This window comes from Lissotriton vulgaris, chromosome 12 (genome assembly GCF_964263255.1).
Source record: "Lissotriton vulgaris chromosome 12, aLisVul1.2, whole genome shotgun sequence".
NCBI lineage: Eukaryota > Metazoa > Chordata > Amphibia > Caudata > Salamandridae > Lissotriton > Lissotriton vulgaris.
Genome location: NC_141700.1, coordinates 767,824,915 through 768,401,630, shown reverse-complemented (window position 1 = coordinate 768,401,630; position 576,716 = coordinate 767,824,915). Strand labels below are relative to the sequence as shown.

Sequence of the window (576,716 nt, the reverse complement as noted above, 5' to 3'; positions counted from 1 at the left end):
GTGTATTGCCAGACCCTCGTCTTTTACCGTAATGGTCAAAACCAGTATTTTAGTAAGGGAACCCACTAGGAGGAAAAGGCTATCCTGATAGCCTTTTCAAGACCTGATTATCATTTTAGGGGCCTGGGAAAACTTTGCCATAGCGATTGACATTTTGGATCCACCTCTGGAATTGCAGCCACCGTCCTTGATAAAGAGGACCTCTGGTATTCAGCCACCAACCTGTTCCTAGCATCCCAGTCAAAGCCCTTGCAGAAGCAGGATTGCACATACAGGGTCACTCACCTTAGGGGAAGGGGGTACCAATCTGCAGACCTTGGGTGAACCAGGTCTTCTGGAAAAAACATTTCTGAGAGGCCTTGTTTGGCAGGCACTACAGAGTGCTCTTTTCCATCATCGGACCTTTCATCCAAGGACCTCTTACCCTGCCTTGCCACCGGAAGAGGTTGCCAAGAGTCTATGGCTGTCAGTGCGGACCTTGAACCATCGGAGGTCTAGGAATGCAACTCTCCTTTATCTGAATAATAAACAACTTGTGAATCAATTTGAAAACCACCATCAATCAATTTTGCCTTCCAAGCGGCTCTGCCCGTATCCATGCAGCTCTCTTGTGTCTGCATCAAATGAAGTTTGCACCTTGCTTGTATTTTTTGATGCCTTGGAGTGACCCGAGTCTGTGGCCCCATATTGTTAACTGATATTTCTTGCACTGGAATAAGTTTTGGCATAGCACAAATAGGCTTTAAATGGTCCCCAACAGACTTTAAGGTGGAGGTGTTGTGTAGCAAGGCTTGTACTGAAGCATCATTGGCACCAGAAAGATAATCTATGTCTATGAAGGTTTGTGCTCCTCTTCTGTATTTCACTCTGGACAGGCTACTTACTATCTGCTCTGGTAGACATGACCGACCCAATTTACACTTATGGTACGTAATGATATGGCAGAAGAAATGCTGATTATGAGGTTAACAGCTGGACAGGGCCTTGGGCCGCCGGCTCTCTCTCAGGGCAGGGCAACTACCAGAATTCTATAACCTTTTACTGAGAGAGTCACACATTTATTAGCGAAACACTGAAATGGGCCTTAGGTAGCACTTTTTCAGCAATCCTCCACGTGCGCGTCGGCACCGCATGACGTATGCAGCGTGCGCAGCTCGTTGACGTTCGACGGAGGCCTGGTGCGGACAAACAGGAGCGCGAGGCTTAGCAGCCGCTCGCACGCGCCACAGGAGGAAGTGGGCTGAATACAAGGCCTGAGGTGAATAATAGAAGACATACATGACCCCACTGCGACAGGGTGGGGTGGTGGGACTGCAGTGACCGTCAAAAGACAGTAAGAGGCGTAATCCTGTAAAACTGCGATATTAGCCATCTCAACGGACGGGAGCCACGATACACAATGATATCGGTAAAATGGGACAACTAAACAAGGTTAATAAAACTCTTCAATGAAGCGCATTTAACAGTAAGAGTGAGGCACTTGTCCTGGCTGCTGAGCAGCTTGAAAGAAGTCGGGGCTGGGTTTAGTTTCGCCCACATGTTCTGTTTACTTATTGTGCAGCTTATGACCTCATGTTTTAGAACTCATGTTATTTGTAGGTTTTTCATTATATTCATTATCAGTGTTAATTGTTAAATCGCTGCTGAGAACAGGTTACAAAATAAGGCATAACCCTTGTCTCCCGTCCTGGCATACAATTATACAAAGCATAACATGTGAGTCCAAGAGAGTGCAGGAAGATTATGTGTAAATTTGAGACGGACAGAAGTGTAGTCAATCGGTAGTAGAATGCACATAGAAGGGAGCAACACTTAAGTGTCAGTTACAGTGAAGTTACCAGACGATAAGAGTGGATCACTGAAATAATATCGACCTCACAAATATCGAGTTGACAAAATATCGTTGACAAAATATCGATGGACAAAATATCGACGGGCTATCTTTAAACAGGTAAGTACAAAAATATCGACTCTAAAATATCGAGTTACTAAAATATAGACTGTAAAAAATATCGTTTTTTTTAAATGTCTTTAAATTAAGTTAATACTAATGTAGTAATAAATATGTTTAGTCTAAACTTACTTTAAATTATTAAAATAATGTTATATTAATAATTATTTATTTTAAAATAAAAATAAATCTAAAAAAATAATACATATATATATATTTTTATATTAAATAAACATATATAATAATTTTACCGTAGCATAGCAAACTAGTTAACAATTATTGTAACAACTGTAGTGAATTCTACAATAGCTAAAGCGTTGGATAGCGTAGGGGTAAAATTTACTATTCCCACTCCAGTGGGTGCAACAGTAGGGAAAGCGTTGGATAGCGTAGGGGTAAAATTTACTATTCCCACTCCAGTGGGTGCAACAGTAGGGAAAGCGCTGGATAGCGTAGGGGTAAAAATTACTATTCCCACTCCAGTGGGTGCAACAGTAGGGAAAGAGTTGGATAGCGTAGGGGTTAAAATTACTATTCCCACTCCAGTGGGTGCTACAGTAGGGAAAGCGTTGGATAGCGTAGGGGTTAAAATTACTATTCCCACTCCAGTGGGTGCAAAAGTAGGGAAAGCGTTGGATAGCGTAGGGGTTAAAATTACTATTCCCACTCCAGTGGGTGCAACAGTAGGGAAAGCGTTGGATAGCGTAGGGGTTAAAATTACTATTCCCACTCCAAAGAGTGCAACAGTAGGGAAAGCGTTGGATAGCGTAGGGGTTACAATTACTATTCCCACTCCAGTGGGTGCAACAGTAGGGAAAGCGTTGGATAGCGTAGGGGTTAAAATTACTATTCCCACTCCAGTGGGTGCAAAAGTAGGGAAAGCGTTGGATAGCGTAGGGGTTAAAATTACTATTCCCACTCCAGTGGGTGCAACAGTAGGGAAAGCGTTGGATAGCGTGGGGGTTAAAATTACTATTCCCACTCCAAAGAGTGCAACAGTAGGGAAAGTGTTGGATAGCGAAGGGGTTAAAATTACTATTCCCACTCCAGTGGGTGCAACGTTAGGGAAAGCGTTGGATAGCGTAGGGGTTAAAATTACTATTCCCACTCCAGTGGGTGCAACAGTAGGGAAAGCGTTGGATAGCGTAGGGGTTAAAATTACTATTCCAACTCCAGTGGGTGCAACAGTAAGGAAAGCGTTGGAAAGCGTAGTTGTAAAAATTATAATTCACACTCCAGAGAATACAACATTAGGGAAAGTAAATCTTTCATATATAAATCAAAAAACTAACAAGAAATATCTAATAATAATTATTAAAAATTAAATAAAAATTTTATGTAATAGAATAAATAATAATTGACATTTACTAATTAACAATAATTCTTTTAATTATTCACCTATTAATACAAATGAATTAAACATAAACAATTATTTTTTTAATAATTAAAAATAATTTCACTATTATTTCCAAATAAATAACGTGTATTTTATTTTATTATTTAATTAATTATTAATATATTACTTTATACCCTATGCCCCTATAAACTCACAACCCGCTACAGAAATTAAATTAGTAAAAATCACATAATAACCAATTAATCAATTAATATAAAATAATTAACAATTATTATTAAATTAATTAACACATATAAATTAATTAACAATTAATTACTAATTACTATCAATAAATATATTTACATATTTAATTATTTTTAATTAAATTACTTCCCACCCTATTCCCCTATAATCCCACAACCCGCTTCTGCATTAAATTAGTAAAATTGACATATTTACCAATTAATCAATTATTAATAATTATTTTGCAATTACTACTAAATTAATTGACACATATAAATTAATTAACAGTTAATTACAAATTAATATCAATTAATACATTTACATATTTAATTAATTATAATTAAATTACTTCCCACCCTATTCCCCTATAAACCCACAACCCGCTACAGAATGACATTATGCAATAATTATAAAAACAAAAATCATTTAATAAAATTATTTATAACATAAATACACACTTTTCACACATATTATTACATAAATATACACTATAAAATATTATATATTATTAAAAAATCGATATTTTTGCTATCTATATTTTATACAGTCGATATTACTTCACTTACCTTAAAAACGATATTTTTGTAGTCGATATTCTGTCCAGTCGATATTTTGTCCAGTCTATATTATTTACTCGATATTATGTCCAAACGATATTTTGGAGTCGATATTATGTCTGTGCACCGATAAGAGTATCAAATGAATCCTTTCTTCTTAGAGATGTCTTATCAAGACAGAGCCAGGTGCATTGAAAGGCTGTTGGTACTTAGATCATTAGCAGCTATCTGTTCAAGGTGATTTATAATGCACAAGGTGTTCCATCACTGCTTAACGGGTGGTGGCACTGTTTCTTTCCGCTTCTTATGACCATGTGAATGGCTGTGGCTAGCATCATGTCCAGATGTTTTATCTGACACTGAGATGGGCTTTAACTGATGAAAGGGATACCTGTATTCGTTTCTTAATGTTATGGAGGGATCTAATAGGCAATATATTGTTGATCATAGTGTTTATTTTCTTCCAAACGGTGGATACCAAAATGCATGAGTCAATCATATGTTCACGAGTGGCATCACTATTGCTACGAATTCAACATCTATCATTGGCCAGAAGCTTGCCATAAAAATTTCTCAAAGCACCCAAAAGGCATGATGTACCAAAAAGTAGAGGGCTTTGCTCAGCAAAGCTGATTTGAAGCAATCAAATGGTTTTCTCCATGTTTTATAGTTTGTTTCACCATTGTGGATGATAATTCTAAAGTTTCCCGGTTTTTACTTGTTTACTTGCAATGTTTCTTCATGATTAGGAGTGGAGTAGAACTACAATGCTTACTCAATAATTTCTTGTGGGGGTGGTTGTGTAGAGGGTGTGGATTTGCTGTATTTTGTACATACTAGAATGGCTGGCTGCATTGGAAATAACCTTGTCAAGAATACGGTACTGCCTGGTGTCACCATGATGAGGTCCAACTGAAGCTGGAGAGAAAAAGGGAGATTCCATTCAACATAGCGTAGAGGGGCTTATTTTACAAGCCCCTTGCGCCGATGGTACGTCACTTTTCCCCATAATAAAAGTAACGCACCAGCAGTGCAAATGGGCTTGTAAATATGCCCCAGTGTTTGATGGATGGGTACTGCATCACAAACATGACAGATGTCCTGTTTGCCTTATTACAAATACCACAGGAAATATTCCACAAGGCGGACGGGAAATCTGTCACATCTGTGGTGAAGTATGCCAAACTCTAAATTTTGCCATAGGTCTGTTCTAAAAATGCTTTATCGATCCAGACCTTCTAGTTCTTGGTTTAATCAGACTTGGCTAAGCCATTCCACTCTAGAAGTATCATCTTATCTGCTAAAGAAACGTTTGATTTTTGGAATCTAGTCATTATTTCCATGGTTTGCATTAGTGGATTTTATTGCACGCTAGCAAACGTAGAATTGAAAGTTGGTTGAATAATGTCTGCTTCTACCTTTACCCAAATAGGTGGTTGGGCCTTGTCTACTGCAGAGGATAATAGTATGGCTTTCTGCAAATTAAATTCTTGGTAATATTAACGATAATTGTTAATTTGAGAAATTTAGCTCACTTATCTTTAGTCACTAGAGAAATATAAGGTTATTGTAGTATTTATAGAATTTCTTTGTGGTTGGTAGAGGAAGCACTGAATGTTGAAACGTTATGGTACTCGGGTACCCTAACCAAGACACCTAGAAGCGTTTACACTTCTCGAGTGTATCCACATTGTTTTTGTCCCTTAATTTGAAGTCTTAATCTAGGGTTTCATTGGGGTGTGTTCTGAAGAGAATATTCAACAAGCATTAGAAATGCAATAGGTCTCGCAGCATTAGAGTTAGTGCTTTTAGAATTGTTTATATCTTTTTTGTTTTAAATCTTTTGCATTTTATTTTTTGTAGGCAATGCAAAAGATTTACAAATCAAAAAAGCAATAAGCAAATGTAAAATCTTTAAGTAAAAATCCTGCGAGACCTATTGCACTGTGTGAGGGTGAGGTGTTGAGGGTGAGTGAGGGTGGGGGTGAGTGAGGAGTTGAGTGTGAGTGAGGTGTTGAGGGTGAGTGAGGTGTTGAGGGTGAGTGAGGTGTTGAGGGTGAGTGTTAGTGAGAGTGAGTGAGGGTGAGAGTGTTATTGTGAGTTAGGGTGAGGTGTTGAGGGTGGATGAGGGTGAGGGTGAGGTGTTGAGGATGAGTGAGGATGAGTGAGGGTGTGCATTTGAAGGGGAGGCGTTGAAGGTGAGTGCGGATGATTGATAGTGAGTGTGAGTGAGGTGTTGAGGGTGAGGTGTTGAAGGTGAGGAGTTGAAGGCGAGGCGTTGAGGGTGAGTGAGGGTGAGGGTGAGTGAGGGTGAGTGAGGGTGAGGGTGAGTGAGGGTGAGGGTGAGTGAGGGTGAGTGAGGGTGAGTGAGGGTGAGTGAGGGTGAGGGTGAGTGAGGGTGATGTGTCGAGGGTGAGTGAGGGTGAGGCTGAGTTATTGTGAGTAAGTGTGAGGATGAGTGAGGGTGAGAGTTCGAGGGTGAGTGAGGGTGAGTGAGGGTGAGGGGTTGAGGGTGAGTGAGGGTGATGCTGAGGGGTTGAGGGTGAGTGAGGGGTTGAGGGTGAGTGAGGGTGAGGGATTGAGGGTGAGTGAGGGTGAGGGGTTGAGGGTGAGTGATTGAGGATGAGTGAGGGTGAGGGGTTGAGGATGAGGGGTTGAGGGTGAGTGAGGGTGAGGGGTTGAGGGTGAGGGGTTGAGGGTGAGTGAGGGTGAGGGGTTGAGGGTGAGTGAGGGTGAGTGAGGGTGAGGGGTTGAGGGTGAGGGTGAGTGAGTGAAGGTGAAGGGTTGAGGGTGAGTGAGGGTGAGTGAGGGTGAGTGAGGGTGGGTGAGTGAGTGAGGGTGAGTGAGGGTGAGGGGTTGAGGGTGAGGGTGAGTGTGGGTGAGGGTGAGTGAGGATGAGTGAGGGTGAGTGAGGGTGAGGATGAGTGAGGGTGAGGATGAGTGAGGGTGAGTGATGGTGAGGGTGAGTGAGGGTGAGTGAGATCTTGGTCTGGAGGTAGGAGGCAATGGGTTGTTTTGCAAAAAAGCAGTTGAATGTTGACTGGAAGAGCGTGAATCTTAAGTCCAAATATTAAGTACATTCTCGTCGGTCAACAATGAGGATTTACAATTCAATATCCACCATGGGTTACGAGTGGCTTAGATTACAGCTCGGCGACTTTAAAATTCAGTACAAAGTATTAGATGTCCTTTGTCTGCTAAAATGCTAGGATGGACATTAAAATACAGAATCATTCGCTGAGACTGTTACAGAAAGACATTGACTATCACTGGAACAGAAGTTGAGGCACCTCTTTACTTGCTTAAGAATGCGTGACATAATACTAAAGAAACTGTTCAAATTTTTAAAGTACACTGACCTCAATAACACCTTAAACGCAGCCAAGTAGTAACATGCGCTCTTGCTAAGTCCATGTGCAATCTGTAATATACGTATATATTCAGGCCTATGAAATCGAGCTATGGTGAGGGTTTCAACAAATGAAACTATATGTACATCCGACAGTGCAAAATCACTAGAAACTAAGCTAAACAATAAAAAGGACAATACATAATCGGGTAGAATGCGGCAAAACATTACCTTTTAAATTATGTTTTGTTGGTGGAAGGCTAATGAAAAGGCAGTGTATTAAAAAATAATGCAGCATTATAGAGTAATTTGCGAGAAAGGCCATCTATGAGGATATTTACCCCGCACTACTCAAAGGCATGACCAATTTAATAATATCATGAAAACAACTACACGAGGCATCGGAGTGAGAACAGCCTCTAAAACAAGCTGCATTGTCGAGCCTATGGATATCGAGGCCCTTCGGCAAGGGAGATGCCACAGCCTGCTTCGGTAACTGAAGTCGATGATGCTGGATAAACACAGTGCGCAGCAACGCCTGTCGCCAGCCTATCAAATTACAGGGGAAAAGTGCTGTGTTCATCCTGCTCCTGGGAGGCCAGCATCGGACAGCTCGAAGTTAATATGACATGGAATCACTAATGCAAGGGCTCAAATAAGGATTATGTTCAAAGTACTGGCCCATCAGAAAATCAAAGAAAGAGTAATTCTGAAAACGAACGCCGTAACATCTGCGCACATTCTAGCTTTACCAGCGTTAAGGGCTGACCCCTGCTATGATGCAACCACAGCCAGAAAACTGAAACCAAGGGCGCCTCCTCTGCGCAGGGAACAAACAAAGCAACCCGGCTGGCTGTGGTGAGTCCGTGGACTCTGCTTCAAATCACCATAAAATGCCACGTGTTTTACAACTGAACATCCTTCATTCGAAATGTAGATAGCGAACTATGGTAGACCTTTAAGAGACGCAATGTCACTCTGCTTCTGCCAAGACCCGAAAAGCTAGCATCCCAATTTGTTTTCATTCACACTACCTATCTTAAGCTAGTGGAAATTAAGGAAAACAAGACGGACGGACGGAGGGGAGGGGGGAGGAGAAATGCGACACGAAGGGGAGGGGGCGGAGCGGGTTAAATTATACAAACAACAAGCTGGAGGGAAGAGAGGGGAGGGGGGAGGGGGGAGGAGAAATGCGGCAGGCAGGCAGGGGAGGAGAGGAGGAGGGGGGAGGAGAGTAGGGGAGGCACGGGACTGAGTAGTCCGAAAAGAGGGTTTAAACCTCAGCGAAATCAATTTAAAATACAGGGCACTTACGTTTCAAATGGCAGCCCTGCCTTGAAATCGTGCAAATCATAATGCACTCAAGCTGCCAGTGATGACCAAGAAAAGAAACAACAAGCTTCTCAGCAGTGGCCGCAGGCTGCCAGTGGGAGGGAACGAGCGAACATATGGCGAGCGGCGGGAAGGGGAAGGGGCGGAACAGGGGAGGGGGCGGAACGGGGGAGGGGGCGGAGAGGGGACATGCACGCGCCCGTGACTTTTAAGGTCAATGCGCATGCGCATAAGCTTAATGCGCATGCGCATTGACCTTAAAAGTCACGGGCACTGCAAGTAATCGCCACGATTCCTTGCAGTGTGGATAAAGTGTGGATAACTCGCTATAGTCTCGCCTTGCTCGATGCGCATGCGCATCGACAGGCGAGACCTAAAAATATTTTATCGAATTATGGTTTCATGATAGGCCATCAGGTTCTTTTTTTTTTGGAATGGTTTCACCATAAATTACGATTGTGATTGATGCGTGATTTGTTATGACATAAGGTCCGATATACACTTTGTCTATTCTTTTCAAAGTCCTTTGTTAACACAGTAGTTGCTTGTTTGAATCAGTCTCCTTCAGCCATTCGCTTGCTTAAAGTGTCTGTCATATTTTGAAACAGCTCACCGGAACAATGTGCTGTTGTATTGCAGGCTCTCCTTGAAAGTAGCAAGCAGTGCATCCATTAAGCTCACAGCACATAAAGAAAATGTATTGAAACTACACATAAGAACTGTTTGAGGGAAATTGAGTGTATGCATTAGTGCAGAGCTCTGATATTTCGGAGTTCATATTAGAGAGAGCTAATTAGCATAGTTAGTGTTATCACAGGAAGTTATGTCGCACAGACTTTGACATCAACTATAACTTGAGAAGTGACCACTGACTTAATGAAAACATAATAACATTAAATGTAATTGAATAAGCCTGTAGCAAAATGTCGCTAAACTAGACTCATGACTTGCAAAAGTAGTGGAGTAGCACGCTGATATGTCCCGTTGACAGAAGAGTGCTATAGGAAAGTTTCAAATGTAATTGAATTGGCTTCTGGAATATGTTCTGCTTACCGGGGCTGCTCTACACAATGCAGTGTTAAAAAAAGTTGCATTTAGTTACAGTTGTCACCCTTCTCACAAAAGGTGTGTGTGTGTCTGTTCCAGACGTGCGAGTCTCATTTGCAGTTAGTAAGTCTGCATACATGCTTGCTTTATAAATTAATACCACGACAAACATACATGCTGTGTGAAATATTGGCAAATACATTGCAACTTTGCATGGCTTTATGCAGAAAATACACCAAATTCAGTATGGACACCAGGCTCGTCATCTGTGAGCATATTTTAGTTGGTTCTGCAAGAGAAGCATTCTTCGGCCATGTATATTATTTGAGGATGTAGCAGTTAAACATCTTCCCAAAGGTTCCAGGAATCTTCTCGCTTTATAGAAATCTGCTTAAATCTGCCTTTTTTGGTCTGACGCTGCAGATGGATCCTCAGTCTCGCATCACTTCTGTGTGTTTCTTCCAGGGTACTCATTCAAGAACAATACTTTCATCAGAAGAAAAAAACAATGTACTCTGCACATGCCTGCAAACAAGCAGATACTGCAGACTGTATAAGTGCTCCCTGCTAAGCAAGGAAAACCTGTTAGCTACTTATGAGGGAGAAGGGACGTACACAATCACAATGGAAGCTTTCCAGCAAGCAACAGGTAAGAATAGGACTGTACCCTGAAAATTTACAGCATACTGTTTATAATACCAGATATTGCATGCCACACTCTTATAATGTTCAATCCAGAACACCATGCGGGCATCAGAGAAGGGGTACTTCTTTCCAGGTCTATGTATGAGCACGTAAAATGAGCATCATGATATCACTGTTATACCTGCTGTTTTGTCTCTCCGTGATATACAAAAACATCTTTATGTGTTTTTTATTCTATTGTTTTTTACCTAAAAAATATTATTGACTCTATTGGATGCCGTGTTGCCTGTGTGCTGTAAGGACTTTAATTGTGTGAGAATATATGACTCTAGGAGCTTCAGAAGCTGCCCAGTGCAGGTAGAGGTGCAAATGTATTTAGGTTTAAATTATATACTGCTAAGAATCTTCTACAGATTATATTGGTTACCTATTAGAATGTTTACATTTGGTTTGTTTGTTTATGATAATGGCTCGAATGTGATTTTGCACCTCATTCGTTTATACATTTGTTCTTGAGCTTTTAAAAAATTGTTCCCTTTGGTTTAAAATCTTAGAGCGTTTGGACCTGGTTGTGGGGCTGAAACTGGGTATGCCGCCTTTATTGATTTTATAACAAAAATACATTTTCACGTGGTAGCATGTTGTGGATTATTAGTGTCTTGGTAGTGGCTAAAACACTAGTCGAAACTACGGAAGTCAGAAACAATCCATGTTGTTGAAAACGTGATAGTTGATATGTCTTTGCTTTCAAAGGATTGAAAAGGTCTATTAAAAAAAAAAACGGACACAGAAGAAAAACATAAAGATAATTTTGACGACGTTATAATTTTTCAATGTACAGAGACCACAGTGTCTTTACAGCTTATCATTAAACGGCAAAAGAAAAAAGATGTCAAGGCGGTGCAAGTTATGCATAACATATGAGCTAGAATCACCATCGAAAGGAGAGTGAGATGAGTGAAGGTTCACTCCACTTTTCAGTTATATCAGACATTCAACAAGAGGGACCCTGCTACCTTTCTCCTGAAAGACCACTTGATCAGTTGAATTTGAATGTATTACGTTTGCATAGTTACTAAAAACCATTGCAATACAAGTTTCAGTTAAAACGATACGATCATAGAAAAAGACATTAATTGCAAAATTGTTAAATTCCGTAAAACATTAAAAAGGATTGAAACAGTTACATTATTAATAGAATAAAAGAGCTTTGTTGCTCGTGCAGATAGCACCCAGTATACGATATGCAGTCAGTGCGGAGTTCATTGCTCAGTCTGATAATGCTATTATCCAAAAGGGTGCATTGTTAAGGGATCTGACTGAGCACTCTGTGGTGGCTTTCCTGAGCGGCCAGGATTGTAGCAGCCTCTTATCTTGATTTAGATGAAGTAATACTAAAATCACTGGTGTTTGAACAACCGGCCACCAGCCTAGGATGCTGACCTGTCGGCCTGCCACTGAACTCCTGAGAAGCTCTAGTTTAAGATGGATTTTTTTTTGCCAGGAATCAAACAATAGCCAGGGAAAAGTAATGCCAGGACTAATTTGGTCGAATAAAAGTATTTATTGAACAACAAGAGACATCTATACTACTATTATAAAGAGAGACCTGAAACCTTTAAGGCGGGTAAACTCAAGAAGTACAGCACCAATCACAACACCCAATACAGCATTGGAAAGGGGAGTTGCAGCAGATGGACATAGGCTATACAGATGGCCACCCTATACATTAGAAACGTCACAGAACCTTAGGCGTAAAGTAGTCCCTTGTGGGCGTTGGCGTGGGCGTGTCAAACTACACACATTTTACTTTGTGACCGTAACCGTTGTCAGAAGGGCATGGGCGTGTCAAACGACACACTCAGAGAGCCGTTGGCTTGTCGGGGGCGTGGTCGTAGCCGGTCAAAGTACTCACATTATACTTTTACCACAACAGCATTCTCAGAGGGGCTGCCACAAATTTTATAACAAAAAATGGCCGCGTCATTCAGTAGCGCGCCTTTCCATTCACAAGTTATAATCACTTCTCACACGTCCGTATAGAAGACACAAGGTGCGCTTCATTCACGCACATTGCCATTCAGGCGGCGTTAGTAACATATGTTGCGAAGCAACCTTTGTGGGCATAAGCGTTACCGATCTCAACAGGGGATAAATGCAGGCGTCTTAGAATGCACACGCCCACACCTCTCAGAATGCACACGCCCACACACAACAGCGCTGAACAGCACGCACACCTCACAACGTGCACAAACGCTAATCTCACTGTGATGAGATTAGCGTTTGTGCACGTCGTGATGTGTGCGTGCCCTTCAGCGTTGTTGTGTGTGGGCGTGTGCATTCTAAGACGCCTGCTGCATTGGAACGCGGTGGGGTAGCGTTCGGTAAGGTTTGCCGTCCTTCAGGTAAATCTTTTTTATACCCGGACAACGTCGGGACGGGCAGCTAGTGTATCTAAATAAAGTCCAAGCCAATTGGCAATTCTGTAGTTCAAAAAGGAAAGTGCACTGGGCTATGGCACAAAGCTTGCCTCCTAATAAACAGCCAAGGCAAACTGCCTCAGGAAGGGGCATCTAGTGGGCAGGACAGGCACCTCCCAGATCTTACATGTAAGGGATGGATTTGGGTTTGGGAGGGGTGTCCTTACGTTGGGAAGGGGTGGATTTACGTTTGAAAGGGGTGGGTTTGGGAGGTGGAAGTGAGGATTTCCGTTTGGAAGGAGTGGGTTGGGAAAATGAAGGGGTGGTTTTCCACTTGTAAGGGGTGTGTTGGGAAGTGGAAGGGGTAGACAGGTTTATTGTAGAGGTAGACTTGGAAGTGGTGGCTTGATGTGTGGGAGTGACTGAACGCTGTTTAGTAGGGGTGGTTGAAGGTTTAGGCACGGGAAAAACTGGAATCCTCTATGGGGAACTTGGTAGGCTTTTGGAAGGGAGTGGGAGGTAGAGGGAGTACCCGTGTGTGATGTGCCTGTGTCTGCTGATGGTGCACTTGCCTATGAGTATGGTGTAAGTTTTGCAAGTATGGGGGTTTCTTGTGTCATATGTGTCTGTTGTGTGCGTCTGTGCTTTTAGGGTGTGTACTGTAAGGTATGTGTGTTTATGGATGAATGTGCTGTGGATTTGGGAGTTGTGGGTGTTGATGGGTGTGGTGGTGACTGCTATGTGTCGATGTGATTTTAAACATATTTTATTTCCTTTTCTATGCATCTATGGCTTCTATCAGTACACTCACTTTGTGTATTGTATTCATACATGAGATTACAAAAGTTTCTTGCATATTGCTTGTTACTATCCCCTAATATCATAGAACCTATATATTTAGTCGTATGTCTACCCCCCAACTTCTCTTCACTCCCCACTCCCGCTCCCCCACTGCAAGTCGTCAGGTTGTCCTAAGTAAGCTAAGCAGTCACATCTCATGCTATTCATTATGTGGTAATACATTTGACGGAGGTTACTCACATTTTAGCGTCAATCAGCGTTTCTTGTTATCTTTAAGGGTTCGCTTCCCTGGTCTCTATCTCAGGTGCTCCTTCTTGGTCCCTTTCCATTGGGAGCCCCTGTTGTGAGGGCGATGTTGGAGTAGTGGATCCAGATCCCCGATAATCCCGCCCCACATACGTTACTCATGCCTCTCATGCCTTGGCTCTCTCAAGTTTACCCCAGGCCTCTTCTAGCATTCCTAAGCAGGATCCTACCCTCTCAGCCCGCTCATTTCTCCAGTTCCTGCTTCCATTTAGTTATGCTAGGGCCGTTTGGTGCCTTCCACCTGCTGGTAATTTTGCGCTTGGCTAATATGAATGCCAAGTCCTGGACATTGTCAATTACCTTTGTCTTCGCTGTATGGAGGAACAAGCCAAGTATACAGTGCGCTGGAGTGCAAGGCACCATTCGACCAGTGATTCGGGCCGTCTCAATCGTCACAGCCTGCCACTAGTGTGTCAGGGCATTGCAACTCCATATTATATGAATAAAGTTCGCTCCCATCTCCCTGCAACTTAGGCACTCGGCATTATCTCTATGAAAAAGCGTTTAATTCTATTCGAAGTGATATATGCCTGGTGAAGTATATAGAAACTAATCAGGTGAAATTGGGCATTTCTGGAATCCCGGGGCGTCCTCTGCAAAATGTTCTCCCTGTCCATGTCCTCTAGGAGCCTTCCCAGATCTTCTGTCCAAGCGTTCCTTAACATGTTCAGTGTCTTAGCACAGACATTGGACAACATGTCCAGTGTCTTAGCAGAGACACTGGACACGCTATCGCCCCATACTGGTAGGTAACCTCCTTTATGGTGCCCCCATCTATTTCTATGTATTCGCATGTGGCGTGCTGTGTAGGTTCAAGGGTACCTGTTCTCCAGTGCCGTCTCATGGCTCCCGTAATTGCCCTATGGAGCAGGAACTGACCCTGAGGGATGTCCCAGTCCTTGCTAAACTCTTCAAAAGGTAACAGTTCCCCATCTCTGTATAGGTCCCCCACTTTCATGTCCTCCGCCTGCTCCCATTGTTCTAACCCCCTCCATTGCCCTCCAAGTGGTAACGCCAGAAGCATTGTCAGTGGCAACTCCGTGGAGTATGGATGTTCAGTCTGTGTCTTCTAAAGGCATCTATTCCAGCATTGCTGTATTACCTTATGTTCCATTGTGTGTATGTGTTTTGGTTTTGCAGTTTTCAATAGTGTACGGATTAATGCATCCCTTTCGGGGGTAAAAGGGCCTACTCCCCACCTGGTGTCATTCTCCCTGCTATTCTTGCGTGAGTCTCTGTAACTTCCCTTCCAGGTACTCCTCGAAGTCTGGGACCTCCAGGCCCCCCTCCGCCGATGGTCGCTTAAGTGTTGCCAAGGCCACCCTCCTTCTGCCTGATCCCCTTATGAATGCCAAGATGCATGAGTCTAGTTCCTGGAACCATGCTCCGGGAATCCACACAGGCAACATTGTGAAAAAATACAACAGTCTGGGGGGGGGGGCACCATTTTCAACAGAGCAATCCTTCCCGCTACAGAGATAGGAAGTCTCCTCCAGAAGATCATGTTGTCTTTTAGTAACCTCAGTGCTCCCCCTATGTTACTGTCTTGTGTATACTGCAGTGAATGATAGACCCTCACCCCCAAGTACTTGAAGCATCGGGGCTCTCATTGCAGATCCCACAGGTCCTCTACTATCGGGAAGAGTTGAGACTTCTGCCAATTGACTTTTAGTCCTGAGAGTGCCCGAACTTCTCCATCATGTCGCTAACCCCTCGCAACTCCTCCCCAGGGTCCTTCCGGAATAGGAGGAGGTCGTCGGCATTTAAGGCTATGTGGTGTACCTGCCCTCCCAGCCACAAGCCTCTGTAACTGTTGCCTGTCTGTGCCAAGCAGGCCAGCGGCTCCACAACCAGAGCGAACAGCAGGGAAGAGAGGAGACACCCCTGACATGTGCCCTTCCCCACCCGATATTGCTCCAAGATCATGCAGCCCGTGCACACCCTGGCCAGTGGGCCCGAGTACAACAGTTTCACCCAGCGCAGAAATCTACTCCCATTATTGCTAGCACCTCATATAGCAAGTCCCACTCCAGATTGTTGAAGTCTTTTTCTATGTCTATGATGAAGATCTCTCTCTCCCGCTCCTTGCTTCTACCCTCCTCTGAGGAGAAAAGCTGTTGTATGTTTAGGACTGTATTTCTGCAGGGTATGAACCCCGCCTGGTCCAGATGAACCAGAGAGGTCATGACTGCGAGAAGCCTTGTTGCAAGTAATTTACTTACAATTTTGAAGTCAAGGTTGAGCATCTACGGGGGCCTGTGGGCCGTGCATTTGAGAGGGGACTTATCTGGTTTAAGCAATGGAATCACTACTGCCTCCAGTGTGGTCTTTGGTAGGATTCCTTCCTTCCTTGCCGCTGTGTATACCTCCGCCAACCTAAGAGCCAACTCCTCCACATAGGCAGCATAGAACTCCATGGGGAGTCCATCTGTTTCCAGAGTCTTACCTCTAGCCAACTTTTTAATAGCTATTCTTATCTCTTGTTCCGAGACGTCGGCTCCCAGATGATCCGCCTCCTCCACTGACAACGTGTGGAGAGAGAGCCTAGCCAGAAATTCCTGTGTCTCCCCTTCCCTTTGGGACTCCGAGCTCTTATACAGTTGGTTGTAGTAGCCGAGGAATCTATTGTTTTTTTCGGCCTGCCTATACAGCGGTGTCCTGCCTGGTCAGCTATCTCTATAATATTATTCCCTCTTAGGGCCGGGTTGGCCAACCATGCCAATAATCTGCCCGCCTTATCCCTTTCCGCATGAGTCCGGTCCATATATGTTTTATAATCAAAGCATCGCAGGTGTTCCTTCTGGACTGCCACGTTCTCTTTCGCATCCAGGAGTTCATGCCAGAGCTCCGGGCATCCAGGGTGTCGGCTCTCTATGTCTCTTAGCATTCTTTCCACCCTTTCCACATCCGAAAGCAGTGCCCGACGAACCCCAATAGATGTTGCCATACACCTCCCCCTAATTACTGCTTTAAACAATGATTAGGGGGAGCCTAGAATTTGTGGAGTGGGCGTTGTAGGCAAAGTCGAATGTTATAAGTCCCCTTGTCTCCTGGAGGAAAGCCTGGTGCTCCAGTGCCTCTGGTTTGAGACGCCAAATAGGGATAGGTTGATGTTGCGTCCCCCATTGTGATCTTATCAGGATTGGATTATGGTCCGATATTGTTCGTGTTAGGTACTCCACTCCCTGCATCAAAGCATGCATGTCAGGTGTACATAGGAAGGTGTCCAACTGCACATGGAGCTCATTTGTAGCCCGCCTGCTTGATTCGTGAGAATGTCGGACATTTTAAAACTATGTACTTTTCGCCATGTTGAATCTGTTTGTTTGCCTGTACCCTTCTTGCTGCATAATCTGTAAAGCGCTCTGATACCCTCGGTGGTCATGTTCGGGCTATATAAAACTTTCTAAAAAGGCAGTCTGCTCACTGTTTGGCTCGTATATGTTAATTAGTGTCAACTCCTGACCATCTAATCTACCTGTGACTACCAGATATCAGCCCTCTGGATCAACCTTGTGCCCCATGCACTGGAAGGGAACCCCCGCCCTTATCCAGATCAGCACTCCCCTTGCAAATGCCGAGAACGAGGTGTATTATGCATGACCTTTCCATCTTCAGTGCAGTGCAGAGCCCTCTGATGCCAGGGTGTGAGTCTCCTGCAACATAGCGATATGAACCCTGCGTCTACACAGGTGAGAGAAGATTTTATGTTGCTTGTGCATGGAGTGCATACCCTGTACGTTCCAGGATATTAGATTATATATCCTCTTTTTATTCATTGTACCTTATTCTCCCTTCTTTCTACTTGTATTGTTACTATGTACCTCCAATGGTTGAGATAAACAGGTGTAAATGCCGCCCACTGATATCATTTTCATTGAATGTTTCTTGCAGTGACCCCAACTTAAAACTATATACACATCTCAACTCCCCCTCCTCAGGACAAGTGAGTATCTCTCCCCCATCCAAACGATGCACTTTACTTGCATCTATTAATAATGTCCAAAGTTAGGGTAGTGACGGATCAAGCGCTCAGTTCGGAGTAGAGCAATGCCCTCCAACACCCCCCCACCCCCGGGCTCCCCCACATCCGGCATTTAACAGTCCCCTTTATACTTGCTTGTCCCACATTGTTCAGATAATTTCATCTGCATATCTGGGAGTCACCAATGGAAGTTTTTGGCTAGCCTCGCCCACTGTGCTGGAGCTTTGTTCTGAGTCCGAATCCCTTGGATCGTCTCTGGAAATTGATGTAACATCCTGTCTTCCAGATGCGCTGAGGGATGCTATCGCTCTCTCTGTCTCGTTGCATTTCCGTTACTGTAGGGGGACTGGAAGTTCTCCCTCCTCTCCCTCTGTGGCGGGCTGTGCTCTGTTCCTGCCTCACTTGCCTTAAATCTTCTTGTTCCTGTGAGGTATGCTGGTCGATCCATTCCCATACTTCTTGCGGTGTATTGAAAAATGTTGTCCCTTCATTAGACATCATTCTCAGTTTAGCAGGGCACTCCATGGAATATTGTATGCCCAACTGTGGCAGCTTCCTTTGGCTGTAATAAACAATGCTCTCTGGTTTGAGAGAAGTCTTGAAATATTCTGACAATGCAATTGTCTACTTTGAGTTGTCCTTTCAGTCAGGCCTGGCCCAGCACGTGATCCCTGTCCTTATAAAAAAGCAGTGCATGCCACCACCAGTCTCAGTGGTCGTCCAGGTGGGAGTGCTCTTTTAGGGACTCTACGTGCTTGCTCCAGAGCGAAATATGGAGACAACCCATCCTCTGCCACACAGGTGCAAATCCAGTCATCCAGGTATGCCACCATATTGCCGCCCTCAATCTTCTCCGGCAGGCTCACAATGCTCAGGTTATTGGGCCACGTTCTGTTTTCGGTGTCTTCCGCCCTGAGTTCCAGCACATGTACTCGCTTCTCTATGTCTGTAAGTTTGTGTGTATTTGTGGTCACCTGGGTTTTCATGTCTCGGATTTCCTCCTCAGTTTCTGTGACCCGTTCCGCTAGCTTCCTATGGTCCGCTCTCACCAGGCCCAAGTCCTCTCTGAGGGTATCATTTTTGGTTTCCACTGCCGTTCTTGAGGTCTCAATTGCTTGAAGTATGTCATAGAGGGAGAGGTCCTCCTGGGCATCCATTGGGGCGCTGCGCCCATTTGTCTTCGAACCTTCTCCCCCCAGTGTCTTCCCCGTCTGTTCCTGCTGCTCCGGATTGCCTGTCTCTTCTTGGCCTGCTTCTTCTTCTCAGAGGCCAAAACGCTAGTGCGGCTTTAATTCTAGCCAGGCCGCAGCTGCTCCTTTACAGCCCATGGGCACGCGAGCTGCACCATTATTCTTTGCGGCAGGAGCGACCAAACGCTTCCTTCAAGTGGCAGAGGCTGCAAATCTTTCATAACAGCGACAGGTGCCGCTCCCCAGTTTCCAAGGCGTCAGAAGCCGCAAAATATTATTTCCCCTAAAGCAGAAGCTGCAAGTTGGCTTCTGATGTAGCATGGACCATGAAGCCTTTTTTCTACAACAGCAGGATCCGCCAGAGAACTATCTTCAACGCTGACCTTTCTCCTATCCTTGAGGTGCATGGCAGGAGCCGGCTACACCGCCTCCAACGTAAACACGAGTTTAGCTTTCACCCTTGTTTTCTTTGCAAGCCTTCTAGAAAAAGCGCCATCAGGAAAAGCCAGCGCTTTGTTTAATACTGTACATACCAAGACCCCTGATCCATTCCTTTGGAGCAGCTTCAAGAAAGTTTCTCTAGTAACTCTGGATCTGTTATTAGACGTCCAACGAGATTGTACTATATACCACCATGCTGAGTCGTTCATGGTGAGTGTGTGTGCCTTTTATCTTTTCTCCCTTTATCACATTTGATAATGACTTTCACTAGAGTCTAGTTGCTGCATCTTTTCCTTCCCTTCTGATAGTCATCTCCTCCCTTTTGTCTTGCAGACCACCCACTCATTCCTCCCGTCTCCGAGGTCACCCTACAAAATGCTGTCTGTTTTCCTCCCGTCTGATCCCGTCCTATCTGACATCCCTCCTGCTACTTCTCCTTCATGTCCCAGCTCACCAGGTGTATTCCTCTTCCCTTTCCCCTTTGGGACCAATCGCCCATACTGTCATCATCAGGGTGGAGGACTAGTCCAGGCATTTAAATAAGTACACCAAGTTTTTAGAGTCACATGTGGCCGTTACTTTCAACTCACAATCTATATTGAGACATTGGCAGATTTTGTCATTGGAACCGGATTTTAAGAACATTTTTCAAGAGAATCCAAGATTTGCTTACTCCATTCCATCTCTACTCCATTTCTTCATGCCATAAAAAAAGCGGGGCAGGCAAACCCACGGACTCGGCACGAGCCCACAAGGGTAACACTGTGTTTTTTATGGCATGAAGAAATGAGCGCACCCACTTGGAAATACCTCGAAGCACTACATTGACCAGAAGGCTCTGCAGAGGGCCACGCCCACGAGGGCAGGTGATGTTGATTATTTAAAAGTGCTCGAGAAACGTTGCTCACTTCTCACATGCATTGCCAGCCGCCACCGAAGAAGGGAGGATTGGAATCCCGAAACATGTTTGGCGCTTTGACTGAACTGGCGCTTTGATTGAACTGATGCCTTTTGTCAGTTGTGCTGCCTGCTTGCAAGTCTTCAAATAAATGTGGTAAACTACGCACTTCCTTGTGGTGGAACTCCTTTGGGGCTATACCTGCTCGTGTGTATATATGAAAACGGCTGTTGCCCAGCCGTGGAGTTCTGCCTACTGCTTGAGTGCAGGTCCTTGTAAGCGCCCAACACGTGGGTGTTTCATATTACGGAAAGGACTTTGTTGGAGCCCGTGCAGGACGGGTTCCGGCTGATGTTTGCAGTTTGATTTCTAAAAAGCGGGGCAGGGAAACCCACGGACTCGGCACGAGCCCACAAGGGTAACACTGTGTTTTTTATGGCATGAAGAAATGAGCGCACCCACTTGGAAATACCTCAAAGCACTACATTGACCAGAAGGTTCTGCAGAGGGCCATGCCCGCGAGGGCAGGTGATGTTGATTATTTAAAAGTGCTCGAGAAACGTTGCTCACTTCTCACATGCATCGCCAACCGCCACCGAAGAAGGGAGGATTGGAATCCCGAAACATGTTTGGCGCTTTGACTGAACTGGCGCTTTGATTGAACTGATGCCTTTTGTCCGTTGTGCTGCCTGCTTGCAAGTCTTCAAATAAATGTGGTAAACTACGCACTTCCTTGTGGTGGAACTCCTTTGGGGCTGTACCTGCTCATGTGTATATATGAAAACGGCTGTTGCCCAGCCGTGGAGTTCTGCCTACTGCTTGAGTGCAGGTCCGTGTAAGCGCCCAACACGTGGGTGTTTCATATTACGGAAAGGACTTTGTTGGAGCCCGTGCATGACGGGTTCGGGCTGATGTTTGCAGTTTGATTTCTAAAAAGTGGGGCAGGCAAACCCACGGACTCGGCACGAGCCCACAAGGGTAACACTGTGTTTTTTATGGCATGAAGAAATGAGCGCACCCACTTGGAAATACCTCGAAGCACTACATTGACCAGAAGGCTCTGCAGAGGGCCACGCCCACGAGGGCAGGTGATGTTGATTATTTAAAAGTGCTCGAGAAACGTTGCTCACTTCTCACATGCATCGCCAGCCGCCACCGAAGAAGGGAGGATTGGAATCCCGAAACATGTTTGGCGCTTTGACTGAACTGGCGCTTTGATTGAACTGATGCCTTTTGTCCGTTGTGCTGCCTGCATGCAAGTCTTCAAATAAATGTGGTAAACTACGCACTTCCTTGTGGTGGAACTCCTTTGGGGCTGTACCTGCTCGTGTGTATATATATATATATATATATATATATAATTCCACAAGGTTGCCCAAATGAAGACGCCTCGCATGAAGAGTTGATGCCTTTATTTGCAGACAGCAGCAGAGCCTTTGCTTCAACTCGTCTCATAATCAAAAAATGCCGAAATGCCGACGCGTTTCAGACATCTGTGTGTCCTTCCTCATGGGCTCAGCATTGATGTTGTCAGCAGCAAGGTATAGGACCACCTGTTGAAATACAGTCCAAGTCCCGCCCCAGTGGGCGTCGGCAGAAAAGCCTCATGGGTACTGTAGTCCCACATAATACCAACCCGTTTGGGTGCTGCTGAAATATCCAAAGTTTCTTTCCACAGTGGGTGAGTTCGTGATGAAATAACTGCACTGCCGCCCTTGAACTCGTGCAAAAAGTGCCTCCTCATTCCTTCAAACGCTCGTACTTACAAGCGCTGTGGAGCCGCCATGTTCAGGCAGCAGGGCGCCTTCGCGACCGGACCAGCCGCTTAATTTAATTCCACAAGGTTGCCCAAATGAAGACGCCTCGCATGAAGAGTTGATGCCTTTATTTGCAGACAGCAGCAGAGCCTTGCTGCTGACAACATCAATGCTGAGCCCATGAGGAAGGACACACAGATGTCTGAAACGCGTCGGCATTTCGGCATTTTTTGATTATGAGACGAGTTGAAGCAAAGGCTCTGCTGCTGTCTGCAAATATATATATATATATATATATATATATATATATATATATATATATATATATATATATATATATATAAATTATTATATATTTATAACTCAATATTGTGGTATTTTTGTTGTCAATATTTTGTCAGTGAACCCCCTGTGCCATTGTGGGCATCGGAAAAATCATAAAAAAATTTCTAGACCTGGAGGTCTAGTGACTTAAATAATCGACTCAACTTAATTGTAATGGTTTTGACACTTAAACTGATTTCAAATGATGGGATTTTGGACAAATATTTTAATTCATTGAGCTGCATTTTCATCATTATCACATATGAAAGCACCTTCAAATATAAGATATTGGCATGTCTGCTGTACAAAAAACACTTTTGTTTGATTTAATAGACTACACTTTTTCTCCATATTTAATGCAAATTGAGCCACATATAGGATACACAACCCCTTACTTGCCTCTTAGTTCATTAACAGAATTGTCAGGTTGGTAAATCATGTTTAAAAAGTATCACTTTTATTAAATACATGTCGAAAACATGATGTGGTAGCACACTGTAATTTGCAATCAGCAGATTTTACATTGAATAGGCCACAGCATTTCCCCCTGATATGCAGTTATACTGATAAAACTATTAGTGTACAAATATTGTTTGGAAATGAAGGAAATCTGCTCCTTGGGCACCACATCTTGGGCAACTCTCTGTGTCTGACCCCCTATTGTGTGAAGTTGCCTGGGGGTACGATAGAGGTGATGCAAAAAAATGTAAGTGTATTAACCTGTGTCTGTAGTTCAGGGAGAGACCATTCAATTGGCTACAGCAGTATTCCCAGTGTGCTAATGTAAAGTCCGGGCCCTTGTCTATCTCCCAGAGCGTCTTAGCTCGAAGTTCTATCTTGGGCATATGTTGTTGGACACCTGTGTATAATCGTGTGGTTAGTTTCTTAGCAGAGGGTGTGTTGATTATATGTTCTAGCATGGGCAAAGTTTGGGGTTGGGCTGGAAAAACGGGGTTATTCTCATGACACGTGGCCCTGATTTGGTAATACAATAGTATGTCCTATACATTCCCCCGGCCTGGGTCTGTAAGAGGAACTTTCTGGATGAACCCCTCTTCAGTGTAGATGTCTGAAAATTTAATAAGGTGCAGTCGTTGCGCAGTCTCTTGGAGAGGCGGCATCATAGGATTATTGAGAAGAGTAATAGCTGAGGCGTATGTGTGTGAGAGCCCTACCCTTTTCCTGGTCCCCTCTCATGCCCACCTGACACACTCTACAGTGTTGATTTCACTACACGGAGCTTTATATGGGGCATAGAGAGCTGTGTTTAGAGGTAGTGCTCAACTGCCACGTGTGGTTGGAATGGGGTAGGGTGTATCCAGAAATGTAAGAATTGTGCTTGTGCGCATTTGGCATATAGCTCCAGGTCAAGTTCACCAAGTCCACCTCGTGCCAGGGGCAGCGTAAGTACTTCCCAGGAGATTTTTCAGTTGTTTGCCAACCCAGACCAGAGAAATAAAATTAGACCGGAGCTGTAGGAAGAATATACAAGTGACTGGCATTGGGATATTCTGAAATAGGTAAAGGAACTTTGGTAGAATAACCATCTTGGTAATAGCTATGCGCCCGGTTGAAGAAAGGGGGAGTTTAGACCAGATCGGTTTGTTGCTCTCGAGCCAGTCCATAGCCAAACCATAGTTTACAGCCCTTAAGTCTTTGCTGTCACGGCTCACCCAGAGGCCCAAATTGCACACTGGGCTGTTGGACCTGGCTAGGGGGTAGTCAGTGTAGAAGGAAGAGGTGTTATCAGTAAGAGGCAGTATCACAGATTTATTACAGTTAATGTAAATCCGGTATTTGTATTTGTAAAGCGCAAATTATGTTGATACTGGATAGACCACCAAACCGAATAATTTCACGGATAATTGGAGCTAGTTTATTGTGCGGATTACATATAAAGAGGGTTATGTCATCGGCATACATCGAAATCATCAGTCCCCTCAAAGTGAAGCCAATGCCACAATGTGAGTGATGCTGCCTAAGCGTGGCGGCCAAGGGCTCCATGGCAATGGTAAATAGGAGGGGCGAAAGTTGGAAGCCTTATCTAGTGCTGCGTGTTTTGGGGATTGGTTCGCATAAGAGTCCATTCAAACGTACCCGGGCCGTAGGGAGAGTGTAAAGAAGTTGTGTATATCTAAGAAAGGTAGGACTGAGACATAGGCGCTTAAACAGTATAAATAAAAAATTTCACACCAGTGAGTCAAATACCTTGGTGTGTCTAATAGGGCGGCGATTGTCTGTACCTCAGGGTGGAGATGATGCATCACTGCGAACAGTGTTCTCAGGTTGTACGCAGTAGATTGCCCCAGGATAAACCAAACCTGGTCCAGCTTGATCATTTTGGGCAGAAGTCACATGATGCGATTAGCAATCATTTTAGCAAGGATTTTATTATCTATTTTGAGGGACAGGGGTCTATAGGAGTCACACTTGTGTGGTGGTTTATCAGGTTTGAGCAGGGATGTGATGACCGCTTCACACAGCGTGGAAGGGAGGGAGCCATTCAGGAGAGAGCCCTCATACATCACCAGGGGATGTGAGGCCAGGAGTTCAGCGTATTCTTTGTAGAAGGCGACCGTGAAACCGTCAAGCCCTGGTGAATTATGGCTGGGGAGTGAATTAATGGTTTGTATTATTTCTTCCGTTAAAAGGGATATATCAAGAAATTCTCTACGCGAATCCTCCAGCCAGACCAGTTGCAACGTGTCGAGGTAGCTGGTGAGTAGCTCAGTGTCTCCACTTGGCTGCAAAGTATATAGTGTGGCATAAAGTTCTTCATTGTGTTTAGTATGGCTAGGGGTTGATCTTGTGTAACGCATACAGCGTCTTCTAATTCAAAAATATAAGTGAGGGGACGTGTACCCATTAGAATACCTGCAAGAGTCCTCCCAGGCTTATCCCCTTTTCTGTATCGACGCCGTTGTGTGTCCCTGTTTAGGTATTTTATTTCATGCTCGGCCTCTTTGTTATATTCAGAGATTTTCTCCCTGATCTCGGCTAGGGTGGCGGGTTGGTGCGACCTAAGGTATTCTCCCTCCAGGGTTTTCAATTTCTGTGCGAGTATGGACAATTGAGAGAGCATTGACTTTAGAATGCCGGTTTGCTTTGAAATGCATGCCCCGGCATCATAGCTTTGAATGCTTCCCAGATGATGGAGGGGGAGGAGTCAGCAGTGGTGTTTGCTGTAAAATAGGATATTATTTCAGCCCTAATGTCTTCTTTAAATGCATTGTCCCGAAGCGCACCTTTGGGGAGCTTCGGGACAATGCGTGAGGTGAAGACCCCATGGATTTTTTGGAGATCTTAAATTAAACAGGACCGATGCATGGTCCAAAAGTGTGCGTGGCATGTGATTTGCTTTAGCGTCCAAGAGTTTAATTTCCTGCAAAATGAGCCAGTAATCAATTATGGACCAAGAACAATGTGGAGCATTGAAACAGGTGCCTTCACGTTGCCCCTGACAGGACCACCTCTGTCAGGCCCAGCTCCGCAGGATCCAGTCGCAGCAGAAAAAAGGTCCACCTCCTGATATTACCAACACCCTGGTATGTGAATATGCACAGGGTATTTGAATGATCAGGCAAGGGAAAAGGAGAGGGAAGGGACAGCATGGGAATAGAACCCAAAACATCAAAACATCCAGGTTTAAACAAAAGTTATAAAGTCTACTCTCATATATATCTCGCTAGAGGATTGTACCTATATACCATACCTGAATATAACTACTGCTTTTGGTACCATCCTTGGGCATCCTCAAACGTTATGCAGACCAAAACATTTGACCTAAAATGAAAGAACTCACAAGCATTAACTCTTGCAGACTCATCCCATTCTCCATCTATTATGTACCAACAGAGTCCTCATTCATACCCAAAGATTGTCCTATACTCAGGCATGACATCTGTGTAGTACTGAAGTGTAAATGATAAAACTCCCACGTGTTTACTGGCAATATAAATCCAAAGCCAGTATGCAGGAATAGGTAGACCCCCTACCCAGGGAGTAGCAGCCAAATGCAATTTGTAACTCTGTCCTACGGGGTTGCCTCACCTCTGTAAAATGATGCAACATGTATCATAAAAACAGGTTTGCATAGGTACAGCAAATGGTTCATGAATTCCACGTTAGCGGCGATTTCCTGCTGAATAGTAACACTCAAAACGTCTCATAACTTTCCAAAACACATATCCGGGAAAAGAATACAAACGTCAATACTGGTTATTCCCACCGCGTATTTGGCTGCTGAGAAAGGTCCGCAAAGGAAAAGGGGAACACAAACAGCAATACGCGGCTACACTCACCGCAGTATTTCGCTGTGTAAACAAGACAGTTCGTCACCATATGATGATAGAAACCAATGAACAAAGGAACCGGAATACGCGGTAGCACCGCAGTATTCCGCTGAGAAAAACCAGAAATCCTTTCTCAGAACGACAATAAAGCCGAGCTCCAGGCTTCATGAACCTTTCCAAGTACTCAGGGAAATGCAGCTGACAGTCCTCGCAGCTGATAACTCCAACCTGGGATCTCTAATCCAAGAAATCCCCAACGACGCCTCCTTACTTAATATCTCCATCAGCCGAGAGAGTGTAAAAACAAGGCAATCAGATTTACGCGCACCGTCCTGCGCAACGTCCTTGCCTAAATCCCCTTCCGATGGCAGGCATCATGGGAAATGTAGTTTTTTAGGGTACTCTGTAGGCTCTGCAACGCACGATACCTGACAACCTCCAAACGTTCAGGAGGCCGTGATCCGCCATGAGTGTATTTATAGTGTCCATGGCCCTAGGGTGTGGCGCCGCGCAGAGCCGGATCTATCCTGGCTGTCATCTAGCGCGACATTGAAGTCTCTACCCCAGATCTGCGCCCCATGGCCCAGCTCAATACCCAGTTGCCAAAGGTCAGTGAAAAACTCATGGTTAGCAGTGTTTGGCCCGTAGATTTCCACCAGGGTGATGGGTTGTGTATAAAGTGTACCCGTGGCTATGGCAAACCTGCCCTCTTTATCTGCTGTGACCTTGCCAAGGCACCAAGGGAGCCCCCTATGTATGAGAATAGCTACCCCTCTCACAAAATCAGAGTAGAATGGGGTGTATGCTTCGATATTCAATCTTGCACGCAGGCCCAGAGCAGTGTGCGAGGTAAGGTGAAGTTCTTGTAGGAAGCAGACATCTATATGGTGGCGAGTAATGTAAACGTGAACCAGTCTGGATTCACGGTAATCGTTTATACCCCGTATATTCCAAGTTAAACATTTTATTGACCCCAAACGTAGTAAAAGCATGCGTACTTGTTTCGGTGACCCACGTGGGAAGGTTCACAAGGAGTTTGTGACTTATTCCAGCCTGTTGTCACGTAGTAAGGACCATAACTTGGGTCAAATTTAACTATGTAGAATATCTTGTGCATTGGTCCCAGGTCCCCACCTCTACCCCTCACCACACCAACCACCCAAACATGGTTGTGAAAATTAGCCCTCCCCCTCCCAATTACCTCAAATAGAAGGGTAATATCATGGGAGACATCCCTTGGATAAGGGGCCAGGCGGATAGCTATTCCCTTGTTACAGTTATGCTCTTGCACTTAGCTGAAATAGAGTTCAGGATTCCGCCGTTCCAGCTCTTACCATCATTTCCTTTCGGGGTTCTCAGTTCCGGCAGAGGTTCAATAGTTAGTGTCCAGTGAGGACTCCTCTGGATTTGCTGATGAAGCCTCCAAGGGTCGTTGTTCTTGGGCTAGTGAAGAAGTGTGGGGTGCCTTTTTTTAGGTCTCGCGCCTAGCGTTGCACTTTGCAGCACTGCTCATGCAGCGCAAGACATTTAGTAGGTGAAAAACGGGGATTGAGTAGCTGACCGAGGAATGGCACACGCACAAGAATGTGCTTTTCCTCTTGTGGCACACTATTGGGCTTTGCGTGCGTGTTTTTGAAAAAGAGAGCATACAATAGGCCAAAGGCGGGTGCATTGCTCCGCCCACGGCCTATTGGTGTCTATCACGCGCATCGCTGACATGTGGTTTCAATTATCATGCCCAGACACTGGCGTGATAATTTAAACCACATGGCATTTGTACAGCGCACGCATGCACCACTTGCGGGCTTCTATGTTTTACAGAAGCGATCGCTTTCACTTTTGCGATCGATTTGCTGTGGCACGCGCGCACCAGTTGTTTGTAAACTTGAGTGTGTGGGCTCCTCTTAGTTACCTGTTCACATCTCAAATGTCTTTCTGGACCATACTGTTACTTCTTCATGTCGCATTGCACAAAGCAGATTGCTCAATAGAATGTCTAATTGCACTTTATATGAAATTCATTAATGTTGTGATATACAGTGGCGGTATTGTGTTGCTAAATATACTGCTCCTTTTCCTCCCCACCATAGGAAGACTGAGCCCTCCTGCCTGCACCCTTTGCAAGTACAAAACCAACCGGAAGCCACACATACCTTTCACGACATCGCAGCTTCTTGCGCTGGAACGGAAGTTCCGCCAAAAGCAGTACCTGTCGATTGCTGAGCGCGCAGAGTGCTCGGGTTCCCTCAGCCTCACCGAGACTCAGATGAAGATCTGGTTCCAGAACCACCAAGCGAAAGCCAAGAGGCTGCAGGAGGCCGAGCTGGAGAAGCTCAAGATGGCTGCCATGCCCATGATGACCCCGGCCTTCGGCCCTTGCCTTCCCCCTTGGTTAGCTCGACCACGCTGCCTCACTGTATGGGCCGAGTGCACCCTTCCACAGGTCCAGCATGCCTATGTCGCCCATGGGACTCTACGCCGCACACGTGGGGTACAACATGTACCCCCTAACATAGGGCAGTCCAGACCCATCACGGACCTTTCCGATGAAGCACTTTCTGATGTGGGCCCTGGCCACGCCTTCCTTTGAGGGTACACAGGCACAAGTGTGAGATGTGCTGGGGTGATGCCATCTCTGTGTTTAACACTTGCAAAAATGCATCGATCTGCACTCCTCCATGGGATATTTTCATAAGAATGGGCCTCGTCCTTTTTGTGCAATGTCCACATTTTCAGTTACATTCACAGAAACGTCCAGCATTGAAGAAGCTCAGCACGGCTCAGGACCGCGTGGCATTGTGAACAGGCCATTTCTGTCACACATTCCTATGAATTCTTTAAGACATTGTGGGTTTGCCCTGAGTGTGGCAGGAACTTTTACGTTTTGAGTGCTATCTCCGACAATACAAACAAGTACTAGTCGGAGCGGAGGAGCAAGAGGAACAGTGTTGGCTCTCAGAGCCACCAGCCACGGGCATCCAGAGCAGCGCGCCACGGGCTGGGGTCTGCTGGGCCAGCTCTGTACAGAAATCCGGAGCCGCTGGCAGGAGCCACGGCCAGGCACAGGTAGTGAAAACCGTCGCTGCAGAGTGCATTGAGACAAATCTGAGGTGCCTGGGACCCTCCCCGTTGGGTAGATGCGGGTGTAGGGACAGGGTACTTAGTGGTGCCTTCCTATGGTACATCGATGATGGAGTTCCGTGGGGCCCTAAGCTGTGCCTCGTAGGTGGTGCGCATTGGGGTGTCACCCACTGCTTCTTGATTGGCGCAGTGTTACAAATCGTCGCTCTGCTCTTAACGCCATGTACTGCTGTTGGCGCTGTGCTCTTCAGCCCGCTTCTGTCTGTCACCCGTGCACGCTCTGTCACATGTGACGTGTAGTGTGCCGCTCACAGTCACACAGACAACCCTACCATAGCTCCAAAAACCTTGATCTGTCTCCAGTGTCTTTGACCAAGATCCCAGCGCCTAGAGGCGCCTCGCTTCAGAGAAGAGACGGGAGAGCTACTGAAAGCTCTAGGCAGAAGCCTGGCTCAGGACCCTCGAGCCCAAAACCAGCCACACTTGCACAGAGGCAAAGAGGCCGACTGCGGCGTTTTCTCGCATTATTAAAGTTTGAGATATTGGCATTGCTAATAATACAACACCAATAGCTCAAACTTTGCAAATGCTTGTCATGATATGGAGTTTAGCTGGATAGAGCAGAGCATATGGGATATTGGCCTGCTGAAGCTCTTGGCAGGGAGAAATTCCCTTCTGAAGTTCTGCACCGTTATAGTGAAGTCCGGGTAGATAGAGATGCGACTACCCTGGTGCGTTAATGGCTGCTTCTCGTGCGTGAGGCGCAGAATGGTATCTCTGTCTTTTTTAGTCAGGATACGTGCTATAATGGGTCTTGCGAGTGCTCCCAAGGTGGTCGTGGCCCAAGAGAGCGTTGCACATGCTACGATAAACGTGAGAGTGCTTCTGCGAAAAACTCATGTAGAAGTGATTCAACAAAGACCTTCAACGTAGTAAGGACGGCAGGGACTCCAGAACGCCTGTTATGCGGAGGTTGTTACGTCGCGCCCTTGACTCCAAGTCCTCATTTTTGTCCTTTATTTAGTCAAGCACTTTATCCATACGGAGTAGATGTTGTTTCTTTTCTGCTTGAACATCCTCATGATCAGAGATTTGTGCCTCAGCCTGGTCAAGCCGATCTTCATGCTTTTCCACACTGTGTTTCATATGGTCAAGTCTGGCCCTGAGCACGTCCAGCTTTGAAAAAATAGTTTTGAGGCTAGATTTCACGTCGATCAAAAACTCTTTAATGTTACTATCTTGCACCACATCATTGTCTGTTGGGTACGTCTGTGTCCTGCATCGCCGCCGAAGATATCCACCCGCAGGCCAGGCCACGTAACTACACAAACAGCAGTTACACCGGGCAGGACTACATCTCCCACAACTCCCTGGGAGAGGACCCGGAAAATCGGAACACGGGCTATAAAGGTCCCTCCTTCCCGTCCTAAGGTGCTTGAGACAATTCTGACTACCTTGGGCTTCGAGACGGACTCGAACACATCCTGATTTGATTTTCCCTGTGTGCCGCGCTCGACGCGCTGCGCAGCTACACCTTGTTCTTGCTGCCGGAGAAGCTTTTGATAATCCTTGGACTTGCGACTCTACCTCAACGACGGACGAGTGGCGCCCTGCCCCCTAGATCACAGCACTGGAGAGCGGTGTTACACCAGCAAATCTCCCGGTAAGAACCTCGCCTGAGGCACGCCGAAAGACGCGGTGTGACTCCTGAGAAGTATGTCACAGCTTCTGTGGGCATTTTTACCTTTTATTTTACATGACTGCAATGTGGCAGGGGCTACCTTGAGGAGTTACGGAGGTACTCCCTCTTGGCTGGCACTCTTGGTTCCGCGGAATGCATGGAGCCGGTTGAAAGGTTCGGAGAGCAGAGTCGCATCCTGTGCAACAGCGCGCTTGGAGCTGGTTGAAAGGCTTGGAGAGCGGAGTCAGATCCTGTGCGACAGCGCGCTTCGAGACGGTTGAAAGGCTCGGAGAGCGACGCCATCGAACACCAGAAGGAGGGTGGTTGGTTCTTCCCTGAGCTTGTCGAGGTGATTCACCGAAAAGATAACCACGATGCCTAGTGCCTGCAGGGGGGAATACGGTTAATTCCCTTGAGGCTGCAATGCGGCAGGACCTCGCTAGAAGCTACGCAAGCGTCACAGTTTGTCAGGCACCACTCCACATACATATCTATGTGTTGGCATAAGCAAATGAGACTACAAGGCGATGTGTTCTTCTCTTACAGGTTACACAAGAGCATTAAACTAGAGTGAGACTTCAACTCTTGACCATCCTTTCAGAGGGTTCCACAGCTACTTCATTCTTGGTTTTTTTCCTTCCCTGTTTTGTTTTCCCTTTCCCCTGTAGTGGTGTTGCCTGTTGAGCACTATCTGCCACTCCCCAGGTCGCTAACGGGGGCAAGAGCAGGCCTTTTGTAACTAATATTTCACAATGTTCTTGGGAGTGACCCCTTAAGGATTCAAGGCCAAGCAGGAGCACTTTGATTGGGTCCAGTAGCTCTAGTGCAATTGGAAATGGGCGAGAAGGGTGTGGGGCCAGTCTATTCAATCCAGCCCCCCAAGGGTCTAAATCACTAATAGTGTTCCTCAGGGTGAAGGATGTTGAATATCCTTTGGGCCACTTCGACTGAACAGAGCTGCCTAATCCCCCCACCCCCAGCGCCTTGGGACCCTCACAGGTGAGTAGCGAACTTACAATTCCCCTGATTGATTGATTTATCGCCAGTGCTGTCCGGATAGAGCGTAAGTGGGCCTGAGCATGTTGAAGGAGGAAGCAAGTGAGACCAGACGCTGGTACTGGTCTCCAGTCGCTCCGGGACTGAACTCGCGCCACTAGCCGAGCCACCAGACCGAGAAGACCCAGCAGCTATGTCCCAATCACGGTCTAGAGACGGGGCAGAGAGACAACGATCCAATGCAGGGCAGCAAAATGCCTGCACCGATGACTGGACACTCATACTGTAGAGCACCGTCTTATGGTGAAGAATTAGCGACCCCCGCAGCCAGCCTCCTCTGTTATATACCATATAGATACCCTGGTATAGGCCCAAGTAACTTTGTAACCCTTCACCTATATTCTTCCCTACATTACACTTATAACGGTTTACAGGGACTGACCTTTTACCTAGATACGGCACTTCATTCCGAACGCGGCTTTTCGAAATCTCATACATTATGCATGAGGATTCTTGGAAGCGCAGCAGGGCTAACATCTCCTGTATAATATCTATGTACAAAGTTCATTCCTGACGTTATCCTAAGTCCGACACAGCAATACAGTGAGGTTGGACCCCTGGGGGAACCTATGGGTATATATACATCACATCTTACTAAGATAGACAGAGGAGACCAGGACTTCGCGGCCGACACACTGACCAAAGACGCTGAGGTTCCTGCATGCAGACAGCTCGCAGTGGTTTAACATCCCTCGCGGGGTGTCCAATTCAAGACCAGGACGGGGTCCCACAGTCACTCACTTCAGGTATTGGGGTTGACTTTATCTTAGAGTGATTCTTGGCTTAACACCTACACACATACTAGGTACACTTAGGTACATCTAGTTAGGGAGGCATTGTAGGAGTATGCATCTTTTTATTATCATATATTTTATATACTTGTATGTATTCATGATTACTGCAAGATGGTGAAGCTTTACCATCCGTTCACTTTCATAGTGCTTCTAACCCTATATATCTGCTACTATCTAACGGTTGTTGCAGCTCATCTATTTACATCAGAATAACAACTGTTCAATAAATACTTAGTGAAAGTGCCCAGCCTGTTTATTCTGCGTATCTATCTAAGACAGACAAAGTAAGCACAAGTGACTGAGCGAAAAGTAGTATATTGTTTCCACGGTCCTGAGGGATCAGGTTTGTCATGTTCGATGGTTGCCAAGAACTATTCTCTCCTTCGTAAGAGGAGATTCTAGTGGCACTGTAAGCTTGTTGGTACAAAAGGCCAACATACCCAGTGGGGGTGTTCAGAATCAGTCTGACACCGATCCTGCAGTGTATGCTGTCTGAAAATGCAGATCCTGTATAGGTTGTTTAGGAACTACACAACACCACGGGGTCCACCAGGCCGCATCCAACCTTCCGCACAGGGCGCGGGTCGCCGAATGCACAGCGGCCGCCTCGGTGATCGTCAGCAGGCCAGCGCGGCCAAGCCCCACTGCCGTCTGCAGCCTGCAATGTCTGCTGGGTGCCGCTTACCCGGCCAGGGCTCACCCCAGTATATCTCCTTGCAGTCGTGCAGGGTCCTCCAGAGCAGAGCGCCTCACAGGGGGTCGTCCGTCGCCGGCAGCAACAGGTCCTTGCAGAATACAATGGTGAGCAGAGGGCACATGCCGCCCCACGGTTGGCGTCTCCATGTGGTGGTCGAGAATACGCCGGCTCTGACACCCTCTCTCTGGTGGTGCCGGCCGGGCTGGAAGGTTCACATGCTACTCTACTCTCGGCGGGCTCGATAGCCATAGGCAAATCGTCGCTTCTGCGGTATGTTGGGCTGTAACAGGATTAGTTGCCAGATGGGTGAAGGAGAATAATGATGATGCAGGATTATGGCGCATTTATCTATCCGGTTGGTAGAGCTCCTCTATCGATTGGCCATTTTGCAGCTTGGCCGAGCTCCGCCCCAAGATAAACAAGATTTGAATGGCATCTTTATTCCTCATTCACTTTCTGAATGAATAGAACAAGAACACTTGTTCTTTTCCTCTTAAGTTCACTTGCCAGATGGTGCGAGTAAGTGCTAAAAATAGCTTGGCCTGATAAAATTTGACTAACAATTGCGAGTGAGCAAGTAGATTTTTCGAGGCCTGCCTTGCCCCAGTGTGCCCCACCTATCTGATTCCTGGGTGAGCTGAGGGTGGTGGTGTGGTCTCAACATCACACAGGACTTGTGGCCACACAATTGGTGTCTCAGTGGGAAGAACACAGGAAGTGGAGTATTCGGGTTGCTGAGCTGTACAGCTGGCTGGGAGGTGTCGGTGTGGTCTCAGGGAGTATCACTGGAGCCATCTGCCCAGATAGACCAGATGTGCCAGGCTCCTCAAGCTCTTCCATAGCACCAAGAGTGCTATCCTCACAATTGCAGGTGAGCAAGTAGATTTTTTGAGGCCTGCCTTGCCCCAGTGTGCCACACCTAACTGGTTCCTGGGTGAGCTGAAGGTGGTTTTGTGGTCTCAACATCACACTGGACAGGTGGGCACACGATCGGTGTCTCAGTTAGAAGAACACCAGAAGTGGAGTAATCGGGTTGCTGAGGTGTAACAGCTGGGATGGGAGGAATCGGTGTGGTCTCAGGGAGTGTCACTGGAGCTGTCTGTACAGATGGACCAGATTTGCCAGGCTCCTCAAGCGTCTCCATATCACCAGGAGTGCTGTCCTCACTGACAGCTTGATCCTGAGCTGGAGAGGAGATGTCTTCAGTGGTTGGAACATTCCCATGTGGTCTGGCAGTTGGACCTATTGAGAAGTGGAGAACATTTTTGTTAGTAAGAGTGTGTACTGGATATTCAAATAGTTTGAGAAAGACAATGTCGATACCTAGAAGACAAAATAGGTAGAGATGAATGTAATAATAATGGAACACCCACGAGTCAAATGCAAGGAAGTAAAACGCAAGCAAATGATAATAGAGCACTCACAAGTCAAATGCGAGGGATTAAAACACAAGCAAATAATATTGGAAGACCCACAAGCCAAATGCAAGCAAATAAAACACATGCAAATAATAATGGAACACTCACAAGTCAAATGCAAAGATGTAAACCACAAGCAAATAATGTAACACTCATGAGTCAAATGCGAGGGAATAAAACACAAGCAAATGATATTGGAACACTCACAAATCAAATGAAAGGGAATAAAACACAAGCAAATAATGGAACACTCATGAGGCAAATGCGAGGGAATAAAACACATGCAAATAATAATGGAACACTCACAAGTCAAATGCAAGGATGTAAACCACAAGCAAATAATGGAACACTCATGAGTCAAATGCGAGGGAATAAAACACATGCAAATAATAATGGAACACTCACAAGTCAAATGCAAGGATGTAAACCGCAAGCAGATAATGGAACACTCATGAGTCAAATGCGAAGAAGTAAAACACAAGCAAATGATATTGGAACACTCACAAATCAAATGAAAGGGAATAAAACACAAGCAAATAATGGAACACTCATGAGTCAAATGCGAGGGAATAAAACACATGCAAGTAATAATGGAACACTCACAAGTCAAATGCAAGGATGTAAACCACAAGCAAATAATGGAACACTCATGAGTCAAATGCGAGGGAATAAAACACATGCAAATAATAATGGAACACTCACAATTCAAATGCAAGGATGTAAACCACAAGCAAATCATTTTTAAATACATAGTTTATTGGTTTTCTGCACAAAACATACATAAACCATTACATAACAATTGCCATCTCACTCTCAAAGAGTCGGTCGAAAACCCCCCATCAGGTATGCATTACATGTTATGTTGATATATCAGCTCTTTGCAATCAGTGTACCAAATTAAACAAAGCCCTTTGAAATATAACCCCTCTACTCACTTCTACTAGTACTTTATTCTCCCTCCCTCCTCCCTAACTTCCCATCATCGACGCGCACAACCGTGTCTATTTACTTTATCATGCATTCACAGGAGTGACCATGTATTGAACTATGTGATGCACCTGTCATGTCTCGGGCTGCCCCCCAATCAGTGTCTACTCCGCTCAGTCGTCTTGTGGCTCATACTCTTGTAATGCCTGAACTAAGGTCTCCCATGCCGTCGCAGCTTCTAACGCTTTATCATTGTTTCGCCCATGCGCCAGCTGATACCTTAACGCGCTTTCACTGTTGGCCCACTTTAGGAACTCGCCCCTCCATCTTTTACTGCTGGGACCCACTGTTGCCTTCCAATGCTTCGTGATTTCTCGTTTTACTAGTATAAGCTCCATGTCTACAAATTTACTTGTGATCTTATTCTTGGATGTGTGGGGGAACCAGTGTAGAATGCTAATGGCTATATCAAACACCAGTTGCCTCTCTGTTATCGCATTTAGGGTATCTCCCACCTCCTTCCAATAGAGTCCCATCGCTGGGCAGGACCACAGCATATGTTCTAATTCCACCCCAGCTCTCGTGCATCTGGGGCACGCTGTCTCTACTACCTTAAAGTATTTCCAGATTTTCCCTGGCGTCAAGTACGCTCTGTGGAGTATATAGAAGTGCACCAGCTGGAACCTTGCGTTCCTCGTGCTCTTTCAGGCTCTTCGCACTATCTGCGCCCAGGTTGCCTCAGGGATTTCTTTTCCCAAATCTATCTCCCACTTTCCTTTCAATGTGTCTAGGGGCGCTAATCCTTCATTGAGCACTCTGGAGTACAGACACCTGACTGCCTTGAAGGTCCCTGCCGCCATCATGGCATACTGGCAGGCCATCGATGTCTTAGGTTCCATCAGTCCTTCCCGCCAGTGCGCTTGTATCGCTCTTGTTAACGCTGCGTGTAACAAGAAGCCTCCTCTCGGTAGGTCAAACCTCTCTTGGAGTGTCTGGTAGGGTAGCATAGCCCCAACCTCGTACAGGTCCCCCAACATTTGGAGTCCCGCTTCCTCCCAATTCTGCAATTGTGACCAGTCTCCGCCGTGTGGTAGCGCCTTCACCATCCCAAGCGGTATTTCGGGTGCAATACTCCCGCCCTGCGCTGGGAGCTGTTCCAACAAAGTCTGAGCGTTTTCTCCTCCGTTAGGAGGTCCCTGAGGTCTAACTTCTGCTGCAACGCTATAAACGAGAGGACGTGGCGCGGTATTCTTCTACCTCTCTTATGTTCTGGCCCTCTAAATTCTCGTGCTATTTCTTGCGTGAAGATCTGCAGTTGGGCTGCTAAATAATACAACTCAAAGTCTGGGACCGCCAGGCCTCCCTCGGCCTTAGGCCGTATGAGCGTCGCCTGTGCAACTCTACGTCTGCCCGCACCCCAGAGGAAAGACACTATTAGCGATTTCAGTAATTTAAACGTGGAGCTAGGTATCCACACTGGCAGCGTTCTAAAATAATATAAGAAGCGAGGGAGCGCTATCATTTTTAAGAGGGCTATGCGGCCTGTCACCGACAACGGGAGGGTAGCCCAAAGGCCATGCTGCTTTTCAACGCCCTCACGCCGCGATCCACATTCCCCCCAGCATGTCCGCCACCTTGTGATAAATGTGCACTCCCAGGTACTTCAAACAGGTGGGGTCCCACCTCACCGCCCGAACCATGCTGGGTCGGGTCTCCCCCTGCCTTGCCGGGAACAGACATGTCTTGTACCAATTTACTCTCAGGCCCGAGACTTCCCCAAAGTTCGAGAGCAAGCTTTCCGCTCCTGCCATTGCACTGTCAGCGTCTTCAAGGAAGAGCAGTAGATCGTCCGCGTGCAGCGATATGTACTCTTGACCGACTGCTCCCCAGCCCCCATAGTGGTTTCCCGTCCGAATCCTAACCGCGAGGGGTTCCTCTGCCAAGGCGAACAGTAACGGGGACAGCAAACACCCTTTTCTTGTCCCTCATTCTACCGGGTAGTGCGAGGATATCAGCGTGCCTACTCTCACTCTGGCCACCGCCGATGTGTACAGTACCGTTGTCCATTGCAGATAACCCTCTCCCAAGCCAAAACGTTTCAGTACTTTGTATAAATACCCCCATTCTAAGCTATCAAAAGCTTTCTCGATATCTACCGACTGTATCATTGGCTGTTGCGCCTCTGTGTGGTCTTCCTCCAGCAGGCGCACCAATCGCCTGATGTTCGCGGTCGTGTTCCGCGTCGGTATAAAACCAGCTTGATCTTCGTGGACTAGCGTGGTCATGTATTGTAACAATCGGGTCGCCAGGATGCTGCTCAGTATTTTGTAGTCGGTGGTTAACATTGACAATGGTCTATAGGAGGCCGTATTCTTACTCTCCCTCCCTGGTTTCAACAGTGGGATCACTAGCGCTTCCCGCATAGATTGGGGCAACTGTCCCAACTCTTTCGCCTCCTTGTAGACTTCCTGGAGTCTCAAGGCCAATAGGTCAACATATTTCCCATAAAATTCTATTGGCAGCCCATCTAGTCCCGGGGTTTTGTTGCGGGCCATACGTTTAATGGCACCTCGAATTTCTCCTAACTCTATATCTTTACCCAAATCTTTCGCCTGCTCTTGATGCTTTCGCCTGCTGGTAAATGCAGTTCTTCCAGGAAGCTATCGATAGCAGGGTCTCTGGCAATTAGCTTGCTTTTATAAAGTGCCTCATAGTAGCGCATGAAACATTGCAGAATTTCATTTTGGGTATGAACCACTTCTTCTCCCTCCGTTTCTAAAGCTAAGAGGGGGGAACTTCTTTTTGTGGGGTTGGCCAACCAGGCCAACAGAGTCCCCGACGTATCTCCCTCCGCATGGGCTCTCATCGTGTAAGCCTTATGGTCAAAACTACGTAAACGCTCCACTTCAGCTGCCACCGCTTCCTTCGCTACACTAACCTCTTCCTGTAGTTCAGGGTGGCCAGGCCTTGATAATTCTACCTCACGTATCTTATTTTCAGCTTTGTCCAGATCGCTTAAGAGTACTTTCCGTACTCACGCATGTTTCCCTATGCAGAGCAGTCTGATAACCACCTTGAAGGCATCCCATTCTGTCGCCCTCGTCTCGGTCGTACCAGCATTTTCCATAAAATACTGAGTAATTCCCTCCTCCAGCGCGGCATGGAAAAGCTGATCATCCATTGTTTCGGGGCGCAATTTCCAAGTAGGGACGCACGAGATTCCAGCCATCCACTGCATGGTGACTAGCAAAGGGTTATGATCAGATATCGTTCTGGTTAGATATTCAGTCCACACAATAGCTGGCATTACCGCTGGGGAGCAAAGCACTGCGTCCAATCTTACATGTAACTCATGCATGCCAGAAAAATAGGAGTAGTCTCGGCCCCTCGGGTGTTGCGCACACCAGGCGTCCACCAGCCCCCATCGTGACTGCCAATCTAGCCTACCTTTGGTCAAGCGATGTATCGGGGAATAGGCCAGGGGGGGATGCGATCTATCTAGGGATATGTCCGTAATGGAATTGAAATCAGCCCCCATTACCAGAGGACTCGCGAGATAATGCGCCAGAGCCCCAGATACCCTCGCGAGAAAGCTCAACTAATCAACATTAGGTGCATATACACTACAGAAGGCGATGTCCCTACCTCTTAGTTTCCCTTCAATGGCCACAAACCTACCCTCAGGGTCAATCGTCTGCCTAGCCATCTGAAAAGGGACCCCCGCTCTGATCCAGATCAGTGCTCCTCTAGCAAACGCAGAGTATGTGGTGTTGTACACTTGGCCCCTCCATCTATGCTGCAGCGCTACTCCTTCAGCCTTCGTTAAGTGTGTTTCCTGGAGTAGTGCAATGTGTACTCCCCTGCGGACTAGATAGGCGTGAATCTTGTGTCGTCTTGTCATAGTATGAAGTCCCCTCACATTCCAGGTTATACATCTCAAATTAGCTGAATCACCCATTCTCCCATAGTTTCCTGTGCAATCGAAATCGTACCTCTGTTTCTGCGTCGGTGATTATCCCTCCCCAACTCCCCCCCCCCCCAAATGTCCCAACCCTCCCGCCCCCCCAAGAACAGAACCTAGTAACTCCCATCTAGTTCCCATCCAAACCATGACATCTACCAAACAACTGCTAGGCCCAACAGCAGACACTGCTGGCATGCCTTAAAGACAATGAGGGGGGACTGAATACCAACGGGCAGCCGCCACCACTCCTCTAGATCGCACTGTCCAACTGAGCCCTCTATAAATGGGCCCCTCGGTTACCCCCCTTCCCCTCAACAGCACAGAGCCAAACCCTCTTAATAGTTCATGCCTGGGAGTCTATGGTGGTTCCAAGGATGTAATCCGGCCATCTCTCCAAGTTTGTTTACCTCTCGTTCAGCATTCCCTCAGCTGCCTCCCGCCGTCCCCCTTACTCCCCACTCCCATTTCAAACCTGCGGCAATGAGTCTAGCAAGTCCGATACGGTTCGCCATGATCAACCCCACAGCTGCCTCAACCTTCGTCCAAAATTGCGACTGCCGTTGCCAGCGTGACCTCCGGCAGGTGTGCACTGTCCGCTTCAGACTGTTCAGCATCTGACCCATCTTTGTCCTTGTTGGAGTCTGTTCGTTCTGGAGACTGTCGTCCCTGCGAGTTCGACAGCGCCATCACCGCATCAAGTGCGTCTTGCCACTCCGCCTCTGCTTCCTGCGACAGTGGTCTCTTTAAGCTCCTCTGCCGGCGTCTGAGCCTCCTTGATCTCCTCTGATGTAGAAGGTCTGTGGGGACCCGTTCACTTTGCCCTGTGCCATCTTTCCTTGCTCTGTATAGTTCCAAGCATGCACAGGCCTCCTCCGGTGTGTCATAGAAGTTTGATGAGCCATCTACAATAACTTGCAGCCTGACCGGAAACAGCAGCGAGTACTGGAGTCCTTCCTCTCTCAGTTCTCTCTTAACAGCCATAAAGGAGGACCGGCGCCGTTGGGTTTCATAGGTATAATCCGGGAATAGGTTTACCTTGCTGTTCCCCACTTGGTAGGGGCCGTCCACTCGCGCGCTCTGGAGCAGGAGGTCTCTGTCGCATTAGTGTAACAGCCTCGCTACCACCGGTCGTGGGGGTCGCCCTTGTTGAGGCGGTCTGGCAGGGACCCTGTGAGCTCTCTCCAGCGTGTAGAAGGTCGATAGGCCCTCAGGAGCTACCACCGTCTTGAGCCAGCCCTCCAGGTACTTCACCATATCATGCCCCTCTGTTTTTTCTGGTAATCCCACTATGCGGACATTATTCCGGCGATTGCGCCCTTGCGCCCTTCTGCCTCCTCCACCCTTGTCTCCAGCGCTCCAACTCGATCCAGAACATCAGACATAGTGGCCTTAAGGGCGTTTTGCATCGGTCCAATGGTCTGTAGTGTGCCCTCCACCACTGCAACTCTGTCCACAAGTTTACCATGGTCTGCTCGCAAGAGACCCAGGCCCGTGGCCACCTGCTCTATATCCTGCTGTAACGCCGCCTTGGAGTCCGCGATCGCCGCCAAGATTTTGTCCAATTGCAGCTGTAGATGCGGGTCGCGTGGTTGTTCCTGCTCCTCCTGCTCGCCGTCGCCCGGTAGTTCAGTGTCCGACTGCTGTTGAGCCCCTTCTTTCTTGCCTTTAGGATTCCCCATGGCGGGTTGTCGCAGGGGTTAAACCCCCCCCCGCACTTCCAATCCAAAGGGCTTCTAGGGTTCCACACCGATAGGGGCGCGGCCAATCTCCCTTTAATATCTAGGCCGGTGTTCAGCACACCCCCTAGCAGATCCTAATCAAGTGCAGTATAAGCGGGGTAGCCACGTGGGCCCCGCTCAGGTTTTCCAGACCCTCCAGTGGTCAACTCCGCCTTAGCGCCAGTGCCGGCAGACTCCCCCAGGCTTCTCCCGGTGCCTCCTGTATTTAGTCCTTTGTGGACTACCAAACCTGCTCACAGGTGGTGCCTCCACCGCCTCCAATCGTCAGGGCATTGAACAGATGAGTGGGGCGTCACGAAGCTCAGCGGTCAAACACCTAAGGGGGATCTGCCAGCTCCTGTATGCCACCCCGTCACGCCACTCCATCAAGGGAAAGGGCAATGCCCAGCAGCCAGCCCCTAGCTATACAGTACTGCCCAGTGGGGTCGGAGCTCATGACTATCGCCACCAGCCGGCATTCAAATCCTGGCCTGCAGTCTTCAGGCAACGGCCATCAACCCTCCAGTGCATCCGGGCCTCTCAGGGTCTACCTCCCGGTACTGCGATCCACCCTTTTCCACCTCGGAGGCGGCAATGCTCCCCGGCCCCCAACCGGGCCCTCCGCTTACCGCTCCAGTCCAGCCTCACAGTACGCTCCTGTCCACGATCCAGCAGCACCGCCAGCAGTCACCTCAGCTCTCCACTGCATCCCGCAGCTCTACCGCCGTCTTCTCAGGGCAGTCTCGAGGTCCCCGCTGTCCGGGGTAGGGGGGAGAGTCTGCTCTGCACTCCCTCCTCTCTGGCATCAACACGCCTGTGCCGCGGCACCCACTGCCTCTCAGTCCGCCGTCCGCTAACTGCTCCAGCAGGGCGTCGGTGTCCGATCTCTCCGAGTGTCCCTGGGTTTCATTTTCTCTGTCAGGCCGCCATTTTGGGCTGCTCGTCTCCGTCCTGACCGGCCAAGCTCCCAGTCGCCAGAGCTCAGGAAATCGGCCAGGCACATGCCCCAGTCCGGCGCCTAGTAGGCTCAACCCCTTTGTCTACCACCTCAGTGGGTCAGGGGGCCCGGAGAGTCGTTGTCCCAGGATAAATGCGAGCTCAGTTACGGAGCTCGCAAATTAGGCGGCTTCCATCCGCGGCTCCAAGCCACGCCCCATCAACCACAAGCAAATAATAATGGAACACTCACAAGTCAATTGCAAGGATGTAAACCACAAGCAAATAATAATGGAACCCTCACAAGTCAAATGCAAGGATGTAAACCACAAGCAAATAATGGAACACTCATGAGTTAAATGCGAGGGAATAAAACACAAGCAAATAATATTGGAACACTCACAAATCAAATGAAAGGGGATAATACACAAGCAAATAATAATGGAACACCCCGAGTCAAATGTAAGCAAATAAAATACATGCAAATAATAATGGAAGACTCACAAGTCAAATGCAAGGAAGTAAAATGCAATAAAATAATAATGGAGCACTCACAAGTCTAATGTAAGGAAGTAAAACACAAACAATAATGGAACACCCACAAGTCAAATACAAGGGAATAAGCACTAGCATATATTAATGGAACACCCTCGAGTCAAATGCAAGAGGATAAAACACAAGCAAATAATAATGGAACCCCCACAAAGTCAAATGCAAGGAAGTAGAACTCAAGCAAATAATGGAACACTCATGAGTCAAATGCAAGGAAGTAAAACACAAACAAATAATAATGGATCACCCACGAGTCAAATGCAAGCAAATAAAAACACAAGCAGATAATAATGGGACACTCACAAGTCAAATGCAAGGGAATAAAACATAAGCAGTTAATAATGGACGTCCAGTGCAAGAAACAAGCGCTGTCAAATGCCAGGAATAAACACTGTCAAATGAAGTAATCAAATAAATATAAAGAGCATGTATACGCAACATGGAAACATCACAGAGCAGTGAAACATATAGCTTAGACGTCACCTTTTGAGAAACACATCATTCTGGTCTGTTTGACTGGGATGCCCAATCGGGAAACAACAAAAATGCCCCTGTGACGGTGCGTCCACCCCAGAAGTGAGCTACTGTCTGCTTGTCAAAACTTCCAGTATTTTATTCCTTTTACTAACACGGAGAGAGAAGTCTAAAAATTGCCTCTCCCGTCATCTATTGTAAAACCAAGGCTGACCGTACAGGTCAGTTTCGAGGTCAAGATGGAAGCTGGCTAAATCTCAGTGTTTTGACTCCGAGACAGAGAATTACATTCCTCTCTCACGCTTTCAAATGCACATCCCACACATTTCTGTTCCATGCAAGGCTGTTGTGCTCTGTACTGAGAAGAAAGAAAACATACCACTCTGAAGCTGCAAGAAGGCACGAAACGAAATCATCATGCAAGATCCCAAAATTGATGTTGTACATTCAAAATTGAGTCAATTAATACACATGGAGTCAAAGGTCACCACAATCTCACAATGTAAAAATGTATGCAGCATTACACACAAGACTCTTTCTTTCCTTCTTTTCCTGTACCTCAGTTAATGCGTAAATCAATGCTTAACCCTTTAATAGCTTTCTAAACATTAGTTCCCAGTCAAGTAAAGAGAAACCCATTGCTGCTGTTCACCAGGGTCCGCATGTAAAGGTCAGGAGGGCTGCAAGGTCCTTCGGGCTGCATTTTGAGTATCCCGTGTCTAGTAAGACAAGTTTATGAGAAGGCATATGTTGCCATCAAAGGATGTGATATTGTATGAAGGAAAGACTTAGCGAAGTTGGGTATTTTATAACGACCAGGTCATGAGCATCAGATTGTTCTTGGAGAAATGCCAATTAATTCTTTGGACACCAATCAAGATATGGTTCAGTCTATAATTTAAAAAGTTCCTGATCTGCAAAAGTTACTACATCCTGTTTCACTACGTAGTTGTCCTTAGGACAAAGTTGTGTTGGACTTCCAGGACCATTTCAACCACTTTTTTTGATAAGGTATTTCATCATCTTAGGTTTTTATTTTATCGTAGTGAATATTTTATGCCTTTGTTCATTCTCCAAAAACTAGAAACGAAATAATATTTTTAGTGAATGTTTTATAGAATGTTTTTCATCTGGAAGTTTCTCCAAATGAGATTGTAACAGACAATGACTCCTTTTATCCCTAATGAAATTAACATTTTGGGAATGCATGATATTAAACATCTTCAAGATGCACCTTATGGTACTTCTGCCGATAATCTTGTTGAAAGAGCAACCCGAATGTTCAAAGAAGGAGTACAGACAGCTCTAAAGGCAGAACTGGATGTGAGCAATTTGTTTAAGGAGAAAATTTGGGCCACTCTAACTTCTCCTCATTCGGCAACATGAGTATCAACTTTCAAATTGTTAAGAAGAAGGGATACAAAGTCTAGACTTGTACATAACTGGTTTAATACAACTTGTAAACCTGATGTTGAACTTAAAGGAAGTGCAGACAGGATGTATGAGAGAGTTATTCTCCAACCAAGTAAACAAAAACAGCATTAGGATTGCAGCAAAAATGTTAGGGACTTGAATTTCATAGTTGGCAAAAGTGTTCTGATTAAAAAACCTTTCAAGTTAAAGAAGCGAGAGTATAGATTTACTCTTCCAGCAAAAACTATAAGAGTAAATTAAGATTACGTGCTGTTGTACAGAAAGGGCTGGTGGCAAAGTAATATTGCTCCTATTTCCAGTTCACAAGCACAGATTTTCAGTCGCCCCTGTACTGATGTGTGTGAACCTCTTGTAGATACCTCAGATTCTCTGATATCCACTGACATTGGACATGATCTTGATGGAGCGGTAATTTCTTCTGGTAGTTTCTCAATGCAAAACCTTCATGCTACCTCTAATTTACCGCTCAAAAGGTGTTGGGCCCTTCACACCATGTATTACCTTCAGGAGACTTTAAATAAAGATGAACAGTCAAAAATGAAATTATTATTTAAAGCCAATAAAGAGAGTTGTTGAGTATTTAAAGGGTTTTATTTTCTAGTCAAAAGTTAATGTTTCTCTGACCCTTTATTCATTAGTAAAATATCAATCAGGTTACAGAGTTTGGAAAACAGGAAAAATAGCATTAATACAGAACACATTACAGTCTGCATATAAGCATTACATATAGGAAAGAAAAAGTGGCACAAAATGTCATTCAAAACTCTTAAAGAGTTTCTAAGAAAAAATAGTCTTGCAAAGCTAATCAATAATTAAATAGTTGGCAAAAATCTCCCATAAAGAGAAATAAATGCATAAGACAAATACATCTTTTCAGACCTAATTAATTAGTCAAAGCATAAACGTAAAGTTTAGCATCTAAATCTAAAGAGCCTTTCTATCTGTTGCTGCTCTGTGCATCTCTGTGTCTAAAGAGCAAACAAGGAGGGAGCCAGCCCCTCCTTCCCCAGACCTCAAAGGAATGTGGCCTGCAGTGCCAAAATATGCCGTGGAAGCAAGAACCCTCCCCTTGACTCTCCTCGGACGCCCCAGGCTGCACCCGTGACGATCTCGTACCTAACCCATAGAATGAAGCAAAGCCTAAGCCAAAATGAGCAAGAAGCCAGCTGAGCTGAGAAAAAGCCAGCCCCTCCTCCGGAGAGGTAAGTATTTATACACAACATTTTGGCAGACTACACAAAGATGTAGCATCTTTCAGGAAAACCTGTACGTGATTGGTCAGTCATGATGGCATGAGTTCTCACTACCCTGACTCATTCTAAAAACCTGACTTTACCAGTTTTATAAACGTTTGCAACATTTACTAGAAAAATGTTTCATTCTAATTCATCCTTCCTTCCTTCCTCCCACAGTGCAGTCAGATGGATACTTTTAACTAACTGGTACATTGGCACAGTCACAAGAATGTACAGTTCAAGATGTCCTTGACTTCTTGTCATGAGGAAAGCTGCCACAGTCTGCGCATGCTCCCTTCTCATTAAATTGCAAGCCATAGCCTTGATGGATTCACAGGCAGCCATGTTTTGTGTAGGCCCCAAAAATAAAACAAACACAAAGATAACATTAATTTCTTGTAAATCAGCCCATTATGTTTCCCAACTCCATACTAATACCCCCTATAAATGTTTACCTAGCCAAGCTACTAGTGTAAAGCAGCTTTTCTATTATTTATGACAACATGCAAAATAAATGTGCAACATAGCATTTTTATGCTTTAGTGTAAAATTTAAAAGCACACACCGTTAATATAGCGCACACAGTTAATATAGCGCACACAGTTAATACAACACACACAGCAACATGCTTTAGTGTTTTAGATAGCTTGTCATGCAAACAAGCATTTAGCCCCCTGTGTAGGGTTTGGTGCATTATTAATTCACACACATTATAAAAAGAGGTGTTATTAACTGAAAATATTTATCAAAATATACAACAAGTCAAAGTATTTTAAGACAGGAATAGTGTGTTTAGAGTATAAGGGATTAGCTGGGAAGAGAGAAACGTATTCTATTAATCTTCAAAGCTAAAAAGGCCACTTTTCTCTACATTACAAAAACACATGTTAATTCAGCAAAAGCATTTCAGACTGAATTGGCCTCACTTTCATGTTTTTCATGTGCCATGTTTTTAACTAGTACCAAAAGGTGTGTGGCAATTTAAATGCAGTTTGTCTGAAGCACAAAAAATAAAACAATGCCTGACTGCAGATGAAATCTGCTCCATCAATCTCACTAGTAAGACTCTTCAATCTTCCAATAACTGCCAAAAACCATTGTAGTTCTGAGTGTGGTGATTCTTCATGGTGGATTCCTCCCGTTAGGTTTGATCAACATCCACCGGTTTTTGAAACCTTGGCATATACCAAATAGTTTGAACAAAATAGTAAGACATGCAGCCCCCGTTATGTCAGATTACCTATCAGATTATAAGGTTACAGTTTGTCTTAAAATGTTGTACTCTTTGTTGTCCCTGAGTGAAGGGGTGTAATTAATGTACCAATAAGATTTTGGGTAATGTCTTATTGTTTTATTACACATTGCAAATGTACCTTGACCTGACCCTTACTACATCTGGAATCTTGCTGGGAGTTCTAGAGCACTGGGCATTCTGGTTCAGATGCTGCAGACTCTCGGACTGGCCAGTACGCTTTTCTGTCATGGGTCGCATTTCCTTGTATTGAATCCTTGAACTTGGATTTGGGCTGGCTCTTTTTTATTCTTCTTCCAAGCATTCTAGCTGAGCATACTACAGGACTGGACATGGTGGTGCTCTTACCTGTTGCTTAAATGTGGGTTGCCAGCCTGTAAGATCCTGACCTCCCCAGCTCTGGAATGACATCTTGAGTAATCTGCATCCAATCATCTGAAGCACTTGGAACCTGATGTCACAAGGCTCCTACCTTTATGGAGGGAAAAAAAACTTCCTTCTGTGATGTCACTGGAATCTTCGCATGTCAGTTGCTTTTTAGAAAAACAACTCTACTTGTTTAAGGTGAGTTTTTTTTACTCTATTTTAAAATGTTTCAAATAGAAATTCATGCCTCCTTTCCACATGGAAGGTGTCAAGGATGGGTGGGTGTGTGACCACTTCCCTTATGGGATAACTTGTTTCCCTGCTTGGGAACAAGCAGCCAGCCATGCCTTGGAGTGCAGTCTGCCTCTATGCTAGGCCCAAACCCCTTAGACATTCATGATGGCTCATATTTGGAATCCTTATGTTTTGTTGCCAGATCCCTTACATTTCACCAATGCAGGCATTTGACATTTTTGTCACTAGGACCTTTAAAACAGAGGGCTGTCTTCCTTGTTAGGCGTGTGTTTCACTTCTTGTGCAACAACTTCGCTGCTGGCTCAGTGTCATCATAAGACATCATGTATACTCATAGCAAGTTTATGGGTTTTTGTCCCGAACCTCCTGGCTCCACACTGGTGCACACTTTAACCTTCATATCCAACTCACCTGTCTCTCGCCTGACCATACCCACCATCCCTACAGTCCTTGGAATCTCAACACCAGAGACTTTTAAATAATTTGGCTCAAATTGTTTAAATCTTACAGTGGAGTTCTCTTGGGCCCTGGGAGTAAGCACACACACCTAGCCACAGTGATCATTTTTTATGCAGCTGAAATATTTTGTTTTTCCTGATGACTCCACTTCTTCTTCCTTTAACTTGCTTGATGCCCAGACTGGCCAGTCTCTGGGAAATTAGTACCCTCAAAGATATTCAAGGATGTACCCTATTGAGTAGGTCATTTTGTCATATTGTCATTTTTGATATCCTTTTCCGTCAGAAGCAGTTATGATTAATATTTCTTTGCAGGAAGACTTTGAACAATTTTATGATAACTTAAAAATTGATTTGGCAGCATTAGAGAGGTTGTTGTCTTATGTTGTGCTGTGCTGCTCTGGTACACTGTGAATTAGTATGCTTTATTGTGTAGTGTTCAGAGGTGTTCCCCTGCAAAACCAGATGAGTGTGGCTGTTCTCTGCTATGATAGCCCGTCCACAGGCATGCAGCACATCTTGCTTCTCCAAAAACATTAAACCTCTTATACCTAATACTTTATGTCTCATATGCAAGTCAAGGGGGTGTATTGTTTCAAAAAACACTTTAAAGGGACAGGTGTATCTAACTCGAAACTTAATAGTCATTTAGTGTCAATAGTGCATTTTAAACCACACTGGCCCAGTGACCCCCAATTAAATACCACTTCAAGCAGGAGCACATTTGTGAAAAACAGGGACATTTTGTAGCTCTTCTTAGTATCTGTAGATACAATACTGGCAATGTTCGCAATGCCACAGTAAATAGATATTGCCAGTTTACTCAGTATCCAATGGGGCAAGCAGATGTTGCACATTCGAAGTGTGGCCACATACGCAGATATCTTCCATGCCACAGTAGGCAACTACTGCCAATCCTCACTGGATTCAGTAGACGGATATCTTCCATTTGCATTGTGCTCCAGAAAACAGATGCTGCAAATTTCCAGCATCCTTCCATACACAGAGAGCAACAAATGACAAAATAGTAAAAAATTAGTGAAATTAAAAATGTACTTAAAACATGATAACTGGCTTCGATTTAATGGTGGCCAGTGTACTTCGTGTGACTCACCATGCTTAGAAGCAGGTATTTTTCATGTACCAGAGGGCAAATCACACAGCATGCCCTAAATAACTTTTTTAGGTGAGCTCTGTCAAAATTGGATGTACCAAAACATTCATAGGGTGTACGATTGTTCATTCCTCTGCCATTACAAGTAGTCTCTGACCAGCCATCCAAGCCATTGGCTAGCATCCTTCCTCTTGTTCCTAGCTAAAAAGTAGCATTTAAAAAAAATCCAAGATGGTTATCAAACTGGAACAATTCCCAGTGCTGGAACAGATAATTTTGGATCCTACAACCTAATTGGCAGAGGTGCGGATGTGCTTCTGTTACCATGTGTGTCTTCCCCAACACTTTTAAGCAGCCGCTTCATCAAGCGACGCTTAAGCATCTGTGTTCCTGTACAGTGAGCTTGCTAGTAACATTCACTAATGATCATGAAGTGACCCAACATGACCCCACCTCCTCTTTTGCATTTGGTGGCTCAACCCTGACCGCTTCAACCACATGTCTATTGCATACTGATAAGGTAATAACAGGAGTGAGAGACAGATTGAAATGTATGGCTGCTGTGTGTAGCTTGATGTCTAATTAGTGGAAGTGCAGCAGAATCTGTGGTCTCTGTGGAAAACAACACCTAGCCAGAAATAGCTGCTCCTTCTAGGACATATCTTGCTGATTGCAGCTGGGGCTGAAGTACTGTCTGCCCTGGGCCCAGATGATAGTTAGCTATGTACAGGTACCCAGGCTCAAGGGCACTCTGTCCCAAAACAATTTAATTTGGTCTTTCTCAATCTGCCATTGACTGCACCCAAAATGGCCAGCTGTCCTGCAAAATTTCGTAGTGAGGTTCCCCTATAGACCGTCACTAGTATCCCTCCTTCTCTCATAATAGAAGCTGAGGATGGGCTTAGAGTGGACACCTAATGTCTGCCTGATGTGTGGTAACCAGTGGGAGGAACCGGAGCCCCTTTTAACAGGGATAGATGAATGGGCGGTAAAAATCTTGGGTAATTGGGCAAGACTATTAAATGAGAAGTAGCCTACATAATATTTCTACTTAACATGATAGTGATCAGTCTTCCTGCTTTTTAGCCTGTGAAATCTTTTTGGAGGGGTACTGTATTGGATAAGGAACATTTAACATTGGAGGTTGATTTAATGATATGTTGCGATGGCTACTGAATGTTGATGGTGGACAAGAGATTGTGTTCTGGTACAGATATGCAGCCAAGATGAGAAGTGAATGACTCATTCTGTGGATGTTATCAGGATTTTGAGCTCAGTTATTTTTTTTCTCAAACTGCCTTATATAGGCTTTTGTGACCTGCACCTGGTAACCCAAGTGAACATTCTTTGGATACTCTTGAGGTTTTTGGACAGCCAGGTCGGAATATGTCACTTTCTTTAGAACCACCGCTCTGGTATGTGGCTGACTTTGGTCAGCTTATTCTACTGGAGGTGTGCAGATGTTACCTCCCGCTTGTTCTGTCAGTCAATACATGGAGTTATATCGTTTGCCTATTGTCAGTGAAATAGTGACATGCATATACCCTCACATTCAGATCAGTATCAACGCATATGTGTGTAGTGGTGGAGCAAAGGAGTTACCAAAATGTTTCTGGACTTGGGAGGCCATATGGCTGAAATGCATTGGAGCTGCTAACTCTTGTCTACTGCCGGAGGCCTGAACGTTTGAAACTTCCAGCCAGTGGTGTTTTTTTCACATATATGACATGGGTTGGAGAGTGGTGTGTGGATGGTTACGTGAGTTCACTTTTCAAAAGTCTTCTTGCTGGATTGGGAGAGGTTGTTGGTGTGAGGTTTGCACACATTCTGTGGCTTCTCACTTAGGAAGCAAGTAACACTCCATCACACTTCGGCTATTTCATTACTATGTATACTACTCGCATGGAAGGTAAGGATAGAGGAGTGCTGCCCTGAGTTAAATAACATGTATGAACTCCTGACCAGCCTGACCGGTGTTGGTGGCGGTGTGGGAGATTTGGATCCATTGATTCTTCTCTGAGTACATGCCCCGTGTTGGAGCAAGAAAGTGAGAAGCATGCATGGACATCAATAAGGGATGTCTATGAGCAGGCGCTGCAATCCCTTTGTCTTTGACAGATGTGAACACCAACCCAAACATCTTCTTTTCAATGCAGGCTAATCAGAACAGCAATATAAAAACAGCAGAATGTCCTACACCAAGACGATTAGAAAATTTAATTGATAGACACAATAATTTAATGACTGACAGCCCTATCCGAAAAGCATCGGTGATATCCTGTAACAATGCATTTTTACCTTTTTCATACATTTTTCATACATTTTCATACATTTTGAGACATAAACAACTACCAGCAGAAAAGACAGTTCTTAGCTAAATTGCATTAGCTCTGCAACAGTAGCCCAGACAGTGATTAACCTACAATAGGTGTGAAAGAGGTGTGGAATTCCTACCAAGAGCTAACAAAAGACTGACTTGAATGGACAGAGATGGCGTCTCTAAGCTCAGTAGAATAAGCTGGATGGGGGCTGGGTGCCTCCTTTTGGCATATCAAATCAAATCAAATCTAGGTCTGTTGGGCCACATGTAACACTTGGGGCACACTTGTAAGGGAGAGAAAAGGATAACCAGACAATTCCTGAGGCTCCCCAGTGCCTACTTCAAACTAGATTTTAGTATTAGATGTGGGAGGACATTAGGATTACCATAGTACACTCCCGACCTACACCACCTGCCTCAGAACTCAAGTTTAGTGTATCCAAAGACGTTTGCCCGTCATTGCTATAGGAGGAGGCAGGAGCTTTCAACCCCTAGACCTCCTTGCACCACCACTACCGCCATGTCACTTGCGTGCCTGAAGGTACTACTTCTACAGCTCGAGGCTCCGCAGCACGGGACGGGTGCGGACCCCAAGGGCGGGCTCGTCTGCGCCAGTCAGTGCCCGGAAGGGGCTGTTCCACCCCTCGAACCCTTGTGATCTGGGACCTATTTAAGGTATTTATTTTTTAAATTACTGATTATAGTTATTTTGTGTTTTGTTTTCTCACTGTGCATTCTGTCAGCTGTGTACGCTTCACGCTGTGCAAGACCGCGGAGGTCTTTCCAAGCCCCATACTTTTTTGGGCACGTCACAACGCTTAAGCTAACCAGTACCCCTGGTCACTTCATGAAAACGGGAGGAGGGTGGGGGCACACTGGCTCACATCCCAGCACTCAGTTTGCCCCGATGCATCATAGTAAATGCAGTGCATGATAACACTTAATTTGGTGTCAGGCTTTAGTTTTTCACCCTTGTTGTTTCAGCCAGTGCTGTGTATCTTTTGACACGTGTTTCAGGATAGTTGTCCTTCTTCAGTAGAGAGAAACACTTTTTTGGGGGTGCTGGAAATGCTGGTCAAAGTCTTCTCAGGTCTCTTTACCACTCGCGGGGCGCAGGTGCATCAACCAGAGCTCGTCAGCTCATTAACTCAAGGGAGCCTTTTCAAACAGGAGGAGGGTGGGCGCACACTGCCTCACATCCCAGCACTCAGTTTGCCCCGATGCATCCTAGTAAATGCAGTGCATGATAACACTTAATTCGGTATCAGGCTTTAGTTTTTCACCCTTGTTGTTGCAGCCAGTGCTGTGTATCTTTTGACACGTGTTTCAGGATAGTTGTCCTTCTTCAGTAGAGAGCAACACATTCTTTTTGGGGGTGCTAAAAATGCTGGCCAAATTCTTCTCAGGTCTCTGTACCACTCGCTGGGCGCAGGTGCAACAACCAGAGCTTGTCAGCTCATTAACTCAAGGGAGTCTTTTCAAACAGGAGGAGGGTGGGCGCACACTGCCTCACATCCCAGTACTCAGTTTGCCCTGATGCATCATAGTAAATACATTGCAGTGTCAGCACCAACATTGGTGAAACACTACAGCTAAATTTCAATTAGGCACTAATGTACTGCATTTACCAGGATGCAAAGGGGAGAACTGTGCTGGGATGTGAGGCCGTGTGCTCCCAACCCCCTTTCTGTTCAAAAGGCTCCCTTTAGCCAGCAAGCTGACGAGCTTTGGAGATGCACCTGTGTACCTGTGAGTGGTACCGTGACCTGAGAGGTATTTGGCAGCATTTCCAGTAACCCCAGATGACTTTTCCTTTGCTTTCTACTACTGCTGCTAGCTACTGAAGAAGGGCTGAACCCAGAAACACGTGTCTTGTGAAATACAGCAATGTCTGCACCAATTTTGGTGAAAAACTACAGCTAAATTTCAGCTAAGCACAAATTTTGTACTGCATGTACCAGGATGCAAAGGGGGACGTATGCTGGGATGTGAGGCAGTGTGCTCCCAACCCCCTTTAGCTTTATGAAAACGTGCTGTAAAGTTCCCTAAAGTACAGTTGCACAAAAGAAATGGAAAAGAGGAAGCAAACCATGGTCTTGCCAGGAGGGGGTAGCACAGCAATTACTTTAGACTCTTTCTTAGCCAGGACGGCAAATGTTTTGTCGAATGAAATTGCCTTAACTGAAAGGAGACTCTAGTTGAAAATAACTAATCATCCTCAGATGTCACTGTCTCCTTTTGACTCGTTGCAAATGGAAGACTCCGGTGAGATGGTACCCACTACCATCCCTGCTACTGGTGTTGATTTGCCAGATGGAGCAGATGGTAACCAAGATGAAGTCACATCTCTGTCTGAACCTCCCGGTTAAAAGGAAGAGAGGAGGAGGGAAAAAACTGTGCAGATGTCCAAGAAGGCTGTTGGTTCAGTTGTTATAGACAAGGTGGACTTGAGTCAGATTGTTTCTAATTTGTTATCTAGAAATTAAGATATGTTAAAGTCACTCTTGGCACCCATCAATTTACGGCTGACAAAGATAGAAGCCTTGCTCCATCAGTCCATTGATTTGCATTCTCTTCACTCATTGAACAACCTGGGAACAGCGACTTGGTAGGTGTCTGAGGGTGCAGAGCCAACACAGTGGGCCAGACCGGCACCCTCAGCCCCCTCAACAAGTGGCTGTCAGCATTCAAATGCCAGGGGGAGCTCGCAGCTAGGGCAAGAAAACAAAAATCCACCACAGGAGGGATCACTACATTTGCCCCCAGAGTCAACCCCCTTGGTGACTGTTTTGACCGGTGTCCCACCCGGTAAGCAGCATACCAGGGTATCTACAATAGATCTGCTACATAAAGTGAGCCATTGGCTGGACAACTCCCTAGTGAATTGTCACCATTTATAACCTCATGTCATCATGGCCAGAGAGTGAAATGGGTTGGATCCACCATAAAGAAAGATAGGGGGGTGATTGTATTGTGTTTCATTTAACGCACCCAATACACACAAAAGCCATAAATTCACAGTTATTGTAGACAACACTCTAAAACCGGAATTAAGATCGTCCCGCTTCACTTTTTCTATCCTACAGGGGTACCGCGTCAAAGGATCCAGAGTACAAACTTTGGTCGCCTACCAGCAAGCCCACTACAATGCCCAAATGTGAACATAACTATTCCCCTTGCAAATAGATTTGCCCCACTGAGGAATTTAGACAGTATTGATTGACAATTGGCCCCAACAGAGGGTGGGGAAACTATAGGGTGCCTCCCATTACCTACGGAGGTCATAAACACTCCCTTAAAATCTGTCTCCACCCAACCTGGTCCGTTGAACCTTAAATTTATACCCTGGAATATTGTGGGATTTAGGGTTAATAAAGATGAGGAGCCGTGGCTCGCAACTAACTATAAGTTCTTCTCATATCGTCACATTACAAGAAACATGGGATACGTCTGACTCTTTTGACTTGGACGGTTGTACCCCTTTTTATAAAGCTGCTTCCCCTTCTGCTGTAGGACATGCAAAGGGAGGCCTGCTTACCCAGATATCACTTAAATTAGCTTGCACAATGAAGTTGTTGCTTTGTCCCTCTCCCGATTTATTAGCATTGGAACTAACCTTTTCCAAGCGACCTACACTGTTGGTAAATAACTTTTATAATTCTTTTTGTAGGGAAAACGATAGCGAGCACATTGCCACACTTGTGGGTTTTTGGGAACATTATAGAGAGGAGAGTTGCTTCTACTTTGAGGTTATTATAATGGGGGATTTTAATGTACATCTTTGCTTTCAAATTGCACATTAGGTACATGACCCTGGTACACCTTGGTTGCTTCGGTTCATTTTGAACATTCTGCCCTAGGTTGTCGGTTAGAGAGCTTACTTGCTATAAACAATCTACATTGTCTTGAACATACTGGTGAGACAGTCAGTTCCATCTTTTATAGGCAGGGGCTGCTCTTCGACTATAGATTTTATTATGGTATCTGCTCCTCTGCTCTCCTACATATTAAAAGTAAACCCCATATGGAGCTACTATAAAGACCAGAACCCGTTGATTTTAGAAATGATTGGGGAGATGGTCTTCCATGGGGCTGAGAAAAAAGAACCTAATATGGATTTTAAACCAACAGATCAGGCCCGTGAAATCAGGTGGGGAAAGATAATGCCGGAGGCCTTTTTAGATAAGCTATACATGGAGGGTGCAGAAGATAATAAGCTATGTCTTGCTAATCATGCTGAGGCAAGTGTGGAAAAAGGACTATTGGTAACCATGTAAAGCGGATTGCAGAAAATCTAACAGGAAGAGGAGAGCTAGGGGACTCTAAGGAGAAAATGGTTTGACGCAGACTGCTGTAAATCCCATAAGGCTCTTATGAGTGCTCTAAAACATAAACACAAGGATGAAAAAAAGATTAAGGCAGGTAGAAAGTCTATAAATTGGCTATAAAACAATGGAAAGTCAATATACCGGAAAAGGCATGGCACAATCTGAATCAGGTTAGTGTTCTGTTGAACACCCCAAAATTGTGGAAAACTGTAAACAGTTCTTTTTTTCTAGATCAACACTCCGTGAGAAAAGATTGTGTCATCCCGGCTGATATATGGGTTAGTCATTTTGAGCAGGAGTGGACTTGGAGAACAATGTCACCCCCTGGAAACCCAGTATAGAGACGCATCGACTAAGCTTTGGGGTAGCTGAGGTCCAGAAAGCCACCATGGATACATCAGGACCAAAAGCCACTGGGCCGGACGGGGTCCCTGATGATCTTTATAAGGCTGACCCAGGGACATGGGCAAAGATCCTAGCTAGGGTCTTTAACGAAGCAACAACAGGCGGCTCACTGCCCTCATGGTCCACAGTGGTTATTTTACCGATTTTTTTAAAAGGGCGTCAGGGATGAGCCTGCATGTTCCCACCCGATTTCATTACTAGATTCGGCCGCAAAAATCATGGGGATGGTGATTTTAGATCTCCTAACTATATGGTCAGACACAAGCAATGTAATTTCAGACCTGAAGTACGGTTCAGAAAAGGTATGGGGACAGTGGACCAATGCATAAATCAACTTAGATCATCAGCAAATATACACTGGCTAAAAAGGGACGCATGTACATGGCTTTCATAGACTTAACGTCTGCTTTTGACTAAGTGAATAGGTCAAAATGATGGCCCTTACCACTAGAAATTGGAATGGATGTCGATTTGTTGGCTTTCCTGCATTGGTCCCACTTAAATTTGACTGCCTCGGCCAGACACAATAAAAATGGTTTCCTTGCAGATTCCTGAAATGTTGAGCGAGGGGTGAGACAGGGATGCATCCTGGCCCCTGTCTTGTTCACTTTATATATTAACAATTTGGGGGCTGCCCTGTCATCGGTTAGCAAAGACATCCCTAGAGCAGGCTCTAATCTCATCCCTGTTCTCTTATATACAGACAATGCAGTTCTACTTGCGAGGACACCAAAGACTTGTAAACACTTTTATTGATTTTATGGTTTCACTTGATTCCTCCCTTATTTTCTCGAAGTCCCATATAATATCGTCCGGTAACATAAAGCGTGACAAGAGTACGCTTTTATGCAAAGGTGGAGAACTGTCAAAGGGTGCTAATTTTCCTTATTTGGGCGCTTTGTTTGATGAAAAAGGGTCATGGGTAGCGCAGCAAATACTTAAAAACAAATATCATGTCTAGATCGTCAGGAGCGACTATGGATTTTGCAAGGAGACTGGGGAGTAAACCATTACATCCACTACTGAAGGTTTATAATGAGACATGTATACCAATGGCCACATATGGCAGTGAGGTATTGGCTATGCAGGTGGTGGAAAATAAATACCTGCAGAAACTTTTATCTGTAAATATGTGTACAAGGTCAGCAGCCGATGTGCCATACCGCAAGCAAGTCGTCCCAGCTGACCCGCCCCCCTGTGCTATTCTCGCCGGGGTATGGTAAAGCGCAAAGATAGTCTTAAAATGCTGCGCTTGAAGCCCAGCCGAGCACCAGGCCGTCTGGCCTAATTCTAGAGACTCAGAAAACCTCTCTGGTTCCGCACCCACCAGTTCCATCCATTTTCTCGCATGTTTAGCCAAATCATCTTGATTTAATGCAACTAATTCAGCATACAATAATCTAATAACACCCTTAATGCCGCCCCTGATAATATCTATAACTTTAATTCTGCTAAACCTGTTAAGCCCCACCACCTTCTTACAAAAAAAACTGCACACCTGTAGAAATTTAAATAAATTTCCTCTAACCAGTCCAAACTCCGACTGAATATCCCCAAACTGTCGGAAGCCTTCATTCCGTATTAGATCCCCAGCCTTCCGGACCCCCTTCTCTGTCGAATCTGCCATGGTCGCATGCGAGAAAATTTTAGGAAGCATGGAGTTTTTAAAAAGCTGGGTATAATGGTTAATCATCCCTAGACCAGTCTTTTTTTTCAATGCAGCCCAGATTTTAAAAGCAGCCGCAAGAATCTTACATTTTGTCCTTTCATAATAACTGGGCTCCGTGAATTTAATAAAAAATTCTCAGCATGATCCCCAAGCAACAACGTATAAACATCGGGAAGCCCTATTTCCCCTTCAGCGTCCCCAGAAGGTGTATCAAATAGTATACTCATATATTGAAGAGCTGCTGCCCAATAATAAATCCTAAAATTGGGGACTGCAAACCCCCCACGCTCCTGTGGTAGTGCCATGAACCTGAGGGCCCTCCGAGTTTTCCCATGCTCCCAGATAAATCGGTTTACTATACTCTCTAACGTTATAAACCAATTTTTCTCAAATTCCATCGGAATAGCCCTGAACAAATAAAGACATTTTGGTAAAAACATCATCTACACCACATTACAGCGGCCCACTAATGATAGATGTAGGTTATTCATTCTATCAAAATCAGATCTCGCCTTCCTGATTACTGGCTCGATATTCCTCGCAACCAGATTCCCCAGATCTTGCATAATCGTTATTCCCAAATACACTGCTGATTCTGTTACTCGAGGATCAACAATAATAGCATGCCTGTTCTTTATGACTTGGTTTTTAGCTCTATTTAGTGCGTACTCTGAAAATCTGCCAAAATCTTGTGCTACTGACTCCACCACCCTAATTGCGGTAGCCGGATTTGCCGTGACAATAGCAACATCGTCTGCGTAGGCCAGGACTTTAGATTTAAGGCCCTGGCAGACAATAGGGATAATTCCATTGTTAACCAAGAGTAAGCGTATTAAAGGATCGATATATATATATAGCAAATAGCAGGAGTGAACATGGGCAATAAGCACCTCCTCCTGCTGTGCCTCCTTCCTTTGACGATGCATGCCATAGCTAGTTGTTTCCCCTCTGACCCCCGCTTTAAAAGCATCCCAAACTATCCCTGCTGTGATCTCCCAAAATTCCTTGATCCACCCCTTCAAATGAAAAGCATAATCTGGATCATTTAAAAGCCTCCGTTCAAAGGTCCAACCCCGAGTTTACTTGCCCCCCCCCCCCCCCCCCCCCAGAGAGACTAACTGTAAGAACGAATGGATTATGATCCAAGAGTATCCGGGGATACTTCTCAATCCTAAAGTTAAAAATCAACGGGTGTGATTAAAAAAAATTATCAAGTTGAGAGATAGCTTTATGTGGTGCAGAGTAAAAGGTGCTGCCGGGGTCTGTGGGTTTCATATATACCCATGCATCTGTAAGACTGTTATTTATAATCAAATTTGTCAAAGCTACACAACCCCTTCTTTTCCTACCAGAATATCTACTTCCTGGACTACCCCAATGCACCCCCAACCCATTAATATTAAAATCCCTGTAAACGATCACCGGAGTGGGCCACATTGCGAGATCTGAATCCAAAAATGTTAGCATATCTGGGTCATCACCCGTTTAACCATAAACTGAGCATATTGTGAATTTTTCACCTCCCACTGAGCATTCCACCATCGCCCACAGCCCCATTGATCGGCAGAGTTCTTTATATCCTTTACGTCACTCCTACAAGTAAGTATAGCTACCCCTCTTGTGCGGGTAGCCTGTGTGGTATTTACCATAAGCTTAAATCCATGCTGTTCCAAGATACGGCATCTAATACCTTCTATATGCATCTCTTGCACACAGAGAATGTCTATACGCAAAGATTTAAACAGAATTGCAGCCCTTTGCCTCTTATTTTGATCATTTAACCCGCAGATATTAATTGTAGCTATTCGTAAACTCATTATGTTATACTTCCCCAATTCTTACAAAGAAAACATCACCCTGTCACCTCTTAACACATCAGAGCTTGATCTTGTTCTTACAGAGCTCATTCTACAAGTCTTTTGACTCCAAGTGCTCTCCTCGATCCCTCCCTGCACATATTGTGCTAAAACGTGTTGTGCTGATCCCTTGCCCAAACCCACCCTCAGGCCCCCCCTACACCCCTTACAGGCAGATAGGTCAAGCATGACCTATATATGGCAGCCGATCTCACATCTCAAGCAGCACCAACCCTCCTCCCCAACCCCGAGGTCCCATCACACCAATAAACCTAGATGAACTCAGCACAGTATATCAATCTAACCCCATGAAAGAACAGCAACCCTTGAAACATTTAAATAACCAAAAAGCAACCAACAGGCAACTTTATACTTCATATCACGAAGAAAATTTCACACCCCCAACGTTAGTCAGCAGCGGTTGTACCCCCTTGTGTAATAAAGCCTGTGCCCCTCTGCCCCCTGGTATCCTTTAGCTCACTGAGATATTCCTGTGCCTTAACTTCTGAAAGAAAACAATCTGACCCTCCCATTAGAGATAACCTTTAGCCGTGTGGCAAATAACAGGAAAGCTTCACAGCCCACCCCCTGAAACGGAGTTATTATCTGCCGAAGTCTCCACCTCCGCTCGACCATAGTATGGCAAAAGTCAGGCCGAGCAAAGATGGTGTGACCCTCGTAAGTCCGCTTCGAGTCAGGTCTGGCCCGATCTATTATAGCCTGCCTTAATAAAAAGTTTCCAACAAAAATCAGAATAGCTCTAGGTCGCTCCCCATGGCTTTTAGCATGAATTCTCCTGAACTTTGAGTATCGCTGAGCCAGCTGTATTTCCATCTCCCTGTTCCAGTGGACGAGATCAGGAAAGGCACCTTTCAGCAATGTGATGACAAAGGCCATAATGTTCTCCCCTGCCACATTTTCTTCCAGACCTAGTAACTGCACATTATTGCGACGTTGCCTGTTTTCAAATTCTTCAAGCTTCCAGCAAACACCCAGAGACTGCTTTTCCTGCGTGGACTTGAATGCCTGTAGTTTGTCAACATCCTCCTCCATGGCATTGGTTCTTTCTTCCACTTGCATTACTCGTTCGGACATGTCAGTACACACCTTATTCATGTTGCGGATCGCCCCTTGCAATTCTTTAGTGGCCTGTAGCGATCTTCTGCTCTCCTGTCTCGCCTCCCCCTTCATCTGCTTAAGGGTAGCATACAATAGCTCCAAAGTTGGAGAAGGAGCCGTGGTTTCTGGATTGTTAGGACCACCATTGCCACTTTGTACTACATTTCCCAGATCAGATCTGCAAGCAGTACTCGTGGTCAAAGTTGGTGCAGAGTAATCCCGTTCGAGTTTGCGGGTGGTCGAGTCTGAAGATCTAACCTTAGCCGTAGCCCGTTGCTTTGAATTAGTGGACCGTCTGCGGTGTGTTTTCTGTGTTGCGGATGACTCCCCTGAAGCTTTCTCCTCTGATGTCACTTGTTCACTAAGCTCCGATGTATCAGAGTCATCATTTAGAAAGAAGAACGTATTCCCTTCTGGGGATAGCAAGGGGGCACTTGACCATAATGGTGTTATGACATGGTTAATTTGGTCACTGAATGCGCTACTGGGGTTACCCCCATCAAACCAGAGTATTGCATCCTGCCCCCGTCTTGAAAATCTGTTAGATTCTATTATGAAATTCTTAGACTTGTCTCTAGGGCTGAAAGTCACACTAACCCCAGCTCTGATTTTGCTTGGAGTTAGCAGTAGAGAACTGCAAGATCCGGCTTATCAATTTCTCTTTTTGGCCATGGCTGTAGTGCGGATAAGTATCGCTCCCGCCTGGCTCGATCCGTTACCCCCAACATTTCAACAGTGGCTCTCGCGTCTACTCTCATTGTTTACTATGGAAAGAGCTATTAATGAGAGGAAGGGTAAAAAGGCGAGCCTGGACGAACGGCACATTTGGGCTCCTCCAACAAGGTTGAAGGATCCATAGGAGGCTATATAATCTAATCCTATAAGTCGAGCTGGACTGGAGAAAATATCTAGAGGGATTGTTGCTCAAATGTTTCTAAACTTGGTGGTTGTTTTGTGTATGATATATGGTAGTGGATTGTTCAAACTTAACTTCTGGATTATATTTCGGTGTGGAAACGCTATTGTTCAGTATTGTATATGTGTGTATCTGATTGGTAATGGGAGCTGAGGACTGATGGATCATTTCTATAATCATGCTATGAGTACTAAGAAATTTGGTTCTATCTTCACTGTATACATTTGCTCTATGAGTTTGCGCTGATCTTCAAAAAAAATAAAAACATTTATAAATAGAGTGTTAAAAAAAGAAACTTTTATCTGTAGCCCCTAGCACCCCATCTTTACGAGAATTATGGCAGGGTTACATTTCTGATCACATAGCAGTGGCCCCTTTGATATGGTGGTAAAAAATATGGTCTAGCCCCATTCCTACCCTGAACCAATTTATTTTAGAAGAGTGCATGAGGCTTGATAGGGCCGCTGACATTCCTTGGCTAGGTTGCATCTCACAGCAGCTAGCGTAAATAGGGCACCCTGAGCTTTTACACATCCCAGATAGATGTACCCTGGTAGTTGAAAGTAATTAAAAGGCAGTTTTTAGCCAAGAGGATGGTGGAAAGGGAAATAGTGAACTTAATAGACCCCAATTCGACAATACTCAATTTTGAGTCCTGGGACCCTAGAACAACCTACTCCATTGCTTTCTTTTAACCAGATTTAGGTTTAATTGTATTCACTGGTGTCTCACGTTCCCCAAGGGTTTTTCTTAGCCAGGGGCCCTAAAGCCCTGCTCTTGTGATGATTTCTCGGACCAAGATCTTGTACATTTTATGTCTTTCTGTGGATTTTATAATGATCTCCGGATAAATTACATCTTACCCCTCTTAAAACACTGTAATTTTGCACAAGTGAGGCCAGCTGTGATATATCTGCAAATGTTGTCTTCACCTTTGATATGCTTCAGGGTTGCTATTTTTCGAACAGGAGCCTTACGATGAAGGAAAAATGTGATCATGCACTGAATCAACCTTAGAAATGTCATATTTTTGTGGGCAGTGTTTTTAATTATTTGTCAGTACTGTACGAATGTATCTTAACCAGGTCTATGCAAGCGCAGTAGCTTTGGCCTTGGATTCCACATTATATTAAGGCTAATATATATTAGGGCTCAGAGACCCATACATTGTAACTGTATATGAATGATCGGATCTGCCCTTTTATTAAGTATTCTATATGTTTTTATGTTTTTATTCTTGGTGTGGCTGTGTGAAAATGTGATTTTATGATCAATATTGGCCGTATAAAGTTTTATTTGACTTGGCTTGACTTGAAAATTCCCTGACACATGACATTTTGGGCTTCTAGACAAGAGAGGTGAGTGAAGTGGACAGATGTACACTTCCACTCCTCATATCTGAGTTCTTTCCCCCTTTCCAGCTCTTCATTGCTCACTCCTCTTCCTCGTCTTTCCTACTCTCTTGATACTTGAAAGTGCGGATGTGATTAGTTGTGACACAGACTCACTGCTGGAAATGATTGCGCACAGACCAAAATGAAATAAAGCAGCTTTATACTATTTGTTAGCTTCAAAAGGTTTCACAACAGGCTTTTGGAAGTCGGTCATAAATGAATTTTAAAAATACAGAACAATCAAAAACAACAACTAACTTTGTGACAAAATCAATCTTATTTTCCATTGAATTGAAACCCCATTGTTACACAGTCCTACCCTATAAACTTTCTCTAATTTGCTTCCTCAGCACTAAATATGTATTTCCTTTGAATACAGTCAGTGAATCAAACGGCCCTTGCCCCCACATTGTCAACTTTCAAAATGATCAGGAACAAAAATCTGTCTGCTTTCTAAATGCATGTGTTGAAATCTCTGAACCAAATAATTGAAGCAAAGCAGTTCTTAAACTTCTCTGTTCATGTAAGTCAGTGTCAGCAGTGCAGCGTGTGGTACAGGTACTAACAGCAGCACTTTCATTCATTACTAGAAGCTGGAAGAATGGGAAGGGAATGTGAGGGGAGAGAGTGAGGGATGGAAATGTTTTACAAGGGGCAGGGTAATCACTTAGGAAATCATAATTTGTCCATTTAATTTGTATTTTAACTCGGTTTTCTGAGTTTATGATACCATACACAGAAAGAGATGCTCTCCCGAGAGAGTAGTAGAGAAAAAGTTGTTGTTTCATTTTACATAAAATGGAGAAACAAACAAACACAACAATTGTGATCCTAAGATGAACACAGTTCATTTTGTAAGGGTACAGTAATAAGATCAGTAGTCCACATATTTGCTATTTGCCAATTGAAGTGCATATAGTGCTCATAGCCCTTGAACTAGGCTGCTTGCAGGGGGTGGGTGGTCTCTGGGCAATCCAAAGTCAGGAGATAGTCTGTCAGTGGCTGCCAGATATCTATAGGTCTGGAGGTAGGTGGTTGCAGGCACTCATATATCTCCCTATTAGTGTCACAGTACATTGTGCTTTTAATCTATGCTGCTGCTGTAGGTGGGTGCTTAAGGCTATGCTATCTCCAGTTTGGTGAGAAGCAGTGCAATGGCAACAAATCGGCACAGGGATGTGGGTATGTCCTGCACATAGCCCAGTAGAGCTAGCAAAGGGGTGGGTTCAATTGTAATGTGTGTCATGAGAGCAAGCCTGTTAAATACGTTCCTCCAGGATGGTGCAATTTTACCACATGTCCACGCCATATGGGCATAGGCTGCTGTTATTTTGTGGCATTTTGGGCAATTGGCTGATCGGGTAAGATCTATGCAGGCTATTTTGGTGGGCGTGACATAGGTCCTTTGCAGGAATTTATAGTGTATAATCTTATGGCAATGATTAAAGGAGACAAGGTGCGTCTGCACCCTGCATGCGGACCAAACCTTATCAGTCAAGGGTTGTCCTAGATCGGCTTCCAATTCATCTCTGAGTCTAGAGGCTTAAACTGGTAAAAGATCTAAACAGGGGTGATATGATTTGGAGATTAGCCTATCCCTGCCTGTGTCAGTGAGCACCAATGTCAGTGGTGGAAATTAATGAGAGGCCAGTAGGTAACGATGGAACCTGAGTCCTAAGTGCTCTCTGAAGCCGCTGCAGCACAAAATGATCAATTGAAGGGGCATTTTGAAATCATAAATCTTCTGCATGGGTGAACTCATGTCCATTCGGAAAGAGGTCCCCAAAGGTATGTAGTGTATATTTCGTTAGGCGGCCAGGGATTATCAGCAAGGGGATCCCAGGAGAGTATAGTAGCGGTTCACCTAGCATCCGAGTCAGTCTCTTCGAGGCCCAGCTGGTTGTCAACAACGTTTGTATGTCCTTCTGGTCTCGTGGGAGACCCTCCAGCAATAATGCCTTTCGGGGTGTTGGGATGCAATTCTATTTCGGATTTGGAGTATGATATTCTTGCATCCGCGTGATATCAGTGTCGGCTGAAGCTACACTGTATGACCAGATAATATAAGTGCCTATGGGAAACTCCAAAACCCCGCGTTTGTACACAAGTACCAAGGTGTCCCACCCAATCCGAGGTTGTACCAGCCCAAAAAACACATGTTAAAATACTTTGCAATGTTTTAAAAAACAAATTGGTTAATGGGACAGAAATGTTTTGATAAAGATATAGAAATTGGGGAAGCACCACAATTTTAAACATGGCAATGTAACCCGCAATCAATAGCGGAAGGCGGATCCAGTGCTCTAATCGGGTGGCTGGTTTATCCACTGCTGGGCCATAGTTGAGACGTACAACCTGCTCCTTATCTCGAAGTATATGAATGCCCAGATAACGGACGGAGTTGTCACACCATGTCAGGGGTAGTTGCAATGCACCTGCGTGGCTACCCTACTTTGTGGAAATACCTCAGATTTGCTCCAGTTTATGTGGAGGCCAGATAGAATTCCATATCGAGCTATCTCGCAAAGTATCGGTGCTAACATTTCAGCTGGCTGCTGTATGAAGAGTATTATATCATTGGTATTAGAGTGAAACCAGAAGTGGGCCTGGTTGGTACTGTAAGCCTCTGTGAAGGTGTTTCTCTTGTTGGTGGCGTCCTAGTGGATCCATCACTATGATAAATAGAAGCAGTGAGGGGGCAGCCCTATTATGAACCCTTGTGACCGTGAATGGGGCCGTAAGTGTACCTGTGATCCTAATCCGGACCGTCTGTAATGAATAGAGGAGCTCAATTAGGGAAGAAAAACTACATGTAAAGCCCATTTTTCGAAGCGTGGCTTGTAAGAATGGCCACTCCAGCTAATCATAGGCCTTCTCTGTGTCAAATAGGGCAGCCACGACTGGAACTGGGGGATATCCAATAAAGTACTCTAAAGACCTTACACACATTCAGAGCCATTGAGCGGTGTGGAACTAAGCCCGTTTGGGCTGGAGAGATAATCTGTTCCATCAGTAATGCAAGATGGATTGTCAATATTTTAGCTATGATTTTGTTATCAAAATTCTAATCAAAGGCCTCTGTGTCAAATTGGACAGCCACGACTGGAACTGTGGGGATATCCTATTAGGTACTCTAAAGACCTTACCCACATTCAGAGTCAGTGAGCGGTTCGGAAATAAGCCTGATTGGGCTGGGGAGATAATCTGTTCTATCAGAAATGCAAGTAGGAGTTGCCAGTATTTTGACTAGTGTTTTATTATTAAAATTCATCAACCATAGTGGTTGGTAAGAACCGCAACTCAAAGGATCTTTACCTGGTTTAAGAATTAATGTAATCAGAGCTTCCTGTAGGGTGGGTGGGAGCACTCCACTCTCCAGGGCTTCTGAATACATTGCAAGGAGATGTAGTGCCAAAATATGTTTGTATGCTTTATAAAAAAGCAACTGAGTTAGTCATCAAGGGCAGGTGCTTTGAAGCATTCCATTGAGTGCTATCGCCTGAACGATCTTCTCTGCAGTAAAAGGCTCACTAAGAAATTGTTGGTGTCCAGTAGTGAGCCAGACCATGGCTACTACGCTGAGATAGGCAGATCCCTTGGTGCATTCATCATCTAGCTGCAAGGTGTATAGATTGGTATAATAATTGAGTATCACAGTATCCGTGACTCAAGTGCCATTAGATCGTTGCAGGTCTGAGATATAGGATAGACCTCTGGGCGGCTATAGGAGCATAGCGAGCTTACGTCCTGGGCTCTCCCTCTTCCCATAACAGTGGGCTCTGGCATACTTCCCGAGGTAATAGGCCTTTTTTCCACAGTCTCCCTAAATTCAGCCAGCAATATGGCGTATTAATGTGAAGGGTATTCAGTAGGCCGTTGGGCATGCGTATGGTGTAATTCTGCCAGGTCTGTTTCAATATGGGACAGACTCCTGCACGGATCTCGCAATAGTCCAGCATATTTGGTGATACATGTTCCCCTGTGTATGCTTTAAAGACCTCCAGAGCTTGGTTTGGGATGTAACAGAGTCTTAGTTAAGTTCAAGTTACTCGATTATGACCAAACAGAGTTCAGTACAAAAAAGTTCATCCTGAAGTGCCATGTTGGAAAACTGCTATTGGTGTTCAGTACCTGCTGCACTAGGAACATGCAGTTTCATTGCTACAGGTGAATGGTCTGCGAGTGTGCGAGAGAGATGTGTGATGGAGCTTAGCCGTGGCATGAGCGTGGCTGAAAGAAGGCAATAATCGACTCATGTCCAGGAATTGTGTAAGCGTGCGGGGCAGGATGTTATAGGCGCCAGGGTTCCTTAAGTACGTATGTGTCACATTTTTCTCGCAACCTGCCCAGTGAACGGGGTTTTCCCCCCGGGATCGGGGACTTAAATCCAGCACAGGGTCTAGAAGCATATGAACCCCCCCCCCCATGATGATACAATCTTCGTGTCTCTAGTTGGCAGAGGTAAGTACCTTTGACCAAATAGGGACCCTTGCGTCTGGGCAGGGTAAGGAGCTACACTCCTAAAATAACCCCTGCTCACCCCCTTGGTAGCTTGGCACGAGCAGGCAGGCTTATCTCAGAGGCAGTATGTAAAGCATTTGGGAACACATACAATAATACAGTGACAACACTACAGATGGACACCACACAGGTTGTATTATAAAAATAAGTATTTTTATATAGACTTAACACAAGACCAAACAACAAAAATCCACAATACTGTACAACTGCTGCGCCGGCGACACACTTCTCGTCGTTGTGTCGCGATTACAGCTCACAGCGACACGCAGTCTCTCAGAAGGCCCAGCACAACAGCAGGCACTTCAATTCCCAGCAAGGGAATTCACGCGGGAGCTGGTTGGTGAAGTGTTGTATCCCTGAGACTTCAGGCAGGAGGCAAGCTCTAGTTCAAGCCCTTGGAGATTCTTCTTCAAGTTGATGAAAAGCACACTCAGTCCTCTTCTCCTTTCTTTGGCAAAGAAGCAACCACAGCAGGCCAACCCCCAAACACACAGCACAGGGGTAGTCCCCTGCTTCAGCTTCCTGGTTCTTCTCCTCAGCAAAGGTTCGTCTTGGTTCCCGGAAGTGATCTAAAGTTCTGGGGTCTGGGTCCCCTCTTTTACACACCAACATCCTTTGTCTCTGAAGGCAGAGAGTGTCTGTACCTAACCCAAACCAGTTCTGGTCAGTCCTGGAGCACTTTGTTTACAGGACTCCTCTTCTTTTTACAGTGTAGGCCAGGGATATCAGACACCACAGGAGGTGGAGCCAGCATTGTGAAAGGCAGGCACAGTCCTATTCAGGTCCCAGGTGCCCCCCTCCCACCACTCTACATGCAGATGGGCCTATTGAGCTCTGTGCTGACTCACCCTGTCTCCTGGAATCCCCCATGCCCCTGTCACTCAAACTCCAGACAAGGAGTACACAACCTAGCAGAGGCAGGCTTGGATAGTTGGGCAAGAAAATACCTACTTTCTAAAAGTAGTATTTTCAAAAACAGAATGTTAAAACCAATTTCACTAAAAGATGTATTTTATCCTTTTGAGTCCAGGCATACTAAACACGACTTTCTTATTAGTCCCCTGAGTCAGTTAGGATTATAAGATGTTATAATCAAACTGCCAATTTTGGCCTTCGGCGAACATGTAGCCTTGCAATAGTGAAAAACGAAAATGGCTGTAATTCACTGTCAAGACATGCAACACACATCAGGACATGTCCTACCTTTTACCTGCAATACACCCTACCCATGGGCCAACCTTAGGGGTGACTAATATGTATAAAAGCGAAGGTTTAGGGACTGGTAAGTGGGTGCACTTGCCCAGTCAACATGGCAGTACCAGACTGCACACAGGCTCTGCAATGGCAGACCTGAGACACACTTTACAAGCTGCTCCAGTGGGTGGCACAATCAGCGCTGCAAGCCCACCAGCAGCATTTGATTTACAAGCCTTGGGCACACGCAGTGCACTGTACTAGGGTCTGACAAGTAAACCAAATAAGCCAATCATGGAGTCACTAATCCATACATCAATTTACCATAGGGCGCGCTTGCACTGTGGCACTGAACAGCAGTGGCACAGTGCCCAAAAGCATCTGAAACCAGCAAAAACATAAGAGGTAACAGCAAAAAATGGAAGGGAGGCCCACACCATTGGTGCCAGGTCTAACACTGCGTCTATGAGGTCTATTAGTTTCTGGAATGTTTGAAAAAATCTGGGCTGTCAGTGTTTGGGGCGTAGACATTAACTAATAATACTCAACGCCTTGCCAGGTAACCTGTCACTAAGATATATCTGCCCCCTTCATCTGTATGATTTGCATAGGGTTGAACAGGCAGGCGCTTGTGAATCAGTGTGGATACTACTTGCGAAGAGGTACTGTAACTGGAGAAGAATCGATGCAGTCCCCATGTGTTTGTAAAGGTGGGAGGGTGATGGATGATAAATGAATCTACCGTAGAAAGACAATATCCACTCTGTGCAGCTGTAGATATTGCAGAACTTGTTTGCCTTTACGTAGGTTATTGAGACCACAGATGTTACAAGACATAAAGGTGGTGTCTGAAATGGGCGGGTGTTAATATGATAAGGCATCAGTCATTAACAAAACAAGCATTTGCAATGCAATAGGTCTCACATTAGGAAAGTTTGAGCTATTGGTATTGTAAATGACACATTTTTTATTTATGTTTTGATTTTGAAAATAGGGAAATTAATAGCTTTGTCATTTACAATGCCAATACTTATAACTTTAGCAAATGTGACACCTATAGCATTTGTAATGCAATATGTGTTGTATTTACGTGACTTACATGTATTGATATTACAAATAACAATGGCTTTTATTTTTTTTAATAATGAATACTTAAATTAAAGTTATTGTAATTTATAATGGCAATAGCTTAAACTTTTGTAAATAACTTTTGTGAAGATTATGTTAAGTGTATTTTATTGTGAAGAACATCCAAGAACAGAAGTGAAATATTAACATCTTTTTTTTACATTTGTAATAAAGCTTAAAACATTGAGAGAACATATTTGAACCAGTTATTGCTGAATGGTTGCACAGATTGATGCTGTGGTGGGGGTGAATGATGTGATGGCGAACGAGTGATGCGGTGGCGTTCAGTGATGCTGTAGTAGAGCATAGTGATGTTATGGTGCCCCTGAGTGATGCTGTGGTGCCCCTGAGTGATGCTGTGGTGGTGCTGAGTGATGCTGTATGCTATGCTATGTTTTGTTTTTTTGCTATCCTATGTTTTGTTTTGTTATGCTATGCTATTCTATGTTTTCCTATCCTATGCTTTGATTTGTTATGCTAGGCTATGCTGTGTTTTGTTATGCTATGCTATGTTTTGTTATGCTATGCTATGTTTTGCTATGCTATGCTATGTTTCTTATGCTATGCTGGTGAGGGCGTGTGAGGGTGAGGGAGTGAGGGTGTGTGAGGGTGTGAGGGCGAGGGGGTGTGAGGGTGAGGGGGTGTGAGGGTGAGGGGGTGTGAGAGGGTGTGAGGGTGAGAGGGTGTGAGGGAGGGTGAGGGGGGGTGAGGGTTTGTGAGGGGGGTGAGGGTTAGGGTGTGTGAGGTGAGTGGGTGTGTGAGGGTGAGGGGGCGTGAGGGTGTGTGGGGGTGTGAGGGTGGGTGAGGGTGTGGGGTTGTGAGGGTGTGGGGTTGTGAGGGTGAGGGGGTGTGAGGGTGAGGGGGTGTGAGGGTGAAGGTGTGAGGGGGTGTGAGGGTGTGTGGGTGAAGGTGTGAGGGTGATGGGGGTGAGGGTGATGGCGGTGTGATGGTGAGGGGGTGTGATGGTGAGGGGTGTGAGGGTTAGGGGTGTGAAGGTGAGGGTGGGTGAAGGTGTGGGGTTGTGAGGGTGAGGGTGTGTGTGGGTAAGGGGTGTGAGGGGGTGTGTGGGGGTGAGGGGTTGTAATGGTGGGGGTGTGTGGGTGTGGGGTTGTGAGGGTGGGGCAGGGTGAGGGTGAGCGCATTGGCTCAGGCGAGACTTAAAAAAGGGAGACATTACGACTTGTGTTAAGAGCGGGTCGCTGGGTCCCATGCCCCCTCCCCCCCCCGGGGTTGGACAGGGTGTGAAATAGCCTAGTGTGGCTGGAGCTGGCCTGGGGCGCTCGGAAATGCCTAGGGCCAACCCGCACTGCTTAGAGGTGCAAAAAAAAATCAAAAATCAAAGAAAGGGCTCAATAGCGTGGAGAGTAGCCGGCACTTACTGATCGCAGGCAGCTGCCTGATCGCTCGCTGCCAGCCTCTAAAAAAAACAAGCATTTGCAATGCAATAGGTCTCGCAGCATTAAAGTTTGAGTTACTGGCATTGTAAATGACAATGCTTTGCATTAATTTTTTTACATTTGCAATTGGTATATAAACATTGTTTGTGAGTAGTTAGCTGTTGCTTATGCTAAGCTAAGTTGGCAGTAATATAGAGTGCTAGTCGTGCTTGTTATAAGCATGCTGATTTAAAGCGCTCGGATACCTGCGGGTAAAGTTTGCGCTATATAAAAGTGAAAACTAATAAATAAATAAAAAACAGCCTACCTGTACCACGTCCGTTCTTATGACAGAAGCATGCACAAAGAGAGAAGGGATAGAGGTGTGCACACACAAGGAAGCAGGGACGTGCACACATGAAACAATGGAAGCGCAGAGGTAAGCATAAACGCAGGGCACGGGGAGGCAGAGGGATGCACACAAGAGAAGCCGAGAGGTGCAAGCGGGGATGGGGAGGGACATGGATGTGCACAGCACGAAAGAGACAGGGAGTGTACAGGTGCACAGAGGAATGCATAGGAACCCTCCCTTCTCAGGGGTGCAGCCGCATCCATTATTGGTTAATGACTTTGATATTTTTTATTTTATTTATCTCTGGTCTATTGTAAAGCGCTCTGATACCCGCAAGGGTTATGTTGGCGCTATAAAAAACTGTCTAAATAAATAAGTTGCCAAGTTTTTTAGAACCCTGAAAATGGCAAGGGCATCAGAGTTACAAACTTATAAAAGTCGTCCTCTCTTCAAAATGGCTTCTGTTGTGCAAAGTTTAGAGCACACAGCAAGCACGGTGGGGTAATGGAAACAGAGGATACTGCGCAGCCACCAAAAATGCACACAAAACAGAACTACTAAACACCAGCTCAACTTGGTCCATGTTTCATCCAAGTTGGAAGGATAAAACACCAGGTCCAGGACATGAACCTATGATCATGAAATGACACTGAAATGCCTGCAGCAGACTTCTTATTAGTAAGCAATCTCAAACACCAATGAGTGACTTTACTTACAAAAACAAACAGATCCCAAACATTTATTTCCAGCCAAAAACGTGCAGATCCAAGAGAGTGTGGCTGGGAAGTAATTGCAACCGGTTGTGGCCGAGCCCTGCCTCAGAAATGCCCACTTAGGGCCAAAAACAGAGTGTCCAGCTCTTCAAAACTGCAGCTGGCAGAGAGCCTTCAGCGCAGCCCAGTGACATTATCGCCTGCTCTGCCAAATACTGGCGCTTCGCACACATTTAAACCCCAAGAGTCGGAGGCGGAACAGCTCTTCCTTTAACCCTTCTACAGGCGACAAAATGAAGGGGTAGAAATGGTAAAGTCATCCCGTCATTTGCAGCGCCAAGAAGACAACGACCTCAAATGCTATACCGAAACACATCTTTTAAATGTATTTAGAATTTATATTTAAACATGTTTCGCAGTCGAGATGGGAGGTCATCTTACGCTCCTATTCAAACCCTGATCTCCTCGCTGAGAAGCATTTTGTGCTGGTTTAGTGGGGGCTTTTGGTGAAGGAGGGAATCCATAGGAGAGAAATCAGCAGCTTTGCTTTATTTTCGGTCCCGGGTCTTATTGGCGCTTAAAATCTCAGCAAACAAATTTAAACAAAAGCAAATGAGTGTGGAATATTTGTTTAAATGTTTAAACCGAGCTGAGACCGGCCCAGCAGACAGACGAGCTGTATGCTAAACCTATTGTGGGGCGGGACTGACAAAACGAAACCTATCGTGGGGCGGGACTTCCGTTTTGTGAAGCCCGCGCCCACGGAGTGCCTGGAGGAGCACCGAGGGAGAGCCCGGCGGTCGGAGGCTGCACAAGTCCGGAGGGCCGTTGACCGGTGAGCGGGGAAGGGGGGGGGATGCCTGTATGTGTGTGTGTGACGGCGGAGGGGTGGGGGGTGCGACGGCGGAGGGGTGGGGTGGGGTGCGACGGCGGAGTGGTGGGGGGGATGCTTGGTGCACGTGTGTGTGTGTGTGTGTATGAACCCTGGGCGACATTGTGATCCAGAGTACTATAATAAGTGTAGAAGGCACGATTAATGTCTGATTGGGTGCAAGCTGCCTCTCCCGAAGCCAAATAAATGCAGGAGAAAGTGGCACCAGTGAGATGAAGATAAACCAGGTGTACAAGCACATCATCCAACTTGATTTATCCCCCTCATTGTGAACTCTAGCTTGATATGGTTATGGTAATTATAGGGACACAAGCAGCGTCAGGGCTGAAGCAGTCCTCTCAGAATCATCCGTCAGTGAGCGGATTCCGGTACTCGGCGAAGGGAGGGAGGTGGGTGATTTAGAAGAGTTCGCAAGGCCCGTACAAGTCTGAGTATCCCCCCTTGGGGCACCCCAACATACTTTAGTGGTGTTCTGTTGAGACTATTAGCCACCATCGATATGAGTGAGGCAATGGGGATCAGGCCTCAGTGTCTTAGTCCCAGGGTGGCCTGAGGTTTAAGGCTCCAGATGAAAGGGGCCAGTCCAGAAGCCAATTGTCTTAGGGCCCCAATGCATACTCGGCAGGGGGGTTGGTACCCGCCTTTTATCGCTGCATAGCAATGGTTGTTGCGGGCCAGCAGAGTTTAGCCGAGTAAAGTTCCCAGCGGTATGGAGGCCACATGAAAAGTCACTCACAGATAAGGTTGCCGGCAGCCAGTGACCACTGTGGTTGTCTTTGGGGTCCTACAGGGTCTCTGTATGTGTGGGTGCGTGCGTGCATGAGCGCTCGTGTGTGTGTCTGTCGCTGTTTCTGCGCATGCGTGTGTGGTGTTGCTGCTTCCCAGGAGACAGCAGCTGAGCGCGTTCGCGAGCGCGTGGCCAGCGGAAATCGCCTCCTTGAAGAGGCAATGCGCGTGGCCGAGGCTGTCTCCTGGGAAGCACAGTCCGTGACAAAAGATCTCAGCGAGTACAGCGCTGACGCGCTGTATCGCTACGAGACCTAAAAAAGGAATTTGTAAGAAAGTAACACACACACTGCTGCACTGCAGAAAGGTGAACATGACACATGTGTTGATCGAAGTCAAGGGGCGGAGAGGCAAGCATACACAGCCCTCTGGGGAACTTGTACTGTTGTTAGCTTTACAAGCAGGGCATAGATCGTGCAATGCGGAGATTAGCGGAATGCCAAATGGGTATATAACGAGAATCCCATAACTAAGCAGTTAACATATCAGGCGATGCACCTCATGAAGAATAATCCGACCGGAAGTTGCTAGCGGAGAGGATGCAATTTTATTGGGTCGCGCCAAATAAGGAGAATGAAATTCACCGGAGCTATAACTGCCGGTCGAACCTGGGGACTGCAGAGCATGGTATTCTTAGTTCACGCTTTTTGAAAAATAATGCATCTATTGAATTTTGGAGCCGGGAGATGCGCAAGTTGAAAGAAGTGGTTTCCCATGAGGTTACACATTCTCTGAGCGCCGTGCAGCAAAACATATTTTGACATGTTTTTGTTTAAAGTTTGTATTTCCTTTTTTTCTGGAAAAAAAAAAGTTTGTATTTCCTGGCGAGACAGATCAGTGTTGCCCCTCATTTAAATGGCCTGTTGCTAACTGTGGAAAGGTTTTCAAAACCAGCATGCGCAACGACCCTCAGTGCAAGGTCAGTGTGCATCCCCGATGGGAGGTTTAAAAAAAAAGGCGTATTGTTGGTGTGTGTAATCCGTGCCCGAGTAAGAAGGGAGCTTCAGATTTCCCATTTGTAAAGGGAGAAGGGTTTGCACTTCACGGGGATGAAGCACAAGTGGAGGTCATGAAGTTCTGAACGCTGGCCTCGTAGACATATCTCCGTTAGTAGGTGGGCTTTTTTTTAGAGGGGGGGCCTACAAAGGCAGTCGTATATATATGACTTCATTGATAAAAAGGAACGGCACGTTAAAAATTAAAATAAGTCTATAATATCTTGCATATCTATATGAGGTTAAACGCATTTGTTCGAAACACCCATATAATATAATATATTATGAATAACCCAGTCTCAGTGAGTCTGGAAGGTTCCCGGAGTTTTTGACACATTCACGTGTATTAATGTCACAAGTGCTGATGACTTTTGCGCAAATGAGTATGCAGTTGTTAAGTGTCTTGAAAACAGACAGCAAGGAAAGATGGCTAACAATAGTGCAGATGTAGGCTGGAAAAGCCCTACTCAAAAACGTCCTTCCAACTGTGACATAAATATCGTTTTCTGAAAACGTGCTTTGCAATTAGTTGCCGTGCATTAATAGTTTTATTGCTCGTTGTCATATTTGGCGCCACCTCGTGATAGGTGACCCGTGCGAGTCTTCGTTTTAACCCCTACGGTTGTGTAATTTGCTCGATAATTAGAAGAAATGCTTGCTTAGGAATGATAAATAGGCAAGTCGAGTGTTTGGCATCTGTTTCAGCGCAGACGGAGAGGAGAATAGATTGCGAGGAAAGCAGCACCCAGGCTACTGAGGTGATGACGGAGCTAAGCTTGTGGCAGATAAAACGGTATGCAATGATGAATGTTTGAGAGGCCACCCCGGGTTTACTCCTTCTGACGTTGGATGAGACTACACCACGCAGAAAGCAGAGCTCACCGAGGCTTGAATGCTCACTGCGGATAGGCTTTTTAGGAAATTGAATCAAGCATGTTAATGTTTCTGTAAATAACACACAGGTGGAAGCTGTTTCTAGAAGTTTTATCTCTGCGATATTTTCCTTACCGTATTGCTTGATGAGAGAAGTGACTATGTTCCCCTGGAATGTTCTGCCAGTTTGGGATGTTCTTTTTGGTGTTTGTAAAGCTGCGCAGAAGGGCATCCCGTGAAGCTGTTCGTTCCAAATGTATGGTTGGCCAAACAAATCATTGTAGTTGAGTCCCTAGGGATCAAACTAGGGTGATGATCTTCTCTGTAATTGGTAAGCCGTTCACACTTTCAGATTCGTGTGGATATGTTGGAGAAAATTTTGTGAAAGAGTTTTAGGCGGTAAGGGAACAAGTTCTGCAGGACACGTTTGCATTGTTCTGTCAGATGTAGGGAGGGGGTGGGCAGGCTGATTAGCTGCGGAGCGGATCTCTTTGAAGTAGCTCACGGCCTTGAGGCCGTGAAAATTAAAGCAATTAGGGGGGAGGTGGGAGGGAAGCTGATAGGCAGAAGCTCGGGGCAGATGTCAGATTAGAGGGAGGGGGTGGGCTGCCTGCAACTCGAGCGACCATATGGAGAGGGAGAAGCTTGTGTGAGGGAGACTGGGCTGCCTTTGATGATCGAATGTAAGCTCGTGCACGAGGAGCTTGTGGTCACGTGATTCACGTGAACTGTTAAAAATCCTCATCGTAAAAAGTCAGCTTTGTGGATGGGTGGCACTAGGTCTCTCTGCGAGACCTAAAAACGATGTGGTGCATATAGTATGGAACATAATTATGGTAACAAACTAAGATATTCAAACAAACATAAACATCCCAATTGCAGCAACCCTCCTCCCCTGTCCAACACCTGGTGAAAACTTGCCAAGTGAACCCCAATAATGCCAAGAAACTGCAAAGCATTTTCCCCCAACTTTGCTGTGGTGTAAAACCTTTGGGGAGGAGCAACGCCTCCTTGGGTAGCTCAGTGTGCGGAGATGCTCAGTATAATATTGGGGTCGTAGTCCAGTCCAAGCTATCGGTTTAGCCGGAGTATCTCCGGTGTATCCCACGACAGGAGCAACAGCAGAGGTCGAAGGCAGCTCCAGTAAACCGAACACCTCACAGCTAGTAGGCAGCTCGATGTATACTCTCAGCCGGGCAGGAAAGGTTCTATGCTGGTGGGGATCTGTACTTCTGGTGTTGATCGTTAGGGCATTGAGAGCCCCAGGGACCCACGGTTGCTGGCTTATTGTTTGCCTAATGCCATCACATCTGCTGGGGCATCAAAGTAACAGGTCTTTCCATTAACATATACCCAAAATCAGGCAGGGTATAGCATTCCATGTCTGAGTCCCAGTTTGTGCAATTCAGCTTTGGCTTTGTTGAATCTGCAGCGGGCCTCCTGGACCACCATGGTGAAGTCAGGGAACTGCGAGATGGTGTCTCCCTAGTGCTTGAGTGGGCCCAGCTCTCTCGTTCTTCAAAGCGCTCTATCTCGGTCTCTGTAATTGAGAAGTGAAGCAGCTATTGGTCGAGACTGGGCACCTGGCACCGGACAGCGACCCAGAGATCTGTGGGTACGCTCCACAATGAATATAGGAGTGACGTTCTGGGAGAGTAGTCGCTCGACTAATAGGTCCAATCACCTTACATCCTATGTTTCCGTGACTCCCAAAATGCAGATGTTATTGCGACATCCCCTGGCCTCTTAAGCCTTCGTTTTTTTATGGCCACTGCTTTTAATCTCCTCTCCAGCTTGAGCTCGGCCATAATGACATCTAGTCCAGTTGGTAGTTCGACCGCAGGGTCCCCCGTCGCACTGCCGTCCATGTCTGATGCTTTCTCTGCTCCACCAGTAGCTTTTGATTTATCAAAAGGCAGCTTGTGTTGTTTTGGGTTGCTCCATACAATTGTATTAGCGGGCACTGCCATATCACAGTCTTCCTCTCTGACGGTGGTATCTGCGGGCAGGTTCTAAGGACGGTGTGTATGGGTGAGCCCTCAGAATATCTCCAAGTGAGTTGCACATGCACAGGTTTAAGCCAGCGTGTATGTCCCTTAGTTCCCAGTTCCAGGAGGATGATAAGCAGCCTAGTCAGGGACTACACCAGTGCAAATACAGTGGAAGTGGCTAGGGAACGGTACAGCAGCTGTTGTGTCCTCAGAGGGCCTGCAAAGTTGCAAGGCGCACACTACTGGAAGGTGCCAGTAGGTGTTGTCAGGACGGTTCAGGTAGCGATGCAGCCGCCATCCGGGACCTGGTCCCATCGGGTCTATAGTGCAGTCAATAAGGGCCAGAACGTAACCCTCTGTGCCTTGGTAGCGCAGCCCTGCAAACTTCTCCCAGCAGCCTACCCGGCCTACCATGTCATCAGCACTGTTGAGCTCGCCAATCCTGGCTGCTCCGGGCCGGGCGTGCTGTAGTTCTCTGCACCAGTCCCCAGTCATCAAGGCTGCAGCTGCGTTACAGGCGATTCCATGTGGGAATACTACGGTGGTCAGTGGCCTCCAGTGCAGCAGGGATAGTCCTGATCACTTTCAATCCGTTATTATGTCAATTGGTAACATTTTTAAGTGCAGTTGAAAAATGTCTGCTATAAAAAGTTTGAGCTTCATTATTTTAATGGCTCTGGAACCTAATAGTTTACACACTGTTTATATCCTGTATATTTTTGTGATTATGCTGCTAGGGTGATAACTAGAAATATAATAATAGAAGTTTCACCGTTAGTAACTTTTGATGCACTTTATCATTGTTTTGATATGATGGATGTTTCAATTACTGCACAGTAGCACTTTAAAAATGCAACATGTGTAATATTCTGCTGTAGAAATTATTGAAGTATTTTTTAGGTTTAACTTTGTTTTATTAGCATTTGCATCAAGAAAAAAGAAGGGGTACAACCATTCCCAATGAAGACAATCAAAAGACACTCGCACGTCAAGTCTAAAATAGGTCCCCCTGTTAGCAATGATCGTTGAACAACATAGCCGCCCAGGGGTGTGGAATTTGTTAAAATATCTACTTGTCCATGGGGCAGGTTGCTTCATAAATCTACTTGTCCTGTAACAAAATCCACTTGTCCCTTTGGTGCCATGTTGTGCAGCGACAATTTATGGCAGCAATCTCATTATATAAGAGCTCTTACATAGCCTCTCTGATTATGCTAGGGCTCATACCATAGTAGTGTTTGAATGCTAGCAATCCCTTTATGTTGCTATGTTTCCACAGATCTACATACTGGGACTGACGGTAGTGGTAAACAATAGTTCCAGGGTTGAAATGTCCTTTTGAGCTCTTCTCTAATCTTTTCCAATACTGATTAATGTTCGAAATTTACTTCTGACAATGGCAGATGTAAACCTTCTTCCAGAGTTGGGAAAAAAAGTGGTTGGAAGGAAATTAAACTTGCAAACACTCAGGTTTTTGAATTAGCAAATCTACACATGCATATTTGCTCATGCTAAAATGCAGTTCACAAGTATTTTCTAGGAGTACTATTTCTTCCCCATCTGCTGTAAATTCTTGTGAATTCACGAAAGCCATATAGCTGCCCTTAATGCAAGGACAAATACCAAGGGTGCACTTTTGAGACTTTCTTTAATAATTGGGCCCCATATTTGGTCTGGCGTTAACCATGACCTTTTATGTTTATTAAAATTCTCTCTCTGTATCGGCTGGCTTCACGGTGAGTGTCAGCATTCTGCTCTTTCACAATGTGTGTGCTTTTGTGAGACCAAAAACAATTTTTGCTTTTGCCAATGTTTGTTATAATAGCGAGGGTCCGGCAGCTCTCACATCAGTAAGGTTTTACAAAAACCATGCCAAAACAAGTCACGCATTGCCAAAACTAAAAAGCTGACCACCATTTCAGACCTACTGGCTTTGCCAATGCTTGTTTATTTTTGTTTCCCAAAATCTTATTGAAACTGGTTACACTGATTTTTTTATATGAATATTTTGGGCATATACTAGCATACATCAACACATTTTACTAAATGATGATGCAAAGAAATGGTACCTGAAATTTTACAGTAGTTTAGCAAAAAGATGTTTTTCATACTTTCGTTTTTAGGAACATTTCATATTGAAAGCAAAGAATCATTAATCTTGCTTTCAAGTTTCTGCAAAAATTTACATCTAATCAGAGAGAATTCTAGGAGCATTATGCATAGCCTCATATTGCTAAACTTTTAAACCGTGTGTCCACATCTTTATACTGGAACCACTGTCAGTAGTGCAGTCAGAACTTACATTTACTTCGAGCGCTCAGCCTAATAATAAAGTCTCTCAATTAATGAACCATAAATAAAAGTTTGAACAGCATTAACATGTGCACACAAATATTAACTTAACTGCAGGCAGTGCCCTTCCCTGATCCTTAACCCCTTCAGCGCGGCGCGAATTCTCGCGCTGTGCTGAAGGTTCTATTGGGCCAACTGGCTCATGACGGAACGGTCTCGTCATAAGCACAGCCCAACCGACGCTCATGACGGAACCGTTCCGTCATGTGCATCGAAGAGGCTAATGTGGTACTGCAAACTGGCAGCCAAAGGGTTTGTGCTGTAGGGGGTTGGGCCTGCTTGTCCCAAGGACAAAATGCACATTAAAACGTGTTGCCCTTGACCCCAAACAATATGTCCTGGGCGTCGGGCTATAAGAATTCACATCCCTGGCCGCCATCAGACCTCTTTTTTGCTGCCTTTGTCGTGAAGACAGCCGGACGTTGAGGAGTGATGATAGAATACCTTTTTAAGGAAGATAAGAAGAACCCCCCCCCTCCGTTCCTCAAGTCCCCCTCCCTCCCCCGAACTGGTGTGCCCTCCTAGTGTATCATAGTGCATTTCATTGAGAGGGAAAGTCAAGGGATAAGCCCCATACGTTTTGGTGTGGAAGTCAAACTTGTTAGCCAGAGAAGGCGAAGGTATTTAGGGCATGTGATCTCGTTCATCTCCATCAATAGGAGAGAGAGCAGTGGCTGCCAGGCATCTGTGAAGCTGGCTATAGTGTTAGTCAAGGAGGCCTGTATGCTTTCCATTCCTATAATATACCATAGTTTATGTAGCCACCCCAGCCGCGTCGGGCTCGTATGTGTGCCCCACTGTGAAAGTATGTTCTGAGTATCTGTTCCTAAAGCTATCCCCATTAATCTGCCTCTTCTGGACCTAAGTGGGTATGTGATGGGTTTGGGCAGCCTCAAAATCATGTACGCCGGGAATCGCGGTATCTCGGTGTAAAATTGGCGATCTATATCATCGAAAACCTCCTTTCAGTAGTTCCTTAACTCACTGCAGTCCCATATGATATTTACTAGAGTGCCATCCTCCCCACATCCACGCAGGTCAACGGACTATGCATTGGATTCCCTCTGTGCAAGCGGGCTGGGGTCAGATGCCAATACATGGCCACCTTAACTGCTGCCTCCTTGCTAGCTACGTTACGCTCTGTGTGGTTTGCGCGATAATAGATGTCCCCCCACTCATCTCCTCTGACCTGCAGCATCGCTTTGTCAGTATTCTTAGTGTATAACCACTTCTCAAACTTAGTTAGTTTCCTGGCTACATTGGGGTGCACTTCAGAGTGGAGGAGCCAGTGCCGGAGCTGGAGGTAGCGAAAGCCCATATTCCCTCTTGATGTCCTGGAAGGGGATGATGCCGTAAAGGTCAAAGAAATGGCCTGCTGACCGGCATTCAGATGCCGTCCAGACCGAAAAAGCCCTTGTGTCCATGCCTATTGAAAACTCCTTATTGTCAAAAAGAGGTGTCATGGGAGAAGGAAATGTTATCAGGCCCCGTTTTATTGCTACCCCATCCCATGCTCTCAGTATAGTCTTTGTGACAGGGGAAATGCGAAGACCGGGAGGTCTAAGAGTCGGGCGAAGAAAGGGGACCTTCTAGAGATCCAGTTGGGCAATTGACATATCTTGGAAAAGCCAGCTTTTCTCAGATTCAGGGCGTTTCCACTCCACCAGGTACCGCAATTGTGCAGCGCAGAAATATTCTAAAACGTTAGGAATGCCTAGTCCCCCCTCATCTGGTCTCATGTATTCCAGGTTCTTGTGCAGCCACGGTCTCTTTCCTCCCCATATAAATTGATTGATGGCTCTTTGTAGGGCCTGCAGAGTACCCGGGGGCGGCCAAACCGGAATAGTTTGAAATAGGTACAGTGCAATGGGTAGGAGAGACATCTTGACTGCTGCTATCTTGACCGGTTAAAAGACCTCGCGTGAGCACACCAGTTCCACCCCTCCCCAACCCCAACTACCAAAACAGTTCTCCCCCATGTAGTCCTTTGCACACTGTATCCAGTAGTGTGCTCGTGGTGAAGTAAGTCAGTTCGGGGCATCGTGAGGCGTGGGCGAAGCCTCCGCCCCTCCCTCCCACCGCCCCCGGCCCCCTCATCTCAGGAACAAGCAACGTCCCCCGAACCTTCTCATAAGTCTTCTTTGGGGGAGGGGTCAGTGGTGACTGCCTCAATTGCCGCTCTCCGCTCCTGTGCTGAAAATCCGGGTCGGGCCCTCAGGCAGCCTCCCCGGAGCCTCTTCTCTCCACCGTCTGCCAGCGCGCTGGGGACTGGTGACAGTCGGGTGAGCTCTCCGTCGTTGGGCCTTGGTGCGGTAGACCCAGAAGTTTGCATACTTCGGAGAGAGACGGTATCTGGTGCAGTCGTCCATGCCACTTAAATATGGTACGAAAAGGATTCTCCCAGGAGTATGTCACCCTTTCTCCTGCAAATGTGCTGTGACTTCTTTGAATTTCCTTCTTTTCTGAAGGGTGCTAGCCGCTAGGTCCTGGTTCAAGGTGACGGCCTGGCCCTGATATAGAACAGGATGTTTCAATCTAGCTTCCCTGATAATGCGCTCTTTCAGTGGGTAGCCTGGAAGGAAGGCTAGTATGCCCTGTGGCGGTGCGTTGACAGGGTCTCAGGCCCACCCTGTGGGCTCTATCAATACAGATCTCCGTCTCCAGGGGGGCTGCCAGAATGTGGCGGAACAGTCCCTGCAGAAAAGCAGTGATGTCAGTTCCTTCTGCGTCCAATGGCACCCCCCGAACGCGAATGTTATTCCGCCGAGAGCGGTTCTCGAGGCCCTCGGCGTGAGCCTGCAGGTCGTGCTGTTGATCTTTCAGGTGGATCACCTCCTGCTGTAGCTGCATTACTTCCTCCGCTTTAGCCCGCTCCTGATCCTCGATGGCCGCCACTCTGTCGCAGAGGGTATCTACCTCCCGCCGCAGTTAGCGCACTTCTCCCGTCACTTCGACTTTCAGAGTGTGAAAGTCTTCGGGAAGTGTATTAAAAAGCGTTTCTAGAAAGGATTTGGTTATAGGGGTGTCTTCGTCATTGTGTCCCGGGTTGGTCTGGGGGGTTTTGGTGAGCATCTCTTTTAGCGGGCGCTCTTTCCGTCCTCTTTGGTTGGCCATAACGACTCCTGGGTCAGCAGGGCACTTGAGGTCTGTTGGGGCGAGGCCCGGCGCCAACCAGATGTCGGTTATGTCGCGGCCCAGTGGAGCGAGTCCCAGGGAGATTGCTACAGGCTCTCAAATATAGTCACGGCCTCCTATCGCTGCAGTCGAATCTCAGGCGGCAGTACAAACCTCCGTTGGGCCACCAACCACAGCGCACGGACAGGGTCCTTTATGTCTGAGTGCTGGGTCCCCACTTAGGGCCAGGTTCCGCTCACCACTCTCAGTTGCAGGACAGGAGGCCTCTGCTGCTGTAAAAGGGCCCACCGAGCCCGGCCACGCTGTCCCTGGCTAAGGCGATGTGAAGGGCTATGCTCAATCTGGTGTCTGATGTGGTGTGCCTAGCAGCCCATGTGTGTCCCTGCTCCTCCCAAGGCTCTAGCTGGAGAAGATACTCGATGTCCCGGCCCTTGCTTCCTTCGCTCGGGCCAAAGCAGTCCCGGGGCCTCCTTGAAGCAGCGCTGTTGTGTACAGGCGCTATAACAGGCTAACAGGGCAGCAAGCTTCTAACTTATCGCCAATTGCTGCTGGCGAGCGAGTCCCTGACCCCTGCCTCCGTTGCTGGGATGTTAGGTCTGTGCACGTTAATGGACCTCTTTCACTCTTGTAGGCGTCTCCTCCATATGGGGCATCGAAGAGAGGCCGGTGCTAAAAATGGTGCCCCCCTCCTCTCCCAGGCGCCAGTCTACTCACCCTGGCTGAGCCGTTGCGATGTGCAGTGCCGCCCTTCTCGCCCCCAGGTGTGCTAGGCCGCCTCCTCTCTCAGCTTTCTGGCCTTTTGCTTCTAGTGGCCCCCCAGGCCCGAAATGGGAGGGCCCCCACGTGCTGAGTCCCTTGCTGGGCGCTAGTTCCCTCTTAGCACTACCTCCTTCGGTCTGGCAGGGTCATGCGGTCCAGGTCTTCAGCCTGCACAGGAAGCCCCAGGCCGGCTACAATCACAAATCCGGAAAGCTGGCAGGTTCCCTCTTGCCACACACCACCTCTCCGCTTCGCCCGCAGGGCCCGCAAGCCACAGCTACTCACCGCGGCCTGGACAGCCTGCGCACTGCAGCGCCGCTGTTCTTCTCACCCGGCCAGTCTCAGAAGGAGCCTCTCTCGGGGCCCAATCATGTCCCACTGGACAACCACTCCCCTCCACTGCTGCCCAACACACTTTTAGCATGCCCTCTGTGCCCTCCGGCAGTGCTGATGCCAGGTTCTGCTGGCTCAGATCTAAGGGCTCAGCTCCGACCACCTTCCGCGCCCAGCCACCATTTTTTCATCTGCGCTCGCTCCGTCTCCAAGTTCAAATCGGTCTCGGAAATCGGCTCCCAGCCCCGATTTCACAACTGCAAGGTGTCGGAACAGCTGGGAAGCTCCTTCGTTACTCCCTAGGTGCTTTCCGGAGGAATAGGTGCTGTTTTGGGGGCCAGAACAGGTAGCGGCGGGAAGGGAGACGTAGCAACACACGTCCTACTCGCTCGCCATGTTGGCCACGCCCCCTGAAGTATTTTTTTAATGTATTTTATTCTTGTTGTTAGATACAGGGAATTAGTATGCTGTGCAAGCGGTCACTTCAAACTGTACAATGTGCAATATTATGTTGTTGTAATTAATAATGTATGGTGATTTGATCTGTTTAAAAAAATATTATGATTGCATTGGCAAATTTTTAAATAGTATATGTGGTACAGTTTTTTAAAAATATAATGTGATGTGAAGATGCTTTGATTGCAATGGTTTTTATTATTCAAGCAATGAAGATTATATATAATAATACACCAGATCACTTTCAAAGCACAGGCTGCCCCCTGTGGACAGCCTGCTCACGCTTCAACCTCGCCCACGGACCCTATCACTGCGGGGCCTTCAAGGCGTGTGATGGTTGCCAAGCTCGATCTCCTCCACCAAAGCGCCACAGGGAGCAGCATCTGCCAGGCAGTGCAGTGCAAGCCCCTACGCTAATAGGCTATTTTCCATGCTCCACGGTCCCATCTGACACAGGATTAGAGCCTGATCCGTCTGAACTTCAGCGCTGTGCGGCCATCCTGGTCGCCGGCATCATTTGTCTATTTAATTAATCCTTAGGTAAATGTTATTGAATAACAGTGTTTCACAGAAACGTCTATTCATTACACTCAAGTCATTAGTAATGTAGGTTTGGCTGGAATTGGGCAGCCAATCTAGATAACTTTTATTTTCTTTTTGCTAAGGACAAATAGCTTACAACAAATATCTAATGGCGTGTCCTCCCTCCCTTGACCAACCACAACCCCTTAACCCCCTACAGTAGCCTTGTGCTCAGCCTTGGAGGCCCATTCGATGCACAACTATCTTTCATTGCTCAAATTCAGGTGACTATCAAATCAACAAACTATCACATGTAGGCCAAATCTAAATTCAATATTTCCAAACCATCCTACACAGAAAACTACTGGCAAAGCAGTTGGCCTTTCAAGTCTACACTGTTGCATTGCAATATACCTAAATCTCACAAACTAAGACATTGCAAAATAACAAGAGAAAACCAAGTCATAACCATAATTTTCGGACTGAACAAAAATGACCATGTTTCCTCCTTATCTTGGCTAACCGTTGAACACCAAATACAACATTGGGTCCTCTGTTATAAGTGGAAAACCACCAATCCCAAAACTCTGTAAAACCTAGCAGACCTTTTCGAGTTCCATCATACATCAGTTGTTTTTCTTTCCACCTCCAAGAGCAAAATAAACACCCCAGAATGGAGACTAACAAGATTCGGGGGAAAAGTCTGAAAGTGGTTGAAGGAATACTCTAGGAAAACCCACCTGTAGAAATCAAATCACTGACCTCACATCCTTCAAAAACTCTCTAAAATAACTGCTACTCTCAAGACAAACCATATCCATCAATACTACTTCAGAAAACCACATAACTCAAACTGGTCCTTCCACATCCTCTCTAACGCGGTCAGTCCCATGAGATATCTACCATATCACCTTACAATCCCTCAGTGACTGGGCGGGGTGTCCATCCGAAGGACGAAATCTTGTACTGGACTGGTGGTCAGCCACCCCGCTGTCACCCGCTCATGTCCCCTCTCCTCAACAGCATTCTCAGGAGGAATGGCATCATCAGGAAAACAAACCCAAATTGCACTGGGGGGAAGTAAATAAACAAGGTTCCTTTAAGTGGGGATTCCAGCCCGGCGAGGCTCCTCCCCTGGTAGACGTTGTAGGAGAGTAGGGTCTGCAATCCTATGATCACCCAGATTTTTTGCTTTTGTTTCACTGGTTTACGACTTTCTCTGGCTGTGGGCCTGCCAATCAGACCCACAGCCTGGCTGTTCTCTTTCTAAATTACAACATGTACCCTAGGTGCATTTACCAATTGGTACTGGGCCACCTTATCAGACCCTGTAACTCAGGGCATAGGTGTACCCAGGGCCTACCAGGGACTGAAGCATGTATTATGCCACCCCTGGCTGGCCTCCTAAATTTGACACAACTGGCTGCATGACAGCTGGGGCAAAGTCGTGTAATCACCCTTTGCTGTAGATATAGTATACCTATATCTAACCCTAAAATGGACACACAGATTCCTATCAGTCACTCCTATGGCATGCCTTGACAATCCTGAAGGCAGAGTGCTTGGAATCGTGTGAGATGGTGCTCTGGCATGAGCTGAGCCTGTCTGCAGCTTGCGGAATCAAGTCCTAATAGCTGTTCCATGATATCGCATACCATATACTCTTAATTGCATTATAATCCTCGCGGTTAAATGCTATCTTTGGTATTGCTTTATCAAAACATGTCGAGTAAGGTGTCATACGAATTGGAATACTAACCCCTCGCCAATTCTGGCGACGGGGTTAGCATTCCACCCTTCTAGAGGGACACGACATGTATGTAACTGTGAACCCTGGTTAAAGTTAAACGAAGCCTCAGCTCCACAAAATGGATGCTGCCACCACAGACACGAGTCTGACCCCCTGCAGCTGGGAGTCCTTCCAGCGAGGGGAGCCTGGACAAAGGGTTTCCTGTCAGGGGCGGTGCTAGCACCGTCCCAGACATGGTTTTGTGTATCCTGGGTAGGCAGGGCTTTACAGGAAGGTGACTGCTGAGTGGCACCCCGGTGCTCACTACGCATAGGCCGGTCAGAACCAGTTCCAGGGGCACACCAGCCCCTGGCCTGGGGAAAGTCCGGCATGGCAGAGGGGTGTAACCACCCCCCTCCTAGTCCCACCCATAGGCAGGACCTAGTCACCGGGTCAGCCCCCTTTTTTAGTATAAAGATGGGAGCGGGCCCCCTGTTCAAATTAGATCATCTTTGGAATCAAGACACGACTTTCTGTGAAAGGACTTCAAGATTTCCTTCTTCAAGATTCTCCCTTGTGGCTAAGGAGTAGTCACCCTGCATCCGCAGGCACCATCCTAAGAACACTGCGGTCTGCTGCAAGTCCTTCTTCACGAATCCGACGACCCAGCTCGACGAGACCCGGCTTCCCTGGCACCTCTGACCTCTACTCACCTCTACAGCAAAGCTGAGAACTGTGAGTGCGACGAGACCTCGAGGGACCGACGATCGCCAAGACTGCACGACTTCTTTGCAACAAGCCCACCGAGTCTTCCACTGGTGAGTGCTTTGGGGTCCGAGAAGCCCCAACCCTGAGCAGCTCCAGCACCGAAGATCAGCCCTCCAGCATCTCCACGATCTGCGTGGGGCCCTTCTGCTTTTGCGTGCTCACCGCGCTGTGTGGCTACTAGCCGGCTGGCTTGTGGCCTTCTTCACGACGCCCGACGACATCACTGCTGCTGGTCTGGTTGCTCCAGACTGGCCCTTGCTTCCTTCTTCAAGAGAGGCACCCCGGACCCTCCTGGTCCACTCCAGACGCCATTTTAAGTCCACCGCGTGGGCTTGAATTTGCCAAGGCTTTGTTGCCCAATCCTGGGTCCAGCGACGCCGACAGCTTCAATCTTCGTGGGACAGCTCGCTCCTCCATCCTGGTCGCCGACAACGCCTCCTGGTCCGCGAGATCTGCGAGCACAGCGTCACCCACTCACCTAGTCGAGGTGGCTACCATCCGGTGCCCTCCTGGTGCCCACTGACTACTGGCTAGTAGTCTCGAACTTGGTCCCCTCTGCTTTCAGGTGTCATCTTCCTCCGATCCAGGCTTGGATCCATCGAACTTTCTTCACTGGTCGCCTGCCAGCAACTTCTTTCTTCCAGGCTCCTGGTCCGTCTACGAGGATTCCCGACGTCTTTTGAGTCCTATGCAGCTGCAGCCCCTGGGCTAGGTAACTTCGGCATTTCGGTGCCCCAGCATAGCCTCACTATCCAAGGGTCAGAATCCACTTTCGTTTTCCTCCTACCAGGTCGGGCTCGCCCGAGAACACTAACTTTGCAATTCCTAGCTACCATAAACTTTGTCCCACATCACGCGTGAGAGTGCACACTCTGCACCCGAGTCCCCTGGGTCTCCTAGAAGTAATCTAACGATTCTATAGTCAAGTCCTAGCGATTCCAAAGGCTATTAGTACTGTACTTACCTGCTAGTAATTTCGCATTCCACTTTCAGAGTATATGGTTTTCCGTGCCCCTCGGGCATTTGTATATACTGTGCTAACTTAAGTATTTTTGTAAGAGTTTTGGTTTGTGCTTAGTACCCTGTCCTCATAAAGAGTACAGGGCTGTTGTGATTCTTAATAAATATCCTGTTTATTTTCATAACACTTGTGTGGTGTCCTTTCACTTGGTATTCAAGGGGTATATGTGTGGTAAACAGCTGGCTTAACACGCCCTCTCGAGTCTTTAGCCTTAGACTGCTCGTATCCACGCTACTAGGATAGCTGGTCTATAAGGTTGACTTACAACCAATCATCAATAAGGGTTGCTGGACTGATACATAGTGTTCACTAGAATAGTGAGCACTGCATATCAGGCCACCTTCTCACATTGGTGAGCAGTGGTTGGGATTTGAGCTTGCTGTTGTTTTACCACACGTATCCTAAGAATATCTTGTTGAAAGATCACATAAGTACTGTTAGTACATATAACTAAGCTTAGAATACTCTGAGTTCTACTGAACCAGCTGTTGCAGCTCCTCAAGGCTTAGCACACCTTGGCTGCAACTCTTAGCAAGGGATCAGTAGGTAAACACATAGTGTAGGTAGGTGCATCACTTACACCACACTAGAAACAGTATGTCAGACAAAGGAGGAAACTCTGAGTCTCCCCTTGTGTCAGTGGACCCTCCACAGGTCCTTCCTTCCAGATATACTGTGCTTAGCTTCCATGAGTTACGACAAGTATGTACCTCTAGGAAGATTAAGCAGGGGTCTAACCCCACAACTTCCTTTCTGATTGGTCTCTTAGAGACTTATGATGCCAGAAAAGCTGAGAAACTTCTTAGCTCTTCTAATCCAGATGGGAACATGCCTCCCCTTGAGGGAACCAGAGGAGACCCTGACCTAATCCACCTCTCAACTGAGAATGAAGAGGGGGAGGAGGATGAGGATCCCTCTGGGGATGAGGCAGACAAGGGACAGGTAGAAGTCAGCAGACTAACCAGGTCCAACTTAAGCAGGCATGAGAATGGTACTAGGGGAACCCTGGGACCCCTCTCAGGTCAGCTTAACATTGGGAATGGACGAGTTAGGTCTCTATCAAGAGGCTCTAGCAGATCCCTCCAAACCAATGGCTCTCAGGACTCTGCTCTGAGGAGGATGACCTCCCCTCAGAGGAGAGTGTATGAAGCTAAAGAAAGGGCAGCCAATCTGAGGATTGAAAGGGAAGAACTTGCCCTGGCCAAAGAGAGGCTTGCCTTTGCTAGAGAGCAACAGTTAAGTGGGGTAGTCCCCACTGGTGGCAGCATTGTACCTAGCAATAGGGAAAGGAGTTTTGACACAAAACACCTGGGTAAGATAGTGCCCCCCTTTAAACAAGGGGATGACATCCACAAATGGATTACTGCTTTGGAGAGGGCCTGCACTGTGCAAGGTGTTCCCCAGAGTCAGTGGGCAGCTATCTTGTGGCTCTCCTTTGAAGGTAAAGGTAGAGACAAGCTCCTCACTACAAGAGTGGAGGATGCTAACAATTACCAAGTCTTGAAAAGTACACTGGTTGAAGGGTTTGGCCTAACCACTGAGCAGTACAGGGTGCTGTTCAGGGATACCCAGAAAACTCAGTCTCAAGATTGGTCTGACTTTGTAGATTGTGCCACTAAGGCTTTTGAGGGCTGGTTGCTGGGCAGTAAGGTTACTGATTATAAAGGATTGTACAATTTGATGATGAGAGAACAAATTTTAAACAATTGTCAGAACCAGTTGTTGCATCAGCATCTTGTTGACTCAGATCTGACCTCTCCCCAAGAATTGGGAAAGAAGGCAGACAGATGGGTTAGAACAAGAGTTAAACAGAACCAGGGCCAGAATCAAGGTGGTCAGAAGAAAGCAGACCAGAAGGGTAAAGATTCTAAGGGGGAACACAATGACCAGAAGTCTTCGACAGGTCCCCAACAACCCAAAGAGGGTGGGGGTCAGGCTCCCCAGAAGAAGAAAAACCAAGAAGGCCAATCTAAAAGGTGGTGCCAATATTGCAAAAGTAAAACTCACTGGTTTAGTGAGTGCACCAAGAAAGGAGGAGGGCAGACTCCTGCCACTGCAGCCCCTAAGGCACCTGTGCCCCCTAGTACAGTCAGCAGTGGTAGTGCACCTCCCAAGGGTTTAGTAGGGTTAACCCTGGGTTCTGAGGGGTGTGACAACTTAGTTGGTACACTCACTCAGGCTGTCCTTGTTTGTACAGGGGATATGGATATGTCCCCTGATATAAGTCCCAATACTTTGGGCAAATACAGACAGGCACCTTTCATTAATGGAAAAATGGCTCAGGCCTATAGGGACACTTGTGCCAGTGTGACACCTAACTTTGTGGACCCTGGACAGATCATGCCAGGTACAGAATTCCTGGTGACCAATGCAAGCAATGTCACTACCAATCACAGTATGGCAATTGTAGCTTTCTCCTGGAGAGGGGTAACTGGCCAAAAGAAGGTTGTAGTTAGTTCAGACCTCCCAGTGGATTGTTTGTTGGGCAAATGTTAGGCTTGCCAGCACATGTGTTTGCTGTGACCAGGTCACAGGTCAGGAAATGCCCCACTGAACAGGTGCTGGATCCTGGAACAATGGACCAGACACCTTCCAAGAAAAAGAGCAGTAGGGTTAAGGCTGTGCCTTCCCCCTTGCCCCAGGTTGAGGATCAAGTCTCAGAGGAGGCTGACCTGCAGGAATTGAGGGAAACTGAGCCCAGAGAGTTTGAACTTGATCAAGTTGAATTCTTGGGTTCAGGGGGACCCTCAAGGGAAGACCTGGGGAAGGACCAGTTAAGCTGCCCTTCTCTTGAACCCCTCAGACAGCAGGCTGCTGCTGAGGCTGCTGGGAACGCCACAGGTACCCACAAGGTATACTGGGAAGATGGACTCCTGTACACTGAGTCAAGAGACCCCAAGCCTGGCATGACCAGGAGGCTGGTTGTACCCTTGTCTCAGAGAGGTTTCCTACTTACCTTGGCCCATGAGATTCCCTTAGCAGGTCACTTAGGTCAGACAAAGACTTGGGACAGGCTTGTCTCACACTTTCACTGGCCTCACATGAATGAGGATACCAAGGAGTTTTGTCGCTCCTGTGTCACTTGCCAAGCCAGTGGTAAGTCAGGTGGCACAACAAAGGCCCCCCTTATACCAATGCCTGTGGTGGGGGTACCCTTTGAAAGAGTGGGGATTGACATTGTTGGTCCAATGGAACCCCAGACAGCATCAGGGCACAAGTTTATACTGGTGGTAGTGGATCATGCCACCAGGTATCCTGAAGCTATTCCACTTAGGACCACTACAGCACCTGTAGTGGCAAGGGCCCTAGTTGGAGTGTTCTCCAGAGTGGGCTTCCCTAAGGAGGTTGTCTCTGACAGAGGTGCAAACTTCATGTCAAGCTACTTAACTGCTATGTGGAAGGAATGTGGTGTCAATTACAAATTCACTACACCCTATCATCCACAATGCAATGGGCTTGTTGAAAGGTTCAACAGGACCCTAAAAGGGATGATTCATGGACTACCTGAAAAGCTCAGGCGTAGATGGGATGTCCTGATTCCCTGCCTTCTGTTTGCTTACAGAGAGGTCCCACAAAAGGGGGTTGGCTACAGCCCTTTTGAACTTTTGTATGGGCATCCTGTGAGAGGCTCCCTGTGTTTGGTGAAGGAAGGATGGGAGAGACCTCTCAAAAAGCCTGCAACCAACATAGTGGACTATGTACTTGGTCTCCGCTCCAGGATGGCTGAGTATATGGAGAAGGCATCTGAAAACCTTAAGGCCAGTCAAGAACTTCAAAAAGCTTGGCATGACCAAAAGGCTGTCCTGACTGTTTATCAGCCTGGACAGAACGTGTGGGTGTTGGAGCCAGTGGCCCCAGCAGCACTCAAAGACAAATGGTCTGGGCCCCACACAATTCTTGAGCAAAAGGGAGAGGTCACCTACCTGGTGGACCTTGGAACTCCCAGGAGCCCCCACAGGGTGCTCCATGTCAACAGGCTCAAAGCATATGTCGACAGGAAGGACATGAGCTTGCTCATGGCCATAGATGAGGGACAGGAGGAAGAGAGTGACCCTCTCTCAGACCTGCTCACTCAGAATCCTGATGATGGGTCAGTAGATGGTGTTGTCTTTTGTGGCAGCCTCTCTGAACATCAACAGAAAGACTGTAAACAGGTTCTTCAGTCTTTCAGACATATGTTTTCTCTGACACCCAGTCAGACCAATTGGTGTACCCATGAGGTTGACACTGGTGACAGTCTGCCAGTTAAGAGTAAAATCTACAGGCAGCCTGATCATGTTAGAGACTGCATAAAAACTGAAGTGCAGAAAATGTTGGAGTTGGGAGTCATTGAACCCTCAGACAGCCCTTGGGCTAGTCCAGTAGTTCTAGTGCCAAAACCTCACACCCAGGATGGTAAGAGAGAGATGAGGTTTTGCGTAGACTACAGGGGTCTCAATGCAGTCACTAAGACTGATGCCCACCCAATACCAAGGGCAGATGAGCTTATAGATCGATTGGCTTCTGCCAACTACTTAAGCACATTTGACTTAACAGCTGGGTATTGGCAAATCAGGTTAGCTGAGGATGCCAAGCCCAAGACAGCATTTTCAACCCCTGGTGGGCATTATCAATTTGTGGTAATGCCCTTTGGTCTGAAAAATGCACCTGCCACCTTCCAAAGGTTGGTGAATCAAGTCCTCACTGGGCTGGATGACTTCTGTGCAGCATATCTAGATGATATTGCTGTCTTTAGCTCCACCTGGGAGGATCACCTGGTCCACCTGAGGAAAGTGTTAGAGGCTCTGCAAGCAGCAGGCCTCACTATCAAGGCCACCAAGTGCCAGATAGGGCAGACACAGGTTGTATACCTGGGCCACCTTGTAGGTGGAGGCCAGGTTCAGCCACTGGAGAGCAAAATGCAGTCAATCAGGGACTGGGCTCCTCCAACCACCCAGACTCAGGTTCGAGCTTTCTTGGGCCTGACTGGTTATTACAGAAAGTTTGTCAGGAACTATGGTTCCATTGTGACACCATTAAATGAACTGACAAGTAAGAAAATGCCAAAAAAAGTTCAGTGGACAGCAGGCTGTCAAAAAGCATTCGATGACCTAAAGCAGGCCATGTGCACAGCACCTATCCTCAAGAGTCCAGACTACTCCAAACCATTCATTGTCCAAACAGATGCTTCTGAGTTGGATGTGGGAGCTGTTCTATCTCAGCTGAATTTTGATGGTCAAGACCAGCCCATTGCTTTCATAAGCAGAAGGCTGACCCCCAGAGAGAAGAATTGGTCAGCTATTGAGAGGGAGGCCTTTGCTGTGGTTTGGGCCCTGAAGAAGCTGAGGCCATACTTGTTTGGCACTCACTTCAAGATTCAGACCAACCATAAGCCCCTCTTGTGGCTAAATCAGATGAAGGGTGAAAACCCCAAACTGCTTAGGTGGTCCATTTCCCTACAGGGGATGGACTTTACAGTGGAACATAGACCTGGTACTGATCATGGCAATGCCGATGGGCTCTCCAGATATTTCCACTTAGAACAAGAAGACTCACCTGGTCAAGGTTAGCTTATTGTCCCAAAGTTGGGGGGGGGGGGGGGTCATGTAGGAGAGTAGGGTCTGCAATCCTATGATCACCCAGATTTTTTGCTTTTGTTTCACTGGTTTACGACTTTCTCTGGCTGTGGGCCTGCCAATCAGACCCACAGCCTGGCTGTTCTCTTTCTAAATTACAACATGTACCCTAGGTGCATTTACCAATTGGTACTGGGCCACCTTATCAGACCCTGTAACTCAGGGCATAGGTGTACCCAGGGCCTACCAGGGACTGAAGCATGTATTATGCCACCCCTGGCTGGCCTCCTAAATTTGACACAACTGGCTGCATGACAGCTGGGGCAAAGTCGTGTAATCACCCTTTGCTGTAGATATAGTATACCTATATCTAACCCTAAAATGGACACACAGATTCCTATCAGTCACTCCTATGGCAGGCCTTGACAATCCTGAAGGCAGAGTGCTTGGAATCGTGTGAGATGGTGCTCTGGCATGAGCTGAGCCTGTCTGCAGCTTGCGGAATCAAGTCCTAATAGCTGTTCCATGATATCGCATACCATATACTCTTAAGTGCATTATAATCCTCGCGGTTAAATGCTATCTTTGGTATTGCTTTATCAAAACGTGTCATACGAATTGGAATACTAACCCCTCGCCAATTCTGGCGACGGGGTTAGCATTCCACCCTTCTAGAGGGACACGACATGTATGTAACTGTGAACCCCGGTTAAAGTTAAACGAAGCCTCAGCTCCACAAAATGGATGCTGCCACCACAGACACGAGTCTGACCCCCTGCAGCTGGGAGTCCTTCCAGCGAGGGGAGCCTGGACAAAGGGTTTCCTGTCAGGGGAGGTGCTAGCACCGTCCCAGACATGGTTTTGTGTATCCTGGGTAGGCAGGGCTTTACAGGAAGGTGACTGCTGAGTGGCACCCCGGTGCTCACTACGCATAGGCCGGTCAGAACCAGTTCCAGGGGCACACCAGCCCCTGGCCTGGGGAAAGTCCAGCATGGCAGAGGGGTGTAACCACCCCCCTCCTAGTCCCACCCATAGGCAGGACCTAGTCACCGGGTCAGCCCCCTTTTTTAGTATAAAGATGGGAGCGGGCCCCCTGTTCAAATTAGATCATCTTTGGAATCAAGACACGACTTTCTGCGAAAGGACTTCAAGATTTCCTTCTTCAAGATTCTCCCTTGTGACTAAGGAGTAGTCACCCTGCATCCGCAGGCACCATCCTAAGAACACTGCGGTCTGCTGCAAGTCCTTCTTCACGAATCCGACGACCCAGCTCGACGAGACCCGGCTTCCCTGGCACCTCTGACCTCTACTCACCTCTACAGCAAAGCTGAGAACTGTGAGTGCGACGAGACCTCGAGGGACCGACGATCGCCAAGACTGCACGACTTCTTTGCAACAAGCCCACCGAGTCTTCCACTGGTGAGTGCTTTGGGGTCCGAGAAGCCCCAACCCTGAGCAGCTCCAGCACCGAAGATCATCCCTCCAGCATCTCCACGATCTGCGTGGGGCCCTTCTGCTTTTGCGTGCTCACCGCGCTGTGTGGCTACTAGCCGGCTGGCTTGTGGCCTTCTTCACGACGCCCGACGACATCACTGCTGCTGGTCTGGTTGCTCCAGACTGGCCCTTGCTTCCTTTTTCAAGAGAGGCACCCCGGACCCTCCTGGTCCACTCCAGATGCCATTTTAAGTCCACCGCGTGGGCTTGAATTTGCCAAGGCTTTGTTGCCCAATCCTGGGTCCAGCGACGCCGACAGCTTCAATCTTCGTGGGACAGCTCGCTCCTCCATCCTGGTCGCCGACAACGCCTCCTGGTCCGCGAGATCTGCGAGCACAGCGTCACCCACTCACCTAGTCGAGGTGGCTACCATCCGGTGCCCTCCTGGTGCCCACTGACTACTGGCTAGTAGTCTCGAACTTGGTCCCCTCTGCTTTCAGGTGTCATCTTCCTCCGATCCAGGCTTGGATCCATCGAACTTTCTTCACTGGTCGCCTGCCAGCAACTTCTTTCTTCCAGGCTCCTGGTCCGTCTACGAGGATTCCCGACGTCTTTTGAGTCCTATGCAGCTGCAGCCCCTGGGCTAGGTAACTTCGGCATTTCGGTGCCCCAGCATAGCCTCACTATCCAAGGGTCAGAATCCACTTTCGTTTTCCTCCTACCAGGTCGGGCTCGCCCGAGAACACTAACTTTGCAATTCCTAGCTACCATAGACTTTGTCCCGCATCACGCGTGAGAGTGCACACTCTGCACCCGAGTCCCCTGGGTCTCCTAGAAGTAATCTAACGATTCTATAGTCAAGTCCTAGCGATTCCAAAGGCTATTAGTACTGTACTTACCTGCTAGTAATTTCGCATTCCACTTTCAGAGTATATGGTTTTCCGTGCCCCTCGGGCATTTGTATATACTGTGCTAACTTAAGTATTTTTGTAAGAGTTTTGGTTTGTGCTTAGTACCCTGTCCTCATAAAGAGTACAGGGCTGTTGTGATTCTTAATAAATATCCTGTTTATTTTCATAACACTTGTGTGGTGTCCTTTCACTTGGTATTCAAGGGGTATATGTGTGGTAAACAGCTGGCTTAACACGCCCTCTCGAGTCTTTAGCCTTAGACTGCTCGTATCCACGCTACTAGGATAGCTGGTCTATAAGGTTGACTTACAACCAATCATCAATAAGGGTTGCTGGACTGATACATAGTGTTCACTAGAATAGTGAGCACTGCATATCAGGCCACCTTCTCACAGACGTCACCACGCCAGCTCCGACAAAAGAGGGCGGAACCAGGAAAAAGGCGGACAGCGTATCCCCAGAGGAAGAAGACGGCGAAGGAGAACAAGACGGCGAAGGAGAACGAAGAAGGAGAACGAAGCTGAGCATCCACGAGGAAGAAGACGTGACGGTCGAGTCCGGGACTACCAAGGCGATACCATCAAGCCATGAGGCCAACGTCCCCACGAGGCGCCCGCCACGCTCCCGCGGGAGGAGCGTGGCTCAATCAGGTACGGGGCAAAGTAGCGGGTTGGGTGGGACGTCGAAGTCATCCTGCCGAGCAAGAACCCGAGTGTAAATAAGTGTACATCGTGTATAGTCTCCAATAGCCCTCCCTATTCATGAGCACTTTTGAGCACAAGGACCGTACCTGTATATATCACTTATGCACTTGGTTTCCTTCACCTCATGGTGGCATATACTATAAGAACCCGGACGTTCTACTAATACCCCTCCATCTGTGTCTCTTTCTTTTCCGGCTGCCGGTTTGAGTGGAGGAACGTAGCTGCCATCCGTGGGTTCCCAAACTCCACTCTGGATCCCCTCAACAACAACAAGACGGACCCTGCTGCCTTTGCCAGAGAGAGACTGACGAGCCGGAGGCGAAAATCCTATACCAAAATAAAGCCTTCTCTTAAATCCTTATACAAAGCCTCTGACTCAGTTCCTCCCACCCCTTCCGCCCCGTTACACCCTCCAACTGTTGAAAAAAAATAACATCCATCTGGTGATAAAGAATATCTCACAGTCACTTCTCTACTCTGTCAGCATGTCCGAACGTAGCAGTCATTTTCCATCTATAAATAAAAGACTAGTAACCAGGTATAGAAACAGCTAAGGGCGCTCTGCAAAGATTAATGGAAATGTAGAGAGAACAATAGTACTAATCGGTGCCAGTAGGAAAGGAAGAGTCGGTTACCATTACAACCCTGATTAATCCTTCAAAGAAGGGTACAAAGTAAACAGCAAAAATCCAATCTGAGCACACATTGCTTAGTCCAATGCTAATAATGTTGTAAACACATGTATGAATTACCGATCGACAAAACATGTGTTGGCTATATCAAGTTATAAATGCTGAATGAATATACACTGATTACGTGGATTGGATTACATTGAAAACTGGCTATGTTAAGAATTTGGATTGAACATTGTCTGTAAATGAATTGGAATCTGTGACACCCAAACAGATGTCTTTGGAATAAAAGTGGACAACAATAACACTTGTGTTTGCAACATTATTGGTATTGGACTTCTCAATGTGTGTTTGGATTTGATTTTTGCTGTTTATTTTCCATCTATACCCTGAGGAACTCCTCTCTGTTTATTATCTCTCCTCCTTTAAATGGATTTCTACAATGATATTTGTGTTGTTAACTACTGTCAATGTTTAACTTGTTACCCTAAGAAATGTATTTGTCTGTCAAATCTACGTGCGGCAACCTGGAACCGTACTCTTGACATTTGCTGCACATTTAAATGTTAATAAATAAACAAATAGTGGTATAGGTCTACGAATATCCTGTGTATAGGCATTATCATAAATCTTATTGGAGAAAAAAACAGACTCCTACCCTAACACCTTTAGAACTTCCTCTTCCTGGCTAGGTTTTAAAATGGTGGGTGACGAAAGAAGAGCATCCAAATTTGATAAAAGAAGTTCTGCCAGAATGTCTGGCCTATTATAGACTCTAAAGGTTGCACTGTTATTGTCGTAGCATAAATAGATAAGATATCTGATAGAGACATCTAGGCGCAGATTCCGTATCTGTGAACTTCCAGGCGTCAGGCTGGATCTGGAAGATTTTTCTTAGCAGTACCCCTTCACGCCGGTGGGTGGCGTCGGTTGCCTCCGCGTGATGTCGTATGGCTTCGAGTCATAGTCGTGAGGTCCACGTCGTGTATATAGGCGCCATCTCTGCGCGCTGATCTCAGCTACTTTCTTTCTGCGACAGTCAGTGCAGATCGGTTTAAGAGAGCTACCCCCTGTCATCTTTTGACAGACTTTTTTTTCAAATCTTTTTCAGTGTGTATGATGTCCAAGAAGACTTAGGGGTGTAAACTGTGTATCTCCTGTTACCGAGCCATGCCGCTAAAGGACCCCTACCGTGTGCGCCATTGGTGCCTGGAGCGCGACCACGACCTGAAGTCGTGCTCCGACACCCGGGCCATGGTGCCGAAAGCTTTGAGGGAGGGGTCTCTAAAGCTGCTTGTGGCCTGGTGTCAGGCGCCTCGGAGATCTCCTGGGAGGTCTCTTACCTGCTCCCGGTCGATAGGAAGGTCCGAGCACTGCTTCCATTTAAAATCTTTGAAGGGGTTAGGTAAGAAGCACCATAAGAAGCACAAGAAGTCGAAGCGTGCTTCGACATCACCCCATCCGTCACGCAACGAGATGGAGGAGTCTTGGCATTCGAGGCCCTGCTATGTTGAGCGGCTGCCTGGGTCGGCTCCACGTTTCCCTCCCTTTCCAGGGACCGGAGCGACCCCAGTCCAGTTAAAAGAATTTTATGACGCCATGTGCGTCATATTTCGGTGGCCTGACCCTGTTGGCGTGCCTTTGAGCCCTACAGGGTCAGCGGAAGGAGCTCCTCTGTGTTCCGTGGCAGCGGCCCCGGCGCCCAAGGCTCCTCATGGATTTGTTCCCAGATACGGTCTGGTGCAGGTCGCACCCATTCGACCTTCCCGAGCGCCACACCCGCCGCTGAGACCCACGATGTCGCCGGCGCCAACCCCATTCTTATCCCCGACGACTCAGAGCTGGTCGGGCATCCACCAACACCGTGACAGGCACCAGCAGAGCCTTTGGGATATATGCTGTATCCTCAGCCTTATTTTGGAGGGCTAGGATTGGAGGAAGATTGGGAGGGGATGCAGGAACCCTTCGAAGTCCCGCATGACACAGAAGAAATGGACTGGTATGAGAAACTGGGTGATTCCAGTTGCTTGGATACCTCTCCAAAGCCTGGCTTGCTTTCCCCTCCTAATCTGGCTAAGGAGGAGAGAGCTTTCTTCAACATGGTGGTGCGTAGGACTGTGGAGATCTTGGTCTTGCATCTTCCTACTGTGGCAGTCAAGATCAATGTCTTGACTGAGGTCCTGCAGCCTGGTGTCTCCACCACAGAACCCATATTGAGGCCTTGACCGATGTTCTTCTGGGGACCTAGCCAAACCCAGCACAGAGGCTCCTGTGAATAGATCCATCGCACACCGCCTTGCACCAGGCGTCCCAGCTTTCCTCACCTCCCACCCAACCCCTGAGAGCGAGCATTGTTGTCCAAGCCTCTACTTCCTGTGAAGCGTTACCTTCCACACCCCCGGATAGGGAATCCAAAAGGATGGATAGCTTCTGAAAATGTTTTCTTCCACCAGTCTAGCATCGCGGTCCGTAAACACTGCATGCCTATTGGGCCGTTACTCCCTCTCCCTCTGGAAGATGGTTGCGCAAGTGCTGCCACAAGACCCGGAGGAGGCCTGGGCTGCCCTTTCCTACGCTGTTGTAGACGGGAGGAATGCCGCAAAGTTTACTGTATACTGTGGCCTTGACATGATAGACTCGCTGGGCAGATCGATTTCCTCAACGGTGGCAGTTAGAAACCACGCCTGGTTTAGAACATCTGGCTTCTAGTGGGATGTCCAAGAAAATCTGATAGACATGCCTTTGATGGCTCTCGTCTCTTCGTACTGATGCAGCACTATAGAGCTTCAAGGAGTCGCAGGCTACGGCCAAATCCTTGGGTCTCTCTGTATCATCCTGTCCTGCATCTGCCTTTCGCTGTTTATGTGGCTACGGAAGGGGTTTTCAACCGCGCCAGCCCTATCTTAGCCAGAGGACCATGCAAGTTCAGCAACCTCTGTGCAGCTGTGGGTGTGGTTCGCCCCGATCCTGTGGGCCGGGCAGCCAGAAGTGAGGTCAGGCCACAATCTCCTCTCCCTTTGCCGACTCCAAACCTTCCTAGTCTGAGCCTCTAAGATCATGGGCGTCCAGTGGTGGCAGGATATGCCATCACCTTCAACACTGGCGGTACATCTCCTCGGACATGTGGGTTTTGCAAATAGTCTGAAAAGGCTACTCTCTCCCTTTCAAGACTACCCCTTCCTCCGTGCCTCCAACATATGATTGGCTAATTGAGGATCAACTTGCTTAGCTTTAAGAGGAAGTCAAGACTCTCTGGTCAGGGGAGCTATAGAGAGGGTTCCTGGGCCAGAAGTAGGCTGTGGTTGCTATTTCGGCTACTTTCTGGTCCCCAAAAAAACGGGGGGGCTCCGTCCTATCCTTGACCTCAGAACCCTAAACTACTTCCTCAAAAAAGAGAAGTTCAAGATTGTTAGACCTGTCTGCTTCTGGGGAGACTCTAACCATTATGATTTATTTGTGTCCCCCTTAGCCTCCCAGAGTTTCTATTTTTATTTTTACACATGTCCATCAGGAATTTTTAATGCTGTCAGGGGGCTAGGTGTTCCTTGGCGATGACGCCATTTTTCCCTCATAAACCTGTGAGGCCTAGTCAGCCCCCTTGAAAATCTAGGGATCTCCAGAAACCTAAAATGGTGTCCACCAACTGCCATAACGGACACTACTGGAGGACAGGTCCATAGGATAACATTAGGGAACTTTCTGGAATTAACTAGAGACTTCTGCAGGTCTCAGGCCACCCTATATAAGGCCAGTGACCAGCAGCCATTTTGTGCTGACCCAAGAGTGGAGGAGTGAGGCAGTGGTGAGAGGAGGTGGACACACTGAGAGCAGCTAGTTTGTCTCTGAGGCTGACAGTTTCTTCAGAGGGTTGTTCCCCCTTTAACCTTTGACCAATCCCTCTCAAAACATCAATTGCTGACAAGGAAATTAAGTTACTGGAGAAGGAAGACCCTTCTAAATCTGAACTCTGGTGAGCCCTCTCAGAACACTCGTTACAGAGGGGATCCCTGACTTCCCATACTCAGCGCTGTGCTTACCGGTGTTGTCGAGCAGCTGTGGTGAAGGCGGGTGCCTGTGGCACCATAGCGACCTGAAGAGCGAGGGCGCCGTGTGTGCACATCCTTCCTGAGAGGCCGGAGTGGGAAGTGTCTGAGGAGGAGCAGCGGCGCTGCTACGATCGGCTGTGGGACCCCGGGGGCACCGGCCGCGTCAATCGGGAAGGAAGAGCTTCCGCGCATGTCTTAAGCGCGAACGCTTCTGTGGAGGCAGGAGGGGCCTAGGGTCGGGCAGGCCCAGAAGAGCAGCGTCCTTCCGTTGAGCGAGTGCGGAGGCGGGAGAAGAGCGAGCGCTTCCGCGCATGCCCGGCGGAGAAGTGCCATCTGAGGGAAAGTCATCGCGTCAGCGGAGGAGCGCCGCGTCGGAGCCCCAGGAGATCGACCCCCTCAGAGGAGGCAGAAGCGCCACAGCGGACGCGGCGGAAGGGAGCCTTGGGGCCGGGGAAGCCTTCCCTGCCCTCCCCCAACAGCCGACTGCTGCCAGGCTCCAGCGCGTGTAGAGGAAACACCCGCGACACGCCCACAACCCTTCAAGTAAGCCGGGTAGTGTGGGGTCGGGAGGCGGCAGCACCGGGTGAAGGAAGCAGGACAGTGGGGCTACGACCCACGCAAGTGACTGAACAGTCCAGGGAAGCCTGACTTCAGAAAGTGGGTTAGTGACTCAAACAGCCACAGCAAAACCATTAATATTTACCACAGAGGAGAGAGGAGAAAGGTGTGAAGGGGACAACAGGGTTCCTGAAACAAGACCCTAATAGTCTATTGGTAACTGAGGGAGTGGATCCTCCACTAGAAAGGTGTAGTCTGTAACTTAACTAGAGGGGAGCCGTGTTAATACTACTGTGTCTTCCTTTTAGTCACATAACTGGAGGGTTATGCTGTGAAGATCTACATCCAGTAGAGGTCTGTGGAGTTGAGCAGTCACTTAAGAGCTGTGGGGTAATGTACCTGCTAATGAGTCTTTAAAAACGTATTGCACTGTCAGGCTGCATTTTCCTTTCTGTAAATTTACTAGTGACGTGTATTGTGACCTGAATAACCACTGACCTTAAATGTACCCTTGATTCTTAAAATCTGACTAGGAAAAATATTGCAGTGTGAACTGAATTACATGAAAAGGGTGTAACATAAATGTGTAACAAACCTGTCTGAAAGCATTACAAGAAAAGCATATTATTTTTATAAAAGGTATCGGTATTTTTCCAAACAGTGGTGTTGTGTCTTTATTTTAGTGGTTCATCACTGAGTTACTGTGAGTGAGACTTGTAAGTACTTTACCAACGCCTTGAGTTAGCTGTAGCCACTACTGTGCCAAGCTACCTTATGTAGACTTGGGTAATCTAGGTCCAACATAATTGGTGTTTCAGCGGTGGGATCTCGGATTTGTACTTACACTCACTTATTAGTAACGCAGTGCCAACCACGAGACCTCACCTGGAGTTTTCTCCCTGCGGCCCTCCTAATTTAAATTTTGATTTTTCTAAATTGACTTCTGGCGGTGGGTGGAGGTTGACCCCAGGTCACTTTGTGGATTTCTCCTGTGTAGCAGTTTATACTCCAAATAGAAATGGAGATAAATGTGGAAGAGCTGGAAAATTATACTGTGACCCAATTGAAGGAATGGTGTCAGCAGCAGGGGGTGTTTTTCAAGAAAGGCGCCAGGAAAGTTGAGCTGCTGACCAGTATCCGGGCATGGGTAGAGGCTCATTCCGGGGAGGAGGTAGATCCTGAGGGGAGTGACAAGGACACTGTCCTGGAGACCGCAGCACTGTACCAGGCGGGAGGGGAGAACCTTGTAACAGGTCCTAGAACACCTTCCAGAGTGGGCAGTAGTGTTTCAGAGAGGGGCCTGACCGACGCCGAGTTAGAAGATAGGAGGGAGGAGAGGAGGATGAGAATAGAACTAGCCAGGATGGACATGGTGAGGGAGGAAAAGAGGTTGGAGCATGAGCGGACCATCAAAGAGATGGATTTGCAAGCCCTAAATCTACGAACCCCCAAACCAGAGAATGGTGGCAGCGATATCCAGACCAACACCAGGGAACCCAGACCGTACCTACCAAAAGATATTATGGCATGCTATGTACCCAGTGACGACATTGCTAAATGGCTAGCCGCCTACGAGGTCTCGCTGAGGGCCCATGGGATTCTGGAAGTCCACTGGGGAGGTGGGTTATATAAATACATGCCCCCCACTGGCAGGGATACTTTGTTGGGCCTGGATCAGAGTGAACAGACCTACTACCCGGCTATGAAGTCAGCGCTGCTCAGGAAGTTTGGGTTGACCCCTGAGAAATATAGACAAAAGTTCCGGGGCAGCTACAAGCTGGGCACGCAAAACTGGGTAGATTTTTTGGACTACTCCAGGAAGGCCCTGGAGGGTTGGGTAAGAGGCAGCGAAGTAGGAGACTATGAGGGACTATATGACCTCATACTCAAGGAACACCTACTCGAGAAGTGTCTTCCCGAACTAAGACAGCATCTGGTGGACAGCAAGCTGACCAGCCCCAGGAAGCTTGCTGAGGAGGCGGACATCTGGGTTAGTACCCGGGTGTCGACTAAGGGGACTGGAGGGAATTCCCAGAAGCAGGGACAGGGCGCCCCCCAGAAGAAGGAGGGAGGGGAAACTAAGAGGGAGTTCTCAAAAGGGCCACAAAATACTTCGCAAGGAAGGGGCAGAGGATTCATCCCTAAGAGTAACCCCCCTCGCAACCCTACCCCTGGCCAAAGCCAGCAGCCAAGGGTTGTTCATTGTTTTGAGTGTGGTGGTGTGGGACACTATAAAGGAGATGTGAGATACCCAAAAAGACCACCCCCTCCCACTGGAGGAAAAGCCCCGGGCATCACTAGTGTAGTGCTCGGGGAGGAGATGCCTTTGGTTAATGGAGGGGAGCGGGCGGGTGTCACTTTAGTGTCCCTGGGAGATAAGGAGATGGTTCCAAAGACCCAACTGCCCTCTAATACTACTAAGTATGAGCAGTGGGTCACCATCAATGGCCGTAGAGGGGAGGCTCTGAGAGACACAGGAGCCAGCATGACTATGGTGAGGAGTCAGCTGGTGTCTCCAGAGCAGGTCATCCCAGATGTACTCCATTCCGCCGTAATGGCTGACGGCAGATTGGGCCACTACCCTGTGGCTGAGGTTCCCTTTGAATGGGGAGGGGTTGCAGGTCCACTTCGAGTTGCCGTAAGCCCTGCCGTGCCTGTTGACTGCCTGTTAGGGAATGATATGGAGCACAATGCTTGGAGGAGGGTGGAGTACCAGACTCACTCTGAGATGCTGGGACCCCCTGACTGGACTTGTGTCAGCACAAGGTCAGCGACTGCCCGAAGGGGGAGTTCACTTACGCTGGAGCCTGGAACAATGGCCCAGCCGGCTGCCAGAGAGGAGAAGGACAGGAGGCCGGAGGACCCTGCCTCGACATCTCCACCTCGTGAGACAGATGGACCACCTGCGGAGGTGGATCTGGAGTCCACAGGGGAGAATGTTGCTTCCCTGGAAAACCTACCCATCCCTACTGAATGGCATGTGGAGGAAGGTCCTTCCCGGGAAGAATTCTGTGAAGCTCAGAAAGAGTGTCCTACTCTCGAGGGGCTGCGGCAACAGGCCAACGCCCAGGCAGCAGGAAACATTGAAGGGAGCTACCGGATTTACTGGGAGGATGGACTCCTCTACAGTGAGCCCAAGGCACCTGGCCATGGTTCAGCCAGAGCCTTGGTGGTCCCTCAATGCTTTAGAGCCTTTCTACTGGAACTGGCTCATGAGATACCATTGGCAGGACATCTAGGACAGGACAAGACCTTTGCCCGGCTTGTCCCCCACTTCTACTGGCCTCGAATGAAAGTGGCGTCTGATACATATTGTCGGACGTGTGTGTCTTGCCAAGCTAGTGGGAAAACAGGGGTGAAGCTAAAAGCTCCCCTGGAACCACTTCCTGTCGTTAGCACCCCCTTTGAGAGGGTGGGCATCGACATTGTGGGGCCATTGGATCCACCAACTTCAGCTGGTCACCGGTTCATACTGGTTTTGGTGGATCATGCCACACGGTACCCAGAGGCAATACCTCTGAGGACCATCACTGCACCTGTGGTGGCAAGGGCCCTGATGGGGATCTTCACCCGAGTGGGTTTCCCCAAGGAGGTTGTGTCCGACAGGGGGACTAACTTCCTTTCAGCATACATGCGGGCTATGTGGAAGGAGTGCGGAGTTACCTATCGGTTTACCACTCCTTATCACCCACAAACCAATGGTCTTGTGGAAAGGTTTAACAAAACCTTGAAAGGTATGATACGGAGTCTACCTGAGAGCCTGCGGAGGAAATGGGACATCCTCCTACCCTGTCTCTTGTTTTCTCACAGGGAAGTGCCACAAAAGGGAGTGGGCTTCAGCCCCTTCGAACTTTTGTACGGGCACCCTGTACGGGGACCTCTCAGCCTGGTGAAAGACGGATGGGAACGGACTCCCAGGAAGCTTCCCCAGGACGTGGTGAGCTACATGCTGGCCTTCCGGAGCCAAATGGCTAAGTTGTGGAAGCAAGCTTCAGACAACTTGGAGGCCAGCCAAGCAGTTATGAAGGAGTGGTATGACCACAACGCTCACCCAGTGGAACTGGAGCCTGGACAGAAAGTGTGGGTGATGGAACCTGGAGAGCTAAACGCCCTCCAGGACCGTTGGACAGGCCCCTTTGAGGTTTTGGAGAAAAAGGGGAAGTCTACCTATTTGGTGGATCTTAAGACCCCGAGGCAGCCCCACCGGGTGCTGCATGCCAATCGCCTCAAGCCACATCATGAGAGGCCCGAGGTTGTCTTGATGATGGTAACCGATGGAGCAGAGGAAGAAGAAAGTGAACCTCTCCCTGATCTCCTCTCGTCCCAAGAAAAGGATGGGTCGGTGGAGGGAGTGATTCTCTCGCCATCCCTAACTCCTGAACAGCAGAGTGATTGCCGCCAGATCCTGGAGCAATTTTCTTCTCTGTTCTCCCTTGTCCCGGGTAGGACCCACCTGTGTACCCATGACGTGGACACAGGAGACAGCCCACCTGTGAAGTCTAAAATCTACTGGCTGTCGGACAAGGTGAAGGCCAGCATCAAGAGTGAAGTCGCCAAGATGCTGGAGCTGGGAGTGATTGAACCTTCTGGAAGCCCTTGGTCTAGCCCGGTGGTTTTGGTACCAAAAGCTGCCCCACCAGGCACCACACCTGAATTGAGATTCTGTGTGGACTACCGAGGCTTGAACTCAGTAACCAAAACTGATGCACATCCCATCCCACGGGCGGATGAGCTAATTGACCGGCTGGGAGCTGCTCAATACTTAAGTACCTTTGACCTAACTTCAGGGTACTGGCAGATTTCCCTTACCGAGGAGGCGAAGGAAAGGTCAGCCTTCTCTACACCTCAGGGACACTACCAATTTCGTGTCATGCCCTTTGGGCTCAAGAATGCCCCTGCCACTTTTCAGCGGCTGGTGAACAGGGTCCTTTCTGGAATGGAAGCTTTTTCTGCTGCATACCTGGACGACATTGCTGTCTTCAGTAGCAGCTGGGAGGACCATTTGCAGCATCTGCAAGCTGTTCTTCATGCCCTGCAACAGGCTGGCTTGACAGTCAAGGCCAGCAAGTGTCAGATCGGACAGGGGTCGGTGGTGTACCTAGGTCACTTGGTGGGCAGAGGGACAGTGCAGCCCCTCCAGGCAAAGATTGAGGCTATCATCGCCTGGGAGCCCCCCAAGACTCAAACAGAGGTCCGAGCCTTCCTGGGCCTCACTGGATACTACCGTCGCTTCGTGAAGGGGTATGGCACTATCGTGGCACCCCTCACTGAACTTACTTCCAAGAAGCAACCCCGACGGGTAGTCTGGACGGAGGCTTGCCAGCGAGCCTTCATGACCTTGAAACAAGCATTGTGTTCCGCTCCCATTCTCAAGGCCCCTGATTTTGCTAGAGAATTCATTGTCCAAACAGATGCGTCAGAACATGGCATTGGGGCAGTGTTATCGCAGCTAAATGATGAGGGCTTGGATCAACCAGTGGTCTTCCTGTCCAGGAGGCTACTCCCCAGGGAAAGGAGGTGGAGTACAATTGAGAGAGAAGCCTTTGCGGTGGTTTGGGCTCTGAAGAAGCTGCGGCCATACCTGTTTGGCTCGCACTTCCTAGTTCAGACTGACCATCGCCCCCTTCGTTGGCTGATGCAAATGAAGGGGGAGAATCCCAAGTTGCTGAGGTGGTCCATCTCCCTACAGGGAATGGACTTTAGGGTGGAACACCGACCTGGGACGGACCATGCCAACGCAGACGGTCTGTCCAGGTATTTCCGCCTTAGTGATGAGGACTCCCAAGGGGTTGGGTAGTTCTCCCCACTTTCAGCTGGGGGGGACGCGTGTTAGACCTGTCTGCTTCTGGGGAGACTCTAACCATTATGATTTATTTTTGTCCCCCTTAGCCTCCCAGAGTTTCTATTTTTATTTTTACACATGTCCATCAGGAATTTTTAATGCTGTCAGGGGGCTAGGTGTTCCTTGGCGATGACGCCATTTTTCCCTCATAAACCTGTGAGGCCTAGTCAGCCCCCTTGAAAATCTAGGGATCTCCAGAAACCTAAAATGGTGTCCACCAACTGCCATAACGGACACTACTGGAGGACAGGTCCATAGGATAACATTAGGGAACTTTCTGGAATTAACTAGAGACTTCTGCAGGTCTCAGGCCACCCTATATAAGGCCAGTGACCAGCAGCCATTTTGTGCTGACCCAAGAGTGGAGGAGTGAGGCAGTGGTGAGAGGAGGTGGACACACTGAGAGCAGCTAGTTTGTCTCTGAGGCTGACAGTTTCTTCAGAGGGTTGTTCCCCCTTTAACCTTTGACCAATCCCTCTCAAAACATCAATTGCTGACAAGGAAATTAAGTTACTGGAGAAGGAAGACCCTTCTAAATCTGAACTCTGGTGAGCCCTCTCAGAACACTCGTTACAGAGGGGATCCCTGACTTCCCATACTCAGCGCTGTGCTTACCGGTGTTGTGGAGCAGCTGTGGTGAAGGCGGGTGCCTGTGGCACCATAGCGACCTGAAGAGCGAGGGCGCCGTGTGTGCACATCCTTCCTGAGAGGCCGGAGTGGGAAGTGTCTGAGGAGGAGCAGCGGCGCTGCTACGATCGGCTGTGGGACCCCGGGGGCACCGGCCGCGTCAATCGGGAAGGAAGAGCTTCCGCGCATGTCTTAAGCGCGAACGCTTCTGTGGAGGCAGGATGGGCCTAGGGTCGGGCAGGCCCAGAAGAGCAGCGTCCTTCCGTTGAGCGAGTGCGGAGGCGGGAGAAGAGCGAGCGCTTCCGCGCATGCCCGGCGGAGAAGTGCCATCTGAGGGAAAGTCATCGCGTCAGCGGAGGAGCGCCGCGTCGGAGCCCCAGGAGATCGACCCCCTCAGAGGAGGCAGAAGCGCCACAGCGGACGCGGCGGAAGGGAGCCTTGGGGCCGGGGAAGCCTTCCCTGCCCTCCCCCAACAGCCGACTGCTGCCAGGCTCCAGCGCGTGTAGAGGAAACACCCGCGACACGCCCACAACCCTTCAAGTAAGCCGGGTAGTGTGGGGTCGGGAGGCGGCAGCACCGGGTGAAGGAAGCAGGACAGTGGGGCTACGACCCACGCAAGTGACTGAACAGTCCAGGGAAGCCTGACTTCAGAAAGTGGGTTAGTGACTCAAACAGCCACAGCAAAACCATTAATATTTACCACAGAGGAGAGAGGAGAAAGGTGTGAAGGGGACAACAGGGTTCCTGAAACAAGACCCTAATAGTCTATTGGTAACTGAGGGAGTGGATCCTCCACTAGAAAGGTGTAGTCTGTAACTTAACTAGAGGGCAGCCGTGTTAATACTACTGTGTCTTCCTTTTAGTCACATAACTGGAGGGTTATGCTGTGAAGATCTACATCCAGTAGAGGTCTGTGGAGTTGAGCAGTCACTTAAGAGCTGTGGGGTAATGTACCTGCTAATGAGTCTTTAAAAACGTATTGCACTGTCAGGCTGCATTTTCCTTTCTGTAAATTTACTAGTGACGTGTATTGTGACCTGAATAACCACTGACCTTAAATGTACCCTTGATTCTTAAAATCTGACTAGGAAAAATATTGCAGTGTGAACTGAATTACATGAAAAGGGTGTAACATAAATGTGTAACAAACCTGTCTGAAAGCATTACAAGAAAAGCATATTATTTTTATAAAAGGTATCGGTATTTTTCCAAACAGTGGTGTTGTGTCTTTATTTTAGTGGTTCATCACTGAGTTACTGTGAGTGAGACTTGTAAGTACTTTACCAACGCCTTGAGTTAGCTGTAGCCACTACTGTGCCAAGCTACCTTATGTAGACTTGGGTAATCTAGGTCCAACAAAGATGCTCACTCTGGCTTAGGTCCTGTCTGTCCAGGACCCGGGAGACTGGATGGTAGCGTTGAAGTTGCAGGATGTCTATTTCCATATCCTCGTCCTGCCTGCCCATTGGCGCTACTTTCGGTTTATGGTAGGCCACGAGCACTTTCAGTTTACAGTGCTCCCCTTTAGCCTCACCAGTGCCTTTCGGGTGTTCACAAAGGTGATGGCAGTGGTTGCAGCTCATCTACGCAGATGAGGGGTTCCAGTCTTTCCCTGTCTCGACGACTGGCTGTTGAAGGCGGGCACGCCCTAGGCAGTTGTCTTCCACCTCCAGACTATGACAAACCTCCTGCATTCTCTGTGGTTCACTATCAATGTGCCAAAGTCAAACCTGACTTCCTTTCAGATGCTCCCTTTTATCATGGCTGTTCAGGACATGTTGCAGCTGTGGGCCTATCCTCCTGAGCGGCGAGTCCAGGATATTCAGGCTATAATTTTGATGTTTCAGCCTCTATCCTGGGATTCAGTGAGAATGACTCTGAGGTTGCTGGGCCTTATGGCCTCCTGCATTCTGCTGGTGAATCATGCCAGATGGCACATGCAGGCTCTACAGTGAGACATGAAGCTACAATGGGTGCAGTATCCGGGAAATCTCACCGATCTGGTCCAGATTTCGGAGGGAACTGCGAAAGATCTGCAATGGTGGTTGACTATCCGCGATTTGGTCAGAGGCAGCTCCCTCTCCCTTCCCCAACTGGATCTCACAGTAGTGACAGATGCTTCACTTCTGGGATGGGGCAGCCATCTGGGGGAGGTGGAGATCAGAGGACTCATATCAACTTGTTGGACCTCTGTGCGATCCAATTGGCACAAAAGGCCTTCTTACCATCCCTCAAGGGAAGGCTTGTTCAGTTGTTCAAGGACCACACTACTGCCATGGGGTACTGCAACAAACAGGGTGGGGTTGTGGACCCTCTGCCAAAAAGACCTGCGCCATTGGATGTAGCTGGTACAGCACTGCATATCCCTTGTGGTTCAACACCTGGCCGGCCTCTTGAACTCCAGGGAGGATGAACTCAGCTTTGGTGCCTATCACACCACAAGTGGCGTCTCCATACGGAGGTGATACAAGGACTCTTTCAGTGAGGAGAGCCTTGGTTATATCTGTTCACCTCCACTAGGAACGTGCAATGTCAGCAGTTTTGTACGTTGGAGTTTCTAAGCCGGCTCTCGCTCAGTGACGCTTTTCGTCTCTAGTGGAGCTCTGGCCTCTTTTCTGGCCATACCACTTCAGTCAAGAGTACTTCAGAAAATCTGGAGCAACCGCGCACAAGTCATTCTTTTGGCTCTGGACTGGGCATGGAGAGTATGGTAACCTGAGCTTCTGTAGATGAGCATCGATCCTCCAATCAGGCTGCCCCTTCGAGATGATCTTCTGTCGCAGCAGCAGGGGGGGGCTCACCGCCCGAACCTGTAAACTGTCCGCCCCATTGCGTGGAGATTGAGCGGTGACAGTTGATAGCATTTGACCTTCCTCCTGAATTGTGCAAAGGTACTTTGGCAGCCAGACGTCCCTCAACTAAGTTGTTATACTCTTGCCAATGGTAAAAATGTTGTAAATATTGTATAGAATGGTCTATTGACCCTTTGTCTGCCTTCCTCTCGAACATTCTTCTTTTCATCCTGTCTATTGTTAGACTCTAGCATATCCCTTTGTCCTTTTTGTTCCTAACGTATGCTTTCTTTTTGTCCGTGCAGACCAGTGCTTCAAGTCAGGGCAACCATCATCCATTCTAGATTCTGTTTGCTATACTTGTACTGGTCTCGCGAATCCTACCAACTTAGGGGCCGATTACGATTTTGCCCGGAAGTCATGCCATCCGGAAATCATTCCGACCGAATCAGTTCTGGAATGCTTTTCGGACCACTAGGATCGGGGCAGTCCAACTGAGCGATTTGGATGCTTCCGGAAACGATTCAGTTGGACTCCCATTGGCTATAATGGGAGCCTGTGTTCCGAACGAGAACACAGGCTCCCATTGAATAAAGGGGTGGCTGGGGAAAATCGTGCACCGTGTGGCAGGCCCCCCATGGTTCCTGCCACACTGTGCATGGTCTGATAGGGGGACCCATGAGTACCCCCATAGGCCCCATTCGAAAGCCTCAGGTGAAGGGGGTCTGCTATGGACCCCCAAAGACGGTTGTTTTGTTCCGGGCCAACCAAATCGGAACAAATGTCTGAATCTGTTATCGTAATCGCTTGCTCGGAAATCGTGTCCATAGAGCTGTACTAATCGGCTCCGAAAGGCTCGACCTGTACGAAGGCCTTTCGGAACCGATTCGGTCATCCCTAATGGTTGCCCGGCATTGTAATCAGTCGTCCAGAACTGGGTACGATTCGGTTGGAAACAAGGGCTCCGTGTCGGATTCGGCAAGCCGGAATCCAGTTCTGACCCCTTCCAAATGGGATCGTAATCAACCCCTTCATTTTTTGCCTCTAATTTCAAATTTGTTTACATTTACAGAACTTACTAAAATGTTCAATGTCAGATTTTACATTTTTATGTAAATGTACTTTAACAATCTGTTAATATTATTTAATCTTTTTAACAGTTGTGCAACCCTTGAGTAGGTCTAACGGACCCTAGTTTAATCACCACTATTGTATGGTATAAAATTGGAATGTCATAGAATTGGAATCACAGACCAGTCATTTGAGGAGTAAGAAACGTAAAGAATGTATTAATGGGAGGAATTCATATAGCATGCTGATTTTGTTTTTTATGCTATTGAAAATAAATATGTACATGTAGTTTATCAGCATAAAAATAAGTTGAAGCTAGAATAATAAAGTATGCTGTGCTTAACAAAAAGAAACCCCCACGTTTGATAGCCAAGAGACCAGCACCACCCTATTTCTTTTTAATGCCTGTACTATTGTGCAACTGTTGCATTATCCTTTAACAATTGTAACAATGTATGTTGTATTTTAGCTCAGTGTGTACTACTGTGTTGTACTTTACTGTACAGTGCTAATTACTGAAGAGGTGGCATATACAGAAAAATTATGAATACTTTTTGTGCTCGCTTTAGTGTTAAATACCATTGAGCAGATTCAATAAAACACATTTTGGAGAGGCACCCTGCCCCTAGCAAATGCCTGCCCATATGATACCGGACCATAACAGCAGCTCCTGCGCCTGCATGACTTGTTAGGCCTACCCGTGCACTCCAGTTCTAAAGGTGTCCTCCAGCGGATCTGGTAAGCATTGGTTCCCATGAGCAACCAAGGAATATAGCACAGGGGCTGCTGGATGGAAGAGAACAAGAGCATTTGAATATCAATAGCTTCATAGCATATTAGCACTAAAGAGCTCGACTGAATGAATCCACATACTAGTGAATACTGAAAAACAGATAGCTGTGTAATCCCAAAATGCTGCAATTTGTTTGGATCGTAGCTGGTAGTCGAGTTCATAGTGGTCTAATGAACTACTGAAGGGGAACATTAGAGCTGCAATAGCTTCCCTAATACAATCAATACACTTCTGGTGTATCATTCCACTGTGCGTAATGGGAAGGATGGTACTGTTTAAGATGGTCTTCCTGCATTGTCTCATATCTTTTCCCCGCCCATCCAAATTCGCATGCCTAAATCCCTCTTTTGTGAGGTGGCTGGACTGCTGACTTACTTTATGTGGGGGACAAACCGTTGCAAAATCAGGTCTGCCAAACGTTGCCTCCTCAATGATATAGATGGTATGGCATTTCCCAATATGGAGCTTTATTATCTAGCCGATTAGTTTAAATGTACAGCTTATTGGAGATCTGACATCTGGAGTGGGATGACCACTTCCACTGAATTCACTCCTACCTGTGTTTATTTGGTAGCCTTATATCTTAAACCTTGACTGCAACAGCAGGAGCGCCCGGATGTGCTTCCACTTGGCTTGCTCCACTATGCATAGGCTTGCGCTCACCAGCACACAAGAGCAAAACTCTCTTATGCAAAGGCATTTGCTCTTGCAGTGCTGTTACATCTCTCCCATGACAGCGACTGTTCTGGCCTACATGATTGGACAAGCAGGGGCATGACCACTCTTGGAGCTTTGTATGTGAATGGACAACTGCAGAGTTTAAGCGATCTCACAGAAGACTTTGTGATCCCCTCACAGCAGTTTTTATTTTACGGCGAGGTATCACTTGCCATACGGCGCGCTTGGAGGGATGGCAACCAAGAACATGTTGCACATAGCTGTCTGAAACTCATTTGCACGACCACTGGGTGCACGTGAGAGATAACCCTTATTTATAAGTTGCTCCTGGCTCAGGGTAAGGATGAGCAGATTGGACTTGGCAAGCAATGGTCCACAGACATGGATCTGGTGCTTAAGGATACAGATTGGGCCAATGTCCTGACATACAGCCCTCATACTACCCGAAATGCCTGGTTCAAATTGTTTCAATTCTTCTACCTGCCTAAGATTTATCTGTATCAACCTCCTATTTTCTGGAGCACATGCCACCTGTCTGTGGTGCCTGCTGGAAGGGCTGCATTTTTACCATATGGATTGGGACTGTTGTCTCTCACGCCCTTCTGGGATACGGTCCTGGAACTCATATTCTCCTCCATCTAAAACTGAACTAGTAACTACAAGATTCGCAGACCTGACCTATATCCTGGCCCAAAGGCAACAGTCCATGCCTTGGAAATCTCCCACAGGCCCTACCCTGCAGAAGCGGAGATGAGAACTGACTAAATAGTCCTGGTGTGAAGGGGCCCTGTTGCAATTTGAAGCGCGAAGCGGTCTGTGTAGTTCTGAGCACGCACAGGCGTGGAAAATGATCCTTTGAAACCGCCCGCCCACCAACGGAGACCCCTATGATGAATGATGCCCTGCAGAACCCTTATTTAGGGAGCTGCGCTTTGCCGAGTGCCTGGGCTCGGCTTGGGCTGGTAGGTTAGCGATAGCCTGGTGTGCTGCTCTGGGCCCTGATTTCTATCCCCACTCCCCACCCCAAAGTCACCAGTACAATACCCTGGTTCTTCACTGCACTTCAGAAGCTTGGTTTGTCTTTACTGTTTGAGTTTACCCTCCACCATCTTTTTTCCTACATCCAATCCTGTTTTCACTTTTTCGTTTCGTAACATGCTTGCAAATCCTACTATCCTACTATGTATTTATCCACTGGTGCTGGTTCTCTGGTAGAATGTTTCTCCTGATACAACCACTTTGTAAACAATTTGTAACAGTCTGTAATTTGGAGTCAATATAGCGAATGGTGGGGACTGTTTACAGAATCTGTATTGCTCCTTACTTATTGACGTATGTTATGCCATAAAACCCTAATAACATTTTTTTTTATAAAAACGTTCATAGTGTTTTAATGAAAATCTTAAGTAACCGGGCATGTGGATGCCTCTGTGTCCCTCATTCACGAGAAGCTGGGTTTAAATTTGCATCCACGCACTTCCACATTCTACTACGGCAGTGGACTTCTAAATTCTCTTACCATTACCCTCACACCTGTACTACACCACTCACAACTGGCTTCTGCAATTCCTTAGTGCAATGCATTAGACATTAGATTTATTACTAGAGTTCATCAGCAGAAGCAGTGGCCAAAATGGAATACACAACCACATTTCCATTGTACGGGGGATAGAGCCGGTGTTGCAGCTGCAGTTCTCTTGCATTGGTTATCCTCCCTAGAACATGAGCCTGGCTCGATCAGTGCTACTTCTGCTCACATAGAAAGACATTACCCCACTGGCAGATGTGTACCTTTTTGTCTTTTAGGTGGCAGAGAGTGAACCATGGAGAAGAAACCGGGGAAGACAGGGGGAACAGTACAGCAGACAGCAGCGAGGACCAAACCTGAGGTGGCACCTGGGACAACCCCCGGGACGTCAAGTGGGTCATCAAGCGGGACGTCACCCCAGACAACACCCAAGGGAAGCCGGCGACTCAGCCCGAGGGCCCCTCGGGGAATTCTGAAACTGAACTCGAACCAGGCTGTTCATCTACCACTTAATATGCCTGAAACGTAATGTAATGTAAAGAGTTGTTTTTAGAAGCAAGAAGCATGTTACCTAGAGCTCAGTGTGTATGCTCAGAATGGGCTATTAAGTAATATGGCATTTAGCTGCTGGTTCTTCTGGACATGACTGAAAACCGGTTCTTAACACAATCTCAAGTGGTCTCAGGGCCTGCAGGAAGTGCAAAGCCTCTTGGGTATTTAGCTACCAAGCATCCTGAGGTCTGAAAGTTTTGGGGCAGCAGTGAGGTTTGGAGCCCCCCACATGGAACAACAGACCAACTACGCCAAAGTCTGTTCTTATAATACATTTTGACAGTTATCTATTTTGGGAGGGCGTTTGTGGATCTACAGCCTAGTGTGCTCGCTCACCTAGAACCTTCAGCCCAGAAGACCTCCTGCAATTGACATAGGAACCTGCCAGTCCTGGTCAGAAGGACATGTGGCTAAATATTTCCACTTGCCATATGACCAGTGACATTCTTCTGGGCCGAAACACTTTCCTTTGCCTAGCTTTGCCAGCAATGGTTAACCCATATTCTGCTTCTCACAAGATTGTGTGTGTATATTTGTGTATAAGAGAATGTGTGTGTGTGTGCGTATGTGTGAACGTGTGCGCACACCTCTGGGTGTCTGTGTAAGCACATGCGTGATTCTATGGCGTGAGAATCTGTTCTGTTCCATTGGACAAATTCCCAATCTCTTTGCCTTTCAAAGAGCAGACATGGCTCCAGCTTCACAGACCATGAGCAATGGAGGCTGCATCAAGCAAGAGGCTTTAATATGTCTCAACCACTGTCTCCAGAATGTGTGATATGTAGTACGGCATCAGTTTGACCAGTAGACTAAGAAATCCAGATGCAGGGGCACATGGGTATTGCAACCTGAAAAAAGTCAATGTTCTCTAACTTCTGCACATGGGAATAATTTAGTGCGCGTACTCCAATGAATGAGTTTCATTATAGCCACCGTTTCCGCTACAATTCCTTTTCAATTGCTACAGAGCTTCCAGCATGCACAGACAAACTGCCCACTCTGTTATTAGGACCAGGAGCTCAGACCAGTTAGAACTTGCTCCAGGTCCTGCAGTTCTCTACACCAGTGCAAGTGCTCAGTACCAGAAACAAGCTGCAACCAGGTGTATGCACTGCTGTCAAACGGCCCCCAAAAAGGTCCACATCCACTGGTCAAAATTAAATGATTTTCTTTCTTTAAACCAAAGATTAATCATGTCAAAAGAATACACCTGGCCCACATTTTTTTACCGTTTTGGAGCTTACCCAAGACTAGCGTGTATCCCTCTTCTAACAAGGTGTTATATTCAATTCGATTCAGTACATCTTTATTCAGTTATAAAATAGCCATTAAAGCACCCAATACAATGCAGTGGGTGTACATAAAAAGAGCATCACATTTCAATGCCATTAAATCTTTAAAAATATTAAAATGGGAAAAAGAAGTCAATAATCTGACATTGTTTTCCTAGAGGATACAGCATGAAGAAACTTTGTTACGCAGCAGCACGATTTATCTTCAGACAGTGCGTAGGAAGCAATGCGCCTGCATACAGAATCGTATCTTTCTGGCTCTTATAAGTGGTATAACATATAAAAAGCACAGAAAAAATGAAATGCAGCATATTTGTTTTAGAATATTTATTGCATGGGTATGTCCTTAGATCGAGCTCCTGTTGATACCCACTTGGTAAGCATAAACAATATTTTATTGTACCAGCCCTAAAAGCTAAACAATAAGGACAGTGTCCAGCTCCTGTTTGTGTTCCATAAATATTCCGAACTAGGCTCCCCTAAATTAAAATGCAGATGATCTAGAACACTCCTTTTCTTACTCTCAGCCGGTAATCTATGTGTTACAGGTTTCTCCAATAATAAATGCTTCACTTGCTTCCCACAAGCGGCAGTCTATGGCTCTCCTACCAAAAACGTATCTATTTGGCCCACACTTTCCAAAGATTTTTTGACATAGGCCAACCAGGGGATGGAAAGGCCCCTTTTGCAGGCCTGACAATCATTACCTACACTCTCTGTTAGTGTAGCACCCTCTGAGCTCCAAATGGATAGCCACACGGTGGCAAGGTGACTCTGAATGCTGTCACTCAGGTAGCCTATGCCCAATTTGCTGTGGCAAATAAAGTGGGCGGGAGATGCTGGGTCTGATACTAACCTTCTTAAGTGATTCTCTCTCCTCTGGAGATTTTTAAGAGCACCCAATCCCCATACGCCCACACCATAGGTTGCAATAGGAATGCACTGTGATAAGTATATTTGCAGTGAGGGTTTCAGGAGCCTACCTCCCTTTTGTGATGGCAGACTGAGCAATGACCCAATTGACCTTGAAACCTTTACTCTGCACTGTGCTGATACCATAAACCCGAAGTGCAAAAATTAATTCCTAAATAGGAGAAAGTGCAAATGCTAGATAAAGTGCTCGGGCCTACAGTGATGGAGAGTGATTTTGTACGCTTCGGACCACATGACATTAAAAATGACTTAGTAAAATTTGTCAACAAATTAAGATTAGCCATAAAATTCACAAAAGAGTGAGTTAAAAATCACAAAGCTTTGGGGGTCGGGCAATTAGAACTACATCATCCATTTATTGTAAGGCAGGACGGGGAATATCACATACTAGGGATGCGTCATGGGTGCTCTTAATAAATTCTGCGCTCAGCTCACTTGTATACAAAATAAACAAGAATGGTGCTAATACACATCCATGACAGACCCCCGATTAATAGTAAATTTAACAGAGATTTCCCCCTCACTGCTAAACCTTATGCAAGCCTTAGTGCCTGTGTGTAAGAATATCAGCAGGTGCACTATTGAAGGATCAATTTTTAAGTTAATAAGTATCTGCCATAGTATTGCCCAATTTACACAATCGAATTCCATCAATAGGTCCATGAAGGCATGATACAGGTTTGATTGTTTATCCAATGTATAATTTCCAATGATTAAGCTCAAATTTAGGCATTGCTCCACAGTTCGTATGCCACTTCTAAAACTGTACTGACAATCATTTAATACATTATTCTCATTAATCCATTCTAATAGTCTATTTTACAACACTCTCCGCAAAATGTTTGTCGGAACATCAATCAGAGAGATAGGGTGGTAACATCTAGGTTCTGTCTTATTACCCTTTTTAAAAATTGGGACACTAGTCGACGAAGTCTTGGAAGAGGGGGTCGAGGAGTAATTCAGATTATTATACAGTCTCCAATTCCAGCTTCTCTCCCAACCTTCTATAGCTGGGGTGGATTTTCTGGTTGCCCGCTCCACTAATCTTTCCGCACCTCTCACAGTCGTCCTTGTCTATCGCCCCCCCCCCCCTGAGCATGCCTCTGTTTGTGGCCTCCCTGCAGGAACTCCTTGCTACGCTCGTAGTTAATAACTCTTCTGTTCTCCTGCTAGGCGACTTTAATTATTGGCCTGGTGACCCCAGGGAGGACTTAGCGTCAAAGGACTTCACGGCCACTCTCTTGTGCCTTAACCTCAAGTCTCATGTATCGACTCCTACCCATAATCTTGGACACATCTTGGACCAAGTCTGGTCATCCCAGGACATAGTTTCCCCCCCAGCATCCTTCCTTGCACCTGGTCCGACCATTCCTTTATTTTCTTTACTATCAACCTTGGCTCCCCTCACAAATCCCCTCGTCCCAGGAATGTTTTTACACGCAGCTGGAATCGCGCTGACCTGCTCTCTCTTTCTCATTCCCTTGCCTCTTCCTTACCTGATCTCAATGGCATTCCCCTTGACTTACAGGCCGCTGCAGTTAGCAACTGGTTATCTTCCGCCTGCGATCTAGTCGCCCCCCTTAAGCTAGTCAAGTCCTTTCGCCCACACGAGGCACACCGATGGTTCAACTCTGAGCTTAAGGTCCTCAAACTGGAACTTAGACGCTCTGAGCGCCTCTGGCGCCGCAGCTACTGCCCCGACCTCAAGGCCAAATACAAATCTCTCCTTAAAGAGTACAAGAAAGCCATTCTTGTGTCCAAGACCAAGTACTTTTCCGAGCAGGTAACCCTATCTGCTAACAAATCTAAAGAGATCTTCTCCTTGGTTAACAACTTGGCCACCTCTGATCGTGCTTGCCCTAACTTTATTCCTTCCCAAGCCCTCTGTTCCTCTTTAAACGACTTCTTTATCGAGAAGATCGTCAAAATTAAATCCAACATTTCTATCACTCCTTTCACTCCACTCCATCCTGCCCCCTCTGTGTCTAATTCTTCCTTTTCCTCTTTCTCGCCTCTTTCCTTGGACTCCTTCTTAGTTCTGCTCACAAAAATCAAGTCTGGCTCTCCTACCGATTGTGCCCCCGCTCGCATCCTGAAAACTCTCTTTTCTTCTTGCCCTGCCACCCCTCTTTCCCTTCTTAATGCTTCTCTTTCTACTGGTTTGGTTCCTTCTTCATTTAAATCTGCTATTGTTTCCCCCATTCTTAAAAAACCTGGTCTTGACTCCTCCCTCCCTTCTAATTTCAGACCTATCTCTCTCCTTCCCTATCTTGCCAAAATTCTTGAAAGCTACGTCACCTTCTGTCTCTCTTCTTATATCGAGCAGAACCATTTTCTTGCTTCCCACCAAGCAGGTTTCCGTTCGGGCCACTCGACCGAATCAGTGATGCTCGCCGTCCTCGACGAGCTGAAAGCTAAGGCTGACACCAACTCTCCCCAAGCTTTGGTTCTCCTCGATCTGTCCGCTGCGTTTGACACGGTTGATCACAACATTCTTCTTGACCGTGTCAGCGCAGCGGGCATTCGAGGCCCTGCCCTCTCTTGGATCACGTCCTTCCTAACAGGACGCTCACAAGCTGTCCACCTCCCCGCTTTTTCTGCTCCTCCCCTCCCGATGCCCTGTGGGGTCCCCCAAGGTTCCTCCCTCTCTCCTCTTCTCTTCAACCTTTACATTCACCCCCTTATTTCTTCTCTCCTTGAGCTGGGGGTCTCTGTGTATAACTACGCAGATGACCTCCAGCTCGTCTTTGATCTTTCTTCTTCTTCTCACTCCCTATCTTTTTTTCGCTCCACTATGGTTTTTATTTCTGGGTGGATGAGCGCCAATCACCTCAAGCTCAATCCAGACAAGACTGAGCTTGTCCTGACTGGCGGCTCATCCAGCCCTTGGTCCTCCGCTTTTTGGCCCCCTATTCTTGGCCCCCCTCCCACCCCTGTTCCCTCCGTTAAAACGTTGGGCATTAAGGTCAGCCAGGACCTGTCTATGCATGGCCAGGTCAGTGCTGTAGTGTCTTCCTGCTTTCTTTCCCTTCGGCTGATCCGAAAAGTTTCCCGTTTCTTCTCCCTTGACTCTCTTAAAATTATCATTTCTGCCCTTATCACTTCCCGCCTTGATTATGGAAATAGCTTGTTCGTGGGTATTCCTGCCTACGAAACTCGCCGCCTTCAAGCAATCCAAAATCAGGCTGCCCGTCTCATCTTTCATCTGCCCAAAACTCACCACATCACTCCTGTCCTCAAATCTCTCCACTGGTTACCTATCCTGCAGAGATCCCTGTTCAAACTAGGGTGCCTTGTCTATCGGGCTGTTGATCGCTCTGCGCCGGTGTTCATCAATTCTCTGATTTCTACCCACGCCCCTGTTCGCACTCTCCGATCATCTTCCTCTGCATTCCTCACTGTTCCCCGTTTCCGTAAAACTCGCACTGGTGGAACTAGATTCTCTGTCCTTGCGCCCCGGTTTTGGAACTCCCTTCCTCTTTCTATGCGTTCTATCCCTATCTTCTCACACTTCCGTAAAGCGCTCAAAACATTCCTGTTTACCCAGGCCTACCCCCGCTAACCTCCTCGGCCCTGTCTGTTCTGTTCACTAGAGCTCTCAGCGCCAGGAAGCCGTTTGGCCATCGTGCGCTCTATAAATACTTTCATTCATTCATTCATTATACACATTTGTCAATACGAGGGGCCACATATTTATATTACATTTGATGGTATCGATAGGGATACCATCCGGTCCTGGAGCCTTCTCACCTGCGATTTCCCTAATAGCGATCTCTACTTCCTGTACTGAGAAGAATAAATGAGGAGGTCTTGCCACTTGCCTTAGCATTAAGGGCTCAGATTCACGTCTATATGAATTTCTTTAAAATGTGATACCCACTCCTGCCCATTTATATGATATCCAACTGTGGTTCCTCTATGATCAAGGGAGCGCATAGTAGACACTGTGTTCGAAAACATTTTACTGTCCCATGTATTAGCAGTAACAGTCAGCATGGTCCTCTGCTGTATAATAACTTCAGCCCTTGTTTTATATGTGACCGCGTTATATGCGTTCCGCAGAATAGACATTAATGCGCAATCTTGTGGCTCAGCTTTAAAAGCACTTCTTAGCAGGCGCTCTGCCAGTGAACACTCGTGATCAAACCAGTGATGGCTCGGAGAGTCTGACGTTACGGGTGCTAACAGGTAGGATATAACCTTGCAGCAAATATACTGAAACGAGAGGACTATTAATTCGCTGTTAATGTCTTCTGATCAGCTATGCATCACTAACTGTATATTCTCATCTACCAGCCTGTTAACAAATTTTACAGGATCCAGCAGCCTCTGACGGGCGCAGGCGGGCCTGCTCTTGGCCCGGTCTTTGCCCGGGTCATGCCCGGGCACGCCCGCGCTGAATGATGCCCTAAAAGAACTTATGTTGTTCGGTGCCTGAGGACAACATCACTGGTCGAGGTTGCAGGGGAGTGTAGTCCTCCTCCCCAGCACAGCACTCTTGGCCAGCAGGCAAGACAATGGGCAAGACAAGGTCTTATATAATTGCTGGCAGAAAAGTCACTGTCATATCAACAAAATGACCAGGTCCTTCTTGGCCTATTCTTATTTCAAAATGTGCACATCTTATCAGTATCTTATAAGAATAGGCCAAGAAGGACCTGGTCATTTTGTTGATATGACTATGTGAGTGGAGGGCGACCAGGGTTCTATGTTCCCTCTGTGCTGCTTGGTGTTTGTATAGAAAAGTCACTGTCCCAATTAATTTTCCAGAGTCATTACATCCAATTAAACAATGATCACTGATCTTGTGAACTTCACTTCGCTTTACAATTTTGAGATCCACAAAACGCATTTAAACACACAAGTAACCTTCATTATAGAACCAGGTTAACCCCTTCGATGCTCATGACGAGCTCAGCTCGTCATGAGGTACACCTCTCGTACACTCATGACAAGCTGAGCTCGTCATGAACAATGGGAATAACTCGGGAGCAGCACAGGAGGGGAATACCATCAGCAGCGATGGTGTTAAGATGTTAATAATGGTTGAGATCAGAGTATGGCTAACAAAGTTAACTGACAGAAATATCCGGTACTAAATATTGTTTACAAAAATATGACGCAGTGGAATGTAGATTTTCTTTTATTAAACTCCAATAGGGCAATATTTTTGAAAACACTATTTAGGACACAATATTTTTTGGCCAACAATATTTAGGCCACAATGTTGTTATGCTATGGCATGTTGTTATGTAATGGTATTTGACCGTATGTTATATTATTTTACGTGATGCAGACATGTAGGAGTGTCAGGAGGGTGTCCTGACACTGAGCATGTGTTAGTCTAGCTAGCTGGACTACTAGAAAATCCAGGTCCTCATTTTCTTGCTGAATTGAAGAAGTGAGTGTAGCAACAGGTTGTTCCACACTTTAGGAGTGATGTAGGAGAAGTAACCACTGGTTCCGGTTTTCCATATTTATGGGATATGTGCACATAAGAGTCTGGATGAGCGAAGGTGTTTGGAAGATTCGTAAAAGCAGATGCGATTGTTGAGGTATGCTGGGCCAGTATGTTACGAAGGGCCTTAAAAGTGTGAGTGAGGAGTTTAAATTGTGCTTGTTTGTATATGAGGAGCCTGTGGAGCTCCTTCAGGTGTGGTGTGATGTGAGTGTGGCATAGTAGATTGAGAGCGAATCTATCCGCCGAGTTCTGAATAGTCTGCAGCCTTCTGGTGAGTTTTTTGATTGCCATGGAGGGTGATTCCGTAGTCCAGCTTCCTTGTGACGAAGACATGCGTTATGATTTTCCAGGTGCTGATTGGGAGCCTTTTGAAAATCTTCCTCAGCATCTTCAGGGTATAGAAGCATGAGGCGGTGAAGGTGTTGACTTGGGAGGTTAGGTTAGCTCTTGATCCCATGGCTCTTAGAATGGGTGGTGTGAGTGGGTGTTGTCATAGCTCTGTCAGTTGGCTATGGGTGGGTGGAGTCTCGAGGTGAAGTGCTCTTCCTGAAGATCACAATTTCGGTCTTGTAAGTGCTTCAGACAGTTGGTCTTCATCCAGAGGACGATTTCAGTCATGTAGGCATTGAACTTGATTGGAGTACTGGGTGTCTTGTTCCATGAGGAAGAGAATGAGTTGCATGCCATCGACTTAGGAGAGGACATTGGTGATGTGACAGCAGACAATGCTGGCTACAGGGGTCATGTATGCATTGAAGAGGGGCAGGCACAGGGAGGAACCTCGCGTAACTCTGCTGATGAAGTCACAGGCTTCCAAGTTGTAAAGTGCCAGGCTGGGTCGTTCCAGTCAGGAAGGAGCATATAGATCAGAGTGCGTGTCCCTGAATTCCAATGTTTTGTTGGCATTGGATGAGGATGGGGTGGGAAAACATGCCAAACACTGCAGAGAGATCCAGGAGGTTGAGGGCAAACCTGTCCCCTCTGTCCAGAGTCATCCATGGGAGTGATGAGGGTAGTTTCCATGCTGTGGTTGGGTCTGAAACCAGACTGAGTGGTTTAGGGTAGTTTATGGTCTTTGAGACGGTTGGTGAGGCATCCGTTGATATTTGTTTTTTAGACCTTGGCCAGAAATGGTAGTAGGGAGATAGGTCTGTAGTTGGCGAGTGTTGAAGAGCCATGAAGGGTACCATACAGTTAATATTTCATTTCAACATCAATAAAGTCAACCACTTGAAAAGGCCTAACTACTATGTAGCCGACCTACTATTCCTTTCAGGGGGCTCCAGATCTGGCAGAAGCAGAAATTTGCTACAACTGAGAACCCCCAAATTAAGTACTGCAGAAGCATTGAAACAATCCTTCATGGGGGGGCAACCTCCTTCTGGAATTGACCTTGATACAACTAACGGCACAGAATGACTGAAGGGGACTAAAGACCCACCTATTCAGAAGTTATGTGGTCTGATTCCACCAGGTATATTTGTCATCTTACAGTACTTACCTAGCTCCCTCCTTCTCCTGTTCCCCTGCACAATCTTCTCTCTTTGTATGGGCCTCATGTATCTAGGGACATTGTGCCATCTTCTTTAGAAGCCCTTCTACTGCATACCGAGGGGTGGCCAAATGTTGGTTTCATCCTCACCAATCCAGCTAATACCTAAACTGGATCTAACTACTGTCGTTTTCCCCTTCTCCCCCTACCGTCTCACATTATCTTCTGGGTTTCTACTGTTCCATATTCAGTGCTTCTGTTTTTTATGCGGCCTAGCTGTTATATTGTAAAGAACACTAAACACAATCACTTTACGGACTCTATAGCAAAACGTCTAATAAATAAATAAAAGGCTAAATAATTCAGCAATGGACTGCTGGGGGAAGTGTAGGACTGCTAAGACATGGGTTGTTTTGATATCTAATGAAGATGGCAGGGAAAGAAATGTATATTTTCTCTTGTGTATATCTTGGTCTACAGTCAATTTCTTTCAATCTTATGATCTGCCTTTAACTTCACAAGCTTCTGCTAATGGTGCAAGAATGAAAAATTTCCCAATAATAATGACGGAAAGTTTCAATTCTATTAAGGACGCGAAGGCGAGGATTATGCTCAACTTTCTTTAATTTCCTTACTCCAGCAGCTTCAACTTTAAATAACAAAAAACACTATCATTCCCATAGTTCATGGAGTACCTACAATCCACAAATCGGCAGTCCTCAGGGCTCCCGAGGGCGTGCTCTTGCTAAGTCCCTTCCTCTTTCTTGACTGCGACCACAATATCTCCGAACCTTGTCAATCTGTCTTGGAACCCTTAGACCCTAGAAGAAGCCAAAGACAAAACCAATGAATCTATTCTCCGAGAAAAACTGTGCACACATTATTAGATTGTGTTGCCAGTACATTGCACTAAAGACAGCAAAGGTCTAAACATGAAAGTTTCCTCATGGGATCACCCCCTAAAAGAGTTAACAGTCTTAAAACACATACACTTATCCCAAACGACGAGGACCCAGTTGACGTGCCTTTGACTCCATGTTCCAGGTTCGGTACAGGTCTCTCTGAGCCTTGGGATGGAATAATTCTCGCCTCCGCGTCCTTAATAGAATTGATACTTTCCGTCATGATTACTAGGAAATTTTTATTCGATGTCAGGACCGGAGGCAAGGATTATGCTTGGTAAAAGCTTATCCACCACCAACAACGTCATATCTGTGACTGGTTTAAAATATAATCTTTTAAACATAGAATCCGATAACCAGTCTGCGGCCTTTATAATATCCTCCAGCCTGGCTCCCAACGGGAAAGCCTTAGAAGCCATTGCTCCCCTCACGGAGTGGGCTCCAAATTGCGAGACATTTATACCCGCTTCTTGCATCACCCATCTGATCCAACGGGCTATGGTTGGTGGCGAGACCACTTTAAAAGGCTTCCTTAGGGAAATCCATAACCGGCGCTCCCCTGGTGGGTGAGTTTCTTTCGTCATACTCTCATATTCCTTGAGGTATCTGACCACGCACTGCTTTGGTGACTTATTGAAAGCTTGGTAGGACGCTATTCTAGAATCCGACTTGGTTATGCGCACAATATGAAAGCTAACCCCCCCCCCCCCCCCCCCCCCCTTACCCCCCCTAGGGGTAAAAACCCAACCAGAAATATCCAGAACTCTAACATCTTACACCCGTCGGCAAGATACTAAGCACAAAAGCATAGCCAGCTTAGCTGATATTTCCTTGCGGGACAGATATTTATTAGGTTGCCAAGATTGGAACAGGCTTAAATGACATTCCATAACAAAGAATACCTGGGTTCTGGAGGAAGTGTGAGGCGAATCCCTCGCATCAACTTGCAAATCAATTGGTGTTCACCGACTGAGGCTCCCAGGACCGGTAAGTGGCCTGTTGAAATCGCCGACCTGTGAGAATTGATAGTGCGGTATGCCAGGCCCTGGGCCGCCAATGATGTATAAAGTTCATAATGGCTACCACTTCACACCCTATGGGATCCTGGTCGTTCCGAACACACCAACCGACCCATCTGGTCCATGCTGACTTGTAGCGTTTGTTTGTGCTGTTGCCCCAAGCCACTCCCAGTAGCTTCTGAGCCTCATTCAATAGGCCTGAGACTCTCCAGCGATGCCTGAAATCTGCCATGCTGCCAAGGGCATCAGTCCTTGCTGTACTAGAGGGTGGGGATCGCCCTGGGGATCCGTCAGAAGAAAGGGATCTCGGGGTAGAATGATTGGAGAATCCCAGGAAAGTTCCAGAAGAACTGGAAACCACTCTTGAGACTTCCATTACGGCATGCCCAAAACTACCCTCGCCTGTTGTCTGCGGATTTGCGCTGTGAGTCTCATTATCATTGCGAAGAGGGTAAAAGCACACTCCCTCTCTTTGGACCAATCCTGTAGGAAAGCATCCATTGCGGTCGCTAGAGGGTCCGGTTTCCAACTGAAGAATCGCGGAAGTTGGTGGTCCCGGCGGAACGCAAAGAGATCTATTGAAAAAGGGCCTCACGTGTTGTGGAGTTTCCGAAAGAGCGGTGGGTGTAGTTGCAATAGGCTCATGTCCGACTAGCTCTTGGAGCACCAATCTGCTATTACGTTGGAAGCCCCGGGAGATATTCCGCTGTCACCAAAATGTTGTGGGAGAGACAAAACGTCCAGAAATCTTTTGCTAAATGCGCCAGGGCCTTGGACTTGATCCCCCGAGATGGTTGATGTAACGGACCTGCAAAACATTGTCCATCTTCAGAAGCACGCTGCAAGATGCCTTGTCCTTCGTCCAACACTGGATCTTGAAAAACCCTGGCATCAATTTTAGGCAGTTGATGTGGAGCTGACCTTCGTCTGCGGACCACTTTCCTCCTGTAAAGGAGTCCCCACACCGAGCCCCCCAGCCTGACTTGCTGGTGTCGTACTCTTATCACTGAGTCTGGCTTGCAACCAAATATGGCTCTGCCATTCCAGGCGTCCTTATGATCCATCCACCACTTCATCTCCCTGTGCACTTCTTCTTTAATGGGCGCCTGGTCGGAGTACTGCAGACCCCTGTGGAGATGAGAGGCTTTCATGCGCTGTAATGCTCTGTAGTAGAGCGGGCCTGGAAAAATTGCCTGAATTGATGAGGCAAGGAGGCCTACCAACCGAGTAATTTGCCTCAGCGAGGTGGAGGAACTTGCTGATACCCGCGTCAATTTTCTGCGGATCTTAGACATCTTCCTCGCTGTAAGACTCAAGGTGCGGAACCCCACAAAGGTTACCTGCTTGGAAGGTGTCAGAAGCGACTTTTTGGCATTGATCACAAACCCCAGGTTCTGAAGGAGGTCTACTGTCTCCTGCAACTGTTGTGAGAGGCGGAGAGGACATTGCTCCAAGAGAAGAATGTTGTCTAAATAAATGATGAGGCAAAAGCCTTGGCTCTTAGTATTTCCACCACTGGCTTGAGAACCATGTTGAAGCACCATGGGGTAGAAGACAGACCAAAAGACAGCAAGGCAAACTCGAACATCTGGTCTTTCCACAGAAACTGCAGGAAGCGATGGTGTGGAGGAAAGATGGGGACCGCCAAGTACGCGTCCTTCAGATCCAGTCGGGCCAGCCAATCCTCGGGTTAAAGGAGATCTCTCAGCAGATGGATGCCCTCCATCTTGAAGTGGTTGTCGATCAGCCATTAGTTGAACTCCCTCAGATGTATTACTGGCCGTTGGCCTCCGTCTGTCTTGTCTACCAGGAAGACATTGCTGAGGAAACCCTTTGGGGGTGAAGATATGTGGGAACAACCGCTCCTTTTTGCAGAAGATCCGCCACCTCCTGATCTTTGAGGTCGGCCTGATCGCGTGCAAAAACCAGTGGTCAAGGACAAAGCTCCTGCATGGGAGAAGCGTAGAATTCTATTTGAAACCCTTGTATGGTCTGTAACACCCATGCGTCGGAGGTGATAGACTTCCAATTGTGCACGAAAACCACCAACCTGCCGCCACCTTTAGAAGTGGAAGGGGGGAAAGGCTCATCTGATTCGGCCAGGGGCTGGCCTCTTGGTACTCCTCTGCCACCGCTGCCTCTGTAGCTTCGTCTTGACTGGAAGAACTCCTGTCTGCCTGAGTCTTGCGGTTTCTTTCCACCTCTTTGAGGGCCTTGGGTGTAGAAGTGGCCAGCTGAACGCCCTCTGCCACGGCCGGCCCGACAAAAACTCTAGGGTGGAAAACCTTCTCAATGGATGATTGCGCCTTGTCTAGCGATGTAAATGTGGCAACGAATTTGGTAAGCTCCTTTATGAATGGTTCCCCGAAGAGACCGCCTTGCTCCACCGCGCCTGCCTTGGAAGAGGCCATGTCTCCCAGACAGGGATCTACTTTTAACAGAAAAGAGCGTCTCCTCTCAGTAGAAAGGGCTCAATTAGCATTGCCCAAGAAGACGATTTGGCATTGGGCCCAGTTCAAGACTTTGGCTTCCTCCGCCAATTCAGGAACCTTTGTGATGGGGCCTCCTATATCTAGCAACTTATCATGACACTATTTCCACGATCTGTCAATCCCCTTCTTTGGATCACGGGTGTACTTCTGCAAGAAGGTGGCCTTCTTAGGGTCCACCTCTTGGGTTATTGCCACCTTGCACTGTATGCTAGGTGCGGACACTCTGCCCTGAGGCAAGCCCCTACCTCCTTCTCGAGAGGTTTGCGCAAGTGTCCTGCTATGAACGCCGAATCTTTGGGGGAGGCAACCCACTCCGAGGGGATGTATTAGATCCTCAGGAACCAGCGTATCAGAAAGCTCCTCTGGCCCTTTGGTTATGTCTGTAGCAGGTGACCCCATAGGGCGCCACGGTCTGGATGGACCTGCTTCATCAGCGTACTCCTCCAATGAGTCTTCTCCGCCCTCCTGCAAGCTAGGGATCTCTGGAACCTCGGGGAGGGGACCCTGCAACCCCCCCCCCCCCCCATCTGGCCTGGCTTAAAACGTCTTCAAGCCTTCAAAGGCCCCCAAATTCATGCCTGAGGTGCTCTTACGCTTCACGGAGGCACGCTGGAGTTGCTCAGCCTGGCAAGCATATGCGGTTTGCATTATGGGTCGCTCAGAAGGGGCCATGGCAGCTGCTACTGCCTGGTTGATGGACGCATCCACTGCGTTGCAAAACTCATTGTCAAGGGGGAGAACTTGCAGAGACTCCTCCTGTGTGTAGTCATCCTCCATGATGAGAGCGAGCACTATACTATTTAGGCCAGCAATATGTAAAAACAATATATATACTTATCTACCCCAAGCGCTCTATGCGCTAGTAGTGGCACTACTATATCAAGGGTTGTTATGTGCCTGACTAAATCACTGGATTTTTTATGCTCCACTGATTGCTATCCGGATCTAATGATCCACTAGGGGGCGACACACCCTGAAGATCTAATGGGTGTCAGATGCGTCTGGGCCAACCCCCGTTAGCCTCCCAGCCAAAACACAGCACTTGCAATCACCTTACGGTGTTTAATACAGACCCGCTGTGCATGCGTAAGAGGAGATGGCAGCAATCTCCCGGATTGGAAGCCCGGACACCGTGGGCGTTCGGGCTTCCAAGACGGCAGAGGCGGCGTGGCAGACTGCTGGGGCATTCGTCTGGCACTCGTTGGCCCCGCCGTTACCAGCGCGGCACGGACCAACGAGACACAGGCATGCGCCCCCTGTCTTGTGTGTGTGCACCACACTGCCCGCCTGAATCACCTCAAGAGGGGCGGCAAAACGAGCGAGTGAAATGCTCCCGCGGCCCGAACTATTCAAAACGAACAACGCAAGAAAGCACATACAGGTATTACATAGCCACAAAGCAAATACAACAAAGCGTGCCTAAAAATTTCGTTTAAACAGTCGAAATTAAGTTTAAATTCCCCCTGCCCTGAGCAAGCGAGAGGGAAACCACACTTATATGCTGGAGAGCAGGAAAGAAAGAGGAAGTTACTTAGGAAGAGGACGCCCTCGTGAACTATGAGAACTGCCAATTGGTGGATTGTAGAGGACCCTTTACTGCATGAACTATGGGAATGATTGTTTTTTATTGTTTAAAGTTGATGCTGCTGGAGTAAGGAATTAAAAAAAGTTGAGCATAACCCTAGCCTCCGGTCCTGACATAGAATTTCTTTCTGTTCAGTTTTTTTTAAAACAAATTTTATTGTCAGACTACACATATTATGCAGGGCCCTGTAACCCAGGGATGGCTGCAGATCGCAAACATGACAGTATCAAAGGGCAATCGGCTTTTCACTTTACATGCACAAATTAGTGAGCGGATAACCAAGCACTCTTTGAACAACCGCCCCTCCCTCACTCCTCCCACCACAAAGCCCCAGTCCCCCCAACTCCTCCCCCACCCCAACTACCTACCCCCCAGAGTCGCGCAACCACCACCATGCCCTACCCACTCATATCGAGCAGCATGCAGCGGAAACAAATAAAACATTTACAAGCACACCCGCCTCCCTAGCCCCATGTCCCTCAGCTCTGTACCACCTATCCCATCACTCCTCCCTGGGAAGGTCCTCCTGCTCCACAGGGGGTGCAAGCCACAGACCCCTATAATCTGCCCAGCGCTTCCAGATTTTATAATGTTTCCGCGAGCACCCCCTGGCCACGAATATCGGCTGCTCCAGCCCCATACAAAAGTCCAGCCCCCTCTTCCAGACAGCCACGGACGGGGCCTGTGAGTCCTTCCACCCCTTAGCAATGTCTCTTTTGGCCGTTGTAAGGCCAAATAACATCAGGTGCCTTTTGTATAGGTTACCCCCCACCCCGTCCATTACATGTAGCAGGCCAAACTGTGACGTACACGGTAGCACCCATCCCAACACCTCAGATAGACAGGCCAGGACCCCCCTCCAGAACCGATCGAGGGATCCACAACTCCAGACTGTATGCATGAATGACCCTTCCTCCCTGTTACAGCGGAGGCAGTCCGGTGAGGCAATCAGTCCCTCCCGCCAGAGCCGAGCCCTGGTAAAGTAGACTCTGTGTAGGTACTTAAATTGGATGAGCGGAGACGCAAGCTATGGCGGCACCCCTGGGAGCGGCCAGAGCCTCCCTCCAGTCCTCCTCCTCCAACTCGCCTACGTCTTCCTCCCATTGCTCCTGGAGCCTCTGCAGCGTAGGGGAACAGTGCGTGATTAGTGTCTGGTAAATGCAGGATATTTTTTTTCTTCATCTCCAGGCCCCCCATGAACACTTTCGCCTCCAACGGGCTAAATCCAGGGAGGGACTCCAACCGCTCTAGGCTGGGGGATAATGCATGGCGAAATTGGAGGTACCTTAAAAACCGAGGCATATCAAACTCCTCCCTAGCATCCTGGAAGGACTTTAGTGTCGTACCCCGCAGTACATCCCCCAGAGTCGCAATGCCTATGTTGTCGCATCCCCTAAAGCCCTGTAGCGTCGCCATGCCGGGAAACCGCCCATTGTTCCACAAGGGGGTCTCTGCCGTCAGGGTATTCCACCACCCCATCCGGCGCTAAACCTGCTGCCAGATGCAAAACTCCACCCGAGTGGCCGCCGGCAGCACACTCCGCAACGACGCCATGTAAAGGATAATGTGTAACCTATGGGAGCCCATCCAGTAGCCTTCCATGGCATAGGCCGGTTCACTGCTGTCTCCATACCACCACTCGTTCAATACCAAAAGGTTAGAGGCCTGAAAGTAGGACAGGATATCTGAGGTTGCCGGTCCCCCACAAAAGGTGGAAAGGAAACATGTGCGCAATGCCACGCGCACCGCGCCTCCCCCCCACAAAAACTGCCCCATGGCGGAGTTTACCTGACGGAACCAACTGGGCGATATCAGGTATGAGTGATTTTGCAGTTGGTCCAGCAGGCGGGGGAGTGCCACCATTTGAAGATCCCCGACCTACCATATATAGTAAGCGGCATACGCTACCAGGTTCTGAGGTCAGCCCGCACACGTTCCCAGACCGGCGCCACGTTTCACTCCCAGGATACAGCCGGTACCTCCGACAGGAAAACCACCAGATACTTGAGACCTCCCACCGCCACCTGAAGTAAAGATGTCTAATCACCTACTGTTTGTGTCCTCTCCCCCAGCACCAATAATGTGGACTTGCGAGGGTTCATATAGAGCCCCGATGACTCACCGAAGATCTGCATTATCCACAGGAGACGCGGCCCTGATCTATCAAGATCTGTAAGAAAGAAGAGGACATCATCTCCATACAATGCGATCCTGTCGGGCGGCCCCTGTGCCCACTCAAACCCGCTCAGCTGCGCATCCATGCACACCCACGCCGCCAGAGGCTCCATTGCCCTGGCAAATAGGTAGGGTGAGAGGGGGCACCCCTGCCGGGTACCCCGCCGAATCCGAAACCTGGACGATACCGCTCCCGCCACTCGAACCGAGGCCATCAAGTCAGTGGAAAGAAGACGCAGATAGGACAGGAAATGAGGCCCAGGATTGAGCCGCTGCAGCAGCGAGAACAGATAGACCTAGCTCAACAAATCAAATGCTCTCTCCATATCAGCGAGGAGGAGCGCAGCCCGACGCCTAGTTCGTTGGATCGCTTCCACCGCCACATGTGCCCGTCGAATATTGTGCCTGGTCGCCCTATGAGGTTGAACAAGCTTTGAGATATGAGGAAGAAGCCGGTTGGCCAATGCCTTTGCCAAGACCTTGGATTCAACATTTAAGAGCGAAATCGGGCGATAGGAGGCATGTTGTTCTGGGGGTCGACCCGGCTTGTGGAACACCACCACTTCTGCATGCCTCCAATCCGGGGGGAGCCTGCCCTGATCCCTGGCCTCCTCCAACGCCGTCCGATAATGAGGGGCTAATTGTATATTATATTTCTTGAAAAACTCACTAGGGAATCCATTCTGACCAGGGGCCTTCCCCGAATTGAGCTAACCCAGGGCCGTGCCCAGTTCCTCATCAGTCAGAGGGAGCTCCAACCGATCCCGCACCTCGTCTGAGACCGCTCTAGGAGGCAAGTCAGCGATAAACTTGTCCACCATATAGTCCATCAGGCACTCTTGTGGGGCATATAGGTCTGCATAGTACGCAGCAAAACTCTCCGCCAATTCCCCCGGGTCTGTCAGCGGGGCACCCACTTCATCAAGGATCCCCGGCAACGTCTGCGCATGAAAGGTCCCTTGACAGAGCCGATGCAGCATTTTGCCGGACTTATCCCCCACTGAAAAATTCTGCTGCGCGTAGAAAGCCACACCTGCCGCGCCTCATCCAGAAGGAGGGCCGCATAGGACTGTTGCGCCAGAAGGAGCCAGCTCACCTCTTGAGTCCCACTCGCCGAACGTCCCTGGCGCTCCAACTCCCCATTCTCCGCCTCAGCGCGCATCAGATCTGCCTGCCGCTGCTTTCGAGCCGCCGCACACCAGGCATTATCCACCCCCCGTAGTGTGGGTTTTAGTGCTTCCCATAACGTCCCGGCGCTAAAGACAGAACCTACATTCCCAACTAGATAATCGGATATTGCCTCACGCATATGTCTCTCGTAGTCATCCTGTTGAAGGTGCCACACCGAAAGGCGCCAGCGGAACGGCTGCCTCCCCCTTCCCATCCGGAGCTCAATGGAAGTAGGCGAATGGTCAGAAAGGCCAAGCGGGAGGATTACCGCCGATTCTACTCGTCCAGCCGCTACTCTGGGTATAAAAATGTAGTTCAACCTGGAAAAGGATTTGTGGACGGCAGAGAGAAATGTGTACTCCTGTTTATCCCCATGGAGGCGCCTCTACGTGTCCACCCAGTCCAGCCCCGCCACCATATCCCGCAGTTTCGTGGAATGGCCTACACCTGCCCCCCCTCCCTCTTCCCCCCCCACCCCGGCCTGTATCTATCTTTGCTGACGTCCAGAACATTGATCCAGTCTCCCCCAACCACCACAAGCAAGTCCGGGATGTCAGCCCAGATCGCGAACAATTTCTCGACCAGTGACCATTACAATGGCAGTGGGGCTTAGACGCAACCCAACATCAAAGGGTCCTCCCCAATTGTGCCCTTCACAAACAGATACCTCCCTTGCGTATTAGCCCATAGTTTCATGTGGATGAAGGGAATTCTATGGTGCACCAGGATAGCCCCTCACCTGGACCCTCTCACAAAGCCTGCATGAAAGACCTGCTGGAAGCCGTAGCGCTGCAAGCACAGGGCCTTAGTGCCTAGCAAGTGAGTTTCTTGTAGTAGAAGTATGTCAGCCCCAGCTAGTTTCGCTTGGCGCAGCACTGCTCTCCTTTTGATTTTGTCTAAGACCCCACGCACAGTCCAACTAAGAATACGGAGGGTATTTTGGGACCCAAAGGCTTTTTCCGTGCGATGCGCCATCAGAGATCGGCCCTATTTGCCGCACAAACACCTGGGCTTGCGGGCGTGTGTAAACCAAATGTAGGGAACCCCCTGTGACTGTACGACTCAAACCCAACCTGAACAAACCCCTCCCCAAACAACTGGCCCCCCCACCCCATACCTCAAAATAGTTGAAGTACCTGTTGCAGCAAGGTTGGCTTCCGACCCCCAACGTGGGGCCCAAAGTCCCCCATGCCAATGAATCCCCACCCTACAGCCCATACTTCCCTGGCCCACCCCCCCCACCAGTACCAGACCAAAAAGGGGGGGATCAGCCCTTATCACACCTCCCTCCCTCTAAAGGAATCAGACGGAACTATCAGTCCCCTAGGAGGAACAACCCGACATCACTTAAACCCTAGGATGCAAAAGTCATGGGTCAGCTGTTTGTTGTCCAGGGGCCGGGGACCCCCGGGCCGAGGCCCCACCGGATGTAGAGCGCTGTTGGGAACGGGATCGCCAGTTTCCCCCCCCCCCCTGTGAGGCCCCCTGGAGGATTTCGACTGGGCCTCACTCATGGAGGAGTCCGAGTCCAGCCCCGGTGGTGTGTGTGGCCGCACCCTCACCGTCTCATCCGTCCACTTAAAAACCTCCTCTGGAGTATCAAAGAAGTGGGTACGTGACTGGAACACCACCCGTAGGCGGGCTGGGAACAGCAGGGCATATGGAAGCTTGAGGTCCCTGAGACGGGCCTTGGCCACCAGGAATGACTGACGCTGCTGCTGCACCAGTCGCGTGTAGTCCGGAAAGATCATGATGCGACAGTTCTCATACAGCAAGGGTTCCTTGGCTCTGGCCTGCTTCAGGATTGCGTCGCAGACGTGATAATTCAACAATTTCGCAATCACCGGCCGTGGCCGGGCCCCTGCCGGAGGCTTCTGGATGAGAGCTCTGTGGGCCCGCTCCACCACAAAGCATCGGGACACGACATCGGGGGGAGCCAGTCTTCCAGCCACTGAGTCAGGAACTTCTCCATATTGCCTTTCTCACAGCCCTCCGGAAATCTTACAAAGCGCAGGTTATTCCGTCGCGCTCGTCCCTCTGCATCTTCAGCCCGCAGCGCCAGGCCTTTTTTTTTTAATGCTTTCCATCTTGGCCACCTGACGCTTAAGGGCCAAGTTCCTGCTGTCCCCCACCTGCTCCCGCCCCACCGCCAGGCCTGGTAAATTTATTGATGGGCCCATGGGTTGTGGTGCCACTACTGCCCTTGCCCCTCGTCATGACCACCGGCCTCCTGGCACCCACCGACTTGGCTCAGGTCCAGAACGCTGCTTCCACCAGACCTCGCTTCACGAAGGCACCCCTAAAGTCAATGTTGACCGCTATCTACCAGCAGGCTCACTTAGCTAGGGTCTGCAGCCCTCCTGTCGTAAGTCAGCACCTCCAGTATCTCCGCCTGGCTCAGCTCGCTCACCCGGCCCTCCGCTAGAGTTCCACCGGCGCCGGTATGAGGCCGCAGGACACCACACTGGTTCCTCCTCCGCTCTCCTCACCTGTTGGGCACGGACCCGTTACTGCAGGGCCTACTCCAGTCCAGCGCCGCAAACAAGGCCTCCCCGCGGTAAACGTCGTTTACAACGCGGTGTTTACACCGCACAACCTTTTTTTTTGTTTTTGTTTTTATTCACCAGACAGCAGTACAGGGCAAAAACATACCATAGTAAATGAATACAATCACTCATTCGAGAACCCACGTCGACAATATCGGTTATAAACAGCACAGATAGACAATGCAAGGATATATAGCGACTATTAGCACTGGACATTAATCTTATACATGGTCAGATACAATCAAATAAGCATACATTTTTACCCCTTCCGGACACTTAAAAAAAAATACAGTTTGCCTCATCACCTCTATGATATTGTACCAGCGGGTCCTCTTGTGGTAGCGAACCCACTCCCCAGCAGTGCATCGCATTTCGCATTCTAATTATGAATCGTGCTTATTTTGCTGTAAATAATCAACTAGCGGTTGCCAGAAGTCTTTGGGTCTGGAGGCTTGAGGTATAACCTCTGCGTAGGCGCTCTAGGTTTCCTTACAATAGAGTAGATCAGTTATCCAGTCCTTGAATCTGGGTGGGCGCTTGCTGCCCCATTTAATGGCTACCCGCCGCTTCGCAAGCAGCAGTGCCACTGCCAACAGCTTTCGTCTTTTGGCCAGTTTGAATTTATAAATACCTGTTCATTCATCATGGTAGTAAGCGCTACTGTTACCTCTTGCCAATAATTGTGCAAGCCAGGACAAGCCCTGGTGTGGAGCAGCGTTGGCGATTATCATCAGCTCTTAGGCCGTACCGGTGTTGCCTGACCTGTGTGTAATACGTTTGGTGCAGAAATTTAAAGTGGATGATCTTCAAATTGCAGTTTGATGTGAGTAAATATAATTGTGTGCAGCTGTAGCCCCAGTCGTCTTCCGATATGGCCTCCCCTAGAAGCTCTTCCCATCTCTGCAGGGATCGGTCAGGTTCCAGGTTCTGTTCGGTCTGGGAAGCTATGTATAAGCGTGTAACCAGATTCCGCTGCAAGGGAGCTGTCAGTAGTATCTGCAGGGATTGCAACACCTCAGGCGCAGCCGGGATTGACTCATAGAGGTCTTTAAGCGCTGCACGTAATCTTAAATAAGCCAACATTTTTAGTGGTGTTTGGTGTGTGCATAGGGAAGGGCTGTTAAACAGTATGAAAGCATTGTTCGGGAATAGTGTCCCTAGTGTCGTAAATCCCATAGTCTCTAGTACCGATCTCATCTTTGTTTCCTGCGTCACCGATATTTTGGGGTGGTGCACCAGCGGGAGCGCCAGAGCATAGGGGGGGAGCTTCCGCGCTCTCAACGCCAAAGTATGCCAGGTCCTGGATGTGCACTTTACCGGATGTATAGAATCGTTAGGATAGCAGCTGATGGGGTCTAATATGTAGTGTATTATGGGTTTTGGGTGGACGCTGTCTGTTTCTACTGCTATGTGTGGTATATGAGAATGCGGTTGTGTCCAATAGTGTGCATGTTGGGCCTGTGTGCAGTAGAAATACAGCTGTAGCCGGGGGCCGCAAACCCACCCTCGTGGTACGGTTTCGTGAGTGTCTTCCAACTTACTCTTGGCAGCTTCCCAGCCCATGTGAGACGTTGTAACGCTGTACGGAGTCTAGTAAAGAAGGCCTATGTAAACCATATCGGGATATTCCAAAAGAGATATAAAAAACGGGGCAATATGACCATTTTTTGAAGGGCAATCCTGTCTACTAGCGATAGGGGCAGCTTGATCCATTTCTCGATTTGTTTGTCTAGTTTGGTCATGCCCACACCATAATTTTCTCTGATCACTACCTCAGGGTCCTGATGTATCCAGACCCCCAGGTATTTCACCGGGTCAGCCGTCCATTGTAGACGGTAATCTAAACTGGGCTGCGGGGTCTCGGCAGTCAAGGGTATCACCACTGATTTGTCCCAGTTAATACTAAGTCTAGAGTATTTCTCAAATTTAATGTATTCCCTGATCAGTGGATTCAAGTTCAAATCCAGATATCTACTGTACAGTACCATGTCGTCTGCGTAGAGTGAGATACCTACGGGGCGAAGGCTGAATTGTAGGGCCGCCTCTGGGTGCCATTGTCTAATCTTGCACACTAGGGGCTCTAGGGTGAGTGCAAAGAGGATAGGGGACAAAGGGCATTCCTTTTGTGTACCTTGACTTATTTCAATAGGTTGTGATGTAATACCGTTGATACACACTCTGGCTCTGGGATCATTATATAATAGGGCTATCCATTTCATAAATGGTGGTGGAAATCCCATTCGTGTCAGGACCGTAAACATAAATTCCCACTCCACGGAATCAAACGTCTTTGCTGCGTCCAATAGTGCAGCTGCAGCAGGTAGGTCCGGGTTAAGGCTATTATATAGAGCAAAGATAGTACGTATGTTCTGGGTTGTGGTTCTAGTGGGCATAAAGCCCACCTGATCTGGCAGGACCAGTGAGCCCAATAATGGTTGTTTCCTCGTCGCAATGATTTTTGCCAAGATCTTAGCGTCTATGTTTATGAGTGACAAGGGGCGATAGGACTCACATTTCGGGGGATCCTTCCCCGGTTTAGGGAGAGCTATTAGTAGCGCCTCTCGCAGCGTCGCTGGAAAAAGTCCTTCTTCGTACGCTTCTTCATACGTCTGAGCCAGGTGCGGTATCAACAGGTCCTTAAATTCTTTGTAAAATTCGCCCGGCAAACCATCTAGTCCCGGGGCTTTATTATTCGGTAGCGAATGAATCGCCTCCCTGAATTCATCCTCCGTGATATGATGGTTAAGGTATTCCCTATGTGTGTCGGACAGCCATGCCAGTCCGGTATCATCTAAATATTCATGTATAGTCGACGGGGAATTTACGGTCTGTGTACTGTATAATGTAAAGTAATATTTCAGGAAATTATCCAGAATAGAGGGTGTGTCATATTCCAGTTTGCCCAGTGCATTCACGATTTGCGTTATATGTGCCATAGCATGTGGAGGTTTTATCTTATTGGACAGGGTCTTGCCCGGTCTGCCCCCTTCACCATATACTCTGGCCGTGTGCCGTTTTGAAAGATATTTTATTTCCGAATCTGCAAACTCGTGATATGTGTCCACTTTACTCCGTATATCTGCTAGGAGAGATGTATTCAATGTATCAGTGTATTCTGCTTCTAGGGTCTTAATGTCTCGTTCTATCATGTCCAACTGTTGTTGGATGTCCTTAAGTATCCCCGCATGTTTGCTAATACAGTGGCCCCGTATAGTGACTTTTAAAAGCCTCCCACAAGAACCTAGTGCTTTCAACCGATCCAACATTACTTTGGAAGAATTCCAGAATTGCTTGCCTCAGTTCACTGCGAAAGACTTGGTCTTTTAATGCAGAGGGTTGGAGTCGCCATGTAAACTGTTTGGGGGTATGAGTGGGGATAGCCAGCTCTAGTCGAACAGGGGAGTGGTCTGATAACATTTTCGGCAAGTGTTCCACCCTCGTGACCCAGGTACTAACCTCTCGTGTTGTCAGCCAGTAGTCTAATCGTGACCATGTATTATGTGTTGTTGAGGTACAAGTTCCCTCCTGTTGCCCAGGGTGTCTCTCTCGCCATACATCCACTAAGGACCAGTCCTTGATTCCCTGTAACAAGGAGTTAGCTGCTCTTCGGCCATATCTATCTGTACCTGATGATCTTTCTAGTGCGGGGTCCAAGCATGTGTTAAAGTCCCCACCCCATACGAGGGCTGTGGGCTGGATGTTCCTGAGTGTAGACCAAATGTCGTCAAAGAAAAGCGGGTCATCTACGTTGGGACCATACACCGAAATAATCGTGAGATCCGTGCCCGCAAATGAGCCCCTGAGAATGGCATATCTGCCCTGGGTATCGGTGCTTGCATGTGTAAGTGTAAACGGAGTAGTGCGCTTAACCAGCACCAACACTCCACGTGCATAATTTGAGTAAGAGGATGCTTACTGGTATTGTGCCCACCTGTATCCTATTTTGGTCTCTCTCTGCGGCATGAGGTGTGTTTCTTGGAGACATGCCACATCAATTTTGTGTCTGTCGAGATAGGCAATTATTTTGCGTACTTTGTGGGTTTTGCAGCCCCCGGACATTTCAGGATAGTAGAGTCAACGTTCTAATTGTCCTCACTTCTGACGCCATTTATCACAACACCAAAACCTGGAGAACACTTGTGTGGACATGAGGTTCGCAAACGACGAACATAAACATGTACCATGTACCCATCTGCAGCTGCCTGGTGGTTTTCTCAATGTTTCTCCCCTTCCCTCCTCCACCCAATCAGTTCTGTAACAACAGAGACATTTCCCAGCAACCCCACCATATCCCACACTCCCCCCCCTTCGGATCTTAACAAAACCCAAGGAAATAACCAAGTGTGGAGTGCACAAGTGGGCGGGAGCTGCCAAGCTCTGTCCCTTCGCTGACTAGAGCAAAGGGGGAGGCCATGTGAAACATGGTTTTACACCGCAACAGGTACTGAGTCTGTATTTTCCACTTAATAGCATAGCATTTCTCAATAAAACTTATGAAAACTAATCATGTCCATTACAACTTTCCAATTTAACCCAGTCCCTTTATATAAAGATAGTCCCTTCATTAGACACTTATCTGTGTGGCTCATCTTCAATTCGGCCATCAAGTCTCATCTGCGGTGCGGTCTGTGGTTGATCAGCAGGCAGTTTGTCACTTTCCAAGTCGCTCAGTGGGCACATCCCTCCGGAGCCTTTATGCAGGACTCAGGATGATAAGGCGAACTTGAGAGAGACGATCACACATTACTATTACAAGGTGTCCGTCATTGGAGAGGACGTCATTCCACATCTGACAATGCCTCTTGCTCTGCATGTCGATCCCTCTGTGATCTCCTGCGTTCTCCTTTCGGCTTACGCTGTTGCAAATACTTCATGGCGTCTTTCGGTTCATTGAAGATTTTCATGGCTCCGTCGTCTGTGATCTTGAGTCTGAGCGGGTACCGCATAGCATAGGGGATCTGTAGGGCGCGAATTTTCTGTTTTGCCTGACCATATTTCTTCACATTTCTTGCAATCTTGCACTGTTTGCGTAAAATCCGGATAGATCGCTATCTCCATACCTTCATGCCGCAATGTGCCCAGTTCTCTTGCCTTACGCAGGGCTGCATCCCTGTCCCTGTAGTTCAATATTTCAGCTATGATGGGTCTCGGTCTGGTACCTACTGGAGGTTTTGGGAGCAAGGGATCGGTGCGCTCTTTCAACCAGGAAAACGTCTGAGAAGGTGTCTCTGCCCATTAGCGTGATTAGAAGCTGCTCCACATATTTTTCCATAGGGCCTGTGTTTGTGGTCTCTGCAATGCCCATCAAGCGGATGTTACTTCTTCGGGATCTGGCTTCTAAATCCTCGGCTTTCTCAGAAAGTGCAGCTAGTTGTTTATCTATCCCTGATTGTTTAGCTGTAAGCTGATAGTTGGTGTCTTCTACATCTGAGATCCTGCGTTCAGCCATATCTATTCTTTCAGTGTGTCTGTCCAATCTCTCAGACATACGGTCCACTCTGTGTGTGAGAGTGTCGTTTTTGGCGTCAATGTTTGTCAACGCAGTCTGTATGGTTTGGAACATAGACTGCGGCAATCCCACTTGTCGTGGATGTTGTTGGTGGGCTAGCTTAATGCTCCTCTCCGGTCTGTTCCACCTGCTTCCTTGAGTGGTGGAAATTGAGCTTTGGTTGGTTCTTGGTCGGTTTCCCCATTTCTCCGCCAAGGTTGTTTTTTTTTTAAAACTCTTTATTCGTGACTGCATCAATTATCACATTTTATAGTTATACACTTTATCATCATACAGTCTTTTCTCGTTTTCTCCCATTAACTTTCGGCCGATTGACATGTAATCTTGCTCAGTTCTTCATGAAGTCAGATAAATATGAATACCACTTATTACATCAGCGGTCGTGCTGCGTTAGAATCACATAGTCGCCTCGTAACCTGTCTCCGTCCCACCCAAATCCCACCCCACCCCATACGTCTCCCGCCTTCTCCATTGGTTAGGCACTGTGACCATCGGCATAAAGGCCCAGGGGGGTCAGTCCTATCCAGAAAGCTGTTTTCGCGCGGTGCTGACTAACCTGTGCACTTGGTGGACATATCTTCCCCTTGTATTCCCCTCTTTCTCCAACCTATAGTTCCAGTTATGGGGTATCCGCCTGTGAGGGCGTCAGGTCTATGCCTCTATCTCCACCAGCATCCGCTCCCAGTCCTGCGCAATTGGGTGTTTCTGGAGCCCCTTCTCCTCCTCTCTACGCAGGACTACACCCTCCGCCTTGCCCCACTTAAGCAAATCAGACCACCACATCTCCACAACTGGGGGTCTGTCTGATTTCCACTCTCGCCGTCAACTATGCCCTTATTTGTGGGGGTCCAGGGGGCACTGCTCTCTCTGTTTGTCGCTTGCTGTCTAATTGCACCAGGTCACAATATTACAGGGCCTTGCGACTGTCCAGTGTCCTTATATCAGGGACTTATTGTGGGCTTAATAAAGGAGTACTGTAAGACTGGGCTTACTTCTGTTTTTATTTTGCTCGTCTCGGTGTCCCCAGCTTCCAAGTAGTTGCCGCCCGGGTGGGGCCGGTCACACCAGCCCATCCGCTAACTCTGGTCAGCAGGTCGTCTACAGGGTGGGGGCAGTGCACCCTCCTCGCTCACGCACCAGGTAGGCTCCGTCAGCGCGGGCCGCGCGGCGCTGCCGCGCGTCATGTCGGCAGCTCGGAGTCCTACTTTCCCCCTTCTCCGGCAAGCCGGCCAGGCGTGATCCGGCGTACGTACTGTGCGTCGTGGCTGGAGCCGCAATGTGGGCCGGTGCACACTCTGGCCTACTGTTCCTCAGGCCGCAGCGGCAAAGGTGTTGTTTCCGGCGCAACCTCATGTTCTATCGCTCTCAGTTTTGCAGCGGAGGCTGGGGACGCATCTTGTAGTCGGTGCCAGTGTTTTGGTGGGTCAGCACCGTGTCGCATGTGTAGGATGTGGGTGAATATGTTGTTCTCCCGGAGGAGCTCGCTCAAGGCGCCGCCATTTCGTTGCTCGGCTAGCTCCGCCCCACACTGCACGACCTTTACCACGCTGCCATTACAACGCAAGTCGTTACTAGGACTTGCGCTGGATGGTGCTGTTGGTTAAGGAATATTGTAACTTTATATTCCAACACCTTCCCTACTGTTACGTGGACTGGTGTTGGAATATAAAATTATAATATTCCTCAATCCGCGCCCTCCAACGAAAGTCGTTATAACGACTTGCGTTGTAGTAACCGCGTTGTAAAGTACCGCGATCTAAAAGATAGCGTTGTACTGACATACATCCCTCCCCGCGGTCACGTCTGAGCCCCTCGGTCACTGTCCTGAATTCTCTAAGTCCTGCGGGCACCCCTTAGGCCCAGCCAGTCCGCGATGCTGCTACCACCAACGCCGCCCTGTCCACCGGACTCCTCTGCTCAGCCACTAATATCCACGGCGGTCGTCACCACCAGGCCCAGCCACCAGGAGACACTCGGCAGGGAGAACTCAACGCCAGGGGTGGGGCCACATCCCTCCCGGCCACTGACCATCCGGAACCTCCGCAGCTACGCTCCCAAGGGGGGCTGCTCCAGCCGCCAAGGCCCGATGCCCCAGGCCACGATCCCCGCAGCTGCCGGCCTGTCTCTCAGGTCGCAGAATCAGGCTGCGTGGCCAGGCCCCACGCTCTACTTCACTCTCACAGCGGGACCCCCGGGGGCCCCGACCGACCAGGGTCACTCGCTCCCATTTCCACTGCAGCAGGGACCCACAGGGCGGGTGTTGACTCCAATGGCGCTGGCCTCCCACAGGCACGGGGTATGCCAAAATGTAGGCCCCGGCTCCTGCGCTCTCACTAGGCCTCTCACTCAGTTCTACAGGCCAGCCAGGTGAGTGCTCAAATGGCAGGGCCCCCCGCAGGCAGATCACTGTCCCCGACCGGGGGGCCGCAGATGCTCCAGAGGTGCTCCAAGACACGCATCATTATAATTATGGTGAGACCAACACTGAAATGTGAAAATAAATTGATGCACATTAGATTGGAGCCTTTGGCTTCCATTTCTTGGCACTTTCTCAATGATGAAAAATACTGCAAGAGACACTAAGTACGAGTTATAACATCAGAAAACAGATCTATGACTTTAGGTGCATGTCACTAAACCTAAGTTAGTGTCGAAGTAACCAGAAGCCTACGGAACGATGGTGTGTTGTGATCTGAAAAGTTCTTCTCTAATTTCAAGTAACCTAGAGGCAGCTAGGAAGAGGGGCAACCAAAATGTTCTGAGATCAAAAGGTTGCCGTTATTTTAGCTCCAAAGCAACAAATCCGAATTATTTTAAAAAGCCTTTCAATAAAAGTCCAAGATCAAACAGGTGGAAAATCGAGCAAAATTAAACTAATTGATCAATCAAATAGGAAATGGCCCCTGCACATGCACCAAGCTACTAGGACATATATATTTCCAGGATTGAACTTGCAAGGCAGGAACTACAACGTTTTCCAGAACCATGGGACAATTACTAATAAGACACCGTTTACGTTGGTTTTAGTTGAGATGCTCTCACATCATCTGCAATTTAGATTTAATCTTGTACCTTATTCCCTTTTCATGTCAGGTTAGCAGATATAAAAATGGAGGCGGTATTTAGGATGCCGCAATAAGACCCGCCTTTTAGAATTAATCTTACACTTTATCTCCACTTAGATAAGCACTAAGCGGCACTCATTAGGCGGTTGTAGAGAAGGCTGGACGACCTTCACATTTTTGGCACACAGCACGTTGGTTGGTTGGGCTTTCACACCCTGACCACATTGCACTTAGGCTGAATTGGATATGTTGTCAGAATACATGGTCTTTATTAGGCAGTTAAACTTGAAAGGCTGCTATAATATTGGTACCTCAGAGCTACCTTGGCACATTACCTATACTGGCGGACAACACTGTTGCAAATAATCTCCCGTCAAGGTAAATCCCTATTACTCTCTGGACTGCTGCTTCCCTGGGACTGCCAGAATACATTTACTTGGGCAACCATCAGCTGCAGATGATTGCAAGCACCAGACACAGTCTCCATCCCTACCTCCACAAAGCAGCTACTAGCGGCATTTAATTGCAGGTGTTTGGTGTAGAGCAGGTAGGGTGCGCAACAAGTGTGAACCCCACTAGAGAACCGGATTATAGCACTTATGGAGATGTGTGCCCCCTTTGTAAATATATATATTTTTTATTTACTCTTCTTGCTCGAAAATATTTCAAAATCAAATGAAGAGGTGTGGGCGTGATCTGCCTCTTTTCACCTTCCCATTAGAATCTGATAAACGTTGGCCCTATCTTATAGTAGTGTCGCTGGCAGTTCTATGAAGTAAGGGGGTGGGAATTGGACTGCGCCAGTCCAGCTTCCTTGATAGAGTTATGTTAATCGGGAGCTTTGATGTAATTTCTTAGCATAGGCCACCTGAGCCCAAATGGTCCTTTCCAGGAGCAGAGCTGTGTGCCTGTTACTCATGTTGGAAGGTACAACACTGGCTGCTCTACCATTCTTGAGAATTACCACTAACAATGCATGATCGTTTATTTGAAGCTGCTAGGATTCACTTTACTCTTGTTTTGAAAACCCAACTTATATTCCCACTAAAATGCAGGCTTCCTTTTCTGTAACGTGAATTCCCCCTAAGTTCGTTCATAGCTGGAGCATCCTAGAGTGTAGCAGTCAGAAAGGACAATGATTGTTCCACATGTTATGTAATGTTGTTTGTTGTATGGAACTTGTGCTGTCCTTAGCTACTTCAGAGTGCTGCAGGTGACAAATGATGAAGAAGGATGAAAAAAAAATTAGGACAAGGATAGGGGACATGTAGAATGAGGTATTTGTCTTTCAATAAAAGCTCTGCTACTTGATTTCTGTAATTCTGATTCTGGTTTTCCTTTCAGACGGAAGTCTCAGAGGTGGGACGAGAAGAACATTTTGGCCACCTACCACCCTCCCGGCAAGGACTATGGTCTCATTAAAGTGGATGAGCCCAAAACACCATTCAACAGGTAACATTCTGACACATACCAACAAAAACATTGTGCAAAGAATCGCAAATTCATATCTGCACATAACAACATTCAGAGATGCGCCGAAAAGCATATAGAATATATACCTAAATATTACAAATCACAGAGAAATTCAGATATACCAACACAGAAGGCAACAACATTCACTGAAATGCTACCAACCATAGTGACGAATAGGAATACACAGAGTAGCAATAACACACCAATGAATAAGAGAAAAGGGAATACTAACAGATACCCTGGCACCCAAGAGCACACAGAGTAATGCTAAGACACACATCAGCACATAATAAGTAAGAGACGATTACTAACAGAAACACCAACATAGAAGAGAATAGGAATTACAAGTAAACACAGGTTCGAGACATGTGGGCTGCTGAATTCATATCTGTGCATAGATCGTCGCCTAGTGTTGGGTCCGGATGATTGCACCTTGTTGTCCTGGAAGAGTCTTCGAAGTATCACGAGATAGGTGACTCCTCCCCTGGACTACAGTACCCATGGGCATCTTCTCCATCCTCAGATTGTTTTTTTCCGCCATTGGGTTCGGATGTTATTCCTATACTCCAACTTCGGAATCGAAACTAAACTTTTCTAGAGGCCAAAAGGCCTTCGACTTCGACGATATTGTTCTCGCTAGGTACTTCTTGACTCGATCAAACTTTCCATCTCGACCCAGTCGTCGACATGGGCCGTTTGGCCTTTTCAACGCCACATGGGCCTGCTGTCGATGGAAAGGAGCCCGTTCAAAAGGTGCCCACAATGCCACTCCAAGCTCCCGCATACTGACAAACACACAGTATGCAACAAGTGCCTATCACCAGACCACAAGGAAGAAACCTGCCCAGCCTGTGCCCAATTCCGTTCGAAGAAAACCATCCGGATTTGACGGGCCGCTAGGCAAGAGATGCAGCGACAGGCACCGGAACCAGACAACATCTTCGAGGATGAACAAGAACTTCCAGAAGCTGAAGATTCGGATCTAGAGTTCGTCACCGTCGAGGACCACTCGGACTCCGATGACGAAATCCCACAGGGGCAGACCGTGAGTACATTGCCCCCGACACCAATTACCCTGTTACAGAAGGCTCCGGTAGAGGCATTGCCTAAAGGCCTTAGCCAAGATCCAAAACATCATTCAGCAGCCCCGCCGTCCGGCTCAGCTCCGAAAACAAAGATTAAGCCTTCAGAGACCCCAGGTCCAAGAAAAGTTATCCCAAAGAAGGTTCTACAACCCAAAAAGGTCGTCGACCCGAAGGGCGTCGAACCAAAGAAGGCTGTACAGCCTAAGGGCGTCGACCCGAAGAAGGCTGTCGAGCCAAAGGGCGCCGAACCAAAGAAGGCCGTCAAATGAGATGTCATCAGTGATGTCATCAGTGATGTCACTGACCATGTCATGAATGATGTAATATGTGACATCATCAGCAGTGGATTGCGGGTGTGTGAAATATAGTTAGTACGACTAACTATATAGGAGCAATTTCAATGGTTTTTTAAATGCTAATTCCTAACTATATAAGGCCTGAAACCTATGGTTTTTTAAGTGAATATATATATATATATATATATATATATATATATATATATATATATATATATATATATATATGGAGAACCAATGCTGACCTCTTTAGAAATCAGCGAGACACATGCTCCGGGCTCAAATGAAGGATTTATTTGGCAATTATGCAGTCGCTTCCTGAAGTTTGTGAAACGCCATGGCAGACGCGTTTCTGGCCCACATTGGCCGTCATCAGTACCAGTTCCACAAGAAAACAAAATTTCAAGCGCTCCAGAGACCACTTCAATATCAGCAGTCCCTTGGCTCCTCCTCCTCCAGGTGAGTGTAGTAACAGCGTTGCACCTCCCAGGCGCACTGCCTGATGGAACCTGCAGTCCACGAGGTCCCGTATACCAGTGTATGGGACAACAGACTCACTTTCGTGCCCCCAATTGCTTGGCGCTTCCTGCATTCCACCACAGGGTTCCTGGGTATAATGTTCCGGCCATTACCTTCAAATGAGCCCTTATCAGGCAGCGCAATGCCGCCTCCTCTCTCCCCTTCGCGCAGACACACACCAGCTGGTTAGTACCTCTGCTAGGGGGGGCGCTGTGTTGTGCTTCTCACACTCCACCACAGTTCTTGCTGATCCACGGAGCTCCAGAACGAGAGGGCGTGCCCCTTGCCGGTATCAGCAGAGACCCGGCTACACAAGGAGAACCAATGCTGACCTCTTTAGAAATCAGCGAGACACATGCTCCGGGCTCAAATGAAGGATTTATTTGGCAATTATGCAGTCGCTTCCTGAAGTTTGTGAAACGCCATGGCAGACGCGTTTCTGGCCCACATTGGCCGTCATCAGTGCCAGTTCCACAAGAAAACAAAATTTCAAGCGCTCCAGAGACCACTTCAATATCAGCAGTCCCTTGGCTCCTCCTCCTCCAGGTGAGTGTAGTAACAGCGTTGCACCTCCCAGGCGCACTGCCTGATGGAACCTGCAGTCCACGAGGTCCCGTATACCAGTGTATGGGACAACAGACTCACTTTCGTGCCCCCAATTGCTTGGCGCTTCCTGCATTCCACCACAGGGTTCCTGGGTATAATGTTCCGGCCATTACCTTCAAATGAGCCCTTATCAGGCAGCGCAATGCCGCCTCCTTTCTCCCCTTCGCGCAGACACACACCAGCTGGTTAGTACCTCTGCTAGGGGGGGCGCTGTGTTGTGCTTCTCACACTCCACCACAGTTCTTGCTGATCCACGGAGCTCCAGAACGAGAGGGCGTGCCCCTTGCCGGTATCAGCAGAGACCCGGCTACACAAGGAGAACCAATGCTGACCTCTTTAGAAATCAGCGAGACACATGCTCCGGGCTCAAATGAAGGATTTATTTGGCAATTATGCAGTCGCTTCCTGAAGTTTGTGAAACGCCATGGCAGACGCGTTTCTGGCCCACATTGGCCGTCATCAGTGCCAGTTCCACAAGAAAACAAAATTTCAAGCGCTCCAGAGACCACTTCAATATCAGCAGTCCCTTGGCTCCTCCTCCTCCAGGTGAGTGTAGTAACAGCGTTGCACCTCCCAGGCGCACTGCCTGATGGAACCTGCAGTCCACGAGGTCCCGTATACCAGTGTATGGGACAACAGACTCACTTTCGTGCCCCCAATTGCTTGGCGCTTTCTGCATTCCACCACAGGGTTCCTGGGTATAATGTTCCGGCCATTACCTTCAAATTAGCCCTTATCAGGCAGCGCAATGCCGCCTCCTCTCTCCCCTTCGCGCAGACACACACCAGCTGGTTAGTACCTCTGCTAGGGGGGGCGCCGTGTTGTGCTTCTCACACTCCACCACAGTTCTTGCTGATCCACGGAGCTCCAGAACGAGAGGGCGTGCCCCTTGCCGGTATCAGCAGAGACCCGGCTACACAAGGAGAACCAATGCTGACCTCTTTAGAAATCAGCGAGACACATGCTCCGGGCTCAAATGAAGGATTTATTTGGCAATTATGCAGTCGCTTCCTGAAGTTTGTGAAACGCCATGGCAGACGCGTTTCTGCCCACATTGGCCGTCATCAGTGCCAGTTCCACAAGAAAACAAAATTTCAAGCGCTCCAGAGACCACTTCAATATCAGCAGTCCCTTGGGTCCTCCTCCTCCAGGTGAGTGTAGTAACAGCGTTGCACCTCCCAGGCGCACTGCCTGATGGAACCTGCAGTCCACGAGGTCCCGTATACCAGTGTATGGGACAACAGACTCACTTTCGTGCCCCCAATTGCTTGGCGCTTCCTGCATTCCACCACAGGGTTCCTGGGTATAATGTTCCGGCCATTACCTTCAAATGAGCCCTTATCAGGCAGCGCAATGCCGCCTCCTCTCTCCCCTTCGCGCAGACACACACCAGCTGGTTAGTACCTCTGCTAGGGGGGGGCGCCGTGTTGTGCTTCTCACACTCCACCACAGTTTTTGCTGATCCACGGAGCTCCAGAACGAGAGGGCGTGCCCCTTGCCGGTATCAGCAGAGACCCGGCTACACAAGGAGAACCAATGCTGACCTCTTTAGAAATCAGCGAGACACATGCTCCGGGCTCAAATGAAGGATTTATTTGGCAATTATGCAGTCGCTTCCTGAAGTTTGTGAAACGCCATGGCAGACGCGTTTCTGCCCACATTGGCCGTCATCAGTGCCAGTTCCACAAGAAAACAAAATTTCAAGCGCTCCAGAGACCACTTCAATATCAGCAGTCCCTTGGGTCCTCCTCCTCCAGGTGAGTGTAGTAACAGCGTTGCACCTCCCAGGCGCACTGCCTGATGGAACCTGCAGTCCACGAGGTCCCGTATACCAGTGTATGGGACAACAGACTCACTTTCGTGCCCCCAATTGCTTGGCGCTTCCTGCATTCCACCACAGGGTTCCTGGGTATAATGTTCCGGCCATTACCTTCAAATTAGCCCTTATCAGGCAGCGCAATGCCGCCTCCTCTCTCCCCTTCGCGCAGACACACACCAGCTGGTTAGTACCTCTGCTAGGGGGGGGCGCCGTGTTGTGCTTCTCACACTCCACCACAGTTTTTGCTGATCCACGGAGCTCCAGAACGAGAGGGCGTGCCCCTTGCCGGTATCAGCAGAGACCCGGCTACACAAGGAGAACCAATGCTGACCTCTTTAGAAATCAGCGAGACACATGCTCCGGGCTCAAATGAAGGATTTATTTGGCAATTATGCAGTCGCTTCCTGAAGTTTGTGAAACGCCATGGCAGACGCGTTTCTGGCCCACATTGGCCGTCATCAGTGCCAGTTCCACAAGAAAACAAAATTTCAAGCGCTCCAGAGACCACTTCAATATCAGCAGTCCCTTGGCTCCTCCTCCTCCAGGTGAGTGTAGTAACAGCGTTGCACCTCCCAGGCGCACTGCCTGATGGAACCTGCAGTCCACGAGGTCCCGTATACCAGTGTATGGGACAACAGACTCACTTTCGTGCCCCCAATTGCTTGGCGCTTCCTGCATTCCACCACAGGGTTCCTGGGTATAATGTTCCGGCCATTACCTTCAAATGAGCCCTTATCAGGCAGCGCAATGCCGCCTCCTCTCTCCCCTTCGCGCAGACACACACCAGCTGGTTAGTACCTCTGCTAGGGGGGGCGCCGTGTTGTGCTTCTCACACTCCACCACAGTTTTTGCTGATCCACGGAGCTCCAGAACGAGAGGGCGTGCCCCTTGCCGGTATCAGCAGAGACCCGGCTACACAAGGAGAACCAATGCTGACCTCTTTAGAAATCAGCGAGACACATGCTCCGGGCTCAAATGAAGGATTTATTTGGCAATTATGCAGTCGCTTCCTGAAGTTTGTGAAACGCCATGGCAGACGCGTTTCTGGCCCACATTGGCCGTCATCAGTGCCGGTTCCACAAGAAAACAAAATTTCAAGCGCTCCAGAGACCACTTCAATATCAGCAGTCCCTTGGCTCCTCCTCCTCCAGGTGAGTGTAGTAACAGCGTTGCACCTCCCAGGCGCACTGCCTGATGGAACCTGCAGTCCACGAGGTCCCGTATAGTATATGGGACAACAGACTCACTTTCGTGCCCCCAATTGCTTGGCGCTTCCTGCATTCCACCACAGGGTTCCTGGGTATAATGTTCCGGCCATTACCTATATATATATATATATATATATATATCCAGCAAACTTCTTCCTGAGAGAGAGAGCAGAGGCCACACAGGGGGAAACATTTGGAAGCACTTTTATTAACTTTAAATTTGGCGAATGCATTTCGGCTTTTCATTTAGCCTTCGTCAACGCCCAAGTGTTCAGGAGGTTTTCTGCAAGCTGATAGTAAGTCCTGCCTCCTTTTTTTGTTGATTAGAGTCCGCTCCGCCCCTTGATTGTCCGATCACCTGTTTCAGTTCACGATACTCAGGTGAACTCCAGCACCCAAAATCCATATTTGTGGATCCAGGTAAGTGATGCGAGGGGATGAGGTTAACACCATGTGGTTGTGCGGGGGTGCAGGTACTGATGCGTGCAATTTAAAAACCCAATTTCCTGTTTGTAAGTTCATGAAAAGGGCCTCCTCCGGTCCCCTTACTGCTTCAGCCCCAAAAGTCAGGATTCCATTGCTGCAGGGGCAGAAGTGTAGTGCACACCGCCCAGCATGAGGTTAATATCCTCACAACTGCCTAATCGCTTCCCAAAATCCGAGGCGGGTCTGGACCATCCAATACCTTTGAACACGAGAAAAGCTGCCACAGCAGAGCCAGTGAAGTCCAGGCCATCTTGTGAAGCGGGGGCCTCTGTTTCACGTCTCTGGCTGACGTGACATCACATCCAGCAAACTCCTTCCTGAGAGAGAGCAGAGGCCACACAGGGGGAAACTTTTGGAGGCCCTTTTATTAACTTTAAATTTGGCGAATGCATTTCGACTTTTCACTTAGCCTTCGTTAGCGCCCAAGTGTTCAGGAGGTTTTCTGCAAGCTGATAGTAAGTCCTGTCTCCTTTTTTTGTTGATTAGAGTCCCCTCCGCCCCTTGATTGTCCGATCACCTGTTTCAGTTCAAGATGCTGAAGTAAACTCCAACACCCAGAATCCATTGTTGTGGATCCAGGTAAGTGATGCGAGGGGATGAGGTTAACACCATGTGGTTGTGCGGGGTTGCAGGTATATATAGGTGTATCTATATATATATCGTACTGGCAGTTGCCAGTAGGTAGTTATAGTTAGGACCTAGTTTCCATAAAAAAAGCGTTTTTGATCTGCTAATAACTTTGGCGCCGCTTGACGTATCTCTGTGAAATTTTCAAAACAAATGGGGCTGTCACGTCAGCTGCTTTCTCGAAAATTTCGGTTTGATCTAACAAGCAGGGGGTTCTCAAAACGCTTTTCCTCCATGGTAATGTCCATAGGAAACTGTTGATGCAGATACAACCTGAATTGCTGAATGGAATTACACCAACTTTGGTAAAAAGGTAGCTCTTGGTCCAGAGAGCAGTCTTTTTTGTTAAATTGTAGAAGTTCCTTCAGGAGTTCCAGAGAAATGTGAAGATTTTTCAGATATACATCTGTGGCCGCGGTAGATCCGCAAACCCTCCTGATCTCGTGCCTGGGATCTGATTGGCTGGCAACACTTCAAACCAGGAAGTGTTGGCAGCCATCTTGTGACTCTGTTGAACCGAGTCACAAGAAAAAACATTAAAAACAAAAAAGGGACGGGGTTGAACCACCCTGAGCCCTAGGCCTGTTCAGGGGGTCCAACAGGGACCCCAGTGCCCCCCCCCAAAACATTTTAGTTTTTTTATTTCTGGCAAGATTTGTGGTGGATGCAGCGGCCCCTCTCCATGAGCCTTACCTGGCCCTGGGGACAGCCACCCCCAAGGACTGGATCCATCAATGTTCCAGGGTGCCTACCCCGAGACATTGCAGTATGCTATGGCTTGGCGGCAGATGCCATGGCAAACAGTGCTCTGCTTTGAGCAAGCAGGAGCATTTTGCTCTTGCTTGCTCAAAGCGGAGCACTTTGCTTCTACACACAGGGTGATGCATGTCAACAGCTCCCTGTGTGTAAAAGCAATGCCTGATCCCGCAGGAGGCAGGGACTGCAGGGGCCTTCAGGCTCTCCCGGCAGTCCACCACAAGGTGGCCTGGTCCCGGGGGAGGGGGTCCCTGGGGCTGAAAATGGCCCATGAAAGAGGGGGGTGGCCTTGACCCCTCCCTTTAATGAAAATATATATATATATTTTAAAGGCAAATGCCTTGCCCTGAGAGATAGGGTCTGTGGGGCTGAAATCAGCCAGGGGAGAGGGGCCGCGTGGCCCCATCCCCTTTTTTAAAAAATATGTAAAGGCCTGGCCTTGGGAGGGGGACCGCGTGGCCCCCCTCCCTTTTAAAATGTGTATTTTTTTTATAATAAGGGCAAGTTTCGGGGCATAGGGCAAATGGCCTGGGAGGGGGGTTGCTCAGCCCCCCTTAACTGTCCCACTGTATGAATTGTAAAATAATAAAAAAAATAAAGGCCAGGTCGGGGGGATGGGGTCCCGGGTCCCAAAATCGGACCTGGAGGGTGGTCTTGTGCGACCCCTACTGTTTTTTTTAAATATTTTGTTTTTCAAAGGGTCAGGCCCCGGGGGATGGGGTTCCTGGGGCGCAACATGGTCCATGAAAGGGGGGCCATGCAGCCCCCTTCCTAAAATTTCAGTGATGTTATCAGTGATGTCACTGACTGTGTCATGAGTGATGAAATATGTGAGGTCATAAGCAGTGCATTGCGGGGGCGCGAGTTATAGTTAGTTCAGCCAACTATAACTGCTGAATTTCTCTGGTTTTGAACGAGTGAAACCTAAATATAATGTCTCTTTTCATCTATTAATCTCACTTTCGAATATATTATCCTCATTGATCACACCGGATCATCAGGTCACCTTTAACAGGTTATTATATATTATTATATATTATATGTTATTAATTGACAGAATACATCCGTTATGTAGGACGTTATCCTCATATGAGTCCATAAATTTTTGCTTAGATATTTCCCTGAAGAAGTGCACATCGTGCACGAAATGCATTGGGAACGCCTTTGGAAATGAAAGTTGAAATGTTTAACAATTATCATTGAATACAAGATAAGAATTTCAAAGAAGTTAATGAGTACAATTCACTTCTGAATAAAGTACTACATCTAAGAAGAACACCCATTGGATTATTTATTGAAGAATTAAACGCTATTTAGCGCCTTTAGTGCTGTGCCTAGAGGTATGTAACTGTTACCACGCATCTTTTACCACGCATACCATTACCACGCATACTTTTACAGCGCAGGATCGTTTACAACGCATACCTTTACAACGCATTACACTACAACGCGGATACTATTACAACGCATACCATTACAACGTAAGTATAAGTATAGGTAAGTTTATTTTTTTTAAAACATTTATTAGGGGTATTGGGTTTTGGGGTACAGGGGTATTTTTAAGTTTCAGGGTTGGGATTGGGTTTTGGGGTACAGGGGTATTTTTAGGTTTCAGGGTTGGGATTGGGTTTTGGGGTACAGGGGTATTTTTAGGTTTCAGGGTTGGGATTGGGTTTTGGGGTACAGGGGTATTTTTAGGTTTCAGGGTTGGGATTGGGTTTTGGGGTACAGGGGTATTTTTAGGTTTCAGGGTTGGGATTGGGTTTTGGGGTACAGGGGTATTTTTAGGTTTCAGGGCTGGGTTTGGGTTTTGGGGTACATGGGTATTTTTAGGTTTCAGGGTTGGAATTGGGTTTTGGGGTACAGGGGTATTTTTAGGTTTCAGGGCTGAGTTTGGGTTTTGGGGTACAGGGGTATTTTTAGGTTTCAGGTTTGGGTTTTGGGGTACAGGGGTATTTTTAGGTTTCAGGGCTGGGTTTGGGTTTTGGGGTACAGGGGTTTTTTTAGGGTTCAGGGCTGGGTTTGGGTTTTGGGGTACAGGGGTATTTTTAGGTTTCAGGGTTGGGATTGGGGTTTGGGGTACAGGGGTATTTTTAGGTTTCAGGGTTGGGATTGGGTTTTGGGGTACAGGGGTATTTTTAGGTTTATGGGTTGGGATTGGGTTTTGGGGTACAGGGGTATTTTTAACATTTATATTTACAAATTTTAATATTTAAAATTAATTTTATTAATTAAATTATTTAATAATAAAATATTTAATAATTAATTAAAATATTTAAATAATTATTATTTACATTATATATTAATATTATATACTTACCTATACTTATTTTGTAATGGTATGCGTTGTAATAGTATCTGCGTTGTAGTGTAATGCGTTGTAAAGGTATTCATTGTAAAATGACCTGCCTTGTAAAAAATGCGTGGTAATGGTATGCGTGCTAAAAGTATGCGTGCTAACATCATATATCCGTGCCTAGAGGGTCATCCTCTAATCATAAGAGGATGCCAATATCGGTCATAAGCAGTGCATTGCGGGGGCGCGAGTTATAGTTAGTTCAGCTAACTATAACTGCTGAATTTCTCTGGTTTTGTATGAGTGAAACCTAAATATAATGTCTCTTTTAGTATTAAATCTTTTTATTAGACAAAGTTCTCTCAGGTAATGCAGAAAGCATACAGTACACAAGATATATACAATAGATGATGAATATACTAAAGAAACAGCCGTAGTAGGTATATCATAAAGCATAAAAGGCAAAATGAGTCTCTATGCTGTACCAAAAGGCAGCTGAAGAAGATGCTGGAGTACAAACGCCAGGAGAAGGAACAAACCCCCCAAACTGCCCCAACCCCAACCTGGGATCCACTCCCTTCCCAATTCGCCCACCCGCCGCCCTCGTTCCAAGTCCAGTTCCTCATTTCTCACACACACCCTGTTACACAATCGGGGTTCCATCATCCTGTTGGGATAGCCGAAGCAGCCTTAGGTTGCGGGGACAAGTCACCTCCCTGAATTCCGTGGCTAACAGTGACAGAAAGGGCTGCCATAATTCTGCATATTTGTCTCCCTCTCCCGCTGCCACCAAGGACAATTTTTCCATACCCAGGACTGACCAGAGCCTGCCTAGCCAACTCTGCAAGGTGGGTATTTGTGTCGTGCGCCACAGGGCCAGAATAGTCTGCACAGCGGAGCCCAATGCTATTGCAATCAGCCGCCGTCTCCTCGCCTTAAGGGGAAACGTAATGGCGTTTGGGAGACCCAAGAGGACATAGGTCGGGAATCTCGGGATCTCTGTGTCAAAATGTGCATCAATTTCATCCTAAACTACCTTCCAGAAACCCTGAAGATGCGTGCAGTCCCACAAAAGGTGTGTTAGCGTGCCCTTTTCTACGCAGCCCCTCCAGCAGGTCGCAACGCGGGAGGGATCCATCTCATGCAGTCTCTCAGGTGTGTAGTACCAATACGACACCAACTTAGTAAGGGTGGATGTCAGGCCCATGTGGTAGGCAGAGTGTCGTACTCGGTAGCAAATGTCCTCCCATTCCTTATTGCTCAGGTCTCTTCCCAGCTCCCTCTCCCAGCGTTCCCTGCCCGCGTTATGAATCCGCGAGTACCTCTCCAGGAGCAACCGGTAAAGGTCTGATATAAGACGCTTATCCGATTTACGGGAAAGCAGCCAGTACTCGTATTGAGTAAGCTTCCGGTCCGCATGTTCCCGCACTCGTGGATCGCGCGCCCAGTGACTTATCTGTAAATAACGGATGTGCTCTGATTCCGGGAGGCCGTACTCCTGTCGTAAGTGCTCGAAGGGGGCCACCCCTCCGTTCAAGTAAACATGAGCAAGCACTCGGCACCCCGCCGGGCGCCAACAAGTGAACGCTCGTACATCACAGCCTGGCCCAAAGTCCGGATTTTCCAACAGCCGCAACAGCGGCGACAGGAATGTCGTCAGGCCATGTCGCGTATTGGTCTGGTCCCACACTTCCAGAGGGACTCTGGTAATAAAAGAGGCGTAAAGATTAGGTGGTCTGTGTTGTCTACGGAGGAAGGGGATCTCCTGCAGGGGCCGTCCGGCTTTCGCCTGATCTTGAAAAAGCCAGTGCCGTTCCGACTCCCACTTACTCCACTCCACCAGGGTGCGGAGCTGCGTCGCTTGAAAATATAGTGCCAGATCGGGTAACCCCAGACCCCCCTTCTCCGTAGGGAGCATTGCTAACCTCAGTTTCATTCTTGGACGTTTCCCATTCCAGATGAATTGCGCGAGATCAGATTGGGTTTGGCGAATCCAACCCTCCGGAGGTCGCAGTGGAATGGTCAGAAAGACATACAGAATCTGCGGCAAAATGGTGATCTTCACCGCCGCCACCCGACCCAACCAGGATATAGGCAGGTGTCGCCAGCGTCCCAGCTCTGCACGGATTGTACGGCGGAGGGTGGCTTAATTGATACGCACTGTGTCCCGTAAAGTGTTCGCCAGTTGGATCCCCAGATAGGGGACCGCCTCCAAGGACCAATGGAAAGGGAAGCGCTCCTCCAGCCAGACCCGAGTCTGGGGCTCTAGTAAGAGATCCAAGGCCAGTGATTTTGCCACATTTACCTTGAATCCCGAGGCCCTTGCAAATGCGTCCATAATCTCTACACTGGCCGGCAGTGAGTCCCTCGGGGTGACCAAGGATAGGAGGATATCATCAGCATATAAGCTGATTGTGTGTGTGTACGCTCTGATCTTTATTCCCTGAACCCTGGTGTCCGTCCTTAGCGCTTGTGCCAGAGGTTCCATATACAGCGCAAATAGTAGGGGGGAGAGCGGGCACCCCTGTCTGGTCCCACGTTCAATATGGAACCGGGCCGACGAAGTACCATTGACACGAACGGTCGCAGTAGGGAAAGTGTAGCAATTCAGCACCCACGTGCGAAATTTGGACCCCAACCCGGCTCTCACCAAGACCTGTTCCAGAATCGACTGTAAGTCAAAAAATGAGATTCCCTTTGGGCGAATGAACATAGAACAACTAGTTCTTATGGACCAAACAAATAAAGAAACATCAATTCATGACACATGGACAAACAGGAAGCAATGTGAACAGAATTAAAAACAAGTGAAAACACTCTGGTAAAAATAAATCTAAACAATTTATTCATATACACTATATTTGTTAAAAAATGGGAAACAAACAGGACGGAAATAATATACAACAAATCAATGAGACATTCCAATAAAAAAGGAGGTACAGTTTGAGGACTAAATTCACACAATGATACAGAATTTTCCTCTATTTCTTGACCAAGTATTACTCCTTAAGCATCGACGCGTTTCGGTGGTGAAAGAGAAATTAGACCACGTTCATCAGGACAGTTGAGATAGCAGTTTCCCAATAATTCTAAAATTTAAAACAGAACCATTCTTAGTTACAGATAATACTCATAGCAACATAGTATAGTTCTTCTTAAAAAATATAGTGTAAGAATTTGACATTTTGGGCTGAAATCGCAAGGCGCAAGTGAATGGAGCTGGTGATATGCCGATCCACGGCTTTAAAGTGAGGTTACACCAGCTTAAGCAGCTACCATGCCGATATACGGCAAGAGTGGTTACAGTAGTAATATACTGCAGTGGAATTGCATGATTTTATGCTTTCTAAGATGGCCGCACCATTCGCATAGACGCACATGCGATTTCGATACCGGTTTTGTAATGCTGAGAGGCGTGTTGCAATGATGTATTTAAGTAACCGCTTGATGCGTTCTGAGTAAACACTGATGAAGGACTCGCGTCCGAAACGCGTCTGTCTACGGCTAATGGCGAAATAAAGAAATACTTGCCTGTACCCCGGGAGTGCTGAACTTTGTTTCACAGTGAAAGAAATGGAGTATGAGGCAAAAAATGTAAACGCGTGTACCGTCGCGTCTGAAGCACCCGCTCGTGAGTGACCCTTGATTCATGGTACAACAGGAGCGCTGATATATATATATATATATATATATATATATATGTGTGTGTGTGCGTGTATATATATATGCATATATATATCTATACTACTATTATAAAGGAAGAACTTTGAGGCTTTGAGTCGGGTAAACTCGGGAACCACAGCGCCAATCCACACACCCGATACATTGTTGTAATCCTCAGGGTGTGCAGATGGACATAGGCTATATAAATTAAAAATAAATACGTTATTTAAAAAATATAAGTTAAAAAAAAAAGTAGTCCCTTCAAAGTAGCACCGGCCGCGACGTGCGTGCTTACATCAGGAGCGGCATACACGAGCGCGAGGAGCGGTGGAGATCAGCGCGGGGAGGAGCGGTGGAGATCAGCGCGGGGAGGAGCAGTGACGAGGAGCGGCGGAGATCAGCACGGGGAGGAGCAGTGACGAGCGGAGGAGCAGCGGACATGAGCGGGGGACCGGCGGTGAGGATCGGCGGGCAGGCAGTGAGAAGCGGCAGCGGGGAGGAGCGGTGAGCGGCGGATGAGGTAGGGCGCCAAGTAAGCAGTGAGCAAAGCAAACGTGAGGGAGGAGCGGCGGCGGGGAGGAGCGGCGGCGGAGAGGAGCGGTGAGCGAGCCACAGGTACCAAACGGAAAAAGAAACGTGTGCCGGTTACAAAAGCGTACAAAGTGGAGCGGTCAGCTGAAAGCTAAAATGACAATCAGGAGAAGGTAGCAAACGGGGCATTACAGGAGGAAAAAGGGACGTGGGCAGTGACGTGGGCAGGTACCAAACGCGGCATTACAGGAGGAAAAAGAAACGTGTGCAGGTTACAAAAGCGTACAAAGTGGAGCGGTCAGCTTAAAGCTAAAATGACAATCTGGAGAAGGTACCAAACGGGGCAATACAGGAGGAAAAAGTGACGTGGGCAGGTTACAAAAGCGTACAAAGTAAACATAGATGCATAATACTGCATAACGTCAGGGCGGGCGGGGGCCCTGAGCCATGATTGCTCCCGAACATACATTACTTACTTGACATATCTAGCTTGTTGAATCCTGATTTTTGGCTCTTTGTTGCTGATATCTTCCTCATTCGATAAGTGGCTATTGATAGGTGCTATTCTCCTGGATTCTGTGTTTTTCCGTCACTGTTTCCTATAAGATAAAAAATTAGAGGAAACATTCACCAACAGCAATCTATTCCTCCAAACTAGGGTAAGGCACATGTTTCAATTTTTAATCAAGAAGTACTTAACGTCCATTTTGTGGTTCGTGTAGGATTTTGTTTGGTGTTCTTGGCTTTAGAGTGTGTCACTTGCACATTGAAAGCTACAAGACAACACAGAAAAGAAGTGACTTTACTGTGGTGATGAGACTGGTGACTATGAACTACTATAAGAGATATTTGTATATGGAAACTTATTTTCTAACCCTTTTGCTCCGTCTTTTGAATAACTCTAAGGATTAATGTTTATTTTATCAATTTTGGTCAGTCTTTCCTCCCTTTTTTAGGAATTACGTAATTCCTGTTGAGTAAGGATGCTATCAAGGTAGTATAATGTTGGAAAGGGACTGGTTTGCAGAAAATATTCATATATTACTGTATTACTGTGTTTAATTTTGTTTTTTTAGAGCCATTGACATTGAGTATTCCAGACATGCTGCTTTCGGAGTGTTCAGTGTTCTCTGCAGGGAAAGGGTTACATTTTGGGTAGGAGTTTATGGTTGTGTGAGAACTATTAACCCTCAATAATTAAGATTCTAGGGAAAGATACAGTGTTAACTGTGTATTCTCTAGATTATTGTTGTAAGAATGTTGTGTACACATTCTGGTTTTTGTTGAAATTCCGCACAGAGCAAGTTTGTCCATCCGTGTCTTTCCTTTTCTCCAATTCCTCTTTCTCCTGAAGGCTGTTGTGACTTGGGAAGTGTTAAATTTCTCCAAGTTATAGCAAGACTTAAGAGACATTAGATATTGACTTCTGGATACTCATCTCACTCCTACAAGATCTAACGCTACCACTCAAAATAGTAGCTGCGTTCAGTCATGACAGAATTGCAGGCCAAAGAATATTACTCTTGTCTGACCGAGATGGAGTCCCAGAACCCATACTTGTCTGATGTCATGGCAGTATTAGTAGCATTACAAAATGAGACTAGGGACTTGAGACAGGCAGTACAACAATCTCAAAGTGAAACAAAGAAATTGACTCAGCGATTAGATGAATTGCAAGGAGGCATAAGAGATCCTCGTGTGCATTCTAAAATACTGCCCTCAGAAAAAGTGCCTAAGAATTCGTTGTTATAGCCTCCTACCTTTGTTTATTCTGAGTCAGAAGGGTCAGATGTAAATAAGGGAGCATCTGGTGGGGACGTATTAGCGAGCCTGCTAGTCAAAGTAAATAACCCCTCAGAGTGTTCCTTTGGCCCCACATGAACAATTTTATGGAGAACCATTAAAATGTGCTACTTTCTCAATCAGTGTCAATTGTACTTCATGTGCAAATACAATTGCTTTCCCAATGATCAATCAAAGGTGGCGTGTGTGCTTTGGTATTTGGGGGGAACCGCAGATACATGGTCCACCCCCCTCTTGGAGAGAAAATATCCTATGTTGTATAATTATAATGAGCTTAAATCAGAAATGCAAAAGTTATTTGACAGACACACTTTAATGTAGTTGATCGACACAGAATGATTATGTTATGTTATGTTATGTAGTTTTTATTAGGCGCGCAAATGCTCCAGCTAAGGAGCGTCTTGGCGCCAGACAAGGCAGTTACACAACACAACTAAATAAAACAGCACAAAACACACTAACTAAGGGAATAAAAATGTTTTTAAGGCGCGACGGAAAGAGAGCACATCGCTCATGGCGCGAATTGCAGGGGGTAAGGAATTCCACAGAGCAGCGGCCCGCACTCGAAATGAGCGACCACCGGCCCTGCTTCGCTTAAAGCGCGGTACTACGGCCAATTCGAGATCTGACGATCTTAAGGGTCGTGCCGGAATATAATTAGCCAAGAGGGTCGTGAGGATCGTTGCCGGGGACCCCTTCAAGATCTTATGGGCGACGCAGAGGACCTTAAACTGAATCCGCTGCGCCACCGGGAGCCAGTGCAGTGCTCGAATGGTGCTGGAGGTGGGACAGAATCTTGGAAGACCCACCACCGCTCTCGCAGCTGCATTCTGGATCCGCTGCAGGCGCCCTATCTCAGCTACATTCAGCCCGGCCAACAAAGAACTAGCATAATCCAATCTAGAGATGACGGTCGCTTGGATCATGAGTTGCCGGGTGGGGGCGTCGAAGAACTTTAGCACAGGACGGAGCCCACGCAAGATGCCGAAGCAGCAGGCAGCCGTGCGTTTGGTGTGGCATGCAAACGTAAGGGAAGGGTCCAACCAGACTCCGAGGTTTTTAAGCTCGGCGACTGGGATGGGAGCGGGACCCAACTCCTCCGGCCACCATCTCTCTCCCCACAGTTCCGGTCGCCTACCGAATACCATCACCTCGGTCTTACTAGCGTTTAGCTGGAGACAATTAAGCGTCATCCACCTAGCGACCGCCCTCAGTCCTTGTTGAAACCTAGGAGCGTCAACCTCCGCATCCCCGCTGATCGTGACCGCTAGCTGGGTGTCATCGGCATATGACACCATGGTCATACCCCATAGTTTGACAACCTCAGCTAGCGGCCTTACGTACAGATTGAACAGCGTAGGACTCAGCGAGGAGCCTTGGGGGACGCCCAGGTTCAACGGGTGGAATTTTGACTGAAAGGGTGGGACGGTCACGCTAAAGGCCCGGTTTGATAAGAATGACCGGAACCAGTCGAGCGCAATGCCGGAAACACCAGCATCCTCTAGACGCTGCAGAAGGATAGGGTGCGAGACGGTGTCAAAGGCAGCGCTTAGATCTAATAGCACCAGCGCTGCCGTTTGTCCCGCGTCAAGCACGGAGCGGAGGTGCTCTACCATGTAAAGCAGAGCCGTCTCCGTGCTGTGACCTGCCCTAAACCCATTCTGCGTAGCGTCGAGTATGTCAGCTCGACGAAGATGTTCCGAGAGAGCGGCATTTACGTGTGCCTCCATCACCTTAGCCGGCCACGGCAAGAGTGAAATAGGCCGATAGCTCTCCGGCTTGCTTCCATCCAGGCTAGGTTTCTTCAGGATCGGACGAACCATGGCTCGCTTCCACTTAAGTGGAACGACGCCAGATGTCAAAGACGCATTGACCAAGGAACAAAGCGGAGAGATGTCATGTGCCGCCAGGTCCTTGAACACTTCGGGGCAAAGTGGATCCTCAGGGGACCCAGATTTCACTTTGCGAGCCAAAGTGCCTAGGCTATCTGGGTTTAACAAAGGTAGGGAACACAACCCCTCAGATGGTGGAGGCTTGGATGATGTCATCACCGCGGGAACGACCACGGGAAAGCCTCGGTAGATAGCGTTCACCTTTTCCAGAAAAAACTCTGCCAACTTTTCACAGTGCTCCAGAGAGCTCTGATGTGATGTTATAACCTTTTTGGCGGTGAGGTCTTTCAATACCTTAAAGATAGCCTTTGCTGGGTTCGAACTATTCCTGAATTGTGTCGCATAAAAAGCGGCACGGGTTCTACACACCGCCCGATGGTACACCTTCACTGTAGCCTGATATAATACTTTCTTAGAGCTGGAGTAGGCTTTGCGCCAGGCCCGCTCTGCGCGCCTGCAAGACACCTTCAGGGCTCGCAGAGAGTCGTCGTACCAAGGGCTGGCCTTGCCAGGACCAGTTCTACGGGTCACCAAGGGGATGAGGGTGTCCAGGGCCCTGGAGACCCAATCGGTGAACCTGTCGTACATCTGATCCGGAGGACCTGAGACGTCAAGCGGGTCAGCTGATAAGAGATGGAAAAACTCATCTAGCTTAAGTTTGTTCCAGCGTCTTCTTGGAACAGAACACACCATTGGCTTAGACGGACTAGCCACGATGGGGCAGTGGAACTGTATCAAATAATGATCAGTCCACGCCAAAGGTGTGTAGCTGGTGACACAGACTTCCGTCAGATTGGTAAAAAACGGGTCAAGGGTGTGACCCCCTGAGTGTGTGGGCTGCGTCACCAACTGAGTAAGCTGTAACGCCTCAAGGTCGGCCAGGAAACTAGCGACTGAGGGGCTGCTGTCGTTGTTAAAGTGCAGATTTAGATCTCCAATGATGGTAAAATTGGAGCACCCCGTAACCAAGTTACTAACAGCCTCGGGTAGCGCTGCTCTAAAGGTTACTTCACTCCCCGGGGGCCGATAAATTACCAGTCCCGACAGGGTGAAGTTAGATGAAATAGCAACCTTAAACAGAGCGCTTTCGCACCCCGAGATCTTTTGCCCATGCCATGTGGTAGGGTAACAGGACTTGACGGCAAGAGCAATACCCCCGCCTCTTGAGGTCCTGTTCAAGGTGAATACCGAGTATTCCGGCGGGAAGGCCAGGTTGACAATGGCCGTGTCAGCATCCTGCAGCCAGGTCTCTGTAACACAAAATAGGTCAGGCAACTCCCTGCCTAGCAGATCATTGATGTCGAGATGGTGCTTGACAAGCGACCTAGCATTAAGATTCCAAATGCTAATACCTGGCATCGGGCATAGAGGCACGCGAGATGTTTCCCTGCAGCTCCTGCTTACAGGGGCAGACAGCGCAAAGCATCCGCAGCCACACGATAAGGGGCCGCTTAAGGGATCCACCCTGGGTGTAAGGCAGGGTGGTCGCGACCTTTCAAGGGCAACCAGACTATCTCTGGTATAGCACCGCATGATGTAGAGTAGACCGACCAGGAGGGGGGCCAGAGTCCAGCCACGTCCAGCGCGTCCTGTCGCGGACGGGCGCAGACGGGCAGGACTCTGGCACGACTCCGGCATGCGACGGCGTCCCAGCTGCGCGTTCCCGCTGCGCGGGAGAGAGCGACTTTAAGTAGGCGCCGGAAATGGAGGGAGGAGCGCGTGGACGCTCCAAGATGGCGCCCGCCGAAAAAAAGCCTGGTCCCAAACAAAGATGGCGCTGGTCGCCGATCAGGAAACAGCCCACCCACAGAACCCGGACCCACCGAAAACGGTGGTGGAGATTCCAAAATTAAATGCAAGTAAGAGGGGGGGGAGAGCCCAAGCAGCGCGCAGTTAAAAATGCTACCAAAACAAAACTAAGCAAAAACGAAGCAAAGACGCGCTAAGTGCGTCAGTAAATAACAATTAAAATTTTCAAGCGCTCACAGACCGCAGCGCGGTGATGTGCCACCTTGTCAGATTAAACTTGAAACAAGGTAATAAATACCTATTCACTTACTTAACCACTTTAAATAGGTTGATTGCAGAGTCAGGGTGGCCTAAGGAGAAAAGGGCATCTCTGTTTTAAGACTTATTAGCTTAGGTGGTGGATCCACCTGAGGATTGCTACTGTTTTCACTAAGCTTGATCTTAGTTTGGCTTATCACTTGGTATGGGTCAGAGAAGGGGATGATTGTAAGACAACTTTCTGTACAAATTTTGGTTTATTTGAATATTTGGTAATGCCATTCAGCCTCTGTAAGGCTCCTGCAGCTTTTCAATTCTTTATTAACAAGGTATTTTGTGATTACATTAATGTCTGTGCAGTGGTTTATATTGATGACTTTGTGATTTTGTTTAAAAAAAAACAATGGAAGAACTTGTAAGTCATGTTAAAAGTATCTTGATGAAATTAAGTGAACATTGGTTGTTTGCAAAGGTTAAAAAGTGTATTTTCCCTGTGGAGGGTGTTGAGTTTCTTGGGTTCATTATGTCAGCAAAAGGAATACAAATAGATTCCAGGAAGGTAGAGGCTATGCAGGAATGGAACTCACTTCAATCAGTTAAAGAAGTCCAAAGTTCTTTAGGCTTTGCTAGCTTCTATAGAAGGTTTGTCAACCAGTTCTCTGCCTTTGTCTCTACAATGACCACGCTGCTGAAAAAAGGTGGTTTGTTTTCATTGGACAGAAGAGGCAGAAAAGCCTTTCAGACCCTGAAAAACAGTTAGTAACTGCCCTAATCCTTGGGCAACTAGATCCCTCTCGACCCTTCATTGTTGAGGCAGACAGCTGTGGGTGTAGTATTATCCCAGAGACATCTTGTTACGGGTCAGATGCATCCAGTAGCTTATTATTCTTGAAAATTAAGTCCAGCGGAATCTAATTATACTGTAGCTGAGAGGGAATTATTGGAAATTAAGTATGCCTTTGCAGAGTAGAGACTCTATATTTGTTGGGTGTACAACATACTGGTACAATCCTTACTAATCATAATAATCTACAATTCCTTATATCTCTTCGTTCCATCATTTCATACCTCTTTTACTTTTCAGATCTCTCAAACAAGCCTTTCTAAAACCTTATCTCTAACTCTTCCCCCTCCACCCCCCAAACCCCTTCCTACAGCTATGAACTCTAAAAAAATAAATGTAATTCTATACCCTTCCTTCTTTTATCCCTCCTTCCCTCTTCTATCCCTTCACTATTCCTTTTCAATCCAAATAACAGACTAATATGTCCACCGTTCAAATGAATTTTCATATTTCCCTATACTAACTCCCCTCCACCTCTCCTTTACTCATCCTAAACCCCATCCTACGGCTATAAACTCAAAAAAACATTCTAAACCCTTACCGCTTTTAGCCCTCCACTACTCCTATTCAATCCAAATAACAGACTAACATGTCCACCACTCAAATTAATTGCATATTTCCCTATACTAATTCCCACCAATCTTGTTTAGGTTCTGGAGTAACGTGCTACTCAGCGAAACCCTCTTCAACACCATCAGGGGTAGCAAGCGTTATATAAATGCATTCCTTCTCCATCTTTTATCACTCCACTATCCTTCTCATTCCAAAATAACAAACTAACATATCCTCCGCTCAAATTACTTCACATTTCACTATACTCATTCAGCACTAATCCTTTATGGGTTCCAGAGTAGCCTGCTACTCACCAAAAATGCGCCTCAACACCTCATCAAGGGTAGCAAGTTCTATATAAATGCAAACCTTTTCCCTCTTCTATCCCCCCTCTATCCTTCACAATCAAAATAACTGACTAACATATCCACCACTCAAATTACTTTCATATTTCACTATACTAATTCACTATTGACATTGGGGACAATTTGGAATATGAGGTGAGAGCAATTTTGAATTCTAAGAGAGTAAGGGGACAAAAGTACTACCTTATTGATTGCAAGGGTTATGGATCTGAAAGTAGATCATGGTCAAGTACATGCTCCTAAGTTGGTGAAGAGGTTTCATTTGCATTACCATTATAGACCCAAGCAGGTGGGAGGACGTTTCTCCAAGTTATAACAGGGCTTAGGAGACATGGGAAGTTTCTTGATACTCATCTCGCTTCTACAAGATCTAACAGTGCCACCCGAAATATTGGTTTTGTTCAGTCATGACAAGTAACACTTAAAAAAACCCAGAGAAGTACCACTATGAACAGTAAAACTTAGGAACGCAGAGAGACACAGAGAAATTTCTAACAAAAAACACCAACACTTAAGACCATACAGTGGTATAGGAACAGACACAGTAACAAATACAGCACCCAAGGAAACACACATTCAAATACAAATTCAAACTTAAGAGAGAAGGGGATACACTGGTAGCTAAGAATCAACCCACACACTAGCAGACACATACTAATAGGCACACCAACAGATAAGCACACACAGACAAACACAAACAGGTACAATGGTACATAAGAGCAGAAGAGGAAATACTAACAGACAACCAAGGACAGAAGAAGACACTGAAAATGCTAACACATATCCCAACCCCTGCAAATACATAGATAAATAAAAACAGTCACCATATCATAAGAGCACAGAGAAATATTAGCAGACACGCTGACACATAGGAAAGGGAGAAATACATCAATACACAACAATTCACAGAGGCATACTAACAGACAGAAAGGAAAATACTAACAGACACACCAAACACCCAAAACACACAAATAAATACCATAGAGACACCAACACAAATGAAAAGAAGGAGAAATACTAACAGATAATGGATTGAAAAATATTAATAGAGACAACAACATAAGAAGAGAATGAGTAATACCTACAGATACACTAACGAAGGTGAATAAAAAGTGAAATACTAACCAACACACCTATGCCTAGGGACACAGAGAAATACTAACAGACTGTGGGAGGGCAGGCTTGATAAACAGGCGAGGAGGCTGAAGAATAGGTTTAAAGGAAGGTTTATTAAGGATTGGTAAAGAAGTTGAAGGTTGTTGAGTTATAGGCTTTTGAGATTTTATAGCGTCATCCGAGTCCGACGAGGATGTTGAAGTCCGATCTTCGTTGTGTCCGTGATCGTGGTGTGTTCCCCGGAGGCTCATAGGAAATAAAGAAATGAAAAGGAGCCGTTAGAATAAAGGAGTGTTATGTCAAAAAGTCATAACGTTATAATCTCACAACCTAAGCGTTTTGGAGAACAGTCCTGCATACAGTAAAGACTGAAAGAAAGGACAAGAAGGGGTGTTTTTACCACACCCAAAATGGTAGTATACTATTATCTACTACTAAGGTTCGATTATCAGGATGAGCTTACAGTAACATAGGATTTATTCCAAGGCAGCGTTATATTCACAAAGAACTCGGAGTTATCACTTTGTTGGACGCTACCCCCACCCGTTCGTTACCACCCTCTCCCGTCTATTCCCAGTTTACAATCACTAACCTGGCTCCGCCGTAACTCTCCTGAGTCACGGCCGCTCTCCAGCCACCTCCTGACACCACCAATCTTCGGACCACGTTTCGTCTTCGTCCTCGTTGGTTCCTGATGTCCAAGTCTTCCTCCGGTCGAGTTCTGCGTCTTTTTCCTGCTTTACATCGGGTCCCGCGTTTTCCTGCTTGTTTTCGGGTCCCGCGTCTTCCCGCTTGAAACCGGGTCCCGCGTCTTCCTGCTTGAATTCGGGTCCCGCGTCTTACTGCTTGAAACCGGGTCCCGCGTCTTCCTGCTTGAATTCGGGTCCTGCGTCTTCCTTCCACGCTGTCCTGGTTCCACCTACTTCCTCCCCGTAACGGTTATTCCACTCCCCTCTTATTGGCCCTGAGGAACTGCTTCCGGTCTTCGAGGGAGGAACCTCCAGGTTGTATCCCCGTTCGTAGCCCTGCGAAGATAGACGAGAGGAGCCTGGATATCGTAGTCGAAGGGTTCTGGTAGGCAAACTCTCACATCCCCTTTCCCTTGCTGTCTTTCTTCTAAGGGGAAGCCTTTCTTGTGGGTATCTGGACAAATAGTCCGCATTTCCTTGTTCTTGACCTTTCCTATGTCGAGTCTGAAATCTGTATGGTTGCAAAGAGAGGAACCACCTCAGCACTCTCTCGTTGTGTCCTTTGTTTCGTGCTAACCATTCTAAGGGTGCGTGGTCTGTGAACAAAGTAAATTCTCTTCCCTATAAATAATACCGTAATGTCTCGATAGCCCATTTGATGGCAAGGGCTTCTTTTTCGATCGTGGCATAGTTTTTTTCTCGAGGAAAAAGCTTGCGGCTAATATATAAAATAGGCTTCTCTCCTTGTGGTGTTTCTTGTGATAGCACAGCCCCTAGACCTTGATCCGAAGCGTCCGTTTGTAAAATAAACGGTCGTGAGTAGTCGGGGCTAATCAAAACAGTGTCCGACGTTAAAGATTGCTTTAGGGCTTCGAATGACTGTTGAACAGGCTTGGGGGGACTTTGTAGAACTTGTTCGGTGTTACACTGTTTTTGCAATAGATCAGTCAGTGGAGCTGCCTACTGTGAAAATTGTGGGATGAACCTTCTATAGTATCCCAGTAAACCCAAGAAAGCCCGTAAATCTTTCTTTGTCTTGGGGAAAGGAATATGGGAAATGGCCGACAATTTTGAGGGTTGTGGCCGTATAACCCCTTCTCCCAACAGATAACCCAAATACTTAACGGTTTGAGCTGCCAAGTGACTTTTGGCGGGGTTGATCTTTAGACCTTGTGATCCTAGTGTGTATACCACTGCGGCAAGATGTTCTAAATGCTGTTCCCACGTATCACTATATATGATGATATCATCAATATAGGCTCCAGCAAATCCTTCATAGGGTCTTAGTATTGTATTCATGGCCCGCTGAAACGTGGCAGGAGCCCCATGTAACCCAAAAGGTAACATCCTAAATTGGTACAACCCATCCGGTGTGGAAAAGGCTGTTTTTTCCCTGTCTTCTTTTTTCAACGGTATTTGCCAATATCCTTTGCACAAGTCCAAAGTGCTAATGTATTTGGCTTTTCCTATTCTTTCAACCATTTCATCCACTCGAGGGAGCGGGTAGGTATCGAATTCTGAAATTTTATTCACTTCTCTAAAGTCAATACAAAATCAAATGGAGCCATCAGGCTTTGGCACAAGTACGATGGGAGAATTCCATTCACTGTTGGATGGTTCTATAATTCCCATTTGTAACATCTTTTGTACCTCCTCTCTTATCGTCTGTCTCCTTGCTTCGGGTATCCGATAGGGTCGTAATCTAACCTTTTTCCCCGGGGTTGTTCTTATAGCATGTTCAATTAGATTAGTTACACCTGGAGTATTGGAAAAGACGGATTCATGAGACTGCAATTTCTCCACTAATTCCCCGGATAAAGACCCTGGTAAGTCTGGATCGATACACTGTTTGAAAAGGGGCTCTTGAAGCTCAACAGAATGAACTGCTGCCGGTGCTGGACCCTCCCATTTCTTAAGCAAGTTCACATGGTATATCTGAGAGATTTTTTTGTTACTGTCTACCTCAATGCGATAGGTTACGGGTGTAACTTGTTGTAATATAGGATAGGGACCCTGCCATTGTCCTAGTAACTTCTGATCAGAGGAGGACATCATAAGCAGTACCAGGTCTCCCACCTTGAAAGTTCTGAGTTTGGTTTTCTTGTCATATTGTGTCTTTTGCGCGTTCTGTGCCTCCTCTAAATTGTTACGGACGATTTCTCGCATTTGACTCAAATGCGTTTTTAGATTTGTGACATATTCGGGTAAAGGCTTGTTATTATCATGTTCAGCCTCCCATTGCTCTCGAGCCATATCCAAGAAAGTGCGAGGTTTATGGCCATAGAGCAACTCAAAGGGAGAATACCCAGTACTCTTTTGTTCCTTGCACCGGATGGCAAAAAGAGCCAAAGGCAGGATGTCTTCCCATTTTCTACTTTCTAGGTCTAACAACTTCTTCAGAGTGGTTTTAATAGTAGCATTATATCTTTCTACCAAACCATCTGTCTGTGGATGGTAGGCCGATGTTCGGATCTGATGTATCCCTAATTCTTTGCACACATCTCTCATTAGTTTGGAAACAAAAGGAGTTCCCTGATCCGTTAGGATCTCTTTGGGAAACCCTACTCGGGAAAACACTCCAATCATGGCTTTAGCTACATTAGTTGTGTCAGGACGACGGAGAGGTAAAGCTTCAGGGAATCTCGTGGCATAGTCAACAATCACTAGTACATATCTATAACCACTTCGAGAGGGTAAGAGAGGTCCGATTATATCCATGCCTACTCGACTGAAGGGATCATTGATAATAGGCAATGGAAATAATGGTGCCCGAGGAGGATGATATCGACTATGTCGTTGACAAATGGGACACTCCCTGCAATATTTCTTTACATGCTGATAAATTCCTGGCCAATAAAAATTGTCCAATATGGTCTTTTCCGTCTTATCTGCCCCAAATTGACCACCCAATAAGTGACTATGGGCTAAATATAGCACTTTTTCTCGAAAAGGTTCTGGTACTAACAACTGCGATCTTTGTTCATGACTCTTTCTATATAACAATCCCTTATTAATAAAAAAATAAGGACCTACATGATTTGGATCTTCTTCATCGAGGGCGTTCTTCCATGCCTCTTGTAGTACCGGATCTTCTCGTTGTGCAGCATGAAAATTACGGTCTGTTTCCCATGGATTTTAAACAGGAATGGACGGCATCACCAAGGGTGGCTTTCCTTTTTCTGCCCTTCTCTGATTTCGACTTTTTCGAGGTTTGGAAGGCGGCCACTCTTTTTCAGCATCTGTGGAGAAAGGAGCTGTAGCCAGCCACTCTCTGGTTTCTTCCGTGCCTGTTTCCTGTAATAACTGGGGTAACTTTTCATAATCGTTGCCAAGAATAGCCTGTTCTGGAAGTCGCTGTATTAAACCCACCGTCAAAGATGTACCCTGGTCTTGGGGATGTTGAATTAAGACCTTGGCAGTCGGATATGGTTTGGTATCGCCGTGTACACACTTGATAGCCACCATACCGTCAATGGGTCCTATGCGATCTCCCAAGTCTTGCGGACGAACCACACTATGTAAGCAGCCTGTATCAGCTAATGCGGTCAGGGGTTGTCTGTTCACTGAAACCTTACATTTGTATGGGGGCAGTTTCTTTAAGGGGGGAGAACAATAATAATTGCGCGCCAACCCAATTTCCATGGGTTCTTCTCTTTGAGGGCAAAACCGGGCTATGTGACCGAACCCTCCACATTGAAAACATTGAGGCCCCGTCTGAGGAGGTCTGTTAAGAGGATTACTGGGTATAGGCAGTGTAGGCGTACCCGGGACAAGAGCAAGAGGTTCAGGTTTCTTGGGTAAAAGGGGTCTGGCCGGTCTGTGAAGTGAATGTCCTACCGGTTTCCCTACGTCCTCTTTTCCTTTTTGAAAGTCCTGGGCTCTACTATATGCACTGGCTATTTCAACCGCCGTTTCTAGAGTGAGGTTTGCCTGTTGCCGCACCCATCGTTGAATGGGAGGATGCAGAGACGTTAAATATTGTTCTAAATATATTTTTGCCATAATCCCATCCTTATTTGTAGTAGTTGGTTTCAACCAACGATCGGCCATGTCCTTCACCCTAAAATAGAGTGCACGTGGAGTTTCTTGTGGACCCTCTTTCATTTGTCGTAACTTGATTCGATATGTTTCATCATCAATTCCTAGTCTTTCCAAAATACATTTTTTTATGTCTGCGTAGGGAACCATTCCCTGAAGGGTTGCAGCTTGGTAAGCGGCCTGTAAGTCACCTGACAGTAGGGGACCCAAATATTGTCCCCATTTTTCCGGGGGCCATGAGGCCGCGTTGGCCATGCGCTCGAAGTTACTAAAGAAAAAGTCTGGGTCCTCTCCTGCAACGTACCGTTGTAGTACTACCGAGGGTAAGGTTGTAGGACCTCTTTGTTGACTGAGTGCCGCGGTTAACTTGTCTACAACGGTTCCCTGTGTTTGTTCCTGGTCGGTGAGTACTTTTTGTAGCTTCCCTCGGTCTTCCTCTACGACCGTTAGGAATCGTTCCATTACTTTTCCCAAATCGTCTTGGTTTTCAGCCATTTTGGCTAGGGCGGCCTCCATTTCGCCTTCAAATCCCACTTCTGACACCACTTGTGGGAGGGCAGGCTTGATAAACAGGCGAGGAGGCTGAAGAATAGGTTTAAAGGAAGGTTTATTAAGGATTGGTAAAGAAGTTGAAGGTTGTTGAGTTATAGGCTTTTGAGATTTTATAGCGTCATCCGAGTCCGACGAGGATGTTGAAGTCCGATCTTTGTTGTGTCCGTGATCGTGGTGTGTTCCCCGGAGGCTCATAGGAAATAAAGAAATGAAAAGGAGCCGTTAGAATAAAGGAGTGTTATGTCAAAAAGTCATAACGTTATAATCTCACAACCTAAGCGTTTTGGAGAACAGTCCTGCATACAGTAAAGACTGAAAGAAAGGACAAGAAGGGGTGTTTTTACCACACCCAAAATGGTAGTATACTATTATCTACTACTAAGGTTCGATTATCAGGATGAGCTTACAGTAACATAGGATTTAATCTAAGGCAGCGTTATATTCACAAAGAACTCGGAGTTATCACTTTGTTGGACGCTACCCCCACCCGTTCGTTACCACCCTCTCCCGTCTATTCCCAGTTTACAATCACTAACCTGGCTCCGCCGTAACTCTCCTGAGTCACGGCCGCTCTCCAGCCACCTCCGGACACCACCAATCTTCGGACCATGTTTCGTCTTCGTCCTCGTTGGTTCCTGATGTCCAAGTCTTCCTCCGGTCGAGTTCTGCGTCTTTTTCCTGCTTTACATCGGGTCCCGCGTTTTCCTGCTTGTTTTCGGGTCCCGCGTCTTCCCGCTTGAAATCTGGTCCCGCGTCTTCCTGCTTGAATTCGGGTCCCGCGTCTTCCTGCTTGAAACCGGGTCCCGCATCTTCCTGCTTGAATTCGGGTCCCGAATCTTCCTTCCACGCTGTCCTGGTTCCACCTACTTCCTCCCCGTAACGGTTATTCCACTCCCCTCTTATTGGCCCTGAGGAACTGCTTCCGGTCTTCGAGGGAGGAACCTCCAGGTTGTATCCCCGTTCGTAGCCCTGCGAAGATAGACGAGAGGAGCCTGGATATCGTAGTTGAAGGGTTCTGGTAGGCAAACTCTCACACAGACACACTAATACATAAAAAGAGAATGGAAAATACTAACAGATAGACTGCATCTAAGATCTCTCAGGGACTGGGCGCTGAGAAGATATTTTAGCCATGTTGACATCCTGCACTCAAAATGGAGAAAACAAACTCCTGTCGTTTAGTTCCTACAAATCTATGTAGGAACTGCACATTTAGACACCATAAACTAAGGGATTGGTGTCCAGACTGATTCCAGACACCTCCAAAGGATATCTTAGCCTGTAAACCAGCTAGCTCACAGTGCCACTATAAGCCCCCCAATCTTACAAAGAGGCAAATAGTTTCTGGCAACTATCGAACATGACAACCCTGACCCCTCAGGGATCGTGGAAACAGTACAGTACTTTTCGCTCAGTCACTCGTGCTCACTTTCTCTCAGAGAAATAACAGTGGGGAATTTTTCAATAAGCATTTATTGAGCCAGCGTCATTGTAGTATAAAATACATGTGCTGCAACAACCTTCTGATATATACATCTGCCAGTGGATTCCTCACCTTGTGATTCCTCACCTGGTGAATATTCCCTTGCGCCAGCAACATTCGGAAATTCTTTTTGTAGCTTCGCAATTCAAAACCGGAGCCGGAGATTGAACCTGCGACTCCGAAGGCGAAGCCTCACCTTCTCGAGCCAAGACCTCTGGTACATCCTTTCCATGCCTCCTCTTAGGCGACTTCGATCTCGAGTCCGAATCCTTACCGGAGTGATGCCAAGACTCATGCCTTTGCTTCTTTGCTTCTTTTTCGACTTCGAAGCATGATCTGATGACGACTTCGAAAGCGACGCCGAGCGGGATCTTGACCTCGACCTCGACTTCGACCTCGCCCTTCTCGAACGGGATCTCGAAGTCTTCTTTTCTTTACTTCCTCTTAACTTCGCCATTAAAAGCTTAGTCTCCCTCTCTCGAAGTGCCTTCGGATTCATCTTCTTACACGAAGAACAGCTATCGACATCATGGTCCGAACTCAGGCACCAGATACAGTCCTCGTGCGGGTCCGAGATCGACATCATTTTGGCGCACTCTCTACATGGCTTGAATCTGGTCTTCTTAGTCGACATCTTCAGTGAGACAAAGAAGCAAGAAAACAGAGAAAACAGTAACAAAGTTACCAACAGCTACAGAGATTCCCCAAAACCGTTAGCGTCGACAACGCAAAAAGAAGGGAACTATGTCATCACGCCAGCGTGGGCCTATTATGGTGTCGGTGACGTCAGCGGAGTCGCGCGCGATGCCGTGCCTCTGTGACGTCGTCCACGTCGGCGCGAAGCTTCAAAAAGAATTTCCGAATGTTGCTGATGCAAGGGGATATTCACAAGGTGAGGAATCACAAGGTGAGGAATCCACAGGCAGATACTGTATCTACCAGAAAAAGCGTTACCGTAGGTAAGTAACTTGATCATTAGGCAGAAACAGATATATACGATTACAAGCACCAATAGAGTAAATAAAATGTAGAATTCTACCATGGTGCTAAAACAGTAAATAAATGCCGGCATTTAGATACATAGCAGTAATCATAAGGACTTGTACGATGCAAACCCTAACTAGATGCACCTAAGTGTACCTAGCATGTATGTAGGTGTAAAGCCAAGAACCTCCCTAGGAAAGAGCCAACCCCATTACCTGATGTGAGAGAACGACGGACCCTGTCTTGATCTTTAGTTTGACACCCTGCACTGGATGTCAGTCCACGGCGTGCTGGAGTGTCTGCATGCAGGGACTTCAGCGTCTCGTGTCAGCATGGAAGTTTTCTCCTCTTGCTTGCCCAGCAAAGACGTGATATACCCGAAAGGTACATTCAGGGGTTCTACCTAGATGTGTCATGGTACTGTGGGCATCTCGACCAAGAATGAAGATAGTGGTGACACTTATACAGAGTTAATATGCAGAAGATGGTAATCCCGCTATGATACTGAGAATCCTTCATGCATGATAAATTAAGCTAGTTTTCTGAGAAAACCATTTGACATTTATGTGGTACCTAACTAGGTAATAGGTCAGTGCCAGGACCGTTATGTAGAGCAAGGTAGGACAAATGTAGGTAAAAGGTCGTGCAAATACCTAGGCCTATATTGGGGTACATTGGAGTTCATAACACTCCTTGGCAATTTTGTAGCCTTTGATTGAAAAAGATGAAAAGATTGAAGAATAACAGCAAGGCCCCAAACATCTGTTGACATCTGGAAAGAGAAAAGAGCTAAGCACGTTATGTAGAGCAAGGTAGGACAAATGTAGGTAAAAGGTCGTGCAAATACCTAGGCCTATATTGGGGTACATTGGAGTTCATAACACTCCTTGGCAATTTTGTAGCCTTTGATTGAAAAAGATGAAAAGATTGAAGAATAACAGCAAGGCCCCAAACATCTGTTGACATCTGGAAAGAGAAAAGAGCTAAGCAGCAAATCCAGAAGAACTACAGAACATCATTGAAAACAAAAATCTAGTTTAAAAAACAAAGGGGTGAAGAATACTGCAAAAAAATGGAAACAACAATGCATTTTCACTTGGGAATTGCTCTTTATATATGATTCTGACAGAACTGATACCACAAGAAGGGCTCATTTTGGACATCTTGAATTGGTAACCCCGTTAACATTAAAAAGTCTAACCAGCATCTTGGATTGGGCTGGTATATGGAGCTTGTCCATGCTACCATTCTCAAACCCATGACATTCACTAGAAGGATAAATCAAACTTTAACATTCTTCGGATGGTGCAGCATACTGGGCTTCACCACCCTCGTCACGGTAAACCTAGCTCACGGAACACCTCTCCAGGCATACAGCAGCACAGAAATGGGAAGGCAGCACTGAATACAGCATCTCAAGGATGGCATTCATCAGTGCAAGCCGCTCTTCATCCTTATTGATTCATGAGAGGCTTCCTGTGACTTCCTATCTGCAGTCTTGGAACAGTTACAGCAAGAACACACTAACAGACACACCTACATGTAACAACATGCACAGTAATACAAATAGATACATCAACATCTCGAAACACAAGGAAGTATAGAAAGACATATTGACACAAAGGAATGCACATAGATGTTCACTGGCAGACCGACACATAACCTAATTAGAAACATTAACAAATACTGACTAAAACATCACACAGAGAAACATTGAAACATAGATAGACATGCTACCAGAGAAAAGAACATGGTGAAGTATAACCAAACACAAATACACGAGGAGAACATTTTACAACACTTAGTGAAATTCGAACAGACTCACCTGCATGTGAAAACTCACAGCTAGCTACATGAAAAAACAGAGACATACTGACAGGCACACCAACGCACAAGAACAAAGGCACAAATATTAACAAACTCACAGACCTAATAAGAACATCCAGAAAATAAGGAGGCAGACACACAGATGCATAACAGGAGATTACATTATTTCATAGGTAGAAGGCTGCGACACACATACAAACAGACAGGCATGCAGAAATTCAGAAACAGAGTGACACACAAGCATGCAGCCTTACTGTACTTTAATCTGTTTATTTTCAGGATGCTCGATGATGGTACCGAGGAGGACAGGCCCACCGGAGGGACCTTCCTTAACCCAGTCGCTCTCACCCCTGAATTACTTGCCGAGAGGTAAATATAGGCGAGATAAATGGATGGTGTTGGGAAAGCTGCTTAACATTCCCTGACCCTCGTGGACTGTAAAATAAGGTCAGAAATGTACTTCTGTGGCTAATTTGTACATTTTTCAAAAGAAAATGTGTTTGTGAGATAACACATATAAAGCAGAGCTCTGTACTCCAGAGACTTCCGCAGCATCAACAAACACCATCTGATTTGTACGTTTGGAGTATATTTATGACTATTTTATAAATCTCATAGTGGATACCAGGTGCACTCGTGGGAAGTTGCTTGATGAAAAATCTTCCTATTGTGCTGGAAATATTTTTGGAATTATGTTCCTCCCCGGTGAAGTAATTTCCACATTTCCACAATTTGCACAAGTAACCTGTTTACTTGTATGACATTTTGCTATTGCATTGTAAACATAAATTATATTTTTCTCTACCTGTACACTATCTTTCACAGAAGTGAAACCCCTTGATGTCTGCGTGACAAGTTTTGGGGGTGTTCTCTTCACATTACCACCTTCCACTACAAATGTACTTCTCAGGGTGTTCTGTCACATGTCAGCACCGTATACAAATGTACTCCTACCCTCACTCCTCCCCTTGACCCTGGTGAAAGTCACCTGTTTGTAAGTCCGACTGCCTAGTTACAGCCTTGGACTTTGGCACTGGCTCATTCATCTTGGTGAATGTTTGTTGTGAACTTCAGGCTCCCTCGCTGCTCTCTGTAATTGGCGTCTTTGTTTTGCAGGCTAGCTGCCCTGGACGGTATCAGCCCTAAAGCTCTGCAGGCCGTGGAGGGGCGCAGCAGATCACGCCTACAGGACACGGGTTCTAAAAGAGGTACTGAGGGTCTATTAGAGAAAATCTACAAAAGGAGGGACAAAGGGCAGATAAAGGTTCAGCACACAAGCACCTAATGATACATGTATACAAAGAGGTGTGCTGTTCCTATTGAAGGACGCAACGTCAGAAGTGTCTGATGAATCAAGTCAGGGGTCCATTAGAGAAGATATGACCATGGCCCTGACACTGCACCATAAAAGCCCAGCAGACTGAAAGCCCATCGAACAGGTTCCCTGCAGGTACCAACCCATCCTGAAGCACCAACCCGCTCCTGAGGAAACTTACTTACTCTTAGCAACACCTGAGGTCATCTGCTTGTGCTCTCCCACACTCAAGAACCTCCACAGGCACTCATCTCTTCATGAGATCACTGTACCCATAGGTCCTCAATCGGGGAGAGGAGTTGACCTAGCGGCTAGGGCGGTAGATCTCCAATCTGGGGAACTGGGTTCAAGTCTCAGCAACGACAATGAACATCCTGTGATTCTGGGCAAATCACTTAATCTCCACGGGCCTAAAAAAAATAAATAATGTCTCTTCATGTAACGCAACTGGTGCTACGTAAAGCACTCTGATACCCGATACCTTTGGTTCAAGTTTGCGCTATATAAAACTCTGTCAAAAAAAAAGGTATCTGCCTGCTCTTCAGGCTCTGTTCTGAGGTCACTCGGCCCTTCCTTAGGTCCTCTAAAGCAGCTCACCTCCTCTTGAGGCTACAGCTTTCCACGGTCTCTACTGAGATCCACCCTCACAAGTAGCAAATCCTTGTGAGGTCACCCACCCCAACCTGGGGTCATCTGAATGTGCTCACCTACTGCTGAAATTTCTGTGACCTTGAGTCCTTTACATGTACCCACAAGCTCATCAGGGTCCCTAAGAGTTTCAGCCCCTCCTGAGGACACCCACTCTCACTTGAGGCCCTTAACAGATTGTCACGTCCTCCTGAGGTTAGTGTCCCCCTGGGTATCCACTTACTTCTCAGGGTCCCTAAAGGGGCCTTAGTTTATCTGCACTTTTTCGCCTGCTGCTGAGGTCACCCCCAGGTTCCCTATAACTCCCTACCTGTTACTGTTAAGGTCACCCACCCCTCCTGAGTTTTCTTACATCTGCTAACTCCATCTGAAGTCTACTACAGGTGCTTATTCCTCCTAGGAATAAGCTCCTGTGGTTTCCTACAGATGCCCATCCTTACCACGGTCTCCTTCATGCACCACTAAAATCTCCTACAGGTTTCCAACCCTCCTGGGGTCTTCTACAGATTCCAAACCAATCTAGGGACTTGCAAGGAACAGCGTTTCTGGTATTTTCAAATGTCATGCCTCCCTAGATAGCCCTTTTTGGCATCCTCCCAATGCTAAGGCCTTCCACCTTCCCAGGCACCCCAGAGAGCTACCAGTGCTAAACCCATGATGCTTTATTTAAGTGCCCAAGCCCTCTTTCCTATCCTACAGTGCATATGATTGCTGCCAAGCCCCTTAGAAAGTCTCTTGCAGATTCCCCTTTTGATTGGTTTCCAACATGTGCCCATTTGCTCCAGATGTTTTCTAGACGTGACCTACTGCGACTGATGTGTCCCCACAGGTACCCTTGAGTACTGGAATTTCTTTGGTGCACAAACTCCTTTGATATATATGTATGTGTGTATGTACATGATATTTCCATAACACAAACCCACCCAAAAGGCAGTGTAGCGCTGTACAAGGTCACAGTAGTGTTCTCTCTAGAGGTTTCCAGTAGTTGCCCATTAAGAAAATGGATATTTACTCTCATGCATTTTTCAACTAGAGAAATATGATTTCCACCCGTCTTGACATATAATCTAGAGAACCCATTGCCAGTGATGTTCTTTCTTAGCCTCTTCCTATGGGACCATTATGCCTCAGTGCTTGCCTCCATAATCAAGAGTCAAAAGGCAAGAGCACTGGATATGAATTGTAGTTGCCTCTTTTGCTGGCTTCATTTCTGCAATGTGGCCAACCCGACCCTTACCCTCTTCCCAAGAGTTGTCCAGCGATAGGAGACTCCCTGGGCTACTACCCTACGATACCTCACTCAAGAAAAGCAGATGGTCACCTGAAACCCACACAAAACTCCGAAGTCATATCCTCTCAGCACTCCAGTTCTGAGTTACCGTGTCCGAGCCATACTTTGCTACAGGACAGGAAGAAATATCAGAAGGGATAAGGAAAGAATTGCCTTTAGCACTTGCCAGCTACATACCCAAACCGAACCTTCTTGGAAGAAGTGAGGAGTCCTGCACTAACAAACCTAGGGCCAGGCGTACAACCGTTTTTTGCGGTCACAAAGGGGTTTTAGGCCCGTTTGCGACCACAAAAAACGGGTGCCCAATGTACTAACCCTATTTTGCGAGTTGCTAATCAATTAGCAACTGTCAAAATAGGGTTTGCGACTCTCTATTAGGAAGGGGCGTGCCAAGGGCATCTCTTCCTAATAGTGAGTTCAGAACCCAGAACACATGAAGTTTACCACCCTTCTCAGAAGGGTGGTAAGGCACTCGCAAACAGGAAGGGGTCCCCAAGGGACCCCTTCCTCTTAGGGAATGCATGCACAGATATTTTTTAAGAACAGGCAGTGGTCACAGGGACAACTACCTGCCTTTAAAAAATGAAACTGAAAAGTTTCATTTTTATTTTTTAAATTCATCCTGTTTTTCTTTAAGGAAAAGGTGCTGAATTTTTTTTTAAAAACTGCTTTATTGGCAAAATAGTCCCAGAAATGGTGGTCTGCTGACCCCAGCAGGCCACCATCTCTGGGAGTGCTAGCCATTCCCAATGGGGGGTTTTCAGGTGCTAACCTTTAACCATGTTCCTGATGCTCACATGAGCCCTCTTACAGGTGTCTCTTACACCACAGGTGTGCCTCATCCACAGGTGACTCTCACCTTAGGATTTCTTCTAGAAATACGCCTAAGCTTCAAAGGTCTCTTACAGGTGATAAATATGAATCACATTCCTGATGCTTCCATGAGCCCTCCTACTGGTGTCTCTCACAACACAGGTGCGCCTCAGCCATGGACGACTCTTACCTTATTATCCCTTCTAGAGGTACGCCTAAGCTTCAGCGGTCTCTAAAAGGTGCTAACCATTAATCATGTTCCACATGCTTCCATGAGCCCTCCTACAGGTGTCTCTCACGGATCACTGAAATAATATCGACGGACATAATATCGAGTTGCCAAAATATCGTGGACAAAATATCGACAGTCAAAATATCGAGTTTGTATCTACAAACAGGTAAGTACAAAAATATCGAGTACAAAATATCGTTAACAAAAATATAGATGTAAAAAATATCGACTTTATTAAAAACAGTGTTAAATTAAATTAATATTAAATTTTTATTACTAAAATATACTTAAAACGACTTAAATTAAATTATAATAATTAAATAATAAATGAAAATAATAAAAATAATTTTTTTAAATCTTATTTGTTGACCCTGAACCCTAAAAATACCCCTTTACCCAAAAACCCAAAACTGACCCTGAACCCTAAAAATACCCCTTTACCCAAAAACCCAAAACTGACCCTGAACCCTAAAAATACCCCTTTACCCATGAACTGAAAACTGACCCTGAACCCTAAAAATACCCCTTTACCCAAAAACTGAAAACTGACCCTGAACCCTAAAAATGCCCCTTTACCCAAAAACTGAAAACTGACCCTGAACCCTAAAAATGCCCCTTTACCCATGAACTGAAAACTGACCCTGAACCCTAAAAATACCCCTTTACCCATGAACTGAAAACTGACCCTGAACCCTAAAAATACCCCTTTACCCATGAACTGAAAACTGACCCTGAACCCTAAAAATACCCCTTTACCCATGAACTGAAAACTGACCCTGAACCCTAAAAATGCTCCTTTACCCTAAATTTATCAATATTATTTAATTAGCAATTAATTATTAATTAACAATAACAATAAAGTAAATATATTAGAACATTAGCTGTAATTATTTTAATAATTAATATTATTTTTTCAAAATTAATTACTTAAAAATTACACAAAATTATATATATTAAAAATGTACTCTAATTAATGTAATTAACTAATTACAATTAATTAATTAACAATTATTTACTAATACAAAATATGTTCAAAATTATATTAATTAATTAACTAATTAATATTAATTAATTATCAATTAATTATTAATTAAAAATATTAACAAACATATATTAATTAATTAATTATTATTAAATTACTTCCCACCCTATTCCCCTATAAACCCACAACCCGCTACAGAATTACATTACGCAATTATTATAAAAACAAAATTCATGTAATAAAATATTTTATAACATTAATACACACTATTCACACATATTATTACATAAAAATACACTATAAAATATTATATATTATTAAAAAATCGATATTTTTGCTATCTATATTTTATACAGTCGATATTACTTCACTTACCTGAAAAACGATATTTTTGTAGTCGATATTATGTCCAGTCGATATTTTGTCCAGTCTATATTAAAAACTCGATATTATGTCCAGTCGATATTTTGGAGTCGATATTTTGTCTCTATACCGTCTCTCACACCACAGGTGCTCCTCAGCCACAGGTGACACTCACCTTAGGATCCATTCTAGAGGTACGTCTAAGCTTCAGAGGCCTCCTACAGGCGCTACCCATGAACCATGTTCCTGATGTTTCCATGAGCCCTCCAACAGGTGTCTCTCACACCACAGGTGCGCCCCAGCCACGAGCGACTTTCACCTTAAGATCCATTCTTGAGGTACGCCTAAGCTTCAGAGGTCTCTTACTGATGCTAACCATGAACCCTGTTCCTGATGTTTCAATGAGCCCTCCCAACAGGTGTTTCTCACACCATACGCCTGCCTCACCCACGATGACTCTCACCTTAGGATCCTTTCTAGATGTACGTCTAAGCTTCAGAAGTCTCTTAGCGCTGCTAACCATATTCCTGATGCTACCATGAGCCCTCTTACAGGTGTCTCTCACACAACAGGTGTGCCTCAGACACGGGTGACTCTCACCTTAGGATCCCTTCTAGAGATACTCCTAAGCTTCGAGGGCTCTTACAGGTGCTAACCATGAACCAGTTTCTGATGCTTCTATGAGCCCTCCAACCGGTGTTTCTCACACCACATGTATGCCCCAGCCACAGGCGACTCTCATCTTAGGATCCCTACTAGAGGAATGCCTAAGCTTTAGAGGTCTCTTAAAGGTGCTAACCTTTAACAATGTTCCTGATGCTCTCATGAGCCCGCCTGCAGGTGTCTCTCTCACCACAGGTGTGCCTCAGCCACGGCGACTCTTATCTTACTATCCCTTCTAGAGGTATGCCTAAGCTTCAGAGGTCTCTAATATTTGCAAACCATAAACCATGTTCCTGATGCTTCCATTAACCCTCCAACTGGTGTCTCTCACACCACAGGTGTGCCTCAGCCACAGGTGACTCTCGCCTTAAGAACCCTTGTAGAGGTATGCCTAGGCGGTGAACAACCTTTACAACAAAACTTTTACAACGGACTACCATTACAACGCAACCATTACAACGTAAACCATTACAACGCATTGCGCTGGGGGGCGCTCTAGGATAGTGTAACGACTGGATTCTCAGAACAGGCAGCTCACCAACCGTGGCTGACCCAATCATCACGTAACGACACTCTTCTCAGGCCACTATTTACATTTAGGATACTCACCTGAGAAAGTGAAAAGAAGCTATTTACATGCCTGTATAATCAAACATACCACTAACACCTAATGGATTCCATATCTTATCCTATACTTACCTCATTTTATATTCTTTAACGTCTCCCGACGATATTTTCTATATTTATAGTCCCGTAAGACTGTTTCTATCTTTATAGTCCCGTAAGACTGTATCTTTAACGTCACCAGACGATCTCTTTAACGTCCACCGACGATCTCTTTAACGTCACCCGACGATCTCTTCAACGTCACCCGACGATCTCTTTAACGTCACCCGACGATCTCTTTAACGTCACCCGACGATCTACACTAATAGGGATAACTAATAGGGATACACCTTCGAGAGTTATTTCCCAAATGAAGTTCACACTCTCCCCCAATCAACAGTTACCTTTGCAGAAGGGCATATCCCATCCTTCTGTATGTCAGCACCTGGTTAAAAGGAAAGGTTAATCTCATTCATGAAGACAACATTCAAAGATATTGATCATTAAATCTTTATTCTATAATCAAACATGAAAGAATGAGCAAAAGGCAAATGAATTAAGTTAGTCACTACCTATAACCTAAAAGGGGAATAAAGATGAATAGTTAAATGCATTCTACACTAAGCTCAGAACGCCTCACCTTAGACGTGTGTCTTTCCATCTCAGCAGCAGAGCTGATCCCTCTCTCTCTCGTTCTCTTCTATGCGCTTGGGACTCTGCTCTCCCTCTATGGCTCACGATTACACGTCTGCACCGCTATGCCTCGTCTACGCTGCCATGGTTCCAGAACACTCGAACCCTCTTCTGGTCTTGGTCTCTGCCACTCCTGTATGATGTCACTACAGGACCTTCAATCACTCTCCTTCTTCACTTCAGGATTTCGATTAGCTGATGGTATCAATCTCTATGCACCAGCCTTCAGACCAACTTCTTCGGTCTTCTCCACACGTTGCTCTCTCTCTCTACTCTACCCGCTCCTTGATAATATAGAGCTCACTTTCTCTATGGAAAATTCCGGCATTAGGCCGACTCCGACCGAATTCCTGTACCAGTCTCCGGCTCCCTCCACCTTCCGCAGTGGCCACCTGCGTATTGCATTCAGAGCCAGGAAGACAAACACATTCCTTCGATAAGGGCCAGTCTTGACCGGTTCCTCTCTAGCGAACAACAGGATGAATTCTAAACATTACCTTTACCCTGCAAGCGCCTCGACTGTCCGAGGCAGAGATACAAAATGGCTTCTCTCTAGCTTTCGGGCCTGTAGGCCCGAGAAAACAGAAGAAGACACTAAACCCTGTCAAAGCACATAGTTAAGCCCTACAAATGAATGCAAATGCAATTAGGACTGAAATGGTAGTAAATTATAGTCATCACAAGTCTAAAAATAGACTAAAATTACCCTGTTGCTACAGATAGGGAATAAGTTTAATTTACTATCCAACACCTTCCCTAGTGTCCACGGGGACTGGAGTTGGAATAGTAAATTAAACTTTTCACTATCCAGCACCTCAAAGCGCTATGCGTTGTAAAGGTTTGCGATGTAAAAACCGCGTTGTAAAGGCATGCGTGGTAAAAGTATGCGTTGTAACGGCATACATCCGCTAGGCAATCGGAGGTCTGTTACAGGTGCTACCCATGAACCATGTTCCTGACGATTCCAATCAGCCCTCTTACAGGTGTCTTTCACACCACAGGTGTCCATCACCCACGGGGACTCTCACCTTAGGATCCCTTCTAGAGCTACACATACGCTTCAGAGGTCTCTTATAGGTGCTAATATTTAACCATGTTCTTGATGCTTACATGAGCCCTTCTACAGGTGGCTCTCACACACAGGTGTGCCTCAGCCATGGCTGACTCTCACCTTAGTGTCCCTTCTAGAGGTACGCCTAAGCTTCAGAGGTCTCTTATAGGTGCCAACCATGAACCACATTCCTGATGCTTTCATGAGCCCTCCTACGAGTGTCTCTCACACCACAGGTGCGCCTCGGTCATTGACGACTCTTGCCTTAGGATCCCTTCTAGAGATACGCCTAAGCTTCAGCGGTCTCTAACAGGTGCTAAGCATGATCCATCATCCTGATGCTTCCATGAGCCCTCCAACAAGTGTCTGTCACCCCACAGGTGCTCCTCAGCCACAGGTGACACTCACCTTAGGATCCCTTCTAGAGGTTCGCCTAAGCTTCAGAGGTCTCTACAGGTGCTAACTTTAACCATAATCTTGATGCTTCCGTGAGCCCTCCTACGAGTGCCTCTCACACCATATGCATGCGTCACCCACGGGTGACTCTCACCTTAGTATCCCTTCTAGAGGTATGCCTAAACGTCAGAGGTCTGTTACAACTGCTAACCTTTAACCATGTTACTGATTCTTCCATGAGCCCTCCTACAGGTGTCTCTCACACTATAGGTTTGCCTTGCCCACGGGCGACTCTTACCGTAGGATCCTTCAATTGCTAACCATGAACCAGATCCTGATGCTTCTATGAGCCCTTTCAACAAAAAAAGGGGGGAGATATAGGAGAAGGCTTGGTTTATGCTCCTTATAGACACATATTCCAACCAAATCGAAAACCAGTCCAGGACAAAGTGAATGAAATATAACAAATCTCCAATGAGATAGTTTACTAGGAAAAAAACTTCTTTCTTAGAGACCCCTCACCCACCAGGGTTCCCCCTTGGAGGTATTCTTCGTCATTGGAGTTCATCCTAATCGTCTACGGATTGAGGCGTACTACGACCAGGCGGTTACGTGGGAGCACTTATGGATGGAGTCAATGATAAAGACAACGTTGATGAAAGTGAGTGGGAGAATGGGTGCTAGTGAGTTAAGAATTCCTGACTAGTAGGATGTTTTATTTATTCCCGCCTCTAGCCGGTATGGTTAAAATCAGGGGTTGTGGCTGAAGGGGTGGACTTTTAATGAGTCCGTTCTCTTCAGAGATATTTGGTCAACATTTATCGAGCCATTCCCTTAATAGTTCTTCTTTAGGACCTATAGGAACAATTATTCAATTGCTACCAGTCCACACAGTACTCTAATCAGGACACAAAAGTTAGCATGCCATGAGCATACTCCTATTAATACATATGGTAACACTTTGTCAGTCCGTATCTGAAATGAAAAGAAGTTTAATTAAGACACCAAGAGGCCAGCCACTGCTGATAAACCCCCCACATGTAATGTGCATGAGAAACCCGATTTAAACCCTTTGGTGATAGTGCTCAACGCAACTGCACAGTCGTCATCACTTCATACGTGAAAAAACTCCTTCCATCGTACCTCTTATTTAGTGAATGTTAAAGAAGTCTCAACCGAGTGGTGAGTTGTATTCAAACAGAAGACAAAACACACAAAACATAAATTTACATACATTTAAGACGCCCTACTGGTCCGTCATGGTCTTTCCAGGGGCCTGTAGTCAAACCCTATGAGGAGAAAGGAGATAGCTAAATATCTAGCGCTTCGTTAAGGGGCTGGTGCGTGTGGAGAGGGCAATGAGAAGTGTCTAATAAATCCTTCCACTCGAGGCTCACCAGTAAAGAGCCTTATCCTGCTGTCCTAGTCACTTACTTCGTCAAGGCCATCCTCGGCCTGTTTGCCTAATTCAATTCCCTGGAGACGCATATTACCAGTGTGCTTCTCTGGTTCCTTTTTATACAGGACAGCCTCACGGTAATTTCCGCACATGTGACAAAGTCCTTGAAGACTAGACCGCTCTCTCTGTTAAAGTAGATGCCACCTAGCCTTGGTAAATATGGGGGCCATCTTGGACAAGTCCGTTTGAGATCAAACACTGTAAAGAGAGACACCTCTTGATACTTAATTAGTGTAAAATGGGGACACCGATTGAAAAATACTACACTTATTCGAGAAACCTATTTACACAGGAATGTAAGAAAATTATGATACATACATGCAGGGCAGGTGAATTTCTGTCGAAGAACATTTTAAACCTGCGATTCTCTCGCACGTATTAGTCAATTCCTTGGGGAGGATTGTCCAGCTGTGTTCTAAATGGCACTTGCCCAAGGTCACTTGAAGTAGTCGTGTAAGTGCGACTACATCAAGTGGTAATAAATAGACCAGTACTTTTTTCTTTTTTCGGGGTGCAGTTCTTAAGGTGCTTTGTATAGGGGAGATCAATATGTGATTCTTTCTGCTATAAGATGGACTCCTCCAGTTGAATAAAGTACAGGAGTATGTCAGTGTTACTTGCTGCCAAACGGGCCACCATGGTGGCAGGGCACCAGAGTACCTCGTTCAAAAATGTTAGAGATAGACTCTCCAAGGGATATTATCATTAAGACTGTTGGTGTCTGTCTTAAGTTTAAAAATCCATCTCTGCTCTTTTTCCAGGAGTCGTTGTTCTCTGTTGTCTGTGTTCCTTATATGCTCCAGGACCACCCATTTCAAATCACGAGTTGTGTGTTTCAGTTCCAGGAAATGGGATGACATCTTGATTGGGGTGTGTTGGCATCGAAAATTACTCCAGTGTTCGCATATTCTAGTGCTTATTTTTCGAGTGGTCATGACCACATAATGTAAATTGCAGGGGCAGGTGATCAGGTAGACCACCCCTGCAGTGTTGCAGTTCGTGAGGGGCCTAAGTTTCCATTTCATTTCATTGTTAAACAGTACTGCTATTGAGTTCTTGGTGAGATGGCAGACACTGCAATTCCCGCAAGGATAATGGCCCATAGGTGATGTCCCAAAAACCAATGGATTTATTTGCCTTGTGTTAGTCAAACGGGGACGGGTGTGCACTGGCATATCCTTCAGGATTTTTCCTGTCTTCTGAGAAAACATGAGTTTCCGTATGTTTAAACTGCCTCTATTCAGAATCCACCAGTGTTTCCGTATGACTTTGGAGACATGGTCTGAAGCTATGTTTTATGCTGTAATGCAAATGGGTCTCATTTCCTCTTGCTTCTCTGGTGGAGGACGTGGTCCAGGGAGACTGTCCCTATGGTTGTTTAAGGCGCGTTTATTTGCTCTAAACACTATTCGCCTTGGATAGTATCTTACTAACAGTTTCTTTGATATTTTGTCGGCCTGTGTCCAGTAATCATTGAGGTCCGTGCAGTTTCTCCTGAGTCTTAAAATTGCCCAAACAGTAGATTTTCTATTAGGTGTCTTGGTGGAAACTGTCATAGAGTAGTAGGCAGTTCTTTGCTGTTGGTATTTCGCGGGTATTGGTTTTTAGGATCCCTTCGTCTGTGATGATGTTCAGATCCAAAAACACTAATTCTGTCCTACTCATGGTGTTAGTGAACTTCAGGAAAGCGTTTTGTGCATTAAAGCCATGTTATTAACGCTCCAGCTGTGAACTCATCGCCCTCCCAAATCACCAAGATGTTGTCGATGTATCTTTTCCATGTTTTTATATGGCTTAGGAAGGGATTGGTGTTGTTTAGGATTTTGTGTGTCTCCAAATGGTGCACATATAACCGATGAAGGCTAGGCGGCATCTACTTTAACAGAACGGTCTAGTCTTCCACGGACTAAGTCACGTGTGCGGAAATGACCGCGAGGCTGTCCTGTGTGTAAAGGAAACGGAGACGCACATCGGTAAGATGCGGGCTCCAGCGAATTGAATTAGTCGAACAGGCCAAGGACGGCCTTGACGATGTAAGTGACTAGACAACAAACAGATACCCATGCACACTCCAAGATAAAAAAGAAGTAAAGTCGGTGTAGACTTGCTGAACGTAGGGGAGTCAAAGGCATGGAAAAACAAAAATGCAATAGTTATATTTATGAAACAAAATAGGCGTTGATCTGAAGTGTCTTTAATGTTCAGACACGGAAAGTACCAGCCGACACGTGTTTCGTCGCATGCGGCACAGTCTGCCTACGACTCTTCAGGGCTGTACAAGATAGAATAGAAGTTGAAAGGTCGCTCTGTCGGTGATAATTCCAACCCAATAGGGCTCTGGACCGGATAAAATTGTCTGTTCGCTAGGAGTGTTTCTAGCACGAATTGTCCTTATTAGGTAAATGGTTAAACTGTAATGGCGGTATACTTCAGGTCTCGTGGTCAACTAGTGTTCAAAACGCATATGGTGTGTTCTTGCTCAGAGAATTCCCGTCGGTATAATGGGAATGGAATGAATTTCAAGGCGAGGGTGCGTGTTCTTAGACGGGTGCGTCAGCGAAGAACATCCTCTCGTGTGTGAACCACGTAACCTTACGCGGTCCACACACGAGAGGATGTTCTTCGCAGTCCTCGTGTTTGCCGCAGCGGGGTGGCAAACACGGGGACTGCCACGGGCGGCCAAAGTGCTTGCTACGCCACTGGCCCTACTACAATCAATCAATCAGTAAGTCTTGTAAAGCGCAGCTTGTCACCCCTGTGGGTCTCCTCAGTCGGCGGTTGTTGGCGGTCGAAAAGCCAAGTCTTGAGCTGCTTCCTGAAATCTTTCAGAGATGGGGAGGTATGCCGGTGGCGGGGGAGGTCGTTCCAGGACTTGGCGCGAGTTAGACATGTGTGGGGGATGTGGGCCAAGGCTAGGATAGAGGATCGGAGCTCTCTGGTTGGTTGGTGGAATGTCAGGACTCTGTTGAAGTAGGCAGGTCCAGACTTCTGGGGGACTTTGTAGGCGAGCGTGAGTAGCTTGAAGATGCATCTTTCCTGGACGTGCAGCCAGCGGAGAGGACTGAGGTGAGGAGTGACACTGGTTCTTTTGGGAGATCTGGGATGAGGCTAGCTGCTGAGTTCTGGAAGGCCCGGAGGTGATTCAAGAGCTGTTTGGTGGTTCCGACATTGAGTGCGTTGCCGTACTTAAATTGTCTGGTGATGAAGGCCTGGATGACTGTCTTCCTGGATGAGACATTGATCCATCGGAAAATCTTGCGGAGGGTGTGGAAGCAGACAGAGGAGATGATGTTGATATGCTGCTTCATGGTAGTATGGATGTTCAGGATGATGCTGAGGTTGCGTGCTTGGTAAGTGGGGGTGGGTGAAGGGCCTAGTGCTGGAGGCCACCATGTGTTGTCCCATGGAGAAGTCTTGTTCCCAATGATGATGACCTCTGTCTTGTCCGAGTTGAGTTTGAAGCAGTTGGTCTTTATCCAGGTGGCTATGTGGGTCATGGGGTTTTGGAAGTTGGCTCTTGGGGTGTCGGCATCTTCTTTTATTTTTTTTAAACCTTTATTGATAAACTTGCACATCAAGTTACAATGTACATAGGCTAGGATTCAGCAAACAAATGATGGACGGAATGCTGAAAATGCAAACTTTCTCCCCCAGTCAAAAGATCTGGGTGAAATCCATTGTTCTTTTGCCCACTACACCACCTCAGTTTGGACCCAGCCATATGCAAACCAGTCTTGACCCTATGCCCCATGCCAACAGTCCAGACCGAACTGCCAGGCCAGGTCCTCCCTGGAATGGAAACAATCATCCTGGACCAGTTTCAGGGTATGTCACCCTTCTTCAGCCAGGCTAGCTTTAATCCAGTGGCACAGTGAGCAAGGGACCCGCGTCTGGGTATACCTATCCCACTTAAGGGGAAAAGTGTTACAGCAAACAAATGATGGACGGAATGCTGACAATGCAAACATTCTCCCCCTGTCAAAAGATCTGGGTTAAATCCATTGTTCTTCTGCCCACTACGCCACCCCAGTTTGGACCCAGTCATATGCAAATCAGTCTTGACCCTGTGCCCCATGGGAACAGACCAGACCGAACTGCCAGGCCAGGTCCTCCCACACTCAAAGAGGAATAGGAACAATTGTACATAAGCAGCTCATAACAGTACCTGGAGCGAAGTGACAGGAAATTAAGTGAAAAGGGCATAAAGGATCGCCCTGGGGAAGAAAAGCCGCAGGGAGCAAGCAGACCGCACGGAGGGGGAGGCCGCACTCTACAAACCATCACCGGAAGCTGCCACGGGTAGAGTGGCAGTGGGTGGCGCCGGAGAGGCTGCAGGGGCTGAAGCGCTCTGGCGCATTAGGTAAGGGACGAGGGGACCCCAGATGTCAAACGGTGGAAAGCTGCCGGTCATCAAAGCCCAGAATTCGGACAGAAGCGTATTTGACAATGTGCAGCATCCTCAAGCCAAGCGCTGATCTTGGGCACAGGTCTCCATCCCCAATGCCCCCTGCGCCATGCGTAAACAAGCAGCATAGCAGTGAGCCGGCGGTAGGCGTACAGGCAATATTTCACAAAGCCCAAAAGACAACGCAGCGAGTCTGGCGTGAAAGGTGTAGAGGTGATCTCAGTAATGGCGGTGCACACATTGCGCCAATATGCAGAGACCTTTGGGCACAGCCAGGCGAGATGGGAGAAGTCAGCAGCGGGGGCAGAGCATCAGAGACATCTATTGCCCGGAGTGAGGCCCATTTTGTGCAGCTGGGCAGGGGAACAATACAGTCTATGCAGATATTTAAAATGTATGAGGCGCAGGCGGTAGTTAGGGGACAGACGTTTGGACTGCTTGCAACACTACAACCAGACCTCCTGCTAGAGATCGATGCCTAGGTCCTCACTCCAAGTAGCGCGGGCGCGGTCAGCGGAATTCTAGGATGCCGTCAGCGTGAGGGCATAAAGTCTAGAGACCAGTTTGCGTAGGGAGGCGGATGTGTATGTGAAGTTGAGGGCAGCCAACGGAGGAGGGGGCTGAGGAAACGCAGGGTGCATCTCCCTGCAGGACACTCTAAGTTGGTAATACAGCAGAGTGTCCATTGGGCCAGACTCGGCTGGAAGGGAAAAAAAGCTGTGGGCTGAGTAGAGGTCCGATTACGTGGACAGCCCCAGGCACGTCATGCGTTCGACCATCCCAGCAGTTTGCAAAGGGGGGAATACCGGATTGTGTGCGATGGGCATGGCATTGGCGGAGAGTACCTCTGGAGGCCGTCCCAGGCCCAGCTCAGGGTCTCCATGGTGTCAATCTCACCACGCGGGGGGTTTGCAGGGGCAAAGATAGCAGTCTGGAGCAGAGGGGGCTGCAAGATCAGCTTCCACCACCACGTGAGGCTGAAAAGGCGCCGGATGCAGCCAGAAGTGGAGGAAGCTGGCTTGGGTGAAAGGGCATATAATTTGAAATCTGGGGCGCCCAGTCCGTTACACGATGAGGGAAGCATGAGGATATTGTTACTGAATCTAGGCTGACGCCCAGCCCAGACGAGAGAAATAATAAGGGAGCAAAGTTTACAAGAAAAAAGAGCCGTGAGGGGGATGGGGATGTTCAAAAACAAATAAAGAAACTTCGGGAGCACCCCAATCTTGACGATGGCTATATACCCCGCTAGGGACAAGGGCAGGCGCCGCCAGAGGTGGATCTTAGTTTCCAACCAGTCCACCGTCCGGCCGAAATTCGCCCTCCAGAGTTCGTCCACGTCCCTGCTGAGCCACATGCCCAGATATCTAGTGGGCCCGACGCCCATACAAGTGGATAATCTGGAGTGAAGGGAACAGTGGCGTCCGTCAGGGGGAAGAGAATAGACTTACCCCAGTTGACCTGGATTCCAGACAAACCCCCTAAGCGCACCATCTCGCGGACCATGGGGCCAAGGTTTTCTTGGGGGTTGCGGACATAGAGTGTGACGTCATCCGCATACATGGAGACGACCAAGGCAAGAGCCGCAAAGCCGAGACCCCTGTGGGTGTGATGCTGCCGGAGCCTTGCGGTGAGGGGCTCCATGGCTACATCGAAGAGCATGGGTGAGAGTGGACACCCTTGCCTCATGCCCTTAGCACGGGGATAGGCTCCATGATCTGACCGTTAATCCGAAGGCGAGCTGTAGGGGAGAATAAAGAAGTTGGATCTTGCGCAGAAACACTGGGCTGAAGCCTGAGCGAGGGACACGGTAGAGGAGGAAGGGCCACTCAAGAGTATCAAAAGCTTTAGTAGCATCCAGGAGGACAGCCAAAGCCGGAAGTGCGGGGTTGATTTGATGGAGAACGCCATATATAGTCTAAAGATTATGCGACGTGGCACGGGCGGGGATGAAACCAGACTGGTCTGGGCGAGCTATCAGGGGCATGAGCTGAAGAAGGCAGGAGGCCAACAACTTGGCAAAAATCTTATTCTCGGTGTTGATGAGAGACAGAGGATGATAAGAGTCCCAGAGCTCGGGGGACTTATCCGGCTTCAAGAGAAGCGTTAACAGGGCCTCGCAAAGCAAAGGAGGGAAGTGGCCGCATTCAAAGGAGTCGTTGTACATGATGGCAAGGTGCAGTACTAGAAGGGGCGCAAAGGCTTTGTAAAAGTACGCAGGTAAACCGTCGTAGCCCGGATCCTTATCACCGGGCATACCATTAATTGCTGCCAGGATCTTCTCCTTGGAGAAGGGTTCGTCAAAGTACTCCCAGTGGCTGTGGCCCAGCCGGAGGCGCTCCAGAGTGTCGAAGTATTAGTCAAGGATGTCTCACGAGGGCGCAGCCTCAGCGGTGTAGAGTTGAGAACAGATGGCGTTGAATCTAGCCATCACCTCCCTGGTCGTTCTGTCTGGGCCACGATCCCGGAGCGCTGTGATATAAGAGGCTGATTCAGAAAAGGGGGTGGTGATGAACAGAGTGTCTGAATTAAGCAGACCACTCTTACCCAGTCCAAAGATCAGGGCTTGATCCATCACCGTTTTTTAGCTCACTGCACCATCCCAGCTCAGAACCTGGCTACATGCAAATTAGTCTGTCCCTGGCCCAGTGCATCATGGGAACAGGGCAGACCAGACTACCAAGCCAATTCTTATACTGGGAAGGAAACAAGCTTCCGGGGACCGGTTTCTGGCATTTCAGCCGTCTTCGGCCCGGCTTGCTTGAATCCTGATGGTGCAATGAGCAAGGGACTCACATCTGAGTATACCCTTCCACGCTTATGGTGGACAAAATGATTCAGAAAAGGGGGTGGTGATGAACAGAGTGTCTGAATTAAGCAGACCACTCTTACCCAGTCCAAAGATCAGGGCTTGATCCATCACCGTTTTTTAGCTCACTGCACCATCCCAGCTCAGAACCTGGCTACATGCAAATTAGTCTGTCCCTGGCCCAGTGCATCATGGGAACAGGGCAGACCAGACTACCAAGCCAATTCTTATACTGGGAAGGAAACAAGCTTCCGGGGACCGGTTTCTGGCATTTCAGCCGTCTTCGGCCCGGCTTGCTTGAATCCTGATGGTGCAATGAGCAAGGGACTCACATCTGAGTATACCCTTCCACGCTTATGGTGGACAAAATGATTCAGAAAAGGGGGTGGTGATGAACAGAGTGTCTGAATTAAGCAGACCACTCTTACCCAGTCCAAAGATCAGGGCTTGATCCATCAACGTTTTTTAGCTCACTGCACAATCCCAGCTCAGAACCTGGCTACATGCAAATTAGTCTGTCCCTGGCCCAGTGCATCATGGGAACAGGGCAGACCAGACTACCAAGCCAATTCTTATACTGGGAAGGAAACAATTTCCTTCTTCGGCCCGGCTTGCTTGAATCCTGATGGTGCAATGAGCAAAATGAGCAAGGGACTCACATCTGAGTATACCCTTCCACGCTTATGGTGGACAAAATGATTCCACCCCTTTTTCTGAATCGTTTTTGGCCACTATAGGTGTGGCAGGGTATACTCAGACATGAGTCCCTTGCTCACTGCACCACCAGGATTCCAGCAAGCCGGGCCGACGACGGCTGAAATGCCAGAAACCGGTCCCCGGAAGCTTGTCTCCTTTCCGGTGAAGAATTGGCTTGGTAGTTTGGTCTGCCCTGTTCCCATGAGGCACTGGGTCAGACTAATTTGCATATAGCCAGGTTCTGAACTGGGGTGATGCAGTGAGCTAAATAACGTTGATGGATTCAGCCCTGATCTCTTGACTGGGTAAGAGTGGTCTGCTTAATTCAGACACTCTGTTCATCACCACCCCTTTTTCTGAATCGTTTTTGGCCACTATAGGTGTGGCAGGGTATACTCAGACATGAGTCCCTTGCTCACTGCACCACCAGGATTCAAGCAAGCCGGGCCGACGACGGCTGAAATGCCAGAAACCGGTCCCCGGAAGCTTGTCTCCTTTCCGGTGAAGAATTGGCTTGGTAGTTTGGTCTGCCCTGTTCCCATGAGGCACTGGGTCAGACTAATTTGCATATAGCCAGGTTCTGAACTGGGGTGATGCAGTGAGCTAAATAACGGTGATGGACTCAGCCCTGATCTCTTGACTGGGTAAGAGTGGTCTGCTTAAGTCAGACACTCTGTTCATCACCACCCCTTTTTCTGAATCGTGATATAAGAGGCAGCATGAGGCTGTCGTAGGAGATAAGCTAGAGTCTTGCCGGGGCGATCCCCCTCACCAAAGCGGCGCGCCCTCGCCTCCCTACCCAGAAAGGAAAGTTCCCTATTGGCCTCATCATTAAATTCAGAGAGTTTACCCCTGAGCTGCGCAAGGATGTCGGGGTTAGGTCTAAGAGAATGCAGAGTCAGGAACCTGGATTTCTCTCTCCAGTCGTTCAAGAATACTCCAAATAGAGCGCAGTACGCCAGCCTGCTTAGAGATGCATTCGCCCCAAATCACCACCTTAAAACCTTCCCAAAGTGTGGAAGGGGAGTCGACAAAGCCGGTGTTAAAGTCGAAATAGTTCACAATTGAGGTTTGGATCTCGTCACAGAACACCGAGTCCCGGAGCGCATTAGAGGGCAGCTGCCAGGCAAACATGCACAGCGGGGAGTGCGGGTGGAGCAAACTAAGGCAGACGGGTGCATGGTCAGAAAAGGTACACGCCACATGCTCTACGGAGGTGACCCACGCAATGGCATCCTGAGTGGTGATCCAGAGGTCCAGGCAGGACCAGCAACCCAGAGAGCCCGTAGGGCAAGTGCCTTCGCGCCCCCCGAGTGGGTGTGCCTCCACACATCAAGTAGTGAGTTGTCGGTTAGTATGGAATGAAGGAGAGAGATGGCGCATGGGTGCAGAGTGGGGCCCAGAGCAATCAAGGGTGGTTGAAGGTGTAATGTTGAAATCGCCCCTTCAAAGCAGCGCGGCAGGGCTCAGGGAAGAGATGTGTTGCCAAATCTTCCCAAAGAATTCAGGGTCATCGGAGTTGGGACCGTATATCGCTGTGAGGATCAGGGGTTGGGCCAAGAGAGTGCCGGGCAGAATGACAAAGCGCTCCCAGGGTCCGCAGTGACCTGCGATGTATACCAGGGAAGCCCTTTGCGCTATAGGATGGAAACCCAGCGAGAGTAGCAAGAGTAGAAGGAGGTGTGAGTTTCGCCCCAATATCTAGAGAGAAGCCTGGAGGAAGTAGCGGGCAGCAGGTGGGTCTCCTGAAAGAAACAGATGTCAACCTTGTGTCGGATGAGGTGGGTAGGTACTAGTGGGCCTTTCGATGGTCACTTAGACCGCGGACGTTCCACATCCAGAGTGTGGTGTCCGTCATATCGCTGTGCCAGGAAAGTGAATGGCGGATGAGGACAGATGCAAAAGGGAGCCAGATATGGTCGGGAAGGGATATGCAGTGCAGAAGGCAATGTAGCAAATGACATGTCACAGAAAAAACCATGAAACAGTGTAGTAACTGGAGTCACCAGTTCCCCGGGGGTAGCCTGGCATGAGCAGGTAGGCACCCGAAAGCTTAGGTGTTAAGTGACTACACAGCTCACGCATCCACTGAGACAATAAACGCACACGCTATGACTGAGACAACACCAGTGAGTTTGATTAAAACAATCAAATAATTTTATCTAGAGCAGAGTCAGGGTAATCAAAAATCACAGTTTCTCTATTTCATCGAAGCATTTCATCAGAGGGGAGTAAAGGGAGCAGTTCAATATATAATTTAACACGTCGCAATAAACATTTCATTAAAGGATTAGCATTTCATCACTTCACAATAAACCAGGGTAAAACATTTCATTAGGCCTTAAATACCAAGGCACCCTGCGAAGGTAAGCCTCTCATTAGGCGTGGACCACCAGCTCATCAGGCAAGGATGAGCATGTCATGTTGCAAGAGTCCGCGTCTCATCAGGTAAGAAACCTGTTCAGTAGGCAAATCAATTAACTTCTCACCAAGCAAGGGTGAACATTTCATTAAACTCCTTAGCAGGAATAAACTGGTCATTGGATAGGAAAACAGTTAATTTCCCGGCAATAAGCCTTTCTTATGAACTCAGGCATAACCCTGTCCTCAGGCAGGGGAAGAACATCTCATTAGATAGGAATGAAAACTGTTCATCGGGTAAAGATGTACTTTTCACCAGGTGAGAATAAGAACATTTCCTTAGGGTAAAACCAACACATACCTGAGGCAGTACTGGACATTAGACCAGCCCCATCAATCAGGGAAGGACATGTCAGCCCTCCAGAGTAACCATTTCCTCTAACCAGGGTAGCCTATAAATATGTAAAATAAATTCAAGAGAGGTAAACCATTCCTAAGAGAACTTTGAGCCGTTCTACTTTCCTAGGGTGCACCCGATAGTGCCTTGGGCAGGAGTAAGCAAAACATGTGGCCCAGGTAACATTTCTTTGTGCAAAGATAAGCATCCCAGTGGGTAAAAGAATGACCATCCCCTTATGTACGGCAAACATTTCATTAGAGATCTGTAGGCATTACTTCAACAGGTTATGAAGCGAGGATACCCCTTTCATTACGCATCTGTAGACCCTTCTTCATGGGAGCCCAGGCAAGGAACTCAGTGAAGGGGAACTCAACTGATATTTGCAATAACCAGGCCACAAATACAGTTACCTCAATAACCTCTGCAGCACCACTCTTTTGGAAATTACTCAACATTCCATTAGGTAGAAGTTATTCTGGTGCATGAAACCTACATTAGCATTTACCACAATAACACTTTGTAGGGAGTAGACAACATCTCCTCATGAGAGAACAGGAATCTCATTAGGTAGGAATACCCTTTCATTAAATGTAGAACAGCTAGTTAGCAGAGGTAAAACCTTTCAGTAGGGAAGGACAACCATTTCATTAGCCACCTGTAGGCATTCAGGGGAGGCAGCACTAAACAGGAGCCTAAACATTTCATTCAAGGTAAAAAATTCAATTAGCTGGAGTGAACCGCTTCATTAGCCAGGTTAAGCCATGCATAAGGCTAAGAGTAGAACATTTCCTTACGCCAGGATAAAACATTTCATTGAACGTAGGTAGAGCATTTCATTTCATTAAACATATAAACTTGGCTCAAGCATATAAAACATTTCCTGGTAACACCCTTCTTTTAGAGGTTACTCAGGAATAACCACTCCCCTAGTCCGGGGTTGACTCCTCTAATGGGGCAGTCCGTCACTCCTTCCTGAGGGCTCTCACCCAGTCCCAGTTCAGAAGGGGCCTTCTGAAAATAATTAGGGCCAACGGGGCCCAGTTACCAGTTTTTCACGGGGAGGGGCAGCCGCGGGGCTCCCACTTGGCTCTTCGGGGGGCCCGCTCTTCCTCTTGGCCTCCCGCCCGCCTCCCCGGGGAGTTACCTTAATTTTCGGCCCCTACGGGCCCTTGCGGTACTTTCTGGTGGGAGGGGCGGGCTCTGGCCCTCAGGTAGGCCTCTCGCGCTCTGGGGGTTCTTCCTCGGCCCCTTCGGCGGTTCGGGTTGCTGGGGGAGGGCTCTTTAAGAGCCCTCCAATGTATTGTGGGCCAGTCGGGGGAGGCCCGCGCTACTCCGGCGCTCTTCCCGGGGCCCCCCTTCAGCCCGACGATGCTCCGGTCTTCCGGGGTCTCTTTCGTTGTCCCAGGCCAGGGACCAATCAGCGGGCTTCTGTGTGGGGGCTTGCCGCGGCCGCCAAAGGCAGCGCGGCCTGTGGGGCGTCCCAGCTCTTCTCCCTGTGATTGCAGCCAAGGCGGGGGTGCGGCCAGTGACACGGCCAAGCGCCCCCGTCAAGTGGTGAGGGAGGTGGTGGCGTCGGGCCTATCGCGGCCTTCCTTGAAGCACGCGGCGGCTTCCCCCAAGGCTCTGAGGCCGCCGCGACTTCTCCGTACACTTGGGCCAAGCTGCGCCGGTGACTGGGGCCTTGGCGCACCGGAGGACAGCGCCTCGCCTTAACTCTTCTTCTGGGCCGGGCACGGCCCACGGCAACACGGCGGCGGTGGTCCTCTCCTGGCGTAGGGGGTCACCGGGGCAAATGACGGCAGTGACGGCGCCTCCCCAGGGCAGCGCCGGTGAGCCTCCGGGCTGCGGCGGTAAGTGGGACTAGTCAGCGTCTCCAGAGAGGTAGCTCTGCGGGGCACAGGCACAGCGCCAGGCGGCGCACCAGCCGTTGGGGGGATCACAGCGCTTGAGGCAGTCAGCACGGACAGCGCTTCGTGGGCAGGCTTGGTACCGGGAGTCACAGTCCTTCTCGGGGGCAATTCCCCTAAATAAGGGAGCAGTCCCAGCAGTTCAGGGCTAGCGCTAGGAGGGGTGAGCGCTCACCGGTAGCTTAAGTCAATTCAGGTTTAGGCTTATTAACAGTCCAGGCAAGGCAGGACAGCAGGAGGTATGATGCAGGACAGCTCAGGGGCCCAGGTCAAGACGAAGGGGGCAGAAAGAGCACAGCCCAATACCTGGTTGATCCCCAGTAGTCCTGGTTAGCGCAGTTAGATTTCTTCTTGACGCTTGATGGTTTTAGCGGCCTTGTGGATAGTTCCTTGTTTCTTGAAGGGGGGTTGAGTTGAGGGCTGCTGACAGGATTTCTCAGCAGGTCACTATCAGGTGGTCCCTGGGTTCCCCTCCCGCCAAGCCAGATCAGTGGGCTAGTTAGGGGTTCCTCACTCTACTTGGAAGGCAGCACATCAGCCCTGTCACTCCAAGTGGCATAGGTCCCTGACTAGGCCCTACTGCCTAAGTCTCCTGCGTGGGTCCCCCAGGTCAGTGATGCCCCAACTGACTGGAAAGTTTCCCTCCCTTTCTTTATATAGGCCCAGGTCAGGTGACCACCCTCTAAGGCAGCAAAAACAGACTCCGCCCCTATTCTAGAAGGTTCCAGGAGCTTCCCTACTCTAACTGTGGGCAGGCAAGGCACGCTGAAATAGTTACAATGTTTAGGGGTTCCAGCCAGCTCCTGGCTACTAGAATGCGCCTGAAAAGACCACGCCGCAGTAGCATGGGTCAGTGGCAGCCATGTTGGGGGTAGAGGGCACCCTCACCTTAGCATTGATTTTAATATTACACAGGGCATCTCGACCTCACAGGGCATATACAACTTTATGACGAGGGGGGAACATCCAGAATTAGGGGAGCGAAAAGTGAAAAATTTCAGGAAAAAGGGCCAAGTCCAACAAACAGTGAAAAGAACAAGCCTCGAAAGGAAGGCAACAATCGCAGTGAACCCCCCCCCCCCTCCCACCATTTACACCAACCTCCCAATCAGGTTGAGAAACCATCCCGACCCACCCAGGTGAACCCCAACTAGAATCAAAAAGAGGCAATGTGAAAAAGCATAGCACCCCCCCCCCCCCCAACCCACCATCCACTCCAACCCCCCAAACAGGTTGAGTCCCCAATTCCCCCTCCCCCTCCCCCCAGGGAAACCCCAACTGGGGAAGGAAGAATCACAAGAACAACAGGGAGTCATCCCATGGAGGCATGGCTCTGCCAGGCGTACGGCCCCGCCACAAGGACAGGGTGGCCAAGCCACAGAGAAGGGAGGTTATTAATTACTAAAACAAAAACATACAGTGCAACCCCCCTGCACCAAGGGGAAATCACAAGAGAGCATAGCAGGATGTGAACATCAATGAGCAATCGGGGGCCATCAGCATTTGTATAAAGTAAAGTTATTATTATTATTATTGTCGGATTTGTAATGCGCATGGCTGCCCAGGCAAGGGGGCGTCCCAGCGCAACCAAAGACTAGAGACTGTAAAAGTTAAAAGGGATTTAGGCCTGGAAAAGCCAGGTCTTTATGGCTTTGTGAAAGTCATGATGATCTAAATCCCCCTGCATACCACCATCTCTGGCTCTTAAGAATCGGGGAATGCACTCCAGCCCTTGGTCAGCTGAGCGTAAGGAACGCCGAGAAACATAGAAGGCTAGTATATCCGCCAGCCCCGGTGGTGCTTGCTGAGTTAGAAACCTGTGGGCCACACATAGTGTCTTAAACTGCACTCTTTTTTCCACTGGCAACCAATGGAGTTGAGGTAAAAATTTGGACACAGAACAGGATTTTGGAAGTGCTAAGAGAATACGGGCTGCTGCGTTCTGTATTATCTGCAAGCGTCACATACTGAACTTATTGGCACCTAAATAAAGAGAGTTGCCGTAGCCTAGCCTAGATAAGATTGTAGCCTGAATAATGGTCTGCCGAATTTTCAGATCAAAGAAGCCAAGTAGAGGTTTTAAACCTCTCTTAACCTGGAAATGCGAGCCGTGGAATTCCACCCACCACCAGGAGAAAGAATATTAACTAACGGCTTGTGATCAGTCCGCAGCACAAATTTACTTCCCCAAATGAAATTCCTGAAGTTCTCAATCGCCCACACACAAGCCAAAAGCTCCTTCTCTATGACGGCATATCTGCGCTCTGTTTCATTAAGTGTGCGAGATGCAAAACATACATTCCACTCTTCTTGGCCTGACCTTTGAGACAAAACTGAACCAATACCATACATACTTGCATCAACCGTGATGATGCACATTTTATTCAAACAGAAAGGTCTATGGGTGGGAGCATGCAAAATATCAGATTTGATGAGATCAAATGCCACCTGTTGTTCTTTATCCCAAACAAAGGAATTCCCATGTCTCAAAAGCTTCCTTAGGGGCTCCATCTTAGTGGCAAAGTTATTGACAAACTTGCTATAATATTTGCACATACCTGCAAAGGACAGTAATTGGTCTCTATTAACAGGAGGGGGAGCTTTACTAATGCCATCCACATTCGATCTTTTAGGTACCACACCATCCCCTGATAATGTGTGACCCAGATATTCAACTGAAGATTGAAAGAACTTGCACTTGCTAGCCTTCAAGGTCAAACCACTCTCTCTCAACTTCTCACAAACACAACGTAAATGAACAAGGTGTTCTTCATCAGTACTAGAAAAAATTTAAATATCGTCCTGGAAACACTTCACAAAGTGATCTACATCTCTAAAAATATTATACATGACTCTCTGAAATACCGAGGCTGCCGAAGCCAAACCGAACGGCATTCTTTTTTTTAAATTTTTGGAAGACCTTTATTGATAGAAAAAGGCACTTACAAGTCAACAAGGAGCCCAGGGGCTCACACATACGGTACATTACCACATACTGAACGCACAGAGGATACATTACAGAAGGACTGAGGTCTAGTTTTAAAAGTTTTCCTTGTAGGATAGACATAAACAGGATATCGTAGCACAACAAGTCAATACTGGTGTTGAACATTCAGGATAGATAATCTGTTAGTAGAAGAAAACACCAGAGTCGCTGCGTGACACCCAGAAAAGGAACGTCTAAACCCCAGGGAAGGAAAAAGGGGAAAGAATAGGAGGCCCATAGAACAAAAAAGAAAAACAAAAAAAAGGAAAGCAACCCCACCCCCCAAGTACCCCCCACCCTGCACCCCTGCAGCTGGCTACGGCCTGTCCCCCCCTAGCAGTGTGCCTGTCGCCCAAGAAAAGGAGTCCCGAAATATAGAGAGTAAGAAAAGGATAGAATCCTAAAACTCTCATAAGATAAAGGAAGGTGGGGAGGAGCACACTATCCGTCCCCCAGCTCCGCCATCTCGCACAAATAGCAGCAACAGTAGTCTGACTCCCAATACTAGTAACATGCCCGATATGATGAGAAAACTGGGATCACAGCAGCAGCGCACAGTGTAAGTAAGGCAGCAACACCCAACCGAAACATCCAATATAACTACCAGGAAGTCTCCAAGCATGATTAGCAAGCTTAGGCCCCCACACTAGTCTTCTAGCACCACCGATACATGTCCCGGTCATTCAAAGAACAGGTCCCCGCCAGCCCCACCCGCAAGAATGGTGCAAGAACAGGAGTCAGTAATGGTCAGAAAGCAGTCCCAGAGCTCAGATTGGAGAACAGCTGCAACAGCAGTAAAGCACGATACCAACAACACGTCCCCCTCCATCACAGTCAGTAACAAGAACTCCACCAGTTCGGTAAGGGAAGCGTCTATCCTTGTCTCGTTTTCTCCTTACCACCGCGGACCCGTGTAGGCGATGTAGGCGTAGATGGCAGTTCAGGGAGATAACCGTGGTGCAGGTGACTCGATGCATACAGGGCAGTGAAAACCAGGAGTCCCAAAGAAGGCGCCGAGCACGCCGCCGCAAACACGCCTGATGCTGCCAGGGCAGGGAGGGAGATCCCTGCAGCCATCACCTCCCTGGGCGAGTCTCCGGGATCCGCAAACATGGCGAGGAGGGAGGGCTCACGTCGTGGTGGAGGCTCCGGAGGGGTATTCGAATTCGGGAGCCAATCTCCCGCAACTGATGGTAGTGACGGGCTTGGGGTCACAAGGGTGTCATCGACCCCAGTAGTCGCCATCATAGCGCAGGCGAAGGTGGAGCAAGGAGCGATGCCGAGACCCTGTAAGTCGGCCATCTTGGGACGGGTCGACGAACAAAGGATGCCCTCCATCTTGTCCAACAGGGCGCAGCCAGAACTTAGAGCCTCAGATCGGAAGGAGAGGATCGCTTCCAGTAAACCTCCATAGCTGTAAGGGGTAGTACACAGTATATCAGGCATGTGTTTCCGCTCAGTGGTTCCAGAAACACGAATCACAGCCAACTCGCCGGGATACATAACACCATGTCCACCATAACGTCAGGCAGGGAGTCCCCGGGCCGGAATAGGTTGCGCACCCTAGGAGAACAACTGGACGAATTGCGAGGGCAGATGAATGAGCCCGAATGCAAATGATAGTTCAGTCCATCCAATATGTCGCCCGCTTAGTTCTGATTGCCTGGCCAAGTCAGAAGCCCATCACCGGTAGCGGACGAAATGCAGGCAATAAGCACATAAACAGCAGTGCGAGTGCCCGTAGCCTCACAGTTATAGCCTGGTTCACGTGTCGCAGCGCCAACAGTGCGGCGGGATGTGGGTGCAGGGTCCGCTGCCCAACGATAACTGCCAATCGGGACCTCACAGTCACCAAGCCTGGAAACGTGCGTCTGACGGCCGGCCTCGATAATCACGCGAGGCCCCGGTCTCTATGTCGGTGCGGGCCGCCAACTGTGTCCGAGCGTTTCCCCAACTTGCCGAAGAGCAAATGCTCCAGGATTTCACGGCGGGTCGCCGGAGTGCGTCTGCTGTCGAAATCAGCCACTTCGGTACAGGATATCTGGCAGGAGAGGCTCGAAGGCGGAGACGGTCCCCGGAGCCGAGGGACTACACGTCCGATCCGAGCGCCATCTTGGCTCCTCCCCCCCGAACGGCATTGTGTACTGAAAAAGACCCTGAGGAGTGATAAAGGCTGTGAGGCATTTAGAATCATCGGTAAGAGTAATTTGGTGATAAGCCGATCTTAAATCGAGAGTGGAAAATACCTTAGCACCTTCTAGCATAGATACGACTTCATTAATATTGGGAACAGGATGACAGTCCACAATTATAGCTAAATTAAGCGCCCTGAGGTCCACACACATTCTCAAAGATTTGTCAGGTTTCCTAACTAAAACAATCGGAGAAACCCATTCCGCAGAGTCAATGGGTTCAATACTCTTCTCCAAAACCAAATCATCTAAAGTTTTCTTAAGATCTGCCCTATCATTAATAGGCACCCCTCTCAATCTTTGTTTAACAGGAACTACTCCAGATTTGAGTTTAATTTTATGGGAACAGTTCCGAAGCATACCCAACTTGTCAGAAAAAACATCCTTAAATTCAGATTTTACTAACTCGTGGCTAGATGTAGGTAAAATAGATTTACTGATTTTTAATTACCGAATTTTACCGATTCGGTAATTAAAAATCGGTAAATCTAAGCTGTGGACATGTAGGTATTCCAGATGTGCTGGAATACCGAATCGGAGGTATTCGGTATTTACCGATTCGGTAAATACCGAATCGGTAATGCCCATTCATTCCTATGGGCTTTGAAGCCCATAGGAATGAATGGGCATTACCGATTTGGTATTTACCGAATCGGTAAATACCGATTTTCACAAGGGTGCAGGGGGTGTCACTTTGACACCCTCTGGCACCCCCAAAACAGGCTCGGGTGCCATGTGGCAGGCATACATGCCCTAAGGGCAGGTCTGCCTGTCACGTGGCATAGGTGTGCATGCACACATGTGCATGCACACCGGAATCGGTATTTTACCATCAAATTGGATTTGATGGTAAAATACCGATTCTGTAAGGGCTCTGGGACTCAGAAGAGTCCCACCTACATCTGTGAGCCTCAGATTCGGTAAATTTACCGAATTTTTATTTTACCGATTCGGTAAAATTACCGAATCGGTAAAAAAATGCCCCTACATACCTGTCACCCATTTACCGATCGGTAACGGCCAAAATCGTCCGTTACCGATCGGTAAATGGCCTGAAACGGCCACCTACATCTGGCCCTCAGTTCCTTTTTCATGGGCAATAGAAGAAATATTCTCATCTTCAAAAAACTCACCAAGCATAACAGGATCCTTTGCACGGGGATTGAGTATTATGCCAAATCTCCATTGATCCTTCCAACCAATCACATTCACACCTTTAACTGCAACATAAAATTTAACCTCTACACACCTGGATTTGAAAGTAATCTTGACCACAAAATGATCTAACATCTCTACCCGTGAACCATTGAAACTAACTGCACAAATTTCAGATGGAAGAATGTCTGTAAAGTTTAACACATGTCCTAAACGCTCATCAAAATACTCCTTAGTAATTATAGTCCAAGGTGAGCCCGAATCAGCCATTAAATTAAGACTTACTCCCAAAACAAACATTTCACAAATGGGTTTCCTAATGACCTGGCAATCAGCATCAATCAAAGAAATCTCTTCAGCGAGATAAACTACAAAAAGTTTATTAGATGTTGCACAATTCTCTGTACTCTCACAAACACAACTGCAAGTTTTAGATAGTTCCTCTGTAACAACAGCTACTTTACCTTTAGGATTTTGAACAAACGCTGCATTCTCTGTTGCTGTGCTGCATATTAAATCTACTTAAACCTCAAGCTGTTCCTGTGGATTATCTAACACCACTCTACACCGAGCCAGCACCAACAGGAGCTGTTACAATTTAAAGGGAAGTTTCTTCCATCTGGGTTTGGGTACCAAGCCCAACAGGCAGTGCAGGGGGACAGGTCAATGCGAAGGCCCGTCGCTGCCGCTATACGAACGACTACCTCCCACCAGAAACTCCCCACCAGCGGACACTCCCATGCCAGGTGTAAGAATCTTGCAGCCCCCTCTCCACATCTGGGGCAATTGTCCCTCCTGTCATTAGCAAACTGACACAGCGATTTCGAAGTAAGGTAGGTGCGGTGCATAAAGTTGAAGTGAATGAGCTTGAAGCGAGTGTTACAAGACACCCGCCGCGTCAAGAGCCCTATTCGCCTGCGTTGTCCCTGGTCCAGAAGAGCCCCCAGATCCACCTCCCAAGCCGCCCACGCCGGCGGAACCGGAGGAGCGGAATCGCGCTTCATAGCTGCATATAATAAAGTGATCAGCCTGCGCCCTTTGCCACAGGATAGCAGGATATGTAATGTGTTACTCATCCGGGCACTGCGGCCAAACCGAGCGCACCACCGAGCGCAGCCCCTGGTAATGCAAGTATCGACCCCTCCCGAGGCCGATCGACTCCTCCGCCTGCTCATAGGTTAGAAAACACTCTGAGGGGTACAGGTCGGCAAGGACCTCGCATCCCCCTCCCTCCATGCCTGGAAGGACATGTACTGTTCCAGTTCCACCATAGGTGCCAAGATCCACATCAGCAAGTCCCGGTGAAACGGGGCCTTGCGCAGCACCCTTTCGATAAAGCGTTGCCAAACAGCAGCAGTCTGCCTCACCACATAGGGGAGCGCCGTGTCCGCGCCAGTCCCTCTCATCAACGCCACTCGGAGCTCCTGTACCGAGGCTCTTCCCGCCAGCAATCGCGACTCCCACGTGTCCGTGTTCACTAACTACCGAACCACCGGGAGGAGCTGCGCCGCATAATAATAAAGATCAAATTGTGGGGCCTCCAGACCCCCCTCCTCAAAGGACCGCACCATGGTTCCCAGGGCCACTCTACTGCGCCGCCCCGCCCAGAGGAGGGACGTGAACAGTGTGTTCAGGGTCTGAAACACCCTGGGGGGAAGGGGAAACAGGGAGTTTTGAAGGACATACAACATCCTAGGCAGCATCACCATTTTGGCGATCGCTAGCCTCCCCATTAGTGACAGGGGTAAGGTATTCCAAAATGATATGGATTGCCGGAGGGACGCTAGCACCCTGTCTGCGTTACGGGCAAGGGATTGTTCCTCCGTCGAGGCCACATGTATATCCAGGTATCGGAAACTATTCAGTTCCCATTTTAGTCCAAGCTTCGGTAAGTCCTCCAGCGGCACTGCCCCAAAGCCGGATAACGGGAAGACGAGGGACTTCTCCCGGTTGAGGCGAAGACCCGACACGTCCCCAAACTGATCCAGAAGTCGCAACAGGCTCGGTAGCGCCTCCCTATGGGCCCTCAGGTAGAACAACGCGTCGTCTGCATATAAGGAAAGGACATTACAGGTGTCCCCCACTTGCACGCCCCACTGCTGTAACTCCGCCCGGACCGCAAACGGCTCCATGGCTAGGGCAAAGAGCAGCGGCGAGAGGGGGCACCCCTGTCTTGTGCCCCTACCCAACCGCCACTCCTCAGACCGAGCGCCCCCCAGACGAACCCGCGCCCTAGGGGAGCTATAGAGGATCTTGACCCTGCGCGCGAAGTTGGGTCCAAAGCCATCTTTCGGAGAACTTCTTGCAAATAACCCCAGTCGACGGTGTCGAAGGCCTTGGCGAGGTCTATAGAGACCAAAACCGTCTGTTCCTCCCTGGTACGTGTTTCGTGCTGGATGTGTGCCAACCTTCGTAGGTTCATCGCCGTATTGCGCCCGGGGATAAAGCCGCACTGGTCCTGGTGCACTAGGTGCGTCATATGAGGTGCCAGCCTGTTCGCCAACAATTTCGTAAGAATTTTAATGTCCGAATTTATCATTGTAATAGGCCGATATGAGGAGGGATCATGTTTGTCCCCCCTGGTTTAAGGATCAGACAGATTTACCCCTTGGCCATGCTCTGCAAGAGTTCCTCCCTCTCAAACGCCTCGAGGAAGACCTGTAGAAGGAGTGGGGCCAAAATGTCCCGAAATTCTTGGTAAAACTAAGCTGGATACCCGTCGCTTCCCGGGGACCTAGCACGCTGAAGACGGGCCAATGCCCCCTGAACCTCCGGCAATGTGAGGCAGGCGTCCAACTCCTCCCTATCCAAGTCCGAAAGGGTCGGGACAGGAAGCCCTTACAAATAGAGGGAATAAGAGTCCTCAGTGACGTTCGCTTCCGCGGAGTATACCTGCCGCAGGTGGGAGCAGATGACCCCCAGGAGGGCCCATTCAGAGTGGACCAGCTCGTCGCCACCATCCCTGAGGGCAACAATGCGCTAGGGGGTCTGCTCCCGCTTTAAAATACAGGCCAAGAGCCGCCCCACTTGTCTCCTTCTCTATGGAGGCACTGCCTGTAGCGACCTAGGGTGTATTTGTCGAGTCTATCTAACGTGTCGTGCAGTTGCGTCCGGACGGTCTGCTCTTCCCGCCGCTGCAAATCAGTGGGGTCTACCACCTGTTGGGCGCCCAGGAGGGCATCCTCCGCCATGTGGAGATCACGGAGTAGCTGTTTCCTAACCCCATAGGTGAGTCCCATACAGGCACCCCGCACCACCGCCTTCAGGGCATCCCATTTGGTGGCCAGGGAAATGTCGCTCTGTCCCCGGTTAATATCCACATAGTCCTCAATGGCCTTACCTAGGTGATCCTTCCCTACCGGGTCTTGGAGGATATCCGCCGGAAGCCTCCAAGTCCGGGGGCGGACAACTCCTGGCCCCCATTGCACCATGCAAGCCACCGGAGAATGGTCGGACAGAAAGCGGGTTTGATGTGTTATGTCAACTGTCATGGCGGGGTCAGTGTTCGCTATCAATACTCTGTCCAGGCGACTGTGTGAATTGTGTGTGAGGGAGAAACATGTGTACACCTTCTGTGACGGGTGCCTAAGGCGCCAGGCGTCCACCGCCCCTATATTTCCCATCACTTCTTTCAGCTGCTTGGTCACGTGGGGTTTAGTACCCGCCCGTGGTGGGAACCTGTCGAATTCGGGATCAAGGATGCAATTAAAATCACTGAACCAAAGCAAGGGGTTGTCCAGATCACGAACCAAGGCGTTTTGCAGAGACCCATAAAAGAGCGGATCATCTGTGTTAGGTGCATAAGAATTCAAGATCACCAAGTCCCTGCCATCTAACTTGGCCCTAAGAAGCAAGTAGCGGCCCTGAATGTCCGCCTCCATATACTGGATTGCGAACGGTACCCCGGGCACCACCCAAACCAGGACCCCCCTAGCATATGTGGAAAAGGACGAATGAAAGAGCTGACCACGCCACTTCTTCCCCAATTTTTGTGCCCCGTCATCCCCCAGGTAGGTCTCCTGTAGGCAGGCAATGGACACCTTGTGTCGTTTAAGGAAGGAAAGGACTCGATATCTTTTAGTGCATGTTCCCAATCCCCTCACATTCCAGCTCATGAATTTATACCCCATGCTTTCCAGTAAAGTTCACTCTGTTGTGCTAAGCCGACTGATGGATATGCCCCCCAGTGCCTGACCCATGCGACCAACAATGCCAATAACTACCCCCCCCCCAACATCCTCAACTCAAAAACTGCCCCACCACCCCGAGCAATACATCAGCAACTAACAAACACGCCGAAATGCCCTTCCCCTGCTGGTGCCAGGACGTGCACAGCCTCCCTATCTGCCCAACGAGGCAGGTCAACTCAAGCAAAGAAGGAGAAAAAGCCCCCTCCCCACTACCCCCCCACCCTCCCAAACCCCTGCCAAACCCTACTGCATACACAGAACTTACACACCAGGCTCTCTCAGTCATCACCGCCTCTAACGCAGGCTACCCCACAGGCACTCACCCCCCCCAACCACTGCCACTCTTCCAGAACCCCCACCCGAGAGGCCCCACCACCAAAGGTTATGTTGCACCAGTTCCCACCATGGCAGGGCCCCCGCCACCAGCTACGGATCTGTTCTGAGTCTGATACACAACCATCTCAGTCCATATGTCCTCCTCAATGGGGGCCAACGGCCTCAGAAGTTCCGGGCCCCCCAGTTTCAGGGACCGCCGCAGCCGTGAACACCATGCACTCCGCCGTGCCTTGCAGCGTTTCCGGAACCAATATGTCCTTCTGCTCCTGTGGCTTCAGAGCCTCCAGTTCGGCTCCAGCCTCCGATCGGGCCAGTAGCATTGCTCCATCATTCCCCACAGTAATTCTGTTGCCCCCCTCACTGTCTGCAGCTTCGGAGCGGCGTCTCCTCCTGCCGGAACGCTGCCTCGGCGGGCGGGTCCCCCAGCGCTCACACGGTGCCCCCCGTTCACCTGGTGGGAGGTCATCTCCCCTGATCTCCAGCCACTCCCACACCTCCTCCGGAGACAGAAAGAAATGCGCCTTCCCCTGGGACAGCGCCTTAAGTTTGGAAGGGTACAATAGCATGTATTGCAGGTGCATCTCCCGGAGCTTCCATTTAACACCCAGGAAGGATTTCCGCTGCTCTTGGACTTGCTGGGTGTAGTCCGGGTAAATGGAGACCCTACTATTTTCGAAGGTGAGGTTCGCTGTTTCCCTCGCCGCTTGTAGTATACAGTCTCTGTCTCTGTAATTTAGGATCTTGGCGATGAGGGCCCTGGCGGGGCACCCGGACGAGCCCGGTGAGCTCTTTCAATAACAAAGACCTCAGAGAGGCCCCGCGGGCACAGCGACGTGCGTATCCAATTCTCTAGGAATCGTTCCGCGTTGCCCACCTCTGCCCGCTCCGGCACCCCAAGGACCCTGATGTTACTGCTGCGCGCCCGCCCCTCCGCGTCCTCGGCTCTTCTTTCCAGGGCTCCCGTCACGGCCGTCAGCTGGGAGACCGTCTTCCTGAGGGAGGCCACCTCACTCTGTAGCTGTGCTATATTACCCTCAGCATCGGTGACCTTGTCCGCAACTTTTTGCAGGTCCGTTCTTAGCAAGGTAACATCTATGGAGACCGTCTCTATTTGGCGCTCAAGCGCAGTGTGGGACCCTTGGATCGCCTTGAGCAACTCCGCCCTGGTGGGCTCGCCAGGGGGGGCCTCCGCACCCTCATCCTGCCCCGACTGCCTTGTTATCCGCTGCGACGGTAACCGCTGGGTGGTGTATTGCGTAATTGTGCTGGGCTGCGTAGTGCCGGGTGTCCTATCTTTACGCATTGCCAGAATGCCGGGTCTCCGGCCCAACGACCAGAGGAGTAAGTAGGGCAGGTCCTTGAACGCCTGGTCCGCGGTGGTGCAGAGAGTCAATCCAGGCCCCAGCCTCGATGCACAGCTCCTCACCTGCGTGCGCCCCTCATCTACTGAAGAACCACCACGAGCCAGAGGGCGTCCTCCAAAATGGAGTCCCAACCGCCCAGTCTCGCACCCACAGCCAGGGCCCAAACACACCGCCACGTCCCCTGCCCAGGAGCGGGGGGTAAACTGCAGGATCCCTGCTTCAGCGAGCCCCTAGGCGTGAGGGGCCCGCACTGCTGCTTCCCACACTTCAGGAGCGCCACTGACTGCCACCGGGGGGAGGCCTCCGCTCCCAGCGCAACCCCACCCGGGCAGGAAGAAGCACACAGCTAGGAAGCCCCCCGACGGAGGCTCCCCTCAGGGCGCGAGGACGTAGTCTGTCACCCCCGGAGTCCGTGGCCTCAGAGGCCACCCAGTATGCAGGGCCCCACGTGGGCTAGGCTCTTCAGACGCAGCTCGAGTCTGTCCCCGCACGATGCTCCTACCAGCATCCACGGGCCTCCCGGACAAGCTCCCCACACCAGCTGGAAGTCCACTGGGGGTGCCCAGGCAAGCACTCCCAAGCAAGCTGCAACGGGCCACTCGAGGGTAGGCACCTCCCGATGACAAAGGCCGCACTCACCAGGATCAATACGTCTCCTCCAGAGTTTCAATGGCCGCAGCCCAGGATCCGCCTCCGTTGCGGGCCGCTTGCAGTGTCCCCCTCGCAGGCAACCTGGCAATCCGCTGGGGCCCCCGAGCCAGACAGGGCCCCAGCCCTCAGGAACGCACCACCCGGGGCAGGCAGACACCCCTATGAAACGGGGGGAGGGGCACCGGGAATCCGGGCCCGCCGCGGCACACACCAGACCGGGCACACGTAGCCCCAGCAAAAGTTCCTTGGAGAGCTACTGAACCGAAGCCCCAGGTGGCAGCGGGCTCCGGCGTCCGATGGTCAGCGCCCGATGGTCAGCGCCGAGCCGCGGGGTCCGCAGGCAGCCTCCAGCGCCCGACACTGCCTCTCCGTCACTCGCCCGGTGTAAGCCACGATCCCCGACCTCGCGTGATCCGAGGCCCGAGGCTGCACAATTTCGGCAATTTCCGGGGCTCATACGCCGAAATTCACTTTCTCCAGGGGCCAGTCGCATCCGGGGCGCCAGCGACCCCCGAGATCAGATTCCAGGAGCCCAGCCAGGATATTAAAGCAGGATTTTAGGGTTGATCGGCCGGGAGAAGGTGGATATCAGGTCCTGTCGGCCATGCTGCTTGGCCACGCCCCGACATCAAGGTTACCACGAATTTCTTCCGTCACTGCCAACAGAGCAGATTCGGTACTGTGGCGAGACCTGAAACTGTTTTGTGAGGAATCTAGGATATAATTTCTTTCAATAAACTCTGTAGGATGGTATTTACATGAGATTCTACCGCCTTAGCAAGAAAGGGCAGCTGAGATATAAGACAATAGTTACCAGGCTCGGATGGATCCCGGGACGGTTTCTTCAGAAGAGGTACGACTTTGGCGTGCTTCCAAGCAGATGGTACGGACGCAGTGGTACGGGATAGATTAACCAAATCCCTGCTCACTGGCGCAATAAGAGTATGAAACTGATGAAAGTGGGCAGTTGTCAAAGGTTCGGAGGAGAGCCTGATTTAATTTTCAGGCAGAGGGACTGAAAATCAGAGAGGGACAGTAAGGAAAAAAAGAGAGAACATTGACCCCAGTGGATCCAGTGTTCCCATGCCCTTCCATGAGATCCGTGGTGCCAATGGCCGGAGGGAGACTCTTATATATCTTCTCTACCTTGTTCACAAAATATCGGGCCAGGTCATTACACTGAAGATTTGAGGTGATAGGAGAGTCCACCATCAACCCAGAGCTCGTCATGACCTTAAGCAGGGTGAAGATAGTTTTAGAGGGGTTATTGCTCGCCGACATTTTTGCCGCTATATACTCTGCTCTGGCTCTCCGGGCCAGTTTATGATAAAGCTTAATGGATGCCCTATATTTATTTTTTGCTTCCGCATCATATGTGTGCCTCCAGGCGCGCTCCAGTTGTTTGCAATGTTTTTTAGTTTTAATCAGCGAGTCATTAAACCAAGAATTTTTTTTTATGACACTAAATTTGGCAGGGATGCAGATGTCTAAGGCTAGCGTCAGCCACTTTTGGAATTGCAAATTTGCATCCTCAATGTCAGATGGTAACTGGGGCTTATGGCTTAACAGTACATCAAGAAATAATTAGTATCTAGCTTGTGCCAGGGACGTTTTAAGACTGGTACGGGACAATTCAAAACCTGTCTTGGTGATTGATGACACAACCTTAAGGAACCCAAATTGGAAAATATAGGGTCAAACAAGTGACCTGCAGCATGTGTGCTCTTGGGAACACATTGACCCAGCTGACAAGCCTCTAAATCTGCCAGAACACTGGCAATTTCTGGTTTATCACCCGTATCAAAATGTAGATTAAGGTCGCCTAAGATCGTAAAATTTGCCGCTTTACTCGCGAAAAGAGTAACTTTATTCAGCAATTCTTCTCTGAATACTTTAGACAGCCCTGGGGGACGATAGATAAGAAAACCAGTTACATTTAGGTTGTGATTTAGCTTTATTTTAAAAAGGGCGCTTTTGCAATCTGTGATGTCCTCCTTAACAAAACTGCATTTATATGACTCCTTAAAAATTACTGCAATGTCACCCCCTCTGCTTCCTGATCTATTAACTTGAGTCATGATGAAACCTTACGGGAGAGCTAGCCAGGACTCCGCAACAGAGTCCTGCGTAAGCCACGTCTCCGTTAAGAATAGTACATCTGGAGTCTCATCCATTAATAGGTCAAAGATCTCACCGTGGTGCTTCACAAGCGACCGACAGTTGAGACTAAGAAACTTAAACTCAGTCAGATCAGGAGGGAGTGGATCTGACCCTTTTATTTGAAGTTGGAAAGGGCAATGCTGACACTTGAAGGAACCAGCCGGGGAGACCCGAGTCAAAATAGGGCATTTTATGTCCATTGACAAAAGTTCGGTGCGAGAATGCCTGATTGGGGCAGCTGTAAGTTGGGCAGGGGTCTGGCGTCTGTAGCGGCCCTGGCATGGACGGTCGCCGACCGGCTTGCCTTAGGTGCGCCAGCAGCTCGCCTGCTGCGCGGTCGCGTCAGGGCGTCCATATGTAGTGTCAGGGGTATGAGAACTAGCCCGCTGACCAACACTACCCCCAAAATGGCAGACCCGCTCCTGTGATCGAAGTTGAAGAGGGACAACGCCCCTAGGGGCCGCAGGTGCCCAAAGTAGTAAAATGGGCCCAAGAACACGAACACGGACACCTGTGAACGGTAAACGTGAGGCACACCAGGTGCAGCTACAAGGATACGCAATAGACAAGCTGCAATTAAGAGGACATCAAGGCAGACAGATAGTAAAGCAGTGACCCCAACAGTTATGGCTAGAGTCATTAATGAAAGAAGGGGGTTCCCCAGTGGGCTTTTAGGGATGTAGGCAGGTCGTGAGGGGAAGAAAACTGAACATAGAACAAGAGACGTAACCCCGCAATACATATATATTTGCTAAAAACTCTCTTGAGTATAATTGGATTGACTTTATTTTGTCATGTGCAGTGCTAACTCCTAGGTTTATCACCCCATATATATTGGGATCCTATTGTTAGGACCACCACATCATTTGGCGGGGTTACGTCTCTTGTTCTATGTTCATGGCTAGAGTCATTGTCACTCATTCCACCCCCATCCACTGGGCTGGAACCAGGTGGAGGTAAGTGCTGCTGCTTGTCCAGTTTCTTAGCGTAGGCCAGGGCAGCTTTCGGCTCAGTGAAGATTTGCATGTGCGCACCGGTTTTAACATGCAGTTTGGCTGGATAGGCGAGGGAGTAGGAGACTTCCTGTTTCTGGAGCAGCCGCTTGGCCGGGAGGAATTTGCGTTGGGTGGCCTGCACTGCCATCTTGTAGTCGGGGTAAAAAGCAAGAGACTTCCCCTGATGACAGATTTCACCTTTATCTTGGGCAGTGCGGAGGATCGCATCACAGTCCCGGAACTTCAGCAATTTAGCGAGTATTGGGTGAGCAGGCAGGCCAGGGCCCGGCTGTGGACCCAAAGAGCTGTGCACCTGCTCAACAATAAAGACAAAGGACAAAACATCACCAAAGAGATCTCGTAGGAGTTGCTCAACAAAGTCCTCCATTTTGGTGATGTTGGAGGATTCAGGCACGCCCGTAATGCGAAGGTTATCCCTACAGGAGCGCGCCTCCAAATCCTCATTTTTATTTTTAAAAGCTCCAGCTCTTTGTCCATTCGAAGTAGCTTTTGGTGATCTCCAGCAATGGCGTCCTCAACGTCCGAGACACTCGCCTCCACCTGGGCCAGCTGCGCGTCATGGGAGTCCACCCTGGCCTTGACTGTGTCTAGATGGGCCGCCAGCTGGTCAAGCTGAGCAGCGATACCAGAAACGGTCGCCTTAACATCCAACATGATCATTTTGAGGTCATCTTCACACGTCGGGCTAGCTTCTGATTGGGTATTGGATTCACCAGTGTCCAAAGCAGCACCATCTTGCCGGGTCGATCTGCGCTGGTCAAAGGCCAGCTTGGGCTGTTTAGGTTCTGCCTTTCCCATGCCTGAGCCGCCATAGCCAGCCGAGCCCCCCCCCCCCCCGACCTCACAGCAGGACAGGTGCAAGTAGGAAATACGCCCAAAAGCGTAGTCACTTTGGGGGAGGCAATGGGCGAATGCAGCCAGAGCGGGGTCCCAGACAAGGAGCTGCAAGGGAGTCAGTAGGCAAACCAGTGGTCCAGTTAGGCACAAGCCAGAGCTGTGAATGTGGGCCACGCTGAGCAGGGCGCCAAAGCAGCAAGCGCGTGCCCAAGATGTAGTGCGATGCAGCGCCACTGCCGGGCGCCCTCAGGAGATGGCCGTCCGCAGGAGGAGAAAGGAGGAACAGGCATGAGTCCCCACTGGAGAATGAAGCAGTGAGAGAGCAGCCCGCGGGGCGGAAGATCAGACAGGAGGCAGCCCAGGGGCTGGAAGCGGCTAAAGCAGCACCTCGGAGATGAGCAAGCAGGCACAGGGTGGGCCCCCGGCAGCAAGCAAGGAGCCGGTGGGTCTCAAGGCAATGGAGACAAGACACTAAGGCTGCAGCTGAAGGCTCGCAACCAGGGGTGGGGGGCGGGCAGAGACCCGCACGGGGACGTGGAGAGTGCATCGCGGGGCCTGGATCCGGACGGGAAACACTATGAGTTAGTAAAAGCGCCAAGGCAAGCGCTCACCAGCAGGGACCGTAACCGCAGTCCCCGCGGTACGGCACACCCGCCCCCAACCCCGTCGCCAACCGCCACACACACGCACTGTCCTACCAGGCAGCAGCATCCGTTGGGCAGCAGGCACCAGCAACGAGGCTCCCCAGCCTCGGCAATACAGTCCGGTCAGGATCGTGTCCTTGCAGCACCAGGTTGAAGCCCCAGGCTGAGCGCCGTCAGGCGGGCCTGGCCGTCACATGCAGGCGGATGTCGTCCATCAGTTTCTCTGTGCCAGGGACAGCGCGGATGCCAGCAAGGGGATCAGCCGACCCCCGTGATGCAGTGGATCACGATCAGCAGGGGTGGACGGTCAGCGCCGCCCCAATCCGCAGAATGATGACGGATAGAAAGGCTTGGCCGGTAGAGCCCACTCAAAGTGCGGCCATCTTGCAGCCGGCTAAACCACACCCCCCGGTGTCTTCATCTTCTGTGAGGGATAGGACGAGGTGGGTGTCGTCAGTGTGGGAGATGATGTTAATTCCATGGGTGCGGGCGTTGTCTGCCAGAGGTGTCATGTAGAGCAGCGGGAGGAGCCTTGGGGGACACTGCATATGATGTCTTTGAGTGCGGAGGAGAAGGGTGGTAGGTGGCTCCTCTGTGTTCGGCCATAGAGGAAGGAGGAGGTCCAATTGATTGCGTTGCTTCTCATGGCAATGTGGCGGAGTCTGGTAGCGAGGGTGTGGTGGTAGACGGGGTTGAACACTGCTGATAGGTCAAGCAGGATGAGGGCAGCTGTCCCACCTAGGTCGAGAAGGCGTCTGATGTCGTCAGTTGCTGAAATCAGGGCGGTCTCAGTGCTGTGAATAGTTTGGAAGCCGGAATGGGAAGGGTCAAGCTGGTTGTTTTTTTCAGGGTAGTTTATGAGGTGGTGGTTGATGGCCTTTTCCAATACTTTGGCAGGAAAAGGGAGAAGTGAGATTGGGTGGTAATTTTTCAGTTCTTTAGTGTTAGCTGAGGTTTTCTTCAGGAGGGTCCTGACCTCGGCGTGCTTCCAGGTGTTTGGTACGGTGGCTGTGGTGATGGAGGTGTTTAGGAGTTCTGCGAGAAAGCGTGCAATTACTTCTCTTCCTAGGTTATAGATGTTGTGCGTGTAAGGTTCCATGGGAGATACGGAGTGTATGTCGTTCATGATGGAGATGGTGTCTTCACATGAAAGCTGCTTCCAGTCAGTGATCCCTTGTTAGTAGGAGGCGTTGGTTTGGGTGTAGAGGTTTTTGAGGTATGTGGGCTGGGGGTCAAAGTTGCTGTAGATGTCAGAGATATTGTCATGAAAGAAGTCTGCTAGAGAGTCACAGAGGGCTTAAGAGGGGGGGATTGGGTTCTCTATAGCGGAGGGGCAGGAGAATTTTATGACAATGCTGAAAAGTTCCTTGGCATGGTTTGTGCTAGCCTCAATGTGGGTGTTGAGGGCTTATTCTTGGTCTCTCTGAGACTGTGCTGATAGCTGTTGAGGGCGGATCTGTAGGAGTCAAGGTTGGTGGGGTCTTTTTGGATCGCCAGTGTCTCTCAAGTTTCTTGCAAGATTCAAGAGAGCAAACTGGGGCGGAAGAAGCTTCCTGGTACATACAGCGAGAATCTGGAACCAACTACCGCTAGATATAAAAACAAGTCCATCACTGAAATCATTCAGAAAGCAAGTAAAAACGTGGCTGTTCTCCGCATATCCCTAAATTAACATCTCAAGAGTCAGAGTCGAATCACAGCGCCAAGACGCCTATGGGCAATCGCGCGCTTTACAAATGCACAAATCAAATCAAATCAAGCATTGCTGCCTGAGGTTCAGTAGCTCTGGTGTGAACCATCTGGCTTGTTTGGCGGGTCTTCTGATGGTTGTGTTCCTCGCGAGGGCAATGGTGTCTGCAGCTGAGGAGATCCAATTGGAGCAATTTAGAACGTCGAGTTCGAGGTGTCTGAGGGGGCGGGTCTTTCTTCTTTGAGGGTGGCAGTCCAGAGGGTTCTGTGACCTTGTCCTAGTTGTGGCGATGGTAGGAAAGGGGTCTTGTTGAGGCTTCTCACAGCCCGCTGATGGTGCAGTGGATGATGCTGTTGTCCATCCAGGTCAGCTTGGTGGTGTGGGAGAATTTGGCTCTGTCGTAGGTAGAGAAAATGGGGTCCAGAGTGTGTCCTACTCTGTGCGTGGGGGTGGTGACTCGTTGTGAGAGGCCGATGATGCTCGTGTTTTCAAGAAGCGTGGTGGAGTTGGCGTCGTCTGGGTCTTATAGCTGGAAGTTCAGGTCACCCTGGAAGATGTATTGGTTTGAGTCAATTGCCACAGGAGGCAATGAAGTCTGGGATGGAGCTGCAGGAACTGGGGTGGGGGTCAGGAGGTCTGTAGCTGAGGGTTCCACTGATGGTGGCATTGGCTTCTGGTTTGATCTGGAAGTTGAGGTGATAGGTGTTGTATCTTCATCGGAGGGGCTGCAGTTGAGGGAGTACTTGTGGATGATGGCGATGCCTCAGCCGCGACTGTCAGGGCAGTCGTGGTTGATCATTTTGTACCCACGGGATGTCGCGATGTCGGGTGCTGATGTGGAGGTGAGTCAGGTTTCAGTGATGAACATATCGTTGGGTGTGAGGGTAGTGAATGTGTCCCAGATTTCTGTGGCATGAGTGTAGAGGGATCTTACGTTGAGTAGAGCGCAGTGCAGCTGTGGCTTGTGGCTGGGTGCTGGCTGGGCGGGTACAGGTGTCCCTTCCTTTCCTGGGGCATACTACAGAAGCCCATCATGTTGTAATGCCCCTCAGCTACAGCGTCAAGATACTTCTTCAGGGGTGAGCTGTTTGCGCTGTACTAAATACCAACTAACATAGCATAACAGGACTATCATGTGACTCAGTGTTACATGAACTCGCCTTTTCCAGTCCTGGTCTTCCTTTTGCAAATTAATGTTTTCTGGGGTGCTGTGCTGTGCAATGCATTCAATTGATCTAAACCAGGATTACCAGCCTCACAATACACTGATGTGGAAAATGAAGGGCCAGGCCTGAAGACTAGATGTTGTGTGGCGTGAAGTCATATGGTACAGGTTTTCCAGTTAATGTTTTTTCTTCTAGAATTCCTCAAGAAAAGGAAATCTCATTACAATGAGGGGCGATTCCTGTCCCAATCTCCACGGGCCACCTCTCAAGGTATGTATGTACTCACCCACAAGGTATCAGGCTAGATATACAATTAGGACTATTTTTCAGATGGAGGGTCAGGTCGTGGGGATTCACTCCAGGGATTTTATTCTATCATATATGCTAAAAACTAGTAGCACTGGAAAGTAGATTTTTCTTTGTTGAGGGGTCAGAGCAATATACTCCTTTCCTCTTCTGCCTCCCTCTCCCTCATTCTTCTTAACGTCTCTGTATACCTTATTTCTTTTTTATATGCACGTCTCCCACTTTCTTCTCTGTAACTCAGTTTTTATGCCCTTTTATCTCCTCTTGCTCCTCTCTTTTTCCCCCTTTCTTAACTGTATCTCTCCTGCTGTTCCCACCTCTGTTTCACATTTACCCCAGTCTACCCTCTCATTCCCAGTCTTGTGATTGCTTTTCCGGATGTTGCCACCAACTTCCTTCGATGTATGTGGACACCCTGCAGGTTAGTAGAATCTTCCACTGTTTGTGCTTCCTGCTGGGCTTGGGGTTGGGTGTACCTGTTCTTTATGCAGCTCTGAAATCCATTTTGCTAGCCCACCCCTTTATCTGCCTAGGGTGCAGGTTGGGCACGGGCATTCTCCTGTGCTAACTGCTACCTGTCAAGCTTGTGGGTGTTGCCCTGTTTTGTCTCTTGTTTGGCTGTGGTATGCCCTGAACTCACTACTGATCTTATTTAGAGCAGTGTGGTACTGTTTTGGTGTTTTGCTAACCCTTTCCCTGGCTCCCTCATGCTGCTTTGAGTCTCTTCTATTGGATGTGGATTCTCCCACCAGGGTAAAGAGGCATGCTGTTCTGTGCTTTCTCTCCTGTGTGTGCTTTCTGCTAAGTTTTGAGCCCAGTTGTGCCTGCATGGTGTGCTTCACTGGAGGGCCACCTTTTTGGTTACTGGGGTGTGGGCTGGGTCTGGGCTTCCAGCTCTGTTCCCTGCTAGGCTTTGGTCCCTGTCTTGTTGTCTCTTGTTGTCCACTTCATGCCCCTTCCCCACTCTGCTTGCTCGGAGTTGTGATTTGCTTTTGTCATGTTTGATCAGCTCTTCATTGGCTTCCTAATGGACTTGAGGCATTGCTAGTTTTGCACTGCCATATGATGTTGTGGTTCTCTGCATTAAATCTGGATTCACCCCCTGGGGCTGCGGGCTGGATTTAAGACGACAACCATGTGCTCCCTCTTGGGTTTGGATTTGGATGTTCCTGCCCTTTGTGCAGAACTGGGGTCTGTTCACTGGTGATCAGACGGGTGCCCCCCATTTCATTTGGGGGTGTGGGCAGATATTATGCTTCTTCTTGTGCTTCCTGCTGGGCTTGTGAGGTGGGATTTCTAGCTGGTGTACCTGTCTCTCTTGACTGTGTGTACCTCTGCCTCACTCTTGAGCTTCTTAGGGGCTCGTTGGTACTTCTGCTGATGTTTGGTCTACCCTCTCCTGGCTTTCCACAGAGCATTGGCTGTGGTGTATCCGTTTAATGTGGCTCACTGGATTTACTTATGCTAATGGACCAACGTTTTTTGAGATTGTGGTGTGGTCTATTTGTGTGTTTCCTTTTATGCGTCCTGCTGGGGTTGGGGCTTGTCAGATGTGTGCCTTGTATTTATTTTTTAAATATTTCTTTATTGCATTTTTTTAAAACTTGCAATGATGGGTATACAAGTGTAGGAAATTGGGTTACAGGTTGAGGGGGGTAAACCCTACTCAAGCTGCAATCATAATTCTTTCAAGGTGAAGTCATCAGCATGCTCCGAATTAACTTGTGTTGTAGATTGGCACAAGCAGTCAGGTTTTTTTTTAAATTTGTATTAGTTTATTGAGCAAGTTAGAGTCATGCAGTGTATACATGCTAGCACATCCAGCGCAGAACACTCAGGATACGTGTACAAAAATTTCAGGTCAAACCCAACAAATAAGAACTATTCGTAACATCTTCGTCTCATGCCGCTAATATTCCCAACGTGGTCACTCTAGTCTTTACGAACAGCACACAGAAACCCACCCAGACTACATGTGCAGCATATTACTATACATACAATTCTCCATTTGTACCTTAGTCAGAGTCCAGTTCCTGTTGAGAAAGAAGATTTTCACGCAATGGAGTCCATATATCACGAGGCCTGGATGCGTCAGGAAGTTCCTCAGCATATAAGTCTAATTGTTTGCGGCAATACACCATATCTTTTAGCCACAGATCTTCTTTGGGGCTCCAGCGACTATCCCAAGTAAACAACACTCTCCTCTTTGCCAGTAATAACGCTACTCTTACGAATCTTCCCATTACAGCGCGTATGTACGGCACATATCCTAAGAGGCATTCCAATGGCACGCAGTTTACCTCGCACCCGGTTATTGTTTTGATAAGAGCCACCACTTTTCCCCAGTACTGCAATACCGGAGCACAGTGCCGCACATGTGTATAAAGTCAGCGCCGTCCCTACCACATCGCCTACAACAAGCTGTTTCGCGCAATCCCATCCTCTGCAGCTTTTGGGTGTATGATATACCTGATGTATACATTTTAAGTGTATAATCCTCAGGTTGCTATTAGATGTCAAGCGACCTGTCAATTCGCAAATGTCTTCCTAATCCCGTTCTGTAATCGGGGGTGTCAGATCAGCATTCCAGCGCTCTAAGCTGCGATGGACCTCACACGGGGTCTCAGCCTGCAGCGATCTATATAGTTTAGTAAGATATATACTGTCCAGACACGTATAAATCCCCAATAGAAACCAAGCCTACCTCCCTCATGGCCGTCATAGGGCCACGTTCACGAGCCACCGAGAGGGCAGCGTGTCCTTCAATCGGCAGCGCGGGTGCGTAAATTGGGAGTTTTCCCTTTCTCTTCCCAATTTCTTGCCATGCTGTAATGGTCATATCTAAAGTGTTTATCTCTGATTTCGGCGGTCGCCTATCCGTGTGTGTTATTATACCGGACAGTGGGATCGGATGAGAATTCCCCTCCTCCACTGCGACATGTGAAAGAAAAGCATGTGGCTTGAACCAGTAATACGCAAACTGTGCATGCGCACACAGATAGTACACATAAAAATCAGGGGCTCCAAACCCTCCTCTAACGAAAGGTAAGGTCAGTGTGGTCCAACTGATTCTCGGTTGTTTATTCCCCCAGACCAACCTCAACAATTGCGTTTGAATAGTTTAAAAAAAATGTTTAGTCAAAGGAGTAGGGACATTACTAAAGAGATATAGAAACTTGGGCAATATCACCAATTTGATTATGGCTATACGGTCCGCCAGAGATAACGGTATCTTGACCCAACTGTCTACTTGCCCCACCAACGAGGCATAAGCCCGGCCGTAATTCTCCTGCGTCACCACCTCCGGGTCTCGGTGTATCCACACCCCCAGGTATTTCACCGGGTCCACAGTCCACAGTAAGGGATATTCCACCTGGGGCGCAGTGGTAATACTCGTTAGCGGGATAATCATTGATTTCTCCCAATTAATACATAGACCGGAGAATAGGCCAAACCGAACATATTCACGTAATACCTGCGATAGGAATTTGCATGGCTCACGATTGTACAGGACCATGTCGTCCGCATATAAGGAAATCCCCACCGGACGATTATTAAAGTTTAATGCCACAGCCCTATGCCCCTGTCGTATCCTGCACGCTAGTGGCTCTATAGCTATGGCAAAGAGCAGTGGGGATAAGGGACATCCCTGCCTTGTGCCACGCTCAATCGGGAATGGTTCCGAAGTCAGACCCCCGACTCGCACCCTCGCAGAGGCGTCCGCATACAGGACCTTTATCCACCGAGAAAGAGAGGGGGAACCCCATTCTGCGCACCATGTGCATCATATACCCCCTCTCTATAGAATCGAACACCTTAGCGGCTTCTAGTAGTACCCCAACTGCTTCCTGTTCAGGATTGAGGACATGAAACATTGCAAATATAGTTCGCAAATGTAAGGAGGTGGATCGGTCTGGAATAAACCCCGCCTGGTCTGGGAGAACCAGTAGAGGCATCAGCGGCAGTAATTTAGTGGCCAGTATTTTCGATTTACTTTTGCGTCTAGATTAATCAAAGAGACGGCGATAGGAGTCACATCTCTCGGGCTCTTTGTCCTTTTTTAACAGGGTGATAATAAGAGCCTGTCGTAGGGATGGGGGAGCACACCGGTTTCATGGGCCTCTGCATACATCTCAAGGAGGAGCGGTGCCAATAGGTCAGCATACTCCTTATAAAATTCCGCCGTTAGGCCATCAGGACCCGGGGCCTTGTTATTGGGCATCGACAGAATAGCCTCTTTAACCTCCTCCACCGTAAGTGGCAGGTCTAGATATTTTCTATGTACATCTGATAGCCATGCGCATGCAGTGTCGTTCAGATACTCGTCCAATGCCCCCAGCTCCACCCCCCCTCCGGAAGTGTATACGTTAGCATAACAGGAGCGAAACTGCTCCACAATCTCCTACTGTGAGTGGTGAACTAGTCCCCCACCATCAATAATGTGGTCTATCTGCGGATTATCTGTCATATCCCTTAGCCTATGAGATAAAACTCTACCTGGTCGTCCCACCTCACCATATGCTCGCGCTACACGTCTCTTGGATAGATATTTGAGTTCCGCGTCCGCTAGTGAGTTGTTCTCTTCGATATGCTCTTGAATTTGAGCTAGTATGTCTCTGGAGGGTGTCGAACTGTACTGCCTTTCGAGGTCTCCCAATTGCCACTCACATCTTTTCAGCTGTTGCCTAAGATCGCTCAGTATTCCTGCTGAGGTGCCAATACAAACGCCTCGTATGGTTGCCTGAAAGGCATCCTATAATACTGCCTGACTGTCTACAGATCCCTCATTTATCTCAAAATACTGTACAATGGCTTTTTGAATAGTGTCCACAAAAGTGGGATCCGTCAGCGCCTCTACCTGGAACCGCCACGTGAAAGGCCTGTGTGGGTTCAGCGGTATAAACAGCTCTACAATCACGGGATTATGGTCAGACATTGTGCGCGGGAGTGTACGAACCCCCTTCACCCATGCTTAAGCCTCTACAGTAAACAACCAGTAGTCTAGTCTAGACCAACTGTTGAATGCCGGGGTGAGATGTGTCCCTTCCCATTTCTCCGTATTGCGCACGCCCCAAACATCCACAATGCCTAGTTCCACCATCATATCACGCACACACCTCGCCACTTCGACCGCGCGCGCCCCCTCCGGATTTGACTTGTCTACCGTAGGCTGCAAGTGTGTGTTGAGGTCCCCTCCTAGTATAATCGCCGTCACTGGCCAAGTGCGCAGCAAGTGAAGCACTTGCGATATAGTCGTGGGATCATCTATTATCCAGTATTATGGGTATCTTTCATAGATTCACATTGCTGAATCATTCCCCGTCGTCGGGGTGGGAGTCCCCGGTACATAAAGAAAGTAATGTCATAAAGACATATACATAACAATAGGCCAGAGGCCTCTCATTAGTAACATATCCATGTCCTTTTGTAAAAAGAACTGAACTTTGGCCAAGAGCCAATCAGATCTCACCACTCTCTAGAACCTTCCTGGAAGGAGCCCTAGTCCCTCAGATTTTCTACCGCACGTCGTGCTAAGGGAGTCTCCTCTGAGCTCTGCTCAGTTTTCTTTATATTCTTGGATTTATCTCCACAATTTTACTCAGAACTTCATTCCTGTGAGGAATCTTCTGCTTTTGTCATGACTGATTCTCCAAAGAAAGGACTTTTCAGACCTTGTGCCTCTTGTAGCAAAAAGAGGCTTCATGTGGATGACAGGCATGAGGACTGCCTGTACTGTTTATATCCTGACCATTCAGCTAAAGACTGTAAAATCTGCCGTACTTTTTCGGCCAAAACTCTCAAGGATAGAGAGGGCCGACTGCTGATATGGCTCCAGATACTTAAGGAAAAAGATCTACCAGTCTCTTCAGGTGAGAGTGAGTGTTCCATGGGGAGTGTACACTCTACTCCTAAAAGGCCTAGAACTTCATCTCCAGGACCATCTCTACAGCCCCCTCAAAAGAAGACGCCCAAGTCTTCAGAGGATCGTTCTAAGGCCACTGCTGTAAATGTTTCGCTACAGGATCCTACCTTCAAGAAACCTTTGGTGACATCTTCAGCCCTGCCGGTAACAATGTCGACAGCCACGATCTACACTACGGTGACGTCCTCTATGTTATCGACGTCGACGACTACAACATCCTCGTCGTCGACGGGTAGGTCTGTTCCATCTATTATTAGTTTAAAAAAGACCTCTTCAGCGCCACCATCGACGAGCACCTCGTCGTCGACGAAGCCTAAACCGTCATCGTCGTCAAAATCATCGACGCCGATGAAACCGTCTTCGACGGCAGGCTCATCGTTGATAAAGTCATCGTCGACGATGCCAGTGCCGACGAAGCCGTCGACGGGCCCGTCGACGGCGAGCCTAGCGAAGACAACGTCGACACCAGCGTCGACGAAGCCGTCGACGACAACACCAGCGTCGACGAAGCCATCGACGACAACACCAGCGTCGACGAAGCCGTCGACGACAAAGCCATCAACGACACCAGCGTCGATGAAGCAGTCGACGACGAAGTCGACCACGAAGCAAACATCGTCGACGATCCTATTGTCGACGACGTCGTCGATGAAGAAGACACCGTCGATGACTCACTCTCAATCGACTATCGACGGTTCCCTGTCGACGACCAATCCGTCGACGACTGAATCACCTCCATTGAAGTGTATCTATTCACACTTCAGGATGACTGCGCATACACTCGCGCCAGAATTAACATCGCCGAGCAGGGTACAACCTTTTCCCCCGGCTAATATCCTGGATACTGAGGACTCAGGTGAGGGCTCTATGTTTCAGCAAGCGACAAGCCCATCTGAACTGCAAGTCAAACTTCACGAACGTTCAGACTATGAGGAACAGGAGCAGGAACAGTATGTAAAGTACCAGGAAGAGATCCATCCTCCACCGCTTCCACAACAGTCTATGGTGTGTCTTCCTGCTTCTATTGTGACAGACCTGCAGTTTCTCATTGCAGATTATAAGCAAAGATTCCCGTCCACTGCTCCGCCTCAGCCAGTGGTGACACAAACACCTGCGACACCTACAGTGGTCACACCGCCTCTTAAATCTCGACCGGCTCCTTTGATTCTCCATTCGGAGCCGTCTCGCTCACGCCCTCTGCCGTCCTCTGATGAGGAGGAGGAAGAAGAAGAGGAAGAGCAGCAACGTGAGGAAGGCGAGCTTCAGGAGGACGAATATGATGAATACATCATTTCAGGTCCCGCTTCTCCTGTACAGGCGCAAGCGGATTCTCCCCCGGAAGACATTGGGGGTTTCCACAACATCGTAGAGAGAGCGGCGTTACGCTTCAGCCTCAAAGTCACTGCAACACCACAAGATTGTTTTCTTTACGATTTTAAAGACCCATATCAAAAGGCAGTACGATCTATTCCCATCATTGATCACGTCTGGGACCAAGGGGAGAAGATAATGCAGACCCCGGCATCTCTGATGCCAGTGCTGCCCAGATTGGATAAAAAATACAAAGCGCCGGACACTGCCCCAGCTTGCCTTATCGGCCATCCGAAGCCTGATTCAGTAATAACCCAAGCGGCACAACGCAAGTCAAAAAATCCATCAGCTGTTTTGACTGCGCCGCCAGATAATGAGGGCCGGAAGCTTGACAATATAGGAATTTTTTTTTCGTCCATGTCAGCTTTACAAGTGTGTGCAGCAAACTCTTTGGCTCCACTGGGGCGTTATAATCGCCAAATGTGGGCAGACGTAGCTCCGTACTTGGGTTCACTTCAAGAGGAGCAAAAAGAAGAAGTGAGGAAGATTCTCCTCGAAGGCGAGCGCTCCGCCTCGGAGATGATTGATGTGGCACTGGCTATCGCGTCCACAGGTTTCGGACAGCTGGCAGGAGCTGCAGTCCTGAGGCGCCAAGTTTGGATTAAGGCAACGTCTTTTAGGCCTGAAGTTCAAGCCAAGGTGTTAGACATGCCTTATGACGGTAAACTTCTATTTGGACAACACATCGATGACATGCTTCAAGGTATCAAAAAAGATACCGATACCGCAAGGGCTCTTGGTACTCTACAATATAAAAACCCTTCCTTTCGTGGCTCCAGAGGGAGAGGTCAGTCCTTCAGAGGCAACAGTCAAGGATACAAATCCTCTTACACCTCAGGCCAACAATATAAAACCCAGTACCAACAGAGGCAACCGCAGAACCAGTCGTCCTACAACAAATCTTCCTTTCGCGGACGGGGGGAGAAGAAGGACACAGGCAGAAGAAAATGACCTTTCTCTGACGCAGGTCTCCAGTTTCTCTCCACCTTGCAAAGTTGGCGGGAGAAATACATCCTTCCTTCACAATTGGCAACAAATTACGACAGATCAGTGGGTCCTCCAACTTGTCAAATTCGGACATTCTCTGGAGTTTGTGGAACATCCTCCACATACGCCTCCGATTCCAATGCAGCACAAAAATCTAACACAACTACAATTGGAAATCTCCCTCATGCTCAGAAAAGGAGCGATAGAAAAAGTTCCCCGATCTCAGATAAACAAAGGGTTCTATTCCCGATTCTTTTTAATTCGGAAAAAGGTGAAAAAATGGAGACCTATACTGGACTTACGAAACCTCAACCAATACCTCAAAAAATAGTCATTTCGCATGGTTTCAATCCAGGAGGTGCTACAACTTCTCAATGCAAGCGATTTTATGGTGTCTCTCGACCTACAAGACGCCTATTTTCATATTCCGATCCACAAGAACCACAAGAAATTTCTCAGGTTCAAGGTGGCGGGCAAGCACTACCAGTTTCAAGTGTTACCCTTCGGTCTAAAATCAGCCCCACGCATTTTCACCAAGTGTCTGTCTCCAGTAGCAGCATACCTTCGACAACAACATCACCAGGTATTCCCGTACTTAGACGACTGGCTAGTCAAGGCACCTACTCACGCAGGCGTGACCAAGTCCTCCGACGCCTGTCTGCAACTCTTCAGTGCTCTGGGACTCACACTCAACGAAGAAAAATCTGTCCTTCAACCGTCCCAGTGTATCACGTTCCTCGGAGCTGTCCTAAATACTGCTCAAAGGAAGGCCTTACCTTCAATAGAACGACAAGTGAAACTAAGGACCTTGGCCACCCGGATTCAGTCCAAAAAATCTATCACCGTGCGCCTCTACAAGTCCTTGCTAGGGATGATGTCCTCGAACATCCTCTTGATCCCACACTGCCGCCTTCATATGCGCCCACTTCAGGAGGCGCTATCTGCTCAGTGGACTCAATGCTGAGGATCCTTCGACGACGTCGTCCGGATCAATCTCAAAATCTGCGACGAGGCCTATCCTTCATACTTCCAACCTCGCCACACGTAATAACGACGGATGTGTCCTTGGAAGGATGGGGAGCGTTTCTACAGGACCTCCAAATCAATGGGCAATGGTCCCTAGCAGAGAAACAACTACACATAAATCTACTCGAATTGAGAGCGGTATACCTGGCACTAAAGGCGTTTCTACCCAGGATCAGGAATTCCCCAGTGCTGGTGAGAACAGACAACACCACCACAATGCACTATCTAAACAAACAGGGCGGAACACGTTCTCTGTCGTTGTCTCAAGAATCTCAAGAAATTTGGACTTGGCTTGTACAACACAACATTTCCCTTCGGGCGGAATACGTCCCAGGGACGGACAATGTCCTGGCGGACTCTCTCAGCAGGCAACGTTCCATGTGCCACGAGTGGGAGCTAGATCGTCATCTTCTCAGCTCGGTATTCGCCCGATGGGGCAAGCCACCTGTGGATCTTTTTGCGACTCGCCACAACGCAAAATGCCAACATTACGCAAGCTGGCATCCCCAACCAGGATCCCTGGGGAATGCATTTTCGATCAGTTGGTGCAACGTGTTTGCTTACGCATTTCCGCCATTTCCCCTGATTCCCAGGGTTCTTCGGAAACTGAAGGCGGAGCATTGCACCCTGATCCTAATTGCTCCAGCGTGGCCGCACCAACACTGGTTCACAGAGATTCACCTCTTATCACAGGAACCGCCAATCTAATTCAAACCTGGCCCGACTCTCCTGACAATGAACCAAGGTCAAGTCCAGCATCCTGATCCAGCATCTCTCAGTTTGTCGGCTTGGCTCCTGAGTTCAGAGAGTTTCAGAACCTAGACATTTCTCAAGAATGCAGGACCATTTTAGCCCGGGCTCGGGCAGAGAGTAAAAACAAAACCTTTTCTCTTAAATGGAAAAGGTTCTGTTAATGGTGTAAAGCAAATAAGATACATCCTTTTTCTTCCACTCCAGCACAAATCCTTCCTTACCTGCTCCATTTAGCGCATTCAGGACTGGCGCATGCCTCCATTAAAGTTCACCTGGCTGCGATTTCACGCTTCAGGCGTTCATCGACTGGCTCTACTCTCTGGTCCGAGAGACTAGTTAAACAGTTTCTAGAAGGCCTTTTCAGGACATTTCCTCCGGTGAGAGCTTTACCACCCACCTGGCAATTGAACATCGTCCTTGCTCAACTCATGAAACATCCATTTGAGCCAATACACAAAGCAGACATCAAATACCTGTCCTGGAAAACCTCTCTCTTGCTGGCGCTCACATCTACAAGGCGGGTTGGTGAGCTACAAGCTTTCTCCATCCAGGATCCTTTCTTGCAATTCAAACAGGACAGAGTTATTCTACGAACCAATCCTAAATTCATCCCTAAGGTTCCATCTAATTTTCACTTGAATGAGCCTGTAATTTTGCGGACTTTTTTCCCAAATCCAGTTTCTGCAGCGGAGAGGTCTCTCCACTCTTTAGACCTCAAGCGTTATCTAAAATTCTACATTCATCGAACAGAACAGTTTCGGAAATCCAACCAACTGTTTGTTGCTTTCAGTAGGCCTAGAAAAGGCCTTCCTCTGACAAAACAGAGCATTTCCCGTTGGACCTCAGCAGCAATAACTTTCTGCCATCAACAGGCAAATCATCCTCTGCATTCAAGAGTGAGAGCTCATTCTTACCAGAGCTGTCTCTACTACAATGGCACTCTTTGCAGGAGTGCCCATTCTCGACATATGCAGAGCAGCGACGTGGAAGACACCACATACGTTCACCAAGCACTACTGCTTGGATTCTGAACTCATGAAAGATGCAGCTGTGGGTCAAGCAGTACTTCGTCATCTATTTCACTAGAGGTGAGCCTTCTCTTTCATCCCACCTTCCTACTGCATTCTTGCACATTTCTTTATTTCATTGTTTGGAGGTACTTGTTCTGTTTCACAAGTGGTATTCTTATATTGTGTGATTTTACATGTTGTACCTTACGAAATGTGCTGGATATTGCTTGTTACTCTGATTCAGGCATGTGAATCTATGAAAGATACCCATAATACTGGATAAGAAATGCGTTGCTTACCTGTAACTGCAGTTATCCAGTATTGGTATCTTTCATAGATTCACATGCAACCCACCCACCACCCCTGGAAGGGCTCACCTTAGTTCTCTCAGTAGGTACTATTTAGCACTGTGCTTACGAAAAACTGAGGGACTAGGGCTCCTTCCAGGAAGGTTCTAGAGGGTGGTGAGATCTGATTGGCTCTTGGCCAAAGTTCAGTCCTTTTTACAAAAGGACATGGATATGTTACTAATGAGAGGCCTCTGGCCTATTGTTATGTATATGTCTTTATGACATTACTTTCTTTATATACCGGGGACTCCCACCCCGACGACGGGGAATGATTCAGGCATGTGAATCTATGAAAGATACCAATACTGGATAACTGCAGTTACAGGTAAGTAACGCATTCCTTTCCGGGCCATATACATTAACAACCATCACCAAAGCTTTCCCCAGTTTACCCTGCACCATTACCCAGCGGCCCTCTGTATCTGTACTAGTGCGCAGCGCTGTAAACTGTACTCCTTTCTTAATCAGGATAATGACACCACGAGCGTATGAAGAATAAGAAGCAGCCAGCCTGTAAGTCGCCCACCTGCGCGCAATGTTTGCCTCAGAGGTTTTACTCAAATGGGTTTCTTGCAGAAGGGCGATTCGCACATTTTGTCTATCAAGTTGTCTAATAAAAGAGAGAGGGACCCCGAAGCCAAAGGGATAGGGTTCCGTAATCGACAGTAAGTCAAAGTGTAATTCCCTTTGGGCGGATTAACATAGAACAACTAGTTCTTACGGACCAAACAAATAAAATTACATCATATCAGGACACATAGACAAACAGGAAGCAATGTAAACAATATTAAAAACAAGTGAAAACACTCTAGTAAAAGTAAATCTAAACAATTTATTTGTATACACTATATTTGTTAAAAAATGGGAAACATACAAGACGGAACTAATATACAATAAATCAATAAGACTTTCCAATAAAAAAGGAGGTACAGGTTGAGGACTAAATTCACACAATGATACAGAATTTTCCTCTATTTCTTGACCAAGTATTACTCCTTATGCATCAACGTGTTTCGCTGGTGACTGAGAAATTAGACCACCTTCATCAGGACAGTTGAGATCACAGTTTCCCAATAATTCTCAATAAAAACCATTAGGATTATAATAAGGGGTACTCAGCCTCCTTTCCACTCAGACAAGATATTCGTCCAGCGAGATATCTTCTCACTTTGACTGTTTAAAATATAATCATAAACATGTACTGTTGTGGATCTTAACACGCGGTATAAGTTGTTCGTATATTTAAAATTATGTTATTATTGTGTGATTCTTTAGTGAACTCGGCGAAGGGGAGTCTCTGTGTACCTAATGGTTCTAGACTTCCTTTTCGGGCAATATAAATTTGGTGAGATATGTTTAGGATTATTCGGTAAATGGAACCCGCCGCAGTTCAAGCGTGCATTCCCTATTGGCGCCAAAGAGTAAAGCGTCCCGTGTGTCTGCAGCTTGGAGTTGCCCTTCAGCATTCTCAGCTTGGGCTGCCAATTCAATTGCTGTCCCCTTGAGTTTCTGTATTATCTGGTGGTTCTCCCAGATCGATACGTTTAGTGTCGCAATGCGGCCTTCTGTGTCTGTTACCCAACTGGTTGTCTTCTGTATATCCTGCCGGAGTAGGGCCGAGTTGGCCCCTCCTTCCCCAATTTTGGTCTCAAGGACCCTCCGGAAGGATTCAATGGCCTTGAAGATCATGTCTGTCCGGGCCACCCTGATGCTGCCATTGTGGCGGACTGCGACAGCTGCTTGGTAAATTTGGTGATTTTGCCTTGTTTAGTGGAGATTTTGTCTATGACCATCCTGTCTCTCGCTGTCTCCCTAGGTCTTGAACAGCTTTGGCCTGTCAGACCGTCTACCCTTTGCCCACGGGGGTAGCAGCCTGTGATATAACTGGGTGTACCCGAAACTCCCCGTGGCCAGTTGATGAGAGTGCAGGTTTGTCTCCAAATGTACCCACCTCTATGTATAGTCGTTCCCCAGGGACACTGTCGCGTTTCGTTCAGAGAAGCAGGACTACCCTTCGCCAGTACCCTATGGCCTTCACCCACTACTTCCAGGACCCACTCCCTGTTGCACCGTTGTAAGTCGGTGAGCCTGGCTCCATCACTCCTCCAGCCCCCCCAATCTGTAGCTGCCCCCAGGGCTGACACCCTCTAAACCACTGCACTTACCGGCTCCTTTCCCCTTGGGCTTCCTCACCACCTCTGTTGTGAAATGGGCCCCTCTGTCGATCAGTGACGGCTTTCCGCTATCTCTCGGGCCACCCACCCATCTCTTACAACAGGAAAGGGCCACAGCCTCTCCAACTTGGCCGTCTGGGTGTAGCGGTTCTCATCTAACGGCCTCAGTGCCACATGGGTAGACCCGCAAACTCACGCAGTTGGGGATCACCTCCACACCAGTCTCACCCGGGCCAGGAGGGAGAAACCTGGTCGGCGCCTCTGGATCTCAGTCAATTCACCTGATCCCCAGGGGGCTCGGGCAGTACTGCCAGGGGTTCAGCGACTCCCCAGCTCAAGGATGCTGGCCGATTTCTGGTGCGGGAGCGCCAGAGAATGTCGACCGCATCTTGCACCTAATACCACGCCCCAAGTTTCCATGTTCCTTCTTGTTGTTCTGTGGACATGCTACTCTTTCTCCCTCTTGGATAAGGGGCTTGCGGGTGCTAGCCATGTGTTCCTTGGTGCCACTGCCTCGGTTTTGTGTTGCGTTCTTGGCACTGTGGCAGTAGGAAGTCATATTCTCTCCAAATGGTTTCTAAGTGAGAGACATTTTTTAGCCTGTCAGGCTTGTTTGATGTGCTGTTTGGTGGTGATCTTTCCATGTGTTTTCTTTTTCGATTTGACCCTATATGAGGGCTGGCCCTTTTCATGCTATTGGGGGTGCCCTACTTTCTACCTAGTGGGTTGACTGGGCCTGTGTTCTTATGGACAGTTTTTGTGATCTGGAGTATTCTCTCCCCTCCCTTCTGTATGCTAGATGATGTTCTTTGTGAGCCTAACTGATTTACTATGTTTTGCCTGGGTCTTGGCTGTGGGTTCTGTCCTGGTCTCTCTTCATGTTAACTATGGTCTTTAGCTGGGTATTCTCTTTCTTGGAGATCGATACTTGTATCCTCTGCATATTGGATGCTTGCTCCACTTTTGCACTGTGCCCTTCAACTCTTCTGTGCTAGAGGTTTGAGTGTTCGGCCCTTTGGGTACCCTGTCTTGTTCTCGCTTCTTGCTCTGCCTGTCTGTGGCTTCCATGCTGTCTCCCTCTGGTTATGCGGGGAAGAACTGGGCTCCCTCGTTATGGCCTTTTTACAGTCTTACTTTTGCATCCCTGCTTGAATTAATAAATGAAAAAACGTATTGCATAGTTACCTAAAATCATTTAAATTACACATATATACAGACAAATTAAAAACAGGTGGTAATAAGAACATTTGCATCTATAATTACATAGTAAAAAAAAAATAGTGAGGACCCCTAGTACTTCTTTATTTCCTATCTATCTTGCGAATGCCACCCAAGAGTAAAATAGAATCTAGCTTATAAAACCTCTTCGTACATTCGGATAGTCATATGATGGTATGTAAAGTGCTTTGTGCTTTAGCATGGAGATTCTACCCCTCCACACTGAGGGTAGCCCAAATGGTAGGTCCAATCCCTGGACTTCACACGACTTCACACTGCCGATGTGCATAGCCTTAAAGGTGCACCTGTAGATGTAGTTCAATTTGGACAGCTTTCATATACCTTCAGAATTTGGCCAGGTCTGCGGGCACTGTATAGTTGAAAAGCCAAGAGGTTGCCTCTGTATTGGTCCTAACCTCATAGCACAGTAACATTGGCTTTAGGAGGGCCAGATCTTGTTGTAATAAAGCAGGGTAGCAACATAAAAGGTGTGAAAGGGACTCTGCTCTATATTTGTATATTTAATTCCCTGCTATAAGCATTTCCATCCTGGATTCAATTCCTTGGTTGGAAATTGTACTATCCTGCCCCATTGGCTGTCTTTCAGGCATTTCTTGTCCAGTGCAGTATTCAAATATGGCTGCTAGATGTTTGCTTCATAAGAGGAAGTCAGGCCTGGTAATTCTTGGTTTTCCTTGAATCTGGTTATGTCTTCCACCCTCGAGAGCAGTAAAACATGTTTATTTAGAGCTTCCTACATTGTAAAGTATCTCACTTCTTCCATCGACCAGTTGGCTGTTGCTAGTTCAGTTTGGACACTGCCACGTGCATGTAACTGTTCCAGTGGTTTGATCCCCCTTCAAAAATTGCTTTAAGTATTTCTTTTAGAGATCCTGTGCACGCTTTGAGTATCTGGGAATAATATTTCACAAGGGTTCTCCTGCATTCATACTTTTGTTGGACCAGTCAGAACTCCATCCAGGTCAAACGGTTGCTTGTGTACTTTGGTAACTTAAGACATGTTTGTAGCCCTGGCACTGTGAGTTTTCCAGTGCAGACTCCATCTAACCTAGGAATGCTTGCTGAGCCTATCCTGCAACTGCTAACAACTTAGATGTAATTACTGTCCTGATTGGTATTGTCGTGGGACTGCATAGTTTCTCCTGTAATATATATATATATATGAGAGGTCACACGACAGCCTTCTGCCATCTGGCTTTACAATGCAGACTGCTTTTCAGTTCCGATTAATATTTACATTGCCAACGCGTTTCAAGGTCAAAGCCTCTTCTTCCTGGGCTGCAACAAACATGACATTTAAAACTCGCTTTTTCATTTCCGGTTTTATTCACCTGCCTCCTACGGGCGTGGGTTCAGTGCATAGTTTCTCCTGTAATTTTCATAGTGCATATATGTTTGCTTGTGTCTTGGCCTGTGCCCTTGCCATCCCTGTGTTGCATTGTTATATATATATATATATATATATATATATATATATATATATATATATATATATATATATATATATATATATATATACATATATATGGTGTACAGACAAAATATCGACTCCAAAATATCGACTGGACATAATATCGAGTTTTAAATATAGACTGGACAAAATATCGACTGGACATAATATCGACTACAAAAATATCGTTTTTCAGGTAAGTGAAGTAATATCGACTGCATAAAATATAGATAGCAAAAATATCGAATTTTTAATAATATATAATATTTTATAGTGTATTTTTATGTAATAATATGTGTGAAAAGTGTGTCTTAATGTTATAAAATATTTTATTAAATGAATTTTGTTTTTATAATAATTGCGTAATGTAATTCTGTAGCGGGTTGTGGGTTTATAGGGGAATAGGGTGGGAAGTAATTTAATAATAATTAATTAATTAATATATGTTTGTTAATATTTTTAATTAATAAATAATTGATAATTAATTAATATTAATTAGTTAATTAATTAATATAATTTTGAACATATTTTGTATTGGTAATTAATTGGTAATTAATTAATTGTAATTAGTTAATTACATTAATTAGAGTAAATTTTTTATTTTTATAATTTTGTGTTATTTTTAAGTAATTATTTGGGAAAAAATAATATTAATTATTAAAATAATTACAGCTAATGTGCTAATGTATTTACTTTATTGTTATTGTTAATTAATAATTAATTGGTAATTAAATAATATTGATACATTTTGGGTAAAGGAGCATTTTTAGGGTTCAGGGTCAGTTTTCAGTTTTAGGGTAAAGGGGTATTTTTGGGGTTCAGGGTCAGTTTTCAGTTTTTGGGTAAAGGGGCATTTTTAGGGTTCAGGGTCAGTTTTCAGTTTTAGGGTAAAGGGGTATTTTTAGGTTTCAGGGTCAGTTTTCTGTTCATGGGTAAAGGGGTATTTTTAGGGTTCAGGGTCAATTTTCAGTTCATGGGTAAAGGGCTATTTTTAGGGTTCAGGGTCAGTTTTCAGTTCTTGGGTAAAGGGATATTTTTAGGGTTCAGGGTCAGTTTTCAGTTTTTGGGTAAAGGGGCATTTTTAGGGTTCAGGGTCAGTTTTCAGTTTTTGGGTAAAGGGGTATTTTTAGGGTTCAGGGTCAGTTTTGGGTTTTTGGGTAAAGGGGTATTTTTAGGGTTCAGGGTCAACAAATAAGATTGTAAAAAATTATTTTTATTATTTTCATTTATTATTTAATTATTATAATTTAATTTAAGTATTTTTAAGTATATTTTAGTAATTAAAATTTAATATTAATTTAATTTAACACTGTTTTTAATAAAGTCGATATTTTTTACATCTATATTATTGTTAACGATATTTTGTACTCGATATTTTTGTACTTACCTGTTTGTAGATACAAACTCGATATTTTGACTGTCGATATTTTGTCCACGATATTTTGGCAAGTCGATATTTTGTCCCTCGATATTATTTCAGTGATCCTATATATATACATACATACATACATACATACATACATACATACATACATACATACATACATACATATATATATATATATATATTTGCCACTATTCCTTCTCAAAGGAACAAATTGGGTCGCACTCCACAGGTCGATTTTGCAATTTTTTAAATTTTTCCGTTACATTCCACAGACTCAGGCAGATGTTACGATCTACGCGTTTCGGTATTACAAATACCTTGCTCACGATCAACCGTTCACTTGGCTCCCCCTCCTTGATATACTTGAATTGTATACAATACATCACTTCCTGTTTGGGGTTTGCCAGTGCCTCATTGTTTTATGGGACATATAGTTTTTTTGCATTTAACTGAATGTTACTTTCTACATTTTGCCCAATATTCCACATTTTACACTTACAAATGACAATAGATTAGTCAAAAGTATAGAACACATGAGAAAATGAGAGATTCCCTCTAGTGGGACAAGATTATAATTGTGATTTTCTCATCTATTACTCACTGATATATGATTTTTCGTGTTCAGGTTGCAACTAGTAAACCTGGGGATGTTATCTACTAATGGTTTCCCTCTGGTGGGATGACATTGCTTACACTCTTGTGCGTGTTTCCTAACACTGTCAGTTCAGACTTTGGTGACACGGGTATCCCTAGTTATTTTAAACTAGACAATTGTTTCCCTCAAGTGGGAATACTTTGTTATTAGGGCTGTTCAGCATTACTGAATACATAGCTTGCCAACTTCCTTCGGTTACCCGTGTAATAGTATAACATCCAAACACTATTTACCGTGCTGCAAGAAAATTGATATCTCCATCATCTCATTTTTACAATTTGTGTATCATATCCAGTACTGGTATTGTAAAAGTGTATTGGGCAACAAACAATTTATCAAAGCGAAGTCCTCATAAATGAACATATAGTTCTTCCGACTGGTTCAGCCCATTGGGCGTTAGGGTTCTTAGGTTTAGGATATGGCGTGATTCTTTTTGTCTCAGGAGCCTTTCCCTGTCTCCCCCTCTTTCTTTTTTGGGGACACTTTCGAGACCAAAGAATTTCAATTTGCTCCAGTCACTTCGGTGGTATAGTTCCATGTGTTTAGCTATTGCATTTGGAAAGGGGCGACCACTCGGTCCCCCCGAACGTATGGTAGGGGGCCCTGATCCTCCCGGGAAACCATTTTGGGCGGGGGGCGTGTCTCGGCTGGTAAGCCCGAAGCGGCGTAGCCGGGGCGCGCCTTTTCCCGCCCAAGAGGGGTTGTCCTAGACACCTACACCGTTGGCCACGCCCCGTAGGCGTACCAGGGGAGGGTACACGCCCTCCCGAGGAACAATAAAAGGAGCAACGATCCAAAGAAGCATCCTCTTGTTCTGTGCTTGGAAGCTGCACCCTCTCGTTGCACGTGAGCCCTCGACGGAACAAGGAGCAATTTTGAGAACTTGTAATTTTTGTGTTTCTCTTCCAGGAGCCTGCTCTTCCCTCCGAACCTCTGGATCTAGGACCTCGTTGAGCAGCTAGAACAGCAAGGGTCGAGTATCCGAACAACAATGCCGAGCAAGAAGGTCGGAAAGAAGGCAGGGACGGAGCAGATGCTCCGCATGCTGATGAAAGATATGGCGAGCATGAAGAAGCAAATGGCGGCAATGAACGGTACGGGCAGACCGAAGAAGGTCATTGGACCAGCATTGCCGGGAGTAGTCCCCGCAGGGAGAGGTAAAAGGGCCAGGAATAGGGCGGCAGGGGGGGGAGGCCCCGGTTCCCGAGTCACCCCCGGTTAGCCCAGTTAGTCCGGTCGAGGCCCCAGTACCGATCCCGGATGGGGGCAACCCGATTCCGGTCGTAGTTACGCCCACCAGCGAGGAGGACATGCCTCCGGAGTTGGCCGCCCAGTTGGCCGCCTGGCTTGGGAAGAATGCCGAGGGTGCGGCGACACCCGGGGACGCAGTCAAAGAGGCTAAATTACTCATGAAGCAGTTGCGGCAATCGCGAGATGCTGCGAAGGCGAATCTCCCTCTTGTCCCCTCACAGATTCCCTCGGAAGGACCAACGGCTGGCGGTGAAAAATCAGCGGGACCAGCTATGGAGTCTGGTAAGCAGCCACTGCCAATGGCAAGCGGGGGGTCTTTGCCCTCAAGGAGGGAGAAAGTGGTTCAGCATATTCCTCTGGCCACGAAGGAAATGATTTGGGCTGATAAATATGTAAATATGTTTTCACTTCTGACTGATCATCACGAGATCGAGTATGTTAAGGCTCAGAAGGATTTGTTACATCCGAATGTGTGGCGCGCAAAAATGGCGGGCTTCAGGGTGGATGAGACGATCTCTAATTGGGCCAAGGCCTTTGGGATGTTTACAGCTATTATGGGGGAACGTAAGCCAGAGATTTTAAGTGAATTAGCCTGTTATCAGACACGTATAATGGATTTCTATGAGACATATGAGGGCGATCAATGGAGGGGTTATGATAGTAAGTTTCGTAAGGCCAAGGAGCACGATTCGTCTCTGACGTGGGACTTTCTCGACTCCGTATCTTGGCAGAAGCAGCTCTTGCCGGGCACGACGAAGTCGTCCTCGCCCGGCGAGTATGGGTCGGCGCCTTCCCGCCATCAATCGGCGGCGCCCTTTCGAGCAAACTCCGCTGGTGACCATCAATCCAGGAGAGGTGGGAATGGAGGTAGACGGGGGGTTTGCTGGAATTTTAACAGAGGCAAGTGTACGAGGCCACAGGGCACATGTAAATTCAGGCATGAGTGCGCAGGATGCGGACACTCTTCACACCCTGAGAGTTCGTGCAGAGCCAAGAACGGGGATACCGGGGGTAGAGGAGGTGCCAAACAGGTCTAATATCGGCCAAGGGGAACCACTTCCTACCCCCGTAGATATCATGGCAATGATCCCCTGGCTAAACGAATACCCTGATCATGTCTCCGCTGGGGTGCTACGGGACGGCTTCTCGTATGGGTTCCACATCCCGGCGGGGGATTTTCGGGGGGAATCACTGTGTAAAAATCAACTATCTGTCCAGGTTGTAGAAAGCAAGATTGCGAAGGAAGTTGCCCGGGGCCGGGCTGTCGGCCCATATAGGCACCCGCCGGTTCCTAATTTCATTTGTTCACCGTTGGGAGTGGTCCCCAAGAAGGACCCAGGTGAGTTTAGGTTAATTCATAACTTGTCGGCTCCTAGGGGTCTTTCGGTAAACGATGCGATTGATCCAGGAGTCTGTTCGGTGCGGTACGCGTCCTTTGATGAGGCCGTCGCCATGTTGAATCGCCTGGGGCACGGAGCGCTGATGGCTAAATCGGATATTGAATCAGCATTCCGGTTGCTCCCGGTACACCCTCAGGATCAGCGTCTGTTAGGTTTTGTGTTTAAAGGACGCTATTACATGGATAGATGTATGCCAATGGGTTGCTCCATCTCTTGTGCTTATTTTGAGAAATTCAGCTGTTTTTGCAATGGGCATTCACCAGAGCTACAGGCTATACACATGTGATGCATTACTTAGATGATTTTCTGTTCTTGGGGCCAGCCGGTGACACGGAATGTGCACAGGCTTTAATGGAATTTTGCAATCTCATGAAACGATTTGGTGTGCCATTGGCACCGGGAAAGACGGTGGGGCCATCCACTTCACTCGAGTTTCTTGGAATTGAGCTTGATTCAGTGGAGGGATGCTTCCGTTTGCCCAGGGACAAAGTAATGAAATTCAGGGCATCGCTAGAATTGTGCATTAGCAAAGAAAAGGTAACTCTCCACCAGTTGCAACAAGCGGTGGGCCAGCTTAACTTTGCCCTCAGAGTGATATCAATGGCTCGCCCCTTTTCCCGCTCTATTTCACAAGCCATGGTCGGTCTGAAGGAGGGACACCACCGCACAAGACTGTCGGCAGAGGTTCGCCAGGATATGCACATATGGTTGGCATTTCTGGCGGATTTCAACGGTCGAGTGGTATGGAGCAAACCACCAGCATCCTCAGACGAGCTGGGTTTGTGGACCGACTCGGCAGGGAGCGTGGGATTTGGCGCCATCTTTGGTAATCGATGGTCGGCGCAAACATGGCCGACGTGGTGGCACACCAGTGGGTTAACAGGTAACATTGGGTTTCTCGAGTTGTTCCCCATTTTGGTGGCCCTAAAGGCATGGCCGGATAATTTCCGTGATCGCTCAGTGGTGTTTTGGTCTGATAACATGACCATGGTTGAATGCATAAATAACCAGGCAGCACGCTGCAAGTGGATTTTGAGATTGTTAAAGGAAATTGTACTACTATGCATGAGACTGAACGTCCAATTTAGGGCAAAGCACGTGCCCGGTGTACTGAACAAAGCGGCTGATGCACTCTCTCGTTCCCACATGCAGGCCTTCAGGGGTTATCTACCTTCTGCGGATCTAGTGGCGGCACCATTTCCCGAAGCTCTATGGTTGCTCGGTGCCCAGGATTACAGGACCTCGTGGGAGCCAGCTTAGCCCCCAGGACGAGGATAGCGTACGAAGGAGCGTTTCGTTCCTATTATGCTTTTTTGGGTCCAGCAGGAGGGGATAAGTGGGGGCAGGAGGAGTATGTACTGAAGTTCTTAGTAGCACTCCACAAGGCAGGCCGATCGGCAGCGACGGCCAATAGGCACAGGGCCGCCATTGCATTCATGGCGCAGGCGTATGGTATCAAGGACCCTACATCGTCCTTTTTGGTAAAGAAGGCACTGCGAGGGTGGCAACGCCTTGAGGGTCATAGAGTGGACGAGAGGCACCCGATTGGGTTAGAAAGATTGTCCCTGTTGATGTCGGTGCTCCCCAAGACATGTTCCTCCCAGTCCGAAGCAGTGCTATTCCGGGCCGCTTTTGCATTAGCATTTCATGGGGCTATGCGGGTAAGCGAGCTGGTGGCAAGAAATAAGAAGGATGTGGGGGGAGGTCTGTGTCGGGAGCACGTCCAGATCAAGGGTGATTCAATGGTAATCACAATCGCCAGGTCGAAAACCGATCAGGGTGCGATGGGGGACAGTATTGAGGTCCAGCGCATGCGAGGGTCCCCCATGTGCCCGGTGCAGTGCGTGGAGGAATACCTGGCGCAAAGGGCGGCAGCATGGGGGGGAAGCTTGCTGAGACACACCGACGCCACCCCACTGACAAGGTTTCAGTTTCAGCGGGTGTTGACTTTGGCAATCGCGGCAGCGGGCTTGAACCCGAGCGATTTTGGGACCCATTCCTTCAGGATAGGGGCTGCTACAGAGGCTACAGCCAGGGGTCAGAGTGTTGAAATGGTGAAACACTTGGGGCGATGGTCCTCGAATTGTTATAAAAGGCATGTGCGGTTGCACATGTTGTGAAGCTAATGTCATGCACTCACGCTTCTTGTTTTTGTTTGGTTTACAGTTTCGCAAGCTTGCGAGGCGGGGCGGACTGTGCAGTTGACCCGACACCTGGGGACCAGCGGTCAAAGAACACCGGCTGAGGAGAGAGTGGTGTGGGTCGTGGGACACTCACACGTGAGGCGTGCCGCGGACGTATTCAAAGCAGGTGACATGATTCAAGCAGCTGGGGAATACGGGTACAGGGTGACCTTCCACGGAAGGGGCGGGCTCTGTATTGACCAGTTTCAATGTTTCGTTGAGGGATTGTTAGGGCGGACAAGGTCACAAGGTCACCGCCGTCTATAATCATAGTGCATTTGGGAGGCAATGATTTGGTGGCGCTCGGTCGGCGAGTACTCCTCGAGCGTGTTCTATCCACTGTTAGCTGGTTGGCAAAAAGGGTTCCGGGGTGCACGATAGCATGGTCACACATGATTCCAAGGAAGGTGTGGCGGGGGGCCCTCTCTGTATCGGCTTTGAATCATTCAGTAAAGAAAGTCAATAACAAGCTGGGTAGATTGTTTCGTTCAGGACAGTTGCACTGTATTCCACATTGATGTATTCGGGGGTATAATATGTACCTAGAAGATGGGGTTCATTTGTCCCGGGAGGGGAATGTCTTACTCATAGGAGACTTCATAGCTTGGTTAAGGGGCTTGTGTAATCATGACCTTTCGTAGGAGTGTGGGGGGTCCGGATAGCCGGTCAACTATCCGGCCTGTGGCGGTAAGGTCATGATCGGTGAGCAGTAAATTCAAGATCCCTAGAGGAGGGGCGCCACCCATTATGGATGGGAGCGCCCGGGGGGAGGTGGCCATGGGCCCCTCACACGGGGAGGCGGCACCCACTAAGTATGGGGTCGCCGAAGTGAAGTCGGTCATAGGCCCCTCCCACGGAAGGAGGCGGCTCGATGCCCCTCCTAGGAATTTCCCGGGGCCAGGATATCCGCGACGGCGGATGTGATGAACAGTGTGGGGTGGGAGGGGGTCCACGCTACCTTCCAGACACCTCACACGAGTCCTCGGACGGCCATTAAGATGGCGTCGAGTTATATAAGGGGCCCCCGCTAAAGACAAGGGAAATTGGAAGACTCCACGGGGCACGCCGAGCAAGAACCAAGTAGGTTAATCGGTCTGATGAACAGAAGCGACAAGAGAACGGAATCCTGTCCACTTGGTAACGCTGGTGCCTATGAAGCGAGAGTTTCGCTTTCAAGCGTTTTTTCAAAAGAAAAACGCACCTTTTTGCACGAGATCCCTATTTACGATCTCTAAATTGAACTAGGGCAGGACGCTCCTTAGCGTGGGCGGACCACCCAGTTCAAATCACCTACGGTCCTGACGAAAACCCTTGAATCCATGTTTGGGTTGAAACATGTAGACCTTTTTAAACAATAGTTTTGTACATTCACATTCACATAGCACACTTTCGCTATTTTTATATATTTTAACACGACTTTTTGACACCAAAGCCTTCCTAATTGGGCAAAGGTGCCACACTTTATTTTTACTAAGGGTTCAAGCGCTCAAGAATAAATACTTGAAGTGAGTAGTGTTGGCCCTTTTTAATACACAATTTTGATAGTCTTGTACACATAAAACGAAACCAGCTCCACTGTAATCAGGTGTCGCAGCACACCCTGTAGGCACTCGGCCTATGGGGTGGGACCCCGATGATGAAGCATGTCACCAACTAGGTTGGTGAGTGAGGGGTCTTCTATAAGGATATGCTTTATCCAGTAACAGGTTGGGGCAAAATGTGCTAACCAGAGCACTAGTGCTCATTGTAAGAGAGTTACTTTTCTCTCTACCCACGAGGGGTTACTCCTTTATTGTTTTTTCAAATTGGAAGTTGGCACAGAGGTACAGTCCTCTGTGCGGCCGCCCCTCACACGTGAGGGGGGAGTTATGGTAGTAGGGATCTGACACCGGTTACGACCTTGCCGTTGGCCCGTAATGTTAGGATGTACAATTTTTATTTAGAGAGTATGCATTTGCAGGATGTTTAGACTCGGCTAGGAGAACCTTTGTATTAGAGATTTGTTAAGGTTAGCCAATAAACATCGTAATGTATAAATGAAAAATTGTACATGATATGAAACTGTTATTTTAATGTTTTAATTTTGTTTCATATTTTAATAAATACGGCCGGGAGGGTAACTCCCTCCCGCCTTCCAAAAGTTCAGAACTGCATCCGTCTTCCCATCCTTGGGGATTGTGTTGGGAGGGGGTGAAAGGCATCCCGGCCATAAGCCTTGTCCTTGTGAATGGTCGCTCGAACGTGCTCTAGGATGCGTTTTTTTTAATTCGCACACTGTGCTGCCCACATACCTCATGGGGCATGGACATTCGACGACATATACAACGTGTGTTGTTTTGCAAGTGATGAGTTCTTTTATCTCCCAATGTTTTTTGTTAGACATTTGTACCTGTTTTGTTGGTTTGGCAATCTGACAGACCTTGCATGCATAACATTTCACAAAACCAGTTGTTTTTAGCCACTCATCTTTTTTGTTGTTTTTCTAAAGTGGCTGTGGATAAGATGATCTTTGAGGTTCTTTGCCCTTCTGTATGTAATTGTTGGGTGTGATCCCACAATGTTTTTGACTGTCTCATCCAATTGTAGGATTTTCCAATTGCGTTTTAGAATGTTGGCAATCCTTTTGCTCTCATTCGAGAAATTCATGATCATGCGTATTGGTTCTAACTCTTCTGTTAGTTCTTTAGATTTTCTTTGGAGACATTCCTCTCTGCTTTTTTGATCTGTTCTTTCCCAGCATTTTTTGATTATGCCCTTGTTGTATTTGCGTTTTTTGAATCTCTCAGAGGTTGCTGCACTATGTTTTTCCCATTCATCTTTTTCGCTGCATATCCTCCGGATTCTCAAGAATTCCCCGTAGGGGATACTGGTAATCAGGGATTGCTGGTGGAAGCTGGTTGCTTCTAATGTGGCGTTGGTGGCAGTGCACTTACGATGCAGTGTTGTGTGTATTTGACTTCCTCGTATATAGATCTCAGTGTCCAGAAATACAATTCTCTCATTGCTTATTACATAGCTAAACTTGAGGTTCGGTATACTGTTGTTCATGATTTCGAAGTATTTCTGAAAATCTTCTTTGCTGCCATCCCAAATGATGAGTAAATCATCAATATATCGCGTCCAGCTTATCACTTTGTTCAGTGACGTCTCATTGCTGTTGCTCCATGCGATTTCCTTTTCCCACCATCCCATCGCTAAACAGGCATAGCTGGGACTGAAGGAAAATCCCAACGCCGTCCCGCTGTTTTGGCAGTATATTTCTTCCCCAAACATGAAGATGTTTCTAGTCAAGCAGATCTTGATCATATCCAATATCATTTGATTGTGATTTGCAAATTCTATTTTCCTTTCCTTCAGGAAGTGATTGCAAGCTGTCAGTCCCATGTCATTCCCTATGTTGGTACACAAGCCCAAGCCACACATTGTATGGGAGTTTTTTTCACTCCCAGAGGGCCAGAAAAAAGTGAATGCGGCCAAGGTAACTTGCCTAATCTGCAATGAAGAACTCTCAAGGGGCAACCCAAACAAAAAATATTCCTTTGGTAACTATACCATGATTCGACATATGACCCGTAAGCACCCTAACAACTATTCTCGTGCAGAGTTCAGGGAACTGGCCAGTAACCTCCCCCAGTCTTCAAGGACCACCTCCCAAAGAAACGAACCCACTTCATCGGGACCAGAAACATCAGAGATGATGCCTTGTATTCAGCCAAGATTTGCTGATTTTAAAATCACTTGTACTGCATGTGGCAAGCTTATCGCCTATGGTGAACAGAGCATAAAGCTCATCGTCCTTGCAGGTGACAATCGCAAGTGCCCCAAAAAGAACTAATTTTTTGGGTTTTTTGTTTTTTTTGCTCCAGTTGAGCCAGTTTCAATTCCCTTTTTTTTGTTTCTCCCCCTAAAAAAATACAAAAAAAATATAAAACTTTTGAAAAGCCAAAAAAAGTAGAAAATGTTCAAAAAACAAAAAAAAATATAAAACAACAAAAAGAAGAAAAAAAAAGTTCTTTTTAGAACTACCTCCAATTTCTAAAAAAAGACTTCCTTTTTTAAAAACTCTGTCATTCTTTTTTCCTCATAGTACGCTCCCCGGGGAGCGCACCGAGCGCTCCTCCCGCGCAAAACGAAAAAAAAAATATATTTTAAATGCCCCGCTGGTCCCTTTTATTGCCCCCCACATCAAACCTAGGGGGTCAGAGGGGGTCTATCCCTGACGCCTTATGGTCATTTCCCCCTTTGTTTTAGCCACCTCTTGTGTCTTGATTTTACCGAGACACAAGATGGCGGCCGCTCCGGACTGTTTCGAATGTTTACAGACACCCGAGAACCAATCAGCTTTCCGTGCCCACCTCACGTGGCGCGCCCGGAGCGCTCCCCGGGGCGCATACCGGGGCGCGCCTATAGATATATATATTTTTTTGAACCTAATTTACTCAAAATCTACTGGAGCACATATCTCGAGACATAGCAAAGGCACATCGGGCTACCAGTCCCTACAATTTTGCAAAATTTGGTGGAAATCCATTCAGCCGTTCGGGCTAAAAGTGAAATCGACCGCCCTATGGAAATTAACATGGAGAAAACGCGTTTTGGGACCCCCCTTTTATCTCGGCCTCCGCTTGACGAATCCCCCCCAAACTTTCAGGGAAGGACCGGGGCGCCGCGAGGCCATTTTGAGGAATTTTTCAGGCAGGTTCGTCAACTGAAGCCAAAGTTATTCCAAATAGAATTTTGAGATTTAACATTGAAAAAAATCCTAACTATAACTACCTACTGGTAATATATATATATATATATATATATATGTGTATATATATATATATATATATATATATATATATATATATATATATATATATATATATGTATATATATATATATATATATATATTTGGTATGTTGTCGTCCCATCAACCAATGGTTCGGTCAAAAGACGAGGCAAAACCGAATTTCTGGTGAGTGTTAATTTATTTTAAACCCAACACCACTCTGCCATGACGCGTTTCGGCCTGGCGAGGCCTTGATAACATGACAACGTCATGGAGGCGGACTAGCAAATTTAAAGTGCACAGTGCCATTAGTAAACATAGACATAGAGAAAATACTTCATGACTTAATGTCTTAACATCAAATGTAAATGCGTGGCAATTGTTATGGTCACAATTTCTCGCTATTGCACATAATTTACACAGTGTATGGTTAAATTGATTATCATTTGCAATTAGGAATAATGATAAAACATAATAAATACTATTCTAAAATGCTTTAAAATATAAATATTCAATTTCATTGCAAAGATAAAAGACTTAGCTTCCCTAAAACCATGGTAAAATGTGTATGAAAACTCCGGTTAGTCATGATATATTATCAACTTATCCAACCAATTTAAAACACATATTTACAGGGGAGGCTAAAAACCAAGTCCGTCACTACTTCACAAGTGGCCGGGAGGTCCATTGAGCCCAAGTGGGCTAACCTTAAGTTATGTGCAAAATAACGCAAGTCATATCAAATACATGTATATGTCTATTAGCAATGGCGTATAAATAAAATGATGTGAAATACATTCATATATAGTGAAATAGAAAGTGCTACCAGTGAAAATAACAAAGAATAAATAGTGTGGAAAAACAAGATAAGAGAAAGTAGCAATATAGGGAGGCAATCAGCCTTTGTAGGAGCGGTAGTCGATGCTGAAAGGAAAAGGGCACGACGGAAAACTATACATAACCCCTTTAGGGAGGTGGTGAGACCTAAAAATATTAATAACAAGTTAGGAGGGAAAGTACCCACAAGAAGCGTAGCAACTGGAGGTAGCATAGCAGACACACGCCCTAGATTGAACATACATGAGGGAAGAGGTGACTGGGATGCAAAAACCCCATATAAAAGCAATGATAATAAAATGTGGATTTACTTTAAACCCAAAGAACAAATGTCTGGAGGGAAAAAACAAAGAAAGTTAGTCCCACTGAATCGTTCCCAGCTCCTATTTTCATTTGCAAAATGCCCATCCCTAAAAGAAATTGGGACGAAGGACTTGAGACAGATAGGGTTCTGCAGTGATAACAATGGTGCAGAATACACAAAGGTGCTAGTCTACTCAGGCCTTGTTAAAGCGGCAATTCAGAAAGCAGAGAAAGAAATCTTAAAAGAAGGTATAAGGATGATCTCGGAAGAAGAAGTAGATGCAGGGAAACAGCGAAAGGGAGGCTTCTTGAGATTCCATGCAGGTCTAGGGGAAAGGCAGGTGAGGTGGGTAACCAGGGGACAGGGGGAGATGGCTAATATCACCATAGCGGTGGAAAATGTGAAGCCCAGTACAGTTGGGGGTAGCTGGGACATGGACAGCAGTATTTGCTCATGGGGCCTGAACGAGTCAGGGTGTCTCAGCGAGATCGATTAGGTTACTGAGTTGCCGCATAGCCTGAAATTAATTTCATGGAACATAAACGGGCTGGGAGGAACAACAAAGGCGGATAGTCTAAACCAGCTTGCAAAGTGTGTTGATGTTATTTGTCTACAGGAGACATGGCTATGCGGCAACACCCAGGTAGTTGAAGGTTTCGTTCATTTTCACAAACCAGCTAGCAAAAATAAAAAATTTGGACGCCCCTCAGGGGGTATGGTAACACTTGCTTCAACCAGTTTTGTAAAAGAGTCCAAACTAATCAGTTCACTATGTAAATGGCTGTTGGTTTGTAATGTATGTCATCTAGGGTCCAATGGGAAGGATGTCCATCTGATTATCATAAACGTATATATCCAATGGAGGTCTCAAAAAGAATATGAGAGAGAATTAAGCCTCTTTAAAAAGGATATAATTGACTTGACAGAAAAGTATGGGAAGGATACTTTGGTAATAATGGGCGATTTTAATCACAAATTAAATTTTGGAAGGTTGGATCATTGGTTCGAGGATATGCTGAGTGCCTATAACATAGATCCAGCAAATTTCCCATTATGTCCAACGTCTAGCCAGGATGAAGTTCTTGGAAAGTTCTTGGGGTCAAAGTGTTTAATATGCCTGAACGGCAGGAAGGATACTGATCGACCTGCTACACAGACCTTTAGAGTGGGAAACCAACATTGCCCTATAGATTATATCTTTATCCAGGCGTGGAAGTATGTATTGGTAAAACAATTCTATGTTATTAAGCGCAGAGATAGCGACCACAATGCATTGTTTCGTGAAATTGTAGGTGGGATATTGGGCACTTGTGAAAGGGTAATCCCCGAAAGTGTGGAGTATCCCAAACGCATGTCCACAAGACTGACGGATGAGTATGTGGAGAAACTGGTAGGTTTTCAACAAAACTTATCAAAGGAAAGGATCGAAGGGCATCAGGTGGCATGGTATGAGGATATAATAGTACAGGCGGTGCAGTGCATAAGAGTGTATCTAAATGATAAGAAACAAGTTAAGGCAATTGCACAACCCAAGAAAGGAAAGTCCAAGTGGTTTTATCAGGAATGTCAGAGTAAAAAAAGTGTGATACGAAAATTAGAGCGACGCCAGAGGATCAGCTATGACCTTGGGAATGTGGAGCTCTTGCTTGGGTTGAAGAAGGAGTATAAATCCCTAGTAAAGAAGCAGAAAGGGATTTTTAAAGAAGAATGCTGGGCAAACCTTTTAGAAACAATTGAAAATAAAAATATAAAAGGATTCTGGAGGTTGATACAGGATGCTGCAGGAAGGGTACCGGGTACTATGAGCTGCGTTGTGGAGGAGGCAGCATGGGTAGACTATTTAAGTAACCTTTATAATGCTAAAAAGTCCCCGGAAAGCGAGAAGAATAGATCAACTCGGATAAGGGATGTAGAAGGTTTAATACCAGACTTCTCTATAGAGAAAGAGAGAGAAACTATTAAAAAATTAAACTTATCACGTGTAGCAGGTCCAGATAATCTTCCCGCCATCCTAATTAAAACCCAGATAGATTGGTGGGCTGGATTTTTTTCCCACATGTTTGTGGCAATCCTGGCTTTAGGTCATTTCCCCAAATCCTGGAGAGGTGCCATAATTAGACCCTTGCATAAAAAAAGGAGAAAAGAAAGACCCTAAGAACTATAGGTTAATTAACCTATTAGACATCGGGGAAAAGGTATTCTCTAAAATAGTCCTGGGAAAATTGAAAGAATGGGTGGAGCAGCAGTCAATAGTTCCAATAGAGCAAGGTGGCTTCAAGGAGGGGCACTCCACTATTGATCACTGCTTCGCACTTTGGGCTGTAGCCAGGAAGTCCATGGAGCAGCAGGGCAAATTGTTTTGTTGCTTCGTGGACTTTCAAGCAGCCTTTGACTTGGTGGATAGGGACTGTTTGTGGGAGACATTGAGAAAGCATGATGTTCCGGCGGATCTTTTGTTAATTATCCAAGAATTGCATAGCCATAACTGGGCACGGGTGATTAAAGATACCTCTGGCGGCCTTACAATGGAAATACCGATAAACAATGGGTTGAGGCAAGGCTGTGTTCTGGCCCCGTTACTTTTTGCCATATTTTTAGCAGACTTGCCCCTTCTCCTGGGTACTGCCAGAGGAGCGAGCCCTAAAATAAATGGTAACCATCTGTCCTGTCTGTTGTACGCAGATGACCTTGTAATAATGGATCAAACAGAGGTGGGGCTTCAGAGGAAGTTAAATGTATTCAATGAATATTCTATCGCAAAGCGACTTACAGTAAACATGGATAAGACAAAAATTCTATGTTTTGGGAAGAAGAGCACGAAGTTTAGCTGGTACTTGGGCCAAACCAAGCTAGAAACTGTAAGTGAATATAAATACCTCGGGATTTGGTTCACAAGGTCTCTGAAGTGGAATTCCCATTTGGAAGCGCAGAAACTAAAAGCGCATTTAGCGGTATGCGGGTTGAAAAGATTCAACCATAGCTATGGCGATATGTCACATAAACCTCTCTTGACTGCCTTCAAAGCTATGGTTCCGCCACAATTCCAATATGGGGCTGAAGTTCTCTGCTTCGATGGGAAAAGCACCTGGGATAAAGAGGAGGGAAAATGTTTAAAAGCCTTGCTGTCCCTCCCTGGGTCGGCAATGATCCAGGCAGTTAGAGTAGAATTGGGCCTAACCGCATGGAATGTTCAGGTGCAGATGAGTCTCCTCAGATTCTGGAACCGTTTGGGTCAGGGGGAAGTCACTAAGGTATCACAATGGTGTATGAAAGAAATTCAGACTAGTGAGTTAAAGTGGGCGAAGACAACAAGAAGGAAACTCCTGGCCATTTGTGATTACGTGAATGTGAAAATCGACCCTATGACACTCCAAATTAATGTTATAAAGAATGTTCTTAAAGTGCATGGTAAAGAAATTTCTAGGGCGACAGACCAAATGTATCTGAGAGAGAAAGACTCTGTAAAGTTTATGAGTTCAGGATGGGAGAAAGACTCTAACTTTCCATAAATAGACTTGCTACCAAACCGTTGGATAAGAGCAGAAGTTCTTAAATTACGAATAGGTATTAATCCGATATTTACAAATAGTGCAATAAAAACTGCCCTAATGCATCCTGATGGTAAATGTGTGTGTGAACTAGGAATGAAATGTGATATTTTGCACATCTTGCTGGATTGTTATATGTTTTTAAATTTACGTAAACAGTTTCTCCGCCCAATATTTTTAAAATATGAGGTTGAGGATCGCACTAAAGCACGGGAGCTTTTAGTTGACATGGAAAATCTTGACATCGCGATAGCTAGCGGGAAATATATGCAGGGGGTATATAAGTTCCTGATCTGTCTGGAGACCCAAAATAGCCAATAGTCCTATAATCCAAATGAAATTTGGTTTTAAATTGTATAAAGGTTGTTTTTAGGATAAATTTTACTGTTAAGAATATGAATTTGTGTTATGTGATTTTAAATGATAAAGGATGAACTGTGGTTTATAGATCAAATGGTCTAAATAAACATATTTTTGACTTGACTTGACTTGAAAAAATAGTGTGCTAAAATCTAATATGGACGGCATTGTTTCATTGTAACTGGGCATTAGTAGATAATTAAGATGTTAAAGAGCAAAAATGCGTACAAAATTACTCCTGTTAAGTTACCAAATTCATAGATAGGTATAACAATCCTCACTGGCATTGAGACTGTTTGGTATTTTTGTATCAAGCAAGATAATATGTCTCGTCTCAAGTTTGCATAGGTGGGCTTCACGGTCCCCACCCCTTCTCTGGGGTGGTACTGTGTCTATTACAAAGTATTTGAGCCCGCTGGCATTTTTAGCATGATACTCCTCAAAATGCCGCGCAACAGGATATGCTGCGTCGGCATTTATGATGGCTCTGAGGTGTTGCAGAATCCGTTTGTACACCTGTGGCCTGGTACTTCCCACATACCTGAGGCCACAGGGACATTCCAGAATATAAACAGCGTATTCGGTTCTGCAGTTCAGTTTGTGTCAAATTTGAATAGGGTCAGAACTGAATCGGGTCGTGTATTCCTTCTTGCTTATACCATTTTTGCAGGCTTTACAAGCAAAGCATTTCAGAAAGCCCCTACTGCTATCAAGCCAGGATGTGTTAGTTCTGATTTCCGGGCTACTGGAGACAAGACTATCCTGCATGGATCTGGCCTTCCTATAGGTGATACTAGGAGTACTCTTCATTAGATGGCCAACAACCGGGTCACAAGTTACGAGTGACCAGTTGTTTTTCACAATCCTGTGAATGGCCTTATGTTGCGTAATGAAGCCAAAGATGATACGTGTCTCATTGTCAGATACTGGGATGGGAGTATTGTCCGCTGTAGGAAATAGTAGCTGCTGCCTATCTTTAGAGTTAGCTCTGTTGATAGCTCTGGTCAGAGTGTCGTTGTTATACCTTCTGCTGAGAAACCTAATCTGACATTCTCTTTGAGCCTTGTGGCATTCCGTGTCGCTGCTGCATATTCTCCTAATACGGAGCATCTCCCCATAGGGTATGCTCCGTATTAGGTGTGCTGGATGCTGACTAGCAGCATGTAGAACGGAATTCCCTGCCGTAGGTTTCCTGAAGAGTTTAGTCTCCAATCTGCCATCAACTACAACTATCTCAACGTCCAGGAAACTGACTGACTCTGCGCTGATGCTGCTGGTAAACTGTAGGTTCAAATTGTTTACATTCAGTTGTTCTATAAATTCAGCAACCTCGCTAATAGACCCCTCCCAAATAAAGAGGAGGTCGTCAATATATCTTAACCACCTCTTTATTTTGGTGTTGACAATGGGACTATAGTCAATGGCCAGGACCTGCTCCTCCCAATACCCCATGTGTAAGCAGGCAAAGCTTGGGGAGAAGCAGGCCCCCATTGCTACACCCCTGGTTTGTTGAAATAGCTGGTTGGAAAACAGAAAAACATTATTGTTCAGACATAGATTAATCATGTCAATGATCATTTTAGAATGTTCAATTTGAGTGGTTGGTCTCTTGTTCAAGTAATACTGAATGGCTCTGGTGCCGTCCCTGTGAAAGAGTGAAAGATACTCGTATACAGGGATGTTACATCCATTGAGACCAGTAAGTATCCTGTTTTATATATATATATATATATATATATATATATATATATATATATATAATAGAGCGCGCAGGTCACCCGGCCCTATAGATTGCCAGATTATCACGCATTACACGCTACTATCAGTATTTTGTGTGTGTCTCCTGTGACACTTTTATCAGGGTACCTGACTTACCACAGGTACTTACTCCTCCTGATGGATCAGGAGCATGAGGGTAGGTGATAATACTTCAAATACACCACTTATTTATTCAATCAACATTTGATGTACTTTTTAGAATGACCACAGACACCTGAGGCGTTTTAAAGATTTTATATAATAAATTTAAAGTGACAAAATTATGAGACCGATGCTGATAAAAATATCAATAAGCAGTATCAAAAAGATAAAATAGCTATGCAAGAGGGATAACACCATTTAGGGTACACAGAGTTTTTCTAAAGGGTATGGGTAACAGGGAACATACTATTTAGTTCAGACTTAAACTAGGGACGGCAAGTTCAAACCACATCAGTCAGTGAATTTTATAGCCTATATGTGACTCAACCCTAATCCTATTCTATCTAGCTAAAGTCTTATTGCAACTACTAAGGTTCACCACACATTAATAATTAATAGAACAGTTCAAATACATCCTAAAGGGAAGGGAAAAATTGGAACATACTAATAAACAGTTTGCAATTGCATCAGAGGAGAGAACAGAGCAAGAATCATGTGCATAGAGGCTTTATTAAGAGCGGAAGGAAAAAATGATAGAAGGAGGGACACCCACAGGTAATATTTACCTAAGACGAGAATGAAGACTAACCCTGGCCACGGGTCAGTTTCGGGAAGGGACGAGGACAAGGACCCTCATGGAATTGGGATGACAGTAGATGAGCAGGTAGCAGCTCACGGAAACAGGACAGGATACCCCTCAGGTTGGGGTCAGGACTGGGGCTCACCAAAGGGCACGACCAACCCCTACAGCTTTGGATGCAACGCCTGCGTTACCCCCTCACCGCACGGAATCCGCCAATAACCCCGATTGGGTTCTCAAATCCCCAGCGAAAGTGCTTCGCCAGCACTTAAGACTATTTCCACCCCTTGGAGTTTGTGGAAAATACTCGGACAGAGCGCTCCGCAGCTCTCTGTATCAATCACCTATAGAGTCGTGGGGTCAGTGACAGGTCTGCTACTCGGACAAGTCGGACAATTTCTCCCTAACTAACTAGGCTAGTTATACCCTTCTGGGGTTCCCAGACCACCCACAAATGTTGCAAATAACAGGGTCCCGACCTATGATTGGTCAGGAGAAATGATTAGGTCACCTTTACCTCCTAAATTCTACGTTCACATAATGAATATTAAATTTTAATACCCGCCCCCCTGCGTTCATGTTCCCAGGCATAGGAATATGGAAAAAACAATGGGTGTATATAGCAGTTTGATACAATGTATCGGGGTCAAGGTAACTGTCAGCATCTTCGACAAGAACCTAGGTAGGTTCCCAGGCGCATCTTGCTTCAGGAGCCAGCTGGCTGAGAATTGCTTCTGCGCAGTGTGGGTTTTCCCTCATCACGTGACAGGGTCGGAACGGGTTGCAAGATGGATTCGGACTCCCATACCCAGGCCCATGTATGCGTGGTACATGAAAAGTAAGCGAAAACAAATTAATAACACAGCAAAACAGAACACACTGTACACCATGATCATCTACACTGCACCCCTTACTTCATAATAACTATAGCGGTTAAAGGTTAAGCGAAAATAGATAGAGATGCGAAGCAGCATTGGCATGCGAGGAGCATGGTTAGAACAAGCGGGCAGGTCAGCTACAATGCGCATGAGCAGACTTCTCCCTCCAAATCTGCGAGTGGGTCACATCACATGGGTATGACCGACGCATGCGCAGACTGAATTTCTGCGAAGCGGCCATTTTACAGTATGCAAGCGGTGTTACTGTTAGTAAACACATAGGCAAGCCTCTTTGGGACACCTGCGTATACTGGAAAAGGAATATTAATGACGAACAGGGTTGTTTAGTACTAATATAAGTTTAATCGAGGTTCATGTGCAGAGCAGGTTGCCTTAGGCGCAAACTTCCACTCCATCACATATATATATATATATATATATATATATATATATATATATATATATATATATATATATATATATATATATATATATATATATATATATATAACATATGTATATATATATAACATATGTATATATATAACATATATATATATATAACATATATATATAACAAACTTCCACTCCATCAATCCCCTCTTTGATGATATTTACTATCATCACTACTAATGGAAAGAGATGCCAACTTCAATTTTCTTACATCTCACTCATCTCTATTTCCACAAATTTATTATTATGCCGTTTGTCTGCAGTTTTATTTGGGTGGGATTCTCTAGCCTTTTTATAGATCTGGCTCCTTAATCCTTCTAATTCGAGTTCATCCACATTCCGTTTCACTCCCCTTCTATTTACAGTGTACTTCTTCCTGCATTTTTGGCATTTGCAGCAAATTACTATAATAAACACAATTAGACTTATTCCAGTCATTGGTATCAGTGTTTTACCTACTAGACTACGGCCTATGTTAGTGAACCAACTACCTACAGAAGAGAGACCAGTCAGTCTTTTCCAGGCACTGTCAACCTCCAATGGTTTAAGTTCTCTTTCCAAATTAGTTATATTTTGCACATATTTCTTAATTTCTACGCTTTTATCTGGAATGTAAGTGCAACAATGTTGCGCCTTCAACATTCTACAGACCCCGCCCTCTTTTGCCAATAAGGTATCAAGAGCAAGGCGATTTTGCAAAACCATTGATCTGATCGCAAACATTTCAGTATTGACCAACAGGAATCCAGCAGCAGTGTCAGTTGATAACCGATCCACTACCGTAGACAATTTGCAGATACGGTGAGTATTCAGAACTACCCCCATTCCAGGTATCAGTGCACTAAAAATATCACCTATAATTTCTCCTACACTCTCACGTTTACTACGCACTAAGCCATTAGTGTCTTCATTGCTTCCAGCAGCGTTATTCACATGGTATATTTTCGGGAAGACAATGCCAAAATAGCAGCTTCCATACCAGTGATCCGGCAATTTGAAATAAGCCTTGTTTCCACATATATAATAAATTCCGGGAAACACAGGTTCTGACCCATTTTTGAAACCCCAACCTCCAATTACCTTGTAATTATGGTCGCATTCGCTGGAACCAATGAATACATTGTTATAATAACTAGTCTTTTCTCTATGAAGACAAAGTTTCCCCTTTCGTTCAAAATCCAACAATAGCGCAAGATTTGCATCACCATTTGAGGTGCCTTCCATGTTCTCAGCCCATTTAGGGGTTTGCTGTTTCTTATCATTAGCCTTTCTTTGGAAACTCTCCCTTCTCTTTTCTGCCATTTTCAAGAACATCTTTTCTTGCTCATGTAGCGAGCAAGTCAAATTATCTCTTCGGGCTTCATTTAAGTCTATGTCACCTATAGTCAGGAAGTGCTCTCCCATGTATCTAGTTACCTCGCTTCTGACATGCACAATATTCAGGTGCCCCCTAACAGGTAGTTCTGAAAAAATCACGTCAGTGTTTGAATAGTAGTACTGTAGAGTGCTTCTATAAAATAAGCTTGCTAACATACTACAGGAAATCCCATAGGTCAGGGGTAAATGGTGATAGGTCACGCCTTCAGCTACAGAAGTAGGTAGCTTCATGCAGACATAACAATCTTCTATTTCCATAGCTTCCACGTAATGCACTAAAAGATTTGCAAAGACATTTAAATGTGATTTATTTCTCATGTGATGAAAATGTAGTCCTTCCTCATCTGGTGTTTCTAAATCATGTCGTGTTTGTCTCAGACTGACTGAGTTGTCGCGTCTTTCTACACTTTGTGGTGTTTCTTCGGTATGTACAACTTCTGGATCTGGGTTCATCGGTTTAGTAGGGTACAGGTTAGGATCTTATCTTATCATAAAAGGTATAAAAACTGTTAGTCCTATCCATATTACTATAACTATTGCTACACTGCATAAGCATATTTTACAGCAAGTTTTGCAACAATTCCCTTTTGGTCTTCCATTTACATTTGAATCAGACATCTTTGTTTCTGGGACCTTTTAACCCCTCTTTGTTTTGTTTCAAGAGGCTTACGCAGTTTCACCTTTCAGGATGGGACTTCTACCTCAGAGCTTTGATCCTCAACGGAATCGTGATCACTGCGGTCACTTTCTTCAGGGTCGTCAATTTCTTCCAACACCAAAAAGGTCCATTCAGGACTTCGATAGTTCTTGTTTACGTTCTTAAATCTGATGCTGCGTCTATTTTGCTGAGCCTCGTCTCTTTGTCTTTCACTTGCAGCTCTTTTTCTGTCTTCTAATTTTTCTTCTACAGTTTTCAGTCTTAGTTTCTGTCTCTTTATATATCTTGGTCTCTCCTGCTTTCTAAGCATCTTAGTGGTCGAGGATACTTGGCCGTCCTCGTGCTTCCCTTTGTTTTCACTTTGGTGTGGCACTATTGTACTGGCACCGTCTTTTCCCTCTCCTGTCTGACTAGGTCCAGGTCTTTCATCAGTTTCTTCTGCCTGGTTTCTAAGCTGGCCTTGTTCAGGTATGGTCTGTATTTGCTCTTGATTTTCAACCAGCTTGGACTCTGGTTCCTGAACACGTTTGTCTGTTTCTATCTGTTCCTGTTCATGCACTTCGACCCCTTGATTTTCTTCCGCATGAACATCAACTTTAACCACTATCTGTCCCTTGCCGGTTTCTGGAGTCTCTGGAGGAGTGTTGATGACTTGGTCTGTCCCTACTTGGCCTATTTCCTGATCAGGTCTGATGTGATTCTCGATAACCTGACCTTCTTCTTCTAGTCCTGTCTCTCCCTCACTATCCCACTCTCTATCTAGGTAAGAATATTTTCTGGTTCTTAATGGATCAAGAATCAGGTCATCTGTTGGAAACCACTCGTCTTGGCTGGTGCCGGGTAGTATCACATCAGCTAGATCTGGACCCTCGTCTGGAGTCTCTTCAGCTGTATCACCTTCAGCTTCAGCCGTCTCTTCCTTGGCTACCTTCTTAGTGTGGCTGGCATGAATCCACTTTGGCACTCCAGCACACTTTACAGCGGTGGTAGTTACAAGGATCACTTGCCTCTTTTTCCCCCACTTTGGTCCAAGGCAACTCTTCCGGGTGTGTTTCTTCAACACCACCCAATCTCCAGGTTTGAGTTTATGGACAGGAGTGGTTGGCCATTCATCAGCAGTCTCTCCAATCTGGTGAGAGATAGAACGCACTTGGTCACCCTGCTGCCTGCAGTATTCTAGTACCAAATCATCAGAAATACTCATCAGTTTGTGTCCAGGTACCCATGCCTGTCGCATCACTCTTCCCATTAGTACCTCATGGGGGCTCAGGCCTGTTTTTCGGTTCGGGATACTTCTTAATCCCATCAAGACAAGAGGCAAAGCTTCTATCCAGTTCAATTTAGTGGTATCACACATTTTTGCCAATCTTGACTTTATGATGCCATTTATTTGTTCCACTATCCCAGAAGCCTCTGGATGGTATGCACAGTGTAGTCTAGGCTCAATTTTGAACGCTGCATAGAGTTCCTTCAGGATTTTCCCAGCAAAGTGCCCACCCCTGTCTGTTTCAATAGTCTCTGGAAAACCAAATCTAGGGATCAGCTCTCTGAGTAACAATTTTGCCACTGTAATGGCATCATTCTTTTTGGCCGGGTAAGCTTCCACCCACCTTGAGAATAGGCAAACTATTACTAAGACATATCTGTATCCTCTGCACATGGGCAATTGTATGAAATCTGCCTGCAATCTGGTAAAAGGGCCTTCTGCCTTTCCAATGGTGCTTTGCTCTACCACAGTCTTCTTTCCTGCATTGAACTGTTGACACACCAGGCCCCTCTGGCAGAACACATCCGCAATATTCCTGAACTTTGAATTGTAGAACACTTTATCGAACACACGGCACATTGCATCCCTTCCAAAATGAGTGTCTCCATGAATCATCCGAACCATTGGGTCAGCCATGCAGTCTGGCAATACAGGCATACCATCTTTATTCACCATGATACCATCCCTTTCTCTGAGTTGACATTCCTCAGTCTCCCATCTTAGTTTCTCCCCCTCGGTTGCTGCCTGTTGCAACTCCCTCAGTTCCTTCCAGGAAGATACATTCTCAAACACCATAAGTTGGCAGCTGTTTCCGCCCCCCCATAATTGGATTTTTAGGGACATTTTGTATTGTGCACAGTACTGGGCAATTTGGTCAGCATATCTGTTTCCAGCTGCCACTTCATCCTTTCCAGATTGGTGAGCAGCACATTTGACTACTGCCAATTCTTTGGGCAATTGGATTGCTTCCAATAGGTTTTGCACCACCTTTCCATTTCTGATGGGGGTACCTGAGGAAGTCATGAATTCTCTTTGCAGCCATAGTTGGCCGAAGTCATGAACAACCCCATAACCATATTGACTGTCAGTATATACGGTTACTCGTTTGCCTTTCCCATGTTTGCAAGCTCTGGCCAATGCTATGAGCTCGGCCACTTGGGCAGATTTGACTTCACTCAAATAGGATGCTTCTAGGGTGGTTTCCAGAGTGACCACAGCATAGGCAGCACTCAGTCCACCATCCTCATGCCTCAGGCAAGAGCCATCCACAAACATCACTATGTCAGCATTGATAAGGGCCATTTCTTTTATGTCAGGACGAGGTTTAGTACTAAACTCAGTCAGATCAATGCAATTATGTTTGAATTCACCTTCCACTTCTGTACTTTGGGTAAGGGGCAATAGCGTTGCCGGGTTCAGGATGTTGCATCTGGAAATTATTACTTTTTCTGCACCAATAAGAATTCTCTCATACTTAGTCAGCCGACTAGGAGTGAGATATTGAGTTTTGGTTCGGGTAAGCAGGATCACAACTGAATGTGGAATATAAACTGTTACAGGATGTCCCATGACAATGTTCTCACTCTGTTCCAGACTTGTGCATGTGGCAGCCACTGCTTTCAGACACCCCGGAAGCCCAGCAGCTACTGGGTCCAGTGTGGCTGAAAAGTAGGCCACAGGACGTCTAGTCAGACCATGCTCCTGGACAGTTTCGCAATTTTATCCAGGCTGTCATGCTCTCATCATCCCAGGTGACTGGATCGTCTGCCCCTTTCTTTGTCATTTTTATCAGAGGTTTGGCCAGTACCGCAAATCCCACAATCCACTGTCTGCAATATCCCACAACTCCGAGGAACATTCTAACGTCCTTCTGAGTTGTGGGCAGTTCCATATCCCAAATTATTCTGATTCTCTCTGAGGTGACTCTTCTGATACCTTTCTCGATCTGGTGTCCTAGATATTTTACTGAATTCTTACAAAACTGTACTTTGTCAGGTGATACTTTGTGTCCACCTTTGCCCAAGTGATTCAGCAGAGCAATGGTATCAGTAACACAGTCGCTTTGACTTTTAGACGCCACTAAAAGGTCGTCTATGTACTGGACCAGGACAGACTTCTTTGGTAGTACTAAAGATTCAAGACATCTTTTTAAGATCTGATTAAAGATAGAGGGGCTTTCTGTGTACCCTTGGGGGACACGATTCCAAACATAGACGTGACTGTCAAACTCAAAAGAAAAAAGAAATTTGCTTTCTGGATGCAATGGGATGGAAAAGAATGCATGACACAAGTCTATGACAGTGAACCACTCCGCATTGCAGGGAATCTGATACAAGATCACAGCAGGGTTTGGCACAATGGGACAACAAGGTACAACAATCTGGTTTACCTTTCGCAAGTCCTGCACTACCCTGTACTTTCCACTAGGCTTTTTAATTCCAATTATGGGCGAGTTACAAGGACTGCTCAATACCTCTTGAATTATGTCTGCTTCCAATAATCTGTTTATTTCAAGTGCGACTCCAGCTTTCACTTCTGCACTCATTTTATACTGTCTTGTTTTTGGGTAGGTGGCATTAGGTTTGATGGCTATTCTGACTGGGTCCACATTTGCCATTAATCCTACATCTTTCCTGGTAAAATCCCATACTTCCGGTATCACCCTTTGCTGGAGTTCTTCAGGCAAATCAAGAATCGTTATGGGCTTGGCTTCGGTATCAGGCCTTAACAGCATTAGCTTGTACAGGCCATCTTCATCTGGGGTCTGAATTTCAACACCTCTTGGCGTGCAAAAGATGGTACAGTTCATTTTACATAACAAATCCCGTCCCAGTAGATTTACTGGGCTGGAATCGCAGACCACAAACCTGTGCATTTCCTTGAAATTTCCTATGGAAATTTCCATGGGTTCAGTTACAGGAGTGCTAATTATCTGATTTGATACGCCCACTACTTGGATTGCTTCTCCCGAGAGGGGTAGGTTAGGAACGTCCGCTGTTCTCACAGTCGAACCGGTAGCACCAGTGTCCAACAGGAAAGTAACATCATTTCCTTCAACCTTTCCTTCAATGTATGGTCCTGACTGGTCTACCGGTAGGGATGCGCCAAGCACGCACTCCCCTTCCTCCCCCCTCAGGCCCTGTCAGTATGGTTTATCACAGAGGAATGTATCATTTAATAGGAACTGTGAGGTTGCCTGATTTCTCTCATACTGTCCTTCCCACACTTCAACCCTCTCATTATGTGGGGCCTGATTCTTATAATTAGGCCTAGGAGCTCTAGGTAATGGAGGTGAATTTACCTGTTGCTGATTCTTTTGTGGCCCCTCTTTCTGCACCTGTGGATTTAAACCATTTATGGGGGCATTACCAGCTTGCAAATGAGGACACTCGTCTCTCCAATGCCCTATCTGCCCACACCCGTGACAGGGGAACTTCTTCTTAGCCTCTTCTTTGCTAATTTTAACTCGAGGCTTCCCTCCCCCTCCCGAGTTATTGTTTGAAATATTGCTATTCATTTTACTCAACTGTTTTTCTTGTTGCTCAGCCAATTTAACCTGTGCCCACATCACCTTCTCCTTCAGGGCCTTCTTCTTGTTCTCCATTTCATCCTCACGGTACTTAGCGTACTTGAGAACATCATCTATAGGCTTTCCCTGCCAACAGATTTTATTATCTCTAATCCACTGGGATATTTCTGGTTTCAGCCCTAGCACAAATCGATAAATAAAGTGAGTCATGTCTTTCATTTCAATATTATCGATGCCACTGTAGGTCTTGAATACCTGCAATAGCCTCTCATAATATGAATGGACCGTTTCATTGTGGTCCTGGGTGGTCCTATCTATTCGGGTCCAATCAGTTTCCTTTGCTGGCACCTTTTTCTTTAGAAATTGTATGACTTGGTCATACTTTCTCATCACCTCTGCAGAAGGAGCTCCAGTGTGGGAGTCCCTTGGAAATTCTTCACTGGGCCAGTCAATCTCAATTTTGCAATCGGTCCATAAATCTACCGGAACTACAATGTCAAAGAACCCATCCAGGTCTTTCAAGAGGCACTTCTGGACCTTCACAAATCGCTCTACCTGCCTATACCACTCCACTGGCTTCTCCCTTAATTTTGGGAAATCATAGGTAAATGACACAATGTCATGCCGGGACCACGGGACATGTACATATTTCCCACCTGGCACTTCCCTCATGGGACACAGTTTTTCTGCTTGACCTACTTCTTTTAGCACAAACTCAGAAGCTTTTGGCTTTGTCCTACTCTCCTCTTTTTTCTTAGCCCACCTAGTTTTCCACTTGTCCAGATCTCCCCATTTCTGCAATACATTCAACAATTCCTTTACCCGGGGTCTTTTTCCTGACACATTCATATTTTCTAGATCTTTGTCTGAAAATTCTGCCCTATACGGTTTCTGCAGGACTTTGGATCGACTTACATCAATCCCCATGTCTGCAGCCGCGTCCATTAGTTTTTCATGGAGTACTCTAGTTTTTCGGGTAAGGCTTTTACTGATAAACAGCAACTCTTCTTCGCTCAGGGTGTTTAGCCTGTCTAATCCCACATTCCCTGCCATTAGTTCCTCTATCTCTATCCTTAGTCTGTAAATATCCAAAGGTTTGAGCAAGGAAGGTTCTCGATCCATTTCCTTAGTCCATCTATCCAATTCCTCTGGAGTCACCACTGTTGCACTCCGGATTCCTGATGTAGTCACAATGAGGACTTCCTTGGTCTTGGTCTGATTCCCTGTCCTAGGTCCACTGGTACTGGGCTCTCTTATGGGCAGATCCATTAGAGAGACTACAGACTCACACTCACTTGCCTGATCATCAATAACAAGTGGCTCCTTTCTTGGGGGAACTGACATTGGAGTAAGTATTGGAGCTTTAGGACTAGCCTGCCTATCCCCATAAAGGGGTATAGCAGGACCGATAGTTACAGGTATCGTCAGAGCATCCGGGCTGGGATGTATCTGAGCTATAGTTTGAATCAATTCATTTCTTTGTTTAATCAGGACATCTCTCTCTTTTTCTTGCAAGACCCTTTCCGATGAGTTATCATGCAATATTTGAGGCACCAAAGGAGGGTAAATACTCGGGGCGGTGGGAATGGCTGACCCCGGTCTATCCTCACCAAAAGGTCGGTAATTTGGGACTGCAGTACTAGGTCTACAAAACTCATCACTATTGCTAGATTTACTGCAGATACCAGCTAGGTCTGTCTCGCTGCCCCCCCTACTCCTAGCATGGTGGAGAAAAGGATTTTTCGAACTTAGAGTTCCTGAAGCTTCGGCATAAGGAGGTGGATTTTTCATCAACAAATCCTCCAGATATTCATCCTCCGAGTCCCCCATGGCTATTAAAGGTCGACTCTTCTCTGTCTTTTTCCCACCTGTTTGCTCAGTTACCCCAAACATCGGGAACAGCCCTTCAACCATCATATTCTGTCTCCACCGTTTCATCTTTTGTTCCTTAGTCTCTTTGTGTAACTTAGGATACCATTTGCTCACTCCCTTATCCATTAGGGCCTGTCTCGCTCTAGAGCTTCAATTTCCCATTACTCTAAAGCTTCATACTGTGTTAATCTGGGTCGGGGGTGTAATTCATCCATTCGAGTTCTCAGATTACACAAGATCCTACCATTGAAGGTACCATTGAGGGGAAAAGCTAGGACCCCATCCTCTTCAGTGTACTTTACCCAATTCTCTAACCACACGCAAGTATGGTACCCTTTGTCAAACATCATGAAGGAGGCGGGAGTATTAGGAGGTGGAATGATTACTCCCTCCCTAGTTCGAATGGGCTTATCTTTTTTGAAATAGTTCCTTATCCTTTCAGCAAAGGACATTTTTCTCTTAACTCCGTACATATTTTGAGGTCTGCCTCTCCTCATCAATTCCCTATGACACCCTACATTTCTGGGATCAGGCAAAAATTCAGGGTACCACATACACCTCTCGACACAACCTACTAGCTCGGTTCGGAAAATGTTGTTTACTTTTTTTTCTTCCAATGCTAATACGTCTTTCAACGTCTGATAACCAATCAGCACCGAGATTTCAAAATCTGTTGACCAATGGATGCGCGGCCCCTTCGAGAAACGCGGTCTCACTCTGCGGCGCTCACCCCTCCCTTACAATTCTATCTTCGACTCGTACCCGCTGGCTCCTCCAATACCAGCGCGGCACGGAGTGACGTCAGCGCAGTCTTGCGACCGACTCCCTCCTTCACAAGGTAACAGAAACTTTGAATTTTTCCTAAAGTGCGTGTACAGATTTTAGCTAACAATGTAAAACGACTGCCACTGTGCCAAAGGGTTTTAGAAAGAAAAAGAGTCTTTCTTTTACTGCAAGTAAACCACTTCTGTCTACTTTTCATTCACAACGGATAGATCCCTTCCGCCTATCCTTTTTTTTCACACAAGCAATAGAGAACCTGCTACTCTTTTGACTAATCCACTTCTTTCCGGTATATATACTAAGTCAAATTTTTCACCAATGCTCTCCTTTGCTGTCACTCAAGCTCCAAGAACCTATTACTCCTGCCGCCTGTGACCCTTACTAGGTGATATCACAACGGGAGTTTCACCACGGTCCTGATAACTAACATACACACTTCAGATGAATTTGAAAAAGAAGAAAACTCTGATTAGCGCTTCCAGTTCTGCCTAACCATGCACTAATCTCTCCCTTTGCCAGTGACCTTACAGCCAAGTGGATTCTACTCACCACCTGCTATTTCTGTTCCCCGGGGATCCCCACGACATAAAACGTTTACTCACAATCGGTTAGTAATATATTCAATAATGCATGCAGTATATCAACTTATTCTATGACATTCATATAAAACAACAATCCTTTTATAGCAGCATATAATAAGATTTTAGCAGCACATTTTATTTCTCACGGTTCAATAGTAACTCTCCTATCTACCTATCCTAACTAGTCCTAACCATCATACTGCTACCAGAAATACTGATAGAGCGCGCAGGTCACCCGGCCCTATAGTTTGCCAGATTATCACGCACTTGGGCCCATGTACGAATTCAATAAAAACCCCAATTTTCAAGTCGGGTGATTTTACACGCTACTATCAGTATTTTGTGTGTGTCTCCTGTGACACTTTTATCAGGGTACCTGACTTTCCACAGGTACTTACTCCTCCTGATGGATCAGGAGCATGAGGGTAGGTGATAATACTTCAAATACACCACTTATTTATTCAACCAACATTTGATGTACCTTTTAGAATGACCACAGACACCTGAGGCGTTTTAAAGATTTTATATAATAAATTTAAAGTGACAAAATTATGAGACCGATGCTGATAAAAACATCAATAAGCAGTATCAAAAAGATAAAATAGCTATGCAAGAGGGATAACACCATTTAGGGTACACAGAGTTTTTCTAAAGGGTATGGGTAACAGGGAACATACTATTTAGTTCAGACTTAAACTAGGGACGGCAAGTTCAAACCACATCAGTCAGTGAATTTTATAGCCTATATGTGACTCAACCCTAATCCTATTCTATCTAGCTAAAGTCTTATTGCAACTACTAAGGTTCACCACACATTAATAATTAATAGAACAGTTCAAATACATCCTAAAGGGAAGGGAAAAATTGGAACATACTAATAAACAGTTTGCAATTGCATCAGAGGAGAGAACAGAGCAAGAATCATGTGCATAGAGGCTTTATTAAGAGCGGAAGGAAAAAGGGATAGAAGGAGGGACACCCACAGGTAATATTTACCTAAGACGAGAATGAAGACTAACCCTGGCCACGGGTCAGTTTCGGGAAGGGACGAGGACAAGGACCCTCATGGAATTGGGATGACAGTAGATGAGCAGGTAGCAGCTCACGGAAACAGGACAGGATACCCCTCAGGTTGGGGTCAGGACTGGGGCTCACCAAAGGGCACGACCAACCCCTACAGCTTTGGATGCAACGCCTGCGTTACCCCCTCACCGCACGGAATCCGCCAATAACCCCGATTGGGTTCTCAAATCCCCAGCGAAAGTGCTTCGCCAGCACTTAAGACTATTTCCACCCCTTGGAGTTTGTGGAAAATACTCGGACAGAGCGCTCCGCAGCTCTCTGTATCAATCACCTATAGAGTCGTGGGGTCAGTGACAGGTCTGCTACTCGGACAAGTCGGACAATTTCTCCCTAACTAACTAGGCTAGTTATACCCTTCTGGGGTTCCCAGACCACCCACAAATGTTGCAAATAACAGGGTCCCGACCTATGATTGGTCAGGAGAAATGATTAGGTCACCTTTACCTCCTAAATTCTACGTTCACATAATGAATATTAAATTTTAATACCCGCCCCCCTGCGTTCATGTTCCCAGGCATAGGAATATGGAAAAAACAATGGGTGTATACAGCAGTTTGATACAATGTATCGGGGTCAAGGTAACTGTCAGCATCTTCGACAAGAACCTAGGTAGGTTCCCAGGCGCATCTTGCTTCAGGAGCCAGCTGGCTGAGAATTGCTTCTGCGCAGTGTGGGTTTTCCCTCATCACGTGACAGGGTCGGAACGGGTTGCAAGATGGATTCGGACTCCCATACCCAGGCCCATGTATACGTGGTACATGAAAAGTAAGCGAAAACAAATTAATAACACAGCAAAACAGAACACACTGTACACCATGATCATCTACACTGCACCCCTTACTTCATAATAACTATAGCGGTTAAAGGTTAAGCGAAAATAGATAGAGATGCGAAGCAGCATTGGCATGCGAGGAGCATGGTTAGAACAAGCGGGCAGGTCAGCTACAATGCGCATGAGCAGACTTCTCCCTCCAAATCTGCGAGTGCGTCACATCACATGGGTATGACCGACGCATGCGCAGACTGAATTTCTGCGAAGCGGCCATTTTACAGTATGCAAGCGGTGTTACTGTTAGTAAACACATAGGCAAGCCTCTTTGGGACACCTGCGTATACTGGAAAAGGAATATTAATGACGAACAGGGTTGTTTAGTACTATTATAAGTTTAATCGAGGTTCATGTGCAGAGCAGGTTGCCTTAGGCGCAAACTTCCACTCCATCATATATATATATATATATATATATATATATATAACATATGTATATATATAACATATGTATATATATAACATATATATATATATAACATATATATATATAACATATGTATATATATAACATATATATATATATATATATATATATATATATGTTATATATATACATACATACATACATACATACGTACATGCATATATAAGGGGTAATTCAAAAGGTGAGGAATCCCAGGCAGGTGTGTCCATCAGAAATAATAATACTCAAATATAAAAAGCATGCATACTTCTGTGTACTGTGTACATTGGAACCATAAGAAGACCTTGTCAGGTCCATTTTTTCCGTCCCGTTGACGCATAGCGGTTTTTCTAGGTCTCTCCATACCTTTGTAGTCTACTTTGTTGCAGTTGTCCTTAAACTGTTTCTTCACGATGACTACTCAGAAGAAGCCTGATTTTACACCCTGTAGGGAATCTGAGGGCTGTATGTTGGTTACAGACCCTACAAAGACTACCTTTGATGTTTGGCATCCGACCACGACGTCGAAGAATGTTCTTTGTGCCTACGGATGAATTTGAAGGCACTTAAAGAAAGGAAAGCAAAGTTGTTTATGGCCTGGGCAAAGAAGTAGGAGAGGGGCCAGAAGAGAACCAAGTTGAGGTTGAAGTCGTCATCTCTTCACACCTTTAGGTAATCCAAAAAGCACAAGAAGAAGAGGCGACAAGGGTCTAAACGTCGCTCTACAAAGGAGAAGTTAGTGTCCCCGGTCCGTCGTCGTCATAGGAAGGATGACATCTCCCCTTTTCCTTCACCGCAGATGTCTCCTGTATGCTCTCCGACTCCAAAGGAATTATCCGCCACCGAGGGACTCTCCGACACCCAGGGGGAAGTCTCCTGCGCCTCCGGACACTCCTATCCCAGATCATCATCTCCAGCGCTTCAACCAGAGCCTGCTCTGCAACCTCGATCTATTTCAGGTCAGGCGGTTCCGGATCCATACCCACCTTTCCCGGCTCCAGGTGCGGATCCGTCGCATTTTCCTAATGTGATGTATGGCATGTATGCCAGGGCGGTTAACCCATCCGGTGCACCGGCTAGCCCATGGGTCCGCTTTCTTATAATTTGGGCATTTCCCAACACTAGGCCAAGGCACCATTCATGCAGTTCATGCCAATTACTCTATCTTGGCCTCTCCTGACGCTGAGGTTCAGAACACAGATTCCATCTCAGGAGGGAAGGATGGACTACTCTCCAGTGCCGGTGGGCTCCGTTCTAGCACTGTTTTGACTTTGGTCGGCGCCGTTGCCCGCTTTGGAAGGTCCTCCATCGACGCCGGCTCCAAAGTCTCAGGCACCACGTCTGGCACCGCCGACATCGAAGATACGATCAAGGAGCGAGACTCAGAGGTTTCTGGAAGAGGATGAATTCTAGGAGCAATAGGAGAAGGCTGAGGAGGGTAGATACTAGACCCTATGGATGATTTTGCAGGACTGCAAAAAGCCAGTGGGCTTGACACGTCACCGGATTGGGAGCTCTCTTCTTCAAAAGCTCTTCCCTCTAGGATGTGGCCTCATCCCACTTGGTCATTAGGATGGCTGCTGACATTTTGGACTTACAGTTGCCAACGGCAGAGGTCAAATCCAATATTTTAACAGAAGTACTGCATTCTCCTTCTTCTGCGGTGGAGCCTTTGCTCCCTTTCAACAGGCTCTGACAGATCCGATTTTGGAAGCATGGCATAAGCCAGTGTCTGCACCGGCTATATCAAGAACGGTGGCAAGGGGCTATAAGGTGGCGCCCGGGGATCCGGCATACTTATTGTTTCATCCATTGCCCGAGAGCCTTGTGGTTCAAGCATCCTGTTCCTCAAAACAATCTGCTGGTTCCTTCCCTTCGACTCCAGTGGATAGGGACTCCAAGAAGTTGGAACAAAGCGCAAAAAATTGTGTTTTCGTCGGCCTGCATGGCCTTCAAATCAACTAATGCTACGTGTTTGATGGGGCGTTATATCCATGCATTGATGGGTTCTGAGAAAGGAGGTAATACCCAAGTTGCCTGAGGATGTCTAGGGTCACTTCACTGAGGTGCTGTTGGACAAGCAGGCTGCAGCCCATCAGGTGATCCAGTCCGGCCTTGATGCGGCTGACACCGTTGCCAGGGTAACAGGTTCTTCGATGGCGACTTGGAGGCATGTCTGGATGAGAGGGTCAGGCTTCTCTTCGGATGTCCTGGCCGCGCTGTTGGACCTTCACTATGACGGATCAAAACTCTTTGGGACCAAAGCCGATTCAGCTTTACAGTGATTTAAGGATAGCAGGGCTACTGCTAGATCCTTAGGCTTGCAGTCACAGCCTAGGGGTTTTGGTGTACGGAGATTTTGGGGCATTGGTAAAGGCGTCTCCTTTTCGAGCCCGACAGCAGTAGCAGCAACAGCAGCAACATAACCCTCTGTATAAGTCATACAGAGGGAAGGGAAGAGGTTGTCTGCGAGGGGCTGCTTGCCAACAGGTCTCCTCCTCCGCTGTCCCCACCACTGGCTCTGCAGGGATCATGATTAATACAAATATACTTTTTTGACTTAGATAATATAATAAAAAGCGATTTATTAGCACACCCCAGCTCTGAAAAACCTTCTTTGTTCTGGTGGCCAAACCTTTCCAAATTACTATCAGTACAGGCACTTGTTCTTTGTTGATTATAGATTGTGGCTCAGCCTTACTGATTACGAGCCAACCCTAGTTGTTTTCAGGTTAATTAGCAGTGGCCCGTCTCCATCCTGACACTCGGCTTGGTACAAGGGATGAAAAAAAATTATAATTGTAATTTTATTTTTCAACTCTGGGGCTTTGGGAGGATTTTTAAGTGGGGCGATCCTCCTCCACTCTCACAGCGGAGCCCCCACTGCTTGTTGTGTTGGATCAATATGAGGGTCTTCACAAAGGGCATATTGCAGTATTGGCACATTGCAAGAATGTACAAAAAGACTGCTTTAATCCGCTGGCTGTACGCCTGCATAAGCATGGAGAGTCCATTCAGTATTAAAAAATGCCCTTCTTTGACACCTGCAGCACCGCCAAGACAACTGACCCAGCGCAATCCTCCGGCAAGAACACAACCGAACCGAAGACCCTGCAATACATCCTCCTCAACGTCACATCCATCCACAAACACGCCACCTAAATCTAGGACCTCCTCAACAGTACTGCCCTGGATGTAGCATTCTTTACCGAAACTTGGACCGACACCACCGCGGGACCAGACATCGCCATCGCCATTCCCCAAGGGTACAAGATCTCCAGAAAGGACTGCCCCACCGCCCTGGAGGAGGAATCGCCATCAAATCCACCCTCCACCTGAGCACACTCCCCGACAAGACCACAGACCTGATGGAACACCTTCACTTCAAGATACTGGCCAGCCCTATCTCCACCCTCCGTGAAACCCTCATCCACCGACCTCTTGACCCCACAGACTTTTCGCCAACTCAATCACGGACATCATCTCCCCACATGCCTCCTGGACAACCTCCACAACATCCCTCCCTCACATGACCTCTGCGACAAACTCAGCACCTTTTTCCACCACAAAATCAAGAGCATGTACAACAACTTTGACAAAGACAACCAACACACTGAACCCTCACCAACCACCCTGACACCCTGAACCAGCGATCGACAACTGGACAGCCCTCACCACCAAAGACACTGAAGACGATGAAGTCAATCCACTCCGGGGCCCCCAAGGACCCCTGCCCTCACCACATTTTCAACAGAGCCGCTGACACCATCGCATCCATGCTCTGCCACACCATCAACTGCTCCCTGGCAACCGCCTCGTTCCCTGATGACTGGAAACCCGCTGAGATCAACCCCCTCCTGAAGTAACCCTTGGCGGACCCCACCGACCTCAAAAACTACAGACCCTTCTCCCTGCTCCTGTTCCCAGCGAAAGTCATTGAGAAAGCCATTAACAGCCAACTCGCCACATTCATTGAAGAGCACAACATCCTCTTCTTCTCCCAATCTGGCTTCAGAAAAAAACACAGTACAGAAACCGCCCTCCTTGCCGCAACAGACGACATCCGTATCTTACTGGACAAAGGAGAAAGAGCAGCCTCATCCTCCTCAACCTCTCAGCGGCGTTCCACACAGTCTCTCACTGCTCTCTAATACGCAGACTCCCCGACGCAGGGATCCGAGATAAGGCCCTCAATTGGATCCGCTCCTTTCTCTCCGGCAGAACACAGTGGGTCAGACTCCCCCCTTTCCTCTCAGACCCTACACCTACCACCTGCGGAGTCCCCCAGGGGTCCTCCCTCAGCCCTACTCTCTTCAACGTCTACATGGCTTCGCTCGCCCCCATTGTCAGAACCTACGGATTCAACATTGTGTCATATGAAAACGACACCCAACTCATCCTCCCCCTTATCCAATGAACCCAACACCGACAGACACAACTTTCGAGAAGGCATGGAAGCCGTCGCCAAATGGATGAAAAACAGCTGTCTACATCTAAACACAAACAAAACTGAAGTACTCATCATGGGCCAAACCCAGACGCCTGGAACGACACCTGGTGGCCCCCCTCCCTCAGAAGCCCGCCCACCCCCAAGGACCACACACGCAACCTGGGAATCATCCTGACTCAAACCTCAAAATGGACCACCACATCAACTCCGTCTCGTCCTCCTGTTTCCACACCCTCCTCCCCCTATGTATGACCTTTAAATGGATCCCCCTAGAACACAGAAAGACAGTCACTCACGCCCAGGTCACCAGCAGGCTCGACTACGGCAACGCACTCCATGCCGGAATAAACAAAAACCTCACCCACAAGATCCAGAACATCCAAAACGCCTCTGCAAGACTGTTCCTCAACCTGTCAAGCCACTGCCGCATCTCCCAGCACCTGCGCACACTCCACTGGCTCCCCATCGAAGCTAGAGTCACCTTCAAGATGCTAACCCACGCTCACAAGGCCCTCCACAACACCGGACCAGCATACCTGAACAGCCGACTCAAATTCCACACACCCCAAAGGACCCTACGATCAGCCCAGCTCTCCTACGCCGTGGTCCCCCGCACCAGAAAGACCAGTTCGGGAGGCCACTCCTTCTCCTTCCACACGGCCAGTGCCTGGAACTACATTCTGCTCCACCGCAGACAGATAACATTGCGCCCCATCTTCACAAGAAACCTAAAAATCTGGCTCTTCGACAGTCCCCCTTCTTGATGAACTGGAACCTGCGAAGTCCCGTGCCCCCCCCCCCCCCTTCCCCTTTACTTCAGGGGTGCTTTTTATTTGGTGTCCTTTAGGTGTTTTTTTCATAATCTCTACATTTGCCTCTTTTCAGGGGTGGTATTTCCTGGGTATCGCGAAGGGTAGTGCGAGTAGTTGTACTGGGTCGATATTTATTCTGTCATCCTGTATTCCTGCAGAGAACCCATTGCTATATATCAGGGGACGGAGGGGTGCTGAGACTATGAAGAGGGCCACTAGCGATTTGTGGCTTTTGTATAGGGTTTAATTTGGAAAACAGTAAGGGCAGGGATCCTTGGATTTTCTAAGGAGCCCACCACCGGTGCTGCTGAATGACAGGAATGCTGACTACTAAGGCTGCTTAGTCTTGATTCAACCTTGATTATCTTTCTTCCACCATCCTACATTTCCTGTCTTATTATCCCATGTGTGTGTCCTGTTTCAGCTGTGTTTATTTCTCTTCCTCCTTTGTTTTCCTTTTCTGCCTTTCTCCCTAGCTTAGTCAAAGTCTGATGATTAAAAATAAGCGCAGATCCCCAAAAATGCTTGCCAGTACCAGCTGCCTACAACCACTGTCACAAAATAGGGACTGTTGGTGAACACTTTAAAGGAATGCTCATACAGATAGCGATAGAACTCCCAAGAACCCCTGTGCAAAGTGCAAGTATCTCTGCTAGTGGGTGTCAGATGTCCGCTAGCATAAACATCAGGTCTTATAGCTCTGGTGGTGTTGAGTTGTGTGAAAGCCGGAGCTACCACCACTTCAAAGCTCAATTCAATTAGCCTTTACTTAGTCACAAGTTAGCTAGTAGGTTACATTTTTAAATGTTTCAGCTTGAGCCGAGGTTCACTACCTCATGGTGTCTTTCTTGGAATGGTTTCTTGGAATTGTTGGAACGGTTAGGGGGATATTAACCTATGGCAGTACGTTGCCATACCATGAACCTCCTTGATGCTCATGGGAGCTTGAACTGTGCAAATATTGTTTGTCTTTTTGTGAGTTGCTATAACATCCTCTCATGAAAAGGTATATGTGGAAATCCCAGAGTTGGTTTCGTGAATGTCTGTTCTCTTGGTGTAACACAGTCACTTTTGTATATGTTTCTCAGTATGGCTGTCAGTGGCATCCCGTTTTGTTTGGAAATAACTTATCTGGAAATGTCTTTAATGACAGTAGTTCTCCTGATAAGCCCAACTGGTATTACCCAATGGCATTTAGACGACCTCAGTGTAGTATTGGGATGCCCATGTTGAGGTGTCACTGTCGTCTCAGTCCTACATGTGTGTAGAATGCCATTTTCTAATGAGAGTCCTTACAATGAAACTTGAGGTAGTGGTACTCTACATTTAGATAGATTTTTTAAACCAGTATGTGTTGTACTTAGGTTAAAGACATCTCATTATTTGTGGATATCTCATTATTTGTGGATATGGTGATCCTGCTTCATGGTATTGTTTGTGGGTCACATGTCAATACAGAGGCATACCTGTCCTTACTGTTTCACCTTTTTTTCCCGCTACCCATGGTGTGGAGCGTTTTTTTTTAGATTGATTTTTGAAACCAGTGTGTTGTACTTAGGTTAAAGACATCTCATTATTTGTGGATATCTCAAAATTTGTGGATATGGTGTTCCTGCTTCATGGTATCCTTTGTGGGTCACATGTCAATACAGAGGCATACCTGTCCTCACTGTTTCACCTTTTTTTTTCGCTACCCATGGTGTGGAGCTATTTACTTGTTCTATGATGCCTAGCTTTTCAAGAGCTTCTACATCTTTTTCTTCACATGCTCCGTACTGTGGAACAGGATTCAACAGTGGCATAGTGCAACAGGCTGCTTGTGGTACATGTGAAGTGTCAATCATTCCCCCCATTATTCTGGCAAACAGTTTTCATTATTCATCAAAGGTATCTTTGTCTGGACCTTTGGTACCAGAGATGAGAATCAGAGTAGTCACACAAGGTGGTGAGTCACCCGAGTGTCTTTCAGTGCCTTACACAGATCTTGTCCTCCTCATCTCCATGCTTTAGGAGGCACCAAATCCTGGTAGACGTAGGCCAAAACTGGTGACTCTTACATCGGGGCACTTCATGGCATCCTGGGGTATGGTTTGCATACTTCCCACACTAAAATGGGAGCTCTCAAACATAAGATCACTGAGAATAACCCATCCAAAATGGCAACCAGGATGGACTTTTCCCTCTTCTGAATGAGATAATCAGTTATTATATTACTTTATATGAGAAGTCAAGCTGACACAGCTTTAGACTGTAAATCCTGCTTGGCTTGTGCTCCTGTGTGTTTACTATCATGTAAACAATGTTGGGTTTTCAAATATATCTTTTTCAGAAATCTAATGTCTGTTGTTTATAATTAGGGCTCCCGGTTTCATGGTATTTATTTTTATAACATGTCCATCTGTATTTATCCACATTTATTTTTTGCCCATCTTATTGGTATTGGGATTACTGCTACAGTTTCACTACTAAAGCAGCGCTGTTGTTGGCCAGGTCTTATTAAGCAGACCAAGGACTGTATCTTCAAATTCAACATCTGCCAGCAGACGAAGGGCTCCACAGTGGCACGTATACCGCAAACACCTTTATTGTTGTCAGACAAAGCTCTTGCGTGTGTCAATTTGGATCACTGCGGCCACTTAAACTCAGACAAGGCTTACCAGTACATCTTGGGGGCAGTAGATTCATGCTCTAGATTCCTGTAGGTTTGGCCCCAGTGTTCAGCTGATGCTTGAGCGGTTATAAAGGATTTGCAAGTCTTTATTAGTATATACTCAATTGGCACACTACACTCCGAACAGGGCTCGGGGTTTAGCTCTTGGGCTTTCAAAGAAGCCATGGGAAGTTTGGGTGTGGCCTTACGGTACTCCTCCCCCTATCATCCTGAGGGAAATTCGGTAGTCGAGAGGAAAAACAGTGACCTAAAGCAATCCTCTAGGTTCGGGCGGCAGTTAGGTCACTCACCTATATGGGGTTCAGAGGGCATTTAACAATATGCCAAGAAAATCCCTGGGGGTCGTACACTTTAGGAGCTCCTGTTTGTGGTAAGAATATAGTTCTTGTGGGGCAGTTGATGGAAATCTGACTGATTCTCAAATGGTCTTTAAGTAAGGTTATTGTTAGTCTTGTTCCATTTTCTTTATCTTTCTCTCATTGTGTCGTAGATTTGCCTCCAGATTTGTTATGTATTGAATAAGAATATAGTTACCAGACCTCGATAGTGTCAGCACAGTGGCGGCTGAAACCCCATTTGACATTAGTGATCGTTTGGATGTTTTGCAGGACCTTAAAAAATTACAAGCTTTACAAAGTAATGTCCAAGTAAATCGCACCGCCACTGGGGATGTGAAAATGGTAATGGCAAGACCTGCCTGGGTCTCGGAGATTGGGGACATGGTCAGCGATAGAATTGTGTACAAGAAATAATTTGGGCCATCTTACAGAGTGCCCGTACCTGTCTAAGCTGTCGAAGGAACTAGAACTGTCTTCTTTCATACCTTGCTTGCTGCCGAGATAAAAGGTTTATCTCAGTTGATCTGATCAAACAACACTATGTGTCAGATTCTCAACAGTAGGCCACTGGGACTACTGGGTAGTCCCCGTACTCTTCTCTCTACCGTACAGGAAGTTCAGGTGGAAGCTCTAATAATGACTGAAGACTCTACTTTCCAAAGAGAAGCTGTGAACGACAATTAAAAGATGCTTCTTCCTATTGAAACAACTACAACTGGACAGTCAAGTACAGAAATTTCAATATCAAAATATTGACGACGTCTATGTCAACATGCCACAGATCAAGTCATCTACCAGTTCTATAAAACCTGCTGAGCTGGCAAGAATAGACCAGACGGCATCTGGCTACTTCGTGCATTATGACGACTTCTCATCAGATGTAAGTGAACCTGAGGAATATATACCTTTACATTGCGGATTTTACACCGCGATACATTCACAACGTGGTTGTCACAACAACTGCGTTGTTATAACGCAGTGCCATTACAACACAAGTTGTTACAACGATTTGTGCTAGATGGTGCGCTGGACTTAGGAATAGTATGATTTACTATTCCAACTCCAGTGTGTGCAACCCTAGGGAAGGTGTTGGAATAGTAAATCATACTATTTCTTAGTCTAGAGCGCCATCTAGCGCAGGTCGTTGTAACGACTTTGATTGTAATGGCACTGCATCGTAAGAACGCTGTCGTTGTGAATGTATTGTGATGTAAAATCCGCGATGTAAATGTTGTTTCCCGAACCCGAGATGCCGACACCACCTCCCCCCTTCAAGCTTCAAGTTTATGCTTTCTTTCTTTGGATGAAAAAGACTTACTTTGTTGTTCCCCGGATCATGGATTACAATTGGATTACTTTTCCTGATACTTTGGATTGGTATAGAAACAATCTTTTTCCTACTTACTAATGCTCACTTTCTCCCAGAACGCTCTGCAGTACCACTTGTGAACTTGGTTCTTCAGCCACATACATTATCACACAGTGAACTAAGAGACTTGTCCCTGGCAAACATTACAGTGGTTCCAGTTCCTGAAGGAATTGAATGGGATAGGGTATCGTATGATGTATATGGTCCTACTAAACTTTTAAAAATTCCTTATTTGTTTAAAATTTCTTTAAATTACATCATCACCTCTAGTACTTTCTCTGATGGTTGGGGTATTGAAACTGTGCGTAATTTGTTTTCAAGTAATTTTGGAGGCATGTTCTGTTACCAGCATTATGGTCACCATTTTTAACATAAAGCTAGTATCCCATGCTCTGTTTATCATTACACACAATGGGAACACTGCCCAACACCACCGAAAGGTAGTTTGAAAGACATTTGCACAGTAGTTTAGTTATTTTTCAGGTTTTGAAACATCAGATCCAGCCTCGTATTACTATAGGTTTGCACCTACCCCGGTAAAGAAAAATATGCTGACAAACACCAAACTGATATACTCTGCTTAATTTATTTCCCAACTGTCCATATAGGGTTTTGACTTTTGGAAAGACACGCTAGACACTAACAGGTACATGCATCATTGGTGCTGTTTGCGATTCCTTAATTGCGAAAATTAAGGAATCGCAATTAAGGTATCGCAAACGGCAATGCATCAAAAAATCTCAAATTTTTTAGCCATTCCTTATTTTTCCTTAATTGCGATTCACAATTTGCGAATCGCAATTAAGGAATCCCTTCCCATTGATTCCTATGGGCCAAAAGGCCCATAGGAATGAATGGGAAGACAATCTCAATTTGCGATTCGCAATTAGCTAATCGCAAATTGAGATTGCGATTTTTAGGGTGCTGGGGTGTCCAAAGGACTCCCTGTTGCACCCCTGAAATCAATCTATGCACATATGTGGTGCACACACATGCCCTAAGGGCATGTGTGTGCACAACATGACAGTTTGAAAAATGCACAAAATTGCATTTTTCAGAATTTTCGCAAATTACCATGAGGTCCAACCTCATGGTAATTTTTTCTTCCTAATTGCGAATTCGCAATTTTTTTTAGGTGTCTTGCATTGCATTTAAGGAATCGCAAATTGCGATTCCTTAAATGCAATCGCATTTTTAGAAATCGCAAAAAATAGTGATTTCATGTATTTTTAATTGATGCATCCCAAATAGTGATTTAGGAATCGCAAACGGCTGATTTTTGCGATTCGCACTGTTTGCGATTCCTAAATCACTTGATGCGTGTGGCTGTAAGTCTTATCTGGGAGACAAAAGACTGGCAGGTTCAGGGGACAAAAGCTTTATTTAGAGCATGCTTCATATCACATCAAATGATTTTCCTGAACAAGACAAACTTATTTTCTGTGTTCAAAAAAGATTTGAACACACCACCTGTTCCCGCATTCTCACATTTTGAGAATTGGCAGCATTTTACACACTTTAGTGAGGATACACTAGACACCATGATGCATAATCGTTCTTTCAATTGAAAGGATTGGTTGGGTTTGCCTGTGGACACAAACGGATGTCAGGCTAGATTCCTTGTAACACCGAAGGGTTTAGGATCAATAGGCCTGATCAACGATATGTACAAATGGAACACTGGTGGGGGCAACAACACTTCTCCCTTCTTTCTGTGACATGGATCTCAGGGATTTTTTACTGGATCCCCGGAACCCACGTCAAAAGTGCATTTTGTGTGGGATATACAGAGAGCTATGGAAGATTTCTCAACAGGAAGCTGGTGAGAGACTGCATGAGATTTATAGCGTTAATCTAGATAAGACTTTGGCTGTGGCTGACAACAGTATGACCACTTTATCATCCAGAATGTATTTATTGGGCAACATAGTGTCTTCCGCGATTTACATAATACAACACATGTCTATATTACAACATGGACAGTCAAAATTACGGTCAATAGTAATATTGAGCTTGACATTACCAATATTACGTTGTGGCCACGTGCCATGGCATTACATTCATAGTACAAATCTGTTTTCAGCATACGATCTAACAGAAAGACAGATGACAATGGCACGTAGGTATGCGAAATATACCATGTTGCACGTTTAAACATTAGACCAATTACCTTTCACCTTGGCTGAGACACCATCCACTGACTGGATAATCCATGGTTACATCACCCTCCCGGTCACGACCTTTCAATTCCAATTTTGTCTCCAGTACCAACAGGTAAATCAACGGACTGATGCTCGACTGCCTCAAACAAGGCTAAGTCACCCCCTTCTAAAACAAACAGATGCTGACCCAAAGTACCTCAAAAAATGTAGGCCCATCACCAACCTTCCATTCCTAACCAAAATCCTGGAGAAATGTGTTCTCTCCCAACTGAACCAACACCTGGAATCTAACAACCTACCTGACTCGCACCAATCCGGGTTCAGGAAGGGATGCAGCACAGAAACCGCTATGCTGAGCGTTACGGACGACATTCACAACTCCCTGGACTCCAACAGATGCTGCCTACTTGTCCTCGACCTATCAGCTGCTTTTGACACGGTTGATCACAACCTACTCTTAGACACCCTACAAAAACGTGTCGGAGAAGATGGCAATATCCTAAAATTGGTCTCATATTTCTACATACCTGCTCCCAACTCATAAAAATCAAAAACTCAATGTCCAACACCTCCCACCTCAACTTGAGGTGTCCCTCAAGGCTCAGTCCTCTACCCCACACCAACATTTACATGGAACCGCTCACTACCATTCTAAAACAAGCAAGCATTGCCTACCACCTCTATGCTGACGACACCCAGCTGTACCTCGCTCCCCTCCCTCAATGACCTCCTCCTCAACTCCACTCTTTCAAAAGTAGAACATTTGCTAACTCTCAACCGTCTCAAGCTCAACCAAGAAAAAACGAAATCCTTGTCTTCTCCAATCACGAACAACCCCCTCAGATCCAAGAATGGATAAACAACCTTGACTCCCTAAACTGCAAACTTACTCCAGCAAACTCAGTCAAATCACTAGGAATCTCTCTAGACCCAAGCCTCAACATGAGCTCCTACATCAAATCCACAGCAAAAGGCGCCCTCTACAACCTAAAACTCCTCAACAAACTCAAACCTTTCATACCCCCCAATGACCTAAAAATTGCAACCCAATCTCTAGTTCTGTCCAGACTTGACTATGGTAATGCCACATTAACCGGGACAGCTAAAACACACACAGGCCCCATGAGAGCCACCCTAAACGCAGCCGCAAGAATGGTCTCAGGTACCAAGAAATACGACCACGTCACCCCTGCATTACAGGCCCAAAAATGGCTACTCATCGAAGCACACTGCGCCTTCAAAACTGCCTGTCTCACCCATAAAGCCTTGTACACAGGCAAACCAGACTACCTCGCTGCCAAACTCACAAAAGCTGGGCAATCAAGAAACCTAGGAAGCTCCAACTCGCTCCTCTTAATCCCCCAAAAAGACATAAACAAAAAGCAATCTCCCGCTCTTTCTCTGGGAAAGCCCCAAAATCTGGAACTCTCTTCCTACCCACATGAGAACGAATCCCTCCTTCACGATCTTCTAGAGACAACTAAAAGAATTTCACCTCAACCGTCATCTTTACGCATCTGGCCAATGACTTCGATCTTTTTGGCCCCCCAATATCCTAGATGATACTCATTGTACTCTATTGCTTATGTTTTCTATTCGTGTATGTTGTAAAGCGCTCTGATACTCCCGGGTCTTGTAAGCGCTATATAAAACTCCTAAAATGACAAAAAAAATGAAATGCTCAAACTGTGAAGAGGAATTAAGCTGTTCCTTGGTTTGCCAGGACATTTCTCTTCATGGGGCATGCAATGCTTCACAAGCGAACTTGGCTTGTTATCTGAAGGATTCCCCAGCTGCCGTGATTCATCTTGTGTTCAGGCTGCTCTCGAATGGGAGCTATTTGATGCTGAATGATCAAGGTTGCTGTGGAATGGAACAGGGCATTGCTTATCTTGTGATGGTTAATTCCATAGTCACTTGTTGTACACAAGTACTGTTTCCACTTACCCGCACACTTCCAGCACTCCGTCCATCATCTACTTGCTTTGTTCGCCCTAAGTTTGCAGTGCATGGCCATGCTCAATTTGCCTCTGGATTCAAGCTAGCCTGGCTGATGTGGGGTGTTACCCCGAAACCGGTCCCAGGATGCTTGCTTCTGGTCCAGGGAAGACCTGCCTTGGCAGTTCAGTCTGGACTGTTCCCATGAGGCACAGGGTTAAGACTGGTTTGCATATTGCTGTGTCTGAACTGGGGTGGTGAAGTGAGCTGAAGAACAACGATAGATTCAACCCAGATCCTTGACTAGGGGTGAGTGTCTGAAAAGTTTCAGTGCTCTGTCCATCATCTCCTTGTGTTTGCTTTGTTCTCCCTACGTTGGCAGGTTATGACCAGACGTGGATCCCTTGCTCACTTTGCCACTGGATTCCAGCTAGCCTGGCTGATGAGGGGTATTACCCGAAACCGGTCCCAGAATGCTTGCTTCCGGTCGAGGGAAGACCTGGCTTGGCAGATTTGTCTGGACTGTTCCCATGAGGCACAGGGTAAAGACTGATATTTATTAGGTGGGTCTGAACTGGGGTGGTTAAGTGACCTAAAGAATGATGGATTCAACCCAGATCTGTGACTGGGGATGAGTGCCTGAAAAGTTTCAGCACTCCGTCCATCGTTTGCTTTGCACAGTTAGGGATGCAGCGCTATAGGCTTCGATAAATATTTCCAACATAAAATTTGACTCCGTAAGCAAACCGAAAGCCATGTTTTTACAGATGGATGTGGCCTTAACTTCGGTCCAATATACGTTTGAGATCCAGGTTGCAAGGTCCTCATCTGAGCTACAGACACTACTCTATGCTAACTTCCTACTGCATTTAGGGGAGCTGGTCCATTTAACATGTCTGATACGAAAAGAATAGTGCACTTTTTAAAATGTATCGGCTTTGGTTTGGTTAGCACCTTTTAGACTATATTCGGAGTTATGTCATCTTTCATACACTTTGTGTTGGGAAACATTTTAGGAGGTCTCCCGCTTGTCCTGCTACTTGTGGCGGGAATACTGATTTTATTCTATCTGCTCCGCAATAGCCGTGCCAGTTCAACTTGGAATGGAGACCGCACTGCAAACAAATGTCATCACTATCTTCATCCGCGGGGCGACAGGGCTATCTATATATCGATAACATCGCTAATCTATCCGTACATCGCAAGGCTGCTTTCTATTATAACAGATGAGCATCCCAATAGATCAGTAGAGGACAGCTTCCGCTGACACCGAGGGTCCTTGCATGCTGAGAAATCACCACACAGCAGTCTGACGTCTCGTGAGGCGTGTCCAGTTCGTGACCAAGACGGGGTCCTTCCCTCTATCCCATCAAGTAATGGGGTTGGATCATCCCATGGGGGATTCTTGGCTCTACACTTTACACACTCTAGGTAAACTTACAGTTGGGTTTGCATAGTAGGAGTACATTAGATTACTGCCTTGTTTTTATGCCTGCATACATTGTTTTAGCATCATGGTAGAATTCTACCTACTATTTCACTTTTGGTGCTTGTAATCATGTTTATCTGCTTCTGTCTCCTAATCATTGCAGCAAATGTTTACAATAACATTGGTTCAATAAAGATTATTGAAAACGTCACACTGTATAATCCCCTGAGAATAAGTGAGCGCAAGGTCTGTGCTGTTTCCACGAACCCTGAGGGGTCAGGGTTGTCATGTTCAGTAGTTGCCAGAAAGCCTTTAGCTCCATGGTAGGTTAAGGTGGCTTACGTTGGCACTGTGAGCTAGCTGGTCTATAGGCCAACATATCCTGCGGGTGTGTCTTTACACCAGGCCCTTAGTTTATGTTGTCCAAATAATGTGAAGGTCCTACGGATTAGTAGTAACTACGCAACATATGAATATAGTGTACTGTCCAAAGAGATTCACAGGGGTAGGTCACCATTGCGGGTAAGTTGCTGGGTGTGTTTGAGGAGCATGTCCCAGGTCACAGAAATTAGCTGTTGCAAATATGTTGAACCTCTTCATAGTGCAGGGCCTCACCTTCAGCCTTTCTGCATTTTATCAGCACTTCATGCCAGATAGTGAGCAGGGCACCTGCGCAACCGTCCACTGTAGAGTTCTGTTGGCCAGCAGGAGGACCAAGCCAGCAAAGTGTGCCAGCACCTTTTTTTTGTTTCCTGTGCTTGAAGATGCCGTGTGTGCATGCCTCTCATGATTCGAGATCAGTCAGCTTGGTGACCTCCACTAGCACATCGTAATCTGAGTGCCAATTGGAGAAGAGGGCGGGCAAGAACACAAAATAAGCTGTAGATTAGCTGATGCAAAGTGGCAGCCTGGGCAGCACAAATGTGCAGTGGGAAAGTAGCGATAGAGCTGCTCAGATCTCAAAAAGGCTCTCTGCAGGATGGAAAATGGAATGTTTTTGAATCGTGCGTTTCTAGACACCCATTCGGGGAATTCCAGTGCCTGTTCCCATTCTGAAGTGTGCAGTATCCAGCCAAAATATCCTCTTACTTACCCCTTTGGACAACAAGCGGGGTCTCAGTGTGTTCCTGTATGGCCTTATTGAGCCATGTTATCAGGTGATGCCCAGCCCTCGTGTATAGGAGAGATTGTATGACAGTGTATGTGTTGAGGTGCCGCATCACGTGTGGACCAAATGGTTTCGGCAAGCATGATGTAGTTGTTTGTATGGGAGAAATTGCCTTCAGGGAATAGCATGGTCTAAGAGAAGTTTGTCAAAGGTGATAAGGTGACCTGCAGCGAAGAGGTCACCGATTGTGGTCATAGATTGCTTGTGCCAAGTCTGCATGTCTGTGGAGGAGTAGGTGCCAGGGAAGCATGGGAGACCCTGCAGGTGAAGCGCTGAAGCGTACGGTGATATGTGAAGTGTAAGATGAGAGACTCTAGCAAGGCACCTGCGGGCAATAGGGAGCATGTATTAAGGAGGCTGGCTTTGGAAAGCAGGAAATTTCGGATCATGGACAGGTGGAGGGGGCCGAGCCGTTGCATGTTTCCACCAAAGGTTCGCTCCACCAACCATCTCAAACCCCATTGTAACTGTGCTGCCATCTATTAGGCCTCAAATGATGGGGTCCTAAGCCCTCCTAAGCCCACCGGCAGCCTCAACTTCTTGAGTGCAACACAGTGGCGCGTATCTCCCCATATAAATTCACCTAATAGAGAGTCCAAATCCTGGAAAAAGTTCAGGGGGGATATTAGGGACATTCACAAAATAAGAACCTCAGTAACATTATCATTTTAGATATAGCAATGTTCTTGGTAGTGGGCAGGTGCTTCCAAAACTGTACTTAGAGTTTTGAGCCAGAAAGGGATTTTTCAGGTTACCCTCATAAAAGGTAGGCTGCAGAGTGGTAAAGGGGAACCCCAAGATATCTGACAGTAACTTCCTTCCAGGTCAGAAGGGTACTACCAAGATCCACCTCGTGGAACGGTGTAGTAGGACCGCATTTTCTCCACTTTCTCATGAGGCATTTCGTGCAGTCAACTTTCTGCCCTTCTTCCACCCCGCGGGCTCACCTCGCCCTCCAGGTTTGCAGGCATTTCACATGCGGGTGGGTTCCCGGTCATCTCTTTCACCCCATGGGCTCATTGCATGCCCCGCGGGCAATCAGGCGCTTCCTATGCCTGCTGGCAGGGGGTGCCCTCAACACGGGCTGCTCACGCCCCTTCCACCACCATCAACGTGGCGACACACGCAGCTCCACCCGCTCATCGCCATTATTAGTAAGTAGGACACAGACATGGTATTATAGTCAGTAGAACTGGCCCAGGGTATTTGCGTCTGCCGCTTTTATTAACAGGGTTGCATGTCCTGTGACGTCTGTGTTGGATGGGTGTGGGGTAGGATGCAAGCCAGCCCTCTGCAAGTGGCTGAGCAACAACTAGAACAGTGACCAGCAGGTCACTACAGGCAGAACCTCAGGCCTGACCTTGCCTCCACGGATTCTGCCCTCAGTAGTCCTGGGCCAACGCCTGGAGACGGGTGGTGCCTCGGGTGCTCCGCTAGAGGCCCGCTCATTCAGGAGCCCTGCAGATCTTTTCTTGCCAAGGGCTGCCTGCCCTCAAGCAGCGGAAATCCTCGCTGTGCTGTGTCTCCGGGAGCAACGTCCTTGCCGCACTGTAATACATGCAGGTCTGCAGCGCCGGTATCTCAGCCTCCATGGCTTCCAGCTAGAACCTGGTGGACATGCTGTGGTTGCAGAGTTCCCCAGCCATACCGATCTAGGTCCTCGATAGGACGTCCGGAGGCAGGACCACACCTCCCCACCTTCAATAGCACCACAACAGTGAGGCTGCAGCCGTCAATGCCAGACTCTTTCACCCTGTTGTGGTGGATGCTCGGACCAAAAGTACAGACCTTTAGCTCATAGGAACTATCATTTTCGCTGGCTAAGCCATCCTCCGCCCGGAATGGCTGAGTCTGTTGATGATCCTTGGCCAGCCTGCCTTCACAAGTATGGAATTGGAATTCTGTGGGGTTTTTTAAACACTGTTGAAGGTGTTAAAAAATAGTTGACTGATTTTGTGACTTTTTGGTGGTCTTGTCATTATAGAGAAATGTTAGCTGTTTTGTGCCTGAGGAGGTCTTCAAGTTTTTCAGAATTTACAATGAATACACTGGAGGTTGTTTTGCAAAAGGCTTGAGATTTCGGGGTTCCCGAGTTGTAGCACTATGCGTTACAGAACTGTGCCAAAATATTGCATTTCTTTCAGTGAGCATACTGCATCCATTAAGCATGTGGAGTAGTGATAATGTATTTTCGAAGTTCTAATTGCACTTGTGTAAGCTCTGGCATGGCGGCGCAGTAGAAGTTTCTCTTTCTCCTCCTGGGATTTCCTCCATTTGTGGCGTAGGGTGCCAAAATCTGTTCTCAATTTCTTAATCATGCCATTATTCCATGTGATCTTTTTCTTGAGCTTTGCCTTATCATTTCTAACCAAATATGTGTGTCCAAGGCTCCAGAGACCCAGTTGTAAAAGGTGGATCCATTTGTTTAGGTAATTTGCAAGTTAGGGCTTTGGTGAGGCGGGAGGTTGGTGCAAAGGTTGGGTGACATCTTACCATCATGAAGGAGTTGGAGTCAGACATTTTGATGTCTTCCATGTGTGAGATTTTCAGAGATTTCTTAAAGATGCTGAAATGTCTAATTTGAAAGAATTTTTATAGTTATGTGTGTATATCACACTTGTGTAAATTTGTACAGGAACCATCAACATGACATAGATACTCTTTGTGTTGATGATAACTGGTTTGTGATTTAATAGAATATACAAAATTGTGTCTTTATATTTTGGTGTCTTTTCTGTCAATCCCATTCATGTAAAGTTTGTCAAAGAATGACAGTAATCGAATTCAGTTTTACACGGTGTTAATTAGCACCTAGTAACACACCTTCTCTAGGAGCATAGTTAATTACAAATAGATGACATTAATTTGTTACTAGTTTTTTAAAATTGCAGTAAGTTTCTTGGCAGGGCTTTGTGAGATTAGAGAACCTGAGTGTTTTATTATTTTTTAGCAATATGTTGCTTTGCAGACCATCAGGTCCAAACAGGCAAGGTCAAAGTCTGTTGTCCTGTTTAAGCCAACCACTGTTTTTTTTTCAAACGCGGTGGTCGCTATTTTGACATTGTGTGCCAAAAACCCTTTTAACAATTGAATGCATCTGATGAAGTCTTGTCGATAAATGAGACGCAGACGAACTCGGACATCCCTTCTGGCTACTTTCTTTGTGGTCCAGTGCCAAGTTGAATTGAATCACATTGACTCCTTCTTAACAATTATTGTAAGCACTCGGTTATCTAATATTCAGATATTATACACCAATGTGAGTACAGACCTCATTTGTAACAGCACTAAAGATTTGGACCATCCGCAACTGATTATAGCTAGGGCAATTTCTCCGATTGACACTTGATTTTGATGTTATTGTACCAGAGACAATGTTTCTTTTTTTCACAGTGTATGGGCACTCCTACAATACCTTTCCGTTAATTGTAACTTGTTTCTACCATCCTCTTTCAGGCATACTCAAAGCCAATTCATACTTGCCAACCCACCCAATTTAATTAGTAGACTTGTGCGCCTTTTGGAAAAAAGCGACAGTAGTTTATATTTCTCTCTCTTAATAAGTAATTGACTCCAGTGAAAGTTAATGGGGAAACACATTTCTCCCAATTTTTCTTTTCAAAAGGGACTTTTGATAAAGTAATTAGAAATCCATTTTTCACTTTGAAGGGCATAATACTAACTCTGCTTACTTGTCCTGATTAAGACCCACATATGTTAGTAATTAAAGGTTGAAACATTAACTTTTACCGCATAGGACTTATTTAAACAAATGAAGGCACATTGGACAATGAATTAGTGATGGGTAAATGAACTATGGTGGTACCTGTGTTGCTCCTCACTTTACTGTACTATATGTACATGCTACTCATTTCACTTTGCACTGCACCCTAAGTACTTGACTGCATTTAGCTTGGTGTTTCTCGATAAATATGTTTGGCATAACATATCCCTTGTAGTAGTTGGCATTTACTTCCTATTAATAAATGTATTTAACATATTGGGAAACAATTTGATTGTGAAGGACGTAAGCCAATTTTTTTTTAATTGTTCAAGGATATCTGAACATTATATTAGTGACTGATGAATATGGTACTTAAAGTGAATCAGTGGGAATAATTGCTCTGTGTTGTTATATTTCTATTGCAGAGTTCTGGATATGCCAAGATTCTGATTACAAATGTAGCGTACCCTAGTAGGGTCCAACCCCCTTGGCACTGCCAGACCCCCAATTTCCGGGATTGATTTATTTTCCAAAATTGCACATAAATGAACCCCCCCCTTCCAAAAAAAAATAATCAGTAAGTAGACAATATTTTAATCGTTTTCTGTTATTAATGTTCAATTCAATTCAAATCATTGCTTAGTTTCAACTATCGAAGAATTATCAAAAGTCCTTGAAGACCTCTCAAAAGAGATCACACAAATCCAAACTGAATTAACTAAAACCAAAACACTAGCAGGCATCAACACTCAACTAACAAAGTACTTACAGGAGATCAGCAATAGGAGGATTCACAAATGTAAGCAATACACGATTGATTACAAGTTGGGTGAGGTGTATAGTTGGACAGAAATATATGCTAAACGGCGACAGAACAGACCATACAACCAAAACGCGGAGACTGTAGCATCCTCCTCGGACAGTGAAGTCACCATTCAACATCGTAAGAAACCCGATGAACAGATTTCCACTTGCACTATGATTGAACAACTGCAAACATCTGGTGTTTATTTTTAAGTCAAACATTTTTATTCTGTGGAAAGCACCTTAGTACACAGCCCAGCTGCCTACATCAACTTGCCGGCAGGGCGCAGCAACAGAGGTTCAACACAGCGTCTGGGCCTACACCCCGGAGGGCGACCCCGCGTTACATTGCACATTGAGAAGCAAGCCCGCCTATGCAATGATCTCCACTTTTAGGTTAAAACGAACACAAGAAGTCAAGAGGAAGAAAAAGAAGAAAGCAAACCCCTCCCAAACCCCTACCCCCAGATCCCCTCCACCCCTCACCCCACCCCTCCTCCGCATCAGCTCTCTCCATCAGCCCTTACCAACCAAATACCCTCAGGGTCAACAGGCAATCCTCAGTCCGCTGCGGTGGCCCCATTCGGCTCCAAAGGAATAAGTTGCAAGATCTGAAGATATTTCGGGCATGTCACCTCCCGGAGATCTTTAGCAGGGATCGTTAAGAACGGACCCCAAAGATTCGCATATTCAGAACCATTCCCATCCATGCCCAACGAGAGCCTTTCCATTGCTAAGATGTATCAGAGCCTTTGAATCCAGTCCCTGGTGTCAGGTAGGACTGGGGAGCCCCACTGCGCTAAGAGGACCTGCCTCGCCGCTTACAAAGCTAACGCAATCTGTCTGCCCTTCAGCGAGCGCAAGGGAAAGGACTTTGAGTGTGGAAGCCCCAGCAGAACATGTTCAGGCGCCCTCAGAAGTGTAATCCGAAACGCAAGATCAAGCTCATCCAATACCAATTTCCAATAGCGCTCCAACTTCAGACAGCGCCACAGCAAGTGCACCAGAGTCCCGGAGAGGCCGCACCCTCTCCAGCAAAGGCCGGACTTCGCCCCATCCCACTCCTTTATGTGCGCCGGGATATAGTACCAATAGGATGCAACTTTATATGTGGACTCAGTACCTGCAGTATTAGAGGCTGTGTGATGTACGCGATAGTAAATGTGCTCCCATTCCTTAGTAGTCAGGGGACGCCCCAACTCTGTTTCCCAGTGAACCTGCGCTTTCGTACATTGTTTCCTAGGGTGACGCATAATCGCTGCATACAGCTCTGAGACAAGCTTACGATCATCTTTCTTACAGACTAACCATTTCTCGAATCTCATCAGGGGCTGAGACATAGATGGCATGTTGCCTGGTTGGGTCACCCAGTGTTCCACCTGCGCATGATAAAAAGCATCCGATTCCAACACCGGAAAGAACTCAGTACACAAGCGCGCAAAGGGAACCAGACCATCCAAATCAAAAAGTGAGCCTACTCTTTTACAGCCCTCCTCCCGCCAGCGGTGGAAGACCGGGGACGCACGTCCCGGCGGAAAGTCCGGATTATCGACAATGGGAGTCATGGGGGAGGGAATAGTATTCCACCCCCTGCGCTGCGCCAACTGATCCCAGGCTTTCAAGGTCGGGGAAGTCACCGGGGAAGAGCAGAGCCCCCAAGCCCTATGCTTGCGTGGCAGCTACAACTCACGCCAGATGTTGCTGTCAGGGTCTGACAAAGGTGCCTGCCTAAACGTTAGACTACATTTACCAGCATGCCTTGCACATTGGGGTTGCCTTCAGAGAGCATAAAGTCCTGTGGCAGCTTGTAACTGGTGCTCGTGATTTTGTCCAATAGTCTGCTGTTGTTGACGAACGCCTTGTCCCCGTGGTTCTGCTGGGAAGGCGTGGTTCGTCCTTGCTCTGCGGCTGTGGAGCAAGTTGGAGTAGGACGAGTGAAGACCGAGACCTTCTTCATCGTTCTTGCGGTGATTACACGCGAGGCGCGTGAGACGTCGGATTGCTCCCTCAGCGCTCTTGCGGTATCACAGTGTTAGAGGAGTGAGTGAAGTCGGAGACGCCGGATTGCCCCCTTCGGTTTACTCACACTAACACTAAAAAACCGCGTTATTGACACCGGCTGGTGTTTTGTTTCTTTTAAGCGCGTGAGACGCAGGATTGCCCCCTCCGCGCTTTCGTGTTGTTCTTTTTGCATCATTGGGGTGTGTAATTGAAGACGCTCGGATTTCCCCCTTCAATACACATCGAGACTGTGTTAGTATTGTATTACGAACAGGAGACGCGGGGATTGCACCCTCCTGTGGTTCATGTTTTGTTTCTGCTTGGAACATTTACTGTCAAGTACGAAAAGCCGGTGGGCTACATTTAAGTTTGACTTTTTCTATCATTTTTATCGGGAACATTGGAAACTAACATCCATCGGTTCGGAGCTGGGGGAAGAGACTGATCTTTCCTTAGTCTGCCTGTGCACTCCTTAATACTCTCCTTCTTATGGCAGCTGGTGAGTGAATGTGTGTTGTATCAATAGGGGACATTACACATGAGACATAGGGGGTTACAGGAGGGCCTTGACTGTTGTTTTGTTTTCTTGTCTTTAGCCCAAGAAGGGATACAAACAAGGGATGGGTCGTATCCTGAGCATTATCAGGTGAGGGTCCTTACAAGTACTTGAGAGATTCGAATTAGGATATTAGGGAACCGTAGGTTAACGTGTTCCTTTTATCATTTCAGGTCCCTGTCCTGGATGTTCCTGTTTTCTACCTAATTTTTCCCTCGCCTGACTGCCTTGCACTCTGAAGGTTTTAATTAGAGTGCGGGGACGTCTGGAGGTGGACCCCATTTGAGCATCATTCTGACCCTGAGGATCAGCAGCCGTGACAGTTGCACCCCGCAACAGTCTGATCCATAAGGTTCCAATGCTTACTAGACAGGGGCCTGTTCCATTCCGCGATATAGCGGAGGCATGACGCTTGGTAGTAAGCAGTTAAAAGGGGAAAACCCAACTCACCTGCCGCCTTAGGAGTAGTAACAAGGAACAACACTAGCCGCGGACGCCGATTATCCCATAAAAACCTATTGAGAAGCCCTTGCAGCTTCCGCAGGGTGCCCGGCGGGGGGCTCAAGAGTAGCATTTGGAAAAGATAAAGAACTCTGGGAAAGATTGTCATCTTTACTGCAGCCAACCGTCCGTACCAGTCCAGTTTAAGACGGGACCAATCTGAGAGGGCCTTGGCTGTGTGCTCCACAAGCAGACTATAATTAAGAGACGTCGTTTTAGCAATAGAGGAGGCCAGTCGGATGCCTAGATAGGGAATGTCAGAATGCACCCACTGAAAATCTTGCTGCAGATCTTGCACCTCCGCCCAGGGGATGGAGACTTTCAGGATTTGTGACTTGGAGAAGTTGACTTTGAAGCCTGCAGCCCTGTGAAAGGCGCAAAGCTCTGCTGACAATCCCCATAGGGAAGAATGAGGCTGGGTCAAGGAGAGAATCACATCATCCGCGGATAAGTTAATCTTGTGGGTATGTTTTGTTATGTTATATGCTGTTTTATACTGCCCTCAATTACTACCGGAGTATCCTGGCGCGAATAGACCGCTGGGGAACCCGTCCTGGCTTTCCCTGTGAGATGGTCCCTACTGGGTATCTCCAAGGTGAAACCAGGCCTCCCCGGCGTATGAGGGGGGCCACTGTGGAGATGAGGCAAGCTAATGCCCAGAGTTGCCGAGTGGGATCCCTGGTTAGAGTAGGCACCGAGGTGAGAATTATCGAGCCCGCTGACCCTGGTCCATGACCCTGCCGCGTCGGGAATTGAACCCTGGTCCCGGGCCGTCCTCTGTTCCGGGGTCTGCCGCCTCTAACCAGTGAGCCACACCACTCCACTATCAGCGCCAAACTTGATTCCCGCTATATCAACATTAGATAGTATACGCTGGGCAAAGGGCTCCATATGGAGCGCAAAAAGCAGCGGGGATAGGGGGCACCCGTGCCTGGTTCCCCTAGTTATGGGGAAAGGGGCTGATGTACACCAATTCATCCGTACTGCTGCCTTAGAAGCTGCATACAGACATCAAACCCATCGCAGGAACCTATCCCCCACCCCAAAGGCCTTCAGCACCGCAAACAAATAATCCCATTCTACACGATCAAAGGCCTTCTCAGCGTCGATAGATAGGAAGAAGGCCTGAGCCCGCGAGCGGTGAACCAAATCCATAAGATGCAGCAGTTATTTGGTTTTATCCCCTCCCTGACGCGTTGGGATAAATCCCACCTGAGGCGGCTCGATGATCCCATCCAACAAAGGGCTAAGCCTCGCCGTCAGAATGCCTGCAAACAATTTGACGTCGACATTGAGTAGCGAGATCGGTCTGTACGATCCGCAGGCTTTAGGGTCCTTCCCTGGCTTGAGAATAACCGTAATCGCCGCCTCTTCCATGGATGGAATCACCTCGCCCACATCAAGGAAGGAGTTGAAAAGTCGGGTTAAAAGAGGAGCCAGCTCCACACAGTAAGTTTTATAGAATGAGGCAGAAAAGCCGTCAGGCCCCGGGACTTGGCAACTTTCAAGCGCGCAATCGCAGATATGACCTCAACGCGAATCGCAGCGTCTAAAGCTTCCGCCGAGGCCGGAATTAGAGGCGTGACACCACACGACGCAAGGTAACCTGCCACTTTCTCTCTGTCTGTGCCCTCCCCCTTGTACAGAGCTTGGTAAAACTGCTGAACGGCATCCACTATAGCCATGTCAGTCGTCTGTTCAACCGCTGCAGAGTCCCTAATAGATGAAATAGCTAACTGTTGGATGCGCGCACCCAATCTATGTGCAAGCATTTTCCCACCCTTGTCCCCACTAAGGTAGAACTTGTGTCGCAAGCGCAGCAAGGCATGGGAAGCCCTATCAAGGTCTAAGTGCTTAAACATATCGCCCTCGCTGCCCCAGTCCTTTTGTGAATCGCCTCCAAACCACTAACCTTCTTTTCCAATTCAGCGCGCTTCTCCTTCCGCAGTCGAGAATAGGTCGCCGCAAGCGCTATGAACTCACCCCTAACCACTAATTTCAAGGCCTCCCAGACTGATGCCAAGGGCGTCCCTTCTATATCGTTCTCGGCCAAGTAATGAGTGATAGTCTCCCGTACCCTCTGGACTACCGAGTCCGAATGAAGCATAGAATCTCGAAGACGCCAGCCCGCCGGCGGGGGTCTGTCACCACAAGATGTGAGCGTCACTGAGATGAGCGCATGATCCGACAGGGAGCGCGGTGTGATGTCGGCAGCCGACAAATGAGGCAGCAGTGAAGATGTGGCCAGGAAATTATCTAGGCGGGCGTATGTTTTATGAGCCGCAGAATAGTAAGTGTAATCACGCTCCTTGGGTGCTGCACCCGCCACACATCATGCAATTCCCCATCAATCAGCCGCTGCCTACCCCCCGCGACATTGGCCCCGCCTGGTAGGACCTCTGCTCGAACCTATCCATTCCCGAGTCCATTACAATTTTCAAATCGCCACCCACCAGGATCAGAGCGTCTGGTGATGCCAACACCTGTGAGAAGGCCGCCTGCAAGAAAGGTTCCTGCCTCTCGTTCGGGGCATAGATGGACCCTATCGCGAGCTGCATCCCCCCCATAGAACACGGACATCCAGGAATCTCCCTTTGATTTCTACCACCTGGGAGATAAATTGACAGTGCGCCTTCGCACTAAAGGGAATGGCTACCCCATGCATCTTAGCCGGCCCTGAAGACCACAATTGCAGCGGGAAGCGTCTGTCCGCCATGCGCTTGACATCCTTGGAGAGGAGATGCGTCTCCTGCAGCAGGCATACCCCACTATCTGCACTCTCTAATAGGGAGAGGATAGCAGTGCGCTTAACTGGACTATTCAGACCCCGTACATTCAGGCTCACAACTTTCAAACTCCTACCAAGCATAGCCAGGGCAAGTAGGAAGAGCCAATGCCACAGCAAGCCCCAGACCTCCCAGGAAGGCGCCCCAACCTAATGGAGCTCCTGATCTTCCCCCAAGCCCCTAGAGAAAAAACAAACAGGTTAGACATAATACGACAACAGTCCGTCAAACAGGCCCCAAAGGCAAGGGAACATGGCACCTTCATCACCCATCTCCAGTTCCTGATACAGGACACTCCCGCAGTCCGGAACATAGGAGTGCAACAACACAGTAGTAAAAAAACTGTCCCCTGCCGACGCCCAAGTGGGCCCGTCTAGTGCCAAGCTGCAAAGCTTCAAGAGACCTCAGACGAATCAGTTACTGATGCCACGGAGGCCAGTGCGGCCCCCCTCTCCAGAAGCCTTGCCGACCGGTCCAGTTTGGTAGATGAAGGCGACCTCCCGACACGCTGTCACTCCCCAGAGCGTCGCCGCCCCCGAACAGGCGATTATCCTTCTCTGGACGCAGAAGCTGGCCTCTCCAAGCCCAAAAGCTTGAAGGCCGTCTCCAGTGAGCGCACCTGGACCAACTTGCCATTTAGTTTAAAGATAAGCCGAAAGGGGTGTCCTCACGAGTAGGGAAGGCCCTGGTCTCGCAGATGGTTGGTGTCTGGCTTAAACTCCCTACGTTTAACAAGGGTGGAGGCCGCTAGATCTTGAAAGAGGACAGGTTGATGGCCCCTGAAATTTATGGGATTAAGGTCGCGTGCCTTCCTGAGGATCCTCTCCTTGAGTTGAAAATCATGAACGCACACTAGAATGTCCGGGGGAGGGGCCTTAGCTCCACGCGGCAATCCCACCTGATGCACCCGATCCATTTGAATGTCCAGGTCCCCCTCTTCCTCACCCTGGACCTGAAGGAAAAGGGCACAAACATACCCCTGTAGATCATCTTCCTCTTCTTTCCAAGGGACCGCCCGAATCCTGATATTGTTCCGCCGGGCGTCGCCGGGACCTATTCTCCAGGTCCTCAGCGTGAGCATGGAGGTCCATGTTCTGCTCCGTTAGGCGGAGTACATCTTGGTGGAGGCAATGGATATCCTCTGCGGTGCCTAGGTTGTGCTCCTCTAAGGTCGCCACTCGCTCCCCAACCGCGTCGAAAATCTCACCGCAAGTCCGAGGTAAGCTGTGAGCGAAGCTCCAGGATGTCCTCCTTGATGGCGGAGAACAGGTCCAGCATAAAGGCTTTGGTCGCTGGTGCATCACTGTCCTCAGCTCCCTGGGGTTTGTCCTTGGGCGGAGAAGTGGACTGCCCCCCACTCTCTGCGGAAGCTCCTTGAGGTGTTTATCCATGCGGTTCCTGGAGGCCACCATGACACCCCCAACAGTACCGCGCCCCGGGGCGCAACAACTAGGCCGGAAGGCCGCCAACACCCGGAGGACAATGCTCGGGCCCGCGTTCAGCCTCAACAAAACCAACACTCCCGGGGTACCCAGGAACTAGAGGGAGAGAAACGGTCCAGGACGTCGCCTCTGTCAAGCCACACAAAAGAACAGCAAGCAGGCTCTGCGCACTCGTTCAGCCTTCCAGGCTCCGTGGGTCCCGGGGCAGCTTGGTCCAGTTAGCGCACCTCCCTCAGGGCCCCTCTCCCAGGGCCTGCCGAGGTCACAATCGCAGTCCCCCCTGTGCACTGCAGGAGCAGTCAGCATGAGGGCTCATCCAGCGCCCCCCACCTCCAAAGCTCTGGTCGGAGAGAGCTCGGTAAGCAGGGCAGCCGCACCTCCACTAGGTCTCTGCTCAGATAGGCCACCACCCGCCGATACTCGGGTCGACTGCGCGCCCGCTCCTCGGGCAGAACAATGTCCGATGCCCCCTGCAGCGATTAGGACGATGAGGCCACAACACTGGGCAGCGGCAATGGCAGGCAATCCTCCAATCGGTGGCCTATACTGCGCAATGGCCGAGGGTCACAGCAATGGAGCCCAGACAAGGTAGCAGTGTCTAGCTCCCCCGCTCTTGGCACACATCAGCACCCTCCAGCAGCTCCGCAAGACACCTCTGCTCTGGGAGCGCAGCAGCAGCTGCGACCCAGACACCTAACCAGCGCTCCTCAGCCCCGGGCGCCACACTGCTCTGCCACCTTCACGCCCACCGATGCGCGGACCGAGACATAGCTCACCGGCCTCACAGCATCCCCGCTCCTCTGCTGATACGGAGTCCGGGCTCGGGCGCGTCTCTCTGCTGGCACCACCTGCTAGGAGCTCTCTGCCGCTCGCCACGCGTCCGTAGGCCCAGGCTGCTCTCCACACAAAATGGCGTCCCGGGGACAATGCTGCTGCTGTCACTGTTCGTCCCCCTCTGCCTGCCGTCACCACTCTCGGCCCTCCGCTACTCCTGGGGGGGTCGGAGCCCCAGCTCCGGTCAGCACCGCAGCTCAGGTCTCGGCCCACTGGAGGCAGGGTCCCCCTCCGTCTGTGCCGCACCAAGCTCCCCGCCGGGCCGCAGCAAAGCCGGGGCCGGATGGGGCAAAGCAATGGCCGTCAGCGTCGTACACCGCCGAAATAGTCTCCCCACCGGCGCCGGAGGTCTCTAGGCAGCGTCTACTCTCTCGTACCCTTGTGGATGGGCACCCAGAGGGCGGATATACAAGGCACAAAACTAACGGTGCCGGAGGGACAGGAGGATACGTCCTACTCCGCCGCCATCGTGGCCACACCCCCTGGTGTTTATTTTTTTAGACGGGTACAGGAGACACAAACGACCCTGAAGGGGAAAAGGAAAAAGAAAAAGAAAAGAGAATCTAGAGCCAAGGAGCATACCGACCACAGGTACGAGAACGAAGGGGAAGAGAACATATAACTCAGTGATCAACATTTCCTCTTATGAACTCAGTTCTGTAGAAATCAGGACACTACAGAAAGGAACTTCTTTTGTCATACCAACAGCCTTGAACTGGAGATCAGTTTATTCAAATTGATGCGTTTGAGGAACTTTTTTTTAAACGTAGTGGAGGAGCATAACAGCGATGAAGAAGACTTGTTAAAAGGCCTGAAAATCAAAAGCATCTAAATGGCCTGCTCAGCCATAAGTGCTTGAATACCTTTGAGAACTTAGTGAAACATGACATTCAAAAATTCAACTTTCAGAGAAAATCCCAAAACAGAAACTTAACAAATAAAGAGTTTGGAATTTTGAAAAAATTAGCAAACAATCCTACCATCATTTGTCAAAAGGCGGACAAGGGGGTCACTTGTCGTGATGGATACCAGGTTTTACAAACAACAAGTTGAGGCTCATGTGTTTAATCCTGAAACGTACACCAGACTAGACTATAATCCTACTGAACAATTCCTGAATTTACTCAAGAACATACTGGAAAGGGCAGTGAACAACAGCATCATCACTGAAAAAGTGAGGAGGTTTCTCATTCAAAACCACCCAGAAGCCCAAAGATGTACATGTTACCCAAGGTCCATAAATGTTTACGTAATCCACCATTTAAACCTATTGTGTCCAACAGAAGGAGCCTGCATGAACCTGTCGGGAAGTTTCTTGATAAACACCTCCAACCGTTTGTAATGAAGATGAGTACTTACATTAAGGACACAACTGAATTTCTTGCTATGATCAACCAGATTTCATTCACTGAGGATGACCAAATACTATTGTGTACCATTGACGTCAAGTCACTGTATACGTCCATACCCCACAACCTGGGTATTAAAGCAATCGAACAATTACTAATCAACTCTGACTTTGACCAAGATCTACAAGCATTCCTTATGGAACTGTGGCATTTTACTTTATATCAAAGTTACTTCAAATGGGATAACCAATGGTTCTTACAGCTCTTCGGAACTTCCATGGGGAATTGCACCGCTCCGGCGTACGCTAACTTGTTCATGAATAATTTCAAGGAAGACAACATTCTGGTCACTACCACTTGGAAAACACATGCTATTCTGTTTTTGAGATATATAGGTGATATTTCCATCTTGTGGAAGGGATCCCATGTAGACCTCACCACAGCCCTTACAGCACTGAATGGAATAAATGACAAGATACAATTCAGTTTTAACATTGATGACAACTCCATTACCTTTCTGGATGTACAAGCCAGTAAAGTGAACAACAGATTGGAAACCAACATCTTTAGAAAATCCACTGACAGAAACAACATGTTACACTACAACAGCTTTCATCAAAAGTCATTGAAAAATCATCTTCCATATTCTCAACTACTTAGAGTCAAGAGGATAGTCTCCAACCCAGACAAATCGGACAAACAAATGGAGATAATACTGAAAAGGTTTGATGCTAGAGGCTATCCCAAAATAATTTGGAACAGGCCAAAACAAGAAGCATGACCAAAACCAGAAATGAATTGCTAGCTAAAACCCAGAAAAAAATGCAAACGCATGGCATTGGTATCTAAATTTTCCACGATGAGTGGCCAATTTAGGAAATCCAACAGTCAAAATTGGTCGATACTATTTATGGAACCTGACTTCAAAGGCATCTTTGCAGAAACACCCATCTTTGTGTATTATAGAGGGAAAAACATCAAAGACATACTTTCGCAGAAGAAAGATGATTCGCAGAGACTAGGATACAAAGGCATTACTCCCTGTTATCCAGTATTAGGGTATCTTTCATAGATTCACATGCCTGAATCATTCCCTGTCGTCAGGATAGGTGTCCTCGGTATGTAAATAAAGTAATTTCCCATTAGACATACAGAGTAATAGGCCAAAGGCCTCACATTAGTAACATATCCAGGTCTTTTTGTAATAAGGACCAAACTCTAGAGAGCAACCAAACAGCTGTCACCACCCTCTGGAACCTTCCTGGAAGGAGCTCTAGTCTTTCAGATTTTATACCGCACGTTGTGCTAAGGGAGTCTCCACTGAGCTCTGCTCAGGTTCTTTCAGTATCTTTGGATTTGAGGTATTTTCTTCAACTTTTTCAATATCTGAGTGAAGTCTACACTGTCTTCATGTCGGATACCCCTAAAAAAGGCATTTTTAGGCCCTGTGAGACTTGCAAAAAGAAGGGACTGCACGTCGATGACAAGCACAAGGACTGCTTATACTGTCTTTATTCTCCTAAAGACTGCAAGGTATGTCAGACTTTTTCTACAAAAACTTTAAAAGATCGTGAGGGAAGGCTTTTGACTTGGCTGCAGGGACTTAAGGACAAAGAGGACCCCCTGTCCTCTGAGGGGAGTGAAACATCATCGAAATCTTCAAAAACTCCTCAGAAAAGGCCCAGAGAAGCTTCTCCATGACCTTCTATGCAGCAACCTCAAAGGAAGGCGCAAAAACAGTCTTCAGAGTTCCAAAACTTAAGAATGTGCCTGCAAAAGACTCTTCCTCCCTTCCAGAGTCAAAGAAACCAGCTCCAGACCCTCTTACTCAACCACTGAGGGTTAAGCACACTTTCAAAAAGCCCACCTAAGCCCCGTCGACGACCATCTTTTCGACAATGGCACTGACGATGACGAAATGTCCACAGATTGGCGTTGGAGTGACTTCGTCGACGACAACGAGTTCAACACTGTCAGTTTTGTCTGTGTTTCTTTCATCGTCGACGACTCACCCTCGTCGACGGCACGTACCCCTTTGTTGTTGACGACCAAGATCAAGAAGTCGACGACAGTGTCGACAACGAAGTCGATGAGTACATCTTTGTCAACGAAGGGTGTACCGTCGAAGACCATCCCGTCGACGATGGCTTGGACGACGAGAAGTTCCTCGTTGACGGCAGCGTCTACTACAATCATCGACGATTCCTCGTTGATGACGTCTATACCGGCGACACCCTCGTCGATGACTCCTACTTCAGGACTAAAAATTTCATATTTCCATCAAGTATAAAGAGGATTCTGATTATGACGATCAGGAGTATTATCATGAGGACACTCATCAGCAACAACAACAGATGTTTTGTCTGCCTTCAGCCTTCGTCTCGGATCTGCAATGTATGATCTCTGACTACAGAAAGAGGTTCCCCACCTCTGCGCCGTCTCCTGCTCCAGTGTCGTCACTGCCACAGAGAATGCATGTACCACCTGCACCACCTGTTCCTATTGAGGTGCCGGTGCCACCCCTTCCATCTACGGACAATGATGATGATGATGGACAGGAAGAGGGTGAACTTCAGGATACATAGTCACACCATGACGAATTGGACAACTATGTTATCCCTCTTCCCGCATCGCCTTTACCTTCTCAGGCGGACTCACCTCCTGAGGATATAGGAGGTTTTCATAATCTCCTGGAGAGAGCTGCCCCACAATTCAAACTACCTATGCCCTCTCACCAGCAGGACTGTTTCCTTTATGATTTCAACTGATTTCCGCCAACTGGCTGGTGCAGCAGTTCTGCGGCAACAGGGATGGCTTAAGGCAACAACATTCCGACATGAAATACAAACCAAGATCCTTGATATGCCTTATGACGGACAACTCCTTTTCGGTACCCACATTGATGAGGCCCTCCAAGGCAGATACGGCCAGAGCCATGTGTACCCTTCAATATAAAAACACCACTTTTCGTGGCTCAAGGGGCAGAGGACAATACTCTAATACAGGAGGCTACCAACAATATAGGTCTTCATATTCCTCCTCTAACCAGTACAGGCCGCAGTTTCAGCAAAGACAGCAAGCCCAGACTTCATACAACAAGTCTTCTCTTCGAGGAAAAGCCGGATGGCAGAAGGATTCGGCGCAACGTCAATGACTTCTCTCTACCGCCAGTCTCTGTTTCTTTTCCACCTTCCAGAGTGGGAGGAAAGATTTCCCACTATCTTCACAATTAGAGTCAAATCACAACGAATCATTGGGTTTATCAACTGGTGCAGTTCGGACATTCCCTGGAATTTGTCCAAACCCCACCGCCAACACCCCCTCAACATATGAGTCACAAAGATCTGCACCTTTTGTTCATGGAAATATCAGCGATGCTCCAGAAGGGTGCTATAGAACGGGTACCTGTCCGTCAAAAAGGACAAGATTTTTACTCCCGGTTCTTCTTGGTGCGCATGAAGGAAAAGAAATGGAAACCGATCCTAGATCTGAGAAGTCTAAACAAATATTTGAAAAAACAATCATTTCGCATGGTCACTATCCAGGAAGTCCTACAGCTTCTCAATGCGAATGACTATATGGCATCCCTGGACCTCCAGAATGCCTACTTTCATATTCCGATCCACAAGAGGCACAAAAAGTATCTAAGGTTTGCTGTAGCGGGAAGGTATTACCAATTCCGAGTCATGCCTTTCGGGCTCAAGTCAGCCCCATGCATTTTCACAAAATGCCTTGCGCCAGTGGCTGCATTTCTCAGGCAACAGCATCACCAAATCTTTCCATATCTCGCCAACTGTCTCGTCAAGGCACCGTTTTTCGACAGCGCGAGAAGATCTTCCAAAGCCTGTCTACAGCTTTTCAAAAGATTGGGTCTTACCCTCAACCCGAACAATTCAGTTTTACAGCCTTCTCAGAGGATAACATTTCTGGGAGCTGTCCTAGATACGGTCCTAAAGAAAGCTTATCCATCGCAGGAGCGGCAACAAAAACTCCTACGAATGGCAGAACGCATGCGCATAAGAAAGTCTCTTTCAGTGCGCCTCTTCAAATCTCTCCTCGGAATAATGTCTTCCTGCGTGTCTTCCTGCATCCTCCTGGTTCCATACTGTCGTCTCCGCATGCGTCCTCTTCAAGAGGCTCTCTCTACACAATGGATTCAAATCAGCAGATCCCTCAACGACACCAAACGGGTGACTCCTCAGATGGTCGTCGCTCTCGAAGGATGGTTTCAGCAACACAATCTGTCTCGAGACCTACCCTTCCTGACTCAAGCATCTCCACAGGTTATAACCACGGATGTGTCTCTGGAAGGTTGGGGAGCCTTTCTTCAGTAGCTTCAGATCAGCGGGAAGTGGTCATCTCCCGAGCGAAAATTACATATAAACCTCCTAGAACTCAGAGCTGTCTACCTAGCCCTTCTGGCTTTCCTTCCCAGAATAAAAGGTTTGCAAGTGCTTTGCAGGATGGCCAACACTACGACAATGCAGTACCTGAACAAGCAGGGGGGGCGACTCGTTCGCTCTCACTCTCTCAAGAATCACAACAAAATCTGGCACTGGTCTCTTCGGAACAAAGTTTCCCTGCAATGCGTTGGCAGACTCACTGAGCAGAATGCAGACCACCTGCCACGATTGGGAGTTAGACCAACACACTCTCGACAGCGTCTTCTCTCTGTGGGGCGAACACCTGTTGGATCTTTTCGCCACACGACATAACGCCAAATGCCAACACTTTACAAATTGGCATCCCCAACAGGGATCTCTGGGGAATGCATTTTCAATAGCATGGTTCGGCGTATTTGCCTGTGCCTTTTCGTCGATTCCACTGATCCCCAGGATATGCCTTAAATTCTACCTTGGCAGAACAAAAACTTTCCGCAAATCCAACCAACTTTCTGTGGGTTACAGCTTACCCAGGAAGGGTTTCCCACTCACAAAGCAAAGCATTTCTAGATGGATTTCTAGTGCCATTGTCTTCTGTCACCAGCAGGCTGGTCAGCCTTTACAATCACAGATACGTGCCCATTCCACTAGGGCAGTCTCTACTTCTGTGGCACTATTTGCAGGTGTGCCCATCACGGAGATTTGCAGAGCGGCAACATGGAAGACTCCGGATACATTTACCAAACATTACTGTTTGGATACAGAACTCACGAAGGATGCTGCTGTGGGACAGGTGGTGTAGTGTCCTCTATTTCGATAGAGGTGAGCCTTCCTTCCTTCCCACCAACGTTTCTCTTATTTTTCCACACACATTTCCCTATCACTATTATACCTTTTGCCAGACTTACAATTTATTGCTTTGCAGTTTAATGTTGGGATATATGCATATGTATATATGTATTTGTTCACTAATGCTTAATGTTCTATATGCTAAAGGAAATATACTTATCATTGCTTTCTACTCTGATTCAGGCATGTGAATCTATGAAAGATACCCTAATACTGGATAAGAAATGCATTACTTACCTGAAACTGCAGTTATCCAGTATTGGTATCTTTCAGAGATTCACATGCAACCCACCCGCCTCCCTTGGAAGGGCTCACCTAGTACTCTCAGTTATTCCTCTATATAGCACTGTGCTTACGAAAATCTGAGAGACTAGAGCTCCTTCCAGTAAGGTTCCAGAGGGTGGTGGCAGCTGATTGGTTGCTCTCTAGAGTCTGGTCCTTATTACAAAAGGACCTCGATATGTTACTAATGTCAATCAATCAATCAATCAGAGTACTTGGAGAGCGCGCTACTTACCCGTGAGGGTCTCAAGGCGCTGAGGGGAGGGGGTGCTGCTACTGCTCGAAGAGCCAGGTCTTGAGGAGTCTTCTGAAGGCGAGTAGGTCTTGGGTCAGCCGTATGTGGGTAGGGAGGGTGTTCCAGGTCTTGGCGGTGAGGTAGGAGAAGGATCTGCCACCGGAGGTCGTTCGTTGGATGTGGGGGACAGCGGCGAGGGCGAAGCTGGCGGAGCAGAGCTGGCGGATGGGGGTGTGGAAGTTGAGTCTGCTGTTAAGGTAGGCTGGTCTGGCGTTGTGGAGTGCTTTGTGTGCGTGGGTGAGGAGCTTGAAGGTGATCATCTTGTCGACGGGGAGCCAGTGTAGGTGTCTCAGGTGGGGGGTGATGTGGCTGCGTAGGGGGACATTGACGATCAGTCGGGCGGAGGCGTTTTGGATTCGTTGTAGTCGTCGTAGGTGTTTTGCTGGGATTCCTGGTAGAGTGCGTTGCCGTAGTCCAGTCTGCTGCTGACGAGGGCCTGTGTCACTGATCTTCTTGTTTCGGTCGGGATTCACTTGTAGATCCTGCGGAGCATGCAGAGGGTGTTGTAGCAGGAGGAGGAAACAGCGGTGACCTGCTTAGCCATGGAGAGGGAGGAGTCGAGAAAGAATCCTAGGTTGCGTGCATGGTCGGTGGGTGTTGCTGCTTTTTCCATTGTGGTCGGCCAACAGGAGTCGTCCCAGGCTGAGTGGGTGGGTCGGAGGATGATTACCTCCGACTTGTCCGAGTTCAGCTTCAGAGGGTTGCTCCTCATCCAGTCGACGACGCCCTTCATTCCCTCGTGGAGGTTGGTCTTGGCGGTGAGAGGGTCCTTGGTGAAGGAGAGGATGAGCTGGGTGTCGTCGGCATAGGAGATGATGTTGAGGTTGTGCTGGCGGGCCACTTGTGCGAGGGGGGCCATGTAGATGTTGAACACCGTCGGGCTGAGAGATGAGCCCTGGGGGACGCCGCAGATGATGTCGGTGGCTTCGGATCGGAATGGTGGGAGGCGGACGCTCTGGGTTCTGCCGGAGAGGAAGGACGTGGTCCAGTCGAGGGCCTTCTCTTGGATTCCGGCTTCTAGGAGGTGTGTCTTTAGAGTGCGATGGCCGACCATGTCGAAGGCGGCCGACAGGTCCAGGAGGATGAGGGCTGATGTTTCGCCGTTGTCTAGTTGGTGCCTGATGTTGTCTGTGGCGGCGATGAGGGCTGTCTTGGTGCTGTGGTTTCATCTGAATCCGGACTGTGACGGGTCCAATATGTTGTTGTCTTCCAGGTGGCGGGCCAATTGCCTGTTGACGATTTTCTGGATTACCTTTGCCGGGAACGGGAGCAGGGAGATGGGCCTGAAGTTCTTGAGGTCCTTGGGTTCCGCCTTGGGCTTCTTTGGGAGGGCCATGATTTCGGCTTGCTTCCAGCTATCCGGGAATGTCGCTGTTTCGAAGGAGATGTTGATGACCTTCCGTAGTTGGGGTGCGATGGCTGCGTCTGCTTTGTTGAATACGTGGTGTGGGCACGGGTCTTACGGGGATCCTGAGTGGATGGAGTTCATGACCTCACGTGTCTCGTTGTCGTTGACCTTGGACCAGGAGGTCAGGCGGATGGCGCTGGTGGTGTTCGCAGGGGTGGTGGAGTCTGGCATAGTCGAGGCGGTTGTGGTGTTGAAGCTGTTGTGGATGTCAGCGATCTTGCGGTGGAAGAAGATGGCTCGTGAGTCGCACAGTTCTTGTGAGGGCGGGATGTCGTTGGCGTTGGCGCTGGGGTTGGAGAGTTTCTTTACGATGCTGAAGAGCTCTTTGCTGTTGTGTGCGTTGTTGTCCAAGCGGTCTTTGAAGGAGGATCTCTTGGCTGATCTGATGAGGTGGTGATGTCTGCGGGTGGCGTCCTTGTGGGCTGCGTGGTTGTCCGGTGTGCGTTCGTAGAGCCATATTTTCTCCAGTTTCCGGCATGCGCGTTTGGGGGTCTGGATCCCGTCGTGAACCAGTTGGCTCTCTTGCTGGTGTGGTTGTTGGAGGGTTTCTTGAGCGGGGCGAGGGTGTTGGCGCAGTCGTTGATCCATTGTCTGAGGTTGCTGGCTGCGGCGTCTGGGTTGGTGGGGTCGATGGGTGGGTTCTGGGCGAGGGTGGTGATCAGCCGGTCTTCAGTGACTTTGCTCCAGCAGCGCCGAGGCAGCTGTTGGGTGCGGTGGTGCGTGGTTGGTTTCTTGAAGGTGAAATCAATGCAGCGGTGGTCGGTCCAGTGGAGTTTGTTGTGTGGTCGAAGGTGACATGGGTGCCTGTGGATAAGACGGGGTCCAGCGTGTGGCCGGTGGCGTGGGTGGGTATGGTGACGAGTTGTTTGAGGGCGAGGTTGTCGATCAGGATGGCGGAGTTGGCGTCGTTGTTGTTCTCGAGGTGGAAGTTCAGGTCCCCGAGGAGGATGTAGTCCGTGGAAGCGAGTGCATGGGTTCTGGAGAGGTCGGCGATGGAGTCGCTGAACTGAGCCTGGGGTCCGGGGGGTCTGTAGATGAGTGTTCCTCTGAGGGTGGTGTTGGGGTCGGTGTGTATCCGGAAGTGCAGGTGTTCGGTGGTGTGGAGGGTGTCGTCTGCGTGGGTGGCGACCTTGAGTGTGGACTTGTGTACGATGGCTATTCCTCCTCCGGTTCCGTTGGTGCGATCCCTGAGGGTGATCATGTAGCCGTCCGGGATGGCTATGGCAATGTCGGGCGCCGATGAGTCGTTCCACCAGGTCTCGGTCAGGAAGGCCACGTCTGGGGCGGAGGTGTCGAGCAGATCCCAGAGCTCGACGGCGTGTTTGAGAGCGGAGCGGGTGTTGAGGAGTATGCAGCGGAGGTAGTTGAGTCCAGTCCTTGGGGGTTTGGTGGTTCTGTCACAAGTGAAGCTGCAGGTGTGGCAGGAGAAGGGTCCGTAGGTCCGTTTCAGGGTGGCCTGGAAGCAGGTGTGGTTTCGGCCGGCGTTGAGTGCGTGGAGGCTGTTGGCGTTGTAGTGGAGTCTGGTTTTGTGGCGTTCGCGGGGTAAGTTCAATACAAAGGGCTGCAGTTTGAGGTCAACATATTCGGAGATCCCCTCAGTTGGGGAACCCATGCCTGATATGATTGACCTTCCTGGGGGAAAGTTCCCCTCCTTTTGTATCCTAGATAAAATATAGATGCAGGGGTATTGGAGATTCTCCACTTTCAAAGATCGATATTAATGCTCAGATAGCAGGCAGATGTCTTTCCATTCGGTGAGTTTCAAATTAATGTCCCTTTTAAGTTCGGCAATAGGGTTGGTCCCGACCCGTTCATAACAATGGTTGTCGCGTGATTTCACCCATATAGTTTGGTGTATTCATCACGACAACGTTGCCACCCTTGTCCACCTCTCAAATAACTATGCTGGTGTCATTCTGTAATCTAGTAAGGGCTTTCCTTTCCCCGAGAGTGAGATTCAAAGGGGGCCTTTTTTCTAACCTATTTGGTGTTTCCATTTTATGTAGCCCTTCGGTAATTCTTTCATAAAACAAATCAATGTTAGGATGGTAAGATGTAGAAGGAATAAGGCTTGATTTGGGCCTAAGGTCACTTTCCGTATTTAGGTTTTCGGTTTTGTTGAGTTCGTCAATAAAAGTTTGAAGTTCAACTTCCTCCTCCCTCTCTAGAGAAGATAGACATTGTATACGCCTGATATCTGCTACAGTGTATGGTGGAGGTGTAGTAGTGTTCGTACACATGGATATAGCTTGAGGTTTTTCGAGAAAGAAATCTTTTAATTTCACAGATCTAAAAAATTTGATTAAATCAACATAAATATCAGTCATATTGCCATCCTGGGTCGGACAAAAGTTAAGACCCTTACATAATAGTTTAATCTCATCAGCATCCAGGGGTCTGCTTGAGAGATTAACAATTTTCAAATCGTCCACAGGCAATACATTTTGAATATCCTTTTCAGCAGTTCCTATCTCTTGTTCTTTTTCGAACAAGTTGACATTCGGAGATCCTCTTTGGTTGGTCCCCCTGAGCCTCCCTTTTTGTCTGCGCACTCCTCTCCTTGTTTTTTCGTTTTTCTTTCTTTTTTTCTCCCACTGGTTCTCAGTTTTGCTAGCTCTCTCTGAAATGAGGTTCCTTCCTAGGGTGGTCATTAGGAATGTTACTAGACGCTGCACTGCTAGTTAAGGAAATAGATATGCTACCAGCTGTCCTGACTACTTCGCTCTCCTCCCTCATTCTTTTTCTATCTTCTGGTACTACAATCTGGTCACAGTTTTTCGAGAAAGTATATATTCGACCATCTCGGTAATCTCGGTCATCGCGCAGTATTTTGGGCATCTTTTTTTCTTTTAACCCCTTAGCTGCGGCGGCTATTCCGCCGCAGTGCTAAGGGGGAGGGGGTGGCGCGTGGCGCTCCCGTGCCCGTGACGGAACCGCTCCGTCACGAGCCTCGGGTGGGCTGCGCTTGTGACGGAACGGTTCCGTCACAGCCCCGCCCGCCTAATAGAACCTTCAGCACAGGCGTGGAATTCGCGCCGCGCAGGCGCGCCGAGCAGGCCGTGACGGAACCGTTTTGTCACCAGCACATCCCACCCAAGGCTTGTGACGGAACGGTTCCGTCACGAGCAGGCAGGTGGTTAAATAACTTTGGTGCTCCTCAATCAATCAAAACGTGATGTTCACGCTTTTAATAGTCAAACAGGTAATGGGTAATGTACTCATTACTGCTGAGAAATACGTGAATGACTGCAAAAAACACGTGATATTTTGAAAATTGATGTCCATGTTTTTAAATATAAAGAATGTATTTGTTTATGCACGCATTACCGCATGTACAATATGTGACGATCTGGAAATCACAGTAAAGATGCGTTAAGGTTCAATTTTGAGTTGATCTAAGGCGTTAGTTACTAACATTTTCTTTACCACGGTTTACTGATAATTGGAGGTTGGAAATATGTTTTAAACTGCATACTTCCTTATATTATACTAAAAATCAATGGTATTGTATATCATTATTTCTTCTGCCTATACTGATTCACTTGCTTGAGCAAGCTCACTGCAGTATGCTACCGCAACTTGCACTAGAGTATTGGACATTACGGTCCACTTCATTTTCATCACTTTTTGAGAAACACTGTGTCACTTATCACATTATACTACTGGCACCCGGTTCATGTAGACATCATCCATTCTATACAGGGTAATGGCTGTGCACTGCTTGGTTAATTCAATAGAGTATAATTGTATATCGTGCTTCCTAGGATTACTCCCCGCTCGGGAGTATAATGAAAATCTAAGGGGTAGCACCGACACGGGTTGTGTGGGTGTCGCCTAGGGCGCTGACTTGTATGCTGGGAACGTCCAGCTAAAGTTTATCAATAAAGTTCTTTGTAGAAGACGTTTTTTGTATGTGTCCAAAGTATTTTATTCATACTTCTGTGAAAGTTCAATATTTGTTCAAATTTTCATAACAATTCAATTCTTCTTTTAATAAATCACAAAAATCCTTTTCTGATTTATTAAAAGAAGAATTGAATTGTTATGAAAATTTGAACAAATATTGAACTTTGAAGTCAGTTCCCTGGGAGACACCCACACAACCCGTGTCGGTGCTACCCCTTAGACATCATCCATTCGCCATCATACGTCCTAGATTCGTCCTAGATTCGCAATGCACTCCTTAGGTACCTGCATGATTATGATCATGGGCATTGTTTCCCTATTAACTGCTGCATGTCTTCGGCATGATTTAGGCACTTCATTATCGTTGACATCGATTCACTGCATCGGCATGGACATATCAGCATATTTACCACATGATTAGTCCTTTATGCTTAATCAGATCACCACATTAGCCCGGATTTACCGATCACCTCACCCGTGTGTGCCGGATGACCCTGGATTGTATGATGATTTGGTTTTCCTCATTGATATTGACCATATGCATCCCTTTAGAACTATCCTCTGACGAAGGGCTTGATGCCCGAAATGCATTGGGATGGAAGAAAAGGACAGAGGATTGTATCTCACAATGTAATGGATTTGCTGAAACTAAGCAATGATTTGAAAACATTGTCTACTCACTGAAATTAGCTCAGCAGCATTCCAAACTGCCCGGTAGCCTGTCCGGCCCTGCCTGTGAGCACGCTACAAACTGAGTACATTGATTATTACGGATAAAAGGTAGTGCGTGTTTACCCATTTATCAAGATTCTGATTACGCCATGCCTTTTTTTGTCAGGAAGGGTGTGTTGAATGGCTCTTCAGAGGGAACACATTTATGCTAAAAAGGTTAACGTAAACAAACTCAGACTTTCCTTGCAATGAAGGGGACAGGCCAGAATATGACCATTTTCCCTTAAATGCATGTATAGTGTGGGACAAAACGATTGATCTCACTGTGCCTGAGTGCCCTAGTTGCCCTTATTGTAAATTTTTTCTAAGTACTTGACCAATAACTAAGGCAATATTTTTAACAAGTGAAAGAACTCTACAAAATCCTGTACAAACATTTTATGATTTGTACATTTGGCTTATGGTTTTACACTGAGTCTCCACTACTGAATGTTTCAAATATTGCCATGCTTCAAGTGCATATTCTGCTGATTATGCTTTAGAGAAATTATTAATAAAGTTTTCCTAAACAATTGTTCAACAGGTTAGCAAAACCACCTGCAACATTTGTCAGTTTTTAAAAAAGTTTTCAATATTTTTTGAATATCTTTTATTTAGAAAACACTTCTCATGCAAATATTCCTTTGGATACATTGCTGGCAAAAAAGATGTGTTCTCTCTTCAAACTGATGCTTGAGGTTTTCAAAGAATTTGGTTGGCTCCTCTTAATTGACTCTTTCAGCTTAGGTAGTTGGATAATAAAATAAGGTCTTCTCTAGGACTAGCCCGATGTCTTGCTTTAACAAGGACTGCTCAACACTTTGCTAATTAAACATACAGCACAAATCAGGCCTAAATTTGTTATAAACTGCAAGCACAGTACTGGTGTCCAATTTTTATCTTTACTGGTTTAAATAGTCTTTGTTTTTACTAACTAGACCAAAAAATAGAGTGTAGAAAAAGCAGAAGAAAAAAAAGCATACCTGGTAGCGAGATTAGTGAACCAACGACGCTGTTCCCAGAACATAAGTACATCATAGCTTTAGAGCAAGGACAGACAGAGAATTGGAGGAATTGGGGTGGGGGGGACAATACCACAGAAAGAGAGAGAAATTAAAAACAGAAGAGAAGATATGTATACGGGAAGAACTCCACTCAATTTCTTCCCCCTAACACACTCCCCCTGTATTCCGCTTTGTGAGATTTCATGGTGGGTGCCATGTGCTCTTTCCTAAACTCAATTCTCCTACTTTGGTTAATTTCCCCTTCCCCTTCCTTTTCCTTCACCCCCTGCCCTCCACCACCACCAGCAGTCTTATTGCAGTTTAGGTCTCGCCTGGCGTTAGTAGCGCGCATGCGCTGCTTTCCCCTTGCGAGAGCTTCTTGGAATCAATACGATTCCAGAAGCTCACTTTCTGCTCTGCCCGTGTTTAGCTTTGGTGCGCATCATTTTGTGTCTCCAATTATGCAAAACCGGGTGTTACGATGTCCAGGAGGCTTTTTAGTCCCTCCTGGTTACCAGCCTGTCCACTTTTCGCCCTGCCCACTGGGACTGGATGTTTTACTTGCGGCAGGAGACAATGTCTCTTAATTAGCCACTAAGCACTTTTTTCTTTTCTTTGTGTGCCCCTCTCACTTCAGGCACGACATGTTTTTTTTTATTAACGGAGCATTGCGCTTTAATGTGCTTTCAATTTTAAATGCAGCACTGGGCTGTACAGAGCCCTCATTGCTGTGCGTGCCCTACATGAACGAATATTTGTTTGTTGCGTAGTGTGCAGTACTGCGCTGTACAGAGCCCTCGTTGCTGTGCGTGCGCTACATGAACGTATATAATAGGCTCTTGCTCATCAAGGTCTGCTGGCTGTTTGTTTAGCAAATTCATACCGCCCAAACTGAACTCAAGAGTAGTAAAGACCTTTACAAGACACCCAGTTACATTACACAAGAGCACATTCACACAGGAACACATTTCCGAAGGCATGGAAGATTAACTAATTTGCCCAGAATCACACATTGGTAAGCCAACGCCGTGACTCAAACAACACCAGCTTCCGCATGCGATCATCATGCGTGATTAATCAACTAATCGCACTCGATCATCATGCGTGATCAATCAATTAATCTCCCCATGGTCCCCCTGTTTACTAAAACAGGATGCTAAGGAACATTCACATGCGCTATAAGTAGGGACCACCCCGTTAAATCTGTTTCGTGTTCTATCTACCCGCCGTTTTTTTGTTTCTAATATTTGGCCTCTGTCTGCTCTTCCATTTGCCCCCTTCAAGATCCTCCTCTCCTTCCGTATTCTGCCAGCACCCTCCTACCCAATAGTCATCCACCACCACCACCATGTCCACCACCATCACGTCCACCACCACGTCCACCACGTCGTCTACCACCACCATGTCCACGACGTCCACCCCCACGTCCACCATCACCACATCCTCCACCGCCAACACCATGTCCACCACCACCATGTCCACCACCACCATGTCCACCACCACCACGTCCACCACCATCAGCATGTCCACCACCACCACGTCTACAACTGCCACCATGACGTCCACCACTGCCACCACCATCTCCACCATTACGTCCACCACCGCCATGTCCACCACGTTGACCACCACCTCCACTACGTCCACCACCACGTCCACCACTACCACCACGTCCTCCACCACCAACTCATCCACCACGTCCACCACCACCATCAGACACTCTCCTGGCGAAGGTCTCGCAACCATTATGGTATTACACAACCTATCCGCCGCATTCAACACCATCCGCACTCTATCCTAATCCACAGACTTTTTGAGATTGATGTTGGCGGAAAAGTTCTTGGATGGCTTAAAAACATTCTTAGTGACCAGACCCAAACTGTACATCTAGAGACCTTCAACTCCCGTACAACTAGACAACTGGGTACTGCAGGGCTCCTTCTAGAGTCCCACAATCTTCTATATCTTTGTGGCCCCCCTGGCTCAAGTGATAAGATCCTGCTAACGCAGACAACCCTCAATTGATCATCTCCATGGGATCCAATTCTGAATCTGCCTAGGTCAGATTTAGCGATTGCATGAGGAAGATAGCTCTCTGGATGTTGTCCAATTGTCTACAATTGAACAGCAAAAAGCCAGAGATTCTGCTTTTCCGTAAGGCTCGTGCTCACTGGTCAGAGGTCTGGTGGCCTCCTGAACTGGGTACGGTCTACTCCCTAAAAAGGCAGTAGAAACCTGGGCATCCTGATGGATTAGAGCATTTCTTTTAAAGAACAGGTTGGCTCTACCTATGGCAATTGTTTTAGAATTATGTGCCTGCTCAGGAAGGCTTTCCAATGGATACCGCTCCTAACCAGAAAATCCCTTACTCTCAGCACTAATTGTAATCTGCTTAGACTATGGCAACGCTTTTTTGGAGGCAGCCATTGAGGCTCTTTTATCTAAACTTCAGGTAGTTCAGGACACGGCTGCCCACCTGGTCAGTAAACCTCCACCCTGCACACCTTCCCAGCCCACTCTGAAATCTCTGCATTGGCTTCCAGTGAAAAAGCACTCCCTTTTCAAACTACTCTGCCTAGTTCGCAAGTCTATGTCCAGCAACAGCCCCCTTTACCTACAAAAGAAACTGCAGCCCTACCTGACAACTCGTAACCTCAGGTCCAGTGGGCAATCTCTGCTACACATATTCCGCATACGTATGGCCAGGTGTGGTGGGAGATCTTACTCTTATCTTGCTCCCCACCACTAGAACAGACTACCTTTACAGATTCGGCCCCTGCCCCAACTTGACCAGATTTAAAAAACTTCTCAAAACTTGGCTCTTCAGACTCTCCCTGTAATTTTTTCTTCCTGTTTATGTGCCACAGCGCCTAGAGACCCTTTTGGGGGTGATTCGCGCTGTGCTATATAAATGTTCATAATGTAACAATAACTAGACCTGAAAGAAAGCATCCATTTTACAAATGCATACTTATGTGGGCCCTTGTTTCCTTTTCCAAGGAACGCCAGTGGTGACATCGCATGGAATCTGTAGAAGAAAGAGGAAAAAAGAGAATTAACCTGGACTGTGACCCTATGTGCAACAGAAAGCTGTTGAGAGCAAGAGATCACATTTTGTTGTTTTTTGTTCCAACAATAAAGACACAATTCGTTAAACCTTACCACCAAAGTCTTCAAAGCATTATTTTCAACCATCCCTCCACAAAGTGGTGTCAAAAGTGGGATCAGAGGAAATAGGGGCTTTTGTTGCTAAACTAGATGATGGCCAGCAAAAATTGAAGAGAGCATTGGAGAAGTTTATGATAGCTATGCAAGAACATAGAGAAACATTTCAAAAAGCCATTCAGGCTCAATTGTAACAGTAACATAAAGTGGCTCAGCGTCAAAAGACCGCCATAGAAAAACTCTCAGATGTCTTAGAACAACAAAGGAGTCACACAGCCCTTCTGTCAGTGGTACTACAAAAGTACAGAGGGGGAGAAGATGCAGATTTTCTTTTCAATAACTTTGAGGGAATTGCTCAAGCTACTGCACGGCCCAGGGATCGCTGGGGACAGTGATTGAGGCCCTTGTTAACAGGAGAGTTACAAACTGTATATCAAGCTGCTAAACCACGGGGCCTGACTCCCTATCATGAGATAAGGAAAAGTATTCTTGAAAGGCTAGGGATACATGACGAAACCTATAGAATCCACTTATGGTAAATAAAGGAGGGAGAGCCCTTAAGCCTTTTTTTACTGGGTGAAAGACTTCAAAGATACATGGTTAAAAACTGAAACAGTTACCAAAGAGTTAATATTGGAGGAAATGTACTTAGAACAGTTTTTAAATTCTCTGCATACATCAGTAGAAAGATGGGTTAAGATACATAGTAATTTGACTTTCAAAACTTAAGATGTTACAGCAGCCTAAAATGGAGCCCAAGAAAACAGTTTAGGGAGAGTAGAGGGGGTTGTTATGGAAACATTGCTAACCCTGAAAGGTCTCCCAAGCCAATGTTAACAACAAGGGGTGACATCTATCTGACATCTACAAGACTGGAAGGGGTGACATCTACCAATCGTAGAAGCATTCTAACATACTCTGGTCCCCAATGTTACATTTGTGGGGCATGGGGTCATATAACTCGTTTTTGTCCTCTAATGATGCAACCTATGGATATTGGAATAACAAAAAGAGATATGTATGCATGCAAACAAGTTAAGATCCAATTTCATTATCCCCTTGGGGTCAATGGTACCCCCACTTACAATCTGCAACCCTCCCCAAATACCGGGTACAGTGAAAATTGAGTGCATGCATGGAGAACAGCGTCAATATCCCTTAGTGAAGGTCGGTGGTCAGAAAACGGAAGAAGATCCAAAAACTTTGACAGGATGTTTAATCCCTCTGCTACCAGAATGCCTAATATTGGGCATGGACTATCCCAAATTGAGATCGTTAGTAGAGGAAATGTGTAAAAAAGGGAACTCTGGGTAATATGAAGCACCCAATGCTGAGGAAGATTTGCAAGACCTTCCAGTGCCCTAAGAAAGTAAAAGTAAAAGCCTTGAAAGGCATGATAAATATAGATGGGTGCAGAACTTTCCAGTGATAGCTAACCCAGCAATATTGGAAACAGACAGGCGTTTTCATGCAGTACAAAGAGAAGAGACCCAGTTCTGCAGGAAGCCTGCCCAATACATTTTTCATGACTCCAGCCCCTTTCAATCGCATACTGCACAGTGGGTGCGGTTTATTGATGATATTTATATGGAATGAACTGGAGATCAGAAGTCCTTAGAACAATTTCATCTTTGGTTAAACTCATGCACACAAGATCTAAGGTTTACTAAAACATCTAGCAACAAAAATATTAATGTTTTAGATGCATGGATAGCCGATAATGGTGGGAAACTAGAGGTGAGCTTGTACACCAAGCCCACAGATCACAACTCGTTGTTGCATTACACAAGTGGACACCGCAGAAATCTAGAAGAGAACTTGCCCTATGAGCAGTTCTTAAGAATAAGGTGGAATTGTTCCAATTAAGCCATTTACTTTAAGAATGCAGAAATTCTTCTGCAAAAGTTATGTGAGAGAGGCTACCCAAAGAAATTGGTCCGAGCAGCACTTAAACGTGCCTGGTTCACGCCACGAGAAGATCTTTTGACTCCTAGGATCAAACCTGACTCTAACCCAATGACATGTGTACTAACATACAATAAAGTTAAGCAAATTATTTTGCTGAGCTGGAGGTTGGTACAGCATTTAAACATTCCAAAGCCAATACTTAGTGAAAGCCTCATGCACACAACCCAAAAAAGACCTTAAAAGTATGTTGGGCCTCCCACCCCTGGCAGGGCATTTCAGATGCAATAATTGCGCTGCATGCCCCCAGACGAATGATTCTAAATTCATTATGCTGAATAACAAAAAACATACACAATGGTGTTATTCCAATTGTAACACAAAAACGTAGTTTTTTGTCTCACATGCTCATACGGTAAGTCTTACATTGGGCAGACTACACAAGCAGTAAAAATGTTGATGTTACAACATAAATCCAGAATACGTTGCAGGACGGAGGGTGCACCATTAGTACAACATTTTGTACAATGTGACCACAATGAAAACGGTATAAGTTGGTCAGTTCTTCTTGTGATGAAATCAAATCATAAAGCGAGTCTACAAATGAACTTAAATAGACTTGAGGCCAGTGTGATTGAAAAATACCAAACAGCAGTGAATGGCCTCAATGACCGCAATGAAATTTGGGCTTTGATCTGATGTGAAAGCGACTGTATAATTTTATCCTCGAATGGGTGCCACATAAATCCGATTTAGCCAAGAACATCTGGTCACATCAGGACCGGTTAAAGGTACGACCCCGGTGAGCTGGGTTCTGTACATATCCTTACTTTACTGTGACACACTATTTTGTTTTTGATTATGTAATAATACATTGTAAGTCCCAAGTACACAGGATGTGCTGAGTACGTAGGTTGATGAGAACTTTGGGTATCCCCAGGAAAGGCTATTGTATTCTTAGTTAGATGTGCATTTAGTAACTGGGCTGTCAACTTTTATTTCTTTTGTTGAATTGTGGATCTTTTGGTAATACTATTTATAAGACTATCTTATTATCTTGCCCTTCCACATTTTTAACCCAGGAGGGGTTGGTCCACTGACTTTGTCTTGTATGACATAACTCTGGACCCTACATTCAGGTTTTTGTTTGAATTCAACACTCCCCTGATGTTTAAAGAAGAGGTGGAGCTATATCCTTTTGCCACCGTTTGGAGTAACTTGTGCGGGACATCTCTCCCACCTACACCATAGATAATGATATTCTTCGTGTCATCGGGTTTCCATGATGTTCTGATTACAATTCCTCGGGAATGTGGCTTTATTGATTTTATCCCTGTGATATCTCGATAGGTTAAGGTTATATTTAACATCTCTTGTATATGGGCACCGTTTTTCATTCTGCACCGTTACGGATTAGACCGCATTCAATTATAAGTACTCGATACTTTCTTGTGTTTTAGGTTACTATGACAACCTAAACACTAAACCCTGGGAGTCTTTTTTCTAGCTCCCTGAATTTGATCATGACGTGTTTAACATGTGACCATACCTGCAGGAAGTTTCCTGTTCTCAAGCTCCCCGCGGTTTAGTGATGGCAGCGCGTCAGAGCGTTTACACTCTCGGACTATTGGAACGGCTATCCGTATCAGTTATGTGACCCCTGGCACTACAGATGGTGAGTGCTGAACCGCGCAGATTGTGTGAGGGCTATCCCTTATGTGGGCTAGTTAAAGATCCATTTGGGAGAAATAAGAGAAATTGTGTGACGGCACTTAGATAAACATCAACAAATACAAAAGAATAAATATGGCAAAAAACAGAATTTAGGGTATTCCAGGCAGGTGATTATGTTTTACTATTTCTTCCCTCATCTGGAAAAAACAAGAGTAAATGGTACAGGCTCTACAAGGTAATATCAAATCAAAAGCAACTTTATATAATAGGGAAACCTGCCATAAAACCAATTAAAATACATACATAGGGGAATAAACCAAACCTCAAACAGCAACCAACATGTATCATATAGGGTTTGGGTAAAAGCATGGCATACATAAATAAATAGACTAAAGGAGTATAAAAACTTAGTCAAAGTGCATGGTGCTTCTTGAACGCACAAGGTAATAGAAAATATAACCCAGGTGACATATTAACTTGAGGTCAACAAAGCATGTAAGAAAATACATGTATATCATAAAAATCTTACACCGTCCGCTCACTGTCCAGGAATGGGCGGCAGTACTTAAGAGCCCCACGCATGTCACCCGCATTATGCACATAATAACAATAGCATTTGTAGAGCAGAACATCTACCTCAAGCAGAGGGGCCCGCTGCTTCGTGGTCACAGCAGGTGAGGTCCAACATTGCTGCTAGCCTTGAGTGAAAAGCCAAGTCTTGAAGGTCTTCCTAAACTCATGTTCAGGTTCACGTTCTGATTCAGTCAGATTCAGTATTATATTACGCACAGAGTATATCTCACCCCAGCTTAAAATCAACAGATATTTCCATCGTACTGATACTGCCGGCCCTATGTTGCCATCTAGTTGATGCAGACCTTTTATACATTCAATGGGGAATGCCGTTCCCTTCTGGGATATTGGAGCGCAATTGCGGATGCCCACTCCTGGTGCAGGGAGTGGGACATCCCTTTCAAAGGGGAGATATATCCTACACCTTTATAGCACAAATAAGAAACATAAAATAACATCCCGCTTTCTAGACTTAGGCCTGGCAGCTGCTAAAAGATTAATCACTAAGAGATGAAAGGCTCCCGAACTCCCACATGCACTAGCTTGGTGTCGCTCCCTGCTGATATCGGCCAAAGCGGAGAGCTTTGCCCTGCATTGGGAGGACACGCTTGGCATTTGCAGACTTCCTATTGCCACAAACTGGGACTCAATAATGGCGGAACTACAAAACGAAGCAGACACAAGGAGATGGTGGACGGGGCGCTAAAACTTTTCAGACACTCACCCCCAGTCACATATCTAGGTTGAATCTATCATCGTTCTTTAGCTCACTTCGCCACCCCAGCAAACAAAGCAAACACAAGGAGATGATGGATGGAGCGCTGAAACTTTTCAGATACTCACCCCCAAGAACTACAAAACATACACAATGCTGGGGTGGATGAGCCAGTTTTGGGAGATGATGCCGCCACTGAACATACATAAACGGATTGACACAACGCTTGATGTCATTGCTGTGCCGCCAGAGGTATACATACTTGATTGAGGCAGGGCAGATCCCTGCGTAAGGGCTGAATCACTAGCCTTTTTCCTGTCCACCATCATTCTAAGATCGTCAGTGGTTGATGTTATTCTCGCTTCTGTCCCGAAGCCGGTTTGGAAGCCTGCTTGTTTGGGGGCGGGTAGGTTTTTTTATGCTGCGAATATCTGTACTTGCTTAATATCAGTTTTTTTCCTAGGAGTTTGGCCACATGTTGTATTAAAGATAGAACTCTATTAATTGTCAGATCATCTGAAAAAATATTTTTTTATTTTATTTTGATGGGCAGTGCTATTGGTAGCTTGACATGTTCTGGAAGATTGCCCTTAGAGAAAGAAGCATTGATAATTTAGGTCACCTTAGGGCAGTTGTTGGGCTGTTGACAGACATGGGGTAGTGGACTGGGGGGGGTTTGCTCTCTTTATCTCCCTTCCTCTGTCTGTCTGAACCTCTTTAATCACCAAAGCCTCTAACTAGTGCAGAACTGAGAGCAGAACTGATCAAGCGAAATCTTTGTGCTCTAGATAAAGGTTTGCCATGTGTTACTATTGACCCTGTAAGGCTCAGCTCTTGCTCGGCCTGCGGTTTTGCATGCGGTATCAACAACGTCACTTCACCTAATTCCATCTGTGGTGTAGCTTCTATTTCAGCAGCCCTAATAAATGCACGATCAATGTGCAAACATGCTTCAGACACCTTTTCTTTGTTGGAAGATGGTACCTTGGACCTGCTATTTATTACGGAAACTTGGCTGGACGGTTCGAGTGCTCCTGACATCGAACTAGCCATTCCAAGGGGGTTTAAAATCCAAAGGAAGGATAGGGTTAGTGGTAGAGGTGGAGGGTTAGCAATTATTTTTAGAGAATCTTGGGTGCTTAATGTGGAAGATTCAGATAATCTCGCGGAAGGCGAGATTGTGAATTTATCGTTAATTTTGTCCCCACATTTCACATTGGGTGGCTCCCTCATTTACCGTCCCCCGGGTCCCTCGGGTCGGTTTCTTAAAGCTCTTCTGGAGACTCTCATTCCCAGAGCAGTAAGATTTTCTCGTTTTTTACTGCTCGGTGACTTAAATATTCATGTAGATTGTCAGGAACGTCAGGAAAGTAAGCTTCTATCCGACTCCTTTGACCTGGCCTCTCTTACCCAATGGGTCTCCTCCCCTACACATACAGGCGGCCATATTTTAGACGTCATTTGTTCTAACTTTCCGCTGAAGGTTGAGGCCCCCCAAATACTAACTTGGATTGATCACCAGCTTATTAGATTTTCATGGTCGGCCATGAAAGATTCACCTAAAGCCTCCATGAATACGCGCCCCCCCAAAGATCAATGTAGGTAATTTTTCTGCTTGGCTTGATCAGAAGGGAGGAGAATTAGATTCCGCTGTGCAGATCTTTGACAGGTGGTTTCGAGCGGCCTTGTCTGTCTCATCGAAGGTGACCGATCCTGGTAGAAGTAGGACGACTCCTTCACAACCATGGTATTCGCCCTATCTACGCACTAGTAAACTAGTCTGCATAAAAACCGGAGCGAGCTTGGAGGGTGGCTTATTGCCCACAAGCAAAGGTAGCTTATCGCTCTGCTCAGCGAGAATATTATGCTAACATCAAACTGGCTAAAACTTAATATTTTGCCATAAGAATTGAGAGGGCGAATAACAACAGCCGCAAAATTTTTTCTTTAGTAAAAAGTTTCCTTTCTCCATGTGCCGAACAAATTTCGATCAAACCCTCTACTGAATGGTGCGAAAGTCTCTCCTCCTTTTTCTTGACAAAAATCGCTAAAATTCAGCAAAGTCTTAGAGCTATTGGCGGTGGGAGTTGGACTGCTGACAATGTTGGATCTAATATTGAACCCACGCACACCATGGAGAGCTTTGCTCCACCTTCTGTGGATGATACCTTAGTGGCAATTAAATCGTTAAAATCTGGTGCCCCTGGTGATACCTGCCCGGCCAGGGTGTTGGCTGAAGTGGCAGAAGTAGTGGCACCTGAGGTTTCTCAAATAATGGGCCTATCTTTTACATCAGCCAGGGTTCCTAACGAATGGAAACAGGCTAAGCTGCTTCCCTTGTTAAAAAAGACAGGTGCAGATCCAACTGTGACTAGTAACTACAGACCCATATGTCTACTCAAATTGATCAGGCAAAATGCACCCTGAAAAAATTGTTTCAGGTGGTGAACCACCTTGCAGCACCCTCAAGCCCTCCCACTGAAACATCTCAAACCCTCTGCAATGCACTGGCGGACTTCTTCTCCGAAAAAGTCACGTCCATATTTAAGGACTTTACTCCTAAAGCCACCATTACCAAAACAACCAACACACAAACAAGTTTGGACATACCAAGCTTCATGGAATTCACTAACATACACCCTCAACATATCCATAAACTTATTTCATCTATCAAATCTGGATCTCCTTTGGACCCCTGTCATCCTGCGATTCTTAATACTATCCCAGACATCATCACTCCACCTTTAACACACATCTGTAATTCCATGTTCTTATCGGGCTTATCGGGCTCATACCCTACTTTTTGGAAAAACACAATAATCAAACCTTTGCTCAAAAAACCATCACTTGACCCTTCATCACCTTCTAGCTACCGACCTATTGCATCCCTGCCTTTCCCAGCTAAAATTTTTGAATCCATTATGAATCAACAGCTGTCTGAATATATCCATAACAACGAACTTCTAGATGACACCCAGTTCGGCTTCAGACAGGGACACGGTACAGAAACCGCCCTGATGAAGGCTGCAGATGAAATAAGGATGACTATGGACGACGGTGGAGAGGCTGTACTCATCCTACTGGACTTATCGGCGGCCTTCGACACGGTCGATCACTCCACCTTGATCGACCGTGTCGAAGCCATCGGTATTACACACAAAGCCAAGGACCTCATTGCATCCTTTCTGGCAGACCGTAAACAGGCAGTTAAACTGGGCTCATATACTTCCCCCACTTTCACCCTCCCTTGTGGGGTCCCACAAGGCTCCTCGCTAAGTCCGACTCTTTTCTACATATATGTTTCGGACTTAGCGAGGGTAATAAAAGCCTATAACATCAACTTAACGACATATGCCGACGACACTCAGTTGGTAGTATCCATACACAGGGATGGCCCCAAAAAAGCAGCAAATTTCAAAGAAGGCATGAGGGCCATCAGTAGTTGGATGTCTTCCAACTGCTTAAAACTCAATTCCACAAAGACCGAAGTTATGTTGTTCGGCAAGATCCAGCCAACATGGTCCCCCCTTTGGTGGCCGGAGGAAATGGGCACTCCACCTGAGCCAGTCAGTAAAGTCAGAAATTTGTGAGTCATTCTTGATGACAAACTCCATTTTCACCATCATGTCAACTCAGTAGTTTCTTCATCATTTAACACACTAAGAAAAATCAAGAAAATACTCCCATATCTCCCCAAAGCGGCAGGAAAAACACTCATTTCAACACTTGTGTTCTCATGCACTGACTATTGTAACGCCCTCCTTCTGAAACACAAGAAAAGGTCATCGCCAAACTCCAGATGATACAAAATGCCTCAGCTAGAGTTTTACTGGGCATTTCAAAATTCAGTCCCATCTCTAAACATATCAAACATCTGCATTGGCTTCCCATCAGAAGCCGCACAAAATTCAAATCCCTCTGTATTGTCTACAAGGAAATTAACAACCTAGGACCTAAATTCCTTAAGAAATCATTTAAACCTCATATTGCCCCCAGAACGCTCCGCTCTAATACTGCCCACTTGCTCAACATATCCAGAACAAGAAGTGTTAACTGGGGAGACAGATGCTTCACGAACGCCGCTGCAAGACTGTGGAACTCCCTCCCCCTAAAAATAAAGACCAGTCCCACCCTCATTATTTTCAGGAAGCAATTAAAAACATGGTTATTTTCTCAGTAATCTTATCATCCTCAGTAACCCCTTCACTTTCAGGAAGCAACTAAAGAAAGGGTTGCCGTGTCTGTATTCTCATACCAGTAGTCTTAACCACAGCATCAGCGCCGAGACACCCATGGGTAATTGCAGCGCTTTAAAAATCGCGTAAATAAATAAATACTCCCAGCTATGGCAAAAATTGGGGAGAAACTTGCATTTGCTCAGCTGAATGCCTTTGTAGAATCCTCGGAGGTTTTACATCCTGCTCAGTCTGGCTTCCGTGCAGCTTATAGCACGGAGTCGGCTTTGGTGGAGATTACTGAGGCTATCAGGGAGTGTTTGGACAGTGGCGGCAGAGCGGCTCTGATTTTATTGGACCTCTCTGCCGCGTTTGATACTGTCCCACACTTACTCCTTCTGATTCGCTTGGCTGAGATTGGTGTATTGGGTTCAGCACTGGAATGGGTGAAATCTTTTTTATCGGACAGGTCTCAGCAGGTTTGGATCCCACCTTTTTCATCCTCAATTAGGCCCCTCACTACCGGGGTTCCTCAAGGTTCTACATTGAGTCCCCTGCTTTTTAATATATACCTTACCCCTCTCATTGTGCTGGCCGAACAAATGGGAGCAAAAATCATAGCGTATGCAGATGATACGCAGCTTTTATTTACCTGGCAGGATGCAGCAACTAATACAGAGGTTGTCCGTTCGTGCCTCTCCGCTGTGTTTAACTGGTTAGCAGTGGCACAGCTGAAGTGCAACGAAGACAAGACTGAAATTTTGCTGTATGGCCAATTCCCGCCCAATTTTAGAGAACTCTTGTGGCCCCTGATTTCCCCCAGCCAGGCTCAGTTACTATCGCTGCAAAGAATTTGGGAGTCTGGTTCGGAGAGGATCTGAGATTCGAGGCACACATAAAAAAACTCACAGCGGTGTGCTTCGGATCTCTTAAAGCCATGAGAAAGTTCTTTCCTTATCTGCCATCCTCAGCAAGAGAGTCGGTTGCGAGGGCTTTAATTTTATCTCGGCTCGACTACGCCAACTCTCTTTTTAGCGGTACTCCAGCCTTCTTAGTTGCCCGACTGCAGATTATCCAAAATGCGACGGCACGTTTGCTGTGCAAAATTCCAAGTAGAGAAAGGGTGCGAGCACACTTAAAGGAACTTCATTGGCTGCCGATTGCGCAACGGATAACTTTTAAAATCCTTACCTTAGCATTCAAGGCAGTTAATGATATGGGGCCTTCCTATCTGAGAAAAAGATTCAGCCGCTATGTTCCCACTCGGCCTCTACCTTCATCTGACTGTAATTTCCTGAGTGTGCCCCGCTTTCAGCGAGTACGCCTGGGAGGCTACTCGCTTGCTGTTGTCGCAGCTCAGACTTGGAACTCTCTACCCCTTTCCCTGAGATCGATTGAAAATTTCGTCTCTTTTAAGAAAGCACTAAAAACTCATCTTTTTAGAATTGCCTATTAGTTTTTGCTATTCTTTTCAGACGGCCACTTGCTTGTTTTCTTTTTCGCGCCAGGATACTCCGGTAGTAATAGAGCGCGCTATAAAACAGCTAAATAAAATAAATAAATAATATAGCAGTTGATGCATGTGTGTTTGTGTTGTAAAATATCTGCGTTGATGTTTTTGTTTCCTTGTGCTGTAATGCAGCAAAGGTAATGCAGTCTTGTAATTTAGCAGAAATGTCAAATTGTACTGTCTAGGCTATAATACAGCATAGGTGATGCAGTACCTCTTCTGCGTTTTAATACTTGAGGTGATGGAATCCTGCAATAAAGTATAGCATAGGACCATAGGTGATGTTCTACTGCTACTGTACCATACAACAGAGGTGATGCAGTGCTGCCTCTGCGCTGTAGTATAGCAGAGGTGACGCAGTGCTGCCTCTGTGCTGTAGTATAGCAGAGGTGACGCAGTGCTGCCTCTGTGCTGTAGTATAGCAGAGGTGACGCAGTGCTGCCTCTGTGCTGTAGTATAGCAGAGGTGACGCAGTGCTGCCTCTGTGCTGTGGTATAGCAGAGGTGACACAGTGCTGCCTCTGTGCTGTAGTATAGCAGAGGTGACGCAGTGCTGCCTCTGTGCTGTAGTATAGCAGAGGTGACGCAGTGCTGCCTGTGTGCTGTAGTATAGCAGAGGTGACGCAGTGCTGCCTCTGTGCTGTGGTGTAGCAGAGGTGACGCAGTGCTGCCTCTGTGCTGTAGTATAGCAGAGGTGACGCAGTGCTGCCTCTGTGCTGTAGTATAGCAGAGGTGACGCAGTGCTGCCTCTGTGCTGTGGTATAGCAGAGATGACGCAGTGCTGTCTCTGTGCTGTGGTATAGCAGAGGTGATGCAGTGCTGCCTCTGTGCTGTAGTATAGCTGGGGTGATACAGTACTGCCTGTGTGCTGTAGTATAGGAGAGGCGATGCAGAACTGGCTCTGCGTTATAGTATAGCAGAGGTGATGCAGTGCTGCCTCTGTGCTGTAGTATAGCAGAGGTGATGCAGTACTGCCTCTGTGCTGTAGTATAGCTGGGGTGATACAGTACTGCCTGTGTGCTGTAGTATAGGAGAGGCGATGCAGAACTGGCTCTGCGCTATAGTATAGCAGAGGTGATGCAGTGCTGCCTCTGTGTTGTAGTATAGCAGAGGTGATGCAGTACTGCCTCTGTTGTGAAGTGTAGCTGGGCTGTGGTATAGAAGAGGTGATGCAGTGCTGCCTCTGTGCTGTAGTATAGCTGACGTGATCTAGTGTTGCCTCTGTTCTGTATTGTAGCACAGGCAGTACAGTACTGCTTCTGTGCTATGGTGTAGTGTAGTTCCTATTTTCCCAATAGGCCCTGTGCATTGGAATAACATAAACAGTAGTATCGACGTAGAAGTGCGGATCTTCCAGGCCTCTACTGACTATGCTAAACTTAATTGGGTTTGTTACCAACTAGCTCAGAGGTCACTGGAAACTTTCTTCTCTGAATAGGAAGTGATCAGCTTCCCTGGTACAGACAAGAAGGGATTCAGTTTTCCAACAACCGTGCAACATGACAACTTTGCTCCTCAGATAAGAGTCAATCTCTAGAGTCGTGTGAAACAATAGACAGTTATTTTACTCAGTCAGTGGTTGTGCAGTTTACTTTCACAATATGTAGGGAATAGAGAGACGGGCGTTTTCAATAAAGGGTAACATTTATTGAACAGTCTTTCTTCTCGTACAAGAGAAATGAATTGCCACAATTGCAAGACTTGTTATTATAAAAAGTACGTACAGTAAGATGAGTATTACGAAATAATACTGTAAAAGCATTGATATGGTTTCTTAGCCATACAATGGTTTAAAATGAATAAAACATATATACATTCATATATACATTAGGCTAAAATACTCAACTGGTGCTTCTAACTACGCCTACCCCAGTGTACTTGACCTACGCCTAATACTTGGGAGGGGAGTAAGTAAGTAGCTTTAAGTTAAGTTGGTTTTGCCAAGGTTTGCTTCAAGAATTCTCTCTAAAGGTTCAGTCAACACCATACCTCTGGAATAGAATGATGGAGGTCTGGTATCTCCTTCAGGGGGTCGATATCCCAGTCACCCGCAAGGGTAGACTAGAAACGCCGGAGCTGGATTTCTCTGCAGGAGAAAAGACATCGTCTCTCTCAGCGCGCCGAGGAGGAGGAGGAGGGGCAGCGTCCGCGGGCAGCTTGCATCTGCTGGGCTCTTGCAGGGGACGGCTGTTCAGCTCCTAAGTTCACCACACCATCGTTCGCTAGTTAGCAGCGATAGCAGTAGCGATAGCAGCTATGGTATCATCAGCATAACAGCAGCTTCGTCAGCAGCGATGGCATTGAGGCAGCTAGCAGCGTTTGCTTAAGGCAACGTTGGTAGTATTTATACCTGAAAGGTGCCTTGTTTGACGTAAGTTTTTGGACATAAGACGTCAATAAAGATGTCACTAGGAAGTGATCGTCTATCAGTGCTCATTAGAGTTCTATTACTAATCAAAACATAACAAGCGGGGCTTTCCCAGGTTGCTGAGTTTTTATCTTGTTAAAGAACTCGGAATGTTAATCTAGGAATCTTAGATAGTAACTTCTGCTATGTCATTGCACTAATTGGTTGCAAAGGAAGTGGCAGAGAAAGCGATTCTGAAATGTGGCTCTGTTCATGTGAGGCCAGAGACGAGTTTCTGAATATTGCATTTGATCAGTTATGGCGACAATGGTATAGCAGAGGTGATCCACTACTGCCTCTGTTGTGTAGTGTAGCTGTGCTGTGGTATAGCAGAGGTGATGCAGTACTGCCTCTGTGCTGTAGTATAGCTGGGGTGATACAGTACTGCCTGTGTGCTGTAGTATAGGAGAGGCGATGCAGAACTGGCTCTGCGCTGTAGTATAGCAGAGGTGATGCAGTGCTGCCTCTGTGTTGTAGTATAGCAGAGGTGATGCAGTGCTGCCTCTGTGCTGTAGTATAGCAGAGGTGATGCAGTACTGCATCTGTTGTGTAGTGTAGCTGGGCTGTGGTATAGAAGAGGTGATGCAGTGCTTCCTCTGTGCTGTAGTATAGCTGACGTGATCTAATGTTGCCTCTGTTCTGTAGTGTAGCACAGGCAGTACAAGTACAGTACTGCTTCTGTGCTATGGTATAGCAGAGGTGATGCAGTACTGCCTCTGTTGTGTAGTGTAGCTGTGCTGTGGTATAGCAGAGGTGATGCAGTACTGCCTCTGTGCTGTTGTATAGCAGACGTGATGGAGTGCTGCCTCTGTTCTGTAGTGCAGCAAAGGTAGTACAGTACTGCCTCTGTGCTGTGGTATAGCAGAGGTAATGCAGTACTGCTTCTGTGCTGTAGTACAATCAAGCTGGGGATTTATAGAGCACACTACTCAGGCGCTGGGACGGGGGGGGGGGTGCAGTTCCAGTTCAATCAAAGATCCAGGTCTTGAGGTTCTTCCTGAAGGTGTGTGGAGGGTGGGGTAGTGTCTGATGTTCACTGGGAGCTCGTTCCAGGCTTTGGCTGCAACGAAGGAGAAATCTCTTCCTCCTGCTCTGGTTCTGCGGATGCTGGGGTCTCTGCGAGGGCGAGGTCTGCGAAGCGAAGGTTCTTCTTTTGTATGTGGAAGGAGACTCTCTCGTTGAGGTATTTGGGTTCGATTTTGTGGAGGGATTTGAAGGCGCGGGTGAGCAGTTTGAAGGTGACTCTCTTCTCGACGGGGAGCCAGTGGAGGTTACGAAGGTGTTGGGTCATGTGTTTGTGCCGTGGGGTTCCGAAGACGAGTCTGACTGCGGCGTTCTGGATGGTCTGAAGCCTGTGTACGAGAGTTCTGTTGATTCCGGCATAGAGGGCAATGCCGTAGTCCAATCTGCTGGTTATGAGTGCGTGGGTAACGGTTTTTCTGCATTCTGGGGGTATCCATTTGAAGGTCTTGCAGAGGATCCGAAGGCAGTTGAAGCTGGTGGAGGCGATGGAGTTGATCTGGTGGGTCATGGTGAGGGAGAAGTTGTGGATGATGCAGAGGTTCCGTGTGTGGTCTGTTGGGATGGGCGGATTCCCGGGGGCTGAGAGCCACCAGGTGTTGTCCCAAGCAGAGGTAGAGGTTCCGAAGATGAGGACCTCGGTCTTCTCCGAATTGAACTTCAGGCAGCTGCTTTTCATCCAGGCGGCTACTTCTCTCATTCCTTCCTGGAAACAGATTCTGTTTTCTTCGGGGTTCTTCGTGAGGGAAAGGATGAGCTGGGTGTCGTCGGCGTAAGGTACTATGCTAAGCCTGTGTTGTCTGACGATGGCGAGGGGGCCCATGTAGATGTTGAATAGCGTGGGGCTAAGCGATGATCCTTGTGTAACTCCGCAGTTGATCTGTGTGGGTTTGGAGAGGAAAGGGGCGGAGTCTGAGCCTCTGTGTTCTGCCGGAGAGGAAGGATCGGATCCAGGAGAGGGCGGTTCCTCGTATCCCAGGGTCGTGGAGTCTGGCTGCGAGGGTGCGATGTGAGACAATGTTGAAAGCTGCGGCGAGGTCTAGTAGGATGAGGGCTGCGGTGTTCCCCTGGTCTAGTAGCCTGCGGATGTCGTCGGTGGCAGTGAGGTGGGCCATCTCAGTGCTGTGGTTGCTGCGGAGTCCGGACTGGGAGCCCTCTAGGATGGAGCTTGCTTCGATGAAGGCGGTCAGCTGGGGGTTTACGAGTCTCTCTGTGACTTTGGCAGCGAAAGGGAGGAAAGCAATGGCCCTGTAGTTTTTCAGGTTCCGCCTTTACTGCAGGATCGCCCTGTACGTCGGACGCTTTCACTTTACAAGGACATATCGCAGTCCTTGGTTGCCACGTTAAATATTTTCTATATGCATCCTCTTGTCCGCCTAAATAAATGAAGATGCTTGGCATGTAATTAGTGCAATAACCCATAGAGGGTTAAAAAAAATTTAAGGGGCAAGGTCCGAAAACAATATATACCAGGTATATTGAATGATGGTTCAGTTCCTTTCACGCCTTCTACTCCAGGGTACCCCGCAAACTTTAAAAGCATTTACAATGCAATGGTCTCGGCAGCATTAAAGGTAGAGCTATTGGCATTGCTCATGATTTTTTTCTTTCTTTTTTTTTTAAATCATAAATAAATGGCATTGTCATTTACATTGCCAATAGCTTAATCGCTTGCATATGCGAGACCTATTGCATTAGCACCCACACACATAGTCAGTAGTAGAGTAGTAGAGTGAGGAGTTGATAGTGAGTAGGATAGAGTTATTAGTAAAGAGAGTATTAGAGAGCGAGTAGTAAAAAGTGAAAGAGTGAGTATTATATAGTGAGAGCTGTGACTGGATGTGTTCTGGTCACCTCAACACCACTCTTTTCCACACAGATGCCTGCGTATGTTCAGTGTTTGCCATTTTATTCAGAGAAATGCAGTGGGGCTCAAAAAAATTTCTTTGAAGCAGGGAAAAAAAGATTCTCTCTCCCCTGACTGGGGGATTCGCCCATACTCTGTACAGTGCAGCCCTTATCAAAATGGTAATTATTCATGGGAAACTGACTACTTCTCGTGTCCTCTGAAATAAATTCTGGAACAAAGGTTAGAATAAAGCAAGGAGGAAAATGTCACTTGTACTTAAAAGCGAATTCCCAACGAACAGTCACACTATGAAAACCTTCTCATTGGAATTACTTGAGCTGCATCATCTCCTGAACCTGGTTCCAAAGTGACCGAAACGTCAAGGAACGTAGTTTCTAGATCTAATAACTGGCATAACAGCTTGGTGGGTCAAGTACATGCTCTAGACACAGCCTATTATCTCCCTAAGGTGGATAATACCTGGCTTTATGTGGGATGAAAGAAGTGAGAGGTTTCTAAAAGGGGCAAACCCCTACATAATTAAGTGCAGTGCTTAAAGATAAACTACATATCTGTGATTTCCAGTGTGCCACCTGACCGGTATTTAAACATTACTGAGGCCTGTGGAAGGGGGCAGTGGTCGTCAGCGTCTCAGTCACTCCTGTTATGATCACCATTAGACATGTGCTCCCTTTTTCTCCCCACATCTCGCCCATCAACAGATCTTACATCTCTGTTCACTCTCTCCTTCCTGAATGTACCTCCCATCGTCTTCACTTCCCCAACACAAACACACAATGCACCCACTCACCTGCATGCACTGCATTTTCGTTCACTTCCGCATTGTCAATATTTCAACAACAGTGGCTCTTCACCCACATTTCCACAGAATCACAGTAACGACTAGAATACTTGACCATAGCTACGTTCGCTCTGCAGAGCGGCCAAGGATTGAATGGCCTGAAATTTGAACACTTTTATGACCCACGCACAAGCAGTGAGAAATGTGGACTGCCTTCATCCTCAACTCCAGAGCTAACAGTGTCAATGTTACAAACACCAGGAGGTGATTCAGTTAATCAGTTTAAGTGTACCCTACACTGTACAAGAGTAATCTGCTGCGTGAAACAAATACAGAATCACAGCATCGTGGAAACAGCTAACACTCTTTGGAAATGCAAGATCAAGCAGAACGAGGAACAGGGGTTGGGGGACAGACAAGCGAGTGGGACGAGGGACAGGGGGTGGGGGGACGAAAAACAAGCACAACGAGGAACAGGGGGGTGGGGGCAGACAAGCGAGCAGAACGAGGAACAGAGGGGTGGGGGCAGAAAAGCGAGCGGGACGAGGGACAGGGAGGTGCGGGGGATGTAAAACGAGCACAACGAGGAACAGGGGGTGGGGGCAGACAAGCGAGCGGGACGAGGGACAGGTCACTGTAGACCAATGTGAATAATGCTTACAGTATAGTATCCGTTGTTCAAGGCAGATTCATCCAATTTCATATTACAGTTTCCCCTGCTTAAAAAACATTCCCCAGCAGCAGTAATCAACAAGTGAATGCAGTTTCTATTACGAGGGACAGGGGGGTAGGAGGGACGAAAAACGAGCACAACAAGGAACAGGGGGGTGGGGGGGCCGACAAGCGAGCGGGACGAGGGACAGGGGGGTGGGTGGCAGACAAGCGAGCGGGATGAGAGACAGGGTGTGGGGGACGAAAAACGAGCACAACGAGGAACAGGGGGGTGGGGGGGCAGACAGCAAGCAAAACGAGGAACAGGGGGTTGGGAGGCAGAAAAGCGAGCAGGACGAGGGACAGGGGGTGGGGGGGGACGAAAAACTAGCACAACGAGGAACAGGGGGGTGGGGGGCAGACAAGCGAGCATGACGAGGGACAGGGGGGTGGGGGCAGACAAGCGAGCAGGACAGGGGCAACAGGGCGGTGGAGGGAACAAAAAACGAGCAGAACGAGGAACAGGGGGGTGGGGGACAAAAGACAAGATGGCTTACCTGCCCCAAAAGAAAAAGAGGAAGAAAACTCAGCTGGGGCAGAGGACTCAGCGACTTCTTCTGGCGGCGGTCAGGGGGAAATGCCAGAACAAAAGCGCCGCCATTTTCGCGATTCGGGGACATGTATTTAGCAGTTGAGTGACGGATGACGTCACGGCTTAAAAACTGCAAAAACACGCCCCCGAATCGCAAAAAGACGGGGCTTGAACCTAGTGACGCCCCTCTCCTCCAGTGGCTGGCCAGCATTTACGCGGCCAGCCAATGGAGAAGAGGGGCGGGTTCAAGCCCCCATACTGCCAAAACATAAAATCTCGGACTCTGCCCACTGCATGGAACGCTAGTCCAAGACCTAAAAAGGGGGTAGATTTGTGATTGACGATTTTCAGATTTTATTCCATAAACAAGTATAAAAACAGGAGAATAACCAAATGGTTCATTGCTGTATCAACTTTCCAATACACAAAGAGTAAGCCTTGAGAAAGTTACACACATGTAACAAAACACTTGTCGGCTGTCATCGGCTTCCTTCAACCATCACGATCTGTAAGGCCCTAGGACTAGGACCTCGAGCTTGGCCGTTACTCTTGTTTCTTGTAGTGCTCAATGAATCAGTAAACTATGTTCTGAATATGAACACAATATTTTTTGTATCTGGATGTATTGGAGCTTATATTAAATTGAATAAGATAAATATCTGACCTTATGATGTTTTCTTTTCTCCTTTCTGGATAAAATTACAATGTCCGTTTATTGAGAAGAAGATTGTTGTTACAGAATCTTTTGAGTACTGGCCATTTACTCAACATCAAATACTGAAAATTGTCTAAGTCTAATTCTCAGAGTGCCAAGGCGCAACCTGTATGTAAGAAGTTTTTCAGGACTGTCGAGTCGGCCGTGGGCTTCTTGAGGAGAGGTTTGACCTCCGCCTGCTTCCAGTCATCGTGGAAGATGCCGGATTTGAAGGAGGCGTTGATGGTGCATCCTAGTTCGGGAGCGATGGCGGCGGCCCTGTGGTAGCTGTGCGGTGGGCAGGGGTCCTTGGGGGCTCATGAGTGGGTGTTCTTCATGGTCACGGTGGTGTGTTAGACTGTGGCAGGATTCCAGGTGGTGATGGTCGGCTCTTTGTAAGTGGTGGAGCATGGGGTGTTCTTTAGCATTCGCTGCGTTTGTGATTTTGTTCCTACAGCAGAGGTGATGCAGTGCTGCCTCTCTGTTGTAGTATAGCAGAGGTGATGCAGTGCTGCCTGTTTGTTGTAATATAGCAGAGGTGATGCAGTGCTGCCTATGCGCTGTGGTATAGCAGAGGTGATACCGTGCTGCCTCTGTGCTATAGTATAGCAGAGGTGAGGCAGTGCTGCCTCTGAGCTGTAGTATAGCAGAGGTAATAAAGTACTGCCTCCGTGCTGTATTACAGCAGAGGTGATGCGGTGTGGCCTGTTTGTTGTAATATAGCAGAGGTGATGCAGTGCTGCCTCTGTGCTTTAGGATGGCAGAGGTGATGCAGTGCTACCTCTGTGCTGTACAGGTGATGCAGTGCTCCCTCTGTTCTGTAATACAGCAGAGGTGATGCTGTCCTGCCTCTGTGCTATAGTATAGCATAGGTGATGCAGTGCTGCTTGTGTGCTGTGGTATTCCAGAGGTGATACAGTGCTGCCTCTGCACTGTAGTACAGCAGAGGTGATGCAGTGCTGCCTCTGCACTGTAGTACAGCAGAGGTGATGCAGTGCTGCCTATTTGTTTTAATATAGCAGAGGTGATGCTGTCCTGCCTCTGTGCTATAGTATAGCAGAGGTGATGCAGTGCTGCCTTTGCCCTGTAGTATAGCAGAGGTGATGCAGTGCTACCTCTGTGCTGTCATGTAGCAGAGGTGATGCAGTGCTGCCTCTGCGCTGTACTATAGCAGAGGCGACTCAGTACTGCCTCTGTGCTGTAGTATAGCAGAGGTGATGCAGTGCTGCCTATGCGCTGTGGTATGGCAGAGGTGATGCCGTGCTGCCTCTGTGCTATAGTATAGCGGAGGTGATGCAGTGCTGCCTCTGAGCTGTAGTATAGCAGAGGTAATAAAGTACTGCCTCTGTGCTGTATTACAGCAGAGGTGATGCGGTGCGGCCTGTTTGTTGTAATATAGCAGAGGTGATGCAGTGCTGCCTCTGTGCTGTAGGATGGCAGAGGTGATGCAGTGCTACCTCTGTGCTGTATAGGTGATGCAGTGCTCCTTCTGTTCTGTAGTACAGCAGAGGTGATGCTGTCCTGCCTCTGTGCTATAGTATAGCATAGGTGATGCAGTGCTGCTTGTGTGCTGTGGTATTCCAGAGGTGATGCAGTGCTGCCTCTGCACTGTAGTACAGCAGAGGTGATGCAGTGCTGCCTATTTGTTTTAATATAGCAGAGGTGATGCTGTCCTACCTCTGTGCTATAGTATAGCAGAGGTGATGCAGTGCTGCCTTTGCCCTGTAGTATAGCAGAGGTGATGCAGTGCTACCTCTGTGCTGTCATGTAGCAGAGGTGATGCAGTGCTTTCTCTGCGCTGTACTATAGCAGAGGCGACTCAATACTGCCTCTGTGCTGTAGTATAGCAAAAGTGATGCAGGTGTGCCTCTGGTCTGTAGTATAGCAGAGGTGATGCAGTGCTGCCTCTGAGCTGTAGTATAGCAGAGTTGCTGCAGTGCTGCCTCTGCGCTGTGGTATAGCAGAGGTGATGCCGTGCTGCCTCTGAGCTGTAGTATAGCAGAGTTGCTGCAGTGCTGCCTCTGCGCTGTAGTATAGCAGAGGTGATGCAGTGCTGCCTCTGCGTTGTAGTATAGGAGAGGTGATGCAGTGCTGCCTTTGTGCTGCAGTATAGCAGATGTGATGCAGTCGTGCATCTGTGCTGTAGTATAGCAGAGGTGATGCTGTACTGCCTGTGTGCTGTAGTATAGGAGAGGTGATGCAGTACTGCCTGTGTGCTGTAGTATAGCAAAGGTGATGCAGTTGTGCCTCAGTGCTGTAGTATGGCAGAGGGGATGCAGTTGTGCCTCTGTGCTGTAGTACAGCAGAGGTGATGGAGTGCTGCCTCTGTGTTGTGGTATAGTAGAGGTGATTTGGTGCTGCCTCTGTGCTGTAGTATAGCTAAGGTGATTCAGTGCTGCCTCTATTTTGTTGTATTGCAGAGGTGATGCAGTACTTCCTGTGTGCTGTAGTGTAGCAGAGGTGATGCAGTGCTGCCTCTGTGCTGTAGTATAGGAGAGGTGATGGAGTGCTGCTTCTGTGCTGTAGTATAGGAGAGGTGATGCAGTGCTGCCTCTGTGCTGTAGTATAGCTGGGGTGATACAGTACTGCCTGTGTGCTGTAGTATAGGAGAGGCCATGCAGAACTGGCTCTGTGCTGTAGTATAGCAGAGGTGATGCAGTGCTGCCTCTGTGCTGTAGTATAGGAGAGGTGATGCAGTACTGTCTCTGTGCTGTGGTATAGCAGAGGTGATACAGTGCTTCTTCTGTGTTGTAGTATTGCAGAGGTGATGCAGTGCTGCATTTGTGGTGTAGTATAGGAGAGGTGATGCAGTACTATATCTATGCTGTGGTATAGCAGAGGTGATAAATACTGTCTCTGTGCTGTAGTAAAGGTGAGGTGATGCAGTGCTGCCTCTGTGCTGTAGTATAGGAGAGGTGATGCAGTGCTGCCTCTGTGCTGTCGTATAGCAGAGGTGATGCAGTGCTGTCTCTGCTGTGGGACCACAGAGAGGGTCTTCGTAAATACTAGCGCGGAGTGACCAAAGCAAGTGAGCCCAACCCACCCTTCCCCCCAAAGAGTCTTCAGCCTTCCATCCGTTCCTATACACACTCCCCCCTCCCCCCGGAGAAGAGTTCTCTTCAGCCTTCCATCCGTTACTTTAGACACTCCCCCTCACCCCCAGAAGAGTTCTCTTCAGCCTTCCATCCATTCCTCTAGACACCCCTCTCTGCTGCCCCAGAAGAGTTCTCTTCAGCCTTCCATCCATTCTTCCAGACCCTACCCCTCCCCCAAAAGAGTTCTCTTCACCCTTCCATCAATTCCTCTAGACACCTCCCCTCCCCTTCCCCAGAAGAGTTCTCTTCAGCCTTCCATCCATTCTTCCAGACAACCCCCCTCCCCTCCTACAGAAGAGTTCTCTTCAGCCTTCCATCCATTCGTCTAGGCACTCCCCCCTCCCCCGAGAAGAGTTCTCTTCAGCCTTCCTTCCATTCCTCTAGACACTCACCCCTCCCATCCTCCAGAAGAGTTCTCTTCAGCCTTCCATTCGCTCCGCTAGACACTCCCCCCTCCCCTCCCTCAGAAAAGTTCTCTTCAGCCTTTCATCCATTCCTCTAAACACTCCCCCTTCACCCCCAACAAGAGTTCTCTTCAGCCTTCCATCCATTCCTCTAGACATTTCCCTCTCCCCCAGAAGAGTTCTCTTCAGCCTTCCATCCATTCCTTTAGACATTCCCCCCTTTACCCCCGAGAAGAGTTCTCTTCAGCCTTCTATTCATTCCCCTACACACTCCCCCCTCCCCTCGAAGTCAAGTCAAGTCAAGTCAAGTCAGAGAATTTGTATAGCGCACTAGATACCCAGAGGGTCTCAAGGCGCTTAGACAGGGGAGGAGGATTATTTGTCAAATATCCACGTTTTAAGTTGCTTTCTGAATGTTAGGTGGTTCTGGGTAAAGCGAAGGTAAGCGGGGAGTGAGTTCCATGTTTTAGCAGCCAGGTATGAGAAGGATCTGCCTCCCATGGTGGTCTTGTTGATGCGAGGTACAGTGGCGAGGGCTTGGTTGGAAGAACGTAGTTGGCGGGAGGGGGTGTAGAAGGACAGTCGTGAGTTGAGGCATTCTGGTCCGATGTCGTAGAGTGATTTGTGTGCGTGGGTTAGCAGTCGGAAAGTGATCCTCTTATTGACGGGTAGCCAGTGGAGGTCTTTAAGGTGACCAGAGATGTGTTCGTTGCGTGGGATGTCTAATATGATCCTGGCTGAGACGTTTTGGATTCGTTGGAGTTTCTTCTGGAGTTTAGCGGTAGTGCCTGCGTAGAGGGTGTTTCCGTAGTCCAGTCGGCTCGTGACCAGAGCATGGGTGACTGTTTTCCTTGTTTCGGTGGGGATCCAGCGAAATGTTTTTCTGAGCATGCGAAGAATGTTGAAGCAGGAAGAGGATACGGCGCTGACTTGTCTGTTCATTGAGAGTGAAGAATCCAGGATGACGCCTAGGTTCCGTGCGTGGTCTGTCGGGATGGGTGCTTTTCCGAGGGCTTCCGGCCACCAGGAGTCGTCCCATGCAGAGGGGGATGTCCCTAAGATGAGGACTTCTGTTTTGTCTGAGTTCAGTTTCAGACGGCTTTGTTTCATCCATTCGGCAACTTCTTTCATTCCTTCGTGTAGGTTAGTTTTGGCGGTGCTGGGGTCATTGGTAAGAGAAAGGATTAGTTGAGTGTCATCCGCGTAAGAGATGATGTTGAGGTTGTGTTGGCGGGCGATGGCCGCGAGGGGACTCATGTATACATTGAAGAGGGTGGGGCTGAGTGAGGATCCTTGTGGTACGCCACAGATGACTTCAGTGGCCTCGGACTTGAATGGTGGGAGACGGACTCTCTGGGTTCTTCCGGAGAGGAACGAGGTGATCCATTCAAGTGCTTTTCCTTGGATTCCGATGTTATTGAGGCGTTGTAAAAGGGTGCTGTGGCAGACTGTGTTGAATGCTGCAGAGAGGTCGAGGAGGATGAGGGCGACTGTGTCTCCATTGTCCAGTAGAGTTCGAATGTCGTCTGTTGCTGCGATGAGGGCGGTCTCAGTGCTGTGTTTTGCTCGGAAGCCAGATTGTGAGGAGTCTAGGGATTTGTTGGCTTCGAGGAAGGCGGCGAGCTGGTTGTTGACAGCTTTCTCGATGACTTTGGCCGGGAATGGAAGGAGCGAGATGGGGCGGTAATTTTTGAGTTCGGTGGGGTCCGCTGTGGGTTTTTTCAGAAGGGCCGTGAGTTCAGCGTGTTTCCAGTCTTCCGGGAAGGTGGCGGAGTTGAGGGAGCAGTTGATGACGTCACGGAGGTGCGGTGCTATGACGGAGTCTGCTTTGTTGAAGATGTGGTGAGGACATGGGTCTGTGGGGGATCCTGAGTGGATGGAATTCATCAGGCGGATTGTGTCCTCAGTGGAGACTGGGTTCCAGATGTTAAGGGTGTTCACGGGGGGAGAATGTTCAGCAAATGGTCGGGTGGGTTGATCTCCGGGTTGGTTGTCGAAGCTGTTGTGGATGTCTGCAATCTTGTTGTGGAAGAATGAGGCTAGGGAGTTGCAGAGGGCTTGAGAGGGGGTGATGTCGTTGGAGTTGGCTGAGGGATTGGTAAATTCCTTGACGATGTTGAAAAGTTCCTTGCTGTTGTGGGCGTTGTTGTCAAGTCGATCCTTGAATGCTGTTTTCTTGGCCTTTCGTATTAATTGGTGGTGAGTGCGGGTGGCGTTTTTGAAGGCGTCCTTGGTGCTACTGGTTGGGTCTTTTTTCCAGGCCTTTTCAAGGGAGCGGCAGAGTTTCTTGGACTTCTTAAGATCATCGTTGAACCATGAGGCCTTTTTGCTGCCAGGTTTGCTTTGACGTTTTTTCAGTGGTGCTAAGGTGTCGGCGGTGTTGGATAACCATAGGGTGAGGTTGGCGGCGGCTTCGTTTGCGTTAGAAGAGTGGGCTGGGGTGTTTAGAAGGAGCGATGTGGAGATCTGGTCCGTGGTGAATTTGTTCCAGTTTCTTTGCAGAGTTGGTTGGAGGTGGTTGATGGGTTTCGGCTTGTTGTAGGTGAAGTGGACGCAGCTGTGGTCAGTCCAGAGGAGATCCGTAGTGTGGCTGAAGGAGACATGATTGCTGGAGGTGAAGATGGGGTCGAGTGTGTGACCTGCGATGTGGGTGGGGGAAGTGACTAGTTGTTTAAGTCCGAGGTTGGCGAGGTTGTCCAGCAGGGTGGTGGAGTTGCGGTCGTTGGTCTTTTCAAGGTGAAAGTTGAGGTCTCCCAGAAGGATGTAATCTTTGGAGGGGAGGGCGTGTGGGGTGATGAAGTCCGTGATGTCTTCACTGAATTTTGCGCGGGGTCCTGGTGGTCTGTAGAGGAGGGTGCCTCTAAGAGTGGTCTTGGGGTCGATGTGGATCTGGAAGTGAAGGTGTTCGGAGTTGGCGAGGTTGGCGTCAGAGCTGGTTGAGATGCGGATGGATTTCTTATGGACGATAGCGATTCCTCCTCCTGTATGGTCGGTGCGGTCCTTGCGTGTGATCTTATAGTCTTCAGGGATGGCAATGGTGATGTCTGGGGCGGAGGAAGCGTTCATCCAAGTTTCTGTTAGGAAGGCGACGTCTGGAGAGATGGTGTCTAGTAGATTCCATAGGTCAATGGCGTGCCTGTGGACCGACCGGGTGTTGAGCAGGATGCATTGTAGGTGGTTGGGGTCGGGAATCAGAGGTGTGAGCGTAGCGGAGTTGGTGACGGTACCGATGAATTTGCAGGAAATGCAGGAGAAGGGTCCATGGGTGTGTCCAGGAGCGGCTTGGACGCAGGTGGGGGCGCGACCGGGGTTAAGGGCTAGGAGGGTGGCGGCATCGTAGGTAAAGCGGGGGGGCTGGGCAGCGCGAGGGGCAGGGGGTCTGGCGCTGGGCGCGGTGCAGGCGCGGACGGGCGTAGACGGGCTTACCTTTGGCACACCTTCGGCGTGTCCGTAGCGCGTGGGGGCATTGGTCATAAATGGATGGAGGAGGGGGCGGAGCGTGGGAGGGTCAGCTGGGAGGCGGTCTCGGGGAGGCGTGTCAGGGGAAAGGACAACACACAAGATGGTGGTGGAGCCAAAATACGAAACAGATTATCTTCAGCCTTCCATCCATTCCTCTAGACACTCCCCCCTTCGCCCGTTGAGAAGAGTTCTCTTCAGCCTTCCATCAATTTTTCTAGACACTCCCCCCGAGAAGAGTTCTTTTCAGCCTTCCATACATTCCTCTAGGCACTCCCCCCTACCCCCCAGGAGAGTTCTCTTCCGCCTTCCATCCATTAATCCGGACATTCCCCCCTCCCCCGAGAAGAGTTCTCTTCAGCCTTCCATCCATTCCTCTAGACACCCTCCTCCGCCCCCCCAGAAGAGTTCGATTCAACCTTCCATCCATTCCTCTAGACACCCCCCTCTGCCACCCCAGAAGAGTTCTCTTCAGCCTTTTATTCATTCCTCTAGACACCCCCCCTCTGCCCCCAGAAGAGTTCTCTTCAGCCTTCCATCAATTTTTCTAGACACTCCCCCCGAGAAGAGTTCTTTTCAGCCTTCCATACATTCCTCTAGGCACTCCTCCCTACCCCCCAGGAGAGTTCTCTTCAGCCTTCCATCCATTAATCTGGACATGCCCCCCTCCCCCGAGATGAGTTCTCTTCAGCCTTCCATCCATTCCTCTAGACACCCCCCTCCGCCCCCCCAGAAGAGTTCTATTTAGCCTTCCATCCATTCCTCTAGACACCCCCCACTGCCACCCCAGAAGAGTTCTCTCCAGCCTTTCATTCATTCCTCTAGACACCCCCCTCCGCCCCAGAAGAGTTCTTTTCAGCCTACCATCTATTCCTCTAGACACCCCCTCCCCTCCCTCAGAAGAGTACTCTTCAGCCTTCCATCCATTCCTCTAGTCACCCCCTTCCGCCCCACCAGAAGAGTTCTCTTCAGCCTCCCATCCATTCCGCTAGACACCCCCCTCTGCCCCCAGAAGAGTTCTCTTCAGCCTTCCATCCATTCCTCTAGACCTTCCCCCCACCCCCCCAGAAGAGTTCTCTTCAGCCTTCCATCGGTTCGTCTGGATACCTCCCTCCGCCCCCCAGAAAAGTTCACTTCAGCCTTCCATCCATTCCTCTAGACGCCCCCTCCCATCCCCCAAAGGAGTTCTCTTCAGCCCTCCACCCATTCCTCTAGACACCCCCCTCCGCCCCCTAAAAGAGTTCTCTTCAGCCTTCCATTCATTCTTCCAGACACCCCCTCCGCTCCACCAAAAGAGATCTCTTCAGCCTTCCAACCATTCCTCTAGACACCCGCTCCGCCCCAGAAGAGTTCTCTTCAGCCTTTCATCCATTCCTCTAGACACCTTCCCTCTGCCCCTAGAAGAGTTCTCTTCAGCCTTCCATCCCATCCTCTAGACACCCTCCCTATGCCCCCCAAAAGAGTTCTCTTCAGCCTTCCATCCATTCTTCTAGACACTCCCCTCAGCCCCCCAGAAGAGTTCTCTGAAGCCTTACATCCATTCTTTTATACACTCCCCTCTCAACCCCACCCCTCCCCCCTGAAGAGTTCTTTTCAGCTTTCCTTTCATTCCTCTAGACACTCCTGCCTCCCCCCACGAAAAGTGGTCTTCAACCTTCCATCCATTCCTCTAGACACCCCCCTCGGCCCCCCAGAATTCTCTTCAGCCTTCCATCCATTCCTCTAGACACCTCCCTCCTCCCCCCAAAAGAGTTCTCTTCAGCCTTCTATCCATTCCTCTAGACACCCCCTCTTCACCCAGAGGATTTCTCTTCAGCCTTCTATCCATTCTTCTAGACACCCCCTCCCCCCCCAGAAGAGTTCTCTTCAGCCTTCCATCCATTCCTCCAGATACCCACTCCGCCCCCAGAAAAATTCTCTTCACCCTTCCATCCATTCCTCTAGACACTCCCCTCTCCCCCAGAAAAATTCTCTTCAGCCTTCCATCCATTCTTCCAGACACTCCCCCCTCGACCCACCTCTTCCCCCTGTAGAGTTCTCTTCAGCCTTCCATCCATTCCTCTAGACACTCCCCCCCGAGAAAAGTTCTCTTCAGCCTTCCATCCATTTCTCTAGAAACCCCCCTCAGCCTCCCCAGAAGAGTTCTCTTCAGCCTTCCATCCATTCATCTAGACTCCCCTCTCAGCCTCCCCAGAAGAGTTCTTTTCAGCGTTCCATCCATTTCTCTAGACTCCCCCCTCCCCAGAAGAGTTCTCTTCAGCCTTCCATCCATTCCTCTAGACACTCCCGCTCCCCTCCAAATGAGTTCTATTCAGGTTCAATCCATTCCTCTGGACACTCCCCCCCTAGAAGAGTTTTCTTCAGCCTTCTATTCATTCCTCTAGACACACCCCAGAAGAGTTCTCTTGAGCCTTCCATCCATTCCTCTAGATAGCCCCCACCCGCCAAATGAGTTCTCTTCAGCTGTCCATCCGTTCCTCTAGAAACTCCCCCTTCGCCCCAGAGAAGAGTACTCTTCAGCCGTTCATCCATTCTTCCAGACACTCCCCCTCCCCTCCCCAAGAAGAGTTTACTTCAGCCTTCCATCCATTCTTCCAAACACTCCTCCTCCCCCAGAAAAGTTTTCTTCAGCCTTCCATCCATTCCCCCAGACACTCCCCCTCCCCTCCCCCAGAAGAGTTCTCTTCAGCCCTCCATCCATTCTTCCAGACATTCCCCCCTCCCCCGGAAGAGTTCTCCTGAGGCTTCTATCCATTCTTCCAGACACTCCCTCCTCCCTTCATCCCAGAAGAGTTCTCTTCAGCCGTCCATCTGTTCCTCTAGACACTCCCCCTTTGCCCCGAGAAGATTTCTCTTCAGCCTTCCATCCATTTTTCCAGACACTCCCCACTTCCCTAACCCCAGAAGAGTTCTTTTCAGCCGTTCATCCGTTCCTGTAGACACTCCCCCCTTCGCCCCGAAAAGAGTTCTCTTCAGCTCTTCCATTCTTCCAGACACTCCCTCCTCCACTCACCCCAGAAGAGTTCTCTTCAGCCGTCCATCCGTTCCTCTGGACACTCCCCCTTCGCCCCCGAGAAGACTTCTCTATAGCCTTCCATCCATTCTTCCAGACACTCCCCCCTCCCATGTCCCAGAAGATTTATTTTCAGCCGTCCATCTGTTCCTCTAGACACTCCCCCCTTCGCCCCGAGAAAAGTACTCTTCAGCCTTCCATCCATTCTTCCAGACATTCCCTCTCCCCTCCCCCAGAAGAGTTCTCTTCAGCCTTCGATCCGCTCCTCTAGACACTCCTTCTTCCTCCCCCGAGAAGAGTTCTCTTCAGCCTTCCATCCATTCTTCTAGACGCCCCATCCCATCCCCCAGAGGAGTTCTCTTCAGCCCTCCATCCATTCCTCTAGACACCCCCATCCCCCCCAAGAAGAGTTCTCTTCAGCATTCCAGCCATTCCTCTAGACACCCCCCTCCCCCCAAGAAGAGTTCTCTTCAGCCTTCCATCCATTCCTCTAGACCTTCCCCCCACCCCCCCAGAAGAGTTCTCTTCAGCCTTCCATCGGTTCGTCTGGATACCTCCCTCCGCCCCCCAGAAAAGTTCACTTCAGCCTTCCATCCATTCCTCTAGACGCCCCCTCCCATCCCCCAAAGGAGTTCTCTTCAGCCCTCCACCCATTCCTCTAGACACCCCCCTCCGCCCCCTAAAAGAGTTCTCTTCAGCCTTCCATTCATTCTTCCAGACACCCCCTCCGCTCCACCAAAAGAGATCTCTTCAGCCTTCCAACCATTCCTCTAGACACCCGCTCCGCCCCAGAAGAGTTCTCTTCAGCCTTTCATCCATTCCTCTAGACACCTTCCCTCTGCCCCTAGAAGAGTTCTCTTCAGCCTTCCATCCCATCCTCTAGACACCCTCCCTATGCCCCCCAAAAGAGTTCTCTTCAGCCTTCCATCCATTCTTCTAGACACTCCCCTCAGCCCCCCAGAAGAGTTCTCTGAAGCCTTACATCCATTCTTTTATACACTCCCCTCTCAACCCCACCCCTCCCCCCTGAAGAGTTCTTTTCAGCTTTCCTTTCATTCCTCTAGACACTCCTGCCTCCCCCCACGAAAAGTGGTCTTCAACCTTCCATCCATTCCTCTAGACACCCCCCTCGGCCCCCCAGAATTCTCTTCAGCCTTCCATCCATTCCTCTAGACACCCCCCTCCTCCCCCCAAAAGAGTTCTCTTCAGCCTTCTATCCATTCCTCTAGACACCCCCTCTTCACCCAGAGGATTTCTCTTCAGCCTTCTATCCATTCTTCTAGACACCCCCTCCCCCCCCAGAAGAGTTCTCTTCAGCCTTCCATCCATTCCTCCAGATACCCACTCCGCCCCCAGAAGAATTCTCTTCACCCTTCCATCCATTCCTCTAGACACTCCCCTCTCCCCCAGAAAAATTCTCTTCAGCCTTCCATCCATTCTTCCAGACACTCCCCCCTCGACCCACCTCTTCCCCCTGTAGAGTTCTCTTCAGCCTTCCATCCATTCCTCTAGACACTCCCCCCCGAGAAAAGTTCTCTTCAGCCTTCCATCCATTTCTCTAGAAACCCCCCTCAGCCTCCCCAGAAGAGTTCTCTTCAGCCTTCCATCCATTCATCTAGACTCCCCTCTCAGCCTCCCCAGAAGAGTTCTTTTCAGCGTTCCATCCATTTCTCTAGACTCCCCCCTCCCCAGAAGAGTTCTCTTCAGCCTTCCATCCATTCCTCTAGACACTCCCGCTCCCCTCCAAATGAGTTCTATTCAGGTTCAATCCATTCCTCTGGACACTTCCCCCCTAGAAGAGTTTTCTTCAGCCTTCTATTCATTCCTCTAGACACACCCCAGAAGAGTTCTCTTGAGCCTTCCATCCATTCCTCTAGATAGCCCCCACCCGCCAAATGAGTTCTCTTCAGCTGTCCATCCGTTCCTCTAGAAACTCCCCCTTGGCCCCAGAGAAGAGTACTCTTCAGCCGTTCATCCATTCTTCCAGACACTCCCCCTCCCCTCCCCAAGAAGAGTTTACTTCAGCCTTCCATCCATTCTTCCAAACACTCCTCCTCCCCCAGAAAAGTTTTCTTCAGCCTTCCATCCATTCCCCCAGACACTCCCCCTCCCCTCCCCCAGAAGAGTTCTCTTCAGCCTTCCATCCATTCTTCCAGACATTCCCCCCTCCCCCGGAAGAGTTCTTCTGAGGCTTCTATCCATTCTTCCAGACACTCCCTCCTCCCTTCATCCCAGAAGAGTTCTCTTCAGCCGTCCATCTGTTCCTCTAGACACTCCCCCTTTGCCCCGAGAAGATTTCTCTTCAGCCTTCCATCCATTTTTCCAGACACTCCCCACTTCCCTCCCCCAGAAGAGTTCTTTTCAGCCGTTCATCCGTTCCTGTAGACACTCCCCCCTTCGCCCCGAAAAGAGTTCTCTTCAGCTCTTCCATTCTTCCAGACACTCCCTCCTCCACTCACCCCAGAAGAGTTCTCTTCAGCCGTCCATCCGTTCCTCTGGACACTCCCCCTTCGCCCCCGAGAAGACTTCTCTATAGCCTTCCATCCATTCTTCCAGACACTCCCCCCTCCCATGTCCCAGAAGATTTATTTTCAGCCGTCCATCTGTTCCTCTAGACACTCCCCCCTTCGCCCCGAGAAAAGTACTCTTCAGCCTTCCATCCATTCTTCCAGACATTCCCTCTCCCCTCCCCCAGAAGAGTTCTCTTCAGCCTTCGATCCGCTCCTCTAGACACTCCTTCTTCGTCCCCCGAGAAGAGTTCTCTTCAGCCTTCCATCCATTCTTCTAGACGCCCCATCCCATCCCCCAGAGGAGTTCTCTTCAGCCCTCCATCCATTCCTCTAGACACCCCCATCCCCCCCAAGAAGAGTTCTCTTCAGCATTCCAGCCATTCCTCTAGACACCCCCCTCCCCCCAAGAAGAGTTCTCTTCAGCCTTCCATCCATTCCTCTAGACACTCCCCCTTCACCCCCCCAAGAAGAGTTCTCTTCAGTCTTCCATCCATTCCGCTAGACACTCCCCCCTCCCCCAGAAGAGTTCTCTTCAGCCTTCCATCCATTCTTCTAGACACTCCCCTCAGCCCCCCAGAAGAGTTCTCTTCAGCCTTACATCCATTCTTCTATACACTCCCCTCTCGACCCCACCCCTCCCCCCCTGAAGAGTTCTTTTCAGCCTTACTTTCATTCCTCTAGACACTCCTGCCTCCCCCCTTGAAATGTGGTCTTCAACCTTCCATCCATTCCTCTAGACACCCCCCTCCGCCCCCCAGAATTCTCTTCAGCCTTCCATCCATTCCTCTAGACACCCCCCTCCTCCCCCCGGAAGAGTTCTCTTCAGCCTTTTATCCATTCCTCTAGACACCCCCTCCCCCCAGAAGAGTTCTCTTCAGCCTTCCATCCATTCCTCTAGACACCCACTCCGCCCCCAGAAAAATTCTCTTCAGCCTTCTGTTGGACTTGGCCCTTCTGGCAGGTTCACCCCTAAACTTTTTGCTTTATGAATGTGAATTGGTGGTAGTGATTTGTGGTTTCTGTGCACTTTCACTGGGTCCCAGTGGAAAGTGTGTGCACACTCTTAGTGCGTGGAGTAAGGTTGGCCTGCTCTCCCATAGGAATGCATGGGGAATGTCTGTGTCCCTGGTAGTTTCTGATGCGTGAGGTGTGCAGGCTCGAGTTTGGTATGTGCAGACTCGTGTGATTGAATGCTGCGCGATGATATGTGCGGCGTGAATATGTCTAGTGTGGAAGTGCTGGTGAGCCTGGCTCCGGGAGTCTGGATGGGTCTGCCCTGTGGTGAGTGTGGAGATTAGCATGCTGATGGCCGGGGAGGAGTGCACCTGGGTCCTGAATAGGGCTGGGCTTTCCCCGCACAATGCTGGCTATGCGTCATGTGTCTTGTTTTTTTTTACACCGCTGAATGTATGTTATACATCATGGGTTTTCCTTCCCTACACCTCTGAATGTGTTGTGATGCATCATGTGTAATGTGCCTATACCCCTACATGTATTGTGATACTTAGGTGGTTGTTCTTGCTTGTACAGGTGGTGCTAGTGAGGTCCTGATTCCCTGCGTAATATTTTCCTAAGGTGGTTAGGGTTGCGTAGGTGGTACTTATCCGTTACCAGTGATTACTGGTTGTGAGCTCTATGTTCTATTTTGTGCTACAGTGCTTATTATTATTCCTACAAGTGCTAATTCTACCATGTACAAAGTCTGAAGGTGCATATTCCTGACAGTGGTCCAGGTGGCCCTGTCTTGTACATATCCCCTGTAAATTCTGCCCGTGCCTGTTGGCACATTGTAAAGTGTGTGTTTTTATCTAATGTGTATTGGTATAATACAAAGGCTATTTTTATATATAACCTTGTGTGGAGTTTCCTTTGTGGTGGGCCTTGGGTGTTGTTGCTGGGTGCGTGCGCAAACACTTAACCTATATAGCCTCAAAGTTTAGCCTTGCTGCTCGCGTCACGTTACCTAGAGGGTGAGCAGGGGTTATCTTGGCGTGCAACTCCCTTGTCCTGACTTAGGAATGGTGGTCTCTGACTGACTTTGGCGCAAGCCCTGGCCAGCCAGGGATCCCATTTCTAACACCTTCCATCCATTCCTCTAGACACTCCCCTCTCCCCCAGAAGAGTTCTCTTCAGTCTTCCTTCCATTCTTCCAGACACTCCCCCCTCAAACCACCTCTTCCCCCCTGTAGAGTTCTCTTCAGCCTTTCATCCATTCCTCTAGACACTCCCCCCTCCCCCGAGAAAAGTTCTCTTCAGCATTCCATCCATTCTTCTATACATCCCCCTCCGCCCCCAGAAGTTCTTTTCAACCTTCCATCCATTCCTCCAGACACTCCCCCCGAGAAGAGTTCTCTTCAGCCTTCCATCCATCTCTCTAGACACCCCCCTCCCCCAGAAGTGCTCTCTTCAGCCTTCCGTCCATTCCTCTGGACACCCCCCTCTCCCCAGAAGAGTTTCTTCAGCCTTCCATCCAATCCTCTAGACACTCCCCCTCCCCTCCAAATGAGTTCTATTCAGCCTCAATCCATTCCTCTGGACACTCCCCCCGAGAAGAGTTTTCTTCAGCCTTCCATCCATTCTTCTAGACACACCCCGGAAGAGTTCTCTTGAGCCTTCCATCCATTCCTCTAGATACCCCCCACCCCCCAAAAGATTTCTCTTCAGCCGTCCATCCGTTCCGCTAGACACTTCCCCTTCGCCCCAGAGAAGAGTTCTCTTCAGCCGTCCATCCATTCTTCCAGACACTCCTCCTCCCCCAGAGAAGTTTTCTTCAGCCTTCCATCCATTCCCCCAGACACTCCCCCTCCCCTCCCCCAGAAGAGTTCTTTTCAGCCTTCCATCCATTCTTCCAGACACTCCCCATCCCCTCCCCCGGAAGAGTTCTCTTCAGCCTTCCATCCATTCTTCCAGACACTCCCTCCTCCCTTCATCCCAGAAGAGTTCTCTACAGCCGTCCATCTGTTCCTCTAGACACTCCCCCTTCGCCCCCGAGAAGATTTCTCTTCAGCCTTCCGTCCATTTTTCGAGACACTCCCCACTCCCCTCCCCCAGAAGAGTTCTTTTCAGCTGTTCATCCGTTCCTCTAGACACTCCCCCCTTTGCCCCGAGAAGAGTTCTCTTCAGCTCTTCCATTCTTCCAGACACTCCCTCCTCCCCTCATCCCAGAAGAGTACTCTTCAGACGTCCATCCGTTCCTCTAGACACTCCCCCTTCGTCCCCGAGAAGACTTCTCTTCAGCCTTCCATCCATTCTTCCAGACACTCCCCCTCCCCTGCCCCAGAAGATTTATTTTCAGCCGTCCATCCGTTCCTCTAGACACTCCCCCCTTCGCCCCCGAGAAAAGTTCTCTTCAGCCTTCCATCCATTCTTCCAGACACTCCCTCTCCTCTCCCCCAGAAGAGTTCTCTTCAGACTTCGATCCGCTCCTCTAGACACTCCTTCTTCGTCCCCCGAGAAGAGTTCTCTTCAGCCTTATATCCATTCCTCTAGACACCCCCTCCCATCCCCCAGAGGAGTTCTCTTCAGCCCTCCATCCATTGCTCTAGACACCCCCCTCCCCCCAAAGAGTTCTCTTCAGCCTTCCAGCCATTCCTCTAGTCACCCCCCAGAAGAGTTCTCTTCAGTCTTCCATTCATTCCTCTTGACACCCCCTCCGCTCCACCAAAAGAGATCTCTTCAGCCTTTCATCCTTTCCTCCAGACACCTGCTCCGCCCCTAGAAGAGTTCTCTTCAGCCTTTCATCCTTTGCTCTAGACACCTTCCCTCTGCCCCCTAGAAGAGTTCTCTTCAGCCTTCCATCCGTTCCTCTAGACACCCTCCCTATGCCCCCCAAAAGAGTTCTCTTCAGCCTTCCATCCATTCCCCTAGACACCCCCTCCCCTGAGAAGAGTTCTCTTCAGCCTTCCATCCATTGCTCTAGACACTCCCCCTTCCCCTCAGAGCTCTTTGAGCCTTCCATCCATTCTTCTAGACACTCCCCTCAGCCCCCCGAAGAGTTCTTTTCAACCTTACATCCATTCTTCTATACACTCCCCTCTCGACCCCACCCCACCCCCCTGAAGAGTTCTCTTCAGCCTTCCTTTCATTCCTCTAGACACTCCTGCCTCCCCCCACGAAAAGTGGTCTTCAACCTTCCATCCATTCCTCTAGACACCCCCCTCCGCCCCCCAGAATTCTCTTCAGCCTTCCATCCATTCCTCTAGACACTCCCCCCGAAGAGTTCTCTTCAGCCTCCCATCCATTCCTCTAGACACTCCCCCTTCCCCTAAGAGCTCTCTGAGCCTTCCATCCATTCCTCTAGACACCCCCCTCTCCCCAGAAGAGTTTCTTCAGTCTTCCATCCATTCCTCTAGAAACCCCCCTCAGCCTCCCCAGGAGAGTTCTCTTCAGCCTTCCATCCATTCCTCTAGACTCCCCCTTCCCCTCCCCCAGAAGAGTTCTCTTCAGCCTTCCATCCATTCCTCTAGACACTCCCCCTCCCCTCCAAATGAGTTCTATTCAGCCTCAATCCATTCCTCTGGACACTCCCCCCGAGAAGAGTTCTCTTGAGCCTTCCATCCATTCCTCTAGACACACCCCAGAAGAGTTCTCTTGAGCCTTCCATCCATTCCTCTAGACACACCCCAGAAGAGTTCTCTTGAGCCTTCCATCCATTCCTCTAGATACCCCCCACCGCCCAAAAGAGTTCTCTTCAGCCGTCCATCGGTTCCTCTAGACACTCGCCCCTCGCCCCAGAGAAGAGTTCTCTTCAGCCTTCCATCCATTCCTCCAGACACTCCTCCTCCCCCAGAGAAGTTTTCTTCAGCCTTCCATCCATTCCCCCAGACACTCCCCCTCCCCTCCCCCAGAAGAGTTCTATTCAGCCTTCCATCCATTCTTCCAGACACCCCCCCTCCCCTCCCCCGGAAGAGTTCTCTTCAGCCCTCCTTTCTTCCAGACACTCCCTCCTCCCTTCATCCCAGAAGAGTTCTCTTCAGCCATCCATCTGTTTCTCTAGACACACCCTCTTCCCCAAAAGAGTTCTCTTCAGCCTTCCATCCATTCCTCTACAAACTCCCCCCTCCCATCGAAGAGTTCTCTTCAGCCTTCCATCCATTCCTCTAGACACTCCCCCCTGCGCCCGTTGAGAAGAGTTCTCTTCAGCCTTTCAACAATTTTTCTGAACACTCCCCCCCCGAGAAGAGTTCTTTTCAGCCTTCCATACAATCCTCTAGGCACTCCCCCCTACCCCCCAGGAGAGTCCTCTTCAGCCTTCCATCCATTACTCTGGACATTCCCCCCTCCCCCGAGAAGAGTTCTCTTCAGCCTTTCATCCATTCCTCTTCACACCCCCCCTCCGCCCCCCCAGAAGAGTTCTTTTCAGCCTTCCATCCAGTCCTCCAGACACCCCCCTCTGCCACCCCAGAAGAGTTCTCTTCAGCCTTCTATCTATTTCTCTAGACACTCCCTTTCGCCCCACCAGAGGAGTTCTCTTCAGCCTCCCATCCATTCCTCTAGACACTCCCTCTGCCATCAGAAGAGTTCTCTTCAGCCTTCCATCTATTCCTCTAGACCCCCCCCAGAAGAGTTCTCTTTAGCCTTCCACCCATCTCTCTAGACACCCCCCTCCCCCAGAAGAGTTCTCTTGAGCCTTCCATCCATTCCTCTAGACACCCTCCTCCCCCCAGAAGAGTTATCTTCAGCCTTCCATCCATTCCTCTAGACACCTCCCTCCGGCCCCCCAGAAGAGTTCTATTCAGCCTTCCATCCATTCCTCCAGACACCCCCCTCTGCCACCCAGAAGAGTTCTCTTCAGCCTTTCATTCATTCCTCTAGACACCCCTCTCTGCCCCCCAGAAGAGTTCTCTTCAGCCTTCCATCTATTCCTCTAGACACCCCCTCCCCTCCCCCAGAAGAGTTCTCTTCAGCCTTCCATCCATTCCTCTAGTCACCCCCTTCCGCCCCACCAGAAGAGTTCTCTTCAGCCTTCCATCCATTCCTCTTGCCCCCCCCAGAAGACTTCTCTTTAGCCTTCCATCGGTTCGTCTGGACACCTCCCTCCGCCCCTAGGAGAGTTCAATTCAGCCTTCCATCCATTCCTCTAGACACACCCTCCCATCCCCCAGAGGAGTTCTCTTCAGCCCTCCATCCATTCCTCTAGACACCCCCCTCCCCCGAAGAGTTCTCTTCAGCCTTCCATCCATTTCTCCAGACACCCCCTTTCGCCCCACCAGAGGAGTTCTCTTCAGCCTCCCATCCATTCCTCTAGACACTCCCTCTGCCATCCAAAGAGTTCTCTTCAGCCTTCCATCTATTCCTCTAGACCCCCCCAGAAGAGTTCTCTTTAGCCTTCCACCCATCTCTCTAGACACCCCCCTCCCCCAGAAGAGTTCTCTTGAGCCTTCCATCCATTCCTCTAGACACCCCCCTCCCCCCAGAAGAGTTCTCTTCAGCCTTCCATCCATTCCTCTAGAAATCCCCCTCAGACTCCCCAGAAGAGTTCTCTTCAGCCTTCCATCCATTCCTCTAGACACCTCCCTCCGGCCCCCCAGAAGAGTTCTATTCAGCCTTCCATCCATTCCTCCAGACACCCCCCTCTGCCACCCAGAAGAGTTCTCTTCAGCCTTTCATTAATTCCTCTAGGCACCCCTCTCTGCCCCCAGAAGAGTTCTCTTCAGCCTTCCATCTATTCCTCTAGACACCCCCTCCCCTCCCCAAGAAGAGTTCTCTTCAGCCTTCCATCCATTCCTCTAGTCACCCCCTTCCGCCCCACCAGAAGAGTTCTCTTCAGCCTTTCATCCATTCCTCCAGACACCCCCCTCTGCCCCCCGAAGAGTTCTCTTCAGCCTTCCATCCATTCCTCTTGCCCCCCCCCCCCCAGAAGAGTTCTCTTTAGCCTTCCATCGGTTCGTCTGGACACCTCCCTCCGCCCCCAGGAGAGTTCAATTCAGCCTTCCATCCATTCCTCTAGACACACCCTCCCATCCCCCAGAGGAGTTTTCTTCAGCCCTCCATCCATTCCTCTAGACACCCTCTCCCCCCGAAGAGTTCTCTTCAGCCTTCCATTCATTCCTCTAGACACCCCCTCCGCTCCACCAAAAGAGATCTCTTCAGCCTTCCATCCGTTCCTCTAGACATCTTCCCTCTGCCCCCTAGAAGAGTTCTCTTCAGCCTTCCATCCGTTCCTCTAGACACCTTCCCTATACCCCCAAAAGAGTTCTCTTCAGCCTTCCATCCGTTTCTCTAGACACCCCCTCCCCCGAGAAGAGTTCTCTTCAGCCTTCCATCCATTCCTCTAGACCCTCCCCCTCCCCCTAAGAGCTCTGTTCAGCCTTCTTTCCATTTTTCTAGATACTCCCCTCAGCCCCCCAGAAGAGTTCTTTTCATCCTTACATCCATTCTTCTATACACTCCCCTCTCGACCCCACCCCTCCCCCTTGAAGAGTTCTCTTCAGCCTTCCTTCCTTTCTTTCCTGTAGACACTCCTGCCTCCCCTCACGAAAAGTGGTCTTCAATCTTCCATCCATTCCTCTAGACACCTCCCTCCGCCCCCCAGTATTCTCTTCAGCGTTCCATCCATTCCTCTAGACACCCCCCTCCCCCCAGAAGAGTTCTCTTCAGCCTTCCATCCATTCCTCTAGACACCCACTCCGCCCCAGAAAAATTCTCTTCAGCCTTTAATCCATTCCCCTAGACACTCCTCCTCCCCCAGAAAAGATCTTCCTTCCATCCATTTTTCCAGACACTCCCCCCGACCCACCTCTTCCCCCTGTAGAGTTCTCTTCAGCCTTCCATCCATTCCTCTAGACACTCCGCCCTCCCCCGAGAAAAGTTCTCTTCAGCCTTCTATCCATTCCTCTAGACACCCCCCTCCGCCCCCCCAGAAGTTCTTTTCATCCATTCATCCAGACACTCCCCACGAGAAGAGTTCTCTTCAGCCTTCCATCCATCTCTCTAGACACCCCCCTCCCCAGAAGAGTTCTCTTCAGCCTTCCATCCATTCCTCTAGACACCCCCCTTTCCCCAGAAGAGTTCTATTCAGCCTTCCATCCATTCCTCTGGAAACCCTCCTCAGCCTCCCCAGAAGAGTTTTCTTCAGCCTTCCATCCATTTCTCTAGACACACCCCTCCGCCCCCCCAGAAGAGTTCTATTCAGCCTTCCATCCATTCCTCTAGACACCCCCTCCCATCCCCCAGAGGAGTTCTCTTCAGCCCTCCATCCATTCCTCTAGACGCCCCCCTCCCCCTGAAGAGTTCTCTTCAGCCTTCCATTCATTCCTCTAGACACCCCCTCCGCTCCACCAAAAGAGATCTCTTCAGCCTTCCTTCCGTTCCTCTAGACACCCGCTCTGCCCACTAGAAGAGTTCTCTTCAGCCTTCCATCCGTTCCTCTAGACACCCTCCCTATGCCCCCCAAAAGAGTTCTCTTCAGCCTTCCATCAATTCCTCTAGACACCCCCTCCCCCGAGGAGAGTTCTCTTCAGCCTTCCATCCATTCCTCTAGACCCTCCCCCTCCCCCTAAGAGTTCTCTTCAGCCTTACATCCATTCTTCTATACATTCCCCTCTCGACCCCACCCCTCCCCCTGAAGAGTTCTCTTCAGCCTTCCTTACATTCCTCTAGACACTTCTGCCTCCCCCAACGAAAAGTGGTCTTCAACCTTCCATCCATTCCTCTAGACACCTCCCTCAGCCCCCAGAATTCTCTTCAGCCTTCCATCCATTCCTCTAGACACCCCCTCCCCCAGAAGAGTTCTCTTCAGTCTTCCATCCATTCCTCTAGACACCCACTCCGCCCCAGACAAATTCTCTTCAGCCTTTAATCCATTCCTCTAGACACTCCCCCCTCCCCCAGAAAAGATCTCTTCAGCCTTCCATCCATTTTTCCAGACACTCCCCCCTCGACCCACCTCTTCCTCCCTGTAGAGTTCTCTTCAGCCTTCCATCCATTCCTCTAGACACTCCCCTCCGCCCCCCCCAGAGGTTCTTTTCAGCCTTCCATCCATTCATCCAGACACTCCCCCCGAGAAGAGTTCTCTTCAGCCTTCCATCCATCTCTCTAAACACCCCCCTCCCCCAGAAGAGTTCTCTTCAGCCTTCCATCCATTCCTCTAGACACCCCCCTCCCCCAGAAGAGTTCTCTTCAGCCTTCCATCCATTCCTCTAGAAACCCCCCTCAGCCTCCCCAGAAGAGTTCTCTTCAGCCTTCCATCCATTCCTCTAGACACTCCCCCTCCCCTCCAGATGAGTTCTTTTCAGCCTCCATCCATTCTTCTGGACACTCCCCCCGAGAAGAGTTTTCTTCAACCGTATATCCATTCCTCTAGACACACCCCAGAAGAGTTTTCTTGAGCCTTCCATCCATTCCTCTAGATACCCCCCACCCCCCAAGAGAGTTCTCTTTAGCCGTCCATCCGTTCCTCTAGACACTTCCCCTTCGCCCCAGAGAAGAGTTCTCTTCAGCCTTCCATCCATTCTTCCAGACACCCCCCCTCCCCTCCCCCAGAAGAGTTCTCTTCAGCCTTCCATCCATTCTTCCAGACACCCCCCCTCCCCTCCCCCCAGAAGCGTTCTCTTCAGCCTTCCATCCATTCCTCCAGACACTCCACCCCTCCCCTCCCTCGGAAGAGTTCTCTTCAGCCTTCCATCCATTCTTCCAGACACTCCCCACTCCCCACTCCCCTCCCCCAGAAGAGTTCTCTTCAGCCTTCCATCCATTCTTCAGACACTCCCCTCCTCACCTCCCCTGGAAGAGTTCTCTTCAGCCTTCCATCCATTCTTCCAGACACTCCCACCCTCCCCTCCCCCGTAAGAGTTCTCTTCAGCCTTCCATCCATTCTTCCAGACACTCCCCACTCCCCTTCCCCTCCCCCAGAAGAGTTCTCTTCAGCCTTTCATCCATTCTTCCAGACACTCCCACCCTCCCCTCCCCCGTAAGAGTTCTCTTCAGCCTTCCATCCATTCTTCCAGACACTCCCCACTCCCCACTCCCCTCCCCCAGAAGAGTTCTCTTCAACCTTCCATCCATTCTTCCAGACACTCCCGCCTTCGCCCCAAGAAGAGTTCTCTTCAGCTCTTCCATTCATCCAGACACTCCCTCCTCCCCTCACCCCAGAAGAGTTCTCTTCAGCCTTCCATCCATTCTTCCAGACACTCCCCCCTCTCCTGCCCCAGAAGATTTATTTTCAGCCGTCCATCCGCTCCTTTAGACACTCCCCCCTTCGTCCCCTGAGAAGAGTTCCCTTCAGCCTCCCATCCATTCCTCTAGACTCCTCCGTCCCCTCCCCCAGAAGAGTTCTCTTCAGCCTTCCATCCATTCCTGTAGACACTCCCCCTCCCCTCCAGATGAGTTATTTTCAGCCTCCATCCATTCCTCTGGACACTCCCCCCGAGAAGAGTTTTCTTCAGCCTTTCATCCATTCCTCTAGACACACCCCAGAAGAGTTCTCTTGAGCCTTCCATCCATTCCTCTAAATACCCCCCACCCCCCAAAAGAGTTCTCTTTAGTCGTCCATCCTTTCCTCTAGACACTCCCCCTTCGCCCCAGAGAAGAGTTCTCTTCAGCCTTCCATCCATTCTTCCAGACACTCCCCCAGAAGAGTTCTCTTCAGCCTTCCATCCATTCTTCCAGACACTCCCCCTCTCACCTCCCACGGAAGAGTTCTCTTCAGCCTTCCATCCATTCTGCCAGACACTCCCCCTCCCCTGCCCCAGAAGATTTCTTTTCAGCCGTCCATCCGCTCCTCTATACACTCCCCCCTTCGTCCCCCGAGAAGAGTTCTCTTCAGCCTTCCATCCATTCCTTCAGACACTCCCCCTCCCCTCCCCAGAAGAGTTCTCTTCACCCTTCCATCCATTCCTCTAGACACTCTTCCCCTCACCCATGCATCCAGTGACCCCTTCAACTTTCCACACTTCAATCCTTTCATCCTTCCGTTCATCCATCATTCCACCCATCCTATTGCTCACACATCCTTCTCCCCCTCCACCCACCATTCATCCTCCCTTTCTCCCTTCCTTCAATGATCCTTCCTTTCATATTTCTTTTCTTTCCTTCCCCACCATCCTTTTCACTCTTTTTTTATACCCTTACATATGCTCACCCTTCTTTCTCTTCTCCCCTCCCAGTCTTTTCTTTCTTGCCTTTCTCATTAACTCTTTCTTTTTCTCTGTACTTGTTCTTTCCCTTCATCACTTTGGAGAGCCTTGGGAAGGCAGTGCCCCAGCCGCTCCCTCTCAGTCCCGTGCAGCACTTTGGGCTGCAAACCTGCCCATGGACTGCTCATGGAAGATTGCACGCCTCCTCCCTCAACTCCTAGAGTGGGGCTTCGGGGCACCACTTTGATCTATCAGAGACAGTGCACTCTTGACTCTGGCCTGTGAGGCCGCCGATGAATGTCTGTGTGCTGAGGAGTAAACATCTAATCTTCTCTTGTCTAATGCCTCCCTGCAGATGAGAGCGACGATGACGGCTCCGCGGGGGTGCACTTACGGCTTGCACAGCAGCTTCTAGAACAGGAGCGGACATCGAATGATAACCCAGAAGACAAGGAAATTTTGGGTAAAAGTAGCCGACTTACATCTTTCAGCATTCCCTCTTCATACTGAACAGCAGAGACAGTCATAACCGCCCCCCCACCCCCTCATTTAAGGTGCATGTGATGAACAGAACTCCAAGGGCAGGCAAGCCTGGCATGAGACCCCCATGACAGGCTCACGGGAGGCTTGGGGCCAGGGCTCTATTGGGATTAAAAATCGTCCCATGCATGCTAAATTAAAAGTGGCCCACATTTACATATTGCCTTTCCTCAAAACACTGATGAAAAAGTGTGGAGGCAGCACCAGGGATGGAGTCACAACAACCAATATGGTCTATTCAAAAATCTTTATTCTACGTTTGATTAAAACAACGGGACAACAGCCAACGCGTTTCGTTCCTTTAATAGGAACTTCGTCAGGGGAAGAGACTTTTGTATCAGACAGGTCCCGCTTTCAGAATCAATGAGGAGGTCAGCCCAGATTTTGTAAGTTGTATATCAAGAGTGCCCCTCTGAGGTATCAGTATGACATTCCGATTAATGTCAGTGAATCTGTTAGCCCCTCAAAGATATCAAAGGGAATATAACGTGGTTACGTAAGCTGAGGATTCCCGACAAGTAGATTTGGAATTGCAGTCAGAATGTCACGCTCGCCGGAATATACATGTGGATTTATAAAAAGCGTTTGTCCAAAGAAAAATCTGAGCAATGAGTAATTGTGGAGAGTCAAAAGGTAGTAATATTTAACTACCAGTGTCACCCCTCGGGGGATGGAGTCAGAATTCCAAATCTACTTGTCGGGAATCCTCGGCTTACGTAACCACGTTATATTCCCTTTGATATCTTTGAGGGGGCTCTAAAATATTGTGGACACTGAAATTGAGGTGCCAAACATATAGTCAGCTGCTGTTTCGTTATATTCTACTTTCCTCAAAACACTGTTTCAGTGAAATTTTATTTAAAAAAAAAAGGGGGGGGGGGTTAATAAAAAATGCACAATTTGTTTACACCGGTGAAACACCTGAAAACAAGTGAGGCCACTTCTGCTCAGGACCCCACTCATTGTGCACACATTAATGGGTCGGCCCGCAAGATAAAGGGAGTAACACCTCTGCTAAATCCACTAAATGGGAGCTACTGGATGCCCATCTGCCTAGCAGAAAGGCCATTCAGGCACCCACTGTGCTGCTGGCGGCATCCGAACAATGCAGAAAATCTCCAAAATCTGCCCCCAGACTGCTCAAAAAAGGAGCCCACAGTTGGAAATAGGACACTTGCCCCTCGGGCATTGCCCGCATGCACACGTTACCACTCCGGTGCTGCTTGGGGCCCTTCCTTCTAGATGCAAGGATTGTTGAAACTCTGGGGTCAGACACCAGAGAAGACACGGAACCCCTTCATGTTATAAGCAAGGTTTGTTGAGACTCTGGGGTCAGCCACCAGAGAAGGCACGGAACCCCTTCATGTTAGATGCAAGGATTGTTGAGACTCTGGGGTCAGACACCAGAGAAGGCACAGAACCCCTTCATGTTAGATGCAAGGATTGTTGAGACTCTGGGGTTAGACACCAGAGAAGGCACGGAAGCCCTTCATGTTAGATGCAAGGACTGTTGAGACTCTGGGGTCAGACACCAGAGAAGGCATGGAACCCCTTCATGTTAGATGCAAGGATTGTTGAGATGCGGGGTCAGACACCAGAGAAGGCACGGAACCTCTTCATGTTAGATGCAAGAATTGTTGAGACTCTGGGGTCAGACACCAGAGAAGGCACGCAACCCCTTCATGTTATAAGCAAGGTTTGTTGAGACTCTGGGGTCAGCCTCCAGAGAAGGCATGGAACCCCTTCATGTTAGATGCAAGGACTGTTGACACTCTGGGGGTCAGACAGGTCTCTTGACGCTGAGTAACAGATGTTCATTGTTACCCAACTCAATGGTACTCATTTTATCAACCTCAGACGGATGAAAGCCTGAGTGAACCCGCCGGGTCAGACTCCAGAGAAGGCAGGAACCCCTTCATGATACATGCAAGGATTGTTGAGACTCTGGGGTCAGACACCAGAGAAGGCGCGGAACCCCTTCATGTCAAATGTAAGGATTGAGAGACTCCAGAATCAGGCACATGTGTGAGGTACTAGGGAAGGCATGGAACTCATTCATGTTAGATGCAAGGATTGTTGAGATGCGGGGGTCAGACACCAGAGAAGGCGCGGAACTCCTTCATGTTAAATGCAAGGATTGAGAAACCCCAGTATCAGTTACAGGTGTGAGGCACCAAAGCAGGCATGGAACCCCCTCATCTCAGATGCAGGATTGTTCAGACTCCGTGTCAGACACCAGAGTAGGCAGAAACCCCCTTCATATCAGATGCAAGGATTATTATTACCCCAGTGTCAGACACCAGAGGAGACACAGAACCCCTTCATGTCAGATGCAAGGACTGAGAGACCCCAGTGTCAGACACAGGTGTGAGGCACCAGGAAAGGCATGGAACCCCTCCATGTTAGATGCACAAATTCTTAGGACCCTTGTGTCAGATACAGGTGTAAGGAACTGGGGAAGGCATGGAACCCCTTCATGCTAGATAAAGGATTGTAGAGACCCTGGTGTCAGACACCACAGGAGGCAGGAACCCCTTCATGTTAGATTAAGTTTTGTTCAGACCCTGGTGTTAGACACCAGAGAGAACAAGAACCCCTTCATGTCAGGTCAAGGACTGAGAGACCCCCGTGTCAGACACTGGTGTGAGGCACTAGGTAAGGCATGGAAGCCTTTCAAGGCAGGTGCAAGGATTGTTGATACCCTGTAGTCAGAAACCAGAGTAGGTACGGAACCCCTTCATGTCAGATGCAGGACGGCTGAGACCCCAGTGTCTGGCACCAGGGGGGCATGGAACCGTTTCATGTTAGTGTCAGGATTGAGAAACCCCAGTGTCAGACACAGGTGTGAGGCACCAGGGAAGGCAGGAACCCCTTCATGTCCAATGCAAGGATTCTTAAGAACCTGGAATCAGACACCAGAGAAGGCATGGAACCCCTTCAAGTCAGAAGCAAGGACTGAGAGACCCCAGTGTCAGACACAGATGTGAGGCACTAGGGAAGGGATGTGTGAGAAGCTGGCCTGGTATATGATGTCCACTAATGTAAGTGGGCACCCTGCACCAGTCCAGACAACCCTTATGGTGATTAAAGAGGTCTTAGACAACCTTAGAAAGCTCTCTAAGTGGTAGCTGTGGAGAGTAGTCTTCGGCCTTAGTCCAGAAAGAGTGTAAAGCAGCTTGTTTTACCAGAATGTGATCTTATAATATAGATTAAGTGAAAACGAACCACACCAAGTTTTTATAAAAATATGTATTTATTATATAATTCTCTCTAGAATGTTTAAGTATCTCCAACACGGACATAAACACAATACACACAATACTTCAGTTAGAAATGCAGTAAATAGCACAATGTACAATGTGGACCCCAGGGGGGAACAAACTATATATTAAGAAAGTAGTATACGAACCACGACTCTAGTCAGGACGATGTCGAGAGGATGTTGAATTGCTGGGGACCCACAGAACCACCCAAAGTAAGTAAATAGGGACCCCGCGGAGAGCGTGTACAGTGTGAGAACACAACCGCGTGCTCTATACAAGTATATGTGCAAGTCGCAGTTGGATTTTTAAAGATTAGGAACCCTTCCCAATGGACCCTGAAGAAACCCCTTGGAAGTCAGAAGGTTGAAGAGCCACCCCACCCGTGGATACCCTAGTACCCACATTACCTACACCAGGTGCATAGGGGTGAATTGGTGTTGGAAACCGCCGTCAAATCCAATGGAGGACTTCAGGAAAGTGCTGCTGCTGGAAGAGGAGAAAGTGTCCGTGGGAATACAAACATGGATTCTTGAAGAGGAGTACTTGAAAGCAGAGGGGACAGAGTCTATATCACTCCTAGTGACCAGGAGACTTGGAAGACAAATGCCCTCCGATGTCGGGTGCTTCATGGAAGATGACGATGGCCTTGACTTTGCAGCTGCGAGGACCAAGCATGCTGAGGGCAACCAGGACCCATATATGAGCTGTCCAACAAAGGTTGTCGAGTGCTGAGGGGTAGGTGTCCGGCGGGAGCACCAACAAGCCTTGGCAAATGCAGCACACGTAGGAAGCCAAGAAGGTACAAAGTTGGGACCAGCAAGGTCAAGGGGACTTGCCACAAGCAGGGGAGTCAGGGCAGGCCCCATGCAACCATGGGAGCCCACAGGAGTCAAAGCTGACCCTCAAATGGACCCACAGGCCGAAGGCACTAGAGTCGCTAGAGAACCTCGAGCAGCTCACCAAAGGAGCAGGCAGCGGTGCCCACAAGGCAGTATGGCTGTAGATCTTGGTGGAAGAAGTTGCCGGAGGTTGGGGCTACTTGGAGCCCAATGCACTTGTCGCAAATTTACAAATAAGTATTTGAACTTGCAAAAGGACGAGTTGCACAAGGGTTCAGTTAATGCAGCCCCCACAAGAGTTACAGGCCTCAAACTCGGTAAGAGGACAGCTCAGGCCTCGAGGGACGTAGGAAACCACCACCTATGTTGTTGAACCCTTCGGAGTCCACAGGAGCTCAGGATCAGCAGGCTGGTCATCAGTGTTGAGGTACCTGCGAATGCAGGGAAGGGACTCCTTCACTTCAAGCAAGATTCCTTCAAGTGTCTTGGATGCTCCACAGGTCATGCACGGATCCTGTATGGTGCACAGGCACAGACGATGCTGCAGGCTGGAAGGGAGAGTACGTCCAGCCCAAGCGAAGTCCAGAGTGCCCAGACGGTAGAAGTGCAGTGGTGTCAGTTCTGAATTTTATCCCACAACAAATCTAGGGACCTACACCCAGGTAAGCCCTTAAGTACCCTAGAGAAAGAGTTGGGAAGATTCTGGGGACCATCCCAGAAGAGGGTCTGGACAGGGGGAGGTTACTCGCATGTCCTTTGTCCAGTTTCGCGCCAAAGCGGCAGCCAACGATTCCTAGAGCTGGTTTGAGCTGGACTATGTACAGGGACACCAAATGTGCCCCTCATTCAGACTTTCTGGCGCTAGCAAGCGCACCCACCCGGTCCCAATACACTAAATCCTATCTGAGAGGTGGTCACACCTCCATGTGACAGGATGCCTCTACCTTCCTCTGCTCAAGCTTGGCTCAGCATAAGGAGGGCAGGAACGTGTCTCTGGTCGGCAGCAACCATTTTGTGCTGTGCGAGACTAGAAGGTTGGCACCGGGAACACTGAGAGCCTAATGGAGGGCTCTTCCAGTGCTTGGAATCATACTTCCACACCGTTTATGGTGTGAGTGTATGATTCGAACAAGTTTGATACCAAACATGATGGGATTCGTTGCAGCCGTTTCCGAGATGGTCATCACGTAATTACGCAATGCCCTTCTATATAGTATATGGCTGCTTTACTGACAGCCCGGGAGAATGGACTCCGTAGACTGCAGGGGTGTCCTGCTCTTGCAGGGGCACCCTATCACTTAGAATCAAGCACCCTTCCCTCCGGATTGCAAAGGCCTGCTATAGGGGTGACTAATAGGTTTTAAGTGCTTTGACCCAAGATATAGTAAACCTATACCTTTAGTAAGTGGTGTAAGCACCAACTTACACAGGCCTCAATGGCAAGCCTGTAGTTCCTGTTTGAATGGTCTCTCATGGGTGGCACAATACATGCTGCAGCCCATGAGAGACCTCTGGGGTACCTATGCCCTGGGTACATGGGTACCATATACTAGGGGCTGACAAAGATACCCCAGTATCCAATCTGAGATATACCTAAGTACTGAACACAGCAATTTAGGGAGAAAACAGATAGACTGGGGTGCTGATTAGCAGGATCCCAGTTAGAATAGTCAAAAACAGCATCACATCAAGCAAAAAGTGGGGATAGCCATAAGAAGCTGACCCTACTTTCCTACAGTATGGAACCCCTTCATGTTAAATTCAGAATTATTCAGACCCCGGTGTCAGACTCCAGAGGAGGCAGAAAGCCCTTCATGTCATATGCAAAGATTCGTAGGACCGTGGTGCCAGACACCAGAGGACGCATGAAACCCCTTCATGTCAGATGTAAGGACTGAGAGACCCCAGTGTCAGACACAGGTGTGAGGTACCAATGAAGGCATGGAACCCCTTAATGTTTAATGCAGGATTCTTCAGACCTTGTTTTCTGACACCAGAGGAGACATGGAATCCCTTCATGTTAGATTCAGGATTGCAGAGACAATGGTGTAAAATACCAGGGAAGGCATGGAAGCCCTTTCATGTTCGAAGCAAGGATTGTTGAGACCCCAGAGTCAGACACCAACGCGGGCAAGAAACCCCTTCATGTCAGATGCCAGTATTGAGAAACCGCAGTGTCAGACACAGGTGTGAGGCTCCAGGGAAGGCATGGAACCCCTTCATGTTAGATGCATAGATTGCTGAGACCCCTGTGTCTGACACCAGGAAAGGCATTGAAACCCTTCATGTTAGATGCCATGATTGTTGAGACCCCAGTGCCAGTTACCAGGGAAGGCATTGAAGCCCTTCATGTAAGATGCCATGATTGTTGAGACCCCAGTGTCAGACACCAGGCAAGGCATGGAACCATTTCATGTCAGATGTAACGATTGTTGAGACCCCAGAGTCAGGCACCAACGCGGGCATGGAACCCCTTCATGTCAGATGCCAGTATTGAAAAACCCCAGTGTCAGACAAAGGTGTGAGGCTCCAGGGAAGGCATAGAGCCCCTTCATGTTAGATGCAAAGATTGCTGAGACCCCTGTGTTGGACACCAGGAAAGGGATTGAAGCCTTTCATGCTAGATGCAATGGTTGTTGAGACCCCAGAGTCCAGTACCAGAGAAGACCTGGAACTCTATCATGTTAGATGCCAGGATTGTTGAGACCCCGGTGTCAAGCAACAGATGAGGCATGGAACCCCTTCATTTAATTTCATTTAATTTCTTTCTTTATTTCGGAGTTGTACACCATAAAAGAACAAACCCATATAAATGCAAACAATGCTAAATCAGTTAAGAAAAGCTAAAAGTCAGAATAAAAACACTTTTGAATAAAAAATACATTTGGGATTTAACACAGTGAGAAGGTTAATCACATAGCTTAGTCAATGGTTAAAGTTTGAGAAAATTCATCCTAGCCCACCACATGGAACTTAAAAAGCGTGATACCGAATAGACAATAAAAAGGTCAGTATAATATTTTAGGAGCCTGAATGCTTCTTTACAGTGTGTTGTGCCAAGGTTCCTACACAACTGGATCAACCATCTGTGTCTAGTTTTGCGGTAACCCTGGCAAAAGAAGAATACATGGATTTCATGCTCCTCTCCCATGCTACATTCAGGACACTCCAATATAATACCACTGGACCATTTGTTGGTGATGGAACGCAGAGGGAGGCAGCCATGCCGAAACTGCACATACAGTTTCCTGGCTAATGCTGGTCAAATTTCATCTAGGCATGGCTCAATGTTATACGTAGCCTTCATGTCCCAAAATGTTGATGTAAGAGATCCAGTGGTAGAATCATCTTGGAGTTTATCGAGTTTGCGCGGCCTATAGCTCAGATGCAAGGACTGTGAGACCCCAGTGTCAGACACAGATGTGAGGCATCAGGGAAGGCAAGGAACCCACATCAGGAATGTCAAGACTAAATTCAATACGCACTGAGGCCTGATGAAAGGTGTAGGTAGGAACAAATCTGTAAACCTTTAAAAAAACACATGACAACAGGTGATTTCAGTAAGGAAGGCAGATCGGGCAACTTCAGTAAAGCTGCAAGAGAAGACAAGTATCCCTTAACTGCGTCCAAATAAAGTACTTGCCCTGAACCTTCTCCAGTCCTTATTTCATCAATGGTTGCGGGCTTTTTCAAGTGAATACCATATATTTCTTCATGATTAAGATCAATTTTCTCTTGTCCCACAATGTGTAAGCCTCATAGTTCAAAGAGCAAGTTACATATCTTTGTTATCGCTCTGGTGGTGTAGATCTCTAGATTTGCGACCTTCTTAGATGCAAAAAGAGCCCAGTTAACAGAACATGTCGGTGGGTGTGCCGATGAGGAATCTGTGGTTAGATAGAGTATCCACTAGACTGAGTGTTACAGAACATAAATGGGTTGATACCAAAGCAATACCTCCCAATAAAATAAAAAAAAGTCCTGCAGGACCGAGTGGGCAAAGTGCCCTTCTCGACTAAAATTGGTTGTCCAAGTAGTAGTACTTTGTGAACATATGGACTAATGCCCATATAGCAGCCTGGCAGATGTCTAGGACAGGCTCTCCAGAGTCCAACCCAGTAGTAGCAGCCTTGGCTCGAGTGCATTGAGCCACACACCTGCTAGAGGCTGCTGCTTAGCCGCTGCATAGCAGATTTTGATGCAGCAAATGATCCAGTCGGAGACTGCCCATTTCTACATTTACTTGCCTTGTTTGCCGCTGAAAATCCAACAAAGAGCTAATGGTCTATGTCATGTTCCTTGGTACGATCAATGTCAAAACGTAGGCTCTTTTACAGTCCAGCCGATTGAGTCTCTTCTCCTTCTTAGAGGGGTAAAGTGGGGAAAAGAATACCAGGAGAGTGATTGATTGCCCAAAGTGAAAAGGAATGACCGCTTTCTTTAGAAAAGACGCTCTCATCCTAAGCACCAGGTTGTCTGTAAAGAATGTCATGTACAGTCGTTTGAGAGAGAGAGGTTGTAGTTCACTCCCACACTGCACTGATATTAAACGATAAGGAGACTGCCATGGACAGCTGTTTAGCAGTTCTGAAGGAGAACACATCAGGAATGTCAAGACTAAATTCAATACGCACTGAGGCCTGATGAAAGGTGTAGGTAGGAACAAATGTGCAAACCTTTAAAAAACACATGACAACAGGTGATTTAGGTAAGGAAGGCAGATCCGGCAACTGCAATAAAGTTGAAAGAGCAGACATGTATCCCTTAACTGCGTCCAAATCAAGTACTGCTGGGCTAAAGTCAAACAACAATGCAATACTGTGGATAGTTTGACTTGTAGTGATTTAGCCTGCTTAGTCAAAACTATTGCCAACGTGCACTCAGATTTAGATAGGAATCAACGTTCCTCAAATGTTATTACAGTGTGCTTCAACCACCGGTGCAGTGTCAATTGGCGTTGATATGCTGAATGCTAATAAGTGTGCAGGAGGGAGAACCCTTCTTGCTGGTGGGGACACATATAACAATACCACGAGGTATCAACAAGTTCAAACTGGTGTATCTGGGAATTAACACTCTTCAAACAAATTTTGAATCCAACTTTTGGATGTTTTAATGTTCATTTGATGCATTTGTCAAGCATGCAATATCCTTCATGATTAACCATCCAAAATCCAATTGATCACATATTCATAAACCCAATGCATTTCAGGTCGTCCATTGACCCTTTATCAGGGGTCACTCAATAAGTTCTGAAATATGAAAATGGAAACAAGACACTGTTCATCATACAGTCCACATCAAAACAAAATGTATAAATGGTCAAGAGACCTTCACATGTCCAAAGTTAGAATTCTGTGTGCTCAGTGAAACATATCCATGAAATGTGCCCAATGAGAATGCCTTCATACCGGTACCAAAATAGTGAATATGTGACTACATCAAAGGTCGTGATATTGTACAAGTAGCGTGCTGGCGTTCAGAAATGGCATTGTTAATTAAAAGTGACCCGAACTAAAAAGTGCGCGGATGTGTGACATGCTGGTTGTTAGACTTGGCACCTCGGCGTGGGTCTCCCTTCCATTTTTGCTGTTGCCTCGTGTTTTTGCTGATGTTAGATGCTTTGGGCAAGGTGCAATGTAAAAGTCAGGCTGGCATTAAAAGAGATCTTAAATCTAATGGCATGCCTCAGGATCACATGCTGATAAACAAGGGAAACTAACTAATCCAAGATACGTGTAAATATATCATGCTTTAGCGCTCACCTTACTCTGCTGAAATGGAACCCGTGCCCCTTGATTAAATTCGGACTCTGAAAGTAAGCGAGCTTGCCTGGAAGCCTCCGGCTTTTAAATGATAAAAGTCGGAAATTACTGCATGACGCTGATCCGCGTCTACATAATGACAAAACTCAAAGGCGCAGTGTTTATCGTTGGACTACGACATGGAGGGCTTTTCGTGCTGTTGCAAGATGAACCCAAAGGCCTTGAAAGAACGTGAGGCCAAGCTCTTCATGGCAAAAGCAAGAAAGGAGAAGAGGGTTCGTAAAAGGTCCAAGTCGAAGTCTTCTACCTTGCAAGTCGAGGAAGCACAAAATGAAGAGGAGGCATGGCTCTCTGCGTCGTTCATCGAAGGGAAAGGCTTCGAGATCACCTTCTCCGGCGCCTTGACGTCAACAAAATGAAATGCTTCGGTCTGTTGTCTCAGGGGCGTCACGGAATCCAGAAGAGAATTCCACACCTTCACCCTGTCACCAACATGTGTTATTTACAATACCAACACAATGTCTGGTGACCAGGGGGAAAGAGGGAAACAAGACAAGGATAATAGGGAGAAAACAAGGCTTCAGCAGTCTTCAACGAGATCACGGATTCTGCACTTCCGGAAAACAGGGTAGCTGTGTAAAGAGAGCACAAACAATTAATATCAAAACCCTCCCTTTGCTCTAAGGGGACTTTATCATATAGCGTGACTTTTAAGCTACCTGATTCAAGGAGAACTTTAGTCTTTTAAGGGTGCCCTCTGATATCTGAATAATGCACAAGTGGGTTTCAGAATAGCGATAGTAGGATTTCTACAATTAGAAGACAAAAAGATGCTGGGATAAATGAGTTATGTATGAATCTCTCTTACGTAGTAAAAGGCTCACCTTCATAGGACAAAACACGAATTTTGTAATTGCACACAGCAAGGTCAATAAACGCTCTCCAGAAAGGTTTGTTTGGTTTGTTTGAACTATCACAAACCTTTTAAAGTAACCATGGAGCGTATTCAATAAATGCGTTTCTTCCGCATGTATTTTGATTCTCAGATTCAATGAGAACCTACTAGAAAGAATATAAACGATAATTAAACAAAAAAAGCTACATTACTCTGTAGCACAAACTTTCTTTCCGACCAACCGGCTCAGAAACAATAGCCCTGCCCCTGACAACAAGGCACTTGGAAAGAAGATCGGCACACTAGACACAATACTAGCGTCGGCAGTATTAGGGAAAACTAGGCAGTCGGACAGAACCCGACAGTACTCACAAACCATGGAAAATAGAATCTGACGAAGCCTCGATACCACAAAAACGCCTACACCTCCTCGGACGCCTTCACAGTGACCCGGAACGAATTCAGGAAACTAGCTCGAACCCGAAGCACTTCCGAGGGCGCGAGGCGGGCTTACATAGTATCGTACTACGCATGCGTTAATTCAAGCACATGCGTCTTGCTGGGATCTCCGTCCTTTTGCCAACCATCTTCTGTGGTATTTTGCCAACCACGACTATATGCCAGGTTACAGGCACAACACAAAAGGACTTTGTGTCTCCATCACCTTCTCCATCTCCTCAGGTGACTCTAGTACATTCTCCTTCACCCAAAGCTACCTCAGCGCAGTCGCCAACGCCGAGGGGCTCTCCGGACTCGGAGAGCTTACCGGCTCAGGATGAACCCTCTCCTGTGCACAAGACTGTGCCTGTGGCTCCGCCTGTGGATCCGGCTGTTCCGACTTTGGAGGTTCTTCGTGCGCATACTGACTCAGCTCCATATCCTCTGTTTCCTGGACTGGGTTCAGATCCCACGCGTTTTTTAAATGCTATGTATGGCATGTTTGCCAGGGCAGCATTCCCCTCCAGAGCACCTTCGGGTCCCGTGGGTCCGCTGACCTTCAATTCGGGCGTGCCTCAACAATATGCCCAGGCACCCTTCATGCTTTTATGCGGACGGTGCTGGTATGGCAGTTTCTGGCACTGAGATTTCCGACGCTGTGTGCACAGTCCCTGGCGCCATCTGGTGGCCCTTCCTCTCGTCTTTGTACGGCTCCGGTTCCTGCATCAGACCCTCCATCGACGCTGGCTCCGGAGCTGTTGGCGCCCCCGACGCTTCTACCAAAGTTGCGTTCAAGGAGAGAGGCGCACAGACTGTTGGAGGAAGAACAGTTTTAAAGGGAAGAGGTTGAAGATGGCGAAATTGAGTCTGTTGGCGATTTCGAGGGGCTTCAGGAGGCTAGTGGCCTGGACACCTCCCCAGAGTGGGAGCTTTCTTCTTCAAGGGCCTCACCACCTCAAGAGGTGGCTCCCTATCATACGGTTATTAGGACGCCTGCGGAGCTTTTGGACTTGCAGATGCCTGCAGCAGAGTACAAACCAAATTTCAATAATTGAGCCACCGTTGCCGTTTAATAACGTAGACTATCCTGGAAGTGTGGCGTAAACCTCTCTCTGCTCCTGCTGATTCGAAATCTGTGGCAAGGAGATATACGTCTGCTCCAGGAGACCCTGCCTTTCTCTCTTCTCATTCGTCCCCTGAAAGTTTAGTGGTACAGGAGTCCTGTTCTAAACAGTCTAAAGGCGCATTTCCTCAAGCTCCTGCCGACAGGGACTCTAAAAAAAATTGAGCAATCGGCCAAGAAGTTTTTTTCTTCTTCTAGCATGCCGTTAAAGTCAACCAATGCTACCTGTTTGCTGGGAAGATACATACACGTCCTGATGAGTTCTGTTGAACAATTAGCACCCAAGCTGCCTGACGAGGAGTGTGGTAATTTTATGGAGGTTCTGTCGGATGCACAGGCTGCAGCTCGTCAGGTTGTAGTCTGCTCTTGACACAGCTGATTCGGTGGCCAGGGTTTTGAGCTCCTCCATCGTTACCAGGAGACAGGCTTGGCTCAGATCCTCTGGGTTTTCTCCAGATGTGCAGGCTACCCTTCTCGATCTGCCGTTTGATGGATCAAAACTTTCTGCACTTCAGAGATTCAAGGATAGCAAGGCCACGGCAAGGTCCTTAGGGTTGCAAACTCAGTCAAGGGGATTTGGATACAGAAAGTATTGAGGATTTGGAAGGTCTTCCTTTCGTAGCATACGACGGTCTCAGCAACAACAGCAGCAAAACCCTCTTTACAAATCCTACAGAGGGAGAAACCGGGGTCGCCAACGTGGATCAGCCCATCAACTCTCCTCTTCCTCCTCTACCTCCCCTACTCCCCCTGGTAACGCAGGAAAGCAGCCCTAGATCCCCCATCCTGGAACATGTGGGTCCTGTGGGTGGTCGTCAGTCCCACTTTCTACAAGGTTGGAAATCGGTCACTTCGCACCTTTGGGTGTTAAATCTTGTAGAGAATGGGTACGCCCTTCCCTTTCGGGAATTCCCTCCTCCTTAGACCTGGCATCTTTGGCGTTGTTTCCTCCTATCTTTTTACCTCTACCTCCTGTATTTTTGATGCTGAGCTGGATTTCGTTTTGATGGTTTAGATGCTTTGGACACTCTGCCACTGCTGATCAGTGCCAGAGTGTAAGTGCTCCCTATGCAAATTGTTATCATGATTGGATATACGCGATTGGCATATTTGTATCACCACGAAGTCCCTAGTAAAGTGCACGGGGTGTGCCAGGGCTGGTGATGACAAATGCTACTAGTGGGCCTGCAGCACTGATTGTGCCACCCACATGAGTAGCTCTAAAATGGTGTCTCTGGCATGCCACTGCAGTGCCTGTGTGCAGTCTTGGAACTGCCATGTCCTCCTGGTCAGTGTCCCCACTGATCAGGCCGAACCCTTCCCTTTTTGTGCACATTAGTCACCCCTTGGAAGGCCCAAGGTACCCCCCTGGGCAGGGTGCAGTGTATGTGAAAGGTAGAGCATGTACTGGTGCAGGTGACATGCTCTGGTAGTGAAAGGCAGCCATTTTCGTTTTTCACTATTGTAAGGCTATCTTGCTCCATGGGTTAACATGGGGGATGCCGGCTACAGTGGCTACCAGCATTTCTACCCATAGGAACAAGATAGGACATAAGAGTCTAGTATCCTTGAACTCAGAATTTAATAACACATCTTTTAGGAAAGGTTGTTTTTAAATCCTGTGTTTGAGAACAGCACTTTTAGAAAGTTGCTGTTCTCTTGTCTGACCATTCTGTGTGCCTTGGCCTGTTTGTGTATTGACTGTCTGGTTTGAGAGTGACAGGGGCTGGGGATTCCCTGGGAGACTGGCTGAGTCAGTCCTTGGCTGAATGACTGCATTTGCAACCTGAGTGGTGGGAGGAGTTAGCACCTGGGCCTGAATAGGGCTGTGCCTGCCTGCCACAAGGCTGGCTACACCTCCTGCTGGGCGTCTGAAGACCCTGCCCCTCACTCTGAAAGGAAAGGAGAAGCCAGGAAAGCAAAGTACTCAAGAAACACCCAGAACTGGTTCAGACCGGGCTCAGGGCCCACATGCACAAAGAGAACAAAGACTTTAAGGGGTATAAGTACAGGACCCCTGACAACAGAAAATTAGATCATCCTGGAATCAAGAAGGAACCTCTGCCGAGGAGAAAGCAGAATCTAAAGAAGGAAGACTGTCCTGCTGTTGCTCTGCTGGACTGACCTGTTTCTTTGCTGCCAAGGAGAGGGGAAGGACTTTGCTGTTGTTTTGTGTCCCCTGTCTTGAAGGAATCTCCAAGGGCCTGAGAAGAGCTGGCTCCCTGTTCTGAAGTCCCAGGAACAAAAGGACTTCAACCCCAACGTCCCTGAACTCTGCTGAGAGAGTTCTGTCCTTCCTAGAGTGCTTGATCCAGTTTTGGGGCCTCTGGAAGTTGTACCTGTGCTGGGAAGCTTGAAACTAAGCTTGAGAGACTTTTTGCAATTGAAAAGTTATCGCATCGCTCGCTGCGGAGTCCATCCCCGACAGTGCGAGGAGGCTGGCTACATAACAACTCACTACAGTTTAACGCCTCCAAAACTGAGGTTTTGTTCTGTGCTGGAAGTCGGATCCCTCGCCCTTTCCCGGTGGACTTTTGGCCCCCAGAATCCTCGGAAAAATCTCAGCCGGTTACCACTGTTCGCAATCTGGGTGTTATGATGGACAACAAACTGAGATTGGAAGCCCAGGTTGCGAAAACAGTGTCCACCTGTTCGGCCCTCATTCGGTCCTTACGTAAGATCTTGCCACTACTTCCCCTACAGGTCCGGGCTTTAATAGTAAGGTGTACTATTCTAAGTCGCCTCGACTATTGTAATGCGCTGCTACTCGAGTCTCCAGGCCTTCTGCTAGACAGACTTCAAAGAGTACAATCTGCCGCTGCTAAACTGGCCCTTGGCTGGCCTAGGAGATCCTCGGCCACAGCGGCGATGGCCGAACTCCATTGGCTCCCGTTGAAACAACGAGTGGCCTTTAAATCCCTCTGTCTCGTCTTCAAAGCCCTGCATGGATTTGGGCCCAGCTCTCTGCAAGCCATGTTCAACTGGTACACCCCAACCAGAGCACTTTGCTCTACAACGGCATGTCTTGTGAAAGTGCCAAGATTTAAAAAAGTTAGGACCGGAGGCAGATCTTCCGGAGTTGCGGCCGCTAAACTCTGGAACAGTATGCCCCTAGATATCCGTCAAACGAAAGAACTCCTTCCTTTTAGGAAACGTGTCAAAACTTGGCTGTTCCCAAAGTGTTAACTTGATGGTCATTGTACTGCTTGCTCTCCCCCGTGCTTCCCCCCCCTCTGGAGATATCTCAGCGCCAGGATGCCTGTAAGGTGACAGCTGTGCTATACAAATGTTTTAAATAATAAATAATAATAATTTCCCGCTGCTACGAAGGTCGAGATCGTCGCAGCGCCTGTTGCCGCTGTCAGAGCCGTCGCATCCTTCGTTGGCGGGACGCACCCGATCGGTGTGGGAAGCCTAACATCGCTGCGAGTGTCGTCGCAGAGCCTGTCGTCGCTGGGTGAGATCACCGAACTGCTTGCTTGCAGACCGCATCACGTCGCTGCGAGTGTCGTCGCAGAAGCCATCGCATCGAAGAGCTGCGAGAGAGATCACCGCTGGTTCGCGCATCGTCGCCCCGGAGATCGCCGCAACTCCAGAGATCGCCGCATCGTGCCTTTGCGAGAACAAACTTCCTACGGAACCTACGGCCCGGAATCCATACAAGTGGCCTTCCTCCCCATACAGACCGGATTCGTCACAACACGCCCGCTGCTGCAGCGGGGCTGTCGCATCGCCTCCCCAGGGTCTCAGGAGCAATGCATCGCTTGTTTTTCACCGCACCAGCTTCTGCTTTTGGAACTTTTTCGCAACTAAAGGTACTGTGTCTGAAACGTGACGCACCTGTGAACTTTTCACGCAACTGTGGAACTTTCTATTACAACCTTAAGAACTCTTTTGAAACCATATTCTTGAACTGTGTATGTTGGATTTTTGTCATTTGGGTCTTGTGTAGTTTAGAATAAATACCTTTATTTTTCTAAACTGTTGTGGAGTCAGTTTGTGGTGTTTTCACTGTATTACTGTGAGTGTTGGTACAAATACTTTACACATTGCCTCCTGAATAGCCTTGACTGCTCGTGCCAAGCTACCTAGAGGGTGAGCAGGGGTTATCTCAGAGGGTTTCCTCCTTACCCTCACTAGAATCAAGGGTCCCTATTTGGACAGTGGTACCTACCTCTGCCAACTGGAGACCCCCAGTTCTAACACCCTCCTTGCCAAGGTTTCTGTTCAGAAGATCCTTTGCTTCTTCTCCAGAAGGAGATCCTTGCCTTATTGCTAAAAGGTGCGTTAGAGGTGGTCCTGGAGCAGGAAAGGAGTCAGGGATGCTACTCCTGGTATTTCCTGATTCCGAAAAAGGATGTCAGGTTACGTCCGATTCTGGACCTCAGGGTCTTGAATTTTTACCTCAAACAAGAGAAATTCGATATGCTGACCCTTGCTCAGGTTCTTCTGGCGCTGCTGCAAGAGGACTGGATGGTGTTCATCGATTTGCAGGATGCATATTTTCACATCTTCATCCTGAAGTTGCACAGGAAGTATCTCAGTTTCACGGTAGGATTGCAGCACTACAAGTTTGCGGTCCTCCCGTTTGGTCTTACTACTGCACCTGGAATCTTCACAAAGGTGATGGCAGTGGTGGCAGATCATCTCAGGAGGTTGGGGATTCCAGTTTTCCCTTAACTGGACGACTGGCTGCTCAAAGCGGATTCGCCGGAGATGGTGCTTCATCTGTTGTTCAACTTGGGCTTTTCAATAAATGTGCCCAAATCTCGCCTGGTGCCCTCTCAGTGCAACCTGTTCATAGGGGCTGTACAGAATACTACTGTGTGTTGAGCTTTTCCACTTCCACAAAGAATTCTCAACATTCACGAGATGGTTCCTTTGTTTCACGATGGAGTGGTTATTCCTGAAGGTCTTGCTCGGTCTGTTCGCTTCCTTCATATCGTTGGTCAGTCATGCACGCTGGCACATGAGGGCACTCCAGTGGTGCCTCTACAGGCAGTGGTATCAACACAACCGAGATCTCAGGGAGTCAGTCAGAATCTCCAAAGATGCTGCAGCTGAGTTGACTTGGTGGAGTGTGCAGGGCAACCTGTCTCAAGAAAAGCCCATTCAGCCTGCTCCGCCGATGGCCACAGTGATCACGGATTCCTCCACTCTAGGGTGGGGTGCTCATCTGGGGGACCTGGAGGTCAAAGGTCTTTGGTCTCCAGAGGAAAGGTTGCTTCACATCAACCTCCTGGAACTGCGGGTGATACGTTTGGCACTAAAGGCTTTCCTTCCTTCCCTTCGCGGTCAGTCAGTTCAGGTCCTGACTACCACTACCGCAATGTGGTACATCAACAAACAGGGAGGTGTAGGGTCGAATCGTATATCGAGAGGCTCTGCAACTCTGGTCCTGGGCTCAGAACCATCAGATTTGTGTGTTTGCAAATCATCTAGCCGGTGTGCTGAATGTTCGTATGGACAGTCTCAGTCGGCATTACTTGGCCGATCACGAGTGGCGGTTTCATCCGGAGGTGGTTCATCACATCTTCGAGATGTGGGGATCCCCGCAGTTGGACCTGTTTGCCACTCACGAGAACGTGCACTGCCCGTTGTTCTGCAGTCTCCAGTTTCCGATGCAGGGGGTGCTGGGGGACGCGTTTCAGCTGGATTGGAGTTCACAGTTCCTTTATGCATTTCCTCCCATACCCTTGATTCCTCGGGTTCTGAGGCAGATTCGCCAAGACCAGGCCCAAGTTATACTGTTCGCTCTAGATTTGCCAATAAGGGTGTGGTACCCAGATCTACTTCACCACTCATCGCACCCTCGGCTCAGTCTCCCTCTCAGGGCAGACCTCCTCTTGCAGTCGCGGGGGCAGGTTCTACATCCCCACCTCCAGAGCCTGCACCTTCATGCCTGGAGATTGAACGGGTGCAACCTGATTTTCTTCTCTCTTCTGCCGGATGTGGTTGATGTTATTCTATTGTTCAGGCGACACTCCACTAATCTATTTACTCCTCCAAATAGTCTAGATTTGTCAGATGGTGTGGAGAGAGGTCCATTGATCCCTTAAAGGCCCACTTGTCAGATGTTCTTCAGTTTTCACTTTTCTTGGCTCAGCAGGGTTGTGCTGTGACCACTGTTAAGGGCTATTTGTCAGCTTTATCGGCGTTTCGTTGTTTGCCAGATCAGCCGTCTTTGTTTGAATCTCCCATTGTTTTGAGATTTATTAACACCATCGATGCTAGTGTTATTTTCCTCCTGTGCTGGCTCCTCTTCATTCCCATTGTTCATGACGAGCTCAGCTCGTCATGAGTGTATGGAGGTGTACATCATGACGAGCTGAGCTCGTCATGAGCGTCCAAGGAGTTAAGAACCTTACAAATAGGTTTCCGGCTTCCCCCTTTATTATGCCTCAATGATATTTAAATCTTGTTTTCACTTTCTTGATGGGTTCCCCTTTTGAACCCTTACATAGTTGTCCTTCGAGACTCCTGTCTTTTAAAACTGTCTTTCTTGTGGCTATTACCTCAGCCAGGAGGATAAGTAAGCTTCAGGCTCTCAGTTCAAAACCCCCGTTTTTGACCATTCATGCTGAAATGATGGCCCTCCGGACCAGAGCTGCTTTTCTGACTGAGGTGGTTACTAGGGCAGCAGAGGCGGCCGGTGAAGTGTGGGAGTGGTGAGGCTGGGACTTGGGCTTGGCCTTAGGGTGGGGGTTTGAGGGAGTGGACAGCACAGCATTTTTTGGGAGGCCTGTGGCATTTCCATTGCAAATGCATTTTTTTTTAAAAAAATGGGATAAACGATGCAGTGATAGAGCGATAGTTTTTAAATATGATTAGTGAACTACAAGGCAAGACAGTTGTCATGTAAACTCTGTAGATGGGCAAGATTAGTATAGAGCAACATTATCAATACCTTTGATTCGAGTTCTGTTAGTCCCTATATAAAAACGGCTGAAAATTGCACAATAGGTAAAAACAAACCATTAACATAAGGAAAAACAAATAGATAGCCAATTATTAGCGGATTTATATAAAGTGAAACCAGTAAACGTAGATAAATCAGGGCTTCCTCACTTAAATTGTGTGTACTTTGGCAGATATATTGTACCTCACCAAAACTCTTCCTTTATTATCATATATGAAAGCGCTTTCAACTATATGCGTTCCAAATGACATTTGTTTAAAAACGTATTGCATTTGATTAATTAGCTATGACAATAATACGCCACTTCATAACACTAAAATTACAAGGGATCATTTTTAAACACGAACCATTAGCGAAATAAATAAATAGCAAGATAGTTGCCATGTAAACCCAGATTATTATCAACAGGTTTGAGTCGAGTTCTCGCAGTACCCTGTGGTGTAAAGGCATGGTAATGAAATGCAGAGTGCTTTAAATACTTGTGCTGGGAGCCAATGTAAACAAGAAAGAAGAGGTGATGCAGACATACGAAGGGAGATTAAAGAGCCAGATTTTCAGTTCATGCCAAAGTGTAACCGGCATGACCACGTTATAGTCAATGCAACAGAGGGAATTATTCATTTGGGTCATACAGTCTCAACACTGGTCCCTGTCCTCCAGCCCACAATGCCACGGTCTTGCCTTGATTTGAAAACCTCTTTGCGCTGCCCTGTGCCGTCTGTCCCGCAACAAGTGTCTACTTAGTACTTCATGTGTTAATGATTAATAAGAAAAGCCAAATAAGAAAAGCCAAATGACGGGCTCCCCTTTCGGGTGCGCTGTTGCAGAGGCAGCTACCATTTGAAGGGCCCCCTGTTCTCTCCCAAACACTGCCTGAGCTAACACCTGCTGTCCAGCTGGGCTGCCGTCTCTCTCTTTGCAGCATAATCACAGAGCTCAGAGCTGGCTGGCAGCTTGTGTAGGAGGGCCAGTAAGGAATGGAGCGAGTGAACAGCAATGGGAGGATGGGAGGGGAGTCGTCATCTTCGGACCGCCATAGGACCGTGGGAGGAAGAAGAGAGTGTGGGAAGGGAGATGTGAGGCCAGGCCACAATGAAAGAAACTTTAAAAAAAGTTATAAGACAAACTCCGGAAACAAAATGCTTAAACTCGCCTGCTCGTGACAGCCCAAGGGACAAGGCCTAAGTCCACAAGTTGGTTTCTGGCTGCTCTAAAACCCACATGTGAAGCGCTGGAGCTCAAAGGCGTCACTCACAACGTGCAGAGAGGGAAGTAGCAACCTCAAGTCTGCGCAGACTCGATTTCTTGGCTTCCCTTCTGTTTGCAGCCTCTACCTCGCCCTTTCCCAAGTCATCACAGTGACGAGTTGGGAAAGGGCGGTGTGAACAATTCTCCACTCCCTGATTGACATGAAACCCTGGCACTACAGGGCTTCAATGTAAAACGCCCAGGGCTGATTTTATCCCGACGATATCCGGGGTTGGAGACTGGTGCACATGTCTATGTTTTTGCTGAGCTGATGACATCACAGGCCTCAGGGCTGTGAGATCGTGAGCCTGGCAAATACTGTAGACTTTGTCTCTCAGCGTCACTACAGTCTGCCTCATCGCAGAGTCAGTGGCAGGCAGTGTGCAGCAACCCCGGCCCTGAGAAAAAGAAACTAATTATGCGTGTTTAGGCTGTGTGCATTGATTTATTGTTTAACATACAACAGTTAGTAAAACACGTTGCTTTTTGTTGACAGTGCCAGATAAAGTAAAGGGGCGAAGCCCCAATGCCCTCAACGAGAAACCGCCCCTGTAGGGCAGTCCATTACTCTTCTTGTGTTCTATCCTCCCCCTCACCCTTCCAAGGAGGAGGAGAGACTTCATCGTCTGGATCTTAGCCCCTTCCGTGCTACCGTCGGCACTACCTCGAGCTCCGCCCACTCTTTAGAATGCCCGCACTGCAGCGGAAAGGCTTTAAAAGAGCGGTTAGCTGTTATTTGGATAGGACTAAAGACTTGCAATTGGATGATCAGCTCTTTGTGGGCTACGTTGGATGCATGAAGGGCAAGGCTGTGCGCAGGCGCACTCTTTCCAGTTGGATCATCTTGTGCATCAAGATCTGCTACCCCCTGGCTGGTAAGGTACCTCCCGAAGGTATTAGAGCTCATTCCACCAGAGCCAAGTCATCTACCTCTGCATTCGCCAGAGGTGTTCCTGTAGTGGACATTGGTAAGGCTGCGACTTGGGCCTCCCTCCACACTTTCGCAAAGCATTATTGCTAGGATTCCGAAATGAGGAGGAGGGCCACTATGCGCTTTCTGTCCTGCAGGACTTTTTGGTATAGAAGGGTGGACACCCTCCTCTGGGAGTGGGACTGCTGTGGGATTCTATTCAAAAGATGAGGAATCCACAGGTAGATGTAGCCATTAGAAGAACAAGTTTCTTGCCTTCTGTAACGCTTTTTCTGGTGGATACAGTATCTTCCTGTGGATTCCTCACTGACCCTCCCTCCTTCCCGATGTCCCCCCTATATAACTTAAAAGTGGCATTATTTAACATGTTTGTTTTGCATTGTCTCTTCTATCTGCCTTTGAGTGGTTTATAGGAAATGCTTTTATTCTTTGGCTTTCCTTTTAATTTTACACTGTTTGTATTTGTATGAATATTGTGTACTGTGTATACTTTAAATCTGTTGTCAGTCCACCTGTTCGCCTCAGAGGCACGGAAAAAATGGGTGGAACTGACATCACACCAACGAGGCTCTTTTATGGCTCCGGTGACGTCATGCTGAGTCGCAAGCGGAGCCGTGGCATTGTGACGACGTCGTCGGCGTAGAGAGCTAGGAAAAAGTTTCCGCGGAATGCTGACGCAGGTGATATTCAAAAGGTGAGGAATTCCCAGGCAGATTCTGTATCCACCAGAAAAAGCGCTACTGAAGGTAAGTAACTTGTACCGGTCTGAAGGCGTTGTCACTGGGCCCGTTTCATGGATATGTTTCACCGAGCACAAGGAATTCTTCCATTGGACATTTGAAGGTCTCTTGACCATTTATAAATGTTGTTTTGATGTGGACTGTATGATGAACAGTCTCCTGTTTCCATTTTCATATTTCAGAACATATTGAGTGACCCCTGATGAAGGGTCAATGGATGACCCGAAATGCATTGGGTTTATGAATATGTGATCAATTGGATTTTGGAGGGTTAATCATGAAGGATATTGCATGCTTGACAAATGCATCAAATGAACATTAAAACATCCAAAAGTTGGATTCAAAATTTCTTTGAAGAGTATTAATTCTTAGATACACCAGTATGAACTTGTTGATACCTCGTGGTATTGTAATGTGGAGAAGTGTGGCTCACTGGTTAGAGCAGGCAGACCCTGAAGCAGAGGTCAGACCCGGGACCAGGGTTCAATTCCCAATGCGGCAGGGTCTTGAGCTCAAGTGTCCATGGACTCGATAATTCTCGCTTCGGTGCCTGACCTAATCATGGGTTCACACTCTGCAACTCTGGGCATTAAGCTTGCTTAATCTCCACAGCGCCCCCCCGCGGCGGGATGCCTGGCTTTCACCTTGGGGATGCCCTGTAGGGGCTATCTCACAGGGAAAAGCCAGGACGGGTTCCCAAGGCAAGCGCGGAGATACCCCTTCGGGGGTCGATTCAGGCGCTATATAAGAAACATAATAATAATAATAATAATTGTGCTCCCACCAGCAAGAAGGGTTCTCCCTCCTGCAGACTTGTTAGCATTCAGTCTGCTTAGTGCCACACCAAACCACAAACTTGTAGCAAAATCAGGCATGTACTGTTTTAGTGGAGGGATGCCTTGATGATATCCACTACTTCAGGAGGCTTGCCGGTTGCAGTCAGCTGTCACTGCTCAATCTCTAAGCATGGAGATGGAGATTGCACAGGCCCTAATGTAATAAATTGCCCTGCTGTTTCAATAGAAGATCCTCCGAAGGGGCAACCTTATCGAATGACATATGCTCCTGCCCAGGAGTACCGGCTACCACAGTCTCTTAGCCCAATCCGGTGTTACTTGGATGACTTGGGCACAGTAGTTTCTGATCTTCTTTAGAACTCGGGGCAGGAGAAGTAGCTTCAGGAAGGCATTCACGAGTCCCGAGCTCACCTCTAGGCAGAATACATCTCTGAGAGAGAGCTGTCTTAGGGACGCCAGTGCCCAAAATGGCTGACATTGCGTGTTCTCTGATTGACAAAAATATTAAGCTGAGATTCTCCAAAATGGTGGAAGAGACCCTGTCCCACAGCCTGGTATAACTGACATTCATGATCCTCTACTTGTCAGTGGTGTTTAAAGATCCCACCAGGTGGTACACCATCAGGAGAAGTCCCCTGGTGATCCAATCACTTCCAGAGGTGTAGCGCCTCCTGATACCAAGCAGACAATTCTACCTTGACCTGCTTGTTGCAGTACCACATGGCGGTGGTGGTATCTGTGAGCACCTGTACCAGTTTTCCTCTAATGGTGGGTAGGAAGGCTTTCTATGCCAATGGAATGGCCTGTACCTCCAGCAAGTTGATGTGGTGCTGGGCCTCCACCACAGACAAGATGCTTCTGATCTCCATCCCTCCCAGATGGCCTCCCCAACCCAGACATGATATATCAATCAAAACTGTCAAATTCTGGTGCACAAAGGAAAGGGGTCTACCGTTGACTTAGTCGCAATCCATCAACCACCACTTGCAGGTCTTTTGCTTTTTCTTCTGAAATCTGGACATGATCAGAGAGATGCCCCTCGGCTATGTTCACTGGGACTTCACATCCCTCTACAGAGCCCACACATGCTGTCTGGGATGCTTCACATGCAGGATGCAGGAGGCCAGTAGTTCCAGCAACCACAGCGTCATACACACTGATATCCAGGACAGAGGCTGAAATATTGGGAATATAACCTGAATGTCCTGGATACTCCGGGGGCAGGCACAAACCTGTACCATATTCAGAATAGCTCTGATGAACGGGAGTATCTGCTAAGAAGTCAGGTGTGACTTTGTCACGTTGATAGTGAACCAAAACGATGTTCGGATGTTTGTCATAGTCTGGAGGTGGATGACGACTGCCTGGGCAAGCACCCCTTTAGGAGCTAGCAGTAGAGGGAGGTGAAGTCTGGACCACTACACCTCTGAAGATGCAGGATGATCACCATCATCACTTTCATGAACACCTAAGGAGCATTCGTGACGAAAAGGGGAGCAATACTAATTTAAAATGGTCTTGTCCCACTGGGAACTGCAGATCCTGGCCTGCAGGATGGGGATATGGAAATAAGTGTCCTGCTGGTCCAATCCTTAGGGGTGTTTTTACCATTAGGCAAGACTAGGCAGCCGCCTAGGGCGGCAAAAGGGGGAGGGTGGCAAATAACATGAGTTTGGGAATGCCCTTGAACGGCCTTCTACCTCAAAAAGACATTGGGTAGCGCCTTCTACAATTCGACTTGACGTCACGTCACGTTCGATGCCACAGGCGGGGGCCGTGCGTGTCGCTAATAGCCTGCTGCAAAATTCCCACCCGCGGCTCGGCTGAGTCACTCGCTGACGACTACAGCCACGCCTGACGTCACCTGCCTGAGGTACTAGTGTGCAAGACTTCGCAGCGAACTGCTAATGTGAGGCGTGTGTGACCTCTAGTAGACGACCGATCTCCCACAGAAAAAATCAGTCTCCGGTGAGCCTGTTATCTTTTACCAATCCCTGTGAGTGTAGCACTGCACTCTCGTAATAACTCAGTGTTTCATAGCTCTTTTATTTAGCGCATGGCCACTTTCCACTGCCTCTGGCATCGGCACCAGCCCCGTTTCCGTATACACCAAAACGATAGCTGCACTGTAAGCGCGCATGACCCAGCAGGCTTGAGGACTGGTGGTTCATGTGCGTGCTAGAGTACCATACTACAGTGAATATTACCCGAAACACGCTGCCAGCATATCTGTCACTTTCAGTGCCCAATGGCGAGGCACTTTACTGAGGCAGTACCGCGAGCTGGCGGAACTTGAAGTTTAGCTGCAGTGTGTACGCTGTTTTCACTACTGCAGGGGGGATGTATGACGTTACAACGCATACTTTTACTCCGCATACCATTACAACGCGGTATTTACAACGCATACCGTTACAACGCATAGCGCTTTGGGGTGCTGGATAGTGGTAAGTATAATTTACTATTCTAACTCCAGTCCCCGTGGACCCTAGGGAAGGTGTTGGATAGTAAATTAAACTTACCTCTTATCCTAGAGCGCCCCCCAGCGCAATGCGTTGTAATGGTATGCGTTGTAATGCCTGCGTTGTAGTGGTAGTGCGTTGTAAAAATTGCGTTGTAACAGGTGCATACCCTGCAGGGGTGGTGTAATGGATCCTGTGGCCCTCTCAGGATCACCCGACAACCATCGGCATTGGCTAACTCAGACTCCCCGTCGAGAGAAGGAGCCTGCTGCCTGGTCGCCTGTAGCAGAGGGAGCTGCTTGCTGCTTGCTTTCGGCTGCTGCCTAACTTAAACATCCCACAGCAGATTCTTGACTGTGACTGAATCAGCGGTGTGTGACATAGATTTGAGCCGGGCCCAGCTCAGAGGTGAGCGCTGGCATGTTTATCACATTATTATTTTAGCATCACAGTAAGCCCAGATCAATACTTGTGATCAATTAAGCTGCCCCCTGTCGGAGCTGCCACAAGGCTTTCCTCGTGTGCTGTTCAACATATGGAGGAGAACAACATGATCCAGATCGCAGATCTGGTGGTGCTGCGCCTTCCGTTTTAAGTGCTGGCAAGGCACCCCAGACAGTCACTACTATGCACATGCAGTTCAGAGATTCCAGGTTGAAACAAGCTGTTTGGTTCTTTTTACTGTGCTGCCCTAGGCTGTGGTGTTGGCAAGATGTTTTTTTTATCCTCCTGGGCCCTGCATCCAAAAAACCGGAAGGGCCTCCTGGCAGTCTGTGGAGCCCCCTCTCCCCGTCCCAAACATAATTTCGGACCCAAGCAGCCGCTCTGACTCCGAGAGCAGATGGTTGGACACCAAGGCCAGCCTACTCTGCTGCAAAACAAGTGGAGCAGCCACTGTAACTGGCAGTTGAAGTTCTCAAAGAGTGCTAAACGATTGCTGAAGAATAACTAACACCCTAAAGGCAATCCATGACACCGACGCAGCGCTTGCTTACATTTCACACATTTTACTCTATATTGCACTCCTGAAGACTGTGATGTTTCTATAGATTTTAAAAACGCACCAACATGGCGTGCTTATTAGCCATTTCAGAGAGATGTTGGAAGAGAAAGAATGAAAGTGTATAGAGAGTGAGAAACTGCAGAAGATAGTTAGCCTGGATGACAGGGGGAGAGAGTGAAGGTAGTAAAAGGGAGGGGCGCCATTTTTCAATTCTCGCCTAGGGCGACAAAACACCTAGAAACGGCCAATCCTACCATCCAGTCTTCCGGGTTTAGGGCAGACAAGACCCGGGCCAGAGTGAGCATCTTAAGTCTGTCAAAAAGGCATTGACAGGGCAAAGGTCCTGCTTAGAATGAAGACCCCCGTCCTCCTTCAGCACCAAGAAATGGCAGGAGTGAAGACCAGTGCCCAATTTTGATGTGTGGATCTTCTTCTTTGGGCCTTTGGCGAGAAGGGACTGCAATTCCAACTGGGACATGAACAGATGGGCCTCTGTCAGCTGTCCCGAGGGTAGTGGAAGGTATGGTGAGGCAGAAAGCAATGTAAGGTGAGGGGCATAGCGCAGATGAACAGTTTGCAGGACTTACTTGTCTGAAGTGATTGCTTGCTCCACTGCTAGAAAATGTCGGGACCTGATTCTGACAGGTTGTCATGTCTGTAAGGACCCACTAAACCAGATTTGTGATAGCTGCAACTGGTGGAGCTGGGGACCAGTCTAAATGCTGCATGTTGTCCATGTTGTCTTTGGGACCCATGGCCTCAGCAGGAAAATGGCTGTGAAGCTTGCTGGGGTGGTTGTGTATGGCGGGGATGACTTTATTGATAGCCCTTAACGTAGCCACGTAGGGTGCAGACCTGCAGAGGAATCTGTCCTAAAGGGGAAGACAGACCCAAGGAGCATGATGTGGTCCTGCTTACTTTGAAATGCTCAAGGGCTGAGCCTGCCTTCCCACTGAAAAGTCGATTATTGTGGAAGGCCATGTCCATTAAGAAGGACTTTATGTTCCAGAAAAGCCTGTAGACCTCATCCAGGTATGTCGTCTGAGTACTACACTGGTGCCGATTGCTTGGCCTAGCTAGGCAGTCAATAGTGTCTAGCCCTCAGAATATCACAAACTTTGCCGTATCGCTCCTGTCTTGACTGGCCTGTGTAAGAGAGGGGCCGAGGTCTTCAGGTACGGCAGGCAAAAGCAGTGCAACTGAATCCCAAAGTGAATGGGAGTAGTAGCCTAGCCTTGACAAAGTGCAGGGCAAGATTGGTGGAGGAAAACATTTGCTTGCAAAGGTCTCGATATTGTTTGACTCATGGTCCGGAACAGTAGTAGAAAACTTATCTAAGTTAATCCTACTGGTGAACCCCTGCACCACTGCTTTCAACGGTAGAGTGTTCCATCAACAAAAGCCGGTCAATAGAGAAAATAAAGACTGAAGAACTTTCAAGTTGAAAGTAATCTTTTTAAAAGTTAATGTTACTTAATAATCTAGTTCTTACAAACCTCTTCACGTATTCATCCTCAATTACTCACCAACATGCATTCATGCTACATTTTATGCCTCAAGTGTCGCATTCAAATGATTTTAAGAGTTAAAAAAGAAGTTGCATTTGAAATGACTTCTCAGAAAACATTGATCAAATTATGTGGTTGAGATGCAAAACAAGGGAAAACTTAGTGTCTCTTAAGATGAGCTTTAGAGATGATATCAAACGTTTTTGCACTAGGTTGATGAATTTTTAGAGAATGGATTGAGAAGTGGTTACCATCTATCAACATCTCTCGATGTCCCACTATGTCCTGAGAGAAAGCTGAGCTAAAAGCATATCTCAGACTTTCAAACTACACTTTAAGAACACATTGGTGTTATCTGGCCCCACAAAGCAAAGATTTTTTTGTTAAGAGTTGCATGTAATTGATGTCGTCCTCGTTTAGCAGTGCCTATTTGTTTATTCTCATTTACTTTTGCAAACAACTCCCTATGTAAAATAATCAATGTAAAGTTCTTCGAATTGCTAAATACATACTTGCTATTATTGCTTACTTCCAGGAATGTTTTCCATTTTGTAGCTTTGTAAATAACAGTTGCTACTATTTCCCAACTAAAATAGTACTTGAGCTCAGAAGGATAAAACGTTGAATCCGCCCAGTCAGGATTTCAGCCAGGGCTTTCAGACAATGCACAGATCTCAGCAGCATCTGTAGGTCCTTAGTTAATGTAAGACCTGACATCTTTTGGCATGATTATCTCATTCATTTTGCCTTCTGACCTCCTGTTTTGACTGTGTGCTAAACTTCTGTTTTGCTGGTTTTAGGGCTCTGGGCACTTTTTCACTGCTGACCAGTGCTAAAGTGCATGTGCTCTGTGTCTAAAATTTAATGGCATTTGGTTTCCCATTAATTGGCATATTTGATTTACTTATAAGTGCTTAATCCAGTGCACTACATGTTCCCAGGGCCTGTAAACAAAATGCTACCAGTGGGCCTGCAGCACTGATCGTGGAACCTACATGAGTAGTCCTTCAAACCTGTCTCAGGCCTGCCACTGCAAAGAATGTGAGCGCAGTTTTAAACTGCCATTTCGACCTGGCAAGTTCACCTATTTGCCAGGCCCAAACCTTCCGATTTCCTACAAATACGCCACCCCTAAGGTAGGCCCCAATTCGTGTTTTCACCACAACCGCGACCCGGCGTTCGAGGACGAAGAAGATGCTTTGGGGCTCCCGCTCGCTCCGGATGTACCATGTTACAACGCATACCGTTACAACTACCTACCATTACAACGCGACCATTACAACGCATACCATTACAACGCATAGCGCTTTGGGGTGCTGGATAGTGGTAAGTATAATTTACTATTCTAACTCCAGTCCCCGTGGACCCTAGGGAAGGTGTTGGATAGTAAATTATACTTATTCCCTATCCTATAGCGCCCCCCAGCGCAATGCGTTGTAATGGTATGCGTTGTAAAAGTCGCGTTGTAATGGTAGTGCGGAGTAACGAATGCGTTGTAACAGGTGCATACCCTCCCAACACCCGCTACTGGCATTGTTCCTGCTCTGCTCCAGCCTCGACCCCCCCGCTTTCATTAATGGTCGGCAGGGGGATCGTGGGCTGGCTCTAGCGGATAGCGGTGGATTGCGGTGAATTGCAGTGGGCTGCTGCGGCCCTGCCCCCTTCTGGCCTGGAAGGTGCGGTAGCACCAGACTACCCTCTTTCTTCACCCTTGCCCTTTCACCTCTTGATTCCAGTTGCGGCTGTAAACGGAGCTACGGAGTTGTGAGCAGGGTGGTGGTGAAGGTGAGGCGAGCTGCTCAGACTGGGAGTTAAGTTGATACACGGCCGAGAGTTGGAGGCGAGAGACTGCAGGTATTGCCACAAACTGCGAGAAGCATCTGGTCAGACCAGAGGAAGTGGGGGAAGCGGCACCTGAGACCGCCAGCACACCGGGGGCTACAACTCTCAGCACCAGCGCCATGGAGGTCAGGCTGAAAAGCGAGGCGCTGACCCACGGTGCGGGCCCGCTCTCTAACTCCTGCGTCTACGTAAGATAACAGGTTTACCCCCAGGCCAACGTGGGACACCTAACATTCGGTTCAACCGGTGAGTCCAATGAAATAACTGGTGTAATGACCCACAAATATTATATCCATCTGGCCTCTTCTGTCTGACACCTTGAAAGTAAATATTTTTGTCCACCCTAAGCGTGGAAGGGTATTCTCAGATGTGAGACCCTTGCTCATTGCACCATCAGGATTCAAGCAAACCGGGCCGAAGACGGCTGTAATGCCAGAAACCGGTCCCCGGGAGCTTGTTTCCTTCCCAGTGTAAGAATTGGCTTTTGTAGTTTGGTTTGCCCTGTTCCCATCATGCACTGGGACAGGAACAGACTAATTTGCATACAGCCAGGTTCTGAAACTGGGATGGTGCAGTGAGCAAAAAAACGGTGTTGGATCTAGCCCTGATCTCTTGACTGGGTGAGAGCTTTCTGCTTAATTCAGAGACTCTGTCCCTCACCACCCCTTGTTGTAAATATTTTTGTCCACCCTAAGCGTGGAAGGGTATTCTCAGATGTGAGACCCTTGCTCATTGCACCATCAGGATTCAAGCAAACCGGGCCGAAGACGGCTGTAATGCCAGAAACCGGTCCCCGGGAGCTTGTTTCCTTCCCAGTGTAAGAATTGGCTTTTGTAGTTTGGTTTGCCCTGTTCCCATCATGCACTGGGACAGGAACAGACTAATTTGCATACAGCCAGGTTCTGAAACTGGGATGGTGCAGTGAGCAAAAAAAAATAAATAAACGGTGTTGGATCTAGCCCTGATCTCTTGACTGGGTGAGAGCTTTCTGCTTAATTCAGAGACTCTGTCCCTCACCACCCCTTGTTGTAAACACCTTGAAAGTGAGAGCCCCAAGTGTTAAACAAATTTTGAGAGAGAGAGGCTCCCAGCAAATTAATGTTGAAAAATCCACGATGAATACTAGAAGTGCAGTAAACCCCACGAGCCCCCAGTTGACAGGGAAGGTTGTGAATACCCTGGACTCTTTCTTGGCAAGAGCGACAAATATCTTGAAGAATGAGATAGCGATGACTGACCGCCGTCTTTCAGCGGAATTTTTATCCCAGAAAAGATCGTCGTTAAGAGCGCTTGCAAGTAACACTGGTGCAGATGGCCAGGAGATTATCGAAGTGGCTTCGGAGGCAGCAATAGTGGTGGCCCTGGAGGAATCGACATCGCAAATGCCAGAACTAGTAGCATCCAGTGAGAACATACAGAAGACCTCCGCAAGAGCCCAAACCGGGAAAATATCAGAGGACAGTAAACAGAACATGGGGCAAAAAGAAAGCAGAGTGGGGGACCGCAAAGGGCTAACGCAGCAAAGGTTTCAAAACTAAACAAGAGCAAAAGTATGTGTGAGGTAGAGGGAGATGTTGGAGGGGGGAGTAGTCATGGTGAGATAAATATTTCAAACAGTGTAAATCCATCCACAAATCTTGGACTTGACAAAGCATCATGGCTCGGATTTGAAACTCTGGTTTCCTCATTGTTAAATCCTATTATAGAAAGGCTGATCCAGATGGAGCAAAAAATCAGTGGTCTAGGGGTGCACACATTGGAATTAGATAATACAATGGAGACACTAAGGAAAAATATACAGAGGCAGGATCCCTTCCCCTCGCCCCCAGAAGTGAGGCCAACCAATTCTAGATTAAGTAGACTAAGGGGGTCTAACCTAGACCCAAATATCCCCGAAGACCCGAATGAAAGGACTCCTGGGGGCCAGCTAGGCAAGGACCTAGGTAATAATAATAATAGAGCCACCAGTCTGCCGGGAATGCGTGAGGCCTTGACGATAGTGGGTCAACTTGGGGATTCCCTATGGAAGGAAACAGTTTTGACTAAGGGACAGGAGGTGAGAAGGGACCAAACTTTACATCTCCCACCAGCAGCTGCACCTCTGGTCTTAGTGCTGAGAAATGTTCCTCAGTTAAGGAGGGACCACGCTAAATCCACCCCGCAGTTGATATCAAACCCTAAGTAAAACAGGAGCGCCAGGAGAGATGGGAGCAAATCAAATATTGATAGCAAGAAGGGTTTCATGGGTGGGGCCCACAAGTAAGCACTGGGAAGGGGATTGTGTTGTTGTAAATGTTAGCAGTAGGCACGTAGCAGGTTCTATTTGAACACATTTAGGCCAGATGTCCCCAAGTATCTCCAATATTGTTCCTTTACCTCTGGGTTATTTTTATAAGCCACCCAGAACACAGAGAAGGCAGCCACAGATTCTGTATACTGCTGAACAGGGTAGGAATCTGCACCGGGCAGATAGAACTAGGGGCATATTAGATAAGAACCACCAGAACCGTTTTGCACCTCTATCTGATTTTTTTTTTTTTTAAATATATTTTTATTGCAGGAATTAGCCAAATTTACATGTTAGATCAGCAACATATCTGCAGTGGAAATAAAAAAGAAACATCCGATCCCCCGTGAGGAAACATCTTGAATACACAGCCATTCAGCCCACAACCCGAGGGTCGGGCCGCGTCTGCTTACAAAAACGCAGGTGGGGATCTGGTATAAGGTCGAAGCTGATCCGGATAATCCAGCGCCCTTCGTCTGCTTTTCTAATTCAACCTAACGTAACAAACCCTCCCCAACAGTCGCTCAACTCAGCTCTCTCCCCCCACCCAACCCCGCCATCAGTGTGTGTGGTACGTGTAGAAAGAGCTTGTGGGAAGAAACCCTAGGTGACTGGGTAGAGATCAGTGTTGTAGACGTCTAACGGGACTCAAGTTGTGCTGCGTCATCACCCTCAGAATCGCTGGAAGCGCAGTAATCTCGCAGGGCCTGCACTAATGTCTCCCATTCCAATGCTATTTCTAGCGCCCTCTCATTTTGCTGCCGCCTCGCCAGTTGGTATCGTAGAGTGCTCTCCCCTGTAGCCCACTTCAGAAGTTCGTTGTGCCATTTAGCCCCTGTTGGACCAACTCTTGCCTTCCAATTCCTGGTTATCTCTCTTTTAGCGAGAATGAGCCCCAAGTCTATAAATTTGCTTGATATTTTATTTTTAGGGGTATGCGGGAACCAATGTAGGATCCCCACTGCTGCGCCGACCGTCAAGGTTCTCCCAGTAACCCTATTAAGAGTGTCCTCGATCAGAAGCCAGTATGAGGACAGCGCTGGGCAGGACCACAGCATGTGAATGAGGTCTGCCTCGGGTGCTCGGCATCTGGGGCAATCCGCCGTGTCCGTGGCTAAGTATTGCTGGATTTTCGCCGGGGTCAGGTAGGCCCTGTGGAGTATGTAAAAATGGACAGGTTGAATCCGGGCATGGCGCGCTCCCTTCCAGGCTCGGCGCATTAGTTGTGTCCACGTCGTTTCCGGTATCTCTTTTCCTATGTCGGCTTCCCAACGGTTCCGCAGTGTGGTGAGCGGGGGCAAACCCTCGTTAATCAATCTATTATATAAGCACGTGACTGCCTTGACAGTCCCCGAGGACATCATAACATATTGGCACACCGGCGACGTAGGCGGTTCCTCCATACCACTTTTCCAATGCGTCTGCATTGCCCTAATTAGAGCTGTATGCAGGAGGAAGTCGCCTCGGGGAACGTTGAAACGGTCCAGGATCTCCTGGAAGGGCAGTAACACCCCGTCTTCATAAAGGTCCCCCACTAACTGCAACCCTGCATCTTCCCAATGCCCTAGGCGCGACCAGTCTCCCCCGTGTGGCAAGGCCGTTAACATCCCCAGCGGTATTTCGGGTGCATATGGGAGTTTTAGCTCCCCCCGGGCGTGGGCGCGATTCCAGCACAACCTAATAGTCCTTTCTTCGAGCGTTAGGTCTTGCAGGGCTAAGCGCTGACGTAGTGTGATGAAGGAAATAACATGTCTGGGCATTCCCCTGCCCCTCCCATCCTCCGGGCCACGAAACTCTCTCGCTATCTCCTGGGTGAAGGTCTGCAATTGAGCTGCCAGATAGTATTTTTCAAAATCTGGCACCGCTAGGCCGCCTTCCGATTTTGGCCTCATCAGGGTCTTGAGTGCCACTCTCCGGCGGCCCGATCCCCAGAGGAACCCCACCACCATGGATCTCAGGAGCCGAAAGGTGGCCGGCGGGACCCAAATCGGAAGCGCTCTAAAATAGTATATCAACCGGGGTAGTGCCACCATTTTCAACAGTGCTATACGCCCCGCCACCGGAAGCAGCAGGGTAGCCCAGAAATCCATGTTGCCTCGCAACGCGTGAGTACAGCGAGCTATATTGCCGTCCAGAAGGTCGGCAGGGTCATGGTACACGTACACCCCCAGGTACTTGAGGCAGCTAGGTTCCCACCTAATCTCTCTGCTGGTGGCGGGTCTGGGTTCTCCCCTACGAACTGGGAACAGACAGGTCTTGGCCCAATCCACCTTAAGGCCTGAGACCTCCCCGAAGGTTGTCAGAGCCTCTGCAGCCCCGTCTAAAGCAGTGTCTGAGTTCTCAAGGAAGAGCAGCAGGTCATCAGCATACAGAGAGATGTAGTGTTGTCCAGACAAGGTTCGCAGTCCGCCGAAAGAAGCTCCGGTCCGAACTGACAACGCTAGTGGCTCAACCGCTAACGCGAAGAGCAATGGGGATAACGAGCATCCCTGCCTCGTGCCTCGTTCTACCGGATACTGTTGGGAGAACAGCGGGCCTGCCCTCACCCTGGCCGACGCCGAGGCATAAAGCACCGTGGTCCACCTGATAAAGCCCTCTCCCAGACCGAAGCTCAGTAGCACTCTGCGCAAGTAGTCCCATTCTAGGCTATCAAAAGCCTTTTCCAGATCAACCGAATGGACCAATGGGCACAGGGCCTCCGTGTGCGGTTCCTCTAGCAGACGAAACAAACGGCGAATATTCATGGTCGTATTACGTTTTGGGATGAATCCTGCCTGGTCTTCGTGCACCAAGGAGCGCATGTGTCCCAGCAGCCTCGATGCCAGTATGCTGCTTAGAATCTTATAGTCGACCGTTAACATAGATAACGGTCGATAAGACGCCGGGTCAGCTGACTCCCTACCAGGTTTGAGGAGGGGAACTACTAAGGCATCACACATCGAGCCGGGGAGTCGTCCCAAGCGCTTCGCTTCTTTGTAGACTACTAACAGTCGGGGCGCCAATAGGTCTACGTAGGTGGAGTAAAATTCGACCGGGAGCCCATCGAGGCCCAGGGTCTTATTTCTTGCCATCCCCTTTATGGGTCTACGGATTTCCCCAAGTTCAATATTGGTGCCCAGGGCCTTCGCCAACGCGGGCTCCAGCGCGGGAATCTCTAAGGATTGCAGATACTCATCGATCAGGGTGGGATCTCGGGTCAGGTTACTGCGGTACAACCGTTCGAAGTAACGCTGGTAGCAATCCAATATCTCCGGTTGGGTGTGCACCTCAAGACCCTCCGCGGTGCGCATGGACGTCGTCAGGGAGGTCCGGCGTGTGGGATTGGCCAACCAAGCCAAAAGCGCGCCCGACTTATCCCCTTCCATGAGCGACCTGGTGGTATAGGCTTTATAATCAAAACAGCGCAGTCTTTCGACCTCCGCTGCCACCGCCTCCCTCGCCGCAGCAGTACGTTCCTGAAGTTCTGGATGGCCGGGGCGGCGAAGTTCCATCTCACGGAGCTTCCGGTCCGCAGTGGCCAGGTCATCAAGGATGACACGACGCATTCCCACTTTCTTAGAGATACAATAGCCCCTGACCACTACCTTGAATGCATCCCACTCCGACGCCCTCGATCCAGCAGTGCCCCCATTGGTCGCAAAATAGTCAGAAATGTTGTCCTCCAGGTCCGTCCTAAAGACTATATCCTCCAATATCTCGGGGCGTAGTTTCCAAGTAGGTACATTAGGGGCCCCGGGAAACCAACGGAGGTCCGCTAGGAGGGGGTTGTGATCCGAGATGGTCCTAGCCAAATATTCAGAGCGCACTGTCGCGGATACCAATTCCGCCGACCCCAGGAACCCGTCTAGTCGCACATGTAATTCGTGCAGGCCAGAAAAAAATGAGTAGTCTCTAGTGTCGGGGTGTTGCGCACGCCAAATATCCGTCAGCCCCCAATGCGTCTGCCATTCCTTTCTGCCTTTAGCCACCCGCCGGACCGGGGAGTCCGGAGGGGGGGGGGTGTGAGCGGTCAGCGTCGACATCCACCACTGAGTTAAAATCACCACCTATCAGGAGGGTTCCCGACAGGAAATGGGCCAAGGAGCCCGACAACCCGGAGAGGAAGGCAAGCTGGTCCACATTAGGTGCATAAACGCAGCAAATATTCAGTGCCCTACCCCCCAATGTACCAGAGATAGCCACATAACGACCCTCCGGATCTACCACCGATTTGGAAACCTGCAGGGGAACCCCAGCCCTTATCCATATTAGTACCCCCCTCGCGTAAGCTGAGTATGTAGTGCAGTAAACCTGCCCTCTCCATCTACGCTGTAGCGCCGCCCCTTCCGCCTTGGTGAGATGTGTCTCCTGCAGCAGCGCTATTTGCACCCCTCTACGCACTAGATAAGCGTGAATTTTGTGGCGTCTGGACATAGTGTGAAGCCCCCGCACATTCCAAGTGATGCATTTTACATTAGCGATCTCAGCCATTGTCCCACATCGTCGCTCCCGGGCTTTCCCAACAACGCTCAAACAAAAAACAGGCAACATTCAGGTCAACACTAATGGCGGCCATCCCCCCCAACAGCAACCAAACTCCCTTTTGAAACAGACCCCTTCCCACCCACCCCAGAATAGGACCCAAATAGCACCATCTAGTTCCCATCCAAACCGTGTCCCTGGAAACCCCCTGTTCCCCGACTAATCCTGCAGTCGCCACCGCAGGGAAGCCTTAAGGGCTAAGTGCGGGCCGGGCGCCAGTAATGGGCCATCGAGTCTCGGGCTACCGAGACTAGATCGAGCCCCAAATCAAAAGTGTCAGCCAGATCAGGGCCCCCCAACCCCACCAGTGGTTCATAGCATGACCCGCAACCTCCACATCCCTCACGGTAAACCCCCGCCCAAATGGAATCAGCTCACCCGAGTTCATCCCTGCCCATCCAGCATGCCCTCAGCCGAGTCCGGAGTAACCACTGGCAAGGGAACACTATCAGTCTCTGAGTCTTCCATGTCCGAGCGAGCCCCCTCGCCGCCCGGTTCCGATTCTTCAACGATGGGGCCGCCCTGGGAGCCAGATAGGTTGGAAACCATTTCCAACACTCCTCGCCGCTCAGCCATAGTCTCTACCGTCGAAGGCTTGCCCGGTTTGCCGCGGCGGCTCCGAAGTCTCTTGGATCGCCGTTGTTGTCCGGTTTCCGAAGTCGACTGGAAGGAAGATCCGAAACCATCTTTGCCAGCCCTATATAGTTCGAGCCAAGGACAGACGAACTCCGGGGTATCAAAGAACTGGGTCTTATCGTCTAGGATGATGCGGAGCCTCGCAGGAAAGAGGAGAGAGTATTGTATACCCTCGCTCCGAAGTTCACGCTTGACCGCTAGGAAGGAGGTCCGCTTTCGTTGGGTCTCATAAGTATAGTCCGGAAAAATGTTCACTTGGCTGTTCTCCACTTGATAAGGCCATTGTGTCTGGCAGCGTTGAGGAGCAGATCCCTGTCTCGAAAATGCAATAAGCGCGCCACCACCGGGCGTGGGGAGCGGCCTTGTTGCGGTGATCTCGCCGGCACGCTGTGTGCACTCTCCAGGGTATAGAAGGAGGACAGACCCTCCGGCGCCACCACATTCCGGAGCCAAGCTTCTAGATAGGCCACCATGTCGCCATCTTCGACCTTTTCCGGTAGGCCCATCACGCGAATGTTGTTCCTTCTGTTACGCCCTTCAGCGTCCTCCGCCCGTCTCTCTAAGTCATCGATTCAGGACAGGGCATCCTTCATCGTAGCAGCCAGAGTCTTCTGCGCCGGCTCCAAGACCTTCACCGAGCTCTCCACCTCTTTGACTCTGTCCGAGAGCTTACCATGGTCCGCCCTGAGGAGGCCCAGACTCGTCGCAACCTGGGCGATGTCTTGTTGTAGTGCAGAGCGCGTATTTGCGATCGCCTCCAGGACCCGGTCAAATTGCTGCTGTAGGTGAGGGCCTCCAGAACACTCCGGTTCACCTCGCTCGTCCTTGTCCGGCGCCTCCGTGTCCGAGGCGGCCGGGGTAGTTCCTTTAGGTCCCCTTGGTTTTCCCATGGCGGGTGTGCACCGCGAGAGAAAGCTCGGCAGGCTATCCACCAAGTATGGGCGTCGGCTGTTGTTCCCTTGGTGTGCGGTCGTACTGAAGAGGGCCTTCGATCGTCCTCGCCAAGTCCTACCACCTCTCCGATTTCTCGGGATGAACCACCGCTAAGATCCCGGAGGCCACCAGGGGGGAAGCGGGGGCGATCAGCGTCGATCGGTGTAGGCCCGTCGGGCCGAGGGAGACCTCGAGTCGTAGCCACCAGTGCGGCTAGAATTCCTACAGTGCCAAGTCGCAGTGCCGCCCATAAAGTTCCTTGGGACCCGGCGAGTACAGGCTCTCGGCGGGATACAGCCGATCGTTTCAAGTGGTACTGTCGTTCCGATAAGAGCCTCGGCCGCCTGCGACCAGCCTACGCCGAGAGAAAAGCGACTATCAATCAGTCCAGGGATGCCCACGGCGTCCAGACACTCCCAATCGGCCAGCCCGATGGTCGCCTGTCGGAAAGATGAGATGAGGAGAAAGCTCAAGCAGATCTGGTAGGCTTTTCCGGGCCAAGGGTCTCGGCAAGGCTATCGAGAGGGTCCGGGCGCCATCTTGGGCTCCGCTCCGTTTCCTCCGCAACTTCGCTTTTCCGTCAGAATAATCAGTTTTCGGGTACCCCCAGGTGCCTCACCAGGTCGGCCTCAACCCGATCTTCAATTTGTGGGGGTCGGGGCGCCCCAAAATCCACGATCTTCAGGATAAAAGCGGGCTCAGTCCCGGAGCCGAGCTCTCAGGCGACCATCGCCATCGGCGTCTAAGCCACGCCCCCTTTGCACCTCTATCTGATCTAGAGGAATGTGATTGACTTCAAGCCAACCCCCGTATGCTAAAGGCAAACTAGAGGGCCAGCACTCCTAATTGAAAACAACTTTAAGGATATCTCGCCTCAATCCCCACTGGGACCGGGAGCACAGAGGGACAATCTAAAAATTGCCCCATGGAATGCTGCTGGATTATCACTTAAGCTGAATGACAATGGGTGGTTGAAGGAGTGGCAGGATCACTAGGTAGTGTGCTGTCAAGAAACTTGGGCTACAGACTTGGTTTTTGTAAATGGCTACAGATCCGTCCAAACCAAAGCAATTCCATCTTCCTCAGAGAGGGAAAAGGGTGCTTATTAACCTTAATCCAGAAAGACCTAGAGGTCACTGTGACAATGTGGAGTAATCATAACCCAAACGTTCATATATTATTGCTGGATATACCGCAAGAAGGGATATGGCTGCTAGTCAACTACTACAATAATAGATTTGGATCATTGATGCATCAGTTGGTGGGGGAGGCTGAGAAAGAGATCACTGCAATACAGCACAAGACCAAAAGGCCTATCAACAACATAATATGGCAGGGGGATTTTAATATACATCCCTGTAAAAATAAAGTCCGCTCCACATGCGGCGTGGTGGATGCAAGGGGTATCTCAACCCATCATTTTTCACATGACAAGTATGGAGATAAATTAAACCAGACGGTCACAGAGTTAAACATGGACATGGTATGTCACGACATTGAAGGACTGGAAGTATCTCGAAAACATTTAGGAGGAACTGAGTGTAGACAACGCTTGATTATATTCTTTTAACCCCTTCGCTTAGCTGCAGGGTGTGTAAGGTCAGCTATGCTTTCAACATCTATAGCGACCATGCCATAGTTTTATTAGAGCTGAACTCGGTCCGCAAAGTTAGACAGTATATTAGAAATGCTGGTAACCCCGCAGCAGTAATAAGAAACGGAATCCAGTTAAAATGGGAGAAGATAAATAAATTCAAGGTTACTCATGAGATAGTTTCTAATTCACAAGATGAAATTAATACGTGCTTGAACTCAGAACTCAGAACTCAGAAGCAATCCCCTCCGATGTAGTTCAGGCTTTTAGTGGAATCTTGGGAAACATCAAAAGAGAATTATCACTAAGGGCAAAAAATAGCACCAAAGACGAAAATAAAAGGTGGTTTGACGCTGCTTGTACAAAGGCAAGTGTTGCTCTACATAGAGTGGTCCATATGAATAGTCTGCGCGCCTCATATAAAGAAGCTAGGAAAACCAGAGAAAGGGAGATCAGGCTAGAATTATGGGCAGACCTAGACAGCCGCCCAACTAGGGAACAACTCTGAGTTTTGGAGACTGATAAATGCCCCGTATTTTAAAACTGCAATTGACCCGTCCCAAGATACAAATGTGGGCGAGGATGATTGGGTCTGCCACTTTGAACACATTTTTTGTGGTACAGATATTCAACCGGGCCATAAAAGGACAGAAATGGAGACTCAAAACCAACCCCTAACGTTTTCCTATAGTGAGGTCAAGAAGGGGCTGGAGGACTGTAGTTTGGGGAAAGCCCCGTGGCCTGACGGCTTCCCAATAGATATTTTCTGAGAAAATGTAGATCTATTGACAAATGTTATTTATTTATTTATTATTTAAGCTTAATAAGCACGACAGCTAGCCAAAAAGGGTTTCCCGGCGCTAGACAGGCAAGTTACTTGGGAGTCACCAATATCAGCTACTGGAGGTTATTGTTTAAAAAGCCAGGTCTTAATGGCCCTGCGAAAACGAACATAGTTGGTTTCAGTACGAATATTCAGGGGTAAGGAGTTCCGAAGGGTAGGGCCTAAGTAAGCAAAGGACCTGCCTCCCATTCTAGTGAGTCTAAATCTGGGCACAGTGAAGTAGGCCAAATCCGAGGATCTCAGTTTGCGTGAAGGTATGTAAGTATGGACTAGGGATTGCAGGTACAAGGGAGCTGAGCCAGCCTTGATCTTGAACATGTAGCTCAGGGTTTTGAATTTAATGCGGCTCTCAACCCCGAGCCAATGCAGATCACGGAGGGGTCCTGTAATGTGGCTAGATATCGGAATATTACACAACAATCTTGCGGCGGCGTTTTGTACTAGTTGTAGACTTCTTGTCACTGCCTTGTTCACCCCGAGGTAGAGAACATTCCCATAATCCAGCCGAGAAGTTATGAGGGCATGGACCACGGATTTTTGGGTGTCACAAGGCAGCATCCAGATAATTTTCTTAAGCCATTGCAGTATGGTGAAGCAGGTGGCCGAAACCTTGTTTACTTGATGTTGCATTGTCAGAGCGTTGTCGACTGTAAAACCTAAGTTTCGAATATGCTCTGATGGGAGAGGGAGGGGACCCATCTCGGAGGGCCAGTGCTTAGAGCACCAAAGATCTTGTTTTTTTCCCAGGATTAAAACTTCGGTTTTATCACCGTTCAGTTTAAAAAAATTTGAGATTCATCCAGCCGGCAATTTTACTCAGACCTGATTGCAGGAGAGATGTAGAACCCTGGTCGATGTTCGAAAGGGAGAATGCAATCTGGGAGTCGTCGGCATAGGTGAAAAGCGTAAGGCCTTCTTGCTCTGCTATATTGGCCAAAGGTTTAACATAAAGATTAAAAAGAAGAGGACTAAGCACCGAACCCTGGGGCACTCCAAAGGGAGAAGCCTGAGTTTTGGAAGTAGACGTGTTGGAAATTTTTTGAAATGTACGGAGATCAGCCAGCTCAGAGCAGAGCCACCAATACCCATAGAGGCTAATGTCTCTATGAGTATGGTGTGGGAGATGGTATCTAATGCGGCACTGAGATCAAGAAGAATCAGTGCCACTGTGTCCCCTCTGTCTAAGAGCTGGCGTAGGTTTTCCGTAACTCCCAACAGAGTTGTTTCGGTGGAAAAACCAGGACGGAATCTAGATTGTGAAGAATGTAGTATTTGATTAGCCTCAGTAAAGTGGGCGAGATGGAAATGAATGTCCCTCTCGAGAATCTTAGAGAAGGCTGGTAACAAGGAGATGGGACGGAAGTTTGAAAGGACGTTTGGATCAGCCGTGGGTTTTTTCAAAAGAATTGACACCATGGGATGCTTCCAGCTGGCCGTAACAGTTGCGTCTTGCAAGGAGAGATTAAGAGTTTTGCTGATCTTGGATAGTTGGGGGAGGTTAAGTTGTTTAAGTATAGGAATGGGAAGTGGATCGTTCGGTGAACCTGATTTGAGATAGCCTAAAATATTGGTTAGGGTCTCCTGACTGAGATGTGGCCATGCATTCAGGGATACCGGAGAACGAGCCATTTGAGGCGATGATAAGCGGCTAGGGCTGTTCAACATAGGAGATTGTAACAGCTGGGGCCTGTTACAGTGATATTTAGCTATGTCCTGGTAGATGTTTTCTATTTTTGTGTGAAAAATTGAGCTAGTTCGTCACATTGTTTGCTGTTCAGGGGGGGGGGGGGCGTTTTTGCTGTAGTTTCGGAACCAGCAAGCTCTTTGACCAGAGCAAAAAGCATTTTCGATTTATTAGTGGCCTCAGTGATAGTTGGGGCTACATGGCTGGCCCTAGCGGTAGCACATGCATTATGGTATAGTTTTAGTTCTTTTTTTAGAGGTATCTCTGGACTCAGGGGAATATTTTTTCCTCCAACGCCGTTCCGGCCGCTTACACTTGGATTTTGCAATTTTCAAAGATTCATTGAACCAGGGAGCTGGAGTTTTATGATAATTTAATTTTTTTTGAGACATGGGGAGACAATCGTTAGCGGCATCTATAAGCCAGCTGTCAATCTGTTTAGATGCGGTTTCAATATCATCCATGACGGTGAAAACAGGAGGACAAAGAGCATCTAAAGTCTGTTTGAAAGTATCTATGTCTAATTTTTTCCAGTCTCTCTTATAGATGTTAGAACTTGCACTAGGTAGCAGGGAAGGTGACACTAAATTTGGCCAGAAAGTGGTCAGACCAGTGAAGGGGGGAGTGCCGGGGGACAGTGTATATGGGGGTGGTTGGAGAAAATTGGATCTAGTAGATGTCCGGCTCTATGCGTGGGTCCTGAGTTGCAGAGCAAGATGTTCATGGCAGCTAGATCGGCTATGAGGTTACTTCTAGTTAAGTTTTAAGTGTCCTCGAGATGTAGATTTAAATCACCAAGAACAGAGAAGTTAGGTGAATTCACGAGATACAATGCTGCGAGATTCGACAGTTGTGAAGCCCATGATTGCAGGGGCCCTGGTGGACGATATACTAGTAGACCTGTGAAGGTGAAGTTAGGGTGTAAGGAAAGTTTGAAAAAGGCCGCCTCACAATTGTGTATGTTGAGCCACTCAAATTTGCACTGAAAAATGTTTTTAAAGACTATTGCAATTCCTCCACCTGTTTTATTTTGTCTGTCTGCTCTGACAATAGCGTAATTGGAAGGCAAAGCTTCGGCGATGTCAGGGCCCGAGCTGTCATGAAGCCATGTCTCCGTAAGGAACAGGGCGTCAGGTAGTTCATTTGTCAGGAGATCGAAAATGTCCCTTTTATGTTTGGGAAGGGAGCGGCAATTTAAGTTGAAAAGGAGAAATTCAGGGTAGGCTTTGCAATAGGCAAATATTGGCGGCACATTTGAGGTGCTTCCAAGAAAAATGTGCAGTTAGGGCAGGGACTAGGACAAAGACTGTCAAAGTCTATTGTGCTACATATTTGGCTCTCATGGGGCCTTAGAGCGTGGATTTGAGAGGAAGAGTAGGTTAACTGTAAAGTGGGGGCTTGGGCAGGGGTTGTGACCCCTGGGCCCGGTTGTGTGCGGACGGGCGCATTACCCGGGTAGGCCCCCTATCATGGTCTTCAGGAGTGGTTGTCCCGATCCACAAAAAGGGAGATAGGTTGAATCCAAGTAATTACCGACCAATCTCCCTGTTGGACACAACCTCAAAGTTAATGGGCTGACTTTTATTGTCAAGGCTAGAGGTATGGGGAAGGGGCAACAACATTCTTATAGAAGCCCAATACGGATTCCAACAGGGGAAGGGTATGATAGATCAAGCCCTAAATTAAGCCTTGACGATAGATACGTATACAAGTATAAAGGAAGGAAAATTATATATGGCGTTCATGGATCTGAGCGCAGCCTTTGACTGCGTGGTCCATCACAAACTTTGGAATATAATGCAGTCGATGCCGGTGGACCTGGCAATATTAAATTTCATAATGCAGCTATATGTCAATGCAACAGCTTTAGTCTGCGACACAAAAAATGGAGAATGCACATGCCCATTTAAAATTGGTAGGGGGGGTGTCAGGGATGCGTGTTGGCTCCTTTTCTCTTCTCTTTGTACACTAATGGAGTAGAGCAAGCACTTTTAGCGGTTACTGATGATTTCCCCAGATTTGGAAAGTTTAGCACTCCCATACTGACGTATGCAGATGACGCTGTATTGATCGCTAGGACGGGGTTGGGGCTACAGAGACTGATTACGGAATATGTCTCTTTAATGGGCGCCCTCCAGATGAGAGTAAATCACACAAAGTCGTTTGTAATTGTGGCAGGGGTGCAAAAAGTGATAAAACCCCAAGTTTTCATGCGGAGGGGAATAAAATCGAAGTGATAGAATCCTTCCGGTACCTGGGTATCCTCTTTGATAAAGACCTCTCTTGGAAAAAACTAGTGGAAGGCAGAAAGCGGGTCATGGATGGGGGCATCACCGTCCTGAAATCGCTTGATAAAAAACTGGGGGCATAACGACTCCCCACTATTAAGAATATCTATCAGGCCCGTGTAAAAGCATCTGTATCCTATGGAGCAGGAGTATGGGGGGTGGCAAACCCTACCGCATTGCAGACAGTTGAAAATAAATATTTAAATCCGTAGGAGGGCTCCCCGCATCGTTCACAAATTGTATATTACACATGCAGCTAGATATTCCTTACATCGCTGAACAGATTAAAGCGGCCCCATTACTTTTTTGGTACTTGATATGGAGGAGGGATTCTATACCGCTCATGCATCTAATAATTAAGAGCTGCCTAGACATGGACCACTGGAAGAGATCTAGGTGGCTGAGTTATGTGGATCAAACTTTCAAAGAAATTGGGCTCCCGGTACTTTTTAATGATCGGCTTGCATGTAAGGGGTTATCCAAGCAGAAGGTAACCGATGGGTTTTTCCGAATGGCGAATTATAAGAGGTCTAAATCTGAGGTGGGGAAACACGCTCTGCGGTCATACCAAGGCAATACACCTGTGATAGAGGGAGGGTTCTTGTACCTATCAATAGCAAATATCCCACAGCACAGATACATTTTGTTAAGATTTAGAACTAACCTGATAGTGTGTATATTAGGCTATCCGTAAAATTGTTTTAGCATTAATGATTTGAGCTTTTGCCCATGTGACAATGTCTCAATTCAATCTGAGATACATCTAGTCCTTTTCTGTACACTATATAAAAAGGAAAGGAAAGCCTACCTAATGCCGATTTTAAATAAGACGAGGTTTACACAATGTCGGGTGGTCTTATACTATTTAAAATCTTTACCAGACCCGTTTGTCTGTTTCTCAATGGCCTCTTTCTTATGGGCTTGCTTGAAGAAGAGAAAGGGGTTGGTTACGAGTTCTGTGAGATGTATTCTGAATAGTAATTGATCTTGTGTCTCTTCCCTTTTTTTATGTGTTAATATGATATAATTGGATTTTAATTATGGTATTTTATGAAATTGTGATGTGTATGTATTTATTATTTTATGATTAATTTTAAATTTTGATCGAATAAAGAGTTTTTTTTTAATGATAATGATGACTGACTCTGGGCACTTTTACACTGCTGACCAGTGCTAAAGTGCATGTGCTCTGTGTCTAAAATGTAATGGCATTTGGTTTCTGTTGGACTTGGGCCTTTTTCCCTGAAATGTTTTGCTTTTCACCCCCACCCCCATTAGAGGATATCTTCCCCGTGGTAGAGGAATGTAGAGGCCATGTGTGGTGTGAGATGCCATAATACATACTGTGCAATGGCATGCGCAGACTGACTTTCACTACTTAAACATGCTACTTTTAAAATGGATGCCATGGCTGTTTGTTGTGCTGCCTGACTGAGGTGGGTTACCAGTCTAGCTGTCTGTTTCCCAGCAATCCCAACTTTTAGAGGGAAGCCTGGCACCCAGGGTGCTCTACACCTCCCCCTAAACCAGTTAGGACCAGTTTCCCCAGACCCTTCTAGAAGCTTCTTGCACTGTCCGGTAGGTGGGATGAGGGGCTTAGAAATAGCAGAGCTGGGATGCCATGTGCTCAGACTGAGCATGGACTGGAATGAGAGGGGACCTACTGCCAGGAGGTACCGCCGCATGGGCCAGTATGCTGGCCCCTGTGCCCAACTGTAACCCCTCTGCTATCTACCGGGCTAAGTGAGAGCCCCGCTTCTTGAGTAAAGACTGCTGTACCAGGAGGAGTGCCATGTTACAGAGGATGACAGTTCTTAGGAATTGCGGCCCTGTTCTCATGAGTGTCCACTGACTGCTGATCTTGCCCAGTAGTGCCTGCTGCTCAACTGCCTAGCGCCTCTTGGGTGTTACAACCCTGCTTCGTGGAACCTAGCGCCGTGGGAGCGCTATATAGTGGACTGACCTGTACTCCCAGGAGGTGAGGAGCGCTGTCTTTTGTCCCTGAGGCTGCTGGTGGGACCTTGCGCCTCGTGAGCGTTACATCTAAAGTGCCAGGAGAAGAGGCGTGTCTATCCTCTGCAGCGCTGGGCTGTGAAAGCACTATATTTCTATGGACTATGCCTTCCAGCGTATGGTGAGCGCTGTATCTTACTCCCCCCAAGAAGAAGAAGGAGGTGAGGAGCGTGTGACGCCTGCGGCGGGGTGAGGCTGGGGAGAACTGCTTATTTAAACAGAGCGGAAGCCTACCCCGCATTTACCCCGCACTTTACTGCCTTTTGCGGGTGCCCATCCCGCATAATTGCCGCCAAGAAATAAATCACCGCCGCAGCCCGGGGCATGAAAAAGGAGAGAGCCGCATCTACACTTTATTTCCCACAGCGGGTGCCTACCCCGCGGGTTCAATGCCAGTGAAAGCGGGTGCCCACCCCGCGCGTGTGCGGATACTTAGGAGGGAGCCTACCCCTCTGTGAGGAAGCGAGAAACTGCTGGAAATCACCGCCGCCGGCCCAGGAGCGCCGTGCGGGCTTCCCCGTGACGTATGGGGAGCCGCGCTGTGATTGGCACTGTATGGAGCCCCTGAGGCGAAGTCCCGCCTCGCAACAGGAAGCCGACCAGAAGAAGAATCCAGGCGGGAGCCCACCCCACACTGGACGGCGGCCGGAGGAAGTCGGCACTCCAGCAGGGCTCCCATGCAGTGAGGGGAGCCCCGCGCGTCTACTCAGTGAACCCCCGGGTTCCGGGAGGGGGCCCTGGGTGAAGACAAGAGGGGTGCTGGTGGTAGCAGGGCCGACGGATACTGTGAGAAGTTGGCCTGGTATGTGATGCTCACTAATTCTAGTGATCACCCTGTACCATGTCAAGCAACCCTTATGATGATCGGTTGTAAGTCAACCTTATAGACCAGTTATCCTAGTGGTAACGTGGACAAAGCAGTCTTAGGCTAAACTCTGAAAGGCATATGAAGCCAGCTGTATTACCATACACAACCCCCTTGAATACCAAATGAAAGGACACCACACAGATATATATTGAAAATATATATATATTTATTAACTACAAATATCCCCTAAACTCTTTATGAGCACAGAAGCACAAGCGTTAAACAAAACACAGTTTAAAATACACAAAAGTTGCACAATATGGAGGAGCCCTAGGGGCCACCTAAACCATATACTAAGAAAGTGGTATAAGAGATACCAATCGATAGGGAAACAGGCCTAGGGCCTTGGGAATCGCTGGAGCTATTCGGGACTAGCAGTGACTAAGTCGGGAAAGGCCCGCGGGACTCGGGTGCAGTGTTTAAAGTGCACACACTCACCAATGCAAAGTCTATGGTGCGTAAAAGTTAGAAAGTTAGTTAGTTCTGAACCTTCCGAGTGACCTAGAAAGCTGAAACTTAAGACACAGGCCCTAGAGGTGTGTACCAGTGTGGGAACACCGGCGTTGCTGAGTTACCTCACCCACAGGAAGCGGGTGCATAGGGTCGAAGTAGTGTCGGGTTTCGTCACTCTGGTCGATGGTGCTTGGAGCTGAAGATGCTGCAGGCGGCTCGAGGTGAAGAGTTCCGGTGGATACAAGGGTGGATCTGAAGCTGTGAAGACCTGAAAGCAGAGGGGACAATGTTCAAAGTCACTAGCCAGTGGCAACCATGGAACCAGGATGGAACCAGGCGATGTCGGGTGCAAACAGGCGTTGAGGTGTAGCTTCTCTCTGCAGCCACATGGACACCGGGGGTCGAGGACGTCCAGGAGTCGGTCACGAGCTGTCCCACGCAGGCTTCTCGCTGTTGGCAGTGTTGGCAACTTGATCGGAGCAAACAGGCCTTGGCTAATGCAAGCCACGCAGGAGTCAAAAAAGGCTTATCACTCGGACCAGCAAGGTCAGAGTGGGTGCTCCTTTTTACAGGAGCGAGGGCAAGTCTGGAGCAACCAGACCTGCAGTGTAGTTCTTCCGGTTCGTCGCCAAGATGGCCGCTGACCACGTGGCTAGTGGTCGGGATGGCGCGTCGAGTGGCACAATGCAAAAGGGCCCCACGCAGATCGTGGAGATGCTGGGGGGCTGATCTTTGGTGCAAGCGCTGCTCGGTGGTGGGGGTTCTCAGTCCCCAAAGCACATTGTCGAGGGTGCCTCTGATGCTGCGCAGTCAGCTCTTCGGGTGTCTTCCAAGATGTCCGGTCCCACGTCTCTCGGTGCCTCCACGGGTCACTTCTTTGCAGGGACTGTGGATCGGGCTGTGAGAAGTCTGGTAGTCTGGATCTTGTCAGGCTCTGGGCTCGGGCTCAGGCGGGAGGCGGCGGCAAAGCAGACGTTGATTCGCTGGTTGGTGCCTGTGTTCACAGGGTGGCCACTCCTAGGCCACAAGGGAGATGCTCTTCAGTCTTTTGTGCAGCAGAATGTCGAAGTCCAGTCGTCTTCCTCGTTTAAAGTTGATTCAGGATGATCTGAGGTGCTATGGCACTGCTCCCACTGTTATTCCCAATCTGAGGGGTGGATTACCTGCTAGGTCCCTCCTCTGGGTAGGACCAGGAAGGGGGGCAGTTACACCCCCTTTCCTTTGTCCAGCTCCTCGCCAGGCCTGGGTCTGGAAAGTCCCAGGACCGGTTTGGACTGGCTTATGCACGGGGACACCTTGTGTGCCCCGGGCATGTCTCAATCTATTCAGCCCTGTCCTACCCAATACACAAAATCCTGTCTGGGGTGGTGCTCGCACCTCCCAAGGCAGGAAACCCTTTGTCTAAGCCTCCCTCGCTGGAAGGACTCCCAGCAACAGGAGGTCAGACTTGTGTCTGTGGTGGGAGCATCCATTTTGTGATGCTGAGGCTCTGGTTAACTTTAACCGGGGTTAAGGCTACACACATGTCGTGTCCCTTTAGAAGGGTGGAATGCTATCCCCGTCGACAGAACTGTCGAGGGGATAGTATTCCAAATCGTATGACACCTTACTCGACATGTTTTGATAAAGCCAAACCAAAGTTAGCATATAACCGCGAGGATTATAATGCACTTAACAGTTTATGGTATGGCAATATCCCCGAACAGCTAAGGGAGTGGTTCCCGACAGCTGCAGACAGGCTCAGCTCATGCTAGAGCACCATCTCACATATTTCCAAGCACTCTGCCTCCAGGATTGAAGAGGCCTTCCATAGGAGTGGCTGATAGGAACATATGTGTCCAGTTTAAGGTTAGATATAGAGATACTATATCTAAGTAAGAGGTGATTACACCAACTTACCCCAGCTGAGTGATCAGCCAGTTGTGTCAAATATGGAGGCCAGGCCAGGGGTGGCACAATACATGCTGCAGCCCCTGGTAGGCCTTGGAAACACCTATGCCCTGGGTACCTAGGGTACACTGTTACAGGGGCCAATAAGGTAAACCAGTTCCAATTCGTAATGCACCTAGAGTGCATTGGCTGTAATTTTGAGAGAGAACAGCAGGCTGTGGGTCTGATTAGCAGGCCCACAGCCACATTAAGTCATAAATCAGTGAAGCAAAAAGCAAAAATTTGGGGTAACCCTAGGATAGCAGACCCTACTCTCCTACAGATACCTTGCTCCGGGCCCCGGGAAGTGCAGCGGAGGCAGCAAGCTCCCGGGGTGGAGAAGAGCCCCGCGTGTCACCTGGATTGACCGGAGCCTCGTAGGCTTTAGGTGGAAGTCCCGTGGCAACAGCTAGGCGCAGAGTCAATCAGAGGAGCCATTGTGAGTGGAGCTCTGTCGTCCTGTGGTTGGGGAGTGTGTCGGGGCACATTGTCTGTGCCCGTCCCCTCAGTTGGTCCCTATGAGGGGACTCCAGTGCCCGTGCTGATTTGTGCATTACAGCTGCACCGCGACGGTGGGCAGCTGCAACATGGTGCCCACGGCAACAGACTGCACCAGCTGCTTCACAGAAGCGGGCAACTCTCACGAGGGCAGAATATTTTTTTAAGTCTTGCTGGGCATTAGTTCCTGATTCCTGAGCCCCAGAGGAGGGGGCTCCCACGTTCCAGTGTTGTTTTGGGGGCTCCAACTAAACCGGGGCTGACTTACCCTTACTCAACTGCCCCGCCGGACAGTGGGCAGTTGCAACGATTGGGCCTTCAGTGAAGAGGGCACTAATGGTGCCCTGCCCGGCTGACTGGTGCATATTGTATTTGAAGATGCCTAATGGTATGAGGTCTGCATAATGTGTTGTTGTCCTAAGAATATTGCTCTCATGCTTAGGGGTTCATGCCCATGGTGACTGATGCGAATATCTATGCCTAATCGATTACTATGTTTGACCTAATGTTGTTTATGATCATGTTGCTCCCTCCTACTTCATTCCCAAGGTGGCCCATGCTAATTTGAGGCCCACAGGTTACACCCAAGACTGTTGGACTGCAATAGGTTTATGCCTAATGGGAGGCTGAGGTAATGATGCCTAACTGCATTACCCTGATATTCCAGGGTTATGCCTATTGGTAATATTATCCCTACTAATGTGGTTATGCCTCATATGCGTTGCACTTATATAATGTGATTTAGGCGTGCAGTGCTGATTCCATGCCCATATGTTCCCCTGCTTATACTTTGGTGGTGATATGATGACGCAGGGAGGTTTTCCTTCTAGGCTTCATGTGTCGGTCTCGTGCGCCTGGTGTGCCTAGGGAGGAGCCTCATGAGTATGCAGATGTGTGGAGGTCCTTACCCTGATGGTCGTTGTCCATAATGTGCCCCTAACATTCACATGTTTATGCCCACAGGTGTATGCCGATTGACAATGCTTTAGGTTTATGGCAATGTAGCTAAGGCTAGGTATAATGAACTTCTGAAAATGCTGTGGTGCTATTGATGTTGCAGTTCTGCTGATAATGTTTTTCCCCTAAGGCTAATGCTGATGGACTTTACCTTTTATTCTTCACACTTACATTTATCCTAACGGTACGTGCAATGGTTTGGCAGCGGCCGGATTGGCGCTGCCCTGTAAATAGTTCCCGTGTAAATTGCTACCCAGTGCTGGTTGGCACATTGTATATGCAACTGTGATTACGTTCTGATGTGTTCATTCTACAATACACTTACTGTTTTTCCCCTAACCTGGTGTGGAGTCTCTTTTTGTAGTGTGCCTTGTGTGTCGCCTGTGTGTGCTGCGCGGATGCTTTACACATTTCCTCCGGAGTTTGGCCCGCCCGCTCTGCACCACGCTACCCGTTTCCCATTAATTGGTATATTTGATTTGCTTATAAGTACTTAATACAGTGAACTACATGTGCCCAGGGCCTGTAAACCAAATGCTACCAGTGGGCCTGCAGCACTGATTGTGCTAACTACATGAGTAGTCCTTCAAACCTGTTTCAGGCCTGCCACTGCAAAGAATGTGTGCGCAGTTTTAAACTGCCATTTCGACCTGGCAAGTTCACTTACTTGCCAGGCCCGAACCTTCCCTTTTCCTACATATACGCCACCCCTAAGATAGGCCCTAGGTAGCCCATGGGCAGAGTGCAGTGTATTTAAAAGATATAAGGTATGCTTTTGAGTTTTAAATGTCCTGGTAGTGAAAAACTGCTAAATTCGCTTTTCACTGCAGCAAGGCCTATCTCTCCCATAGGTTAGAATTGGAGCAGCCTTGCACACTTTACAAGTGTAACTTCCGTCAGAGCCCGGAGGAGGCTGGGCCCCTTCTCTCGGTTCTGTCAGTCGGGCTATTTATAAGCGGCTCCAAGGTGTCATCTTTCGCCTGGACCACAGAGGACCATCTAAGGTAATTGCTATTGTACCAGCTTGTGATTGACTGTTATTTAAAAGCAGTTGTTTATTATTTCATGGGGAAGCGAAAGCCCACTCCAACTCAGAAAACTACCGATACCACTCTTGATGGCTTCCTGCAAAAGGCGGTGGGAGCTATCAACAAGGAGATAGAGCGCGCGGAACGTAGACTCTCCCTGGCCCCACACCTGAAGCATGGTCTGATAATCAACCATTTTGCACAATTGATGTTCCCACACTGAAAAAGTGGACAGCATAACGGAGGTCAGGCCTCAAGTCCCTATTCTATTACAGGGTGGTTCAAGAGGGCCACGGGAAGGCAAAGTCAGCACCTGTTCAATACCAAAGGAGTCTGGCAAACCGTCTACGAATGGGGGAAAGAGGAAACGAGCAGAGAGAGCGGGGTCTGTCCACAAGGAGAATAATCAGTTGCCTACAACAAAAAGACTTAAACAAACCCACACTGTAGGAAAAGTTGTTAAGCCATTTACTGGAGGGAGAGAGAACCATGGGCAGGATGGGCTTGATATTTTATTTGGTAAACTAAGTAATTTAGTGCAGGAAGTTTTGGCACCAATCTTGGTGAGATTAACCAACATTGAGGATCAGCAATTTGTTGTTTGTAAAGCCCTTGTACCAGTAAATGTAATCCCTTCACACAATCCATCAATCCATCTGAGAGTTGTTTATTGGCAAGGGGTGCAGCCGAAGGCCATGGGGCAATCAGTTGGAGGCTACAAGGATGCAGCCCCTAGGAAGATCTCATTTACCACGAGTGTCATCCCTCCTCCTCGCAGTGTCATGCGAGAGACTACAAATTCTAGTACACTGATAGAGACAGGAGAGATTACTGTTCCTCCTGACCGTGACCCCCCCCCCCCCCCCCCCCCCCCACCCCAGCACGGTCAACACCAGGGCCAGGGAGTTTCGTCCCCAAAAACTTCCATTTCAAGGGCTTGGAGTAGGCTCCACCCCAGGGACATAATGCCTCATAGGGACACACGCCTCATGGTCTGATACTTAGCACCTCAGAAGGGTGTGGAAATGTAGATCGGTTACACCTACCCCCAGAAAGTACCCCTTATACCCTGATTTTAACGGGGGTCCTGAGGTTATCACCAAGTCAAAAAGAAAATTGTCGGAGCATTATAAATAAAGCGGGTCATTGGTGCTCTAGAAACCCCGCCCCCCCTCGTTTTAACTGGTTTGAGTACATTATTATGGCAAGGTGGGTGAGCTGGGTTGGTGGCACCAGGAAAAGTATTGGAAGGTATTGTGTCATGCTTAATTTCAGCGACAAAAAATGTGTTTATGATGGCCTTAACAAATTGAAAGCCTCGTCTACCGAGCAGATAAAGGCCAGACCCGTGGGTTTCTTTTACCCTCCTAGTCAGATGTTGCCCCTTGGCCTGCTGCCCACTCAGCCTAGTCATCTTATTGACACCCCTACATGCCCCTCCTCCTTTCACCCAAATAGGTATGAGATACTCTCGGACCTAATGGAGGTTGATTGACTAACAAGACAATCTAGTGGGTACATGGATAATGAGTTAAAGGGCCACCCATATGTTGACGCAGGGGGAGCTGGGATCAAAGTGTCATCTGGTAAATCAAAGCCCCTTAAAGACATTAGTATAAATGTTGTGGCCTCTCGGGAAAGGCGAATAGGAATAACCATACACCTTGTACGGTGGATTTAAATATAACCCCCGAAAATAGGTGCCAAGAGGAGGGGTCGTCACAGACACCCCTTGGTCAGTCCTCTGGATCCTTCAGTGTTACCACCAGATACGGATCTGGCCCACCCTATACCCCCTAGTTAAGTTAATCTCCTGGAACATTGCAGGGATTCGTTCTGAACTAACAGATGAGGTTTGGATGGAATACATCAGGGGTTTTTATGTCATCTGTTTACAGGAGACGTGGGCCAAAGAAAGTATAGAGATGGTCGGTTACCAGGCCTTTGAGGTGCCTGCTACAGCATCATTGTCTGGGAGGGCAAAAGGAGGGTTGGTAACCCTATTCTCAGTTAGATTCAGCTCTCTAAAAGTCTCTTGTGTAGGATCCTCTAAGTGATTCCAATTGATCATGATTACTAAAATTGGTACTATAACATTTTTGACCCAAGGAATTGTCATGTTATAGAAGCCCTGCCAATGGAAATCACTAATGTTTCTGGGAAGTGGCAACCTTTATGTGTTTTATGGGTGGGGGATTTTAATTGTACATCTTGTGAATTTAGTAACGAAAGAGTTTGTGGTTTCTTGGACACAGATGACCAGCCTTTAGCGCATTTCATTCACACCCGCAGGGAGATGCGCTGAATACAACCTGGTCAGTCTGAGTAATAGTTTTCCAGTCCGGTGACCTACTTTAGTTGGCGGGGTAGGGAAAATTCGATTGATTTTATGTTTATTTTTAGGGAATGCTCTTTGGTGTGTGATTACCATTTGGCTTTGGAAATAGCAAGTGACCACAACCCATTAATTGTTTGGCTAAAAGTAATAGCAAGAACCTCAGGGGGTGATGGTCGCTCATTTGACTACAATCGCATTAAAGGCGTAAGAGTAAGCTGGGGGAAAATAAATCCAACACTCTTTGAGGAAGAAACAGTCCATTCTAATTTAGACCTGGTCATGGATTGAGCAGGATTGTTCCTCATCCACGATTGTTCAGAACTATGAACGGCTCTGTTCTAATGTATCTGAAAGAGTAACCTGTCCATCTAGGCCTAAGCCCCACCGCGAGACACTTTGGTTTAACGCAGAATGCTCTAGAGCCCACAACATTTTTTAAACTGCTCTCCTATCACACCCCCGTAATGGAGAACAAATAAAACATGCAAGACGTTTATATAAAACTACCATCAGCGTAAGGAAAGAGGAGTTGAGGCGCATAGCATGGGATGATTTGGAAAGAGCAAGTGCTCTTAGAGATAGCAAACGTTTCTGGGCCATTATTCAGCGTCCCCAATTCACTGAAGAAGTGGGAAAAATTAAGTCTATGATCCTAGGTGATACCTGGGAATCACGCTTTGCGCCCATTTTTAATCCAAATGGTAGGGAGTTGTTGATGTATAATGAGGATCTCCCGGCCGACATGACACAGGCAGTAGAGCTTAGCGTCTCCTCACGGTGACAGAGGCGGAGGAGGCCTCGCAAAGAGGATGAGTAGGAAAGTTCCAGGCCCAGATAGAGTCCCATTAGACCTTTTTAAGTTAAACATAAATCTTTGGGCACCCCTGCTTTCTCAGGTTTTTAAATCGGTGGTGACCAGCCCAATCCCAGTATCCTGGAAAGAGGCCATGGTTGTACCTGTGTTCACAAAAGGGAACAGAAATGATCCTGCCTGCTATAGGTCTATTTCCCTAATCAACTCCACCGTTAAAGTATTAGGTAGGATAATCCTTGCCCAACTGGAGACCTGGGCGGCTAGCAGGGGGATCATTTAAAAAATTCAGTATGGGTTCCAGAGGGGACTTGGAGCTACAGAGCAGTGCCTAAATTTATCTCTGATCATGGGCAAGTACATGAGAGCAAAGAGTGGTTCTATCCACCTAACCTTCATGGACTTGTCCTGTGCATTTGATACTGTGAACAGGGGTAAATTATGGGCACTAATGACAGACATGGGCTTTGAAAGTGATCTAATCGTGCTCCTCAAAAGGTTACATACCAACACACGTGTTTCCATAAAATTTGTTTCACAGGGGGAAAAGACGATGCCTATTGCCTCAACAGAAGGAGTCTGGCAGGGGTGCATTTTAGCCCCTTTTCTTTTTTAATATATACAAATGGCTTGGAAGCCTTTTTATTAGGTAAGAAAATTTATTTTCCAACATCAAAGGACAGCCAGTTCCACTACTTTCGTACGTGGACAATACTGTACTCATGACTTTGACTGCTAACAGCCTCCTGGACGCCTTTACAAACTTCATGGCGACATTAGACTTGAGGGTTAATTTCTCAAAGTCTTACATAATGGTATACGGCCCAAAAAAGACAAAAACTAGAAGTTTTAACGTTAGGGGTAAGTCCATTGAAAGGGTGGAACAGTTTACATATCTGGGTAACATGTTTAGTAAGGATATGAAATGGGATTCACTGATCACGGCTAGAGTACAGCAAACAAGCAGAGCGGTAGAGTGGATTTTTAAGTTTGCTTGTAAGTTAGGCCACAAGCCAGTGCCTGAGCTTGTTACCTTATACAAGGAAAAATGCATGTTGGGTGCATTGTATGGGGCAGGGGTGTGGGGCTACCAAATAAGCTGCCCGTTGCAAGTGGTAGAGAACAAGTTTATAAAACGCCTGTTGATGATTCCTTGTAGTGCTGCAACCTCATTTTCTCACCGAGAAGTGGGGATGGAATATATAGAAGATCACATCCACGCTGCCCCCTTGCTTTTGTGGGCCAACATCTGGGCCTCAGAAAAGTCACAGTTTTCCAGGCAGATCATCGAAGACTCTATTAACTTGGACAAGTCTCTGAGGATTCCTTGGCTTCGGTTTGTGAGGGATAGGTTACTCCAGATTGGGCTGGGTGAGTACTTTGACACCCCGTCAAGCATCCCCACTAATGCGAAGGGCAAAATTAAAGAGGAGTATAGTGTCTGGGCAGAAATGCGCCATTTACAACTGGAGGTACACGGCCCTAGTTGATCTTTTATGCATAAACAGCAATATTACCTTCCCTTCACCATGAACAGCCAGATGCGTTTTCTTTTTACAAGATTACGTCTTAGCACGTTGCACTTTCTAGTATGGTTTCCTAAACAATCCGGGTTGGCGGATAACCTTATTCCTTGCCCATGCAACAATAGAACTACCCAGAGCACTTTGCGCTTTATTCTTTTTTGTGCACTTTATAAAGATCCAAGGAGCAGTTTTTTGTTGCTCTTTTTAAAGAATATTCGCCCATGTACATATTTAGAAGGCTTCAGATATTTGCAATCATTGACTAATCCTGTTATTTGCACTGCAGTATTCAATTTGATCAAATCAGCAATGGGCATTAGGAAACGAAATGAAGTACAGTAACTAAGGGGGCATGAGGAAATGAATTGGATTTCTTTCATGTTAAATAGGAACTAAACTTGATGGTCATTACTGCAACTATGTACCATCATGTTTTTTAGCTTGTTTAGGACATTTTATCTTTTTTATAATATTGTTAAAGGACAGAAGAATGTAGTTTAAACTTGAATTGTATATTTTAAATTTGAATTGTTTGTTGAAACTTTTATGGCTGTGTGCAGAATAACGTTAATTTGATTGATTGAAATGCTACCAGTGGGCCTGCAGCACTGATTGTGCTACCTACATGAGTAGCCCTTTGAACCTGTCTCAGGCCTGCCACTGCAGAGAATGTGTGCACAGTTTTAAACTGCCATTTCGACTTGGCAAGTTCACCTACTTGACAGACCCGAACCTTCCATTTTGCTACATATACGCCACTCCTAAGGTAGGCCCTAGGTAGCTCATGGGCAGAGTGCAGTGTATTTCAAAGGTAGGACGTATGCTTTTGAGTTTTAAATGTCCTGGTAGTGACAAACTGCTAAATTTGTTTTTCACTGCAGCAAGGCCTATCTCTCCCATAGGTTAGCATTGGAGCTGCCTTGTAACACTTTAAAAGTGTAACTTCCATTTGGGAGCAGATAGAATATTGGAGTTTGGTGTCTTTGAACTCACAATTTAAAAACACATCTTTCAGTGATGTTCGTTTTTAAATTAAAGGGCTAAAAATGCCACGTTTAGAAAGTTGGGATTTTCTTACAATAACCATTCTGTGCCTCTGCCTAGAATACACGCCTGGGTTGGAGGGTGGCTGGGCTTTGTGAATTCCCTCTAGACAGTCACACACAAAGGGAGCCAAGGTGTGCCCTTCATATCCTGATGGCCCATCATCCGGTTGATGGGTCTTCCTGAGCTAGAGTGAGAGAGAGGATCTCACACTTGCACCTGAATATGGCTATGCCTGTCCCCACACAAATAACTGCATACCCCCCAGTAGTGTGTCTGGAGCCAAAGCAAGAAAGGGCAGGGTCCTGTGTACTACAAATACCTTTTTTTGAAGTCTCCCTACTTCATAGGCTAAAATGGGCATAAGTACTAGACCTCTGACACCCTATACTCAGAACACTTCTGCACTAAAGACATTAAGCCAAGAACAATACCTGTTGTGTTGCCAGGAGGGACTGCCACCTTGCTGCTTGATTTGCTGTGTTGGAATGCTGCCTGTTGATTCTTGCCTGGTAGTGAGAGGACTGGACTTTGCTCTCTACGTCCTGCATGTCTAAACGTTCTCCAAGGACTTGTTTGGGCTTGCCTCCTGTTACTGAAGTCACAGGGACATCAAAGACTTCAACTGCATCTTGCTACTAGCACCTGAGCTCCTCTACTGTGAGTCCTGTTCTGCCAAGTGGGACCAAAGCCAGTCCATGGACCTTGGAAGTGAGTGTTTGGAGCTGTAACCCAATAAACCAACATATCGACCCTGAAGCGTCCTTCGGAACTGACACATTGTCACTGATTTCACCGAAGCTGTGGACACCACTCGCTGAGTGCGCAAAGCAACGACCTTGACCTACAACGCAGCCCAGACTTTGCCGATGGAGTGCATCCGAAGATTCGCTGCTGCGTGAGTCTCGGACACCGCATCACTTATGTCTGTGACGCACGGTCCCGACTCTGTCGCATTCCCGTCTTGGCTTCTAATAGATGCATTGCCTTCAGCCCAGCGGTTTAGCATCAACGCCTTGGAACTGACGCACTGCGCTTTTGACATCGACGCATTACCGACGTTGCTCAACTCTAGAACTGACGCATCGCCTATAACAGCGACGCATCCCCACTGGACTTCAACGTATCGTCCCGAGCATTGACGCATCTAAGGTACTGTCATCGGGTCTGCAGGGCTCCTGTATCCGGCCCGTGCTCCATCGCAGTCAGACTGAACTTTTGGATTTTCCCCAAGTAAGCGTGACCAGATAGCCCCAGTTGGTGCTATTGACTTTTAAGCACTGCATTTTGATTTAGTCTTGCAAAATTCATATCTTAATGTGTGTATGTTGGATTTTTGTTGTTCTGGTCTTGTTTTACTCAGATAAATATTGGCTAGGATTCTAATCTGGTGTGGAGTACTTTTGTGGTGTTTCACTGTGTTACTGTGCATGAGTTCACAAATGCTTTACACATTGCCTCTTTAGTTTAGGCTGACTACTTTGTTCCAAGCTACCAGAGGGTGAGCACAGGTAAACTTGTAGTGTGTACTACATTTACCCTGACTAGGATTGTGTTTCCTGCTTGGACAGTGTGCATACCTCTGCCAACCAGAAACTCAATTTCTAACAGTTAAAAAAACAGTCCTAAGTAGGAAGTCGCAGGGCATGGGTAGAAGACCCTGTTAAAAACAAAGGGTACTCACAGATGATGGGCTCTTAGAAAACTCTAGCTAGGCCTAAACACCTTTTGCTTTTCTTTCTTCGACTTCAGCTCCTGTCCTGTCAAGGCGTTCAAGTTCCGCTCGTCGACTCAGGCATGGAACTCCCCAGGGGAAACAGACTTCACAGGCTTCAGGAAGTCTAATGGAAGAGCTAAAAGGTATGCAACATAACCTGGTGTCTCAGGTTCTTAAGCACAGCAACAATGGGGGCCAGCCACTCTGCACAATCTTCTGAAAGCCCCAGTATGGGGAGCATACGATGGTAAGGAACAATTTCTTGGCTCTGGCAGCTTAGAAGAAGCAGATACAAGGTAACATGCTCATATTCAGCTATGTAGTTACTTCTCAAGCGGGGAAATGTCAATAGCAAACAGTTCCATTTAGCAGTCTGTTTGCATCTTACATTCATATTTTATATTCACAGCCTCCAAAAGAACTATTTATCTGTTTATTAAGAGTTTTATTCAATTTGATAACAAGCAGTATTAGAATAAACAAGAAACATGTTAGAAAAAGAAGCCACCAGCTGAATAGCAACATCTAAAATAACGTTATCGAATAAGTAAGGTATCAATATAAAATTGTACAGAAGTTATTCTTTTTCCAAAGCAATCATCTGAAGTTTTACTTTATTCTTTCTGAAGCCTAATCAATCAATTTGTTAAAGGATAAATTGTTAGACAAAGCAACCAAAACAGTGTAAATATACAATAATAAGCTCAGGATTACCATCTATAGACTGCCTGTTTCTTTTCGTCAGGTGACAGCAAAGTACTAGGCCATAATTACAGTAGATTTATTTATTTATTGCCATGGGCAGCAGAGATCTTTACAGATAACCGAATATACAGTGAAAAGAATGGAACGATTACAGGAATCAGGATATTAGAGTTGGACTGAGGTGGCTAGGAATTTACAGATAGGTTTTGAACAGGTGGGTTTTCAGGTGTTTCCCAAATGCAGTAAGTTATTAGTCCTCAGATCTTCAGGTGGAAAGTTCCAGAGTCTCAGAGCCTGGCATGAGAAGTCCTACTTTAGAGTCTTGGATTTGTGTTATTTTATACCAGGTATCGCCTGTTGGACTTGGCCCTTCTTGCAGGTTCACCCCTAAACTTTTTGCTTTTTGAGTGTGAATTGGTGGTAGTGATTTTTGGTTTCTGCGCACTTTCACTGTGTCCCAGTGGAAAGTGCGTGCGCACTCTGAGTGCGTGGTAAGGTTGACCTGCCCTCCCACATGGGGAATGTCTGTGTCCCTGGTAGTTCCTGATGCGTGAGGTGTGCAGGCTCGAGTTTGGTATGTGCGGTCTCGTGTGATTGAATGCTGCGCAATGATGCGTGCGGCGTGAATGTATCTAGTGTGGAAGTGCCACTTCTAGACATGGGTGTGCGTGTGCAGTGAGTGTGCTGGCACGTGATTAGCTGGAGCTGGCTGGTGAGCCTGGGTCCAGGAGTCTGGACGGGTCTGCCCCGGTGGTGAGTGTGGAGATTAGCATGCTGATGGTTGGGGAGGAGTGCACCTGGGACCTGAATAGGGCTGGGCTTCCCCCACACAATGCTGGCTTCGCCCCCTGTGGAGCGTCTAATGACCCTAGCCCTGCCAGTGAGTAGAGTGAGGGGCTGAGCATATCAAGAGTGCTCACAAACCAGCTGCGACTGCTTTTTCCCCTCACCCTGAGCAAAGACAAAGGAATGCTGTATATAAAAAGGGGCTGTGTCCCCACACAAACTGTTCTCTTCTGGATCCTTTTCCTGAGGGGGGCTGCTGCTGGGCGCCAGGAGGACCGCCATTGGGGATTGCCTCCCTGCCTAGGAGGACCCTGTGAGCTGGCTCTAGGCCCAGCCTTGCCCCCCCCCCACCTCCTAAAGGACTTTGTGGCTGTGACTTGCCCTGGACTTCTGGGCATCAAGCGCTTTGAAGAGCTTTATTTTACCACTAGCGCTTGGGAGCGCTGTGATTCTCCCCCTAGCGCCTTGGGAGCGCTTTCTGTTAGTAGCCGGTGCCCACCCGGCATTTTCCTCTCTTATTTGCCAAGTTTGGAATCCCTGGCGGGTGCCCACCCCGCCAGGGACCTTGCAGCGATTTCTTTTTATTGCCTAAGCGAGGGCCCACCTCGCTTTATAGTTAAATTAAAGAGGTTGCCTACCTTTTGTTTGCCCGACATTGTCCCCGGCGCCCGAACCGGAGGTCAGGCAGGCCGGGGGCGGGACTGCGGGACAGCAGGAAGAGGCCGGGAGCCCACCCCGCCTCCTCTGGAAGCTGCCGAGAGGCACCGCAGGAGCCCCGAGGAGCGGAAGCTCCCGCACAGCGACCCGCCGGTGAGAGGGAGACATAGCCGGAGGAGCAGGCGAAGCTTCGGTGTCCCCAGGATAGAGTCCCGTAGCAACAACAGCCGCAGGAGACAGGAGCCCGGTAAGCAGAGGGGAGCTGGGAATTGGCCCGGTTAGTTTTCCCAGGCGGCCCCACGCGGCAGCGGGCCGCCCCAGCCCTTCCATAGTTCAGAGCCTGTCGGGGCTCTATTTGTGTATTTCGAGCCTGAGAGGCTCCAACCTGGGTCATTGTTGATTTTGAGCCCCGAGGCTCCCGGGGGCATTTGTTCTCTTGAGTCCAGGAGGGACTCCAACAACGCCGCATTTTTCTTTAGAGCCTGAGAGGCTCTTGGGTGCCGCAGTTGTTTTCGAGCCCCCAGGAGGGGGACTCCAACGTTGGGGCCATTTTGTACTCAGAGCCCACGAGGCTCCAACGTCCCGGGCATACTTGCATTCCGAGTCCCCAGAGGGGGGACTCCCACGGCGGCAGCATCTTGGGCAGCCCTCGACACGGTTTCACATAACATCTTAGTGGACCGGTTGGTGGCCGCAGGAATAGGAGGGACAGTCTTGGGTTTGTTTAGGAACTTTCTAAACAACAGACGCCAAATTACAGTTCTGGGCAAATTCCAGTCGGAAGCTAAGGTCATCAGCTCCGGGGTCCCTCAGGGCACGAGGTTAAGCCCTGTTCTTTTTAATCTATACATGGTACCCCTGATTGAGCTAAATGCATCATTTCATATTAGTACAATATCATATGCAGATGACACCCAGCTTATCCTGGTACAACAGCCACATTTAAATGGATGACTGAGAACCACCTCAAATGCACTTCCGGCAAGACGGCGATCTTGCCTTACGGAAATCAAAATCTGTTTTCCCCGAAAAACTGGTGGCCGGACGGTGCTGAAGTCCCCCCTGATACCATCTGATCTGCTCGAAACCTTGGCATTAAATTTGATGACCAATTGTGCTTTAAACAGCAAGCGGTGGCCGTAGCTGGTATGTGTTTCCACATAATTAAATCTCTGAGGAAGTTTTTTGACCTTCTTCCTCTGTCAGCCAGAAAATCAGTCGCAGTTGCCTTAATAACTTTGAGGCTGGATTACTGTAACAGCCTATATGCTGGAGTCAATAAGTCTGTACTCCATAGGCTACAAATGGTCCAACATGCTGCTGCCCGGCTGGTGCTACGCTGGCCCCGTAAGTCATCTGCGTCAGCTGCGCTTAAAGCGCTGCATTGGCTACCAATTGGCAAAAGGATCCTATTTAAGATCTTGCTGATCACATTTAGAGCTTTTCAACAGCAAGGGCCCAAATATCTGTGTAACGGTTTTAAACGGTACCATCCCACCCGTTGCCTGAGGTCTGCTAGTCAGAACCTACTAATAATCCCCAGATTCAGACTGGCTACCAAAGGAGGAAAATCTCTCTTCGTCCTGGGTGCTAGGGCTTGGAATAAGCTTCCACCTTACCTTAGGTCATTGTCCCACGAAACTCAGTTTAGGAAAGCTTTAAAAACTTGGGTGTTTTCTCTCACAGATGTGGCCTGCAGAGCATTGGTGTAAAGTGTAAAGCATTCTCCATCGAATTGATCTCTTTCCCTCAACCTTGTCATCTGGTTGTCTGAGCGCCAAGATACTCCTTGGAGTGATAGGTGCGCTATAAAAGTGCTCTTTACATTTACATTTACATTCGTTGAGCCCACAAGGCTCTTGGGGGCATTTGCATTGTTTAGGGCCACGAGGGCTCCAGGGGCATACCTTGTTCAGAGCCACGGAGGCTCTAGGGGGCATTTCCTTTGTTCAGAGCCTGTGAGGCTCCCACGTTGGCCCCATCATTGTCCCTACAGCTGCCCAGCACTTAGTGGGCAGCTGCTACGTTTAGGCCCCCCTGACTTTGGGACACAGGGCGTCCTAGCCCCAACGAGGCCAGTTGGCCTGGTTACAGTCACAGGCATGACTAATGTGATTTTTGCACAATTGTTGTTCTTACACCTCTGAATGTTAGGATGCATCATGTGTAAAATGTTCCTTTGCCTATACCCCTAAATGTATGGTGATACTTAGGTGGTTGTTTTTCTCCTATACAGGTGTTGCTAGTGAGGTCCTGGTTCCCTGCGTAATATTCTCCTAAGGTGGTTAGGGTTGCGTAGGCGGTACTTACCTGTTCCCAGTGATTACTGGGTGTGTGCTCTATTTTGTGCTACAGTGATTTTATATTCTAGGTCCTAAGTGTAATTCTACCAAGTATTTGAGTTCTAAAAGTACCTATTCCTGACAGTGGTCCATGTGGCCCTGTCCTGTACATATCCCATGTAAATTCTGCCCGTGCCTGGCACATTGTAAAGTGTGTGTTTTTATCTAATGTGTTTTGGTATAATACAAAGGCTATTTTTTATATATAACCTTGTGTGGAGTTTCCTTTGTGGTGGGCCTTGGGTTTTGTTGCTCGGGGTGCGTGCGCAAACACTTAACTCACATTGCCTCTGAGTTTAGCCTTACTGCTAGTGTCACGTTACCAAGGGGGTGAGCAGGGGTTATCTTGGCGTGTGACTCCCTTGCCCTGACTTAGAGTGGTGGTCTCTGACTGACTTTGACGCGAGCCTTGGCCAGCCAGGGATCCCATTTCAAACATTGCCAAACATTTCTGTAATAAGAGCTTGTTATGATCTGTTGGACTTGGGCCTTTCTGCAGTGCCATCCCTAAAACTTTTGCCCTTACCCTCCATTCTTTTGAACCCATTTCTGGTGGCTTTTAGGACCCTGACTACTTTACCAGTGATACCCAGTGCAAAAGTGCTTGTGTTCTGCCTTTAAATGTGGTAGAATTGGCTTATACCCAATTGCCATATTCAATTTACATGCAAGTTCCGAGTAAAGGCGTACTACTTGTGCCTACGGGCTGTAAATTAAATGCTACAATGGGTTTGCAGAACTTAATGTGCCACCTGCTTAAGTAGCCTTTTAAACATGCCTCAGGCATATCCTTGCAGCCTGTGTGTGTAATTATAAACTGCCACGACGACCTGGCAAAATAAACCTTTTGACACACCCAAACCTTCCTTTTTAGGTCTCGGCCTGGCAAAAGCAGCACATGCGTAGCTCTCGCCATGCGAGGGCTTCTTGGAATCAATACGGAATCCGAAACCGTGTTTTAGATCCGCCTCCAAGTTAGATTGGTATGTGTCGTTTCTCGTCACTTATTATTCCGATCCGAGTTTGCTGATTGTTTGTAGCCCCTCCTGGTTGACACCCAGTCCTTGTTAGGCCACGCCCAGCGGGATTGGATCTCTTACTTGCGGAGTGACAGAGTAGGCTTAATATTAACTTGCTGCACTTTTTTAAACCATCACACTTTTTTTTAAACCATCCCTTGCGTTTCCGTGTGGAATGGCATTGTATGCTTGTACGCGACTTTATTTTTAAACCATCGCATACTATACTATTGCATGCATGCAGTGTATGCTTGTTTTTTTTCGTTGTCTCTCTCGTTTTTCTCACCCTCTGCCTCCTATTTCTCCTCTTTTCTGTTATCCTCGTCTTTTGTCCTGTCTCCATATCCCGCTATCTCTCATTGGTTTTTTTTGGTTAGCGCACGCATTATGGCTTCGTTTGGGGTCAAGTACTTACTGTAACAATTTTGTGTTACTCATGTGAGCCTCTCTTGTTGTACATTTGCACACTATGTTAAAAAACAAAAGTCTCTAAGTGGAATGAGATCCAGAGTTGTTAAACATTTTATTTAATCCATTATGGTGCCTGTGCTGTCCTTTGCTCCCGTACCAGTTGTTATTGTTATGACTGCCCTATCTCCCTCTCCTCTCCTCTCTAGCCCGTCTCCGTGCCCTGGTCAGTGCACACCTCCTTCTTGCACTGGGGCCCCTTTCGCCTGTCCCAAATGCCTCCTCCCTCACTGCAGTCCTGGCCTCAGACACCTCTCTTCCTCTCAGCCCCATCTCTCTGCCCCGTTCAGACACTTTCTTCTTCTCTGCTCCAGGGTCCCCCCTTCACTCTTTCCAGAGTAGCTGATCTCTCCCTCCCCAGTCCTGCCCTCAGACGGCCCTTTCTCTCCCAACAGTCGGCGGTTCTTCCCCAGACCCCCTTCTCGTGTTACTCGGAACCCCTCTTCCCAGACCCCCGGACCCCCCCCCGCCTTCGACTGCCCTCTCCCTTCTTGCCTCTGCTTCACACCCTTGCACCTTCTGCCCACTCTCTGACGCCCTCTTTTATTTTCTGCCCTACTCTTTTTTGACCACTCTCCCCATCCGTATTTTAACCCTACCCACAATCTTCTTTGACATCTCTCTTCACTCTCTGTTTCCTTCTTTCCCATTCTCTCACACCTTTCTTTTTCTCTCCCTCTTAAAGTTTAACTAGCCTTCACTCCCCTCCCCGCCTCCGCCCTCCCCTCCCCTCTTCTCTTCCCAGCCCTTCCCACCCAATCACCTCTTGTTCTGTCCTCTCCACCCCCCCCCCCACTCCCCTCCAACCTCTCCTGTCTAATTCTTTCTCTTTCCTATACCCCCACCCCTCTATCTCCACAACCTCCTTATTTGGCCGTCCTGGGATCTTCCTCTTTAGACTACTTCCTTCTTTGAAGCTATTATTTTTACCCCCTTAACAGCTGGCTGTCTAGATTAGTATCCCAGATGCATTCTGGATGTTGTAGTCAGAGCAGCAAGCATATCCTCACACCGAGGGGCGAGAAAGGGCCCCCACACTATTGCATGTGTTTCCATGTGGAATGCAGTGTATGCTTGTTTTTTTTCGCTGTCTCTCGTTTTTCTCGCCCTCTGCCTCCTATTTCTCCTCTTTTCTGTCATCGTTGTCTTCATCCTGTTTCCGTATCCCTTTCTCTCGTTGTTTTTTTGCATTTTTTTTGCACATGCATTATGGCTTCGTTTGTTAGTTTTAGATGTCCTGGTAGTGAACAACTCTTCCTCCCTCAGGATAACATTGGACTTACCTTAGTACACTTAATAAGCTGTAGCATCTGTAGGAAGCTAGCTCTGTATATGGTATGCCACTAGGTAGGTATACCAAGCACAGAGTCCAGGGGTTCCCAAAAAGTGTACAGGGCTCAATGTAAAACCCAAAGTGCTCTATTAGTGGTAGTGTGGGGGAGCAGCCTTAGGCATAACACAAAGGAGTGCACAACATTGACCAATAATGGACACACAACTCAAAAAAGGAGATCCACACCAATTTTAGGAAAAAAAGCTTTGGTTGTATTTTATTTTAAGACCAAGATCTTCGCAATAAGATATGGTACTTCAATGTTATCCTATGGAGGAGAACAATAATCGGTTATCCAGACTTTTGGGACCAAAGGTCAGCAATGGGCAAGGGTCAGGTGAGTACCGAAACTGCACCACCAGTGGCACAGGGGAGGCCGGGTGCAGAGGTCAAAATCGGGCTTCGGCCAATGCTTTTTAACGGAAACTGGGGTTGCTCGAAGCCACACTGCTTGCAGGTAGGTAGATCGGTTGCAAGAGCCAAGCTTTGGGGACTCGTGGTTCAAGATGGCACAGGAGTCCTTATAGTTGATTTCTTCTGAACAGATCTGCTGTCTACTAGAGATTGGAGACATTATATAAGGTAGAAGTCCTCCCAGGGTTTTTAGAGCTTGCCGGCTACAAAACTGGTTGCCTTTTTGATTGCAGGCTCTTCGAAGCTAGAGACAGGCCAGTAGGGCTGGGGCCAAGATAGACATCATCCTCAGGCTACTCTGCATGTTCTGCTTCCGGGATGCCTTCTTTCTTCTTAGGTCATCGCAGAGCTAGTACTCCATACACCAGAAACAAGCTTCCTGGAACTGGATTTGGGGTATCACTCCTCATCAGCCAGGATAGCTTGAAACCAGTGGTGCAGTGATCACGGATCCCACGTCTGGGCATACCTTTTCCACTTAGGGCAACAAAAGCAAAAGAACAAATGGTGGACGGAATGTTGAACAATGCAAACATTCACCCCCAGTCACAAAGATTTGGGTTTAATCCACTGTTATTTTGAACACCCCACCATCCCAATTTGGACACAGCCATATGCAAATCAGTCTCTCTTGACTCTGCTCCTCATGGAAAAAGTTCAGCCAAAACTGCTGAGCCAGGCCCTCCCTGGACCAGAAAGAAGCATCTTGGGACTGGTTTTGGGGTATCGCCCCTCATCAGCCCGGATAACTTGATTCCAGTGGTGCAGGGAGCAAGGGGACCGACATCTGGGCATACCCTTCCCACTTAGAGCAGCAAAAGATAAAAGAACAAATGAAGGATGGAATGCTGAACAATGTAAACATTCACCTACAGTCACAAAGATCTGGGTCTAATCCATAATTTTTGCTCACCTCACCACCCCAGTTTGGACCCTGCTATATGCAAATCAGTCTTGACCCTGCTCCTCATGGGAACAGTCGAGCCCTAACTACCAAGCCAGGTCCTCCCTGGACCAGAGACAAGCATCCTAGGACCGATTTTGGGGTATCACCCCTCATCAGCCAGGCTTAGTTTAGTCCAGTGGCACAGTGAGCACGGGACCCATGTTTGGACATACTTTTCCCACTCAAAATCAAAAAGAACAAATGACTAACGGAATGCTAAACAATGCAGACATTCACCCCCTGTCATAAAGATCTGGGTTTGATCCATGGCTCTTTTGCTCACCACACCTCTGCCCAGTGTGGATCTAGCCATGTGCAAATCAGTCTTGACCTTACTCCTCATGGGACCAGTCTAGCCTGAAATGCCAAGCGAGATCCTCACAGGACCGGAAACAAGCTTCCTGGAGCTGGATTTGGGATATCACCCCATATCAGCCAGGATAGCTTGAATCCTTTGGCGCAGTGGGCACGGGACCCACATCTGGGCATACTCTTCCCACTTAGGGCAACAAAAGCAAAAAGAACAAATGATTCACGACATGCTGAACAAGGCAGACATTCACCCCCAGTCAAAAAATCAGGGTTTAATCCATCATTCTTTTGCTCACCACGCCACACCAGTTTGCTCCCAGCCATACACAAATCAGTCTTGACCCAGCTCCTCATGGGAATAATCCAGCCCGAACTGCCAAGCCAGGTTCTACCTGGGTCCGAAACAAGCATCCAGTGACTGGTTTCAGCCAGGCTAGCTTGAATCTAGTGGTGCAGGGAGCATGGGACCAGTGGCTGGGCATACCCTTCCTACTTAGGGCAACAAAAGCAAAACTAACAAATGATGGATGGAATGCTGAACAATGCAAACATTCAACCCCATTCACAAAGATCTTGGATCTGAAAGTTGGTGATAGATTCCTTACCTTAGAATATCCCCAGGCGTCAGACTGGATCCAGAAAGTTTTTGTCAGCAGTACCCCTGCGCGTTGGAAGGCGGCTTTGTGCGGCTCCGCGTCCGTCTCTGGCGTCGTATGCGCAGAGATGACGTCACAGAGACTACTTAGGCGCCACCAATGCGCGCTGACGTCATTTCTTTCTTTTTCCGCACCGGCAGGCGCAGATTCGGTTAGAGCATGTACCCTTGTCACTTTTTGACTAACTTTATTGAGACATTTGTCTCCACTCTTTTGAGTCTTTGACTCCTGGTGCCACGTAGGGATGCCTGGGTTTAAATCCTGCGGGGCCTGCCGCCGTACGATGTCGGTCGCTGACCCCTATGGCGTCCGTATCTACTGTCTGGAGCGAGACCATGACTTCCGGTCATGTTCCAACTGTCTGGCCATGGCTCTGAAGGCCTTGCAGGAGTGGTCCCGTAAGCTTCTGGAGGCCCGACAGTCGTCTGTGCGCCGTTCGAGGTCCAGGGATCGATCGAGGGACCGACTGCGGAGCCATCATCATTGCTCTCCGGGGTCGAAGTCTTCACACTCAGAAACGGGTAAGACGTCATAAGAAGTCGAAGAAGTGCTTACGCTGTCCGACGTCCCCCCGTCGGTCGCCGGACACAGACGAGGGGGCCGAGGGTACCTCCCCCGCGGCTCCGTTGGAGCCTGTGAGTCCCGCGGCCTACCCGCCTTATCCGGATCCGTCGGCGACTCCGGCCCAGGTGCAAGATTTTCTTGCTGCCATGGACAGCCTTTTCAGGCCATGGGCTCCTGCCTGGCTCTTTGGGCCCTGCGGTCTCAGCTGAGGGCCCTCCCTTGCCGTCGGGGCTGCAATGGATTCCGTTTGTTCCACCTCCGTCCTTGCCCGGGTTTCCGGACAATTTTGCTCCAGGTTGGGACCCTAACTGGGATATGGAGCAGGAGCGGCGCCGACCGATGTTGATCTCTGCGCCGTTGACCATTTATATTCCCCTGTCCCTCCCCCACCGCCTGTGCCATGGGCAGTGGAGGAGGGGGACGACTGGGAGGGGTCTGAGGGCCCTTTTGCACGGCAGTGCGAGTCAGAACACGAGTGGGCAGTGGAGATGCAGGTGGCTTTGACCTCTCCTCTGAGCCTGGTTTCCTTTCTCCTCCTGCTGTGGCCATGAAGAGGGCGTCACATACACTGTGGTGCTTCGCAGAGCAGCTGACCTGCCTATGGTAACTCTAAAAACGAACCTCCTCACTGAAGTCATTCAGCTGGCGGCAAGCTCTATGGAGCCTCTGCTATTGTTCAATGAGGCGTTCACGGATGTGTTGATGGGCACCTGGTCTAGGCCAGTCACGGGGGTCCCTGTAGATAGGAACGTGGCTAGGCGTCGTCGCTAGGCCCTGTGTGACCCTGCCTTTTTAATGACCCACCCAACTCCGGAGAGCCTGGTCATCCAAGCCTCCACCTCCCAAAGCGGATTCCCTACCGCCGGCTGGATAAGGAATCTAAGAAGCTGGAACAGTTTGGCAAGAAACTGTTTTCCTCTGTCAGCTTAAAGCTGCGGTCAGTGAACACTGCATTCCTCTTGGGCTGCTACTCTCACGCTGTGTGGGACTCGGTTGTGCAGACGATGCCAACGTGTCCGGAGGAAGTTCGGGTAGTAGTTTGCCAAGCTGTGGCTGAGGGAAAAGATGCAGCAGAGTTCGCTATCTGGTGTGGACTGGACACCACAGACTCTTTGGGTTGGGAGATTTCCACCACAGTGGCCCTCCATCGCCACCCCTAGTTATGGTCCACTGGGTTTTCAGGGGTTGTTCATAGTTCCATTATGGACATGCCTTTTGATGGTACCCGCCTGTTTGGCGATAAGGTAGATAGTGCGCTGGAGCGTTTTAAGGACTCCCGGGCTACGGCCAAGTCCTTGGGTCTCTCCACCAAGAGCCCAGCCACGTCTGCTTTTCATAATTTTAGGGGCCATCGAATGGGCGCCCGATATGTTCATTCAGCCAAAAGCCTGCGCAGAACCAACCTCAGAGCGGCCGCGTATGTGGTTCCGCCGCGGTGGGACAGTGGAGTAGTGTGTGGGTCAGTCCACCTCCACGCCTGCAGCATCTGCCTCAAAGCCTTCCTAGTCTGAGCTTTGGGGTGCACCCCAAGCCGGTGGGCGGCAGGATCCGCCATCGCCTTCCCCACTGGCATTCTGTCACTTCGGACAGGTGGGTGCTGCAAATCGTCCGAAGGGGCTACTCCCTCCCCTTCGTCTGCCCCCCCAGCCATGCCACCTCAGTTCCACCGCATGTCGGGGGATCACTTTGCACTTCTCCAACAGGAAGTCACGGCCCTCTTGGCAAAGGGGGACATTGAGCACGTTCCTGAGCCAGAAGTAGGACGTGGTTGTTATTCCCACTACTTTCTGGGCCCCAAGAAGGAGAAAGGGGGCCTGCGCCCCATCTTGGACCTCAGTCAATCAATCAATCATAGCATTTGTAAAGCGCACTACTTACCCGTGATGGTCTCAAGGCGCTGGGGGGTGGGGAATGCTGCTACTGCTCGAAGAGCCAGGTCTTGAGAAGTCTTCTGAAGGTCAGCAGGTCTTGGTTCCGCCGCAGATGGATGGGGAGGGTGTTCCAGGTCCTGGCTGCGAGGTGGGAGAACGATCTGCTAACGGAGGTCGCTCTTCGGATGCGGGGGTCTGTGGCGAGGGCAAGGTCGGCGGAGCAGAGCTGGCGGGTGGGGATGTAGAAGCTGAGTCGTCAGTTGAGGTACGCTGGTCTGGTGTTGTGGTGTGCCCTGTGTGTGTGGGTCAGGAGCTTAAAGGTTATCCTCTAGTCGGCGGGGAGCCAGTGCAGGTCTCTCAGGTGTGGTGTGATATGGCTGCCGCAAGGGATTTCGAAGATCAGGCGTGCAGAGGCATTCTGGATGCGTTAAAGCCGTTTCAGGAGTTTGGCCGAGGCTCCTGCATAGAGGGTGTTTCCGTAGTCCATCCTGCTGCTGACGAGGGCCTGGGTGACCGTTCTTCTCGTTTCGGTGGGGATCCACTTTTAGATCTTGCGGAGCATGCGGAGGGAGTTGAAGCAAGAGGAAGAGACTGTGTTGACCTGCTTAGTCATGGAGAGGGTGGAGTTGAGGATGACCCCTAGGTTGTGTGCGTGGTCGATAGGTGTTGGAGCTGTTCCCAGTGTGGCTGGCCACCAGGAGTCGTCCCAGGTCAAAGGGGTGGATCCGAGGATGAGGACCTCCGTCTTGTCCGAGTTCAGCTTCAGTCGGCTGTTCCTTATCCATTCGGCGACGGCCTTCATTCCTTCGTGGAGGTTGGTTTTGGCGAGATGGTGTCCTTGGTGAGGGAGAGGATCAGCTGGGTGTCATCGGCGTAAGAGATAATGTTGAGGTCGTGTAGTCGGGCGACGCGGGCGAGCGGAGCCATGTAGATGTTAAACAGCGTTGGGCTGAGGGATGAGGTCTGGGGTACGCCGAAGATTATCTTGGTGGCTTCGGAGCAGAAGTGGGGGAGGCGAACGCTCTGTGTTCTGCCGGAGAGGAAGGAGGTGGTCCAGTCCAGAGCCTTCTCTTGGATCCTGGTGTCGTGGAGGCATGTGCATAGTGTGCGGTAGCAGACTGTGTCGAAGGCAGCGGACAGATCCAGGAGGATGAGAGCCGCGATTTCTCCATTGTCTAGCAGGGACCTGATGTCATCGGTGGCGGCGATGAGGGTAGTTTTGGTGCTGTGGTTGCTGCAGAAACCGGACTGGGACGTGTCCAGGATGCTGTTCTCCTCGAGGTAGCGGGTCAGTTGTTTGTTGACTGTCTTCTTGATGACCTTCGCCTGGAATGGGAGCAGGGAGATGGGCCGGAAGTTCTTGAGGTCCTTGGGGTCCGCCTTGGGTTTCTTGAGTAAGGCGTTGATCTCGGCATGCTTCCAGCTCTCGGAGAAGGTTCCTGTCTCGAAGGAAATGTTGATGGCTTTTCGGAGATGGGGTGTGATGGCGGTGCTGGCTTTGTTGAAGATGTGGTGTGGGCATGGGTCTGACCGGGATCCAGAGTGGATGGTGTTCATGATCTTGATGGTGTTGTCGTCGTTTATGTTGGTCCAGGAGAGCAGGCGGTTGGTGCAGATGGTTGTCTTGGGGACTGAGGTCTCAGTGGTTGTCTGGGCGGTCGTGGTGTTGAAGCTGTTGTGGATGTCTGCAATCTTATGATGGAAGAAGGTGGCCAGCGAGTCGCATAGGTCTTGCGAAGGTGGGATGTTGTTGGTGTTGGAGCTGGGGTTGGAGAGTTCCTTCATGATGTTGAAGAGCTCTTTGCTGTTGTGTGTGTTGTTGTCTAGGCGGTTTTTAAAGTATGCCCTTTTGGCGGATCTGATGAGGTGGTGGTGTCTGCGGGTGGCGTTCTTGTGGGCTGCATAGCTGTCCGGTGTTTGTACGCAGAGCCAGTTCTTCTCTATCTTTCGGCAGGTTTGCTTGGAGGCCTGGAGGTCTTCAGTGGACCTCAGGAACGTCAACCGCTTCCTCCGGAAGGAGAAGTTCAAGATGTTGACTCTGGCTCAGGTCTTAGCTGCCCTCGACCCTGGAGACTGGATGGTAGCGTTGGACTTGCAGGACACATATTTTCATATCCCTGTCCAGCCAGCCCACCGGCGTTACCTGCGGTTCACGGTAGACCAAGAGCACTTTCAGTTTACTGTGCTCCCCTTCGGCCTTACCACTACCCCTGTGCAGATCAGGGGTTTCAGTCTTCTCCTATCTCAATGACTGGTTGTTGAAGGCGGGCTTGTCCCAGGCAGTCGTCTCCCACCTCCAGACTACGGCCGACCTCATGCATTTGCTGGGGTTCTCCATCAACGTGCCGAAGTCGCACCTGAGTCCCTCTCAGAAGCTCCCCTTCATCGGAGCGGTTCTGGATTCGACTCAGTTTCGGGTTTATCCTCCCAAGCAGCGAGTCTGGGATATTCAGACTATAATTAGAATCTTTCAGCCTCTATACCGGGTTTCAGTCAGGGTGACCCTCCGGCTCCTGGGCCTGATCGCCTCCTGCTTCCTGCTAGTGCAACATGCCAGATGGCATATGCGGGCTGTGCAGTGGGACCTAAAGTTCCAGTGGGCACAGCATCAGGGCAACCTGTCCTATCATGTTCAGATCTCTGAGGCACTGCCCGACAATTGCAGCGGTGGCTCACGAATCGTGATTGGGTCAATGGCATATCCCTCTCCCTTCCTCAACCGGAGCAGTGGTGACGGATGCGTCCCTCCTGGGATGGGGCGGCCATTTGAGAGAGGCGGAAATCAGAGGCCTCTGGTCTCCGGCGGAGCCTGGCTCCATATCAGTCTTTTGGAGCTTCGGGCGATCTGACTTGCACTGAAGGCATTCCTTCCTTCTGTTCGGGGAAGTGTAGTGCAGGTGTTCACGGACAACACCACCGCCATGTGGTATTGCATCAAACAGGGCATGGTGGGGTCGTGGACCCTATGTCAGGAGGCTCTGCGCCTCTGGACATGGCTGGAACATCAAGGCATTACCTTGGTGGTTCAACACCTGGCAGGTTCTCTGAACGCCATGACAGACTAACTCAGCCGCCGGTGCATGATGGATAACGAATGGCATCTGAACTTGGACGTGGCGCAAGGTCTCTTTCTGCAGTGGGGAGAGCCTTGGTTAGATCTATTCGCCACCGAAGAGAACGCGCAATGTCATAAGTTCTGCGCGTTTGAATTTCCAAGGCGGCAATCACTCGGTGACGGAGTGGGGCTGCGGTCTGTTGTATGCCTTTCAGCCTATACCACTTCTGTCCAGACTGCTTAAGAAGATTCGGCGCGACCAGTCTCAAGTCATCCTTGTGGCTCCGGATTGGGCACGAAGATACAGATATTTCGAGCTACTCACCATGGCGATTGATCCTCTGATCCGCCTGCCTCTTCTGGAGGATCTTCTGTTGCAGCAGCAGGGGACGGTCCTCCACCCGAACCTGTCCAGCCTCCACCTCCATGCGTGGAGATTGAGCGGCGACAGTTGACAGCTTTCGATCTTCCTCCCAAAGTCTGTGATGTCATTCTGGCAGCCATGCATCCCTCCACTAAGATGGTATACGCCTGCAGGTGGAACAAGTTTATGGCATGGTGCCCAGCGAAGGCTGTGGATCCTCTTTCTGACCCTCTTTCCGAGGTCCTTCTGTTACTTCTTTCTTTGGCCCAGCAGGGCTCTACTCTGGTCACTATCAAAGGTTATCTTTCGGCCATCTCCGCCTTCCTACGGCTTCCAGATCTGCCTTCTCTTTTTAAGTCCCCGGTTGTTAATCGCTTCCTCAAAGGCATTACACACATGTTTTCTCCTGTGCCTTTCATAATGCCTCATGGAACTTAGATCTTGTCTTGATCTATCTGATGTACGCTCCCTTTGAGCCCCTTCATAACTGTCCCTTCCATTTTCTCACTCTAAAGATGGCTTTCCTGGTAGCTATCACCTCTGCCAGAAGAGTGAGTGAGCTCCAGGCTCGTTCTTCTAAACCTCCTTTTCTTTCTGTTAATCTGGACAAGGTGGTTTTAAGGACTCGTCCTTCATTCTTGCCAAAGGTTGTCACACCCTTCCACATTGGCAGACCGTCACTTTGCCCACCTTCTTTCCGGCTCCGCATCCTTCAAAAGAGGAAGAGAGGCTCTACCGTCTGGACCCAAAACGTGCACTCTCGTTATATCTGAACACACAAGATGATGGACGGAATGTTGCACAATGCCAAAACATTCACCCCCAGTCACATGACTGGGTTTAATCCATTGTTATTTTGCTCACCAAGCCACCCCTGTTCAAACATGGCCATATGCAAATCAGTCTTGACCCTGTGCCTCATGGGAAAAGTCCAGCCCGAACTGCCAATGTCTTCCCTGGACCGGAATCAAGCATCCTAGGACCGGTTTCTGGCTATCAGCCGACTGTAGCCAGGATCGCTTGACTCCAGTGGCTTAGTGAGCACGGGACCCATGTCTAGGCATACCCTTCACACATAGGGTGAAGAGGCAAACACACAAGATGATGGACAGAATGTTGCACAATGGCAAACAATTCACTCCCAGTCACATATCTGGGTTTAATCCATCGTTATTTTGCTCACCAAGCCACCCCAGTTCAGACATGGCCATATGCAAATCAGTCTTGACCCTGTGCCTCATGGGAACTGTTGGACCTAGATTACCCTAGCCTACATATGGTAGCTTGGCACAGTAGTGGTCTACAGCTAACTCCAGGCGTTGGCTAAGTACTTACAAGTCTTACCCACAGTAACACAGTGATGAACCACTAAAATAAAGACACAACACCTTTGTTTGGAAAAATACCGTTACCTTTTATAAAAATAATATTCTTTCTTGTTCTTGTTTTAAATAAATGCAGTATATAATTAATTTATACAGTTCTCATAGATTTCAAATCACATTCAATATTTTTCCTGTTCAGAATTTAAGAATCAATGGTACATTTAAGGTTTAGGGTTATTCAGGACACAATATATTTCACTAGAACTTTACAGAAAGGAAAATGCAGCCTGACAGTGCAATATATATTCAAAGATTCCTTAGCAGGTACATTACCCCACAGCTCCTAAGCTCTGCTTAACTCACAGAATGACCTGGGTATAGTTCCTCTCTGCATACCCAATCCGCAATGTGGCTAAAGGGAGAGACACAACAATTTTAGCTAGATTCCTCTCACTCTAATTCAAAGGCTCCATTGGCTAACAGGAGAACTTTCCCTCCAATTTATTAAGAAACTACAAGGGTTTCTCCTCTTTACTCCAGTTACTTTTGGGACTCTGAAGTTGTTATTAAGCTGAACACCAGCCCGTTTTCTTCACTTAGGCTTCCTGGGGCAGTTCAGTCTAAGTCTCAGCTGCAGCCCCACTGTCTTGTATCTTTTCCCTGGCGCTGCTGCCTCCCGTCCCCACACTACCCAGCTTACTTGTAGGCTTCTGGGGGTGATTCGAGGGCTCTCTCCCCTCGCGCTGAAACCAGGCAGCAGACGGCGGTCGAGGAAGGACGAGGAAGGCTTCCCTGGTCCCCAGGCACCTCGCTGTGGCGTCCGCTGTGGCGCTTCTGCCTCCTTTGGACGGGGAAAACGGCTACCGGTGCTCTGACGCGATCGGGTCTCCCAAAACGACACTCCTCAGCTGGGCATGCGCGATCGCGCTCACTTTCCTTCCGTTTCTGCGCGCTGGCTCCCAGGGAGGACGCTGCACCTCACGTCGACGCTGATCTCCTGGGCCTGCCCGATCATAGGCCCCTCCTGCCACACGAGAAGCGTCTGATTGTTGGTCATGCGCGGAAGCGCCGATTTCTTCGCTTTTGACGCGGCCGGTGCCCCCGGGGTCCCGATGCCGATCAAAGCAGCGTCGCTGCTTCCCTCCAGTCACCACTCACTTGGGCTTCACAGGAAGGATGTCCATACACGGCGCCCTCGCTCCACAGGTCACCAGGGTGCCACAGACCCCCGCACTCACTACAGCTGCTCCGCGTCCCTGGTAAGCTTAGCGCTGATTAGGGGTAGCCAGGAATATCTTCAGTCAGGGGTTTCCTGAGTGGATTTATTGGGATTCCAAGTTGTGAGTGGCTGCTTCCTCAAGTAGCTCAATTTCTTTACCAATAGTGGATATTTTGAGAGAGGGATTGGTCAAAGGCTGAAGGGGGAACAATCCTCTGAAGTAACTGTCAGCCTCAGTGACAAACTAGCTGCTCTCAGTGTGTCCACCTCCTCTCACCACTGCCTCACTCCTCTACTCTGGGGTCAGCACAAAATGGCTGCTGGTCACTGGCCTTATATAGGTTGGCCTGAGACCTGCAGAAGTCTCTAGTAGGTTCCAGAAAGTTCCTTGATGCTATCCTATGGACCTGTTCTCCAGTAGTGTCCGTTATGGCAGTTGGTGGACACCATTTTAGGTCTCTGGAGATCCCTTAGGTTTCAAGGGGGTGACTAGGCCTCACAAGTGATGAGGGAAAAATGGCGTCATCGCCAAGGGACACCTAGCCCCCTGACAGCATAAAAAAAAACCTCCTGATGGACACATGTAAAAATAAAAATAGAAAGTCTGGGAGGCTAAGGGGGACAAAAATAAATCATGGTGGTTAGAGTCTTCCCAGAAGCAGACAGGTCTAACACGCGTCCCCCCCAGCTGAAAGTGGGGAGAACTACCCAACCCCTTGGGAGTCCTCATCACTAAGGCGGAAATACCTGGATAGACCGTCTGCGTTGGCATGGTCTGCCCCAGGTCGATGTTCCACCCTGAAGTCCATTCCCTGTAGGGAGATGGACCACCTTAGCAACTTGGGATTCTCCCCCTTCATTTGCATCAGCCATCGAAGGGGGCGATGGTCAGTCTGAACTAGGAAGTGTGAACCAAACAGGTATGGTCGCAGCTTCTTCAGAGCCCAAACCACCGCAAAGGCTTCTCTCTCAATTGTACTCCACCTCCTTTCCCTGGGGAGTAGTCTCCTGGACAGGAAGACCACGGGTTGATCCAAGCCCTCATCATTTAGCTGCGATAACACTGCCCCAATGCCATGTTCTGACGCATCTGTTTGGACAATGAATTCTCTAGCAAAATCAGGGGCCTTGAGAATGGGGGCGGAACACAATGCTTGTTTCAAGGTCATGAAGGCTCGCTGGCAAGCCTCCGTCCAGACTACCCGTCGGGGTTGCTTCTTGGAAGTAAGCTCAGTGAGAGGGGCCACGATAGTGCCATACCCCTTCACGAAGCGACGGTAATATCCAGTGAGGCCCAGGAAGGCTCGGACCTCTGTTTGAGTCTTGGGGGGCTCCCAGGCAATGATAGCCTCGATCTTTGCCTGGAGGGGCTGCACCGTCCCTCTGCCCACCAAGTGACCTAGGTACACCACCGACCCCTGTCCGATCTGACACTTGCTGGCCTTGATTGTTAATCCAGCCTGTTGCAGGGCATGCAGAACAGCTTGCAGATGCTGCAAATGGTCCTCCCAGCTGCTACTGAAGACAGCAATGTCGTCCAGGTATGCAGCAGAAAAAGCTTCCAGTCCAGAAAGGACCCTGTTCACCAGCCGCTGAAAAGTGGCAGGGGCATTCTTGAGCCCAAAGGGCATCACGCGAAATTGGTAGTGTCCCTCAGGTGTAGAGAAGGCTGACCTTTCCTTCGCCTCCTCTGTAAGGGAAATCTGCCAGTACCCTGAAGTTAGGTCAAAAGTACTTAAGTATTGGGCAGCTCCCAGCCGGTCAATCAGCTCATCCGCCCGGGGGATAGGATGGGCGTCAGTTTTGGTCACTGAGTTCAAGCCTCGGTAGTCCACACAGAATCTCAATTCAGGTGTGGTGCCTGGTGGGGCAGCCTTTGGTACCAAAACCACCGGGCTAGACCAAGGGCTTCCAGAAGGTTCAATCACTCCCAGCTCCAGCATCTTGGCGACTTCACCCTTGATGCTGGCCTTCACCTTGTCCGACAGCCGGTAGATTTTAGACTTCACAGGTGGGCTGTCTCCTGTGTCCACGTCATGGGTACACAGGTGGGTCCTACCTGGGACAAGGGAGAACAGAGAAGAAAATTGCCCCAGGATCTGGCGGCAATCACTCTGCTGTTCAGGAGTTAGGGATGGCGAGAGAATAACTCCCTCCACCGACCCATCCTTTTCTTGGGACGAGAGAAGATCAGGGAGAGGTTCGCTTTCTTCTTCCTCTGCTCCATCGGTTACCATCATCAAGACAACCGCGGGCCTCTCATGATGTGGCTTGAGGCGATTGGCATGCAGCACCCTGTGGGGCTGCCTTGGGGCTTTAAGATCCACCAAGTAGGTGGACTTCCCCTTCTTCTCCAACACCTCAAAGGGGCCTGTCCAACGGTCCTGGAGGGCATTTAGCTCTCCAGGTTCCATCACCCACACCTTCTGTCCAGGCTCCAGTTCCACTGGGTGAGCGTTGTGGTCATACCACTCTTTCATCACTGCTTGGCTGGCCTCCAAGTTGTCTGAAGCTTGCTTCCACAACTTAGCCATTTGGCTCCGGAAGGCCAGCATGTAGCTCACCACGTCCTGGGGAAGTTTTCTGGGAGTCCGTTCCCATCCGTCCTTCACCAGGCTGAGAGGTCCTCGTACAGGGTGCCCGTACAAAAGTTCGAAGGGGCTGAAGCCCACTCCCTTTTGTGGCACTTCCCTGTAAGAAAACAAGAGACAGGGTAGGAGGATGTCCCATTTCCTCCGCAGGCTCTCAGGTAGACTCCTGATCATACCTTTCAAGGTTTTGTTAAACCTTTCCACAAGACCATTGGTTTGTGGGTGATAAGGAGTGGTAAACCGATAGGTAACTCCACACTCCTTCCACATAGCCCGCATGTACGCTGAAAGGAAGTTAGTCCCCCTGTCGGACACAACTTCCTTGGGGAAACCCACTCGGGTAAAGATCCCCATCAGGGCCCTTGCCACCACAGGTGCAGTGATGGTCCTCAGAGGTATGGCCTCTGGGTACCGTGTGGCATGGTCCACCAAAACCAGTATGAACCGGTGACCAGCTGAAGTTGGTGGATCCAATGGCCCAACAATGTCGATGCCCACCCTCTCAAAGGGGGTGCTAACGACAGGTAGTGGTTCCAGGGGAGCTTTAAGCTTCACTCCTGTTTTCCCACTAGCTTGGCAGGACACACACGTCCGACAGTATGTGTCAGACGCCACTTTCATTCGAGGCCAATAGAAGTGGGGGACAAGCCGGGCAAAGGTCTTGTCCTGCCCTAGATGTCCTGCCAATGGTATCTCATGAGCCAATTCCAGTAGAAAGGCTCTAAAGCATTGAGGGACCACCAAGGCTCTGGCTGAACCGTGGCCAGGTGCCTTGGGCTCACTGTAGAGGAGTCCATCCTCCCAGTAAATCCGGTAGCTCCCTTCAATGTTTCCTGCTGCCTGGGCGTTGGCCTGTTGCCGCAGCCCCTCGAGAGTAGGACACTCTTTCTGAGCTTCACAGAATTCTTCCCTGGAAGGACCTCCCTCCACATGCCATTCAGTAGGGATGGGTAGGTTCTCCAGGGAAGCAACATTCTCCCCTGTGGACTCCAGATCCACCTCCGCAGGTGGTCCAGCTGTCTCACGAGGCGGAGATGTCGAGGCAGGGTCCTCCGGCCTCTTGTCCTTCTCCTCTCTGGCAGCTGGCTGGGCCATTGTTCCAGGCTCCAGCGTAAGCAACTTTTCCCTTCGGGCAGCTGCTGACCTTGTGCTGACACAAGTCCAGTCAGGGGGTCCCAGCATCGCAGAGTGAGTCTGGTACTCCACCCTCCTCCAAGCATTGTGCTCCATATCATTCCCTAACAGGCAGTCAACAGGCACGGCAGGGCTTACGGCAACTCGAAGTGGACCTGCAACCCCTCCCCACTCAAAGGGAACCTCAGCCACAGGGTAGTGGCCCAATCTGCCGTCAGCCATTACGGCGGGATGGAGTACATCTGGGATGACCTGCTCTGGAGATACCAGCTGACTCCTTACCATAGTCATGCTGGCTCCTGTGTCTCTCAGAGCCTCCCCTCTACGGCCATTGATGGTGACCCACTGCTCATACTTAATAGTATTAGAGGGCAGCTGGGTCTTGGGAACCATCTCCTTATCTCCCAGGGACACTAAAGTGACACCCGCCCGCTCCCCTCCATTAACCAAAGGCATCTCCTCCCCGAGCACTACACTAGTGATTCCCGGGGCTTTTCCTCCAGTGGGAGGGGGTGGTCTCTTTGGGCATCTCACATCTCCTTTATAGTGTCCCACACCACCACACTCAAAACAATGAACAACCCTTGGCTGCTGGCTTTGGCCAGGGGTAGGGTTGCGAGGGGGGTTACTCTTGGGGATGAATCCTCTGCCCCTTCCTTGCGAAGTATTTTGTGGCCCTTTAGAGAACTCCCTCTTAGTTTCCCCTCCCTCTTTCTTCTGGGGGGCGCCCTGTCCTTGCTTCTGGGAATTCCCTCCAGTCCCCTTAGTCGACACCCGGGTACTAACCCAGATGTCCGCCTCCTCAGCAAGCTTCCTGGGGCTGGTCAGCTTGCTGTCCACCAGATGCTGTCTAAGCTCAGGAAGACACTTCTCGAGTAGGTGTTCCTTGAGTATGAGGTCATATAGTCCCTCATAGTCCCCTACATCGCTGCCTCTTACCCAACCCTCCAGGGCCTTCCTGGCGTAGTCCAAGAAATCTACCCAGTTTTGTGTACCCAGCTTGTAGCTGCCCCGGAACTTTTGTCTATATTTCTCAGGGGACAACCCAAACTTCTTAAGCAGTGCTGATTTCATAGCCGGATAATAGGTCTGTTCACTCGTGTCAAGGGCCAACAGGGTATCCCTGCCAGTGGGGGGCATGTATTTGTATAACCCACCTCCCCAGTGGACTTCCAGAATCCCATGGGCCCTCAGCGAGACCTCGTAGGCGGCTAACCATTTAGCAATGTCGTCGCTGGGTACATAACAAGCCATAATGTCTTTTGGTAGGTACGGTCTAGGTTCTCGGGTGTTGGTTTGGTTATCGCTGCCACCATTCTCTGCTTTGGGGGTACGTAAGTTTAGGGCTTGCAAATCCATCTCCTTGATGGTCCGCTCATGCTCCAACCTCTTTTCCTCCCTCACCATGTCCATCCTGGCTAGTTCTATTCTCATCCTCCTCTCCTCCCTCCTGTCTTCTAATTCGGCGTCGGTCAGGCCCCTCTCTGACACACTACTGCCCACTCTAGAAGGTGTTCTAGGACCTGTTACTAGGTTCTCCCCTCCCGCCTGGTACAGTGTTGCGGTCTCCAGGACAGTGTCCTTGTCACTCTCTTCAGGATCTACCTCCTCCCCGGAATGAGCCTCTACCCATGCTCGAATACTGGTCAGCAGCTCAACTTTTCTGGCGCCCTTCTTGAAGAACACCCCCTGCTGCTGACACCATTCTTTCAATTGGTTCACAGTATAATTGTCTAGCTCTTCCACATTTACCTCCATTCTTATTTGAAGTAATAAATGCTATACAGGAGAAATCCACAGAGTGACTTGAGGTCAACCTCCACCCACCGCCAGAAGTCAATTTAGAAAAATCAAAAACGTAAATTAGGAGGGCCGCAGGGAGAAAACTCCAGGTGGGGTCTCGTGGTTGGCACTGTGTTACTAATAAGCAAGTGTAAGTACAGATCCGCTATCCCACCGCTGAAACACCAATTATGTTGGACCTAGATTACCCTAGCCTACATATGGTAGCTTGGCACAGTAGTGGTCTACAGCTAACTCCAGGCGTTGGCTAAGTACTTACAAGTCTTACCCACAGTAACACAGTGATGAACCACTAAAATAAAGACACAACACCTTTGTTTGGAAAAATACCGTTACCTTTTATAAAAATAATATTCTTTCTTGTTCTTGTTTTAAATAAATGCAGTATATAATTAATTTATACAGTTCTCATAGATTTCAAATCACATTCAATATTTTTCCTGTTCAGAATTTAAGAATCAATGGTACATTTAAGGTTTAGGGTTATTCAGGACACAATATATTTCACTAGAACTTTACAGAAAGGAAAATGCAGCCTGACAGTGCAATATATATTCAAAGATTCCTTAGCAGGTACATTACCCCACAGCTCCTAAGCTCTGCTTAACTCACAGAATGACCTGGGTATAGTTCCTCTCTGCATACCCAATCCGCAATGTGGCTAAAGGGAGAGACACAACAATTTTAGCTAGATTCCTCTCACTCTAATTCAAAGGCTCCATTGGCTAACAGGAGAACTTTCCCTCCAATTTATTAAGAAACTACAAGGGTTTCTCCTCTTTACTCCAGTTACTTTTGGGACTCTGAAGTTGTTATTAAGCTGAACACCAGCCCGTTTTCTTCACTTAGGCTTCCTGGGGCAGTTCAGTCTAAGTCTCAGCTGCAGCCCCACTGTCTTGTATCTTTTCCCTGGCGCTGCTGCCTCCCGTCCCCACACTACCCAGCTTACTTGTAGGCTTCTGGGGGTGATTCGAGGGCTCTCTCCCCTCGCGCTGAAACCAGGCAGCAGACGGCGGTCGAGGAAGGACGAGGAAGGCTTCCCTGGTCCCCAGGCACCTCGCTGTGGCGTCCGCTGTGGCGCTTCTGCCTCCTTTGGACGGGGAAAACGGCTACCGGTGCTCTGACGCGATCGGGTCTCCCAAAACGACACTCCTCAGCTGGGCATGCGCGATCGCGCTCACTTTCCTTCCGTTTCTGCGCGCTGGCTCCCAGGGAGGACGCTGCACCTCACGTCGACGCTGATCTCCTGGGCCTGCCCGATCATAGGCCCCTCCTGCCACACGAGAAGCGTCTGATTGTTGGTCATGCGCGGAAGCGCCGATTTCTTCGCTTTTGACGCGGCCGGTGCCCCCGGGGTCCCGATGCCGATCAAAGCAGCGTCGCTGCTTCCCTCCAGTCACCACTCACTTGGGCTTCACAGGAAGGATGTCCATACACGGCGCCCTCGCTCCACAGGTCACCAGGGTGCCACAGACCCCCGCACTCACTACAGCTGCTCCGCGTCCCTGGTAAGCTTAGCGCTGATTAGGGGTAGCCAGGAATATCTTCAGTCAGGGGTTTCCTGAGTGGATTTATTGGGATTCCAAGTTGTGAGTGGCTGCTTCCTCAAGTAGCTCAATTTCTTTACCAATAGTGGATATTTTGAGAGAGGGATTGGTCAAAGGCTGAAGGGGGAACAATCCTCTGAAGTAACTGTCAGCCTCAGTGACAAACTAGCTGCTCTCAGTGTGTCCACCTCCTCTCACCACTGCCTCACTCCTCTACTCTGGGGTCAGCACAAAATGGCTGCTGGTCACTGGCCTTATATAGGTTGGCCTGAGACCTGCAGAAGTCTCTAGTAGGTTCCAGAAAGTTCCTTGATGCTATCCTATGGACCTGTTCTCCAGTAGTGTCCGTTATGGCAGTTGGTGGACACCATTTTAGGTCTCTGGAGATCCCTTAGGTTTCAAGGGGGTGACTAGGCCTCACAAGTGATGAGGGAAAAATGGCGTCATCGCCAAGGGACACCTAGCCCCCTGACAGCATAAAAAAAAACCTCCTGATGGACACATGTAAAAATAAAAATAGAAAGTCTGGGAGGCTAAGGGGGACAAAAATAAATCATGGTGGTTAGAGTCTTCCCAGAAGCAGACAGGTCTAACAGGAACAGTCCAGCCTGAACTGCCAAGCCTTGTCTTGTCTGGACCGGAATCAAGCATCCTAGGACCGGTTTCTAGCTATCATCCGTCTTCAGTCAGGATAGCTTGACTCCAGTGGCGTAGTGAGCACGGGACCCACGTCTGGGCATACCCTTCCCACATAGGGTGAACAGCAAAACACACAAGATGATGGACGGAATGTTGCACAATGACAAAACATTAACCCCCAGTCACAGATCTGGGTTTAATCCATCGTTATTTTGCTCACCAAGCCACCCCAGTTCAGACATGGCCATATGCAAATCAGTCTTGACCCTATGCCTCATGGGAAAAGTCCAGCCCAAACTGCCAAGCCATATCTTCCCTGGACCGGAATCAAGCATCCTAGGACCGGTTTCTGGCTATCAGCCGTCTTCAGCCAGGATAGCTTGACTCCAGTGGCGTAGTGCACAGTGTTTTGCCATTGTGCAACATTCCGTCCATCATCTTGTGTGTTTTGCTCGTTATATCTGAAGCGCACACAACAGTTCTGGGTCGATGACCAACTTTTTGTTGGCTGATTGGGCACCAAAAAAGGTCGGGCCGTGCACAAACGAACAATCTCTCGGTTGGTCGTTCTGTGCATCAAAGCAGGTTACTTGTTGGCTAAGAAGGAGCCTCCTGTGGGGCTGCGTGCCCATTCTATCAGGGCAACGGCAGCCACTACTGCCTTGGGACGCAGCATTACCTTGCAGGACATTTGTCAGACTGCTACGTGGGCCTCGCTGCACTAGTTTACCAAGCATTACTGCCTTGACAGTCAAGTCCGGAGAGACGGCTTTTTTGGCCTTTCTGTTCTCCGTGAATTTCTGGTATAATCTTGTTTGCAGACGCACCTCCGGGGTTGGTATTGCTGGGGTATCTATTCTAAGGGAAGAAATCTATCATTAACGTGTCTCTTTCAGATGCACATGTTACTACTTGTGTAATGATATATCTGTAAGAGACATTAGTTAGTGTTAGATTACTTACCGCCCCACCCATCCTCCCTGTTCTGCGAACTGATTTCTAGGGTTAAGGTCATCCCTTTCAGGGCCCTAGTTTCATGGCACCAGTGGTCTGTTTCTTGCATGGCTCTGAGTTCCTGGTGCGGAAAGTCGTGTACAGAACTGATGTCAGCGCGCCCGGGTGGCACCTAAGAAGTGTCCGTGACGTCATCTCGGCACATACGACGCCTGCGACGGACGTGGAACCGCACAATGTCACCTTCCGATGCGCAGGGGTACTGCTGACGAAAAATTTTCCGGATCCAGTCTGGGGATATTCTAAGATAAGGAATCTATCACTAACTAATGTCTTTTACAGATATATCGTTACACGAGGAGTAACATTTGCTTTAATGCATCATTCTTTTGCTCATCACGCCACCCCTGTTTGGACCCAGCCATATGCAAATCAACTTTGACCCAGCTCCTCATGGGAATAATCCAGCCTAAACTGCCAAGCCAGGTTCTTTCTGGGCCCGAAACAAGCATCCCGGGACTGGTTTCAGGGTATCACCCCTCATCAGCCAGAATATCTTGAATCCAGTGGCGCAGTGACCACGGGACACACTTCTGGACATACCCTCTCACACAGGGTAACAAAAGCAAAAAGAACAAATGATGGCTGGAATACTAAACAGTGCAAACAGTCACAGAGATCTCGGTTTGATATATCATTCTTTTTCTCACCACCCCACCCCAGTTTGGACCCAGCCATATGCAAATCAGTCTTAACCCTGTTCCTCATGGGAACAGTCTCCAGCCCGACCTGCCAAGCCATGTCCTCCCTTGACCGTTAAGTAGCATCCTGGGATTGGTTTTGGGGTAACTCGCTCATCTGTCGTGCTAGCTTGAATCCATTGGAGCAGTGAGCACGGGACCCGCGTCTTGGCATACCCTTCCCACTTAGGGTAACAATAGCAAAAAGAACAAATGATGGACAGAATGCTGAACAATACAAACATTTGCCCCCAGTCACAAAGAACTGGGTTTAATCCATTGTTCCTTTCCTCATCACGCCAACCCAGTTTGGACCCAGCCATATGGAACTCAGTTTTGACCCTGCTCCTCATGGGAAGAGTCCAGCCTGAGCTGCCAAGCCAGGTCCTCCTTGGACCAGAAAGAAGCATCCTGGGACCGGTTTTGGGTTATCACCCCTCATTAGCCAGGATAGCTTGAATCCAGTGGCGCAGTGAGCACGGGACCCACGTCTGGGCATACTATTCCCACTTGTAGTGCTAGAGGCACTCTTATGGTCTGACACCACGTGATGACCTTTGACTACAATCTTTTTAATTGACTTTGGTGTTTTACTTTACCTTAGCATGAATGTACGACATCCTGCATATGCTTCTCTTGAAGGTTTCTTTCTAATAATCTTGTAGTCTTACAGTGCGAGCTGTCACAGACTAGAACAGCCTTGCCAAGAACAGAACGTGTTGGATGTGCATTTGAAAGCATGAGTGAGAGAGAGGTGTGGAATGTACTTTTTGAATCTCGACGTGCAGTGTTATGAGCAGTGGTGCACACTTGCATTGTATTGTACATTGGGAAGTATTATGAAGCTCTTACTATTGGCTTTGACATGGCCTCATGTCATCCTGAATTCTGACTCTGCCTTGCTTGAGCTTTTCTGTGCGCCCAAATAGGCCCCCAGAGTGTTTGCAAGTTGTTTGGGTTAATCACTTTAAAGGCTGTTTTGTTTTTGGAGGAAAGATTGTTTAAAGTACCCTAGAAGGCTTTCGTAAGCTTTGTTAAGATAAAGGCTGGAACATTTGAGAATGTAGAGGGAACATGGGAACTCCTTTTGCCTTGCAATGCTTGCATAGAAGGTGGCCAATTCCAGTAAGTTTCTTGGCACAGAGGGAAAGACTCTCAAACCTTCTAGTGTGTTTTGAGTCTATAAAACCAGAGAATATTGGTGGCCTGCTTGGGAGCTCACTTGTGGAGTAGACGTACTGTTACAAGATGAAAGTAACCGAAGTGCCAGTCGAGAGTCCATTTGCTGGCTGTTAATGGGCTCCAAGTCAAAAAGTAAATTCCCTTTGGGCAAGTGAACATCAATACAAAGGTACTTACAAACAATAGACTCACTAATACATCAGCGTAACAAGGAAGCAATGAAAAAACGGATAATTCAAACACGTGAAAACACTATAATAGAATCAAAACTTAGTGCAATTTATTGACATACATTATATTGATTAAAAATTGAGAAACAAACACAGGACGGATTCCGCTTTAATGTGTGTGAGGACGCGGGACGTTTATTTATCTAGCCACAGGGGACAGGCATTGGTTTTAGACTCGTGAAATCGAAGTATACAAGGAGTCACGTCTTGTACCTACCAGAATGAAAACTTATATATATTAGCCTCGTACCGCGTACCGGGTTCACATTATCATAGCTTTGTCCTTCAGCTATAGCGCTGGACGTGCTACGATATATGAAAGTTGGATTATACCTCAGCAACTATTTTAAATTAGAGTATTAAAGGATATATCGCTGGCCGAATATCTAAAGCAAAGGATAAGGAGGAAATATACCCCTTATGATGCACTGATATATTTATTTTATGCTCGAGAAATATTGGGAAACAGGTACACATATACCCTGATTAAGGCGGTCATACTTTGTCCATACCGCCGAAACGCGGCGATGCTCAAGAAGTGAATGTGGATTATGAAATTAAGGAAAATTCGAAATAATTGTGTTATTTGAATTTAGTCCTTTTTTCCTGTAGCTCCTTTTTTATTGGAATGTTTTTATTTATTATTGTTCCGTCCTGTGTTTGTTTCCCAATGTTTAATCAATATAATGTATGTCAATAAATTGTACTAAGTTTTGATTCTATTATAGTGTTTTCACGTGTTTGAATTATCCGTTTTTTCATTGCTTCCTTGTTACGCTGATGTATTAGTGAGTCTATTGTTTGTAAGTACCTTTGTATTGATGTTCACTTGCCCAAAGGGAATTTACTTTTTGACTTGTGTCTATTGTGGTACCCTATCCCTTTGGTTTAGGGGTCCCTCTCTCTTTTATTAGATGTTAATGGGCTCCTCCAGCTCGAGTTAGCAAGGATGTCGAGTGAACTTTCGGGTGAGGTGATTTGTTTCTGACTAGTGCCATTGTGATGCAGGGTTCCAGTGGCGGCTGTGGTCATTTGAGGTGTTTTCCTTGTGATGTGAGGGAGTCAGAAGGCACATCCAAAGTAATTATTTGATGTATTTAGTGTATATATCTGTCTGATTTCTTGCAGGATGTCCAGTACTATTTGCTGCTTGTTTATTCATTATTATTATTCATGCATTTAACTGTTACATTTGGCAAGTGTGTATTATTGCTTCCATATAAATATATATAAATATTTCTGTATACATTTCTATGTTATTAGTTTGGCATCTGGGAAAGCTTCTGTTAGAAAGCATTGTATAAATAAAACCCCAAGCATCATTCTAAAAAGAGAGTCTTTGAGGTGTGTTTAATTTTATAAAATGAAACTCCTTTCTAGGTATTGTTGTGTTTTATGTCTCCTGCTTCGTTGTTTTTGGGCCGTCGTGTGGCAGTGTCATTTTTGAGAGCGCTGCAAGACATCACTCAGGGCAAAAAAGCAAAAATAACAAATGAAGTTGGAATGCTGAACAATGTAAACATTTATATACAGTTAAAGATCTGGGTCTAATCCATTTTTTACTCACCACGCCACCCCAGTTTAGACCCAGCCATATGCAAATCAGCCTTGACCCTGCTCCTCATGGGAACAGTTCAGCTCTAACTGTCAAAACAGCTCCTCCCTTTACCAGAAACAAGCATCCAAGGACCCCTTATCATCCAGGCTTGCTTGAATCTAGTGGTGCGGACAGTTTAGGACCCATATGCAAATCAGTCTTGTCCCTACTCTTCATGGGGCCAGTCCAGACGGAATTGTCAAGCGAGGTCCTACCAGGACCGGAAACAAAGATCCTGGGACCAGTTTCAGGGCATTACCCATCATCAGCCAGGATAGCTTATGAATCCAGTGGCGCAGTGAGCACAACACCCACGTATAGGCATCCCCTTCCTACTTAGGGTAACATAAGCAAAAAGAACAAATGGTGCACTGAATGCTAAATAATGCAAAAATTCCTCCCCAAACACAAAGATGTGGGTTTAATCTATTGTTTTTTTGCTCACCATGTCACCCCAGTTTGGACCCAGCCTAGGTCCACTCTGGACCAGAAACAAGCATCCTAGGACAGGTTTCGAGGTATCAGCCATCATTAGCCAGGCTCGCTTGAATTCAATGGCGCAGTGGGTTGTATGATGTAACAACGCGTGTTATTACAACGCGTGCTGTTACATCACAGTCGTTACAACGACTGCATGTTACCACGCTATGCCTTTACAACGCAAGTCTTTACATCGACTTGTGCTAGGTGGCGTGCTAACATTAAAAAAGTGTAATTTACTATTCCAACTCCAGTACACTTATCAGTAGGGATGGTGTTGGGATAGTAAACTACACCATTTTTAATGTTAGCACGCCATCTAGCGCAAGTCGATGTAAAGACTTGCATTGTAATGGCATAGCGTTGTTACATGCGGTCGTTGTAACGACCGCGATGTAACAGCATTGCGGTGTACTGACAGCATTGTTAAGGATGTTTCCTGCGCAGTGAGCATGGGACCCACATCTGGGCATAGTCTTCCCACTTAGGGCAACAGAAGCAAAAAAAAAAAATGATGGACGGCATGTAAACAAGGCAAACATTCACCCCCAGTCAAGAAAATATGGGTTTAATCAATCATTTTTTTGCTCGCCACACCACCCCAGTTAGGACACAGCCATATGCAAATCAGTCTTGACCCAGCTCTTCATGGGAAAAATCCAGCCCGAACTGCCAAGCCAGGTCCTCCCTGGGCCCGAAACAAGCATCCCGGGACTGGTTTCGGGGTATCACCCTTCATTAGCCAGGCTAGCTTGAATACAATAGTGCAGTGAGCATGCAAGCCACGTCTGAGCATACCCTTCCAATTTAGGGCAACAAAAGCAAAAAGGACAAATGATTGACTGAATGCTGACCAATGCAAACATTCACCCCCATTCACAAAGATCAGGGTTTATTGCATCATTCTTTATCTCACCACGCCACCCCTGTTTGGACCCAGCCATATGAAAATCAGTCTTCACTCTGCTCCTCATGGGAACAGTCCATCCCAAACTGTCAAGCCAGGTCCTCCCTGGACTAGAAAGAAGCATCCTGGGACAGTAGCGCACTGAGCATGCGACCCACGCCTGGGCATACCCTTCCCACTTAGGGCGACAAAAGCACAAAGAACGAATGATAGACGGGATTCTAAACAATGCAAACATTCACCCCGGTCACACAGACCTGGGTTTAATACATCGTTCTTTTGCTCACTACGCCACCCCAGTTTGGACCTAGCTCTTTGGAAATAGTCTTGACCTTGCTCCTCGTGGCAACAGTCTCCAGCCTGACCTGCTAATCCAGGTTCTACCAGGACCGGAAAGTAGCATCCTGGGACTGGTTTAAGGATAACTTCCCTCATCAGCCATGCTAGCTTAAATCCATTGGCGCAGTGAGCACGGGACCCTCGTCTGGGAATACCCTTCCCACTTAGGGCAAAAAAAGCAAAAGAACAAATGATGGACTGAATGCTGAACAATGTAAACATTCACCCCACAGCCACAAATAACTAGGTTTAATCCATTGTTCTTTTTCTCAACACACCACCCTAGTTTGGGCCGCAGCCATATGCAAATAAGTCTTGACCCTGCTTCTCATGGAAACAGTCCAGCCCAAAATTCCAAGCCAGGTCCTCCCTGGACCAGAAAGAAGCATCCTGGGACTGGTTGTGGGGTATCCCCCCTTATCAGCCAGGCTAGCTTGAATCCAGTGGTGCAGTGATCACGAGACCCACGTCTGGGCATACCTTTCCCACTATAGGCAACAAAAGCAAAAAGAACAAATGATGGACGGAATGCTGAACAATGCAAACATTCACCCCCAGGCACAAAGATCTAGGTTTAATCTATTGTTCGTTTGCTCACCACTCTACCCCAGTTTGGACCCAGCCATATGCACATCAGTCTTGACACATTCTCATGGGAACAGCCCAGCCCAAACTGCCAAGCCAGGTACTCCCTCGACCAGAAAGAAGCATCCTGGGACCGGTTTTGGGTTATCACCCCTCATTAGCCAGGGTAGCTTGAATCCAGTGGCGCAGTGGGCACGGGGCCCACCTCTGGGCATACCCTTCCCACTTAGGGCTATAAAAGCAAAAAGTACAAATGATAGATGGGATTCTGAGCAATGCAAACATTCACCTCAGTCACACAGGCCTGGGTTTAATAAATCGTTCTTTTACTCACTACGCCACCCCGGTTTGGACCTAGCGCTTTGGAAATAGTCTTGACCTTGCTCCTCGTGGGAACAGTCTCCATCCCGACCTGCTAAGCCAGGTGCTCCCGTGACCGGAAAGTAGCATCCTGGGACTGGTTTCAGGGTAATTTCCCTCATCAGCCATGCTAGCTTGAATCCATTGGTGCAGTAAGCAAGGGGGCCCACGTCTGGGAATACCCTTCCCACTTAGGGCAAAAGGACAAAGGATGGACGGAATACCGAACAATGCAAACATTTACCCCATATTTACAAAGATCTAGGTTTATTCCATCGTTCTTTTGCTTAATACACCTGCCCAGTTTGGACCCAGACATTTGCAAAAAAGTATGACCCTGCTTCTCATGGGAACAGTCCAGCCCACAATGCCAAGCCAGGTCCTACCTGGACTAAAAAGAAGCATCCTGGGACTGGTTGTGGTGTATCACCCCTCATCAGCCTGGCTAGCTTGAATCCATTGGTGCAGTGAGCACGGGGCCCACGTCTGGATATGCCCTGTCCACCTAGGTTAACAAAAGCAAAAAGAACAAATGATTAACGGAATACTAATTAATGCAAACATTCACCCCCAGTCAACCAGATCTGGGTACAATCTATTGTTCTTTTGCTCACCAGGCCACCCCAGTTTGGACCCAGCCATATGCAAATCCGTCTTGACACATTCTCATGGGAACAGTCCAGCCCAAACTGCCAAGCCAGGTACTACCTGGACCAAAAACAAGCATCCTGGGACCGGTTTCGAGTTAACACCCCATATCAGGTAGGCTAGCTTGAATCCAGTGGCACAGTGAGCAAGGGACCCATATCTGGGAATACCCTTCCCACTTATGGTAAAAAAAAGCAAAAGAACAAATGATGGACGGAATGCTGAACAATGCAAACATTCACCCCCAGTCACAAAGATCTGGGTTTAATCCATTGTTCTTTTGCTCACCAGTCCACCCCAGTTTGGACCAAGCCATATTCAAATCAGTCTTGACCCTGCTCCTCGTGGGAGCAGTCCAGCCCGCACGGCCAAGCCAGGTCCTCCCTGGACTGGAAACAAGCATACTGGGACAATTCTGGGGAATAACCCATCCTTAGCCTGGCTATCTTGAATCCAGTGGCGCAGTGAGCACGGGAGACATGCCTTGGCATACCCTTTCCATTTAGGGCAGCAAGAGCAAAATGAGCAAATGAGGGACGGACTGCCGAACAAAGGAAACATTCACCCCCAGTCACAAGGAACTGGGTTTAATCCATCGTTCTTTTGCCCATAACGCCACCCTAGTTTGATGCCGGCCACATGCAAATCTGTCTTCACCCTGCTCCTCATGCAAGCTGTCAAGCCCCTACTGCAAAAGCCAGGACCTCCCTGGACCAGAAACAAGCATCTTGGGACCGGTTGTGGGGTATCACCCCTTATCAAGCTAGGATAGCGTGTTTCCACTGGCGCAATGAGCACAGGACCCACATCTGGGCATACCCTTCTTGCATAGGGCAACAAAAGCAAAATGTACACATGATTAACAGAATGCTAAATAATGCAAATATTCACCCCCAGTCACAAAGATCTGGGTTTAATCTATTGCTCTTTTGATAACTATGCCACCCCAGTTGGGACCCACCCCTATGCAAATCAGTCTTGACCCTGCTCCTCATGGGAGCAGTCCAGTCCCAACTGCCAAACCAGTTCCTCCCTGGATCAGAAACAAACATCCATGGACCGGTTTCAGGTTATCACCCCTCCTCAGCAATGATAACTTGAATTAAGTGGCGCAGTGAGCACGGGACCCACGTCTGGGCATACCCTTCCTACTTAGGGCGACAAAAGCAAAAAGAACGAATGATAAATGGAATGCTGAACAATGCAAACATTCACCTCCAGGCACAATTATCTAGGTTTGATCCATTGTTTTTTGCTCACCATGCCACTCCAGTGTGAACCCACCCATAGTCTTGACACCACTCCTCATGGGAAAAGTTGAGCCTGAATTGCCAAGCCAGGTCCTCCCTGGACTTGAAAGAAACATCCTGGGATCGGTTTTGGGGTGTCAACCCTCATCAGCCAGGCTAGCTTGAATCGAGTGGCACAGTGAGCATGTGACCCACATCTGGGCATAACCTGTCCTCTTATGGCAACAAAAGCAAACAGAACAAATGAAGGTCGGAATGCTGAACAATGCAAACATTCACCCTCAGTCAGAAAGTATTTGGTTTAGTCCATGGTTCTTTTACTCACCAAGCCACCTCAATTTGACCCAGCTATATGCAAATCAGGCTTGACCCTACTTGTGGGAACAGTCCAGCCCACACTTCGAAACTAGGTACTACCTGGACTAAAAAAGAGCATCCTGGGACCGGTTGTGAGGTAACACCCCATATCAGGTAGGCTAGCTTGAATCCAGTGGCACAGTAAGCAAGGGACCCATGTCTGGGAATACCCTTCCCATTTAAGGTAAAAAAAAGCAAAAGAACAAATGATGGACAGAATGCTAAACAATGCAAACATTCACCCCCCCAGTGACAAAGATCTAGGTTTAATCTATCCTTCTTTTGCTCACAACGCCACACCAGTTTGGACTCAGCCATATGCAAATCAGCCGTGACACTGCTTCTCATGGGAACAGTGCATTCCGAACTGCCAATAAGGTTCTCCCTGGGTCCGAAACACGCATCCTGGGACTGATTGTGCGGTATCACCCCTCTCAGCCAGGCTAGCTTGAATTGAGTGGTGCTGGGAGCATAGGACTAACGTCTGGGCATACCCATCCTACTTAGGGCAACAAAGGAAAAAGAACAAATGATGGCCAGATTGCTGAACAATGCAAACATTCACCCCAAGTCACAAACTGCTGGGTTTAATGTATCATTGTTTTGCTCACCACGCCACCCCAGTTTGGCCCCAGCCATATGCAAACCTGTCTGACCCTACTCCTCATGTGAACAGTCCATCCTTAAACTGCCAGGGCAGGTCCTCCCTGGACGAGAAACAAGCATCCAAGGACCGGTTTTGGGGTAACGCGCCTCATCAGCCAGTCGGGCTTGAATCCAGTGGCGCAGTGAACACGGGATCCACGTCTGGAGATACCATTCTCACTTAGGGCAAGAAGAACAAAGGATGGAATGAATGCTAAACAATGCTAACATTCCCCGCCAGTCACAAAGATCTGGTTTTAATCAATTGTTCTTTTGCTCACCACACAACCCCAGTTTGGACCAAGCCACATGCAAATCAGTTTTCACCCTGCTCCTCATGCAAGCTGTCAAGCCAGTACTACAAAGCCAGTACCTCCCTGGACAGGAAACAAGCATATTGGGACCAGTTTCGGGGTATCACCCCTCATCAGCCAGGATAGCTTGAATCCAGTGGTGCAGTGAGCACAAGACCCACATCAGGGCATACCTTTCTCACTTAGGGCAGCGAAAACAAAAAGTACACATGATGGACGGCTTGCTGAACAATGCAAACATTCACCCCAGTCAAAAAGATCTGGGTTTAATCCATTGTTCTTTTCTTCACCACCCCACCCCAGTTTGGACCCAGCAATATGCAAATCAGTCTTAATCCTGCTCCTCATGGACACAGTCCAGCTCAAAATGGCAAGCCAGGTCCACCCTGGACCGCAAACATGCATCCTGTGACAGTTTTCGGGGTATCACTTCTCATTAGCCAGGCTAGCTTGAATCATGAAGCGCAGTGAGCATGGGACCCACGTCTAGACATCCCCTTTCCACTAAGGGCAGATAAAGCAAAAGAACAAATGATGGACGTAATGCTGAAGAATGCAAAAATTCACTTCCAGTCACAAAGATCTTGGTTTAGTCCATCGTTCTTTTGCTCACCACACCACCCCACTTTGGACCCAGCCAGATGCAAATTAATCTTGACCCTGTTCCTCGTGGGAACATTTCAGGCCGCACTACCAAGCCTGCTCCACCATGACAGGAAACAACCATATGGGGACCGATTTTGGGGTATCACCCCTCATTAGCAAGGTTAGCCTGAATCCGGAGGCGCAGTGAGCAGGAGATCCACGTTTGGACATACCCTTCCCACTTAAGGTACCAAAATCAAACAGAACAAATGACTAATTGAATGCTAAATGATGCCTGGGCATACCCTTTCCATTTAGGGCAGCAAAAGCAAAACGAGCAAATGAGGGACGGACTGCTGAACAAAGGAAACATTCACCCCCAGTCACCAGGATCTGGGTTTAATCCTTCGTTCTGTTGCTCACAACGCCACCTTAGTTTGATCCGGGCCACATGCAAATCAGTCTTCACCCTGCTCCTCATGCAAGCTGTCAAGCCCAAACTGCAAAGCCAGGACCTCCCTGGACCGGAAACAAGCATCTTGGGACCGGTTTCGGGGTATCACCCCTTAACAAGCTAGGATAGCTTGGATCCACTGGCGCAGTGAGCACATGACCCACATCTGGGCAAACCCTTCTTACATAGGGCAACAAAAGCAGAACGTACACATGATTAACGTAAATCTAAATTATGCAAACATTCGCCCCAGTCACGAAGATCTGGGTTTAATCCATTTTTATTCTGCTCATCACGCCACCCCAGTTTGGAACCAGCCAGATGCTAATCAGTCTTGACCCTGCTCCACATGGGAACAGTCCAGCTCGCACGGCCAAACTAGGTCCTCCGTGGACTGGAAACATACATGCTGGGACCGGTTTTGGTGTATCACACGTCATTAGCCAGGCTAGCTTGAATCCAGTGGCGCAGTGAGCACGGGACCCAAGTCAGGGCATACCCTTTCCATTTAGGGCAGCAAAAGCAAAATGAGCAAGTGAGGGACGGACTGCCGAACAAAGGAAACATTCACCCCCAGTCACAAGGATCTGGGTTTAATCCATCGTTCTTTTGCTCATAACGCCACCCTAGTTTGATCCCGGCCACATGCAAATCCGTCTTCACCATGCTCCTCATGCAAGCTGTCAAGCCCCTACTGCAAAAGCCAGGACCTCCCTGGACCAGAAACAAGCATCTTGGGACCGATTGTGGGGTATCACCCCTTATCAAGCTAGGATAGCGTGTTTCCACTGGCGCAGTGAGCACAGGACCCACATCTGGGCATACCCTTCTTGCATAGGGCAACAAAAGCAAAATGTACACATGATTAACGGAATGCTAAATAATGCAAATATTCACCCCCAGTCACAAAGATCTGGGTTTAATCTATTGCTCTTTTGATCACTATGCCACCCCAGTTGGGACCCACCCTTATGCAAATCAGTCTTGACCCTGCTCCTCATGGGAGCAGTCCAGTCCCAACTGCCAAGCCAGGTCCTCCCTGGACTGGAAAGCAGCATCCTGGCAGCAGTTTCAGGGTATCACCCCTCATCAGCTAGGCTAGCTTGAATCTAGTGGTACGGTGAGCATGGGAGCCACGCCAGGGCATACCCTTCCCACTTAGGGCAACAAAAGCGAAACAAACAAATGAGGGATGGAATACTTGACAATGCAAACATTCACCACCAGTCACAAGGATCTGGGTTTAACCCATTGTTCTTTTGCTCACAACGCAACCCTAGTTTGGACCCAGCCAGATGCAAATCAGTCTTGACTCTGCTCCTCGTGGGAACAGTCTAGCCCACACCTCCAAGCCAGGAAACAAGCATCTTGGGACTGGTTGTGGGGTATCACCTTTCATCAGCCAGGATAGCTTCAATCCAGTGGCACAGTGAGCACGGGACCCACATCTGGGAATACCCTTCCCACTTAGGGCAAAAAAAGCAAAAATAATAAATGATGGACGGAATGCTGAGCAATGCAAACATTCACCCTGAGTCACAAAGATCTGGGTTTAATCCATTGTTTTTTGCTCACCACGCCACCCCAGTTTGGACCCAGCCATATGCAAATCAGTCCTAACTCTAAACCTCTTGGGTACAGTCCATCCCGAATTACCAAGCCAGGTTATCTCTGGACTGGAAACAAGCATCCTGGGTTCTGGTTTTGGGTTATCATCCCTTATCAGCCAGTCTGACTTGAATCCAGTGGCGCAGTGAGCATGGGACCCATGGCTGGACATACCCTTCTCACTTGGGGCAAGAAAAGAAAAAAGAACAAAGGATGGATGGAATGCTAACATTCCTCCCAGTCACAAAGATCTGGTTTTAATCCATTGTTTGTTTGCTCACCACACCACCCCTGTTTGGACCCAGCCATTTGCAAGTCAGTCTTGACCCTGCCCCTCATACAAGCTGTGAATCCCGTACGGAAAAGCCAGGACCTCTGTGGACCAGAAACAAGCCTCCTGGGACCGGTTTCAGGGTATCACCCATCATCAGCTATTATAGCTTGAATCCACTGTCGCCGTGAGCAAAGGACCCACATGTGGGCATACCCTTCTCACTTAGGGCAGCAAAAGCAAAAAGAACAAATGATGGACGGTATGCTGAACAATGTAAACATTCACCTCCAGTCAAAAAGATCTGGGATTAATCCATTATTCTTTTCTTCACCAGGCCACCCCAGTGTGGATCTAGCCATATGCAGATCAGTCTTGATCATGCTTCTCATGGGAACAGTCCAGCAGAAAATGCCAAGCCAGGTCCCCCTTGGACTGGAAACAAGCATCTGGGGACAGGTTTCTGGGCATCACTCCTCATTAGCCAGGCTAGTTTAAATGCAGTGGCGCATTGAGCATGGGACCCACGTCCAGGCATCCCCTTTCCACTTAGGGCTGCAAAAGAACAAATTGATATAATGCTGATCAATTGAAACAGTCACAAAGATCTGGATTTAGTCCATCGTTCCCCTCATGAGCGAGGCTAGGTTAAATCCATTGGCGCAGTGAGCACGGTACCAACGTTAGATTTTGACATACCCTTCCCACTTAGGGTAACAAAATCAAAAAGAAAAAATGATTAAGGGAATGCTAAATAATGCAAACATTCACCCCCAGTCACAAAAATCTGGGTTTAATCTATTGTTCTTTTGCTCACCACACCACCCCAGTTTCGGGATATCATCCCTCATCAGCTAGGCTAGCTTGAATCCAGTGGCACAGTGAGCAAGGGAGCCACACCTGGGGATACCCTTCACACTTAGGCTAACAAAAGCAAAACAAGCAAATGAGGGACGGATTTCTTAACAATGCAAACATTCACCCCCAGTCACAAAGATCTGGGTTTAATCCATTGTTCTTTTGCCCACCATGCTACGCCAGTTTGGACCCAGCCAGATGAAAATCAGTCTTGACCCTACTCCTCATGGGACCAGTCCGGTAAACAGGAAATCAGCATCCTGGGCCTGGTTTTGGGCTATCAACCCTCATCAGCCAAGCTAGCTCGAATCCATTGGCGCATTGAGTACAGGATCCAAATCTGGGCATACCCTTCGCACTTAGGGCAACAAAAGCAACAAGCTTTGGCATAGCCAATAGGTCTCGCCTTTGGGACCTTATACGTTTTTAGCCATGCAACAGTTGATGTTATTGGATATTGTGCTGCATAATTAAATACCTATAAGGTCCCAAAAGCGAGACCTATTGGCTATGCCACTGCTTGTTGTAAGGAAGGCTTGCCTCTCTGTTGCCCCTGCTTTTATAGTTTTGTGAAAAAGTCTTGCGGTGCTGCTTGCTTCCAATGCTGTACCAGCTAAGTGTGGGATTCTTGTGCAGCTGCTGCTCGTGGGTTTCTTGTTTATGCGCCACAACCTCCAAGGCTGTGCTTCTTTTGTTAGTCCTGTTTCCACTACAAGTTTGTGTGCTGTGCCTGTAGTGCTGAAGTGACTTCTCAACTGCCACAAGCGGTATTCATGTTCAGCGCAAGAGGGGATTTCAAAGCTGATGCCCATGCACTCCCTGTTATGGGTTTTACAAGCGCGCGTCAGTGCTGTGTGTGGCTGCGTGTGTGAAGGAAGCGTTAACAGATGCCGCGTATTTTGTCTCGAGCCGGGGAGGCTTGTAGTGCTGCTGAGTGTGGTGTTCCTGTTAAGTGTGAATACATCTTTGTCAAGAAGAAACTGTAGACATAAGGACGCTTCAAATGTAAGTAGTTAGGTTAAGATGTAAAGAAGGGCGTCCTCACATGAAGAAGCTCAGCTTCAATGGCGCAGCAATTACACTTCAACATCTAGAATCTTGGCTTTACTACAACATGCCCTGCCAATGCCCATATTTTACCATTTGGTGTAAAGAAACCGTGCACTGCTGTGGCTGGTGCTGTACACATTATTTGGAAAACAAGTAGGAGAGTAAGGAGTTGTGTCCGTGAACGTCGGACGGGAAATACTCCTGATTCCCTGGGTCAAGGTTCAAAAGAACAATATGGAGGAGTACTACCCGATGAGGGTAGATGAAGGCTTTTGTCTAAGCTCAGGAAGCATTGTTCCTTTGTTAGAAAACCCCTCACTCACCACCTAGTGGTGACTTGCTTCATCATCGGGGCCCACCCAAGTGGCCTAGCGTCACTTGGGTGTGCTTCAACACCTGCAATTGCAGTGGAGCTGGTAGTGAAATGTGGGGTGCAAACAAAAAAGAGTGTAAGTGTTAAAATTGTCCTGGTATTCTTTTATATAGAGTTTTAATAAAAAAGTTACTGGACAAAGATAAAAATTAAGGTTGAGATAGTAGTAGGGAAGTTACGGCCTACTTATCTCTATTTTATGTGTTGGTCGACATGTTTCTACCATTAGGGGAAAATCCCCGGTATTCCTCAGGACCAAAACAAGGAAGTGGGTGGTATGTGCCCCCTAAAAGACACACCCAGTCCTAAATCCTTGAACGACCAGAAGAAAAATCAACTTCTGGGACGCACACCTAAAATAGAGGGTGCTGAAAGACCTGTGAAAAAGGAAAAGAAATGAATAAAATAATTACTATCCTGTAACGTAGTGCAGTGCTAGAGTGCAGGATTCGTGCAATTATTCTGGCTTTTCACAGTGGTGTTTGACACAGTGCCTTCATCGAAGCAGAGCGTGTCTACATGTGTTGTGCAAACGTGCTCTTAGCTATGGAGATAAAATATCTATGGAATAAGGTCTGATTTTAGCCTTAGTGCGTGCTATATACAAAACATGCTGGCATCAAAGTCAGGGGTGCACTATGTAGGAGTGCTCATATTGTGTACCGCTGTGGATTGAGGTATGTGCCAGCTAGATAGCAGTTACTAGCTTTGGTATGACCTGATCATTAATTGTGGTCAACAGAAAAAGACAAACTGGACTGACAAACAAACACAATATAGAGTAATTCACAGCTTATGAAATGGCAAACGGATGGTAAAAAGGGCTTACAATGCTGAAGCTCAGGTCGAGCTGCATCAAGCAGGAGGGGGGCGCTATGCCGGTAACAACATAATCTAAGGAGAAAAGGATATGTTGTTGGTAAAGGGAAAGTTCCCTGTTTGGCGCTGGGCGGTGGCCTCCGTTGTTGGTCCTGCTTGTAAGGGAAGGAAAAGAATAACTTACAGTTGTTTTGGCGGGATCAGGCGGTTCACCTATTTCCCCGTGCTCGCTGCTCGGTCGCAATGAGACAATGAGGGCGAGGCGCATAAATGCGTGTGACCACTTCCGGCGAAGCCTGTGTGAGTACGGGAGCCCGGGAGGGTCAAGGGTAGGCATAGTTACTGAGAGAAGCCGCGCTTGCGTGGAAGCGCGAGGCTGACTGCTGGCGGTGGGCGTGGTAGTCGCTCGGCGCCGCATTGAGCGTGATCCGGGGGTTGGCATGGAAACTGCACGGCGCTGCGCCTGCGCAGATGGAATGTAAACACTGGCTGACCGGAGGTAGCGGAGATATGCCGCCTGGTGCCGTGTGTTGGGTAATCTAAGGGAAGAGAAAGGGTAAAGAGCGATCGGATTGTTGTAAAAAGGAGGTTACAGGGGGGGCTGGTATAAATGGCACTTGAGCCATTATTAAAAAATCATTATTAAAAAATCACTCGAAACATGGGGAACTGGGCGGGGGATCTCCTTGGAACCTGCTTCATCATCGGGGCCCACCCAAGTGGCCTAGCGTCACTTGGGTGTGCTTCAACACCTGCAATTGCAGTGGAGCTGGTAGTGAAATGTGGGGTGCAAACAAAAAAGAGTGTAACATCCAGGCCCGCCTATTTGAAAAGGAACAGAGATGGATATATAGACTTTCCACACACATCCTTGGACTTAATGATAATATTCCATGGAACTCTGTGCTGAGATGAACCATCTTTTCTCTGACCATACACAATTTCATCTATGGCTGTAGGAGACCCTTTTCTCCAATGATGGTCACCCATGGTCGAAGTATCATGCACAATCCTTCCATGTTCTCCATGTTTCCAGTGACTTTCACAAATGGCTTAAGTGCCATTTATCCCCCTTGCTTTTCCACCTCCTATGACCCTGAGCAACAGGCCCTACAGACTGAAGACACTGCTTCCGTCCGTTTATAAGCCCCACATGACATCTCCAGTAAGGTTCCAAGGAGATCCCCCGCCCAGTTCCCCATGTTTCGAGTGATTTTTTAATAATGATTTTTTAATAATGGCTCAAGTGCCATTTATACCAGCCCCCCCTGTAACCTCCTTTTTACAACAATCCGATCGCTCTTTACCCTTTCTCTTCCCTTAGATTACCCAACACACGGCACCAGGCGGCATATCTCCGCTACCTCCGGTCAGCCAGTGTTTACATTCCATCTGCGCAGGCGCAGCGCCGTGCAGTTTCCATGCCAACCCCCGGATCACGCTCAATGCGGCGCCAAGCGACTACCACGCCCACCGCCAGCAGTCAGCCTCGCGCTTCCACGCAAGCGCGGCTTCTCTCAGTAACTATGCCTACCCTTGACCCTCCCGGGCTCCCGTACTCACACAGGCTTCGCCGGAAGTGGTCACGCGCATTTATGCGCCTCGCCCTCATTGTCTCATTGCGACCGAGCAGCGAGCACGGGGAAATAGGTGAACCGCCTGATCCCGCCAAAACAACTGTAAGTTATTCTTTTCCTTCCCTTACAAGCAGGACCAGCAACGGAGGCCACCGCCCAGCTCCAAACAGGGAACTTTCCCTTTACCAACAACATATCCTTTTCTCCTTAGATTATGTTGTTACCGGCATAGCGCCCCCCTCCTGCTTGATGCAGCTCGACCTGAGCTTCAGCATTGTAAGCCCTTTTTACCATCCGTTTGCCATTTCATAAGCTGTGAATTACTCTATATTGTGTTTGTTTGTCAGTCCAGTTTGTCTTTTTCTGTTGACCACAATTAATGATCAGGTCATACCAAAGCTAGTAACTGCTATCTAGCTGGCACATACCTCAATCCACAGCGGTACACAATATGAGCACTCCTACATAGTGCACCCCTGACTTTGATGCCAGCATGTTTTGTATATAGCACGCACTAAGGCTAAAATCAGACCTTATTCCATAGATATTTTATCTCCATAGCTAAGAGCACGTTTGCACAACACATGTAGACACGCTCTGCTTCGATGAAGGCACTGTGTCAAACACCACTGTGAAAAGCCAGAATAATTGCACGAATCCTGCACTCTAGCACTGCACTACGTTACAGGATAGTAATTATTTTATTCATTTCTTTTCCTTTTTCACAGGTCTTTCAGCACCCTCTATTTTAGGTGTGCGTCCCAGAAGTTGATTTTTCTTCTGGTCGTTCAAGGATTTAGGACTGGGTGTGTCTTTTAGGGGGCACATACCACCCACTTCCTTGTTTTGGTCCTGAGGAATACCGGGGATTTTCCCCTAATGGTAGAAACATGTCGACCAACACATAAAATAGAGATAAGTAGGCCGTAACTTCCCTACTACTATCTCAACCTTAATTTTTATCTTTGTCCAGTAACTTTTTTATTAAAACTCTATATAAAAGAATACCAGGACAATTTTAACACTTACACTCTTTTTTGTTTGCACCCCACATTTCACTACCAGCTCCACTGCAATTGCAGGTGTTGAAGCACACCCAAGTGACGCTAGGCCACTTGGGTGGGCCCCGATGATGAAGCAAGTCACCACTAGGTGGTGAGTGAGGGGTTTCCTAACAAAGGAACAATGCTTCCTGAGCTTAGACAAAAGCCTTCATCTACCCTCATCGGGTAGTACTCCTCCACGCTGTACACATTATCTATGAGTCAGAAATGTGCACTCCTGTGCATACTGTCACAGTGTGCCCATGCGTGTGCGTTTGCGAAGCTTGCAATTCAATTGCTTAGCAGTACCTCAAGTGGACTAGAGTGAAGTTTGCACTGCTGCTGCCTGTGCTTCGCGTGCTTCCTGAGAAATATGCGTTATTGCTGCCATTGCTATCGCAACCTGTTGCAAGTTTGGAAGTGATATCTTTGCCGCCTTTCCTTCAACTTGGGGCAGGAGGGCTAGGGCCTGAATGGGAGAAGAGGACTCATTATGGTGACATGGAAAGACAAAGAGAGGAAGCGATTGTGGCAAGTGAAGGAGCAAGAAGATGAACAGTTGGGGGTGGAAAGGATTAAAAGTGTAAAAAAGAAGAATGTGTGAGAGGTGAAAGTGAAAGAGAGCAAAAGACAGCAAGAAGCCAACATTTTAGAAGTGAGCGGTCACGCTTGTAAAAAAAACCCAAAAAACTGAAAGTCATCGCGATCACGGTCGCTTGAGAAAGAATGTGTGAGAGGTGAAAGTGAAAGAGAGCAAAAGACAACATTTTAGAATCAATGATTTTTATTATGCGGGGGGATATCATAATACACAGCCCAGCTGCCTACATCAACTCCCGGCAGGGCGTATTCGCATAGTAAGGACACAGCGTCTGGGCCTATACCCCGGAGGGCGACCCCGCGTAAATGAAGAGGCTCTGCCACCCCACCTGAGCTATAACCACCGCTTTTATAAGGAAATAACCATAAAAAATTAAAATGAGAAACAGATCCCCCCTGGCCCACCACCCTCCCGAGTCAACCCCCACCCAATCCCACCGGCTCCGCATCAGCTTCTACCTACACCTCTGACCCCCTAGGATCCACCAGCTCTACCCAACAGCAGTCAACGGCCTTTAAATAGCAGGCGTAGCCCCCGCGGGCTCCAAAGGGATAAGTTGTAAGATTTGCAAATATTTCGGGCATGTCACTTCTCGAAGGTCTTTAGACAGGAGCTGCAGAAACGGGCCCCAGAGCTTAGCATATTCAGAGCCCTTCCTGTCCATCCTAACGAGAGTCGCTCCATAGCTAGAGTGTACCAAAGCCGTTGAATCCAGTCTCGGAGGTCAGGCACCTCCGGGGAGCCCCATAGCTCCAGAAGGACTTGTCTCGCAGCCAACAAAGCCAGTGCAATCTGCCTGCCTCTCAGCGAACGAAAGGGGAAGAATTTAGGATGGGGAAGCCCCGGCAGCGCATGTTCCGGTAACCGTGGGAATGTAATCTGAAATGCAGCATCTAGCTCGTCGAGGACCATGCTCCAATAACGTTCAAGTTTCGGGCAGTGCCACAGCAAGTGTATCAGCGTCCCAGGAAGCCCACAACCCCGCCAGCAAAGGCCTGATTTTGTGGCATCCCAAGCCTAGACGCGCGCTGGGATATAGTACCAGTACGCCGCTACTTTGTAGGCCTACTCGGTCCCTGCAGTGTTAGAGGTCATATGTTGCGCACGAAAGAAAACATACTCCCACTCTTTTCCCATTAGGGGGCGCCCCAACTCCGTTTCCCAGCGGGTTTGCGCTTTCGTACGCTGCTTCTGCGAGTGGCGCATTATCATCGCGTACAACTCCGATATGAGCCACCGGTCGTCTTTTTTACAGACCAACCATCGTTCAAAGACTGTTAATTGGCGAGACATATGGGCCACGTTGGCTGGTTGGTTCACCCAATGCGCCACCTGTGTGTGATGAAAAGCATCAGCCCTGGGCAGCTGAAAGTATTCTGTACATAATGTGGGGAACGGAATCAAACCATCCAGATCAAAAAGCGAGCCCACCCTCTTACAGCCTTCCTCTCGCCTGCGATGGAAGACTGGGTACGTGCATCCCGGCGAGAAATCTGGGTTATCTACGACAGGGGTCATTGGAGAGGGAAAGAAAGTCCGCCCCTTACACTGCGCCAGTTGATCCCATGCCTTTAGTGTCGGTGAAGTCACCGGGGAAGAATACAAACCCCATGCCCTACACTTGCGCGGTAGCCACAACTCCCGCCATAGGTTACACCCGGCCACCGTCTGGTCCATAAAGTTCCAATGTTTACTAGACAGCGGTCTATTCCACTCCACGATGTACCCAAGGCAGGACGCTTGAAAATATGCTGTCAGTAGGGGGAAGCCCAATCCGCCTGCCGCTTTCGGGGTAGTGGCTACTGCTAACGCGAAGCGCAGTCTCTTATTATTCCACAAGAACCTGTTAAGAAGCCCCTGAAGCTTCTGCAGCGTATCTGGTGGGGCATTCAAGGGCAGAATCTGAAAGAGATTCTATATACGGGGAAGTACAGTCATTTTTTTCGTAGCCAGTCTCCGGTACCAGGCCAAGTTGAGGCGGGCCCAATCTGAAAGGGCTTTTGTAACATGGTCAATAAGTAAAGCATAATTTAAAGACAAGGTTTTAGCCAGGGTTGGGGCCAATCACATACCCAGAAACGTAATGTCCGATTGCACCCACTGGAAGGCAAAGTCCCGCTGCAAGTCTAAAGCATCAGCGTCAGGGATGGAGATATTAAGGATTTGTGATTTTAAAAAGTTGACTTTAAACCCCGCCACCTTTTGAAAGGCAAGGAGTTCCGCCGATAGACACCGCAGAGAAGATTGGGGATTGGTCAGCGCTAAGATGACATCGTCTGCATACAGACTGGTCTGCTCCGAACTTGATCCCGGAGATACCGGCATGGGACCGAATGCTCTGGGCGAAAGGCTCCATATAGAGTGCAAAAAGCAACTGGAAGTGGGGGCACCCCTGCCGCGTTCCCCTGGTGAATGGAAAAAGAGCAGACCGACAGCTGCTTTAGGAGTCGCATAGAGGCATTGAAACCATCACAAGAAATTGTCTCCCACTCCAAAAGCTCTCAGCACCGCAAATATGTAGCCCCAATGCACACGGTTGAAGGCCTTCTCCGCGTCGATAGAGAGCAAGAAGACCTGCCTCCTAGATCGGTGTACCAGATCCATGATATGGAGCAACCGCTTAGTATTATCCCCCTCTTGCCTAGTTGAAATAAATCCCGCTTGATCAGGCTCAATCACTCCGTCCATTAAGGGGCTAAGCCTCGCAGCCAACACTCCTGCGAATAATTTGGCATCTATTTTGAGGAGCGAGATAGGCCTATATGAGCCACATTCTGTAGGGTCCTCCCCGGGCTTGAGAATGACCGTGATTGCTGCCTCGGTCATGGACGGAGTCACCACCCCCGTGTCAAGAAAGGAGTTAAAGAGGCGAGTTAAAAGAGGAGCCAGCTCCACACAAAATGTTTTATAAAATATGGCTGAAAAACCGTCTGGCCCAGGCGATTTAGCCAATTTCAGCCGCGCAATAGCAGATATAACTTTCTTGATGCGTATCGCCGAGTCCAGCGCTTCCGCCGACTCCCGTAGAGGGGCGTAATACCACACGACGCAAGATACTCTGCTATAACCCCGGGCGCCGCTTCCTCCCTCACATATAAGGTTTGATAGATTTGACGAAAGGCGCTCACAATGGCAGCATCAGTGGTGTGTTCCGTTGCCTGAGGGTCCTTGATAGACTGAATAGTGTTTAATTGAGTGCACGCTCGTAGCCTGTGTGCTAGCATCCTACCCTCTTTATTCGCGCAGAGATAGAACTTGTGCCGTAAGCGCAGTAAGGTATGTGCCGCCCTGTCAATGTCAAGGTGTTTAAGCATGCGCCTTTTCGTCTCCAGTTCTCTCCATAGCCTCGAAGCCCCAGTCCTCTTATGGATCGCCTCCAGGCCACTAACCTCCCCCTCCAGCTCCACGCGCTTCTGTTTGCGCAGGTGAGAATACGTTGCGGCAAGCGCTATAAATTCTCCCCGCACTACTAACTTCAAGGCCTCCCAGATCGATGCTAGGGGAATGTCCCCTACCTCATTGTTGGCTAAGTAGTGAGTAATTGTGTCACGAATCATCGCTACCACTGAGTCTGAGTGAAGCATTGAGTCTCGAAGCCGCTAGCCGGCCGGTGGCGGCCGGGTTTCACTGGATGAAACTACCACCGAGATAAGAGCATGATCTGAGAGGGAGCGTTGCATGATGTCCGCTGCTGACAAATAAGGCAAGAGGGAGGATGTGGCCAGGAAGTGGTCTAAACGCGCATACGTCTTGTGGGCTGCTGAATAGTAGGTGTAATCGCGCTCCTGGGGATGCTGAACGCGCCATACATCATGCAACCCACCCTCTAAAAGCCACTGTTTCCCCCTTGTGGCAATGTGCTAGCTTGATTTGATCTCTGTTACAACCTATCCACCCCACCCTCCATCACAAGATTGAGGTTTCCATCCACCAGAATCAGCGCGTCCGGTGATGCCAATACCTGCGAGAGGGCCGCCCGCAAAAAGGGCTCCTGCTTAACATTGGGGGCATAAATGGACCCTATCGTGAGTTGCATCTCCCCCCATTGGACCCGGACCGCAAGGAATCTGCCCCTAATGTCCACTACCTGAGAGTTAACCTTGCAGTGCGCACACGCGCTAAACAGATTGGCAACTCCAGGCTTCTTATTCGGGCCTGAGGACCAAAGCTGCAGTGGGAAGCGCTTGCCTGTCACACGGCTGACATCTTTTGAGAGGAGATGCGTCTCGTGTAAAAGGCACATACCACCTTCCACATTCTCCAGGAGGGACAGGATCGCAGCACACTTCACTGGGCTATTTATTCCCCTAACATTGAGGCTCACCACTTTCAGATCTCTACCCACCATGCCATAGAAGGGAATAGATAGCTGATACGCGCTGTGCTGCCCAAGCCACTAAAGGATGTAATTGTCCTAGCGCACCCCTGTATCCTCACCTAGTGACCCCTGAAAGCTGATGCGGAGCCCCCAAAACAACCCCAGTCCCCAAAACCAGCCACAAACCCCCCTCCCTCACCCCAGCCCCTGAAAACCCCAAACAAGGAAAAGACTCAAAGTTCACAGCAGAGAAGAAAAAACAACAGTCTGTCAAACAGGCCCCAATAGCAGGGGAACGTGGCTCCAACTTCTCACTCCTCCACCTCCTGAAACAGGACACATTATCGCCCAATGACATAGAAGATTTGCCACACTACAATGGAGAAACGTCCGCCTCCGGTGCCAACTACAGGCCCAACCAGTGCTGTGCCGTTGGGTCTCAGGCTATCCCAGACGTGACCGTGACCAAGGCCACAGAGGCAACCGCAGCCCCTCTCTCCAGCAGGCTTGTCGACAGATCAGGTTTTGCAACGGGAGAGGGCTTTCCGACCCGCTGCCACTCCGCAGATCGTCTGCGCTGTCTGCTAGGTGACCCACCTTGTTGAGGTGTGGAGGCAGGCCGCTCCAGTCCCAAAATGTCAAACGCTGCTTCCAAGGAACAGACCTGCACGAGCTTGCCCTTGAGCTTGAAAATGAGTCGGAACGGGTGCCCCCATGAATAAGGAATGTTCTGTTCCCTCAAATGAGTACTGATGGGCTTGAAGTCCCTGTGCTTGATGAGAGTGGAGGCCGCCAAGTACTGGAAAAGCGCTAGGTGGTGATCACAAAATTGGATGGGATTAAGATCACGCGCCTTCCGGAGGATCCGTTCCTTAAGCTGGAAATCATGGACACATACCAATATGTCCGGTGGAGGGGCCGGGCCTCACGTGGCAGACCAACCCGATGGACTCAATCCAATTGAAGGTCTTGTACTTCCTCATCATCTAGAATCTGGCGGAAAAGTGCCCCCACGTATTCGCGCAGATCATCACCCTCACCTTTCCACGGCACCGCTCTGATCCGGATATTGTTCCGCTGGGATCTGTTCTTCAAATCTTCAGCGTGTGCCTGAAGATCCAAGTTCTGCTCTGTGAGGCGCAGCACATTCTGTTGGAGCTGATGAATGTCCTCCGCTGTTCCGACATCATGCTCCTCAAGGGTCACCACCCGTTTCTCCACAGCGTCCACGTCGCGCCCCATCTCGCGCAGGTCTGATGAGAGTTGGGCACGGAGGTCCGTGATGTCTTCCTTGATGGCCGAGAACAGCTCCAGCATGAAGGCCTTGGTCGCCGGGGCCTCACCATCACCAGAGCGTGGGGATGTAGCAGTGAGTGGCGAGGCCAATTGCCCCACTCCTGGTTGGGGTACATACTTTACGTTTTTATCTTTACGATTCCTTACCGTCGCCATCTCGCCTCCTAAGGTGACCTGCACCCCCACACGCAGCTCCGGGGCAGGGCCTCAGTCCACACTCAGGGGCCCACGCATTCACCTCCAAACGTAAAGGCAGATCCGCTGCCGCTCGTCAAGGACCCAGGCCAGGCAGGGACAAAGGACAGCCAAGGTATAATGCACCGCAGGGAATAGGCTCTCTGTACCCCAACGTGCTGATCTTCCAGGTCGCAGATCCGCAAGCTCGCGGAAGGCACACCACCGCAAAGCAGAGGCAGGTCCCCGCTCCCTCCCAAGCCCAAGGAGAATGTCCGCCCCCATACGCTTCTGCACTCCTTCGCAGCACCAGGGCCATGGGGGCAGGACAAACACGAGGCTCTCGAGCTGCAACTAGGTCCAGACGGCAATGTAGTTGCCCCCAGATCTGCCCTCGTACAGGACTCTCCCGCCGATGTGCGGATCGACAGCAGGCTAGCCCCCCTTGAGCAAATCTTCACCCAGCCGGGTGGTTGATGGCGCAGTTCAGGAGTTGGGAGGAGGGGGGGAGCCGTGCGTTGAGCTTGCGGCGCGCCTTCACCTCATGCACCACCCCGGACTCAGTGAGGCGCAATCGCCTCCTCCAGCGCCTCAGCTACCGCTCGGTTCACCACGCCGCCCGGACAGAGCCAGAGGCTATGAACCTCCGAGGTGCCGCTCCGCTTCTGCCACAAGGCCCACCGGGCCCTGTATCGGCCAGGGCCTCACTGCGCCGCTCCGCTTCGCTCCTGCTCGGATCCAACAAATAGGGGCACCAATGGCTCCGGGTAAGTGCAGGGACTCAGGGCCGCGCTGCCACTAGCACGGATGGGCACTGGTCACGGCGATAAAACAAGACTCCACATCTGGTGGCTCCCGAGGGACTGTAAAACACGTCGTACTCCGCCGCCATCTTAGCCACGCCCCCAGAGCCAACATTTTAGAAGTGAGCGGCCGCGCTTGTAAAAAAACAAATAAAAACGAAAGTCATTGTGCTCACAATCGCTTGGAAATCGAAAGTGATCGCGATGACGCTCTAAAACACGCAAAGTATGTGTGCGCGTGCTTGTGCACGTTCTAGCAAGCTGTTCGTCGCTTTGGGAGCACTTCCCAAAGCCGCTACTAAATGTCTCTCTGAGCAGCGCATGCGCGCTGACTCAGCGAGATCTAAAAAGGAGAAATGATGGACAGAATTCGAACCAATGCGAACCTTCACCCTAGTCACAAAGATCTAGGGTTAATCCATTGTTCTTTTGTTCACCACACCACCCCAGTTTGGACCCACCCATTTGCAAATCAGCCTTGACCCTGCTCCTCATGGGAACAGTCTCCAGCCCGACCTGCAAAGCCAGGCCCTCCCAGGAGTGTAAATTAGCATCCTGGGACTGGTTTCGGGGTAACACCCCTCATCGGCTATGCTAGCTTGAATCCAGTGGCGCAGTGAGCATGGGACCCACGTCTGGGCATACCCTTCCCACTTAGGGCAACAATAGCAAAAAGAACAAATGATGGACAAAATGATGAACAATGCATACATTCACCCCTAGTCACAAAGATCTGGGTTTAATCCATCGTTCTTTTCCTCACCTTGCCACCCCAGTTTCGACGAGCCATATGCAAATCAGTCTTGACCCTGCTCCCTATGGGAACAGTCCAGCCCAAACTATCAGGCTAGGTTCACCCTGGACCGGAAACAAGTATACTGTGCCCTGTTTCAAGGTATCACCCCTTATTAGCCAGGCTATCTTGAATCCAGTGGTGCAGTGAGCACGGGACCCACCTTTAGGCATACCCTTCTCACTTAGGGCAACAAAAGCAAAAAGAGCAAATTAAGAGCCCGATTCACAGAACTAACTTTACTACTACTAAACTGAGAAAAATCCTAACTTTAAGACTTTCGGTATTCACAGAAGGCATTTAGGAGTCCTAAAGTTAGCACTCCTAACTTTACTACTACTAAATTGAGAAAAATCCTAATTTTAAGACTTTCGGTATTCACAGAAGGCATTTAGGAGTCCTAAAGTTAGGACTCCTAACTTCTGTGAATACCGAAAAGAGTTAGTGCCTTCTGTGAAAACTAAAATGAGTAAGTGCCTTCTGTGAATACCAAAATGGTAGTAAGTTTAGGATTTTGTCTTAAGTTAGTTCTGTGAATCTGGCCCTAAGTACGGAATGCTGAATAAAGCAAACATTCACTCCCAGTTACAAAGATCTGGTTTTAATCCATTGTTCTTTTGCTCCAAAAGCCACCCCAGTTTGGAGTCAGCCTTATGCAAATCGGTCTTGACCCTGCTCCCCATGGGAAGAGTCCAACCCGAAGCCAAGGTCTTACCTGGACCAGAAACAAGCATCCTGGGACCGGTTTTGGGGTTTCACCCCTCCTGAGCCAGGCTAGCTTGACTCCAGTGGCATGTATGAGCATACCCGTCCCACTCGGGGTGACAAATACAAAAAGAATAATTGAGGGACAGAATGTTGAACAATGCCAAATATTCAACCTAGTACAAAGATCTAGGCCTAAATCCATCTTTTTGTGCTTCCCATGCCATTCCAGTTTTAACCCAGCTGTTGGACTTGGCCCTTTTTGCAGGGTCATCCCTGAACTTTTTGCCTTCCTCCTACATTTTTTATGACCTGTTGGCTATTTTATGACTCTGGGCACTTTACCACTGCTGATCAGTGCTAATGTGCATATGCTCTCCCTATTATCAATTGACTAGCAGCCCGTCCCGACGTTGTCCAGGTATGAATTGCTGCCGGCCAGTAACATATTGTTTTGTAGGATTTCGTTTTGATAGCATTTCTTATCTGTGACAGGCCTGTGAAACGCTCCGATTCACAGTGCACTGCTGATGCACTTAAGAGTGCGCGTTCAGTAGTGTGTGAACTCGAGTTTCCCTACTTTATTTTTCCTTGCAATATTATATAGCGTGAACTCGACAACATGGCATGAGCACAATTTACATTACAGAAGAACACATTCATTTGTGGTAGGCACGGGGAGACAAAGCGATTTGCCAGGAATCACAAGATGTTGACCTGATGCCGAGATTCGAACATAGCTCCCCAGCTCTAAAGTTCGCAATTATAGAACTTGTGGCGGGAGGTGGGTTTAAAAGTGTATGTCGGTGCTTGCCATCAATGAGAGAGACCTGTGCATTTTTCAAATGGGTGGTGAAAAAATATGAGTATGTTGCTGGAGATGTGGGCCGCCGTGCCACCAATGTACTTACCGGGGTAGGGTAACACCCATTATTCCGCAACTTTCTTTCCGCATACCATCACTCCGCATACTTTCATTACGAAAGTACCATGACTCCGCAATGCCATTATAACGCATGGCATTACATTTTATATGCTTTTACCACGCATACATATACAACGAAATTCGTTGTCAATGCATGAATGGTAAAAGCATGTTGTTTTTTTAATGTTTGGATAAGGTAAGTATGGGTATAGGGGTATATGTTTTGGGGTACTGAGGTATATGTTTTGGGGTGTTTGGGTATTTTAAGGGTTCAGATATAGTTTTGGGTTATGGGGTACAGGGGTAGTTTTAGGGTTTAGGGATAGGTTTGGGTTTTGGGGTACAGGGGTATTTTTAGGGTTCAGGGCTAGGTTTGGGGTATAGGGGTATTTCAAGGGTTCAGGGCTAGGTTTGGGTTTTGGGGTACAGAGGTATTTTTATGGTTTTGGGCTAGGTTTGGGTTTTGGGGTAGAGAGGTATTTTAGGGTTCAGGGGTAGGTTTGGGTTTTGGGGTACAGGGTTATTTTTAGGGTTCAAGGCTAGGTTTGGGTTTTGGGGTACAGGGGTATTTTATGGTTCAGGCGTAGGTATGGGGTTTGGGGTACAGGGGTATTTTAGGGTTCAGGGCTAGGTTTGGGTTTTGGGGTACAGGAGTATTTTAGGGTTCAGGGGTAGGTTTGGGTTTTGGGGTACAGTGGTATTTTTAGGGTTCATGGCTAGGTTTGGGTTTTGGGGTACAGGCGTATTTTTAGGGTTCAGGGGTAGGTTTGGGTTTGAGGTACAGGGGTATTTTTAGGGTTTAGGGATAGGTTTGGGTTTTGGGGTACAGGGTATATTTATAGGGTTAAGATGGGTTAGTGTTTAAGGGTGTTGGGGTATTTTAAGGAGTAAGGGTGGGTTATGATTATGGGGTGCAGGGGTATTTAAAGGGAGCAGGGTGGGATTAGCACACGATATGAGACATGGCATGAAAGGCGGAACGTACCACACGCCCCCAGCGTTTGTCACGCCCCCAGCACACGCCCACAGCACAACGCAGACACGCCCACAAGGGACTACTTTGCTGGCACGGTTCTTTTACCTTTTAAATGTATATGGTGGGCGTCTGCATAGCCTATGTCCTTCTGCTGCAACTGCCCTTTCCAATGCTGTATTGGGTGTTGTGATTGGTGCTGTGGTTCCTGAGATTACCCGCCTCAAAGGTTTGGGCTCTCTCTTTATTATATTAGTATGGATATATGAATTTGTGATTCCATGTTTGGCTATTTTGGTTTACTTGCTTGTCAGACCCTAGTCTAGTGCACTGAGTGTGCCAGGGCTTGTAATCCAAATGCTGCTGGTGGGCCTGCTGCACTGGTTATGCCACCCACAGAAGCAGCCTTGTAAAATGTGTCTACGGTCTGCCATTGCAGAGCCTGCGTGCAGTCTGGTACTGTCATGCTGACTGGGCAAGTGCACCCACTTGCCAGTCCCTAAACCTTCCCTTTTCTTCATATCAGTCACCCCTATGGTAGGCCCATGGGCAGGGTGCATTGTTAGTATAAGGTAGGACAAGCCCTGATGTGTGTGGCATGTCCAAATAGTGAATTACAGCCATTTTCGTTTTTCACTATTGCAAGGCTACCTGTTCTCCATAGGACAGAATGGGTTGCTAGAATTGCCACACTTTATAATCCTAACAGGCTCAGAGAACATGGTAGAAATTCGAGTTTAGTATGTCTGAACTCAGAATAATACAATACATATTTTAGTAAAGTTTATTTTAATATTCTGTGTTTGCAAATACCACTTTTAGAAAGTAGGTATTTGCTTGTCTAACCATTCAAACCTGCCTCTGCTAGTTTGTGTATTCCTATGTCTGGTTTTGAGAGTGACAGGGCTGGGGAATTCCAGGAGAGAGGCTGAGTCACCCAGTGGTGAATAGAGAGATCTGCATCCAGATGGGAGGGAGGAGTGCACCCGAACTCTGAATAGGGCTGTGCCTGCCTTCCACAATGCAGGTTCCACCCCCTGGGGAGCGGCTGATGTCTCTGCCCTACACACTGAAAGAAGAGAAGGAGTCCTGTAAACAAAGTGCTTCAGGACTGTACTTGCCTTCCACAAGGCTGGCTCCACCTCCTGTGGGGCGTCTGATGTTTCTGCCCTGCACTGTGAAAGGAAAGGAGAAGTCTGGTAAACAGAGTGCTTCAGAACTGGTTTGGACTGGGCAAAGACCCCTCTCCCCTCAGAGAACAAAGGATTTTGGGGTATAAATATTGGGACCCTGCTCCCAAAAAATTAGATCACTTTGGACTACAAGAAGAACCCTTTACTGAGGAGAGGAACCTGAAGAAACTGAGGAGAGACTATTCCCAAGCTGAAGTGCTGCTTGGGGGATTGGCCTGCAGTGGTTGCCTTACTGCCAAAGGAAGGAGAAAGGAACTTTGTGTACTTTGCTTTCAACTTGTGAAGGATCTCCAAAGGCTTGGAAAAGAGCTTGCCTCCTACTGAAATCTCAGGGACAACAGACTTCACCCCCAGCTCCCCAGAGTTCTTGTGGAAGTGCCTGCTGCTGTTTTGGGCCTTTTATGAGGAACTGTGTGTCGCAAGGAGCTGGAAGCGCGACTCAACCAGAAGAAGCATGTTGCCGTCGCTGTACCTGCCGTCGCAACTCCGGAGAAAGGAGGGTGTCGACACTGGAACTGTCGCACTGCACCGCACCGGAGAGAAGTGTGCCGCAATGAAGAGGAAGCGTGTCGCTGTCGCTGCTGCTGCCGTTGCGACTCCAAAGAAGGAGGGAGTCGCTGCTGGAGCTGTCGCACCGCACCGCATCAGGAGAAGAATCTCGCAACGAGGTAGGAGCGTGTCGCCGTCGCTGTGCCTGCCGTTGCAACTCCGAAGGAGGGTGTCGCCGCTGGAACTGTCGCACTGCAATGCCTCAACCAAGAGCACCTCGCATCCCCGAGAAGCGCACCGCCGTCGGAGCTGCTGCCGTCGCATCTTGGATGTCGCCGCTGTAGTCCACGCATCAGACCGAGAACTTCTCGCATCCCTGAGAAGCGTGCCGCATCTGAAAGATCTTCACGTCATTATTTCTTTGTATCTGAACTTTGCCGCATTTCCCATCGCTGCGACATTGCTTGTCGTGGAAGCGCAACACAACCTAAGATACATTGATGCAGAGTGTCGCATCTAAGAACCGAACTGAACTAAGCTTAAAACCACCATCTTAAAGTAATGATAGTGTGTATTTTTGTTGTTTATGGTGTTGTGGTGATTCTATATAAAGTCTACTTAATTTTTATATAAAACCTGTGTGGTGTCCATTTGTAGTTTTATCACTGGGGCACTGTATGTGGTCATGACTGCTTAACTTACAACGCATCTGAAGTGAAGCCTTGGCTGCTCTCGCCACGCTACCTAGATGGTGAGCAGGGGTTATTTTAGGAGTGTAATCCCCCTAGTCCTGACTAGAGGAGAGGGTTCCTATTTGTCACAAGTACCTACCTGTGCCAACTAGAGACCCCCAAATCTAACACCAGCCATATGCAAATCAGTCTTGACCCTGCTCCCCATGGGAACAGTCTAGCCCGAACTGCCATATTAGGTTCTCCCTGGACCTGAAATAAGCATCCTGAAACTGGTTTTTGGGTTTCACCCCATATCAGCCAAGCTAGCTTGACTTCATTGGCATGGAGAGTACGGGCCCCAAGTCTGGGCGTACCCGTCCCGCTCGGGGTGACAAATGCAAATAGATCAATTGATGGACATAATGTTGAGCAATGCCAACCATTCACCCCAGTTCAGAGATCTGGGCCTAAATCCATAGTTTTTTTTGCTCCCATGCCATTCCAGTTTAAACCCAGCCATATGCAAATCAGCCTGGTACCTAGTACATGGGTTACTAAAGAGGGTTTCTAAGAGCTGCAGCATGACTCGTGCAACAGTAAGAGACCCCTCACCAAGCACAGCAAGACTGCCACTGCGGGATGCGTGTCTTGGTGCGGGAAAAAGTGAAAACCCAACATGGCTCACATCCCTGTGTGCCATGCCTGCAGACACCGCATGCAGTACAGTAAAGTCTGAACATCGTCATATTTTCTGGCAAATGTAAAAATCCTAACCCTATCATGGTAATCATCATCTCTCTTTAATTTCCTTTGTTTGTTTATCTCCAAGATAAATTTGATGATTTGTTAACTCTTTTTTCAATCTATCGTAATTTTTCTTTGTTACTTCATGATGATTCATGTCCCCTATCTCTTTTTCAAATTTCTGAATCTCCGTTTGTAATTTCTTCTTCTTTTTTTTTTTTTTAAATACAATTTTTTATTAAGAAGAAAAACAGAGCATATCAAGCAATATATGGACAGAAGGATAAAATGACATAAAATACAATTTAACCACATATATGTCGGAGCTAGAGGATCTTTAAAGAGCAGCCCTCGCCCTAACTGTCACCATGACAACAAAAGATATCAAACAATATATGAAGACAAAGAAACAAAAATAGAATACAGTTCAGCCACATGTATGCCTAGTTCGAAAGATCTCTAGGTGGCTGATCTTGCCCTATCCATCGCCATGTCTGCAGTAGGAGAACTGCAGATCTCGCCTCTGTACACATTCCATGACCCCCACTTCTTTTCCCACTTTTTGGGGCAACCTCTAAGTTTATACACGGTTTTCTCGGCCAACATAGCCCTGTCCATCTCTCCCACCCATCGTATCACAAGCGGGCGGTCCGGAGAGCCCCAATGCATTGCTATGGATCGTTTAATAAGGAGGCATCTTAGGGCCAACCACTGGTGTTCTTTGTCCGTCAAGTCCGTCGCCTCCCAACCATTGAGGATCCCTCCCCGGGGAGTCAGTGGAATTGGTTTCCCCAATGCATCCGTCATTTTCTTAACTGCCCCTTGCCATAGGCGTTGAATCACAGGGCATTCCCATATGGTGTGATAAAAGGTACCTGTCATGCCGCAGCCGCGCAGAAGGTGGGCATAGAGGCGTCTACCCAATTTAGCGAGTAACAGACCGGACATGTAAGTTCTATGGAGTATTTTAAGCTGTATCAAGCGGAAGCTATGGCAGATGTCAGATTCCCGTGGGGGCATTAACGCCGCTAACCAGTCAGTATCTCTATGTCGCCCACGTCTCCCTCCCACTTGTGGCGCAGAGCTGGAAAGGAGTCAGGTAAGTTTATTGATTATTTATTTGCGGATTTGTATAGCGCTAGGATAAACTCCTGAAGGAGTATCTCTGCGCTCAGAGACAGCAAACAAGCATAAATAAGGACAATGACAATGGTACCGTACCAGAATGTATAGAACAATTGAGCTTTAAAAGTCGTAACCCAGCTAGTTTTGCTTAAACAGAAAAGTTTTCAGCTGCTTTCTAAAGGAGAGATGGTCGGAACACTGTCTCAGTTGGTGCACAGACAAAATATCGACTCCAAAATATCGACTGGACATAATATCGAGTTTTAAATATAGACTGGACAAAATATCGACTGGACATAATATCGACTACAAAAATATTGTTTTTCAGGTAAGTGAAGTAATATCGACTGTATAAAATATAGATAGCAAAAATATCGAATTTTTAATAATATATAATATTTTATAGTGTATTTTTATGTAATAATATGTGTGAAAAGTGTGTATTAATGTTATAAAATATTTTATTAAATGAATTTTGTTTTTTTAATAATTGCGTAATGTAATTCTGTAGCGGGTTGTGGGTTTATAGGGGAATAAGGTGGGAAGTAATTTAATAATAATTAATTAATTCATATATGTTTGTAAATATTTATAATTAATAATTAATTGATAATTAATTAATAATAATTAGTTAATTAATTAATATAATTTTGTACATATTTTGTATTAGTAATTAATTGGTAATTAATTAATTGTAATTAGTTAATTACATTAATTAGAGTACATTTTAAGATATATAATTTTGTGTTATTGTTAAGTTAATAATTGGGAAAAAATAATAATTATTAAAATAATTACAGCTAATGTGCTAATATATTTACTTTATTGTTATTGTTAATTAATAATTATTTGGTAATTAAATAATATTGATACATTTTGGGTAAAGGAGTATTTTTAGGGTTCAGGGTCAGTTTTCAGTTTTTGGGTAAAGGGGCATTTTTAGGGTTCAGGGTCAGTTTTTAGTTTTTGGGTAAAGGGGCATTTTTAGGGTTCAGGGTCAGTTTTCAGTTTTTGGGTAAAGGGGCATTTTTAGGGTTCAGGGTCAGTTTTTAGTTTTTGGGTAAAGGGGCATTTTTAGGGTTCAGGGTCAGTTTTCAGTTTTTGGGTAAAGGGGCATTTTTAGGGTTCAAGGTCAGTTTTCAGTTTTTGGGTAAAGGGGCATTTTTAGGGTTCATGGTCAGTTTTCAGTTTTTGGGTAAAGGGGCATTTTTAGGGTTCAGGGTCAGTTTTTAGTTTTTGGGTAAAGGGGTATTTTTAGGGTTCAGGGTCAGTTTGGGGTTTTTGGGTAAAGGGGTATATTTTAGGGTTCAGGGTCAACAAATAAGATTGTAAAAAATTATTTTTATTATTTTCATTTATTATTTAATTATTATAATTTAATTTAAGTATTTTTAAGTATATTTTAGTAATCAAAATTTAATATTAATTTAATTTAACACTGTTTTTAATAAAGTCGATATTTTTTATATCTATATTATTGTTAACGATATTTTGTACTCGATATTTTTGTACTTACCTGTTTGTAGATACAAACTCGATATTTTGACTGTCGATATTTTGTCCACGATATTTTGGCAAGTCGATATTTTGTCCCTCGATATTATTTCAGTGATCCGTCTCAGTTGGAGGGGAAGACCGTTCCATAAGATAGGACCCACCACCGATAGAGCTTTACCACCCAGTCTAGTCCTGCTGATCTTAGGTACCCTCAGCAGCAACTGTTCGCTTGACCGGAGTGTGCGTGTGGGAACGTATGGAACAAATTTATTAGCCAAATAGGCAGGTCCCGAATCATGTAAACGTTTATGTATAATGCAGCAGGTCTTGAAATTCACTCTTTGGCGTATGGATAGCCAATTAAGTTTATCCAACAGAGGTTTAGAAGGAGATCTGGGGGGGGGGGCATTGAGGACTAGCCTAGCTGCTGTGTTTTGCACCACTTGCAGTCGGTCTAGTACCTCTTCATTTGCCGATACCAGAAGACCATTTCAATAATCAAGTCGGCTGATCACTAGAGCCTGAACCAAAGTTCTATTGGAGTCCGGAAGGAACGGGAATATCCTACGGAGGAGGCCTATCACGTGAAAGCAGGATCCCACCGTGGTGTTTCCATGTTGTTTCATAGTCAATTCTGGCTCCAACCGTACCCCAAGGTTCTTGATTATTTGTTTTGGTTCAGGAACTGGACCTAGGTCCAGTGGCCACCAATCAGGGGACCATTGAACCTTAGCCTCACCGAAAAGCATCACCTCAGTCTTACCAACATTGCACTGAAGAAAGTTGGAAGACATCCACTGGGATACTGCTTTCATCCCCTCGGAGAAAGATTGTATAACCTCCGGAGTTAATAGTTTAAAGGGAAAAAGCAGCTGAGTATCGTCAGCATAGGACACTGGACGGAAACCAAAGGCTCTTGTTATATCTGCCAGGGGGGCCACATAGGTGTTAAAAAGAGTTGGGCTCAGACACGAGCCCTGTGGCTCCCCCTTGGTGATCTTAACCTCATCCGTTGTTACAGAGCTTGCGATAGGTACAGGAAATAGTCTTTGTCAGCAGGGGTTCAGAGAGCAATCTGTCCTCTAAGGGTGAGGCCTCTGGAAGGGAGGAGAGGTCAGGTATATTTGTCTGGATAGCGTGCTTAACCTGGAGGTATCGAAAGACCTCCGTGTGAGAGTGCGTGTTTCTGTTGCAATTCTGGGAAGGATAGAAGTTTCCCTCTGTGTATCAAATCCCCAACGGTGGATATGCCAATAGTATCCCATCTGTCAAATCCCGGCTGGAAACAGAGGAGGCCAAGCTTCTGCGAAGACCAAAGGGGCGTCGCCTTAGTGAACTTGTTGGACCAACCAAGGCTCTTAGCGGCGCGATGCCATATGGCCACCGTCTGTTGCATGGGACCTACATAATGATTACGCTGTGGTCTGCTGTATAGAGCTCCCAGGTAACCCTCACGCCCCGTCTGATAACATTCGAGATGGAATGCCGGGTCAGTGGGTGTACCGTGGATTCACTGATTAGTGGCCACCAGTTGGAACGCCCAGTAATACAGGCGCATATCAGGTAGAGCAATGCCGCCATCGTACCAGCTCTTAGTGCGTTTACGGAGAGCGATGCGAGGTGCCTTGCCGTCCCACAGTAATAAACAAATTTCTCCCTCAAAAATGGTGAAAAAGGAATCGGAGATCGAAAATGGGCAGTTCTGAAGGACATATAGGAAGCAGGGAAGCGCCAGCAATTTAAATAAGGCAGCTCGGCCAGGGAGGGACAGAGGCAAAGATCTTCAGTGGGAAATGTCGTCATGTAATCTCTGCAGGTGGCCCTTAAAATTGCGGTTTGTAGAAAAGTTAGGGATCCGGGGTGACAAAAATGCCGAGGTATTTAAAACCTTCAACAGCCAGAGGAACAGAATAACCTCTGGGTAACGTAGGTGGTGGGCCATGCAACATATACAGGACAGACTTGGACCAGTTTATGGAGTAGCCAGAATATTTTACAAAATTGGTCAGGACGTGAAAGAGATTATGAACAGAGGCGGCGGGGTTGGACATATGCCCCAATATGTCATCCGCGTACAGTGAGATTTCGTCAACAACACCTTCGCCCCAACTAAGGTCCCGGATAGAATGGTCCGTGCGGATCCAATACGCCAGTGGTTCTAAAGTTAGGGCCAATAGCAACAGTGACAGGGGGCAACATTGCCGGGTCCCTCGGTGCAGTGGGAATTGTCGGGAAGTGTGATTATTGACTCTAACCTGACCCCAGAGGTCGGTGTAGAGGAGCCTGACCCACTGTATGAAATTGGGCCCAAAGCGGAATTTTGTCAAGACTGCAAAGAGGTATGTCCACACGATCGAATCAAACGCCATTGTGGCGTCGAGAGAGAGGATAGTGGCGTCCTCTTGCAAATACGGCTGTCTACCCAGTACATTATGGACTCGACGGAGGTTCAGTGCTGTGTCTCGATGTGGGAGAAACCCCGACTGGTCAGCGTGGACCAGGGACGGAAGGACAGTGAGTAGACTGGTAGCCAGGAGCTTAGCCAGTACCTTGGCCTCAGAACTGATTAGGGAGATCGGTCTATAAGAACCAACATCCGTAGGGGGTTTATTCGGTTTAGGGATGACTACGATAGGCGCCAGCCTCAGATCTGGTGGCAAAATGCCTCTTTCCTTGCTTTCCTCAAACATGTTTTTTAGATGTGGAGTGACCCCTAAAGCTACGGATTTCAGGAATTCAATCGGGACCTCGTTTGGACCCATGGCCTTGCCAGATTTAATAGCAAAGATAGCGTTACTGACCTCCTCGGAGGTAAGGTCCGCTTCCAGCGCCTCCCTATCTTCATCCGAAATGGAGGGTAAGCGCATTTCGTCTAGAAGGGACTGGGATTCCTCAGCATTATAGTGTGCCCTAGCCGTATAGACGTGTTCGAGGTGATCAGCGAAAGCCGCTGCCACTTCCTGGGGTATTGTTATTCGGGCTCCATCGGAACGGACAAGCAGACTTGTCAGGAGTGCCAATTATCTGATCCTGAAACCGCCTATCTTTAAGAAGAAAAAAATTTATGAGAGAGCAGTCTCTGGCGCAGCTCCCAGGATTTGGAACTCCCTTCCTGCAAACATCAGAAAAATTACAAATACTACAACATTCAAGAAAGAAATCAAGAACTTTCTTATGAGCAACTTCCTCCCATAAACAAGACAAATGCTACCGAAGACCTGTCTTGGATTTTATGACCAGATACCTAGTATAGGAATAGAACTGATTGAACCTCAAAGAATACTACCTCAGAACAATGTTAACTCATGTCTTAATCAATACCGATCCGTTTATTGTTTTCCCCCTATTTTAGCCTCTAGTTACTAGGTCTAAAACGACATTATTAAGTCAGCAAGATCTTACTTCTCTTTGTACATTGTGTTTGTAACCCATACCGTATGATGTTAAGCGCTCTGATACCCATGGGTCATGTACGCGCTATAGAAAACTGTTAATAAATAAATAAATAAATAAAACCCATCTCGCCCCCTGATCACAACGCTCCAACCACGCCAGCATTTTACCCCCACGGTCTCCTAACTCGTAGATTCTATGACGAGTCTGGAGAAGCCTGGCCTGCGCCAGCTCCGAGGCCAAAGCCCTGTATTCCTGTTGTTTCAACTGGAGCCGACGGACCGTATCTTCGGACGGATTAACATTATGGGCGGAGTCAAGGCAAAGCAGATGTGTTTGGTTTGGATCACTCGTTCATTATGTTACCTGACCTTGATAGCCAGTGCCCTGCCCTTAAGAACAGCTTTGTAAGCTTCCCACGGTGTTATTGCCGAAGTCATGGAGCCGACATTTTCGGCAAAATAAAAATCAGTATGTTCAATCAAGTCCTCCTTAATATCAGGGATCTTTAAAATCCAGGGGGTAATGATGATCGGCCCTCAGGTGAACTGCTGATGGTAAGCAAGCTCAACACTGAGGGGGGTGATTGGAGATGCCTCGGGGGAGACCTCGCACATTGCGGAGATGACCAACGTCGGCCAGGGGACAAAAGATATAATCAATGCGAGACATGCTGTTGTGGGCATTAGAATAGTGGGTGAAGTAGGGAGTGTCGGGGTGTTGTGTACGCCAAAGGTCCTGTAATCCCGTAGCTTGTGTAAAATCTGTGAGATCAAACCCTGATCTATGTGAACGTCTCTGGGGGTGTCTGTCGACCGTGTCGTCCATTGTCATGTTAAAGTCACCCGCAATGATCAGAGTGCCCCGGGGGATATCCAACATTATCTTGCCAAGAGCTCGTAACGCCGCCCCCCCCCCCTCAGTGCCGGTGGAATGTAGGCTGAGATTACATTCAGTGGTCTACCTTCCTAAGTGGCCTCCAGGACTGCAAACCTTCCCTGCGGGACTGCCCATGTACGTGTAGGTGTAAGTGCGAGAATGGTTTTTATTATAAGAATACCGGTGCCCCTGGACCCTGACGTAAGCCCGGCATGTATCAGCAATTTATACCCCCAACGCTGGAGTGCTCTGCAGCAGTTACCTACTAAGTGTGTCTCTTGTAAGAGGACACGATCGGGGCATGGCGCTTTACGAACTGTAGAACAACCCCTCTTTTGATTTTGTTGCCCAACCCATTGACATTCCACGTCATAAGCGTAAGTTTCCTATCAAGTAGGTTTGTCGTTATGGCGGGTAAAAAACGAACGGACTGAAGGGAAGGATCTATTGATTGCCCCTCTCTCCAGAGGCACATCGGCAAACCAAGAGACAACAGGGGACCCCCGCCATAAAGGATCGAAACAGTACATTACAAAGACTCAAATCTCGTGGCTCACATCGTCCCAAATTGCGACACGCTCTGTCTTCAAAAACCAACAAAACCAGAACAACATTTCCCAATACCCCCTCCCTCCCTTTCCATCCCCCCACCATGCCCCCCTGCCCGTGAACTTTGAACTATCCACACCCCATCTAGGCAGAGTGCCTGTCGCCCTCCCAAACATTGATGGGGTGCTTGTAGAGCCATGTGAGCCCTCGCCTGAAGTCTACGAGATTGTGGTGCCTTATACAGTTTAGGTCAAATTGTATTGGTGTGTTCATCTACATATTACAATAAACAGTGAAAAAATTGGATGGTCCTTAGTGTCCGGACTGGAGGAAGGAGTACAAGGAGAACATGAACGAGTACAAACCAGACGATATTTGGCCGCCCAGGGGAAAAAGTCACAGCACGGTGAGGAGGGCCGAAGAACGGCCTCCTGACCGCCTCGTAGAGGAGTCCCAGGCACCTAAAAGACATCACTGGTCATCTTGATTGCCATCAGTAAACAAGTCCTGGATTTCGGGCAGCGGGTTCTGGCTGGAGTGGTCGGCCGAAGCTCGGCGATTATTTGGAGTTTTACCTGATTGACGCCAACCCTCGAGCCAGTCCCAGACCTCCTCAGGGGACAGAAAGAACCAAATCTTGCCCTCCGACTCCACACGCAATTTGGCGGGAAACAGCATAGCGTACTTTATATTCTTAGCTCGCAAGGCCTTTTTTGCTTCTAGAAAACTGCGCCTCCGTGCTTGTACCTAAACCGTGAAGTCGGGGAAGATGGTGATGTGGGCATTCTCCAGGTGTAGGGGCGGCCCCGTTAGTGCCGTTTGAAGGATGACATCCTGATCCCAGAAGTTTAAGACTCGAGCGATTATGGGGCGGGGGGAGCCCCCGGTTTCGGCCTGCCACCGGGGACCCTGTGTGCCCGCTCAATGGAGAAATAGTTAGATAGTTGCTTGGGCTGGAGGTGTTTTAGGATCAGATTCTCAACGAAGAGGTCAGTGGTCGGCCCCTCCATTAGTTCCGGAACCCCCAGGATGCGGAGGTTATTGCGTCTTGCGCGTCCTTCATAATAATCTAGGAGCTCTCCCATTTGCTGTTATTGTTTTTGGAGTTGGGTTACCTGTTGTTGGAGGGTGGAGGGGTTGTCTATGAGCACCGTGGTCTTGATCTCTATGTCTTTAACTTTGGAGTCCATTTTGCGGAGATCTGCCTGCAGCAAGGTAACCTCTATGTTCACAGAGTCTATGCGGGTCTCCAAAGAGGTGCGGACACCAGCTATCGCCTCCATCACGTCTTCCAGTGTGGGCGGTTTTCCCGCATGCAGGGGAGTTACATTTTTTGGTGCGGCATCGGGGTTTGCTTCCTTATTCTCCCCTTTGGATCCCCACAAGAGTTTATTGATCTGAGTTTGAGTGGACGGCCTGCCGCCTTTATTGGAAGCCATCCCGAGAGCCGACAAGCACGCTCCAGCGGCGCAGGCCAAAACGTGAACAGAGACACGACAGGAGAACGACACCACCACACCGGTCCGGGCAGTCAGTCACCACCCCCACCGTACCGCTGCCACCAGAGCGTCCATAGCCCGGGGGCTACCAGGAACGAAGAGATCAAGGCAAAATAATGGTAGCTGGGGGAGTGAGAGCTCGCCACTTACTGTGATGTAGTTCATAGGTCGTGCTCATGAGCACCTCGCGTCGAAAGAAGTCAAGCAGGCCAGCCAAGTGGGGGCGGGGGGGTCTCAGAGCAGGCCACGATGTAGTGTGGGGTAGAGTTCATGGGGTCAAAACACCTTGTTGCGGGGTGTCAAGACGGCCATCCAGCGCTTCCAGTGGCCAGGAAGGAGGGCAGCACTACGCGGACACCCAGCCTCAGCGTTCAATCGTCACCTCTAAGGCAGGAAGGGCAAGTCTGCACCTAGGGCCGTGTCGTCTGGGGGCCCAGGTAAGTCGCCTGCAACAGGGTGGAGGTCCGATGGCAGAAGAGGGGGGGACCACAATTTCGGGAGTCGCAGGAGCGCCCCCGCAGCCAGGGCGGGCGCAGTCGTCCCCCGGGACTTGTAGGGGGCTCGGGACAAGCAGCAGTCCCCCCCAAAGGCGAAGTGATGAAGGCCGATTGGGGAGAGCGCCGGCCGCGCCGAAGAGCAGGTGCCGCAGTGGTCACCTTGATGTAGGGGTCCCCGGGCTGTTGCGGCAGCCGTCGTGTAGGTCCAAAAGCCGGGGCGTTTCGTAGAAGCCGCCCCGGCGTCCGGACGGCAGAGACAGCTTCACCCCTCCCACAGCGCCGCGGGGCCCTCCAGCGGCGCTGACTCCTTCGATCAGCAGGGCAAGCAGTGGGGATACTCCGGTTGGACCCGGTGAGTGAGGGGGGTGTTCAGGTAGACTGAAGGGCCCAGCAAACTGCGGTCCGATTCTTGGCCCTGGGCCGGGACCTTGTATCCGCCGCCATCTTGCAGGTTCGCCGGGGATCGCTTTGCAGCGGGCAGATTCTCTCCTTTCTCCTCCCTAAAACCTCCAGCGCCGCTAACCATCAACGCACCACTGGTAGTTTGTTGGGGACCTCTCGATTTCAGGGGGACTAGCTGCTTCAAACAGCCGGTCCGCCATTTACTGATGTGCTTCCTACAGGGCATGTGTAAGTTTGCAGCTGCACTGGGGACTGCACATTCATTGTGCTAAGACATACTGATCCGGTCTGCACCTCGCACACCTATTAAACTGAGCCCTACCTGTGATATGTGCACATATATGTTTACATCTGCCCTATCTGAGAAGATTGTTTTCTCAAAAAAAGTCCCATTGTATGGTTAGTTGTCCACATTTACATATTTTATTCATTCTTTTAAGACCAAGTATTCTGCTTGTTTTTGCTACCAATAATCTAATTTCCACTTTACAGTAGACCAATGCTGCACACATTTTTCAAGCCACTGTGTCATCATTTACCTATTCTTTTTTTATAACCAATTTTATTGATTTTGTGAGAGACCTACAAGAGTTAACAACAACAGATATTCGTACATTTAGTCTTGCAAGGCAAATACGAGAGGATATTACACCAGCATAGATGAGCTGATAGACAAGGCAAAAGAAAAAAAACAACAAAAAAAACAACCCCCAGTGTTTGATCCAATCCAGTTTTCGACTACTCATTAAGAGTATTAGTCTTCCACCACCCGACCCATTTGCCCCACATTCTACGAAATTTCTACAGGCAACCTCTGGCCTCGTACAGGGGCCGCTCCTGTTCGGTGCACCAATCCACCCCTCTGCGCCAACGCGTCATGGTGGGGGCAGTCGAGTTCAGCCAAATGGCCGCATTGTCCTTTTTGGCCACTATCAGTGCCTGTTTAGAAAGAGTTTTTCAGCTCTGGAACCATCCACCCCCTCTGTGATACCCAGAAGGACATTTATTGGGTTAAGGGGAACTTCCCTGCCCAGAACCTCAGTAAGTTCCCCTGTTACTAACTCCCAGTAGAGCGTGATTGCGGAGCAAAGCCATACCATGTGATAAAAGTCAGCTTGTGGGTGGCTGCAGCGGGAACAGGATGAGTCGGGCGGAACCCAGCGCAGTGGAGACGCAGAGGCGTAAGATAGGCAGTGTGAAGATAGTATACTTGAACTAGGTGAAGCCTTGCTGAGGCTTTGACTGTTTTAGGAGCCATCAATGCGTCCCTCCAATCTGCGTCATCCAGGGACACAAGCCATCCCTCCTATCTGTCCCAGAGTTGTGATAGTGTGTGGGGGGTGTTATTGGTAAGGAAGCGATAGATACGGGCGATCCCTCCCTTCTCTAGGTTACCAGACATGGTCTGGGCTTCAGGCGGGCTATATTCGGGCAGGGAGGTGCCTTCTGAGATGTGAGAGTGGAGGGCATGGCGTATCTGCAGGCAACTGTAAAACCGGGAGGCGTGGAGGGAGTAGCGAGTCTGCAATACTTGCAAAGTGCATATGTGGCTCCCATCCCAGACATCCCCCAGTAGTGAAATGCCAACGAGATCCCTCGTTCTAAAGCCAGAGAAGTTGGCAACCTCCCTGAGCCATGTGCCGCACCACAAAGGGGTATGTTGGGTGAGTTTTTCCGACCAGTGGATGTGACACAGAGAAGCCCGTCAGGCCAAAAGCACCCAGTGCGTGACCTCGGATAGAGTTTTGGAAATGGTGCTCCCATACAGCATCCTCTGAATGTTAGACAAGCCCAGGGTGTGTAGCTCCAAGCGGTATGCCGGATCAGACCAGCCACCTTTAAAACAATCATGTACGGCGAGGAGCTGAGTCGCTAAATAGTAAAGGTAGAGATTTGTCATCCCCAGGCCGCCATCAAATGGTGGGATCTAGCACTGGGAAAGGGCCAGCCCAGGCCTCTGACCTGCCCAGAAGAACTTGGTGGCCATGCTGTCCAGCTCCCGGAACCACGACCTTGAGAAGGAGAGGTGCGTATTCTGAAGCATGTAAAGGAATCTGGGGAGGATCGCCATTTTAAATAGATCTATCTGCCCATCGGGTTCAGTGGCAGGGTTTGCCACTTGAGGAGGTCAGCCCGCACCTTTTTCACTAGCGGGGTTATGTTGAGTGACCAAGCGAGGTCAGGGAGGAGGGCAAACCAGATTCCCCGGTACTTAAAGGACTCTCGCCGAAGAGGTATCGACGACTGCCCATCAAAGCACTCTCTCGAAAGGTGAAAGGGGACCAGAACGGATTTGGCTAAGTTCAATCGAAGGCCGGAGGTTTGTTCAAAAAGACTCAATGCCCAGAGGCATTGGGGTCCTGACCGAGCTGGATCTGCTAAGAATAGCAGAACGTCATCAGCATAGAGGGCGATCTTATCTTCCTCCAAGCCGGGCCATCTCCACCCTGAGAGGAGCTGTCTGATCGGACAAGACAGGCAAAGGGCTCCATCGCCAACGCGAAAAGGAGTGGTGAGAGGGGGTATCTTTGCCTCGTGCCTCTTTTGATTGGAAAGGGGTGTGACAGGGCTCCGTTGACTAGTACCTGGGCCCTTGGTTTGCAATAGCGTGCCTTAACCAGAACGGCCTCCGGATATCGCCAATCCACAGAGTCCAATGTTTTATCAAAATCTATGCGAAGGAGAGTTAAGTAGGGGGTCAGCTGTTGTCGATTCGCTAAAACGAGGTGGAGACGTCTGAGGCAGTGCCGGGTTTCCCGGGAGGGCATAAATCCAAACTGGTCTGGGTGGACCAGTTTGGCCAGGTACGGTCATATGCGATTGGCTAGGACAGAGGCGAATATTTTTAATTTTTGACATAATGAGGAAGATGGGGCGGTAATCAGGGCAGTGCATCGAGAGAGGCTGAGACCTAGGGATCACCACAATAGTGGCCATGTCCGTCTTTGGACAGAATGAGCCTTGATCAGACGCCTCCTGATACACCTCTAGAAGGTGGGGAGTCAGCGTGTCCTGATAGGACGCATAGAACTCCTGTGGGAGTCCGTCTGGCCCTGGTGTCTTTCCTGCAGCCATACGTGATATGGCATTGTTAATCTCCTCTGGGGTGAGAGGGAGGTCAAGTGCCTCTGCCTCAAACTCACTGAGCAGCAGGAAGGAAAACTGTTTCCGCTGGAGGAGTTCCAGGAGTGAGAAAGTGGGAGACTGTGCAGAGTAAAGAGTAGTAGTAGGTGGCGAAGCATTGGCCACTGCAACTGGGGCTCACTGGATCACTCTATCTGAGCCGATCACCTCAGGGATGATACGGTTGGCCATCGGGCAAGTGGCCAGACGGTAAAGGAGTTTTGCATTTTTGTCTCCCCACCCATACACTCACACCCCGGAGGACCTCCACAGCAGCTTGGCAGCCTCCAGGGAGATCTGCTTAATGACGTCCCTCAGAAATGCTAGTCTCCTATATTGGACATCAGTTCTCTCATCCTTAGGTTGACCCTCAATTAGGACCACCTGGGCCTCCAGGAGTGTGAGGCAGGAGTCCTGCTACACATTTTTAAGTTTGAGTTTGCCTTTGGCAAATCACCGGATGGTGGCCTTACTGGCTTCCTATAGGGTGCCAGGAGAGGAAACCGTCCCGTGGTTAGTTGTAAAGTAATGGCAGAGCTCATCTCCCACTTGGTCCCTGAAGTCCTTGTCCTGGAAGAACCAGGCGTTCAGCCGCCTAATTGGGCGCGAAGATTCAGGGAGGCTGCCCATCCGCATCGCCACTGGGAAGTGGCCCGAGAAACCTCTGGGGAGGATGGTGACATCATGAATTGCACGACAGTCCAGGGCCGGCAGGAAAACATAGAGTCGTGCATGCGTGTGATGAGAAGCCGATGTGTGGGTGTAGAGTTGAGTTGTCAGATGCCAGAGTCTCCAGGCGTCTCCGATACCTAAAGTGGCAGCCCACTGCGACAGGAGGTTAGATTGAGCGACTCTGGAGTTGGAACGGGCAGTGTCATGGTCATGGTCCATAACTGTGTTAAAGTCTCCCCCAACGATTGTCATCCCCAGGGGCAGGGAGGCAACCAGTGTAGCGAGACACTGAAGTGTGGAGGTCAGTAGGGAGGGGGGAGAATATACAGCTAGCAAGTTCAGAGGCTGGTCCCCAAGGCTCCCCTCCAAGATGGCGAAGCAGCCCTTAGGATCATGGATTGCTTTACTCACTACGAGTGGAACAGCCACCCCTCATGATCCCCGTTTTAAAGCCGGAGTGCCAGACTCCGCCATAACCATAGCATGCCAAGAAAGGGCAATGGTTGCCTACCAGGTGGGTCTCTTGGAGCAGCAGTATGTCTATAGTGTGACGCTGGGCATAACGCAGGACCGCTGTGCGCTTGACCTTATCCAGTAAGCCGTTAACATTCGAAGATATTATGTGAAGCGACGCCTTCTCAGTGTAATTGTCAGTCATAGGGAAAGCAGGCGAAGGACAGGACACCTAGCGCGAGTGGCCGGTGTAGGCGGAGTGGTGCATTTCCGCAAGGTAGTGGGTGCGATTCTACAATGCTGGGCCTTTGCGTGCTTGTCGCATAGCTGGAATAGTATGCTGGTACAATAAACAAATGAAACAACAAAAACAGATCGGCATAGCAGTCCCTCCCCCCGCCAACCCAGCCTCCTCCCCCTCTCCCTATACTTCAGGAGCTGAAGCACCTGTCGCCCTAACAGTGGATAACTAAGAGAGAACCACACTAAAACGCTTGGGAATGGGGAATCGTGGAGGACCCCTTCTCATAGTAGGATGTTTGTGACTGTGTTCATCTGGAGATAGAATTGGTAGTAAGCGGAAGTGCGACACTCAGCCGCGGAGTTTGTTGCAACTGGAAGATGGGTTCAAGCAGGTCCTGTGAGAAGCTTCGGGCTGCGAGAGAGATCTGTGTCATGTAGATCCAAGGGTAATGGGTGAGGTGAGACGCCCCCAGGGTCTGAGTGACCCAAGGAACCAGATCGCCGCAAGGAGATCTCCAGAGAGTGCCCCGGGCGTCGGTTGACGAGAGGTGCCCAATAGTGAGACTGAGCGGGCCCGCCTCTGAACTCGCTGCCTGTGTGAGCGGTTGCGCTGTGGCCGGGGAGCAGGGATGTCCAGGCAGGCCCCTCCAGCACCGGGTATGGGAGACGGATTCCGGGCGTAGAGCCTTAAGGTGTGCTACCCTGTCTCCCATGTCCATGCCTCTTCAGGGGAGTCAAAGAAGAGGGTTCTATTTTGAAACACGACCCATAGGCGAGCCGGGACGAGGAGCCTGTATTGTATGTTGAGAGCACACAGCTTCTGCTTGACTTCCCCAAACGAGCGGCGGAGGCCCTCAACCTCACGAGTATAGTCTGGGAAGATCATGATCGTCTGGTCTTCATACATGAGTTGTTGCTGCTTACGGGCTTCGGTCAATACAGAGTCTTGGAATTGATTACTTTCTAGCTCTGGGTGACGGCTTACAACACGTCGATACCGCAGACATCCATCCTAGAGGTATATCGGATCACTCCCCGATCACCCTAACAGTTTCCACCCAAGAAAAGTCTCGCAGCCGTATATATCCCATTCAGGCATCGTACCTCAAAATCCCGAAAATTAGGAAAACCCTCCAGAAGGCCACAACACAATATTTCGAAGAAAACGTAGCCACCGTGACCTCTTCAGAGGTGCTATGGGAGGCCTACAAAACGGTGTTGAGGGGGCAGGCAATAAGCTCCATCACGGCCCACAAAAAGGAGCAAGCAGCCCAACAGTCTAAGCTCGAATCGACACTGCGCGACTTGACAACTTTACACGAGGCAAACCCCACAACAGACACAGCGCATACACTCACACTTCACTAACAGCTATACACGGAACATGTACGGCAGATGGTGAAGGGGCACATAACTGATACACAGAACAGGATATACGATGTGGGAGATAACCCGGGAAAGATGCTGGCCTGGCTCGATAAGAGGGGAGTAGTTCCAGAGGGATCCTACAAGTGAGAGATAGCAACGGCGAAATTCAGACAAGCCCTGAACGGATAGTGGAAGCATTGGCGACACATTTTGAGGAAGTTTATACCCCAGAACGGGTAGTGTCTACTGACATGGCACGGGAGGTGCTAGGTAGGATAGAAACCCCAATATTGCAGCTGGAAGCAGCAGCCGACTTAGATGCGGCCATAACTAGAGACGAAATACAGTTGGCTATACGAGCGCTCAAACCTGGCATAGCTCTCGGACCAAATGGCATTCCGGTGGAATGGTATCAGTCTCAGTCAGAGGAGCTCAGTGCATATTTACTCGACATGTATGAGGAATGCCTCGAGAGGGGTGAATTACCGCTCGATCAGAGAACGGCCACTATAGTAGCGATTCCCAAACCCGGGAAACCGCAAGAGGATTGCTCCTCGTACCGCCCTATCTCTCTGCTAAACGCGGAAGATAACATTGTGGCCAAGCTCCTAGTCAACCGGTTGATGACACATCTATCTGATCTTATACATCCAGATCAATCTGGGTTTATGCCCCATAGGAACATGGCACTGAACCTTCGCAGGGTTCACGGGGTAATGGCGAGAACGGACTTGATCCACGATCAAGCAGTAATACTGTCCCTAGACGCGAAAATGGAATTTGATCTAGTGGAATGGAGCTACCTGTTCGAGGTCCTGGTCTGTCTGGGCTTCGGCTCGAAATTTATATCATGGATCAGACTGCTGAACACAAAACCAATGGCACATGTGGTAGCAAATGGCCACATTTCACGAACATTCCCATTAGGGAGAGGCACCCGTCAGGGCTGTCCCCTCTCACCTTTGCTTTTCGCGCTCTCCCTGGAGGCACTAGCTAATTTGATAAGGCAAACGCCCTTACTTAAAGGGATACAATGGAAAGAAGGCTGGGAAGACCGGCTGTCCCTTTACGCGGACGACATGCTGGTGTACTTAGCAGGCCCCGAGCGTGGTGTACCGGTGCTCTTGACCCTGTGTGATGATCATGGTAAAATTTCAGGTTACACGATCAACTGGAACAAATCAGAAATGTATGTTCTGAAAGGCCCGGTCCCGGTGCTGGGCCCCAACTGCCCCTTAAGGATAGCTGGCTCCTCTTTTAAATATTTGGGGATCCATGTTACAATGGACCCAACGGAATTCATACAACTGAATCTGACGCCACCCTTGGAACGGCTTAAACAAGACGTCAAGTTCTGGGCGGGGTTGCCCTTGACAATGCTGGGAAAAGCAGCGCTATATAAAATGATGTGCTTACCCCGCTTCCTATACATACTAGAAAACACGCCATTTCCAGTGGCGCCAGGGTACTTTAAAAAGGTGGCAGCAGTAGTTTCTGGTCTGCTGTGGAGCAATCGCCCGACGCGTATTGCGCAAGCCAAATTACACAGGGGTTGGTATGATGGTGGAATTGCGTTGCCGAATCTTAACCTGTATTACTGGGCGGCTCACCTTAAGCCCATTAACCAGTGGATACATGCTCCACAGACTGACCCAGCTTTCCAAGCAGATAGGGCACAACTGGGTACCAACACTGTGCTGGCCCACTCTATGACCAGCGTCGAGTGCGAAAATTAACGGGACCTACTACAGCGCTGTGGCATACGGCACTAGCGGCGCTGGGCTGGAAGGGGAAAATTACCAAACTCACCCCGCTCTGGGATACCCGTGCCTTGGGAAACTTGAGATACAGCAGGGGCTTCTCTCACTGGGACACCATTGGGATATCCACGGTAGGTGACATGTGGGAAAGGGGGGAGGTTATTACATTTGACCGCCTGAGGGAATTGTACGAACTGGGGCCACAAGAATCATACCGCTATGTCCAGATACGCCATGCTTTACTCACGGCCATCCCCTCCGGGGCCGATATACCAGAATCATCCCTGCTGGAGGATTGCCTTCTAACTGACTTCATGATTGAACGAGCAACATCATTGACATACCGCAAGCTCCTCAATAATTTACCTGACCCGCTGACCTCATTGAAAGAAAGATGGGAAGGGGAAGTGGACGCCCTGGACGAACACGAATGGAATGAGGCACTAGCGTCCCCAAAAGAGGTAGGCATCTCAGCCTGGCTGAGACTCGTACAGCTTAAGGTCCTACACAGAGTATATTACACAAGGACACTATTACATCGCATCCACAGAATACAACATCCTTACTGTCTCCGTGGCTGTGGGGAGGAGGAGTCCTTCTTCCATACAATCTGGGACTGCCCAAGTATCCAAGACTATTGGAGACAAATAATGCGCACTGTGTCACAGACTCTGGAGACCTCTCTACTTCCCGAACCGCGGCAATGTCTCTTAAATGTGTGGGGACCAAATGACCTGTCCAGATGTGGCCAACTTTGGGTTACGTTAGGCATGGTAGTGGCCAAGAGAGATATCGCTCAGCGCTGGGGGGCGGCAGAACTACTGACAAAGTCGCAGAGATGCATGAATATGGATAAGTTAATGGTGACAGAGAGGGCGGTATACTTGAGTCGTGCATGCCCGGGGAAGTGGAACAAGATATGGACCCCATGGAAGGTGTACCGAGGTGAAATTTGTGATCCTCTGCCAGAGGACGCACCAGATGAAGAGGGGAGGTAGGCTGAGGGGTCAAGAGATGGTTGCAGAGGGGAGAGGATATTGTGAGTGGGAGGGGTCCCGGGTCCCGAGGAGTTAGCAGTATGGATAGACAGGGTTGGGACAGCTATACAGTACCACATAGGTACATGGGCGTTACTGCCCGTTACCTTGGGTTTGAATCCGTGAAAATAAATAGTAACACATACTGTCGGGTAGACTTTCAATACAGCTATACAGCACTAATTACTTTTGGATGACCGCAATGTGATTTCCTCATTGTTATTTTTTGTTATTTTCATAAAAAACATAAAACCAAAACCATTACTGATTAGCAACATAACGTCAGTTTTGTACCTTTTACTTTGCCGTGTGATGAGCCTTTTACTTTTCAGCACCGTGATCAAAGTATGGACTTATCCTCATGCACGACATCCAATGCTCAATTATTAGCGGCCGGCCCTTCGGGTTGTAGGCGAATGGCTGTGTAATTATGTGAAGGTACAATAAAGGTTTTAAATTTTCTTTTTTTTTTTAAATACAGAGTCTTGATCCTTAAAGTTAAGGAACCGCATTATTACGGGTCTGTGGGGCGCTCCCAGTGGTGGTTTGAGTGCAAGTGAGCGGTGCGCCCGTTCGTTTGCAAACCATGGGGAGAGGGAACCCTCGGGCATCCATGAGCGCAACCAGCGCTCCACGAAGTCCGCTGCCCGGCCTTTCTCCACACCCTCCGGAAATCCCACCAAGCGAAGGTTGTTACGACGGGACCTGCTTTCAGCGTCCTCAGCCCGTTGGTAAAGCTCCTGGGTGTGGGACCGAAGGTGGGCGACCTGATCTTTAAGTTGCTGGACCTTGTCCTCCACGGTGGATATACGGGATTCGGTTTCTTTATTCCTGGCCGTGGCATTGCGAAGATCCTACTGGATAAGAGTCACATCAACCCGGACTTCAGCAATCTTGACATCCACTGACGATTGTGACGCATGGATAGCCTGGAGGATAGTGGACAGGTCCGCAGAGGAGGGGGGTCCTTGTCCGCAGTTCCCTTAGCCACCCCAGAGTCCGTGGTAGTGAATCGGTCCATTTTAGTCTGGGTGGCAGTGGTTTTCTATACTCTGTCTCTACCCATGGCTGTCGCCCAGCAAGGCAGGAGGTCTAAACGGGACTCTGTTGCCCGGGCGGGATGAAGGAAGAGTGGAGGAGGAGGATGAGGGGAGAGGGCCTTAACGCTCCGCGACTCGCCGCCCGACGCAAGGCCAATGCTCTCTTCCAGTAGGCCCTCCCTTGTCCCTGGGACGAGTTCAGGCGTGTGGGGTCTCACAGGTGGGCCAGGATCAACGCCAGAGTCAAGGCACAAGGCCAGCACAAAAGAAGGGACAGGGCGCAGCTCTCAAGGTGCGCAGGGAGCGGGGCAGCCAGGAGGTGGGGTGGAAAACGAGAAAACTCCTCACATCACGCCACCCAATGTGGTGACCGATACTCCCCAAGAGGCTCCGTCCACCGTGTCTACAGTGACCCACAAGAAGGAAGCAATCCCCTTGAACAGCACCACTGCTCCAGTCAGCAGCCCAGGCGTCCCTCACACACCGCCAGGGCGCCAGGAGGGGGTGTTTCTGGCCAGAGGTCCGCTACAGTCAATAACCACAGTCTAAAGCCACTGCCACCAGCTAGAAGAGCTGCACATCTGGGGACCTCAGGACACAATGGAGGGGGGGGGGGGGGTTTGCGGATGTATACGGACCCCTGCTGCCCAATCAACGGCCGAACCCCCACCACCCAAGATCAAACGGACACTCCAGCTCCTCACCTCGTCAGCCCGCTGTTGGGCAGTGCAGCAGTCCATCACCAGGTCTTGCAACCAGTCCTGGTGTGCAGTCACCTCCCGGGAGGGGGGCCCGCGTCCGGCACAGGGCCCCTGCAGCGCTGGCCCGGGCTCCTGTATAATGGTGCGGGGGTAGGAAGGCATCATGCACCTCTTCCGCCGCTGTCCGACTGACAGCAGAGCTCACCGCCAATGCCACAGCACCCGGCCGATCCATGAGCCCGGCCACACCGGGCCGCCAGCCACAGGCCAGATCTCAGGCCCGGCAAGTTGTATGAGCCCTCTCCAGGGCAGAGCAGCAAGGGAGCACCGGGGAAAGCAGTGCTCTTCTCTCCTCCGCCCGGTCGATGGACGATCGCACGCCGCAGCACGTCGGCAGGTCAGGATCCCCCTCAGGATGCGCGGCGGGCAGGGCGTCCCCAGGCTGTCTCCAGCGCCTCCGGCCTAGCCAGGCACAATCCGTTGCCAGGAGGGGAAGCGGTATCGCAAACACCAGTCGGGATGGTGCCAACAACTCTACGGGATCCTCCTCTCTCTGGGTCACATTAGGAGAAATCCCCGAGCTCAGGGCTGTAGAGCGGGCCTGGAGATCGCTGCGACGGAGCCGCCATCTTAGGATCGCCGTGAGGCAGGATTCCCAGCAAGGGCTGCCTGTGGCACTTGGATGCCACCCACACCGCTTCCAGGGAAGGCTTGAGGGCTTAGGACAGCCAGGCAGTCGGGGTGCAGGGTAGGTACTCTCCGATGGTGGTGGATGAAGGAGCGGATGACGGAGGGGTCCAGAGTACTTCTAAAGTGCGGCCGCCATCTTGACTCTCCTGGCCACGCCCCAAACCATTTACCTATTCATACAGCCACCAACTCACTTGCCCTTTTCTTCTCGCATCTTGGTCTGTACTGGTGTTGGCTGGTGTGGTTTCAGCCTCGTTTGTTGCCTGCAGTAGGGCCAAAGCCTTACCTCGTTTGGCTTCTACCATCTTATTGTGAGATCTGAGAACGCCCTTTTCCAGCTCAGTTCCCAGAAGTCTTGAAGGGTAGCAGACGTAACCCATGCAGAGGCTTGTCTTGGGGATGACAAGCAGTCTCTTTGTGACCCTTCTTCCTCTCACTGTGGGCTCTTCAGCTGCTGAGAGTTCACTTGCCTCCACACCACTCACCTCAAAGGATTCCTCAAGTCAGTTGAGAAGTACAGGTGCATCACCTACCCTATGCTCGGTAATCACTCAAAGATCTCTGTCCTTGGCACCTTTAGCTAAGGATGCCGTTGTGAGAGGCTGGCTTAGTATATAGTGCTCACTGACGTAAGTGTAGCACCCTGCACTAATAAAGGCAACTCTTGTGGTGATTTTAGTGGTCTTAGACAATTTTAGAAAGCTCTCTAAGTGGTAGCTGTGGAGAGCAGCCTTCAGGCTTAGTCCAGAAGAAGCAGCTTGTTTTACCAGTACTTCATCTTATGGTATAGGTTAAGTGAACAAGAATCACACAGTGTAGTTATAAAAATATCTATTTTATTCCAAACACTCACTAACACATTTGTACTATCTCCTACCCGGAGCTAGAAACACAACGCACATAATACTTAGGAAATAGAGCACATAAGTAGCACGAATATGCAGTGGTCTCCAGGGGGAGACCAAACCATATACTAAAATAGTGGAATGCGAACCATGACTTAAATCAAGAATGAACTCAGAAGACGTGGAAGAGCCGGGGTTCCAAGGAACTACCCAAGGTGAGTATCTAGGAACCCCACGGAGGTCATGTGCAGAGTGGGAACACGACTGCGTGCTCAATGTTAGTCAATGGGTAAGTCGCAGTTGCAATTTTAAAGAACAACTTCCCAGCGCACCCTGAAGAACCCAGTGGAACATGGAAGGTTGGAGAGTCGACCCACATATGGAAACCCTGGAACCAGGATACCTACACCAGGGAAGCCGAATGCATGGGTGTCAAGTGACGTCGGAAACACCCATAGACCGCAATGGAGGACTTCAGGAAAGATGCAGCTGGAGAAGAAGATAAAGGAGTCCGATGGAACCCAAAGGTAGATTCAAGATGAGAGGTACCTGCAAACAGAGGGGACAGAGTCTATGCCACTCAGGAGTGACCAGGAGGCACGGAAGACGAATGCCCATCAATGCTAGAGATGCAGGAGAGGTTGACAATGCCCTTGAAGTTGCAGCTGTGTGGACGAAGCCTCGCAGTAGAGGACCAGGAGCTGTTCACTAACTGCCCCACGTCGGATGTCAAGAGCCCAGGTGTCAGTGTCCGGCAGGGGCACCAACAAGCCTTGGCAGCAGCAAACAACGTGGTTGATGAAAAAGTCAGAACCAGCAAGGCCCAAGGGACTCCCCACAAGCAGGTAAGTCGGAGCAGGTCCGAGCAAGCAGGGGAGCCCACTGAAGCCAAAGAAGACCCTCAAGAGGACCCACAGGATGAGGGCACAGGAATCTCAAGAGTACCTCGAGCAGCTCACCAATGAAGAAGGCCCACGGTGCAGAGGAAGCGGTGAGGGTGAAGATCTTGGCTGCAGGAGTTGCTTGAGGTTGGAGCTTCTTGGAGCCAGAAGATCTGTGGAGTAGAGTCAAAAAGCCTTGGCAACAACAAGTTGACACAGTGCACAGGGGTTCTGTTCCAGCGGTTCCAATGAGGGATAGTGGCCTCAAACTTGGTATGAAGACAGTGCAGGCCTCAAGGGAGTTACAGAACCACCACCTTTGTCGCTGAGCCTTTCAGAGTCCATGGGACCCAGGGTGGGCTGACCGGTCAGCTGCGTTGCAGTGCCTGTAGATGCAGGGGGGAGACCCCTTCACTCCAAGGGAGGTTCCTTCCGGTGTCTTGCATGTTGTTGGTGAAGAACCTGTATAGAGCTCGGGCACAGATGTTGCAGAAGACCAGCAGGATGATGAGACAAGGAGCAGTAGGAATCTTCCCCTGTTCAGTATCGGTCCCCAAAGCGAAGTCCAGAGTGTCCAGACGGTCAAAGTTGAAGTGGTATGTGATCTGAATCTTGTTCCACGGCGAATCCAGGGACCCACCCACAGGTAAGCCCTTAAGTACACTTAGGAAAAGGTTGGGACGATTCAGGGGTGGCTCCCAGAGGACAGTGTGGAGGATACTCCCCTGTCCTTTGTCCAGTTTCACGCCAGAGTGGGAGCCAATGGCTTCCTGAACTGGTTTGAACTGGAGTATGCACAGAGGGCACCAAGTGTGCCCTACAGTCTCAGTGGTGCTGGAAAGCGCCCCTACCCTGTCCCAATACACAAAGACCTGTCTGGGAGGTGGTCACACATACCTGAGCCCTGTTACCTATTGTTTTGCCTTCCCCTGCTCGAGCTTGGCTCAGCAGCAGGATGGCAGAATCGTGTCTCTGCCGGCAGCAGCCCTAGCTTGGTGTCCGGTTCTGGAAGACTTTTACGGTGTGGAGGTATGATTCCATCAAACTGTGGGGGAGGTATGATTCCATCATGTTGTATACTAAGTATGACAGGGTTCAGTACAGCCAGTTTCGCATGGCCACTCTATATGTCATAATGGCTCATGCACTTACAATCCGGGAGAATGGTCTCCGAAGGTTGTAATGGTTGCTCGCTCATGCAGGGGCTCCTTCACACTTAGGACCTAGCACTCTGCCTTCAGGATTGAAAGGCCTGCCTTAGGGGTGACTAATAGGTGTTAAGTTTGGTGACCCCACACATAGCGAAACCTATCTGGTGTAAGTGGTGCTAGCACCAGCTTACACAGGATGCAATTGCAGGCCTGGAATCACAATTTGAGTGGTCTGTCATGGGTGGCATAATACATGCATCAGCCCCTGGGAGATCTCTGGTGTACATATGCCCTGGGTACCTAAGAACCATATACTAGGGACTTATCAGGTTACACCAGTAGCCAATCTGCAGTGAACCTAAGGACTCAACATGTCCAATTTAGAGAAGAAGCACAGAGACTAGGGTCCTGATTAGCAGGATCCCCGTCAGACTAGTCAGAAAAACATAATGCCACCAGCAAAAAGTGGGGTTGACCATGGAAGCAGATCCTACTTTCCTACAGCCATCACCTTGCTGAGGAAGAGGGATCAAGTGGCATATGTTTGTACCATTTCCTGATTTGGCATTGGTGCAGGCCTTCCATCTATCTGTGGGACTAAAGCAAGGTAAAACTACTCTGGTAGAAAACATTTACTACACTTTGTAATTTTTCAGGAGAGTTTTACTTCCCCATTCTGAGCTCCGCTTGTCGAAATGGGCAAGAAAATGCAGACTCATTTTTACTGCATGTTTTCCCCAATCATTCTGCAAAACTGGTGGAAGCTCATTTACTTTCTTTCTGGTGAAACCTGGATTAATTGTTTGGGAACAACTGCTGATTTGTATTGAAGCTATCACCTAACTCAGAATGTCAAACTGGTGTATGTCCTGAGACCTACGCAAGGTGATGAATTTGTAATTGTATTTATACAACACTTACTACCCGACGTAGCATTGAAGCGCTTTTCAGCGAGTAGCACCCTACTCTGGGACCTGAAAAGGATCAGTGGTGGATTAGTATTGTGAAATTTAGGTTCATTTGCACGGTAGACATGCGAATCTGTTAGTTGGATTGAAAAGGATAATGGGGGTTTAAAAGAGGGAAGTGTCTAGAAAGTGTTTTTGGGGAGATTATAGTAGTAAGAGGAGGTTTGGGATGAGTATAAGGAGAGATGGAGGAGAGAAGAATCTCTAGAAATGGATTAGGGAGATCATAGCAGTAAAATGAATTTTTGGATGAGTCACAGGAGGGATAGATGAGGAAAGAATTTAGAAGGGTTGTTTAAGAGATCATAGTATTAAAATTAGGTTTGGGGTGATCCAAGGAGGGATTGAGGAGGGAAAAGTGTAGAAATTGTTGATTTGGAGATCATAGTAGCAGAATAAGATTTGGGATGAATCAGAGAGTGGAGGTAGAGGATATATTGAGAGAGCTATGGGTGAAATACAGGGTAGTGTGTTTTATATTTTTACAGTAGGAGTAAAGTAATAAATATATAGATACCTAAGTACATATTATTATACAGATTAATATCAAGAAATACACCCACCTTCTTCTGTCTCTTTGAGTCCTCCACAGACCTGAAGGAAGGTGGGAGAACGCAGATGACTTCTGCCTGAACCACCTTTCCCATTCCTGTCAGCCGCCACTCTGGCTTGATCACCCTAACAGGAAAAAACATGCAGCACTCACCATTGGCTTTCCCCAGAGCCGATGTCTGTGTAACTCAGCTCTCCTGTCTTAACCAAAGAGTGTAGAGTGTGGATTTGGTCACGGAGTTGGAGGGAAGTTGTAGAGGTTGGCACAGGAGAATGGCAGGACAACCAGAACAGTTTTTTTTATTGGGGTGTGTGAAGATTTTGTAGAGAGCAGATGGTGATGGAGGCAAGAAGACATGTAGAAGGTTGTTTTATCTTTGGAGTCAGTGTGACGAGAGAGAAAGCCCAGAGGGTGGGGTGATAGAGAGGCAAGATGGGAGACAAGATGGCAGATAGGGATTTTTTGTAAGGGGGGGTACTGCAGAGGATGAATGGGGAGAGTGAAAGGCCATCAGTTAGGGGTTTATTTATGATTGGATTAAGGAAGAGGAAAAAGATGCTCGGAGGGTGGCACAGGAGGATGACTGGATGCCAGATAGAAATTGTCTGAGGGAAAGGAGAGAGGAACCTACTGCCAAGAGTAGTTGGGATATGTATGGCTCTCTCATTAGTCCTACACACCTTCACTGCTCTTATGGTCATGGGACATAGGTATGGGGGCATACAAAATCTAACATTTTATATGGAGTGACTGCATAAAGGGATTATTTTTCATCTCGCCGTTCCTCGAGCTTTGTTCTTACCGTCTATTCGATATCACTCAGAATCCCACAGTGAAAATTATCCCTGTTATTCACAGTTACCATGATTTAGAGTTTGACTAACAGTAGACTCTGTTGAAAATGTAAATTGACACTTGGTCCAACTGCCTCATTTAGAGAAGGGCAGACTGTAAGATTTCCAGCAATAGAGCACCCTTTGGTTTTGTAGAAGGAATGCTTCCTCCGACAACCGGCGGAGTAGGAGCCATCCGAGGAAGGGCATTTCACGCTCCTCTGTTTCTCATCATCAAAATAAACCTGACAATGAGGGACAGAAAAAAACAAAGACCACCAGACCCGCTAGGAAAACTGTCAATGTGTGGGGTGGTTATTAGTTTTTTTGTTTTCCCCCAAAAAACTTCACTTTGAAAACATAAAATTGTTAAAAGTTTGGTGGGCGGCCATCAAAACTGAGGGTGGCAGTCCACCAAATCTCTTGTACCTTGCAGGGAACCGCTGTGAACTTGGTTCCCTTCAAGGTACAGAGATGCCTGTTGGGCCAGTGTCATCTCTAAATTTGATGCACAATGTTATCCATAAGGATGGAGGAGGTAATGTCCTCTGTCACCCTGACGGATGGAGAAGCGTCTGTCAATCTTAAGATCAAGCCCTGAGTCCTTCATACACTTTTAGAAGTGCTGAAGGAAAATAAAACAAATACAAAATTGTGGCCTTAAGTCATCAGTGAAAGGATACAAGTAATCCAATCAGAAATGAGGGGTGTGACAAACACAGGAAGGAATTAGGCATCGTCCGATAGACAAGAAAACCATGCAATTATAAGTAAGGGGCTAACCCAAAGCCCACTGCGCGGATTGTATAGTAGACGATAGGCCTTCGACAAATATAACCGCTGTGGGTTTGTTAGACAAGCTGAAACCAACCCCTGAACCGAATCGTAACCCTTAGCCAAACTCTTACTCTAACAGTAACACTAACCCTAACCACAGCACTGTGCCCTACTGTAGCCATAACCCTACTCCAATCTCAGAGGCCAACGTAACCCAAACCAAACCCCTTTCTGCCCCCTTCTTATCACAAACCTAACCTTACCTCTACCTTAACCCTAACCAGTACAACTTACCCTATGGCATCCCTCACATCATACTTTACACAGACCTAACCCTTAATGCTACCATAATCCCAGCCATTACATCTTAACTAACATAACCCTTCTCGCAATGCCTTACTCTAACCCCGAACCCTAAATGTAGTCTAAACCAAACCCTCAACTGCTCCCTAACCCCAACAATCACCCATGCATTTTTTTCCATTTTTTGTTTATTATTGTTTTTACTTTTGTTTGTATACTGTTCGTTTTTGCACCCTTACATAACATCGAATTATAGATGTTAGATTGTAAACAATGGGTATTTCAGCACGGGGTCTAAGTGACATCAAATAGTGTACGTGTAAAGCTTGCATTGTTTATGAAGTTGCTCAGAACCCTGAGGTGAAAGTCGTCAAAGTGGTCACTTTTTACACATCAGGAACTTAGTTCTGTGGCCCCTCTAATCATTGACCTCTTCTTTGAGCTGCTGTGCAGGGTCAGAGGAGTATTAAGGTAGCTATACATAACATGGCCTCTCCTGCTTCCTTAAAATGTAAAACAAAAAATACCTGGTCTCCTGCTACCTACCTCCACCACCCTGTGTGCCTTCCCTCACTCTCCCCACCCGAAGCTCTGCTCTCTCATTGGAGCAGAGAGCCAGCGCCGCACTAACAGGCAATCCAAGAGACCTATGAGAGTAGTGGACCAGTAGACTTTAGAGCTGGCGGCACCAGGTGTGACTATCATTTTTGGCACCCCCACGCCTCTTGACCGCCTCCTCGGATTCTCTCCCTACCACCGGGCACAACTGCTCTCATGTCTCCAATCATAAGTTATTGCTAAACACAGTGCCCCCCCACCCTGAGGTCAGCGTCCCCTCCACAGGTCAGCGCCCAGTGCAGCTGCACCTGTCGCACTGCCCTAAAGCCGGCCCTGGCAGCCTGAAATTGCAAAGACTGCCCGGGGGCTACGTGGGGAACCTTCCAACAGGCGGTCGCCTTAGGGCCACAGGAAGGTACACTAGTCAGCACACTAGTGCCCCCGGTCTAGGGACCAGGGGGCCAGTCGGCCTTGACACTTCCGGCCGTGGTGGGGAGGACAAGGGTACAAATACCCTTCCCACCCACGGTGCAGCCTCTTGTCTGCTGCCCGTCTTGCTGTTCAGTCGCGCCGGGATCATTCCTTGTTTCGCCCGTTTGGTTGTGGTGAGTTTTTTGTTTGCAGGTTGCGTGCCTGCAACTGCGGGGCAAATTGTCTGAGCCCCCCTCCCGTCGTTGGGAGCAGGGTATCAGAGGTGACTCGCGCCCTCGTCGTGACTTTGGGCCGATGCGGTCACAGGGGTTTCACGCAGGCATTGGCAGGAGGTTTGTGTTGGTGACCGGCCTCGTCGGTTTTTGAGGTGAGCCCCTGGGGGATGCTGCTGCTGCGGGCAAGCGGCCCCCACGCTCATAGGCTTTAGTCATGGTCTGGTGCGGCGGGGCATGATGCTCGAGCTAGCTTGCTATTTTTATATCGGAGGCCTGGCTTTGCCGGTTGCGGGGTGGTTGCGGGTCCGGGGTGGTGTTGTTGGACACTGAGTCCGGTAGTGTCGCTGTTGTAGCCCCCTGCCTGTCTGTTGGGTTGCTCGCGTTGGCCCGTTCTGCTCACCTACCTTGGTAGTGCGAGCTGTGGGGGAAGCTGTGTGTGTGCTCCTTGACTGGCACGGTTGCACTGCTACGGGGGTTGTGGGCACAGTATGAAGAGCCCTTCCCCCGAGTGGATGTGCTGGTGTGGGCGCTCCTGTGGATTATTGCTTCAGGGGGAGGGCATGGTTTGGCTGCATCTGGGCGCGAACCGGTGCGGGATAGGCGCACCAGACCCATGAGGGGCGCGATATCTATGGTAGCATGGTCATCGGAGTGCCTTGGGAGGCATGCAGTCAAGAACCAAGCATTAAAATGCATCATCGGCTCCAAATTGGCCGCTTGTGGTGCCTAGGAAAAGTGTTTGCCAGAGGCAGGGCACCCCCCCTTACTTATCAAATTGCCGGTTCTGAGGGGGGGAGTGCATGGGCGCCGTGTGGTTCCCTCTCCCTGCTGGAGCAGCTGAGGCGGTGTTGGGGCTTCGGCCCGAGCGGAAGTGGCGGCATTGTTTGTGTGCCGGTTGCCCTGGATGTTGCGGGTCACTCGTGTGTGGATGCAGCGTGGGAGGCAGCTGTCTGGCGGCCTGGGCAGATCCTGGACAAATGGGTGTGCTATGCCCTCACTGTAGTGCGAGGGCTGGGCCCGGGCGTTCCCTCAGTGGGGCTGCAGCATGGCTTTCACGCTGGTAACCGGACAGCATGTTTTCGGGGACCGGTGTCGCGTGTGTCTCCGTGGCTGTGCTCATGACCTAGTGGGTACAGGCCTAGTTGCTGCTTGTTTGTCTCATGCAGTTGACAATCATGGACTGCGTCGATGGTCCCGACTTGTGGGATTGGGGCTAGCGGTGTTTGGCCGCCGGGGGGCCTCTGCCGCGTTATGTTGCTTCCTGCACATGCCGGTCGTTGTGTTTTTTATTGTGTTGGTATTTTGTCGTGATTCTAGTGCCTGTGTTGCAGTGGTGATGGGTGCCGTGCTGTGCTCCTGGGCAATGCGCTTGTCTCCCGTGCCTGAGTGTGCAGGGTGGAGCAGGGCGCATGCTGGCGCTCAGGTGCCACGCAGTTCTGCTGGGCAAATCACTTAATTCTCGTGCATGTATGCGCAATGTCATGCGGTGTGCACGCAGCACGCCAATTTCGTTCTAGGCAAAAAACTTAACTCCTGTGCCTTGGTACAATGTAAGGTAGTGCACAGGCTAAGCTCCAATGCCGTTGTGCGAGCCACGGACAAATAAATAAATAAATAAAAATAAAATTGGCGGTACAGGGAGGCAGTTGACATACATACATATCGAAAAGCGTGTATGTGCCGAAACGAGAGACATGTGGACGATGCTGGCGATCCTCTGCGAGCGAGGATGAGTGGGGATTAGGGGGAAAAAGTAACATTAGTGGGCAACAAGGCTTGTGACGCACCTCCTGGCTAGCTCTGCCAGTTCACAGACCTCGAGCGGGCCAGCGCACCCCCTTGCTCTCCCCCCGTGTCACCGCACCCTGCTTTATACCTGCTATCCACTACTTTCTGCTCTGTTCGACTGGTACTGTCGGCCGTTTGTTTCCCTCAGAGGTGTTGTGATAGATACCTGTACATATAAAAGAACATTTTTAACAACGTTCCCTTCCCTTGTGCTGTGCCCCGTGTCTCCGGGCCTTGCTCCTTTGGTTTGGGTGTTGTGGGCCCCCTGTCCGGCTTGGCTTTGCCAGTCCTCCGTAACCATGTAAGGGACACCTCCTGCAAGTACACACATGTTAGCACAGCATATTTCGCAACCAATTACATTAACTCTTGCACATGTTCCCGCCATGGACATACTCTATTGAAGGAATATAACCTTTGAATGCAAAAGATTAGCGTAGTTACTGTAGATCCCAAGGGGGAAGACACCCGGAACATCGGGTTCAGTAAAGGAACTTGTAGCGAAACGAGCTCCTGGCGCTACAACACTGAGTAAAATAACATGCGTCCTAGACCTGGGGTACACGATCGTGGACCAGGAGAGCACCCCACCGCAGAGGCACGGGAAGGGACAGGTCGAACCCCCAGTCCCCTCCGCTTCTGGTAGGTCCAGCGTACATGAGGTGCGCCCTATCGCTGCTCTCCCACCCCTACCGCTGAGCGCGAACGCCAGGCCTGAAGGAGCTCACCCGAATCGGGAGTCCGAGTGCACGAAATGACCCAAGGGCGGGAGGCGGGTGGAGAGCATGGCCGCTGGACGCAGGTGCCATTTCCTCCCCCCGAGAACGCCCCGCAACAGCCGGTAAGACCCGACTGAAACGGCACCCAGCCAGAATCTGGGGGAGACACTTCCCCAAGCATGCCGCTGCAACACGCCGAGCATTGGCGTCGGGGACATGAGGAATACCCGGCGGCCGAGCAACATGCGCGATCCCTGTGTCTGCGCAAGACCCCGTGAAAAGATGGCCGCTGTGCGTGGGCGCCATAATAAACAACGGCCAAGCCTGCCCACGAGCCAAGCCACAGGAGCCTTCCGATCCGGCCCACTGGACACTCGGCGGGGAGAGACGCTGAGTCAGGCCCCCCGCATCGAGAGGGGAGGAAGGATACCAATGAGTGGGCCCAGTTCCCCCAAACCCCAGCCGAGCCCTTCACGAGCGTGGATACTGAGGGCCTGCGTCCTCCAGGCCAAGGCCCCATGGCCGGGACAAAAGGCAATGAGGGGGGGAGGAGGGGAGGAGGGGAGACAACACATCCGCTCCCTTCCATACATAGCGAGCGAGGCCGCGGGCCGAGGGGATGGCGAGCGCCAAGGGGAAACACCTGCGCTAGTGAGTGGGAGAGCAGCGCTCCGACCAGGCACCGAGGAGGTAGTCGCCGCCCCCTCCCGTTCCTCGAAGCACAAGTGTCGGGTCCGTGCCCAGCAGGACTACCGGACCACACTAGATACCCCCTGCCAGCTCGCCACCGGTAAGCCCTACCTCAGCGGCCCGCTGCTATGCATGCCGCCCAGCCCAACACGCGACCCCCAGAGGGAGGGAAGCGGGCACGAGGGGGGCAAAAAACACGGGCACACCGACAGCCCCAGCGAGCGTGCCCGCAGTCATGCCCCACCTCAGCGGCCCGCTGCTACGCGGGCCGCCCGGCCCAGCTGCGACCCCCAGAAGGGGGGGAGCGGGCACGTAGTGGGAAATGTACACGGACTCGATTGCCCGAGGAAGTTTGCCCGCAAGCTTGGCCCCAGTCTCAGCGGCCCGCTATGCAGGCCGCCCGGCACAGATGCGACCCCCAGAAGGGGGGAGCGGGCACAAGGGGGGTATGATTAACGGACTCACCGAGAGAACAGCTCTTGGGCACGTCCAAACATCGAAGGAGAAGCAGCCAAAGAGACCGTCAGTAGGGTGGGGGGGAGCCTTAAATACTTCCGCACCACCAGGCCGGAAGTGCCGCGCCTTCATGGAAGGGGTGACCCTGGACCCTGGGCTGTCTCGCGTGCCATCTTGTGGCACTAAGGGGGCCGCCCTCTTATGAGGGTCCACTGCGGGGATGAGTCGGTCAGCCCGCATAGTGCCCATATCGGCCCGCACACCAGCCCCCCAGTAACATGCATATCCCATAAATAAACAGACCAGACAATTGTTAATGGGAAAATGTTGCTGCAGGTTTATTAGCATAAACAATGCCAACATGGTGGGTTATCTTACAGATGATCCAAAGGCAAGCCACCCCTCGCAGCTTACCACCTGATGGGCCAAGTAGCATCGTGGCCTTGGCCAGACGGTGCTTAGCGGTTGTGGTGAGAGGATCGCCCCTCCCATATCTGGTGAACCATTGGTCCACCCTCTTGCTCACCCCCCCCCCCCCCCCCCCTACGAGGGGCGGAGCGTTCAAGCGACCCCCCGGTTGTACAGGTTTCCAACTGCCTGTAGGATAACAGGGCGCCATCGCACTCCAGGGTCCACCGCACAGATCTCCCGGGGATATTAGGCCTCAGCATCCTCTGTGCTCCTGAATAGGGTACTCCTGAGTCCCTTTACGCATCTGGATCATCCTGTAACTCCGCCACAGCCCTGGGTGTGGCGACCGTCGCAACCAGGGCCCCCCACCTGAGCACCCCTACTTATTTGCATCCTGCTATTCCTAACGCTTCTTCAAGGTCTAAGAGGAACAAGTCTATGCCCACATTAGAAAGGTGAACTCCTTCATCCTCAAAGCATCCAGTGGATTTGGCGTGCAGTTCCCCATGTCTAACAAAGCCAAAACTCAACTGATCGGTGAATTTACGCATTGCGCAGTTAACTCTCCTGCGCGCCACCTCCAAAGCTTGTCCCGATCGTGCCCCATGCCACACCAGACGTGGTGTGATCTCTGACCACCATAGTTCACATGTCCCTAACATGCTACTTATCTTGCACATGTTCGTCTTCATGTACCTCAGCAGAAACCTTTTGCCCAGTGCCTGTAGGTTGTCCCCGCCAAGGTGTATAACTAGCACGTCTGGCGGAGGGAAGATCCTCTCAAGTTCTCGCTGCAAGGTGCCAAACAACCCATTCCAACGCATGCCCGGGAATCCCAGCCAAAGGATCTCAGTGTTGCAAAACCCATGTTTCCACTTTCTGCTTTCAGCCCACTGTGCCAATCTGGAGACACCCGCATGGCCCAACACCCAGACTTTCGTTCCTGGTAAATAAAGAGATGTGATGTATCAAACCTGTTTTATTAAACACAAATCACACCACACTACAAATGAATACATAACACAACACTCTAATGCCAGACCAGGGGCCGTGTACTGGCAGCTCCCTAACTTTGTGGCCACACGCCATCATTGATTAAAAGTACATGTCACCAACACCGTATGAAATTTCCCCCACGGGGTCTGTTGACGGACCTGACCCTATAATCAGCGCTCATGGTCGAATGTACCGTTTGAAACAGTTTGATTGCCACCGCCCCACCTGCTTGATGCCCTCCGCTGGCAAGTCTTCTGCAAATGCTGTGGTGGCTGCGCCTATGCGAATGGAATGAGTACAAAAGCGCTTGCCCGGGGCGTTCCCCCCCCCCAGACAGCGCCAGACATGCGTGCATAACGTGTTCCCCCTGATATTTGGTGAGGGGGGTGCTGTTTGCATGGATTAGGAGATAGCCGTCCACTGCCGGGTGTGTTGCTAAGTAGGCAGCTATTAAACGGACTGGGCAGTACTTGCTAACTCCTAGGCTGTTCAACCAAAACACTTTTCCTCCCCCCCCCCCGCTGATCAGTCTTAGATTGTCGCAGCGTGAGTTTGAGTGCCTCGCCAGAGAGAGACACATCATGCAACTTCAGTGCCACCCCTGACGTGTCATTCTTAGATCTAGCAACCAACTCGCAAATCCTGAAAGCTCCAAAGAAAGCCATGCTAAAAGTGGTTTCAAGCAGGGCAGCCTCAAAGTCTCAGCCAATCGATCATCCCTTGTAAAGTCTGAAAATCTATGGGTGATCCACTGTCCGGAGCCTCAGGTTCACTCCTAGCCCAAACGTTTAACGCTGCCCTAATCACGAAGGCCTTGGTAGGGTCAGCTTGCCCCCTGAGCTTGGCGTGGTGGCTGATGGCCGCTAGGTGGCCAGATATCCAAGAAGGGCTCTTCTTGCTGTCCTTAGCCCACAGGATAAATGACTCTTGCTTCTAAGGATGCCCGCAGTCCTTCCAAGCCACCACTGTAGCAACAAATTAGTTGATGCATGTCCTGTATCTACTGACAGTCTTAGGTGCTAATGACAGCTCCCCCAGTCCCCTCATTTGCTCTTCCACTTTAACAGGTACCAGAGATGTGCTGGGAAGGGGGTTGCCTCCTCTCTCGCTCTTGGCCATGCTTCCCGGAACCGGCTCCACTGAAAACAAGAGAGAGTGTCAGCCGCAATGTTTTGGGTACCTTGAATGTGTCAAGCCCGGCATTCTACATTGTTGAAAAGACACACTCGCACCAGCTCACGTAGGAGGCACAAAACCAGTGGGCAACTAGCAGAATGGGAGTTTATGGCTTGTACTACAGCCAGGTTATCCGACCATAACAGGACCCTTTTGGCTGACAACACTGTGGGCCACAAGTGAAAAGACACAACAATGGGGAATAACTCAAGAGCTGTAACCTTTTTCTTGTGCCAAGCGTTGGGCCACTTCTCAGCGCACCATTCTTCCAGAATGGCCCCAAAACCCTGCCTACCAGAAGCATCAGTGTAAAGAGCAAGGTCGGGCCTGCCAGCTCAAGGAGCCCTCAAGATCACTGCCCCGTGGAAATGGGCCAGGAATTCTGCCCACATGGCCAGGTCGTGCTGCATGCCTTTACTCAGCTTCACCATGTAGTGTTTCTTGGTGACTTTGGCGGTGGCCCTAGCGAGTCTTCTAGCAAACACCCTACCCGCTGGGATGATCCTAGCTGCGAAGTTGAGCTTCCCTAATATGCCTTGAATGCATTCCAGGGGGGCCCTGTCTAGGCCCGCTAAGCATTGGATTTGACCCGCCAGGTCCCTCACTTTGTCTGCCGGTAACCTGGACTCTCCCGCAATGGTATTGATCTCAATTCCCAGGAATGTTAACACTTGTGCTGGCCCTACTGTCTTTCCAGGAGCGAGAGGGACCCCCAGATGCCCAGATAGTTGTACAAAGTCTGCCAGGGCCTGTGAACAATGCTGTGTCCCATCGCTCCCGATGAACATGAAGTCGTCTAGGTAATGAGTCACCCCTTCCACCCCTTAGGTGTCTTTGAGGACCTATTGCAAGAAACAACTGAACGCTTCGAAGTAGGCACAGGACACAGCGCAATCCATGGTAATGCATTTGTCATGATAGTACTTTCTGTCTAGCTTGAAGCCCAGTAGGTGAAAGCTGCTTGGGTGGACTGGTAATAGCCGGAAAGCAGATTCAATGTCTGCCTTTGCTAACCAGGCCCCTCTGCCCGCCCGCCTGACTAGGTCCAAGGCCACGTCCAGTGTACAATATGACACAGAGCATGAGCCCTCCTCCAAACTATGGTTAACAGAAGCCCCCGCTGGGTATGAAAGGTGATGGATTAATCTGAAGGCACCAGGTTCTTTCTTGGGTACCATCTCCAGGGGCGAGACAACAAAGTTTTCCAAAGGGGGAAGCGGGAAGGGACCCCCCACCCGGCCCAATGATCTCTCCTTCTCCACTTTTGCCCGAACTACCTCTGGTTGGTCTTTGGCAGATTTAAGGTTGTCTGCTTCTCTGCTGCCAAGGGCACCTACGTAGGGGATCCTGAAACCTTCATGGAATCCAAACAACAGCAGGCGGCTGTCAGTCCCCAGGGGATAATGCCTAAGCAAAGGGGTAATGTTGTCCAGGATAATAGGAGAACAACCTAAAACAGCATGCCCTGGAGAAGGAGAAGGAGCAACTGGCAGCAAGGTGGCAGGGAAATTAGAGAAACTGCCCCGACCAGGGGCTGAGCAGGGGCAGGAGAAAGTGGCGGGGGAGGGGGAAACAGAGCTGGGGGCGAGATAACTGATTCAACTGTGCTGCCCCCCTCTTCCTCATCGTTGCGAGCTTTGTTTGGGTTGGCAGGAGGCCGCAGGGTGAGGTCCCCCACAAGTGTGACATGGGTGCAGGAATTTGCACGTCTTACCCCAGGAGCATGACCCGTTGTTAAACAGGCGGCATGTCCATCGGGGGATCTCTTGAAGCCCCTTCTGTGTCCGCCCCCTCTGCGGCCTCCTCGAAAGGTATGTTTGCCCCTGGGCCCTGCCTGAAAGGACCCTCCTTGTAATGGCTGCCCCCCGGGGGGAAAACCCTGGGAGCCACTGGTCTGATGAGCACAAGCCTCCATGTGCTCCATCCAGAGCTGCACCTCTTTCTGATCCCATCTCATTTCTGGGCACTGCAACATCTTTCTCCTAAATTCTCTGTCGTAGTTGACCCAACCATTACCTCCCCATTTCATGGCCTCGTTGTGAATGATCTTGGAGCACTGCACAAACTCTGGGCCCTGCTCTGGGAATTTCTCCATCGTGACTGGGGCTAGAATAGAGAAGGCTTCAAGCCAGTTTGCAATGTTCTTTTCCGGCCAGGGTTGGTACTTGACCTTTTTCTCATCCTCCTTGGCCCCTATCTTTCTGCCGTCCATGCCTTCTTGGCCCAGCATGAGCAACGTGAAGATATCTAAGAAATCCCGCCTCCAGATACCCTCTTTGGCGGCCTGCGGTACTTGCCAGGCCAGCGAGCAACGACCGGATAAGAGCGGGCGGAGGTGACTAGTGGAACCAAAGAGCTGGGGGGATGGGTGCCGGGATAACTGCAGGAGGGACCCCGGGCCCGCCAGTACGGGCAGGACCGGGCTGGACACCAGGGGAGGAGCGACCTTAGGAGGCGCCGTACCCGACCCCCCCATCACTGCTGGCAACCTGAATGCTCACCGCCGGCGCTGCCCCGCCCAGGCTGGCTGGCTGACCTGTGGACCAAACATTAGATGCTACAGGTGCAGCACTCAATTTATCGCAGACACTGGAGCCCACCTGTGACGGTCTTGCAGCTACTGACCCTGCTTGAAAACGTACCATGAAAGAGTTCAATGTGTCCAACACTTTGGCCATGTCCTCCCTTTTTCCGTAATTACCTTGGGCAGCGAGGCTATCCTTCGTGATAACCGGTGCTGGTGGCAGGGGAGCAGGCACCTGGGAAATGACCTCCCTGGGGGTCGACACAGTTCTGCTCCTGGGAGGTGGCAAAGGGTCTTGAGGGAAATCCCTGACGGTGGGCTTGCGAAGCCGCTTGGGTCTGGATAGGGCCACCTCAGCGTTGGGCTGAAGATCCGACGTGGGTGACTCGCCCACAAATCCAGAATCTTCTGTCTCTGGGGCATGCATGACGCTGTTTGCCCACGCTAGGCCCTTAAGCTTTGCCATCTCGAAAAAGTCTGCCCACTGTGCATCTTGGGAGGTACCGGGCAACGAGTCCTCCACCTACGTAGTCTCCGGTAAAAGGGGGGGGAGCCCTGGCTGTCCATGCTCGGTTCTGCTGGCACACGGCACGGCAATCCGGGGATAAAAAGCTGGATCAACCAAGGGTACAAGGTGTAAAATAATCAACCGGTCAACCTTCCCCTGCTCCCGAGAGGCTGCGTGCCCCCAATCCCTTCCATACTTACATATCGAAAAGCGTGTATGTGCCGAAAAGAGAGAAATGTGACGATGCGGGCGATCCTCTGCGAGCGAGGATCAGTGGGGGCTAGGGGGAAAAAGTGACAACATTAGTGGGCAACAAGGCTTGTGACGCACCTCTTGGCTAGCTCTGCCAGTTCACAGACCTCGAGCGGGCCAGCGCACCCCCTTGCTCTCCCCCCATGTCACCGCACCCTGCCTTATACCTGCACCCACTACTTTCTGCTCTGTTCGACTGGCACTGACGGCCGTTCGTTCCCCTCAGCGGTGTTGTGATAGACACCTGTAAATATAAAAGAACATTTTTAACAACGTTCCCTTCCCTTGTGCTGTGCCCCGTGTCTCCGGGCCTTGCTCCTTTGGTTTGGGTGTCGTGGGCCCCCTGTCCGGCTTTGCTGTGCCCGTCCTCCGTATCCATGCAAGGGACACCTCCTGCAAGTACACACGTTAGCACAGCATATTTCGCAACCAATTACATTAACTCTTGCACATGTTCCCGCCATGGACATTCTCTATTGAAGGAATATAACCGTTGAATGCAAAAGATTAGCGTAGTTACTGTAGATCCCAAGGGGGAAGACATCCGGAACATCGGGTTCAGTAAAGGAACGTGTAGCGAAAGGAGCTCCTGGCGCTACAACACTGAGTAAAATAACATGCGTCCTAGACCTGAGGTACGCGACCGTGGACCAGGAGAGCACCCCACCGCAGAGGCACGGGAAGGGACAGGTCGAACCCCCCCTCCGTTGAGTGCCGCTTCTGGTAGGCCCAGCGTACATGAGGTGCGCCCTATCGCTGCGCTCCCACCCATACCGCTGAGCGCGAATGCCAGGCCTGAATGAGCTCACCCGAATCGGGAATCCGAGTGCACGAAATGATCCAGAGGCGGGTTGGGAGCATGGCCGCTGGACGCGGGCGCCATTTCCTCCCCCCGAGAACGCCCCACAACAGCCGGTAAGACCCGACTGAACCGGCACCCAGCCAGAATCCTGGGGGAGACACTTCCCCAAGCATGCCGCCGCAACACGCCGAGCATTGGCGTCGGGGACATGAGGAAACCGAGGAATACCCATCGGCCGAGCAACACGCGTGATCCCTGTGGCTGCGCAAGACCCCGTGAAAAGATGGCTGCTGTGCGTGGGCGCCATAATAAACACCGGCCAAGCCCGCCCACGAGCCAAGCCACAGGAGCCATCCGATCCGGGAGACTGGACACTCGGCGGGGAGGGACGCCGAGTCAGGCCCCCCCGCATCGAGAGGGGAGGAAGGATACCAATGAGTGGGCCCAGTCCCCCCAAACCCCGGCCGAGCACCCCACGAGTGTCAACTGTTATACGCTACAAGCGTAATGCGACAAGAAGACGCATTATATTTGCTTATATACGTTAGTATCATAATATGGAAAACAGTTTGGGAGCTAAGCTTCTATGTGGATATTTTGCCCTAATGCTACTAACCTTTGCTTGAGCTGGGGCATGTTTAGTGCATCTCAAATCTATTCCTACAGTCCCTTGGGACGGGCCAGCGATTCTGCAATTCAAACAAACCGCATTCAAATTTATGTGGCCGATGATGGGCATTCTTGCTTTCATTTGTACTGGGTTACAGCATCATTTTGTGAGAGTATGGCACACTAGCAGTTAATTGATGAAATACGTTTGTTAGTCAACTCCACCCCCTGCGTGGTGGTAAAAACCTCTCTGTCCTATCTGTGTTAATTGACTACATATCTACGTAAGCAGGTCGGGAATGGTTTCTCATACCTCCTACATTGCTGTGCGACCGGGTCTTTTTGAACGAAGCGGTGGAATATACAGTCAATTCAATAATATCATTATTACTTGAGGCCTAACTCTAACAGACAGTAATGTGCTCGAGGCGTACAGCACAGTGGGACTGGGGTAGCATCTTTATTGCATAGGACCTGCATTACTGTGGTGTTCTTTCGAATGCTGATTGTTGCGAATATGGAAGTAGGCCTGTTACCCGTCTTCACAAAATTGGTTTGCGTTGCATTCCCCAGTTTATGTACGACTTAGGCCCCATGCCACAAGTGAAGGGTATTGGCACTGATAAGTCGAGCATATCTGATCCTGTAGGGGGGTCCTGGTTGCAGGTTCAGAGCCTGGTAGGTCCACTCAGCATTTCATTCTTCAGAAGTCGAGGAAACTAGTACCATTCAGTTGGGTGGCAATGGTACTCTGCGCCAAGTTACCATGGGGTGAACGTATTTACATTGAGCCCAAAAGGGAAAGTTAAAGGAACTTTGCAAAATGCGGTGGGCTGGTGGCATGCCCTTACTTCACTGAGGCTATAGTGGGGTCGGATGGGTATGGAGGCAAGAGGGCCAGGGTGAACCACCCATAGTGGCACATGTGTCAGTTTTTCTGTAGAACTGCCTTGCGGGCATAGGCTGAACCCAGTTTCACACAACATTGGTCGTCTCTATGTATGTGTCGCCGTGAACAGCTTTAGGTGAGAGCTTGTGTTTTACACTTTCTTCTGTTGGACTTAATGTGCGTCTGCCTGGGCAGTAACCGTAAAGGGTGCCCTGGATGGGGCAAAACAGTAGATCAGTTTGGGGTTGATTATTGGGCGTTAAATCTATATGTACTGCCAGGGCGCCATAAAGTGGGAAGGCTACTTGAGGCCAGTGTTTCTCTCTTTGGGAGCACGAATGAATAACGTCTTCATTTACTAAATTTACTACATTTAATTCAGTAGTTTGAATGGCGCCTAGGTGTCAAACCCATATATATATATATATATATATATATATACATATATATACATATATATACATATATATATCTTTTTTTTTTTTTTTTACGATCCGGGTGCTCGCACAAGAGGATGTCCATGGTTCTTTGCTTGTCTCATTAATGTTTCCAGTACAAAGACACCCGTTGCTTAAGGCCTCATGCTCCAATTGCTTCAGCCTTGGCTTGGTCGTACCATAAGGGGGGCCAGTCACTTACGTATAAACCGTCGGTTGGCTACGCTAGAAAAACTTTTCTCACACTGGAGATTAGCTGGAGCCCCGAGAGCTGAGAATTCGGAGGAGAACTGGACAGACCATTGCATCCAGGGGGGTGCTACCTATTGTAGCAACAGGGGGATAGGACATGGGTGCATGGGGCACATTTGTTAATGGTGCAGGATAATTATTGTTTTACTCTAGGAAACTGGGATCTCATGCCCAGGTTCTGTCTTTTTGGGCCGTCGGCTACCAGCCCAATGGTGGGAAAGTATGATTTATCATTTACTCTGTGCTGTTATTCGGAGTACAGTTCCTACCAGCATCTACAGGGTTGTGCTTACTGAGAGTAGGATGGTGGCCTGATCGACCTAGTGAGTTATGTAATCCCTGTGAGGTCAGGATGAGGTTTGGTAGCACAGGGTAATAGGGACAGATGGAACTGAGTCTCTCTTGTATGGACGATACGAATGGTAATTAAAATAACCTGGTATGGAGTCTCTTCTGTAGTGTGCCACGGTGGGAGTGCGGTTGGCACATTAAATTTACACTGCCTCTGGGATACGCCAAATGCTCTGCCTAGCCACTTAGGGGTTGAGCAGGTGTCAGCCTAAGTGGGTACTCCCTTCTCCTGACTAGAGAGGTGGGTTCGGCCAGGCTTAGGTGCATACCCTAGCCAGCCAGAAACTCCATTTACAACAGTGGTCGAGAAGGTTTAGGAGTTGTTTGCAGTCCATTCGCAACCGCCCCACAGGACGAATGTTTTAGGACACAAGGTTTTGGAGGGCTCTTGTGTGGGAGCCTGGTGAAGAGCTAAGGACATGCTAGGAGGTATCATGCTTTTAGATATGTGGGACATGAAATAATGCTGGCTGGATACCTTTTGCTTCACCTGCATTGGCACAACTTGTCAGGATTGATTGTCAAAGGGATTGCACTTCAGCCAGGTAAAGTTAGCACCCATCCACTCCAAGCCGAATGTGTAAGGTCACCCGGCTGCATTTACACACTCCTATTTGACATGGGGTTCGATGCTACATGAGGGCATCGCCGCGTTGCGACCAGAACACGGGCATTGGGTGTTTCCAAGGGAGCAGCAAGTGTAGGCAAGGCTCTTTCCAAATCTGGCACCAGAAGACAAGGTAGTCAAGGCCAAATTGTCTGTTGGGTGACTTGTGTAGAAACCTGTGTAGTTTTCACTCCACGAAGGGGTGAGTTGTCTCCAGTAGTGGGCACAATACTTATATTGTTTTAAACCAGATTTAACACCATTGATGTGTTCACTGGTCTAGCAATCAGAGAGGTGTGTGGATTGTCTGGTCAACAGTGCAAAGTGAGTGCACTCTAGAACCAAGCTTAGGTGACACAGGAGGATGGTGGGTGATTCAAGGGACACAGGTGGTGGGACAGCAACGAGATACTGCGAGCTTTTGCTGGGTAAGAGGTTCCGTATTACCAATCAAAAGGGTGCCATGCGGCAAAACCAGTAATATGTTTAAGAATGATATAGATGCTGGTCAGGATAGGTTTGCCAAAGGTATTTAATTTATTGCCAGGCATTGTTAACAACCCATCCACACCAAGCCTATTGCTTAGGTTCCTGGGCTGCACACACACAGCCCGGTATTAGGCGCCTGTGGTTGTCAGCACCATGAGTTACTACATTACAACTGTACGGGGGCGTACTTGCTGATCGGGCAGTATGGCCACAGCCTCCAAGGGCCCATTAGTCAAACACCAGAAGCAGTGAGTGTGGCTTGCCCTCAGTGCAGTTGTTAGGAGAATTTAAATTCCATGTACAGGTTATACTGGACTGGCTACCAGCGAGCATCGTGTAGGAGCGGGTTAACTACTTTCAAAAGGGCATACACGGAGTATGGCATAACACATAGACTACTAGGAATTAAATCAGGGACCAACTACCTTACACATGGATCGGTGGTGGGCAATTAAGTCCCGGGTAACCAAGTTTACCGGGTCTAGTACTTTGCATCTTAAGTCAAAACGGGTTGGCACACAGGGGGTGTCTAGGATGGTACCAGGCGCACTGCAGTCTAGATTACAAAAGAACTGTACGTTGCCACTAATTTGATTGTGAGTGATGCAACAATTGATTCCTGCCAAAGCAAACCAAGGTTCCTATGGTCACAGGCACAACATACACCTGTTCACTCCAGCCTCACTGAAGATAGTCTGTTAGCAGAGGTATAGAACGGAACGTCTTGCGCCAGGGTGCAGACCTAGCAGTTCATCCTTCTGAGGTCGTTGAAACAAGTACCTGTGAGTCGAGTAACAAGAACATGTGCAATTTCTCCCTCCCTATAGCCTTGGCTGGCAGCCAGGCAGGTTGTGGAAGTTGTCATCCAACAAGTGTGCTATGGTCAATAAGATTGGGGATACCCTGGGGTTAAACACTAATGGGCTACAAAGTATTAAGGAACACTTGGCATTCCCAGTATTCAAAAAAGGGAAGCATTTATACTTATGGTTCCCCTCTGGGTCACACTGTCCTGTCTGCTCCCTGATATATTAGCAAAGGTTTGGGAGGGTGGTGACTGACTGAATGTGATGGACATACTCCGACAAGTGCTAGACACAGATATCTGGGTGAATGAGGTAGTAAGGCAAGCTTGTTACTTCCACCCGCATTGGCACTTCCTGTCAAGAGTGGCTGTTCAAAGGTATTTCTCTTTAACCAGGCAATGTTAACATTGAACCAACCCCAATCTAAGGGTTTTAGGTCATCCTGGGCGCATACATGAGAGGGGGGACGCGAGGCATGTACCACGGATATGGGGTCCCCCTCCGAGTTGCAGACTCTCCTGGACAGGCTAACAGGTGGGGCAATACGAATCCCAAGCCAAGGCATTAAAGGGGACAGACGGCTGTAAGCCACCCTGGGAGGGGTGGTGTCATTGTGCACACACAGGAACAGCTTCTGCTGAAGCAGCGGCTTGGGTAAGGGGGAGGGGGGGGGGTGGTCTCCTCCCTCACCACTGGGGCCTGACAGCTGGGAGGCAATGATTTGACTGTCTAGGGTAGAAGGGTCCTGCTGCCAGAATTGAATTACCCCTGGTGTAAGTTATGTATCCATCCCTGAACAGAGGGGTTTTGGTTTTATCAGCCTAAAGTCCACGGGGAGTTTGGAAAGGATGGGGGCACCTGTCCAGAAGGGGCAAGCTGGCCTCCGGTCCTGTATGGGCTTGGGCTTGTTTTGGCTGGACCTGGGAGAGGCCAGGTAATCAGCAGGATGTAGGTAAAGATGCCTACCTTGGTGAGTGGCCCTGGTTGTGACTGTGGCCACCCCCAGAGCTGTGGAGGAGTTACATGGGGATCCAGGGTCTGCAAGGTATGGAAGGCTACTACATGCAGCAGCACATTAAGGATGCTAAGCCAAGGATATCCAGGGTTGTCTTAGCGTGTTCCCTGGAAGTACGGCGGCGCCCCGTTAGTCCTACGGGCGAATGTGGGCCTCAGCAACCGGGGGCTGCCTGGAATGCTCCGCCCCCTTTTGGGGGCCGTGAGTAAGTGCGTGGACTGGTGGTCCACTGATGGGAGGGGTGGCCCTTCCCAAAATGGGTAACCACTGATTGGCGACAGCCACGGGGTAATTTGGCTCATCAGGCGGGCAGGCGACATAGGGGCTGGCCTGCCCTTGGGTCGCCCGTAAGATAACCCACCATGTTGGCACATTTCTTATGCAAATAAACCTGCAGCAAATTTCTCCACTATCAAGGTGTCTTGTGGTTAATTTATGTAGGTTGCTGTATGAGAACTGAGGAGTGTTGCCGATATTGGCTCTATGCTTCATGACATGGTAACAGTTTCCCACTCTTGCTACGTCCTGGCAGTGTTTAACCAGATTCATGGCTGCTGGGAGCAACAGGGATGCAATAAATACCGAGTATTAACTCCTACCCGCGGGTGGAGTCTTCGTTAAGATAAATTCAGTTAAGCTAAGTTAAGATAAGACACAGTCACTACCACAGTTTTGGGCTGACTAATGTCTTCCACTGGTACGTGGTTGGTTCTCACCGAAAGTTTCAAAGATCGTGCTGCTTTTGGGTAGATATTTAGCAGCGTTCGTTAACACATCTCAAGTAAACAAGTGAACATAACACAACAACATACACAAAGTGTAGCGGTCTAGTTGTTGTCACGTCACGTTGACGTGACGCAGGCGGCCATGTTGGCGCCGAGGTGCGCGCGCAGTCATTAGCGCGCTGAGCAACCCAGTGAGCAGAGCGCCGACCGGCGCTCCTCGGACTAATTACTTTACTAGATAAATAAATATAAACGGTAACCACACCACCTGCCTCGAGTGATTATTGAGCAACGTTACAGTGGCGACGAGGTCGGGACGAAGACCAGACCGACGCGGGAGCACAGGATAGGGCAACACTCCACGTGGCCCCCACGAGGCGAAGGAACACACGCACGCAGGTCACCTGGCCCAGAACTGAACACCAGAGAGGCCTGCCTAGAGCGGAGGGGTCGTGGAAAAGTCCTAGCCAACCACATTGGACGATCCGAGGTACGGAACATCCCGAGGAGCGTGGCAGTGCCACAGCACAGCACATGAGCTGTAAATAGGCCACAGACACAGCGCCATCAGCTACAGCCAAGAGCACACGTGCCACATTCACACATAACTACGTACAGGGAGCGCTGCGCTGGCTACCAAAGAGGAGGAAGTGGGGTCTGGTAACAAGAGCCCCCAGAGAATCAAGCATACAGGAAACAACAACAACACTCCAGGCAGCCCCCCGAGTAAAGCCACCGACGAAACAAACGCCAAGGAAGTAAAGATGAGTACCCCGGCGGGGTATGCGATTGCACCTGTGCAATTCCTACCAAAACCCGGAGACCCACTGATGAAATGGGAGGACTGGAAGGAATATATAGACAATTTCTTAGGGGTCTTGGAGGACGAAAATGAAGAAAAATTTACTCCTCAGAGAAAAAAACGCATCCTGCTACTAAATCTAGGCCCAGAAGGACTGAGAATATACAAGAGTCTTGTACCGAAGAAGAGAGAAGACACAGATGACGATGTGTATGCGCATGCAGTGGAGGACCTAGATGAATGATACCGCCCCACCATCTGTGTTTCAGTGGATAGATATAACTTCCAGCAAAGGAAACAAAAGGGAGGAGAAACCATCGAAGAGTATGTAGCAGCATTGAGAAAACTGGCAGCCCCGTGTAAGTACGCATTGTGGGAAGACGAATTCATAAAAGACCAGGTGGTCATGCACACCACGAGTGCAAACGTACAAGATAAGCTGTGGGCGAGTGGGGACACCACACTCAAAGAAGTACTGGTCATAGTGAAGAGGGCAGAACTTGCAAAGAGGTGCGCAAATGCAACCAAGAAAGAGGCGGTCACCCCAACAATGGTGAACAAGATACAGGAAGAAGATCACCGCAAGGACCAAAGAAACAAACAACCCATAGCCAAAGGGACCAGCAGATGGCAAGGGAAACAAGCAAATAGTGAGAACAAGAAAACGTGCTATAGGTGTGGAAGTTGGTCCCATGAAGCCCACGACAGACGATGCCCGGCATTCCGGGCCAAATGCCTGCATTGCGGGATCGTAGGTCACTACGAGAAGGTATGTCGGAAGAAACAACAGAAGGGAATGGTGAAATATGTTGACCAAAGCGAAGAAGACCTTGAGGAAGCCACAGAGGAAGAAGTGGTCACCGTCTTATGCATATACGACCAGGTGTTGAGCATAGACAGCAAGAGATCAACCAAACCAGTCCTAGAGATGTCCATGGGCGGCATCACCATTTCGGTAGTAGCAGACACCGGATCCCCATTTACCATCGTACAGAGAGCAGTGTGGGAAGAAAAGTTCCAAACCAAGTTGGGCCCAGATCTGGAGAAACTAGACATACGGCCAGTCACCTATAATGGGGATCGCATTCCCATGTTAGGCTTCCGACACCTACTGTTTGAGTTCCGAGGCCGATCAGCGTGGGGAAAACTATATGTTGCCGAGAAAGGACCCTCCGTCCTAGGATGGCTAGACCAGGGCGATCTAGGCATAAAACTCGACCCAGGAGGGAAGGAACAAATTCTGCTCACAGAACAGGAGGAATGGCCGGACATGACCAGATGGAAGAAGAACTACCCGAAGGTGTTTGGAGGCACAGTTGGAAAAATGGAGAAATTTCAACATAAAATAGTGCTTAAGGAAGGAGCCACCCCAGTAGCACATAAAGTGAGAAATGTGCCCATTGCAGTAAGAGATGCCGTCCAGACGGAACTCCAAGATCTGGAGAAGAAGGGCATCATAGAACCCATTACCTGCGCCGAATGGCTGGCGCCCTTGGTGGTCGTAATGAAACCCAACGGGAAGGTCAGGCTCTGTGTGGACCTGAGAGAACTAAATAAAAACATAGTGGTGGAGAAATTTCCCCTTCCCAAAATAGAGGAGATGTTGGCCAAAACCAGAGGGGTTCAGTGGTACTCCACCATTGACCTTACCTCAGCTTAACACCAGATAGCTCTACACCCGGACAGCAAAAGCCTGACGTCGTTCATTACCCCGTTTGGGTGCTACAGATTTTGTCGCATGCCGTTCGGACTAGCCTCGGCGGCTGCTGTCTTTCAGAAGCTGATGCACCAATTGTTCAGAGACTGCAAAGACGTACAGTACTTCCAGGACGATATTCTAGTGATGGGGAGAGATAGGAGAGATCATGACCGGAAACTAGAGAAAGTACTACAAACGCTGGAAGCAAAAGGCCTCACGGCAGAATGGTCGAAATGTCGGTTGGGACTGCAATCGGTAACGTACTTAGGCCATGAAATTGGACAACAGGGGATCACACCCAAGACGGAGAACGTGAGAGCCATCGCTGAAGCACCGCCCCCCAAGAGCAAGGAAGACGTCAGGTCGTTCCTGGGAATGGCGGAGTACTATAGCAAGTTCGTGGTACACTTTGCTTCCAAGACCTACAACATGAGGATGCTGACCAGAGAAAGCACAGTATTTCAGTGGACACCGGAAGCCCAAGCGGAATTCGAAGTCATCAAAAAGGAAATCTCGGAAGCCATACCACTCAAGGGGTACGACCCACAAGGCACCACCGTGCTCATCACCGACGCCAGCGACAAAGGGTTAGGCGCTGTACTAATGCAAGACCGAGGAAGAGGGGACATGGAGACAATTAGCTTCGCCTCCAGAGCATTGACGGAGACAGAAGGCAAGTACAGCGTCATCGAAAAGGAGATGCTAGCGGTAGTGTGGGCCATGACGAGGTTCCGACAGTTCTTATGGGGTACCCGATTCCTGCTCAAGACGGACCACAAGCCGTTAGTGAAGGTACTAACATCGTGCGGACACGCCAGTGCCACACCCAGGATATCGAAGATGTCCCTAAAATTGTTGGAATTCAGATACGATGTAGAGTACATCCCAGGAAACAAGAATCGAGTGGCGGACTACTTGAGTCGAGCAGCGGCCATGGAGCCAGGAGAGGAAGACCCAGCTGACAGAGGAGAGATGGTAGCTCTCATAGAGGACCAAGAGAAGATAATTAGCATACAAGACTGGACTGAAGCCTATGAAGAAGATACCGACCTCAAGGAAGTAAGAGTGCACATCACACAAAGGTGGCCCGATAAGAAAAAGGTGAGAACTAACCTCAAACCATTTTATGAAGTGAAAGAGGAACTGTCAGTAGGAGACAAGGGCATATTCATCTACCGGGGAGACAAGGTAATTCCCCCCAGGAATCTCATCAACAAGCTACTGGACTTATTACATGATGGTCACCTGGGCATAGGGAAGCTGAAGGCCAGATCGAAACAGAATTATTGGTGGCCAGGCATGGATGGAAGAGCAGAGAGGCATGTCAGAGAGTGTCCCCAATGTCAAGGGGCCGACAAAACATTGAAGCCACTACGTCCAGCCCTTGGAAAGTTCGACAATCCCTCAAACCCGTGGGAAGAGTTGTCAATAGACATTCTAGGACCGGTGCTGGATGACCAGAGCATACAGAAATATGTGTGTGTCCTCATAGACCGTTACTCCAAATGGCCAGAGATAAAAGTGAGTGAATCCATGGACACGGAGAACATCCTGGAATTTCTATCTGAAACATTCACCCGAGAAGGAATTCCCAAGTCCATCTTAAGTGACAACGGACCACAGTTCACGTCAGAAAGGTGGAAACAATTCATGGGGAGAAATGGCATCTCCATAAAGCACACGGCCATATACCACCCAGCGGGCAACGGTCTGGTGGAGCGATTTAACAGAGTGGTGATGGGGGCCATACAAGCGGCCATCACTTGCAATAAAGACTGGAAGAAAGCGTTGGAGAACATGGTATGGGCCTACAGAATAACGCCAACAAGCACGGGGTACAGCCCGTTTCAAATATTGAGAGGACGTGAACCATTCACGCATGACAACAGGATCTGGAAGGAAAAGGTGGTAACAAGTGAATGGTCTCCGGCTGTAGTAAGAGCAAATCTGGAAAGAGCACAAGCCATCTACACCAACAACTACAACAAGAGGAAGAATGTGAAGGACACTCAATTAGAGAGAGGAGAATGGGTGAGAGTAAAGCTGGCCACTCTACAAAGAAAGGGAGACAGCAAGTACAGCAAGCCGATGCAGGTTAAGGAAGTGTACGATCGAGCAGCCCTGCTCAGTGATGGAAACGTGTGGTCGCAGGACCGCATGGCCCGGTGCAACAAGATACTGAGATGGGAACAATGGTGCTCGGAAGGTGAGGACATGGAAGACATGAATGAAGAGAACAGGATTGACGGAAGTGAGAAAAGAGACGAAGCAGGTGCGGGAGAGGAGCAAGAAGGTGAAGTAGGAGGTGAGGCCCCAGCGGCAGAGATGGACAGGCTGAGAGGTAACGTGAACAGCGAAGGAGTGACGAGCGGAGGTACAGAGATAGAGGAAACGCAGAGCCAAGGGGCTCGAGGGAACATTGGTAAGGTGACCAGGAGCGGAAGACAAGTCGTAAGGCCTGCCAGATTCCGAGACTTTGAACTAAACTGCGAACTGTAAGTGACTGAACTTTGGGTTGGTAAAAGGGGGAGATATGTAGCGGTCTAGTTGTTGTCACGTCACGTTGACGTGACGCAGGCGGCCATGTTGGCGCCGAGGTGCGCGCGCAGTCATTAGCGCGCTGAGCAACCCAGTGAGCAGAGCGCCGGCCGGCGCTCCTCGGACTAATTACTTTACTAGATAAATAAATATAAACGGTAACCACACCACCTGCCTCGAGTGATTATTGAGCAACGTTACACAAAGCAACATGACTATGCAATTAAAGCATAAAATGGCGCGTCACAACAAAGCAATCAAAACCGAACAAACCAACCTCAGCACAACGCTGTAAAATCACACTTCAATAAAGCCGCACAAAAACACAGCAAACAACGGAGCACGTCACCGCACAACAAAGTGCCACAAAACAAAGGTCACTCATTACCACCGCCAGAATCCTGCTTTCATAATAAGGGTGTAAAAGGAGCAAGCACTGCCGTATCTATTGCTAACTGCGTGAAATAACGCCAGTCAAAGATGCTTTGTGGTCAAGTCCTCTGAATCTGGTGTTCAGTGATGGTGGCTGTCAGATACGGGCACGGAGAGCGCCCTCATGTGTTCAGTCTGCCGCCCTGCTGACTCGCAACGATAGCTAGTGCTACACCCCCATCTAGAGGTCAAACGAGGTATACAACAGTTGCTGTTGTATGTGAGTGGCCTTCAGGGTGGGTGAGCGATTTGTGAAGCTGATAGATATATGGTATTATTGTAACTAAGTCTGTTCCTTTCCCTTGTGCATTAGTGATGGGCATTTTTAAAACCCATACGTTTAAAAATAACATTTATAATTCAGCATGGTCGGAGTTTCGTACGTTTTAAAAACCTAGACGTTTGAATGTTAACGTTCACATTCTTAGTTTACATATTTTAACAGTTAATGAATTGCAGTTCTTCCTACCTCCTTTGAAGTAGAAACAACAAGTTATTAAATACATACAAAATAAAAAAAGAAGAAAAATGATCCGGTCACTTTAGGGAAATCTCGTCGCCTGACTCGTCTCTCGAAGCATTGGTTCAGCACATTTCAACAGGCTTCAATCCTGAGCGGGAGCCTCCGTTCCCCTCTGGACATGGCTCCTCCGGCCTCTCTTGCTTCAGAGCGTCTTCGAGGCGCATCTTTCGCTACTGTAGTGACGCGGTTGGACGTCTCTCCCAGGTGGTTGTCGCGCCCTCAGTGATTTAACCCAGATTATCGAGGACGGTACACCAGGCCTCGGTCCGAGCGCCTTCGGTGTCGAGCGGGCCGGGTCCACGTGCTTCCTGTCTTCAGAGGCCCGATCCGGTCTTCAGTGTTTTAAACCGGGATGTTGAGGCCAGCACCAGGACCGACTAAAGCCTGAAAGAAAGTTGGGCTCTGCGTCAACCTTTGGCTCTCGGTTATTTCACATCCGTGAGACCATCTTTAGTCTGTATTTTTGAATAAAGATACAGGACCCCCATGAGGCCAACACGTTGGTATTTGTCTGGGACTTAGGCGTGATGCTAGAAAGTCACGCAGTTTAGAAACCGAGACGTTCAGGACTCAATAGCAGTTGTGGTCCCAGGACAAGCTCAATGATGTTCAGTCGACGTGTTAGATGCACAGGGCAATCCTTGCTGGAAATTCAGCATATAGACAGAATCTTGGCGGAAATTCACCCAACGTAAATGTGGCAAATGTGTCCGAAATAAAAGCGCTTACCCTGGCCCGGTTTTATTTTAGAAATCGGTAGCACCTACTACTTTCTAAACACAGTCTCTAGTTGAAGGTCAGAAAGAGGGTAAACACTACATCGACATGTGTTATACAAGTCTGGAAATACATTGTAACTAATATTGGCAATGTACGATGAGATGTATGTTCTGAAAACCTGTGATTATTTGTTCATTTATACACATTTTAAAATACACACATCTGCATTTTAGGTTGATTGAATTCCATATTTCTAGTTGCTCTGCACAGGTTAAAGAACCTTCATTTGATGTGAAAAATCATTCCTAGACACCAGTAATGGACCTTACGTGCACATCTGGAAAGCCTGGCAGTGATCTGGACATCCTGTCCCCAGTTTGCAGGAAAGGACTTTGCAAATGTAGAACAGAGAAAGGTTTGCTCGTTATCTCCCTCTAAACCAAGCTGAATATTTGTGTTTAGGCTCTGGAAGGCCAGAGAGGCAGCCTCGTCATGTTCATGTAGATGAATGCAGCTGTTTGCAAACCTAGACACGTGTAGCGCCTGTAACATACCTACATCACAGTCCTTTCCTCATCTGGGTCAAAACATACATTATTTCACTGCTACCAGGCACGACAGATCCTTTTTATCAACTCCCTTTTCATCTGAAAATGGTGTTCCCACTAGGAGGCCCATTACATCAAGTCCGTTTCTTAGAGTCCTACTTCATACACTGGTTTACATATAAGTAAATATATAAACTAATAAGTAATGACTTCATCTTACTTCGATTTCCTCTTTTTTTATAACAATTGTTGCACAATAACTCCGTTTTCTCTTTAGAAATGACTCCATTTAAACCATAGTTAATAAAGTTGAACCCAGTGAATGACTTTGAATCTTTTATGTTTTTAAAGCAAATAAAGAATATTACCTACCTTGAACTCACAGAATTGTCCCAATACCCTTCAAGACATCAGGAGACCACCCTAGAACATCCACAGGAGATAGAAAGGATCCTTCTGAGTGCGAAAGAGCTGGTTTTAGAGGACCACCAGGTTTTCATTTCCGTAAAACTCAGAAATCCCAGGCAGATTTGAGATCTTTGTGCCCAAAAGCAGTTTCTGAATCTGGAATCTCTCCAGATGGCACCACTTTCGCAGATTTTGGCAGGAATAGAAACAGAATTGGGAGCGCTTGCTAGAGCTTCCAGACACAAACATCCACATTCATTTAAAAGAAGACCCCAGAAAATGTGCAAACTTCTCCTGCGGCCTAAACTTAACTTCAACTATCTTCATGAGGTTTCGATCTGAAGAGTTCATCTTTATCCTATTTTGGCTCCTGGGAGCCTTCAGCAGGTCTGACACCTTTTCTGTAACCTCAGATCTCTAATCTGTGACTCCGTGCCCATGAAGAACTGACAGCTACTTACATCAGTGATATAATCTTCAAATATTTCGTATTTAGGTACTCCCCATTGCGTTTCATGTATTCATTTATTTAAATGCATGTTTTTTTAATTAGAAATGCACAATCGAATTGTTTAGGGATTGTTTCATTGCAGTGTGATAATTCAGCTTGCTCGCATATATTTGTTCAATGTTTGTTTATGTATCATCTAATATTTAGATTTTTAGTTATTTTTTCTAAACGACAAACACAATTTCACAAGAACATAAGTAGGTAAAGGGCATTGTGGCTTTTATATTGGCTGTTACAATAACATTCAAGAAAGCTTCTGTAGAGTATGTAAGCTGCATCAGACTGCTGTTAGAGGAGCAGGGATCTTTGCTTCTAGGGGACTGCAATCTGAGGGTCCTGTGACCAAAAGCGGTCAATGCCTTTTCCTTTCTGTCATCTAAAGGAAGGCACACACAGCTGTAGACGGGTTTAGCAGCCTGTCTGGAGACTCCATAACTGCTAAGACTGGAGTCATAAGCCACAGCTGTACTCTTTGGTGAGCAATACTTCTGTTGTTCCATTAGGGTATGCAGGTGAAAGCAAGGCCATCTAAGGAGCTCACAAAGGCTCATTTTCAGTGCTCAGGTTAGCCTAAGTTAAGAGAGAGTAAGATAAGGGATGGGGTTGGAGAACTGATGGAAAGACACTCTGAATTATTGTTATAAAGTTGCAATATTTTTTATTTTTCTGTCTATCAGCCAATATTATTGTCAGCGGTCTACTCCCTTTATCTCCTTACTAGCAGCCCTTCCCGACGTTGTCTGGGTATGACAGACATGTGTGCAATTAGAATGCGCCCCAGCGATATGTGCAGGCGCCGACGCGTGTGCCGACACGTGTGTACCTGCTCTAAAGTTCTGGCCTCACAGTCTTCCCCAGCGATATGCGCCTCTTGCCGTCCTGCCGGGCACATCGTGCCCGGGCTCTCGTGCCCGGGCTCTGCATCCACAACACGGCGTGATGCACTGAGACGCCACACGTTGCGTCTACGTCACCCGACAGCGTACTGAGTCGCTGCGATAGAAAGCTGTTCACATGCTCCATACGTCACCAGACGGCGTACACAGGGATAGAACGCTATTCACATGCTCCAATCGTTCGCACACGCCCACCTCAGAGCTGGTGCTTCTTTCAACGGACTAGTTTGTCACACAACGTGATTTTACCCTTCTAATGTTTATGGTGGGCTGCTGTATAGCCTATGTCCATCTGCTGAAACTGTCCTTTCCAATGCTGTATTGGGTTTTATGATTGGCGCTGGGGTTCCTGAGCTTACCCGCCTCAAAGGTTTGGGCTCTCTCTTTATAATATTAGTATGGATATGGATTCCATTAGTCTGTCGAAGAGAGAAACAGAGAACCAGAACAGAGGCCCTCAGTACCTGAATACTCCACATTGTCTTTGATGTTGTACACAAGACCCACACAATCTTTACATTGTTTTGGTGACACTTTTGCTGCCAGAGTTTTCCAAGAAGTAATTGATGTGCTAAACTATATATCTTGCTTTCTCTCATTTATCTTTGGAAAGCAAATGTACAAGTATCAGCTTGCAAAGCATAAAGTATGGCTGCATGAGCTAGCCGCGCCTGACATGGACCAACCCGAGTGAACGAACGAAGCGTACGCTTTTAACATACTTACTACTTGCATTGGCCACTTGGGGAGTCATATTAAGGTACTCCAAATAAATGGAGATTCAAGTACATTGATCTCTCCCTCATTCATCTCAACATGTCCCAGCCTTCGTAACCCTCATAGCCCAACAATAAGGGCCCCACCTTCAGCTTACCTCCCAATGCAGAGGCCAGAGCCGGGGGGGGGGGAGCTGCTGAAAGTGCAGTTAGGCAGGCAGTGGAATAGACCCATTAAAGGAAAAACAGCATTTTTAAATGTAGTTTTCAAACTCTGTATGTGTAGCTGACTAATTAAGTGATCTTATTGAAAAGCACCCCAGTGTGACCTGTCCTTCAGAATTATGCACTTTGTGTGCATAATTCCAATTATGATCACTTCCAGCAAACACTGCCCCTACCAGTGGATGATCTCCCACAAACTCAATGAGGGGAGGCACAGCTGGGGTCCTACCAGTAGGAATATTATGCACTTTATCTTTTTGGTTAACAGAACTAAAAACTCAAACTATAGACATGCTTTATCTCCTTGTTAAGCTCCCCGAGCTATTCTGTTTTGTATCAGCAGGGTGAAAGCCAAGGCAAAGCTACACCAGCACTGGCGAAACCATTAGGCCTGGCTACCATTTTGAGTTCTGATTATAGCAGTAAAAAAGCCTGCTACATTAAAGAAAACCAACTAAGTAAAAATGATTGCTTTCGGTATAGAATGCATCTAGAAGTTAATAAGTTAAATAGTTTAGTTTGTGATGATTAAGTTTACGTCTAGAATGTGAAATAGTCCTCCATGCATTGCAAAGCAAGCACTGGAGAGTAGGCGGAGTGATACACCAAAAAGCCAATATCGTGAGACAAGAGGGATATCATTATCTTGGGTTAAGCCAAAGCCCTTTCTATTTCTATTTTAAAGAATTGCATATAGTTGCACTGCCAGGGCTGAAAATAAGTGATTTATATTTGTAAAGTGCTTCAGCTACCCTGAGAATAGTCACTCAATCAATCATGACATTTGTAAAGCACACTACATACCGTGAGGGTCTCAAGGCGCTGGGGGGAGGTGTGCTGCTAGTGATCGAAGAGCCATGTCTTGAGGAGTCTTCTAAAGGCTGTAGGTCCTGGGTCTGCCGTAGGTTGGTGGGGAGGGTGTTCCAGGTCTTAGCGGCGAGGTGGGAGAAGGATCTGCCGCCAGGGATAGTTCTTCTGATGCGGGGGACAATGGCGAGGGCGAGGCTGGCGGACGGGGGAGTAGAAGTTGAGTAATCTGTTGAGGTATGCTGTGCCGGTCTTGTGGAGAGCTTTGTGTGCGTGGATGAGGAGTTTGAAGGTTATCCTCTTGTTGACGGGGAGCCAGTGCAGCTCTCTCAGGTGGGGTGTGATGTGGCTGCAACGAGGATCAGGCGTGCCGATGCGTTCTGGATGCGTTGCAATCGTCTCAGGAGCTTGACCGACGTTCCTGCGTAGAGGGTGTTTCCGTAGTCCAGCCTGCTGGTGACAAGGGCCTGGGTGACTGTTCTTCTCGTCTCATTGGGGATCCACTTGAAGATTCTGCTGAGCATTCGGAGGGTGTTGAAACAGGATGAGGAGACGGCGTTAACCTGTTGAGTCATGGAGAGGGTGGAGTTGAGGATGACCCACAGGTTGCGTGTGTGGTCGGTGGGTGTCGGGCTGTTCCTAGGGTTGTCGGCCACCAGGAGGCGTCCCAGGCTGAAGGGGTGGAGCCGAGGTTGAGGACCTCTGTCTTGTCCGAGTTCAACTTCAGCCGGCTGTTCTCATCCATTCGGCGGCGGCCTTCATTTCTTTGAGGAGGGTGGTTTTGGCGGTGTGAGGGTCTTTGGTGAGGGAGATGATCAGTTGGGTGTCTTCGGCGAAGGAGATGATGTTGATGTCGTGCTATCGGGCGACGTGGGCGAGGGGTGCCATGTAGATGTTGAAGTGTGCCATGGCAGTAAAGCTTCACTGAAAACAGTGATGAGCAAAATGAGGAAATTACGTAGGAAGTAGCAAAGTTTTAAGGGACTTACAGAAAAGTGAAAGATAGGTAGTAAGTCATAGTTTCGAATGGAGGAAATTTCAGTGTTTAGCTCCCAGAAAGGCAAAATATTTGTCTCTAGTTTTCCTGACCGTTGGTACTTGAAGGAGATTTGACAATGAGTACTGCGGCGATCTAAGAGGCGAGAAGTGAGAATAGAGATGCTGGAGATAGATAGGACCTTGTCCATGAAAAGCTCTGCTGCAAAGACAGAGAGCCTTGAAAATGGAGTATTGGCCAGAAGGAGCCAATGCAAGGGTCTCAGAGAGCTGGAGATGGAACTACTGGAAGATATGACATAATTTTACACACAATTCAAAGATAGAAAAAACAAGAAGCTTTTCAGTGATTTGTTTCAGAAAGAGTTGGGCGTCATCAAAAATGATCCTTAAATTGCACGATTCAGAAACTGGTAAAGGCAAGGGGCGTAGCTCTCTAGGCTACCAGGAGTGGACCTGAGAGTATGGAATCCACTAACAATAAGAAGAACCTCTGTTTTGTTAACCTTGAAAGTGTGCAGCTGCGACCATTTGGTAACAGCCGACATACAGAGTTTGAAGTAAAGCTGGGAGTGGGCAAGATTGTTTTCTCTGCTGAAACAATTAAATGTCATCTGCATAGCAGATGATGGTTATCCCAAAAGACTTGATGAGCATTTCTGAACAGGTCTTGCATATATTGAAAAGAGTGAGGCTGAGTGCCGAGTCCTGAGGAACACCCAATTAACCAATGCACTTACAGGCAGCATGATGACCTAGCATTTCGGATAGATCGATGCCTCCTTCCAGGGGCTGGGTTTTTGGGCGCACTCTATACGAAGTCGCTGAAAAACGCCTTGTCCGACCAGACTAATCATGTTGTGCAAATATGGAGGGACGCCACTAGGAGCCTAGGTTGGGAGGGCAAGCTTACTCTCGCCACGCCACTCTGGCATTGTAATCGGTTGGGTCAGTTGTCGCGTTCTTTGGGGTTCGATAAATGGGACATCATCGGTATCTCCAAAATCGGGGACCTTTGTAGGTCCAGGAGCGTCCTGCCATTCTCTCAACTACGTCAAGATTTGAGATGGCCAACTCAGAGCAGTTCCGTTATCTCCAAATCAGACACGCACTACTCTCAGCTCTCCCTAGGGGTACAGTCATCCCCGATTCCTCCCCTTAGAGGAAGAGGGTTTTAGATGGTGACTTGCCAGAGAAGGCCATATCTCTCATATACAAAAAGCTTATCAACAATATGACCGACCCCCTGCAACGACTACGTGATAAGTGGGACCATGACGTGGCCGGCCTGGATGATGAGGAGTGGCGGGCCGCAGTGGCCTCTCCCCACGAAATTGCAATCTTCTCCAGACTCCGGCTAGTTCAGCTAAACATCTTCCATAGGGCATACTTGTCTGGACCCTCGCTAGTCCACATGAGATATGCCCAAAATAGCGGTTGTATAAGGCACTGTAGACAAGAGGGCCCCTTCATTTATATACGCTCTGGGAATGCGAGGAACTACTTGAAGGGTGTGGTATCAATGATGGAGGGAGTACTGGGACAGCAGATAAAATGTAACATCAAAATAATTTTGCTGAATGTATGGGATCCCACTGATCTTACAGCTAAGGAGAGGACATGAGTCTCGTTGGGCTTCATGGTGGCAAGGCGAAACATCGCGTGACTGTGGAGGGCTCCGACCTCACCGAACATTGCAGAGTGGGCCAGAGACATGGACTGGTGTATGGTGACTGAGATATCTATTTATGTGTCCAGGGGATGCCCGAAGAAGTGGTCGCAAATTTGGGGACCATGGAACACCTTCCGGGGGGGAGATATGTGAACCGCCAGGGGTCGGGGGGACGAGGGAGAAAATGTTGGATAATGTGATATTCCTGTACCTGAATAAGCTGCATGAAGACTAGGAAGTATATGTTGGATAATGTGATATTCCTGTACCTGAATAAGCTGCCTGAAGACTGGGAAGTATATGCTGTTCTATCACACAATGTATCGCCGATAACATGTGTTATACTATGTTTCTGCTGTCTATCATGCCAAATTTCAATAAAACTTAAAACATTTTTTTTTTTAAAAGGATAGTGGACGGCTAGAAGAGGGAAGGGTTTGCATTTATATAGCGCTTGCGTCCCCTGATGAGGTGTCAAAGCGCTTTTCGGTGGGTAGCACGCTACTCCGGAACCCTAACAGGATTAGTGGGTATTTAGTTTAGGGAAATATGAAACTAATTTAGTAAAGGACATGTGAGTCTGATAGTTGGATTAAAAAGGATGGTGGAGGGATAGAGGAGGGAAGGGTCTAAAAAGTGTTTTTTGGAGATCATAGCAGTAGGAGGAGGATTGGGATGAGTAGAGGGGTGGTGGAGAGAGGAAGAGTCAGAGGGAAGCGTTTAGAAAGGCTTTTTTGGGAGATCAGAATCTTAAAGGACGGTTGATATGATGCAAGGAGGGGTAGAGGAGTGAAGAGTCTAGAAAGGGTTATTTTGGGGATCATAGTAGTAGAATGGGGTTTGGGTGAGTAAGAGTGAGTAGTTAGAGGATATATTGAACGAGGTATAGGGTTAAAAATAAGGTAGTGCATTGGAAAGAGTAGTCCAATGTTATGTTAAATAAATTTGTAAAGCGCTCGGATACTCGGAAGGTGTCCCGGTGCTAGCTCCAATGCACAGTGAAACAGTCTGAGAACAGGCCTTAGATGTTAAATAGCCAGGCTTTCAATTCCTTTCCAAAGGTGAACAGATTCGGGGAAGATCTGATCTGGAAAGGCAATGAGTTCAATGCCTCAGCCGATCTGCCTATGGTGAAGCTTTGGCCGCCCGGTTAGTTTTCTTGAATTTGGGAACCACTAAGGTTTTAGCTCCCACGGACCGAAGCGTCCTATTTCGTTCCTACCATTTAAGAGTCTGCCTAAGGTGGTAAGGACCTGTATTGTGGAGGGCTTTAAAGGATGTACACAATGCCTTAAGGCAATGCCTCACTGGGAGCCAGTGCAGTTTATGAATTTCGACCAAGATTGACTTAAACCAAGTAGAAGTTTTGTCGCAACATTTGTAATTTATTAAGGTGTTGTTGCTCTATGTTTAGAAAAAGTCCATTACAATAATCCTGTTTTGACAAAACCAGTGAAGTCACAACTGTTATTTTCACCTCAAATGGAATAAATCAAAGACTCTTTTTGATCAACCGTAGAGAAAAATATGTGGAAGCAGTGACTGCATTTACCTGGTCTCCAAAGGAGAGTTTGTTCTCCATTTGGACACACCGATTTTTGACTTTCTTCACCGGCACGGGTAGATGGCCTAATTTATCCGGCCACCAGAAAGAAGTTTCATTTCCAAAAAGAATAACTTCTGTTTTTCCTGAATTCAATTTCAGGCAGTTACTGCTCATCCAGGTGCTGGTGTCCTGCATACAGTTACACAATTTGTCACCTGTATCTGTGTCTTGGTTAGAGAGAGACTCCACAATTTGTGCGTTGTCAGCATATGAGGTGAGAGAGAAGCCAAATGATCTTATCAGGGAGGCAAGGGAAGACACATACACATTAAAAAGCTTAGTGCTGTGCTTGGATCCCTTTGGGACCCCGCATCATAAGGAGAAAGGCCCTAAAACAAATGAATCCAAGGCAACCACTCGTTTTCTATCTACGAGGAAAGATAGCAGCAGGTTTGGGATGAGTCCAAGAGCGGAGGTAGAGGATATATTGAGAGAGGTATAAGGTGAGATATAGGGTAGTGCATTGGAGATACTGAATTAGAAGTAAACTAATAAATATAAAGATACATAATAAACTCAGACTTTCAAGTGTTGCTGTACTTTAAGCTAATGTATTTGTTTTTATGATTTATAATATATATATGTTTTGTAATTCAATAGTGAAGCAATTGTAGATAAATAGTTATGATAAAGATGTACTTATTCATGCAGTGAAATATATACATGTTAAACATAGAATAATATAACCATAATACAAATGTTTGTGAAATAGAACTAACAAATATCCATATATTTATAAACATAATTATTATAAGTGCTTATACAAAGAAATACACTTATGTAGGGAAACATATACAGGCCAAATAAATGCTTATATACCCCGGGATATGCTGTATATTTATGTTTGAGTATGGTGGTTATGTTGGGAAGAGCCAACTCTTTGATTAGTCTTCTGAAGATAAGGTAGTTATGTATAGATCTTATGTTTGGGGGTAAAGAGTTCCATAGTTTGACTGCTTGAACAGAGAAGGGTGCCTCACCTCAGTTTTTTTCTTGTATCTTAGGATTTTTAGGCCCGGTGCCAATCTAGAGCGGAGGTTGAATGTACTGGGTGATTTTATACCTGATGAAAAGCGGTCCTGTTCCATGCCTCGCTTTGTGGGTGATACACAGCAGCTTGAATGTGGATCATCTGGCAACCGATAACCACTATAGGGCCTTCAAGGCACGGGAGAAATGGGCTTGTGGCTTTATATGTAAGAGTAGAATGACAGAGTTCTGAATCCGTTGTAGTCTTTCATAGTTGTGGAAGATGATTCGTGGTAGACGCTATTGGCATAATCGAGTTTAGACAAAACGAGATTTAGAGTAGCATGGACCTTGTATGGAAATCCCAGGTGGGGGAAGATGCATCACAGAGTTGTTATAGTAATAATGATAGATTTTGCTAGTTTGTCCAGTTGGGCATTCATTCATAGCTTGGAGTCCATGGTAATTCTGAAGTTTCTTACTTCTTAGATACTTTAGCAGTTGGTCCCAGATTGTCAGGTCAGGCAGTAAGTGTGTTGTCATTTTTCCAGTTGCTACATGAGAGTATTTCCGTTTTGGAAGCATTCAATTTGAGAGGGCTCCATGTCATCCACTGATCAACGGTTTTGAGACAACAAAAAATATGTGAGTTTCCAATGTCTTTGGGGCTTTCCAGTTTAAGGAGTATTTGTGTGTCATCTGCATAGTTATAGCAAGTGAGGTGAAATTCATCGATAAGTGCCGGTAATGACTTCATGTAGATGTTGAAAAGCATGGGTGAGATGATAGAGCCTTGACAGACCCCTGCTTTTGTGAAGTACGGGTTGGATGAGAATTGGAGGGTATGGATGACATTTGTTCTGTTGTGAAGGTAGGATGTGATCCAGTCGAGTGCAGTCCCCTCTTTGCCGGCTTCATAGAGTCGGTGTATTACAGGGTCAAAGTCAACCATGTCAAAGGCAGCTGAGAGGTCCAATAGGAGTAGTTCAGCAACCCCATTCCGGTCCACTCTGTTCTTAAGGTCATCCCAAAAATGCAATGGGGCGGATTATTTGCCTCTTTCAAGACAGAATCCTGTTTGAAAGTCTGAAATTATGGAATTATCTTCAATGAATAGTGACTTCTGGGCGAATGCTGATCTTTCTAACAGTTTTCCCAAGATAGGCCCATTTGCAATCAGTCTGTAGTTGTCCTGGTTAGGTGGGATCAGACTTGTTTTCTTTAGTAATGGGTGTATGTATGACTTATTCTAGATCTTCTGGAAATATTCCGGCAGTCAAGGAATTGTTGATGATTCTTCTTACTGGTGTGTCAGCAGTGGTAGTAAAAATACTTTTATTGTAGGTTTGTGGTGGACATGGGTCAGAAGGGCTGCCCGGCAGGCCTACTTGCTTTGACTACTTCCATACATTTATTGTGTGATATTTGTTAGAAGGAATGGAGAGGCTGGGTTAGCCTACTCTTGGAGGGTTGTTTTGGAGAAGGGTTGGCACTGGTGGATTTTCTTTGTTTTAAACAGGGGATCCAACGTGCCTGCTTTGGTCTTTAGCTTTATCTTGAATTTAGAGCAGGGCTGTCAGGCAGACACACTACACACAAGGTGTGACAGAAATATGAATGATTGTGACCTCTTTAGGGGTGGAGTATGGAGTTCAGGGCACATTTATCTTACAAGTTCAAGTTTAGATTGAAAGCATGTGTCTTTATGGAACACCCATAGCTGGAGAACTGTGCTATTTAATGGTTGTGCCAGAAGTGCAGGATTTCAGGGTACCTAACTGGCAACTCCAGGGACTGTGTTGCTGTGTAATGTAACACAAACAACTAAGGTACACCTTAAGTTAAAGTTAGGTATTTAAAAAGTTTTACCGGAAAGACCACAAGTCACTATTTAGGCAACTAATTATTTACTAGGCATTTAAAGCTGTGCTTTAAAGATTTACCTGGTTTAACCTTGTGGAACCTGGAGAGGACAGCTGTAATGTCAAAGAGGAAAACAATGTTAAAACCAGAACAAATAACTGCAACAGAATACGCCTTGAGGTGCTTTTTAGTCGAGTTCAAAGAAAAAGGTGAAATAAATAGGAATAAAATGCTGGAGGGCAAGCACAACAAACGTTACCAGGTATGTTGCTTCCATCTGCACAATTCTTTGATTCCCCCGTTCTTTGTTCTGTTGTTTCAGGCATGGCTTTTATTAATTACGGCCATTTTCCATGTGGTTTCTATTGCATGAGAAATCCAGACAATCTTCTTGTCTGAATCTAATTTCCACTTTGATATTTATCTTATAAATGCAAACAGTGCGTTTTAAAAGGTGCTTCTGGTAAATTAGGAGATGTCTAGGGAAGTCTGACACGACGAAAGCTAAAGTCAGAAGGGCCTGGGGTCCTTTACATGCTCCCTGCCTGGCAGAAAGGTCAAAGGTAGAGAAACACCCATAAGCATCAAACTGTTCAAAGGCCATGAGGTTGACTTTCAACCAGACTTGGGTGTCTATTAGGATGGTGGTCGGAAAATCACTCTGACCGCCATCGTAGCGGGAAAACACCACCCGCTAGGCCCACGGCATAACCACCAGTCCAATTAGTATTGTCCGCAGTCGAAATCCGACCGCCATCGTAGCGTGAAAACACCACCCGCTAGGCCCACGGCATAACCACCAGTCTAATTAGTATTGTCCGCAGTCGAAATCCGACCGCGACGGTCGCATTGCGGCATTAAATATTGCGGCGGTTGCTGCTGCCAGCAGCACTTTTTTTTTTTTTTTGGTATGTTCTTATATAGCGCTCGATCACCGGGGAGGTATCTCGGCGCTTGCCTTGGGAACCCGTCCTGGCTTTTCCCTGTGAGATAGCCCCTACAGGGCATCCCCAAGGTGAAAGCCAGGCATCCCGCCGCGGGGGGCCGTTGTGGAGATTAAGCAAGCTTAATGCCCAGAGTTGCAGAGTGTGAACCCATGATTAGGTTAGGCACCGAAGCTAGAATTATCGAGTCCGTGGACATATGTGCTCAAGACCCTGCCGCGTCGGGAATTGAACCTTGGTCCCGGGTCTGACCTCTGCTTCAGGGTCTGCCTGCTCTAACCAGTGAGCCACACTTCTCCACTGCCGTGATCCCCAAAAAAGCAGGTCCTGCATATCCCTGCACTGCGTGGCAGGCAGTGCACCCACACCCCCCAAACACATTGGATTGCCGCAATGGGTCCCCGGAGACATTCTCTGCATGCCTTTCCATGGCGGTTCCTCCTCCGCGGAAAGGCTGGCTACCGCGGGCATCATAATCATGCCGGCGGAGCTTGGCCCTGCACTGGCCCCATTTTAGCGGTCCAGTTCCGCCCGCCAGGCAAGCGTGCAAACTGCTACCGGTGGAAAAGTGGCAGGCGGAAAATGTCACCGCCGTGGTCCTCACTGCCATGCTAATGGGACCAGCGGTTTTCTGGGTTGCGGTTGCGGGCGGATGAGGCGGCAGTCATCTGACCGCCATCCTAATAGACCCCTTGGTTTTTTTCCAGCAGCACAACTAAGTTGGAGTGCGTGCAACTGTTTCATTTATTTACGGTAAACGCAAGGAAACTTCTTGCAGCAAAATGTATTTTGCGGTTTCACACCTTATTTTTCTAAACAAGTGCAAGCCTCACTTGAAAGTGTTGCGAGATGCCTACAGGATACTGGTTCGAGCAAAAGGCACCAGTCAGGCAGACATTTTTGCAAGTACCAGTCTGCCCTTCTGGCATCTCAAGAGACATTTTGTTAGGCAAGGTACACTCTTGGTTAAAACAATGTTATGTGAAATTGTGTTATTAGAAAGTTAGAGAAGTTTTACAAATTTTTCTTAAGACAGAATTCAGAAATTTCACAGGCGTCCTTACAATCTCACCCGGACTTTGCACTAATCATGCTGGTGAGTAATAGTCTATAAATATAATGTGAGCAGTAAAACTACGAGTTCCAGCGTGCTTAGAGCTGGCATTAAATCGGATGGACTCTTTTCTAGTGAACTGAGAACAAGAGGTTTGGACCCCCCCACCCCTCAGGCATTAGGGATTTAACTTTAGGGGTTCCTCAAGGTTCCGTCCTTAGTCCCACTTTGTTTAATATCTATCTTACCCCTCTTACCTTTGTGATCAAATAATTTAGAGCCAAGATTACATTGTGTGCAAAAGACACTCGGATACTCTTTTTCGTTAATAAAGGAAAACATTGCCCCTGAATTAATGAGGCAGTGCCTACGTCAGTGTTCTTATGGATGCATCAGGATCAGCTGATGTGTAATGCTGGCAGGACGGAAATGCTCATATTTGGTACACCAGCGCATACTAATTGGTCGGCATGTTGGCCAGAGGATGCTCCCTTTCCGGCTTCTCAACCCGAGGTGGTTAAGAACCTAGGAGTTAAATGTGATAACCGATTATCATTTCAGCTGCAAGTTAGATCTGTTGTTGGAACCTGTTTCAAGCTCCTCCGCGCCCTGAAAAAGTTTCTGTTCTTCTTGTCTGTTCCATCCAGGAAAACTGTGATTCCGGTCCTTATTACCTCCCGGTTGGACTATACCAATGCTCTGTACCTTGGATTGCCCGACTGTATCATCCACAGATTACAGGTGGTCCAAAATGTCGTTGTACGATTACAACTTAATCTTCCGCCAGGAACTCAGGTCTCCAACGGCATTCATACCATTGCATTGGCTCCACCTAAGGAAACCTATTTTGTTTAAGACTCTGGTGCTGATTTACCGAGCTTGAAAATTGCGTTCTTGTAATAGTCTCAGCAGGATTACACTTTAGGAGGAAGTATCCCTGTGACACTTATTCTATTGCCCTGATTGTGACTGCCCCACATCCAATAACATCCGAAACATGGTGGTTTGGTATTTATCGGATGCAATAATTATCATCAGTTGTGAGTTTACCCCTTTAAAATGGGGCATACCATCTGGATTTTGGTGCTTTTCGCACCAAATCCAAGTTTCCTGGTGTATGTTGTGCAGTGTTTAGATAAAATATCAGAAACACAAATATTGTGGGACCGAATATCATGTCAAAAATATCGAGGACAAGAATATTGTCAAGATCCTTTTCTATGGGTAAATAAAGTTTTACTATATATAACTCCACATATATGTGCCTTTGCGCTATATAGATCGTCAAGGTATGTAGACATGAAGTTAAGAATAGTACATCTATACTTACCTATTTGCACTTACCTTCTCGATATTCTTGTCCTCTTTATTTTTGACGCGATATTCTGTCCACGCGATATTTGTGTTTCCGAAATTCTGTCACTGATCCTGCAGTTCATTGCCCCCAGCCCAGGAATAGAACAGCAGGTTTAGCTGGCCGGTTTGTGCCTGGGATGTGGGCTTCATCATGCCCAGTAATTGGCTGGTGCAATAAAATTCACACTATTTTTAATCCAGATTCTCGCTCAAACTGGTTTGTACAGGGGCTGGAATTATCTGGCCTGCTTGTTGTCAGTTCTATGTAAGGCAACATATCCCAATTTGGATAAATACTACCATTGATATATGAATCAGGATTTTAACCTGGTTGCAAACTGCTTTCTGCAGACTTTTTGACATCACTATTTTCACCGGGTGAAAACCGGCACAAATTGTGTGGCCAGACAGCACACATCCTTAGTTTGTACAACCTAGAACTGGAAATAACAAGGACTATCAGTGTGTTATTCCTGACTCTGAGGTGCGTGAATTGGAATATGGTGTAGACTGCGCACCCGGTAAATACCCGATCTTGTCCTTTTGATATTTACCGGGTATCCAGTTTGTTCCCAGGAAACGCCCATTTTTCACCCTTCAGAAGGAAGGCCTCACAGGCTACTTTGGAGTCAGGGAAGTGTTTTGTGCCTGCACATGTTTTCTGCTCAGTGTTACCATCATCTTCACGGTTATAGTGAGTGGTAGATGCAATTGTGCCCAGTGTCCTCCCTTTTCAAATGTCAAATGAAAAATTGGGCTAAAAAACCAGGCACTCATTCAGGGCAGATTTTAGTTGCAGGTTTGAGCTTAGGGTCTAGACTGTCCTTTAGTACTATAAGGTTCATGTGCCAATTCTATTTTTTTGTCTGAGATTTATGTGCCTTTTTAGGTTGAGCCTGGGCAGCGCATGCGCTGCTCTGCGAGCCATGCTGTATTGGAGTATGGACTTGAAGCCCTGCCCACTCTTCACCCATATTTGTCATTGGCTTGTGTCATTGTCCTTCGTAAATGCTGTCTTCTGATTCGTTAATAGGCGTGTTAGTCCCTCCTTAGTACCGCCTTGTCTTCATTTGTAACCTCCTGTGAGGACTTGGCCTTTTACTTCTGTTTTTACACAGTATGGGCCATATGTATCGACACATTTCCCCATAGGCACAGAATGGGCAAAACCCTTTGATACATCTGGCCCTATGTCTTTTTAAGCCTGTAAGCGCTATTTTCTTTAATGGTTTTTACGACTGCAGGCACTACATGCTTTCCTGCAACATTCAGCGCGCCATGCGCGCTTTCACTGGGTGCTTTTACAAAAACAAAAGCATTTGTTTTTCAACTTGACAAATGCTTTTTTTATCACACTTTCACTTTAATAGCAGCCCCGGACCTTTCTTTAGACACAGATTCTCTAAAGAAAGGGGCTTTGGCTGCTATTATTAGGAAAGTGCAGCATGAGGCGCTTGTAAACACCAAGCATTTGCAATCCAATAGGTCTTGGATTTTAGAAACTTTGACCTGTTGGTATTGTAAGTGACAATGCCTTTTATTATTCCAGGGTTTTTAAACACAAATAAAAGGCATTGTCATTTACAAGGCCAATAGCTCAAAATCTCGCAATTGCAAGACCTATTGTATTGCAAATGCTTGTTATGTTTTAGTAAAGTGTAAAATGTTAGTTTTCACTGTTTCCTTAAAGCACTCTTAATTCAATTTAATTGAATATAGAGGTGTATACGTTTATTTGAAAACAATGTCAATATTTAAAAAAAAAATATTTTGAGAATAAGGGTACTTTGAAACCACTATCTGATTTAGGGAAACTTTGTTTTCTCTCTACACAGAACCACAACCGCAGCCGTCACAAACGCGGGAGCAGCAGCCTGGTGTGTCCAATGTGAAAGACCCTAAGCAGCAAAAAAAGAGCAAATAACCATGAGAAGAGAGACGAGACTACAAATCCTAGGTTATTACCATCCGAAAATAATAAAGGAATATAAAAGGAAGTGCTGGCTTCGTGATTTCACACTCAGCTGCCAGCTCTAAGTGCTACTACACAAAAAATACATGGTTCTGTCCGACTCTCTCAAAACATTTACAATTGTAAAGATATGCTGCATATGAAGCACAAGGATTAAAAAAAAATATTTATAAAAAGATTTACTAACCAAAATATTGTATACCAATACACTGATGAGGGTGCTTCGTGATAAGTGCAAAAGGTGCTCATGTAAAGTCTCAATCAATGTGTAATTCCCAGTAAGATGAATGGACAAATTATTTCAACAGCCTGTTCAACAGTCCAAATTCATTAGAGTCCAGTATTGGTGGGATTGAGTATTGTGTTCATCAATGATCAAACAAATTGTCACAAGGATCCAGGAAGGAAATTCCGTTGACGTTGCGACCCGCCACACAGAAGTGTTAGTAATACATTAATAAGGGGTCTTCATCAGGACAGTCAAAATCAAAAGCCAAGGCATCTGTAAAACAATACTGTGAGAGCCAAGGAATGCCAAATCATCATTTTGGGAAAAAAAAATCACATGGGAATTTGCTTTTAATTAAGAACCCAGTGTGGACACGTCTCAGCAGCTCCTAGGAGATACGTAATAGCTCTATCACATTTCTATAACTATCGCATCCAAACGAGAGCTGACTTTGGATGCAATATTTATTGAAAGGACTGTGTAATCAGTAGTACCAAGTGGGAGTTGAGGAGCATGAAAGAGTTGGAGGGTCATCGCAGCTGATGTTTTATGGACAGTCACAATGCTCCCTCGTTTTTGGTTCAAACAGTCGGTATGATAGATTCTGTACTCTTATGGGAACAGGACATACAATATCTGAAGGCGTGTCATTAACATAACATGTATTTTTTGATCGCATGCTAACTCTTGGTGCTGAAATAACATGACCCGGTCTCTGTAAGGAAGACAGCATCAGGGTTTCCTGTGGCGGTGTGATCTGCTGTGACTACTGCGTTATGGTCATGGAGCGAGTATTGATTAAAGAAGAGAAATTGAGGATGTGTGAGTTAAATGTGTTTGTGTGGGGTGCAGGGTTGTAGCATTTGCATGTGTGTGTGAGATGTCCCCTAGAGATATAAAGAGAATGCACATGGTGTTTTTGATTAGGGGACTTGGGTACCATACGAGAGAGTCCGGAATATTGGCTTGCACCGTCACTGGTCCCTAACAGGCCAAAAACAGGTGAGTAACTTGTCTTTGTCAGCCCTTTGTTCCATGCATCTCTGCGAGGATACCTTGAGGCCTTTGAGATTTAAGCTTCTGGTTTGGTGGCAACATATTCCTTACTTGACTTAGGGATCTGTGTAGAAAAAATATCAAGTAAGTGAGCATTCCGAGAGTCACAAGGACTTCTTATCCCAGGGGCCAGAACCAACCAAAAGGGCATCTTGTGTTCGCAGGATAATGAACCTCAACTACAAGATCAACCTGCAATTCTGAAGGGTGAACGCCCAAAATATAGACAGGCCAGAATATCGACTCCAAAATATAGATAGGAAAGAATATCGAATCACCAAAATATAGTTAGTCAGAATATCGAAATTGTGTTAGGAAATATTAATTTCCATAATATCGAATTTAAAACATCGATTTCCATAATATCGATTTTTTTAGTGTTATGTATGGTAGTATATGTGTTAAAATTCTGTATTATTTTTGTAATGTGTGTTTAATTTTTTTAAAGTAATAAATGTTATGTAATTTAATTTTTACGTAATTTAATTCCGTAGCGGGTTGTGGGTTTATAGGGGAATAGGGTGGGAACTAATTTAATTATAGTAAATTAAATATTAATTTGTATTTATATTTATTGATAATTAATTGATTGATAATTAATTATTAATTGGTAATTATTTTTTTATAATTGGTAATTAATTTTTATTAATTGATAATTCATTTGTATTAATTGATAATAATGTTAATTGTATTATTTATTATTTGGAGCGGGTTGTGGGTTTATAGGGGAATAGGGTGGGAAGTAATTCAATTGTAATAAAGTAAATATTTATTTATATGTATTGATAATTAATTGCTTGATAATCAATTATTAATTGGTAATACATTTTTATTAATTGGTTATACATTTTTATTATTTGGTAATTAATTTTTAATAATTGATTAATTGATAATTAAGTTAATTGTATTTTTTTTGTTTGTTTTTTTTTGTTTTTTTTTGCAAAAACCTTTATTGCACCGTCAAATTACACAGCGGAACGCCTACAACCCAACGGGCTGGCCGCTATAGTAGTCTTTAGATCAAATGGCAACAATGTACATTCAATAGTCCACTTCCCAGTAGTAGAAACGATGGTACAGCTGCCGAAAGGAAGAGGTGCAGCATAAGCATAAGTCATTTCAGAGATTATTGGTTTTTGGCGTAATTTTTTGTTTTTTCTCCCCCCCCCCCCCCCGAACAACAGGAAAACGAAATAACTGTTAGGAATATCAAAGCGGTCATGTAAATAACAATATCGTGCTTATGTAGTCTTCTTACCAAGACGTCCCTCACCAGAGTCCCTCCCATTCCCGCAATCTGATCCCAGTTATTGTATACTTGTCATTGTGGACATCTCTCCCAAGTTGTGATCCCCAAAGTCCACCCGCGGGTTCCCCGCACCCCAATACGGCTGAATGTCTCCACCCCGCCTCCGGTGCCCTCTTTCCCTAAGATGTGCGGTATACTAGTCCTCTGCCTCTTCCTCATCTGAATCATCTTGATCGTCTTCTGGCAAAGGATCACAAATCTCCCCCCTATATACATTCCACTTGGTCCAAATTTTATTCCACTTTCCCGGGCAGGCACGATTGGAGTATACCGCCCGTTCCGTTATCATTACTCTATCGATATTCCGACACCATACTGACTTGGTTGGTACCTCCGCCACTCCCTATTTTTGTGCAATATCTCGTTTCGCTATAAGCAACCCCACTGTGACCCAGAGTTGACCATGTCTAGAAATGTATCCAGTATTATGGGTGTCTTTCATAGATTCACATGCCTGAATCATTCCCCGTCGTCGAGACGGGAGCCTCCGGTACATAGAAAAGTAATGTCCTATAGACATACATAGAGAAAAATAGGCCTAAGGTCCTCCCCTTAGTAGCCTATCCTTGTCCTTATGTAAAAAGGACCAAACTCTTAGAGCCAGCCAATCAGCTAACACCTCCCTCTAGAACCTTCCTGTCAGGAGCCTCAGTCCCTCAGATTTTCTACCGCACGTTGTGCTAAGGGAGTCTCCCCTGAGCTCTGCTCAGATTCTGTGTTTTTTCACTTAATTACAATAATTTTGCTTTCTACTATGGATTACCTTCACAGATGAATGAAAGAATTTTATTTTAAAGCCTGCGCTTCTTGTTCCAGAAGGTTGCTTTGCTCTGTTCCTCACACTCACAGGCCAAAGGCTGCAAGGTATGTTGCAATTTCTCAAGTAATTTCTTGAGGGGTCCTGAAAAGAGACTTTTAATATTGTTCAGACCAGAAAGGAGGTTTTTATTTTCTCCAGTTACTGCTATGAGGTTTTGCCCTCAACATCTAGGAGACCTAAAAAAAGAAGAGAATCTCCTCAGACTCATTCCTCAGGGGACCGTCCTGAGAAGGCCCTAAAAAAGACCGCTCATGGGTCTTCCGGGCGCAGTCCTTCAAAAATCTCTTCACTCTGAGGAAAAGGAGAGTAAAGGACTTGCTTTTGGAGAAACAATCAGGTAAAAAGACGACTTCTGAGCCGTCAAAATCACCTCCACTGGTCATGGGATCTTTCAGAAAGGCGTCTTCTATACCTCCTAAGGTAAAGACTAAGAAGCCAACATCGTCAACTGGATCGTCGATGACAAAACCATCAGCATTGCCTGTGACAGCCTCTTCGTCTACGATGGCCTCGTCTACGCTGGCCTCGTCTACGATGGCTTCATCTACGATGGCTCGTCTACGACAGCCTGTCTACGACGTCGACGTTGGCCTCGTCTACGATGGCCTCGTCTACGATGGCTCGTCTACAATGGCACGTCGACGACAGCGTCGAAGACGACGAGAGCTTCGACGACGAGAGCGTCGACGACGAGAGCGTCGACGACGAGGGGGTCGACGACGAGAGTGTCGACGTCGAGAGTGTCGACGACGAGAGTGTCGACGACGAGAGTGTCGACGTCGAGAGTGTCGACGACGAGAGTGTCGACGACGAGAGTGTCGACGTCGAGTGTCGACGACGAGAGTGTCGACGAGAGTGTCGACGACGAGGGTGTCGACGACGAGAGTGTCGACGACGAGGGTGTCGACGACGAGAGTCGACGTCGAGAGTGTCGACGAGAGTGTCGCCGACGAGAGTGTCGACTTCGAGAGTGTCGACGTCGACGAGAGTGTCGACGACGACGAAAGCGTCGCCGCCGACGGCGAGAGCGTCGACGACGACTGCTCGTCTATGACTGCTCGTCTACGACGGCCTGTCTACAGCATCGACAAGGGCCTAGTCTATGATGGCCTAGTCTACGATGGCCTCGTCTCTAATGGCCTCGTCTATGACGGCCTCGTCTATGACGGCCTCATCTACAAAGGCTAGTCTACGACGGCGTCGACGGCCTTGTCTACGACGGATCGTTTATGGAGTCGACTGCTCGTCTATGACAGCCCGTCTACGGTATCGACGATGGCCTCGTCTACGATGGCCTCGTCTACGATGGCCTCATCTACGAAGGCTCATCTTCAATGGCTCGTCTACGATGGCATAGTCCCCGACGACCTCGTCTATGACAGCCTGTCTACGGCGGCCTGTCTACAGCGTCGACAAGGGCCTAGTCTACGATGGCCTAGTCTTCGATGGCCTAATCTACGAGGGCCTAGTTTACGATGGCCTAGTCTACGATGGCCTAGGCTACGATGGCCTCGTCTACGATGGACTCGTCTATGATGGCCTCGTCTATGATGGCCTCAACTACGACGGCCTCGTCTACGACGGCCTCGTCTACGACCGCCTCGTCTACGATGGCCTCGTCTACGATGGACTCGTCTACGATGGACTCGTCTACGATGGCCTCGTCTACGATGGACTCGTCTATGATGGCCTCGTCTATGATGGCCTCATATACGACGGCCTCATCTACAAAGGCTAGTATCCGACGGTGTCGATGGCCTTGTCTACGACGGATCGTCTATGGAGTCGTCTACGACGGCCTCATCTATGACTGCTCGTCTACGACGGCATAGTCTATGGCGGCGATCTCGTCGAAGGGCTCGTGGACGAAGGTAGAAATCCGCCAATTCTGGACTCTCTTCTAAGGTGGTAGAGAGGGCTGCTCAACGTTTTAAGATCCAATAACCTCTCAGGAAGAGGCCTGTTTCTTGTTCGTCTTCAAAGAACCCTTCAAGAAGGCAGTAAGGTCAATACTGATTATCAATTACCTATAGTCAGGAAGGGTAAGGGTCATGATGTACCCCTCCTCTGTATCACTGGTGATCCCTCAGTTGGATAAGACGTATAAGCGCCAGATACAGCACCGGCGTGTTTCACAGGAACATCCTAAGCCAGACTCCGTAGTGACGCAGGCGGCCCAGAAGAGCTCCGGGAATCCTTCGGCCCCGTTGTCGCCTCCTCCTGATAAGGAGGGAATAAGAGTGGACAACATTGGGAACAGGCTTTCCCCAGCGAACGCTCTAGCGCCCTTGGGACGCTATCATGAACAATTGTGGGCACACATGCCCCATACCAATCGGAATTGCCACATTCATGCGAGGAGAAAGTAAAGTGGAGTCTGCTAGATGGTGAAGCATCGGCGTCAAACCATAGACTGCGCGAGGAATATCGCTATGATAGGGTTCCACCAGTTGGCTGGAGCAGCAGTCTTGCGGATCCAAGGAGGGCCCTTTCCGTCCTGAGGTGCGAACAACGTTTTTTGGACAGGCCATATGATAGCCAGTTACTATTTGGCACAAAAAGTTAACGAAGCAGACAATGCGAGAGCTTTGGTCACTCTTCAGGAGAAGAACCAGTCCTTTAGTAGAAATGGAGGAAGAAGACGGTCTTCCTACAGAGGAAATTATCAATTTGAGTCCTCCTGCTCTTCAGGCCATAATGGCCTGCAATGCCCTCAGCGCCAACAATAGCGAAACAAGCACTCCTCTTTTGAGAAGTTGTCCTTTCAAGGAAAGGACAGCGGAGATATCAAAATATACGGCTGCTTCTTCGAGAGATCTGGATTATGCTGTAGAAAGGAGCTATAGCGAGCGTACCTCCTCATAAGGGAAAAGGGTTTTCTTCCCGCTTCTTTTTGATCCAGAAAAATGATAAGCGGTGGAGACCAATCTTGGACTTCAGAGCCATCAACAAATTCCTACAGAGGCAGTCGTTTCGCATGATAATCCAGGAGGTCTTGCACATAGGACGCTTACTTCCATGTCCCAATTCACAGGAATAGCTAACAATACTTACGATTTGCAGTAGTGGGCAGGCACTTGCAGTTTCGCGTTCTGCCTTTTGGGCTCAAGTCTGCGCCGTAAACATTCAAGAAATACCGTTCCCCGGAGGCGGCATATCTCAGACACCAAGTCTTTCAGCATCTGAATGACTGGCTGGTCAAGGCTTCATCCTTAGAAGACGTGTCCAGGTCTTCCAACACCTGTTTTCAGCTTTCGATTTCTTGGATCTCCCCCTCAATCAAGAAAAATCGGTCCTAAAACCTTTTCACTACATAAGTTTCCTAGGTGAAACCCTGGATACACGGTCAGCAAAGGTTTTCCCATCCAGAGAGTGATCGTGTATCCTCCTGATTCCTCACTGTCAACTACGAATGAGACCTCTACAGGAGGCGCTCTAGAAGCAGTGGGTCCACTGCACAGGGTCATCTGACGACCACATAAAAAATGAATTCTCACATGGCCGAAGTCCTACAATGGGGGATATCATCTCAAAACCTGTCTTAAGGCTCGTCATTCCTACTTCCGGCTGTTCCTCATGTCGTCACAAAAGGCGTCTCTTTGGAAGGCTCTGGAGTTTTTTCTGCAAGAGCTACAGATATGTGGAACGCGGTCTCCTATGGAGAAGAAACTACATATAAATCTGCTTGAACTATGGGCAGTCTCCCTGGCCCTTCAAGCTTGCCTGCCAAAAATAGGACGGACAATGGGCTCACCAATGTGTTGTGCAGCCAGAAAACATCGTCACACGAGTGGGAGCTTGTCCAACAAATCATTGGCCACATCTTCTCCAGATAAAGCACGCCGCAAATTGATCTATTTGCGACGAGAATGAGCGCCAAATGCCCACACTTCGCAAATTGGCAACACCAGTCAGGGTCTCTAGGGAATGCATCTCCAATCGCATGGCGCAACGTCTTTGCGTAGGCCTTTCCGCCATTCCCTATGCTTCCCAGGGTCTTCAAGTAAATTTTAGCGGAGCCTTGTATTCTGATTTTAATAGCCCCAATTTGGCCTAGGCAACATTGGTTCACAGAGCTCCACCGTCTATCCCTGGAGCCGCCGGCCCACCTGCGGCAGTACCTATCTCTGCTTACAATGAACTATAATCAAGTTCAACGTCCGGATCTGAAGTCTCTCAGGTTAGTCGCCTGGCCCCTGGGTTCAGAGTTCCACCATCTGAATATTCCACAAGACTGTAGACATTCTTGCCAGAGCAGGGGCGGATAGCACCTAAACACATTCCCTGAAATGGAAGCGCTTTTGTGTTTAGGGTGCAGATCATGGAAATTGGCCTTTCCCACGTCACCGGATCAAATATTGCCTTATCTATTACATCCGGCACAGTCGGACCTAGCCCATACCTCGTTATGAAATAATTTCAACGAGTCCATCGCTCTGGTCAAGCGGTTTGATTAAGCAAGTTCTAAAACGATTATATAGTTCTTTCCAGCCAGTAAGGATGTTGCCACCTCTTGGCATCTCAATGTGGTTCTTAACCAGCTCATAAAACATCCGTTTGAACCAGTACACAGAGCTGACCCAAAGTATGTCTCGTGGAAAATCCTTACCCCTCCTGGCGCTCAAGTCCGCAAGGAGGGTCAGTGAGCTACAGACGGTTTTGTATCCAGGATCCTGTTCTGCAGTTTAATAGAGACTGAGTACCTCTGAGATCCACCCCTAGGTTTATCTCAAAAGTTCCGTCGAACTTCCACCTAAATGATCCTGTGGTTGTGCGTTCCTTTTTTCCGAACCACAGCACGGCGGCTGAGAGATCGCTGTTTTTTTCCTTGGATCTCAAGCGATGTTTACAGTTTTACAGTGACAACACGAAAACATTCAGGAAATCTAACCAGCTATTAGGAACTTACAGCAGACCTGGGAAGGGTCTACCGCTTGCCAAGCAGAGCATCTCCCGATGGATTTCTGCAGCCATTGCTTCTGTCATGACCAAGTTGGACAGCCATTGCATTCCAAAGCGAGAGCGCTCACCATGAGAGTTATGTCCACTTCTATGGTTCTCATTGACATTTACAGGGCGACAACATGGAAGTCGCCGCATACCTTTACTAGGCAATACTGCCTGGATACGGAGCTGATGAATGATGCAGCAGTGGGACAAACGGTGTAACGCCATCTATTTCGGTAGGGTGTAACGCCATCTATTTCGGTAAGGTGAGCCTTCCTCCGTCCCTCCATCCTACCCTAGTATGCACATTTCTTTAGTGTTGTTTATTGTGGATACCTAGTCATGGTTCATGCTCTATTGATGGTTCATGCTCGCAAGATGTCTTATCTAAGGACTTCTATATGCTGTTCCATCAGAAATGTGCACTCTGCATTGCTTGCTACTCTGATTCAGGCATGTGAATCTATGAAAGACACCCATAATACTGGATAAGAAATGAGTTACTTACCTGTAACTACAGTTATCCAGTATTGGTGTCTTTCATAGATTCACATGCAACCCTCCCGCCTCCCCTGGAAGGACTCACCTATCTCTCTATCAGTGCTACGCCTACTTAGGTGCGTACGAAAATCTGAGGGACTGAGGCTCCTGACAGGAAGGTTCTAGAGGGAGGTGTTAGCTGATTGGCTGGCGCTAAGAGTTTGGTCCTTTTTACATAAGGACAAGGATAGGCTACTAAGGGGAGGACCTTAGGCCTATTTTTCTCTATGTATGTCTATAGGACATTACTTTTCTATGTACCGGAGGCTCCCGTCTCAACAACGGGGAATGATTCAGGCATGTGAATCTATGAAAGACACCAATACTGGATAACTGTAGTTACAGGTAAGTAACTCATTTCATCTGTAGGCTCCCACACGTTTAAAAGGCACCTTTTTGGTTCTGGCAATAATGATGTTTCTAGTGTTTGTGAAATCGTTCGCAGTATCTGTCTCCAATATTCCTGAATCCGGGGGCAGTCCCAGATGGTGTGGAAAAATGTACCCTCCTCCCCGCACCCACGCAGGCAGTAAGGATGTTGTGTCCGGTGAATACGATGTAGCATTGTCCTTGTGTAATACACTCTGTCTAAAAATTTTAATTGAAATAATCGCAGCCGCGCTGAGATGCCCATTTCCTTAGGAGAAGCTAGTGCCTCATTCCACTCCTGCTCGTCCATCTCACTGGTGTCCCCCTCCCATTTCTCCTTCAAGGGCAGTGTTGGGTCTGGTAGGTTATTAAGTAGTTTGCGGTACGTAAGGGATGTAGCGCGTTCGACCATGAAGTCCGTAAGGAGGCGGTCTTCCAGCGGGGAAGACTCAGTCAGATCAGTGTCCGCGGTCAAGGCCGTTAATAGTGCGTGGCGAATCTGGACGTATCTGTAGAGCTCCCTGTCACTGAGTTCATATAGTTCTTTCAGTTTCTGGAAGGGTATCACCCCACCCCTCTCCCAAAGATCGCCCACTGTGGAAATTCCTATTGTGTCCCAGTGTGAGAAACCCTTGCTGTTTCTCATGTTGCCGAGGACTCGAGAGTCCCACAGCGGGGTTAGCTTGGAAATTATACCTTTCCAACCCAGGGACGCCGTTGCTGTGTGCCAGATTTCTACAGTAAGCCTGGTGGGTCCCATTAACGTGCGCGTTTTACGTTGGTCATATAATGGGGCTAGTAGACTGTCAGTGCCAAGTTGTGCTCTATCTGCTTGGAATGCTAGTTCGGTTTGTGAAGTGTGGATCCACTGGTTGATGGGTTTGAGGTGCGCCGCCCAGTAGTACAACTTTAGGTTGGGTAAAGCAATACCACCATCATACCACCCCCTATGTAGTTTGGATTGTGCAATACGAGCGGGGAGGTTCCCCCATAGGAGGTTGGATACTAACGCTGCCACCTTTTGGAAGAACCCGGGGGTCACCGAGTAGGGTGTATTTTCAAGGACGTAGAGGAAACGGGGCAGGGCCATCATCTTGTAGAGTGCAGCTTGCCCCAAAAGTGTCAGCGGGAGTCCTGACCAGAAATGTACGTCACGTTTGAGTCTGTCTAGGTGGGGTTTCAAATTTTTGGCCATGAAATCTGCTGGGTCTCTGGTGCTATGAATGCCCAGGTATTTAAACGACGTGCCGGCTATCTGTAAAGGGCAGTCCGAGTCAAGGACCAGGGCCTGACCCTTCAGGACGTACAATTCTGATTTGCCCCAGTTCAGTGTATATCCGGATATCTTTCCATGAGTGTCACAGAGGTGTAGTAGAGCGGGGATTCCTGTATCCGGGTTGGTGAGATATACTAGCATGTCGTCCGCATATAGGGACAGTCGATCCTCCCAGCCTTCCTTCCAGCATATACCCCGAAGGTGGGGTGAAGTTCTAATTAGAGTTGCGAGGGGTTCCAGTGAGATCGCGAATAACAATGGCAATAGGGGGCAGCCCTGTCTTGTGCCCCTGCCCAAGGAAAACTCTCGTGAGATATGGCCATTGGCCACTACCCGTGCCCTCGGGTCAGTGTACAGTAACCTCACCCATGCGATGAAGCGGGGTCCGAATCCCAAGCGTGATAAGGTCTCAAATAAGTAGGCCCATTCCACAAGGTCAAAGGCCATCCTAGCATCGAGTGCCATGATCACTGCTTGTGTTTCTACTGTGTCTGCCCGTGCCAGCACTCCATGCAATCTGCGCAAGTTTAGAGCTGTGTTGCGATGGGGCATAAACCCGGACTGGTCCGGATGTATAAGGGATGACAGGTGGGGCAAAATTCTCATTGCTAGGAGTTTGGCCAAGATTTTGGCTTCTGCATTAAGCAGCGATATGGGGCGATATGAGGAGCAGTCTTCAGGTGGTTTGCCTGGCTTAGAGACGGCCACTATGGTCGCCGCTCTTTGATCCGGTGGGAGCGTACCTTTACCCAAACAGTCCTTGAACATCTCGAGCAGATGTGTACTGAGGGTCTCCGGCATCGCCTGATACCACTCCACAGGTATACCGTTTGGCCCCATTGCCTTGCCCGGGTTTAAAGCACGGATCGCCAGTTGAATTTCGTCAGCGGTTATGTCTGCTTCTAACTCTTCTGATATTTCCGGGGTTAATGTATTGACTCCAACTGGGGCCAACACGTCTCTGGCCATCTCGGGCGTTACCGTGTGTTCGGGGGTGTACACCTGTTCGAAGTGGTCTGCGAGCAGCTCTACTATGTGTCCCGGGTTAGTGTGAATCTCCCCGCGTTCATCTTTCAGTCTTTGAATACCCCTCGAGTTCCCATCTCTTTTATCGAGCCACGCCAGCATTTTCCCAGCCTTATCGCCCACTTCATAGATCCTATTCTGAGTGTCAGATAGGCTTTCCCTGACCTGTGTGCGCAGATGATCATTGTACAGCTGTTGTTTTAAGGTGAGTGCGTGCAGGGTGGATGGAGTGGGATGTTGTTCGTGAGTTGTAGTCAGTGTCTGTAGGGTCAATTCCAGGTCAACCAGCTCCTGAGCCCGTTGTCTTTTGAAGCCTGTGATGGAATTTATGGCTTGGCCCCTCAGTACCGTTTTATACGCCCCCCAAAGCACCTCGGTGGAAAGTACTGAGTGCATATTCTCAGTGTAGTATTGTATTGTTGTTTTTTTAAGAGCTTTGTGAACTTGGGGGATCTTGAGGTATGCAGCATGTATGGGGTAGATGCGTTTACGTGTTTGTGCCTGTGAGGTGAGTGTGAGGGTCAGTGGGGAGTGATCCGAGATCCCTCGTGAGTGGATCTCCATCGCGTCTATATGATGGAGTCCGTCCCCCAGGGTCAGGAAGTGATCGATTCTAGACAGACTACCATGTACTGCAGAATGGAAAGTGTATTGCTGCACAACGGGGTGGAGGTGTCTCCAAATATCGACCAGTCCCATGGCTGTCAAAGATTGCTGAAGGCGGGGGACACCTCCCGTGGAGGCTGGTGTTGGGAACCTGTCAAGTTGTGTGTTCAGAACTGCGTTAAAGTCTCCCCCGAGAATAACTTCCCCCTCCGGGAGAGATAGGATAAAATCGCCCAGTTTAGGGAGGTGTACCGATTGAAGTGCTGGTGGGATGTATACTGAAACTAGGTTAAAGAGTCTCCCTTCCCATTGTCCTTGCAGCGCTGCAAAGCAGCCTTGGTCATCTGTTTTAGTTTGTAGGGGGAGGAATCGTGTGTTTTTATGCATTAGAATTCCGGTACCCCTAGAGCCGGACGTGAAATCCGAGTGGACCATCATCCTGTACCCTCTTCTATTCAGGGCCTTGGTGGTCTCCCCTGTTAAGTGGGTTTCCTGCAATAGTGCTACGGTGGGTTTGTGTCTCTTAAGTGTGGTGATTACTAGCCCCCTTTTCACCTTATCCCCCAGCCCTCTCACGTTCCAAGACAGTAAGCGTAGGGAGGGGCATTGTGTCTCGGGGTCTACATTCCCCCCGTCAGTCGCTGGGATGTCAGCCATTTGGCCCCAGGGGTCCCACTGGGTGCTGGTGGAGAGGTGTGGCACCCATGGCGGGTGTGTAATTGTGTGGGAGGATGATGAGCGTTCTCATGGAGGTTGGAAGCCTCACTTCATTCTCCCCTTCTGGGATTAGCTCAGGTGAACATTTCGTCTTCTTCTGTGACCTAACATACAAATTCCTAACAGTCAAAAAACAATCCTTCCCCCTTCCCCCCCTCCCTGCATCCCTGCCTAACGGACTTTTAACTGCCCGCCCCCCCAACTGAGCAGAGTGCTTAACCCATCCCCCAACCAGAGTACTTGCGTGTAGGGGGGAGAGTGTCTCCCCGAGCAGGTGGCATCCCTGCCTGCTTCTGGGTTAGCCATGCCAGAGTCAATGTGCAGCAGTGAAAATGTGAAATCAATAAGCATTGATTGTCATTAAAACAGATCCCGGGTTAGAAATTATTCCTCTCCTCCTGCTCCCGTAAAGCTGCGGGAGGGAGATCTCTCCGCTCCTCCCCCACGACCAGACGTTTGTGAGCCATTTTTGCTGTGTCCTGCACTTTCGTGATCCGGTCTATGAGTTTTACGCTGCCGACCAACAGTGTGCCACCCCTCCAGCCAGTCCCGGGCAGCATCCGGAGAGTCAAAAAACCACACCTTTTTGTCCGCTACGACTCTGAGCCGAGCCGGGAAGAGCATCGAGTATGGTAGCTCCTTTTCTCTCAGCGTTTTTTTTACTTCCAGGAACGTCCTTCTCCTCTTAGAGACTTCGGCTGTGTAGTCCGGGAAGAAGGCAATCCTTGCGTTCTGAATTTGAATGGCCGGTGCCACTCTCGCGGCCTGTAGTATGGCGTCACGGTCCCTAAAATTAAATAGTCTAGCCAAGATAGGTCGGGGCGAGCCTCCAGACTTTGGTTTTCCCCCCGGAACTCGGTGGGCCCTCTCTACGGAGAAGAAATTCGAGAGTCCTTTGGGCTGGAGCCGGTTTTTAATCAAGTCCTCCACATAGAGGTCCATCGCCCCCGTGTCTTCCGATTCCGGCACACCTAGAATTCGGACGTTGTTGCGCCTGGAACAGCCTTCCTGGTCATCCAGTTTATCTCTGAGCTGTTTGTTGTCTGTCTGTAAACGTTCCATTGCTGTTTGCAGTTCGGAAACATCCTCGACTAGGGATTTAGTGACCACTTCGACCTGCTTGACTCTCTCGTTCATTTTCTGGAGGTCCGCCCGTATCAGCGTGACTTCCGTGGCCGTTGCCCCCACTGTCGCCTGTACCTGGGCTAAAGCCGCCAGGACATCTTCAAGCGTGGCCTTTTTCGCCCCCTCGGTCTCCGTCGTTTTCCCAGAGGTCTTGCGTTGTTCTTGGGGTAGCGTCTGCCTTTCATACGCGAATTTGTCCAATTTAACCTGGGTAGTGCTGTTCTTGGGGCCCCTGTTTGACATTATGCAGTTGGTGTTGGCGTTGTCAGAGGCTGCAGTAGGCTGGCGGACAGGTCGGGTCAGGACATGCACTCGTAGTAGTGGCTGTCCCGTGTGAAGGGCCGCGAGGTGGTATATGCGTAGTTAGCAAAATGGCGGCGTTGCGTCCGAGTTTCGCTGCTTCTTCCGCGCCCCTGGCCAAATCCTGCGGAGTTGTAGAGGATCGATGGGCGTCGCGGGGTTTCTCTCGTGTCCTCGGACCTCCGGAGAGCAATCCGCTGGGTTTCCGGAGCAACACTCCCGATGGGCCGGGGCTTCCTGCTCCACACCGCCGCCACCAGGTCACTTCCGGCCGGCTATAGTCTTGCCGCGACTCCGCTGCTTTCAGGCAGACATTAGGCCTTTCCCCACTCCGGTCTCCGTCTGGCGTTTCGATGCGAATTCGGGCCGTCGCTGACCCCAAAGTTGCTGCGTTGGTAGCCGCACGGCCTCCGGGTCCGGTCCTCCCCTTAAAGCTCGTGAAGACACGGATAATTAGAACAGATTGCTGCGGGAAGCCGCCTTGCCTCGGGAGCCTCTCTAAGCTGCGGCCGCCATCGTTGGCTGCTAGCCACGCCCCGTTAATTGTATTTTTTAATCGGAGCGGGTTGTGGGTTTATAGGGTAATAGGGTGGGAAGTAATTTAATTGTAATAAAGTCAATATTCATTTTTATTTATATGTATTGATAATTAATTATTCATTAGTAATTCATTTTTATTAATTGGTAATTCATTTTTTTAATTGGTAATAGATTTTTATTAATTGGTAATTATTTTTAATAAATGTTTTATTGGTATTGATAATTAATTTAATCTTATTTTAATATTAACTCATTACTTTCCCTACTGTTGCACTCTCAGGAGTAGGAATAGTAATTTTTTACCCCTATGCTATCCAACGCTTTCCCTACTGTTGCACTCTCTGGAGTGGGAATAGTCATTTTTACCCTCCCACTATCCAACGCTTTCCCTACTGTTGCTCTCACTGGAGTGGCAATAGTAATTTTTACCCTCCTGCTATCCAACGCTTTCTCTACTGTTGCACTCTCTGGAGTGGGAATAGTAATTTTTACCCCTACGCTATCCAACGCTTTCCCTACTGTTGCACTCTTTGGAGTGGGAATAGTCATTTTTGCCCCTACGCTATCCAACGTTTTCCCTACAGTTGCACTCACTGGAGTAGGAATAGTAATTCTCCAGTATTAGGGGTGTCTTTCATAGATTCACATGCCTGAATCATTCCCCGTCGTCGGAGTGGGAGTCCCACGGTATATAAAAAAGCAATAATATGCCTGTAATAACCAAAAAACCTTGGTAATAACCAACCAGGAAGTAAAGTAGACTTAGCTTACAGGAGCAAAAGCTCCCACACTCATGACTATCCTAGACATTATGTTAGACCAAACTGCAGCCAATCAGGCGACAGCACCCACCAGAATGTTCTCCACAGAGGTTCAGGCTCTCAGATTTTCTACTGCACGTCGTGTGAAGGGAGTCTCCCTGAGCTCTGCTCAGTTTCTTCTAACTTTGGTTGGTTTGTTAACCTTCAAAGAATGTCTACTTCTAAATCCCTTTTTAGGGCTTGTGATTCCTGTGGAAAGCTGAGGCTGTTCAAGGAGGATCCTCACAAAAAATGCATCTACTGTCTGTATCCTGATCATGAGGCGAAGGAATGTAAAATCTGTAGAACCTTCCCTCAAAAGAACCTCAGGGACAGAGAGGGTTGTCTGCTCCTGTGGCTTCAGAGGATTAAGGACAAGGATAACCCTGTTTCAGAGGTAGGGAGCATTGCCTCAGGGTCTTCTGTCTCCTCTAAGAAGAGAAAATCTGAGGTTGAATTGGCTTCTCCTAGGGCTAAAACTGTGAAAAAGGCCCAATCCTCTCAGGATTCTGGTTTGCCTTCTACATCCAAGAAGGTGTCTCCATCTGTGGTATCTGCGCCCTCAGGAAAATCTGGAAAGTCTGCAATTTCCAAAGCACCTGCCCATAAGGTTTCACCTCAGGCCTTGGCAGACTCAGGAGCAGCCTCATCATCGCCATCTCGTCATGTGGTCACTTCTTCCACTTCAACAGTGACTTTTTCTTCACCAAAACCATCTATGGTGATGTCTTCAGCCTCCTCACCGTCGATCGTCGACACTCCACCGTCGACGGTGTAGGAGAGTAGGGTCTGCAATCCTATGATCACCCAGATTTTTTGCTTTTGTTTCACTGGTTTACGACTTTCTCTGGCTGTGGGCCTGCCAATCAGACCCACAGCCTGGCTGTTCTCTTTCTAAATTACAACATGTACCCTAGGTGCATTTACCAATTGGTACTGGGCCACCTTATCAGACCCTGTAACTCAGGGCATAGGTGTACCCAGGGCTGCCAGGGGCTGCAGCATGTATTATGCCACCCCTGGCTGGCCTCCTAAATTTGACACAACTGGCTGCATGACAGCTGGGGCAAAGTCGTGTAATCACCCTTTGCTGTAGGTGTAGTATACCTATACCTAACCCTAAAATGGACACACAGATTCCTATCAGTCACTCCTATGGCAGGCCTTGACAATCCTGAAGGCAGAGTGCTTGGAATCGTGTGAGATGGTGCTCTGGCATGAGCTGAGCCTGTCTGCAGCTTGCGGAACCAAGTCCTAATAGCTGTTCCATGATATCGCATACCATATACTCTTTAAGTGCATTATAATCCTCGCGGTTAAATGCTAACTTTGGTATTGCTTTATCAAAACATGTCGAGTAAGGTGTCATACGAATTGGAATACTAACCCCTCGCCAATTCTGGCGACGGGGTTAGCATTCCACCCTTCTAGAGGGACACGACATGTATGTAACTGTGAACCCCGGTTAAAGTTAACTAAAGCCTCAGCTCCACAAAATGGATGCTGCCACCACAGACACGAGTCTGACCTCCTGCTGCTGGGAGTCCTTCCAGCGAGGGAGGCCTGGACAAAGGGTTTCCTGTCAGGGGCGGTGCTAGCACCATCCCAGACATGGTTTTGTGTATCCTGGGTAGGCAGGGCTTTACAGGAAGGTGACTGCTGAGTGGCACCCCGGTGCTCACTACGCATAGGCCAGTCAGAACCAGTTCCAGGGGCACACCAGCCCCTGGCCTGGGGAAGTCCGGCAGGGGAGAGGGGTGTAACCACCCCCCTCCTGGTCCCACCCATAGGCAGGACCTAGTCACCGGGTCAGCCCCCTTTTTTAGTATAAAGATAGGAGCGGGCCCCCTGTTCAAATTAGATCATCTTTGGAATCAAGACACGACTTTCTGCGAAAGGACTTCAAGATTTCTTCCTCAAGATTCTCCCTTGTGGCTAAGGAGTAGTCACCCTGCATCCGCAGGCACCATCCTAAGAACACTGCGGTCTGCTGCAAGTCCTTCATCACGAATCCGACGACCCAGCTCGACGAGACCCGGCTTCCCTGGCACCTCTGACCTCTACTCACCTCTACAGCAAAGCTGAGAACCGTGAGTGCGACGAGACCTCGAGGGACCGGCGATCGCCAAGACTGCACGACTTCTTTACAACAAGCCCACCGAGTCTTCCACTGGTGAGTGCTTTGGGGTCCGAGAAGCCCCAACCCTGAGCAGCTCCAGCACCGAAGATCAGCCCTCCAGCATCTCCACGATCTGCGTGGGGCCCTTCTGCTTTTGCGTGCTCACCGCGCTGTGTGGCTATTAGCCGGCTGGCTTGTGGCCTTCTTCACGACACCCGACGACATCACTGCTGCTGGTCTGGTTGCTCCAGACTGGCCCTTGCTTCCTTCTTCAAGAGAGGCACCCCGGACCCTCCTGGTCCACTCCAGACGCCATTTTAGGTCCACCGCGTGGGCTTGAATTTGCCAAGGCTTTGTTGCCCAATCCTGGGTCCAGCGACGCCGACAGCTTCTATCTTCGTGGGACAGCTCGCTCCTCCATCCTGGTCGCCGACAACGCCTCCTGGTCCGAGAGATCTTCGAGCACAGCGTCACCCACGCACCTAGTCGAGGTGGCTACCATCCGGTGCCCTCCTGGTGCCCACTGACTACTGGCTAGTAGTCTCGAACTTGGTCCCCTCTGCTTTCAGGTGTCATCTTCCATCGATCCAGGCTTGGATCCACCGAACTTTCTTCACTGGTCGCCTGCCAGCAACTTCTTTCTTCCAGGCTCCTGGTCCGTCAACGAGGATTCCCGACGTCCTTTGAGTCCTATGCAGCCGCAGCCCCTGGGCTAGGTAACTTCGGCATTTCGGTGCCCCAGCATAGCCTCACTATCCAAGGGTCAGAATCTACTTTCGTTTTCCTCCTACCAGGTCGGGTTCGCCCGAGAACACTAACTTTGCAATTCCTAGCTACCATAGACTTTGTCCCGCATCACGCGTGAGAGTGCACACTCTGCACCCGAGTCCCCTGGGTCTCCTAGAAGTAATCTGAAGATTCTATAGTCAAGTCCTAGCGATTCCAAAGGCTATCAGTACTGTACTTACCTGCTAGTAATTTCGCATTCCACTTTCAGAGTATATGGTTTTCCGTGCCCCTCGGGCATTTGTATATACTGTGCTAACTTAAGTATTTTCGTAAGAGTTTTGGTTTGTGCTTAGTACCCTGTCCTCATAAAGAGTACAGGGCTGTTGTGATTCTTAATAAATATCTGTTTATTTTCATAACACTTGTGTGGTGTCCTTTCACTGGGTATTCAAGGGGTATATGTGTGGTATAACAGCTGGCTTAACACGCCCTCTCGAGTCTTTAGCCTTAGACTGCTCGTATCCACGCTACTAGGATAGCTGGTCTATAAGGTTGACTTACAACCAATCATCAATAAGGGTTGCTGGACTGATACATAGTGTTCACTAGAATAGTGAGCACTGCATATCAGGCCACCTTCTCACAGACGGGAATCCTGAAGGTACCGTCGACGACCTCTTACTCAGGCGTCGACGCCTCTCTTACCGTCGACGAAGAAGGCCTTTCCGTCAACGACATCCCCGTCGACGAAGCTACTTTCGACGTCGTCATCGTCGACGAAGTTACCGTCGGCGACGCCTTCGACGACGAAATTACTGTTGACGACGCCTTCGACGACGAAGTTACCGTCGACCAAGTTACCGTCGACCAAGAAGACGGATACGTCGACGACCTCGTCGACGAAGAGATTGGAATCGTCGACGACCTCCTCGTCGACGAAGAAAATGAATCCGTCGACGACCTCCTCGTCGACGAAACTGGCAATACCGTCGACGTTGACAAAGAGAAAAACATCATCGTCGACGAGTTCATCGACGACAACGCCACAACCGTCAACGGGCGCGCCGTCGACGACGGATCTGAAGGAAACAGGCTTGTCATCAACTTCAGTGGCTCCATCTACACCCCCACTATCGACATGTACAGCAATGCAGGTGTGGTCGGCAGGAGCATCCACAATACCGTTGCCATCACCAGCTACCACTGCTTCGCTCCTACAGAAGCGTGGGTCATCCTCCACAGCGTTGTCTCCTTTACAGCTGCCAGATCAGTTGTTGGACTCTGAAGAGGAAGAATCCTACGAGGATGAGACATTTCGGGCGGCCAGGAGCCCTTCGGACTTGCTTATAAAAGTTCAAGATCTAGATCAAGAGAGGAAGAAATTTCCCAGGAGCACGCTCATCGAGAGACTGGGTCTACACCTGGCATGCAAATGCCTGTGGATTTGTTCCAAAATCTCCAGTACATGTTAAGCGATTATTATCGCAGGTTTCCACCTTCAGAATCGGGCGATTCTCATGTATCTACGCCGAGGCCAAGAGCATCTACTACAACTTTAGGGCATCGAGAATCAGTTTCTCAAGGGGCAGCGGAAGATGCACGCTCTGCACCACCCTCTTCTCCAATACAATCCCATCAGGTAGAGGGTGAAAATTCGTCTGAGGACGAACGAGAGGGCGGCGAATTAGAGTACAAGTCGGTATCGTCGGAGTGGGACGACTATCAGGCACAAACTCCTTCTCCAGCAGCCCAACCTGCTGCGGAAACTTCTCCGATAGACATTGCCAGCTTCCATAAGATTATGGATAGAGCCACAAAGAGATTCCTCATATCCATGGAGGCTAAACAAGAGGAATGCTTCCTTTATGATTTTAAGGACTTGCCACAAAAACAATCTTGGTCTATTCCAATAATTGATTTTATATGGAAAGAAGGTTTGAAGATCATGAAGACGCCAAATTCTCTACCCGCAGTGCTACCTAGGGTAGATAAAAAATATAGAGCACCCAGTTCATCACCGGCATGCCTGGTTGGTCAGGCTAAGACGGAGTCCATAGTCACCCAGGCAGCACAAAGAAGAGCCAATAATCCGTCTACACAAATCACTACTCCCCCTGATAAAGACGGTAGACGTCTTGACTCAATAGGGAAGAAGGTGTCTACTATTGCGGCAACCACGGTCCGAGCCGCAAATTCACTGGCAATACTTGGCAGGTATGATAGGCAAATGTGGTCCGATATATCAACCTTTATCGACAAGCTTGCAGAACCGGATCAAACTGAAGCAAAGAAGATCCTGCTAGAGGGAGAGAGCGTCTCCTCTGAGATAATTGATGCTGCAGTGGACATGGCAGCAACAGGTTTTAGGCAGCTAGCAGGAGCAGCTGTACTCCGAAGGCAAGGCTGGTTAAAGGCTACGTCATTTCGTTTAGAAGTCCAGACAAAGATCGTGGACATGGCCTATGATGGAGAGTTCCTCTTTGGTCAACATGTGGACGAGGCATTACAATCAATAAAGAAAGACACAGAGACGGCACGGTCGCTGGGCGCTCTCCAGTTTCGAAAGTCTTCCTTTCGTGGCGCAAGAGGAAGAGGCAACTACTCGAACAGAGGAGGTTATAATCAGCAACGCTCCTACAGTAACAACCAAGGGAATCAGAGGTACCAGCCATACCGTCAGCAAAAATATGGCCAAAGGAGAAATAATTACTCTCAACCAAGAGGAAAGACCTCTTATCGAGGGAGAGACAACAAGAGTAAGTGAGAAACACATCCTGCCACTACTTTGTCCCAGCCTGAAACAAATTGGAGGAAGAATATCCCGATATTACTCAAATTGGTCCAAAATTACTACGGACAGATGGGTTCTGGACGTAGTTTCCAGAGGTCACATTCTCGAATTCGTCAAAGCCCCTCCAAATTCTCCCCCAAAAGGTCAACCTCCAGCTCATCTCAAGGAGCTGTTTTCCCAAATACACTCAATGATTCGGAAAGGAGTAATAGAAAGGGTACCTCAACATCAAAGGGGAACAGGATTTTATTCAAGATTTTTCCTGATCCGTAAGAAGTCGGGGGAATGGCGCCCCATCCTCGACCTGCGTGCCCTCAACAAGTACCTCAAGAAATGATCTTTCCGAATGTTAACACTTCAAGAAATCGTCCAGTTTCTCTCAGTAGGGGATCACATGGCAACACTCGACCTTCAGGACGCATACTTCCATGTGCCCATTTTTCCAAGACACCAGAAGTTCTTACGGTTCAGAGTGGCTGGCAGAGACTTCCAGTTCAAAGTGCTTCCCTTTGGACTACGTTCGGCCCCCAGAGTGTTCACAAAGATGTTAGCCCCGGTGGCCGCACGCCTAAGACTAGAGGGAGTTCAAATGTATCCATATTTGGACGACTGCCTTATCAAGGCCAGTTCCATCGGCTTGGCAAGGACGCACATTCAAAGATGTCTATCACTATTCCAGAGCCTGGGTTTTTCAGAAAATTAAAAAAAATCGCACCTAACTCCATCACAGAGGAAGTCGTTCTTGGGAGCCACAATGGACACAAGACTCGCCCAAGTGATCATATCAAAAGAAAGACAAGTGAAGATTCGCAAGATGTCCACATCACTGCTAGAAAGAAAGTGCGTTTCTGTTCGCAAGTTCAAGTCTTTCCTCGGGGTGATCTCATCCTGTATTCCGCTCACCCCCAACTGTCGCCTGCGAATGAGACCTTTGCAAGAGGAACTCAGTAGTCAGTGGGTGCAAGTAACAGGCTCGTTCGAGGACGTCATCAACATAACTCCTCGTATGAAAAACTCCATCCAGTGGTGGGGGCAAGAGGTGAACCTGCAGGAGGGATGCGCTTTCCTGTCAGAAGGACCCAGATTCATTGTGACCACGGATGCTTCTCTGGAGGGCTGGGGCGCCCATCTCCAAGGGATGACAGTCAGTGGCAAATGGGACATTCACCAGAAAAAATGGCACATAAACCTGCTGGAACTAAGAGCCATTTTTCTAGCCATGAAATCCTTTCAGGCGACCTTGGAGGGCTCTACAGTGTTGATAAGAAACGGACAACACTACCAGCATGCATTACCTGAACAAGCAGGGAGGCACAAGATCGGCCCGTTTGTCCCGTCAGGCGCAGGAGATCTGGAATTGGGCCCTGAATCACAACATCAATCTGTCGGCGGTCCATGTCCCAGGGATTGCCAATGTCCTAGCGGATTCACTCAGCAGGACCGCAGGAAGCAATCACGAATGGGAACTGCATCAACCATACCTGGATCAGATATTCCGAGAGTGGGGTCATCCCGACCTGGATTTGTTTGCGACAGCCCTGAACCGGAAATGCCAACGCTTTGCAAGCTGGGTTCCCCACAAGGACTCGTGCGGAGATGCTTTCGATGAATTGGTGTCGAATATTTGCTTACGCTTTTCCGCCAATTCCGCTAATTCCCAAGATCATCAGGAAGATGAGGAGTCAACCATGTCGTCTAATCCTGATTGCTCCAAGGTGGCCCGACAATATTGGTTCACCAAGCTTCTCCTCCTCTCGGAGTGCGAACCAATACAACTGCCTCGAATACCGAATCTGCTCACAGTTCATCAGGGCAGGGTGTACCATCCGGACCCAGATTCGCTGAAATTGTCAGCTTGGCTCCTCAGCACAATGAGTTCGCCCACTTAGACATTCCTCGCGATTGCCAAGAGGTATTGGCTAACGCCAGAGCACCGTCAACCATCAAGACTTATAAACTCAAGTGGAAACGTTTCTGTGCCTGGTGCCAGACTGTCGATCTGCACCCCTTTCATGCTACACCAGAGCAATTATTACCCTTCTTCCTACATCTGGCTAGATCGGGTTTGGCGCATTCTACCCTGAAAGTATTTCTGGCAGCCATTTCCCGATTCCGTCAGGACGGATCGAACTCTTTGTATTCATCAAGAATAATCCAGCAATTTTTCAAGGGCTTGTTTCGCATGTTTCCTCCAATCCGTCGGCCACCTCCTGTTTGGAATTTGAATGTAGTGCTCTCCCAACTCATGCGTCACCCCTTTGAGTGATACATAAGGTTGACCTTAAGTTTATCACTTGGAAGGTCTCCGTGTTATTGGCTTTAACATCTGCCAGGAGGGTCAGTGACATTCAAGCTTTCACATCTAAATCGCCTTTTTTGCAATTTACGTCTGATTCGGTGGTACTCCGTACCAATCCAAGGTACATGCCTAAGGTCCCATCAGACTTTTATTTAAATGAGCCGGTAGTCCTCAAGACATTTTTTCCAAATCCACAAACACCGGCTGAGCGAGCATTGCACTCTTTGGACATTAAGAGGTGCCTAAAATGTTATCTATCAAAGACATCAACTTTACGCAAGACAGATCAGTTGTTTGTGGCCTATGGCAGACTGCGCCAGGGCTGTGCAGTGTCCAAACAGACTATTGCTAGATGGGTCTCGTCAACAATTGGACTCTGTCATCAACAAGCAGGAAGACCTTTACAATCCTTACCAAGAGCGCATTCCACAAGGGCAGTTTCCTCTTCCACTGCTCTGTTCGCTGGTGTGCCTCTTCAACAAATCTGCAGAGCTGCAACGTGGTCCAGCAGGCACACTTTTACGAGGTACTACTGTCTGGACTCAGCGAGTGATGCAGATGCTTCGGTGGGAAGAGCAGTTCTTCGCAATCTTTTCCAGTAAGGTGAGCCTCTGTTCTCCCGCCTCCTCTATGCTCTTTTCTAGACGCTTTTCCATGTTCTTTGCAATTTATCATTGCATGTATACTGTGATACTGTTAGCGTCTAGGAGCATTGGTTCATGTGTACTGCTATCTATTCTGATTCAGGCATGTGAATCTATGAAAGACACCCCTAATACTGGAGAAGAACAATAGTTACTTACCTGTAATCTGTGGTTCTCCAGTATTGGTGTCTTTCATAGATTCACATGCACCCGCCCACCTTCCCCTCAGAGGCTCCCTCAGGCAATTGGGTTGGCTTCACTCCTGTGCGAGAAAATCTGAGAGCCTGAGCCTCTGAGGAGAACATTCTGATGGGTGCTGTTGCCTGATTGGCTGCAGTTTGGTCTAACATAATGACTAAGATAGTCATGAGTGTGGGAGCTTTTGCTCCTGTAAGCTAAGTCTACTTTACTTCCTGGTTGGTTATTACCAAGGTTTTTTGGTTATTACAGGCATATTATTGCTTTTTTATATACCGTGGGACTCCCACTCCGACGACGGGGAATGATTCAGGCATGTGAATCTATGAAAGACACCAATACCGGAGAACCACAGATTACAGGTAAGTAACTATTGTTCTTTTTACCCTCTCACTATCCAACAAAATATTTACTTTTTTTTACATTACATTTTTTTTTTTACATTTTAAGCTTTTTACATTATTTTAAGTATGTTTTATTTTATTTTAAAAATTCGATATTTTAGTTAACTATATTTTAACAATCTATATTTTGGATTTGATATCTTAGTACTTACCTGTTTGTAGATAGGGATTCTATATTCTGAACTTCAATATTTTAGAGTCGATTTTTTGGGCATTCTATATTATGTCCCTCGATATTTAGTCACTGAACCATGCTGAAGCTTCCAAACGTTCCCCCTCCCCTATCCTAGCCCTTTGCTCACTGGAACGACTACCCACACAAGTTAACAGGTCTTTAAGTGGGACAACCTCCCTCTGTTTTGTACCCTTGTTTCTAAACGAAAGACTTAAAGATATATGCTTCATTTGCACACAATACATTATCGAATAATATGTAGTCGGTAACAATACAAAATTGTGCGATTTGTACCACTAAGGGATGTGCCAATTTACTATTGAGGTACAGGCAAAGGATTGATGATATATACCGGAGAGAGGTTACGAAAAGAGAACTGTGTCCTCTCATGCAAAGGTCTTTTATGCTTATTATGGATCGATTTGTTGTTTTTCATAATATATGTACGATCATTGTGTAAATAAAGGAGGAGATATATTTTTTTACTAAAACCAAGGCCTAGTTTGTATGCATTGTTTGAATAAATTGGTATGATACACAGAGGGGCAGTTAATCTATAAAGGATAACATAGGGAACATCTACTTGTTACTGGGGAATGTGGTTGTTGCCATTGTCATAATTACTAGTCTTCATCTTCTATCAAGATTCATTAGCTTGCCAAGGAGTCCCCCCCCCCTTTGTGGGTATTTCTTATTTGGGACATTCTTAAGGAGGCACTTGACACCTTTCACATATACTCTTCTGTGCAGGGTGACAATGGTGCGACTGGGAGGAGTACTAGAAGGGGACGCACTAGACCATTCAAATGTTTAGTCTTTGACATTTTCCTACACATATCCCAGCTCCAGTCATCAACCAACCACCCCCTTACATGTTCTGTTACAGATAACCACATTGACTGCCCCATCTGCTCCTATTAGGACTTTCGTTACATGGTTTGAGTTCACCCTCAATTGCATCTTTGTTGATGTCATCCAGGGCCAGAACTACTTTGACTCCTTAGGCAATGTCAAGTCTTTTGACCTGTTTCATGACATTCCCTGATCCATGTTTAAGTCTCAATACTTCATCCTGCTTCAAAAACCCACATATATACTCTTCTCTTAACAAATGGAGGAAAACCCACACACTGAAGCACCTTGATGACTAAATGTTGGCCTTTAAGCAACATGCATTGACTTTTAAAACCTCATCACCTCCCAATACACATTCCACTCTCTGTGCCCTCCATCACCAAGACTCAGTCACTTCTCTGGAACTCTAACTTTGCCACCTGCTTTGTCCCTAAAATGTCCACTACGCGCTCCTTGATGGTCCTCACTGACCTCCCATCAGTCCTACCCTCCACTACTCCTCCCTGTTGTAAAATGAACCTCAGCTGCTTTACTCCAGCTATGCTAAGTGAGCTCCTTGCCAGACTCAAGACCGCAGTCCGACGATGAACAATATCTGACCTTCCAACCCACCTAGTGTCCCTTGGCTCTTTCCTCCACAGTCCTCTCTTGTCCAGCCTGTAGGAGAGTAGGGTCTGCAATCCTATGATCACCCGGACTTTTTGCTTTTGTTTCACTGGTTTACGACTTTCTTGGGCTGTGGGCCTGCCAATCAGACCCCCAGCCTAGCTGTTCTCTCGCTAAATTGATATGTGTACCTTAGGTGCATTACCCAATTGGAACTGGGCCATCCTGTCAGACCCTGTAACTCAGGGCATCGGTGTACCCAGGGCCTACCAGGGGCTGAAGCATGTATTATGCCACCCCTGGATGGCCATCTAAATCTGACACAACTGGCTGCACGACAGCTGGGGCCACGTGGCGTACTCGCCCGTTGCTGTAGGTATAGTATCCCTATACCTAACCTTAAAATGGACACCCGAGTTCCTATCAGTCACTCCTATGGCAGGCCTTGACAATCCTGAAGGCAGAGTGCATGGAACCGTGTGAATTGGGCTCTGGCACGAGCCGAGCCCGGTTGCAGCTTGCGGAACCAAGACCCAATGGCTGTTCCATGATAACGCGTATCATATCGGTAACTTCGGTATCGC

The 576,716-nt window shown here is 48.0% G+C and overlaps 1 protein-coding gene across 1 annotated transcript; it reads left to right on the top strand.

The window, feature by feature from the left end:
* Positions 1–117,646: 117,646 nt before the first annotated feature.
* On the top strand, positions 117,647–549,668 carry LOC147678645 (uncharacterized). Its single transcript, XM_086946616.1, has 9 exons — positions 117,647–117,885; positions 148,898–149,005; positions 181,350–181,439; positions 182,187–182,278; positions 224,743–224,817; positions 362,862–362,969; positions 422,821–422,928; positions 438,451–438,459; positions 549,516–549,668. The coding sequence occupies exons 1-9, from the start codon at positions 117,656–117,658 to the stop codon at positions 549,602–549,604; spliced, it is 909 nt and encodes a 302-aa protein (XP_086802742.1). The 5' UTR covers positions 117,647–117,655; the 3' UTR covers positions 549,605–549,668.
* The last annotated feature ends 27,048 nt before the right edge of the window (positions 549,669–576,716 follow it).

Bases quoted from the DNA above. Each gene is read 5' to 3' on its own strand.
- LOC147678645 (XM_086946616.1), top strand. From the start codon at position 117,656: ATGGAGAAGAAACCGGGGAAGACAGGGGGAACAGTACAGCAGACAGCA. The intron at 117,886-148,897 runs GTAATGTAATGT...TTTTCCTTTCAG, and splicing joins CCACTTAATATGCCTGAAAC to ACGGAAGTCTCAGAGGTGGG. The intron at 149,006-181,349 runs GTAACATTCTGA...GTTTATTTTCAG, and splicing joins CCCAAAACACCATTCAACAG to GATGCTCGATGATGGTACCG.